Here is a 498,455-nt window from a genome sequence, read left to right as displayed (position 1 = left end):
ATAATGTATGCATGTTGACCAAACCCAAGTGCATGGTGCATGCATCGTGTCCCTCACAGCCCAATAAGTTATCTTTCAGGACACACCCCACAAAGAAAACCTAAATATATATATATATATATATATATATATTTAGGTTTTCTTTGTTTTCTTTATATATATATATATATATATATATATATATATATATATATATATATATATATATATATATATATATATATATGACTCCAGCTATCGGAAACAGGTTTGCTAGCCTTCATACTGCATGCATATATCTATATACCTCATTCCAGTTTCCTTCAATGGGTTAGTGAACTGGAAGTACGATTTCGCAGTTCGGTACGCTGTAGTTTATTCCTATTGGTAGTCAAGTTGGATTCAGTTAGAAATGTAAGGTGGGCATGCATAGCTGGTTCTAATTGGTAAGGCCAATTGGACTTGGTTGCATACCTGACTCAGTTGTAACCAATTTGAGCTAATGATTTCCCAATTGGGCCCAGTTGATTCCAATTGGCAAGTCCATTTGGACTCAATTGGTTTCACTTTGACTCAGTCATAACCAGTTGGAACTAGGGATTTTCCAATTGGTTCCAATTGGGTCCAGTTCATTCCAATTGGCACCTCCAATTGGTTTCTCCTCTGACCCAATCGTAACCAATTGGAAGTAGGCATTTTCCAATTGGTTCCTATTGGTTCCTATTGGTTCCAGTTGATCACTATTGGAAAAGCCAATTGGAGTCAATTGTTTTTTTTTACTGGGTAGGGTACAGAGATAATGATAGTCATGTAAATAAATATGCGGTGGAAATTAGCAAAAGGCGATTGGAGGATTAGTGGCTCAAAAGCAGAAAGGTGACATAAGGTTAAAAGGGTAGGAAAACGTATTTAAAGAAAATTGAGAAATTCAATAAGACACAACAGAGATAAAAATAAAAGGCAAAATAAATATCTGAGCATGGTGGCAACTGCCATCGCCCGTTTCAAAGGGGACGCTCCTACCTTCCATCCATCCATTGCATAGGAAACGAGCACCATAATTGGATTTTTCCGCTCTTTCTGCGCATGCGCGAAGAGCAGTAATCGCTAGAGAGAAATGTGGGGACTTTCGGTCTTTCACATTTCTCTTCGCCTACGTACTACGGAGAATAAATTTCTTAGCTCTGTTTGTCTCTAACCAAGCTGGCAACACAATCGGCAGAATGCGTGGCCGGCAAGGCGAAGAAGCCGTTTCCAAAGTGAGTTTGTTGCTATTTTGATGCGACGGTCGCATATTAAATTTTTATAGTCGCAGGGGGATACGTTTGGAAGTGAGGTGTCTTCTCGGATGCATTATTCATTAGTGTCGTTGAGCAAGGTGTAGTATAGTGTTGCCCCCTGTCAGATCTCTGTGTTATCATACATTTATGTTTCATAGTAGTTTGGCTAGATGGCGCACCCCCCTTCTGTCTTGTGACGAGCTGGGACCAATCAGGAGGTGTCATCTGGCATGTGAGGTCCTTTTTAGTAACAAACCATAGAGAAAGAAATTCAACAAGAGGGGACACTCTTCAAAAACTGGCAACAGGAAACACGTCACGCCTAGTTTCAACACCATCCGTTAGTTGACGCGAGCATTAGAAAAAAAGAATGTGAAATAAACTTCAAGACAACGTTTTATTTTTTATATTCCTTCACACTATAAGTGAAAAAGTTTTGCGTGTAAATGAACTTACACTTTGGAACTTTTTGTTGCGTTGCCTAGCAACAAGCTAGCGGCACGCCAGACGCGCGTGCATACGTCATGCGCCAGACAAGCCGCAGGAGTGAGCGAGACCGGTCGTAACGTGCGAAGCTCGCGTGCTCGGCGACCCGTCTGTTTTGGATATAGCCCATTTTTTTGGGCTCCCGGCCTTCTTTATGCTTCTCTTGCGTATCGTCTGCATTTCGACACGGCACCACTGCACTACTGGACTACGGCAAGGTGAGAAATTGTGTTCGACAGTGTGCGGCGCATTTTAAGCACATTTAGGCTTAGTTCGAGTGGCGCAGTTAGCGAAAAACAGCTCCGCCGTCCTGGCACAGTTAATTTGAGTTAATGCCTCGTCCTGGGAGATGTTTGCGACGCTTTTTATGAGCCCCAACGTACGTTACTGTAACTTATTTCGGTAGTTTTTGGGCAAGCTTGCCGCGCCCGGCTTATTGACGCAGTAAGCGGAAACCGGCTCGGCCGTGTGACGCATTTACGCGTGTACAGGGTCGTCCACTCTTAGTTAGAATGCCGCTCCGTGCTGCCGGCGCTCCGAGGGGCGCCTCTGTCGGGCGCCGGAGAAACTATTGCGCAGGTGCAGTGAGAGCCGCAGGCGGGGCTTCGAGCGTCGTCTGCTACAGTGCGCCCTGTATTGCGGTGAAGTGGACTTCAAATTTGCACTGCCTCCGCAGAACGCCGATGGGAGAAACGTTTCTGAATAAACTAAAGACTGCTGAGAAGCCTATCAGCTGCTTTTATCCCGTTGCAGCAACCGTAGCAAAGTTTCCTGCGTGCCTCGTGAGGTTGAAACACACAAATAAGCTTACAGGGGAGAAAATGCGTGCCGCCTAATATTCGAAGCTTTATACTACTGCTGCAGCACTACGATCCGCGAATATTTTTAATTTTTGGTGTCTTGCTGAGCAGCTGGTAATAAGTGTTAGCAGACGACTGCTGTTGTCTGCTGAAATCTCGGCGCAACGAAAATTAATCGGAGCAGAGTAGTAATAGTGGAGGTGGAGCTACATTTTCAGTCTCCTATTTTACCTTCCCACAGATACAGGTAGACGGCCAGGTAGCATCATCAGCGTTTGAAAACAATCCCTAAGGTTTACCAGGACGTCAGTCTTCAGCTTTGCACGGCTTTAAGTAGTTGCTGAGAGGATATTTGTTAAGGCGATAGCGTTTAATTGTTCCTACTAGCGTCCGTCCGCTACATATTAGGTCACGTGACCTTAATATTCCACCTCCACTATTACTATTCCGCTCCGATTAATTTTCGTTGCACCGAGATTTCAGCAGCCAACCGCAGTCATCTGCTAAAACTTATTACCAGTTACTCAGCAAGACGCCAAAAATTAAGAATATTAGCGGATCGTAGTGCTGCAGCAGTAGTATAAAGCTTCGAATATTACGCGGCGCGCATTTTCTCCCCTGTATGCTTATTTGTGTGTTTCAACCTCACGAGGCACGCAGGAAACTTTGCTACGGTTGCTGCAACGGGATAAAAGCAGCTGATAGGCTTCTCAGCAGTCTTTTGTTTATTCAGAAACGTTTCTCCGATCGGCGTTCTGCGGAGGCAGTGCAAATTTGAAGTTCACTTCACCGCAATACAGGGCGCACTGTAGCAGACGACGTGAGAAGCCCCGCCTGCGGCTCTCACTGCACCTGCGCAATAGTTTCTCCGGTGCCCGACAGAGGCGCCCCGCGGAGCGCCGGCAGCACGGAGCGGCATTCTCACTAAGAGTGGACGACCCTGTACATGCGTGTACTACGTCGTAGCGCCTAAAGCTATGTTCACACTACGGTCGTAACGCGCGTAACAGCTCTTTCGGCGTATCGAACGTAACGGCTGTAAAAAAAAGTTACGGCAGTTAGGCCGGCACCTTTGTTCACATTTACTGCTGCGTAAATTACGGCTTTTACAAGAGGCCAATCAAATTTGGAGCTGCAGAATCGACGTCACCAGCGGTCCAATATGGCTCCTGTCAACATGCGAGCGCTGGCCGAGATCGAGGAAATTCACGCTGAAAACAAACTTATAGTCATGTGTTCAATCGCACAAAGACGACGAAGGCGCCGCAGAAGGGTTTTGGAGCGGCAAGTATTTCTCGACAGGGCCGTGGACGGCGATTTTCACAACCTTTTCGCCAAGCTCCGAGTTGGTGACGCTGTGATGTGATGTGTGATAACTTCATGCGCATATCGCCCCAGCAGTTCCGCTTCCTTGAAAACCATCGAAGTTCCGAGCACGCATCTGCGGCCATCGATTTCCTCGGCGGATAAAGCAGATGAATTGAAAACAGTCTCGCAAGGCGCACTGCACAAAATTTCGCGAACACAGCCAACCTAATCGTGCGCACGGAATGGCGGAATGGCACTTCCCGCGCCCGGAGCTGTCTGCAGACGGGAGGACGGAGGTGTCGTCACCGGTTCTTGAAAACTGAAAGCTTATCGGTCATTGGCTGTGTCGCAACGGTCGTAATATCACAGTCGTAAATGTTGCCGACTTTTTAACACTCTCGTCCACGATTTTTGCGTGAATTGCGCACGTTGGTACCTTTACGTTCGCAGTCTGAACTAGACGCATACGCTAATTGCGCTTCCGCTTGCGCATGTTACGAAAAATCGGCGCCTTACGAACGTAGTCTGAACATAGCATAAGACAGACAAGTTTTCGCGCATTCTGTGGCCCCCAACAATATTGTAACTAACGTCGTTATATTTGGGGTAGTTTAGAAGCAGGGTTGCCGCACCCGGCTTATTGACGCAGTTAGCGAAAAGCAGCTCGGCTGTGTGCCGCAGTTAGTTTCGCGTGTACTGAATCTTACTGGTAGAAGTTCCTGCCGCATTCTCTGACCCGAAAAAGTATTGTAATTTATTTGGTGACTTTTTGGGATATCTTGAGGCTTGCTCGCCGCGCCTGGGGTTGTGAAGCTGTTAGCAAAAAAGCAAGCCGACCATAGCGAGTTAGTTTTGCGTGTGCTGAATTTTAGTGGGACAAGTTTGTGACGCATTTTATAGCCCTGCAACAACATATACCTTATTTCGGTACTCACGCTTCGCTTCTCGAAAACGGGACGAGCGATTGCCGAGAGTGATAACACGGGAGTGTAGCTTGCGCCGGCAGGACGCGTAAAAGATAACATGGAGGAGCTCAAGAACCTGATATTTATGTATTCTGAGGGACTGAAAACAGGCTTTGCACCCACGAGTATGACTTGAGTGCGATTAGAAGGCATTCTGCGAGCGTGTAACATGGTCTGGCTGAGCCTGTGTTGTAGCCACCTTTGTGTAATTGGCATGCCATCCTGTCGACTGAGGCCAAGTTGTTTTGGAAACGCGCAGTCACACGTGTATTTGTGCACTTAAAGCGCAGGAAATGATGCCCGGGAAAGGAGGGGTGCTTGAAAATCGGATGTTCAGATTTTATGGCATTGTTTGGCAGGAGTCTTTGCTGCGAAATGGACGTAAAAGTGCATTTATCTGTAATGCCGCTCATTCACCACTTACGCACGTTTCGCCTCTACACGCTCCTGTATATTGACCTACTCCTGTTAGGTCAATATACCGAAATGATACATGCTTGTAATTTACTTTCTTTCAGCTGATTACATCCGGTGGAGCATCGTACGGCAACGACTGCTGCTTATCTGGTGCCACAACTTTGGATGAATGCAGAAGAAGCCCGGAACGAGCATTTATATAGAGCAAAATAAACATTTCATCATTTCAGAAGACGTCTTTCGTTTTCTTTATGAAATTGCACCTGACGGATTCGGCGCAGTCTTGTAAAGGTCAATCGCAATCATTTCTACTTAATAATGAAGCGATTCCACGCCAAGGCCACGCGAGGTTCAGCAGAAGCGAAAAAAAAAATGCCGCGCCGAGCAGCGGAGACGGCGCGGCGTGTACCAACTGGTGTTCAAAACGCGCGCGCCCAAAACCGAAACCGGAAGGAGTCCACAACATCCACTTGGTGTGCTACAGTCAATTCGGCCGCTGGGCTCTATGGGAGTGTCCGCTCTTGTTGAAATTTGTTTCTCTATGAATAAACGGCCGCGAGTCGGCTCATTCCTTGTCCGGTTTTCATCAGGCGCAGTTGGCTCCGTGTCATCCTTCTCTGCGTCGGCGCACGAGCACATCGAAAATGGATTTCACCGCTCTTTCTGCGCACGCGCGAGGAGCAGTAGTTGCGAGAGAGAAATGTGGGGACTTTTGTTGCTCAAAATTTCTCTTCGCCTAGGTACTACGGGGAAGAAAACCGTTTGCTCCGTTTGTCCCTAGCCCAGCTTGCAGCACAGAATCGACAGGATGCGTGGGCGGCAAGACGGCAAAGCCGCGTCCGAGGTGAGTTTGTTGCTATTTTGTTGCGACGGTAGCATATTAAATTTTATAGTCGCAGGGGATACGTTTGGAAGTGAGGTGTCTTCTCGGAGGACTTTAGTGGCAAAGTATTACGTCGTGCCGATGCATTGTTCATTAGTGTCGTTGATCAAGGTCAGCATATCACACACTTCAGGGGAATCGCGGGAACGGAAACAGTTTACGAATTCAACTGCCGTGGCGATGCATTAGTTCTTAATGTAACTGAGCATACAACACACTTGGAGATTCGTGGGAATGGAAATTTTGTTCTCTGTATGTGTAAGTACTAAAACTTGCGTCGCCATGCAATCTGAGCCGTAGATCGTTGTGAGAGCTGTACAGCCACACTGGCAAAACACTACGCCCTGCGGATGAATACGGAACAAATTTATGCTAAAGAAAAGTGGTCGTCATGCAATTTCATAACAGTAGACCGTTGTGAAAGCTGTACAGTAACACTGATATTAGTTACGTGGTGCAGATTCGTAGCGTTTCTGAGGTGCTTGTGCGCAAGGGTAATTAATAATGCCGGCTGTTACGATGTCTAGCTCATATACGGGGCGCTCTATGTGGGCGAAACAAGGGCTCAGACCGCTACAACCGCATGCGAAATAGCTCTGAATGCCTGCCAGTACACTTGTTCGGCGTCTCTGTGCTTGTACTGCGGCAGGAGACGTGACGGCAATTGGGCACGTACATCACGCTGTATCCTCTGACTGGCCGCTTTCCACTCTTGGTATACTTTGCCGCAATACATTGCGCGACATTGGGGCCCTGCATGGCCCTGCAGCGAAGCTGGATTTAGGCAAACGGCATTATGCAACGCTCGAGCCATGTTGTCTATCACTGCGGATAGAAAACGCATACACGTTCAAGCTATTTGAGCTGCATCATTTTGTCGATGTTTACCCCTCTTTACTAAATGAAGAGGATAACGTACGCCTGTGTGGGTGATTTAAAAGATTAATAAAAAGCCTGGTAAAATATGTGCAGTCAGTGAGAAAACACTATTAATGCAGCCCTCCACGCTCCTGTAAAAAAAGAAAAAAGAAAGATGCAATTCAGTGGTGACCCTCTGGAGGTGGATCCGCACCTATGTAAGCGCAGCCGGCTCATTAGTCACAAAGTAGGAGCTGAAGAGAACTTTTTAATTTTATTACACGACATTGACAGCGATTAATTTGTGGTCAGCCAGTGACAAACGCATTGCACCAAACAGTGAGACTTCGTCTTAGTCCGCAATGCTTACGTGGCGAACAGGAGAGCAAAAGGTGAAAGAATGTTTTCATACAAGGCAAGTCATCCATGTAGTGGAAGTGCATTTATCATTGGTGTAGTGTTGATTCACTTTCTGAAGTCCAACCTTTAATGCAGCTTAGTTTCCGTTGGTGCAAGTGCTTCTACTGGAAACATTCAAAATAAGATTTATCAAATCAGGTTGCCGTCTTGTAGTTTTAGAAATTTTCCTCTGGTCTTAAGTCTTTTCTGAATCTGGAAGAGCTGGCTGATTGCACATTTCATCTCGAGATAGCTCACACACTTCCAGCAGCACAGGTTAGCACACTTTGTTGAGTGCAGATGAGCACTGCAAATTCAATCATTTTGATGAGGCACCGATCTAATGCCGCTCACTCTTGCCACAACACTTTTTCAACTTTTAGTGTACTTGTTTCTTCCACCTTCCATTTGCAGCACCAGGGCTAAGGCACAACAGCAATAACATTTCTAGCAGAAAATTCTTGCTCCTTGGCATCTGAGCTCCCCATTTATTTGCTACTTTCTTCACATTTTTCTTTTCATGTGATGCTCTTGCCTTCACACACTGTCAGACTGTTCTCATTAATGCGTTTCCTTGTACTCTTTCTGTCCGCTTCTTGCTCGACATACCGTGCATGCCTTCAGTCATGTCCAATTGATCGATGCAGTTTTGCCCTTTTCTCTCTCTCTTCCAGAATTTGCAACTTTCGACAACCTAGCATTATTTTGCTTCTTTTTGCGATAGTGCCTGGCTATCTGTTGCTGATGCCACACATTCACTTTGCAATGATTTATTAGACCACATACATAAATTAATAGCTGTATAAAACCTTGACCCTCCAGCACTTCCACAAAATTCATGCAGAAGTGGAAACAAAGATTACACTTAATTCCTCACCACACATTACTATGTCTGCATCAAAGCTTGATATTACCAACATGTGTGCAGTGTCGTTGCCCGTGCTTCCTGGACAGGAAAGCCATTTGCTCCAGTTCACAAGGCTAGAACAACTGCGAAGTGATTGAGCTATCTTCTTGTGCTGCATTTTGTTGCCACAAGCTGTACAAGGTCATGGCTTGTGCTGCAGAAACCGCATCTTTTTGCTTGCTGCATTCCTTTGTGATGCATTGAACGTGTCTGCTTCCGTTTCCCCTGCTATTTTTACAGCGAAGCTATATATGGCTAGGTTCTGACCGCGACCAATAGTGCATACATCGACAGGGTGTGTAGAAAAAAGTTGCGTCAACAAAATTGAATCCACAGTAGCCTGCTGTGCGCCAGCAGTGCTCAGTGGCTCTGGAGTGGATGGCAGAATAATAAAACGTCATTGTGTACCCACCAATGTCTGTGCCTCGTTTTCTTGTGAAGTCGACATCACTCTAGCGATGTTATCAGCAGTTTTACTTTGGTCCTGCTATGGCCAGGACGCGTCTAGCCCGTACTGAAGAAGAATGATGTGCATGTTAAGAGCACCGGTGTGAGCAACAGCGTGAAGGCAACGGGCAGCTCCTATAGCCAGACCCGTCTTGTCTGCAGATCCGTAATGTCAGATAGCTGCTCTGTGACCGATGAAGAACAGCGTGCCCGTGAGGATCACCTTTGCAAACAGAAGCGGGAGTGGGCACGAAAGCATCAGCGACCAATTGCAGTATATCACAGTGACCACAAAGCAATGGTTACCATGGTGACAAAGTAAATAGAATATCAAAGATAACGAAGTTGTGTGTATGTTTCTTTATTTAATCAATATAGCAATTAACCATATATGACTCAATATACTTGTCAACAAGTACAGCTTCAGCTGGTCTTCCATCTTCACATAGTGGAAGGGCTCTGAATTGTATTTTTTTTATCATTTGTCATCAAACTTGTGCAGTTTCTTTTTGTAATGCTACAGCCTGTTTCGTGCCATCACTGTTTTCTCTGCTTTCACCTATTCTGCAGCAGTTGCTGGCATTGTCTCTTGCCTAGGTGTTGGTCCGCATGACATGCTAGAGATGCCATAGACAGTTTAATCACAGGGTGTTCAATGTAAAAGAAGGTCAAAATTACTGGTGTTTTAAATTTTTTAAGCAGGCTTTTTTGAACTTTTGTGTGATAAAATCTCGCTTTGTTGATAAACAAGTGATTATCTTTGACAAGTTGTTTCCAATGACAACATTTTTTCTGCGTTGAAAGTTAACACATTTGCCAACAAGGTGCATACACGACTCAAAGAACCTTGAAACTTTGTAGGTCTCACTTCATGCTTTGTCACTTGGTTTGACATTTTATTCCCATTTTTGATCTTATTAACCTGGCTGCTGTGCGGGAATGCCGAACTTGCTACTTAGTACTCAGCACGAAACAATGCTTTAAAACCACTGTGTTGTCCACTTGCCTCACCATGCCACTGTGTGGCTTTGATCAGAATTTTCCATCATAAGTTCACTGTTACAAAATTGCACATGACAAGTATGTTACCCTATATGCAAGCAATGCACTGTTTAAAGCCGAGCTAAATACTTCACCAAAAGAACTGGTTTCACCTCCAGTCCACTCTTTTTAGTCTGTTGTCTAAACATCCTGCCAAATACTGTCATTGCTATTGTGTCCTGCTGCAAATGTTCATTGTCAGTAGACCTTAATTGTTTTGTATGCTAGTGCAAGTAATATGCCTGAAAATGTACTATGGTGGTGTCCTGTCCTCTTAAGGATGACCAATTTTCCTGGAAACCATAGTAGCCAGAAGAATGGCATTTAAAATGTGCATCACCAAGGTCCTGCAGAACAGCAGAGCTCAGTGTTCGAGCCTTGACATCACTCCATAGAATACCTGCATATCATTTGTGCTCAATTAACATCGCTGCAAGACTTTTTCCAAGGGCAAGGCCTAGAATGTTGGTCAACTTTTGGTGCTCTGACCTAGTTTGATGTGATTTTCTGTGACATTTTTCTATATTCCTTTCTTGATTATTTTGGATAGTGGCCTTCTTAGGAGCTATTGCTTCATTAGATGTTTCCTAGGAAGGAAAATCTTGGATGCCTTTATACCACACTAGTGCGCATCATCTGTATGGAAACAAAGCGCTGCATGAGCAGAGGTCTGTCTGCGGCAGCTGCTGTGAATTGCGCCCACGCATCACCCATGTGCTGCTCTCGTGGTCTTCCAATTAGCAACGCAGTCGCGCCACACTTTGCTTTGTTTGCGAAGTGCCACACGAGACAGATTGTCCATGCTAGCCAATATATTGCGAGATGGAAACATGTATAGAGCTGCACTCAAATTTCGCATTAGCCAGTAGGCGAAATATATTGTAAAAATAACAATTATATAAATACCATGCAATTAAACCAATCAATATGTACTGAACCAAACTTGTCACCTAATCGCACTGCAGGGAACCCTTGATCATTCTAAGTTGCACCAAAGGCTTGTCATATTTAAATAGTCTCTTGTGCACGCAGTGCATGAATGGGATATCATTAAAAAATATGTGAATGCCTAAGGGAGTGTAATCAGGACTGGCACTTTTTTCAGTTTAACTGTCAGTTCCCTATATGTTGCTTCGCTATAGGGAGGTTATGCTCTAATAGAAACAGTTGGAAGACGGTTCTGTGCACCATTGTCACTTCCACCTATATTTTGTTTTGCACTGTGCATTCGTTTAAGACCCATCAACTAGCCCAAATTAAATGACATATCTCATAAAAGCAAGTGCACTGCAGTTGGAGCTTTGGAAATAGGCCTGTGTTTAAAACAGATTCGAGTGGTCGACACATGAAGTGGGCTCATTCATGTGAGTACCCATGTCAGTGCTGTATTGTCTTTTTTTTTAAGAGGATTGATCGATTGTTCCTGCTTTAGATAAAGTCTAGTGATCTAGAAAGCATACTTTAAAAGGCTGATGAAAAAGGGAACACTTTTGGATTTTGCGTGCTAAGTACTATCTTGTCAGCTGCTACAGTTTTTGTAAATATTCAGTAAATATATTTGGTGCATCTCTTTTCCTCTGTAACACTTTCATGGAGGTTGCGGACGCTTCCAGACGCAATAATGGTTTATGCAGCAGGCGCTCAAGGCGAGAATGCTTTGGCTACGTTGCCATTTGCGTCCACAATCACCCTGGCACAACCGCCATGGTATGTTGGCCACAGAAACGTCACGTGTGTTGACAATATGTGTAGGCTGCTGTGAACACAGTTGGCAGGTGGGCTTTGCTTGCCGTGTGTGGTTTAGATTCCAGCATATGATCTTGAAAATATCACCTTGTGCTTCTACTGTAGCATTACAAGCAATGGTGTCTGTCCTTTGGCATCATTATCTAAAACTTTTCACCTGTGTTGCCATCTGTTTACAGCAATGTTTCTCTAACTTATGTTCAAGTGCCATTGTAAGTTAATTCTGGTTCACACATTTGACCCATCCTGTCATGTCTCGGCACAAAATGTTACGGAACCTGTATCTGTGAAAATAAAGAGTTTTCATAACATTTTCTCCTCTAACATAGGATACTGATGATGTTTAGAGCATCAGCAAATGTCGATAGGGTCTTGTTTCTGCAGAGAAATCGGCAAGGAAATGCTCTGTCCTGACAGACGCGTGTACCGTGGTGGAGCCGATAACACCTGTAGTGTGAATCAGGGCTCGTGAGGAACATAGTTGTCACTTTACCTTTAGACCACTCTGGCTATGTCAAGAATTGCTGGATAAAACACACTTCTCCCTTTCAGAAAGAGATCATTGAAATGTTTTGGAGGTTGTCCTAATTACCTGCCTCTGGCTTGAGCAGGTGTGCAAGATGCAAGCATTAGGTCCATAGAATTGACTGCACCATCTGAAGGTGCACCACTGTAAATGTTTGGTTTGCCTGCAAGACTGAAACATGCTTTGTTAAGAGTCTTATGTCTTCGGTAAATACTACGTCTCAATGTGCAGAAATACGTCTAAAGATGTTGAACTTTAAAGGGGTACTTACATGATATTGCTGCAGGAAGAAAGTCGGCCCACGAATGTAAAATAATGTATATTTACAACTGATGTTAATGGCATTCAGGCAACTGCCAGACTTCGTCTTCATCTAGTCTAATCCAACTTCTTCCTTCCCTTCACCGTAACATCACCTTCCCGGCGGGGTAGCTCCGTCCCGGTGCAAGTTATAGGGCATCACTTAATGGGGGGACATAGGGCTTCAGCCTGGCGACGTGAACAACATCGCTAATGAGGTTGGAAGGCACTGAAGGCTGACCGACTGGGGCGATCTCGCATGTCACGTTGGAAAGTTGGTGTAAGATCTGGTACGGACCAGAATAACGGCACAGTAGTTTTTCCGACAAGCCGACGCGACGTGAAGGCGTCCAGAGAAGGACAAGGGAACCAGGTGAAAAATGGGAGTCTCGGTGCCGAAGGGCGTAGCGTCGCTTTTGAGAAGCTTGCGAGACTGTAAGGCGATAATGGGCTACTTCTCGGGCCTGGGCGGCTAAGTCAATAGCATCGCGAGCGTAACCAGTGCTGGGTGATTGTACTGTGGAAGGTAGCAACATGTCAAGGGGCAAGGTGGGGTCGCGGCCATACAGCAGGTAAAATGGTGAAAATCTGGCAGTGTCGTGACGGGACAAGTTGTATGCAAAAGTGATGTATGGTAAAGCGATGTCCCAGTCGCGGTGATCGTCGGAAACGTACATGGCCAGCATTTCAGTTCAGCTTGCGATTGAGTCGCTCGGTGAGGCCGTTCATTTGAGGGTGGTACGCGGTAGCACTCTGGTGTTCTGTAGAACAGGAGCGGAGCAGATCGTCGACGACCTTCGATAGAAAGTAGCGGCCATGATTCATCAGCAACTGGTGAGGGGCACCGTGGTGCAGCCTTCTCGAGAGGACTTGTTGCGGGACCGGCTAACAGACTGCTGCAGGGTAGGGATATCACTTCGCATACCGTTACTTGGTTCCCGGCGCACATGGGGACAGTGGAGGGAGCCCCGCGTAACCTCAACGAGGTGGCGCACAGGGAGGCACGAGGATTAGTGTGCCGTGTACTCCCTGAAGGGGCTGGATCTCCCGCTCCTGAGTACAGGGACCAACTGTTAACCTACAACGAAATCACCAAGCACTATTACTTAGGGCGCAGGGCATTCCCGTTGCCACATCCTAAATTAAATAGGCCGCAGGCGGTTACATTAAGGCTTCTGCAGACACGGACGTACCCTAACCCTGTCATCATGAATAAAATTAATCCGGACTGCGGGGTTTCAGTCTATTGTAGTAAGTGTGGGGGTTTGCTCGATTTACAACACATGCTGTGGCGCTGCTTGGCGTTGGCCGGTGATGGTTCTCGAGGTGAACAGTGGTGGCAGCGAATGCTGCACAGTGAAGTGTTGGCGGACCAGCTCAGGGCTGTCCAGAGGGCCCGTGTGATAGCAGAGGGGCTCGGCCTCTCTGTACCGACGTGGGAGCGGCCCGCATCAGTCCCAGACTGATCCCTCAGGACCTCAATAAAGTTCTTCATACCATACCATACCGTGGTGCAGGATGACGTCGTGTAGTAAGAAGTTGGCGACATCTGTAGCGCAGCTGGTTGGTAGCGCTTGTGCGATGGCATATCTCGTGGCATAATCGTTGCTACAGCAATCCATTTGTTTCCTTTGATGGAAATTGGAAAGGGGCCAAGGAGGTCTAGGCCCGCCCAGTAAAAGGGCTCTTTAGGGATATCAATTGGTTGCAGCAAACCAGCAGGAGGCATAGCAGGCGTCTTTCGGCGCTGACACAGGTCGCAAGAAGCGACATAACGGCGCACAGAGCGATAAATGCCAGGCCAGAAGGAGCGTCGTGAAGTTGCTAAAGCACGGCTAGTCGAAGGTGCTTGGGACTAGGAGGAGCTCCGGGCCGTCTGGACGAACGCTGCAACGGTATAAAGTTCCATCGCGCAAGGTGAACATCTGGAGGGATGGGTCATTGGGCGAGGAGCTTAGGCGTTCCATAAGTGTTCGAAGAACAGAATCTTTCCGCTGCTCGTCGCCAATATGGAGGAAGCCGGAGAGGGATAGTACACTGATGTCCGAGTCTGCATCGGTATCGTCCGGTTGATTTGCCATTGTGGCGGCAGGTAGATGACGTCCGCTGCGAAGTTCCGTGAATGTACCCAGCACCTCCACCAAAATGTTGCAGGAAAAAAGCAGGCCCACAAGTGTAAAATAATGTATATTTACAACTGATGTTAATGGCATTCAGGCAACTGCCAGACTTCGTCTAGTCTAATCCAACTTCTTCCTTCCCTTCACCGTAACAATATTTTTGACTATTCATTTCTTGCGTTAAATCAAGGTCCTAGACTTCTAAACTCTAGAAAAAATTGTGACAAGCTTCAGAGCGCAGTTAGTAATTTACCAACTTTTCTACAGACAATTTCAGTGTCGTTTCTTTTTATAAAGTGGAACCTCGATACGATTCTGCTTAATACATTTTTCGAAATGTTACGTTTTGTTTTTCTTTTCCCGAAAATCCAATTTGGTTGGATAATATGTTGGATGATACGATTTTCCTATGAGACACTTTATTTTCCAGGTCCTGTGAAGATCGTATCAACGAGGTTCTACTGTATTTCAGTTTTTAATTTATTTCTCATTAGCCCTTTATTGACATTTGTTGCCTACAGGCAACATACCAGAAGAAGAATGTCTTGCGCAGTTTCATTATTCAGTACCAAGATTCTGGCTAGGTGTCTTTGGCCAACACTGAATGAGAGGCAACAACTGTCATTTGTTAGTTTAGAGCAGGAATACTCGACAAGGAAGAAGTTTGGCATGTGACTCACTGTCTTTTAAAAGTAAGGTCAGATGATACAGGCCGATGCAAGATATCCAACTGCGGTGGTGTCACACATCTGAAGTAAAGCAAAAGAAATGTACACCTATGCTTCATATGTGATGAGAGCTGTCTATACAAACTGAAAACAAAGCCTCAGGTGGCTTGGGGTGAAGCCCACTTCCAGATCTGTTGTATTAAATAATTACCCCTTCATATCAGTAAAATCATAAAACTTTCCACATATTTATTCATGAGGTGGAAATGTGCACATCAGCTGCTGTGAAATATAACCTCACCGAGCATTCGACCTCACTCAACCTCAAATTTGTCCATGAGGTTGCCACTGCCATAGCTAAAAAATTTTAACAGCCAACCAATGTTGCATCACTTTTGGAGGTTGAGATCAGCTTAGGTTGACTTCATTACGTCAGCCGTGTGAACCTTGCAAGGTTGGCCATCTGCATGGAAGTCTAGTTCTATGGCCCCCTGTAGAATCCTGCGGTGCTATAACAAAATGATTCCAAACTTTCCTATTCCAATTCTGCAATCAGCCCACCACGATTGGTCAAAACTTTTTCAGGCCACTCCAAACTTCACTCGTCTGTCACGCGACGTCACGAAAACCGTGATGGCTCTCCACCTGATATACATGTACACACTGATAATGAATGATTAAACCGCACAAAAGAAAAATAATTATTCCTGATTCAACGCCTTTTCACCATTAGCCCTCTGCTATTGGTTCAATGTTTTTGGGCGACAGCCACTTCGCCTGTCTGTCACGCGACCTCACAAAACAGCAAAAACTCACTGCATCAAAGTGACGTGTACGCGAAAAAAAATGCATTAATATGCCGAACAAAACTGAAAATTTTTCTGAATAGCCAGAGACTGCCCCGTTCTGAAAGGAATAGAAGATGGCTGCCTGCCGATCGCTCAGGCCCTCGCTACTCACACCTGCCGGTCAGCATGTATTTATTTTCACATGATAAACCTTTTTGCATGACAGTAAAACGTTATCGAGCCCTTGCGGCATGTATACAGCATCACTCTGCCAACTCTTCCTTGCTGAGGATCCGTTTTAGCGGCATTCTTATCCTTCTGTTACAAGCCGCCGCGATTTTCGACCAGCCACCGCAAGCCAAGTAAGGTGAAGCGGACCAATCGGAGAAGCCAGCACCACCCTCTTCATGCGGTTATCTATTTTTACTGTGCTGGCTCAGCCCCATCGAAACCCTCTCCACTAGACCCTACTCCTCGGCTCTTGTCAGCCAATTAGATAAGAAAAACCGCTGAGTGTAGGCAATGTTATTGGTTTTGAAAGTGAACAAAGGTGACCTCCTATAAACGAGGAGAGTGATTGGGTTGTTCAGACCACGCTGCAGGTCACCGCCCAATGCTTGCACCGGTGGTTACGTAAATTTGATGTCAGGAGATTGGAATCAAAACAGTTTGAAATCATTTTATGTTATAGCACCCCTGAATGTGCTTTACTTTAGGTGCGTTCGATTCGCCTGCACCGCCTGAACGAGTTTACGACGTGTTGCACCCAGCCATTTGTTCCAGTGGCGCCCGCTGAACCACTCCGTTCGTTTCAAAAGGTGCAGGGCTGGTTCATGATTTTGCTGCACCTACTCCGCTGTCAGTGCCGACTTGGTACAGGCATACAGGTGCGACGCAGCAGTGCAGCAGAAAATCCAGCACATGGGCGCAAGCGCCATTAAAAGCTCGCTTACGCACGTCTGATGTGTCTACAAGTGTGGTTTGTAGTTAGGCCCACAAGCTGATACTTGTAGTTCACGATCTTTCAAATGTACGCACTCTGTGCACATTAATCGGGCATAACATAACGCCTGCACCACATCTGCACCTTGCCATTCATTTCGAGTGTTGCGCTGTGCCTGCACCGCAGAAACAAGCTGCACAATTTCTGAACTTCTTGTGAACCTCCGTTAACTGGTTCACAATTGTGCAGGTGAATTGAACAGACCTTTTAAGTGCTTCCACATGAAGTTCTTATTTGCCCTTACGTTGCTTGGTGGCCTGATGGCTGCTTTGATTCAGTTGATTCAAATGTTAGATTCAACATTGAAAAAAATTCAACGATATGAATGCTCATGAAGGCCAAAATTCAGTAACATACAAATGCATTAATTCTGCACATAAACTAAATATTGTCAAATTTCCTTATTCCTAGCTGCATTCAGTTAAGCATGCTACTAAGTTGGAATTGCTGGAAAAGTGTAAAAAAAGGCAATTCTCTTTTATAGCGTAGAGTGTCGACTGATAACTGGCCTTACGGCCAGAATTGACGTGCTTACCTTGAGGAGGATGCTTTAGTTCCGTGCCAACTCTAATCTCTTTATTCAAATACATGTAAAATGCAGAAATGCTTTTGAGACAACTACCCGAATAATTTCAATGAAATTTGTTGCATTTGAGAGAAAAAGTTAAATTTTAGTCATTCTAGGCTGCATAATTTTGATTTAGGACCTTGAATATTTAGGAAAAATTGCTGAGAGTCAGTAAGCTTAAAAAATATAAGCACGAAGTTTACAATGTCATAGCTTTTGTATCAAGTTGTAAACTTCATACAAAAGTCTTTTTAATTTCACAGTTTTCAAAATTTCCTGCCACAAAACATTGCCCCCTAAAACAGTGGCTACATTTCAGTTTTTTTTTTTTTTAACGTGTAACCAACTTCATCGAATTCCATTGCTGGCTTCAGAGAAAAACTATTCTCTTTTCCCATGTATTCAGATAGGAGCTCCCGAGATAAAACTGCTTCCAAGTCAGGTAAACTATTGTATTAAAGAAAAGAAAGGGAAAGCAGGTGTATTTCTGCTTGTGTGGGAGGCGCCCTTAGTCCAGGACTCCTGCGGCTCTTGCTGTCTCCCGGGCTCGCCACACCTGGTGTAACAAGAATTGTGTTCTCATCTGAATTACTGGAGTATACTTTTTCCTTTGTCATAGGTGGAAAAGTAATCAGCAACGTTCTCACACCTACACTGTCCTTATTGGTATGTAGTGTGACTAAATTCTGCTTCTGCATTAGTTGTGTTGATAGCATGCTTGTTCCAAATCCTTATTTGTTCCTTTTGCTGATTTTCATTTTGTTCACAGGACTTTCCAAAAGGGGAACATATCCAATAAAATAAAGCACTAATTTACTTTCATGCTGAAGATTCATAACTCTTAAAAATTGATGTGGTTTCTACCTGGTGATCTTCACTGCACTAAAGAGTTATGAGCTAGGTACTAGGGTATCCCAGCAACATCATGAGCAAGCAACACCATCTTCTCTCATCTCTTAGAAAAAAACAAAATTCGTTATAACTTTACTTCACTCTGCAAAACGCTTAAAGCATAAAAATATCACTCGTTTTTTTATTTTTACATATTATATTACACAAGCGCATATTAAACAATTAACAGTACTCCTCATTGTCTTCTCCCATCCAGTCATCCCTGGCCCAAGACTATGCAACTGCCAGGTCAGCAAGCCAAATTAAAGAAAGTGTACCACACATGAAATAGGATGCTGAAAAACTTGTAAATTGTGGTGTAGTTTAACGTAACCCCCCTCCTCCTCTTACATGACAAAAACTTGTTTGCATGTCAAGGTAGCATCAGAAAATACCAAATTTCTTTTCTGATTGAAATTAAAGCTGGAAAGTATTCTATCAAGTGCAGAGGGCAGAAGAGCATTAGCAAATAGTGTAGCTTTCAAGATTTTTCATGCAGTGCCTATAGGTTGCCTTGATGCTGCCTCCAATCTCCCTGGTACTGAAGCATGCACACACATTATACCTCCATTGATACCGAAGTCCCACTCAAAAGTCTGGCCACAAATCATCCTGCATGTACCGCTGACAAGGTGTACATCTTTGGAGAATTTATTTCCGATTCAAACATCTGATGGGCCAGAAAACTATAAATTTCGTTATGTCACCAATAACCAAAACACGAATTAATATTCCTGCTTGCAGGGACACAAACTGACTGCTGTTACTGAACAGCGCTCCGTGGCATTCAAGTGAAGAATGATCTTGATCGTCACTTATATGAATAATCATTCGGTTGTATGGCTGGGATTCCTAGGTCATGTGAATTGCAGTGGAGCTGCTTGGTGTAGTGACGGACTTGGGGCTGCTCAATATTTTTTTTTATGCCACTTTAATGTCCGCCAAATAAAATAAAATGTTTCTTTCTACATTGTGTCTTATCATTGCTTTGCAATTTGCAAGCACAGTACAGCAAAAAGGGGCCTTGCCTGACATTGGTTTTATTTGAAATAGGCAACAGCTGTTTATTTCGGCATACATGCTGCAGTTTGTGCTCTGCAGGTCTCCAAGCATCAGTGCCTGCTTCCGAGAAGACGACAGCTGTAAAGAAACAAATGACTCTGTGTCACACAACTACAAAAACATGAAATTGTCTGCTTTATTATAAATACAAAAAAATGACAACTCGGGCAGACTGGCAGAGCAGTCATCAATAATAAAACGACATTGCACAGTTTATTTGCCTGAGAAATGAGGTTTGCACATCAAGCTTAGCAATTCTCTGCAGCTTGCTCGCCTTATACAATCAGTCCACATTGTTAGCTCAACATATCCGTTTGATATGTTGAGTGGTTTTGGCAAAAGTGGTTTTGGCACGTAAAACCCCACAATTTAATTTAATTTTAAGGTTTGCACTACCTTTCCAAATGCAGGCAGATTTAGGTGAACAAGCACATTTAAGGTGGAGCTTATGCGCTGCTGATCTATGGTGTTAAAACACACATCTTGCTTTAAGTTGGCCTTGTTAGTCAAAGAAACATATGTGCCATAGAATCTTGACTGTGGGTAATATTAGTGATCTGGAGAGCTTTGCATTCTCATGGGAGGAACTTTTGAAGTTCAACCATGTTATAGTTCTGTACAGTGAGGTCAATTTCGTCTCAAGGCCAATGAACCAGGAACGTAAAACATTTCTCTATGGAGTGAACAGCGTACCCTACTTTTTAAAACTTACTAAGCTGATTGAGCATATTTGGGAGCGGGTAGACGTCCTTCATAGTAATTTTGTTCAGATGACGGTAGTCCACACAGAAGCGCCACGTGCCGTCCTTCTTAACCAAAACCACAGGTGACAACCAGGGACTCGAAGAAAGCTTAATGATGTTTTTATCTAGCATTTTGATCACTTCACTTAGAAATACTCGGCGTTCCGATGCAGAAACTTGATATGGTCATCGGTGAATAGGCGTAGCATCGCCAGTAGAAATCCAATGCTGGACCGCGAGCGTCTGGCCTAAAGGGCGATCGTTTGAAGTAAAAAATATCTCGGTAGGACGATAATACTTTGCAAAGGCTGTCAGCCTGCGCAGAGAACAGGTCTACCGCAACCATTTTCTTTATGTTGGCATCGGTGCCCGAGGCTGGTGCGAGGGGCCTGCTAAGCTCAGAAGAACCATCGGTTGATAAAGCTGCTACGTGATGGTCGCCGAGACAATCAACGTTGACAAGGCAAATACCTTGCAGTAGGATTTGCTTTCCCAATCCAAAGTTAAAGATAGGCATGCGAGTATGGTTAGCAGTAACAGTCAGAATGCTGTGAGGCACGGTGATGTCATACTGTAGTGGAATGCTGGGCAGGGGAGTGACGAGGTACTCGCCATCAGGAACAGGTGGGCAACACAACAGTTCAGTATAGGCTGTTGACTTCGGTGGCAGGCGAATAAAGCAGGTGGGGCGTAAGCGGCACTGGGGTGCGCTGGAAGGTTCTACGAGAATCGGCACCTCAAGGCAAAGGCTACTGGCAGAGCAGTCAATAAGAGCAGAATGCGCAGAGAGAAAATCGAGTCTGAGAATTAGGTCATGGGGCAATGAGCAATTACAGTGAAGAAAACAGGAGTGTGGCGGCCAGCAATGCTGACACATGCCGTACATATGCTGATGATAGGCACAGTACCGCCATCCGCAACGCGACCAACGCGTGCTGACGCTGGGGTGAAGTGCTTTTTCAGTCGTCGTCGGAAGGCAGCACTTATAATAAAGATGTGCTCCTGCATCGATGAGTGCAGTGACAGGTGTAATGGTTGGAGTCGGGCATGAAATAGATGGTAGCTGGCCCATGCGGTCATCAAACTTATCCACACTGAGGACGTTGTTGAAGGGAGAGACTTGTTCTCATCAAGAACGAGGAATCTGGGATTTATTTACAGTATCTGCATGAGAATGTTACAGTTCATCAGTCTAACATGACTGAAAAAGGAATGCACCCTGAAGAGCTGCCAACAGCTCCTTAAATACACTGTCCTCCCGAAATCCCTAGGTGACGGAACACAGCAGTTCAACGCCGACCAATTTGGAGCGTCCAAAGTCATCGTAACCAACCCGCCTTTGAGGGGGACGGTTTAACCTCATCAAGACGGCAACACAACAAGTCGCGAGAATGATAAGCGGGTAGCCACGAAAAGGACGGGGATGAAGGAATCAGACACCCTTTGCCTAATAAGAAGTCTGGTGGTTAGCCGCTTCATTTACAGCTTGCCATATTACCAGCTAACGAAAACAGAGAGGGATGCGATCAATGCGTGCTTAAGGAAAGCCTACAAGATCGCCCTACAAATTTCGCAGTGCGCCCCACCCGAAAAACTCATGTCTCTAGGAATTCATAATACATTCGAGGAACTGGCAGACGCTCAGCTGATAACTCAAAGAAACAGACTCGCACAAACGACCACGGGTAGGAAACTCCTTGGCAGACTCGAGTATCACGAGCTCCTTGAAAAACACAACCAAACTAAGCCCATCCCCACAATAATCAGAAACTGCATCAAAGTGGCGCCAATACCCAGAAATATGGACCCAACTCTACATGCAGGCAGAAGAGAAGCCAGAGCTGCATACATTGAAAAAACGCACGGCGACAAACCAAACTCCTGCTTCGTGGACGCGGCAAGATACCCAGGCAGGCAGAAAAGAACGGTAGCTGCTGTCACTGACTACATGGGCAGAGAAATCATCAGCGCCTCCACTCACAACACCACTATCGTGGAAGCAGAAGAAATTGCTATAGCCCTTGCTATCAAAGCGACGGAACCAAACCAACAACAAATAACCATTCTATCAGACTCTCAAGCGGCATGCAGAAGCTACCTCAGGGGACGAGTATGCACCGCAGCCTATAGGATTATGCAAGATATAAAACCCCGAGCCAGATTTCACCTTTTATGGATACCCGGTCATGAGGGAATCAGGGGAAACGAAGAGGCTGACAGAGTAGCCCGTGCGCATGCTACACCCCACGGGTGCTCACAGGAAGCCTCTGACGACCCGATCCCGATTGACCAGAACTACTCTGCAATTTTAAGCTATCACAGAGGAAATAGAATGAAGCTACCACCCCCAGATAAGAATCTCACTAAGGAAGAACAGGTTATATGGAGAAAGCTGCAAACCTATACATATTGTTACGTCCAAGCGCGTCAAAGGGACGCGGGAATCAAGAAGAGAAGGGAAGAGGAGAACGAAGACTGTGCAGCGGCCATTCCTGTTCTTCGTAGCCTGCCGTTCCTGCTCTCGCACGCCTCAATAAACCCCTTTTCCCCGTGCTTGTAACAAATTGGTGGAGGTGCGGGGTATCGATCCCCGTACCTCTCGATCCCCGTATTCCCTGTGCTGGCTCGTCAACCTTCGCGACCCTTGTGGTCGCCTTGCGCGCTGGGCTTTGAGGTTGCAGGAATATAACTTCACTGTTTCCTACAAGAGTGGCCGAAAACACGCTGACGCAGACTGCCTTTCCCGTATGCCGCTTGCCACGACGGACTGCGACGCAGACGATTTTGATCATCTCGTCGCTTCTGTGACACCCGCTTTTCCAGATATTGATGCGTTCAAAACGGAACAACGGACAGACACTAAATTGGAGCCACTCTTTACTTCTGCCCATTCAAGTGCAACAAGCAGCTACTGTGTACGTGACGGGCTCCTGTACAAAAGGAACTACTCAAGCACGGGTGCACGCTTCCTTCTAGTGGTGCCGGAGCGTCTCCAGCCAGCAATCCTTCAGGCTATGCACGATGACCCTACCTCCGGGCACTTAGGCACTGTGCGCACACTTTATCGCATTCAAGAACGCTTTTACTGGCCCCGGATGCGACATTCGGTTGAGTTTTATGTCGCCAGCTGCATACAGTGCCAACGTCGGAAACGCCCAACCACTGCCCCATCTGGTCTCCTTCAACCTGTGCCGCCTTCCAGCTCACCCTTTCGGCAAGTTGGAATTGATCTGTTAGGCCCTTTTCCAAAGTCATCTAAGGGGAACCGCTGGATAATTGTCTGCGCCGACTATTTCACACGCTATTGCGAGACGGCGGCTATACCATCAGCAACTGCCACCGAAGTGTCGCTTTTCTTACTTCACGCTATTGTTCTACGACATGGACCACCTGGTGTTATCATAAGCGACCGGGGACGTCAATTCACGGCGGATATAGTGGAAGAGCTTGTGCGTTTGTGTAACTCGCACCTCAGGCACTCGACGCCGTATCATCCGCAAACGAATGGCCTCACTGAGCGCACTAATCGAACGATCACGAATATGCTTTCCATGTATGTTGCGTCCGATCACAAGAATTGGGATGAAGTTCTACCGTTTATTACTTACGCATACAACACCGCCAAGCACGAGACAACCGGCTACAGCCCCTTCTTCCTTCTATATGCTCGGCCGCCCCAGTATACGCTCGACACTGTCCTCCCTTTTTACCACCACGACAATCCTACGATCGCCGATACGCTGTGCCTCGCTGAAGAGGCTCGGAGACTTGCGCGTCTTCGGACTTTGGCATCACAAGAAAACTCCAAAGCCCGCTACGACGCACGACATCGGCCTGTTACATATAACCCTGGTGATCTCGTTTGGCTTTGGACTCCCACAAGGAAGCGCGGTTTGTGTCAAAAGCTGCTGGCAAACTACGATGGACCGTATGTTGTCATCGACAAAGTCAGCGAAGTGAACTATACTCTCGCGCGCCTCACGAACACTGGTAGACGTTCTGCTAGGACACAAGTCGCGCATGTCGCCCGGTTGAAATCATGTACGCCACGACAAGCTAGTTGACTCGCCCAGGGGGCTTTGTCTGCGAGGGGAGGTATGTTACGTCCAAGCGCGTCAAAGGGACGCGGGAATCAAGAAGAGAAGGGAAGAGGAGAACGAAGACTGTGCAGCGGCCATTCCTGTTCTTCGTAGCCTGCCGTTCCTGCTCTCGCACGCCTCAATAAACCCCTTTTCCCCGTGCTTGTAACAATATAACAACCTGCACATTCTCCATAAAATTCATCCGGAAAGATATACGGACACATGCCCATGGTGCGGAGCCACGCCAACCTTAGACCACATCTCGTGGGCATGCACGGCATATCCACAAAAGACAAACACAGAAATTACGGAGCATACACAATGGGAGGTGGCGCTGTCCAGCTCACAGGAAGAGGTCCAAAGGGCCATCATCCGACAAGCAAGACGGCGCGTGGAAGCCAGTGGGGCCCTTGTCTAGGGGCTCCACCCATTGAGCGTTTTATTCTACAATAAAGTTGTTCTTCTTCTTCTACGCACTCACTTCTGCACAGGTTGCACTGACCACACCGAGGTGAGAGGGTTTTCGCAGACACTGTGCTTGACCCGAGCAGGCACCTCTTTATCCCAGAGTTGACCCTGCAGTCAGTGGCCGCCGCATCTGTCCGTTGACTGACACGTGAGACAGGTTCTAAGCTGCATGAGACGGCACCGCAAAATATCTTCCAGGAGCTCCCCTGCTCCAAGCAGACCTTGACGGTGTACACGCTAACAATACTGGCTCTGCCCACTGTGTCTAGCCATCTCGGCGCCCTTCCGTTGGGGACACGGCGCATTGTCCTCCTTACAAAACTAGTCGCCGCCACAGCCATGGTGGCGCCGATGGGCTGGGGACTGATGTCTGGTCGTCCTTTCAAAGCGAGTCGTCACGGCAGAACTGGTGGCGCCTTTCCGTCGGTCCCTTCCTCAAAGATCGCCAGCCCCCGCTGGTCGAACGTAACACAGGATAGCTGTCAATGCCAAGAAAGTTTTGGTTCGTAGGTAACATGAGTAGAGAATTTGAGGGCAGGGTCGACAACACAGCTTCACCTCCAGAAGCTGTAGTGCCTAGTTTTTTGGCTGCATCCAGGAGGCGATAGGCGGCGAGGAGAAGCGACGGGCCTGGGGCGAACGAGACTGATGGCGTTGAGGTGAGGGCGAGTGGCTGTAGCGGAGGTTCGGAGGTGGAGCATCAGCGGCAGTGGGTTCTAGGCGGGTGGCATAGGGAACAGTAGGTCCAAATGTGCAGGAATAAGCGTAGGTGTATGTCCGAGGAGGTGGTGGCCATTGGTTGCGGCAGTGACGAGCGACGTGGTCGATGCGACAGCAGTGGAAGCAGATAGCTTGTCATCAGGGGTACGCCATTTGGACAGGTTGCGATATGTGGCAGAAAAGGAGTTCTGGGGACAAGGAGGGCCGCTAGAGAATGGGGGAACGCTGGGTTGAGTCGTTAAACACACAGAGTTCAGACCCATGTTCTCAAATTCCTGTCTGACGACGGCCTAAATCCTGGCAATTGTGGTTGCTGGCGGGTCGGGAGGTGTCGCGGAGAAGGCTGGCCAACAGGTGGCCTCGAGCTGGCGGTGAACAATACGGGTTAGGTCATCACAGGTGGTCGTCTGATGTGGTCGACCCTCACATGTCAACGTAGCAGCAGTGTTGGGTAGCTGCGTGATGTGGTGTGTGATACGGCGGCTCTTAGCTTATTCAAGGCGACAGCATTCATTTATCATGGCGCCGATAGGAAAGACATTGCCGAAAGCAAAAAATTGAAAGCATCGTCGGTGATGCCTTTTGGCCACCTTATCTGCTTCAGACAAGGTATCGTGGGCTTTGTGGCAAAGAGCCAAGACGTCTAGGATGTATCAAACGTATGGCTCTGCAGATGTCTGGACATGAGGCGCAAGAGCCTTTCTCGCGGCAACCTTGCGCCCGAAGGGGTCACTGAACAGTTCTCGTAGCTTTACTTTGAAACTGTCCCAGCTCATTATCTCGTCATGTGTTTGGAGTCACACGCATGGGGTGCCACTGAGATAAAAGATTACATTAGCAAGCGTAATTGTTGGATTCCACCTGTTATTAGCACTGGCGCATTCATAGAGCTTGAGCCATTCATCAACGTCCTGTCCCTCCAGGCCACAGAAGAGACCAGGGTCACGATGTTGGGCAACCATGACGATAAGAGCAGTCGGACAAGCTGAAGCCGTTGCAGATGCGGTCTCGTCACCGGGAGGTATGGTGACAAGCTCGATATGCCGACCACTTCGGAGTGCCGTGAAGAGGACGGGGATCGCTAACCTCCACCAGAATGTTGCACAGACACAGACAAAATACACAAATGAAAGAGGCTATTTACATGCTATCTACACTGGAGCCAGACAGCCAGGCCGACACTCGCTCACGCCATGAGCCCAGACACACTTCATCTCTTCCTCGCGGCGGCTCGTCTCTTGAGCATCTCTTGATGAGATCGTAATAATATGAATGTCTGTACTACATAGTGTGATGTGTAGTGCGTGACATGGTACGGTAGATGGAGAGACAAGAAGCAGACGAGAAAGAATGTGCACACAGAGGCGAATTCCGTACTGGATGGAAGACAACGTTGAAGAGTGTCCGGCACGTGAGCACGCAGCACTAGAAGAACAAAATAAAAGGAAAAGGCATCTAATCAGAAGAAAACACGGAGCTTCCAGGGGCCAATCAGGAAAGGACAAATCGACCAGAGCGGCAGAAAAGCGAGCTGCGCTGGCAGAAGAAGGGAGAGTTCCAGGAAGCGACGCCAAGAGAACGTCGGCCACCGGACCGGGAGTTCAAGACCGGCCGGCAGGTTTCGCCCAAATGAATTCGCCCAAGGCGCACGATCACCAGGTGACTACAGATGTTAGTAAAGCACTATTTATTTCACACAACTGTTGCACCTTCCTTGCAACTGTTGCATCTTCCTTTCCTTAAATTCTTTTCTTTTTCACACGGAAGGGGTGGTTTGCATAAAATTAAAATATCCGGATACACAAAAATACGGAGCAGTAAAGAAAGGTAAAGCGACAGATGAGCAATATTCTCGCTCCAACGTAGTGACAAATGAGCTGCTGCAAATGCTTCTTAACAGTCATGCTTTAACGGTGCGAGTGGTGCCTGCATTATGTTTAGAAAAAATTTACGATGCACTACCGAGGTTTAGCTTCGTTTAACATGTTAAAAGTAAACAGCGGGACTCCGTTGTTATACTCTGCGTCGTCGCAAACTAGTGAAAGGCGTCACAACGCATATACAGCGCGTAAATGGATAAAGTAAGGCTATCAAAAGCTCACTTTAAATGCAAATCGGAGCGCCGAACCTACGCGTCTTGTTGGAAAGACGAAGCGAGTGCTCTTCAAAACGCAATAAACAATGGCCACATATCGATTTATCAATAAAGATCGTTATAAAACGCTTCTGTGTACTGGCGGTGCAAAAAATACAAACTGTTTGAAGAATTTAAACCATTTAAACTGGGACTGAATCCTTCAATGACACGGACGTCCTACAACAAACCAATGGAATAAGTTCCGAGCGCCGAAAACAAGATTAACGCTTACAAAAAAAAAATGGTTTTGCTAGTTTCTGTTTCGGTTTCTGATGCATGAAGCGCCACCTGCTTCCTGCAAAAAGTGCCATGGCAGCTTCCTGTTTACTTTTCGAAGTTGGCGTAACTAACGCAGCTGAGTCTCGAAGCTTTCCTGTGCCGTTATGCATGACGCAATGTCATTAAATCGATGCTGTGTGTATTTGTGGAGCCTCTAGAAAGTCCTGCATCGATATGTGTGTGTCTTTGTATACGCGCCATCTCTGGAGGTAAGCAAACCCTCTCAGCCAGCTTGCGCCGACCTTCGTTGCAAGCAATATTTCGTTGCAATATTTGTAATTTAACTACATGCTTTATCGGTATGCAGCTGCATCTGACCGCCACTTTCTTATAGGCCTGATGAAAAGTGGTATTGAAAACACTACATGGGTACTACGTAACCGTAATCTCTACCGTAATCTACCGCAATATTAACCTGCGTTTTCGTTTCCTTCAGTTCTAGTTCGATTTCAAAACAAGATCCCATTTGTTGGTACTCATCGTTCATTATATGCTTAGCATGTTGGCTTCGCCCGATTTGTCCAGAACAATATATATATGTATATATCATCGCCTTATAACAGGCACGTCGTTATCGGAGAAGCTCGCAGGTGGGTGTGCCGTTTTCACTGCCTAAAGTACGCATGAACGACGTAGATAATGACATCTAGTGATTCATAAATAACTTGGAGTAAAGAAACGCTGTGTTGCTGCGAAATTTTAGTGGAAACAAAGCAAAGATACGCCTGAAATGTTTTTCAGTGAAATATTTGTGCACATACTTGGGGACGTCTTCTGAAACGTTCCACTTCGGCGATAGTTTGCCTAGGCAACAATTTCGCCTTCAGGCGCGCGCTGAGATAAGATTGCATAACAAAATACAAATTGCATAGCAAAATACAGTGGCGACTACCAGCTGATGCCTTTTGCGGGAATTACAATATATGTAGCAATCAAAATGCAAGAAAAAGTAGCAACAGAAGAAAACAAATTAAACACCTGTGAGTTTACTCAACCATGCACTTGTGCATATATATGCGCTCACAGGTAGTTCTAGCTTTCTTTTATTATGTCCGTGTTTTGCTGCATTACCCAGATACCATTCCATGATGACCGACCAACAAGCCCATATTGCCACCCTTGTCGATTTCATTTCTAGTACAACAGGCTTTTTTCAATATGTTCCTCGGGATTCCGGGCATACTGTTGCCCTCATTGCCATGGCTGCCAGCAGCATGTGTGTCCTAAGGTTCTGTATTCATAACAAGCAGCTTCCACAGGATATAAAATCGTTGTTTACTGGTTTCGCACCATTCGGATGTCGGTCACGGAAAAAGAATTTTGAAGATTGTACGTGCTAAACAACTTCAGCAGGCGTGTCTCCACAGAGATTACCTCAGCGTGCAGATGTTTTATCAGTATGAGTCGTGCGCTGCAAGGAATCTTCTGTGGAGGCACCTGCACTTAGCTGATCAGGTCACCAAGTTCCTTTGACAACCTCAAATAAGACTACTACGGGCTCATGTGAACAAGGATTGACAGAAAGCAACAAGTGATGTCTACGTTTCTGAAGGTTTCATCCTACCCAACAGTGTGTGCAAAGTTCTTGGCCTCGGTCCGAAATTTGCCCAAGCTACCAGCTGGACTAAACCGGAACTTCCCTGTCCGTCATAAGTAAAGTGTCCAGAAGAGCCCCGCAAGAAGATGGTGTGAGGATGAATTCGGAAGGTTTAGATGCCCTGTTGTAATGTAAGCCCCAACCTTCTAAGTTACCTGTAAAATGTGTAGTCTTACCTGAAGAGCAATTCATTGTGTGTCATACCAGCTGACAAAGAGGGTGGTTTTGCAGTTTTTTCCTTTAAATGTTTCTTGGAAAAAGCCAGTCAAGCAATTTCTGCAGTTTTCAATGAGCGCAAGGATGTATCACTTATGAAAGTAGCAGCGAAACCAAGTGAAATTTACAGAAAGTTGAATCTCGATAAACTAAGGAAAAGTTCAAGGATGTAATTTTTAGTAAGTGCACAAGGAGGATGTTCCTTTTCGGGTCATAATTTCCGAAAGGGGTACCTGGCAGAAGCAAGCTGCCCCGTACCTGGTTTCAAAGCTGAACGTTAAAGAGATTGATGACCAGTTTCTTGTAAAAGGTTCTGACGAATCCTTGATTTTGTTAGGTTTCACGGCAAAAAGGGCTTCAAGGCCTTTTCAGCTAAGGTCAAAGAATTATATTATTCTATCCTGCTCAATGACCTTATTCAATGTGTTGAGGATTGTATTGACAAATATGGCGCCGTAAGGTTTTCACAGGAAGCAGGTTGTTTCCGTAGAAGGGTATTTAGAATTATGGTGTTTTTACATGTCGCCAACCTTTGCACAGTGAAACAATAGGCTGCATCTGCAGAAGAAAGGCATTTGCATAGGGTTGTGTCTGGCTCCCGTCTTTAGCAACCTATATTTAGCACAATTAGATAGGCACAAATATGACCACCTCACGGGACTAACAGTTTTTCAGCGAGCTTTTAGATTTGTCAACAATTTTTTAGTGTTTCCGAATTTCCCTAGTAATAGTTGTCCAGAAAAATGTCCCGATGTCTAAGATCTTTTGCGAGTGTTTGAGACCTCTTGAAATGACTTTTGAAGTACAATACGTTTCAGTTTCTTGACTTTCAGTTCATCTCTACTGATAGTAGGACTTGCTGGGCTTACAGTCCATGAGCTAAGAAACCCCTTCTCCAATTTCATTCAGCCCATTTGAATTTGGTGAAGAGGGGCCTAACTAACTAATAGGGATGGCTTTCTGCCCACTGCTGTGCACGTGGATGTAGGCCGAAATTCAAAAAAATGTTTTATCGTTGCAAAACACGGAGACCATGTTACACGTGAGATAATCAAAGCGGGAGAAATTCTACGTTTAAAGGATGGTTGCATCAGCACCCCTTTATCGCTCTCACTGACAAGGAGATCAGATACCTCGGGCTATCACCACACTGAATTTTGTGTGGCTTTGTCGTGGCGTTCTAAGCATGGTTGGTGGGCTATTGTGTGACTGTATAAATAGCGATGCTTTCTGAAAAGAAAAGAAACAGTTGGAAGTTCAGCGCTCCGTTCTCTCTTCTATCCCTTCTGGTGGCTTTGCACTGTTAACCTGACTTTGAAGCATAATTTATCAACAAGCCCAATCTTACACCCTTCGTAACTAACATGTGTTTCAAAAACGTCCTAATGAAAACCATTTTCCAGCAATCGGCTGCAAGTCTTAAGGAGGCTGGTTACCCTAACGACGTGTTGGTGTCGGTGGCAGAAAGGCTGCTCAAACAGGAACTTTCGAGACGATGCCTCCGTGCAAATGCAAGAGCTAGCAGCCGTGACCAGGTGAAAACCGCTGTGATTCCGTATATACACCAGATATCACATAGCCTGAAAAAGATAGGAAGCCAAGGTAATGTGCGGGTGTTTTTTCAGCTCCAAATAAGCTAAGCACCTTGTGTAAAACCACTAACCCAATAAGGACAAATAAGCCGGTTTGTGGTAGCATTGCAAAGATGAGTTCGTCGGATGCGGTGTAGGAGTGGTCTATCATATTCCACTGTCATGCGGTAGATGCTACATAGGCCAAACCGGAAGATGCATTAATGAGAACTTAAGAGAGCACAGAAATATAGTGTATCAGGTGACAATTTTCTTGCTCTGCATTGCAATACATGTCCATGTCGCCCTCTTCTAAATGACACCACTATTATATACAGGGATAAGCGCAAGTGTGTAAGATTAATAGTAGAAACTGGGCAAATCCTATCGGCCGCTGACCAATGTATCAGCAAACTATCACTATCATTTGACTGAAAGTTGACTGCATTTGCAATGGGTCATTTAGGTTTCTTGGTGTTTTTTTGCTGTACCGGTTTTAGACAGTGTGGCTCTACTCAGCCATATATACAGTCGACTTCCATTAATTTGATCATCTTTCTGGGGTTTTACTTGCCAAAACCAGTTCTGATTATGAGGCATGCCCGTTAATTCGATTCTGACGGGACCATTGAGACTGGTCGAATTAAACAAAAGGCATAAAAAAAACATTGAAACATGCCATTGCTTCACTTTGCAGTATTTGCCTGTAAAATTAACTTTGGCCGCGTTTCAGTTTATCGCTACACCTGCAACCATCAACAGCTACGAACTCGCCCAGTTTACTATTTTTCTTAATGTTAGCTTCACTGCAATACAGCCATGTTATGCATAGAACCATACCAAGCAGGGAAAGGTGCCATTGTTGCAAATCAGCACGTGTTCCTTAAATTACATACATGCACATGTGCAGTCTCCAGTCACAGTATGAGCACCAAGACGCCTAATAGGTGTATGGGCAGGCCTTCAGAGTTTGATATATTCACACTCTTTTGTTGGCTTTTAACATCTCCTCGGCTTAACGCAGTTTTTTCAACTTACTGCCTTCCTTTTTGCTAGCTTTCCCAAAACACACGATTGTTTTCCACTTCTCTGTGCACGGCACATTTACTTAAAGAAGACATACTAGGCCTCATTAACAGTCTCATACACGAGACATGCATGGAAGGTGAAAAAAGCACTAAAATCACCACTGAAACGTAAGAAACAGCTCTGAATGGCTGCCACTATGCTTATTAGGTGGCTAGGTTCTCCTACTGTGACAGGAAACTGCATGCTTGTATAATCAAGGAACACGTGTGATGTCCTGTGACAGTGGCCCTTTTCCATTCTCAATATGCTTCAGCGCATAACACGGCTGTATTTGGGCGAATCTGACCAGTGAGGTTCGAATTATCCGACGAAGGCCAATTTTGAGATTGAAATAACAGAAGTTAGGGCTCACAGAAATGTATTTCATTAAATAAAAAACAATCATCAGCAAACAACTTTATTTAAAAGGGGTGACTGACTACTTCTATATCATTAATACATATTAAAAATGACAAGAGGCCAAGCATGCTGCTTTGAGGAACACTGGAAGTAACTGGCACTTCATGGGAAGGGCAATCGCTTATGCTGACGAATTGTTTGTGCTTACTTAAGTATGCAGAGATTCAGTCAATTAAGTATGGCAGAAGATTTGCGATTTAGAGCTTCTCAATTAGTTTAGAGTGTCAAACAAGCTCAAATGCTTTTCTGTCTGCAATACAGGAATATAACATCAATCTGGCCAGGTTTATCAAGAATGCTAGCAAATGCTTGCATGTATAAACCCGTGATCCAACTTCCAATAAATCGTTGAAAGTACCACTTGTGTGTGTCTCTTCTCTCGCCTGTCTTGTCTATGATTTCTGCGCTAAGCATTAAAAAAATGTTGTACCAACAATGTTAAAAGTCCACCCTTGCAATGTAAAGTTTCTTTTTTTTCAAGAATACTCCACACTTCTCTGAAATGTGAACATATTTGTTATTCAATATTCAATAGGCCAGTTTCGTCAAATATCCATATTTAATTCTATCCAGAAATATCAGAATATGAAAACCCCTACTACATATAGGCCTTGAGTGGAGCAGTATGGCCTTAAATTCGTGTAACCAATGCTACTTACAGGGAACAAGAGGTGAGTCTGGGGTTTTATGTGCAAAAACCACGACATGATTATGAGATACACCATAGTGGGGGACTCCGAATTAATTTTGACCACCTGGAATTCTTCAATGTGCACTCAATGCATGGTAAACAGGTGTTCTTGCATTTCTTCCCCATGGAAATGCAGCTGCTGCAGTCGGAATTTGATTCCGCGCCCTTGGGATTAGCATCACACAATGCCAAAGGCATTATGGCAGGTTTTGAAACTCAAGAGGTGGAGAGAAACCGCGGAAAGCTTTAGAAGAGATGTTTTTTAGATTGTTTGACACGTGTAATGCCAGTCACAACCAGGTTTCTGGTCAACTGATAAGTTTGTAAATGAGAGTGACTGAAAGGTGATAGTATCTGCTGCACCAAGATGACATCAGGAACATGTTCACATTGTCCAAATGATAATTTTTACAGCCTCAATTGAGAAAAATCCGTTGGCTGCCTAAAAGCGAGGCATCCTTACTGCGCGACTAGAAATTACTAAGCAAAGCAAAAAAATACCTGCTGTATATGTCCGCTCAGGAACTGCAGTTCCCTTTGAGAATGGTCATCACAAGCACCTGACTTTCTCCCTAAAGATTCCCGTATGTGTAATTATTGACAGAAAGGAAGATTTGATAACTTCTAATTGCGTGTTCTCCAATTAAATACAAGTCAAATGGTCAACAGCTATTTGATTTACATTTGACATTTTGAACATTCGCACAGCACAAATATGTAGTCCAGCAATACTCGAGAAGAATACCATCAGTGCAGATTGTGAAACACCTGATGAGTAGGGAAAAAAAAGTTTCGTTTTCAGGGCTCTGAAATTATTTTGAGTTTTGTGCAAGTGCACCGTCAGTAGCGTACCTACTGGTGATCATCAAGGGTTCAGCATTTAATATATCTGCTCTTGCCAACACTAACAATATGAGATATTCCTCTAACAATTCTTTCCTTCCTCAAATAAACACTAATTGTCAATGTTTACTGCTCTTTTATGGCGATTAAACACTAAATTAAACCACCCCATATTAAAGCCTGCCGCACAACATTAACATTCAAGAGAGATATGAAGACATATTTGCTATCGACACTACTGGCTACAGACGCATTACCACGAACACATATTATATACAAACTCATTTTACCACTTTCAGTGCTTCTGTATTTGCCAAATGTATCGCTTTTATTCTCTATATCTCATTGTCTTTATTTTTTCCTTCCTTATTTTTAGAAATTTTAAGTTTTTTGTCGCACAGTATATATCTCACTTGTACTTTGCATATTGTAAGCACATTTTTGTTTCTGATTATCTCGTACATTAACCTTGTGTTCTTTGATATGTGTCATCCCTATGTTTCCATAACGTGCCAATTACTACATTTTTATTTATTCATACGCAGCATCTATTTCATTTGCTTGTATTTGTAAGCACCTTCCTTGTATTTGATTACTCGCTTCATTAACTTCGTGTATTCTGATGTGTATCACTGCTATGTTGCCATAATGTATTAATTACTATATTGTTAAACTACTAATAGGTCCCACTGACAGTTTTTGTAACTCCGGGACGTCCTTCTGTACTAATGATGAAATAAAATTTAGGTATTCTGTATCAATTGTGTAATTATCGGGTATTAAAAATCACCATTGCTAGATGTCATAGCGGCACCACTCCCCAGGTTTTGAGCCACCTCTAGTAGAACGAACTAGTGATCTTTTTTCATGAAGTGGATTGGCTTCCCACATGACATCATTAAGAATACACAAAGCAAGCCTCCTCATTTAGCTTATTTTTAGTAGGATATGAAGGCATAGTAATTGATGTACCTGTAAAAGTAAACACACTAATGTAAGACATGTAGATGTTTCTTGAGTCTAATGGTAGACTAGCCTGAGATAGCAGATTGTCTGCCACTGTTATCTACACACATACTATCGACTAAAGAAGTTTACGAACCATGGGATCTCAGAAAATGCTAAATATCCGAGCAGCCTTTAAAAGTAGCCAGTAAAACCGTACATCACAATGTTTGCATATACTAGTAGAGGCTGGAAATGGGAATACCAGGCTTCGTTTTGAGGCTGCGGAGATATTCAGCTTTTTGTGAGATCCCTTCATTTGTTAACTTTTTGGGTCAATAGTACATTTGTACGTGTGTGGTAGGGAAGGTATGAATTAGAGAGTTTCTCCAAAAAAGCAGGGCTTTGCAATAGATGTGCCAGGCTGTAGATGTGCAGGCAAAGAGTGAAAAAGAATGCAATAATGTTTAACAATAGCACAGTGACGACAGCAACCAAAGCAAAGCAGCAGAGGGGTACATGTGGTGGCAGAAACTTGCACTGTACCTATTGCACTTATATTCTTGTACTGCAGGTGAGTGCAGAGAGTAAGTTACCGCGACTGCACACTGTACAAAACATAAGCGCTCTATGTAAACTTCGTTTTGAGGCCATCATCACCACAATAACAAAAAAAAAGCTGCCTCTCTAAGTCATATGGGAACACACTAGATTCAAGTAAATTGCAAGTAGCCAACACTACTGTCACTGTACGATGTCGTGTCCAATGAGGCAGGACATAGCCAAGGCCACATAGAATAAAAGTGACATTGGAGAGGAAAGGCTTTAGAGGAGGGTAATTTTTAACCACTTGCAGCTCTTTATATAGCATGGTGACATGAAGCTTTTTTTGAGTAACCATTCGAAGAGAGATACTGTGTACGTGTAGGTCACACCAATAAAATAGTTTCAGGGACCCTTTGGGTGATGAGGTTAACATTTAGTCTTTTTTTCTTTATGCACCCACAAGGTTCTGTTACACATGTACAGATTTTCTGTGAACACTTTTTTTTTCCTTATCAATTTGTGTTGTACCTGTGTTGTACCTTACTTTCCTTGTATGATTTTGTTCTGTTTTCTTTAACTTCAGTCTTTCCTCAGCGGCAATGCTGATGTCATTTTATTGATTTCTAGTGCTTTAAGCTAATATGGCCAGTCCTACACAATAGACAGAGAGTGAAAGAAATGCGCAAGATATGCATGCTGGGATGTGAAGTGATTGGTTACGATGGGGCAGGGTGGACATCTTAGGGAATGATGGCTGGAACAATGTAATAATTATTTTCTTTTTCACACTTTCTCATTGGTCTCAGCAGCATTCTGCTTACATTATCATCAGCAGGTCTACCGGTAAATGATAAACAAATTCTGACATTATACCAGCTAATAACTGCCTTGCTCAAGATGGACAACTGAGCTATTTCATGATAGGAGTGTTTGAAAACTTGCATCAATACTGACTGAACGAAATGCTATTTTGCTTCAGCTACCTAGAAAGAACTAGCATTAGTGGGGTTGATCTCTTGATATGTCTTATGGTAAATGAATGGAGGTGCATTTGCCCATTTAGAATGAGAATAGTGGAAATTAATGGGACATTGAAAAGACACTTCAACATTCCGATGGTTGTTACAATTATGAAGGGCATGACAGTTCCCGTAGCATTACTGTTCTGCTTACCATTTGAAGGTTACCAGCTTACTGCTGTGGGTTGGACATTAAACTCTACATTCGACCTCACATTGGGCGTTCTTGTTGCACCTGCCTTGAACCCCACCCTTTCCATGCATATGAGGTGTGTTGAAAAAGAAACCGAACTTTTGCTATAACAGCTTTGCTGCTTATGGTACAACATCTTAAGTGCTGTCCCCTTCAAAATAGTCCCCTCTACTGGCAATGCACTCTTCCCATCTTTTCTTCCATTTTTGGAAAGCCTCCTGGAATGCAATTTCTGGAATGGCATGCAGGTCTCTTCTCGCATTGTCCTGGATCTCCTCTACGATTTGGAAAGGGTCTAGGTCCGGAGAATATGGTGGGTGGGGCACAAAAGAAGTGTGGTGTTTTGCTAAGTAGCTGCGGACAAGGAGCGACATGTGAGCCAGGGCATTGTCATGATGCAACATTCAAGCCTGATTTTCCCACAATTCAGGCCTCTTACTGCACACAGAATCTCTCAAACATGCTAGGGTTCCCTGGCAAACTTTGTTTACCATCAAACCATGTGGCACAAATTCCTGATGGGCAATGCCTTTGCAGTCAAAAAACACAACCAACATCACCTTCATTTTTGACCGACTCATGCGTGCATTTTTTTGGATGAGGAGAACCTTTGGCCACCCACTGCGACGACTGCACTTTCGTTTCAACATTGTAGGCATAAACCCATGTCTCATCGGCTGTTATGATGTTCTTAAGAAAGTTTTCATCGTCAGTGGCAGTGGCAAGCATTTCCTGGCTGATTTCAACACGGGTCTGCTTCTGTGCACCAGACAACAAACGTGGCACAAATTTTGCACTGACACAACGCATCCCTAGTTTGTCACTCAAAATTTCATGACATGATCCTATGCTGATACCCACTTCATCAGCGACTTCTCGAACAGTCAAACAACGATTTCCACAAATCGCAGTTCGAACTCTCTCAATGTGGTCATCATCTGTAGATGTGGAAGGTTGTCCAGGCTTGGGATCGTCACCGACCAACATTCTTCCCTCTTCAAAACGCTTGAACCAACCATAGCACTGCGTGTGACTCGCATAGTCCTCCCCGTATGCTTGGCTAAGCAACTGAAAAGTCTCTGTGAAAGTTTTCCCAAGTTTGTAGCAGAACTTCACACACACACACTGTTCTTCCAATTTCTTCATTGTCACTTTGGCACCAATCCGAAGAGCAGCTTGTTCATGTGCTCATTTCAGCGGCTGTAGCTCGCCAACTACGGTCAGAGCGAAACACGGCAATGGCAGTTTGTTGTCTAAACCTGCCACTACATGCGCTCAGTAGCCGCAGCGCGCTCCCTCTGCTGATTGGCACACTATTTCAAAAGTTCGGTTTCTTTTTGAACCCACCTCGTATATATTACTGCACACACACACACACACAAAAAAAAACCTTGAGTCATAAGTGAGCACTGCGTCTGTCCCCTTTCCTTTTCCAATCAGTTGACACTGTTTTCATTCTAAATACCTTCTAGGAACTAGGCCCTCAAGAAACTGTCTTGCAAGTGCCCTATATTATCTGTGTTGTACAGTTCAGTTTGTCAGTCCACCTAAATTTAGCATTGTTTATAAATTCTGCTTAAGTGCTTCAAGATTTTATGTATTCTGTACACTTCTACAGGTCAACACCACCACATATTTCATGTAAGTAAAAGTTACTATGCAGAAAATGCTCGTTTTATTTGAAGACCAAGCAGCTTAAGTGATAATGCATGTCCTGACTAGGTAAAGTTAATTAAAAGTGACCAAACATATTTTTCAAAGAAAGGCTATGTATATGTACTACAGGCAATACAAACCTCTATTTGCATGCCGCTGCTATTGGCGGCGAGGAGTTACGGAGTCGCCCTCTATCGGAACCGCCTCGCTGGCGTAGTATGAGGGATCACGTGGCGCGCTCCTCATAGGTTTTGCTGTCAGCGCTCACTGAAAACACCACGCGCGAGCTCTCCCGGACATTTCTGTAAGTACTTCCGAAACGAGAGAAGTTTCTTACTGTCTAAATAATAATCTTTGGCAAACTGAAAGCACACAATCGTTTACAGCCGCGATCTCTTTACCGAATACGTACAGTGAACGCCACTGCGCGCGGTCGCCGCGATGGAGTCTCCCGAACCGGCTTCTTGCGTGAGATGTAGGTAAACGCTGAGAGCAAACTATGTGAAATATGTTCTTATAGTGTTTGTATAACTAAATGGAGCGTAATAGATTGAAGCCTCAATGCAGCGATCGCGCAGATTCGCCGCGACCGACTGCGCGTCTGCATGCTTGTCCGCGCACTGTTTCGCTTTCTCCGCGCGCGCGTTGTCGCACCGTGCCATGAGCTTAAGGCCGCAGAATATGAGCATTTGACAGTATACAAGCAACCATTGTTGCGTGGGCGCTATTAAAGCTGTTCAAAAATAATTTCATTGTAGAGACTTGACGCCTACGGGACTGTGATGTGCCGTCGCGACGATTCAATTTATTTTTTCTTCTAAATTCTTTGATCTTTCAATACTATTTCTCGAGTTGCGTCGCACTGTATGTTTATCGGCGTTCTCAGCGCGCAATTTCCCGCTGCTCCTTTTTTGTAATCCAGTGCATTAATTCATAACACAAACATGACCATATGCCATGCTTTCTTTAAATGTGCTTCTTACCGCTGCCTTTCCACTCCACTGAACTTGCCAGTATCTATATTATCACAAGTTCACAGACTAAACCGTCATGACATTAGTCGGGCAGCGGACTCGCGCGAGCGGCTCAGTGCACGTTTTCAGAACGTCGCGGACCGGGCGCCGTAGCAGAAATCTTCCTCGCGTCTTGGCTTGCTGCATACCCGAGTTGTAGCCGATGACTGTTTACCGGTTTTGTGTTTCGCGAGCCAAGCTTCAGCCAGCTTGTCCTGCGGCTACGTGCGAATAAGGCTGACACCGGCCTCCGTTACGTGCGTCCGGCCCTGCGGCACCGAGCAGTAGCCTACCATGTCGCGCGCCTTCAAAGGCAGCCACTACCTATTGTAGTGCTTTCAAGCGTTGTAAAGGAGACACTCAAAGCGGGAAAATTTCGCCACTAAATGAAAACCGCAGCGTACGAGGGAATCTAAGCTCGTTTTCAGCTCGCTTCGGCGCGCCCGAAGCAGCCGACGCGGCCGCTGTGTCCACGTGATCCCTCCTAGCAGGTCACGCCGACGGTGGCGCCAGCTTTTCCAGTGGTGGAGCTCGAGGCCAATAGGTCCCGTGACCAGTGTGACTTGCTTTCTGTAAGATGTACAGGCTGTACAGAGCTGTCAAGTAAGCTAGTCTTTAGCCTATCTAGCTTGCTTTCCTGTATACAAACCAGAAGGCTGCCTTCTACAGTATTATGCTGAAGATTATAAACGGTTGCCTGACACTGTGCCTTGCAATGTTCACAGGCATTTGGCTTACCAAGAGACATCATTTCTGTTGGCAACAGTAGGTGAGAGGTAAATAAAAAATAAAGTACACATTAATTTAAAAGCCTTCATCTTCACTACATTGTGCAACATGAGGATGCCTTTCCAAAGGAATGTAGCCAGTGCCATCTGCAAGCACATTGCTCACCAGCTGGAGTGGCTTCATTTCGACACTGGTGACACGCAAAGACATCGTTGTGCTTGAAGTGAGGTGCATGTAAAGCACCACAATCCAATAAAACTGCTCATATTTTATACATGTACTGCGTTTTTGCTCCCACTTTGATGTTGACATGATGAGCCTGAATGCCATCAGCCATCCCATACAAAAACTGTCCCAACTTTCATTCAAATGACTCAACTTAACTGTGATAGGCTAGCAATTTTCTTGTTTGGATATGCTGTTCAGTTTGTGCATGTTATAGTGCAGGCATACCACCAATTGAGTTAAGCATTGTAAAAATCAAGTACACTACATTGCCTACTTAAGCACATGAACATTTGGGCAACAAAATCTTTTTCTGCTCATGCAGTGACCTACACCTACAAAGGAAGACACAAAGACAGTGCACACGTGTAGGTAATATCAAGCTTTGATGCAGACATAGTAAGCTGTGGTGAGGAACGGAGTGTAATCTGTGTTTCCACTTCTGCATGAATTTTGTGGAAGTGCTGGAGAGTCAAGGTTTTGTACAGCTACTAATTTATGTATGTGGTCTAATAAACCATTGCAAAGTGAATATGTGGCATCAGCAACAGATAGCCAGGCACTATCACAAGAAAAAGCAACATAATGCTGGGGAGTGGTTGTCGAAAGTTGCAGGTTCTGGAGGAGAGAGACAAAAGGACAAGACTGCATCGATCAATTGGACATGACTGAAGGCATGCACGGTATGTCGAGCAAGAAGCAGACAGAAGGAGTATTAAACGCATGAAGGAGAAGCCTGACAGTGTGTGAAGGCAAGAGCATCACATGAAAAGAAAAATTTGAAGAAAGAAGCAAATGAATGGGGAGCTCAGATGCCAAGGAGCAAGAATTTTCTGCTAGAAATGTTATTGCTGTTGTGCCTTAGCCCTGGTGCTGCAAATGGAAGGTGGAAGAAACAAGTACAGTACAAGTTGAAAAAGTGCTGTGGCAAGAGTGAGCAGCATTAGGTCGGTGCCTCATCAAAATGATTGAATTTGCAGTGCTCATCTGCACTCAACAAAGTGTGCTAACCTGTGCTGCTGGAAGTGTGCGAGCTATCTCGAGATGAAATGTGCAATCAGCCAGCTCTTCCAGATTCAGAAAAGACTTAAGACCAGAGGAAAATTTCTAAAACTACAAGACAGCAACCTGATTTGTTAAATCATATTTTGGATGTTTCCAGTAGAAGCACTTGCACCAACGAAAACTAAGTTGCATTAAAGGTTGGACTTCAGAAAGTACATCAACACTACACCAACAATAAATGCAATTCCACTACATGGATAACTTGCCTTGTATGAAGACATTGTTTTCACCTTTTGCTCTCCTGTTCGCCACATAAGCATTGCGGATTAAACAAAGTCTCACTGTTTCGTGCAATGCGTTTGTCACTGGCTGACCACAGAGACGCCGAACAAGTGTACTGGCAGGCATTCAGAGCTATTTCGCATGCGGTTGTAGTGATCTGAGCCCTTGTTTCGCCCACATAGAGCGCCCCGTATATGAGCTAGACATCGTAACAGGAGGGATTATTAACTAGCCAATATCAGTGTTACTGCACAGCTTTCACAAGGGTCTACTGCTATGAAATTGCATGACGACCACTTTTCTTTTGCATACATTTCTTCCGTATTCATCCGCAGGGCGTAGTGTTTTGCCAGTGTGGCTATACAGCTCTCACAACGATCTACGGCTCAGATTGCATGACGACGCAAGTTTTATACTTACACATACAGAGTACAAGATTTCCATTCCCACGAACCTCCAAGTGTGCTGTATTCTCAGTTACATTAAGAACTAATGCATCGGTACGGCAGTTAATTCATAAACTGTTTCCGTTCCCGCGATTCCCCTGAAGTGTGTGATATGCTGACCTTGATCAACGACACTAATGAACAATGCATCGGCACGACGTAATACTTTGCCACTAAAGTCCTCCGAGAAGACACCTCACTTCCAAACGTATCCCCTGCGACTATAAAATGTAATATGCTACCGTCGCAACAAAATAGCAACAAACTCACCTCGGACGCGGCTTTGCCGTCTTGCCGCCCACGCATCCTGTCGATTCTGTGCTGCAAGCTGGGCTAGGGACAAACGGAGCAAACGGTTTTCTTCCCCGTAGTACCTAGGCGAAGAGAAATTTTGAGCAACAAAAGTCCCCACATTTCTCTCTCGCAGCTACTGCTCCTCGCGCGTGCGCAGAAACAGCGGTGAAATCCATTTTCGATGTGCTCGTCGTCGGCGCTCGCCGCGCGTTCGCTGGGCGCGGCCCCCCACTTGCCTGCCGCTGCCGACCCAACTCAAGGTCAGCATACTGCACACTTCAGGAGATTCGCAGGAACGGAAACGTTGTATGAATTAGACTGCCGTGCCGATTCGAGTTTGTTGCTATTTTTTTTGCGGCGGTTTAATAATAAATTCTGATAGTCGCAGGGGGATACGTTTGGACGTGAGGCGTTTTCTCGGATGACTTTAATGGCAAAGCATCACGTCGTGCCGATAAATTGTTCATTAGTGTCGTTGAGCATGCCACACACTTCAGGGGAATCGCGGGAACGGAAACAGTTTATGAATTCAACTGCCGTGCCGATGCATTAGTTCTTAATGTAACTGAGTATACAACACACTTGGAGATTCGTGGGAATGGAACATTTTGTATTCTGTATGTGAAAGTACTGAAGCTTGCGTCGCCATGCAATCTGAGACGTAGATCGTTGTGAGTGCTGTACAGCCACACTAGCATAACACTATGCCCTGCGGATGAATACGGAACAAATGTATGCTAAAGAAAAATGGTCGTCATGCAATTTGATAGCAGTAGATATCCTTGTGAAAGCTGTACATGTAATAACACTGATATTGGCTACGTGGTTTGTGCAATCAGCCTTGGAGCTCTTCCAGATTCAGAAAAGACTTAAGACCGGAGGAAAATTTCTAAAACTACAAGACGGCAACCTGATTTGATAAATCATAGTTTGGATGCTGCCAGTAGAAGCATGCACCAAGGGAAACTAAGTTGCAGTAAAAGTTGGACTTCAGAAAGTAAGTGCGTCAACATTACACCAACGATAAACGCAATTCCACTACATGAATGACTTCCTTGTATGAAAACATTGTTTTCACCTTTTGCTCTCGTGTTCGCCACATAAGCATTGCGGATTAAGGCGAAGTCTCACTGTTTAGTGCAATGCGTTTGTCACTGGCTGACCACAAATTAATCGCTATCAATGTCGTAAAATGAGCATTAAAACGTTCTCTTCAGCTCTAGCTTTGCGACTGATGAGCCGGCTGTGCTTACGTAGGTGCGGATCCACCTCCGGAGGGTCATCACTGAATCGCATCTTTTTTTTTTTTTTTACGGGAGCGTGGACACCTCCATAAATATTTTTTTTTTTGACTGACTGCACATAGGTTACCAGGCATTTTATCAATCTTTTAAATCACCCACGCAGGCGTACGTTGTCCTCTTCATTTAGTAAAGAGGGGTAAACATCGACAAAATGATGCAGCTCAAATAGCTTGAACGTGTATGCGTTTTCTATCCGCAGTGACGGACAAGATGGCTCGAGCATTGCATAATGCCGTTTGCCTAAAGTCAGCTTCGCCGTATGGCACCAGTGTCGCGCAATCAAGCATGCGCAGTATTTTGCGGAAGAGTGAAAAGCGGCCACTGTCAGAGGATATAGTGTGATACACGTGCGCACTTGCCGTCACCTCTCCTGTCGCAGTACAAGCACGGAGACGCCGAACAAGTGTACTGGAAGGCCTTCGGAGCTATTTCGCACGCGGTTGTAGCGATCTGAGCCCTTGTTTTGTCCACATAGAGCTCCCCGTATATGAGCTAGACATCGTAACAGCCGGGATTAGTAATACGCGCTCCTTCATAATTATTAATTACCGTTGCGCACAAGCACCTCAGAATCGCTACGAATCTGCACCACGTAGCCAATATCAGGGTTACTGTACAGCTTTCACAAGCATCTACTGCTATGAAATTGCATGACGATCATTTTTCTTTATCATACATTTGTTCCGTATTCATCAGCAGGGCGTAGTATTTTGCCAGTGTAGCTGTGTACAGCTCTCACAATGATCTACGGCTCAGATTGCATGGCGACGCAAGTTTTAGTACTTGCACATGCAGAGTACAAAATGTTCCATTCCCACGAATCTCCAAGTGTTTTGTATGCTCAGTTACACTAAAAGAACTAATGCATCGCACGGCAGTTGAACTCAAACTGTTTCCGTTACCGCGATTCCCCTGAATATGAACAATGCATCGGCACGATGTAATGCTTTGCCACTAAAGTCATCCAAGAAGACACCTCACTTCCAAACGTATCCCCCTGCGACTATAAAAATTTAATATGGTACTGTCGCAACAAAATAGCAACAAACTCACCTCGGACATGGCTTCTTCGCCTTGTCGGCCACGCATCGGTCCGCCAGTCGGACAAGTGGAGCTAACAACTTTCTTCCCCGTAGTACCTAGACCTAGGCGAAGAGAAAGTCCCCACATTTCTCTCTCGCAACCACTGGTCCTCGCACATGCGCACAAAGAGCGGAGAAATCCAATTATGATGTGCTCGTCATGGGAATGCCACAAGACGTTCATTTGAGGAATCGCCAGCCGTTTGTACGCAGACGCGAGTAAGAGCGGGCACCGTAGAGTTAGTATGGGGAACCAGCACTGGATAGGCGGCGCTATGCCACCATAGCGGCGCGTCGAAAAGAGTGCGTTGCACGCCGCCCTGGCGACGAGACGCGGCATATTCCAGCCTCCCGACCAGACGACACACACGTGCGCAGCCGTATTATTGGCGGCGAGGAGTTACGGAGTCGCCCTCTATCGGAAGCGCCTCGCTGGCGTAGTATGAGGGATCACGTGGCGCGCTCCTCATAGGTTTTGCTGTCAGCGCTCACTGAAAACACCACGCGCGAGCTCTCCCGGACATTTCTGTAAGTACTTCCGAAACGAGAGAAGTTTCTTACTGTCTAAATAATAATCTTTGGCAAACTGAAAGCACACAATCGTTTACAGCCGCGATCTCTTTACCGAATACGTACAGTGAACGCCACTGCGCGCGGTCGCCGCGATGGAGTCTCCCGAACCGGCTTCTTGCGTGAAAGGTAGGTAAACGCTGAGAGCAAACTATGTGAAATATGTTCTTATAGTGTTTGTATAACTAAATGGAGCGTAATAGAATGAAGCCTCAATGCAGCGATCGCGCAGATTCGCCGCGACCGACTGCGCGTCTGCATGCTTGTCCGCGCACTGTTTCGCTTTCTCCGCGCGCGCGTTTTCGCACCGTGCCATGAGCTTAAGGCCACAGAATATGAACATTTGACAGTATACAAGCAACCATTGTTGCGTGGGCGCTATCAAAGCTGTTCAAAAATAATTTCATTGTAGAGACTTGACGCCTACGGGACTGTGATGTGCCGTCGCGACGATTCAATCTTTTTTTTCTTCTAAATTCTTTGACCTTTCAATGCTATTTCTTGAGTTGCGTCGCACTGTATGTTTATCGGCGTTCTCGGTGCGCAATTTCCCGCTGCTCCTTTTTTGTAATCCAGTGCATTAATTCATAACACAAACATGACCATATGCCATGCTTTCTTTAAATGTGCTTCTTACCGCTGCCTTTCCACTCCACTGAACTTGCCAGTATCTATAATATCACAAGTTCATAGGCTAAACCGTCATGACATTAGTCGGGCAGCGGACTCGCGCGAGCGTCTCAGTGCGCGTTTTCAGAACGTCGCGAACCGGGCGCCGTAGCAGAAATCTTCCTCGCGTCTTGGCTTGCTGCATACCCGAGTTGTAGCCGATGACTGTTTACCGGTTTTATGTTTCGCGAGCCAAGCTTCACCCAGCTTGTCCTGCGGCTACGTGCGAATAAGGCTGACACCGGCCTCCGTTACGTACGTCCGGCCCTGCGGCTCGGCGAGCAGTAGCCTACCATGTCGCGCGCCTTCAAAGGCAGCCACTACCTATTGTAGTGCTTTCAAGCGTTGTAAAGGAGACACTCGAAGCGGGAAAATTTCGCCACTAAATGAAAACCGCAGCGTACTAGGGAATTTAAGCTCGTTTTCAGCTCGCTTCGGCGCGCCCGAAGCAGCCGACGCGGCCGCTATGTCCACGTGATCCCTCCTAGCACGTCACGCCGACGGTGGCGCCAGCTTTTCCAGTGGTGGAGCTCGAGGCCAATAGTTCGTATATTTCCGTTTTCGCGCCGCTTCAAGTGGACAGTTTTCGTAAAGAAGCTAGCGCCATCAAGTGAAGAAATGACGAAAGAAGCTTTTTAAGCTTCATATATTTTTCACAGTGTGTCGCGGCGAGCACGTGCGTTTCTTTAACGGTTGCGCCTAGCTGCCTCGCAAATCTAGCAGTTACGGCTCCGGTCGTGCTGCGCTATGGTTTCGGAAGTATTAGTTGGCCTGAAGACGTTCCATATTTCTCTGGCTAGACATAAAAAATTCTAATGTTACTTCGCCACAGCAGTCAATGGAGAAGAGAGAGAGTAAAACATCTTTATTAATAATATTTGAAAGGCGAGAGCAGTGTGGGAGGAACCCTCAGTCCAGGGTCCCTAAGATGATTCCGGCGATGCTTCGAGCCCGTTGTATCACTGCTCGGAGGACCTCCGGAGGTACGTCGCGGAGGGCATCGTCCCACAGCTCTTTGTTGCGTTGGGGGTAAAGGAGAGTTGGCAAGGGAGGAAAGAAGTTTACAGTGCACTCAATCGTGACGTGGAAGATTGTGGGCCAGCTACCACAGCCAGGGCAACGATCTGCATAACCGTGTGGGTAAAATTTATTGAGAGAGACAAGATTAGGAAAAGTTGCGGTTTGTAACTGGCGTAATGCCACTGCATGCTTCCTCCCGCGAGAAGGACGGCGGTGGTGCGGCGTGGGTGCAACGAATGCGTGTATAATGACGGAGTATGTCTTTATAACGGAGCAAGGGATCCCCCCACTGTGAAGTAGTTGCCTCACTACGCCGAGTCGCCCGGAGGGAAATTTCTCGGGCAACCGCATGTGCGCGTTCGTTACCCGGCAGCGAGGTATGACCAGGGGTTCAGAGTAAGTGGATGCGGGGAGCTGTGGTTGGTGTATTTTGTGGGATCTGTTTGTGAATTTGGTGCGCCGCTCTCGGGATGCCATGTCCTGATAGGAACGCCCGGCATGCCTCTTGCGAGTCCGTCAATATATACACTTCCTCAGGAACACGGATGGCGTATCGAATTGCAAGAGCAACACCGAGAATTTCTCCGTAAGCGGCATTTGTTCCACGCATTGCAGCAGAGTCTCTCGGGGATTCGGTGCCATCCAAATCTACCGAGGTATAGCCCTCTTGAGTGCGTGATGTGTCCGTGTATAAAGTGTCCCAGACAACGCAAAGACATCCTGAGGTTGTCCGCAGGATGTGGAATCGCGGATATTTGAACATCCTCAGGCCATCCTGAAATGTCCTCAACCGATCCTACTTGGATCCATTTGTCCGTCCAAAGAACATCCTGTGAACATTCTTTGGACATAATGCCAGGATCATCTCTGGACCATTCCAGTACCTTTCCAGGATGTGCCTATGCATATTTAAATAAGCCGTGAATGTGATTACATACTGGTGCTGTACAATGGAATTACATGTGTAAATGTCACTGCCGACCCAAATCCATTTCTTTCCCCAAATCGCATACTGTGAACATTCTTTTGACATTCTGCCAGGACCATCTCCGGACCACTAAGGCATGTTTCCAAGACGTGCTCACGTCCACTTCTAAAGAATCCATGAATGTGTTTATATGGTGGTGTTGTACCATGGAATCATTCGTGTAAATATTACTGTTGACCTACTCTTTAAATATCTCATGTACACATCACAATGCAATGCGTAACATACTTCTTTTTGCAAAAAGAAAGGCTCGCAAAAGCTTAAATATAAAATTTATTATAAAAAACATGAATACATAAGGCATCACTCTTAATGCGCGAAAAAATTGTCTTCTTGCTACAGCAATGCAAAAATGAGTAATAAACTAACTGACTAAAGATGACTAGAAAATGAGGAATTAAAATACAATCTTTAAATATTAAAGAACGGAAAAGTAAAAATGAGTATTATAATGACGAAATTATCATTAAAACAGCAAAATGTGGAAAAAAAGTCCTCTGTGCTGTGGTTGAAACATGCTGCACTTCAGTGAGGCCTGCGTTGTCACTCCAGCAGCTCTAGAAAAGACACACAATGAATCACAGATTCACCGTCTCTGACTTACGTTTACAAGAGAAACAAGGGAAGCAAGTGAAAAGACATGCCAGTAACTTAACTTGGCAATTCAAGGTGTACTCTTCAATGAAAAGGGAGATTTCAGAAATTAACTCTCAATGAGGAGGAAGTAAAGGCATATACCTTCGTGAGAGAAGGTAAGGCATGGAGATACAAAACACAAGAGAACCAGACAACACAAGTGCCGTTTGAGTTTTCTGGTTCTCTTCTTGTGTGTTCATGTCTATGCCTTACCTTCTGTCACAACGAACCCCTACCAAACTAATTAGTTCAACTTTCTGTAGTTCTAAGCATATACCATACTTATTCGATTATAAGGTGAGGGTGCAGTTGGGGCACCCAAGAAAAAAAAACTAGTATGAACAATAATATAAGGTGACATACAGTAGCCGACGAATTATTGAGACCCGTCGGCATTCGCTAGAAATACCAAAAAGCACTGCACATAATGCAGTCCAAAACATTTCTGGTTATTGCACAGCTCCTCTGCCCAAAGTAAACCAAAAGGGAGCAAACTTTCTGCTTGGGCATCTGGTCTACATTGCGACTTTATCGCATCAAACAAAATATGTTCACGTTCATACACTAGTCAATAAGCAGCAGTCAACAAGTTAACGGAGTACACAAATGGTGCTCTAGGCCATAGTAACATTAATCCGAGCCCCAAAGAGCAACTGGCTCCCTTAAGAGGAAGCTTAGCTCGAAGGCTCCTATCTAAATACCTGGGAAAGGAGAAATCGATTTTCTCAGAAACCACTGCACCAAATTTGATGAGGTTTGTTACATCGAAAAGAAAAAGGATCTAGTGACTGTTGCGAATTTTTATTTGTCGTCAATTTGTTAAATAAAAATTGGCAAAAAACGCAAATTCTCAGAAATGAAACTATGATGTTTTTTGTAACTCAGAAATAAAAAATGATATCACAGTTCTGTTTATTGAACCTAATAGTCCATCTAAAGTGGACAAAATTTCTAAGCAACAAATTCATATATTTACACATGGAAAGCAATGATGAACATCTAGAAAAATAATCTATTGATGTAGCTCAAGTTTCCTTAAAGGTTGTGCAGGGCCTTCCTAGAGCATCTAGACCATGGTTTGCATCACTGTCTTGCTTACAATTTGCTCCGTTCACTCTGAATGCATGACTCTAGACAACTTGGAAGATTACTCAATCCTCTAACACATGAAACCTCAGGCTTAATATGAATTCTTAAATGCTTACCATCATTTGAAATAGGTGCAACAGACTGACTTGAATGCCACTTCTCATTGTTGCACTGTGTATTTCCCATTTGGCTTGCTCCTTCGCACGACAAAAAAAGAAAAATACATAATCATGTTCACCAGCAGGCCTTTAAGGTGTGTTACTGCTGAGTAGTGCTTGTGAAAGGAAGCCAGTTCTGTTACAAGACAACGTTTTGCACATTTTGGCTACAACTTCAAGAGGTTCTGTAAGAAAGAAAACAGACAACGCTAGATTACATACTTTTCATCAAAGAGTGAGCTGTGAACGATCTTTTGTTGCCTGATGATTCTTGCATTGCATCTTGTTCACCTCCAGACTCAGCCTCACCCTCAGATTCTGAAGTCTAGCTAGATTTGTGCATACATTGCACTGCGCCTTGATCACCTAAAAAAAGGAGAGGAAACACACCGACTCATGTGAATGACTGACAAGCATCAAATAATGTAGCAAGCAAATCATAAGGAAAATCAGTAAAGATAACTTATTCGACCATCATCAAGAAAGTACACAAAGTACAAGAGCTTGTGTCTAAGACTAAAAAAATGTAACTGGGGTTTTGCATGCCACATGTGTGACGTGGTTTTGGAGCACACCGTAGCGAGGGATTCCAAGTTAATGTTGACAACATGGTGCTCTTATGATGCACCAGAAAGCCACCGAAGCCAGGGTGAAACCTGTGACCTCGTGCTGAGCAGCACAATGCTACAGCCACTGAGCTACCATGACGGGTTGTCTCTAACACTGACTGATAGGTTTTAGTGTTCTAAGGAAACTGGAAGTGCCAAAGCAAAGGGCTCTTGTAAACCAAAAAAAAGTCAGTGTCCAGAAATAAGACACTGGTTGACAATCCTCAGTCAATCTTGTCTCAATTTTACTTTGTACATCAAAATGCACGGCCGTTAAAATGCCATTAGAAACTGCTTTATGTTCCACTTTTGCAACAACAGCTTCAGGTACAAGCCATAGTGGAAACATGCCCTGTCAATTATTTATATGCTCCATCCTATGCTGACTGTTTTTCTATAACATGCCATGCTACCAGTAGATTTGTAAAGATTATTGTGCCATTGCCAGACATCATCTTGGCGCAGTTCCTTCTCAATATTCAATTTTTTGCAATGACAGCATTCTTAACATGCATTCCTTATATTATCAAAAGGCACAGACTTACTGCAAACATTGGGATCATTAGCCCTAGATATTGATGCATGTGATGACTGCTTGTGAATACGTCTCAAAAAACGACATTGAAAGGATTCGACAAACAAGCTACAATTCCTTAGTGTACCAACCACATGCAATGTGATTTCAAAACTCAGATGTCGCCAGTGTCTAGTAAAAGCAGAGAGCTTCATTTTACAGAGCTGTATAAAAATTTACAATGTTGAGGTGAATTTGCAAAATGGCAGGTCACTGCCCACCTGCCAGGGAAACCCACATGTGTTTTCCTTGAAGGTGCAGGCCTACTTAGCATATTAATGGGAAAAATTATGTGGCATAGAAAAATTAATACGAGGAATATAGTGAACAAAGCTTGCTAGTGTGAAAAACAAATAGTAAACATACTTTTCATCATAGAGGGCGGTGGAAGTGGTAGTCGCTGCACGCTTTCCGGACTTGAGCTAAGGGCTCTTCGTTGCTTTTTTCTTTTGCTCCGTGCCAGGTCCACTTCACTCCCCAAGTCTGACCCATCTTCAGCTTGCTTGAGCTTTTGTCGCGCTGCATCATATGTTCCTACGGAAAGTGAAAAATAATAATGAGCATAAATTCAAGCATTGCCCCAATTATTCGAATGTAATTTTAGATAAGTTTTCTAATAATGTTACGAGATCTAGAGTTACCATGCAATTTTAAACAAATTGTTGCGCCAGTGCGTATATGAGCTTTCATTTCTGAATGAAAAAGTGATTGTCACCTAGTAAGCACGTAAAATCTACAGTTGTGCCACCAAAGAAGATCTTTCTAAAGTTACTTTTTAGTTCAGAGATGTGTGCACACATTGCGATTTCAAGTACATTGCCAAAATGAACATGATTACTATGTTATGAGACATGCTACAAAAGAATTAGAAGAGAAATATAAAACTTACTGAATGTGTCTATGGGCACACATGGCACGACTTGCCAGTTGGAGGATGGAGAGGCTCCACATTTTGCTAAATACGAAACATTCTTGGAATCCTGTGGCCACAAGCAGACATCGCCATGCAGCCACTTGGTATGTACAAGAGCCACAGAGTTGCCTTCCTCTGGAAACTTGACGACTGCATATTGATCACCTTAAAGAAAAACAATATACGTATTGTACAATTCTACATACAGGAGTTTCTTCATCATTTACATCTTCAGATGCACAAGAGGAAATACAACCAGCTTCTTTTTGAATGGAACTCGCATGCATTTTTCCGAGACCCATGTCAGAGGCCAACACCGCAGCAAAGAAGGCTTGGACACAATCAATATTCCCAGTGCTGATGAGGGACAGGGTGTCAAATATACGTCATCTTTCTTCAAGAACTTCCTTCCAATTATGTATGGCATACCTTGTGCATTATGGGCAAAGTTCTCCACCACAACTACACTTCCATCAAGGAGCTTGCAGCAGTTATTCCTCCTACTAGTGTCTAAGACAATTCCTTCCGGAAACGTCACTTTTTTGAACTGTGGCCCTTGGCAAAGAGGCACAAGAGGCCCATCTTGATGTTGTGCAGTGAGCAGAGGGGAACTGCTTACAGTCATTTTTTTTCTGCACTGAAGCTTCTTTGTTTCAGCAATTCTGTTTGACAGTTGCTCCAGTGGGTGCTGCGGCTTTCTCAGAAGCTTCTTGATGGTGCCCATGTGGCTCTCAAATGGAAATGCACTCCATGAGTCCAGTGGCCCCAAATGTCTTGCATCATCTGCAAGGTGGCATAGCCCATGTACATTATGGGATACACGGTGCTGCCCATATATTTCTGCAAAGCCTCTAACAAATAACTTCAAAAGCTCGTCAGCATAGTCAAGCTCGGCAGCTACTGCGCTTTGTGATGCAAGTATGGTTATTGCTACATGAAGACACAGAAAGTTTTCATACATCCCTTGTGGCACTACAGAAAACAACACCAGTGGCCCACTATAGAACAAAAAAAACCTGAATTCTGTTGCTTTCCAGCGATCTATGTCATGTAGACCTCTTGGACGTCGATTGAAGTCAGATGGTACAAAAAGAGAAAGCTCTGTTTGCTTGGCTGAAATGCAATTTTGTGCAGAAGCCCCTTGTCTAATCTGCTTGGGACCTCGAAACCACAACAGAAGCAGTTTTCGCATGACTCCTAGACACACAAGATGCATATAATCCAGTGGCACGTCTTTGACCAAGTCAAGTGGCAACTCCTCAAGAACTGTATTGCCAACATGGTGTTGCTCTTGAAATTGGCCTCGAAATGTGGTGTTAGTGCGCAGATTCCCACTTTTTGCCGGAAATCACACTCTCCCTTCACTGTAGAGGCCTTTCACAGTGCATTTTGTACAGCTGTAGTACCCAGTGTGGTTTCTTACACTCAGGATAAATGCTCGTGCAGGTGCATCGCAGATGATGGCATTTATTCTGATAGGTATAACCTGTGCACCAAAACAGATGCCAGAGCTAATGATTTCCTTAACTTCATCAACAAACTGATGGAGAAACTCATTTGCATCGTCTGGTTTTTTTTCGCCAAAGAAGACACCCACAACAAAAGGGTCATGAGATTCGATTTTCTTTACATGACAAAGTATTGTCCAAAATTGTTTTCTTGAGCTCTTTGCCAGAGGGAGCCCATCAACGTGAAAATTGAGAGCAAGCTCCAATGGTACATCCTTTGCTATTTCTAGCAGTTCACGAAGAGGTTGCACGATACCAAAGTGGCAGTATTGCCCTCCAGCTATGTTGACTATGTTTGATGACTTTCTGGGCGTTTCTAGCAGCGTTCTTGCTGATCGTGGAAGACAAGAAAAACATTCATGACCACGCAAGATTCTCAAAAGGGCAGTAACTGAGCTGTGGGAACAGCCATACTGAATGGCCCATGCTTGTAATTGGTCGCTTAACGGCGCGACATCGTCTACCTCAGGTTGCTCTTTTTGATGCACATTCGTTTGCTTCATTTGCTCCTGTAGGCACTCAGAATCCGAACTACTGCTGCAGAACACGGCTTCGTGCTCGATGCTGGGCCGCTCACGTTGGTCGGATTCCGATGCAACATCGCTGAACAATGAGCTCCCACTAGCAGCGTCAAGTTGATTGCGCCAAGTGCTCTCTCCAGAGCCAGATGGGTGCACATTATTCTGCTCGCTATTAGTTCCAGTTTGCGATGGATTTAGGATCATAAAGAATTCATCTACTCTTCGGTTCCTCAAGCGGCGAAACCATCGGTAACTCGCAGACATGGTGCACAACGGTACAGTACTTGGCGCTAAGCGTGAACAAGTAGTCGTCTCTAGAATACCGCAACAAACTACTCCACTTAAGGTTTTTATTTCACTAACAAATAAAATGCACTCACCTCCTTTTTCCGATTCCGAGGGCATGCCTCCGAGGAACAAAATACCACAACGGAGGTCGCAGCAAACTCTGCTGCGGTAAATACAGAAAACGCGCGAAACGCTGACGGCTGACTGGCCTTCTGCTTGGACGTGACTTGACTTTGTTGCATGCACAACGTTGCCAGCATTAGCCAATCTCAAAGGCCTTGTTTTTATGCACCACAAGTGCCGGAACCCTCCGAGATTCCTTTTTGTTGAGAGCCTGCACTAGTCTGCGCCATGTGTACCGGTTCTTCGTGCAAGCAAGCCACTGAAGCACAGCCTAGAAAAATATCAGAAAAAGGATGTTTGGGAGCGAAAAAACGTAAGGGAAACTCCCCTGAGAAATTATTGGACAATAAGTAATCATTGTATGGTACATATAACTTAAAAAAAAAACAGCAGTTGGCAACCAACACACGTACGGCTCGCGCGGGGTTGCGTTACTCCGCCTGCCAATGTGACCTTTTCAAAATGGCGTCGTGCTTAATACCTCCAGAGCGTCTGCTGTTCTTGAAGAGGCTTTTCATCGGAGGAAGCGATAAGGTGTGCAACAGACATGAACAAAGTATATGAAGTCTGAGCATTTCAATCCTCAAAAGTCTGCGGTACAGTTCATTTTACTGCTGACCCCGTTTTACTCGAGATTTCACTGCCGACTTAAACTTGACAATACATAGTTGCTGCGAAGCATGCGTTTTATTTCAGCTCAATAAAAAATTTGGTTTTCACCATTCCACTATAGCAGACGAGTGAAAACGTCCAAAATTATGCGCTTATAATTTAGTTTTTTTGATTACCATCTCATTTAGGTAACAGGGAAAGTTTGAAGCATAGAGTTTCTCACTATAACACCTAGAGGGTAATCTGGCGCCACCGTCTATGGGAGTTTCTTAAGGGGGCACCGTGCCGTCATGGGAATGACGGTATATGTGTCTGCGAGGCTCGTGTTGGCTGGTGTTGTAAGAGGCTTCGTCTAAAACGTGGATATGGCTACGCAAATAACGCGTTCTCAAAGTAAAATCTTGATAAAATGTTTCCATTCACGCATATTAGATCTTTACTCACCCACGATGCATGACCAAGCGAAAAAAAGCAAGAACAGACGACGAACTGTTGCAAAGCGAGCGCGAACCTTGTCGTCTGTCCTCCAACTTTAGCGGCCCGCTGATACTTTTTACGTAACATGTAGTGGTACACACAATAACAAGTCCTCATAGTTAAACAAAACATGTTTTCGCGTAATAATAAAGCTAAAGCAGCTTTTCATGTGCTGTTTTAGTAGCAAATGAATCATTGTGACAGACAGAACGGTACTTGCCAAGCGCGTCTTCAAGGTGTCCTGTCTTTACGAGAATGATGCCAATCCGAATCCACAATATACCGGCATTCCCATGCATACCACAGCGCAGCAGCGCCAGATTTCCCTCTAGGTAATGTAGTGAGAAACTCTATGGTTTGAAGTACGAACTATTTGCAGCCTCGTGGAGGAACAGTGGCTAGCGGTTATGAGGGCGTGGGATCAGACTTTTTCTGGGACGTCCAATCAAGCTTGCTACCTACACTTTAGTATAAGTTTCAGCATTCTTGCCTTGGAAATTTGCATAGGTTTAAGCCTGCTGCAGCTAAACTGTGGGTTTTCGAGGTATTGCGCTACCACCGAAATCGGCCACTCACCTCCGCTGCCTTGGTCGGCCTGGTATTGCGCTAACACCGGGTTCAGCCCACGTATGGCGCGTTACGTTACCCCATGTATTCCTACGGAGCACGTAGATATGTGTTAAAGACGAACAGATAGGCAGATTTCGGGGGAAGCTTAGCCGAAGAATGGCTACAGCATCAAGAGAGGTGCAGTTCGCTATTTTCCACACAGCGGCTAAGCAGCAAGGGCGGATCGATGTTCCACCTGCACCTGCCTGGCGCACGTCTAGAGGCTACAGACTCCATCTATATCAGATATACGCTTATATATATATATACATATATATATATTTTATAATTAAAGATTTATTCAATTGCCTTATTCTTAATTCCAAGACAGATTTATGCCGGCATGCACATTTCATGGCATAGATACGATGGTTAGCATACATATCGTTCGTTGCCGCAGTCACGTGAACTTCTGTCTATCACTAATTGACAATGAATATGCTATATATATATAATTCATTTATAATTTTCTGGTTAATAATGTAGGCTCTTTTCAGGACTTCCAGAGGACGTCCTATCACGCACATTTTCGGGATAAAAATGTAGGCTCTTTTCAGGACTTCCAGAGGACGTCCTATCACGCACATTTTCGGGATAAAAATGTAGGCTCTTTTCGGGACTTCCTGAGGATGTTCTATAAGGTACATTTTCTGGAACAAGATACCAGGTCGTGCTAGGGATGTCCTCAGTTCGTCCGCTACGGGATGAGGACATTTTGACCATTTCAGGACATCCTGAGGATGTTTTGTGTTGTCTGGGGTGTGTTTCCGGGATGTTAGCAAGCATGCGGCCAATGTATCGTACACGGGCTTTGCGCCGCCCTTTGTCATGCTCGGGGTGCATATTACGTGGCTATGGAGAAGAAAGCTTTATCGCACCAGCTGACTCGCGCAAGCAAAGGTTTGAGTGCTCCGCTGCTGGATCCGTAACAACGCTGGCTACATCATCATCATCAGCAGCCTGGTTACGCCCACTGCAGGGCAAAGGCCTCTCCGATACTTCTCCAACAACCCCGGTCATGTACTAATTGTGGCCATGCCGTGCCTGCAAACTTCTTAATCTCATCCGCCCACCTAACTTTCTGCCGCCCTCTGCTACGCTTCCCTTCCCTTGGAATCCATTCCGTAACCCTTAATGACCATCGGTTATCTTCCCTCCTCATTAAATGTCCTGCCAATGCCCATTTCTTTTTCTTGATTTCAACTAAGATGTCATTAACTCGCGTTTGTTCCCTCACCCAAACTGCTCTTTTCTTATCCCTTAACGTTACACCTATCATCACTTTCCATAGCTCGTTGCGTCGTCCTCAATTTGAGTAGAACCCTTTTCGTAAGCCTCCAGGTTTCTGCCCCGTAGGTGAGTACTGGTAAGACACAGCTATTATATACTTTTCTCTTGAGGGATAATGGCAACCTGCTGTTCATGATCTGAGAATGCCTGCCAAATGCACCCCAGCCCATTCTTATTCTTCTGATTATTTCCGTCTCATGATCCGGATCCGCCGTCACTACCTGCCCTAAGTAGATGTATTCCCTTACGACTTCCAGTGCCTCGCTGCCTATTGTAAATTGCTGTTCTCTTCCGAGACTGTTAAGCATTACTTTAGTTTTCTGCAGATTAATTTTTAGACCCACTCTTCTGCTTATCTCTCCAGGTCAGTGAGCATGCATTGCAATTAGTCCCCTGAGTTACTAAGCAAGGCAATATCATCAGCGAATCGCAAGTTACTAAGGTATTCTCCATTAACTTTTATCCCCAATTCCTCGCAATCCAGGTCTCTGAATACCTCCTGTAAACACGCTGTGAATAGCATTTGAGATATCGTATCTCCCTGCCTGACGCCTTTCTTTATTGGGATTTTGTTGCTTGCTTTATGGAGGACTACGGTGGCTGTGGTGCCGCTATAGATATCTTTCAGTATTTTTACATACAGCTCGTCTACACCCTGATTCCGTAATGCCTGCATGACTGCTGAGGTTTCGACAGAATCAAACGCTTTCTCGTAATCAATGAAAGCGATATATATGGGTTGGTTATGTTCCGTACATTTCTCTATCACCTGATTGATAGTGTGAATATGATCTATTGTAGAGTTGTATTGTAGATCTATTGTTGAAGGATGGTAGGCAGATTGTTCTAGAGAAACTGGCCACCCTGTATACGCAATGCCTCATGACCTCGAGCGTACCGGAATCTTGGAAGAACGCTAACATAATCCTAATCCATAAGAAAGGGGACGCCAAAGACTTGAAAAATTATAGACCGATCAGCTTACTGTCCGTTGCCTACAAACTATTCACTAAGGTAATCGCAAATAGAATCAGGAACACCTTAGACTTCTGTCAAGCAAAGGACCAGGCAGGATTTCGTAAAGGAAGTGATGGTAGACGACAAGTCAGCGACGACCGTCGATCTGTATGCCAAAGCGTTGGATGGCGTCTAAACCCAGCAGTGATGTTCCTGTAGTCGTTACGTGGAACGTGACGGAGCATGACCTTTGGAAAAACTGGACAGTGGCTTGAAACAGGCCTTGAATGTCGATGCGTTGCTTGGAAGAATTTTTCAAGTCCACTGTTGTTTGTGACAGTCTGGGCTGTCGACCAAAGTGCTTTCCAAAATCTTCGGCCGTCATCAATGAGACAGACGCTCCCGTATCCACCGGCAGTCGCATGGAGACGCCGTTAACTACAACCGGAACTTCCAAATCTTTTTTTTCAAAAGCGCTTACCGTCAAGACAGACGCGGACGGCTGCCCTGCGGAAGTTGAAGACAGCGTCTCTGCGGAAGAGACGTGTTGAACAATACGGGTTTTTCGGCATACGGATGCAAAATGGCCCAACGTGTGGCAGGCGTTGCACCGCCGGTTCCTTGCGGGATAATTCCTGTATGTGGCAATATGTTTCGTGCTGCCACACCGATCGCATGCACCACGGTTCCCGGAGGAGCCATGTGCTGAATGTCGGCCCTCTTGGCGGCCTCTCGGAAGAAGTCCGTCGTCTTGGCGGCCTCTCGGAAGAAGTCCGTCGTCTTGGCTGCCTCTCGGAAGAAGTCCATCGTCTTGGCGGCTTCTCGGAAGAATTCCATCGTCTTGGCGGCTTCTCGGAAGAAGTCGGACATCTTGGCGGCTTCTCGGAAGAAGTCGGACATCATGGCGGCTTCTCGGAAGAAGTCGGCCATCTTCATGGCCTCCCGGACTACGTCGGCCATCTTGGCGGCTCCCCGGAAGAAGTCGGCCATCTTGGCTCGTCGACGGAACGCCAAGTTGCGATGCCTCGATTCTTCGTACATTTTCGGAGCCGAACGCGCGGTTCGCTCGATGCAAGGCTTCTAACGAGCGTCCAATTTCTTCCGCCTTGTCCAGGGACAGGGTTTCGCCATGAGCCAGCAACTTTTCGCGAACGCTGACGTTCGCTACCCCATGTATGATTTGGTCTCGGGCGCGCTCGTCATAGCTTGTGCCGAAGTTGCACTGTACCGCCTTCTCCTTCAATGCGGTCACGAATTCCAGGAATCCTTCTCCCTCGAACTGCTTTCGACTGGCGAATTCGTGTCTTTCCGCCAGGACAATTGTTGACGCGGCGAACAGCCGGTCAAGCCGCTGCAAGAGTCTCGGAAACTCTGACGCTGGCGGGACCGCATCACTTGACGTTGACGCTGCGCCGGTCGACTGCCTTGCTGCTTCGCTTGAAGCTGACGCTGCGCTGGTTAACTGCCTTGCTGCTTCCTTCTCCTCGGCTGCAAAGTACTTTCGTTGTCCCTCACGCCCGAGAGCGCTGACGAGCGCGGACGCTCGTCGCGCGTCCGTCCAGTCGCCACCGCCGGCCGCTTCGAGGTGGGCCTGAAAATTTTTTTTCCAGCGATACCAGGGAATTAACGGTGGGCCGGGCACTTCAAGAAAAACGGGAAGGTTTGCCGTAAAAGCCATGCCGGGTAGCGTGCAGGAGACAGTGCAGGAGGCAAACGTAGAGGTGCTCAGGCAACTCGTGTCAAGGTGGGAGACACCGTCAGAATTAGATTTAACAGGAAAGGAATTTTGAAGTACAGTAAACCTCGTAAAGTCAAGGCCCAGATAGGACCATCTACTTTTGTACTCAGTGATGGGAAGACGTGGCATGTGTCTAAGTTAACTCTAGTGATAAAGAATTCAGCAGATAGTACATTGTGTACAAGTGACAAAGTTTTTTTGTACTCGTATTCAAACCTCGATAGTCATTCCGATGACTCGTCTGTAGTGACATCGTCTTCTCATAAGCATCAGTTAAGTAGCTTGTCTGACTGTATCGCTTCCGAGTCTACGCAGTCAGCAGTCGTCTCGGATTCCGTGGGGCAATCGGTAGCATCCCAGGACTTGTTGGGACTTCGAGAGGAGCTTCCTGGGCAACCCTCTCCAGCTTTGAGCGACAACCACATTCAATTTTCCAACCAGGGGGAGGGAAATAGTAGTGGGACGACTGGGTCTTTAAAGTCGACCGATACGCGCCGCAACCCCCAAAGTTCTTCTGAGGTACGCACGCGTCCTCATCGTGACAGAAAACGGCCTCCGTGGCTCGATGATTTTGTTTCTGTAGTGTAGAGCGCATTGCCGTCTTCGAAATGCCACGGCTAAGGGCCTCGCTGCGACATTTAGGAGACAGTCCACATGTTTCATTAACACAGGTATAAAGTGCTCCTTGTTGCGGTGCAGTGAGTTTTGTGCCGTGTTCCTTGTCAGACTTTGGTTGAGTGACTGCCTGTGTTTTGGTGCCCAAGACTGGTGCGCGTGTATGTGAACTTGGGCGGGGACGGATTGAATTTGTTGTGGACTTAAGTGCGTGCTTTGTGTGCAACTGGTGCGCGTGTGTGAACGTGGGGGGGGAATGAACTGAAATCGCCTTTGGATTTAAGTGCGCGTCTTGTGTGCGCGTTTCACTATGTTTACTTTGTTTCCAGGGGGGGATGATGTAGTATGGTGTCGCCCCCTGTCAGATCTATGTGTCATCGCACATGTATGTTTTGTAGTTGTTTAGCTAGATGGCGCACCCCCCTTCTGTCATGTGACGAACATTGGACCAATCTGGAGGTGTCATCTGGCGTGTGAAGTCTTTTTAAGAATAAACGGCCGTGGCTCGGCCGAGTCTTCGTTCCGGTTTTCATCGGGAGCAGTTCGCTCCGAGTCTCCTTCACTGCGCCGGCGCTAGCCGCGCGTTCGCTGGTCGGGGCCCCCCGCTTGCCTGCCGCTGCCGACACAATAACACACTACTACTCTCGGCTTCCCTCCATCTGCAGAGGCGAAGGCCTTTATTAACGACCACTTAACACAAGACAACAAACGTCTGTTTGCTCAAGCCCTCGAACTAAAAAAGCAGCACAACTGGAAATTTCTATATGGACAGACAACTGCCGCATCAAAGCACGAAAGACAGAAGGAGGCTGCGTGTACGTTATTTCTAGCACGCGCGACCTTTCGCTAATCGCCTCGTAGCTGTCCAAGCCTTCCGTTTTTACATCTAGTCAAATAAATATTCAATACAATGTATTTTTCTTCAGAAGAACTAAAACGTTCACTAAATAACAGCAGGCTCACCCATAAATCCCTGATACACTTCAACATACGTAGCCTCTCAAAGAACTATGATAACATGGTAGATTTCTTTTCTAATCTAAATAACCCTTTCACTATCATTTGCCTCTCAGAAGTATGGTTGACAAACGCTGATAGCAAGCTATTTGGTATACCCGGATACACAATGGAAGTATGTGTCCGTAAGGATGTTCGGTATGGTGGTTCAGCAATTCTTGTCCAAGATAACCATCTATATATCACCGTCGCCATGATCTTTCTCTTGCCCTAACGTTGAATCTGTATTTTTGGAATTCGATAAAACTTTTCTTTCAGCTAACAGTAGAAACACAATAATTGGATCAGTATACCGTTCCCCATCATCTTGCTCTGCAAACTTTTGTTCTCAACTAGATGCTATATTGAACATCATTGCAAACGAAAACAAAAATGTTGTCATCCTCGGTGACATAAACATAGATATTACTAACCCCAATGATAGTCATTGCTCTAATTATACCAACTGCTATGCGGGATATGGCCTAGATTCATTAATAACCGTACCCACAAGAAGTCCTCCGTCCGGATCTCACTCTTTAATAGATCATGTATTATCAATCTTGCACCTAGAGCAATGTGCTGGCGTAGTCACTGTTCCCATAACAGACCACTATCCCATATTCGTTCTATTAAAGTCTATTAACACACCGTACCAACGAAACATAGAAACGGCAAACTTTCACACCACTATAAGTTCATTAGTCAAATTGCTGAAATCGACTGGAACCCGATTATTTCTATAACAGACCCAATCCTGGCATTCGAACAATTTAACAACAAAATTAAAAGCGTGTACTCGGAGTGTACTAGTCTAACACAAAATACTGACTGGTTCTCCGCCCCTAGAAACCCATGGATAACAGGATCCCTCTTAAAAAGTATTGAAAAACGTGATAACCTCCATAAAAAATTAAAACGCCAACCTTTTAATGTAACTTTAAAGTCGCGGTACATAACTTATTCTAACACACTTACCAGACTCCTGAAAGAAGCCAAGCGTTCCTACTTTGAGAAAATTATTGTTAAACACACAAATAACACCCGCAAAACCTGGGATACCATTAGGTCCTTTCTTCATCTGTCTTCACCAAACCAGGCACTGAACCAACTTAATACAGGAACAAGGGTAGTTACGGAAGCCACTGACATCGCAAATGAATTCAATACTTTTTTCTGTCCTACACATGATCACTCACTAGACAGTATACCACAGCCAGTACACAGGCAAACCCCTTATTAATTTTGCTTGTTCCCTACATCACCCAAAGAAGTATCCGATTCAATCGCTAGTTTACGAACTACAGGTCCCGGCCTTGATAATTTACAGCCTTCTAAAATCAAATTAGTATCATCTCATATCGCCGATGTACTCGCGCACATTGTTAACTGCATGTTCATAACAGGCGTTTTCCCCGATGAATTAAACACGGTAAAATAACTCCTATATTTAAAAAAGGTAACAAAGAATTAATTTCAAACTACCGTCCTATCTGCATGCTATTTTTTTTAGCAAAGTCATTGAGAAACTACTCGTAACCCGCTTAACAAATTACTTTCACAGATTTAATCTTCTCTCGCCTGAACAACACGGGTTTCGTAAAGGTTATTCGACTGAAACAGCTATAACATAATTCACTGACAAAATAAAACATGCCCTTGACAACTCCCATATTGTTGGTTCAGTTTTCATTGACTTCAGTAAAGCATTTGACACCATCTGTCATAACATCTTTTCTTACAAGTTAGAAGCTCTGGGCATTCGTGGCCCAGCTCTTGCGCTCATCCGCAGTTATTTGACTAACAGAACTCAAGTTGTAAATTTCGGAGGTTCACTTTCACGCACTAAAGCAGTCACTAGCGGTGTCCCACAAGGCTCACTTTTAGGCCCTTTACTTTTCCTGGTGTACATTAATGATCTTCCTCACTGTTTAACCAGTACTTCATCTATTCTATATGCTGACGACACGACTATATTTACTAATAGCAAATGCATAAGTACTGTAATAAAGCGACTAAATTCTGACCTAAGCAACTTATCTGCCTGGTGCACAAGTAACAAACTTCACATCAACCATTCGAAAACTCAGTTCATGCTTTTTCATACACATAAACGCGTCATCGCGCCCGCGCCACCGCTCGTCTTACAAACTCATGTTCTCTCACCTGCACATGAAGTTGTCTTCCTTGGCGTCAAACTTGACCCCCAACTTAAATTTAACTTGCATGCTCACATGGTCTCAAAAAAAATTGCCTTTGAAATAAGAGTACTAATCCTAACACGCTCGTATTTTCCACAAAACGTTAGAACTCCCCTTTATTACGCATTTATTCACTGTCACTTGCAATACTACATCTCAGTTTGGGGAAACACATATTGCTCGCACATAACACATCTACAACATTTACAAAATCAAGCCTTGAGGATCATTAATTTCTCTAGTCACATGTCACATGCAGTACCAATTTTCAGTTCCTTAAAAATACTACCATTACGTTACATGCTCCAGCTCAAATTGGTTTTACTAATATCATCATCATCAGCCCGGTTACGCCCACTGCAGGGCAAAGGCCTCTCCCATATTTCTTCAACAACCCCGGTCATGTACTAATTGTGGCCATGCCGTCCCTGCAAACTTCTTAATCTCATCCGCCCACCTAACTTTCTGCCGCCCCCTGCTACGCTTCCCTTCCCTTGGAATCCAGTCCGTAACCCTTAATGACCATCGGTTATCTTCCCTCCTCATTACTTGTTCTGCCCATGCCCATTTCTTTTTCTTGATTTCAACTAAGATGTCATTAACTCGCATTTGTTCCCTCACCCAATCTACTCTTTTCTTATCCCTTAATGTTACACCTATCATTCTTCTTTCCATAGCTCGTTGCGTCGTCCTCAATTTGAGTAGAACCCTTTTCATAAGCCTCCAGGTTTCTGCCCCGTAATAATAATAATATTTGGGGTTTTACGTGCCAAAACCACTTTCTGATTATGAGGCACGCCGTAGTGGAGGACTCCGGAAATTTTGACCACCTGGGGTTTTTTAACGTGCACCTAAATCTAAGCACACGGGTGTTTTCGCATTTCGCCTCCATCGAAATGCGGCCACCGTGGCCGGGATTCGATCCCGCGACCTCGTGCTCAGCAGCTCAACACCATAGCCACTGAGCAACCACGGCGGGTTTCTGCCCCTTAGGTGAGTATTGGTAAGACACAGCTAATATACACTTTTCTCTTGAGGGATAATGGTAACCTGCTGTTCATGATCTGAGAGTGCCTGCCAAACGCACCCCAGCCCATTCTTATTCTTCTGATTATTTCAGTCTCATGATCCGGATCCGCAGTGACTACTTGCCCTAAGTAGATGTATTCCCTTACGACTTCCAGTGCCTCACTGCCTATTGTAAATCGCTGTTCTCTTCCGAGACTGTTAAACATTACTTTAGTTTTCTGTAGATTATTTTTAGACCCACTCTTCTGCTTTGCCTCTCCAGGTCAGTGAGCATGCATTGCAGTTGGTCCCCTGAGTTGCTAAGCAAGGCAATATCATCAGCGAATCGCAAGTTACTAAGGTATTCTCCACTAACTTTTATCGCCATTTCTTCCCGATCCAGGTCTCTGAATACCTCCTGTAAACACGCTGTGAATAGCATTGGAGAGATTGTAGCTCCCTGCCTGACGCCTTTCTTTATTGAGATTTTGTTGCTTTCCTTATGGAGGACTACGGTGGCTGTGGAGCCGCTATAGATATCTTTCAGTATTTTTACATATGGCTCGTCTACACCCTGATTCCGTAATGCCTCCATGACTGCTGAGGTTTCGACAGAATCAAATGCTTTCTCGTAATCAATGAAAGCTATATATATACCGCACACTAAATCATGAAATATATTTAGATGCATTTAATAACTCCACTCATACCAACACTAACAATACGAGATTTTCCTCTAACAACAATTTTTTACTCCTTCGAATAAACACTAATTATGGAATGTTTACTTCCCTTTTTACGGCCATTAAATACTGGAACAAACTACCACCCCATATTAAAGCCTGCCGCACAACATTAACATTCAGGAGAGAGACGAAGAAATATTTACTAACGACACCACTGGCTACTGATTCATTACTATAAGTATATATTGTGTACAAATCTATTTCCCAGTTTTCAATGATTCTGTACTTACCTAATGTATCGTCAGCCTTTATTTATTGGTTATTCCATATCTTCCTTTGTCTTGTTTTTTATCCTTTCTTAGGCATTTCAAATTTTTTGTCGCATAGTCTATATAACATTAGTACTTTGCGTATTGTAAGCATATATTTATCTAATTATCTGTTACATTAACCCCGTGTTCTTTGACATATGTCATTCCTATGTTTCCATAACGTGTCCATTACTACATATTTATTTATTCATACGCTGTATCGGTTTCATTTGCTTGTGTTTTGAACTTCAATTATTGTAAGCAACTTTTTGTATTTGTTTATTTTTTATTAACTTCGTGTTTTCTGATGTGTGTCGCTGCTATCTTGCCACAATGTATTAATTCATGCAATGTTAAATTACTAATAGGAGGTCCCCCTGACAGTTCTTGTAACTCCGCGACCTCCTTCTGTACTAATGATGAATGATGATGAAATAAAAAAAAATTACCTCCCTCCTTGTAGCTCATTGATATATTATGTGTGTGTGTTTGTTCTGAGGCTGCCTTTTACAGGAATAGTAAAGATTGGTTTGGCAAGTTGGCACCTGTACCTTGATGTTGCAGTTCATTCTCAATGAGATACAAGGAGGTAATAACATATGTTTCAACTGAGAATTTGTGAAATAAATGGGTAAGTTTTTTTGTTGACAAGCCTGGCCAATCAAGGCAAGTTTTAATTGTTGATATGCTTGCGGTACGGGAATAAGCAGCTACAATAAAATGTACAGGTTGGTTTTGTATGGCTTCAACTAAATATGAGAGTTGTTTTTTTTTTGTCGGTGTATCCCGGATTGAGAAGCATACTCCAGTTTTTATCTTGCAAGCATATCATACAGTATAAGTTTAAGGGAAGCAGGAGTCCAAGAAAACTTGCAGCAAAAAAACCATGTGTTTAGTTATTAGCATTAGTCAAAAAGTTGATATGCATTTACACTGAAAGATAACTAGCGAAAAATCTGATAGGGCAACCTTATAAAAATTATATCAGTTTTTTTCTATTGCATTAACGATACAACTGATACGCTGATAAAATTACTCTTAGTTCTATTCTGGACGTATCTGTGCTATTCTGCTTGTACAAGTCTACTAGTGTATTCTTTCTATTAGTGTAATAGTGTATTCATATTAGTTTGCCAGATCTATAGTCTATGAGTATCTATGTGTGTTGTATAGGTGTAATGTGCTTCAAGGAGAAGCAAGCTTCCTCATTTGCCCAAAAAATGAGTCAGAAATAATGCATTTATATTATCAGAAAAGACAATACATATAAACCAAGTATGACGCCCAGGATTCAGAAAGGAAAGATTGTTGGAACAAATATACACCATACAACAGCTTAAAAAATAAAAATGTGATCACATTTAAAAGAGAAAAGATGTTTAGATTGGTTCACAACAAAGTTTAGCCTCTTTATACTGGAGGTTTTTTGCAATCAAGCCACCGAATTGGTTCACACGTACACCACAAAGATTATTAGACTTCACAATCTGGAAAGCTAGTGAATGGAAGTGGTGGGTTCTTCATTATTCATTACCATGCCTTCATGGCTTTTTGCCAGATAAGTATGTCAGACATTCCAGTTTGCTTGTGGAGGGTGTCTATATACTTCTACTAGACACCGTCACTTCAGATGACCATAATGAGATCATCTGATCTTCTTTTGGAGTTTGTTGTGAGAGCACAGTCTTTGTTGGGATTGGGTGCAATGACATACAATGTACACCAAATCCTCCATCTTCCTAAATGTGCGGCTAAACTAGGACCTCATTGGTCGCATTCTTCATTTGTATTTGAAGGCGGAAATGAACTTCTTGTGAAATTGGTCAGCGGAGCTAATGATGTTCCTTTACAAATATTGGAATGTTATGTACTTGCTCGAAAGTTACAGGCAGCTAAAGCTAGTGTAAATCTTTCACCAGAAGCAGTGAGTTTTTTTGGTGTACAGGAGAGGAGAGCTGGTCAGCAGACAGTTTTGTTAGGCACTGGAAAGCTGTGCCTGAACTTGGATGAAAGTGAAAAACAGGCTGTAGTCCACAACCGTGGCTGTGACTCAACAAGTGTCACTGAATATTAGTGAACGGTCATCAACCAACAAACATTCCACTCTCTCCAGTACACTTGAACTATAAAGACTAAAAACAGTGCATTTGTCAGCTTCTCAGGTGCGTTTTCTCTCATTTGTAGAATTCTTACTGGAGCGAATTCTTGTATAATTCTGAAATTCAAGAAACTATTTCCTGTTGAAATTCTCCATGCAAAGCACCTTTCAGTCTGCGTCAGAAGAGAGGAGCCACTAGTTTACGTAACACCCAGCGAAGTTATGCGCCTTTATGTGTTTATAGAAATAGACAATATTTTTGAATGGACAATACGAAACCTTTATGAAAGAGACTCATTCCCATGCTCAAGACATGGCAATGATGAACAGTATGTCTTCAGCCATGGTACATGAATGTCTGGTAATAACAGGTTATAGCTTTAAAAAAACAGTTGGTAACAGTGCACCACACTTCATGGCATTCTGTAATAATCAGCTTTTTGATGTTTGAATATATTAACCAAGCCAGAGCCATCAAAATTCTAGAGTGTTTATTTTTTCTTGCGTTAGCTTCTTGTTTTCCTAATGAACCAGCTAGCCCAATTTGCCACTCTTCATTATTGTACTCTTGTTGATTAAGTGCTTGGGGAATTGCATAGTCTGCATGTTGGCAGTAGTGATGCAGCTGCTGATAAACAGCTGCAGTAACCAAAAAATGACAATATTTTACAGGACTTATGCACAGTTTCGGGTCGGTGTCCTTACATGTAGCGAAGGGCCCTACTTAACCACGTGACTGCCTTGAGTGGGTGATCACAGTGAACAAACAGTGCTTCACTAGCAGATGGTGAAGAGGTAAAGCTTCTCAGTCTATATGCTGTAGGGGTTGAAGGACGGACTTCAGGATGAAAACCCAAACTTGGGAGGATTTATTCTACATTATATACAGAGAGGTGAGACGTCAGGTAACATTCGTACTGTCATTACGGGCCGGCAGCAACTCGGACGCTGCGGCCCGCGGCAAGAAGTTCGAGGAAGGTGAATCAGGGAATCAGGGACTGTCCCAGAATGCTCAGGTCTCTCTGGAAGGCTTCTTATAAACCCTTCGAGCACTGTAAGTCACGTCATGTTTGACCAATGGGAGAGTCCGCTCCGATGACGCCACTTTCAGCCAATGGTAGGCGCCCGTGTCGCGGTGTCGCACCTGGCGGCTCTCTGCGGTCTTGCCTCGCAGACTGGCAATGCACTTCTAACGAGGAGAAGGGGAGGGCTGCTCATGCTCCATTCTCCGAGGCCCACCTGCTAATCCCGGCGGCGCACGAACTTGTTGGCACGTGAACTTGTTGCCTTAAACTTGTTTGCTCGGCCGCTCCTCTGGAATGTGCTTTCCTGCTTCGGCATTCCTCAATTAGCTGTGCTGCGACTCGAAGTGGTTTGGGGAACTCGAAGTAATCGCAGGAAACAGCTCCATATCTAACAGCTCGTCCTCGCTCCGGTTGTTCTGAATGGCCGGTGAACTCAATTCGCTGGCCATGAGGAACGCTGAAAGAAGCTGCAGGGTACTGGGGTCGAGCCTCGTTTGACAACCCTCGGGATCCTGGGCCCTGGAGAACATACGTCAAACAAACCAAACAACACAGCGCTGCACCACGCGTAAGCGCAGGCTCTTCACCCCTGACTCGCCAGGCTATTACTGAGTCAAAATCAACCCTGATCTTTTATTTCCCCAATTTTGACAAAACAGTTCCAACCACCCCTCCAAACAGCTATCCATTTCTCCTCGATTGCCGACAAGACCAGAGTACTATTGTTGTTGCAAAACAAAAGGGTCGCTGACGATGCAAACAACAAATGAAAACAGCCGAACATAACTTAAGTGGCCTAACTACACGAACAGCATGTTTCCAATCTATCGCAGTGGCGTACTTATCGCACGTATTGGTGCCACTGAACAATCTGGTCAACCTCACAAGTACGTAATCACAAGCGCACTAGCCTTGTGGTCACTAAACAAAACGCGTACTTGCGTTGTAGGCAAACTTTTCATTTACGCTTACTCACGTTTCTTCCCTGAAAGTCCTACAGGACACGTGACATAAACGAACTGCAACGGGGGTGGTGTTCGCTTAGCAGCACTAGCTCTAGGTTGCAGCGGTAGGCTTAAAACAGGTCGGTCCTATCTCGAAACGGGGAAGCAAGCACACCTCGATCGTCGTCTTCTTCTCATCCACTAGCACCATGCCCACTGCCAAGTGCCTTCAGTACAATCACTCCCCACAGAAAGAGTAGCCATCCTGGCGACCTAAGGGCAGGAAAACACAGGAGGGTCATGGCACTGCTTGAGCCGGGAGACGTGCACAATTTCCTGGCCGCGACGACGCTGGTCGGAAGGCGCTTCCGTTGGCTCGATGAGGTAGTTGACCGCGGATGTTTTTTTCAGTACCCTATAAGGACCGTGGTACTTGGAGAGCAGCTTAGAGGAAAGGCCTGGAGGAGTAGAGGGCACCCACAACCATACCAGCGAGCCAGGAGCAAAGCACGTAGCCGCAGTAGATGAATCATGGCGGTGCTTTTGGCGCCACTGGTCCTGGGATGTCAACGAACGAGCGAGCTGGCGACATTCTTCGGCGTAAGCAGCCGCTCTTGAAACAGTCGTGCACTCCGAAGCATCTGGTCGGTAAGGCAGAATCGTGTCCATAGTGCATGAAGGTTCGTGTCCGTAAAGGAGAAAGAAAGGGGAGAACCCAGTGGTGCTTTGCTTGGCGGTATTGTAAGCGTAGGTGACGAAAGGCAGAATGCGATCCCAATTCGAGTGGTCAGAGGAAGCATACATGGCCAACATGTCGCCAAGGGTGCGGTTGAAACGCTCTGTCATCCCATTAGTTTGAGGATGATATGCCGTGGTGGTGCGGTGAATGATGCGACACTCCTTTAGCAATGCTGCAATGACGTCGGAGAGAAAAACGCGACCGCGGTCGCTCAGTAATTCTCTAGGTGCTCCATGGCGTAAAATCAGGTTTCGAAGGACAAAACTGGCGACGTCTTGTGCTGTGGCAGATACTAGGGCTGAAGTTTCGGCGTACCGCGTGAGGTGGTCGATAGCGACAATAACCCAGCGGTTGCCGCTTGGAGTGTTGGGAAGCGGACCGTATAGGTCAATGCCGACGCGGTCGAACGCGCGCGCGGGGCATGGTAAAGGTTGCAAGGGGCCGGTGGCATGTTGAGGTGGCGTCTTGCGTCGTTGGCATATGAGGCAGGACCGGACGTACTGGCGAACGAAGCGGTACATACCGCGCCAGTAGTACCGAAGCTGGATGCGAGAGTATGTCTTTAAGACACCAGCGTGGCCGCATTGGGGATCGTCGTGGAACGTGGCGCAGATGTCAGGGCGCAGGTGTCGGGGTATCACAAGCAACCACTTGCGACCGCTCGAATTGTAGTTGCGGCGGTACAGCAGGTTATCTCGAATGATGAAGTGCGCTGCTTGACGACGGAGCGTCCGAGAAATTGGCGCTGGCGACTGGCTAGACAGGAAGTCAAGAAGCGAAGAGATCCATGGGTCCTTGCGCTGCTCTGATGGCATGTCGGTAATGTTGAGGGCGAAGGCTCCATGTGTGGAAATAGACGAGTGGACAGGACCGGAGGGCAGGGGTGACCGGGATAGAGCGTCTGCGTCTGAATGTTTTCGGCCGGAGCGATAAACAACGCGGATGTCGTACTCTTGTAGGCGCAATGCCCAGCGGGCGAGCCGACCAGTTGGATCTTTTAAGGAAGATAACTAGCATAGGGCATGATGGTCGGTCACGATGTCAAATGGACGCCCGTACACATAATTGGACGAAATTTTCCGATTGCCCAAACGATGGCCAGACATTCCTTTTCAGTAACCGAGTAGTTCGCCTCGGCTTTGGTAAGGGTGCGGCTAGCATACGCGACGACGTACTCTTCGAAGCCATCCTTGCGTTGTGCAAGAACAGCGCCGAGCCCGACACCGCTAGCGTCCGTATGGATCTCAGTTGGTGCAGATGGATCGAAGTGTCGCAGTACTGGAGGAGAGGTGAGAACGCGTCGCAGTTCTTGGAATGCGTCGTCGCATGCCGGGGACCAGGCTGATAGGTCAGAACTGCCGGTGAGAAGCTGCGTCAAGGGGGCGATGATAGAGGCAAAGTTACGGATGAAGCGCCGGAAATATGAGCACAAGCCGATGAAACTGCGAAGCTCTTTCATGGTGGTTGGTTTGGGGAATTCGGTTACGGCGCTAAGTTTCGTGGGGTCCGGGAGGATACCGTCTTTGGAAACTACATGACCGAGTATAGTAAGCGTGCGAGCGCCGAAGTGGCATTTCTTCAAATTTAGTTGCAGTCCTGCAGTGGAGAGGCACGTAAGGACTTGCTCGAGGCGGCTGAGGTGTGTCGCAAAGTCGGTGGAAAAAACCACAATGTCATCCAAATAACAGAGGCACGTTTTCCACTTCAGCCCTCGAAGAATGCTATCCATCATTCGCTCGAAAGTGGCAGGCGCGTTGCAGAGGCCGAACGGCATGACGGTGAATTCATATAGCCCATCAGGAGTTACAAAGGCTGTCTTTTGGCGATCGGCCTCTGCCATGGGCACTTGCCAATACCCGGAGCGTAGATCCAGCGAGGAAAAGAATTCCGCTCCCTGCAGACTGTCCAAGGCATCGTCGATGCGTGGCAGAGGATATACATCTTTGCGCGTTATTCGGTTAAGGCGGCGATAGTCAACGCAGAACCGAATGGAGCCGTCTTTCTTTTTAACAAGGACAACCGGAGATGCCCAGGGACTGTTAGAGGGCTGGATGATGCCACGCTCCAGCATGTCGTCAACGTGCTCGTCGATGACACGGCGTTCAGCGGCCGACACACGATACGGACGCTGGCGCAATGGTGTTTGTTGGCCGGTGTCGATACGGTGAACGACTGCGGACGCCCGGCCCAAGGATGGTTGGCCAATGTCAAATGAGGCACGAAAACGCTGGAGGAGCTTGATGATTTCGGTGTGCTGCGCAGGTGTGAGTTCTGCGTCGACGGAACGAGCGAAGACGTCTACAGGGGCATCGGTCGCGGCGGCAGGAGTTACGGCACAAATCGGAAGTGATGCCGTATCACCAAACATGGTGGCCGGGAGAATGCTATCAAAAGCTTCAGCTGTACCCAGGCACTCGCCGCGGAGTAGGGATGATGGGCAGGCGGACGGATTGCACACGTAAAGGGCAGCAGAACCTTCGCAAAAAGTGACGACAGCAAACGGAAGCAGAAAGTTCCGGCGGCGCGCGCAAGTGGTCGACGGCGTAAACAGGACAGATGAGTTCGCAGCAGAGCTACATAACACAGGAACCAGAGCAGCGGAGAAAGGTGCAATATCGATGTCAGAGGCGGCAACAACTTTAGGAGAATAATAGTCGTCAGGGTCAAAACACGGCACTGATAACGTAAGTTCGCAACGAGCGCAGTCGATAAGAGCTTGATTCACAGATAGGAAATTCCAACCAAGGATAACGTCGTGCGAGGAACGAGGCAGGACAACAAATTCGATAACATGCAGAACGCTTTGAATGACAACCCGGGCTGTGCACGACGCTGAAGGCTGAACGCGATGCGAGGTTGCCGTACGCAGAGAAAGAGAAGTAAGGGGAATGGTCACTTTGTTCAAATTTCGGCAGAGCTTCTCACTAATAATAGAAACGGCGGCTCCGGTGTCGATAAGTGCGTGTACGGTGACGCCGTCTATGGACAGTTCAATTTCGTTCGCCGGCGCAGAATGAGGCCTTGAAATGTTCGACGGAAACGCAGTTCTTGCCTCTGGAACTGCGACTGCTAGTTTTCCTCTCGGGCTGGGCTGGGTCGGCGAACCATCGGGGAAATGGATCGGCGACGTGGGGAAGGCGACCGGCGTGAATCGAAGGGGAGGCGACTGTAAGAGGTGTCCGGAGGAAGGTTAGAGTGGTCCTGACGCGGAAGTCGAGCAGGCCTGTAGCTTGAGGCACCCCCACTGTCAGGTAAACGGGGGCTGCGACGGCGGCAGAATCGTGCTACGTGGCCCGGAAAATGGCACGAATAACAGATTGGCCGGTTATCAGGTGTTCGCCACGGGTTGACGACAGGGGCTCCAGCAGCCGAGTAAGGACCGACTAGCGGACGCGAAGGAGGCGGCGGTACATGGTAGGTGCCGGTGGCCCGGTATGAATCAGGAGCCGGAGGAGCGTAAGGCCGGGCGACAACGTCAGCGTACGTTGGCGGTCCAGCTGCAGGCTGCGGAGGAGGGGCAGATGGCAGCGCCGCGGCAACTTGCGTCTGAATGACGTGACGCAGCGCAGGAGCCAGGGTTGTCGACGGCTCGGGTGCGCTATTCGCCAGAGAGAGTTGGCGTGCGACTTCCTGGCGGATGAACTGCTTTATCTCCGGCAATAAGGCAGAGATGTCGGCAGCGTCGCGACCGAAGGCCAACGGGGAGAGATCCGCAGTGTCCTGCTGAGCAGCGCGTGTTGATGCACGTTGCTTGCGCAGCTCGTCGTACTGCTGGCAAAGCTGTATGACCTCGGCAATAGTGCGGGGACTCTTCGCGACGAGCATCTGAAAGGCATGCTCATCGATGCCTTTCATGACATGCTTGATCTTGTCTGCTTCATCCATGGATGAGTTGACGCGCTTGCAGAGCGAGAGCACGTCTTCAATAAAACTGGTGAAGGTCTCTTCCTGGCGTTGAGCTCGACCACGCAAGCGCTGCTCAGCACGGAGCCGACGAACTGCGGGACGGCCGAAGACCTCAGCCAAAGTCGCCGCGAAAGCCGACCAGGTGGTAAAATCGGCTTCATGATTGCGGAACCATAGGTTGGCCACGTCAGTCAAGTAAAATATGACATTGGTGAGCTTGGCGCGGTCGTCCCACTTATTATAGGCGCTTACACGGTCATATTCGGCGAGCCAGTCTTCCACGTCGTGGTCGTCTGTGCCGCTAAATATAGTCGGATCGCGCTGACGGATAACACCAGAGCAGACGATCGCCGGGGGCACGGGAGCAGCAGCCTGGGACGGTCCCGGTTCATCCATTGTAACAGCTGGTAGTAGCATCCGACTGCGGAGTTCTAGGATGTTGAAGAGAAACCCAGCAGCTCCACCAAATGCAACGGGGGTGGTGTTCGCTTAGCAGCACTAGCTCTAGGTTGCAGCGGTAGGCTTAAAACAGGTCGGTCCTATCTCGAAACGGGGAAGCAAGCACACCTCGTCGTCTTCTTCTCATCCACTAGCACCATGCCCACTGCCAAGTGCCTTCAGTACAGAACAATTAAACTTGCGGGACTTACACCTTCCGCAGAACCCTTAAAATATGGCGTCTTTTAATAACTCGTTCCACGCATACTTATCAGAGAAGTCAGAATACGGCTGCCCTCCTCACACACTAGCAACCCAGTCATAAAGTCTGCTTCCTTCCGTCCACACAGGACATGCGCTAATTGAACTAAGAACGCTTCTCCGTGCAAATCATGCACTTACTGAAAACCTACGCGCTTAACCTTGCAAAATTCAAAAACACTTAAAAAGAAAGAAGGTTAAATAACACACGCGCTTTACCATAGGCCTTTCGACGATAACCTTGACCTTCAGGTTACTCACACCTACACACACAAAAAAAAAGTCTATCTACTTATTATAGAGCATCTCGCGAGACTACATGTTTACTTAAAACGCATCTTTCAAATCTCGGAGCTTTCTCAAACGAAAACACAAAGCTCAAACCTTACACATTGAAAGAAATCCAAGTCTCAATTCGCGAAAACTTTCTGATGCTCAAAAATAAAACAAAACACTTCATTTCTACGGAAGCGCTCTTGGCCTCCCTTTCCAAACGTTTTCGACTGACTCATAATTTCAGTCTGACTCGAGGTGGGCGTAGTTTCAAAGCTACTCTGGCTGCCGAGAGACAACAAAAGGGCTGATTCACTATCAGCTCCCCCAAGACGTTACGGTCTCCTGCCAATTTGCGTCCTGGCGCCCCGCTTTCAACACGAACTCGATTCACCGCGTCGCTACTCCCCACCTGGTCTCGTCCTGCCACCTTGCGTTTCTTCGAACTGCACGCTGAGCTGTGAAAAGAACTACGGAACGACGAGGAGCTTAACTGCCTCGTGCCCTTTGTCCGCGTCCGTGCAGAACATTCTTCGCGGTCCCCCTTTGACCTGTGGCTCGAACGTTTAGGATGCGTCAACATCGTCAGTGACGACCGCACCTTTCTTCTCCTCGCGCCCTGCCCATTTGGGTTTCTCGCCATTTTTGGCGGCGCTACATTATTTACCGACTTTCGGTCTTTACCGCGCTTCTTTTTACGGCGCTTTCTCTTTGCGCTCGCTTTCATGTCGCCTCGTGCCTCGTGCTGGCCGGTACACATTTCGTCGGCCCGGATCGGTCTCTTACCCGCACAGTCTGAGTGATTTACATTTAAATCTACTCTCTCTCTGCCTCGACTGGCGGACAGCTCAACCAACTCTGGCACAATGCAGCAGGCTTTACTCGAGTAAGACAACTCGCACTCTTGCGAACTGCCCTCTACTACATTGCCCAGCTCACGCTGTGAATCGGCACACAGCCCGTCGGTATCGATCGCTGTCTCACGCGCACAGTTCGAATGATTAATAACGGAATCATCCCTATCTAGGCTATCTAGACTGGCGGAGAGCCGCACCGATCCCTGAACAATGCAGTTGTTCTCTCGTGAGCTACGGAGCTCGCCACCCCGAGAACTATTCTCAACTGCATCGTCCAGCTCGCACTTCACTTCTGCACGCACCTCTGGCCTGACATGGGTGCTCGCTGCTGTCGGGTCAGAAGTACCCTTTTCTTCGCTAGCAACCTCGCTAACATTACCTGCGACGCACACACTCGGTAACTGTGCCAATTTGTTCGCAGCTGGCCTAGCTGTCTCCGCAGTCATCTGTTGGCACAGCACCTCGTCGCTCTCACTGCGGCCTTTAACGGCCTCTGTTGCCACTAAGGCATCGTTAGCAGCTAGCCTTTTCCCTTCACTTGTGAATCTGCAGCCAATCTCACAGGCACTACTCTTTTCGTCGGCTTCTGGCGAAAATCTGCTAGATGCTTCCTCATTCTTTCGCTCTGTACTACCTACAGAATTCTCAGACAGCCGTTGTCTCTGTGCCAATAACTGATCACAATACTGTATCTCTTTGATCAGTGCTGCCTTCTCTCTCTCATACTTTTGCTCACGCTCAAGCTTTCGTTCCTGATGCTCACGTTCGCGTTCATTCTCACGTCCGTGACGCTCACACCTAAGAGCAAGTTCTTGAAGCTCCTGCTTCCGTTCATTCTCGCGTTCTTCACGCTTATGCTTACTCCTAAGTTCACGAAGCTCCCGCAAACGTACACGACGCACACGCTCCCGTGGCTCCTGTATCACTTCCCAAGCAAGCTCAATGCTTTTCTCATCATTGCCACTATCTTGAATCGCCTTTATGATAGCTGGCGTTTTCATCCGTTCGTCCGCCTCAACTCCCAAATCGTCGCACACCAACAACAAGTCCAACCTTGTCAACCTTCTAAGATCCATGGCAGCTGCCCCGACAGGTGGTTAAAACTGTTTTCCTTAATTAATTTGTGCAAACACACAGTGCATCAAACTCCCGATTCCCAGAACTATCAAAATTGAACACACAACCTTTGAGTCTGGCGAATCATAAGGAAAAAAACCACGCGCTCACTTACGGTTGCAGCACCCTGCCATCCGGTTCATTCGTCCGCTGTTTCCGGTTCCTCCGGACTCCCTGGGTCGAAGGCTCGCTCCTTCTTCGCTACTCCCAGTTTCTTCGGACCTCTTTCGACGAAGGCTCTCTCTTCTTCGCTCTTCCCGGTTCCTTAGTATCTCTCTCGATGAAGGTTGATCCGTAGCGCTGCCACCAGCTGATGCATTCGGAGGCGATCCTACCGCTGCCAACCAGATGTAGGGGTTGGAGGACGGGACTTCGGGATGAAAACCAAACTTGGGAGGATTTATTCTACATTATGTAGAGGAAGGTGAGCGTCAAGTACCAGTCGTACAGTCATTACGGGCCGGCAGCAACTCGGACGCTGCGGCCCGCGGCAAGAAGTTCGAGAGAGGTGAATCAGGGAATCAGGGACTGTCCCAAAATGCTCAGGTCTCTCTGGAAGGCTTCTTATAAACCCTTCGAGCACTGTAAGTCACGTCATGTTTGACCAATGGGAGAGTCCGCTCCGATGACGCCACTTTCAGCCAATGGTAGGCGCCCGTGTCGCGGTGTCGCACCTGGCGGCTCTCTGCGGTCTTGCCTCGCAGACTGGCAATGCACTTCTAACGAGGAGAAGGGGAGGGCTGCTCATGCTCCATTGTCCGAGGCCCACCTGCTAATCCCGGCGGTGCACGAACTTGTTGGCACGTGAACTTGTTGCCTTAAACTTGTTTGCTCGGCCGCTCCTCTGGAATGTGCTTTCCTGCTTCGGCATTCCTCAATTAGCTGTGCTGCGACTCGAAGTGGTTTGGGGAACTCGAAGTAATCGCAGGAAACAGCTCCATATCTAACAATGCAGAGGCATGGAAAGCAGCTGAATGTTAAGTGAGCAGTTATGCTACTTGATACAACAGCATCATTTTCGCACCATGCATCTGTCCACCTAACTTTATTTACTCCTTTGACTCAATGTAGCTGGTGCAAGTTTATCCGTTAACTGTGGCAGCATGACTAAGACACTATCTTTTTTCTGAATGAAACAAGCAAACTCTGAAATTTTATTTTAACAGTGTATTACGGTTTGAATCAGACTCCAAACACTATATATGAAGCCTGTTCTGATAGCCTTCTTTGCTTTCGCATGCTGAAGGCTACCCAGGTTAAACTACTTTTACACATTTCGACGTGCGGTGGTTGAACTAGCACCCAGTGAAGAATTGTGTCTTCTGATTTTGCAGTATGTGCACTGATGTTTAGCTGTTTTTGTTCATGATTATGTGGTTTTAAAAATGGTAAATCCATGTTCTTACTTGAATAAGTTCTCAGATCTGTACTCACTTTTGCTTAAATAATATTGCTGTATTGTCATGTTCTGATATATTGCTGTAGATCTTGTACCAATAGCGATGCTTGTCCTGTTTCCTTGCCTCCTGTCGGTGTGCCATGCCAGTTTGTTCTTTTTGCACAAGCTCACTTGTGTTCTGTCACACATATCACAACAGTTTTGGGATGAATGCAAAAATGCATAGTCTAGAGAAAATACCTTCATATGAAGTTGTAATATTATAAAAGCATATGCCAATTAGACCTGGTGTTCTATACAGCATCTGTGAGCACAAATGGGCATGGTGAAGTTGGTACTTCAGTCTGTGTTCTTCCTCTTATGTGTTTGTTTAAATGTGGCTAAAGTTGCTTGCTTATTCTTTAGATAGTGGAGTGTAAAATAAACCCTAGTCATGTTTGTGGTCATGTTGCTTGTGTCTTGTCCTTTTTCCTTTGTGGATGGATGCATTAGCGTTGTTATAATTTTCAAATCAAGTATGCACAAACTAGCCCAGAAAGTAGCTTTAATGAAATCATGTTGGGAGTGTCTAATTTATGGCATTCACAAACTCAGCCGGACAATGTTAGAGCTACAGTTAGTATCCACAGTCTTGAAAGTGCTTTGTTTTGCTTTTGTAAATAAACTTTATTAGAACAGTAGGAAGATACCTATGAAGAAAGGAGTCAGACAAGTAGACACAATCTCTGCAGTGCTATTCACTGCGTGCTTGGAAGAAGTATTCAAGCTATTAAACTGGGAAGGTTTAGGAGTAGGGATCGACGGCGAACACCTCAGCAACATTCGGTTTGCCGATGACATTGTTCTACTCAGCAACACTGCAGACGAGTTACAACAGATGATTGAGGACCTTAACAGGGAGAGTGTAAGAGTGGGCCTGAAGATTAATATGCAGAAGACAAAGATATATAATGATAAATAACCGGGCAAAGGAACAAGAGTTCAAGATCGCTAGTCAGCCTCTAGAGTCTGTGAAGGTGTACTTCTACCCAGGTCAACTAATCACAGGAAACCCTGACCATGAGAAGGAAAATTCACAGAAGAATAAAAATGGGCTGGATCGCATACGGCAGACATTGTGAGCTCCTGACTGGGTGCTTACCATTATCATTGAAAAGAAAAGTATACAATCAGTGCATTTTATGGGTGCTGACATATGGCGCAGAGATTTGGAGACTGACAAAGAAGCTTGAGAACAAGTTAAGGGCCGTGCAAAGAGGGATGGAACGAAGAATGCTAAGTATGACTTTAAGAGACAGAAAGAGAGCAGTTTGGACAAGAGAGCAAACGGGTATAGATGATATTCTAATAGACATTAAGAGAAAAAAATGGCACTGGGCAGGTCATGTAATGCGCAGATTAGATAACCGTTGGACTATTAGGGTGACAGAATGGGTACCAAGAGAAGGGAAGTGCAGTAGAGGATGGCAGAAGACTAGGTGGTGCGCCAAAATTAGGAAATTTACGAGAGCTAGTTGGAATCAGTTGGCGCAGGACAGGGGTATAATTAGAGATTGCAGGGAGAGGCTTTCGTCCTGCAGTGGACATAAATATAATGATGATGCTGATGATGATGATGACAGTAATCCTGTTTTGGATATGCATTAAATGTTGCACATCCATCTCACAAAATTTGTAAATGTAATTTTGTATTAAAAGAACTAGAGCACACCTGCTACAAAGATGGACTGATACTTTTCTCACGCAACTTACCCAATGTAGTTTCATAGGCTAAGTAATGCTGCTGTGCTTTGAAAATGTGTGCTTTAATTTATGTTGAAACATGTTTAGGATAATATATCTGCATACAAGCTGTAAAAAGTTTTGATAATTGCACAGTTTACAAGCTTCATTTTTATTTGATACTCCAATATCCCAACTGTGTTTGTTAATCTGTTCACATGGCAGGCAATGCATTCAAGGTTGTATATTCAGTTCATTTTAAAACGCCTCTTCAGGCGTGTGGGCACCGGCATGTGTGCTATTTCTAACATGCTTTATCAGTGCCTCAATCAGATTTCTGTATGTCATATGATGATCTCTATCTGGGTTTAAAAGACTGATACGTACATTATGCTATTTGAGCTTGTAGGCAGCACAGTGAGATCTATCGATCTGCTGCCTGCCAGTCTGGTAAAGAGTTCTATGGGTCAGGTAGGAATATATATCGCTCTTAGAAGGACCCGTACAACCCTAAGAGACTATAGAAATTTCTATCAGTTCTTTTGCTGGGGTACTAATGTTAGGTTTTTAACTTGTGATGGCACTCAGGAGAGACATTAGTGGAGACATTGCCCCACTGGGCACGTGCAGCAGCTAAGCCCACTTGGGGGGGGGGGGGGGGTGAGATACGGACTTTGCGCCCGCTTGCGAGAGCAAGGATGACGTGACATTGCGGAGGCACCCTCTTCCCTCACGCAACACCTGGCGCGCTAGAGCGACGGCAGATGTACCCTTTCACCCGCTCTGCTCTGTAGAGGTACGCTCGCAATGTGGTCACAACCAATGGAATTTGAGGTTCCATTTCGCTGAGACGACAGACGCTGCCTTTTTTACTCAGTGGGCCATTTGTTTAGTCTGTTTGAACAGAAACGGACCTGCCAGAGTTTGGTTGTTTCACGACAAAGCACACAGTCATCAACAGAAAGTTTAGTTTTCTACGTTAAGTTCTTTGTGAGATCTAAGATGAGAAAACTCAAGGGCCTAAACGCTCAGCATTGTGGCATGCCAGAGGTGACCAAATTTAGATTTGTGAATTGGAGTTGTTAACCTAAAAATTGTGTTTAGTCATGAAGAAAGCATTCAGTGAATTTTAGTAATTGCATGTGGATCAATATTAAGTTAGCTTATTCAGGAGAAGGAGGCAGTGGCACAAAGTAGCAGAATTTAAAACGCTAAAAGCATCCATTTAACGCAAGAACTAAGTTCAATGGAGGAGATTAAGTTAGTGAACATGACAATATAGTTGTGTTTTTCATGAGAGACAAGGTCTTATGGAAACCATGTCGACATTTGTTGTAGAAGTTTTGTGACACAATTTAGGATTATTACGGAGATTGAAATAAATGATGTTACAGGGAGGCTTGGCAATTAAGGCCAGGAATTGTTCCGCCCAAGTGTCTCTCATAATATTACTGCAGTAGATCACCATGTGCATTCTGTTCTAGAAGCTGAAAAGGTAATGCTAATCTGTGTAATGCATCTGTCGAATGCCGACAACAGTATGATGCTGATGCGGTGACAACGATGGCATGATCGACGATGGGATGACAATTCTAGAGTCATCATGATTGAGGCATAACGATTTCGGGATGATGAGTGCATGTATGGCAACGACTGCGTATTTACTACACAGCGTGAAAGCGGCAGTATCCGACGGCGTGATATTGTCACGTGGTAGTGACGGTGAAGAAAGAAGCAATAACACAGTAGCAATACTGTGAACGAGAAAACTAACTTTTATTGGGCGAACCTGTGCCCACAAAACAGGCTACACTTATAGCACAACGATAGCGGCGAACACGGTCGGCGATCGTCGGAAAAACTGATCAGCGGGTCAAGCGCGTCGGCTTTTATAGATCAGTCGTCGAATGTTCCAGATTACCTGATGGGACCCGCGTGTCTTCCACAAAGTTCTACACCATTCATGTCACGCGATGAAATCTGATAACACAAGGTTCGGCGACAACAGACACGCGGATAGAAGCATCGATAACTTTCCAGAAACTTCGGATACATGCAAGCGCGTCCCGCGCTGCGCGATAAGATTTGTTAGGCGGTGAAACCTGGTCGCCCGATAAATATAAATACACGTGTCAATATTATAACTAATTTGAAATGACAATGCAATGATGACGACAGATTGAAGACTGTGAATGGTGAACAATGATGCGTCCACTTGGCAACTAAAGAAAAACATATGAGGACAGCTAAGCATGTCTTATCTGAGTTGTGATTGCGAAATCATTAATGCCCATTTGAACGCCGCTGAGCAGTCCTTCGAGTTTTACGCTGCAAGTGATGCACCCTAGAGCTACGTTGGGCCCGAGCTAGCAAGCAGCAGCAGCCTGCGGTGCCAACACCGCATGCCACCGACGTGCGGCATGACCAGAGACCAGGAAACAGCAGTGGCCACCAAGGCCGGCAGGCACGCGCATCAGTTAAGCCCAGTGGAGGGGGGAGATACGGACCGGGAGGCGGCTTGCGAAAGCAAGGATGACGTGGCGTCGCGGCAACGCCCTCTCCCCTCACGCAACACCTGGTGCACTATAGCGACAGCAGGTGTACCCTTTCACCCACTCTGTTTCGTCGAGGTGCGCTCGTGACGTGGTCGCAGCCAATGGTATTTGAGGTGCCTTTTCGCTGAGACGACAGACGCCAGCTTTTCTGCTCAATAGGCCATTTGATGCTTTCGCATAAATAATCGCTACAGAATAATGACGATGTGGTTATGTTGAGCTCGCGTTCACACTTCATCTACACGGACCACCCTACCTGTGTACTTTTGGTACTGGGGCCAATTCTGTATCATGCAATACACTCAGCCATGGAGCACCCGCAATGATCACGCGATAGGCAAAAAACGCTGTGCTTTAAACATGCACCCATAGAGTGCCCCATTGTTGCAACCAGCCTATCCGTGCATAGTGAAGCGTCCGTATGGCCGCGTTTGCCACGTGGCCGTGCTATGCGAGTGTGTGGCTGATATATCAATTGAGTAATCGAAAGACTGGTTCCGAATGCATTTGCTAACCAATTTGAGTCCGTGGCACTTTTATGTGCTGCTTTGAATAACTGCGTGTGGTACCGCGGTTCCCGCAGTCACCCAATGCATGTGGCGCGTACTTTAGCAGCAGCGCTCGGCGTGTTTCGACATTTCAATTCTGCTCGCCACTCATGGCGGCTGTAGCTGCTTATAGTTATACAGTACTTTGGTTATAAAGTACAGTAAGTCTAGTTAATAAATTTTATTGGGATGTGAAGTTTTATTTTGTTAAATCGAGAACTTCGTCAAATTGAAACCACTTGATTAGATCACGCAACATGCCATAAAATTGATGCAAGAGCCAAAAATGTCGTTTTTGCCTACGTTCACACTTATTGTAGCAGTTGAGCATGTACTCTGCCTTAACAGAAGAAACGATTAAACATTCTTAAAAGCTATATGTCAGTGATACTAAAATCACCAGAACTCAATTAGACGTACTATAACCACATTTTTCATTTTAATTATGGCAAATCAGGCAGGATATTAGTTGATTCTAGGTTTTCAGTGCTCATGAATGTGACAGTGAAAGTATTTAATGTCATGTAGTGTAATGCAATGAAAACAAGGACACAAGAAAAAGCAAAACACAGACATAATTAGGCGCTTGTGTCTGTGTTTCATTTCTTCTTGTGTTCTTGTTTTTGCTGCGCTACACTACATGCTGTTCCATGATGATCAACGAACAAGCTCACATTGGCGCCCCCGTGTAGAGAACAGGGAATTTCGTTATACAAGCTTTGATATAACAAAGTAGGTAAAATCGGCAATTCGCTTTGTTATATAGAAATTTCCTTGCATTGAAATTCGATCTGTTATGCAAATGAGTACAGTCGCCGATCGATTTTTGTTGCACGGAAAGGGGCCATGCAATTTTCCGAATTATTGGGCAATAAAGAAAAGCAAGTTTGAATGAGAAAACATTTTATTTTGACGAATATAGGAGTCAGCGATGAATGATACGGTTTCATGGCACGTTGATATCTTCACATCAGCGGTACGTACGAATGAAGTGACGCCATATGCTATCGCGTGCGCTGCGCCCTCAACGCGTCGCCCGGTCGCACTGCGACGACGCTATCATGAAAAGCGCCGGCAGCTGGGAACGAATTCTTCGTCTGCTTCTTGTTCCAACGGGTCATCAAAACTCGAGATTGCGCAACCTTCAATACTAAACGTGCGGGAAAACAGCTTACATGATGCCACGCCGTCTTGGCATGCCCGCTCTTTCCTCACGCAGCAGATTACCTCTAGAGCAGGGTGCGCGGCTGCATATGCGCTCAGCCGCGCTCAGCCGCGCAGGGGAGGGGGGGGGGGGGGGGTGGGGGTAAGTCAGCGATGAATGATACGGTTTCATGGCACGTTGATATCTTCACATCAGCGGTACGTACGAATGAAGTGACGCCATATGCTACCGCGTGCGCTGCGCTGCCCCCCTCCGCCCCGTCGCGCGCGCTTGATCGCGTTACCGCCTGCTCGTTTTCCTTCCCCACTTTGCCATTGCTCGCGTGGGAAGGCCGCACTTACGAAGCCACCATCTTTCTTGTCTCACTCTCGCACTCTTTCATTCGCACTTAAAGCACAAGTGCGCGGGGCGCGACACGATCTGATCGCACTTGGACTTAATTTATACGGAACATGATGCGGCTCCAAGCTGTTGTTCTTGTCGCGCTGCACGCAGTTTGAGAGGTGCGTTTGCAAGCAGCCGCTTGTAATTCAATCATTTGACTATCTGCGTCCGCGGAAGTTACCATTGATTGTCTTGGCACTCCTCTGCGGCAGAAGCGAAATTTCGTTATATTGAAATTGCACACCAACACACTTCTTTATATTGAGGCTCTAAATGCATGGTGTTCTATGGAGAAGAGGTTATGAAAAGTTAAATACTTCGCTATATCGAGAATTTCGTTATACTGAGGCTTAACTGTATAGAGATTTCAATTTATATACCTTGTTGTGCAGCTCCTTGGGTCATGGTTTCTATGACTATGACTCATATGACTCTGTATCTGTTGCGTAGAAAATCTCTCTCGCCCCGTTTCCCTACCGTTCTCCTTTTGGAGGAGGCCCCCTCTTGATGCTATCCTTGTTCTACTCTTGGCCCACATCATTTCATAATCGAGGCATGTAAGGCCACAGTTCCTTATGCGATGCAGCTCTGACATCATGCGTACCATACAGAATTGTACATGAGCCTGATCGAGCCCATGCCTAACCATTCTTCTGATCAAATATTTTTAGACTGACATCTTTTCCTCTTGCATGACAGTTATCTCTGCTGTACTGTTGCTGCTCTCTCATGTATGTATACCAATTAATTATCTTAGTCAATTTCTTCTTGAACATTGAGTCCAATCTTTGCCAACTTAAGTGTGTGTTGAATGTTAATTTTTTAAGACCTGTCTTCACAATCTGCCTCCACCTCATCCATTTTAGCATCCTCAATTCGGTCACTTCTCCATCCTGACTTCTAGGTGACTTTATTAAAATGGTTTAGGTTCCATACAGTATTGCTGGTCATGTATTGTCTGATAAGTTTATTAGACAGTGAAAATCTTCAACTTGACTGGAACCTGTGTAACATAAATATCATAATGCATCTTTTCAGTTTTTCCAAACTATGTCAATTCTGCTGATTCTGTGGGCTGTCCAAATTTTCTATGTTGGTGTTTTCAGTTATCATTGAACAAAGGTATCCGTCTTCTCTATGGTTTACCCTCAAGGCTTCCCTTTCATCTACTCTGAGAAATTGGCATGCGGCTACCAGATGTGGGCCGCTTGCCTCACAACACATGCACATGCTCAGCTACTTTTGCCAACCTTTGTGCTAGATGTCAATCAGCATGAGCGAAGCAGCGAGAATGGGGAATTATGAAATTAAGGCAGAGGTTCGAGCATTAAGGGAAGTCATACTTATGAGGTGAGTACATGTGAAGAAAAGTATTCAGAAAAGTTGGGAATTTGCAGTTTCCTGTTCATTGGTCTATTCAACACTCCCTAGCTATTTCAGTTATTTCATCATGTGTTGCAATTTTTAGTTGCAATATGTTCTTCTTAAGTGCTGCCACACTTACTACTAGAAGTTTGCGAACATATATTTCTTATTCACTTGGTTCATTCATACCTACAAGCAGCAGTCTTTTCACTTTACATCGGCTATTGAATGTAATGCCCAGATGTGTTCTCAGTCTACTTCAGTGGGAGTCACTAACACAGTGAATGATATGAAGCATGTGTGTTCTTAGAAAGTGCCTTCATGTGAAGCAGCTGTAAGTTAAGGTAGGGGATGCCTTGGAAAGCATGTTATGTGGCTTACATGATAATAATTTTATGCCAGAAAGCACACAAATATTTGTGTTTATTTCTGGTGTTCTTCTTCCTTAATTACTTTCTTGATTCAGCACATATATATGAAGCAAGAGATCTTGGCTTGTTCTTTCTTTACATTAATCATATCATAGCACACTTTACATATTTGAGCACATTGAAAGTCACTTGGCGAGCCAAACATGTACTTGTCTTTTTGAATATACCAGCGTAATGCTTTAGTGTGTGCAGTTTGGACGTAATTCTTGAGAAGCACTACATGTGCTTCAAGTATATGAGGTATAATTGCTTTTGCTTAAAAGTAGTCCTAATCTTCCTTGATAGCTGTCCTTTTTTTTACTAGACAATATAAGCATGGTGCTTAATTTCAAGATAAATATGCCTGCTGTAACTGTATGCATCAGTGTTTGACTATTCGTTACCTACTATTCCTATTAGAAAAATGTATTTGCCAACCTCCAATTATTTGCATTGAAGTAGTGAAGAGTTTGACAGCAGCCTGTCTGGTTTGGTCAAAAGAGGCACGGTAAGTAGTCTAAAATTAGATGCCAACCATAAAAATGAAAAATAAGAACTGGTTCAACTGGAGCTTTGTTCACAATCTTTGTGAACAAGGCTTTCAAGTGGGAGCCGAAACATCTATCTTGTATGCCCAATCTTCATTTGCTTATTATTATTATTACTTGAATTCATCTACCCCTAAAGAGGCGGCAATTTATTTGGAATACTACTCTTTGCATTTTGTTTCCATTGCTGAGTTTTTTTTTTTCAAGTAACTTCTTGCATCAAACAAGTACAACTCAAACATTTTCATTCTTTCAAGGACGTCACAACTAGTGGAAGGTATTCTGCACTAACATAATTATTTTGAGATTAACAGTAAATACGTAGTCCTCATAAAAAGTATGTAAATAATTTTGGCCTAAGCGGTTATACATTAACCATGTAGGCTTCATCAGCTTCTGACATCACTTGGCCTTGGCAAACTTGTGAGCTGACAAGTTTGAGCCTGCAGTCACTTCTCTCCATATTTGTTTCGATGAAGGCTTGCCCTTTGGTGCTACTCTGGATCCACCCCCGTTTCCTGTGATTACCACTACGGGCTTCAAGGCACACACCCTCAAGAAAACTTTTCATGCACAAACATGGTTCTTTCACATTTTTACTAAGACAGACATTGAAAGCAAGGATGGCATAGCAGGCATGTTGGTTGCAGAAGTACTTTATTAAATAGCTTTGTAAGTATTCATCTTGTGGACATTTCCATATCCTCTTCTGCTGAATTAGCTGCGGGAGCATGTCTCCTTCTCATGCATACCCCTGCCCAGCCAATCAGAACTTCAGCAGCGGATGAAATGGCCATTTCCACTAGGTGGACACAGACTACATCCCCTGTGCTCTGTCCTATCTTTCCACCCTTCTCCATGTATTTTACTCAGTAAACTACTGGTTCAGCATGTTGGCCACCTTAATCAATCTTCCAATATCAGCACTTAAAAGGTATACAATACAAATAAGGCACTGTAAACCCAAGCAGTTAGGCTGGCGATTGCTGCTGTTATGCACCATACAGGCAGATGCAATGACTTCACTGTAGCTTTCCAAGTTAACTTTACTGAACTTTGAATTTAGAGAAGGCAGAATATAAACAGACTAGCATCTTATGTGCTTCACGCCTCTGCTTTTTTGTGTTACTAAAATATGTTGAACCTAAATGAAGTAAAAGGAAATTGTCACACTAATTTCATTTCACTGTCTTTTTAAAGGTATAGCAAGATTTTTTAATTGCATTACGAGTTGTTACTTGTTTCGATCTTAATGTTCATTTTTCATACTCCAATTGGACAACTGTTCCCTCATCCACAGCTATCAAGGCCTTATGGCAACTCTGAAAGCTCCCTGAACTGAGTAAATGCTATGCATTGCATTATTTCTTAATACATTTTCATGGCTGCCTTTAACCTCTATAGTTCCTCATTAAAGCCAGCGTTTCTCTTGTGACCACATTTAAAGAGCTTGTGGTAATGTATGCCTAACAAGAAAGATGGGTACTTTGTAGTGCTAGTATGCTCTAAGTAAATTGTTTTACGCAAAAATTGCTGACATAATTGTCTGACAAATACTGCATCATGTTTGCTATTTTGCCTTCTGTTTCAATTTCACTGCATCTATACATTTTACCAGTACATGAGTAGGGTTCAAGGCTGTTCTTTAAAATGCTCATGAGCACTTTTCATGATCAGTTCCCCATATAAGTGGTTTTGCTGATGAGAATATAGGAATACGAGCAAAATTGACATGGAACCAACATATAGATAACGTCTGCATGACTGCCTATCAAAAGTTACATTTTCTGAGAAAAAAAACTGGAACATGGATCACGCAATGTAAAACTTATTGCATACACCACCTTCATTAGGATGATACTAGAATATTCGGCCGTTGTTTGGAGTCCCCATTAAGCGACGCTTAAGAGGAAGTTGGAAAGGATACAGAGTCTGGCGGCACGTTTTATGTGTTCGACATACCGAAGGCAAGAATCGGTCATGCTTGTTACAGCGTTGCAACTTCTATCTTCTTGAGGTACGTAGGAATAAATATAGGCTGAAGGCACTTTATCAAATAATGCAGGATGAACTTTAGATTGATAAGCTCAAATATCTACATGCTCCAGGCAAAAGATACCCGCGAACTAACCACGACTACGTCATAAAGCTGGACCATACCAACAGTGATACATATCGATACTCATTTCTCCTGGATGCGATAGAGATGTGGAACCAATTGCCAAACGCTATTGTTAGCCTAAAAGATGTCACCGAATTTCAAAATGCTGCTGAGGCATATTTATGCGAGTTTTCTATTTAGTTTTGAAGTGCCAAGTGATATGTGCGACTTGATATTCATTGTACGTATTTTGCTAAATGTCAGAAGTGTGCTGAGCATTCAAGTGAACATCTTATTCACTGTGAATTGACAAGTGTTAAGCAACTTTACGTACATTGACATTGTCCATATTTGATTTATGTAATTGTATTGTCCTCTTTGTTATGAACACCTATGAGGGTTGACAGTATTAATAAATAAATAAATAGACAACGAGGAATGTGGGTAAGTGCACTTTATTTTCAGCACACATGTTTTTTTAATGAACGGCTGTTATACTGCTAAAATCTGCACATTTAAGGGGGGACGCGGGTCTTGAAACGGCAAAAAATCACAAAAAAGTCGATTTTCGGAAAAGTGCATTTTCGCTACGTTTATACATTCAAGAATCCCTCCGCGAAATCTAGAAGCTAAATTTAATCGGAAAATAATGAAAAATCGCGCTTAAAGGGGCCAGGGTGAACGCGAAATCAGCAAAATTTGGTCAAAAATGTTCAAACTTCGCGCCGTCACCATTTGCGAACGCGGTGGCCGATGGCCGCCATCTTGCGCTTGTTTTGAAGCTGTTTTCTTTGTGCGCATTTTGCACCAGTTTAAAATGGCGTCGGAGAAGGGAAACCGACGCTATCGCGTCATTTCTGGAGGATGCGTCCGTGCCGCCGATTGGCCAAAGCGCGCACACCCCCGCGCGCCTCGCTCCTATTGGTCCGGTGCTCGTCGGCGCGCGCTCGACCGCTATCGCGCCTCGCTACGTTTGTTTATCTCTGGTTTCATCGCGCCGCTGTCTACGTTTGTTCAGCCGCTTGCTTCGCGACGTTTGATAAGATGCTCATTTCCCTGCCCGGATGGCTGGAAAAGATTGTCGTCTAGCTGCTGTCGACGCGCTAGACGACAATAAGCGTCAAGCGGCTGTGCAATGCGCGACGGAAGGCGGCTAGGCCTGTCATACTCGCGGAGTTGCCGGTTGCTGGTCTGCCTGGACATTCTACCGGATCGAGTTCCGAGCTGCAAACTGGCGCGTCTAGCGTCAACACTTCGTCCGGCCACGCCACGCGTGTTGGCACAGATCGTGCAGGCACCGTTTCCTTCACGACTGAAGAAAGTAGCGAGCGCGCAGCGAGCGCCGGAAAACGTCCGGAGCGCCGGACCTTCGAAGTGCTAACTCCAGCAAGAAGCGAGAAGCCTCTTTGAGCGCAAGGAAGCTGGCCAAAAAGCGGCAAAAAGATAGGATGTATCCAGATTATGCCCCTAGTGAATTTCCTTGAGATTTTATTGGTATGTTCTCAATAAAGATGTTGCAGAACGTTTTTCCTTGATTTCTCAAAACAACAATTCCGACAGACTTCCAATTTTGGAGGTAAAATAGCTTCTGTCCTATTTCAGTTAACATAATTTTTTTTTTTGCCAGAAAGATAAATGTGTGCAGTAAGCAATATGCACCTTTTCAAAGCAGCACTCTTCTCAAAAAGTTTTTGAAATGGGTCACATGCTTGACATGTCAAGATGGCATTTTTTTCTCACAACTTTGATGAGCTCTAACTCTTGCTCAGATTAGCCTAGAACATTGAATAATACCTTATGGCACTCCCTGAACATCCTAGATAGTCTTTATACTCAAATTACTGTGTTAGGGTTTTCTGTTTAGAAGCTAATTTTCCTCCAAACAAAGGACTCGGCTTATACAATGCATTTGGAGTATATCAGAAACTACTTATCCTATGGCAAAATTAATTATATTTTTAGAATCTGCATATTAAAATACACAATGTGTGAAAATTTCGTTGAGATCTGTCCACAAATAAAAAAGTATTTCAAGTGTAGCCTCCCCCCTTAATAAAAGTGCACTGCTCTGCTTCATCACTCCATGCTAAGTGCAAGTATCCTGTACCAGGAAGTCAAACCAAGACGTGGGATGTTCAGTCTGTGAAAATAAAAACGAGTTTGAAACATTAACGTGCAAAAACTAAAGCATACTCAAGAAAATAAACACAGCACAGGAACATATCCAATGAATCAGAATTACCTTTTACAGCAAACATAGTTTCTATGGCACAGTGAAGAAACCTTATTCCTCCGGCTTTTTTGAGCGCGAGAAAATATGAAGGTGCATGCGTTTTCCCCATATTGTGTATCTGTCACCTTTTCACACACAACAAAGATGTGTCAATGTGCCCAACTGTCTTTACATGTCCAATTCTCTGCTCTCATACCATGATACCTACAGTTAAAGGCTGTAGAAATGCTTAACTTGAATGAACCAACACAAGCTACATGCATTGTGCTGTTGGACATGGCATTGTAAGTTAAGATTCATGCACAGCACATTCATGTGCTATAAACATATGATTGTGATTGTAAGCGAGATAAATAAAAAGAAGGTATGTAAATAAGGATGTTCCCAAATAAGCTGTGCAGAAGTGCTCTCCCGTTTGGACAGAAGCCGAGCACAGCTGCAGTGATCAAGAAGCCAACTTATACAGCATTTAAAATCTAGGTTCTAAATGTGCTACAGATTTTTCTGAATTTATGGTCGAAAATTTAGGTGATAAAGGTGACAAACATTTAAACAGGTCTCTATTCGGACTAGTAATACTATGTGTCACCTAGTTTGATAAGATATAGCATATCATTGGTCTCCCAAGCTAAGGCTGCTGTCCAGTTGCAAGTGCAAATCACTCAATTATGTCTAGGGCACGTTTGAGCAAAAGGCAGCCAAGATTACTGTGCCATTGAGGTCTATTTCCTGACATCTGATTTCTTCTCAGAAAGCTATCTCTCAAAAAAAGAACCTTCACAACAACATTCTTTCTTGAGAAAAGCCATCACACTGGTCCTTGAACACGAATTACACAGTGGCTCCTTGTGATGTAATGTTATGTACGTCAGCACCTTACAAAGTACAGGAAAATTTAATAATGGCAGCGTGACAGGTACACAAAAAAGTAAAGGGATAAAACACACAGGCTGCCATTAGTGTTTATATGTCTATTTCAATGTGGATGTTTTTAGCAGTGAATACATGTTCTCATTAAACTGAGTCATATTACAAAAGCGAAGGGCAAGGGTCTTTACATTCTAAACTGACAAATGTGCTTTATTACGATTTACCACAATACAGGAGGTGTTTTGCAGTGAACGGTCACGTAAGGTTTTGGCTAACTACGGCGGGCGTGTCCTGCAGCGAGGCCTCTTGTGTATTGCGGTAAAGCGTATTATTGTGACAAGAGCTAACCTGGCATGTATGTCTTTAGCCAACAAAAGTTCTCAAGACATCATGCACCCTGCTGCGAAAATCTGCTTTGTTGAGAGTAGAACATTAGGTTCGTCGCTGACAGAAACCATACATTCCAGATTCACGTAAATCTTTCCCAATATCGGCATGCTTCACCGCAACACACAAATACGTTGCGGTGATAACGGTGGTGTTCATATTGGATGGAATTCAGCGGGACCTCATTGCGCAAATTATTTTGCCTAAAAAAACAGATTCTAGAAACGAGAAACTTGGCAGATAGGTAGAAAATAGTTGTAGATTTCGAAAATAACGGCGAATAACTTCCAGTCTCAATTCTTTTCCTGATATTTTGGTTTTTTAAGACCCCTGTCGCACCTTAAAAAGAATGGCTTGAACTGACACTGCCTCAAGGGGTGTCTGAAGGGAGACGTGTTGGCAAGCTACCAGCTTGTCGGCTACTATTATTACACCGCCGGAGGCATTAGCCTCGTCACGGTCTTTTCGGAAGATGGTGTAGTTTCGAACAAAGTTTGTGTTCGTAGGTTTGAGATGCGTCTCTTGAACACACAGCAACTTCGGATTGTGTTTGGGTAGTAGTTCTCTAATGTCGTCGAGGTTATGCAGAAGTCCTCATACATTCCACTGTAGTATTTGTGTTTCTATTATAAATTTTTTTAGTGCTGTGTGTTTAAGAGACAGATTAGTTACGGGCCCATTGGAGCCGCTGTGACGCCAGTTTTGTTTTTGGAGCCATCGAGAGAAGCATCCCGCTCCATTGTAAAGCCCCTAAATCTCCCAAAGTAGCGCCATTCACTTCCCTCCTCCTCCGCTCGGCGCGGCCTCGATGGTGGCGCCGCCGGTGGTGGGCCTGCCGTAGCAGACGATGGCTAACGCGCTACGGGAAGAAATCCGCGGAAAAGCTTGTTCGAGCCCTGCGGAGCTGCTTTTTCAATACAGATGTTGCTTCGTCAGTCGGTAACTGGCCTTAAAAATGTCGTGTTGGAATTGTGGAAGAAACAGAGAAAAGGACTATTATTCAAGGCGTATTTAAGGCGTAAAGTGGGCGCACGTTGAGAGTTCGTGTTGCTGAAACATGACGCAAGCACGCGGCGTGCTCAAACACGCGCTTAATTACCAAAGTTTCAGATTTTGACAGCGTGAAAGTATGTGTAGGTGGTTTCGTAGGTTCATTTACGTACCTGCAGCATACTTTTGTTCGGCCGGCGTGTGAAAGATTCCGACTGTCTGCGGTCAGCGATGCCTGGCAACACGGCCACTTTTTTCATTGCGGGGTGCTTTGGTAATCGTGACGATAATTGTTTTTTTTTTACAAGTACTGCTCCAGGAGGGCACATGTAACGGCTAACGGAGGCCTCTGAAGAGGACGTGACATTACACAAAAGCAGGCGGCGGAGGGAGTATTCGCATACGAAATTGACTGTCCGCTATAGCGAACAGCCTATCTTATACTCCTTTAACATGCACAGGCTTCGGCGAGCCCCATCCAGCCCTGGTTCTAGCTTTGGTGCTCCCGTTGCAGCTTTGGTGCCCCGGAGGCGCCATCAATAGTACGAAATAATGACACGTTGTTACAACTAGTAAATAAAATATATTGAAGAAATACAATCGCGCTGTGGCGCCAACTTCTAAAGCAGCGCTAGCGCGCCCGCGTGAGAATTGTGAAACGCCAACAAGGAATTTACCGGCCCACGTACGACTCTACGATCAAAGTGCACGTTAAACATCCGCTGGCAACCTAGATAATGTTATCCGGAGCCATGCACAACGACCTCCATCAGAGCTTTAGTCGCTTCGGGACGTTAAAAAGGTTAATCACCACAAACCAAATCAATACATGCGGGCGTACATTAGAAGCTAAAAAACTGCATCCATAAGTCATCGTGAGCCTTGCAAAAGTATCGAGAATGTGCTAACTTCTGGTGGAGCTCAAAACACACCCAGTATAAAGTCGCTTATATGTCCCAGGCCAGCTGCAGATGCGTGCACTTTCACCGCAAGACGAAACACATGAAACAAAGAGAGCACATTCGAAAAAAAAAGTCAACTTCAACGCGGTAAAAACCACGCAGAGCATGAACACGCACTTTTTCGAAGCGGAATGTGTCAACTAGGCTCAAAAGAAAAGGTTGTGTGGAGCCATGGCACTTCACGAAGCCGTGCGTTCTTTGCCACTTCCTCGAAGTCAACCCGCCCGATGCTGTGAATCCACACTTTTTGCGTTGCACCCGCCGGATGGTAAAGCAAAAAGCTTTTTGCCCTCACTGTGTCTGTTGCGGCAACCGAAGGCGCAGCAACACGGTATCGCAATTAAGTTCTCGGCCCTAACACATTCTATTACGCTAACGCACTCCGTCAGTCCGCCTGCTGTACTTTCGTCACGCAGGCCCAACAATGCAGGTAGCAGCGCCCTGGAAAGAAAAAAATATACAAAAGTGCGGCGCGAGCTTCCACGTGACACAGATTGGCCAATGGGGGAGCGGAGGAGGCTGAGGAGACCGGAGGTGTGGAGGAGGGTGAGCGGGGTGGCAGAAAGATCTAAGAATGGCGCCACCAGCGCTCGTGGCGCCATCTGGCTGGTCGCTGTGTCCATTGCCTCTTGCGAGGCGCTGGAAACATGCTCTTCGGAGAGCTTTGTTTGACGTGGAGACCTCGGCACGTTGGACGAGACCTTTGAGGCCACCTGCCCCGAGGTGGATGGCCCCTTCTGTCTCATTCGAGATTTTTTCATGCAAAATAAGGCGTGTGCTGATAAGGTAAGATGGGTTCCAATGTGTGGAGAGATTTGGCTGTCATATAAAAATTTTGTTGAAAATAGTCGGGATGCCTCTCTAATGTCCTTACCTGAACACACCCACCAGTTGTCGGGGATTTCAGATTAGACTTCCTGTCATGGGAGGACCTCTGCAAGGTCACGCATGCTTCCTTTTAGTCCTTTGTAAACAAAGCCACTTATTGTGATGGTGCAACGTCAGAGTGGCTAGATGGCTTGCATGACAACCGCAATATTGCAGTGGCTGTGCAGCACAGGCAAAGAGTGTCAATGACTTGGATCTCAAAAACAAGCACGTCCAACTGTCTTTTTACTGAAACTTTCGTGCATGCCAGCATTGCCACAACATGCTTCAAATACAATGCATGCTCAAAAATGCCGCAAGTTTAGGCAAGGAGGCTTTGCGGCAGATACACAATAGCATAATAATAACATAACATATTAGCAGGTGCTGATGCATGCCTGCTGTGCAGGCACTCGTCACAGTAACGTATCACCTACATACAAGGTCTTTCATTAGCCAAACTGACGAATACAGCTGCATTAGTAATCGTTAGTTTGCATAACTGCCATGACAGACTTCCACCCCCACCCAATTTTCTCATCCCTTTTATGTTAACTTGGTGCCAATGCTGTATTTACAACCATGAAGAATATTATAATATGAATATAACAGTGCCGAACAATAAAACTGTATGATACACCTGCTCTGATTTGTGATACCAATTTAATTCTTTTCAAAAACCACAATTAAGTTTTGCTTCTTGTGCCCTCGTGACCACGGCATATAGGTAGATGCCCATTACTTTGATCCCAACCAAAGGTCCTCGCTGGCGCCCACGCATTTCTGCGGGCCCAAACTTTTGTTATTTCAATCTTAAACCTGGCATTCACTGAATAATTTGAACATGACCAGTCAGCATGCATGCACCTGAACCATGTGGTGACCCCTTTAGTGGCAGCATGTGTCTTGGCGGGAACTTGGTGCAGTGAATGCGATGAACATGTCGTCTCCCTCAGAAATGCCTATTTTCAGACTGCTGTAGGAAGATTTTCAAGCAAGAACCGTAGCTCACAATGTCCGATTACAGCGTATTTCTAATGCGCCTTCTTTTTCGCAAAGTGGGCCGGAAATTGCCAGCGCGGCTGCATCATATTCGAAACCTACACTGCCTTCGCAACATTTGTATGCTTTACCACTTAACATTGGGGTATTGCTGCAAAGCTGACTTTGAAAAACCATGCAGCAAAGCTGATTCTTCAAAACCATCCGAGATTGTACAACACATATTAGACCCTTTTCCATTTTTCATGTTAAAGAACTGGGTGAGCGTTAGATTTATACTTGGTTTTGAAGCTGTAATGTCATTTCTATGCTAGTTTCCTGCTTCGGACACATAGAAAGTAGGCACGCATTTGAATTAGATCAGGAAAATATGGAATTTCTTCTGCGTATTGTTTAACTAGACCCGCTGAATAATTCAATCAGTTTAGTGGGCACCGTCTGGGTCGAATTAAAATCGACTTACATGAGTGAGTGGTTGGAGTAGGTGCATCAAAATGCAAGATGTACTAAAAAGGAGAAAGAAGCGTGAAGTACAATGACATTTTTCTGTGGACTTGCTCGTCCATATCGCTATCCATATTTTTTTTTTCATTTTAAAACGCAATGCAATTTAATTTTGCACTTGCCAATCACGCACCCTTGGCTACCACAATTTGTAGGCGTCAGTCAGAGCTGCTATACAATGGCTTCAGGTGGCTAAAAACAATAAATGGCATAAAATATGACAAACACTTGGAACAGTAAAAAGTTGGTCAACACTGGCTTGAGCATTGTTTGTGGCGATATCTCAGCTGTCAGCTCTCCTTCTGGCCATGCACGCCCTATGTGCAGCGGTTCTCGAAACCGGTTGTGATCCATGTCAGCAATGCTTGGAAGACCTTAGGAGTCCACATGTTTGTGAATATGACCAGATTTGCGCCGCCACTGTTTTTTCATCAGGGCTGTTGTTCCAAGGCATGTACAATGGCCGTACTGCAGCAACACTTTTTCAAACAGCCAAAGCAGTTCTATCACAGACTGCTTTAAAACCATTTAAAGTTCTGCACCCCACCATTGCACATATCACACAGACGCTTCGGTCCTAAGTAAAAGCAATTACAGGTTTGCTAAGGCGAGTGGAAAAACCTAGTCAACCTGACATGCTCCAACACAATGCGGAGTACAATCAGCAGGCTAAAAGTTTGGTCCAACCATGGATGAATAACCACAGCTAGGCCCACACCAGGTGATCACAGCAGTCAGTAAGCACCACTTTCACTGCAATGCTGCCTCCATGTTTGGCTTGGCTTCCAGGATCACACATTCTGTTCTAGTGGAGAGTGCAGCAGTGTTCTTGGCACTGCTGCACGCTGGAGTCAGACCCAGACACCGTTGGGGTTCTTGCTGGTGGGCACTGCATTTTCCAACTGCCGCGGGGAGCCAACAATCTTGCGGGTGCTCCCGGGTCGATTGAAAAACCCACCTGAAAAACCACACATTTGACTGACAAGTGCGGATGATACCAAAAGATTCTTTTGCACTTGATTAATGCATGGGAGAGAGCTATTGTAGTAAGCAAGAACAGTGTAAACACAATTAATGGCTTGAACATTTCTTTATGCCTAAATTACTTCTCGTGTCAAATTGATCTCAACGTGATGCAATTAGAAACGCCCAATTTGGACAGCTTTGAAGGAGCACCACTGGTGCCATAGATTTAATGTACAGGCAAGGTCAATTGACAGCAAGGCTGAAATGAGATTGCAAACCAATGAGCAGCAACATCAATTACGGTCGTGCGATTGAAGTGAGACAACATCTCGTGGGGCAAAACACTAGTTGAAAATTAAGCATTCAATATGTCAACAATAGAAATATTTGTAAAAGTACAGACACGGACATTAGAATAGGAAAATATGAAGTCACAGGCTGTTTGCTTCCATCTACAAATAATTAGGAGTATGAAACAGTGTAGGCTTTCTGAAGTCTGCTTATGGCAATGTGTGCTGAGCTATGCCGAGATTGTATTACCGTATTTAACACAGTAATGTCGTCAAATATCTTATGCGCAGCCATACAAAGTAATGGAAATATATAGTGCCAATATATAGTGTCAACCTTACAAGATTTCATAAGCAACTTTATTTTTAACTGCCTTTTCACGAAATATTACGTTTTATCCATGTGCCAGAAAAAATCTACAGGTGGCAGGCATGCTGTGTTAGTGAAGACTAAAGTGTGCTTTTCGTGAATTATTTCAGTGTAATGTTGATTTTATCTTGACACCTAAATAACGGATTTGTTGCTAGCAAGGACACATACACATGGTATTTAGTTTCCAAATTTGGGTAAATCCATTGCTCCGAATTCATGCAAAGCTCTTAAGGCTCGCCAGTGTACAGTATAACCTCGTTACAATGGATCTGCTTACAACAGACATTCGGATACTCCTATTACAGTGAAACCCCAGTTATACGTCCCCCGGTTTTACGACGGATTAGCACAGTCCTGGCGAAGTCCCCATAGAAGCAATGCATTAAAAACCTTGGTTATCCGACGCAATTTTACGCCTGACTCGCGCTATACGACGACCCTCGCAAAGCGCGGGACAGAACGGCGGACGAAAAAAAAAAGCGCCACAGGTCTTTTCTTCTCCACAATCACTTTCGTCCTTTCTTCCTGGTGGCATCACCTCTCGTCGCGTTGGGGAAGCGTTTCTCTCTCCCCCCCCCCACCAGCAGCCGCCCGCGACGCCCGCTGTGCTGAAATAGCGCCTTTTCTTCTCCACAATCACTTTCTCCCTCTCTTCTCAGCGGCGTCGCCTCTCACTGCATTGGGGAAGCGTTTCTCTCCTTCCAGTTTCCCAGCAGCAGATTGCCGACAAGGTAGCATGGAGAAGCCCGAGTTTATCGCACGTGTTTGGATGCCGGCTGGACGCCGGCATCATTAAGTGCGTCAAGCAAGGGTACCGAAAGAGGTTAGTGCAGTGTCGGTTGGCAGCTATGGAGCACAGCGAGTCGGAAAAAAAGACAGCTGTGCTAGATGCCGTGCATTTTATTGCTAGTTCGTGGAATGCAGTGTCGCGAAGCACCATCGCTAACTCATTCAAGCACTGTGGCTTTAAGAGAGAGACTGCCTCTTCTGCTGGGGACACAACAACCTCGATGCTGCTCGAGGCCGATGCAGGCTTCGCCACCGCCGATTTCGAAAGTTTAAACCTCACCACAACCTTCACAGAGTATGTGGAGGTCGACAACAATGTTGTGATCTGCGGCAAGGTGTTGTTGGATGACGCCATCAAGGAGGCTTTGCCTAGTGCCGACACCGCTGCAACATCGGACCAGGCCACAGATGCCGTGCCTGTGCCTACCACGTTCGCCGAGGTGCTACGGCACATAGATGGCCTCCAGAACTTCACCTGTTCACGTGATGCCGCAGAGGACCTCCTTTTGGACGTTGCCTAACTCGAGCGAAAGCTCTTGGTTCACGGATACAACAAGGTCCAAAAGAAACTTACCGACTTTTTTAAAAGTTTGCGCCAGCTGGCGGGAATCGCGGCAGTAGTGTGCCGTAAAGGTTCGTTTGAATAAAGCATGATTGGTACCTGTACTGCAGCATTAATTCTTATCACATTTACTTTCTTGGTAATTTGGGTTTCCAAGCCCTGCAGAGTAAGTTAGTAGTTTGCACTGAAGTTTGTTGTAAATCTGTCGCGCGAAATAAGTCGTATTTTTATAGGCATAACTTATGTTTGGATTTTACGACGGCCGCATTTTACGACGCTTTTTCACGGTCTCAAGAAAGTCATATAATCAGTGTTCCACTGCAATTTGTAGTGTTACGCTGACCTTCCCATCTCTTCCATTGATTGAGCTTCGTATACAATGGATTCTGGTACAACATACATTTGGATATAATTGACTAAATTATAAGGCCAGCAAGCTGGTCAGCACACCTTTAGAGTGGACTCCTGCACCACGGACATCCCAAATTTTACAGCTTCCAACTTCAAATATTGCCTGGCGTGCTTTCAGGATGGGAAGAGCCCCTCTGAAGGATCAACACAGGCGGCAGCCATTCTGAGGTGCCGTACTTTGCTTGGATTCGACAGACTTGATATCGGGCTGGCTTTGACCACTTTTGATACAATGACGGATGATTTGCTATGACTGCAGTGTCACCAAAACCAAAAAAAAAGATTAAAGATTTGGATTGCACAACTGCATATAAGCAGTCACTCATTAATGTCGAAGTACTGATACTTAAGAACGGAGGTCACTGATCTCCACTGACGTAATAGTTCTGCGGAAACTCACAAGGTGGAGCGAAGTAATTAATAAAGGAAAAATCAGACATCTACCTGTTCGTAGCAATTGCTACAAAGAAAACCCATACGGGTTCCACGAAGAAGAGCCTCATAGTTGAAGAAAAATTCGTACGGGTCCGGGACTCGAACCCGGGACCACCGCCTTTCCGGGGCAGCCGCTCTACCATCTGAGCTAACCAGGGGGCTAGCAGATGGCAGGGCGAAGTCGAATTTGTCAACTCGAAGCAAAGGCAACCGTTTGACGTAATAGTTCTGCAGAAACCCACAGAACTATTACATCAAACTATTATGGTTCGAGTCCCGGACCAGGACGAATTTTTCTGCAACTGCGAGACTTTTCTTTCGAGGAACCCATATGGGTTTCCTTTGTAGCATTTTCCCTTTATTAACTGATCTCCATTCTTCCGATAATTAGTTTGCTGTCTGACAGAGCATTTTCAAACAGTCAGCCACTGACTCAAATAGTAACAAAGAAAAACATCAGTTAAATGCGGTATTTATTTACCACTTACACTTGGATAATACTTTTGCCAAAACTAAAAAAGAAAATGTGGTTGCTTCGTAGTGTGCCCTCTCGGAATAAAACATTTTGTGGTGTTTACGTTCAGCACGGCGTGCGCCATGCTTAGCCTGTCAGCCTGTGCGTGCAGACATAATGTTGGGACGTTAGCAGTGTGATTGAGCCGAATGGATAAGCCAACGCACAAACTACCAGAAGCAATGAAGTGCAGGCAGATTTCCCTGAAGGAAAAGCTGGATATCATCAAGCAAGTTCAGAAGGGTGGATGTTGCAGTGGCTTATCGAAGCAAACCACGAACACTATCATCAGCGCCAAGGAGGCAATCTTAGCAAAGAAAGTCTCGGGCGACTTGCAGCCTATTAGAGTCATCGGACGATCTCGCCGCTGCCACAATTTGTTCTAGAGTTATCGGATGATATACGAGCTGTAGGCCGATCTAACCGCTTCCATTCAGATGTAAGATTTGGCAGTCGTAGCTGTAGGGATGAACTTGGGAGGAACTAGGTGAACAGGATTTATTTACATTATTTACATCTTAGACAGGACATACATCGACAGTCTAGCGTGACTCCCAAATGGAGCCCGCAAGACTAAACATACAGCAAACAGCTTACTAACACATTTCTAGCACTACAACGAGCACGACGACGAGCACCCTCTAGCAGCCGACAATCGCTGCTTATATGCACTCTGCTGACGTTATAGTTCGACGTCATTGAAGATGACCCGCCTTTTTGGAGGAGGATGAGGGCTCACATACACGTGCCGCACACACACACAGGTTTGATGATCCGAAGCCGACGTCAGAGGGGCTTCGTAGAACTCCGAGCCATCCCGAGTGCCGCGGCCGGGTGGCACATTGTCTGGTGTCGCGAAAAGCTCATGGGGAGGTTCCGCCAATTACCTCGCCTTGAGAACTCCCCTGAGCTGACCCCACGCCATGTGGCTGCTGGTTATCCGCAGTTCTCTGAAGTGCGCCCTGTCCCAGTTGGATTGGAACACGTGCAGCGGGGCAATCCTAACAACTCCGCCATGGCCCGGAAAATCTCGCCTGGCCAGTGCTGGTAACCGCTGCACAGGAAGAAAATGGCTGGCGGGCAAGATGATGGCTTTGCTCTCTGCAACCTCTGCGAACTTGGAATGCCTACAAACATCTCACAAGAACTGGCACAGAAGAGTCGACCCGGCAACACAATACCGCTCAGCGTTCAAACGCCCGGAATTAGCTGTTAACTTACCAGGCTTCCTATCAAAATTTCAATGCAAGTCACTCAACTGGGAAACCCCAAATGTTGTCCCAAAATTTTGTGCCACCAAAGCGAGCGTTCATGTTCCTCTTGAGTTCGACCAAACCCGACCATCATGCTGCACAAGAGTAAAGGTTTACACAGAATTAAACTGAAGGCTCTTAACCACTAATACCTGAACATAACTTAAGGGGGGACGCGGCCCTTGAAAACCGAAAAATCGCGAAAAAGTCGTTTTTTGAAAAACCATATTTTTGGGTTGTATGTCTCATAAACTACCCGTTCCGTAATTATCAGCACCTAATTCAACCGTAAAGTACCAAAAATAACGCCACTTTTGAGGCCACCGCGGCCCAAAAAACACACGCAAATGCCGAAATGAAGTCAAACTTCGCGCGCGCGCCATTCCCGCCCATGCAGCCATCCCGCGCCATCTTGGTGTCGTTTTGACCGTGGATTCTTTGTCTCTATTTTGCCGCCTTGCAAAATGGTATCGTCGGCGCGGTTGAGGCGCTATTGGCGTTTTCCCGCGATGTAATGCGGAGTGCTGATTGGCCGGAGCAGCGCGTTCAAATCTCGCGGGCTAAAGCGCGCCTGCCATTGGCTGCTGCGCGGGCGGCGGCGGCTGCTCCCTTTGATGCCGCGCTCGCGTCGTTGCTGCCCCTTGCTCCTTCCGCCTCAACATGAGCTTGCGCGCTGCTCATCGCTGTGCGCTATCTTTTAGATTATTTGCTCAGCTTTTTTTTTTCGCTAGTTCTTCGCTGCACGCGATGCCGGCAAAGCCCAAGACAGTGCAGATGTTCGGTGCACGGGAGCGCGTTATGCGTGTTGTATGAGCATCGAACTTCCGATCTCCCGCAGCGAGTGCCGACTGCGTAGACGCTTTTCAGCGGCGGAACTGTATTTTCGGCTATCGCCAGTCGAAAATCCGACACACTGAGCGTGCCTGGAGCCGCAAGAGCTAATTAGAAGCTCCGCAGGAGCTTTCTAATAAAAAAAAAAAACACGTGTTCAACTTTAAGGCCTGTTTTCTCGGAATGTATTTTTTCGCTAGTAGTGGTGCTGGGGAAGGCGATATCTCAAGAACCGCTTTTCAGATTTGTATGCCGTTTTTTTTTATTCTGTTCCTGAGTGACTTTGCCAGGGGGTAACAGGCTTCTTTTTTTGAAAGTTGGTGCAGTTAATTTATAATAAGCAATTAATTTTTGATGAATGTGGTCATTACTGGCTACATCAAATTCAAAGTTGTCTTAAAATTTTTTGGAGGGGAAATTAAAGAAAAGGGCTCTTTAGCCCCCTGGGATATCTATCAAGGGATCATCACAGTGAATTTCAGCTTCCTACGATGTCCTGGCATTTCTCCAGGCTCTTCCTCAGGCATATATATGAATCACCTAGTTAGACCTCAATAAATCTGGAACTAATAAACATATCTTCATGAAACTTTGCGGTTCCTCATAGTTCGGTGGTGTGAACATACCCTGAAAGTTTCATCTGGATATCTTCAAAAATAAGAAAGTTCGGTCTCCAGGATAGCCTCCCCCCTTAAAGGGAAGCTGAAACGGTTTTCAATTTCCATGAATTGCTGGGATTGGGAAGAACAGACCTAATATTTTACGGTTCCGAATTTTTTTTTTCGTTTTGTTAATATAAGGGGCGGAAATCACTTTCTAAATCACCCGCGCGGACACGCCCCCATCGCTTCCCGGAGTGCCGGGTGAGGTTGTTGTCAGAGGAGAGAACCGGCGAGAGTGATGTCATGGGCGGAGGCCGAGCCAACCGAGCTGCGGACCGGCGTGCTGACATGTGCTGGAATGCCTCTTTCCGTCCTGCACTTTACTGAACAACGCTAGAGAGTTCTGCCGCCACCGCCGCTCACGTTTGTTTTGCGATTTTCGTAAACTGTTCTTTCCTTCTGTGCTGCGTGAGTGCCTACAGCCAAGGGCGCCCAACATGCCCTCGTTCTGTGCAGCATTCGGCTGCGCGAACACAGGCGGGCGAGATGATGTGGTGTTTCACAAATTCCCGAAGGAAAAGAAGCTTGCAGCGCAGTGGGTACGTGCGGTGAGGAGAGATAAGTTCATGCCGACGAAATCAACTCTGCTGTGCTCGGTCCATTTCTGCGACAGTGACTATCATCGGAGCTTGACAACGATGCGGGCAATCGGTATTCCAGTTAAATCGGCGTGACTGAAGCCCGGCGTTGTTCCGTCTATATTCTCCTACAAGAGAAACACCTCGCCACCTCCAAAAGCGGCCTTCGCCAAGAGGAGAAAGCGTGAGGTAAGGGTTTTAATGTGCACACGGGCAATTTTTTACCAGATGATCACCTTAGTGTCGAACAAACGGTCTATGACGAAGCGAGGTGGAGGCACAGCCGGGAATATGCACCTACGTGCAAAGTGCTTGCCGTTTTCATCCTGTTTTGCCTCTCCGCTTTGTCACAGAACACTGCACTACATCTGTTTGTTCGGCGCTGTTCTGATACGGTGAAATAACTGGCCGGGGGTACGCTTGCACATTCAGTGATATTTGTTATTCGTCCTACCTCGCGGTGCCCGCAGATTTAGCTGTTCAGCATTCGTGTTCAAATCGCACGACATGAGGCGTTACGGTAATATTTGCATGCTCGCATGAGAGTAGTTGAACTCGGCGTGTAAAAACTTCGTTCCGTAGATTTCGCACTCACAGCTTACTACCAGCAGTGAAATGCCGCAAAAGCGAGCGTCGGCACAGCCGCGCCCGTGGCAAGGCGAACGGGCTCAAATAATGAAGTAACGTTGTGAGGTATTGAAGTTATCAGCGTTCGACGTGGTCTAGCTTAAGGGGGGACGCGGGGATCAACTCCGGAAAAACGACCCAAAAATCACTTTTTAGAAAGTTGCAGATTTCGAATCTTTGACCCCTTTTCTATAAGTTTTCCAAGTATTTCCGCTGAAAACGACTGCTAAGTACCATAAATAAATATATACATAAGGCAATACAGCAAAAATTTCGTGAAAATCGGTGGAAAAGTCGCGGTTTTCGAGCGTCCCTAGCTCCGGAACGGCAGTACGCGGCGCGGCCATGCTGGTACCGTTGAAAAGCGCGCCTCTTCGCCTTTTGACTCCTCTCTTTCATTTCCTAATAGAGAGAAGCGCAAGCATAAAAAAGCAAAAAGTCTGAAGGTCGCGGAGCTGCTTGTCGCGGCCGCCGATTGGCTTGCTCCGTCAAGTGTGTTCTATGAGCCGCCCCATTGGCCGGGTCTGGAAGCGAGCTGCTGCGGCGTCTGCTTCTCCCGTTTCTTCGCGCGCTGGCTGCTGGCCCTTTGTTTACGTGTTGGATATTCGAGGTACGCCGCCGCTTCATCGCTTTAATCGGATTTGAGTTTTCTATTTCATTTTGTGGTTTCGAGCATGACTTGGCGGACGTGGACGACGAAATACGCGACCAAGCGCTGCTTCGGCAGCCGCAAGCGCAAGCCGCCGAACATCCGATGGATTAGTAGTCCTAGCGGAGTTGCGTCCGCGCGCAAGCTTAGACTGTCGACGCATTGCCGGGCAATTCGCAGGCTGTTGCAGCCTTGAGTTCCAGTGGTGATGATACCGAACTAATAACCGCCTTTTCCGATGCTTCCGGGCCTGCAACGCCCTGTAAATGCTCCGCGACGTACCCCGATTGTGCCACCGCCGTCACGGAGATGAACGACGAAAGTGCGGTCCAAGCGCGTGCGTCTGCGGCCGTGAAGACGAACCGTGCATCGGCAACGGTCGCACCATGCAGTCGCATCTTGAGTCACAATTCATCTTGTCGGAGGTGTTGAATATGACCGCCGCCACTGTCCGCGCGTCACTTCGTTCTGTGCCGGCAACCGAACGGAAGATAGGGTTTACGGCTGGAGGAGCATGCTCGGTGGCGACGGACTCAAGCGAGTCGAGCAGCTGAGAAAGATGCCTTGCGCAAGAAGAGGGCACAAAAAGCACATTAAAGCAAGCATAAAAGATCCAAGAAGCCAAGAGATCAACCTGACACCTGTACCTACAGAGAGAGAGAAACAACTTTATTGAGCCGAGCTCGACATCTTCTTAGACGCCGTCGATGGAAGTGGTTCCCTCTTCACGGGACCCATATGCTTCCCTAGCCGCCTGGCCCCTGGAGATCAGGACGAGCTGGTCTTCCAGGGCGGTGCTGGTTAGCAAGGTCTCCCATCGCTCGGTAAGGGTGGATGAGGCATGGGGTAGGGTAGCGGGGCAGTTAAGAGGTGGGGGGATCGCCTTGATGAAATTGCATACAGTCGCCGACCGATTTTCCGGACTCCAAAAATTCGGACATGCCCGATTATTCGGTCAGCCTCGCGGCACCACCATTCTCCCCATTCCCCATAGACCATATGTATAACAACTGCTGAAAGTTCGGACACCTTGCAACCTCTCGTCTGATTTTTCGGACACTCCTTGAGCCAACTCTGTCGAGAGCACCATGCACCGACTCTGCCCGGTGCATGGTTCGACTTGCTGAACGCCATTTTTGTTTTGAACGGAGCTTCCTAGCTGCCCCATGAAGTGGCGCTACTGGAAATTCCCGCTCATCGTCATCGTTTCTGCCTGGTTAGATAGAGTGGCTCTGCAGCAGTTCCTGTTTCAGCTTAGTAAGCCATGTCAAGACAATCCAGCAGCTGATTTGTTTCTTCGCGCACGACGCTGCGAGCAGGCCGCGTTTTCGTTTGTGCGACTGGTGTCGGCACGGTGGTGTTTGCGTGCTGTGTCGAGGTTTCGGTGAACCAACGCGCCATACGTGAACATCGCGTCAAGGGTCTAATGGCGCCGACAGTGCCCGCGCAGACTGCGCTGGGGAATGCCGGCAAGCGGGTGCCGGGAGGCCTAAGACTTGTCGCCTTCTGATGTGCTCCCTACTGACGCGGAAAATGTTCTGCCGAGACCTGCGCAGTGGTTGCATTGCGATTCTGGACACCGACTCATTTGAGTTTCATAGGTGCTGACACTGCTGTATTGACATGCGCAGAACTCTACGACGGCAAGATCATTCGTCAGGTTTCTGCTGCACCGCCGTACGATGACTCCGAGTCGGAAGATGACGCACCATGTGGTATGCTGCCGTCGCATGCGGAGCGTGTACAAGCAGTGACTGTGCTTTCAGCCGCCAATAGTGACCGTACGACCCTTTCCGAGATTCAGGCTTATCTGAGTGCGCGTAAACGGAACAGCATGCAACGGCGCATTCACGATTTCTTCCAAGCCTACTGCCGAGCCCGAATAAGTGCGTGAAAATAAAGGATTTAATTTTTTTTTCTTAATCTGCTTTTTCGGACACCTGTTTATTCGGACATTTTCGCAGTCGCCGTGAGGTCCGAATAAACGGTCGGCGACTGTACTCCAATGACGTGTTGGAGCGTGCCTAAATGAGTTTTGCAGAAGTTACAATCCTTCTCGTACCTTTCCGGGTACATCTTGTTTTGAAGGTAAGGGTGCGGGAAGGATCCTGCCTGTATTTGCCTGTAGATCGCTTGCTGTTCTCTGCTAAGCGATTTGTGAGGATCGGGGTAACGGTGCCTCTCCGTCTTATAATGGTTCGTAATGTCTCTGTAACTAAATATGGACTGTGGCTCACCTTCCTCAACCCGGTGTTCCATCTCTCGGGCGAACTGGTGGGCAAGTTCGTTGCCCTCCAGCCCAGAGTGAGCCGGTGTCCATATTAACTCAACTTTCCTTTCAGGTACGTCGCGTTTACTTTGGAGAATATCTAGTGCCGCAAGAGACACCCACCCTTCCTGTAGTTGTTATACGCCTTTTGCGAGTTGGTGACAATTCTTCCCACCTTGGGCTGCGCGAGTGCTAGCGCTATAGCGGCCTCTTCTGCCACCTCTGGAAAAGACGTCTTGATGGAGGCGCAGGTTACGAGCACATCCCGCGTCGTAACTGCCAGCGTTGCTTTCGATGAAAACTTGGGTAACGAAGCGTCTACCCCCTCTTCCTCTTCTACTATGTGGCCCAAAGTCTCCGTCAAGGCCGCTATACGAGCTGCTCTGCGGCCGTCGTTACGACCCGACCTCATGTTTCTAGGCAGTGGCTTACTGTGGATTTTATGCACCCACAACCTGGGTAACGGCCCCGTTTCCTTCCGCTCTGCCTCTTGCCAGCCCAACTTGGCAAGAACGCGACGTCCCGCCGACGTCTGACTGAGCCGAACTCTTTGATTAGATAGATGAGCTTCTATTAGCTCTTCGACGACGTTGTGCTTGGCCATGCCGAGAAGCTTGTCGGTCGAAGAATGCTTCGGAATGCCCAGCGCCATCTTGGTTGCCTTTCGTATAATGACGTTCAACTGGTCCCTGTCTTTTTTCAGTAACTTGAGGTACGGCGCCGAGTAAACGATGCGCGACGTCAAGAAGGCCTGGACGAGCGTCAGTACATTGTCCTCCTTCAATCCCCTTTGTTTGTTTGTGACTCTTCTGATCATGTTCGAAATTTGTTCCGTTGAAACTGATTTTGTCGATCGACGCTCCCGCCTTGCCATTGTTCTCGAAGATGACACCCAGGATACGTGCTTGCGTGGTTGGTGTTATGGTCGTCCCGTCGATGGTGATGCGTACGTTCTCTTGGTCTCCTTTCTTTTTTCTTGGCTTGATGACGAGTAACTCGGACTTCTGTGGCGAGCAACTGAGGCCGCACGATTTAGCGAGCTCGTGCACGGTCTTTGCCACTCTCTGAAGGGTCTCCTCCATCCAACTCTCCGACCCTGCCCTCGACGTCCACACAGTGATATCGTCTGCATAGAGAGCGTGATCTATGCCCTCTATGTCTTGAAGCAAAGTCGGGAGAGGGAGGAGTGCCAGGTTGAAGAGAAGCGGCGAAAGAACCGATCCTTGCGGAGTGCCTCTGTCTCCCAGGGCTATCTGTTCCGACTTCTCCTCTCCAATTTTGATGGTTGCCGTTCTATTGGTTAAGAAATCCTGCACATATTTGAATGTCCGCTCTCCGCATCCCGTTTGGTGCAGGTTACGAAGAATACTTTCGTGTGTGACGTTATCGAAGGCCCCCTTCAGATCGAGCGCCAGGATAGCTCTTGGCGTAGGGGTCTTCGCTTGCTTGATAACCAGCTCGTGTATTTGCACCAAGACGTCTTGCGTGCTCAGGTGCCTCCGGAATCCGTACATGGTCGGTGGCATCTACAAGGCCGGTGGTTTCTAGTCGAATAAACATGGCCCAAAACTTCAAACACCTTTTTCTCAAAACTTTTTTCTACCACCAAGGTCAACTTGCAAACCCAATATCTCAGCCACCGTTATGAATATTTTTACACCGTTTGTTTTGTTACACTCATTGTGCACCACTGCACACAGTGACATGTTTTGTTTTCAAAATAGTTGCTTCAATAATTTGTTATCTTTTGTTTTCACAGTCGAGATTTTCATGCAACTGAAGTAGCTGCAAAAGAATGAAAATATAAAAAAATTCTGTTAGGCTAAAAAAATTACAGGAATGTCACTGTGTGGAGGATACATATATGAGTGCTATCAATGTTTGTTTGAACTCCTAGCACCAATATACAGGTGTGCAGGCATTTTGCAAAAATGAAAGCAGAACAATTTTGTAAACAAAAAAGTACTTCAGATATTACAGCCATATTTTCACCATATTTTCACAGTTTTGTTTATGTGATATTATTAACATCTGTGCAAAATTTAATCAAAATCGGATGGTAAATAAAAAAGTTAGCTTTGATCCCCATATCCCCCCTTAATACAGGCATCGCTGCTGGGCAAAAAAAATTTTCTTGGCTTTGTTCCTAGGGAACTAGCTATGCATCACGCATGGGAAAATTATTATTTGAAAGTAATTATATTACATTACTCCTTACTGTCTTATTACGCTCATTGATTTGAATTACATTACCAATTACCGCCTTAAAAAAGTAATGGCATTACTTTACGATTGCTTCTAAAAAGTTTTCATGCATACAAGAAGCAAAAAGCAAAGTATAAAGGGACGCCAACCTTTCTTTAAGGTAACACACTTTCATGCCCTCCCCCCATGTTTCTGAACGACGCCTCACCACATTACCAACGTTCTGATGCCATACACAGCTTACTGGTGCATATTTAGCGCAATTACTAAATTACTGTAGCCATGAAATTACAGACACAATATTTCACATTACTATCACTAGACAACTAATCCATCACATAAATTACTGAAAAAGTATTTCAATTATTGTAAGTAATCCAACTGCTGTCATGTATACTGATATGCTGAAATTCATGACATCCATGCCTTGCACTCTTTCAGATACTAGCAGAGCTCCTTGAGAACCGAGCCCCTGATGAACCTGTTCCACTACCATCACCAATCGAAGATTTTGAAGCAGCCAGTGTGACACAGGCATATAATGAAGAGTTTGAAGCTAAGATTTCCAGCGCGCGAGAAGGTGCACACATTGCTCTCGCTGTTGCCACACACAACATCGTCGTTGCCGCCATTGCCGCCATCGTTTTCCGTATCGGCTGTGGGTTCAAACATGTACGGGGACAATACAAGCTGTCGGAGACAGCGAGAACGTTCCATCTTACAACTCAGCTATGAAGCCAGAACAGCAGAACCGTGTGCTATCAGAGAGAAAGGAATGGTGCTACGCTCTGAAACGAAGACATGCGGCGGCGCCGACCGGCGACTACCGCCAACGACGTCACAGCGGCCCCGACCAATCACGGGCAACAGCGGCGTTCGCGCGATGCCCTGAGGCGCCGGTGCACGTTTTCTTCAAAAAACAGCCGCTTGCGTTTGTTTCCGCCCTTTTTGAACCTGATATTCGTGTTCAGGGGACTCAAAACTGTAGAATGCCGCAGAGAACTCATTTTTTTCGAAAAGTGTTTCAGCTTCCCTTTAAACGCATAGCGTGTCCCAGAATTGTATTTGCATACTGCCTTGTTGACAGGCGTCTCCAGTGGAGCAGCGTCACTTACATAATGACTGTCGCATTCAATGGCACATTTTTGTCTTTTTGTAGCAATGACCAGATGACTAAACGAAGGCTTCCAGCAGCATTTCAATTAATTTTTTCTAGATAATGGCTAAAGAGCTAGCTGCACATTAGAAAGGCACTGTTACACGTGTAGCAATGCAACAGAAACATGCATGCCTTGCAAGTCAGCACTTCAGTGGACGTTTACAATGTGCTTCTACGGCCTAACGTTTGCAACAGCTACCATATTTTGAGAATGTTCTACTGTGCAAACTTTTTCTCTTTTGAACCTTGCGAGGGCCTTGAGAGCTTACGGAATGCAGTGGAACGTTTGTTAAACACTGTGAGCATAGCTAAATGTGACATACGTTTTGACACTGGTCAAGATCATGGTGGTCGAAACGTTGAGAGCTCGCAAGGTGCAAAGAGGAGATGACCTCCCTACTAAGCGAGCACTGGACCAAAGGCGAACCATGCTAGAGTTAGGTGGCAGGTGTGGCCAATTGGAGACGCTGGAACAACCTTCAATCATTCCCTTTCTGTGCACTAGTTTCTGTATAGAGGAGATAGCTGAAGCAGCAAATTTGAAGACGGAGAAATGTGCTGTCCGACGAGATCAAGATGGCGGTGCTCGGTTGTACCATTCGAGAAATATTGTGGCTTGAAGAACACTGTTGCTCAGCGATTTCTGCAATATTTCTCGCCACCTTGGCTGATAAAACAAATTTTTTATACCCTTTTTACATGGTTTTCAGTGATGATATTTCGGGATCAGATAGAAAAAGGGTCACAGAAACTGAAAATGTAATTTCCAAATAAATTTTTTTTTTGCAACTTTTCGTGATGCAAAGGCTGCATGCCCTTTTAAGTTGCAATGGCTTTAAAGCGCTGCACATTAGAAAGGCACTTTTGCACGGGCAGCAACGCAGCAATGCTACGAGGAATTCTATAAAGGTTATTGAGTTTGCACTCGAGCACGGCAACTGTGCTGCCAGCAGGCACTTCGGTGTCAGCTAGAGTCATGTCTGATACTGGAGTACTCAGCACAGCAAGCTTAAGACACCCAACCAATGTGCTGAGCTTTCTGCAAGTTGAGGAGGCGGTTCTTGAATATGAAAGGGACCTTTGCAAAGAAGAATGCACCGTATCACTCAAAATGATACAAGATCAGGTGCACACAACTGTGAGGAAGCCGAGAATTATAGCGAAATACTTTCACGTGGGCTTTGGATAAATGACACTGTTAATGCGATGGAATGAACCGTCACTGAGAACGCAGACGTTGTTGCACCAGCAGCTCCTGCCTGTCTATGAATACCAAGTGATGGGACTTTCACCACATTGTCACGAGGATCCGCAAAAAAACAAAGGCTTCATCTTGTCTTAAATAAGTAGCACCGGCCAGATTTTCCTGAACTTTGACATGCCCTGAAAACGCCTGTCCAGGAGAAAGGTGCCCGAAGTATTTTAGTCAAGATGACAGGTGGGAAAAAACAGCGATGCACAGTGATGCTCGCAATGACAGAGAACAGGTGGAAGCAGCCACCTTACGCGATACTAAAACGTACGACTCTTCACAAAGGAAACTTTCCCCATGGCATCTACATTCAGGTTCAAGAAAAGAGTTGGATGACCTTATGGTCGACTAGGGCAAAGACAGTTCAGGGATGAAGACTGGGAAAGCTTCTCTTTTCCTTGCTCCTCGTTGTGGACAGCTTTCATGGCCACCCTGTGGATAGTGTTCACACAAGGCTGAAGGGATCCAGGTGCTTGAGATCGAAAATTGGCCCAAAATTCAAATTTTCAATTTTTATTTCTCGCGTTCCTGATGTGTTTCTATGCCTATCTCTGAAATTTGGTTACAAAATACCGCTTAGTTCTTCTGCTATCGTGATCTAAAGATGAGAATCCGCAAGCGTTGCCCATTAAATTGGGGACAAATCGCGCCCGATTTTCATTGTGCATAACTCGGTAACTATGCGCCCTACCAGAGCCATTTCGATATCACTCGAAAGCTCACCATTTCTGGTTTTCATTATTCGCCGGTCGGCAACATTGCCAGCGCAGCGGTCCCAAAAAAACAACAGAAAAAGAAATTCATGGCACCTGCTATTATTGACCAGATTGAGCACATGACCATGATGCCGAGTCATGATTGGCTCCAAGGACCACAAGTGCTCAAATGATGAAAACAGCCGCTATTTTGTCTGTCCCACGACTGCAACGCTGGATATCCTGGAGGTCCGACAAAGTTTTGTTCCGTGAATCATTACAGGCAGAAACATACGAGATGCAATGAACTTCCGAAAGCAATACTGTTGTAGCAGTCGGCACAGGATACCTGGCAGGTCACCGCTGAAGTCGTACCGACACCAAGCATCGACACCTCAACTGCTTTCATGCCTATCCACACGCTGGTTACACTCGCGTAAGAATTGAACACAGCTGTCGTAACTGAAGTGGATGTGGTTAAGAACACATGAGAAAGCTATGCTCAACAAGATTGCATCTACAACGGCCACAGAGCAAGAGATTCAGTGTTTTGTTGAAGATCCGACTGCCGATAGTGCAACAGCCTCGGTCGTGAAGCCCACTACTCTGTACGTTGTCGTCCGACTTGCAGCAGTGAACAATCTTCTCGGCGTTTTCTCTTGCAATACTTGCGGTGGTTCTGCATAGCTGGTGCGGAGCGATCAGGATTACAGTCTCGCTACTGAACTGACTGCGGTTTGCAAGATCTGCGGTGAAGTTCTGTCATGATGGAGCTCACAGGGAACTGAGGGTCCGAAAACATGTAATCCTTTTGAAGTGAACGCACTCGCAGCGCACGCTACGTCGACCGGCAATGGCCATGAATTACCGTATTTACTCGCATAATAGGCGCACCCCCAGTTTGGTCGCGGAAAATTTGATTTTTTTATTTCCGCGCATAATAGGCGCACCCCGAACCTGGCACTGTGATCAGTACCGCATTTACACTATTTACGCATTTACGCCCTCCTGCCCCTCCATCTCGAGTGAAAAAAAAAAAAAAAAAAAAACGCAAGCACACTTCACAACCCAAGCTTATCAACGCATTTGCTGGACTACTAGTCTCATTAGTGTTGCTGCCGTCGCAGCTGCTGAGGGCCCACAGCACATAGAACATCGTGAAAACTAGCTCTTTCATTAACTACCGACACCCCCCTCCCCAAACCGCCACGAGCACGACGACCTAACGCGTCCGTAGAAACAAAAAAAAGAAAGAAAAACGCATCAACGAGCGAAAAATAATTTTTCCATCAACTATCAATAACACCCCCTCCTCTCCAAACCGCCGCGCGGATATAAGCTTTTCGCTACCTTCGCTTAGGCAGCTCGGAAAGCTGGGCGACTCGACACAAGCGACAGTGCCATCGCCATCAATGCTCTACACATGCTGACACAGGCAAAGAAAAGACAAATCGCCACATCTCGCCATTTTGCAAACGGCGTGCAGTTCGTGTGGTCGCGTGTTCCGCAATGGGCAAGTACGGCAGCTACACGGCTGCATTCAAACTGAAAGCTGTGCAGTATGCACTCGAGCATGGGAACCGTGCTGCAAGCAGGCATTTCAGTGTCGGAGAGACAAGCATTCGCTACTGGCGAGGTCAGCAAGAAAAACTTCAGGCAACAAAGAAGTCGCGACGGGCCTTCCGCAGCGCAAAGTTGGGAAAGTATCCGCAAGTAGAAGATCAAATAGTTCAACACATACGGGGCCTTCGACAGGACGGTTGTGCGGTGTCTCTCGACATAGTGCAGACGGAGGCGCGCAGAATTACCCGAGCGCAGGGCATCGAAGTGAAAGACTTCAAAGCAAGCTCCGGATGGACAACGCGCTTCATGCGATGCCACGGACTTACCCTGAGGAGGCGCACAACGTTGTGCCAGCGCTGTTGTATCCGGCCATGCTCGTTTTAGACAGTTTTCGTGGGCACCTCGTAGAACGTGTACGAGAGAAGTTGTCAGAGGTGCGTACGGATATTGCCGTGATTCCGGGAGGCCTCACTTCCGTGCTGCAACCTTTGGACGTTTCCCTAAATAAGCCTTTTAAGGACAACGTTCGAAGGCTTTACACCAACTGGATGACTGGAGGACAGCGTCAACTAACGCCCGGTGGCAAAATTAAGAGACCGCCTATGGAAATGCTGTGCGAATGGATCGTGGAAGCTTGGCGAGATCTCAGATGACGTCGTCAGGAAAAGTTTCAAGAAGACTGGGATCTCCAATGCACTGAATGCAAGCGAAGACGACATGCTGTGGAGCTCAGACAAGGAAGACGAGTCTCCACCCGGCGATGAGGATGTTCTCTCCGACTCGGACTCGGACTCTGAATAGTCTTAATAAATTTTACGTGTGTGTTCAGTCAACGTCTCTCGCCTGTTCATTAAAAGGTAAGTAGGTAGCTTTTATTTTCCCTTTTATGCTGGATTTATTGGTGAATTATGTGAGAGTAGCCATATTCCTGACATATGTTAAAATTTAAAGCGCGGGAATGCGAGTTGAAAAAATTTCGTTAATTTTACCCCGCGTAATAGGCGCACCCCGAACTTCGAGTCGGATTTTCTGAAAAAAAAGTGCGCCTATTATGAGAGTAAATACAGTAAACCTAGTGCCTACTGATGGCCCTTGGTGCCATTTTTCAAACTGTTTCAGTATATCAGTTATGAAACGTTTTTTGTTGTGTTCTAAAACCGCAATTTTGATGATGATGGCATATTGGAGGTGCATTATCTCTGCTTCTACTTGTGCTATCACTGTGACAAAGGCAAAGCTGTGTAGAGTGCAAATAAGCAAAAAAATGTTGTTGCATTTATGAATACATTGTTTAGCGCAAAACAAAGTATTCATGGATTCGCACCAACTAGCCCGCTAACGCATTGTGTTGCATTTATTAAAAATATTTTTAAAAATGTTTTTTTAGCAGTTAGATGGATTTCGCTTCCAGAAGTTTGCAATGTTTTCATTTGATATAAAATTGGGTTAGAACACTATACTTGCTCATTGGCACTCTTTGTTAGTTCCACATCATCTTCGTATATCGATATTTATTATGCCATGTATAGTTTGGTAGATAGCTCAGCTCCAAGCAAATTATACAATAAAGCTGAATTTTTTCAATTTCTAGAAAGTTATTTTTTCTGAAAGAAAACTGGATGTATATTTGAACCTAACACATAGAAATACATAAACTCGGCAAGTTTCATCAATATCGACAAAGAATTAAAGAAAACGTTTTCAGGCGCAGGGCAGTACCCCCTTAAGGAGGTAAGCACTGACATCGCGATCATCCTAGGTGGCCTCTCGTCATGTCCTTGGACAAGCTGTTCAAGGTCAACATGCAAAGTCTGTATTCGGAATTGATGGCCAGCATAATCTGACGCTGGGCGGCAAGGTAAAAAAAAATCGTCGGCAGGGTTACTTTGCACCTGGATTTTGGAAGCACGGAGCAGAATCTCCGACAAGGAGATGGTTAAAAGTTTGAAGAATACCAGGATGTCTCCCCTGCTGGACGGGACCAAAGATCACCTTTTATGGGACTGTGATGCCCCCAGAGATGACCATGCACCCTTCGACAAGAAAGCTTGCAGCGATGGCCGTGTGGATTCCTGACTCGGAATAAAATCGAAGTGATTGAATAAGAAAGAAATAAAAGGGTGAAGTGCAGTTGATGTAGTGCTCACAGAATGTGTGCACTTAACAAAGGTAAGCCTCGTTCAAATAGATTTTTGGGTTATGCTCATGGTAGCCATCGTAAGAATTATGACCTGCAACTTGTTTGAATTTCTCAGAACTTATAATATTATATTATCCCTCACAATGATCGCACCGCCAAGTTAGCGTCAGTCTTCTAGAGAAAAAATATGTGATTGTTTCTCGAGTAAACACGGTATGCAGTCTTCAGTTTTGTAGAGCAAGACATCCCTTTGGTTAGCTGCCTCAAGACAACCTAGAAGTGTGTGGAAGGAGGTGCAAGCCACAAATGCGCAAACAAACTGACCAGAAGCCTCGAGCCAATGCTTGTGGTCGGCATCCGCTAAAGCAAGGGCCTCCAGGTTCGCCTCGCGCAGTTCCTCACTTAGCTGAGCCACCATGCGCCGACGCTCTGACAGCTGTTCCGCCAGGTCGTCTCCTCCTTCCCCACCTTGACAGCATTTCTCCTCCGAAAGCTGCACACAAACATGCTACGTTTAAACATTATAGTACATTGTTAATTCGGATTTCATGGGATTGAAAAAATGTCCCAATGAACTGAATGTCGAATTATTGGGGGTATCGAGAAAACAAACAAATGTCCACAAGCTTTTATTTAGCAAACCTGATTTTTGTTTTGCACAAAAGCAGTGTGGAAGCTGCAATTCTTGTAATGTTTTGACCGATTCACACTCACAAGGCCTTCGCGACTTCCTTGGCCCTACGACCGTGGTGCATGTATTCATTTGAGATGCTGTTCACTACCGTGTGTACATCTCAACGATTTTTTCCCCAGTGAGCTGTTTCCCAACAGGTCATCTCTGCATTGCAATGTGGCCGGCACTCTTCATCCTTGACAGCTTTGCACCGAGTCAAAACGAAACTACCGTTTGACACAACCGCTCAGATGAAGCCGCGGCCGCTATCGACGTGATTAAAGAGGGTGGCCTTACCGTTCTGAAAGCATACGGCTGACGCCCGCACCAAGTCAACATGAAACTACCATTAGCTGCAAACGCTGTGGATGAAACTGCAATTGCTATCGACACGATCATGGATGGCGACTACACAGTTACGAAGACATGCGGCCAACATAGAGTTATGCACAACGGTAAAAGCAAGGAATAAAAACGCAACGATGAGTCGGTAGACACGCCACATTATAATCGCTTAGCTCAGTAGAAATACTAGGATTATTTCTTGATAGGCAGTGTCTATGGCATAGCACCTGTGAAGAGTTAGTTGCTTTAAACTGCCTTTGTTATTTTTCTTAACTTTCCTACTTCTTATCTAGTCTTCACCTCTCCAAGTGTCCTTGGTTAACCACCCTCTCTTCGTTTCTTTCTTGTTACTTTGAATGTTGAACAGCTGGCACACAGCCCTAGTTTTCAAGGAACACATTTATTTTCAAGGAGTTTTCAGGGCCCCGGAATCTCTTTTTATTTTCAAATTCCAAGGGTTTTCAAGAAGGTGTATGAACCCTGGGATGGAGACATGCACCTAATAATAGGGGGCCAACATGAGCGCTGTCTTGCAAACTAGAGGTCTCCACCTTCAGTTTTTACTCACCTTGCATATTGGCCCCAATAAACCTTCAGTTGCAAGACAGTGCTCGTGTTGTCCCAGGGATTCTTACTGCTTGGCACATGCACCTGACCTCGTGTCCCAGCTGGCACAGGCGCTGGCGGCACTGCAGCAGACGTGCCTCACAGTTGGCAAGCTGCGAGTGTGCCAAGGTCAGCTCAGAGCGCAGCGTGCGCTCTTCCTGGCGTGACAAGCGCAGCTGCTCTTCCAGAGGTGGGCTGCTGGCTTCCGCTCCTTCCCACGGCTCTGCACAACAGGCACCAGTGCCCTCAATAATGAGCTTGAGAGCTGCCAATCACTGCTGTCCTTCCAACCTGCTCAACCAATCATCCACTAATTTTAATGCAAGTTGTTTCCACTGCAAGTTGCCCACAGTGCATTAGGTTTACCACTTATTTTGAAAGTTTTTCAGAGGGTCCGACAGCGGCATGTAGTTCAGTACCATCAAATTTGCTCTTTTCGCCTTACAGATTGCCGTAGTTTCCGGTAGCCACTATTGCAAGGACCACGTTTCATCCCTGCATGACCTGCTGTACCCGTAATATCAGTCTGATAATTACCCCTCGATCCTCAGTACATGCACTCTGGCACAACCAGTCCGCGGACTGGAGCACGTGTGCTTATTACGACTTAAGTCGCGACCTGTCAGCTGATTGAGGGACCCTGCTGCACATGGCCGGAACACACAGCGACATTTAGCTGCTCACCAACGATTACAACACCAGGGACCAGGACACTCCTCTTCAGCGGGTCAGGCAGCGGCATGTCGTTCAGTACCATCAAATGTCTTTTCGCCTTACAGGTAGGCTTGAAATACGTCTGTAAGTGTTATATAGTGGTGATCGCTCTTTGTTGCTGCTGCAGGTACCAGTGTTTTCTATGCATTTTGAGTGTCTCATGTGCAGTATTAGGCATTCCTGAAAGATACTGCAACAATTATGTGCGAACACCGAGAGTAATCCAGGCCCCGCTGAAACAAAGCAAACGCTAGCTGACCTTCTTGCCAGCCAGAGTACAACTGGCACTGAATTACCAACCCTGAATTCTAGGTTCCCAGCATTCAACAAATGTTCAAGTAAATTAGAATCGATGGCAGTTGCCGTCATTGATGTAAACCGGCACGTACAAATCTCAAGCACGCAGTTACTCAACCTCGGGAAACTGTGCGTAGAATTGCTCAAAAAATGAAGATCAGCAAAATCGGTCGCGACATAACTTAGTAATTTATGGCCTTCTTGAACCGCCTACTGAAAGCACTGATCAGCTGTTTAAGTCAGTAGCTGATCTTTTGACAACTAAGCTGGAAGTCAAATGTGAGAAAATCTAGCACTGCCACAGACTTGGAACACGTAAACCAGACAAAGAAAGGCCTATCATCTTTAGACTGATAGACTACAGGTCCAAGATTGAAATGCTAAAAAACGTGCATAAACTAATGGGATCCAAGGTTTGCAATAGTGAAAATTTTTCTACACGCGTATGCGAGATTTGTAGCAGGTTATGGAAGCACTCTGTTAACTTGAGAAAAAATTGCAGCAAGGCACAGTTGCACTACGACTCGCTTATCGTGGATAATAATCGCTACATTTGGCAGGATGCTCAAAATCCATTGTAAAGAAAACTCAGAAGTTAACAGGAAGTCTGTCTACCAGCAGTTCCCATTAACTGCAATCTAACTGACCTGCCATGGTTGCTTAGTGGCTATGGTGTTGGGCTGCTAAGCACGAGGTCGCGGGATAAAATCCCGGCCCTGGCGGCCACATTTTGATAGGGGCGGAATGCGAAGACACCCGTGTACAGTAAAACCTCGTTAAACAGTACCCGCTTAAACAGTAGTTTCATTTTAAAAGTAGTAAAGTCAAATCCTCGACTCAGCGGCCATTGAACATAATGTGTTCCAGCTTATTGTGTACGCATCGGTTAAAACGTAGCGTTTCAACTTTTCGTTGCGCAAACACGGCGGTGCACCATATCCATCGGAACGGCCTCCAAGCGCCCTGTGCATTTGCGCGTGCAGTCACATCAACATCAACATTTCGATGCCGTGCCGGAGAGCGTTATGGCGTCGTGCAAAGGAGGACTCGTGTCGTTCCGAAGCTCGGATAAAAAAGACGCCGGGTGCTCAGCATAGAAGAAAAATTAGACATCGTCCGTGCTATCGAACGTGACACGAAGAAGTCGGCACTGGCATGCAACAGGGATCTGCTGTTGACTACAGTGTGTGGCATTTGGAATGCAAAGAAGTTGTTCCGCAGCGCTGCTGCGACCGCGAAGACGTGTTGGCTACGAGGTTCGACTTTTCGCTATCGTTGCCTGTGTTGTTGCGGAAGTGTCGACTAGCGACAGTGGTGAGGACGACACGGAAAGCGACAGCACGGGTGATTCAGGCCTGACAGAGGCATAAGCTGCGCGTTATGTCAGCCTCATGAATGCAATCGTCGAGACGAGAACAGCAGCGCGATAACGTAACTCTATTCCAAGTGAAAAGTATTCCAAACTTCGGCACCCGGCAATGAAAAAGGCGCCCCCGGGACTTCTGCAGCACTACTGCGCACGTGCACGGAGAATACGTAACGCCAAAGAGGAATCCGCCATGTGAGTGTTTGCCAAGAAGAGGGGGCTGCTGAAAAGCTGGCACGCAGCTTCAGTAAGTTAGAGGCCGCGGTCGTCGTCGCGCTAGGCCGCCGCGGCATCAAACGAAAATAACACTTTTGTCGCGCGAAGTGAATAAATACGTGTTTTTTTCCCATTTCATCACACTCTCTCTGAGTTCCGTTTTCGACAGGTAAGTGGGCGATCTCATGCTATTCGGTTAAACAGTACTACCGTTTATTATGTACTTTTTCCGGGCTCCGGCCAACTATGGTTTAAGGGGGGACGCGGGTCTTGAAATCTCGAAAAATGGTCAAAAATGGCAATTTTCAAAAATTGCGTTTTTGAAGTCTTTAATGTCCCAACTATGCCTCTACAAATTATTATGGCTCAATTCCTACTCGAAGTATTAAAAAAACGGTAATTTAGAAACGTCGGTGAGCCGAAATTGAACGCCAAGCGCAAAGGTTTGCCTCATTTTCAAGCTGCCGTAGCTCCGCGCGACGCGAACCGATCGGCGCCATCTTGGTCTCGTTTGAAAGCTGGTTTCCCGCTCTCCATTCTGGCGCCCCTCGCCACGCTGTAGACCCTCGTGCAGCGGAGCGATCGGCACCCCAGGCACCCGTTCTCAAGCGCGAAATCGTCGCGAGACAGCCGCTGATTGGGTGAAACGGGCGCCTCCCCGAGGCGCAGCCCTCTGATTGGCCGTGACGCCTGCCGCGGCCCCGCGGCCGCGTTGTTCGACTCCTTCGCGTCGTCTGCTTTCGCCGGCGCGCACGTAATTTTTCGCATTCATCTTTGTTTCCTAGTATTTTTCGTTCTGCATTTTTCTTTATCGTTCTTGTAGATATTTTGGCTATTGAGTCGCTTCTTTTAACCAAGAATTTCTTGCTTTTGCGTGCCTGGTGTCGCTGTTCCGCGTGTCACGATGGCGCGAGACGCGCGCTTGAAAGCAAGCACGCGAAAAGCAGTCAGCAAAAAGAGGCGCGCATGGAATAAGAGCGCTACATCGTCGAGAACTACAGCTTCGGTGATGCCGCAAGCTGCTGTGCCCTTGGTGGATGCGGCTGGACAGTGCCGATCGGGGTCAACTTCGGTGTTACCGCAAGTCTCTGCAGTGCCGGTGGATGCGCCTGGACTAAGCCCGTTGAAAATGCTAACTTTTGAGACGCTGCAAGTCACTTCGGATTCCGTGTCGTCGAAAGCGGCCGAGCCGGCTGAGCTAAGCCTAACGTTGACTTCGGCGTTTCCGCACGCCGCTTCGGTGCCGACGGACGCGGCTGAACCGAGCTCGCGTGCTCAACGCTTCGACACGGTGTTTTGCGCGGAGTGCGCGGGGCGTGAAAAGTACGCAGACAACATTAAAACTTCATTGGCGAAGAAGTCCGCGACTTCCCGCAAGTTCGAGCTAATGAACGTCGGCGCAACTAGTGAAGACGACTTTCTGAGCTTTTTTTTTTTTGTCAAGTGCCAATGCAATACAGAGGTTTTCACAATCTTTACATGAACAGATTTCTGTGAGTTTGGTGTTATTGTGTTCAGTAATGACTAGGCTGCATGCTAAAGCATTAAATTTTTCCATGTGATAGGTAAACAAAAGTGGCAGAGTAAGCAAAACTTTGAATGCAATTTTCTCAGCTTTGCTTTTTCGATCAAATGCCTTTGCCTTACAGAACTTTTCATAGTGTTTGCATCAATTGATTTTATTGAATTAGGTATCATTTTTTTCAGTAAAACCTCAGCTACATCCTAAAGCTTTCCATTTTTCATTAAACCCAATAGGCTAGCAATTAGGTCAGATGTAAGCTAATTACTCCTGCATTGTTTTTTTCTTCCTACTTTGTTATTCATTCATGACCTCTATGATCACTTTTTAAAAATTTCTTTAGCTTTAGGATGTGCAGTGGGCCCTTGGAAATGAAAGCTATTCTTTGAAACTAGTTTTTTTAATTAAGAAATTATCATAATGGCCCGTAAGAAAAGACCTATGTGGGATCAATTATTTTGCAATATCTTCATTTCTAGATGAGATATATAAAATCTGAATATATATTTGGGATCAGCATTCAAAGACATATCTGCATGCCAATTTTCAGGAAGATATGCTAAGAAATAAAAAAAAAGTTTTCAAGACCCTCATCCCCCCTTAACGAGGTTTCACTGTACTTAGATTAAGGCGCACGTTAAAGAACCCCAGGTGGTCCTAATTTTCTGAGTCCACCACTATGGCGTGCCTCATAATCAGAAAGTGGTTTTTGCACGTAAAACCCCATAATTTAATTTTAAATCTAACTGCCGATTGAAGCTACTAAATGTAAAAGTGGATAGTCTACTAAATAAAACTGATGACTAACTCTTCTGTGGATTGTCACAACCCATCTTTTGGTTGTGTAACCAAAACTTCGCTCAACGATGTTATTTCCGATGTTGAATTTTTGCCTTCTGGCTATATGGTTCTACGGAGAGATAGGCTGGTTGGGCAAAGTGGTGGCGCTGCACTCCTTTTTATAAATGGCATGAAATTTTCTGCCCTTCCAGAACTCCCAAACATTGAATCACTTTGGGCCAAAATTAAAATCGGGGGTTTAGTCGCGGCTTTGGGTGCGATATACCGCCCGCCCAGCTCTGGTGATATCTTTCCCACTACTGTAGGAGTTGTAGGACGATCCCACCGCTGTCATACAGTTGTCGGAGTTGAAGGTCGTAGAGAGGAACTTGGGAGGAACTAGGCGAACAGGGCTTACTTAAAGTATTTACATTTTAAACAAGCGATACATTCAACAGTCGAGCGTGACTCACAAATGGAGCACGCAAGACGAAGCATACAGCATACGAGCACGAAGCTCCAAACACGCAGCACAAAGCACACAGCTCACGAGAACTATCACAGAGCACACCCTAGCAGCCGACAAACAGCTGCTTATAAACACTCCGTGTTCCTTAGATCCCTAGGTGAGGGAAATGTTCGACCAGTCAGCGTAGAAAGTCCTCGTGGCCTACGCGCCTTTGAGGGAAGGGGGTAGGAGGTTTACGCATACACATTCCGCACAGGTTTCACTGCCCCCTCCGAGGTGAGACGGGCTTCGCAGAACTCGGGCTTGCGTCTTGAAAGGTCCGTTGATTCCCCTAGCTGACCCCCGCAGCGTAGACGCCAGTTGTCCATTGTCTTGCATCCTGTAGTCGCCACAAGTGTCAGCAGACTGTGACGAATCCTGGGGCCCACGTACCGCAAAGCACCCTTTTGTTAGGGAAGCTCTTCTTGCTGCAGAGAGACCATGTCGGCGATGGCGGGTTCAGTAACAATAGTTGGTCTGCTAATCGCGTTTAGTCACAACGGCGCCGAGGGGGTGTTGAAGCGGCACCTCGAGGTCCCTATGAAATGAGACACCACAGCAATTGTGATAGGCTTCCATGGTTCTCTTCGGGGAAGCTCGCAATGCCCGCAGCTGTAGCTGGCTGAGAAAACTTGCATGTTGCCACCTCGGCAGGCTATTCCTAACACGTCCTCCATGGCCCGGAAAATCTGGACTGGCCAGTGCTGACAGCAGCTGGGCAGGAAGAGAATGGCTGGCGAGCAAGAATATGGCTTTGCTCTCTGCAACCCATGCGCACTTGGAATGCCTGCAACCATCTCACAACGGGCACAGAAGAGTCGATTCCGGCAACACAATACCGCTCAGCGTTCAAACGCCTGGAATCAGCTGTTAACCCACCAGGCTTCCTATCAAAATTTCAATGCAAGCCACTCAACTAGGAACCCCAAATTTTGCTCCAAACTTTCGTGCTGCCAAAGCGAGCATTCACGTTCCCCTTGAGTTCGACCAAACCTGACCACTGCACTGCACAAGAGCGAAGGTTTACGCAGAACTAAACCGAAGGCTCTCAACCACCAATACCTGCACATAAATTCAGCAGCCTAATTTCGCGAACAGCCTGTTCTCACCCTATCGCAGTGGCGTACTTATCGCACGTACTGGTGCCACTGAATAGTCTGGTCAATTCCACAGGTACGTAATCACAATCGCGCTAGCTTTGTGCTCCCTATTCAGAACATGTACTTGCGTCGTACGCAAACGTTTCATCACACTGACTTTCGTTTCTTTTTCTAGTGGACACATAACTTAACCGAGCAACCAAACTTGCGTAACTCATGCACACTGCTGAACCCTTAAAAGAAATGCGTCTGCTAACAACTAGTTCTACGCACGCTTACTAGAGAAGTCAGAATACGGCCGCCCTAAACACACACGAGCAACTCGGTCATAAACCTGCTTCCTTCCGTCCGCACAGGACACGCGCTAATGGACCTACGAACGCTTCTCAGTGCAAATTGTGCCCTAACTGCAAACCTACGCGCTTAACCTTAAAAAAATCCAAAAACACCTATAAAATAAAGGATGGTTAACTAATACACACGCACGTTACCATAGGTCTTTCAACGATAACCTTGACCTTCAGGTTACTCACAAAAAAAAAAGCCTGTCTACTCATTAATGAACACCTCGCAAAACTACAGGTTTACATAAAACACCTCTTTCAAACCTTGGAGCTTCTCAAACGAAAACATAAACAAAGCTCATATCTTACACATTGAAAGAAATTCTAGCCTCAAATTGTGAAAGTTTTCCAACGTTTAAAAAAGAAAACAGAACGTTTCACTTTTACGGAAGCTGTCTTGGCCTCCTGTTCCAAACGTTTACGACTGACTCATACTTTTGAGCCACACTCGAGGTGGTCGCGGTTCAAAAGCTAATCTGGCTACCGAGGAACAACAAAAGGGCCGACACACTATCAGCTCCTTCAACACGTTACAGTTTCTGGCCAATTTGCGTACTGGCGCCACGCTTTCATCACTAACTCGACTAACCGTGTCGCAACTCCCTACCACCTCGTCTCGTCTTGCCACCTTGCGCTCCTTCGCACTACATGCTGCACTCCGAAAAGAACGACGGAACGATGAGGAACCTAACTGCCCCATGCCCTTTGTCCACGTCCGTGCAGAACATGCTTCTCGGTCTCTTTTAGACCGCCGGTGGCTTGAACGTGTTTGATGCGCCAACGTCGTCAACGACGACCGCACCTTTCTTTTCTTTGCGCCCTGCCTACTTGCGCCTGTCGCCGTCTTTGGCTGCGCTACCCGATTTACCGCTTTCCTATGCTTACGGCGCTCCTTTCTGCGGTGCTTTCTCTTTGAATTCCCTTTCATGCCGCCCTCTCACGCCTCGTGCTGGCCGGTACACATCTCGTCGGCCCAGATCGGTCTCCTACCCGCACAGTCTGAGTGATTTTCATTTAAATCTACTCTCTCTCTGCCTCGACTGGCAGACGGCTCAACCGACTCTTGAACAATGCAGCAGTCTTTACTCGAGCTATGCAACTCGCACTCCAGCGAACTGCCCTCTACTGCATTGCCCAGCTCATGCTGTGCATCGGCACACAGCCCATCGGTCTCAATTGCTGTCTCACGCGCACAGTCCGATGATCCCTGACTAAATCATCCCTCTCTTGGCTACCTAGACTGGCGGAGAGCTGCACTGACCACTGAACAATGCAGTTGTCTTCTCTTGAGCTACACAGCTCGCAATCCTGAGAACTGCCCTCAACTGCATCGTCCAGCTGGCACTTCTCTTCAGCGCGCAGATCTGACTCGACATGGTAGCTCGCGTCTGTTGGGTCAGCAGTACCCTGTACCTCGCGCGGTGACTGTGCCAATTCACTCGCAGCTGGCCTAGCTGTCTCTACAGCGCTCTGTTGGCACAGCACCTCGTCGCTCTCACTCTGGCCTTTAATGGCCTCTGCCGCCACTAAGACATCGTTAGCTGCTAGCACTTCGAGTTCACCTATGAACATGCTGCTAATCTCACAGGTACTACTTTCCTCGGCTTTGGACTGAAATCTGCTATCGACTTCCTCTCACTTTCGCTGCGTCCAGCCTACAGATTTCTCAAGCCACTTTTGACTTCCTGCATTTAACTGCTGCAAATCCTGTATCTGTTTGTTCACTGCTGCCATTTCTTTTTCAAGCTTTTGCCGTTATTGCTCACGCTCTTGGCGTTCTTGTCTAATTGCTTCCTGTTCCCGTTTTTTGCTTAGAATTCGTTTACCCATTTGTTCTATGAATTTCAAATCATTGTCCCTTTGGAGAATGGTTTTACGAATCTGCTTCCGTCAAGTCCTCCTCTACGTTTACCTCGATCTATTCAGACAACCACAAGTCAGCGCTCGTCAAACACATTAGGACCATGGTCGCTACTTTAAGCTTTGGCTTTGCTGTCACAAAATACTTGCTGCGATACCCACGCACACAGAGAAATTGAAGCCTGGTAAATATTACAGCCGAAACCAAACGCTTATTCACTGAAGCAGCACCATATCACCAGCGCTCCGCCGTATCCAGTCAGTTGCAAGAGGTGGTTAATCTCAAGTTGCCTCCAACTTGATAGGGATATCGGTTGGTATCCAACGGTTGCCTCCAACTTGATCGGGATACCGGTTGGTCATCGTGTCCCAAAGTCCGTGAGCTGCTGTTGCTGTCTAAGAGTCCTAGGGCGACCTACGAGCCGTAGGCCGATCTCACCACTGCCATCCAGATGTAGGAGTTGTAGGACGATCCCACCGCTGTCATACAGTTGTCGGAGTTGAAGGTCATAGAGAGGAACTTGGGGATACTAGGCTGACAGGGTATTATTTACAGTATTTACATTTTAGACAAGAGATACATTCGACAGTCCAGCGTGACTTCCAAATGGAGCACGCAAGACGAAGCATACAGCATTCGTATGCTGCATGCTTCGTCTTGCGCGCTCTATTAGCACAAAGCTCCAAACACGCAGCACAGAGCACACAGCTCACGAGTACGATCACAGAGCACACCCTAGAAGCCGACAAACAGCTGCTTATAAACACACTGTGTTCCCTAGATCCCTAGGTATGCGATATGCGACAGATTATGCGAAAGCGTTTGATACAGTCTGTCACAAAAAAACTTCTTGTTAAACTATGCTCGGTTCTTAAAAACAACAAACTACTTGACTGGTTGACTAGCTATTTGGATTCGAGGTCTCAGATTGTTTCTTTTAACAATGCTCCCTCGTCGTCAGCTATAATTACTTCAGCTGTTCCCCAGGGCTCAGTCTTGGGGCCACTACTATTCATTATATATATTAACAATGCTGCCAAGGTCATTAGTAACACCCGGGTCAAACTTCGCATGTATGCTGATGACTGCGTGCTTTATGCAAACGTTCGTAGCATAGAAGACCAATTCAAGTTAAATAGCGTTTTTGCTTCATTTTGCCACTGGAGCCATTGCCGGCAAATGTCTATTAATAGTGTTGATGACTTTTCTCATAAAAAACAGCCTTCGTATTTCGCTTACAGTAACGTAAACAAATACCTGAATGCATCAAGAAATTTAAGTATCTTGGAGTCACCTTCATGACTACCTTAAAGGGACCCTGAAATGATTTTGACGACTTTCTACAAACGTACTGAGTCGTTAGAGTAGGTCCTTCTGATCATTAATTGACACATTTAGGTGCTCCACGTTAAGCGTGTAATTTATTATAAAGTTTTAAAGATGCACATCGCTGCCGATCGCAGCACACTGTTCGGCGGAATTTTAAGCCGCCCCTACTCATATGACGGAAATCCCCCATATGACGTCAGTGGGGCGAGCTATCCGATTCGCTGACCAGGGCGCATGATCGATAACTTTTCCAACTTTACGGTAAACAAATGATGTTCATAATATTTGGAATGTTAGTTAATTTGTTTTTTTAAAAAGAAAGTAGCATAAAGCGAATGCACAAGAACAATTTTTCAGTACACTTAAGCACTTCCTGCATACAGCAAGTGTTGCCTGCTTGTGTTACGTGCTCAGTCTTCGACGAGAGCTCCGCGTTAGTGTCGGTATGTTTTCACGAGCGCTACGATTCGACTTTGTTGTGTTGTGGACTGCAAACGTAGCGACTGGCACTATTTCAAGCTGTGACACTGTGTCCCTCTGCAAGCCAGTAGACGAGCGGACTGGCTGCAGCGCATCGGACTACCGCTATCCGATCGGCACCAGGATTTGCGTGATTGCGGCCATCACTTTACACCGGAAGATTACAGTCGACTCCCGTTAATACGAAGTTCAGGGGGACCGCAAAAAACTTCGAATTAAACGAACTTCCAATTAAGCACAAAACACAAAAAACAGCACTTTATTTGTGGTGAAATCGAGTATTTTCTCTAAGAAAAATAGTCGGTCATCTTGCTTTGCTTCTTCTTGCCGAATTGCGCTGCTGAAAGCAAGTTCTGCAGGCTGTAGATGTGGCGGAACGCTTCTTCCGCATTACCTTCAGCGGCAAAGAAGCGCTCCGCGAGAGCAAGGCCCGCAGCTACATTGGCTGCTTTAGGTTGCGGCTCGCCTTCAACGTCATTGTCGCTTTCTTGAGTCGCTTCCTGGGGCCGAATAATCTCTACAATTTCGCTATCCGTCAGCGCACGGCACGTTTCGACCGCCTTGTCTACGGCGACGTAATCTTCAAAATTGACGTCACCGAGAGCATCACCAAAATCAGAGCCGTCAAGCTCGCTTGTTGATGCTTCCTCCACTGAAATTTCAGAGGCATCCTCTGAAGAAGCTGCCACAAAACCGCAAGCCCCGAAGCAGTTTGCGATTGTTTCTTGCTTCACACGATCCCATGCTCACGCCAACATGTGGATGGCACCAAGCAGGCTCACCTCGTACTTTGTGGAGCTATTTATACACAGAAGCATGCGCTCGAGGAAGGGCCACCTGTACAGGACTTTAACATTCTTGATGATGCCTTGGTCCATTGGCTGCAAAACAGCCGTTGTGTTTGCAGGCAAAAATGCGAGGCGTATTGCACTCAAGGCTGGCACATTCACGTGAGCACTGCAGTGATCGACAAGGAACGACATTTTGCGGTTCGAAGCAGCAAACTTGCGGTCCAATTTGCTTATCCAGCTCTTGAAGATATCGGCCGTCATCCACGCTTTTTTGTTCGCCTCATAGTCCACAGGCAGCGTCTTCACGCCTTTAAAACATCTCGGCTTCCCCGATCACAAGTAACTGACATCGTTCGGTGCCAGTCATGTTTGCCGCGATCAGCACCGACACTCTCTCCTTGCTGCGTTTGCCCCCAGCACAGTCGTCGTCCTTGAATGTCAGGGTCTTCTCTGGTAGAAGCCGATAGAAGAGTGCAGTCTCATCTGCATTGAAGATGTCTTCTGGTCTGTATTCGGCGAGATATTCACGCAGCTTTCCGTCCTTCCCTTGGAGCATGTTTTCTGGTTAACACTTTCCTGTCCGCGCCTATGCCTATCGACAGTATGTTGTCGATGGTTTCAACGTCGATTTTCTCCCGTTCGGAGCGCTTACGGACAGCTAGCGCCATCCAGCGCATAAAAGGACAACTATTTTTCAAGTTTCGGTATTGTGTTTCCTTTTTTGGCCGCGGGAGGGATTTTTAAAACGCCTTTTAATCGCGCTTGACGAGCGCGCTTAGTTTCGGATATGGCGTCGACGTCGCGCGCAGCTGCTCCTCGGAAACGGCGAGTTTCGACGGATTCCGATGAGTCTGCATCAGAATTTTGTGATGGTGGTAGCAGCGGAGACTCGGGAGATGATTTTGACTCATCCGACTTCAGCACGGACGGTGAAAGTGCGTCAAGTAGCCCCGGAACGTCGACAGGTATCCGCCGGTAAGTTCCGTTTTCCAATCCGAGCCATTTTATCGCGGCCGCGATCAGATCTAAAGACATGCGGCGTGTTCTAAAGGCTACGGCTCTTATCTGCAGGGTGTCAACGTCGTTTGGACAGGACCACTTGTCGGCGGCGGCACAAAGAGTGGAGTTTTGCGCGAGAAGACGGCCGGGAGTCGACCTCGGCACTGCGCTCCGTAGTGCCGCGCGGCGCTTCGCAAGAGCCGTCGACTTCTTCGCGCTGTTTTTCACGGCGGAAATAATCACCGAGATATGCAGCATGACAAATAAATATGCGTGGATGCATATTTTGGAGAAGCAATCATACAGTGAGAGAGACGGGTCTTGGAAGGAAGTGACTCCCGATGAGATGAAGAAGTTTATCGGACTTCTCATTTACATGGGTATTGTGCAAGTACCGTGCTTGCACTGCTACTGGAACACGCGGAAATTATTTTCTGGTCTTCTTCCGCCTTCGGTAATGCCAAGAAATAGATTCAAAGCGTTGCTTGCATTCCTGAGTGTGTCCGACCCTGAGAAGACAACTGCCGCATCCCATGGCAAGCTGCATCGCGTAGCTCCGCTGCTGAAGCACATCAACGCCTCATCCGCCCAATTTTTCCAGCCTGATCGGAGCCTCTCCGTTGACGAGAGGATGGTGAAATCCAAAGGCAGATCCGGAATTAGACAGTACATGCGGGACAAAGTTATTAAATGGGGGTATAAATTGTGGGTTTTGGCGGACTCCAAATCTGGTTACACTGTTCAGTTCAGTGTATACACAGGAAAGCGTGAAGCACCTAGCGCACGTGGGCTGGCATTCGATGTTGTGACGCGACTGGCAGAGGACTACCTAGATCAAGGGTACATCATTTATTTAGACAACTTTTACACGTCGACATCCTTGTTCGTACACTTGTTGGAGCGCAAGACGCTTGCTTGCGGCACAACGCGCAAGGATCGTCGGGGCTTTCCAGCCGAGCTCAAGGACACCCAATGGGAAAAAAAAGCAAAGAGAGGAGATGTTCGCTGGCTACGGGACCAGGACGTACTATATTTACAATGGAAGGACAAGCGTGTTGTTCACATGATGTCGACAGCCCACACAGCCAACAAATTCGTACTTGCGAAGCGCAGAAGGAAAGTTGACAATAAGTGGGAAGAAGTATCGGTGAAAAAGCCAATGCTGATTGACAAGTACAATGTGGGCATGCTCGGCGTCGATAAATCAGACCAGCTGATTGGGACATACAATGTTCTGATGAAGTGCGTGCGTTGGTGGAAAACGCTGTTTTTCCACAGTATAGATATTGCTGTTGTCAACAGCTTTATTCTATTTGATGAGCACCGCCGGCAACATCCCGAAGTGCCTGAATTGTCAAGAGGTTCGCGCTTTGATCAGTTCGCGTTCAGGCTAGAGCTGGTAGAGCAGCTCATAGGGCTTGATCAGCAACAACATCCAGAACCCAAGGCTCCTCCTGCTGTTCCCGCTACATGTGCCCCTAAGGATCAAAAGCACAAGCCCCAGAAGCTACAAAGATACAGGAACTGCAAATTGTGCTATCAAGAACGGAAAGTGGAACAAAAAACGAACGTTTTCTGCGAGACGTGCTCCGCAAACTTGTGCTTCACCACATCACGCAACTGCTTTGTGCGGTGGCACGATAGCCACTAGGGATAACCTTTTCCTTTGTAAAAAAATAACTTGTGCAGATAGAAAGTTTATATTTGCAGGAATGTTGTATACGGCCTGTCCCTTCAAAACGTATATTTCGAAATTTTTTTATGTTGTCTTGGTGCAAAGCAGCATCGACGTTCTTGCGGAGTTTTCTCGTTTTTGTTAAAAATTTTTTATTAAGTGATTTTTTTTCAATTAATTGGTAATAAATGTTTGCTTTCAAACGACACCATTAAAAAGCACATTCCCTCTTCTACAAATTGATACTAAACATTTTAATATCAAACAATTGGTGTAGCAGCAAAAAAATGTTTACTAGACCACCCGAAAAGTGCTTATTTTCCCACGGACAGGAAAGTGTTAACGGACGCCTTTCCACCCCACACACTCTTGAAAACCAGGTCATGGCGACCTTTAAAGCGCGTCAGCCATCCATCTGACGAAACGAAGTCATCGATCCCCAACATTGCTGCAAGCGTTCGGGCTTTCATCGCAACGATGTCTCCGCTGAGAGGAAGTCTGTTGCTCCTGGCCTCCCTAATCCAAACCAGCAGAGCCTTCTCCAACTCTGGGTAAGCGCCGGTGCGCATTCGCTTCCGAGAAGTCTTGAACTTGTGGTTCTCAAATGCATCTATTATTGTGCGCTTGTTCTTGATGTAGTTAGAGAGCGTGTTCGGCTTGATCCCGTACTTCCGCGCTATGTCTTGTTTGGCGGCACCTCCCTTCTCAACTTCCTTCCAAACCTCAACTTTCGTTGCCAGGTCGACCGTGCGATAAGAGCCACGGTTTGCCATGGGTATAAACTGCGCGACTAGGTACAGTCAATTCCGAATCACTCGTGGAACAACCTAGCCTATGAGCTTCCCGCACAAAGGCGCTCGACCAACACACGCCTCGACATACGCTGCGCACGCTGCAAGACTAATCTCGCACAATCTCGCCACTGCCAGTATGCAGCGCTGCGTGCACCTATGGCACCCGCGTGGCCGCCGCGATCAGCTCCGGCCACGCGCGGCAGCCGCGCGTAACCTCTGGCGGGAGCCGCTTCGCCTCCCGCCTGAGTTGATCGCGGAGGCCACGGCAGCCGTAGCAATGAATAATCGCGCCGCTCCAAGAAGGATGGCATTGCGGGTGGCTGCGGTGGCGATGACACCAACGCGGAGCACGGAACTGTTGCAACACTTGAAAAATTGCGCTTTCTACCAAAGAATGACGGTCACCTTGAGGATCCCGGCTGAAAATTAACTTCCAATTAAACAATATTACTGGATGAGGACTTCGAATTATCGAGCGATTTCTTCTATAGGATTACATGCAAAACTGATGGGACCAGCACTTCACTTCTAATTAACCGAAAATTCCAATTAAGCGGCTTCGAATTATCGGGAGTCGACTGTATTAACGCAATAGCGTTTCGCAAGTCCGGTATTAGGGTAAACGCAAGCGCAAGGCTGTGTCCCCTTGCGTGTCGTTTCAGGGGATGAACAGAAGCGCAAATGTGAATGGTCTGCACGGTGCAGCCACCTGGTGGCATAGAGCTCAACCACACACAGTAGCAGTAACAAAATGTACTCTTCTTTGCTGTTGGAATAAATTTTTTGCAGGAGTGTAATCGTTAACACTTTGTTTTTGTAAATGTATAAAATGTTTTACACTTGGTTAGAGCTATACTAGCTCTTTCTTTGGCTGGTTAAGCTCTGCGGCAACGGGTGGCTGGACCGTGGAGACCAATCAGGCAGCTCACGTACGTCTACGCTAAAGTTCCTTCATCAGCTTGAGTTTATGCCTCCACCGTTCCATCAAGACTTCAGCTAGTGTGTGATTACCGGAATACCAGACACATTCGGCGCTACGACAGAATGCTTGCAACAAACGCTGCTTCGATAGCTCTCGCTTGGGGTCGACAGCCAAGCGGCTAGTGGAGAGGTTTCGCGCGGGCGGACCCCAAAACAACCGGAAGTGGACGATATGTCGTCGCATCGCGACGCAGAACCAGTGAAGGCGGAGCTTAGCCCCGTCGCTCGGCAAACGAGTTGATGAGGAAAAGCATGGCTAGGGAGAACGGTAACTTGTAATAGCTTGTAGCTCCATTAATACATAATGCTTCACTTAAATTGTTGTGAGAATGTTCTATTTAAACTGTACCCTACACGTCTACAAAATTTGTCCGAACCGTTTCAGGGGCGGTTTAAAATGGTACAAGCACGTTGACTTCATCTGTTCAAAAGCAATTCAGAGGCTTGGTTACGTCAAACGCATGCTGAAAAATTCCACTAAAGAGCGCAAACTCACGGCCTACAAAACGGTAGTTCAACCCATGCTTGAATATGCCTCTATAATTTAGTCCCCTCACCATCAATGCGACATAGATAAACTTTAAGCTGTACATAAAAAAAGCGATATGATTTATACATGGCAGGTACAATAACCATTTCTCACCCTCCTCGCATGCTCAGCCATTATCCCTACAGTCGTTGGCTACGACACGCACATGTGATTGTCTTATCATGCTTCACAATATTGTCAGCACTTCTGTTTGAGCCCGAGTGCCTATATCTTTTGTCACTAGCTCTGTGTGCAGAACCAGGTGCACTGATTCGATGAACATTGTCCCGCTTAGGTCGCAACTTGGCACATCGATGCTCTGGAGTGTGTGTAGTTGCAAGCGGTCCGTTTTGACACAGGTGATTATGATTCTTCTAAAAGGTCTGTTGTATATCCTCCATTCTGGAGCCAAAGTCCCCCCCAGAGGCACTGGACATTTGATAAACCCCCGCGTTGCGGGCCGCCGCCGAGGTGGCACGGAGGACTCCCTCTCAGAGGCGCCGGACACTTGATACCCCTCAAACTACGTGCCTTACTGGCGGGCGAGACGTATACAAACAGCAACCGGCAGTGCGGTGGTGCCTTCCAAGTGTGGAGCGGATTCTGGCACGTGCGTGGTGCAAGAATGCTTGTGTGGCACGGTGTATTATGAATTTCTCCTTCTCACTACTCTCTCCCATTTCCCATACCTTCTAGTGAAAAATAAAGTAGTCTTCTTGATGCGCTCGAAGCAAAAGGACGTCTGTCGTTTTTCCATAAGTTCAAAGTTCTCTGTCTCTTATTCCACAACAAGGTCATTTGAACTCAGAAATACTATACACTCCTAAACAAATAGACACCCTCTGGGTCATACCTCGCCACACAACAATAATCGTCATATGTCATGATTGCATTTACTTTCTTGAAAACGCTGCGCTCGCTACTTTTACCTTGAGAATGATCTGTCATGCTGATGACGTGCCTGCTTTTCATGACTTGGAAGTACCTGGCTCGTAGCGTTAAAGAAAGGAAATGAGGACAAGACAGATGACGATTATTGCTGTATGGCAAGATACGACCTAAATGGTGCAATCTTGTTTAAGAGTGTAGGATGGCCTCTTCGTGAAGACAGGCACAAATACTTACGTTTGTCCTTGTTTGACGAATTTCAACAAAATGTTTCATGGTTTAAGGAGCATTAAAAAAGAAAGCTACATCCGGGAGCCTACATATACAGTCGAACACGGATATATCGAACCCACATATATAGAATTATTGTCAGTATTGAACTCGTAAATTATCCCCTTGAAAATTCTGTGTAAAAGTATAGAAATTCGTACGTTTATATAGAACGATATTTTTACCCGCCATTGGATATATAAAACGCTGCGCGATCTCGGCACTCGCTGCACCCGCGAGCTCCGCTCCTCCCCCGAAATGCTCGGAAAATGGGAGGAAGGGAGGCTCGGACTGTACTCCCGCTGCGCACGCTCTCCGACTTGCGGAACTGCTTTTATTTTTCTCTCTCCCAATGTTTCTCATCCTTCCCCCGCGTAACCATAGTGATCGGCTCGGAAAAGGTAGCCAGGAACGAAGGCGGCGGTGGCCTCCTCCTTTTGCCTTTTTTTTTCTTGTTGCTTTTTCACGAGATTTGCTCAGCCAACCACAGCTCATGCCTTTCGTACGTCGCTGTCGCCCTCGGAGGTGGCCGTCGCGAGCGCTTTGTTGGCAGAGGCTGCGCACGTGAATTCTTGTGTTTTGTGCGCATTCTTGTGTTTCGTGTTCATTATTGTTTTGCGTGCGTCTCACGACCCGTGTGACTGGATCGGGGTGAGCTGACGCGGAAGCAATGGCTGCAGCAAGCGCAAGCAGCGTCAAGAAGCGCAAGAACCTGGACTTTGCGACAAAGCTGGGACGCCGAACTGCGCAAGTCGGGGCATCACGCTTGCCTTCTTGTCGATAACTGCTCGGCCCATCACACCACCTGCGAGCTCGAAAACATTGCGCTCAAGTTTCTGCCGGCGAACACGACAGCGAAGTTGCAGCCGCTCGAGCAGGGCATCATTTAAGTCGTTCAAAGTCGCCTACAGGAGGCGATTCATTGATAGGCTCCGCATGGGCACCGAGCTTAAGCTTGACCTGCTGGGGGCAATTCAAATGATGACGGGCGCCTGGAGAGACGTGAAGCAGGATACTGTGGCCAACTGCTTCCGGAAGGCAAGCCTCTTGACGGCCAAACTTCTCGAAACCTGCGAACCGGCGACGAGTGCATGGACGACGCGTTTCGCGAGTTGTCGTCCCTTTTCCCGGCTGCCGTTCCAGCCGAAGTGTCTGCTGACGATTTTGTGAACGTTGACAGCAATGTTCAGGCTGTTGCGAGCCTCGCTGACGAGGACATTGTAGCTGCAGTCGGAGGGACCCAGGCTAACAGCTCGAGTGGCGACGAAGATTGTTCGGACGAGGGCGTGGCTACACGCTCGTACTCCGCCGCTGAAGTGGCGGCGACATGGAAGGAACCGGGCTTTCGCACCTGAACAGCCTCGATAAGATCGAGGTTGGCGTCTTTAATTTCATTTGCAAGGCGAAGAAGCAGACCAACATAAGCGATTTTTTTTTTTCACGCAAATATAGCATTACGTTGCGTCGTTGTGTGCGGAAATAGTTGTCATTCTTGAATGCGCCGATCGGTAGGTCATCGTCCGCCACAGGTAAAGTCTCTGGGCCTGTATTTTTTATATCGAATTATTTCGCGATCCCCTTCGAGTTCGATATATCCGTGTTCGACTGTATATCTGCTCATACTGATGACACATTAAATGTGCGAGAGTTTGCTGCCAGGATGAATTTATTCACACATTAATTTTTCCCACGAGCAATTACACAGTGGAATAAGCTTCCTCAAGAAATTGTCTCTGCTTCCCTTTCAACTTGTGCTTCAAAGTTTTACTTCAAGTGTGCCTGGGCACTGGGAGGGCCCGTGTAATGGCATAACGCGTGGTATGGTCCATCGCAACAGCCACCCACTTGTTACCCGAGGATGAAATTAAAAATGGGCTAAGGAAATCCAGGCCGACGCAGTAAAATGGCTCACTGGGGATATTTATAGGCTGAAGGTGCCCAGCGGGAGACAATGAAGGTTTCATGGAGCATTGGCAAAGTTCACAGGCAGCGACATAACTTCAAACAGAGCGATATAGCCCAGGACAGAAAAATTACCTGCGCACACGGTCGAAGGCACGGGAGGCACCCGAACGACCAGCAGTGGGCACATCATGGAACTGCGAGAGAATGGTCGAGCGCAGATGCTGGGGAACGACAAGCAGTTCAGCACCGTGTGGATTCATATTGCGTCGGTATAAGGTCCCATCATGGAGAACAAACATGCGGAAGGAAACGTCCTGTTGCTCCGAGGTAAGGTGTTCGATGATGGATCGCGAATACTGGTCACGACACTGCTCATCGGTGATGCGCGAGAAGTCCGAGATCGACAAAACGCAGGTATGTGCATTAGTTTCGGTGCCATCGGTAGGGTCGACAGGATAGCGGGAGACACAGTCGGTGTCCTTATGTAGCCACCCAAATTTTTAGGACATGGAAAAGGTGTACATTTGCAGGTAGAAAGCCCAGCGGCCAAGACGGCCTGTCGGGTCTCTGAGTGAGGATAGCCAACATAAGGCATGATGATCTGTCATGACGGTGAAATACCGACCGAACAGGTAAGAGCGGAACTTAGCAATGAACCAAACAAGGGCAAAGCATTCACATTCTGTTATGGAGTAGTTGCGTTCTCGTGCTGAAAGAAGACGGCTAGCATACGCGATCACACGATTGGTGTCCCGCTGTACTCTTGCAGGCGTAAAGCCCAGCGGCCAAGATGGCCTGTTGGGCCTCCGAGTGAGGATAGCCAACATAAGGCATGATCTGTCACGACAGTGAAATGCCGACCGAACAGGCAAGGGCGGAACTTAGCAATGGACCAAACAAGGGCAAAGTAGTTGCGCTTTGCTGCTGAAAGAAGACGGCTTGCATATGCGATCACAAGATTGCTTTCCTGCTGTCGGTGGGAAGAGATAGCGCCAATGCCATGGCCGCTGGAATCGGTGCCAACTTCTGTGTAGGCATGCGGACCAAAATGACCGAACACAGGTGGATTGATAACGTGACTGATAACGGTTGAAAATGCTGCAGCCTGGTCGGGTCCCCAACAAAAAGTGGTGTTCTTTTTGAGGAGGTCAGCGAGAGGATGAGCGGTTTTGGCAAAGTTCTGAATAAATCGCCGAAAATAGGAACACAGCCCGAGAAAACTTCGGACATCGGTAGAAGAACACGGAAGTGGAAGCTCAACAACAGCACAAACTTTATCAGGATCAGGCTGGACGCCAGCAGCGTCAACCAAGTGACCAAGTACCCGTATTTGGCGGTGGCCGAAATGGCATTTTGCAGAATTGAGTAGTAGGCCAGCTCGTCGAAAAATAGCAAGGATAGCTGAGAGACGGTGCAGGTGGCTCTCAATAGTCGGTGAAAAAACAATGATGTCATCAAGGTAGAAAAGGCATGTGGTCCATTTGAATGTGCGCAGAAGAGAGTCAATCATGCGCTTGAAGGTAGCAAGGGGCATTGCACAGTCGAAAAGGCATCACTTTAAATTGGTAGAGACCATCTGGGGTGACGAGGGTGGTCTTTTCACGATCTCGCTCAACCACTGCGATTTGCCAGTAACCAGAGTGCAAATCAATCGACGAAAAAGAACTGGCATCGTGTAAGCAGATACAGATCCTTTAAGGTGATCTTATTGAGGTGACGATAATTGATACAAAATCTCCAGCTATTGTCCTTTTTAAAAACGACAAGCGACGCCCACGGACTGCAGGAAGGCTCGATAATGTTTTTGGAGAGCATTTTGTACACTCCTGTTGGGATCACCTGGTGTTCAGCCGCAGACACATGGTAGGGCCACTAGTGCATAGGAGGAGCGTCACAAGTGTGGATTGGATGGGTGACAACACGGGTTCGACCTAGCGGGCAATTGCTAAAATCAAAGATGTCTTCATAGGACATCAGAATGCGGCGAAGGGCGACGGCATAAGCAGGTCGTAAATCAGTAGCTATCATTGGTGTAAACTTGTCGTTGCGTGAAGTAGGAGGGGCAGAAGCTGCAGCAGTGTTGAATCGTGGTTCGGGCGTAAGAGCAGCTACTCCACAGTCTTCCAAAGGGGACAGCACAGGAAGGGATACACCCTCAGGAAGCACTTGCCGACACGGACCAAAGTTCAGAAGATTAAGCCACGCTTGATTCTTGACAAGAGTTACAATTGAGCTTGGTAGTGCTATTTGACGAGCCAGGAGGACGTTGCAAAGTAGGGACACCACGTAAAGCTATATTGAAGTGGTGGAGAAGGCGACATGCGGACGTAAGTCGCAGCATCATGTTGCAGTGAACAAATTCAGTAGAACAAAGTCGGGATTTGTGGTCGTCGGTCGGATCGGCAAAGTAAGGGGGAAGTTCAAGGCGAAGGGTGCCAGTTGCACAGTCAATAGGTGCTGAATGGGCAGTCAGAAAGTCGATTCCAAGAGTCATTTGGTGGGGGGCACTCGGCCAGTACAGTGAACAGGACTAACACTGGACAATGGTAACACGGGCGGCACGCATTCCCATCACGGCTGTTGTACTGCCATTAGCTACTCGGCAGGCGACTCGGCAGGTGTCAGGACTTTACGGAGACAGCTACGAAGATCTGATTGCATAACCGACATCTGAGCGCCAGTATCGATGAAAGCTTGAACGGGTACATTATGAACAAAAATTTCAACAAGGTTCGGTCGAGCAGTAGGGGTCAGCAGAGGTTTTGCAGTCCAAGTTGTCAATGCTGCTGCATCTCCAGGGGCTGCATTGCTTAGTTTCCCGAGAAGTGGCTAGCGTAGGACGGGGACGAGGGGCGTCGAGGTAAAGGTGAAAGGGACTGACAGCATTGCGGCGAGGGCGAGTGGCTAGTGGTGTGTCCCCAAGGTCGAAGGCCGGCTTGATATGGTTCAGAAAGGGTCTCGGTGGAAGCTGTGATCAGCATATGGTCGAAGCGAGGAGTATCAGCGGCTACTACGGCAGTGGCGGGACATGTGACCGACCTGGGAGCAAGCAAAGCAAATTGGCCTGTCATCCGGTGTTTGCCACTCAGAGGGGTTCCGATATCGATTCGGGAGCGACTGTCGAGATGCAGCAGAGGCGGGACGTGGGCGGACTGCATACTGGATGTCCATGTTTGCGATTTCTTGGCGGACAACAGCTTGAATGAGTGATTTGGTCATGTAGTCATGCGTACGGGGGCAGTGAGAACTTAGAGCCATAGCCTCAAGTTCGCGATAGATGACCTGCGTCAAGCTTGGCGTTGTAGGCGAACGTGACGCCGGAGAGTCGTTGCAGGAGGAAGTGGCAGCCGTATTCGCAAGTCAGTTGAAGCGTTGTACGATGCATTTGCTCTTCACGTACGCAAAATTCCGGCATTCCTTAATGATGGACTCAACCATTGAGCAGTTCCTGCAAAGCAGGAGGTTGAACGCATCGTCCACGATGCCCTTCAAGATGTGTTCAACCTTATCGGCCTCCGCATGTCCACGACCGTTTACGGCAGAGAGCCAGAATGTCTTGAATATACGCGACGTACGATTCGGTTGATATCTCGGCACGAGATGCTAGCTCTTGCTTGGCCTCCATTTGCTGCCCCACAGGTCTTCCGAAAAGATCGCGTAGCTTTTCCTTGCAGGAGTCTTAGCTTATAATGTCGACTTCAAGCATCTCGAACAATACCTTCGCGGTTCCTCCCAAGTAAAAGATCACGTTGGCCAGCAAAAGTGTGCCATCCCACTTGTGCTTACCGACGCATTTATAAGACACCAGCCAGCCTTCGACGTCGACCCTGCCAGTGCCGATGAAGATTCCTAGGTGACGTAGCTGGGTTAGCATTACTTCCTCTGGTGCCTGAGCGGTGGAGGCAGCGTCAGTAGCCATAACAGCGGAACCGATGTGACGCCCGCTGCGAAGATCCAGGGCCGGCTTGTGGTGAGAGTACCCCGCACCTCCACCAAAATGTTACAAGGGGAGAAAATATATGTATTTACAATATATACAATTACGAGGTTGTAGCTCAGTAGTAAGGGTTAACACTATCTACTGATCGTAGAGACACTTCAACCTCCTCTTTTCCTCACAACGTCCTCTTGTCCACAGTGGTATAAACTCGTACGTGACAATTTAATGAACTTTGGGAGCTTTGCTTTCTTAATGTGTTTAGTAGCAGATAGTGTTGCATAGGCCTCTGCTGTGAGGATACTGGTTTCAGAGTGTAGAACGTGGGATTCTGAAAACGATGGGCAGACAGCTGCGTAAGAGACGCCTGCTTATGACTGACAAATCTGTGCAGAACTCTGGGCAGCTGTACTTTGACTGAAGCTCCAGAAAGTGCATGCGTATGTGCACATGTGGAGCATGTTCTGGTACACCAACATACGATGTGTCACATTCTACAATTTGCCACTGCCATGGTGGTAACAGTTTTTACCAGAGACATTACATGATGCTCAAGGAGTGAAACACACGTTTCTTCACCGAGTTTTCTCACCCGTAGTGAGAAGGGCTCCCTTGCTCTAGGTCGGCTATGGAAAAGTGTGGCACACGTAACATTTATGATGGCATAGCAAGGATGTTGGTAGCCTGAATTTACTGCAGCAAAATACATAAAACTTGAATAAGACCTTTGAAAGTTGAGGGACCACTCGTTTGACTCTACATAAAGACTTTGCACAGGGCTTGTCCAGAAGGCTCTGGTTGCAACGTGGATGCCTAAATGGGTGACAGGATCCAGCATCTTTAATACACTGGGTGCAGCGGATTAATAGACTATTGCACCATAGTCTATGCGTGAACGGGTCCAGGCTTTTGCTTAAGTTTAACAAACAGTTCTTGTCACTGCACCATGTGGTGTGCGATAACATTCTTACTGTTTATTGCGTTTAATTAATTACCCTTAAGGGGGGACGTGGATCCCAAATACTTTTTTCTTATTTTTGGGTGAATCTTTAATAAACTCCACTGCCTGGGGTAATTTTTCATGCTGATTTCAGATCAGTAATTACATTACTCATTAGTCAAATTAATTTCAAAACTCGTTACGGGGCTTTTTGATGATTCCCTTCTTACTAAAACAAAAACTAAATGCATGACAGCATTACTAAAGACCTACTGTAGGGCGTGATGCTATTTTTATTCATTTGGAAGCATTTTACGGACAAGAAAACAATTTTGCATTTATTATGAACATTTTTTTCTAATTAGCGAGTACTATACCTGAATGTAATTTTCATGACGGTGCAAGAGTAATAAAAATAGCATCACCCCCCCCCAGATCATTTTAATACGAATAAAATGATACCACCCTTGTCATTTTTGGCCAAAAACAACCCATACAAAACACCTGTAAGGCTGAGTACGGTGTGCAAAAACATCGAATTGAAATAAACGCATTTAAGTTTCAAACAAATGTAGCTTTCGCTGAAGTGAATCTACAGCAATACAAATGGCACTGTTTTGAAGCTGTATGTTTTGTTAGAATGGCCATACTAAATATGTGACTGCACACTCTCAAGGTAATAGCATACTGGACACTGAACTAGCACAAGAAACTTTATTAGGCACCATTCTCTACAAAGAGCATGGTGCCTGGGTTTCAAACTGAGGTGCAGAACTCTGTGTGGGCACGGCTATAGTTCCAGTGTTGTACCTGCAGGCCGCCTGATTGATGATAGCAGTCTCCAAAACAATCAGTGAGGCATTTTTTTTTTTCATTTTGTAAAATTGACCATGTTACTGAATGAAGGCTCTGAGAGTAAGTAGTCTTCCAAGTCATCTTCACCTAGCAATGGCTTTGGAACTTAGGATCAGAGCGCCAGTTATAGATATGCAGCTGCTAGGTGCTTTCCAGAATTGTACTTTTGTATGATGTCTCGATCACGTCTGCAGCCAGATGTTGTGCCAGCCCAAAGGGCCTAGTGAACAGAGCTCATGATGAGGTTCTTTTTATGAAGGAAGGGGGGGGGGGGGGGGGGGGGTATGATAGATATTGTTACGAACTATCGTGACAATATGATCATAGAGTGAATGCGCAATATACTTGGTTGCGGGTCCCAGGTGCCGACGCGCAAAATGCCTAGACGCGAGCTCGAGGAGTCGATACTCGATGCGCTTATTCACGCGATCCGGGGTGCCGACGCGCGAAATGTCTAGACGCAGGCTCGAGGAGTCGACACTTGATGTTCTTGTTCGCGCCGAGTCGCAGACTCCCTATGCGCGAAATGTTTAGCCGCGTGTCCGAAGATTGCGTGCGCGATGTGCTTTGTCACGAATTCCGAAACACCGAGTGCTGAAGGGCTTAGCCGCATGTCTGAGGATTCCGCGCGTGAATCTTGGTCGCGAAGTCCGCGTCGCCGATGTTCGGAATGCTTAGCCGTGAGTCTGAAATGTCCACAAGCATAGGAATCGGCCACGCTACTGCAATGTCCGCGTAGCGCCCGTTTGACACGTCGAGATTACGGTGAGTGGAGACGTTCAGACTCGCGAGGTGCAACGAACCGAGTAGACGATGCGAGCGCCGGACCAATGGCGAACCGTGCTGGAGTCACGTGGAAGGCGTGGCCAATCATAGGCTGCGGCACGACCTTCAATCATTTGCTTTTTGCGCGCTTGTTACTGTATCGAGGACATCGCTGAAGTGGGTGATTTAAAAACTGAGAAATGCGCTTTCCAATGAAACCAGGATGGCGGCGCTTGGTCGCGCCGTTCCGGAGATATTGCAGCTTGAAAAACGCTGTTCTTTCTTGATTTCCGCGAGATTTTTCGCCACCTTGGCTGATAAAACAAATTGTTTAGAGCACTTCTAAGTAGTTTACAGTGATGATATTTGGGAGTCAGATAGAAAAAGGGTTATAGGAACTGAAAATGTGATTTTCAAAAAATCTATTTTTTGGCAATCTTTCGCGATGCGAGAGCCGCGTCCCCCCTTAGCTACTTTTAAGATGATACTGTTTAAGCGGGTACGTTTTATTAAAGTTTTACTGTATTCGGTATTCACACACATCCACATGCTGTTCTTTCTGCTATAGGCTACGATGACAAAGGTGGAGTCGGCACCGTAGCCAACAGTAGTGTATCCTTTAAATTTGAAAAAACATGTCACCGAACAACAAGAAGCTTGACAGTGAATGTAAAAGCAGTTAGGCCTAATGAGAGCACAGACTTCTAGGGCTGCCAGCAGATTGGCGTGCGAGAGCGTTGGTTCGTGGCTGCGAGATAATAAAAATGACAGTGGTGGCGGCTTCAATTAATGATGTTTCCGACCTATAGACACGGCAAAAATCTGAAAAATCAGATGGCGAAGGGTTTCAGCATACGAAATTTCAGACAGGGCACGTAGTGGCACCCGAATTATCAGGCACGTCCAAAAAATCACTCATCGACTGTGCCTGGTGCACTGTAGCACAGCAAAGGGATGAAACATCGTGAACTCACCCACGAGTGTGAAATAGCCACAGAGTTTGGCACATCATGGGTGCCAAAACCAGTAGTGACATCTATGTGAACATCCAAAATCAAGTTTGAACTGTACCAACATTCGGCGGGCGGAGTGTTGTGTGCACCACCCTGCTCAACCATAGCCTTCGCAGGGCAAGGAGCAGAAGGAGCGCAAGTGCCGCGAAGGCCAGCTTTGATTGCCAATAACTCCACTTCTGCTGAATGTACTTTTCGTTGCCAAGTATTTCTGAAATAGTGTGTTTTAATGTGAATTGCATTCTTGACTCGGATAAAATGTGGTTCAGAACCCCTTTAATGCAAATGGGACTGCCATGCATCTTGCAGTCAGCCTGGTGAAGCTGTCACCACGTTGACACATAGGCTGCATGCATCATTCCAAGGACGGCCTCTCACCACCCACTCCACCACGTAGCGGCAAATTTACGCCGTGGCCATACTGCCAAAGCTGCTAGGCCTAACCGGTGTCGCTTTATATGCAACAAAAAGTTGCCGAGTCGAAGTGGCAGCAACGTTGCTCGGAGCTGCCTAAAAAACCAAGTGGCACACATTTCAACATTCGATCACACGTACCAGTAATGTGGTTTTGATTTCCTAGGCTGACAAATGTGAAAATAAGTGTCCTTTGACCCCTTCTGTACCATGCTATTATCCCAAATTCTGACAAAATATGCCAAATTAATTTTGAAGACTCTAGCTGTCAACATGTTTTACTTCTTCAGAAAGAATAAATTCACTTCTTGAGCTATCCCATGGATTGCCATCTATCGAAAGCATGACTAGGCACCAAGAAAACAAACCAGTCTGTGGCATTCCTAGAAAATGCAAAGTACCACCGATGAGCTGAGCAGCTCAGCCACGGCAGGGCTAAACGAACAATGCACACTGCAAGTGCCCTCAAGACTGACCAGTGTCCTTTTGGGCCACTTCTTCGTGGGTGGCGTGCAGTCGCTCTCTCTGCAGGCCGACTACCCCGAGCAGCTCCGAGTAGTCGTCGTCAGGCTGCTGCTGCTTGCTGGGAGACTCGCCCAGGCCCTGGAGTGGCGGCTCTTTGCTTCGAGGGGCCAGAAACTGGTGTGTGCCAGCCGCCAGCCGCGTGACTGCCTCGTCATATGGTGGCGGATGCCGTGGCCTTTCCGACGGGGCCTGCACAGCTGCTGCAACACCCCGTGGCCTAGGGGGGCAATCAAGATTACGCATCCCTTAACAAATGCTGCTTTCAGCCATTCTACGGGACAGGTTGCGCGACAAATTACAACTCTTTCACAGTTCTATCATTAGGGTGAAGCAGGTTGCACCTTTCTTTTTTTGAGGGGGGGTGAGTTCAGCTCTCCCCACAACTGGTCAACAAGAACACTTTCTCGCACATAAATTTATGTAGTTATTTATTTATTTATTTACACCAATTCTACACCGCCCTATCAGGTACTATAGTAGGGGGGGGGGGGAGCACACACACTGAAACAAATACATCAAGTACACTTACAAATAATCACACTGGTATCAATAAGTAAGCTTCTTGTGTTCGAACCCATGTGTTGAAACCACGGTAATGTGTTTCTGTCACATGTTTCGGTTTCTCTTTCTAGCCAAGCAACCTCGTACTCTCCCCTCTCTTTCTCATTGTCTGTCCACCAGTGTTGCAGCATTGTACAAGCACCACGTCTTTAAGATGGTTGATATTGACATGTGTACCTACTTCCTTATCTTTTTCAGGTGACCGCTTTTCACCGCCTAACAAATGTTATCGCACAGCGCAGGATGCGCCTGCACTGAAGACGCACCACGAAGTATGACAGCTTCATGTTGTGCGTGCTGAGGTCATATGTACACAATTTCTTTCGCCGCAACGAGACACCGACGGTCGAGAAGATTACTAACGAGTTCTCAAAGCGTATGGATCTCCCATCACTCAAGCGGTGTACTATGCATCGCCTACTTGTCGAGAACGAATTCAAGCACAAGAAGAGGAGCCGCAATTCGCTGCTTATCGACCAGGATGACATCGCTGAATGGTGGAATCGCTACCTTCATGACGTGCAGGATGTCTACCAAGTTGACATTTACAAATTCCCTGTGTTTTCCAGGTTTTCCCAAGTGCCTTTGTAAAATTCCCTGAGTGACACAGAGCTTTGTTTTACATCAAGACAGGCTGACACCTTGTTGGCCGAGGCTAAAAAACAACTTAATCTAGTTTGAATAGCAAGGAGTATCATTTGTTTTATTCAAAGATAAATCACAAGGGAGGGGTAAGTAAAATGCGCAGCGAATGAACTATCTTTGAAAAAATGGTAAAACTTATTGCAAATCGAGCTGAAGATTCTCAAATATGAATAAAATGGGGATGTATACAGAATCAAATGTTTTCGAATATCAGTTACCTTTATCCACTGATAGCAAGCTCATTGGTATCAGGCCCGAACTTTGTCACAAGCGAGATTCTCTCTCAACACTGGTGTGTCAATCTCAACTGTCCTGACATACTCTCAGCCCGTGCATGACGCTTCAGTGTTGGGTTTCACTGCCTTACAGAGTTTATTTTGGTTTGGATGAAGGCGGCAGGCTTCCTTTCCCATTCATTCCTGTATGCATAGGTCCTTTTTGTTCTCGTCTTCCTTCCACCGTGCGTTTGCCCCATGAGCCATTTAAAGCATGCCATTTGTCAATTGCACAGTCAGCATTCGATTTTTCAGACTTCCTTCGGGCCGTGAAAACATCCGTAAAATCGGGCAGTTCGGAAAAAATGGATGCATGTCTTTTACTGCCACTACGGGCTCCATTCGCCAGACGCACATCTAAAAAAGCCTGCCAGTACACTTATTAGGAATATCTGTGCTCGTACTGTGACATGAGATAGCGGGTAGACGCGTGTATAATTAAGGAACACATACTATGTCCCGTACAATTGCCCTTCCCACGCTTATGCTTTACCGCATAACATTACTGCATTGAGGCGAAGCTGACTTTCGGGACCCGGCATTATGCAATGCGCCCTGCTTTCTGAGCTTCGAAGCCAATCGCGAGGACCACAAAGGTGGTATCTGTGCCATTGCTGACAGCAACAAATTCGTTCAATGAAAAACACGACGCCGAACGACAAGAAGCTTAATAGCGAACGTGGGAACAGCTAGGCCTCGCGTTTACTGTGGTGGCGGCTACGGCTGCCAGCGAATTCGCATGCGAGCGTTGGCTCGAGGCGGCGAGGTAATAAGAATGGCGGCAGTGGTGGCTTTGACTAATGCCGTTTCGGACCTGCGGTGACGGCAAAAAGTCTGGAAAATTGCATGGCGAAGGGCTCTTGCATCCGAAATTTCAGACGTTCTTATACACCGACTCTCTGAGGTACGTGGTTGTGCCGCTATGGTGCTGCGAAGCCATCTGATTATCGGGCGTCCGGAAAATCGGCGAATGACTAAGTAGGTTCGACTGTAAGAGCAATACAGTGACATGCCCCTGTTAGATGGCCTGCTTCCAGGTAGTTGTGCTGCCCCTGCTGTATTTTTTCGACCACATCATCGGCACCAGAGAGCCATTGGAATGTTGTCGCTGCCTCTTGAAAAGTGCGCCACTCTTCTTGTTTTGTCCTTTTTTTTTTCTTCTTGCTGTGCGCGACACCACCTAGGGACGACGCAAAAAAACTAATAGTTATAAATTGCAGTAGTCACACGTACTACTATTTGAAAACGTGTTTGGGCTCGAGAAGAAAAAATGCATTTTTTTAGATAACGATTTCATTAATTTTGAAGACGAGAAACATTTTGTTTTCTGTCTGCAAGCAGATGACAAACAACGGAAGTAAACTTTCGGGGAGGTCACCGCTTCCCGATTGGCTGTCTCTCCGCCCTACTGTCACAAATTTTGCATACTGCAACTTTGCGACGTTGCAGCAACTGAAGAGAACGCGTATCGAACAAAATATTTCCGATCACGCCCCTGCACTTCAAAGCGCAGTCACGTCGTAGCCATTGTTTTATTTGTTTATCTGACTGGGCCAGTAACATGGATGCAAGCACAATTATTTACTATGAATAGCTCTGCTAGCATTGTACTAAAAATGCTGAGTAATGTTGAATGTGTTTTATTGAGCGAATTTTTTAATTCAAAAGCCGTCACCATAGCGACGGCCAGATTCAGACAATGACATTGCTGAAGTAACAAATTGTGAAAGTTGCAAAAGCTCTCAGTGCACTGTTTTGTTGGGAGCTCCATTCACTGAAAAATGTCTGTACCGATGAAAGCATCAGACAGGAAATGACACGCCACTGCACAATGTTATTCGTGTTCAAAATTTGTACCAGCATATGTGATGGGCAACGAAACCGTCTGCTTATAAGACTGGAAGCCTGAAAAATGCAACAACCTAGCAAGGTGTTTCACAATATGGTGCCCTTTCATGTCCACTTCTGGTGAGCTGCCACATGCACTGATGCATAAACATGAACAGAAGTAAGAGGCAAAGTTACTCTGCAACCCACATGACACTTTTAAGAAAATGTATTTGTAAACCTTTCTGTTTTCATAGGTGATTAAAATTTGTTTTGTGCAAGTTGGCAAATCGCAGAGTAGGCAGATTGAGAAAACGACGTAGACCAGTGAGAAAGGCTTTAATGAGATGGAAGAGGCCAGTCCTAGAGTTTACAAGAGTTGGTGCTTTGAATGAGATGGGTTAATGAAAATGTGTCAAAAAACTTTGCTGAAAGAAAACTAGCAAAAACAAATGCTAATATAAAATAAAAGGACAGAAATAAGAGTAAGCACAAACATGCATCGAAGCATGCACATATTCACACACAATTGCAAAAACTAAAAAAACCTCAAATATAAAGAAACATGGGAAATAAAAAAAATTAGACAAAGACAAGAAAACATACACCGTCACATTTACAAACAGACGCGGGTAGGTGTATTAGGAGCGGGTTCACAAGCTGCTGTGCCTACCTTCTCGTAAGTTTATGTTTTCTTACCGTTCTCTTAACACTGTCTTAGGAATTTTTAATTGCAACATATCACGAGAATCAAGAAGCAGTGCAGAGCTGTGTTGTGGGAAAGCCTATCGAGCGCTGGCAACACATCCTATGCAAGATTGTGTCACAGCACGCATTCCACAGCTTGCGCGTGCAGTGAGCACTGGTGGACAGTAATCAATCGACGGTGCCAAACAACACTCGAACACCGCCACTAGACACTCGGCAATCTTACTGCTGACAACGATCGTTCACACTAAGCTGACGGCAACAAACCTTTGCCTTGGAGGCTTCTTTAGCAAATACTATTTTCTGTTCAGACACTTGTAGGTTTGTTTCATGTGCGCACGCTTTTCTCGTTTCTCCTGAGAATGGTTTTGCTCCATCACTTCACACTATCCGACGAGAAATGCAGCAACACCGTACGCGAACACACCCGCCGCTAAGAGTAGACAACTTTGACAAACTTTCCTCGTCGTTACTCAGCAGCAAAATAAAACAACCTGGAACAAACATGCAGGATGTGTGTTTGTAGCGGTGTGTTGCCGTGGGATCCTGTTTTGAGGCAAAGCGTAGCGCAGCGTTTCTTCGCCAGATCACAGCTCAGAATAAACGCACACCTGCAATGTTTCTTCACTGGATCACAGCTCAGGATAAACGCACATGGCACAAATGGTGCATTGTAAGCTCGCTGTAATATTTCCGGCATGACAGACCATCACAAACAGTTCGGGAATTCACTCTGACGAGGGGCTGACGCACACAGCTGACGCGACTTGGCCCAATTCAAAGCGAGCGCGGGCGGCCATCTTCTGGTAATTAACATTTCATTCCCTTTCCTTGCGGCCTCAATAAAAATAAATGGCACAATAAATAAGTATCTGTAAGGCATGGCTAGACAGCAAAGGAGTAAGGAATGAAATATAGAAAACACTTTTTTGATGTGACTATTAATAGATACTTTACAGCCCATTGAATGTAAGCCCACAAAATGTGGCAACCATATGGCGCAAAATGTAGCAAATAATTAATTTCTGAAATGAAAGTTAATAAATCTGCTTGCTATCTTTCAAAGATGACACATTATACTTCATTCTGCAAAAGGAATTTCGGTTCTAACTGAAATAGGTGTTGAGATATTGAGGCCTCAATATAGCACAGGGCCAAAAATTCATTTTTTGAGAGAAGTACAAATAACAAACAGCACTAAATTTAATGAAAATTAACAGATGTTTTGCATATAATTACACATATAAATTCCTAATAACCACCAGGAATGTAGTCCAACTGCCTTCTGCTGTTTAAATGTCATGTCTTCAGTGCTCCTTGAACACTGTCTGCCATAGCCTGATTCCGAGCACATTCATTTTCCCTACGTTTGTCCTTATCAGCCATACGTTTGTTGTTCGTTCAGGATTGCTGGTGATGTCCTCCTGTGGCCTGTGTTGAATCGCATTACTGCCTCTGCCAAGGCAGCTTCCACAGTGAGTAGTGATGCATGGCATTGCTTTGGTGCAAGTGACCAGGAATGTGAACTCTCATTATTGTTCTGAGTTTTACCTCTCCGGCACCGCTCAAGGAGCTTCCTTTCTTAGAGGCACTCATAAATGGGAAGCAATGTTTTGCGCACATGAGTGGCAAGTTATACCTGTGTTTGACAGTAGGCTCACCTCAGGCTGCTGCTGCATTCTGCCGGCAACAAGAATCTGGGCCTGTTGGGCCCAGACTGTGATTAGCGACTTCATCATTGGAAGTAATGTGGCAATATGTCGTCATCCCAGCCTTGTGAGTTGCCTCTACATCTCCTTTAGGTGATATCAGTGCCCGACCGTAGTAGGAGCTCAACTTTGTAGTGAGGTCACCCGTGAGCCTTCCTCTGCCACCAAGGTTCTCTGTCCCCTTGTGTTTCTTGATCAAGTTGCGCAGGGCTGTGCTCATACGCTTAGCACCTGATCTTCTTTTTCGATCTTTATGTAACCCTAGACATCAGTCTCTAGCAAAGCAAGAAAAGTGCAGCTGTCGCCATCAGATAACACTGCCGTGTAGCAAAGGCCAGCTTGCACCTCCATTTCTCCAGCCTTCTTGTCTGTGTTCTTTTGGCATGAATGGCTAGCCTTCCAAGCTGTGTACATTGGGTCATCATTGGGTCCCCACTTACAGCCGACCCCAAAACTGCTAAAACAACGTAGTCAAGCATGAGCACCGAGAAAAATTTGACAACTGCACCTATGTAATAGTTCTGCGGAAACTTGCAAGGTGGATGAAGCAACTCGAGAAGCAGTTGGCAAAGAATGAACGCTTCATTAAAGGTTAGTGTAGCTTTTATAGTCTATCTTGTGACGCCACCGCAGCCACTGCCGATTCACAAGAGGCATGGCCGGTGAATCTAACAAAACAAACACGTGTCAGCGGCGCATGCTGATTCACAACAATTCTTCCCCCTTATGGATTGAAGCGGTCCGGGGGCCGGGGCTTCCGCTTCGACCTACGCAGTGTCACTTCAGCCCGGTCAGTCACTTGCGGCTCGCTGGTAGCAACCTCGGCTTCGGCCTGCTCGTCTGACGGCGTTCGAATGTCGGTGCCTACTTGAGCCTGACTGTGACTGCTGTCGTGTCCTTGAGACTGCGAGTCTGCCGCTGCGTTCTGGCTGTCTTTAGTCGTCGGTACTTGCATGGGGGCCTCGGGTTCCACCGCTTCTCCTTCCACGCTGGTCCTCCTGGTTTTTAGCTGGTCGAGGTGGCGGCGATGTTGCTCCCCATCCGCAGTCTTTACCGTTGCCATTCGCGAGCCTTCAATGGACTCTACCGCGCCTGGTTTCCATTTGTCACCCACTCCGTAGTTCTTGAACCAGACGTCTTTGCTCAGCGGTTGGCCACTGTCGCAAGCACCTGCAGAAGGGAATGGTTGTGACACGACGTTGTGCAATAAAGAACGTGGCTTATATCCGAGAAGCATAGAAGCTGGGGTTTGCCTATTCGGCAAGGGAATGCGCCGATAATGCGAAAGAATGTGGTCCAGCCGAGCTTGCAAACTGCCGTGTGTGTTTTTGTTTAACCCCTGTTTGACAGTCCGTACTGCTCTTTCCACCAGACCATGAGACTGCGGTGTGTAGGGAGCTGTCCGCAAATGAGCGATGCCATTGCGCTTCATAAATGCCCTGAACTCTTCGCTAGTAAACTGCGGCTAGTTGTCTGTCACCAGGGTCCTCGGCAAACCGAACCGGCTGAACATAGTCTGCAATGCTTCAACTGTCTTTGCGAACTGGCGGTCTCCATGGCGGTAACCTCGATCAATTTCGTATGGGAATCAACCACGATCAACAACATGTTACCTTCCACAGGACCCGCGAAATCGACATGGACCCTAGACCACGGCTCCTCTGTGTCCGGCCAAGGCATGGGTTGTCGGGCAGGAGGCATGCTGCCCCATTCTATGCATGTTGGACATGCGTTGACAAGCTTCTCAACGTCCCGATCGAGCCCTGGGTACCAGAAAACAGAACGTGCCAGGTTCTTCATGGCCGTTATCCCTTGATGTGCATCATGCAGCATACGCAGCATTGACTGCCGGGCACTTGTTGGAATAACCGCTCGATGGCCCCAGTACACAATTCCGTGGCTGTACGTCAGTTCGTCTTTCCTGTGCATGTACACGCGTAACGGCTCCTGAGCCGGTTGCAAGTAGCGTGGCCAGCCATTCTGAATGTAATCGTGGACTTGCGCGAGGTCGCTGTCGTCAACAGTCATTTTAGCCAGGTCACTCGCCGACAGAGGACAGGTATTGAGGTGATCGGTCAGAAGAACATACTCATGAGCGTCATCTTTTGCAGCCTTAGTGTTGTTATGCTCTTGCCGCACCGGTAAACGGCTGAGGGTGTCTGCAGGAATCAATGTCTTTCCTGGTTTGAACTGAATTTTGTAGTTGTAGGCACTTAGCAAGAGGGACCAATGCTGAATCTGGGCAGCGGCCATGGCGGGAACGGGCTTGTCGGGGCTGGAAAGGCTCAGAAGAGGTTTGTGATCTGTAACAAGCGTGAAATGATTCCCGAGCAGATATTCCCGGTACTTTGTAACCCCGAAGACAACTGCCAATGCTTCTCTTTCAATTTGCGCATAATTACGCTCAGCAACTGAAAGCGTTCTCGACCGGAACCCAATTGGTCGATCTTGCCCATTTACTCTGTGATATAGCACTGCGTCGACGCCACACGACGACACATCGGTTTCCAAGATAAGCGGCTTACTTGGATCGTAGTGCGCCAAGAGATTAGCTTTTTCTAGCAGCCGCTTTATTGCTCGGAACGCGTTATCTTGTCTCGCTCCCCACTGCCAGCGTGTGTTCTGTCTTAGCAGTTCATGGAGCGGCTCTAGAACACTGGCCAAGTTTCCCAGAAATGAGTGGCAGTAGGTCACGAAGCCCAAAAACGCCCGTAGTTCCGCAACACCGGTTGGCTTCGGCATTTTCATAATTGCAGCAATGTTGCCGATCTTGTGTAACAATCCGTTGGTATTTATACGATGTCCCAGAAATTTAACTTCTGCTTGTCGGAACATGCATTTCTGCGGATTCAGCTTGACACTGTGTTGCCGGAAACGTCTGAAAACTTCACGCAGTGTCTCGCAGTTGCCGTGTTTCTCCGCGACTCCCACATCGTCCAAATATACTTGAATGCCTGGAATGCCTTAAAGGATGCCGTCCATACGTCTCTGAAAAATCGCAGGAGCAGAGGCTACACCAAAAGGAAGCCTGTTAAAGCAAAACAGACCTTTCGGAGTGTTTATGACCAATATCTTCTTCGTTTCCACGTCAAGCGGCAACTGACTGTAAGCATCCTTCAAGTCGATGGTGCTAAATACTTCACCACCGTTTAGGTTTGCAAAGATATCCCTTATTTTTGGCAATGGGTACTGCTCTGTGACAGATGCAGCATTTGCGGTCACCTTAAAATCACCACACAACCGAATGGAACCATTCTTTTTGATAACGGGAACCAAAGGCGTGGCCCACTCTGCACTGTCGACAGGCGAGAGAATGCCATGCTTAACAAGTCTGTCTATTTCATTTGACACTTGCTCCTGCATTGCATACGGCACAAAATGTGCTTTGCAGAACCGCGGCATCGCATTTTCCCGCAACCGCCCTAGACCTGGCGTAAACAAATCGCCGAACTCCTCTAAGAGTGCGCTAACCAAAGTACTGTCAGGGACATTTTGCTCACCAGAGGTTTCCTCGCCGAGAATGCTGAAGACGGGCCTTCCGCTACGCTCAAATGCGCTGATGGCATCTTGCCCGCACAAGTTCTGGCCATCGCATTGCAGTACGGTTAGAGTTGCATCTAGGGTCTTTCCCGCGTACAAGACCGGAAGCTTCAGCTGACCCCTCACGAAAAGCTTGCCAAGAAAGCAGGACAACTGCAAGGACATCTCGCGGAGCGCAGGCCAGGCATGCCGATGCTTGCAGTATGTTTTCCACGTAATGATGGAGACAGGCGATCCGGTGTCCACTTGCATTGTCAGCGGAATTCCACTCCAGCAGAGGGCGCGAACCACAGGCTTGACCAAGTTTACCGACATCGTGTACAAACTCAGTAGACAAAGTTTGTTGCCGTCGCACTCTGAAGAATGCTCCTCACAAAGGGCCACCCCTTGTTTCTATACACACATCTTAGCTAGGTGCCCTTCACGTCGGCAGCGAAAACACTCTGCCCGGCGGAACTTGCACTTTGCTGCCTTGTGCTTAGTGCTACCACAGCACGGGCAAACGACGTCTTCGCTTGGTCGAGAAGTGCTAGGATGAGTCTTGTGGTAATACGGTTGACCTTGCACTTTGCTCCTCACGGCATGGATGTCACCATAATCCTGTGTCCTCTCTATGCGATCAACATTGAGAGCTCCCATGTCTGCTGCTAACGCTATATTTTCGGCTTCTTTCAGCGTCAGCGAAGGCCTTGCCAAAAGCTTCCGACGAACGCCAGCATCACGTAGACCACAAACAAGTCTGCCTCGTAGCATCCTGTCCCGTGCCTTGCCAAGGTTGCAACTGCAGGCCTTCTTCCGAATTTCCACAATGAAGTCCTTCGTTCCCTCGTTGGGACGCTGGCATCTGGTAAAGAACTTGTAGGACTCCGCTATTTCGTTGCCCTGTGGCGCAAAGTGTTCTGCCAGCAGTTTAAGCAGCTTCTCGTAGGTAAGGTCTTGAATCTTCGCCGGCGCGCACCGTACAGTAATTATGCCGACTGTTGCCGTGCTTAAGGCTGCTGTTAGCAGGGCTCGTCGTTTCCTTGAGTCGACAATATCGTAAGCTTCAAAGTAGGACTGCAGACGCACCTGGTAAGTGTCCCAACTGTCTTCCGTTTCGTCGAAACCCAGTGGTCCGGCGTGGGCCGCCATGGAGCAGGCATGGCCCGGTGGTGGGCAGCCTCATCGCCACTGAAGTAACTCGAGAAGCAGTTGACAAAGAACGAACGCTTTATTAAAGGTTAGTGTAGCTTTATAGTCTATCTTGTGACGCCACTGCAGCCACTGTGGATTCACAAGCGGCACGGCCGGTGAATCTAACAAAACAAACACGTTCCAGCGGCGCATGCTGATTCACAACAGGGGAGAAAAGTAAATAAAGAGAAAGCGAGACATCCACCCGAACGTAGCTAAGTGCTACAAAGGAAAGCCCTATGGGTTCCTCGAAAGAAATGCTTCGCAGTTGAAGAAAAAGAAAATTTCAACTTTCTTCAACTGCGAAGCTTGTCTATTGAGGAACCCGTATCGGTTTCCTTTGTAGCACTTAGCCATGCTGGGGTGGATGTCTCACTTTCCCTTTATTAATCCACGTGTCATCCATGAACCATCAAAAGATACGGCGTTGTTGTTAGTGTTTCCCAAGTTCAGCACACTGTATAGTTCCTGACATTAATTTAGTTTTTTGCAGATTAATTTTTAGACCCATCCTTCTGCTTTGCCTCTCCAGGTCAGTTTTCAGGTCTCCAGGTCAGTGAGCATGCACTGTAATTGGACCCCTGCTTAGTAACTCAGGGGACCAATTACAATGCATGCTCACTGACCTGGAGAGGCAAAGCAGAAGGGTGGGTCTAAAAATTAATCTGCAGCAAACTAAAGTAATGTTTAACAGTCTCAGAAGAGGACAACAGTTTACGATAGGTAACGAGGCACTGGAAGTAGTAAGGGAATACATCTACTTAGGACAGGTAGTGACTGCAGATCCGGATCATGAGACTGAAATAATCAGAATAAGAATGGGCTGGGATGCGTTTGGCAGGCATTCTCAGATCATTAACAGCAGGTTGCCATTATCCCTCAAGAGAAAAGTGTATAACAGCTATGTCTTACCAGTACTCGCGTACGGGGCAAAAACCTGGAGGCTTACGAAAAGGGTTCTACTTAAATTGAGGACGACGCAACGAGCTATGGAAAGAAGAATGATGGGTGTAACGTTAAGGGATAAGAAAAGAGCAGATTGGGTGTGGGAACATACGCGAGCTAATGACATCTTAGTTGAAATCAAGAAAAAGAAATAGGCATTGGCAGGACATGTAATGAGGAGGGAAGAGAACCGATGGTCATTAAGGGTTATGGACTGGATTACAAGGGAAGGGAAGCATAGCAGGGGGTGGCAGAAAGTTAGGTGGGCGGATGAGATTAAGAAGTTTGCAGGGACAACATGGCCACAATTAGTACATGACCAGGGTAGTTGGAGAAGTATGGGAGAGGCCTTTGCCCTGCAGTAGGCGTAACCGGGCTGGTGATGATGATAGTTCCTGAAGGAATTGTGCACTTTTGGTCATCACTTCTTCGGCTGCATGAACCGCTGCAGGGGTCAATTTTTTTTACACATAGTTCTGAAACGTCTTGTTGTGGAGACCATAGTTAAAAATGTTCACCACCGAAAAAATATAAGTGCTGTCTGCTGGTTCCCAGTGCTCTGCCTAGCACACACTGCCAATATATTTAGAAGGAACAGGTTCACCATCTGATCGCCACGCATAAGCGGTGAGCTCAACGTGGACGCAACGTCTCTGCAGTAGAAACATGAGAGTAAGTTTCACAGCGAGGCCGTATACTCGCTCACCTTTCTTGAACTCAACGTTGCTGCTATCACACGCTGCGCACTTTACTAACTTCGAAAGCTGGTTTTGCAGATCGAAATTGACGATCGTGAACGCGTTTCGCCAAGCGCACTGTCGAACACACTGCTGTCTCGGCTAAAACAATCCGATTTCCATTTTGTCGCTGCCATTGATGCGAGTTCCTGGAGTTTTTCCTCGGTTCGAATCCTGTTCTGCTCCTCATCGAAAGGCTGCAGCATCACCGTGTCACGGCGGACGCAGCCGCTGTTGGCTTCGCGAGCTGGCGCACACACGCTGGCGCACACACCGTTGTCACCAACTTCGATGCCTTGTTCACTCGATGTAGCGTCTACATCACCCTCGCCGCATCTTGGGGAAGTGCAACGACCTTTAAAATTACCAACCATCGATTCCTTCTACTTTTTGTTGCATTTATTCAGCGTATGATACTTTCTCGCTCACCCGGGCATTGTTGTGTGCTTCTCAGTTGCTGCGCACAGTTTTTCAACATAGCGCCTCAGAGCGATGGCGGCACGCGGGCCAGCTTGCCTAGCAGATGACGTCGTCTGGCTCCGCCAATCGGGCGGCATGGTCTTCTCATGTGGGCTCGTTCAGCCAATAGGGAACAAATATTGTGCTTTTCTTTATTGATTAAATTGACCGGCAGTGGTGGGAAATGTAAGCAGGAAGGCGACTCTTTCAAACGAGACCGAGATGGCAGCGATATGCAGTGTGAAACGGCAGCTGCGTGACGAGAAGGGCCATATTGGGGTTCATTTTGGCTCGTATTCAGCCTGAACTCATCGTGCAAATTATTACTTCACCTAAAATGATGATTCTAGAAATGAGAAACTTGTCAGATAGGCAGAAAAATTGTAGATTTCGAAAATAACACTTTGGAAAATCTAGATTTTTTTTCACCATTTTTTGCTTTGTTTTTAAGACCCATGTCTCCCTTTATATCCAAAGTTTTTATGGTGTGGTAACCGTCTGTCATTTGTCTGAGAAGTGGCCGCTACATCAATGCGCGCCATGAAAGGAAACACTTCTACTTTCACTTGCATATTGAAGTGAAAAGCCAATAGTAAAAGAAAATAATGGAATATAACTGCCACATTAATGTTCCTATTTCTTTTCCCAGCACAATTTACAAATCGAATGAGCTATCTGAGGAGACAGTACATATACCTAACTTCTTGGACAGCAATGACATGACAACCCGTCACCCTATAGTACCCTGTGACCCTGTTTCCATCCTTTATTTATTTATTTGATTTATTTATTTCCAACACTGTTAGCCCTTGCGGGCTGTTACAGGGGTGGGGGAAAAGAATTTTCCACAAACACGTAACACCAGTTCCGCAATAAACAAACAATGCATTCAGCAAGCACATGTCAGTTTACGCTCAAATGATTCAGTTGTGTGCGTTTCAATAAATACATGTGCACCAAGTTTGTTCCAATCGACTAGTTTTCACAAGAAAGGAAAACTTGAAGGCATCAACGTGCGGCACATGGGGCATTACAGCATGAGGGTGACCTGTACGTGGGGACACTTGTCCAGGGAAACGCCAGTCTGGAGCCCAATTTGAATTTATTGTTATCCAGTTGGTACAAGAATTTCACACTGGCTATTTTTCTGCACGTTGCGAGTTCGGGCGAACCGGCACGAGATAATAACGCAGTTACAGACTGCGTCCTTTGATAAGCATTAAAGATAAACCGTGCGGCTAGTCTTTGAATTCGTTCCAGTTTAATTATAAAGTCCACTTGGTGCGGATCCCAGACTATACATGCGTATTCCAGTGTGGGCCGTACAACTGTTTTGTACGCTTTGAGCTTTACCTCGGGTGTAGCATCTTTCAACTTTTGCCTTAACAGACCGTGTTTGCGTTGAGTAGAACCACAAATGTTTCCAATGTGTGCGTTCTAATTCAAATTGTGCGTGATTGTGACCTCAAGATACTTAAGCTTACTAACATGTTGAAGTGGGCTATTATTTATTCTGTAAGAAAAAAGCAACGGGGTCCTAAATTCTTTGCAAGCATTCATTCAACAACATTTGATCCTGGACATTCTTAACGCGACAATAAATAAGGCAATCATCCACAAATAGACGCAGTTAAATGTTAGGATGCAAGTCATTAGCAATGTCATTTACATATAACAGAAACAAAATTGGTCCTAAAACTGAACCCTGTGGCACACCAGATAAAACAGGTAAGGAGGATGATCTTTCGCCTGCTATTTGAACATATTGCTTTTTATTTGTAAGGTACGCATGGATCCACTTCACAATTTGCGTATTAACACCAAGTTAATACAATTTCTCATTACGTTTTGTATGACACACCCGGTCAAAAGCTTTCGAAAAATCAATTGCTATAACATCAATTTGTTCGTTGTTAATTGCGATGCTGAAAGCATGAGACACCTCAAGAAGCTGCGTCACTGTTGACAGACATTGGCGAAAGCCATGCTGCTTACCGTAAAATAAGTTGTTACTTTCTATACATTCAACCAGATGTTTCGATATTATGTGTTCTAACATTTTACACGTGGAGCATGTAATGGAAATTGGCCGATAGTTTTCCGCCAATAACTTATTGCCCGCTTTAAAAATAGGTACGATGCGTGCAAGGAGCCAATCTTCTGGCACACCTCCGATACGAAGTAACACTGCAAAAATTCTAGACAAAAAATGTGATATCCATTCACAGTTACTCCTTGTAATCTCGTTGGGTATTCATCAGGGCCACAAGATTTTTTGGTATCCAGTTTTAACAACAATGCTAGAATGCCTTCTCGAGAAAGTACAATATCATTCTGTCGTCACACAGCAACAAACCATCGCTCGAATTTATGGGGTGCCCATTACTGCCCGGTGTAAATACAGAGTTAAACATACTGTTAAAAGCCTGTGCGATCAAAGCTGGTTTAATGCAGACATTTCTGTCTACCTTAATTTCATTAATGTTGCACATAGAACCAGATAAGTAATTCCAGAACTTCTGAGGCGAGTTTTGCAAGTAATCCACCAGTGTTTTTGAAAAAAAAATGCCACCTTCGCATCTTTTAATTCTTTTCTAACCTGCGTACTGAGACTGGCTATTTCTGCAAACCGCCTTGGCATCCTTCTGCGTGCACAATTTAGTCGCCGCTTCAAATGAATAACGTTTCTAGTTACCCATGGACTGGGTTTTCCTATGCGCTTTTCTTGGGCACATATTTTTCTAAACAGGCACGAACAACTGATACAAAGTATCTCCAAACCCTATTTATGTCATAATCAACCGGTATACAGTCGAACCTCGATATATCGAACAGCGCGGTGATCGCAAAATAGTTCGATATAGCCAGAATTCGATATATAAAATCACGTAGAAAACGCGTCAAAAACTAGCACAAATCAATCAATGAACCAATCGTGGCGCAATAGATACTCACATGAAGCTTCAAACAAAGTATTTATTTCGTTCGCTGAAAGTACTGAAGCAGCGTAGCCTGCTCCATATTGGAAACCGCGTGCTTGACCACGGGGTCCTCAACATAGTCCAAACGGTCCACAAGAGACGGTCCAGTGCCTTCTATTGCGCCGCAGTAGCGGCGTACAACGGCCAAAGCAGCTACAGCCTCAGTTGCAGTCGGGAGCGGGGCAACATCAGCGCTTGCTGGATCAGCCTCGGCAGCGTCTTCGTTTGGCCGCTCAGCAGTCACTTCTGCCGCGATCTCACGTCTGTTAACTCCGCCACTGTTCCGGTGCTGTCGTCACCGCCAACGAAGTCCTCAATGCACATGCTGTGTGGCTCAGCACCGACAAAGCGCTCCAACTGGCTCCACGGCCGCCTCGATCATGCGTGCACGGCGGGGGCGCGGGCGCGCGTGATTGAGGCGGCCGGGCTGGCTCACGGCCGGTCTCTAGGGGAGCGCGCTCTTTAGAGAAGCGCGCGAAGCGCGCGCTCTCCTCGAGACCGGCCGTGGCTGGCTCCAAGCCGCCGCGTGTGTATGCCGCTACGTTCAAATGGCGCCCTCGGCGCAACCGATGTGGGAGCTGTCGTATGCAGCAGTCTAGAACGCCCATCGTGCCGCCGCTATCTTCGAGAGTGTTGCGGGAAAGCTCGCCTCCTGTCAACAGAGCGCACTTGGTCTGGGGCGGCGGAGTTCGATATATGCATTTTACATCCGGCCCCGTTCGAAATAAAAAATTAAAAATGCATGCGATTTTCCACATGATATAGAAAGTGTTCGATATACGCAATAATTCGATATATCCGTGTTCGATATATCGAGGTTTGACTGTATTATCAAGAGCACATTCTAAGTAGTCGGTAACTGACGTGTCGTCAGCCCGATTAAAGTTATACACATATACAGAGGGATTTTTTTCTAATTGCGTGTTTCGTATACTTAAGATTGCTACTACTGTTTTATGATCTGATATGCCTTCCTCAATGTCGACACTATAATGAAATGGTCCGTTAGTCAAAAATAACAAATCCAGCGTAGATTGATTTTGCCGCTGTGTCCTGGTCGGCTCATGAACTACCTGAATAAAGTTATGCTTAAGCATAATCTCAAACATTATATCAGCGCTAGGCTTTTCCACTGGCCCCGTAATTCTCGAATCCCAATCGACACCTGGTAAATTAAAATCCCCTGTTAAAATAATTCTACTTCAGGCATTCGTTATGTTATTTAATGCTGGTCAAGCGCATACGAAAATTCAACAGGGCTTCCGGGGGCTCTATAGACAACGCCAACTAGCAAAATGGTATTGCCAATAAATAGTTTGCACCACACACTTTCATGCCCATTTATGGACGGCACAGTTTCATATCTGAGTGGTTTCTTCACTAGAAGAGCCACGCCACCGCCTCGTGTTGCTTTATCATTGTGGATTACATTGCAAGTGCTTGGAAATACCTCATGGTCCTTCACGTCACTGTGCAACCACGTTTCTGTTATGGCTATGAGCTCTGCGTCATGAAGCAATGACAAGTATTCAAGTTGTTCTACCTTATTCACTATACTCCGTGCATTAATGTTCAGTAACCTTATTTCGGGGTGCCTTGCACGTCAGTTAACTTTTTCCGTGGCAGGTGATCATTTATTGCGCAGTCTCATGCGCACATTCTGCTCAAAGTCCCATGTGTAAGCAATGCTGTTGATGAAAAGCTCATCGTGAACAAGATTGACCTCTGTGCCATCGTGTTTATCAGTCTGAGCTGATTTCCAAAATAGTCTTCTTTTTGCGACTGTTTCCGGCGAATACTCGTCAGAAACACTAATTTTCGTTCCTTTCAGTTTCTTGCAGTTCTTAAAGTTTGCCACCTTTTCATTGTAATCTTACAATTTTAGGATAACAGGTATATTGCGTGATGGTTTCTTTTGACCAAGCCTATGTATTCTTTCAACTGATGAAATCGTGACGCCAAGTTTGTCGGAAAAAATATTTTTTACAACTTGCTGCTTGATGTCTTCACGCGTTTCATTTTAAGTCTCGGGAACACTAAATACAATAACATTATTTCGTCCTGCCCGGTCTTCTAAATCAGTTAGTCGCTGTTGTTGATACTGAACTGTTCGCTTAACATCTTCCATCGTTCTTTCTAGAATTTCCACCCGAGCACATTAACTCATACCGTATTTTCCGGTGTATAAGACGCGGTTTTTTTCCCAAAAATCTTGCTGGTGCGTCCTATACAAGGGTGCGCTTATATGCGAATTTTTCGTTTTTTTTGCGGGTTCAGAAATTACTCAGGTTCATGCTCAAGCTTTTTTCACCGAAAAAATATCACTACCAATGATGCGGTAGTAGCACGGTTAATACTTCAATACGGGGACCGCCGTGCGCAACTTTTTTTAGGTGAACTTTATCATGAAACGGCGGGGATGACGACTTCCAGAATCGCAAACACGCGGTCGTTTCGGATGCGCAAGCAAAAGTAATGTGAAATTCCCAAAGATGGCGACAGTCGCGCTTCTCGACATTGTCAAGACAAGCCAAGCCGGCGTTCTTTTTTAGTCATTCTTTGCAACTTCGCAACCGTGTACGTATTACGTCTGTGTTGGTGACTTCGGCATGTGTTTTCCACTACCTACACCTGTCGTGCTCGGTCTTACTACAGTATGCCACTGAAGTTGCGCAAGAGCTACACCGCAAAGTTCAAATTATCTGCGGTCGAGTATGCTACCGAAAACGGAAATCGGGCTGCGGGCCGCCATTTCAACGTCACCGAGAAGATGATTCGCACGTGGCGACAGTCGTCCGCCAAACTGCAGGCGATGAAGAGCGGAAAGAAGGCTGACCGCGGGAAGAAGGCGCGGTGGCCTGAACTTGAAGACCGGCTCCTCAAGAGGGCTCTTGAACAACGGGCTTAAGGTAGGGCTCTGTCAACCGTGCAGTTGCGCTTGAAAGCACGCACTTTGGCGAGTGAAATCGGTGCCGCTGATTTTGTTGGTGGGCCGTCATGGTGCTATAGATTTATGCAGCGCAAAGCCTTGTCAATAAGAGCGCGAACGACAATGTCTCAACAACTACCAGACGATTTCGGAGAGAAAGTGGAGAAGTTCCATGAATTTGTGAAGAAGGAAGTCGAAAAGAATAACATCATCGACAGCCACATCGTAAACATGGACGAAGTGCCTCTAACATTTGACATCCCTATGTCAAAAAGTGTCGCTCAGAAAGGTGATAAGACTGTCACAGTACGAACAACTGGGCACGAAAAGTCTCACTTCACTGTCGTACTTGCGTGCTGTGCTGACGGAACAAAGCTGCCGCCGATGATAATTTTTAAAAGGAAAACGATGCCAAAAGAAAGCTTTCCGCCTGGTGTTATTGTCACAACTAACCAGAAGGGCTGGATGGATGAGCAAATGATGGGAGTTTGGCTCGAAAAGTGCTTTTCGAAGCGTCCGGATGGATTTTTTCACTCCCGGAAAGGCCTTCTGGTTATGGATAGCATGCGGGCGCACATTACTGACTTGACACTGAGGCAAATCAAGGTGAATAACTGTACCCCTACAATAATACCCGGTGGTTTGACGAAGGTTCTACAGCCTTTGGATATTTCCGTCAACCGCAGCTTTAAAGCTATTTTGCAACGTATTTGGGAGGCGTGGATGACGGAAGGCGAGCACAGCTACACCGCAACTGGACGCATGAGGCGCGCTTCTTACAGCGAAGTTGGGAAGTGGGTCCATGAGGCCTGGAGTGCTGTTAGAGTGGCAACCATAACTGCAGGGTTCCGGAAGGCTGGCCTGCTAGCTTCATCGCCAACCGAGCACGACGACAATCAGACCAGCGGTTCTGAGTATGAAGAGAATGCTTCAGCCGCGTTGCCTCCAGAAATGGGCGAGCTTTTTGAGAGCGCATCCGAAGATGAAGACTTCGATGGTTTTAAGTAAAAATAAAATGTTGTTACGGACATATGGGAGAGTTCTTTCGTCGTATTTTTCTTTCTTTTTTGCTAAAACGTGGGCGGGTATGGCGTGAGTGTTGCCTTTTGCGATCACTTAGCGTTGCTTAAGAACTTCTCACAGGCCGCCGCGGTGGCTCAGTGGTTATGGTGCTCGACTGCTGACCCAAACGACGCGGGTTCAATCCCGGCCGCGGCGGCTAGAATTTCTTTGAAGGAGAAATTCTTGAGGCCCGTGTACTGTGCGATGTCAGTGCCCGTTAAAGAACCTCAGGTGGTCGAAATTTCCGGGGCTTTTCACTACGGCGTCTCTCATTGCCTGAGTCGCTTTGGGACGTTAAACCCCATAAACCATAAACCAAGAACTTCTCACAGATAGGTAGGTAGGATAACTTTATTTAGCTCTACGGAGCTTTTATGCGATCAGATGAGTCCACCCATGGTTCATTTCGTGATGGTCGATCAAGCGTGTTTAATTAACCCTGACTAGCCTAAGTGGGTAAATTGGGGTGCGTCTTATACACGGGTGCGTCTTATATACCAACTTTTTCAATGAGAGCCTTCATATATGGCGAGTGCGTCTTATGCAAGGGTGCGTCTTATACACCGGAAAATACGGTAATTTTAACTAAGCTCTCTTCCAAACTAGCAAGCCTGTTGTCCATTTGAATTTGCTTATCCAAAATTTGTTTCAGCATTTCTTCCACAGTTGGGCCAGGGTTTGTTTCTACGTCTCCGGAAAGCAAGAGCTTTAGATTTAACCACCACATGCTCAAAACGTCAATACACTTCACAGGGAGCGGCAGCACCAATAGACATAGGCAATTTGACCGTAGTCTTGATACATGAGAGTAATAACCAACCTGTAAAACAAGCTATGCGTGGTTATGCGCCATTGTGACTGCCGTGCTGCCGCCCCCACTGAAGGTAGTGGAGTGCAGTGTTGGCTTTATATGCCCGCTGTCCGTGGCCGATGTCACTGCTGCTTGACGATCCAATTGGTTCATCCAGGTGACGTCCACAGTTGATGAACTGGGTTCCGCACTGCTGACGACCCTTACCTAATGCTTTGTGTTCAGATTGCACTGGTAGTCATGTTTTCCTTTCATAACTGCATTTTCACTGAGGCTTTCTTTTTGTACGTATTGTTTGCATTACCAACCCCCCTACCATATTAGCCTATGAGAGCTATAGGTTTTCAATATGAATGAATGAATGAATAAACTAACAAATAAAACTGACGATACAAAATACACTGCATGTGCTTGACATATAATACAGCAGTAAAATCCTATGGCAATATAACAAAGAAAGTCAGTTCAACAACTATTGGCGCTGCAAATATGTGCTCGTAGTAAATAAGAAAAAGGTACAGGTGCAGTCACAATTTCTTCCGGTAAGCGGTTTGATCGTGCACAGTGCAAAGAAAAAATGTGCACTTGAATAAATTTATACGGCAGTACTTCAAAATTAAAAATGAGCAACACAGCAAAGAAGACGTCAGGAGAAATCAAATGAGAAAAGAAAATGAAATGGGGAAACAGATGAAGAGCAAAAATGAATGGGGGGTTCCGAGGGAAAAATGAAGAGAAAGAAAAGAAAATTAAGGGTGTGAAAATATTCTAAATTGCAAATACAAATCGAATAGTCTTTGGTATTCAATTTGTGCTCAGTTAGAACATACATGAGAGAACACAACAGTCGTTGCTGCTCACAGCGAAAGCGAGAAAGAAACCACTGTATGTGGAGACATTTGCAAAAATGATTCTGCTCAAGGAGAACCAAAGCTGTGCAGAGACATGCTTTAGCAAACACTTGGAGATAAGTTCTGCCGATTAGTTTCCAGTCATTAAGTAAAAATGACTTACCGTAGCTGCGCACGAATTTGCTGTCCCGATTTAGGCATGGCAATCCCCCCCCCCCCCCCCCCCATTTGGACAATCTCGCCAAATTTTATATCTTTTTCAAACGATGTGCGTTTGTTGTAATACTGCACATTGCACTTTCAACCAGCACTACACTCTGCTACATGCGTTTGGCGATATGCTGTTTCCGTGTTTCATTACTGCCGTGTCAGAAGGACCAGATAGGACGACTTTTCCTTGATTCCTGATTTACAAGCTTCTCAGTTGAAATGACTCAGTTAATAGCATTAGTAGTACCAAATAATTTAATTTAAATCAGCCTTTTGTAGGAAATATAGCTAGTTCGTTAATCCCATCAACTCGAATTGACGGCTAATTCAAACTGCTCTGTTGGTGCCAGCAGAGTCCCACATATTTGAATAGAGAAATACTCTTATGAATTTTAACTCCAAAAAATGTGCAATTGTCATTTGCAAAAAGATTTCTCACTCCTATGGTCCACTTTTCGGACAAACCTGAGCCGAAGGCAAAAGTTCGATGGGTCGCTAGCTACCATAAATATGAGGAGGAAAGATGTGCGGGAAGCAGAGAGTGAAGCGGAGCAAGCAGAGTGCCCTCCTTTCCCATCCGGCTGGATGGGAAGCAGCTCTCAGCGCATGTTACCATTTGTTCACCTATGCCCCCTCCAAGCATGTGCTTCGTCGCGCTCCTCACCTGCCTTGATATGTTTACTGCAGATTTTTTCAACACCTAGGGTTCTTAATGGGCACCCAGTGCACAGTACACCTGACGTTTTTGCATTTCGCTCCCGTCAAAATGTGGCCAGGATTTGATCCTGAACCCTTGGGCTTAGAAGCGCAATGTCAAAGCCATTGCGCTACCAGGGTGAGTGGATCTGAAGTGTACTTATCTCTCTTGCATATAGTTCTTTCGCATCTTCCTTTTATTATTGTGCAGTGTTCTGGTTCGGAGATTTTTTATATAATTGCATTTGTATAGTACGCGGGTTTTTCAATTTTCTGAAAAAAGCGTGTGTTTCATTTTCTATTAGACAGATTGTAATGCACAGCTTGTAAATCTTTAGCTCTGTATTACCTGCACATTCTTATTCTCTAGTGCATACACCTGTGAAGTAAGTGCTGTCATTGGTGTGTGCTGCATAGTGTGGTGAATGTACAATGTGGTGTTAGAGGCCTAATCAGGAGGCCCTTAACGTTGCCTTTAGTCTCCTGCATACCGACAATCCCGTACTGTCAAACAAATAAAGATAAGAACTAGTCATGCTGTAACAGCTTTCTTTCAGCCCATAAAATAAACTGGTTTAACAGGCACTGCAGTGACTCACGTGCTGCCAGCCTTGGGCACCGTGCTGGTGGGACCGCAGCGCCTCAACAGGAAGTGGACGTCTGATGCGCAGCGTCCCCAGCGGGCAAGGAGCCGCAGCGGCCGGTCCGAGGGCGCCAGGGGGCGCTCTGAACGGCGGCTGCGCTCAACGAGAGCAAAGCGGCCCGTCTGTGCGGTCGCCTGTGCCAGTGCGTACACCACATCCTGGCAAGTAGTGGCTTCAGTCACACCACACACCACCCGCTGCGGCCCACCTTCCAGCCACACACGCAGCTCCATTCGGCCATCTGCTAAGCACGGCTGGTTTCAATACAGGCCTCTCCTGCTGCAACACCACCTGGTAACACAACAACGAGCACTCTCGTTGACGCCCATTTTTTTTTATTGTGAAAACTCAATGGTGGCCTAAAAAGGGTGTCGAGTGGAACAAGAATATCTTCCCGATGCTGCAAAGCATGGTGCAGAAAGTTTGCTAGCTCGGAAACGATAACCATACTTCATTTAAGCAAATTTCTGTAATGGTCATTAACAACACAGTTTACGACATGAGCAACCAACCCCGAAAGGTTTCTTTAACCCACTAGCCCATTCCGTACCATGCTATTATCCTGAATTCTGACCCAAAAAGGACGAATTGTTTTTAAAAACCATAGTTGCCAACATGTTTTAACACTTCACAAAGAAAATTCAGCAGATACACTTAAAAGACTGCTGAATGCAAAAGCATTTTACCACTTGTAGACTTCCGAACGTCGTGAACACACACACTAGGCACACCTTTCGTCAGCCAGAACCGTACAACCACTGTGGTGTCGGCAAAGCATGCTCATCTCGCACCCCAGAGACAGAAGTTCGATTCTCATCCAAACCCCAAAATGTACCAAATTTTCTTTTCAAGGCTATTATTCTTTGTTTACAGGAACCTCCGCAAGAAATTTGACATCAATCCAAGATTTTATTATGTGTTTTTACTCTTTATGCCGTCGGCCATTTTTGGTACCAACTTTAGGCCACGCAGACACGAACGGATTTTTGTGTAATGGGGCATATAATGAATTCACATTACAGTCGAACCCACTTTTAACGATGCCGGTTTTAACAATATATCGGTTATAACAATGAGAAGCAGCTGCACCGTCAACTTTTGTATGTTTTGCATGGTGAAATAACCCGCTTACTACAATGCCCCGATGCCGCATTATCAGTTATAAGATGAAGTCTGGTTACTCGGTGTCCGAGAAAATGGTAGTGAAATACAAAATCCTTGAAAAGAAAAAAGAAATACATGAAATTCGAGCCACTGCACAATGGCCCACTGCTCCCACAGCCACTGCGCGCTCATTTTCCAGACTTTTTGTGCGTCTCTCTCCCGTCGCCCTTCCACCCCTCCGAACACGAATGGGCTGTGCCCATCTTGCAGAGGAAGACATTTAGGAGGTGAAACTCCCGTCAGCATGAGTGAGCGCAGGCGACCAGATAAGGTCACAATTGTATGCGCCAACGGGGCCGTATGCAGTAGCGGCGTCATGCAGCGCGTCGTAGAAACCGCAGCGGGGGGGAGAAGAAAAAGCAGTGCCCGGGCAGGTGGCACCGACGTGCTCTCCGGTGTAGGGGTTGGAGGACGGACTTCGGGATGAAAACCAAACTTGGGAGTATTTATTTTACATTATATACAGGGAGGTGAGCATCAAGTACCAGTCGTACAGTCATTACGGGCCGGCAGCAACTCGGATGCTGCGGCCCGCGGCAAGAAGTTCGAGAGAGGTGAATCAGGGAATCAGGGAATGTCCTGGTCTCTCTGGAAGGCTTCTTATAAACACTTCGAGCACTGTAAGTCACGTCATGTTTGACCAATAGGAGAGTCCGCTCCGATGACGCCACTCTCAGCCAATGGTAGGCGGCCGTGCGATGGTGTCATACCCGGCGAAGAGAGTCGGCGCTTGGTCCTCCTCTCTTGATCACTTGATCCCGGTGCTGCGGCCCCCTCAGCGGTAGCAATTGTCTTCTTCAAAGGCGATGAAGAGGTACGCTTGGGCCTTCCCGGCACGTCTGGCTGTCACGGCGCATTACCGCCGTCTTGGTTTGCACCCACTTTACTTCCAACAATGCCGTGCTATTCCCTCGCTTTCTGGAAGAGTCAAGCAGAGAATAGCTACCGGCGGCTTACAAACTTGTTGGCTCGTGAACTCGTTGTGTGCTCCTCTGGAATGTGCTTTCCTGCTTCTGCATTCCTCAATTAGCTGTGCTGCGTTTCGAAGTGGTTTGGGGAACTCGAAGTAATCGCAGGAAACAGCTCCATATCTAACACCGGCCACTTCCTCCGTGCCCTCAATAGAAGTCAGGCGCGCGCGGCCGTACGGGATCAACACGCTCGGCTGGTTGCCCTGGCAACCGAAACGGCCACCACCATGATAGTGGCTCCGCAGGCTTGCGACCTTTTCTGGTTGCCGCAAACAGCGGAGTTTCCACTCCTAAATGTTTCTTGCTCCGTGGCCCATCTCTACGCCATGCCACCCTCCGAAAAACGCATGGACAGCGCCAACTGCGCTGCTCGCATCTTGTTCGCTGGCTGGTGGATTCAGCACAGTTCTGCAAGCAGCGTAATTGCCCATGTTTGTCTTTTTTTGTCGAAATTTTTCTTGGCCACGCGGCTTCTCAGCCTCTTTTGACTCGCTGCTGAAATGGAAGATGACTGACCCGCCCACTGATAATTGACAATGGACGATGCTGCTGGTGAAAAGAAAGCGCACGGCTGTAGATTTGGAAACTAAGTTCTTCTAACCGGTGAGGTGATCATTGTGAACGTGCTTGCATCGGATAGCGACGGCGACGACGGCAGCAACGACGCGGTAGGGCAGGCTGCCTAAACACTGTACTGACAGGAGGCCCAGCAGATGATTCAGTCCCTCCGGGGCTTCATTGCCGTGAGGAACCTTCAGCTGCATTACGTGGAGCACCTGGATGCCTTTGAGAAGGATGTCGGTGAGGCTGATGGACATAGGGTTTTCTCGTGCAACGCAGTGCGACGTACGTGGCGAGATGCTTGTGGTGATCTCCCCTTGGCGTTTCTTCTGTATTTCTCAAGCTGACAGGCTCCTGCAGCAAAATTCTCGCATTTTTTAAAAGGCCCCTTTTGGGCCCACCCAAGCGCTGCCTCAGTGGTGCTTGCATATCGCTTGCCACCCATGACACCTCTTTGCAGTTATAGCAGTCATTCTTTACCGCTGACAGCTGCGGCTTGTTACAGGTGATCGGAGCACCAGGAAGCAGTTACACGAGTGAGCATAATTAGCAGCCGGATAGAGGAAGAATGAAAGAAGGTGGCAGGGAGGGGCACTGGCTTCCCCGCCATTCTAGTTTGCTAAGATCAGCTCTGCCATCCCCCTATTTATATTTTTTCATGCAACCCGGTTTCAACAATTATCGGTTATAACAATCAAATTTTTGTGGCATTTGAATATTTTATAAGCGGATTCGACTGAAATAATTTTGTTTCTGTTGCATTGTCCCATGGATTCTGTGCTGCTATCTACCAAAAGCTAAGCACAGACAAAACTAGGCTCGTCCATAGCATTGCTAGAAAATGCAAAGTACCACTGATGAGCTGAGCAGCACACTTGTCCTCGGGCGTTCTTTACCAGAAATGCATGGACCAATCCAGCGCGCTGGATTATTTAAATTTTTATTATTATTTTTTCATGACATGAAATGCTTCAATACAATGCGTAAAAAATTAACTCTCGAAACATCATAGGACAAAGAACGCTGACATTTAGAGGGTAGAGCGCTGTGGGAACGCCCCACTCCGCTGTAGCCTTCGCAGTGCAAGACATTGAAGAAGGGGGGGAAGCACTTTGGAGGCTGAGTTTCATTGCCAATACTCAGCTTCTGCTGAATGTAATGAAGTACTTTTTGCAGCAAAGCATTTCTGAAATTGCCATTTTCACTTCAGATGCCTTTCTCCACTTAGATAAAAAGTGGTTCTGGGGCCCCTTTAAGGGGTCAACACTGAATCCCACATAAGCATAGCATTGCTTTTAGCATAGCTTTAGCATAGCATAGCTTTTACAGCGAAGCTGTATATAGCTAGTTTCCAGCGGATTGATGTCTGTAGACCAAAAACCATGAACAGATCTCGAAGATAGTGCAATACCAGGCCGACCCGCGGCGGAGGTGAAGCAGGCTTCAAGCACTGCACCAACTTGCAAAAATAAGTTTTATATATTGGGTCCAAATACAACTTGTACCAGATATTAAACTGATACTGCAGGTGTATACCTCTGCACTTTCTTGATGGCTGATGACATGACCAGTTGCTTCTAGGAGGGGGAGGGGGGAGGTGCTCTCAACCAAACTATAAACTTGCACTCCGTTTTGCTTTGTTGGGTCAGTTTCTTCGCACTTTTTATAAAATGTAACCTAAAGGGAGTGTGGAAGATTGTGGCGGAGCGACTAGTAGGACCTCACCTTTCATTTATGTGCATACAACGTTTGATGCACGGCAATGGACAGTTCGCCATACACCTTCACAGACTGTTAGATATGGCGCCGTTTCCTGAGGCTACTTCGAGTTCCCCAGACCACATCGAATCGCAGCACAGCTAATTGAGGAATGCAGAAGCAGGAAAGCACATTCCAAAGGAGCGCCCAAGCAAACAAGTTGAAGGCCACAAGACAAGTGCAAACAAGTTTGCGGCCCCCAGGTCGTGCGCCGCCGGGATTAGAAGGGGTCCTCGGACAATGGAGCCCAATCGTCACCCTTCTTCGCCTTTGAGGAAGGCATTTGCTACCACAGCGGAGCCGTACCACCGGGAGCAGGTGGGCCCTCGTACAATGGAGCATGAGCGCCCCCCCTTCTCCACCTTAGAAGAAGTGCATTGCAAGTCAGCGAGGCAAGACCGCAGAGAGCCGCCGGGTGTGACACCGCGACAAGGGCGCCAACGATTGGCCGAAAATGGCATCATCTGAGCGGACTCTCCCATTGGTCAAACATGACGTGACTTCCAGTGCTCGAAGGGTTTATAAGAAGCATTCCAGAGAGACCAGAGCATTCCCTGATTCACCTCTGTCGAACTTCTTGCCGCGGGCCGCAGCGTCCGAGTTGCTGCCGGCCCGTAATGACTGTACGAATGTTACTTGATTCTCACCTCTCTGTATATAATGTAAAATAAACACTCCCAAGTTTTGTTTTCATCCCGAAGTCCGTCCTTCAACCCCTACAAGACTAGAAGAGCACTGAATTTAAAATTTTTTTTTTAAACCCATGTGCATACCACTAAACCTGCCATGGTTAACGCTCCGTGGTTAACAGAATTGCTTAAAACTGGCAACAATTTGTTCATGATGCCTACACAGTGCAAGGCACTGTCCTGTTGCATGTAAGCACTTCCCTCGCATTGTGTAGCGATCATTCATTCAAACTGACTCACTCAACTCTCACCGCTTCAACAATTTGTTCCTGCAAATGCTGTTTCTAATACCAGTTACAAGAGTTAAAACTCCGGCAATTTACACGTCCACCAGGGAACTCTCCTTAGCTCTTTTGTTCTTTTAATACACATTTCTTACCTGTATAACGTCTCTTCCAAAATTATTCTCTTCACATTTACCGTGCCATTGCTGACCCTAATGACATCCAGCACCCCAGGTGACTTAAAAGCAATTGAAGAATAGTGTAAAAGTTGGGAAACAGTACTGAATCCAGCAATACTGCAGACGAGTTACAACAAAGGATTGAGGACCTTAACAGAGAGAGTGTAAGAGTGGGGTTGTAATATACAGAAGATAAAGATAGCCATGAATAGCCGAGCAAGGGAACAAGAGTTAGAGTTCAGGATCGCCAGTCAGCCCCTGACTGGAAGCTTACCATTATCATTGAAAAAGAAGGTGTACAATCAGTGCATTTTACTGGCGCTGACATATGGGGCAGAGACTTGGAGACTTACAAAGAAGCTTGAGAACGAGTTAAGGACCACGCAAAGAGTGATAGAATGAAGAATGCTAGGCATAACATTAAGAGACAGAAAGAGAGCAGTTACAATTCGAGAGCAAACAGGTATAGCTGATATTCTAATTGACATTACGAGAAAAAAACAGAGCAGGGCAGGTCACGTAATGTGTAAGTTGGATAACCGTTGGACCATTAGGGTTACAGAATGGGTACCAAGAGAAGGGAAGCGCAGTCGAGGATGGGAGAAGACTAGGTGGGGCGATGAAATTAGGAAATTCACAGGCGCTAGTTGGAATTGGTTGGCGCAGGACAGGGGCAATTGGAGATCGTAGGGAGAGGCCTTCGTCCTGCAGTGGACATAAAATGGGCTGATGATGATGATTAAATGTTAACGAGATGTTTCTCCTATCTTTCTACAGGGGAAAATCTTCTGAACCTCATACATACTTGCTTAATGGGCCTCTCACCAGGTCTGGCCCATATTGAGCTTGACAAGCGCAGTGCACAGAAGGCATGCTAACAATTGTGCCTGCAAGGTATTACACCATTAGCCCGTGAAAAGAGCTGAAATCTCAAACCAAACGCTGTGCGCCCTTCTCCTTACGGGCACCGTGCTCCCAGATAGAGAGCTGCCGTCAATTGCACAAGTGCTCCTATGTAAAGTGCAGTGCTGTGACGCCACTCACAGTGACATGGGACTGAGAATTAGTCAAGGCAACATCAGTTATTTGTTTGATCTGTTGCTTCAACAAACATTTTAAAATTTAGGAAAATAATATGACCTGCAAATCAAATGTCTGCGAATCTGTTTTACTCCATGCCCTAGCAAGAGATGTGTACTTCCGTTTCGTCTGCTTGTTCCCACATCATGTAGTCGCGCACACAAAGAACAAAACTGTTATTTGTGTGAAACTGTCACTGCGTGAAACCGGCATGGCGGCAGCAGTGCACTTCACGATGTTTCTACTGCTTATGCAGGTCGCTGGCGCTTCTTTTACGCGACAATGTGCCAGGAAAACACCGACGTTTCTCCCAACGTTGGAGGGAGCCATTTCGCAAGGACTACGAGCGCCGACAACCCTTGAATCTGACACGGCACTTGATGACGACAGCGGGATGACGTCGGCTGACATTCCGGATTTCGGCGCATGTGCGATTCTTGCGAACAACCAATTGAGTGATTACCGGCTGGACGGTATCAGTCTGCTACATAAAGCAGCTCTCTTCAGTGCACCGACGGGGCGTGAAACCGGCATGGCGGCAACAGTGCACTTCACGATGTTTCTACTGCTTATGCAGGTCGCTGGCGCTTCTTCTACGCGACAATGTGCCAGGAAAACACCGACGTTTCTCCCAACGTTGGAGGGAGCCATTTCGCAAGGACTACGAGCGCCGACAACCCTTGAATCTGACATGGCACTTGATGACGACAGCGGGATGACGTTGGCTGACGTTCCGGATTTCAGCGCATGTGCGATTCTTGCGAACAACCAATTGAGTGATTACCGGCTGGACGGTATCAGTCTGCTACATAAAGCAGCTCTCTTCAGTGCACCGACGGGGCGTGAAACCGGCATGGCGGCAACAGTGCACTTCACGATGTTTCTACTGCTTATGCAGGTCGCTGGCGCTTCTTCTACGCGACAATGTGCCAGGAAAACACCGACGTTTCTCCCAACGTTGGAGGGAGCCATTTCGCAAGGACTACGAGCGCTGACAACCCTTGAATCTGACATGGCACTTGATGACGACAGCGGGATGACGTCGGCTGACGTTCCGGATTTCAGCGCATGTGCGATTCTTGCCAACAACCAATTGAGTGATTACTGGCTGGACGGTATCAGTCTGCTACATAAAGCAGCTCCCTACAGTGCACCGACGGGGCGTGAAACCGGCATGGCAGCAACAGTGCACTTCATGATGTTTCTACTGCTTATGCAGGTCGCTGGCGCTTCTTCTACGCGACAATGTGCCAGGAAAACACCGACGTTTCTCCCAACGTTGGAGGGAGCCATTTCGCAAGGACTACGAGCGCCGACAACCCTTGAATCTGACATGGCACTTGATGACGACAGCGGGATGACGTCGGCTGACGTTCCAGATTTCAGCGCATGTGCGATTCTTGCCAACAACCAATTGAGTGATTACTGGCTGGACGGTATCAGTCTGCTACATAAAGCAGCTCTCTTCAGTGCACCGATGGGGCGTGAAACCGGCATGGCGGCAACAGTGCACTTCACAATGTTTCTACTGCTTATGCAGGTTGGTAATAAGGAATCCTCTTATTTTTTTCCCGTTGTTTAGCTTGCCGGTTTCACCCCAGAAATTGTTTCACTGTGTTCTGTCGCACTCATGTACGCAACACCGTTCAAGGAAACAGTTTCGCCTGTTTCGCCGCTTCTCGTTTTATTTGCTGCTTTTGATATTGTGTGGCGACGTTGAACTGAATCCCAGACCTACAACTGAGGCGACCTTGCAGCAGCTCTTGGCAGGCCAGAATATCATTAAGGAGAAATTAAACAGTATTGAATCTGTACAGGCTGCAAACAGGCTCGCTATAGGCGAACTAGGTGGTCGCATCAAATCTCTTGAAGCAATGTTAACCAAAGTTGATAAAATAATATCGTCCGTGATGGAGTGCGCCCAACAATACGAGACTCAAGGTCGAGCTTTGAGGTGCTTAACGTCAAAGGTTGACGATCTTGAGAACCGTAGTAGAAGGGGCAATCTAATTTTTCATGGCATACCCGACCAGCAGGCTAACGAGACAAATGTCGACTCTGAGAGACAGGTCTTGGATATATGTTCTTTGAAGTTAGGAATTTCCACTGTTGAAATAGAAAGGGCTCACCGGTTAGGACGCTTTCACGCTGGGAAGAGTAGACCTATTATTAAGAAATTTGCCTTGTTTAATGAAAAACAGCGCATGCTAAGTAACGCAAAAAATTTGAAGGGTACTGCTATTGCTATTTCTGAAGACTTTTCGGAAGCAATGCGAAGGAAAAGAAAGATTTTATGGGACTATAAAGGTACATAAACGGGACGGCGTTAAGGCTACCCTTAGGTATGATTACCTACTTTTGAACGGGCAGAAGTTTGTTTGCGATGATGTAACAATGCAGGTAACCTCACAGAAGTGACGACGCCAGTCTAGCCCTGTTAACCACACTTTTGTTATCCTGAATTGTAGGAGCATAAAAAATAAAAAAGATGAATTGTGTGCACTCATAGACGCAGTAAAGCCTTCAGTCATTCTTGGCACAGAATCTTGGTTAGAACCAAACATTAGTGATCACGAGGTGTTTCCAACAGGATACACCTGCTACAGAAAGGACAGAAATTGTCATGGAGGAGGTGTATTTATACTAATAGATAACAGCATAAGGTCTTCTCAGATTCAAGTGGACGTTGGCATATGTGAAGCCATGTTGTGTAAACTAGAACTTCCGAATCGTATGATCCTTACAGTATGTAGCTTTTATCGTCCTCCAAATGTATCACCAGACGTTCTCACGTGTTTTCAAGGCATAATTGATGCAGTGTATACGCATACCATGGTAATTGGGGGCGACTTCAATTTACCGGATATTAAATGGGATACACTGAATACTATCACAGCTACTGGAATAAGCAATACAGAAATGATGGATATGGTGAATCTGTATGCACTGCGCCAGCTGGCCCTCTCGCCAACGCGGGGAAACAATATTCTGGACTTGCTGCTAACGAATCGACCTGATCTTGTGGATTCAACACTCGTGATTCCTGGTATAAGTGACCACCAGGCTGTCGTGTCGACGATGTCACTAGCCTATGTTAAAACTACAACCCATGTTAACAGAAGAGTGTACAATTACAAAAAAGCAGATCTAGATTGCATTAATCAAGCGTTAGATGCCTATTTTATTGTGTTTGAAACAGAAGCCGACTGTAGGAATGTGGAACAGTTGTGGCGGTTATTGAAGCAAAAGATACTGGAACTACGTGAGCGGTTTGTCCCATCTTGGGTACTGACGACGTGAAGAAGCAAAAACAAACCTTGGTTTACGAAAAGGTTGCGCCAACTCGCACAAAAAAGGCAGAGAATTTATCATGCCTTTTGCAGAACACCATCAAGAGAAACGGAGGAAAAACTGAAAGAAATAACTCGAGAGGTTAAAGAAGCAACACGCACTGCTAAAGACAGTTATTCGAAAACTATTCAATCACAATTAGAAGATAAACCAAAAGAATTTTGGAGACACGTGAAAAAGAACGGAAAGGACGTAATAAATATTACCCTCTCATGTCCGGTGATGTCACAGTTCATGACGACACTGACAAAGCAGAATGCTTCAACGCCTACTTCTGTTCCGTTTTCACTCCTGCAACAATGCCTTCTGCGGACGAGCTAACGCGGCATGAAACAAGTGACATGAATGATGTAATCAATATGCGCGGCATCGAATCGTTGCTTCAAGGGCTCGACACTCCTAAAGCCTGTGGTGCCGATGACTTACCAAACTTCCTGTTCAAATCATGCGCTGAACCCCTTTCTAAGTACTTGAAATTAATTTTTGACAAGTCGTTGCTTGAAGCCTCCCTGCCTGATGACTGGAAAACAGGTATTGTGGTCCCTGTTCATAAGTCTGACCCTAGAAGCGACGTTTCAAACTATCGTCCAATATGACTGACATTTATCGCATGTAAAATACTAGAGCATATTCTATTCACGAGCATTGTAGCTCATTTCAATACTAATTCTGTGATTACGTCCTCCCAATACGGATTTCGTAAGGGGTTTTCTTGTATTACACAGTTAGAATTCACAAATGATATTGCTTCTGCTTTGGATAAAAGGCTTTCAGTTGAGTGTATCTTCCTCGATTTCAGAAAGGCTTTCGACACGGTACCCCATTCATTGCTCATAGAAAAAAATGCATAAATATAAAATTCACCCGCAGGTTGTCGCATGGGCTAAAGAATATCTTACCCTGTGCCGGCAGGTCGTGGTTGTAAACGGGGTTCAGTCGTGCCCGCAAGCAGTTACATCCGGTATACCCCAGGGCTCCGTCCTGGGGCCTTTACTTTTTTTATTGTATATAAATGATATTGGCGAAGGTCTTACACCGCAGCTAAGGCTGTTTGCAGATGACTGCTTGTTATATAGGGTGACTAACAACATGGATGATGCCAGTTTGATTCAGGAAGACCTCAATCTAATTAGTGAATGGTGCACTAAGTGGCGCATGCAGATAAACCTAACCAAAACAGTCAACATGACATTTACTCGAAAGAAGAACCCTATAAATTTCTCTTACACCTTGAATAACAATTTCATAGCTAAAGTAACACAGTTTAAATACCTAGGTGTTTGGTACACCCCAGAATTGTCATGGCAGAAACAGGTTAACTATGTAACCGCTAAGGCAGGGAAAATGTTAGGTTTTCTTCGTAGGAACTTCAGAGCATTCAGCACATCTACACGAGAGCTGCTGTACAAGATGTACGTAAGGTCTGTCCTTGAGCACGGCTGTGTAGTGTGGGACCCTCCGACGGCACGTGACATTAATAAACTTGCGAGGGTACAGAATTTAGGTGTGCGGTACGTGTCAGGTCGATACAAAGTTAATTTCAGCGTTACGAGTGCTAAGGAAGAGTTCAAATGGGATACCTTGGAGGTACGACGCCAAAGGCTGCGACTGAAGCTTTTCCATTCCATATTCTACGGTACAATTGGTATTGAAAGGGACAAATATATAATGCCGCCTCATTACCGATCACAACGCGTGGATCATGCGCTAAAGGTACGAGAAGTTCCATGCAAGACAGAACTGTATAAGAAAACATTTTTTCCAAGAACTATACAAGAATGGAATAGGTTACCTGCAGTGGCGTAGCTAGGTCGCCTGGCACCCGGGGCCCATAGGTCTTCTGTCACCCCCCCCCCCCCCCCCGCCTTGATGTTGTCGAGGAAGGCGAGGATATTGACAATTTCCGGGTTTCAGCCCCAGTACAGTCGCCTTGGATACCGCGCACCTTCCCCGGGTCCCCCTCCCCTTCGGTTTCTTTCCCAGAGATCGCGAATGTAGCAAATATACACGGCGTCTTTCCTGCGCCAAATAACACAGGGTGCTTCACTGATAACGTGTGATAAGTCCATGTGCACATCTTCTGCCAGACTATAAGGCTTGGCTGCCAATACAAATGCGGCATCGTGGAAAATATGACTCACGTCACAAGTAACGAAAATATCTTTATAATAAAGTTTTAATTACCAATTTTAGCGGCAATATCACATTTGCAAAATTGAAGCCCGACATTCATATCTTGCCCACCAACAACTTCAGAAAAATTGTCGTAGGTACTATGGGACGCAGTATTTTGTCTGTGGGCAGCCCTGAACGAAAACGAAAATGAAATTGTTTGTCAGTGAGGCTGATCTCCCCGTCCTATTAGAAAACGCTACCTGCCTCCCCAGTGCGCGGGCGCCAATGCTATGAAAATTACGAGTTCTCTTCATTCTGATCATTAAAGCCTTGTTTTCAGTTGCTGCTATACGGACAAACGTGATTATCCTAGCTGCGGTACCACCGCAAGATTGAGAACAGAATAGAGCACGGTTCGCGTCGGTTCTTGGCATCACCATAAATAAAAAGAAAGAAAAGGCCGCGGTGAAGCCCGTGCCAGCGAAAGCTTGCACTACTGTTGGTCTGCAGCCGCAATGGAGAGGATTAAGGGATCATCCTCACTGGTCCACTATTTCATATTTCTTTCACTGCTGCCATATACTGGGCGCCACCCGCAGTGCCAAAGTACTGTAGGTTGTAGCACCCAAAACGATTTTGTTTTAAGAAGTTTTTGTTGAGTTAATAATATGACTTCGAGTCCTCAAGTCTCGAATTGAAGTGTTTTCTCTATAAGTACTAACTACGGGATTATTAAGGATGTGGTTATTACTTATCTGCCATATATTTCGCGCTACCGAGTTCCTAGTAATCACAAAAAGACATAACTTCATAGAATCTCGATCGGGAAATATCCTTACAAAATTCACCCTTTCTTTTTATAAAAATCTGTGCAGTTGATACAGACACTGTACTTGTGACATGAAGTCACACAAAAACAACAGTTTTCTGAAACTTTCGAGGGTAAGAAGGAAAGCGTGAAACATAACGGCAGGTTTCACAGCGGCTTCTCGGAGCGAGCGGGAGAGGCGAAGTAAAAGCGAGCCGGACATCGCGGCGGGCCCGCTACTACAGCCTGTCGAGTCATACGCCGCCAAACTCTTCGGCCGAACCAAGCCTGAAGACGATCCAGAGAATCCCATTCACGACTTTTGACGGCCCCACTTATGCAACGTCGCTCTCAACGAACACTTCGCCGTAAATGCCCTCATGCTGATGTCTTTGAGCCGTAAACGCCCTCATGCTGATGTCTTTGTTCGTCTTCGCTGCGCGTTCTGAACGGAAGAGGGACCCAAGAGCCCCAACGCTTTACAACGCCTCACGGTATGTTTAGCAACTCCTGCTCCCAACATGAACGCAAAGCACGAGCGCACCCCACATGAAACATTCCGCTAAGGCGAGTAGTTTAGCGACCATTTCACGAATTAAATTTTTTAGCCCGCACATTCGTGCAATTATTTCGTGGGGTGTTGATAAAGCTGCAGTTGACAATTCTGTGGCGCAACGTATCGGGTGCATGAGCGCGGGGTACTGGATACCGGAGCATTCTTTGCAATCTGCGCCCAGTCAAGCCGGCGGAAAGAGGGGTGTCTTCAGGCGTATATGACACCCCCCCTCACCAACTGGCCCCTTGCACACGGGGCCCACGGCCCCCCGGCCCCCCCTGTTGCTACGCCACTGGTTACCTGCCAGTGTCGTCAACGTCGTGTCAAATGATGTATTTTTTGCCCTGTTGAAGTGACTCAACTAGCCCATTTCTTTTACCTACAGATTGAATCTGCCCATGTATAACTTACCGTGTTTAGAAAATTCTGTAAGTTCTGTTGAACTTTTGTTGATTTTTCTCACGTCGAGTGAAAGAGAAAATCTTTCGTGAAAGTTTATACCTGTTCTGTTAAACCTTTCCCCCCACTGTGATGCCTTTTGGCGCCTGTGGGTACTGAATAAATAAATAAAATAAATAAATAAATTGGTTCGGTGCTCGTGTAGCAGTGACTCATACCGCAAGTCAGGTGTTTTCGTGTGCAGCAAGAAAAATCGTGCACTCCGTGAAATGAGACAGACGCAGATCGTCACAGGAAGTGTGCAGTGCAAGAAAAAAATAAAAATAAAGGGGGAAGGCAGGGCCCATGATGCGTGAGTCACGTGATCCTCTGGCTTCGCTATGGCAGAATGCAGGGAAAGAATTCCACTTGCAAAAGCTAGACGGGGCAAGTGATGAGAGTGCCCATGTTGGTAACGAAGCTTGCCTCCTGAAATCATGAGTTTGCGCCAATATATTTTTGTCTCTGTTGTTAATGAACTAATTTGAAAAATTACGATTTGCAGTAGAGCACTCCTTACAGGGCATGTAACAGCTTCTAGCGTATTACCAAAATTTGCTATATGGCCTGTTGAAGGGCCCTTTAAGGAACCACTGACATCAAAATTTTGAACTCTAGAAGTTTCTGTTCCGATTTTCCTGCATACATAGGTACCCCTGAGGGAGTATTAATGGCGAGCATTACCTAGAATATATGTTAATATGGTTTTAAAGTAAGCGGCAATGCTCACCTCAGTTGGTAGCGACTATATGATATTGTCATCAATATGATGCATTTAGTGGCTGCTCGGGCTTTCTGTGACATTCCCTTCCTCCCTCATGGAAACTTGCTTCAATTTTCCCCGTATTTAAGTCAGGTAACATTCAATTGTTATCCAACTATAGGCCCATCTCCTTAACAGCGCATTCATGTAAATTACTCGAAAACATTATCTTTGAACATATTATGGAATTTTTTGTAACAAACTAAGTTTTATGCACTTTCCAGCATGGTTTGAGACATGGCCTCAGCACTATAATACAACTGATAGAATGCGTTCAAGACATCAGCAGCTCTTTAGACATAGGTGACCAGACTGATGCTATTTTGATAGACTTTGCAAAGGCCTCCGACACTCGCACCCTAAACTTATGCACAAGCAGTTCGCTATACTAAAAATTGCATCCTTGATTGGCTGGGTATCCGACTTTCCTCCTCAGTGCTCATTATATTGCTGCGACGTCATCTGCGCCCAACTACGTTGACGACGAAGACTACTTGGAGTGTGCAAGCGAGGTGCTAGAGAAGAAGCCTGAACTGAACTCTTGTTCTAATTGTTTCAATAAAATACCACTCTCCACTCTTGTCTCAAGTGAGCCGTGACACTTGAGACAAGAGTGGAGAGCGGTGCTGGGTATAGCATCATCGCCTAATGATAGGGACGACTCCTGCGAGTAGCCCTGCATCTAGCCCTTCAAGACATCATCCACGCGTCGAGACACCTGTGCATCGTACAAGCCGTCGCCTGCAAGGTCTGTGCTGGGAATTCGGTCTCTTGCAAGGAACTTTGTCAGCGACCTCACCGACTCAGGAAATGGTACTTGCAAGTCCAACGCAGGTGACTGTTCAAAACAATCTAGTCGCCACAAGCTTCCACGGTGACACATATGAAGACGCAGAGGACTGGCTGGACCAGCACGAACGTGTAGCTAAGGTCAATCAGTGGCGTCCAGACCAGAAGCTTTCCAATGTGTACTTCGCTCTTGAAGGTAGTCTGAGCCACTCCCTAAACCATGTTCCAAGCCGCGCTTCAAGCCACGCACATATAGCTACGTAGGCGCTGTCCGTCGCCCGCTTTCTACCGTGCCAGTATAGCAGTACCACCAGCGGCCACCTATTGCTGCCTGGACACAGAGGGAGCATTTCAGGCGAACCCAGCTTCGCCGGACCGACGTATGGCGCACTGCTGATTGCCGACCATTGTGTTTTCACTGTGGCACACCAGGGCAGCATCCAGGAAATGTCACCTGCCACTCCGCGACAGTTTCCAGAGAGACATCCACGCTTTGACAACAGTGTCACCTGGGAACAAGGCAGCTCAGCTAATCTTCGGTTGCGCTCGCCGTCTCCGTTAGGTTATTTTTTGCCGAACCATCGCAGTTTCACCGACGTGGTAAGAGGCCACTTTCCAAGCCCACGGCGGAGAAACTGAAATCAGCTTGGAATCACTTGGAATCAGCGACCTCCGGGGGGGGTTGCAAGTCGTCTAACCGCCGAAAATCTCCCATAATTACAGAGAAACGAGTAGAGCAAACCGGTGAAACGGAACGCTGACGAATTTGCGAGTGCCGACCTACTCTTAACGGTTGATGGGCACGACGTGACAGCTTTAGTTGATACTGGCGCAGATTTTTCGATAATGAGTTAGCAGTTGGCAGACCGGTTTAAGAAAGTAAAAATGCAATGGACAGGCCTTTATATTCGAAATGTCGGGGCCAGATAATGATACCTTCAGGAAAATGTACTGCACGGCTGCAGATAGGAAATACAGCTTTTGTGGCCACTTTTATGATTTTAAAAGAGTGCTGCAGATCACTCATCCTTGGAATGGACTTCTTGCGGGAGTATTGTGCCGTGGTTAACATACAGGAAGGCGAGATAACCTTGTGAACTAGTACAGACACAAGCCAACACGAAGAGCGCCACCATGCATTTTCATGTGTCAACGCCGACAACATCAGCATACCACCACTATCACGCAGTCTTGTCTTCGTCAGTTGCAGAGAACAGCTTAACAAGGACGGTGTAGCCGAACAACTGCACTTCTGTTCCGCCAAGGTGTTGCTATCGCTCAGGGTATCGCCAGCCTAATCGGTGGTAGCACGGAGGTACTACTGACAAATTTTACCAGTGAACGTCAGCACTTCACTAAAGGCACCGCTGTGGCATACTTTGACGAAATCGACCCCTTCCAACACTGTTTCGTGGTTTAGTGCTGCAACAGAAACAAAGGCTCAGGGAACTGCTTGAGCATTTAAAGGACTGCTTCTCTACGTCTCAAGTGCGCCAAACGCCACTTACGAAACACATCATTGTGGAGGAAACAGCAATACCCATCCGACAGCATCCGAATCGCGTGGCTGAGAAAAAGCGTGAAGCAATACAGCAGCAAGTCAAGAAAATGCTAGATGATGATGTCATCCAGCCGTCAAAAAGCCCTTGAGCATCGCCCGTGGTACTCGTTAAGAAGAAGGATGGTAGCCTGCGGTTTTGTATCGATTATTGCAGGCTCAATCGGGTTACGAAAAAAGATGTGTATCCCTTACCACGCATCGACGATTCTCTCGAGAGGCTACGGCATGCATGTTACTTCTCATCAATGGACATAAAAAGTGGATACTGGCAAATAGAGGTCGATCAGCGGGATTGCGAAAAGACTGCTTTTGTGACGCCTGATGGGTTCTATGATTTCGAAGTTCTCCCTTTTGGTTTGTGCTCCGGCCCAGCCACGTTCCAAAGGCTAATGGATTCTGTTCTCTCAAACCTTAAGTGGAAGTCTTGCTTAGTGTACCTAGACGATGTGATTGTTTACTCTGCCACCTTTGATGAACATCTCAGACGGCTATGGTCAGTTCTTCAAGCCATACGGTCCACTGGGCTTACCTTAAAACCTGGAAAGTGCACTTTGGCTATGAAGAACAGTTTTTGGGCCACGTTGTAAGTCGATTTATTGTGGCGATTTATTGCAGGTTTTGCATGCATCGCCTCAGCGCTCACCTTCCTAACCAGGGAAGATGTCATGTTTGTGTGGGGCGAGGAGCAGGAGGCGGCATTTAATGAGTTGCGGCACCGTCTACAAACTCCGCCTGTTCTTGACCCCTTTGACATGGATGCGCCGACAATGATCCATACCGACGCCAGCAACGTGGGTCTAGGCGTCGACCTTGTTCAGCGGCAAGACGGCGCTGAGCGAGTCATCGCTTACGCGAGTAGAACACTGTCACGTGCCGAGTCTAACTACTCCACCACAGAGAAAGAGTGCTCGGCTGTAGTATGGGCAGTTACCAAGTTCCGCCTGTACATACATATACGGCCGCTCATTTCAACTCATAAGTGACAACCAATCTCTCTGTTGGTTGACCAACACGAAAGATCCATCTGCACGTTTGACACGCTGGAGCCTACGACTTCAAGAGTACGACAGGACGGTAGCCTATAGATAGGGATGGCAGCACTTAGAGGCTGACTGCCTTTCCAGATTGCCGTTCGAGTCGTCAGGCAGAGATGATGATGAATCCGCAGGCTTTTTAGGAGTTGTTGATGCGGGCACCATCTCTAAACGACAGCAAGAGGACCAGGAGCTTGCTTCACTAATTGATTTCTTAGAAGGTTGCACCATAAACAAACCCGGGTTGTTCTCAAGGGACTTGTAATTTTGCATACGCAACAGTGTTCTTTTTAGGAGGAACTTCTCTTCAACAGGGAACAGATAACTACTGGTCGTCCCTAAAACTCTCCGCAGTGAAATCTTGCAGGCCTGTCACGATGAAGCTACCTTGGGCCACTTAGGCTGCATAAGAACATTAGTGCAGATCAAAAAGAAGTACTACTGGCCATGGCTCGCAGCACAGGTGAAGCACTACATTCAAATGTGCCCTGACTGTCATAGACGAAAAGTGCCACCTACGAAACCTGCCGGACTATTACATCCCGTTCCAGTGCCAGAAACATCGTTTCCACAAATTGGGATGGACCTTTTGGGCCCATTCCCAATATCTGCAGCCGGAAATAAGTGGATTATAGTTGCGACAGATTACCTCACGCGTTATGCAGAAACCAAGGCACTTCCTAGCAGCACAGCAGCCGAGGCCGCACAGTTCATCGAAAGCATCGTCCTGAGGCACAGTGCTCCAGCGGTCATGGTAACCGACAGGGTAACCGCTTTCACGGCTCAACTTTTGCAAATTGTACTCGCACTCAGTGGCACAACACACAGAAGGACGATGGCCTATTACCCGCAAAGCAGTGGACTTACGGATCGCCTCAACAAGACTATCGCAGACGTTCTGTGGATGTATGTCGATGTGGAACACAAGAACTGGGACCAAATATTACCCTACGTAACGTTTGCTTATAATACGGCTCGGCAAGAAACAACAAGAATGACGCCATTCAGTCTCCTCCCCGGTCGAGAAGTGACTATAATGCTGGATGCTATGCTTCTAGCGATTCTGAGACTGACGCTGCAGATTTTAGAGCATGCCGAAGAAGCAAGACAGCTCATGCGTGCTCGCATAACTAGCCAGCAAGACCGTGATGCCCGACGTTACAATCAACACCATCGATGCGTTGTCTACCAACCCGGCCAAAGAGTCTGGGTTTGGGCTCCAGTACGCCGCCGAGGCCTTGCGGAGAAACTACGCCAATATTTCAGACCATACAAGGTTCTCCGATGCCTTAGTGACATCAACTATGAAGACGTTCCTGACAGCTCGAGGCGCCGTCAGGACCTGCCCGAGACTGTGCACGTGGTGCGCGTGAAACCTTATTTTTCTGAATGACATGGTCACTCTCTGGTTGGCTGGACACTGGATGCTACCCGTCGAGCATCGGGACGATGCTCCTTCTAGAGGGGGTGGGGGGGTGGGGCAAATGCCATGACGCCATCTGTGCCCAACTATGCTGACGACGAAGATGACTACTTGGAGTGTGCAAGCGAGGTGCTAGAAAAGAAGAAGCCTGAACTGAACTCTTGTTCTAATTGTTTTGATAAAATACTGCTCTCCGCTCTTATCTCAAGTGAGCCGTGAAAATATGTATGTTTCAACTATACTAACTCACCTTTGATGCCTGTTTCATCAGGGGTTCCCCATGGCTCAGTACTGGGGCCTCTTCTATTCCTGCCTTATGTTAATGACCCCCCCCCCCCCTTACACAGATCAGCTAGAATAAACCTTTCTGCAGATGATTGCGTTTTAAATAATTCAATTAAGTCTCCAACTGATCATGTTGTCCTTAACAATTCTTTCACTGGCTTTGGTAACTGGTCCAAAGCATGGCAAATGAATATCAACTTTTTCAAAACTGTCTCCACGTCCTTTATATGACGCTCATGCCCTTCCTTCTTTCTTAGCCTGTCTTTAATAATATTACTTTAAAGAGAGTGTTAGAATTCAAATATTTAGGTATCCTACTAATGCACGATTTGTCATGGCCAAAACATATTGACTAGGTTACTCACATCGTACACTGCTTCTTGCTCCTCAAGAAACTAAACTTCTAACACATAAAACCCTCATTCACCCCATCCTCGAATATGGCTGCATTGTATGGAATCTATACAGACACTGTGACGTCAAAAAACTAGGATCACAGCAAAAAAAAAAAAGCATGGACGCAAAAGAAGAAAGAAAAAGGCAGTGCATTTTGTTTGTAGGAGATATGACAAGGGCTTTTCGCCACCTAACTCTCTTCCCCCTGCTTGGTCTCACTCCTCTTGCAGAGCGTGGCAAACTTGAATGCCTAAAATTCCTTCACATGTTAATCCATTCTCCTTGTCTCTTCTCTCTAGATAACTGCTTGACTTCTTCGAAATCCTCATCTATGAGGAGTCAGCACACTAAATATCAACCTTTTTTGCCCGCACTGATTCCCTTAAATACAGCGTTTTTCCATTAACAATTGAAATTTGGAATTCATTACTGGGCAACCTCTGTTCACTACCACTGAAACAATTCACACAAGCTTGCTTATAAATGTTTGTTATTTATCCCACTCCTCCAATAGCCTCTGAGGCTGCAGTATGTATAAATAAATAAATAAATTTTGTGGTTGCTAGACAGACCTACTCAATAAAACAAAACCCACAAACAAGAATTTGGCTATCAGTGGTCTTTTAATGAAACTTATTTACATTAGTGACTAATAAATACCTAGAGATTGTTAGGTATTTATTAAAGCCATGATTTAAACTATCCATTGGACATATTAAATGTCACTAACGATGCCAACCACACCCTTGACATTCTTAGACGTCCCCTAGTGCCATGTTCTCTCTGTCAAGCTATTTCATTTTTGCAAGGCCAAAATTAGAATGTGTATCTTTCCTAACCATCTGTTAAATCTTTAGCTGTTCCAAAAATAGTACCCCCTAACAACATGCACATGCAATATGACCCCCACCTTCCAAACCTGCCTAGCTTAGATGTTCTGATTAGATGCAAGTCTTGCATCTTATCAGAACTGAGTAGTAAAGTTTATTTACTTTGCCAGCCTGGAATGCAGGCACAAAAATATGACAAGTTGGGCGGGTCGGTCAAGATGCATGGTGATGCTAAAATAGTGCTCACTTTTTCTTTGACCCCTTCTTTTTTTAGCACTGTTTAACTAGAACAAAAATATGTCAGCTTTGTTGCCTACTTGACAAATTTCACCAAAGCTTGGCCATTTAGTCAACATACCAGCTCACTACAGTTGCATTCCAAGGATGAGAATACTGTCATGACATGCTATTAAAACAGGAAGCGAATCAGCTACTGCATGCATGCGAACTATGTTTGCAAACCAAGGACTGCTTGAGATGGAGGTCTTTGATAATGGGTCTGCGTTTACCAGTAAGCTGTACAAGACATTCTTCAAGAGAAACAATGCGAGGTGAATACTGATGCCAACACATCATCCAGCATCCAATAGTGCAGACTGTTAAAAGCAAGTTGAAAACAAGACTGGGGCTCCAGTCACGCACTCAAATTGCCTGCATGCTCTTGAGGTGTCTAGGCCACACGAAAGCTGCTGCCCTTCGGATCTGTTGTTAAGGTGGGCGACAGTGTTGGACCTGCTCCACCCAGACCTAGGGACTAAGGTACTGCAGAAGCAGCTTAAACAAAAAATCAGACGTGACCAAGGGACCAAACTTAGGTTTTTGGGCCAACCTGAAGATCATCCTAGCCCACTGTGGCTACTGCTGTCCTCACCAGGCAGTACGATTCTTACGTGGTGGACGGCATTTAAAACGAGACCTGGATCCCAGCTCCACCAAGGTGACAATCCTGACAAGGATTTCAACAGTCCTGTAGCTCCGGATGTAGCTTCACGCCTCAGCACAGTTTAAAGGCAGTCAACTCCAGACCGCCCCAATCTTGGACAAGATTATGGTGAAGGCACGCCAAAGGAAACCACAGAACCTGCTGTCACAGCAGTTAGCACTCCTGTTTTTCATCTAAGTACCAGGGTGTGACAAACGATTTTGCACTAATCACCTCAAAACACTGTTATGGCCCTATCTAAATAAAGGGGGGAGGGATGTGATAAGATTAGTTGTGGTTCCGGCACCTAAGGGTGTCTCAATAAAATCAATGGCAAGCAGAATGCAGCAATAATGAAACATAGTACTTTGAGGCCCCAATAAATATGAGGTGGTACGTGGAATCTGGAAAGGAGTAACGGTGCAAGCGCTAATGTTCGCAAATGCCACTCTGCACTTAAAGTTGGATATTGTGTCGGAGTTGGAAGTTAACCAAAGATCGGTAGGTCGGATGGCTTTGGGAGCCCACAGTAAAACAACAAATGAGGCAGTGCAGGGTGACATGAATTGGGCCTCTTTGAAGTCAAACAAGTGCAGAGCAAAATTAGTTTTGAAGAAAGACTCGGGAGCATGGATCAAAATAAATGGGCACAAGTATCCGTACCTTAAATGCGTGAACACAGAATGGAGGAAGAGCTCAAGAATGTTGGTGACCAAGTACAAGGTAAATGAAAGTGTAGACCACCAGGAGTCATCAAAAATAAAGTGAGAGAAACAGAGGCAGCGAATCGGATGCAGACAATGCAAACAAAAAGGATCATGGAGAGTTACAAGAAGGGTAAGAATTTAGAGGGGAGACTTGAGCTGGTTGCCCAAGATAGAAAACAACATATACGGGAGCAAGTACTCGCCACAAGATGAAGCAGGAGTATGGCGCAGCAGAAATCCGGAGGCCATCCCAGTGGCACGCAAGAAGGATTCACCCAGTGAGACCCACACACGCCTTCCAGGAGCGCTAGGGTCCAAGGGGCACGGAAGCATCAACTGTCAAGATAAGCAAGAGATGTCTGGAGTATTGGCGGGAAAAAAGCAGGGATGAGATTGATAGGACTGGATTCGTTGCAGACATAGGTGGTTACATAGGTTACAGACAAAGTTTTGAGGAAGAGAAAAATGATGAAGGTGATGTATACAAATATGACAGAATGAAAAGCATGTATAGCATACCTGATTAACTAGAGCAGGCTAGGTGACTGTCACCACCTCGTTTCAATGGGGATGGCAATAAACCATCATAATCTAGTGCATGGGCCGGCTTGGGTGAGGGTCCCCAACTGCAAGCGTTCGTGTCAGTCTGTCGGCCAGCATCATGTTCCGGGACCGTGCAGTTACCACAATAACCGAAATGACCCCAATTTTATTTATAAAACTCCTTTTTCTCGTTTATTATTGGTAACTTTCATTTTACTTTTGTATGGAAAAAATTTCGACAGTAAAACACCCATTCACCAAATCAAGAGGGGAACCAAAAGAGCAGTCACGTTTCTTCCAAGAATCTTCCTTATTGCATATATGCACGGCCGCCCCCGTCTCTCTTCAGGGGTTATCACCGTTATCTTGTGTCGAAAGACGCAAAGCTTGTATTCACGCGACTCAAAACTTTCTTCGCTTGACATAAAGCAAAGTGACACCATGCCTCACTGAAAAATGCAGCCTCGATACAGGCTAGCGGCATTCTATCATGCAAGCCGTGCGGCAGCGACGCAGCAAGCTCGCTTCGCCGCTGAAACAGCTGAGGATCCGAATGCCGTTGTAGGGGAGAGGGACCGCGACAGGAACGACCAAGCGAAACTGCGGTACCACCGTCCACGTGCTGGACGACAACAAGCACGCGGGAACTAAATGGGCTGGTCAAGCATGTACGCGAACGAACCTTTTTAACGGCTCGGCAGCCTCTTGGAAACGTATTCAAAAAGCGCTAACGGGCCTAGGCCTAATCCCTGGCTCTGCAATGTCCGAGAATAGGCAGATAGTCCGAATCGAGCGCACTGGAGCTTGCCTAGCAAAGTGGCAACGGCAGGCAAAACTTTCGTCGACTCACCCAGAGTTGTGTCAAACATCTTTTTTACTTGCGCACTCCTCTTTCCGACATCGTCACACCAGGTCACACCATACCCAAGCCTTACCCATGCCACAACGAACTACGAGCTTCTCGGTCGTCTCGGTCGCGACTGGCAGAGGAGGAGGAGGGTGTTTTCGTTTTGCCTCGTCTTCGGCGAGCGTCGTCGCCGTATGTTCGAAAAAAGACTGCCAAATAACAAGTATTGTGCCTGCTTTTAAGCATTGTTAGCGCAATTAATTTTTTTCTACAATGTATTTCTATAATTTGTTCTACCGTTGTTGTCGACTGTGAATCCTTGCTGGATTTTTCTCTATGGATCCAGTGTATCTGCCAGTCGTCGCCTGTCATCTCATGTGTTGTGCCAGCGGTCGTGCTCGTCGTAACTTCGATGTGCAAGCGTACGCGGCCTCAACGAGCGTTACCTTAGCGCAGCTGCAGCAGTGGTGAGTGCAATCCACAGCACTGCGGAATCGCGTCGGGTTGGGGCGACACATGATAAAGACAACGATCACGTCGGCGCCTGCGTGGGAGGCAAAGAGCACAGCCGCTTAAGTGTGACGCACGTTCACTTTCCATCGTTGCAACCGTCGTACTGCTTTCCCACTGTCCCCACTGCTTTCCAGGGACGGTAGTAGTTGGATCTTTGGTGCTTCGGTGTGTATCATAGCTGGCACAGCATCATCACTACTTGGCATTGGGTGGAAGTCGACGCGAGCGATCTGTTTTAGCTAGTTTTGAGGCAATCCAACAACAAAACAAGATCCTAAGCAACGTCACCTCCCGTGAAAAATCGCGCAGGTTGGGATTGCAATCCGTCATCAGCAGTTTGTACAGAGCCGTTTGTGCCCGGCGATCTTATTAAGGGATACGAAGTAATTAGATGGAGGCTTTGATTTCACTATCACTATTTATCACTGTTTTATCAATCGAAGTGGCCGCCGTGGTGGCGGAGTGGCAATGCACGTAAAAAAAACACATGCTCTGCGACATAATCCCGGAATCTACACAGACTGCACTGTTAGCTCAAAAAGAACTAATAATTAATAACATCGAAGAAAAAAAGCTTACGCTGGGTGTTTTCATTCGAAGCCTTCGATACCCTAAACCATTACATTTTACTCTGGAAATGAAGTGCTTATACGTAGTGTAGCTAATTCATTGTTTAGTTCGTATCTGTCTATGAAAGAAAACAATGCGTCTCAATCGCTAACTGTTTTTCGTCTTCTAAAACCATTTCTTGTGGCGTGCCTCAAGGAAGCATTTTAGGACCAATGCTCTTCAATATCTACATAAATGATATTGTTAAGATAAACAATGACGCCTCATTCCTGCTTTATGCGGATGACACTAGTATTTTTGTTTCTGGACAAAATCCAACTGAAATTGTTGCCAGAACTCAAAGTGTACTTTCATATGTGCTGCAATGGTCCACTGCTAATGGCCTACGAATAAGTGTGAAAAAAACAAAAGCTGTCTTTTTTAGATCCCGAGGTACTGAAGTCAACGTGAACCAATCATTTAACGCTTGAGGGAATACCCGTCGAAATAGTGGAGAAACAAAGTTCTGGGCGTGACTTTTTCTGGTCATAAGACATGGACATGTCTTATTGAATCACTGACTAAATTGTTATCGTGTGCTGCTGGTGTTCTGTCACGATGTAGGCACCTTCTTCCAGAAAAAGCTAAACTTCAGATTTATCACGCTCTGTTTTCTTCCCATATAAATTACTGCCTGTTAGTCTGGGGCACCACAACCCTTAGTAACGTAAATAAAATTCACCTATTGCAGAAAAGAGCACTTCGGTATATTGCAATCGTCCTGCGCAATAGTTACATTGTTTACCCGCTGCAAGATATTCAGTGTGAAACGCATGTTCGATTTTTCTTTAATGTTTGCTTATTTCTTACCAAAGGAACAATTCAAAGTGGTAATTATTAAAGATTTATCAAGTGTAAGCATGCATTACACTGATTCACGCACCCGCAGCGCCGACAAGTGGCTTGTTCCTCGTTCCCGCACAACCAATTTTTTGCAGTCTCTCAGATTCACACTGCCGTCCTTACTTAATAAATATGAAGAGAACGACGCTAACTTTTCTACGTTTACAAAAAAAGAAATGCGTGAATTTTTTCTAACTCTTGTCTAATGTCTTTTATACTGCCCGAACATGATCAAGTATGTTTCATTACTCTTCAGTGTACTTCTATATTGACCTTATTTGTTCGGTTATTCCGTTTACTTATTTGCACAACCTCCTTTTAATTTTTTTTAAACTGCATTTTTTACTTGATTATTGTAAATTTGCTTTTGAACGTATGAATCGTAATACCGCTGTCATGTACGTGGGCCTCTAGGTACTGTCAAGTGGTGTTACTACCGCTTTTCGCCTAAGGGACCCTTAACTGTTGTTGGAAATAAACATTTGATGGATTGATTGATTGATCTAATCTTGTTCGACGATTGCGACATGGTACAAGAACAGCAAGCTTCCAGTTCTGTTGGCAGTGTTGAATGCGCCTCGTTTCTCCTTGTATACTGCAGTTGGATCGTTCCAGCCGGTTCCACCCATAGCTCCTGTGCCACGAGCTCAGTTTCCCCACAACTCGGTTTTACAGGCATCGGACACAACAGTACTAATAAAACAAAGGCAACACTTTATTTCCAACAAGACGCATTGGCTTCCGGGTAAATGCAAGCAAGATGCATGCTCACCCTTTGTGGACTCGAGATTGGCAGGACACCCGCGGCGCTTTTAGTCCATGTATTGGAATGCAGCAACAACTTAAGTGTAACCACCAGCTAAATGTCCTTGAAGCACAAGCCAGCCCTGCTAAGGCTCTGGTGCTATATATATACGAGTACCTCTAAATTGGACAGCACTGCTGCTGTCACGAGTGACCCTGCTCCTCTTTGGCAGTTTGAGTTTTCATTTATGTTGCATCGTACTGCATCATATGAAAAGATGCTGACTAAAAATGTTAACTTAATAATTGTTTGACGATTTGACTTTCCTAAGGAAGCCTTGTTCAAGAAAGGTAAACTGCATGAAATGACAAGCTTAAATTTGTTTTAGTGCCCAAGTCTTTTGTTTGCAGGCACAAGACTGTAATCACAGCAATTCAGTTTTCTTTTCTGTGTGTGTGTGTGTGTGTGTGGATAGCCTGCGACTTGTTGTTGCATCAAAACATGGTTCGTACCCACGGGGGGGATTGGCCACAGTGCATTGAAAAGTGTGATTAACGAAATACCAAAAGGAGGTATTTTGTTAGATGCACTGATGTATCATCATCAGCAGCAGCAGCCTATTTTATGTCCACTGCAGGACGAAGGCCTCTTCCTGCGATCTCCAATTATCCTTGTGCTCCGCCAAGCAATTCAAACTAGCGCCCGCGAATTTCCCAATTTCATTGCCCCACCTAGTCTTCTGCCACCCTCAACTGTGCTTCCCTTCTCTTGCCACTCATTCTGTAATCCTAATGGTCCACCGGGTATCTAGCCTGCGCAACATGACCTACCCAGCTGCTTTTTTTTTTCTGTTTATGTCAATTATAATATCGGCTATACTTGTTTGCTCTCTGATCCAAACTGCTCTCTTTCTGTTTCTTAACGTTATGCCTAGCATTATTCGTTCCATCGCTCTTTGTGCAGTCCTTAACTTGTTTTCGAGCTTCATTGTTGGTCCCCAAGTTTCTGCCTCATATGTTAGCACTGGTGGAATGCGTTGATTCTACACCTTTCTTTCAAGTGATAATTAATAGTAAGCTTCAACTAAGGATCTGAGTGTGTCTGCTGTGTGTGCTCCAACCCAATTTTATTCTTCCTTAAATTTCCTTCTCGTGATCAGGGTCCCCTTTAAGTAATTGTCTTAGGTAAACATATTCCTTCACATGCTCTAGAGGCTGAGTGGCAATCCTGAACTCTTGTTCCCTTGCCAGGCTATTGATCATTATTTTTGTTTTCTGCATGTTAATCTTTCAATCCTACTCTTACACTCTGTCTTTTAACCCTTTACTGCACAATTTTTTGTTTCCTCAAAATATTATTCATGGCGTTGTAGGGAAGCATAATAGTACCTGTACTCCCATGGAAACTTACTTTAGCGAATGTCTGTGGTTTCAATTACCAGAAAAAGGGTATGTTGCATATTTGCAACAATGTGCCAATAAAGAAGAAGCTGAAAGTAAAAGATAGATTTAGTGCGATTCATACTCAGATGCTTATTTGCACAAGACAATCATTGGTGCACCTATGATTTAGTGTGGAACAAAAAGAAGCACTTGTACATGTTTGTGCAGCACAGGTGGTTCCTACACTTCGTGCAGTATGTCATGCAGATTCCCGTCCAGCCAGGAAACAATGCAGTGTTTTCGGGTTATTGACAAAATGTAGAACATCGAAGCACAGACGTAGAGCTGTGCCCGTGACGACGTGACACGGCAACGTGCGGAGGCACAGCGTACTTTTGAAAAGAAAAAAGGAAATTTGACTAGAGAACATCTTATCCACATATTGAATCGAAACGGACTTACACTCGTGGCTGTCGCGACTAATTGAATAGTCACTGCCTTCACTATCAGGAGGAATTTCTAGGCCATACCAGCGTTTTGAAGCCATTTCATTATTCCGAAGAAAATAAACCATGTACACGTTGTTGCATTTGTGCAACATGGCAACGTTCTGTCGCCAGGAACAAACTATTCCGAAATTACAATATTTTTTTGAACCTACAGAGTCAGAAGGATGTGGAGCATAGCGTAACAATTTTTTTTGCGCTTTGTCTTATGGAGAAATACATTTACAATTTGTAAAACTTACCTATATCACTGCTCCTGGGCGCGCGCAGCCTCCGCTACGTTTGTTTTGGTAGAAGATGCAAAGAATTAGCACAGATTGCAGCAGAAGGTGCCGCGTTTTAGAGACCAATGTTGCGGATATGCAACAACATGTACAGGAAGCTCGAAAGTGACTTTGCTTCGGTTTTTAACGCCGTTCATCAGAATGTTGCGCAAATGCAACAAGGTGCAGTAAAGGGTTAAGGTCCTCAATCATTTGTTGTAACTTGTTCCCAGTGTTGCTGAATAAGACGATGTCATCTGCAAACCGAAGGTTGCTGAGATATTCGCCATTGATCCTTACCCCTCAGCTGCCCCAATTTAATAGCTTGGATACTTCTTCCAAGCATGCAGTGAATACATTGGAGAGATTGTGTCTCCTTGTCTGACCCTTTCTTTGTAGGTATCTTCCTACTTGTGTGGAATTAACGTAGCTGTGGAATCTCTGCAAATATTTTCCAAGATATTTACATAAGTGGTCTGTACTTCTTGATTATGTAATGTCTCTATGACTGCTGGTATCTCTACTGAATCAAATGCCTTTTTATAATCTATGAAAGCCATATAGAGAGGCTGAAAACGAAGCACTAGGCAACTAAATGCTTATAGAAATTTCTGGAGGTACAGCTATGAAATACACTTTCTTTTTCTTTACAATTATGCAAAGTTTGTCTCAGTCAATCTGGCAGCTGCCACATTTTCTGCTAGTGCATTGGAGGCAGCTTTCTTCTTCACATCATTTATGCGTTTCCCCGCAGGGGCAGCTGCGTCAGCAGGCGTTTGGTGTGGTCGGGTACGGGGTGTGACACCACGTGCCACGCACATGAGGGTTGGCCCCTCCCGCGTGTAGCCGTGCGCGGCTTAGCCGTGTCTGGGGAAAGGGGAATCCTGGGGGTTGAGCTGATGCCGGGTGTTCGGACTAGTTATGTCCCCGCCCCCCGGCGGAGGAAACGCACCTCTTTGGCCTCTGCTTCACATAGACGGCACCTCCAGACTGGCCCACCTGGAGGAAATCGGCAGTCGCCTTTTCCTGTCCTCCTCTTCAATCTTCGTCTTTCTCTCTAGCCTTTTCATCTTTCCTGTCTTCTTTTCACTGCTTCTTACTTCCGAATTTCCTGGCGGCAAGAGTTAACCGTGTGTAATATATCCAGTCTTGGGTATATACATTAGGTTACAGTGGCGGTGCATAGCTCGCATCCACAGGTTTCTCTGAACCTGTAGCGCCCCCTTGTTGGGTTCGGTGGTGGATGGCTACCGCCGCCGCTGAAATTTGAAGCCATGTTATGGCAGAAGCTTTCGCACAGATGCACCTTTTCAATTTACCTTCCGAACCGACCTAGACAACTTCCCACGTTGCCACGTCTTGCATAGTGAAGGAACACTTAAGTATGCGTAAACAATCCCTCAGAAGGGTTTGGGTGCGAGCTAGTTGGTACGGATCATTCATATTGTTACGTGGTCGTGACATCAAAGAACACAGTAGCAATACTCTGAAAGGCAAAAACTAGCTTTTATTGGGCGAACCTGTGCCCACAAAATAAGCTACACTTAAACCACAACGATAGCGGCGAACACAGTCGGCGATCGTCGAAAATCTGATCAGCGGGTCAAGCGCGTCGGCTATTATAGAGCAGTCGTCGAATGTTCCAGACTAATCGTTTGGACCCACGTGCCTTCCACAAAGTTCCCAACTTGTTGGGCGCAGCGAACACGACCTTTATACCAGCCCGGCCTGCGGCTTTCTTGATGCGATGGGACACACCATGTATATATGGTATCACAACAGTCTTGGTTAAGACATCACCCGCTTCGCGCTGTTTCTTGGGGGAACGAGCCTCTTGCAATAAAACTTCCGTCAAGGATGGCAGCAGTCGTTCAGGATAGCCACTTGTTTTAAGCCGCTGGACTTGATTGGAGAGGCTGCTGGACATCGAGTGGTGGCAAGAGCGAACGACCGCATTTCTAAGGGCCCCTAGGGTGATGGAGCACTTCACCACTTTAGAATGGTTAGATGTGTAGGGGAGAAGGTGTTTTTTTGGAACGCGGGGCATGTGTGCCCTTCCTGGAGATGTAGTGCAAGGTCTAGGAAGCGGATTTGGCCTTTTTCCGGCAGTTCTCTTGTGAACGTCAAACCTCGATAGATGCACTTGAATTTTTCAAGCACTTGGTCGACCAGGGTTGTGGCTTCATTGGGTGGGCAGATAGGATCACCAGAAAATCGTCGACGTAGCGAAACACCTTAACAGGAATTGTGCTGAGTTGCTCCTGGAGGAGACTATCATAGTGCGTCAACAATAGATCACTCATTATGGGCGCAATACGAGAGCCTATGCAAATCCCGTTCTTTTGCTCACAGAACTCTTCATTATGCTGCATGACGGTAGATCTTGGGTAAACCTGCAGCAGGTCCAGGAAATTAGCGACGCTGGTGCCAACCGCATTCTGGAACCGGACTTCACCTATCGTTTCTATGCCTTCCTGCACGACGGCGGAGAGGTCATCTTGAGGTAGAGAATAATATAGGTCCTTGATGTCTACCGAGAATGCCTGTGCTCTATTGATGCTTGACTCCTTTAGGAACTGGTCTACCTCTGTCGAGTTGCGTACTAAAAACGGGTCATTTATTGGAAGCTGCCTGAGACCGTCCAGAAGGTAGGACCCTAGGCACTTTTGCCAAGTACCCACTTCCGAAACAATGACTCTGAAGGGGTGGCCCATCTTGTGAGGTTTGACAGTAAAAAAACGGCGGAAAGGCACATTCCTTTAGAGCGCTTGATCGCCTTAGACAACTTTTCTAGACCGGCTTCCTTTCATCTGCCTACGGCGAATTTCTTGGTCTTGGAAGGGTTGAACCCATCGGCTACGTTAAAATTTTCTTTGAGTGCGCATTCTGCGGAGAGGTGAAATTGCAGAGAGTGGCATACAACAAAGCCGCCTTCTTTGTCTGACACTAGCAACTTTAAGTCACTACTCCGCAGCGATTCGATGATGCTTGATACCTTCGGTCGACTAGGACCGGGGGATCCCAAAGAAAGTGCATCAACACACTCCAGAATCACCCTTTCGCATTTGGGGGAAGCGGCTCTACTCGCAGTCGTTCTAACAAGTGACAACGCTTCGACTTTGTCAACCTTACACGGAACGCAGAACTTGGGTCCCAAACTCAAAACTTTTTCCACTTGGTGCGGAATAACTACCTCTCCCAGTTTGGCAACTGGCTGGCCAGGAGGAGGCCCAGGAGGCTTACCAGTAACTCTGGGAAGAATGGCACGCCAAAGAGCTTCTGTGAGAAGAGACACCACATTCAGCTGTCGGCGGAAGTCTTGAGCGAGCCTGCTCGGGGACGAATTCCTTCAACACCCCAGTAGAAGTAGGTCCTTCAGGAGCCGAATCTGCCTCCAGGTCTCCGACCTCAAGAGGCGGCAAAACCTGAGCGCTTGGTCCTCAGCTGGCAGGAAAGGGCCTACCAACAAGGCTACTTGCGGAGGCACGAATGCGCGTTTGATGGCGACGTAAAAAGGCGGGCGTTGCAGAAGGCGCGCACAAGAAGAGCTGAACAAACGGATGGCTCAGAGAAAACACAAAAAGGAACACTGCTCGCAGACGATAAATGATGACTCAGAAGGGTTTGGGTGCTGCGAGCTAGTTGGTACGGATTATTCATATTTAAAACAGTGCCAAAAAAACACGGACAAGGGAGGACACAGGACAAGCGCCGACTGCCAACAACACCTTTATTGGAGCCTGCGCAAATATATACAATTTGCAACAGGCATAAAGAGAGTGAAAGAAGGAGAGGGGAAGGCGAGTCATCGTCGGTCAACAACTGCTGCGCATGCGTCAATGACATTAAACAATATAAAAGAAACCATACCATGGTGGACACAGGCCAAACTGCTTAACTTCTAAGGAACCTAAGTTCTTTATCACAAAGTGCAATAGAAGGGGAACTAACACAGGTGGCTCCTAACTGACACATTGAAAATGCCTCAAAGATTTCTCTGTCCATCTGATTGCTGTACCTTTTCAACACACGTGTGTGGTCAAGGAGTGGAGTACAGCCACACTTAGCACAATGAACAGCCAGATTACTGCCAGTCTTAATCTTGACACAGTGAGCATGCTCGCACAAACGTTCATTGATACAGCGTCCTCTTTGCCCTGTGTAAGTGCAGCCGCAAGAGGTGGAAATGGAATACACTACATTGGTACTGCAATGTACAGTCTTGGTGACATGTTGCTTATTGCACGGTCCAGGTGTTCTCCGGCTTTCGTTTATTTTTTTGCACATGCTTCCCAACTTGTTGGGCGCAGTGAACACGACCTTTATACCAGCCCGGCCTGCGGCTTTCTTGATGCGATGGGACACACCATGTATATATGGTATCGCAACAGTCTTGGTTAACACATCACCCGCTTCGCGCTGTTTCTTGGGGGAACGAACCCTGGTCGACCAAGTATTTGAAAAAGTCAGGTGCATCTATCGAGGTTTGACATTCACAAGAGAACTGCCGGAAAAAGGCCAAATCCGCTTCCTAGACCTTGCACTACATCTCCAGGAAGGGCACACGTGTTGGATGTATGCCCCGCGTCCCAAAAAAACACCTTCTCCCCTACACATCCAACCATTCTAAAGTGGTGGAGCGCTCCATCGCCCTAGGGGCCCTTAGAAATGCGGTCGTTTGCTCTTGCCATCACTTGATGTCCAGCAGCCTCTCCAATCAAGTCCAGCGGCTTAAAACAAGTGGCTATCCACTTAAGTTACTGCTTAGTTACCTGACTAACCGTACTCAGTTTGTTGTAATTAAGAATGTACAGTCGGATACGGAATACAAAAGTTATGGAGTTCCGCAAGGATCTATATTAGGACCAACAATATTCTTGCTGTATATAAACGATATTGTCAACATCCCCCTGACCACAGACATTGTCCTTTACGCAGACGATACAAATGTTTTTTTTACATCTAATAACCTTTCGTCTCTCACTCGTACTGTCAACTTATGGCTTCAAAATTTGTCCTGCTGGTTAGGTGCAAACAAACCCTTATTGAATGTTAGGAAAACCAAATACATTGTCTTCTCATCCGTTAATAAACCAGTTCACCTTGATAGTTCTATAACGTTTAAATCATGTCCATTAGAGCAAGCCTCAGAATACAAGTTTTTAGGGGTAATATTTCATAAAAATCTTCGATGGACAAGTCACGTGAATTTTGTAAAAGGTATCATTGCTAAATCAATTGGAATGCTAAATAGATTTCGGACGTTGTTGCCAATAAGATTAAAACGGCAACATTATTTTAGTACTGTACATTCCCGTATACAATATTGTCTACTAGTTTGGAAGGTTACATCAAAGTATAATTTGGAACGACTACACATAATGCAGAAGAAAAGTATACGATTCATTCAAAACCTGCCCAGTCGTGATCATACATCCCCATACTTTGCCGAGAACCGGATACTTCACATAGAAATGTTATATAAACAGCGTTTGTTGGAAATGATAATTCTCGAATTAAAAGCAAATCGTGAGCTGTTTTTTCATACATATACAAATACGGAGACACCATATTATTTCAGAAATAAAAACTTTGTAAAGATTAAAACGAGAACTAGATACAGTGTGCAATTATTAAAATGGCAAATTCCGAACCTACTGAATTGCTACCCATCGTTTTTAGATACAATGGAGAGTGCTCCCTCCTTGCATGCTTTCAGAAAACTAACCAAAATGTATTTCCTCCAACAGTTGTAATTTTGTTGTACATTTGTTTTGTTCTCTTCAAATCCAATTGTAGTACATTGGCCTTTAATAGTTCTGTGTCTTGTTGATGATGAATGTGTTGACGACTAATTCTGTCATTCTTCCTTATCTTGCTTTATCGTGTTGGATACTCTGTACATGCATTTTTATTTGTATGTGTTTGATATTTTGCGGTGTGTTTTGAAGCATGTCGCGCTCATGTTGTGTGCTGCGCGTGCTGTCTGGTGTCAAAGGCCTAGTCAGGTGGCTTTTAATGCCGCCTTTTGCCTTGGCACCAAGGCAAACCGCTCTTGAGCGTTGTTTTGTCAATAAACAAATAAACAAACAAACAAACAAACCTTGACGGAAGTTTTATTAAGAGGCTCGTTCCCCCAAGAAACAGCGCGAAGCGGGTGATGTCTTAACCAAGACTGTTGCGATACCATATATACATGGTGTGTCCCATCGCATCAAGAAAGTTGCAGGCCGGGCTTGTATAAAGGTCGTGTTCACTGCACCTAACAAGTTGGGAAGCATGTGCAAAAAAATAAACGAAAGCCGGAGAACACCTGGACCGTGCAATAAGCAACATGTCGCCAAGCCTTTAGATTGCAGTACCAATGTAGTGTATTCCATTCCCACCTCTTGCAGCTGCACTTACATAGCGCAAACAGGATGCTGTATCAATGAACGTTTGCGCGAGCATGCTCACTGTGTTAAGATTAAGACTGGCAGTAATCTGGCTGTTCATTGTGCTAAGTGTGGCTGTACTCCACTCCTTGACCACACACGTGTGTTGAAAAGGTACAGCAATCAGATGGACAGAGAAATCTTTGAGGCATTTTCAATGTGTCAGTTAGGAGCCACCTGTGTTAGTTCCCCTTCTATTGAACTTTGTGATAAAGAACTTAGGTTCCTTAGAAGTTAAGCAGTTTGGCCTGTGTCCACCATGGTATGGTTTCTTTTCTATTGTTTAATGTCATTGACGCATGCGCAGCAGTAGCTGACCGACGATGACTCGCCTTCCCCTCTCCTTCTTTCACTCTCTTTATGCCTGTTGCAAATTGTATATATTTGCGCAGGCTCCAATAAAGGTGTTGTTGGCAGTCAGCACTCGTCCTATGTCCTCCCTTGTCCGTGTTTTTTTGGCGCTGTTTCAAATATGAAGTAAACTATCCCCTTTCTTGGTGGTGAAATGGCTCATAGAAAAAATTGGCAAAGACTACAAAGCCTCGAAAATGACCAGCGGAGACCTGTTAATAGAATTGAGGAACATAGAACAAGTGCAAAAGCTGTGCGAGCTCGCCAGTATTGGTGAAATCGAAGTAACAATTTCTCCCCATCGCTCATTAAACTCTTGCAGGGGCATTATCTCAGAGGAAGATTTTTCCAGCTTGAGTTACGAGGAACTCCTCGAGGGGTTCTGAGAACAAAATGTGATCAAAGTTCAAAGAATTACAATCCGAAGAAACAACGAACTCCCCACCAAACATGTGATTCTTACATTTCGTACTAGTATTCTCCCCACCTCTCTTGACGCAGGATATCTAAAGATCAATGTCAGACCATACATACCGAACCCAAGGCAGTGTTTCAAGTGCCAGAGGTTCGGCCATGCATCACAATCTTGTAGAAACAAAAAAACATGCGCGAAATGCAGTGAAAACGTTCACCCATCTGAAAACTGTAATGCTCCCCCATGCTGTATAAACTGCAAAGGGGGTGTAAATCAGTTTATTTACAATCATGTCCCTGTTGGAAGAAGGAGAAGGAGGTGATTGCTCTTACAGTAAAAGAGAAGATTTTATTTTTTCAAAGTGAGGAATAGGCTTTCACTTTTACCTCAAATAAGCTATGCCAAGGTGGCGCGGCAGGGGGCAGCACCACATCGGTTTCGGGAGTCTACAGGGGTCACAGTCAATGGTCTTGTAGCAACTCCATCCGCTCCCTTGGTGGAAGCAGCTAGAGCTGCTCCACCATCATCCAAGACGGCCCTGCAGACAGCTGTTCCGCAGGTCCCAAGACTAAACAGAACGCCAAGGCCTGAGGCGCTTGTCTCAGCGCCTGGCTCTCGATCATGCAGCGCCTCAGAGAAGGCGGTGGAGGTCGATACCGAAACCCCGGCGTCATTGACGCCAAAGGAACAGCGCTCTTTTGAGCGCTCAAAGAAGGACAAGCGCCTTATTACTGCACTGAAAAAGGAACTGGTTACTTGAGCGGTTGCCATCCAGCAAATGCATAATGTTCCATATTGCATCTCACCTTTAATTTTTAAGTTCTCAAACATAAGTGCAGTTTTCATTTTACAACCATGGCTTTCATTGTACATTAGAATTCATCATCATCATCATCAGCCTGGTTATGCCCACTGCAGGGCAAAGGCCTCTCCCATACTTCTCCAACAACCCCGGTCATGTACTAATTGTGGCCATGTCGTTCCTGCAAACTTCTTAATCTCATCCGCCCATCTAACTTTCTGCCGCTCCCTGCTACGCTTCCCTTCCCTTGGAATTCAGTCCGTAATCCTTAATGACCATCGGTTATCTTCCCTCCTCATTACATGTCCTGCCCATGCCCATTTCTTTTTCTTGATTTCAACTGAGATGTCATCAACTCGCGTTTGTTCCCTCACCCAATGTGCTCTTTTCTTATCCCTTAATGTTACACCCATAATTCTTCTTTCCATAGCTCGTTGCGTCATCCTCAATTTAAGCAGAACCCTTTTCGTAAGCCTCCAGGTTTCTGCCCCGTAGGTGAGTACTGGTCATACACAGCTAGTATACGCTTGTCTCTTGAGGGATATTGGCAACCTGCTGTTCATGATCATTTTCATTGGAATTGCAAGGTCTTATACACAATATAGGAGACATCAAATACATTATCAACACAGTTTTCGCCAGTTCCAGTGTGTCTTCAAGAAAGGAATCTTGGTCCAAAAAATAGTCACATTCTCAAAGGTTTCACCGTTGCCCGAAGGAACCGCGAATACTCCAGCCGCTTGTCAGGAGGAGTTGCTAGAGTCATGCAGGGACTCCTACCCGAATTGTTCAACTGAATACATCTTTCGAGGCCATAGCCGTCACCATTCTGTCGCACAAAACCATCATCATTTGTTCACTGTATATTCCACCACACACCCACTTTACTACTAAACACCTAGAAAATTTAGCAGATCAGTTACTGGAGCCATTTGTTTTAGTCGGAGACTTTAATGCTTATTGTACTCTTTGGGGAAGTGTCAAAACTGACCAAAGAGGGCAACTCGTTGAAGACTTTTTTCTGTCCAATGACATCTACCTATTAACTCGGGCTCACGACCTACTTTTCACCGACTTCCTGCACATTTAGTTGTTTAGATTTAGCTTTTTGCTCACCATCTCTTTTTAATGATCTTAAAGGGAAAATCCTCGACATGTCATATGGCACTGATTACTTGCCTGCAGTCATTAAACTGTTATCATCACTGCCAACCTTAAGCACTAGGCCACGCCAATAGAAATTACAGCTCGCTAATTGGCTGGTTTTTATGGAGAACTCGAAACTGGAAGATGTCTTTTGCCAGACCTAAGCATTCATGAACTTAACAAAAAATTCACTGAGGTCATTATCTCAGCTGCAGAAAAGGTGATACCCCAGTCATCAGGTATTGTGCACAAGAAGCTAAATCCCTGGTAGACGAAGGAGTGTACTTATGCTAAAAAAGAACAAAATAATGCTGAGGGAATCCTATGGGGGTACCCCACCTATAGCAACCTCTCAAACTTCAAACAGGCCAAAGCCAAAGCACAATTTATTTGAAGACAGGTGGAAAAATCATGGCAAGAATACATATTGTCGCGAAGCACTTTGAGCAGTAAGCGTTCGCGACTAGAACGTTGGAGCAGCGAGAGGTAGTGTAGCCGACCGAGCACCGAAACAAGGTTGTTCTTTCTCGTCGTCGTTGTCTCTCTCTTAGCCACAGCCCCACTGCTCCCTATTTTACAGTACAGTTATCTCCCCTGCGGAAAAGGAAGCCGTCCCGGTGACCTACGGGTAGGACAGCACAGGCGGATCATAGTAGGGCTTGAGACGCTGGGCATGCACAATTTCGCGTCAACGGCGGCGATGATCCAAAGGTAGCTCGAGGGGTTCCACAATATAGTTGACTGGAGACGTTTGTTTGATCACGCGGTATGGGCCCTGGTACTTCGACGCGAGTTTCGGTGACAGTCCAGTGGTAGAGGCTGGAACCCAAAGCCACACTAGCGAGCCAGGAGCATAGGATACAGAAGCATTGGAACTTTCTCGATGGTGCTTCTGGCGTTGCTGGTCTTCTAACGTAAATATACGGGAAAGCTTGCGACACTCTTCTGCGTGTGCAGCAGCTTCGGATAGGGTAGTTGTTTCCGTGGAGTCAGGGCAGTACGGAAGGATAGTATCCATTGTGGAAAAAGGTTCGCGTCCGTACAGGAGAAAGAAGGGCGAAAATCCCGTGGTAGTCTGCGTGGCGGTGTTGTAAGCGTAGGTCAGAAAAGGTAGGACATGGTCCCATTTGGTTTGGTCGGATGCAACGTACATGGCCAGCATGTCACCAAGAGTGCGATTAAAGCGCTCGGTCATGCCATTAGTCTGCGGATGATACGCAGTAGTGGTGCGATGAATGATGCGGCATTCTTTGAGGAGAGCCTCGATGACGTCGGAGAGGAAGACGCGGCCTCTGTCACTGAGTAATTCCCTGGGAGCTCCGTGGCGAAGGATGATGTGGCGCAGGAGAAACCAGGCGACGTCACGTGCAGAAGCGCTGGACAAAGGGGAAGTTTCCGCATAGCGCGTAAGATGGTCGATGGCCACGATTACCCAGCGATTGCCATCTGATGTGGTTGGCAGAGGTCCATAAATGTCGATGCCTACTCGATCGAAAGCACGTGCTGGGCAAGGCAGAGGCTGCAATGGGGCGGTTGAACGACGAGGGGGATCTTTACGGCGTTGGCAAACCAAACAGGAGCGGACATAATGATGGATGAATCGATACATCCCCCGCCAGTAGTAACGAAGGCGTAGACGCGCGTATGTCTTCAGTACCCCTGCATGCGCGCACTGGGGATCGTCGTGAAACGCTGCGCAAATATCCGAACGCAGGTGTCGCGGGATGACAAGCAACCATTTGCGGCCGTCCGGGAGGTAGTTGCGACGGTACAGGAGCCCGTCGCGAATGGAGAAGTGATGTGCTTGGCGACGTAATGCGCGATTGTTAGTGGGTGTCGATGGGTTGGACAAAAACCGCAGCATGGACACAATCCATGGGTCTTTCTTCTGCTCCAAAAGAATGTCCGTGGCAGCAAGGGAAGACTCGGACAATGAGGCTTTCGGGAAGCTAGCCTCGTCTGTTAGTGGCGAACGAGACAAGGCATCCGCATCCGAATGTTTTCGGCCAGAACGATACAGTACGCAAATGTCATACTCCTGCAGTCGAAGGGCCCATCGAGCAAGACGACCGGACGGTTCTTTTAAGGATGACAGCCAGCACAGCGAATGGTGATCAGTTATGACGTCAAACGGGCGGCCATAAAGATACGGACGGAATTTGGTTATGGCCCAAATTATAGCGAGGCATTCCTTTTCTGTGACAGAATAGTTCGATTCAGGTTTAGTGAGTGCACGACTGGCGAAGGCAACGACGTACTCATCGAAGCCAGCCTTTCGCTGAGCGAGAACGGCCCCAAGGCCAACGCCACTGGCATCCGTGTGTATTTCAGTTGGAGCGCTGGGGTCGAAATGGCGCAGGATTGGTGGTGTCGTCAAGAGACGACGCAGCTTTGTGAAGGCGTTATCGCAATCCCGTGACCAGGTTGAAAGGTTGTGGTCACCATGAAGAAGCTGCGTTAAAGGTGCAATTATAGTGGCAAAATTGCGGATGAAACGGCGAAAGTATGACGCCAATCCAATGAAGCTGCGCAGTTCTTTCAAAGTCGTTGGTCGGGGAAACTGGGCAACAGCTTGTAGTTTCGCCGGATCAGGAAGTACACCTTCTTTCGACACGACATGGCCGAGGATGACCAGCTGCCGGGCAGCGAAGTGACACTTCTTCAAGTTAAGCTGGAGGCCAGCATCGGCGATGCACTTTAGGACGCGTTCAAGTCGAAGTAAGTGGGAAGGAAAGTCCGGTGAAAAGATAACGATGTCGTCCAGATAACACAGGCATATCTGCCATTTGAGGCCGCGCAAGATGTTGTCCATCATTCTTTCAAATGTGGCAGGCGCATTACACAGGCCAAATGGCATCACGGTGAATTCAAATAAACCGTCAGGTGTGATGAAGGCCGTTTTCGGACGGTCAGACTCAGCCACTGGCACTTGCCAGTACCCGGATCGTAAGTCTAAGGATGAGTAGAATTCAGCGCCTTGGAGGCAGTCTAGCGCGTCGTCAATACGGGGTAGCGGATAAACGTCCTTGCGTGTGATCTTATTAAGTCGCCGGTAGTCCACGCAAAAGCGAATTGTGCCATCTTTCTTTTTTACCAGCACTACAGGAGAAGCCCAGGGACTGTGCGAAGGTTGTATGACACCGCGTTGGAGCATGTCTGCAACTTGCTCAGCGATCACGCTACGCTCCGTGGTGGATACACGATACGGTCTGTGGCGTAAAGGCGCATGGTTGCCGGTGTCGATGTGATGGACAACAGTGGAAGTACGGCCTAAACGAGATTGTTGTAGGTCGAATGACGTGCGAAAGCGGTCTAGAAGATGGACGATCTGGGCGTGCTGCGCTGGAGTGAGGTTGGGATCAATACTCTGGTAAAATGCTGGGTCACACGGCGGCGTGGGAGGAGAAACTTGAAGGGCCAGAGCGTCAACCGGAGGAGAGGCCGGGTCGTCAGGCACATCGTAAAGGAAGCTTGGTTCGATTTCGTCGGCATAACCAAGACACTCGTTGTGGAGCAGCCTGGCAGGGCAAGGAAACAGGTTCGATACATAAAGTGCGCTCGAACCTTGTCGAATGGCAAGAAGGGCAAAAGGAAGCAAGAAAGGATGGCGGCGAGCAACAAGCTGAGACGGCGTGAAAAGAACTGTGGAGTTGGAAAACCCAACGCAGGAAACGGGTACAAGTGCGGCAGAGTATGGAGGAATCTCGGTGTCGGCGGTGACGAACACACGACTGGAAGTGTCATCAGTATCTTCAAAAACGTTGGTGCCGAATGGCGACAGCGCGAGTTCAGCACGGGCACAATCTATAACGGCATGATGAGAGGACAGAAAGTCCCATCCTAAAATCATGGCATGGGAGCAGCGAGGCAGAACAACGAACTCAACATGGTATAAAGCGCCGCTTATAACAACACGCACGGTACACTTCCCTAAGGGTTCAATCGGCGCAGCGCTTGCTGTACGTAATGAAATGGCTGAATAAGGCGTTGCGACTTTTCTAAGGGTAAGACGAAGCTGGTCCGAAATCACTGATATTGCTGCTCCCGTGTCTACAAGCGCATGAACGGCAATGTCTTCTGCATAAACTTCAAGGATGTTCGCAGGAAATAAATGAGGTCTTGAGGAGTTCGCTGAGATCGCAGTTCTTGCCTCTGGAACTGCGGTCCTTAGTTTTCCTCTCGGATAGCTTCAGGACGACGGATAAGCGGCGACAGAGAACGCCGACGGGGAGATGGAGACCGACGGGTATTGAAGGGTCGGGAAAGAGGAGACGAGGCTTCGAAGGGCTGAGCGGCAGTAGCAGAACGGGACGGAGAGTCGAAACCGTTACTTTGTGCCCTCGGAGAGTCCGAAGGATACCATCCACGCCGGCGGCAAAGCCGTGCTACATGCCCAGGTAGGCCACACGAATAACAGATAGGCCGATTGTCATGGGTGCGCCATGGATTAAGAACAGCGGGCGTAGACTGTCTGAAATATTGGCGAGGTGGGCGCACGGGCTGCTGTGGCGGCCAGTAGCTGCTTGGGTGGGCAGGAGAATATGGTGCAGCTGCTTGCGGAGGTGAGGGAAAGGCGCTCGTAAGTCCGGATTGATTACCTGCAGGAGGAGGCCGTGGATTGGCTACAACGGCAGCGTACGTAAGTGGCACAGGCGTAGGAGGCGGTTGATGAGCAAGTGGTACTGCGTTAGCGACTTGTTCTTGTATCAGGTGACGGAGATCTGGAGACAAGCGCGGCTCTGAGGCTGGAGCGACTGGCAGAAGAGAGAGTTGGCGCGCCACTTCTTCTCGTACAAACTGCTTGATGCTGTCGAAAAGTTCTGAACTGCAAGGAGCCGAAGTGACGCCATCACTCAGAGCTGAAAGCGCGACGTCCGGAGCGAGAGCGCGGCGCGTAGAAAGCCGCTGTTTGCGCAGCTCGTCATAGCTCTGGCAAAGCGCTATGATGTCGTTGACCGTCTGAGGATTCCTTGCCAAGAGCATTTGGAAGGCGTCGTCTTTGATGCCTTTCAAGATGTTCTTGACCTTGCCATCTTCGGTCATATCAGGGTCTATACGCCGGCAGATGTCAACTACATCTTCAATGTAGCTCGTAAAAGTTTCGCCCTTTTGTTGGGCACGACAGCGAAGCTGTTGTTCAGCCCGAAGTTTGCGCACAGCAGGGCGACCGAATACTTCTTGAAGTGCCGTTCGGAATGCTGACCAGGTGGAAAAGTCAGCCTCATGGTTGCGGAACCAAAGATGGGCGACCCCGGAAAGGTAGAAAGGGACGTAGCCAAGCTTGTCTGCATCAGACCATTTGTTGTGGGCACTCACTCGGTTGTATGATGAGAGCCAGTCCTCTACGTCATGATCGTCAGTTCCATTGAATATGGGAGGATCCCGTTGGCGTGGCGCACCAGGACAGATGACTGGAGGCGGTGCCATGGGTGGCGCGGTAGGGCTAGTCTCCTCAGGCATGGGAGATGTGACAGGGATCGTTCGGCTTCGAAGTTCCAGGTTGGCAATAAGTCCAGCACCTTCCACCAAATGTCGCGAAGCACTTTGAGCAGTAAGCGTTCGCGACTAGAACGTTGGAGCAGCGAGAGGTAGTGTAGCCGACCGAGCACCGAAACAAGGTTGTTCTTTCTCGTCGTCGTTGTCTCTCTCTTAGCCACAGCCCCACTGCTCCCTATTTTACAGTACAATATCTTCAATTATTAGTACGGTCACATCAAAACGAATGTGGGACCAGGTGAGGAAATTTACAGGAGAGCACTCGTACACAGTACCACTACTTACATGTCCAGGCATACAAACAACACTACAGGACTAGGCCAACTTATCAGGTGAACACATTTACAACATCTCCAGCTCAGCAAACTATTCAAATACATTCTTAAAATATAAAGAGTCGATGGAAAAGCAGACACTGCCTACCACTGGGGCTTCAGCTAAAATGTATAATAACCCCACCACAATACATGAATTGAACAGAGCTCTTTCTGCTGGTAAAAAAATGGCAACAGGTCTTGACCGTGTCCACTACACAATGCTGGCTCACTTATCTCAAGCATCGGTAGGGGCACTTCTGAAATTTTTCGACAAGATATGAAAGTGGAGTAATGCCTGCAGATTGGAAAAATGCAGTAGTAGTGCCTTTTATAAAACCTGGTAAACCTGCAACATCCCCTAGCAGCTATAGACCCATTGCACTAACAATTTTTCTAGCCAAATCCTATGAGAGCATTATAAACATAACTCACATTCATCCTTGAAACAAGAAGCCTAATAGACAAGCACCAGTGAGGATACATAAAGGCATGCTCCACCATTGACCATCTCATGCGACTAAAACATGAAATACGTGATGCGTTTCTGCACAAACAACATTGTCTTGCGGTTTTCTTTGATTTAGAAAAGGCATATGATACCACGTGGCGATATGGAATTTTGAAAGACCTGGCTGACCTGGGAATTTGCGGAAGAATGCTAAATTGTCTATGCGATTTCATGTCAAACAGAATATTTCAAGTATGTCTCGGCACTATTTTCACGCGCATTTACACCAAGAAAATGGCGTTCCACAAGGTTGCATTCTGAACACTACACTCTTCATAGTCAAAATGAACTCTGTTAATAAAATCATCCTGTCATCTGTTGTGCACTCAATATATGTCGACGATTTGCAAGTGGCTTGCCGTGCCTCAAACTTACCCACCTGTGAAAAACAACTACAAATAATGATAAATAATCTAACCTAATGGGCTGACAAAAATGGTTTCCGTTTTTCAACTCAGAAAACTGTTACAGTTCTCTTTTCCCAGAAGCGAGGGTTATGCTGCAGTCTAGTTCTCATCTTGGATGGTACAATGCTGCCGGTCAAAGAAGACTAAATTTTTAAGCGTAACTTTCGACAAGAAACTGAACTTTCTGGCCCACATTAACACAACTAAAATTAAAACAAATAATGGACTAAATATCCTCAAGGTTTTATCGCACAAGCACTGGGGATCTTACAGAACACGTCTACTATGTATAGTATACCGGTCCCTTGTACGTAGCATCCTCGACTACGGTAGTGTAGTTTATGACGCAGCTAGGCAGTCCTACATTAAGCGACTTGATCCAGTTCATAATCTCGGCCTACGACTAATGAGCGGTACCTACAGAAAATTGCCTGTCCAAAGTTTATACGTTGACTGCAATGAGCCTTCATTACAGCACCGCAGAGCACTACTTACCCTTTGCTATGTATTAAGCATTCGGTCATCACCCAACATGTATGCTACAACATCGTAATGCAGTGCAAATCACGAGTACATTACACATATAAACTGAACATGATTCGGCCACTTATCTTACGACACGAAGAATACTGTCAGACTTGTGATGTTCCTCATGAAGCCCTACAGGTTGCTGAAAGGCCATCAAGATTGCCTTCGTGGTGCAATTTTACATAGCTGTGCGATTGGACACTGACACATCTAAAGAAAAAAGGAATTCCACAAGAACACATAATACAAGAGTTCCAAGCTATTCAAGAAAAATATAAAAACTACATGGAATTTTACACTGACTGCTCTAAAACACAAGAATACGTAGGTGTTGGGCTCGTGTAAAAAAATTGGAAAAATAGCATTTGGATAAGTAATTTTTCTTCAGTCTTTACCGCCAAAGTTTATGTGATATGGATGGGAGTGAAGAAAATTACTACCGCCGAGCAGAAGAATGCTATTATTTATACCGGTTCATTAAGTGTCTTGAGAGCTCTGAACTTAAACTGTTCGTCTGAACCCCTGCTTGGCAATATCTTAAACATGGTCTCTAACAAGAAATACGCAGGAACCATATGATTCTGCGGGGTCCCAAGCCATGTTAGGATACCAGGGAATGAAGTAGCAGATAGAAGTGCAGCCATGGCAGCGCACAAAAGAATAACTCGCATAACACTTCCATACAAAGACAGTATCCGAGTGATTCGTAAGGCCCTAGCATCAAAATGGCAACAAGAGTAGAACTCGTGCATAAATAACAAGTTACATATGACTAAACCCCTGCTTGGAGAGTGGAAATCATGCATTTGCCAAGAACAGTTCTATGAGGTAATGTTATGTTGACTTCGAATTGGACACAAGCATCTTGCACACAATTTTGTACTTGGAAAATAAAACCCACCAACATGCGAGAAAAGCCATGAATCGCTTACAGTAAACCACATCATTATGTCATGTCCACATATTGAAACACAGAGGCGGAAGCATTTTAAAAATTTGTATCACTTGCATATACCTTTACACCCTGCCTTAATATTTGACGATGATCCAGCACTGCCATTCACTAACTTGTTTGAGTTTTTAGATGAAACGGGCTATCTACATCGACTTTAAGGTAATGCAGCTATTGCTGCTTTAACATTGGATCTTGTATTGTCCTGTGACTGGCGCAGCATGGCCTTAGTCGCTTTTGTACCATTAAACTTGAATGAAGTAACATTTATGCATTCAAGGTGTTTTTCAGCATTCTCATTTTCACGTACATAAAATATCGCACTTTGTTCAAAATATTGCGTTGTCATAGCATAATACAGCTAACCGGCTTTCTGAGGAAGATGAAGATGCTCAGCTGGTGATGACAATTCAGAATTCAGAATAAAGACGGGAACAGCGCAACACAGGACGAGCAAGTAAAGAGCACAGGACAGAGCGCTGAGTGGCAACCACATGCTATATTTGTAGAAGCAGCATATAAAGGCATCATTGAATGTGAGAAAATGTTCCAAAAGCCAGAGGAACTCATGCTTCAAAGTGTTGGAGTGTGCTGAGTTTTGACTCTCACCACCCTACAGAACACAAACCTGCCGTGGTACGCACGCTCCTGTCTCGTTGCGATGCGCTCTCGTCAACGCAAACTTTGAGGGAGCAAGAATTAACGAATGTTGCCACTCTTTTGCATAAACGGAGTTACCCTGAGCACTTTGTCAATGATACGCAGCGCCGCATGCAAAAACCTCGCGAGAGCAAGGCCGAAAGGCCAGCTTCCTTTGTGTGCATTCCGTATGACCGCGGTGTATCAGAAGCATTGCGCAGGGCTTTACGGCCTTTAGGTGTTCGAACTGTGTTCAAACCCTCGTACACGTTGGGAAACGTGTTCCCGAAGCCAAAGGACCGCACACCTCCGGACGAACGAAGTGGTGTCGTCTACAAGGTCAACTGCTCGGACTGTGATGCCAGCTACATTGGCGAGACAGGGCGGCGACATCGCACCCGTATCAAGGAACATTTAAGAGATGCTACGAAAGCCACCCATGCTACACGTGCCAAGACAGAATTGGTTGATCATTGTTTATCAAAGGGACACATGTTCGATTTTAACAATGTAACCATACTAGCACGGGAACACCGATGGGGCCCAAGAAAGTTCGTAGAATCATGGTTCATCCGTCGTAATCAATCTTCATGTAACTCTAACCGTGGCCCCCTGCCGGATGTTTACGGCAGTTTCATAGATAAATAGGATGTATTTCTCATTTGTTGCCATTGTGTACTGACGATGCCACCTGCATAGGCGGCGAAACGTCTATGTTTTTGTTATTTTTCGTTAAGTAAAGCCAGTGAAAACAACACTTTGAATCATTGAATGTGACATAAAGAACAGAAAAAGAAGGATAAGCGTCAGCCACGGAGATAATCTCGTTCTATTGTTGAGAGTGTGAGGGATGCAGAACTGATGCATGCGTCGCCACTTGTGAATGAACAAAATGCCTTAAAGATTTCCCGTGCTCGCTTTTCACCATATCTGCCAATTATTGCACACTTCATAAAGATCGGGGTGCACCCACACGGCAGCCAGATTACTGTACAGGTTTCCTTTTAGTGAAGCGGCATGCTCACGCAGGCGATCAGTAATGCACCTCCCCGTTTGCCCAAAATATAGCAATGTTTACTATCTAGCGGGATTTTATACACCGGCCTGCGTTTTACAGTCAATGAAGCCGCGAACATGATTCTTATCAAAACTTTTGCACGAGACAGTATCCACCCTGTTGACTACATTGTGCAGCCTCCTCAGTTTATTAGGGGCATTGCACACCACCCTCATTCCTGCCTTGGCCACAATTTTCATAATGTTTTGGGAAACACGGCGTACATAAGGAATAACGGCAAGCCTAGATCTGGAAGGCGGTGACTGCATAGTTTGTTTTCCGCTGTTCTTTAGCTCTTTTACAAGGCCACCAGCAACACTGCACAGCATGCCGGTCAGGTAGTCTGCTGATGTTAGTCTGTTGACTTGTGCTGAAAAGCTCTGTTCAACAGAGTGCTCGCACGAATGCTTGAGAGCAGCTTGTAAGCAGCACTGCAAAATCCTTCATTTTCTCACTTAACTACGGAAGAGCCCACCAAGCTGTTTAAGGTTTTTAGACACTGAAATTGTTGTCGTGATCGGTATATTTTATTTATTTGGTACCTGCTTTGCCATTGCAGCCATTACAGCGTAGGGGTACAATTCAAGAAAAATAAACACATCATCACTTTTCTAAAGCATGGAAAAAATCATCAGAAATAATGTTGGAAATATCAGGTGACAGAATATTCTAATCGTTTATTCACCTCACACACACAGAAAAGAAAAAGAAAAGATAGTGAAAGGCGTGACCTCTAAAGGAATCGTGTATGTTCAAGTCATGACCTCGTCTGTGGGAGACATATCTGGGTATTTTAAAACACGACGTCCCGCTGGCATCGTGTATAAGATTCCATTAGATTGACATCGGCCAGACTGGGCGTTGTATAAATTACTGCCTGCGAGAACATGCTCTATCAATCAAGAATGGGACTGGCTCGTATGCACGTGTAAACCTTTGCTGGAAAACACGTATATTACGAAAAAGTAAGGATACGGTGGCACGGGAACTAGCACAGGCGACGTATATAAGAAAATTTGGTGACCAGTGTATCAGCATTCTGTCATTGTGTCTTCACAAGAATGAGTTTAGTTATCTGGCTGATAGGATACGATTAGGTTTGTTTTGTATCTCATGTGATCTCACCCGTGTATGTTCCTGTTCGCATGTCTGAGGGTGTATAAGTGAAGCTAAAAGACATGGTTTTTTTTGCCGCAATTGAACACTCACAAAAGGAAGACACATAAAGACAACACGGGCGGCACTTCCTACTGATCTATTTTGGGCTGTGACCCAAGAATATATAGGCACATAGACGCATGTGCTGGCTGTTCACAGATCTATGTAACCCAGCGGTCAAACAATCTAGTTTCCGATTTATAGAGCACGATAGATGTATCACTAATGCAATTTGTACCTTTCTTTTTTATATAGTAGGCTTCCATCAGCTCACGTGCTGTTTGAAATCTACTTCTGCCAAGAATCCTAATCTCCTAAATCTAAATCTTAAAATCTTAATCCTAAAAGTGTTCAATTGCGTAAAAAAACATGCCTTTTAGCAAGCACCAACTAGGCCAACAAGCAGTTCTGTTATAAGTGAAGCATCGAGGAAAATAAAAATCAGTTGTAAGTGTGCGCCTGTCCGTGCCTTTTATTCTGTGTTCCCAATTTTATTCTTCGTGCCTAAAACCATCTCTCAAAAATGCGTGAGGCGAGCGCAATCGAGTACAGTATATAGCTGCCTGCCGCGGCAGCTTCACCGTAATACTCACATGCCCATCTCACGTGAAAACGCCGACACGCACTCAATTTCTCATTTAGGTACCAGCAAATCTTCTCCGGGGTCGTCACACGTGGCATTTACAGCTCTCACCGCCAATCCTGTTGCGATAAGCATCTTTGCCTGTTTCACAGCGCGTGGTGCCGTTGGAAGTGTAGCGCACGCTTTTAATAGGCGATAGCCGAAACGCACCGCCATTTTCTGCTGCAGACTACAATCGTACACGTTTCCCAGCCGCTAGATCCCATGTGAACAAGAAAAGGCCCAAGGCACACGCGATTGAAAACGGTTTTTTGGGTGAGCTCCACCACTGGAAAAGCTGGCGCCACCGTCGGCGTGATGTGGCATGAGGGATCACGTGGGCACCGCGGCCGCGTCGGCTGCTTCAGAAGCGCCGAAGCGAGCTGAACACGAAAGTTTGAAGTCTCACCTGCACCACGGTTCTCATTAAGTGCTGAGGCTATACCGCCTTGGGCGTCTGCTTGACAACATATGAAAGTACTATAATAGGCAGTGGCTGCCTTTGGAGGCATGCAGCATGGTAGGCTACTGCTCGGTGCCGGAGTCCTGGACTAAAGCAATAGAGAGCTCACTGTCAGCCTTATTCACACGTAGCCACAGGGCAAGGAGCTGCGTGAAGCTTGGCTGGCGAAACTTAGAACAGGCAGACAGCCTTCGGCTACAATTCAGGTATGCAGCAAGCACAGACGCGGGGAAGATTTCTGCTACGGTTCCGGGACTGCGTCATGCTCGGTGAGTAGCAGAATGTGCACTGAGACGCGCGCCCGCGCCCACTGCCCGGCTAATGTCATGACGGTTTGGTCTATGAACTTGTTGATGCTAACTGGCAAGTTCACTGGAACAAAAATGGAGCGGTAAGACGTACATTAAAAAAAAAGACATGGCATTTGGTCATGTTTGTGTTATAAGTTAATGCACTGGGTTAGGAAAAAGAAGCAGAGGGAAATCGCACGCTGAGAAGACCGATAAACATACAGTGCAACGTGACTTGATAAATAATATGGAAATGTCCAAGAATTTAGAAGACAAAAAAATATTGAGTCGTTGCGACGGCACATCATAGTTGCCGTAGGCGTCGAAGTCTCAATAACGAAATTATCTTTGAACAGTTCTGATACCGTCCATGCAACAACGGTTGCTAGTGTACTTTGAAATGCTCATGTGCTGCGACCTAAAGCTCACGGCACGGTGCGAAAACGCGCTCACAGCGAAAGCAAAACATTGTGCGCGGACATGCATGCAGACGCGCAGTCGGTCACTGCATTGAGGCTTCATTCTGTTATGCCCCATTTGGTTGTACAGACAGCCCACTATAAAAACATATTTCACCAAGTTTACTCTCGGCGTTTGCCTACCTTTATTGCAAGAAGCCGGTTCGGGAGACTCCATCGCGACGACCTCGCGCAGTGGCGTTCACTGTGCGTATTAGGTAAAGAGATAGCGTCTGTAAACCATTCTGTGCTTTCAGTTTGCCGAAAATTATTATATCGACAAATCAAAAACTACCCTCGTTTTGAGAGTACTTACATAAATGTACAGGAGGGCTGCTGCGTGGTGTTTTTATCGAGCGCCGTAAGCTAAAGCTATGAGGAGCGCGCCACGTGATCCCTCATACTATTGGCAGCGAGGAGTTACGGAGTCCGAAGCGCCTCATCTGTCGGAAGTGCCTCCCGTTGCAACAATCGAATCTTTTTTTGTCTTCTAAATTCTTGGACATTTCAATATTATTTCTCAAGTTGCGTCGCACTGTATGTTTATCGGTCTTCTCAGCGTACGATTTCCCTCTGCTTGTTTTTCGTAATCCGGTGCATTAATTCATAACACAGCCATGCCATGCCTTTTTTTTTTTAATGTGTGTCTTACCGCTCCCTTTCCGTTCCAGTGAACTTGCCATTATCTATCATCAACAAGTTCACAGACCAAACCTTCATGACAGTAGCCGGGCAGCGGGCGCGGGCGAGCGTCTCAGTGTGCGCTTTCTGCTACTCATCGAACATCGCGCAGTCCCGGCGCCGTAGTAGAAATGTTCCTCACGTTTGTGCTTGCTGCATACCCGAGTTGTAGTTGATCACAACCAGCGGTGTCTCGTAGCAACTATCCACCTAACGCTTCTGTTACGTGGATGTAAACAATAGTTGAGTCTCCAATTTTTTAGTAATTCGGATCCTACGTTTTCCTGACTAGTACTTTTTTTTTAAATGTATGAACGAGATTCTACTATGTACGAATACGAACATGTCTGTTTTCTGCAAACTGCGGACAAAAAATGGGAAATCTTCTAAGATCATACTACCGACTTTCGGGAGTGTCTTATCAGAAGTTTGCTCAATTGACTTTTCTTGAAGCGATTCGAAGGGATCACACTTAATTATGAGGCGATTGTAAGCTCTCCAACATAGCCTGGTTGTGCAGCATACCTATATATATAGTGTCACTGGCAGTACATATACAGCTTTCTTTGTTTTTGTGAATAAAGACATGTTACATCAGTTTGTAAACAACGCATTGGTTAAAGATGGCATGGACTGCATGCTTTATTTATTCTCCCATACTCCAAGTATTGTATCAAACATGCACGTGTTAGCTGGTGTGAGTGATCACAGTATTATTGTAGCCGACATTGCTGTTCAACATGTATCTGTTGCAAAAAAAAAAAGCCTACTAGAAATGTGTATGCAACAAGGCAGACCACAAAGCACTCCATTTGGCATTTGAATTCTATTTTCCAACTTTCGATACATTGGTGAATGATTTGAGCATTTTCTTTTGATTCATATACCCTAAAGGCCCTTTTACAGGCATTACACAGAGGTTACATAACATTACATAACATATTATGGTGAATAAATAATGAAAATGAGCACCATTTGCTGAGAACAGAACTTGATAAAACATACTGAAAAATACACTGTAAACACTGAGAACATACTGGAAAAAGTAGAACTAAAATGGTAGTGGCAACAATAGAGACTAATACAATTCTGATCAGTCGGCACACGTGGCATTGAACAATTATGGAATGTACTTAAAGAACCTGTGATGACCCAGTGATTCTTTCTGGAAAAAGGAGGTGAGATGTGTAGACAGGACGCAAGAGTAGAGAAGTGGACAACAGGAATGCCGGCGGCATTCGTGTTGTTAGTATTGTCCACCAACTAGCTCAGCTTTCTGTCGTTCTATTCTTTCTGGGTCTATTTTTATTTGTTGCTGTACATCAATGACATTGTTTTTGGTATCACATCTTTGTTTAGAATGTTTGCTGATTATGGTATAGTGTACAGAGTTATTGAGAGTGAACCTGATGAGCAAGCACTTTAGCATGACTTGCATTTGACTGCCTCATGGTGCGATAAATGGGAAATGTCTCTTAATGTCAAAAAGAGTGTGACTGTCGTCTTTACCAGAAAGGCGGGTACTCTCATGATGACAAGTATTACACTATAAACTATGTTCTTAAACAATGTTCTTGAGTGATGTGTGCCGCGTGTGCCAGCGGGAGAGGGCCACCGTGACGCACATCCTATGGGATTGCACCAAGTTCCCCAATGAGGCTTCGACAAGTGCAACGATTCCTCCGCGACTCGCGGCTGCGGCGGAATGCTATGACCACGAAAGCCAAACCTGGGTCGTCCAGCAGGTCTCGGCGGCTCTTGAAAGACAAAGGCCGTGCGAAACCGACGGAACGTTGCCCCTCAGGGCGACCGACCGCGGGAGTAACACGCGCTGGAGTTGAGTAGAGACCACCCGTTGAGAAGACGTCAGGGCCCGCGTCACGGCGCCATTTAGTCATGGTGTCGTCCTGCAGGCGACTACATGAAGTTATCTCTCTCTCTCTTATTGACAATGTGGCAAATTATAAATGTTTTGGTCCATTGTTTGCTGGAGGTTTCAGATGGAACAGGCATGTAAACTATACTAGAAACAAAGCAATTGCGGCTATGGGTATTTTAAGACGTAACTTTAGCTGACTACAAAGGTAGCTTATAGGGCTCCTCACCACGCCTCATAGCAAATTTTGGTTATACGCTGGAAGCTGTTACATGTCCTCTGTTCTGCCGCACAAATATTTCAAATTAGTTCATGAATAGTTGAGGCAGAAATATTTCAGTGCTGTGAACCCATGATTTCTGGAGTCGACCTCCACTGCATAACGAGACACTCTCTCCACTTGCCCCGTCTAGCCTCCGCAAGCAAAATTCCTTTCCTGCATTCTTCCATACCCAACCTTGAGGATGGCATGGCGCATAGATCACGAGCCCCGCCTTCATCTCTTTTCCTCCTCATTCTTTTTAATTTTTTTTCCCGGCGCTGTGCACTTTTGCTGACAGCATTGTGTGCGAGCTGTTGTGGTGGACTCATTTCACGCAGCGCACGATTTAGTGCACTGTATGCAAGGACACATTACTAGTGATATAATTCAGTGCTACACGAGTACTGAGGCAGAACAAGCGGATCGCAGAGCATGATTATGCTCTGGAACACAGTAGAAAACGGCATAGTTTCGGTACCTGCGCACGTGACTCCACGTCCGTGGGAACAAGCAGACGAAACGGAAGTACATCTCTCTTGCTGCGGTGCAAAGCAAAACAAAAACTTGCTGACATTCGGTTTGTGTTTCATTATTCGTCTTTTCAAGCAATATATTACACAAACAGCAGATGTTGCCTTCAATAATTCTTGAAGTCGCATGTTGCCACGAGTGACGTCACACTGCGGCCACGAGTACATAGGTGCAGGAAAACGAGTACATCACCATCCGGTTTGGAGCGCCGGCGCTGCAAGAGAAAAGGATAACGGCATTCGGATTTAAATTTCAGACCTTTCTGCGGCACGTAGCTAGTCATCATCATTATCAGCCTGGCTACACCCACTGCAGAACAAAGGCCTCTACCATACTTCGCCAACAACCCCGGTCATGTGCTAATTGTGATCATGTTGTCCCTGCAAACTTCTTAATCTCACCCGCCCACCTAACTTTCTGCCGCCCCCTGCTACGCTTCCTTTCTCTTGGAATCCAGTCCGTAACCCTTAATGGCCGTCGGTTATCTTCCCTCATTACATGGCCTGCCCATGCCCATTTCTTTTTCTTGATTTCAACTAACATGTCATTAACTCACGTTTGTTCCCTCACACAATCTGCTCTTTTCTTATCCCTTAACGTTACACCCATCATTCTTCTTTCCATAGCTCGTTGCGCCGTCTTCAACTTAAGTAGAACCCTTTTCGTAAGCCTCCAGGTTTCTGCCCCGTAGGTGAGTATTGGTAAGACACAGCTAATATACACTTTTCTCTTGAGGGATAACGGTAACCTGCTGTTCATGTTCTGAGAATGCCTGCCAAACGCACCCCAGCCCATTCTTATTCTTCTGATTATTTCAGTCTCATTATCCGGATCTGCAGTCACTACCTGCCAAGTAGATGTACACCCTTCCCACTTCCTGTGCCTCACTACCTATCGTAAACTGTTGTTCTCTTCCGAAACCGTTACGCATTACTTTAGTTTTCTGCAAATTAATTTTTAGACCCACCCTTCTGCTTTGCCTGTCCAGGTCAGTGAGCATGCATTGCAATTGGTCTCCTGAGTTACTAAGCAAGGCAGTATCATCAGCGAATCGCAACTTACTAAGGTATTCTCCATTAACTCTTATCCCCAATTCTTCCCAATCCAGGTCTCTGAATACCTCCTGTAAACACGCTGCGAATAGCATTGGAGAGATCGTATCTTCCTGCCTGACGCCCTTCTTTATTGGGATTTTGTTGCTTTCTTTATGGAGGAGTACGGTGGCTGCGGAGCCACTATAGATATATTTCAGTATTTGTACATACGGTTTGTCTACACCATGATTCCGTAATGCCTGCATGACTGTAGAGGTTTTGACTGAATCAAACGCTTTCTTGTAATCAATGAAAGCTATCCTAACCTAACCTAACCTTTCAACAGCAACCTACCTATCTGAGGCCCACACTTTCCTGCAGTCATGTCTCGACTTTTCTTTAACACAGCTTATCACCCGTCCTACGCGATCTTCGGCTACATCCGCTAATATTTTAGATCTAGTATTAACCACTGATCCTGACGTGTGCTTCGACTTAACTCATCAAGATGGGCTATCTGACCATGATATCATAACAGGCAGTCTTGCAGTTTCCCTTCCAAGACGTCCGTGGTCTGATAAGTACATCCGATGTTACAATCGAGCGGATTTTGACAGCATTAACTCCGCGCTATCTGACTTCTCTTTACATTTCCTCAATAGATGCCAATTTCAAACCATCGAACATAACTGGGCTGAACTTAAAACCACTCTTACTGAACTAATTAATCGATTCGTCCCTCTAACAAAAATAGCTTGCACCCCGACAGCCCCGTGGTTTACCGTAAAGCTTCGGCGCCTCAATAATAAGAAAAAGCGTTTATATCGTAAAGCCGATAAAGCCCGCGACTCAGATTCCTGGCACCGTTATAAGACCTGCGATAAGCAATATCAGTCAGTGCTAAAATCATCTAAACGACATTTCTTTGCCCATGACCTATATTCTATGCTCACTAACAATCCTCAACGTTTTTGGCGCGTAATAAACCCGAAGAGCTATCCCGATTTAACACTAGTCGTTGAGCACGGTGATATGGTCCACCACTCGGAATGTGCTGATTTATTGAATAGTGCATTTTCATCTGTATTCACACAGGAAGACACCATATCTTCACCAACCCTTGACAATCTCATTAACATATCAATGCCAGAAATAATTATTAGCGAAGCAGGTATTTCTTCTTTACTAAATAAACTTAAAGTTTCTTCCGCCTCTGATCACACTGGCATTAATAATAAAGTATTAAAGCATTTGTCACCTAGTTTATCACCTATATTATGTGCACTCTTCTCGCAGTCTTTATCAACTAACACTATTCCGCACGATTGGAAGGTGGCAAAAGTCATACCCATTTTTAAGTCCGGAGACCGAACTCACCCATTAAATTACCGCCCCATCTCCTTAACTAGTACTATTTGTAAATTACTTGAACACATCTTGTATACTGAAATCATTAACTACTTAGAAGAGCACAAAATTATTGTTGATTACCAACATGGCTTTCGTCGTGGCTATTCATGCGAAACACAGTTAGCCGGCTTTTTACATGATATACATTCATACCTAGACCTATAGGGTTTCAAGTTGATGCCATCTTCCTGGATTTCTCGAAAGCTTTCGATCGCGTTGCTCACTATAGACTAATACTGAAGCTAATGAACCTTAACATACACCCAACCGTTATTGGATGGATTAAGGATTTCCTCTCATCCAGAGTGCAATATACGTCTGTTAACAACAGTAATTCCTCTTATACCAAAGTAACCTCGGGTGTTCCGCAGGGCAGCGTTCTTGGCCCTTTACTTTTCTTAATCTATATTAATGACCTGCCTAACTGTGTGTCTTCCCACATCAGACTTTTTGCCGATGACTGCGTAATATATCGATTAATTTCATGCGACAATGACACAGATATTCTTCAAACCGATCTTAACGCTATTAACACATGGTGTTCAACATGGTTGATGACTCTTAATACAGCTAAAACGAAGTTATTATCATTTACTAGGCGCAACCACCGTATTCCAACATCGTATGTAATATCTAACAACATAATTGAACTTACAACTTCATATAAGTACCTTGGTGTTCACTTACAGTCTGATCTAACGTGGCATCATCACATCCGCCTGACGTTGGCATCAGCTAACCGCTCCTTAGGCCTCCTCAAACACAACCTTAAGCATGCTCCAGCTAAACTACGCAGACTAGCATACATCACATTAATACGCCCCAAAATCGAGTGTGCATCAGCCATCTGGGATCCTTTTCAAACATATATCGCCCAAGAAATCGAATCACTGCAAAACCGCGCGGTCCGTTTCATTTTTTTCTGATTATTCACCCTATACTAGCATTTCAGCACTAAAAGCGCGCGCTCAGCTTGACGACTTATCTCATCGCCGCAGAATTGCCCGCCTCTCACTGCTGCACAAACTTTATCATCATCCGCACCTTCACCGTATCTTCGAACCAGCGACAGCCTTCTTTCCACGCACAGACCATATCTTCAAGATAAAACGCATCAGTTGTCGCTCAGCTAACTATGCTAACTCCTTTGTTCCCCGAACAATTGTTGCATGGAATAACCTACCATCACACATTGCCACTCAAACCGATTTCGCATCCTTTCAGGAACTATTACGCAATAGTTACGTGTAAATATCCATCATGTACCGTTTCTTCATACGTTGTTCAGTGTATATATTGTTTTGATCATTTGTCTTACCATTCTGCGTGCACATTGTACAAGTCGATTCATGTCTTATTAATTTGTTAACGTGACAACTGACGCATTTTTGAGCAACACCCCGTTTTACGTCTTTTACAGTGTACCTATTTTATTCCCTTAATTTATTTTTTCAGACAGTTTTGTATTTTCTGAGTTTCACTTGCCTAATGTATTTCGTATATTGTTTTACTTGTGTATTTTGCTAAATATCGTACTTTTGTATAACTTTTGTGTTTTCTTTTGTAAAATTTTGTATAACTTTTGTGTACTTCAGTTGTTGTTTTTTTTTCCGTAACGCGCAAAGCTCACATCTTTTTCATGTATCTGTACCCCCTATGTAATACCCCTTCGGGGGCCTTTAGGGGTATTATGAAATAAATAAATAAATAAGGGTTGGTTATATTCCGCACATTCCTCTATCACTTGATTGATAGTGTGAATATGGTCTATTGTTGAGTAGCCTTTACAGAATCCTGCCTGGCCCTTTGGTTGACAGAAGTCTAAGGTGTTCCTGATTGTATTTGCAATTACCTTAGTAAATACTTTGTAGGCAATGGACATTAAGCTGATTGGTCTATAATTTTTCAAGTCTTTGGCGTCCCCTTTCTTACGGATTAAGATTATGTTGGCGTTCTTCCAAGATTCCGGTACGCTTGAAGTCATGAGGCATTGCGTATACAGGGTGGCCTGTTCTTCCAGAACAATCTGCCCACCATCCTTCAACTAACCTCCTGTTACTTGATCCTCCTTAGCTGCATTCCCCCTTTGCATAGCTCCCAAGGCTTTTTTTACTTGTTCCGGCGTTACTTGTGGGATGTGAAATTCCTCTAGACAGTTCCCTCTTCCATTATCGTCGTGGGTGCCACTGGTACTGTCTAAATCTCTATAGAACTCCTCAGCCACGTGAACTATCTCACCAATATTAGTAATGATATTGCCGGCTTTTTCTCTTGACGTGTACATCTGATTCGTGCCTATTCCTAGTTTCTTCTTCACTGCTTTCAGGCTTCCTCCGTTCCTGAGAGCATGCTCAATTCTATCCATATTATACTTCCTTATGTCAGCTGTCTTACACTTGTCGATTGACTTTGAAAGTTCTGCGAGTTCTATTCTCGCTGTAAGGTTAGAGGCTTTCATACATTGGTGTTTCTTAATCATCTTTCGTCTCCTACGATAGCTTACTGGTATCCTGTCTGACGAAGTTACCACTGACTTCTATTGCACACTCCTTAATGATGCCCACAAGATTGTCGTTCATTGCTTCAACACTAAGGTCCTCTTCCTGAGTTAAAGCCGAATACCTGTTCTGTAGCTTGATCTGGAATTCCTCTATTTTCCTTCTTACCGCTAACTCATTGATCGACTTCTTAAGTACCAGTTTCTTCCGTTCCCTCCTCAAGCCTAGCCTAATTCGAGTTCTTACCATCCTATGGTCACTGCTGCGCACCTTGCCGAGCACGTCCACATCTTGTCTGCCAGGATTAGCGCAGAGTATGAAGTATATTTCATTTCTAGTCTCGCCATTCGGGCTCCTCCACGTCTACTTTCGGCTATCACGCTTGCGGAAGAAGGTATTCATTATCCGCATATAATTCTGTTCTGCAAACTCTACTAATAACTCTCCCTTGCTATTTCTAGACCCTATGCCATACTCCCCCACTGACTTGTCTCCAGCCTGCTTCTTGCCTACCCTTGCATTGAAGTTGCCCATCAGTATAGTGTATTTTGTTTTGACTTTACTCATCGCCGATTCCTCGTCTTCATAGAAGCTTTCGACTTCCTGATCATCATGACTGGATGTAGGGGCGTAGACCTGTACGACCTTCAACTTGTACCTATTATTAAATTTCACGACAAGACCTGCCACCCTCTCGTTTGTGCTATAGAATTCGTGTATGTTACCAGTGTAGGGGTTGGGGGACGGACTTCGGGATGAAAACCCAAACTTGGGAGTGTTTATTCTACATTATGTACAGGAAGGTGAGCGTCAAGTGACAGTCGTACAGTCATTACGGGCCGGCAGCAACTCGGACGCTGCGGCCCGCGGCAAGAAGTTCGAGAGAGGTGAATCAGGGAATCAGGGCATGTCCCAGAATGCTCAGGTCTCTCTGAAAGGCTTCTTATAAACCCTTCGAGCACTGTAAGTCACGTCATGTTTGACCAATGGGAGAGTCCGCTCCGATGACGCCACTTTCAGCCAATGGTAGGCGCCCGTGTCGCGGTGTCACACCTGGCGGCTCTCTGCGGTCTTGCCTCGCAGACTGGCAATGCACTTCTAACGAGGAGAAGGGGAGGGCTGCTCATGCTCCATGGTCCGAGGCCCACCTGCTAATCCCAGCGGCGCACGAACTTGTTGGCACGTGAACTTGTTGCCTTAAACTTGTTTGCTCGGCCGCTCCTCTGGAATGTGCTTTCCTGCTTCGGCATTCCTCAATTAGCTGTGCTGCGACTCGAAGTGGTTTGGGGAACTCGAAGTAATCGCAGGAAACAGCTCCATATCTAACAGCTCGTCCTCGCCCCGGTTGTTCTGAATGGCCGGTGAACTCAATTCACTGGCCATGAGGAACGCTGAAAGAAGCTGCAGGGTACTGGGGTCGAGCCTCGATTGACGAACTTCGGGATCCTAGGCCCTGGAAAACAAACGTCAAACAAACCAAACAACACAGCGCTGCCCCACGTGTAAGCGCAGGCTCTTCACCCCTGACTCGCCAGGCTATTACTGAGTCAAAATGAACCCTGATCTTTTATTTCCCCAATTTTGACAAAACAGTTCCAACCACCCTTCCAAACAGCTATGCATTTCTCCTCGATTGCCGACAAGACCAGACTACTATTGTTGCTGCAAAACAAAAGGGTCGTTGACGATGCGAACAACAAATGAAAACAGCCGAACATAACTTAAGTGGCCTTACTACACGAACAGCATGTTTCCAATCTATCGTAGTGGCGTACTTATCGCACGTATTGGTGCCACTGAACAATCTGGTCAACCTCACAAGCACGTAATCACAAGCGCACCAGCCTTGTGGTCACTAAACAGAACGCGTACTTGCATTGTAGGCAAACTTTTTATTCACGCTTACTCACGTTTCTTTCCTGAAAGTCCTACAGGACACGTGACATAAACGAACAATTAAACTTGCGGGACTTACACACTCCGCAGAACTCTTAAAATAATGCGTCTTTTAATAACTCGTTCCACGCATACTTATCAGAGAAGTCAGAATACGGCTGCCCTATACACACACGAGCAACCCACTCATATATCTGCTTCCTTCCGTCCACACAGGACATGCGCTAATGGAACTAAGAACGCTTCTCAGTGCAAATCATGCACTCACTGAAAATCTACGCGCTTAACCTTACAAAATTCAAAAGCACTTAAAAAGAAAGAAGGTTAAATAACACACGCGCGTTACGATAGGCCTCTCAACAATAACCTTGACCCTCAGGTTACTCACACACACACATACACAAAAAAAGCGTATCTACTTATTAATGAGCATCTCGCGAGACTACATGTTTACTTAAAACGCATCTTTCAAATCTCGAGCTTCTCGAACGAAAAGACAAACAAAGCTCAAACCTTACACATTGAAAGAAATCCTAGTCTCAAATTGCGAAAACTTTCCGATGCTCAAAATAAAAAACAAAACACTTAAATTTCTACGGAAGCTCTCTTGGCCTCCCTTTCCAAACGCTTATGTCTGACTCACTTTTGAGTCGCACCCGAGGTGGGCGTGGTCTCAAAGCTACTCTGGCTGCCGAGAGACAACAAAAGGGCTGATTCACTATCAGCTCCCCCAAGACGTTACGGTCTCCTGCCAATTTGCGTCCCCGCGCCCCGCTTTCAACACAAGCTCGATTGACCGCGTCCCCCACCTGGTCTCGTCCTGCCACCTTGCGTTTCTTCGAACTGCACGCTAAGCTGTGAAAAGAACTACGGAACGACGAGGAGTTTAACTGCCTCGTGCTCTTTGTCCGCGTCCGTGCAGAACATGCTTCGCGGTCTCCTTTTGACCTGTGGCTCGAACGTTTAGGATGCGTCAACATCGTCAGTGACGACCGCACCTTTCTTCTCCTCGCGCCCTGCCCATTTGGGGTTCTTGCCATCTTTGGCGGCGCTACATTAATTACCGTCTTCCGGTCTTTACTGCGCTTCTTTTTACGGTGCTTTCTCTTCGCACTCACTTTCATGTCGCCTTCTCGTGCCTCGTGCTGGCCGGTACACATTTCGTCGGCCCGGATCGGTCTCTTACCCGCACAGTCTGAGTGATTCTCACTTAAGTCAACACTCTCTCTGCCTCGACTGGCGGACAGCCCAACCGACTCTGGCGCAATGCAGCAGGCTTTACTCGAGTTAGACAACTCGCACTCTTGCGAGCTGCCCTCTGCTACATTGCCCAGCTCACGCTGTGCATCGGCACACAGCCCGTCGGTATCGATCGCTGTCTCACGCGCACAGTCCGAATGATTATTAACTGAACCATCCCTCTCTAGGCTATCTAGACTGGCGGAGAGCCGCACCGATCCCTGAACAATGCAGTTGTTCTCTCGTGGACTACGGAGCTCGCCATCCCGAGAACTACTCTCAACTGCATCGCTCAGTTCGCACTTCACTTCTGCATGCACATCTGGCTCTACATGGGTGCTCGCTTCTGTCGGGTCAGAAGTACCCTTTTCTTCGCTAGCAACCTCGCTAACATTACCAGCGACGCACACACGCGGTAACTGTGCCAATTTGTTCGCAGCTGGCCTAGCTGTCTCTACAGTCATCTGTTGGCACAGCACCTCGTCGCTCTCCTTGCGGCCTTTAACGGCCTCTGTTGCCACTAAGGCATCGTTAGCAGCTAGCCTTTTCCCTTTACTTATGAATCGGCAGCCAATCTCACAGGCACTACTCTTCTCGTCGGCTTTTGGCGAAAATCTGCTAGACACTTCCTCATTCTTTCGCTCTGTACTTCCTACAGAATTCTCAGACAGCCGTTGTCTCTGTGCCAATAACTGATCACAATACTGTATCTCTTTGATCAGTGTTGCCTTCTCTCTCTCATACTTTTGCTCACGCTCAAGCTTACGTTCCTGATACTCGCGTTCGCGTTCATTCTCACGTCCGTGACGCTCACGCCTAAGAGTAAGTTCTTGAAACTCATGCTTCCGTTCATTCTCGCGTGCTTCACGCTTACTCTCACTCGTAAGTTCACGACGCTCCCGCAAACGTACACGACGCTCCCGCTCCCGTGGCTCCTGTATCAACTCCCAAGCAAGCTCAATGCTTTTGCCATCATTGCCACTATCGTTAATCGCCTTTATGATAGCTGGCGCTTCCATCCGTTCGTCCGCCTCAACTCCCAAATCGTCGCATACCAACAACAAGTCTAACCTCGTCAACCTTCTAAGATCCATGGCAGCTGCCCCGACAGGTGGTTAAAACTGTTTTCCTTAATTAATTTGTGCAAACACACAATGCAACAAACCCCCGATTCCCAGAACTATCAAAATGAACACACAACATTTGAGTCTGGCGAATCATAAGGAAAAAAACCACGCGCTCACTTACGGTTGCAGCACCCTGCCATCCGGTTCATTTGTCCGCTGTTCCCGGTTCCTCCGGACTCCCTGGGTCGAAGGCTCGCTCCTTCTTCGCTACTCCCAGTTTCTTCGGACCTCTTTCGACGAAGGCTCTCTCTTCTTCGCTCTTCCCGGTTCCTTAGGATCTCTCTCGACGAAGGTTTATCCGTAGCGCTGCCACCAGCTGATGCATTCGGAGGCGATCCTACCGCTGCCAACCAGATGTAGGGGTTGGAGGACGGACTTCGACATGAAAACCAAACTGGGAGGGATTTATTCTACATTATGTACAGGGAGGTGAGCGTCAAGTGACAGTCGTACAGTCATTACGGGCCGGCAGCAACTCGGACGCTGCGGCCCGCGGCAAGGAGTTCGATAGAGGTGAATCAGGGAATCAGGGCATGTCCCAGAATGCTCAGGTCTCTCTGGAAGGCTTCTTATAAACCCTTCGAGCACTGTAAGTCACGTCATGTTTGACCAATGGGAGAGTCCGCTCCGATGACGCCACTTTCAGCCAATGGTAGGCGCCCGTGTCGCGGTGTCACACCTGGCGGCTCTCTGCGGTCTTGCCTCGCAGACTGGCAATGCACTTCTAACGAGGAGAAGGGGAGGGCTGCTCATGCTCCATGGTCCGAGGCCCACCTGCTAATCCCGGCGGCGCACGAACTTGTTGGCACGTGAACTTGTTGCCTTAAACTTGTTTGCTCGGCCGCTCCTCTGGAATGTGCTTTCCTGCTTCGGCATTCCTCAATTAGCTGTGCTGCGACTCGAAGTGGTTTGGGGAACTGGAAGTAATCGCAGGAAACAGCTCCATATCTAACACCAGCTATATCCTTACTAATCAGAAATCTGACTCCTAGTTCTCGTCTCTCCACTAAGCCCCGGTAGCACAGGATGTGCCCGCTTTTTAGCACTGTATATGCTTCTTTAGTCTTAACTTCACTGAGCCCTATTATATGCCATTTAGTGCCCTCTAATTCCTCCAATAGCACTGCTAGACTGGCTTCACTAGATAACGTTCTAGCGTTAAACGTTGCCAGGTTCAAATTCCAATGGCCGCCTGTCCGGACCCAGAGATTCTTAGCACCCTCTGCTGCATCACAGGTATGACCGCTGCTATGTAATTCTTTGCAAACACAATCGTTAGCACGCATTGTGTGCTCCGCGCTTGGCAGCTCATGATGGCCAGACCTGGTGAGCAGGGGCGTAGCCAGGGGGGGGGGGGGCTTATGGGGCTTCAGCCCCCCCCCCCCGAAATTTTTTCGTGCTGTCCATGCACCGCCGACCAAAGCGACCCCCGGCGCCAGAAATCACTCTGGATTTTGTCTAGAATGTCTTTTTGACGCTCGAAAAGAGATTTAACCGCGAAGATTGCGAACTCGGGCTGGATTTCGTGGCAACGCCCATACACCGGCAGTCATATAACGCCAAACAGTCCCATCCGAGCACAAAGTTTCAAGGGCGCTTTGATGGTGAGCGGGCTCGCTGCGGCCTCTCACTGAGGCCACGGAATCTATGGAGCGCATGGATATCAATTGCGAAACTTTATGGGTATAAATCTCATAAGCTCTTGATGTGAAACGTGCTTTGACATTTCCAAAGTTGTGCTTTAAATTTTTAATTGCGGAACTTTGTGGGTTTAATGTTGTTTTAAACATTTGACGCCAAAGGTCCATTGACTTTTCTAAAGTCTTACATCGGAACATACAACGAGACAAGCCAAATCAACACTAGCAGACCAGTTGACAAAGCACGCAGCGAGGTCCAATGAGACGATGCGTTGGGGTGGTTCATTTGTGTCGTCATTTCGCATAAAAAAAAAAAAAAATATCAACATTTTTTTTTTTTAAACCTACGCCAGAACATCCATGTCAAGACATTAAAGCCAGCCAAAGTAACTACGTTCTTATTTATTTTTTCTACTTTGACTTTTATTCGCCGACTGAGCACGAGGTCGCGGGATCGAATCCCGGCCACGGCGGCCGCATTTCGATGGGGGCGAAATGCGAAAACACCCGTGTACTTAGATTTAGGTGCACGTTAAAGAACCCCAGGTAGTCGAAATTTCCGGAGTCCTCCACTACGGCGTGCCTCATAATCAGAAAGTGGTTTTGGCACGTAAAACCCCATAATTTTTTTTATTCGCCGAGGACACATTGAGCCTTTTCAATTTTTTTTGTTCTCGCTACCCTACCCGCGGGCTGCCAGAGCGAGCCAGAGCGCATATGTTTTTCTCGTATGGCCCCGACCACCGCGCGGTGCACTTCGGTGGGCGTTTGGTTTGCTCTGGCCGAGTGGATTTTCACCTGACAGAGTTTGGAAGCTTTCTGGCTAGCAGACGAGAAAAAAAAAAATGATCGCTCGCCGCCGCCACTGCGGGGACTCGAAGGATTGCACCACGTTCCTTGAGCGGAACCTTTCCGGAAAGTCTTGTTTCGCCGGTGTAGGATACTGAGCAGTATTCGTATGGTTCTCAATGGGCCAATCATCTCATGTTTTCTTCGGTATTAATTCCGTAGCCCCATTAGGTGCCCGATGTAGGCATTCGATTCTGGCCTACATACTTTCCTATGCGTTCTTTCTTTCATTTCGGTGCCTCCGCCCCACAGAAAAAAAATACATTGTTGCGGCTCAGCGAATTGTCGCATGGTGAAAGTTCGATTTTGATACTTCTTTTGCGGAAAGTAATGGGCGACGGGACGCTTCAGTTTCCGGATACGTTTATTATATTATTGCGAAAGCAATTATATGGACACTCCAGGCGCATTCCTGCCATCGCCCTCATGTTTCGTATAGAGTCCAAGGGTGATAACATCGTGACCACGCGCCGCATGCTGTATGTGCGAGTGAAAGCGTAGGAGGGGAGGTGGAATGGGTGAGCCGACGATGGTGGCTCAGTCTTGTGTGCGCAAAGGAGAAAAGCGGGGAGCAAGCGCGCCGCCTTCCGTCGCGCGCAATACATCGGGGGGAGTGGATGGAATGGGGGCGGAATCTAGGATTCTGTGAATCTATGATTGTGCAACATGTTTATTTGCCTTGTTTGACGCATTACATACAGTTACTTTTTCTTACATACATAGACTCATTGGAGACTTATACGTATACTTAAATATCTTGTTGCGAGGTTTTGTGTATACATGCAGTGAACTTTGTTTCCACTGACACTTTTTTGTCCTTTATCAAGCCGTATTTTCGCATTTGTATATCCCATTTTATCTTTGCATTTCTAATGTACGAGGGCGAGTAAAATGAAAGTGCGCCTACCCTAACCGCGCAATAATGGTTCGGTTCATTATCTGCGAGGCATGCGCCTAGGAGAACGGCTTGTCTCATTTACAAAAGTGACACGCAGGTGGGAAGATAACTGTTCTTTAATGCTCTCATAAACTGGGTTGAATATGGTTGCGTCGCATGGTGGACACTTCAAAAGTTTAACAGCTCGGTGTCGCGAAGTTTTTGACAGCAAAAGGTGTTTCCAAACAGAAATTAATCGCCGTATGGCTGCCGTTTGCGTTGAACACGGCATTTCATTGACCACTGTCAAGCGTTGGAGCAAACGGTTTAAAAGACGTTGTAAATACATTCCAAGACCGGGCCAAAACCATCGTGCAATCACCCCCCACACAATTTCAAAGGTTCATGAGCTGATGAAACAAGGGAGCATAAGCATCGATGAACTGGCAGACCGTCTGAACATCAGTCACGGTTCGGTTCACGGCATAATTCATGAGCTTCTCGGTTATCGGCTCTTTGGTGCGCAATGGATCCCCAAGATTTTGATCCATCGCGAGAAGACGGAGAAGTTTCGCGCTGCCTTGACTCATCTGATCGGGTATCACAATGACGATGACGACTTCTTGTTTGCATTTGTGAATGGGGACGAACCTTGATGCCATTACTACGAGCCTGAAACACGACGGCAAAGCTTACAGTGGAAACGTACGAATTTACCACGCCCAAAGAACGCAAAGGCCATCATTTCCGCTGGAAAGGTGTTGTTGACTTTTTTTTTCGGTCGTCAGGGTCCATTACTGATAGAATTTGCTAAATCTTGAGAGGCTATCAATTGTTTCCTATATTGTGAAACGCCAGAACGGCAGTGTGTCGCAATCAAGAACGAACAACGTGGAAAATTGACGAATGGGGTCATCTTGTTCCACGACAATGCCTGTCCCCACTTCGCTTATGTGGTTAATACAAAACTGGCAAAATTCAAGTGGGAAACGCTGCAGCATCCGCCATACAGCTCAGACCTGTCACCTTGCGACTTCTACATTTTGGGGCAGCCGAAAAACAGCTCAAGGGAACCAGATACAGACTTTTTGAAGCAGCAACCCAAGGAGTTTTATAAGACGGGAATCACGCGACTCGTTAGTCAATGGGACAAATGTCCTAATTCTCATGAAGACTACTTTTAAATAAAGTACCCCGTTGTTGGCTCACATTCATTTGACTTGCCCTCGTATATCTTGCAGAATTCCTGCTTTTTATACGTGCCCTCTGCTGCGACTATGATTTCGGTGCAATTACTCACGATACACGACCGGTGACAGCTGCTCCTGCGTAATACATTAAAACAAATTACAGCGTCATTGAGATTTTTCACTGGCCATTGCATATGTACAAGAATGTAAGCACGGTTCTTGAATGACAAAGTTTCGTTAACATATTTGTCCTCAACTTGTTCAGTTCATTGCCTTTTAATTTTTCATATCAGTGGCATGCACTGCTTTCCTGGTTTCGAACTGATATAGTTCTAAAGTTCGTGTGATATTTTCTTTACTTAAATAGCCAAAAATATGGAAGCATTGATACCAGTTCTTTTGGGCAAAATTTTTGGCACATACGAGTATATTCTTTTGTGAAAAAATACATATTTTATTGTTTTGACTGTGCGTAGCGTTCAAGAATTCGTTTGCAGCATCTTTGGCAATGACAATGCAGTTATTATTCATGGATTTCACCCTTGAGAAATTGTTTAAGAGGAAGCTTTAGCTCGGGCCCAATCCGACGCGGCCTATTCAAATACTTGTAAAACGCAGAAACGCTTTTCTTAGATAATCCTGCTAATCGCTTTTGTTGAAATTCGTTGCATTTGAGAGAGAAAGTTAAATCCTAGTTCTGTTGGAAACGCAACTTCGATTTAGGGCCTGAATTTTGTTTAAAATATTTTGAAAAATTCGAAAGTTTGAAAAAAATAGAAGCACGACGTTTACAAACTAATAGCTATGCATCAAGAACAGACATTGTGGTTCTGTAAACGGCATCTATTATAACAGTCAAAGCGGACAAGTTTGCTATGTCAATTTGTATCTTACGTGAATTGGTTACGTTGTGTACAAAGGTTCTGCACAAGCCGTATTTCCACAATACTAAATTTTTTTTAGATTCATGTGTAACATATCCATTTTGTCCGCTGTAGATGTACTATTAGATGCAATTCACAGAATTGTGATATCATTTTTCATTGTTGAGTCACGGAGTTTTAAACTTGATAGTTTCATTTTCTGAAAATTTTCGATTTGGCCAATTTTTAATAAAGAATAGACCACCTAAATGAAAAATTCGAAACCAGTAGTCACCAGAATTAAACTTCTTTTAAATGCAACAAACCTCCTCAATTTTGGTGAAGTGGTTGCAGGGAAAAACGAATTCCCCTTCTACATGTATTTAAATAGGAGCACCCGAGCTAAAGCTTCCTCAAACAAAATTTCTGGCTACGCCACTGGCCCCATATATATATATATATGGGGCCAGTGGTGTAGCCCCCCCCCCCCCCCCCCCTGAACAAAATTTCTGGCTACGCCACTGCTGGTGAGGGTCCCTTTAAAGAACAATTATGTTTCACCCATGTGCATAATGTACTTGATTATGAGAGCATTTGCTGGTATCCACACACTGTGAGTGTGAGTGAAAAGCAGGCAAGGGAGGAAAGCGAAGAGCAAACGCAGTCTTCTGTTGTGCAAGAGGCCACTGGGGACGAGAGGTAGAGGGGCAGCGTTGTGCCCGGCAGCAACTGCGTATTTCACGACCGGCCGCCAGGGGCTCAATCTCATGTGCGAAAGGGAGGAAAGCGGAGAGGCAGCATGGGAGAAAGGGAGCTACTTCTACTCCGCGCAACTGCATACATTGCTCGGTCGCGCATGCCCTCTCTTCAAAGTGATCCGCAGGCGGCTCATACCTTTGTGCCTGCTGTGTTTTCGCCGCTCAGTTTGCGATGAAGCGATAGATGCATAACTGGGAATCGGCCTAATCAGAACAGATTCATATTTAAAATAACTTTTTGTGCGCAAAACAAACAGGGACAAAGAAAAGGAGCAACATGAGGACAAGCGCTTTCTAACAACTGGGTTTATTTCCGAAGAACCACCTGCTTAAATATCCACAGACCTGTGCTATCCAGTCAACAGAACATGCCAATATGACATATAACAACACTTGTGATAAAATGCCATGGATCAGCACTACCCGGTTAACATAAAAACAGTAAAGAGCATAAAAGCAAGCACTTAAGATGAATATGTGTTAAAGATATGATGACAGGAGCGAATTCTATTTATCTAACAATGAAACAGAAGGATGACTCATGCATTTTCATTTAGTTTTGCAATCCAGTGAGCTTCCACAATTTCTATCGTGGTTTTATTTCTGTGCCTGAACAATATGTCGGTGCTTATAAGGCAAGGTGAGCAAGCATGTTCTTGACAATGCAATGCCAAATGCGTACTAGGGTGACCTTTCAGACTAGACAAGTGTTCCCTTAGTCTCGTGTTAATGCATCTCGCAGTCTGCCCTACATACACATGACCACATGTCCTAATACACAACGTTCTTCGCGCAATCGACAAATTGGTTCTTACTTGGATGTTTAATACCACATTGTTTCTTTGCATGATCCTTACTTTTAAACTTACTTTTTACCCAAGAACACACACTACCTATTTTGTTTTTAGCCGATAACACATATACTGGCCTTGCGGATTGTACTTGACGGGATCAAAGTGTCCGTGTCCAGCTAGATAACGGGTTGAACGCAGTTTAACATTTAAAACAACCTTTAACTACACTAAAAAGGTAAAAAAAAGTAAGTAAAAAATACACAAAACGTTCAGTTTTAGCCCGTAAAAGGTGGTCCTGTCGCTAGGGCTGGTGGGGCGAGTCTGCCCGTCCTGCGCTTTCCATCCCCATCGCCATCCCCCAGGCCCGGGAAACATCACCCGACACCTTGAAGCGTTGTCACTGGGTCACTTCCAGGAACCGAACGGAGCGAGCGGGTCCTTTCTTTTGTGCACAGCTCGGAGTCCGCAAGGGGTCAGTGAAAGAGAAAGAAATAAAAGTAAGGAAGGCCCGCTTCCCTCTTGAAAGAAAAGTCCCGCCGTGCGTTCGCGATGCGCACAGATAGATAGATCTGGTGTTTTTCGTTGTTAGACACCACCAGTATCTCACGGTGACAGCAAACATACCACTTCTGTTGTTGGTCGTAAGAATGTTTTCATGACCCTGTCTTTGGCTGTTTTCAGCTCGACCTTGCGCACCTTTCCATCCGCGCCTTGGGCTTGCTTCGTGTAATCACTCCGACGGGCCAGTCATTGCGGGTTGCTTCTTTATCCCTGAGTAGAACGACGTCGCCTTCTTTGAGGTCGGGCTTTGCTGCTTGCCATTTTCGCCGTTGCTGCAAAGTAGTGACATACGTTGTGCGCCAGCGCTTCCAGAACTCGTCAGCCAGGTTTTGCACTAGATGCCAATGCCGTTTGTAGAGGTTGCTTGTGTCTAATTGCCCAGTTGTTATAGATGTGCTTCCATGTTTTTGGGTTAAAATGGTCACTGGAGTTAGGATTGTGGGATCTTCGGGGTCAGATGAAGTGGGAGTGATGGGCCTGGCATTAATGATGGCCGCAACGTCAGCCAAAAAGGTTGCAAGAATGTCATGCAGGAGCCGTTGATGTGACTGCATGAGCATTGAGTCAAGAATGCGACGTGCATTGCCAATCATCCGCTCCCACGCACCACCCATATGGGACGTGTGCGGTGGACTGAATATCCATTTGCAGCTGTTTCCGCTGAGGAACTTGCCCATTTGTGAGCGATGAATGCCCTCTGCACCGATTTCAAGTTCTCTGCCCGCTCCGATAAAATTGTTCCCACAGTCAGAGTGTATTAGCTTGATGGGCCCTCGCACTGCTAGGAACCTTCGGAAGGCATTAATGAAACTCGACGTGTCCATTGATTCGATCAGCTCAATTTGCACTGCGTGAATGCTTAAGCAAGTGAACATGACTGCCCAGCGCTTGCTGTTTGCAACATCACCTCTTGTTCAACGAGAGGCAATCATCCAGGGACTGAAAACATCAATTCCAACATTCGTGAAAGGAGGATCTGTGCTGATTCGGTCTGCCGGAAGGTCAGCCATTTTCTGGTCATGAAAGCGCCCTCGCAGCTTCTTGCGTGAAATGCATGCTTGCAGCACAGATGAGATGCACCTTTTACCTCCGACGATCCAATACCTAGCAGCTCGTACGGCTCCTGTGAAGTGCTGGTCCTGGTGTTCGTGGTGGTGGTGCACGAGAAGCGTCGCCACATGGTGCTGACCCGGCATCTAAGAGAGGGTGTTTCTCATTGTCTGGAAGGTAGCTTCTGTTCAAGCAGCCGCCGACGTGGATCAAGCCATTGGCGTCTAAGAATAGGTCAAGCTTTCGATGCGAGCTTGTCTTGTGAACCTGCTCTCCTCTCTGGATACAGCGTATCTCCTCAAAGAATGCGTCCTGCTGTACTGGACAAATGATGACGAGCCTGGCTTTGGAGAGCACCTCAACAGGAGCTACCTCTTGTTGTGATGCATTCTTTGCGTGATGGGCAACCTGGGTCAGACTTGCCCCAGCACGAGTGAGAAATTTCCAGTTCGAGAACTTATGAAAGCGTTCGGCTCCGAGTCGCTGTCGTTTGTTCACCTCCGTCGCCAGAGTGCAGACTTCAGGGCGTGTTTACTTGTCCTTGTCAGGATTTAGGAGGGTGAAGCTCGATGACCGTGCTTCCTCTTGTCGTCGTGAGAGAAAATCAGGTCCGTACAACCAGTTCGTGCTCTTAAACTGTGCCGCTGGAATCGCTCTAGTGGCGTGGTCTGCTGGATTTTTGTCTGTTTGAACGTATTTCCATTGTTCAGGTTGCATGCTGCTACGTATCCGCTGTACCCTGTTGGCCACATACACATAGAATGTTCTTGTTGCGTTGTATATGTAACCCAAGACCACTTTGCTATCCATGTAGAATGTGACCGAGTTCGGCTGGAAGTCCAATTAAGTCTGCAAGTAATAGTAGTATGGAAGCGGTCATCTCTACAGCAAGCACTGCTGCGCACAACTCAGGCCTTGGGATGGTGTGTTTTGGTTGTGGATCAAGCTTGGCCTTTCCCATGACAAATCCGACGTGTCTGTTTCCTTGCTTGTCAGTCACGCTTAGGTATGCCACCGATGCGACGGCCCTTGTGGACGCGTCTGAAAATACGTGAATGTCCCTACTTTCGGCTTCAAGTGTCGAGACTGTGTCGAGACCGTGTACACAGATTCCCAGGCTGCCCATCAGGCATGTGCTAATGTTATTTACACAGATCCCTTACTGCAGAAGATCCGGCACCAGGCACGCCTGGTCCACGAATGCGGTCACGATGTTACCATTCACTGGGTCCCTGCGCACTGCGGTATCCCCGGAAACGAGAAGGCTCATAGACTGACGCGCGCTCATCTCTCTACCGTGCTAGCCAGAGCCTCTGATAATCCTCATCCTCTCCTAGCTACCACACCTGAGGTAGCAGACCCAATGGCAGACAAGCATGCGACCAAACAACGACGTGCCGCCTACCTCGCAGCAGTGGGCAATCCACTCTCTATATCGTCACTTCCACCGAAGGTATTCACACGGCGAGAGTCGGTCTTGCTTCAGAGAATCCATACAAGCACCCTCCTTACTCCTCACTTGTTGAACCGTTTCCACAAGGGTGGCACACCACCACCCGTAAGTGGGTTCTGTTCCATGTGCACGTCATGCTGATCTCAACCACCTTTGTTGGGAGTGCCCCCTCTACATTCCACCAAGGCTTCGTGCCTTGGCCACCATACAGCGGGGACCCTGGCCTTCTTCTCTCCAGACTTGGGCTTGCCCGGATACCACGTCTCCGGACCATGCCATCGAGCTCTGGTGAGCACTGCTGCTGTTCCTCCAGGACCCTGCAGTACCACCCATCAGCGATCGGCTCCACGACAGCCACAAGCGTCATGCGGCCCCCACTTAGGTGCCTCCAGGACGTTCATTAATAAAACGGAGGCAGCCTCACCCTTCCCCCTTTGCAATAACACCCCTCCTCTTTCCACCGCAGCGTCTTCAGCGCATTTTAATGTGGAATAAACGTGGTTTCATTCATTCAGTCATAGCCCTTCATCACGAGGTCACGGAGAAGGTACTTGCCTTGAACCGTTATTGGAGCCACAAACCCTAGTGGATCGTAAAAGTTGTTGACGGTCGACAGCACTCCTCGCCGCCCATGTGGCCTTTCCCGAAAAGGAGCCCTGAAGACGAAGCTGTCATCACCTATGTCCCACAGTAGATTGAGTCTTCTTTGCGTAAGCGACGCGTCTGTGCAGAAGTCTAGGTTCTTCAGTCCCTGGGCGTGGTCCTCTGGAGAAAATGCATTCAGCACGTTCTGCCTATTCGAAGCTATATTGTGCAGCTTTATGTTAGCTGTTGCAAGCATTTTCTGTGTTGTTTGCAGTAAACTAATGGCGACTTCTTCGCTCGGAAGAGACTTAAGCACATCATCGATGTAGAAATCTCTTTCAATGAACTTCCTGCCATCTTCACCAAATTGTGGGGCAGCTTATTGGACAGTCCATCCAAGGCCATACGTTGAAACAGCTGGTGATGGGCTGTTGCCGAAAACGTGAATCTTCATTTGGCACTCTATGATTTCTCTGTAGATATCATTGCTCTGAAACCAGAGGAACCTCAGGTAGTTCTGATGGTCCTCGCGAGCCATGAAACTGTAGAACATCTGTTGGACGTCTGCTGTAACCACCACTGGTTCTTGCCGGAAGGGGATCAAAATCCCCCCAAGGTTGTTCGTCAGGTCAGGGCCGGCCAGAAGAATGCTGTTCAGAGATACCCCTTCGTGCTGAGCGCTGGAGCCGAATAGGACTCGGTATTTGATCAGGCTTCTGGGGGTGGTGAACGCTGAATAATGGCAGATACCAGCCAGCATTCTTCGTCCACGTGAAGTGGTGGAGCTTCCTCCGCATGACCCTTGATGAAGAGCTTGTTCATGAAGTTCCTGAAATGTTCCCTTGTTTCTGGATTTTCTCGCAGGATACACCGAAGCAAGAGCAGACGAGACAGAGCTTGTTCTCTGTTGTTCGGTGTGCGAAAGGGGAGAGGGGTGGCCCAATTGTTTAATTTGTCTTGGGTGAATTCAGTATTCATTATCTTGAGGAATGTCTTGTCTTCCATAGAGAGAGCATGCTGGTTGTCAAGTTTTGTTGTTTCAAAAAGATTCGGGGCCAGGGTGTCATCCATTGATGTTGGCAATTGTACATCTTTTGGCACCTTATTCGCAGCGTAGGGAATCGGCGCCTCCCTTACAAAGAAATGCCTTGAGCATGGCTCGAAAAGTGATGGTCGTCCCCTGTCCAGCACATGGGTCTTGAACATATAGGCGCTGCCCGTTTTCCACGTACGACCAATGCAAACGTAGCAAACAATGACTCGTCCGCGGTCGAGCTTCTGAGCATACGGCGCATCGTGGGGTCCATTGATTGCCTGGCAAACCTTGTGAGCTCTTAGGATGTCTCGACCCAGGAGGAGCAGTATTCCAGCCTCCTCAAGAGGCGGAATGTGATTTGCTACAGCCTTCAAGTTCTGGTAGTGCCGTGCAGCGTCAGGTGTTGTAATTTCATCTCTGTTTTCAGGAATTGCCTTGCACTCGAGGGGAGGTGGAAGAGGGAACTTGTCTTCGCCTGACACGCTCTACACGAAGAAGCCATGAGTGACTCTTCCAGCCACTTCGGTACTGCCGGAGCAAGTGCGGAGCGTGTATTGCGCAGGCGTCCCCTTCACTTTGAAATCATTTAGAAGTTGTGGCCTAACCAAGGAGTGATTACTCTGGTCTTCAAGAATCGCATACGCTCTGAGTGTCTTCTGAGGCTGAGTCTCATGGGTCACCTCTACGAGGCAGATTTTAGCACAGGACTTTGTGTCGTTGCCAGTGTTTGCCACTTCAGTACGCCTAGATGTGACTCTTCTTTCTGTGTTATCTGTGGTACTGTCCTCAGACTCACTAGCCCTTGACGACTCTGAGGTTTGCGATGCTGGGTGAAGCGCTGTGGCGTGGTCGGTGCTGTCGCATATGATGCATATCACAACTGCCCGACATTGCCACTGCATGTGGTTCTTAGATGAGCAGCATCATAGGCAAATACCTTGCTTCTTTAGGAAAGATAGCCGCTCTTCCAAGGTTTTTTCACGGAAGGCGCGACAGCTTTCCAAAGGGTGAGGTTTTTGTGATGTGAGCACCACCTCTTGAAGTCCTTCGATTCTAGTTGCTGTTCATTAGTAGTGTCATCTTGATTAATATTGGCAGAAGCTGGATCCACCTTTGTTTTTCTCGCTGACACAGATGATCTTTGCCATGCGGTCTTGGTAACATTGTCTTCCTTCCTTTGAGTGAATTCAGACGAGGCATTCCGTGAGTGCAAGGTGAAACTCGGGTCGTTCCGCATGCTGGCCTGATCTCTAACAAATTTGCAGAAGAAAAAGGGGGAAATGCAATGTTGGGATCTTTCTTGTATTTTGGCCCCACCGACATCCAATTTTCTTGAAGTCCAGATGGCAACTTCGAGGCAATTTTGTTCACCCCTCGTGCAGTATCCAAATAGCCAAGACCGGCAAGATACGGGTCCGTTTTTGCAGCCTCGAGTTCTATCAAGAGGTCGCCAAGTTCTTGGAGTCTGGTATTTTCCTGGTAAGATACCTTCGGGAAATCGTCAAGCCGCTTCAGTAATGCATCCTCAATTGCCTCAAGCCTGTTTCACATGATGCGATTTTCGTCGCACCGGAAGTGCGATTTCCGTCGTTTGCGATGAAAATCGCAGTCGCAGTGCCGTCCCCCCGATTTTCGGCTGCGACCAACCGGTTGGTCGCACAGTCGCACCGTCGCACCGATCGCTACGATTTTCCGTCGAAATTGCGCGGAGAGCTGTCAACGGAGCTATTTCGCCGGTTTGTTTTGATGGCGTCTCGCACGACAAGTGCAATCGCGGAAACGTGGATCGTCGAATTAGGTACGTGCGCGAATTAAGGGAGAATAAAAAACTTGTACAGATTGCATTCTCCTATTGCTATGCGTTTGTTGACACGCTACACAGCAAATGAAGTGCATTTTCACGTTTGCTTCGTGCGCCTTTGCGAGTTGTCAGTGCTAGCTAGAGATGTTCGATCCCCAGCAGACGACGAGGTTGCTACAATGTTTTGTTGAGTAGCATAGAAAAATCGCGCTTACGGAGCAGCTTGAATTATTTCAACCTCGGCAAGGGCAAATGACAAGACAGCAAAGTACCCGAAATTTCAACGTTGCGCTGAACGCAGTACCGTTCAGTTGCATTTTCTTGTCGGTTTTCAAACATGAATTTCCCGATGCATCTTGAAAGCTCATCTTGCCTCTTATTAAATTTGACAGAGCAAAAGTGTAGGCTATCGTAATGAATTTGCTACGATAGCATTAAATCCGTGGCTCGAATAAACTATTACATGCACGTTAAGTTGCACCTCTTCTCTGGAGAATTTTTTTTTTCTTGCACAAAAACCAATAAACATCGACTATGTTGCGGACTTTGTATCCTTATTGCATCTGTATGAACAGTTGCTCTGCAAGGTAATTAACTGTACAGCTAGTAGATTAAGTAAATTGCTTGCTATAGTGGCACAGTGACAACGTACCCTCCTGCACAATCATGTAGAACTGGTGCAACAATGCAAAAAGCAGGCAAACGGTCTGTTCTTGTGGGGATAAAACAGTATAAAACGACACGCTGAAGAAAAGTAAATCAAAACTGTGCAGTGAAGTCGGCCGGTACAAGCAGTTCTTGCACGTTCACAGCTGATCAAATGTGCAGAAACATTCATGCCTTACATGTTTCTAATAAGTTTGTAATCACATATATTAGTGTGTAAACCCATATAACGATATCCGCTGCGATTACTATCTTTATAAGTAATGAAATACCATGCTACTTGCAAGAACATATATCACCCGAGGATCTTAGAACAAATTTCTGCATTTCAACAATACACAATATGTGGTTTATTCGATAAAGGACCACAAACTGGGCTTTTTTTGCAATGACAAATTTATTCCAAACTTTACTTGCATACAGGCAAGAAAAAAAATAATAGACAGAAATATTGTTCTTCAATTTGTTCACCTGCCACTGTGTCTATAGCATTCTGCTGCTAACACAAGGTGAGGGGTTGATTTGCCAGCCATGGAAGTCGCATTTCGATGGGAGTCGTAGGTGAAAAATAAAAAAAAAAGCTCTTGCACTTAGATTTAGTTCATCACCTTTTATTGAACCCTTAGACTTCAAAATACTATTGCATAGGGGGGCATGCTTATGCAAAATATAACACCAATAAAAAAGCAATAGAAAGCAGAGGGCAGAATTGTAAAACAGCCATCTTTCGTGATAATTCGAGTGTGTAAATATTCATTGCATCAATATGTATTGTTCAACAGCACTGCACAAATAAGCATGATCAGGTATAGCAAGTACTGTGTCAGGAAGCTGGTTCTACAGATGTATAAATGTCAAGGCATGAATGCTCATACTACGTCGCACACATAGCACAAAGAAAACCTTTTTCAAGAGTTGTCCCTTCTGGCAGTTATGAGTGGGCCATAAGCAGCAGAAACTTTATCGCAGGACATTGTGTAATACCGCTTATGAAAGAGTGAAGAGGCCTTTAACAGCAGTACCTTATGCTGCTCTAATAAGAGGAACGATGAGCAAAAAAAATTTCTGGTACAGCACTTAAACAGTAACTTTCTGCAAGACAGAAAATTCCAGATCAAAGTTGGAGGTACATTTGGCCCACACACAACAACAACACGGGCATACTACAAGAAACACTACAGCCTATGGCGTATTACAGTCTATGTGAAAGCTATCTTATACAGAAATCAAGAATGATGCAACAAGCCCTCGACAACACTGCAGACTTTCTTGGCCAGTCTGGCCTCTCGCTTTCTGATAAGTCAGCTCATATCGACGTCGGAAAAAAAGAAAGACTAGAATCAAGAACTACCCCAGATTGCACATTGTGATCCACATAGCTGGACAAGTATGCCCGCAAGTCAACGTCCACAAATCCTCAGCTAGTGTAAGCCCATGACGGCAGAGCCAGCACGTGGGTGAAACAATTATGCAATGCCTGGACACAACTTCCACACCTGGTGAAAAGAATAATCTCAAAATAATGGGGGTGGACGAGTGGATACTGTAGAAAATCGCAGATGCTTTGCTTGTGTCCAAGGTATGGTACGGTATGAATTACCATCAGCACACAAAAAAAGACAACTCATCGAATACAGGCATCGGGTAGTAATAACAGGTCTTTCCAACTGTACCATGCTTGAAGACCTCTATGAGAAAGAGCTAACGAACAAGCACCTAGACAGAGTAGAATTGCTGCCTGCAGCACAAATTCTTTGTCTCAAGAGCTCAGAACCTCGTACCAAGATGCTATGCCAGCTAGCATATGAGATGCAAAGACGACTACCCCTCCCTTCAGAAACACAACCTTGGGAGTACCTGAACTTGAAACACAACAGGCCCATACCGTGGAATATGGGGGTAAACAATTAGGCCAGGAGACTATATGCAACTGCCAAAACCACAGGGGAGGTTGCTAATCATGACGATGCAAGCAAACATAAGGCACATATAGTACACTGATCTGGCAATAGCAGTGTAACAGTAGTATGACACTACATAAAACTAAACCCCATATAAGTGAGTACCATTCCAGGTCATCCTACACCTAGAAAAGCTGAACTGAAAGCAATCAAAGCAGTACTTGTAGTGCAGATTACACCCTGCACAACACCCTGCATGGATTCACCAGAAACTGTCTGGGCCTGCACATCACACAAGATTGTCAGGAAAATCAGGAGATTGACACGCGACTTGCAAGCACATGGCCAGAAATTAAATTACAGGATACATAGCCATGCAAATATTCCAGGACACAAGCGGGCTTATAAGCCTGACATAATAACTGAAAACTAGAGTTTGTATGTATTCATTATTAACTAAAGTGCAACAGATAGACAACAGACAAGAACAAAGCGCTCTGTGTGTTCACTTCGTTCCTGTCCATTGCATTTCTGTTGCACTATAGTTAATGAATTCATAAGGCTGCACAGGAGAAGAATGATACCTCTGCCCAAGGGCCCGATCTCACATACAAATCCACATGTGTGCACACACACGCACACAAATGTTGCAAGAGTGCATAGCATGAAGCAGTATCAACAGGATGACACTAGATATGGACGAGGACTAACTTTCAACTGCGGTTCATTTGTAAAAATGTGGCGAGTTATACAAATTACCAGAAAAAGAAAGGACGACGAGCAAAACGAGAACAAGGTGAAAGCAGGAGCCAACGTCTCGACTAGTGGACTTGTCTTCTTCAAGGTCCACGTTTGGAAACGTTGGCTCCTACTTTCACCTTGTTTTCATGTTGCTCATCGTCTTGAATTTCCATCTCCTGCCTTCCCCAAGTTTTCCCCAGAAAACGAAAGACATCTTTGAAAGATAGATAAAAATTGGTGCTTGATGCAGCCAAACATAAATAAAAATGCTACAGAAAGAAAACAGAGAAAAATTCCAAGTGCAGGAAAAAATCATTACAATTGCCAATCCTGCATGCCAGCACCTTTCAAGAAACACTGTTGTTATTCCAATAGACAGACTGATAGCTTGCTTATGCAAGCACATTCTTCCAGTTCCATGCCATCCGGAAAAAATTGAGTTTCCTGGAAGGTAGCCACATGCACACTTGGTGATCACAATGTTTTTTTTTCCCCTGGACTTGTATATCTATATGTATTTTCTCCCTTTCCTGCTTTTATGCTTGGTTTCATCAAGCACTAGTCTTTATCAGGTGTTATTGTTGTACTACTTTGTGGTAACCTTTATAGATCATTACCCGCCGTGGTTGCTCAGTGGCTATGGTGTTGGGCTGCTGAGCACGAGGTCACGGGATCGTATCCCGGCCACGGCGGCCGCATTTCGATGGGGGCGAAATGCGAAAACACCCGTGTGCTTAGATTTAGGTGCACGTTAAAGAACCCCAGGTGGTCGAAATTTCCGGAGTCCTCCACTACGGCGTGCCTCATAATCAGAAAGTGGTTTTGGCACGTAAAACCCCAAATATTATTATTATTATTATTATTATTTATAGATCATTGCATTTTCACAATAAACCTTTTAATTAGAAGTTAGCATAACCTGTTCTTACTGCTTCACACTGTACGTTCTTGCTACATTGGCCAAATAAAAGATTTTATAAGGTCTCATGAGGGCCATTAAAGTGACTTGTTGCAGTCTAAAAAAAAAAGACGAATAGCCTAGCTGTAATTGGCACCAGAGAACACATAGGACAAACAAGAAAACCGAGATGATCTAACAATCAAAAGTTTAATGTACACACCGAGTTAATGCTCGCTGACAAGCAATAGACTGAACATACACAAAAAGGAGAAGCAAAAATTCATGTGCATTTCCTGACAGGAAATGCATCCATTTCTAACAGAGGCCGTGCTGACAAGATTAACCCAGCATTTTTAGATCTACAGCTTCCGTAATTTCTCTATGCAGCCGATCTGCACAGAATGCTAGCTTCTTCCTCTACAATGCACGCTCAGATGTGGAGAATGCATTGTAGAGGAAGCTAGCATTCTGTGCAGATCGGCTGCCTAGAGAAATTATGGAGGCTGTAGATGCAAAGACACTGGGAGAATCTTGTGTCAGCATGGTCGCTGTTACACTTTCAGAGATGGATGCGTTTCCTGTTGGGATCTGTATGGACACACATCAGATCTTGCTTCTGCTTTTTGTGTAAATTTGATTTATTGCTTGTCGAACAGCATTTACTCGGCATGTTCAATAAACTTTCATTTGTTAATACACCTCATGATTGTCTTGGTCTCTAGCAGAAAGGTGTTCATTCTTTTTACAGTGAAGCTGTGTATGCCTAGGCGAAACACTCGTGGTCCGATCCCAAAAACCCTAGTGCAGGGGTATGAGCCATTGTTTAAGGGGGTGTGAGCCATTGAATTCGTCTTCCATGATGGACGGAGACATTTCGTGTTGGGTAGACATAGAAATGCTTATGCATTTCAAACATACATTTATCTGCGTATTATTGCAGGGAAGGGACACAGAGAGGGATGGGGTTAAGACAAGATCATGATGTCATTATTATCTCGCAGCGAAGGTGTGGTGGGCCATTGGCTAGACCGATAGTGACGTCGTTTCTCTCTAGCAGCAGAGTGCGCGTGCAGCAGTCTCTCTCCGACTTCCCAAGAGGTTCGAAAATGTGTCCCTGTATTTAATTAAATGAAATGTGCAGATCCGGTGTGTCACTTCGTAACTACGGTGCATAACCGAGTCATAAACATTATGATTAATGCATTACAAAACACAAGTGCGTAACATAATCCAGAAAGACTTTGATGGATCCGCTGGATTAACACAATGAACCACTCATTGCATCTTGCAAAGTGCAATGTGTGGCATTCCAAACAAACAATGTGATAAACCCAAGCCAAACATGTGCATAACCTCATTAAGAAACACAGACATAACCAATAAAATAGAAAGACTTGAATAAACCATTGGAATTAACTCAGTGATAAACACCGAGGCCGCACATTTCAGCTTCGCAGGTTTACCGTCTGTACAGGGTGCATGGGCAGTAACTTTTTCTGTTATTGTTTGTTAAGTATTGTATAATGTTGTGCCAGTAAAACATGTTGGGCTAGTTGGTGCAATGTATTGGTACTGCTTTTTTTCTTAATGTTGTGCCCTTCTTCCTTTTGTAACAACTTTTTCATTCCTCCTTGCATAATACTCCAACCTTGCAGCCTGCGAGGTATATAAATAAATAAGTACATAAGCACGTCATTCATTCATCTGCATACACCTCGCACCATTCCTTGCTCAACAAATGTCACTGTGTTGATGTCTCGCAGCATGCATCTACATTAACTGTCATTTGCGTTTCGGTATGGTTTGTGAACAGTGTAATGCATAAAGATTACATGACATTAAGGTTGTGACTTATGCGGTGCATAAGCAAACCTTGCAAAAGATGACATGTTGGATTGTTGAAAGTAAGACAAATTGTATATATCGCAGTTACTTTAACCGCATTTAATTGACCACTTGACAAAAACTTCACTTCGCATAGATTCCAACACGTACACTGAATCTGCAGTTTTTTTTTGCTTATTAATATAGTTGTAACTGCATGGCCACATTGTAGATTTGAAAAGAAAGTTAAATAAATTTGTTTGTAGCAACATAACAATATGTGTAGATCACTGCGATTGTAACACCAGAACTTGATACAAACATGCACACTATAGGATGCAAGCAAATGCTCAGGACAAACTCCAGAATGTTTCCATCCTGATACTTATGAAAGTGAACGGTTTCATTCCATGGCTGTCAAAAGAAGGAGAGAGAAAACTTAATTGTGTTCGTGGAACAAAAACGCATTGATAAGCTTAGACATATAGTCATTGCTTAAAACTTTTGAAATGAATAATTATAGCTTGCTATCGACATTGAAGCAGCCTTTCGACAGCAAGAAAAGGAATCAGTTTTTCCAGCTCTGAACATTGAATTGCTGGAAATGCAAGCAGGCATAAAATTCTGCCAATATAATCTGTTTAGGAATACCAAATTCGAACAAACATTGAGACTTGCATTTGTACTTTCTCTGGCTGAGCAATCTAGTTTGAAATGACTCCCATAAGCATGTCGTAACAATGTTTATCTAATACAGGTTAAATGCACGCCTAGCTTAAGAAATCTGGATGATTGCTATAAATTACAGTGAAGAAACTATAATATCTAATAACATTAATAATATAAGAATAATATTTATTTCCACAAAACAGGCTAACCGTGAGAGAAGTGCGAGGCTGAGCAGAAAGCTGAAAAATTCTACGGCAAGTGCGAATGCCGCAGGCCTACGATCCTGCTTTATGAATAGCGCGTATTGATATGGTCTTCTTGTTAGAAGTTCCGAGTATACTGCCAGCGCGAGACACAGAACAACAAAGTGGACGAGAAGCGTGTCCTTTAGAATGATATGTTACAACGTACAGGTTTCCACAAAAGTGACGGTAACTGCTCGAAACATTTGATGCGTCGGCTTTTGCGCCTTTAGAAATATTTAGAGAGGGCTCCCATATATATATTCGCAGCGCAAGCACGGCGATGGACGAACCAGGATAGCGCTAAGGTTGAATTTCACAACACAATTTTCATTCCACGTCGTAATCACACAGATCATTTGAGGCTTCGTTCAGTGGCACACGCGTGCTTTCGGGTTGGTGCTTCTTGTTGCGTTTGGCGTAAGAATATGGCTAGTAGCAGGCACCACATATGCGCAATCACGGGCAATATACACGCATCATTTCTTCAGAAGCTGGCGCTGAGCACGGGTAGCGCGAGGATCTTGTTGGGCTGACACGACGACTTCATGGCAGCCGAATTCCGAATACTGCATATGTGGTGAGGGTAGCAATACGAACTGGTCGATAGGTCATCTTGGAGATTGTTGTAGCGCAGGCAGAACGAAACGGTCATAGAAGGCAGATGAGACAACACACGGCGCAGAACCACCTGCGAACAGCTGTTTACGTGCGCCATGTCGCACTGAACTACCGAAACCGCCGTCGCGCACTCCAAGACAAATCTTAACTAACGTTTTAAATTAGTAAACGTACATATTATTTGCTTCTAACCAAGAAAAGTCAAGAACATTATACTGTAAACGTTTTATTCATTACAATAAAAGAATTATGCAGCGTGTGCCACGAAACCTGGCAGTAAGCAACCCTGGGCGTCGCACCAATCGCATTGATGAAATCGCAATCATGTGAAATGAGCCCTCTAAAAATCGCATTGCGACGCGTGCGACAGCACCGATTTTCGTCGTTGCAGTCGCAGCATGTGAAACAGCCTTCAGGGCGTCCGAAGACATCTAGCCGTTTCCACACGACGTTCAAGCCCGTTGGAAAGTCGTCGATGTGCACTGATTTCAACCTCCGAGCCTGACGTGACGATTCAGGGCCAAGCCATTTGATGAGAAGGTCGAGCTCTTCCTGGGCAGAAAGACCTAGATGATTACCTTTGATCGATGACTTCCAAGCTCAAAAGTTCTCAGGTCAATCATCAAACTTGATAAGACTGCTTGAAACAAGGTCCTTGCGGCACAGGAATTTAAAGACACCAGCTAGTTCTGAGCTAGAACTGTTGCATGCCGGGGCTTACACAAGCGGCTGTGGATGAACTCGCAAGTCCATAGGACGACTCATAGCTCCAGCATACTTATAATTTGGGTTGTTAGGGGCAGCATGGTAGTGTCAGGTGGCCGTTCATCAGCTCACAGCTACACCGAATTATTCGCAGCTGTGTTGGCCCGTCGCCGCTATAGTTAGTAACAGCACGAGCGCGGAGTTGCACTGGGCTTGCTGCTCATCGATATAGCTCCTTGTCTGCTGCGTTCGATCCACAAAAGGGAGCGTGCGCATGCTCACCCCGCCATCCTGCTCCACGGCTGCTTCGAGCGCATTCACCTGTGTGTTTGCAGCTGCCACTTCTTTTTCATGCTGCAAAATATCCAACTCAGCCTCAATCCTTGCCTTCTCAATATGCATTGCGGCCTCTCTCCGACCAAACTCTGCTCTGGCCCGGACAGCTTCAGCTAGCACGCGTGCTTGTACGGCGGCTAGGTTGATTGTTGACGAGCCCGATTGTCATGACCTCGAAGAAACGCTTGAGTGGGCCGATAGAGAGTGCTGCGACGCTATCTCTTGTAAGCAGTTGCATTCTCGTTCTGTAGCCTCATGCAATTTGTTGCTTACAGTCACGTGACGATCTACGTCGATTGCTTTCTGAAGCTTTTAATTCCTGCTGGTTTTCAGATCTGTTCATTTGGGTGAGTGAGGTAGCGTATCTGGCGGCGATGTGCTCGTAGCGCTCATAGCTTGCACGAAGCTGCATTGCAGCACTGTTAATGTCTCCCTCTTTCGCACATGACACTTTGGTGATAGCAGTCTCCACGTTCTTCCATGCAGCGTCTATTCTCCGGCAGTGCTCTTCGTGGCTCATTTCATACATTTCTCTAGCTTTCGTGGAAAACGTAGTTGCTCTTTGTGATCGTATGTTTGCTGTAAAAGCTTCATGCTCTCATGTCATAACTTGAGATGTTTCAGGTGTCAGCTAGTCCTGATCCATTTTGGCGTGTGTGCTTCACGACGTATCTCACTCAAAGCGGACGTATGTGGTGAAGCCTGCTAAGCTGCGCTGTGAAATTTGAAACGAGCACACCTTGTCGTTGCCCTATGTGCTCTCAGCTGCTCAACTTGTAGGCGATGCCATGTACTTGCAGTAGGCAGATGTCATGGTCAAACCAGAGGGCTTGCTGTGTGATGTATTCCATTGTAGCGGATGTTGAGTTGGCGGCCGATGGCAGTCGACTTCACTTCTTTACTATACTGGCCTCGCAGATCGCACTTGATGAAACCAAAGTGTCTGCTGTCCAGCTAGATAACAGATGCAGTTAATATAGTAATATACTTAATATAGTAATAATATAATGTAGTCAAATGCAGTTGAATATTTAAAACAAACTTTCATTATACTAAGAATGTCAAAAAAGCAAGTCAAAAATACACGAAACATTCTGTTTTAGCCTGTAAAAATAGTGGTCCTGTCTCTAGGGAAGGTGGGGCGAGTCTGCCCGTCCCGCGCTTTTACAACCCCAGTCTCAATCCCTGTGGCCGTCCCAAAGGTTCGGGAAACATCACCCGACACCTCGAAGCGTTGTCACTGGGTCACTTCCAGGAACCGAACAGAAGTAGTCGGTCCTTTCTCTCGCGCACAGCTCGGAGTCCGCAGGGGGTCAGTGAAAGAGAAAGCAATAGAAGTAAGGAAGGCTCGCTTCCCTCTTGAAAGAAAAGTGCGGCCGTGCGTTTGCGATGCGCACAGAACAACACCACTTTTACTCCGTAACTCCCAGCCAGCTTCTTAAGTTTGTGTGAAAGGCCTTGCACTGTGGGGATCTCCTCCGTGCTCTTGGGACAAAGGAACGACAACACAGTAGTGCAAACAATCACAAGGGCATTTATTGCACCTTTCATAGATCAATGCCTGCTAGCCGAGTTGCTATCCACAAAACATGCCGATGGGCGCGCGAGAAATCTAGAAGTGCGACTTACCGCGACCTGATAGCGAGCGAATATGTTCGCCCCCATGCTGGATCCCAACGCCTGGTCGTTCTTGCGTACTTTCACGCGAACGGTGTCCAAGGCGGCCACGCGAGACGGTCTCGCAGAAGCATGGGTCGGCGCACGCGCGGCACGGCACGTCCGTTCCGCTTGCTTCCCGAACCCAAAAGAGCAAGCGCCTTCCTTTCGGCGCCCAGGTAACCTCGCCTGTCGGTGGCGTTAGCAGCGCAACACTCGCGCCATCTCTCGCACTGCGCCCCAACCACATCGACCGCCGCGGGCATCACGCGGCGAAGCCGCATTACGGGAGACGCGCTATGCGGGAAAAACATCAGGGGAGGCGCCAGGGTCGCGCATCCCCACAGCACATACGGAATCACTGAAACGGGGGAAGCTAAATCTTTCTGCCTTTGATTCTTTGTTCATAGTTCTTTATCCTGTTTAAGTTTTTTCATTAGTCTAACTCATGACACCAGCATCACAGCAAGCGGGTACCCAGCCTTTCTCAACATATCAGCTTGCTCAAGAAATGCAATGTTTACTCTGTGGTAACATGACTTCAACAACGTTGACTTGAAGCATGAAATGATTATACCATTCTTCACAATTGAGGCATAGTTCATTGGCGGTTTTCCAGCTCGGGGTGAAAATGACTAACACACATGTTCCGGTAGAAATTCTAACTTGACATCAAGACACTGACGCTTATTATCTACTTTTGGATTTGTCAGACGATCCTATCGCTGTCAACCAGATGTAGGAGTCGTCGGACGACCTCGCCGCTGCCACCATTTGAAGTATATGAAGGTCGTAGAGAGAAACTCGGTGAACAAGATTTATTTCCAGGATTTACATTTAAAACAGGACATACATCGACAGTCTAGCGTGACTCCTATATGGAGCCCGCAAGACTAACATACAGCAAACAGCTTACGAGCACACAGCTCACTAGAACATTTCTAGCATGACAACGAGCACTCGGCTCCCGACGACCAGCACACTCTAGCAGCCGGCAACCGCTGCTTATAAGCCCTTGGTCCCCCCCTTGAGTCCCAGTGGACGGAAACGTTCGTCCAGTCATCGTTCAACGTCACCGTTCGATGTCACCGTAGATGACCTGCCCTTTTGGAGGAGGGCGAGGGCTGTTGGAGGAGGATGATGACTCACATACACGTGCCGCACATACACACAGGTGAAAAGGGCCGGAGCCGACGTCAGAGGGCTTTGTCCCGGGTGGCGCAGCCGAGTACCACATTCCTGAGCTGACCGCGCGCCACGTGGCTGCCGGTCATCCGCAGTTCTCTGAAGTGCGCCTCGTCTGGTTGGATTCGAACACGTGCAGCGGGCTGAAAGCTGGCACGTTGCCACCCCGTACAGTCATTCCTAACACTACCGGTACTTCCAAAGTAAATGTGCAGCCCTTGCCCAGAGAATTGAAGGCTTCTACTGCCATATTCCTGAAAGCATCCTTGTCTACATGACAGTCCACATTTTCATCTTAAGTGCTTGTTTTATTCACTTTGCTGTTTTTGTGTTGACTGGGTAACGCTGATCCGTGGCATTTTATCACAAGTGTTGTTATATGCGCTATTGGCTTGTTCTGTTGACTGGATCGCACAGGTCTGTGGGTACCTAAGCTGGTGGTTCTTCAAAAATAAAACCAGTTGTTAGAAAGTGCTTGTCCTTGTGTTTCTCCCATTCCTTGTCCCTGTTTGTTTTGCGCACAAAAAGTTTTTTTTTTTTGCAAAAATGAAGCGATAGAGAGCACGATAATCACTTCGCTCGCTGCTGCTGCCGCACTTGCTCACGCCAACATTTTGACAGTGAGCGTCCGCAGTCATCGAGTGTGATGTGTTCATGTTTGCTTGAACACGCTGACATCATGGTCAATAATTCAGTAAGTAAGCGAATGTTTCCAAGTTTATACGGCCAATAAACCTGCTATCCTCACTACGTATAGCTGTCTAGTAATTTGCTGTCGCAATGGATGCTTTGCCTTTCGAGCAAAACTGCAACTTTTTATTGTGATAGCATTATATTGCTACGGAACAGCCACCACAGTGAGGCTGCACTGAGGAGGAAGAAGACGACATGGGCCTGCTTGATATAGCGTCACCATTTTGGCCTTCCGTTAGCTTCCCTGTAAATAAATTGTATATATTATTGGGCTCCAGCTACACGTAACATTAATTTGGTGGAGGTGGATGTTCCCCGTACCCTTCATGGAGCTTCGCAGCGGTCGCAACGGCGACAGTGCAACGTCGGCTCCTGCTGGCGGCACTTCATCTACGCAACCGTCTCCGCTTGCAGCCCCGACCTACGTCACCGTTTCCCCCCCTCGAGATCCTGGTGTTTTGAATGGAGTCGGAAGTCCTGATGTTGACGACTGACTCCGCTTATACGAACGTGTCAGCACCAGTCACAGGTGGGATCCGACTATTATGCTTGCGAACGTTCTTTTCTAGCTCGACGGAGCTCCATTTGCATGGTTCCAGACTCACAAAGAGAAGATCTCGAGCTGGGATCTCTTCAAAGAGAAGCTCCGCGACCTTTTTGGCAATCCGTTCGGTCGCCAAGTTAATGCCAAGAAAGCCCTTGCCACACGTGTACAGACGCCGAACGAGTCCTACGTGTCGTACATTCTTGACATCTTGGCCCTTTGTGCCAAGGCTGACCCGACCATGTCTGAGGACGATAAGGTTAATCACGTCCTCAAAGGCATTGCTGACGACTCCTTCAATTTACTGGTGTTTACGAACGTCACCAGCATCGATGCGATCCTCAAGGAGTGCCGCCGTCTTGAGCATGCTAAAAGCCACCGGGTATCCCAGCACGGTGACATCTGTAGCGCAGCTGGTTGGCAGCGCTCGTGCGATGGCATATCTCATGGCCTAATCGGTTGCTACAGCAATCCATTTGTTGGCTCTGATAGAAAGCGGAAAGGGGCCAAGGAGGTCTAGGCCCACACGAAAGAAAGGCTCTGTGGGGATATCAATTGGTTGAAGCAAACCAGTGGGAGGCGTAGCAGGCGTCTTCCGGCGCTGACACAGGTCGCAAGAAGAGACATAACGGCGCACAAAGCGATAAATGTCGGGCCAGAAGAAGCGGCACCGCAGGCGGTCGTATGTACGAGTGATGCCCAGATGTCCAGCAGTAGGTCCGTCGTGAAGTTGCTGGAGCACGGCTAGTCGAAGGTGCTTGGGAACAGCTAGGAGGAGCTCCAGGCCGTCAGGACGAACGCTACGACGGTATAAAGTTCCATCGCGCAAGGTGAACATCCAGAGGGACGGGTCATTGGGCGAGGAGCTTAGGCGTTTCATAAGTGTTCGAATAACAGGATCTTTGCACTGCTCGTTGCCAATATGGAGGAAGCCGGAGATGGATAGAACACAGATGTCCGAGTCTGCATCGGTATCGTCCGGTTGATCTACGGGATTGCGGGACAGGCAGTCAGCGTCTTTATGCAGGCGCCCTGACTTATACATAATAGAATATGTATATTCCTGTAGACGCAATGCCCAACGTGCAAGTCGTCCAGTTGGGTCCTTTATAGAGGAGAGCCAGCAGAAGGCGTGATGATCGGTTACGACGCAGAAGCTCTGACCGAAAAGATACGGCCGCAATTTCGCGACCGCCCATACGAGCGCGAGACATTCTCTCTCAGTAATGGAGTAATTTCGCTCGGGCATAGAAAGAAGGCGGCTAGTGTAAGCGATGACACGGTCTTGGCCCTGTTGACGCTGAGCAAGGACAGCGCCGATGCCATGACCACTCGCGTCAGTTCGTACTTCAGTGGGCGCAGAAGGGTCAAAGTGTGACAGAATTGGGGAAGTTGTAAGTTGCTCAATCAGGGTAGAAAAGGCTTTCTCCTGCAGTGGTCCCCAAGAGAAAGAGACGTCTTTCTTAAGAATGTCAGTGAGAGGGTGAGCGATATCGACAAAATTTTTCACAAATCGCCGGAAATAAGAGCATAAGCCCTGAAAACTATGGACATCGTTTGTTGGAACAAAATACGGGAAAATTTCGCACGGCGTGAGCTGTCTGTGGATCAGGTTGGATTTCGGTGGCGTTTACGAGAAGGCCGAGCATGTTAATTTCACGGTGACCGAAATGGCACTTGGAGGAGTTTAGCTGAAGGCCAGCCCTGCGAAACACAGAGAGTATGGTTGTGAGGCGCCGCAGGTGGCTCTCAGAGTTCGGCGAAAACACAATCACATCGTCGAGGTAACAGAGGCATGTAGACCACTTCAAGCTGCGCAAGAGAGAGTCCATCATGTGCTCGAATGTAGCTGGCGCATTGCATAATCCAAACGGCATGACTTTAAATTGGTACAGACCGTCCGGTGTGACGAAGGTGGTTTTCTTGCGGTCCATCTCATCGACGCTAATCTGCCAATAGCCGGAGTGGAGGTCAATTGATGAAAGGTATTGGGATCCGTGAAGGCAGTCAAGAGCATCATCAATGCGCGGCAGGGGATAAACATCCTTCTTTGTTATCCTGTTGAGGTGACGGTAGTCAACGCAGAAGCACGACGAGTTCTCTTTTTTCTTTGCTAAGACAACCGGTGATGCCCACGGGCTGCTGCAAGGTTGAATGATGTCCTTGTCCATTATCCTGTCTACTGCTTTCTGTATGATGGCCCTTTCTGCTGCGGAGACACAATATGGCCGCCTATGAATGGGGCTGGCGTCACCGGTGCTGATGCGATGCGTGTTAACAGATGTCTGGCCAAGTGGACGGTCGTCCAAATAAAGATGTCCCGAAAAGATGACAAGAGGTGACAAAGAGCTGTTGTTTGCTCGGAAGGGAGGTCAGGGGCGATCATCTTAGAAACATTGTCCGCAGGCGTCGAGTACGGAGGAGTGGGTGAAAAAGGTCCGTTGGTACTGATGAAGGATTCAGAGGTCAAAGAAGAAATCTCAAATTCTTCCAAAGGAGTGATATGCGCTATGGCGATACTGTGTGGCAGCACATGCGACGAAAATCCAAAATTGAGGATGGGCACGCGAGCGCAGTTTTCGCGGATCCGGATTAAGGTGCTCGGCAGGGCAATACTGCACGACAAAAGCACGTCAGTAAACGGCGACACGACGTACTTGCCATCAGGTATGGGAGGACAGGGCGTCAGGAGGACATTTGTAGCCGCCTGTGGAGACAGCCTTGCAAACTCAGCAGAACATAGGCGGTGTGAAGCACAAGTTTTGCGTCGGCAGGAAGGAGCAGATCCAACTGTACAGCACCTGCGGAGCAGTCAATTTGGGCAGAGTGTTTCGAAAGGAAGTCGAGGCCGAGAATTCGGTCGTGTGGACAGTGGTCAAGGACGATAAATAGAACAGTATAATGGCCCCCAATGGTCACACATGCTGTGCACATTCCAAGGACAGGTGAAGTACTCCCATCGGCGACTCGCACAGTGCACGGTATGGCGGGTGTCAGAACCTTTTTGAGCCTTTGGCGGAGAGCAGCGCTCATAACTGAAAGCTGCGCTCCTCTGTCAGCGAGAGATCTAACAGGAACGGCATCAACTTCCAGTAGGTTTCCACATCCAGTAGGTTTCCACATGTAGGCAGGGTCAACAGAGTATTTGTGGGCCGGGTCAGAGTTGCAGCTTCACCTCCGGGAGCTGCACCGCCTAGTTTCACGAAGCGAAGCGACCGGTTGCAGAAGGGGACGAAGAGTGGTGAATGAGAGGCGAACGGGACCTACAACCTTGCAGAGACAGGGAGCGGCTGGATCTTGGTGGAGCACTGTCGGCGTTGATGTTCCTAGTCGGCGTATAAGGCGAGAAAGTACGATTGTCTGGTACTTGGCGGTAATGACTCGGAAACGACCACCGAGGAGGCGACGACCAATGGTTGCGGCAATGACGGGCGATGTGTCCAATACCGGAACAATTAAAACAAATAGGTTTATCATCCGCTGTGCGCCAGTCAGCTTGGTTGCGAAGAGGGGGTGGAAAGCTTTGCGTCTGGGAGCGAGCGGCCGGAGAAATCTGGTAGGTGTTTGTATGGCGGACCGAGCAGAGAGATGAAATGCCCAAACTTGCTATTGCCTCCCGAACGACCGCTTGTATAAGGGAGATAGCGGGCACGCTTTCCCGACAGTCAGAACCAACTGGAGCAGGAGCCATGGCCTCAAGCTCACGGCGAACGATGCACGTGATTTCTCCTGGTCCTGTGGGCTGAATGAAGCGCGGCGGGTCTTCGCATGAAGATGTCGCGGCGGTATTGGGCAATCGGTCGAAAGTTTGAGCGACGCGGCGGCCCTTCGCTTGTTTGAAGCGCCGGCACTCCTTTATAATTGCATCCACAGTGGCACAATCCTTGCACATGAGGAGATTGAAGGCATCGTCTGCAATACCTTTCAATATGTGACCAATCTTGTCTGCTTCGGTCATGTTGTTATCCGCCTTGCGACATAGACAAAATTCTGTGGACGTTTGAGCGCGACACGCAAGTTCTTTATTTGCCGCCAGCTGACGACCGACAGGTCTGCCAAACAGGTCTCGCATTTTTTGTTTGCAGACATCCCAGCTCGTTAGGTCAGCTTCGTGTGTGTCGTACTATTTCCTCGCAGTTCCTCTTAGGTAAAATATCACATTTGCTAGCATTATTGTTGGATCTCACTTGTTGTTGTCGCACACTCGTTCGTACATCATAAGCCAGTCCTCGACGTCGGCGTTGTCCGTGCCACAAAATGTCCCTGGGTCCCGCGGATGAGTGAGGATGACCGTTGGCATGGGCTGCTGAGGCGTTGTCGCTTGTGTCGGTAGATTTGCCATTGTGGCGGCAGGTAGATGACGTCCACTGCGAAGTTCCGTGATTGTACCCCGCACCTTCCACCAAAATGTTGCAGGAAGAAAGCAGGCCCACGAGTGTAAAATAACGTATATTTACAACTGGTGCATATGGCGTTCAGGCGACTGCCAGACTTCGTCTTCGTCTAGTTCAATTCAACTTCTTCGTTCCCTTCACCGTAACAATACGTGACTCCTTCAATGTAACAATATGGTATTGCCAGGTAGTGGTGGAGATTGCCATGTCGTCAAAGTACTAGTAATGCACATTCGGTAGGTCTCCTAAAACTGACCTCATTAGGCATGCGAAGACAGCCGGGGCAGTCCTGATTCCATAAGGCAAATATTTTGAAGTGGTAGAGTCCCAACATGCTTGCCATGCTTGCCGACATGCTTGAAAATGCCACTTTTTTGTGGCTCTCTGTAGCCATAGATAGCCATATAGCCATGCCTAATGTTCCTTTGTAAAATTGTAAAATCGAATTTTGACAAAGACCTCTGTTTCCTTGTAAGCATAAGGACACTGTCAATCCTTGGGATTGGCTCACTGTCAAAAACCAACTTTTCTTTGTGGAAATCGATGCAGGAATCAATTGTGTTGTCTGGTTTCCTAACGACAACGATCGGTGCATGATGTGTGGACTTTGACTTCTCAATGATATCTAATTGCAACGTCTCTTGTACCTAAGTTTACACATTCACATGCAGAGCCAGGGAAATAGAGTCCCGGGGTATGTGAACAGGTTTCTTGGATACCAGTTCCAGCGAACATTCAAAGAGTTTTGTTTTGCCTGGGAAATCTGAACATGTCTTCGGGAGCTCGTCGCACAATTGTTGAACTTGTTTGTGCTGTTTTTTATTTAAGCTTGCTGACGTCTTGACGTCTGCCATGGTCTGGGCTTGGCATAAGCTCAGAGAAGGGATACTATCTTCCAAATCATTGTGGTCAGTAACTTTTGACTTTGCGTTTTAATCATTGACAGCGGTGGCCGTAGACACTTCCCGCTTCTCATACTTCTTCAACATGTTAATGTGGAAGACCTCTGTTTTTCCACCTATGTCAATGACACAGTGGATCTCATTCCTGACTTCAGAAACCGTGAAGGGGCCTTTCCATTTCATGAGCAGTTTGTTCGAATCAATAGGGAATAGAATCAGAACCTTGTCTCCAGGTTGGAGTCTTCTTTGTTGGATCTTGCGATCATAGTAAAACTTCAGTTTATTATGGGCCTTACTATGCCCTTTGTGGGCAAGGTGACACGTTTCCCCCTTGAGTCGGTTCCTGAGGTCCATAAGATAGATGCAGGTTGTGCGTACCTTATTGCCGAAGTAATATTTTGTCCACAGCTCTTTCAAAATGATTAAAGGCCTGTGCATGTGCCTGCCGTAGATTAATTCAAACAGCAAAAAGCCCAAATTGGCTTGCGGCACCTCGCAATACACAATAAGAAGAGGAGCTAGGTATCGATCCCAAGACTGAGGCTTTTCTTGCCATATTCTTTTGAGTATGGTCTTCAATGTGCCGTTCAACTTTTCAACCAAACCGTTGGCCATGGCATGGTATGGAGTGGTCTGGAAAAACTTGACCAAAAGCAGCTGACTGACTTCTGCATGAACTCGTAAGTAAGACTTGCACCTTGATCGGTGGCTGCGTCTCGTGGCGAGCCCACTCAAGTAGCTCAAGTAGCGCTTCGGCAACACTGACAGCATCGATATTGATACATGCACATTGCGTGTTTCTTGTGGCCGATGCACGCGGGCGCCCCAACGAAGACGACGAATGCTCTCGAGCTGTCGGCTGAACTGGCTATAGCTGCAGTTATCCTTTGTAAATATACTTTGTTAATAGTCTCCAGTTCTTAATCCTTCGTTCATGTAACATTTTGGTGGAGGTGCCGTTCCCCGTCCTCGCCACGGATCTCCGCAGCAGCCGCGCTGTCCTACTTTTCGCCATGGCTCCCGGTGATGACGCCTCGTCTCCTACTCCTGCAACAACAATGTGCGATATGGTTACCAATCCCCGCGATTCTGGCATATTGACACGTGTACTTATCTTTATCGGGCGACCACGTTTGACCGCCTAACAAATGTTACCGTGCAGCGCAGGACGCGCCTACATGTAAAAGAAGTTTGTGGAATGTTATAGATGGTTCCCTCCACTGTCTTTCACCGCAACTTGTGTAATCTGATTGCTTGTATGCGCGACGCGAATAGTGCAGAACTTTGTGGAAGGCACGCGGGGCCCATCGGTTAATCTGGAACATTCCTCGACTGAGCTATAAAAGCCGACGCGCTTGACCCGCTGATCAGATTTTCGACGATCACCGAGCGTGTTCGCCGCTATCGTTGTGCTATAAGTGTAGCCTGTTTTGTGGGCACAGGTTCGCCCAATCAAAGTTTGCTTTGTCGTTCACAGTATTGATACTGTGTTCTTTGACGTCACGACCACGTGACATCTGGTGGAGGTGCTTGTGCGTTCATGTACCGAACGCCCCCGCAAAGCCGCGATCCAAGCCCAAAGCCCGAGGACAAAACCAACGTCGCCCAAGACCAACGTGCTAGCCGCCGACTGCAAGGACTGCCCCCAGAGCACGGACTTCTACCTGAGACGAGCAGGAAGATTGCCACCAAGTCCACCCCAATGGCAGCCCCAGCATCCCTTGTCGTGCTGCAGCAGCCCAGGGAGCCCCCCACGTTCTGCGGTTCAACATTCGAGGACCCGAAAACCTGGCTAGAGACGTACGAGAGGGTCGCTGCATTTAACAGCTGGAACAGCGACGACAAACTGCGACATGTCTTCTTCGCATTGGAAGACGCTGCCAGGATGTGGTTCGAGAACAGAGAAGCCACCTTAACGACCTGGGACCTTTTTCGAAGCGGCTTCCTGCACACATTCACAAGCGTCGTACGCCGAGAACGAGCCCAAGCACTACTAGAAACCCGAGTGCAGCTGCCTAACGAGACCACCGCGATTTTTACAGAAGAAATGAGCCTCCTATTCCGCCACGCCGACCCGGAAATGTCGGAGGAAAAGAAAGTCCGGCTACTAATGCGTGGCGTTAGAACTTTTCGCCGGTATGGTACGAAACCCACCGAAGACCGTCGACGATTTTCTTCGCGAGGTCACTACCATCGAGAAGACACTAGAGATGCGAAACCGGCAATTCGACCGCCGCACCAACTCTACAAACTATGCCGGACTTCAATCACTGGTCTACAACGACCTGCGTGAGGCTATCAGGGCAGTCGTACGAGAGGAGCTTCAGAACATCTTCTCGTCGTCACAGCCTCAAGTGGCCTCGATCGCTGACATCGTCAAAGATGAGGTTCAGCGGTCGCTTGGAGTCCCGGAGGTGCAACCCCAATTACCGCAACCCCAGCCCGAAGCGATGACCTACGCCGCCGTCGTACGCCGTCAAGGTCCCCCTCCGCGACCACGCCAGGGCCCTGCAACGACGCAATTCCGTCGTCCGCCGCCGCCAACACGCCCACCTGTCACCCAGCGCACCTACCCAAGGAAGACCGACGTTTGGCGCGCTCCTGACCACCGCCCGCTCTGCTACCACTGCGGGGAAGCGGGTCACGTCTACCGACGATGTCCATATCGGGAAATGGGACTGCGAGGTTTCGCCGTCAAGGCTCCGCGCCCGCAGCAAGGTCAACGCCCTCGCGATATCGCCGACTACCTCGCCGCTACCCAGTGGAGCTCTCGACGACCGTCGCGTTCGCCATCACCAGGCCGCTACCTGTCGCCGCAGCGCCGACCATACACTGGCCCAGCCCGAGGCCGGTCAGCGAGCCCATATCCGGAAAACTAAAAGCAGCTACCGATGGAGGTGCGGTTGCTGTCCGTCGAACTGACGAAGATCCTCCGCCGCCGACGAAGACGCCGAAGAAACTACCTCGACGACATAACAACACGCCGCCGTCCCGACGAAGTCTGGAAGGAAAGAATGCGACGACGAAAGACGACCTGACGACGTCACATACCAGCCACAGGTCAACGCGACGCAGTCGTGATCCGACGCCAAGACCGAACTGTAATGCAAGACGAAGAACCACCGACCTCGACGTGCTTCTCGACGGTCACGCAGTCACCGCCTTAGTCGACACAGGGGCTGATTACTCCGTCATGAGTGGACACATCGCCGCCCAGTTGAAGAAGGTTAGGACTGCATAGGAAGGCCCTCAAATTCGAACCGCTGGAAGACACCTCATTACGCCGACTGGAGTCTGCACGGCAAGAATTACCGTTCATGACCGGACTTACCCTGACATCTTCGTTATCCTCCATCAGTGTTCACGAGACGTCATTCTCGGTATGGATTTCCTGAACCAACACGGCGCAATCATCGACCTGCAGTCGAAGTCAATAACGCTGTCGGAAGATCAAGCGATACCGCCGGAGAGCCCTCGTAGTCACCACGCCTTGAGGGTGCTCGAAGATCGAGTGAGCATCCCGCCTCGCTCCAGCATTGTCATTTCGGTCGGCACCGAAACACCCGCTGAGGTAGAAGGCGTCATCGAAGGCGACCAACGTCTACTGCTCGACCGTGAAATTTGCGTCGCAAGAGGGATCGCTCGACTGCACGGAGGAAACACGAAGGTGTTGCTGACAAACTTCAGCCAGGAGTTCAAGCCCATCAACAAGGGCACGACGATCGCATACATCGAGGAAATTCAGGAAACCAGCGATGCGTTTGTCCTCTCAGATTCTGTCGCATTTACCCCGACGACCGGAGTTCCCGAGCCAGACTTCGACATAAATCCAAGTCTCCCCGTGATTAAGAAGCAACAGCTCAGAAGTCTGCTTCGACGATACAAAGACTGCTTTTCGATGTCATCGAGGATTCGACAAACCCCAGTCGCAAAGCATCGCATAATAACCGAAGAGTTCGCTCGACCACTCCGCCAGAGCCCTTACAGAGTTTCGACGCGATCCCGGCCACGGCGGCCGCATTTCGATGGGGGCGAAATGCGAAAACACCCGTGTGCTTAGATTTAGGTGCACGTTAAAGAACCCCAGGTGGTCAAAATTTCCGGAGTCCTCCACTACGGCGTGCCTCATAATCAGAAAGTGGTTTTGGCACGTAAAACCCCAAAATATTATTATATCAGAGTTTCGACGCGAGAACGCGAAGCTAAAAGACACCAAGTTGACGAAATGCTGCGTGACGACATCATCCAGCCGTCGAAAAGCCCGTGGGCCTCTCCAGTAGTTTTAGTTAAGAAAAACGACAGAACCCTACGTTTCTGCGTCGATTATCGTCGACTGAACAAAATCACGAAGAAAGACGTATACCCCCTCCCACGGATAGACGACGCATTGGATCGGCTCTGCAATGCTAAATACTTCTGATCGATGGACCTCAAGTCTGGCTACTGGCAAATAGAAGTCGACGAAAGGGATCGCGAAAAGACCGCCTTCATCACGCCAGACGGCCTCTACGAGTTCAAGGTTATGCCATTCGGACTGTGCTCGGCGGCTGCAACGTTCCAGCGCGTCATGGACACAGTATTAGGAAGATTGAACTGGCAGACCTGTCTCGTTTACTTGGATGACGTCGTCGTCCTCGCCGGAAATTTCGACGATCACCTGAGGCGGCTTGCGACAGTACTAGAGGCCATCAAGTCGTCAGGGCTTACTCTGAAGCCGGAAAAATGCCGCTTCGCTTACGATGAGCTTCTGCTCCTAGGCCACGTAATCAGCAAATCTAGTGTCCGTCCAGACCCGCAAAAGACAGCTGCAATCGCACAGTTCCCGCAACCCATCAACAAGAAGGCAGTGCGTAGATTCCTTGGCATGTGTGCCTACTACAGGCGCTTTGTCAAGAACTTTTCACGCATCGCTGAGCCGTTGACACGTCTAACTAAATGTGATGTTGAGTTCAAGTGGGAAACGCCGCAGTCCGACGCATTTGAAGAACTCAAACAACGCATGCAGTCGCCGCCGGTACTTGCGCACTTCGACGAGTACGCCGATACCGAAATCCATACTGACGCCAGTAGCTTAGGCCTCGGTGCCGTTCTAGTCCAGAGGAGAAACGGAGTTGAACAGGCGATAGCTTACGCTAGCCGGTCGCTGTCAGTAGCGGAAGGCAACTATTCTACGACCGAAAAGGAATGCCTCGCCATCGTTTGGGCTACAGCTAAATTTCGCCCTTATCTTTATGGCAGGCCATTCAAAGTCGTCAGTGACCATCACGCGTTGTGTTGGCTAGCGAATATAAAGGATCCTTCAGGACGACTAGCGCGGTGGAGCCTCAGACTACAAGAATACGACATCACTGTCACCTACAAGTCCGGACGAAAACACTCCGATGCCGATTGCCTATCACGCGCCCCCATTGACCCACCGCCGCAAGACGACGAGAATGACGACGCCTTCCTTGGAATGATAAGCGCGGAAGACTTCGCTGCACAGCAACGGGCAGACGCGGAGCTAAAAGGCCTCGTCGAATATTTGGAAGGGCACACCGACGTTGTCCCCAGGGCATTTAAGCGCGGATTATCTTCCTTCACGCTTCAAAACAATCTACTCGTGAAGAAGAGCTTTTCACCAGTCCGCGCCAACTACCTTCTTCTTGTCCCGTCAGGACTTCGTCCAGAAGTATTGCACGCCCTACATGACGATCCGACCGCTGGACACCTAGGAATTTCCCGGACACTATCGAGGATACAAGAAAAGTATTATTGGCCGCACCTGACCGCCGACGTCGCCCGTTATGTCAGAACATGCCGAGACTGTCAGCGACGCAAGACACCGCCGACAAGGCCAGCCGGATTACTACAGCCAATCGAGCCTCCTTGCCGACCATTCCAGCAGATCGGGATGGACTTGCTTGGACCCTTTCCGACGTCAGCAGCCGGAAATAAGTGGATCGTCGTGGCGACAGACTACCTCACCCGCTTCGCTGAAACTAAAGCACTGCCGAAAGGTAGCGCAGCCGAAGTGGCGAAATTCTTTGTCGAAAACATCCTGCTGCGACATGGCGCCCCAGAAGTCCTCATCACCGACAGAGGAACGGCCTTTACAGCAGAGCTCACTCAAGCCATTCTCAACTACAGTCAGACAAGGCACAGGAGGACAGCGGCCTACCACCCGCAGACTAATGGTCTTATGGAGCGGCTGAATAAGACCCTCGCTGACATGCTAGCGATGTACGTCGACGTCGAACACAAGACGTGGGATGCCGTCCTGCCGTACGTAACATTCGCTTACAACACGGCGGTGCAAGAAACAACACAGATCACGCCGTTCAAGTTGGTTTACGGCAGGAACCCGACGACGACGCTCGACGCCATGCTGCCGCACGTCACTGACGAAGAGAATCTTGACGTCGCTACCTATCTCCAGCGCGCCGAAGAAGCCCGACAACTCGCCCGCCTACGGATCAAAAACCAGCAGCGTACCGACAGCCGACACTACAACCTCCGACGACGTTTCATCGAGTACCAATCCGGCGACCGTGTTTGGGTATGGACCCCGATACGCCGACGAGGACTGAGTGAGAAACTACTGCGACGCTATTTCGGACCCTACAAGGTCATCCGACGTATTGGCGCACTGGACTATGAGGTCGTGCCAGACGGCATTTCGCATTCACAGCGGCGCCGCGCAGGACCTGAAGTGGTCCACGTGGTGCGTCTTAAACCATTTTACGGACGCTAACGAACTTCCCTTATTTTGTTGTTTTCTTTGCTACGAGTGCTTATTTATTACTTTCGTTTGTTTGCAGCATCGGGATGATGCTTTTTAAGAGAGGGGTAATGACACGTCTACTTATCTTTATCGGGAGACCACGTTTGGCCGCCTAACAAATGTTATCGTGCAGCGCAGGATGCGCCTACATGTAAAAGAAGTTTCTGGAATGTTATCGATGGTTCCCTCCACTGTCTTTCACCGCAACTTGTGTAATCTGATTGCTTGTATGCGCGACGCGAATAGTACAGAACTTTGTGGAAGGCACGCGGGGCCCATCGGTTAATCTGGAACATTCCTCGACTGATCTATAAAAGCCGACGCGCTTGACCCGCTGATCAGATTTTCGATGATCACCGAGCGTGTTCGCCGCTATCGTTGTGCTATAAGTGTAGCCTGTTTTGTGGGCACAGGTTCGCCCAATAAATGTTTGTTTTGTCGTTCACAGTATTGATACTGTGTTCTTTGACGTCACGACCACGTGACAATATTTTCCGGCCAAGATAATGTCGACATTAGGGACTGGCTCAGCCTGTATGCGTGTGTTAGCTGAAGCAACCGCTGGGACCCTACCATTATGCTAGCGAATGCCCTATTCTACTTGAGCGGAACACCTCGTGTCTGGTTCCGGACACACGAGGACGAGATCTCAAGCTGGGATGCTTTCAAGGAGAAGCTCAGCGACCTCTTTGGAAATCCCACCGGTAGGCAGCTGGCTGCTAGAAAAGAGCTTGCTACCCAAGTTCAGTCTTCTACTGAATCGTATGTCTCGTACATACAAGATGTGCTCGCTCTTTGCCGGAAAGTCCACGAGAAAATGGCCGAGGTTGACAAAGGCGGCCACGTATTCAAAGGGATCGCAGATGACGCATTCAACTTGTTGGTCTTCAACATTGTGTCCAGCATCAACGTCATTGTGAAAGAATGCCGCCGCGTTCCATTCTACAGTTCTCTTGGCTCCCTAACATGGCTGCGACGTCGTCTTGCGTCGGCATTACCGCTTCACCATCCTTATGAGCACGTCACACGTATTGTCCGCCGCGAGCTCGAGGCTACAAGTCCTGCGCTGTTCCATCCACGCCCACTTGATCCCACCATTGACCAACCAGCCCCAGTGATCTCTCTCATTCAGGCAGTTGTGTGACAAGAATTTGTAAACCTAGGTTTTCCTGCTGCCTGCGCCCTCTCCCGACCTGACACTGACCGGTGCCGACTGCTACGCCTCATGGCGATCTGTATTCTCCTCCCAGATACTGCAACTCTACCGAGTGGAGAACTCCGGATGACAAGCCCATTTGATTCCGTTGCCTCCGCATTGGCCATGTCACTCGCCACTGCCACACATCCTGGACATCGCCATATTTGAACTCCTTTTCCCCGTCTCCGCGCCCATATGCCGACCCACGCCATTACTCGCCTCACCGTATGCCTCCTACCACTGACGTGTCCGTCGATGTCAGTCGCCCTGCTCGCTCGCCGTCACCTCAGCGCCGTCAGTCCCCGTCGCCCCAGCTATTCATCGTCGACTAATTATTATTGCATTATCTTCGTCGTGTCAAAATCCTCCATTGATGCTCCCAACGAACCAGAACTTACTTGATGTTCACGTCAACAGCGTCCCGTTGACGGCGTTAACAGATACTGGAGCCCAGGTTTCCATAATGAGTTGTAACCTCCATTGTCTACTGAGGAAGGTCCTCACGCATGCTACTCCGGGAGCCGTACGCGTGGCCGATGGCAGCACTGTTGTCGTCTCTGGAATGTGTACTTCCTGTATATGTATTGCCGACCGCCACGTTCCTGTGCTTTTTACAGTACTGACCAGTTGTCCCCATGACCTAATCTTTGGACTTGACTTTCTTACGGCGCATTTAGCTTTGATAGACTGTTCTGCCGGTACTCTTTGCCTCGAACTTCCTCTACTCGTGCATATTCGTGCCATTGCCACACAACTTTAGTACGACCGCCTTCATCCACCTGCCGCCTAAAGCCTTGACTTTCGTCGATTTGCAGTCATCTTTTCCTATGCCCGATAAGGATTACGTCGCCACATCTGCTCCTGATGTCCTTTTGATGCGCAATATCACTGTACCCCACACCGTCGTTCCCATCGCCGATAACCGGGCATGCCTCCCCATCGTCAATGTCGGCCCGACAAAGGAAGTTCTACCCCAAGGCATATAGATGCAACGCTGCGTGCTATAGGAAATGACCACGTCACGATGTTTTCCATAGACGTCTGCTCAGGTTCTTCACCATGTCCACATGATGCTATTTGCCCTGACGCAATATTTTGTCCCATGATTGCTGCGAACCTATGCTCGAACAAGCAGCAGCTCTGTGTCGCCTTTTGGTTTTCTACCACGACATCTTCAACCTCAGCAATCGCCAATTGGGTCAGACTTCAATTGTTTAGCATCACATAAATACTGATGATACCAGTCCTATATTCAACGCCGGCCATATCGAGTTTCTGCTTCAGAGCATAAGGTTATTCAAGATGAAGTGGACAAGATGCTTGCCAAAGGCACTGTTGAACCTTCGTCAAGCCCTTGGGCATCACCTGTGTCGCCACATCTGCTCCTGATGTCCTTTTGATGCGCAATATCACTGTACCCCACACCGTCGTTCCCATCGCCGATAACCGGGCATGCCTCCCCATCGTCAATTTCGGCCCGACAAAGGAAGTTCTACCCCAAGGCATATAGATGCAACGCTGCGTGCTATAGGAAATGACCACGTCACGATGTTTTCCATAGACGTCTGCTCAGGTTCTTCACCATGTCCACATGATGCTATTTGCCCTGACGCAATATTTTGTCCCATGATTGCTGCGAACCTATGCTCGAACAAGCAGCAGCTCTGTGTCGCCTTTTGGTTTTCTACCACGACATCTTCAACCTCAGCAATCGCCAATTGGGTCAGACTTCAATTGTTTAGCATCACATAAATACTGATGATACCAGTCCTATATTCAACGCCGGCCATATCGAGTTTCTGCTTCAGAGCATAAGGTTATTCAAGATGAAGTGGACAAGATGCTTGCCAAAGGCACTGTTGAACCTTCGTCAAGCCCTTGGGCATCACCTGTGGTGCTGGTTAAAAAGAAAGATGGCACGTGGAATTTTGCGTAGGTTATCATAATCTAAACTGCATTACCAAGAAAGACGTCTACCCCTTGCCTCGCATTGACGACACCCTCGATTGTCTCCACGGTGACAACTACTTTTCATCAATAGACCTTCGGTCTGGTTGCTGGCAAATTTCTGTGGATGAAAAGGTCCAAGAGACCGTCGCTTTCGTCACCCCTGATGGTCTATGTCAATTCAAAGTTAAGCCATTCGGTCTATGCAGCGCCCCAGCAACGTTCAAACGTATGATGGACTCTTTGCCTCAAGGGTTCAAATGGTCAACATGCCTCTGCTATCTAGACGACGTTCTCGTATTTTCGCCTACATTTGAGGCACACCTTCAATGCTTATCAGCAGTTTTTTAGGTCTTCCGTGAGGCTGGGCTCCAACTAAATTCCTCAATGTGTCACATCTGTTGTCGGCAGATTACAGTGCAGGGCCACCTCATTGACGCTTCTGGTATTCAACTACACCTGGAGAAAATTCGTGCTGTCATGTCTTTTCCTGTACCTCAGTATGTCAGAGACATTCGAAGTTTTGTAGGACTCTGCTCCTACTTCTGACGCTTCGTTAACGACTTCGCAGTGATTGCCCAACATCTTATGATCTTCTGAAGAAGGACATGCCGTTTACGGAGGACCCTGCTCAAACTGCTGCATTTGCCCACCTCACCAAAATTCTCACCATGCCATCTATACTGGCCCACTTTGACCTGTCCTTCTCTACAGGGGTGTGTAAAGATGCCTTTGGTCACAGCATCGGAGCCGTCTTAGCCCAGCGCCACCATTGTCAAGATCGTGTTATCGCCTACACTAGCAGCCTCCTCACAGCAGCGGAGCGCGACTATTTGATTACAGATCGTGAATGCCTGGTTCTCTTCTGGGCGGGTTCCAAATTCCGCCCATACTTGTATGGCACGCACTTCTCTATAATCACGGACCACGACACGCTCTGCTGGCTTTCCTCACTCAAGGATCCTACCGGCTGGATTAGTCACTGGGTTCTGCGGCTGCAAGAATATTCCTATGCAGTGGTGTGCAAGTCGGGCCGATTACATCAAGATGCAGACTGTTTATCATGCTATCCAGTAGACAAACCACCCGTCGACCTTGACCCCGATGCCGACGCTTGCGTTTTCTCTGTTTCTCAGCTGCTACACGTTGCCGACGAACAACGCTGCGATGACACTTTGCACGCGATCATAGATGGCTTGGAATTTTCGCCTTCTGATTCGTCCCTTCAACTGTTTGTTCTCCACGATGGTGTATTATACCACCACAATGTACGTCCCGGTAGTCCTGCTCTGCTCCTCGTCATTCCTAAGCACCTCCGGTCAGCTGTTCTCAAGAACTTCTCGATTTACCAATGGCAGGTCACTTTGGCGTCTCGTGCACCTATGACCGGATTCGCCGACGCTTCTTTTCGCCAGGATTTGCCTGCTCTGTCCGGAAATATATTGCGGTGTGTTAGAAATGCCAGCGCCGAAAACACCATCGACGCTCCCGGCCGGGGGTTCCTTTAACCGCTCAACATTCCTTCGGAGTGTTAATTAGTGTTGGCTTGGACTTACTTGGCCCTTTCCCTCTATTCATGTCTGGCAACAAGCAGGTCGCTGTGGCGACAGATTACGCCACGTGCTATGCCATCACTAGAGCGCTTCCAACAGGCTGCACCATAGATGTCGTTGATTTTCTTTTACACAATGTAATTCTGCAGCATGGCATTTCACACCAACTGCTCACCTGACCGTGGTCAGACATTTCTTTCTAAAGTTATCGCCGACATCCTGCAGTCCTGCTCAACCAAGCACAAGCTGACTATGTCTTACCATCCACACACTAATGGTCTGACTGAGCATCTGAATCGCACCCTAACAAACATACTTGCAAAGTATGTCTGGTCCGACCATACTGATTGGGACCTTGCCTTACCCTACGTCACTTTTGCCTATAATTATTCGCGTCACGACACTGCTGGTTATTCCCCGTTCTTTCTGTTGTTTGGCTGAGAACCCACATATTGGCACTGGACGCATCCCTTCCATCTGCCGCTGGAGGGACCAGCGAGTATGCACTTGACGCCATCACCAGGGCAGCCCAAGCATGCGAAATTTCCCGCGCTTCCTGACCTTCCAAGAGAAGCAACAGCGTTTGTACGATCACCACCAGCACAGGGACGTCCGCTTTTCCCCTGGATCTCTGGTACTCCTGTGGTCCCCAACTCGTCACTTTGGCCTGTCAGAAAAACTCTTGTCTCGGTGACTCCAGTTACGTACGAAATCGCCCCAGTCAGTACCAGTGCCTCATCTTCCCTGAATTCCACCGATGTTGTGCAGGTTTTACACCTCAAGCCATATTACTCTCCTGTTATCACCGATATTTAGACACCCCGGGACGGTGCTTCTGCCGCCGGAAGTAATGATACATACACATTGCGTGTTTCTTGTGGCCGATGCATGCAAGCGCCCCGACGAAGACGATGAACACTCTTGCTCTCGAGCTGGCGGCTGAACTGGCCAGCGCTGCAGTTATCCTTTTTAAATATACTTTGTAAATAGTCTCCAGTCTTAATCCTTTGTCTGCGTGACAATATCAGAGAGTGCGATGGCATCAGGATAGTGTGTTGCAAGTCAATAAGGGTGAGGATTTAGTGATTTTTTTTATCCGACCTTGGTATAGTGGTCTGATCAGATCACCCGCGACTCTTTTGAACGGTGTCTGTATAAGATGCATATTGCCCAAAGTGGCAACACCAACTATTCCTTTTGGCATTGTCCTTTGGCATGCATCGCAAAACACTTGATATCTTCATGCATCCCAAGCCATTATAAATCTCCGAGGATACGGTTGGTAGTTAATCAAACGTCCTGGTGACCAGCCATGATGCTTTCGTGAGCAACTGTCAGAATATGGGGTCGAAACATTGTTGGGGCAGCTACTTGTTTGTGTTCTTCCAGTAGAAAGACGGTAATGACAGTACAAAAGACCTGCCTCTTCAGAAAAATAGCACTCAGTGTCTTTCTCGGAACAAAATCGCTTGCGAATCTTACTGAAGCTACTCTTAAGGCTACGGTCTTTTTCTCTTTGGCTAGTTACGCTCGAGTATACTTCTGATGAATCTGTAAACGGCACATTTTTCACAGTCGGTTTTCTTCTGTGTCCATACAACGGCAGAAACTATCAATCAATCAATCATTTTATTTCCTTAAAGAAGGAGGAGTACAGGACTAAAAGCTTGGACAGCTTGACGAGGTCCCGACCCCTTGTAAGTTGGCATAACAGCAAGATGACAGCCAGTCATACACAAGAAATGAAACAAAACAAAACATCACAATGTAACGGGTAATACAGAGTGAAACAAGACGGCAAGAAATAATCAACACTCATAAATAACAGTGGAAAACAAAATTAGGAGAAGGCAATGTCTAGTCTTGCAAATAAATAAGTTGACAAAAACGTTTAATGCGAGAGTTTCGGTTTCTGGAGGGATCAAAATTTTGTCGGTCTAATAGGTTTAAAAGCGAAGGTAATGTATAGGATAAAGATTGCTCATCATAAGAGGTTCTTGGGGTAGGTACGAACCACATTTCTTTATGTCGGGTCTGTAGAATATTTGTATTTTCCCGAAGTTTTGCCAGATGAATTGTATCATCAATGCCAAATTTTACGAAATCTTTGTAGCACAACATCAACCTATAATTGTAAAAACAAAATACAGGAAGAATTTCATATTTAGAAAAAAGTGATTTTGTGGAGTGCGTATAATGGACATCAGCTATGTAACGCACAACTCTTTTTTGTAGCAAATGTAGTTTGTGCAAGTTTGTCACACCAGTTGTACCCCACACCATGACGCAGTACTGCATGACAGATACCACCAGAGCATTGTACAGCATAATTTTTACCTTGGTCGGGAGTAAGCGACGCAGACGAGCAATAACACCAATGGCAGATGACAATTTAGATTGCAGATGATCAACATGCTCATTCCAGGTTAGGTGCTTTGTAAAACGCACCCCAAGGATATTAACGCAATCCACTATCTCTAACTGCTCACTGCCCAGACACAAATTCATATTAGTTGTCAACAACTTTCCTCTAGGCGCGTACAAGATAACTTTTGTTTTCTTAGGGTTGATTTTTAAGCAGTTTATCACGGACCACCGCTCTAAGTCAGACAGCGTCTTATTAGCCTTTATTTCTATATCTGTTTCCACGTTGCCTGTAATAAAAACGGTTGTGTCGTCGGCATACGAAACGAATGTAGCGTTATCTGTACAGCGTACAATGTCGTTTATATAAATCAAAAATAAAAGTGGGCCCAAAATGCTGCCTTGCGGCACACCAGTGATAACTGGCTTCCTTGAAGATATTGTGTTACTAGCATCTACGAACTGTGATCTGTGGGACAGATAAGATGTCATAAGCGAGTGGGCGGTTCCACGTACACCATACATTTCTAATTTGTTAAGAAGGATGGAATGATTAATTAAATCAAAAGCCTTAGAGAAATCTATGTATATATATGCCTAGTGCCATATGCTTCCGGCTGAATGCATCTAAAATTATTTCTTTTTGGCTCAGGAGGGCTGTTTCCGTAGAGCGGTGCTTTCTAAAACCATGTTGAAAGTCTGCAATCAAATGGTGACGGTTAAAGAATGAGAGTAATCGCGCATGCATTATTTTCTCAATACCCTTAGAAAATACTGGAATTATTGATATAGGCCGATAATTATTTAATGCTGTTTTATCACCGCGCTTGAAAACGGGAACAACGCGGGTAATTTGCATTCTCTTAGGAAAGGCACCTGTTGATAATATTAAGTTATAAACATGGGCTAGAATAGGGCTTATAATATCGAGCACATACTATGACTGTCATTCCTCTAGATGCCGGCAGTTGACTCGAATTATTTGCTTCTGGAGGCACTTTTCAGCATTCTCAATCAGGATACGGCTCGTGTGGCTCCCTGACTCCCAGAATATTGCCAAGCACGAGGTCATATAGAGGATTACTCATGCCTAGTACACTTACCAAGGTGTCTACCAACCGGGAAAACCGCGAATTCTCAGGGAATTTGAATAGTCTGGAAATACTCGGGGAAAACTCGGGGAACTTGTGTTTCTATCAGGGAAAATTAGCTGTAATTTTATTGAAAGGGATCGAAAGTGGTGTTGATGCTGGCTCCAGTAGCAGACGAATCGCAATGAACCGTCGTTGACGCGTGTCATCGGCACAAGGTATTGCCGGAGTAGTTAACGACTGATTTTCCAGACGCCCAATTTTCCGGACATGCCCGATAACTCGCATTGCTTCGCGACACCACCACGTGCTCCATAGAGTCAATATATATTGCCCTGACTGCAGGTCTGAAACGGCATTAATCAAAGCCACCACCGCCGCCATTTCGATTATCTCGCCGCCTCTAACCGGTGCTCTCGCACACAGATCCGCTGGCAGCCGTAGCCACCACCGCGCAACGTTAGGCCTAGCTGCTTCTACGTTCGCTAGCTTCTTGCCGTGCGGGGCCATGTTTTTCATTGAAAGAATTCGCCGCTGTCAGCAATGGCACCGACTCCGCCTTCGTAATCCTCGCGATTGGCTTCGAAGCTCGCAAAGCACAGCGCGTTGCGTAATGCCAGTTTCCGAAAGTTAGCTTCACCTCAATATAGAAATGTTACGCGGTGAGGCATAACAAGCGTGGGAAGGGGCAATTGTCACGGGACACAGTATGTATTCCTTAGTTATACACGCGTGCACCCCCGTCTCCTGCCACAGTACGACCACCGATATGCCAAATAAGTGTACTCGCAGCCCTTGAGAGCTTTTTCAGACGTGCCTGTGGCAGTTTGAGCCCTTAACTCTTTCGTTACCGTGAGAAAGTGGTATATTTTTTATGGGTCTCGGGAAAAAAATATTTATCACTACAAAGAATATTCCTGCACACATTGCAGCATAGCATGTTGTGCATAATGAAATTTTCTTTCGAAAACATGTGTTGCCAAACAAAAAATTTTTTAGGTAAAATAAAATTCTTGAAAGCACCATTTTCACGGCCAGTTGATAAAAAAACAATAAAAAACATCTGCTAAAACAATAATATCAAAGGAAATTCAGAATATACATTTCAGAGATAAATGACCCAGAAATAGTGTCTGAAAAAATAAATGCTCAGTACGCCGCCGTTCTTCGGATAGAAAAAAGAAACTAAGACTAGTTCATCACTCATGCCATGCAGTGAACCAGATCCTGGACAAGGAAGAAGACACTTCCTTGTTTTCCCATCTCATCTATCCCATCCATCCGTCCGTCCGTACGTCCGTCCGTCCACCCATCCACCCACCCACCCACCCACCCATCCATCCATCCATCCATCCATCCATCCGTCCGTCCGTCCGTCCGTCCATCCATCCATCCATCCATCCATCCATCCACCCACCCATCCACCCACCCACCCATCCATCCATCCATCCATCCATCCATCCATCCATCCATCCATCCATCCATCCATCCATCCACCCATCCATCCATCCATCCACCTACCCATCCATCCACCCATACATCCATCCACCCACCCACCCGCCCACCCATCCGGTCATCCATCCATCCATCCATCCATCCATCCATCCATCCATCCACCCACCCGCCCGCCCGCCTGCCTGCCCGTCCGTCCGTCCTTCCGTCCATCTGTCCATCCATCCATCCATCCATCCATCCATGAGAGGACGAGTGTTCCATATGGATATGGAAGTGGCCTCTACAGTCTGTTTACCATAGTGCGGAGTCTTGGTAGAAGAAAATTGTTGTTCAACGCAAATCTGGTGGTACTTTAAATCATCAGGTTAGATGGTGAAAATGGGATCGATGGTGGCTCATTATTTACAAATCTGTAGAAAAAAATACCTAGGTTGTATTTAGTTAGTCCAGAAATGGTGAGGATGTTATTATTGTGTAGTAGGGAAGTGACATTAGAAAAGCGTGGACTGTAAGTAATTATTCTTATGGCTCGGTTCTGAACTGTCTGGAGAGATGCAATATGAGTATTATATGTGTTTCCCCAGCATATTATGCCATAAGTAATGTGAGAGTAAACAAAAGGTTGGCAAAGTGAGAGTAACATGGTACGTGTGAAATAAGGGAGTGTTTTAATTAAGATGGTGTATGCCATAAGCTATCTTCTTTTTTATGTGAGCAATATGATTGTGATATTTCAAACTACAATCAAGTAGAATACCAGGGAAAGATGAACATGAACTTGGGGAAAGGCGATGAGGACCAAAAGTGATAGGTGGAATGGATGGTATGTTTCGCTGATGTGAGGAGAATACAACAAATTTAGTCTTAGTTGCATTAATAGATAACATGTTAACATTACACCACCTTAAGATATTTTCTAAGCCAGCATTTAACTTATTAACGAGAGATGAGATATCTTTATGAAACGTGAATATAGTGGTGTCATCTGCATACAGAATGCATTCTGTGGAAAAAAGACAGTTAGGTAAATCATTAATATAAACCAAAAACAGAAGTGGCCCCAGGATAGATCTATGGGGCACACCAATGTTAGTAATTCGCTGCCGAGAATAAGCAGTCGAAATAGAAACAACTTGAACTCTGTTTTATAGCAGCTATTTAGTTGTGAGAGAGCAGGCCCACAAATGCCAATCGCTTCGAGCTTAGAGAAAAGGATATTATGATTTATGCTATCAAATGCTTGCGTTAGATCAATAAAAGCTGAGGTGGCGAGAAATCCTTCGTCGATTAATTTTTTTAGTTGGTCAGTAAGATGAATGAGTGCCAGCTCAGTGGAATATCCACGGCGAAAACCAAACTGGCATGAAGAGAGGATATTAAATTTGGCAAGGTATTTCGTTAGCCTTATTTCAATTAGTTTTTCAATAACTTTCCCAAAGAATGGTAGAATTCAAATAGTTCTGTAGTTATTTAATAATGAGCTATCGCCTTTCTTAAAAACTGGGATGATTTTGCCATTCTTACGTTCAGGAAGAAATAAACCAGTCTTAAATAATAAATTAACAATAAGTGAAAGTATATCTGAAATTAAGTGCACAATTAATTTAATGTTAGCAGGCTGGACCTCATCAGTTCCAGTGCTTGTCACTTTTAGGTTATTTATAACAGCAGTTATTTCTTCTAGCATTGTAGGAAATAAAAAGAATGAATGAGATAGACATTTCATGTTGATGATCTGTGCAGGAGTAGGTGGATTGTTAGGAAAGAAAAAACTACTAAAAGCCTTAGTTATTTCAGCAGGGGAATCGAGCTCTACTCCATCCTTTAAAATTCTGGATACTTGGTTTAGTTGTGTGTGTGTACTTAAAAAAGGCGTTGATAATCTCCCATTTCTTTTTAGTGTTATTAGCCGCCTGTAAAATTCTTTGCTCGAAATACAATCGTTTAGCTGCTTTTATTTTACAGTTAAGAGTGTTACACAAGCTTCTAGATCGGGCAGGTAGGTTCATGTTAAATGGCTGCTTTTTAGTTTTCCTATATAAATTATCTCGTTTGCACATTTCTGCTAATGCCTGCTGTGAGAGCCACAGATTGTAAGAAAATGACATATTCTTTTTGCATTTCTTTTTGGAGGTGAACTTTTGGAAGTATGATGTAATTAGAGAAAAAAATTTAGAAAAGGCTTTCTGTGGGTTGTTTAGTAATTTAATTTTAGACCAATTTGTTACCAGCAGCAGTTATGAAGCCGACTTTGTTCAGAACATCTTTAGTATGTGAAGGTGGGCAAGGTCGTACGTTGGAATTGAAGCGTAAAAGCAGGGGATAGTGATGTCGATGTGCAAAACTTTTGCCTCTGGTGAATTAAGCTGGTTAGAAAGAGCATGATCAATAAGTGTGCCTGTGCCGTTAGAAACTTCGCGTGTGGGGACGTCAATTAAACAATCATATCCGTAGCTATGGAACAAACTAGTATAGTGAATAATATGGGTGATGTTTCATCCAGTAAATTACTATTTATATCACCCGTTATAACAACATTTTTATTTTCTTGTGATATAGTGTGTAAGATATGATCAAAATTGGTACAGAAATCATTAACTGACGATGAACGGTAAATGCAGCCAAATATGAAATTCTTGTTGTCCTGAGCAAGAAAGCAGTTACTGAATTCAATCCAAACAGGTTCGCAATTAATAATGGTTAAGGATAGGTCGCGTCTTCTTAGATAAGCAATATTAGGAGAAACATATATGGCCGCACCACCGTGACAGCTCGTTAATCTATCGCAGAATTCTGAGTTATAGTTAGGGAAGCAATACAAATTTTTGTCGTAGTCAGATAACCAAGTTTCAGTAATGGCAATTAGTGAAAACTAACTAGTTAGCGATGCGAGAAAATTGTCGATTGTGTTGAAGTACTTACGAAGACTCCTTGCGTTAAAATGAATAATGGAATGAAATCCGCCTAAAAAAGAATTCACTTGATGGGGTATCAGTAGGGAAGTCATAATTGTTATGTCAGTTGGTTATACAATGAGCTCTAATCTATTTTGGTTAAGTCAGATTCGTCTCGAATGCGGAGAACTTTGCTGTTAGTAGTCTTCCTAGCCTTGATTTGGCAGTCGTCCATCCAAAGGAACATCCACTTCCTTTCTTTCTTCAAAGTTAGGGCTTTGGAAAAGAGAGCCTTGTTAGATGGGGTCAGATGCTCGTTAACAAAGACAGGAGCATTAAATGGGCCAGAAAATCCAATGTCACTAAGAGAGAGTTTGGCTTTACGCACTTTGCTCACAAGATCAGCTTTCTCAGTTCTATAACAGAACCGAGCAATGATATTTTTCTTGTCATTAGCTCTGGTTGGTACTCGATGAACAATGTCCAGATCGCTAGGCGATACGATACAGCCAATTTTGTCTCCTACTGTTTTCATTATTGCAATACAGTCCTCTCCTTGGGAGCAGGGAATGCCCTTGATCTCAACATTGCCAAGGCGAGAGTACTGCTCTAGCTCGTCCATCTTGCAAGTCAATGACTGGTTCTGGGATTTCAATTGCTTGTTCTCAACAATTAGGGTAGCATTTTGGCTACGCAGTTCTTCTACAAGTGCGTTCAGGTGCTTGGCACTTGTATTCAAGGAATCAACTCCTTTTCTTTAGCTTGACAGCATCAATCCCAGACTCTTTCATTTTTAGCAAGATCTTAGCGAAGATCAGTTCATGCGTGCTTTTAGCCATGTTGTTCATCGTAATTTCCAGCTCCTCAATTTTTTTCTATAGTTCTGCATTCGTCGGCATGGTATGAGTTAAACGGAGACTCGAATAGAAAAAAAAAGACAAACAAACGGTTGATGGCATCAGCAGCAGTGGCAGAAAAAAAAAGAAGGAATAGAAGGAAAACTTAGGAATACCTGTGCAAACAGAGGATTCAGGGTTAGATGGGGATCATGCGATGCCGCTGCTGCCAATGAAGAGCAGGCGTCGATGTCGCCTTCTTCATAGGAAGCGCCGCGATAGCAGCAATCTCCAGTTGTGATTTTGCCAATGCCAGCAGCAGACCACGAAGTGGCTATGCAGTCGCAGATTCACCCCGTGTGGGTGATTCAGCGCCGTCCAGGGAAGCAAGGCGGCGGGATGGCACCACGAAGACGGTCACCGAAGAAACAGCGGCGTCAAGGACAGCTGCACAAACAGAGGATTCAGGGTTAGATGTGGATCATGCAATGCCGCTGCTGCCAGCTTGACAGTTTGTAATGGGATGTAGTTGGAGGCAAGAAAGCTGCTGGGTATGGTTCACCTTTCTTCTCGGCGGTGTCACCTGCCAAGTCAGACATGTCGAGTCCGTGGTGGCTTTCAAGATAGAGCCCGCAGCAGTGAGTGACTTTACTTTTGTGCTGCCTTTCGCTTCAACGTGAGCATAGCTCACAGCACACGTTGCACTCCGCCCCTTTCGCAGATCACTTTCAAGATATTGACCTGCGCATCTCTCTTGAATGAATTGAATGAATGTTTATTTCATCTTGAATACACTTTCAAGAAAGGTACAGGGGCAAAAGGCACACAGCGCCTGACAGGGGCCCCTGTACCCCCAATATAAGCTTTTATTATACATTATTTAATGGTAGTTCATTGGCAGTGAGCGGACACACACAACGTTACATATTTTAACACATTATGCACGAGTTTACACAAACTGAGAACAGAAATAACAAAAATTTTTGGGTTACAGTTTGTTTATTAATATAGATAATATGGATAATAATATATAGTTCACAGTCAATAACGTAAAGGGTATACAGGTAAATTACCATAGTACACTAAAGTGCAGCATATAACCATGAACATGTACGTATCCACGTAAAACAGAAAAACAGGAAAAAAAGCGGGTTGTAATATATTTATGTAGCAATAATCACTCTCTCAAACACTGTGTTAGTAAAAATTCCTTCACATGGTTTTTGAAGGCGTTTCTTGCCATACTGAAATCAATGTTATCTTCTAGCTTATTTAGGATCGTTAGTACTTGGTACCTGGTTGTTTGTTTACCATACTTGGTCCTTGTGTTTAGGGTCCGTTTTCGTTTTAGTCTCATATTGTAAGGAGCTTCATTAATGTTTTCGTGTATATAGAGTGCACTTTTATGTATATACTGCAGTAGTTTAAAATCGTAAACGTCGTTAGCTTTAAGCATTCGGTGTTTAAAAAATAATGGTACTGTGCTTAGTTCATGACATGGTCCCTGATAGTTTTCGTAAAAGCGCAATATTTTCTTTTGTAGAATAATGAGCCTGTTGTAGTTAGCTTTTGTTGTGGTACCCCATACCAATATGCCGTACGATAATCTGGAGTAGAACAGTGAAGTATATAGATTTTGTTTCAGCCAAATAGGTATTAAGTGTGCAATTTTATACAAGCATCCAACAGATCGGGAGAGTTCGGTAGCTAAATTATTAATGTGTACATTCCATGAAAGGTGCTCTTGGAACCAAACACCATAAGGTGCAACATGAACGTGTGAATCCGAGAACACGAAAGATCAATGCAAAGCGGTGAAAACACAGCACAGGGAGCTATCTGCAATCGGCAGTCTCTGTCCGCATCGCAGATCGCTTTCAACATAAAGGTCTGTGCGGGCATGCCATACAAAGTTGCTGCTGCAGTAAGTTGGATCACGGTTCTTAATGGTTCGACGCAGATAGATAGGGTGCTAATGACCGTTAACAGGTTATTTTCTGCACTGAATCAAATGGTTGTGCGGCGAAATGTATCTGGTTGATATCTCTGGTATGTTTTTATTTTTTCTTAGAAACCTTTACCAAGGGCCACTTTAAAAGCTCTTGTGCAAATGCTGGTCAGTAGTGGTGAATTTTTTGGAAAGAACTCGGACTTTTCACTACGATTTCCTCAACCTTTAACATATGATTCAGCTCACTCTAAAATAACCAAAAGGGCCATTGCTAAACAAATTATTGAGCAATCTTTGAAGAAGTCATTTACGCATGCCATGCAGGCTAGCTTCGACATGCAAATTTCCAGGCTGAAAGAGGCTGGCTTCCCTGATGTGGTTGTGCTGGCAGTGGTTGAAACGCTCGAAAAGAGGCTAAAAGCACCCCAAAAAGTAAACTCTGATGTTGTCAACAAAGCTTCAAAGCCAGTTGTAATTTCATATGTTCACAGAACAGCACATAATTTGAAGAAGATAGCAACCAAGCATGGTGTCCCACTCGTTTTCTCGACTCCCTGCAAGCTGAGTCACCTTTGCGCCCGCATTGGGAGACATCATGCAAGAAGCAAGGTGGCTGCGGCATGAAACACAAGAACACCTATTTAGATTGCCAAGTTGGCGTTGTATATCAGATTCCCCTGACATGCGGCAAAACCTACATAGGCCAGACGGGCCGTTGTTTGAACGTGCGAATCCGAGAACACGAAAGATCAATTATAAACCGGGAGCAACGTCATTTACCCATGCATTGCTTAGACCACAAATGCAGGCCTCTGCTCGACCAAGTTACGATCCTGCGCAAGTGCCATAATGAAAAAGCACGAGAACTTCTTGAATAAGATTATATAAAAAAGAAGGGACAAGCATGCATCAGTGGCACATCGGTCATGCTGTACAATAGGGAGGCACGTTTCTTAGATAGTATGTTTAGGTAAGCCACGCCATGTGTTTTTTCTGATTATGGGTTTTTTCTTCTGTTATGCTGCTGATACCCTGAAGCGCCTGCGCTGGCATGGTGTGATATATAAGTGTTTTTTCTCGATTAAACCTCAGTTGTTAGTTTGCGCCTGTCCTGTCTTCTTACATGTGATTGTCTAGAAAGCGCAACCAATATTTCCAATTACAATGAACCAACTTGCCCAACAACGCATCCTGCTCCTCAACCTCGCTCATCTTGAAAATCCGCTTATCTAGAAATTTTTTTCAGTTTTTACTACTTTGAATGAATGAAGTAAAACTGTACATATATTCTTGTGTTTTTTTCCGTAAACGCTTCTGCGCATGTGCCTTTTTCCTATATATTTCATCACGTCGTGGAGTAAACAGTTGAAAGGGAAAAAATGTGCCTGTCCTGTTTTTGACCTTCTTTCGTGCCGCGTCTTAAAAAATTTACTCAAGTATATGCACTGACTAGGCCCCCCACAAGAGAGTTGTTCTAATAGCAGTCTTTCATGCACTTCACCGGCTTGGCTGATAGAGCAATCATGCACAAGTCAGAAAGGGTGACCAGTGAGCACTTGATGTGAGCCACTTGGTCCGGTTTGTGATAGGGTCTAATAGCACTCCATGGCCCTCTGAGATGACAGCTGAAGCTGGATGCAATCTTGTGTGCAGGTCATGGGTTCCCAGCTGAGCTCGGAGGTGATGGGAGCCTTTCGACAGTCTCAGGTGTTTGGTGAGATCACCACACTCACATTTGAGCGCTTCCTGGCCAAAGTGGATGAGCTGAATGATATGTGAGTGAAATTTTTTACTGTTTTACACTAAGCATTTTGGGTAAGTTTTAAAAAGGCAGGCAGCTGCATATAAATGAGGGAACAAACTGTATACAGTGCACTACTTTGTAAGTGTTTGCCACAAGATTGGGTGCAATGAAGCTTGCAAAGATGGCTGCATGTGCCCAGCTTTTGGCAAAGCACTGCTCCAAAGTGATTGGGGTTTGTGATGGCTCAGGACCTCCACGACCACTTCACACCGTGCCTCACTTTGTGCATGTTTGTACTCAATACATGGCTTAAGAAATGGTTGTTATACCACTCCAAATAATGAAGCCGTAAGAGTCAGGCACTCAGTTTCATGCGGCAGAAAGACTTTGAGCAGACGGGACGCTGCCTTAACATTCGCCTTGGGAAGCACCAAAGTACAATCAGGAATGCAATAGGCTCGAATCTGCCCGCGCATCGTAGAAATTGCCTATGCAAACCCTTGTTTGAACAAACCGAAATGTTGTATAAAAATATGAATTAAATCAATTGCAAGATTGTGGAAGCCTAGTTCATGCATGTAAAATGAGGCACATGCATCAGCCAGACTTCTGTCACTCTACAGGGTAAGGAAACTGAGTTTCTGAATGGCAAGATAGGCTAACACCCTTTCACCGTTGTAAACGTCACTTTACACCTGTTTATATTTTCTGTATATTTTAATCATTTGTTTGAAAAAATTAACCAGTAATTAGTCTGCCCTCGTATTGTACATTTTCTTTTATCTTTTGTCCGAGTTGCGCTGCCCACCCCTAGGAACATGTTCAATCACCAACTCGCCCAGCGTGCCATGTTAATTCGGTTTCACTGCCAGTATATCTTTTTAAAGGGGTAAGTGTGAAGGAAAAGTGCATCTTGCTCGGTAATGTTAAAGAACTGATGTGTATTCTCCACAGGGGTCCTACTCTGGACATGCATGTACAGCCATTAGGGTTTGTTTTCAGGAAGTGTGTCCAATGCATGCACATACTATTTAGGAAAAACGGACAGACAGAGTGCTGCCATGCATGTGTGCGCTGTGAACACATTCAAGATGCAATGTTACCAACTCACTCATTCTTCTCAGAAGGTCATTTTGAAACTACTTATTTTTGAAAACATTCTTCTTTTTAGTTTTTAAAGCTCTGTTTCAAGAAAGGGGACCTTTACAAAAGCAATGGGGCTAAAGAAAACTTTGTATGTGCAGAGAGCAATGAATGAATGAATAGAATTTATTGATAGGAAAGACAGAGAGGTCGACCTGAGCTAGTGCGCTCTAGTCTGCTACTCTGTACTGGGGAAGAGGGACGGGGAGTGAAAGTATTGGGATGTATGATGATGATAAGAGAAGTGGTGAGTGCTTATGGACATGAGACGGTTGCCTCGCTAGAGCCGCTCATCGAGCTTGGTGTCCTGCAGGAACTTCAACAATACTTTTGTTGCACGCATTGAACTTGCAGTGTCAGGCCATGGGCCGAGGATAGCTTCCTCCGACAGTAGTTGTCTGCCAACGCTGGCTAGGAAACTGTCTAACGTCCTTCGATCCAGCTTATATGCTGGGCAGTCGCACAGTACGTGTTGCAGTGTTTCGGGCATCTGGTAGTGTACACAATCAGGGCAGAGAGCAAAAAAAGTGTGAGGGCCAATAAGAATACCAATAGGTACGTAAGATGTAGATACTGCTATGTTTTAACACTAGGAGTCATATTCTTAAAAGGCTTAAGTTATAATGAGCATCTGGAATACCTTAGTGAAGGCTTTCTTCGGCTTTTCGAACAATAGCTCACTTGAATTTTTTTCTTCCTGTTAAAGTGAACACATTATAATACTTTGGTGTTTTCAATCATACAGTACTACCACTTTGTTTCGGACACCACTGGCAGGGCAAGCCTCACTAAATTACACATACTGCAGAAAAGAGCAATACGAAGTATTGCCAATGTTCCACATTCATTTTCTATGAAAATCTCTTGATAAAATTTGATATTCTTTTAATATTTTGTTTATAAAATTATCGATTAATTTTTATTAGAAGCCATATCTGAATTTCAATGAATATGTAGCATTTTCTCTGGCAGACTTAAATGTGATCGTTAGCATCCGTGATACTAGGCACAAAGAAAACTGACATATCCCTGCACCTCGAGTGAATTATAACCAGCAATCATTAACCTTTACTGCACCTGCTTTACTTAATGAACTTAACGCAGCCGTGACCCGACACCAAGACCTAACTGCAATGCAAGACCAAGAACCACTGACCTCGACGTGCTTCTTGACCGCCACACAGTCACTGCCTTAGTGGACAGTGGAGCTGATTACTCCATCATGAGTTGGCCCATAGAAGCCCAGTTGAAGAAAGTTGGGATTGCATGGGAAGGCCCTCAAATTCGGACAGCTGGAAGACACCTAATAACGCTTATTGGAATTTGCACAGCAAGAATTACGGTTCATGACCGGACCTACCCCGACCAGATGTCACGTGATAGTGACGGTGAAGAAAGCCTCAAAACTGTGGATGGCGAAACTAGTGTTTTATTGGCTGAACCTGTGCCCTCAGAAACAGGTTACACTAAAGTGCAACGATAGCGGTGAACACAGTCGGAAATCGGTGAAAATTATGTCAGCAGGTCAGTCGCGTTGGCTTTTATACATCAGTCATCGAAGGTTCCAGAGTAATCACTTGTGCCTGCGTCTTCCAGAAAGTTCTAGACCATTCGCGTCGCGCATACACGAAATCAGATTACACAAGGTTTGGTGACAACAGACAGCGGATAGAACCATCGATAATATTCGAGAAACTTCCGATAGATGCAGGCGTGTCCAGCGCTCTGCAATAACATTTGTTAAGTGGTGCAACGTGGTCACCCGATAAAAAAATAAACAAGTACATGTGTCACTATAGTCACATTGTAGGCTGTCATCTGCGGTGCCTTGCTGAGTGAGCTCAACAAACACAATCCGGATTGTCTGACCATGCAGCAGCCCCATTCGTGATTGCGATAAATTTTTTTTTTATCTGAATCAGGCTTGATTATGATTGAAAGTGCTCGTGTTGCATCACAATTGACCCTTTCAGGGTCAGTGACGTAAGTATACGACGCCGTGAACAAGTCCAAAACGGTCGATGCCGTATATTTACGGCGCTGTCTGTATGTTTCAAAAGCGTGCTAATTTCCTAATTTTTTCCTTTCCTGGCATGTGCTGCCACTATGTGGGAATACAGGGAATTTTTTTCTCATGCCTCCCTCTCTCAGCTTTCGTTGCATGGTTTGTTTTAGAGCTAGTTTGCTCCGGCACGTCTATGTACCACCGCTCACGCATTGGCGGGTGTGCGGGCGGGCGGCTGTTTGGGTTTTGTTCCGCTGGCAGTTTCGGCTTCTTTCATTCACAAAACTGATGGCTATCTCGTTACTAATCGCTCAAAGGGCAGCCACCTGTTTTTCACTCGTTTAGTGCTCACAGAGGTGAGCATAGGAACGATGCCGCCGTGCATGAGCTTCCTTTTCTTTTCTTCCTTTTTTTTTGAGACTTGCGATATCTAATTGCTTCTGGTTGGGGATAAAATGAAGATTAGTGGAAGTTTGTCACATGTTTTGCTTTTTTGATGGGCACACAACCACACAGTTTTCTTGAGTGAGCTCACCTACGCAGTTCGATTACGCTATGAACGTAAATATTAGTGTAAGAGCAGGAACATTTGAGACTTGCAAAATATTCTCATGTGCGCAAATTCCAAGCCTTGAACTATAACAATACATCAAATTTTTTATTCTTGTAAGTTTATTTTCTTTCTTTTTTATTGTTGTTATTTTTAAATAAAAGGTACATACATACCAATGCAAGATATTTTTTGCTCGCGTTACGGTCACCCGAGAAAAATTACGGCAAATTTTTGTCAGAATAGGACCTATTTTGGTTCTATTTGGTCTGAGGTCCTATTTTCAATAGGACCTCAGAAGACTTAGAATCTGCAATAAAAAAAATCAACCCTGGGCGGTTGCATATGGCAAAAAAAATCTACCCTGAAAGGGTTAAAGAGCAACTGAAGACCACAGCGATCCAAGCCTGCACTACCCTCTTCTCGCAGCACAACTCATGGAGTCAAGATGTGATACAGTATGGTTCGCATGATTTTGACAAATGGGCTATCTACCGTATTTACTCGCATAATGAACGCACTTTTATTCCCGACATCTGTGCGCAAAGCTGTGGGGTGCGCTGAATGTATTGTAGTTGTCAAATTGTCATGATGCTCCCACGCACAATCTCGAAAAAAAAAGACTTGTCGATAGACGTTTGTTGTGTGCCATTATGTGTGTAATCATGGTAGACAGATGGCAATGTATCATTTCATCATTTCCTGAAAGAAGCAGACGACACACGTTAAAGAGTGAATTAATAAGAAACGTGCATTTGCAAAAATGTGATTGACACTATATTGGTTTGTTCAGAACAAATTCACATTGGATTATGTCTTTTTTCGTGGCGAGATTACGATTGCTTTCTTTTGATATATTTTAAATATCTTGCTGGCATTTCTAATCGCAGAGTGTACATTGTTTAGGCAGGTGTTTTAATAAATGGTTTACACCTAAGCTTCATTACATTTTGTTAGTTTAGTATTGTGCCCCAGCATAAGTGTTACTAATGCTTTAACAGCAGGAATATTCTCGCTAATGTACTTCTTTTTGCAGGCACAGTATTTGGAACATTAACTAGCTTGGTAGGTCTGAAGTTGATCATGGTACATTTTATGCCACGAAGCGAAATATTTTGGTCGCATGCTTTAGTTTAGCAGATTAAGCAGAAGCTGCTGATGTCTCATTCTACGCCATGAGTTGTCAGTTGAATTGCTTGCAAAAAATTTAGAGGCAACTGCAAACAGTGCTTGTTCCATATTTGGAGCATTTGACCTCTAACAGCACTGCTAGCTTAATTGCTTATTGTGCACTCTGCTAAATGCCATTACAGCTATTGCAGTTGGTTTCCAAATCATGCATGTACTAATTGAAGCGACCTTGCTCGAAAGGAAACACTCGCTAAATTTTGGAAAGTTAGATGAAACGGAACTTGGTCCAATTGATTGTTATTGACTTCTCACGTTTAACTGAGGTTTGTGAATTCCTACGGGCAGTGGGTGTCTGCTCTGTTCTCAAGCCGAGGCCGTACCTCTGACACTGTGTTGTATGAACACGAACAAGCCCCACTCATCGGACACACAGGACCTTATTACACGAATCAGCTAAGCATAAAGAGAAAATTGCACCCCAACTCACAAACAGAACTGTCACTTTTTTTTTTTGCCCAAGACACACTAACCATGTAACTTTACAGTTTTTTGCCTCATTCTATCAGTGCACAATATCCTTATTTAGCTCCTGAAAGCACGGCAGACGTTACTGCCAACTCCCCTTTAATAACCCCCGGCTTACTTGAAAGGTTCTTTTTCTTTTAAAAAAATAAGATGCGACTTGCTAGCGCTTTTGTTACTGGACCTATTAAATCAATCAAATTGATTGGCAGTTTTTCTCTGTGTTAACATTTACGCTCGTGTTATTCTACTAACAGCTTCACGCACCATTTGAAATGACGGCTTAACTTTAACTTTTGGTCAGATTTGACGATTTTTGGCAGATTGGGGAATCTAGAAAAATAAAACTCCGACTGGTGGCGTTGTTGAAACTATAGCTTCCAGTGCTTCTACCACTTCTTCAATAACATGAAGCAAAATTAATGGTTTGGTGGATTCGGCAGCATAATTTTTGAATGAAAGTAGCAGGGAAGACATGAAAGCATCTCTCAGGTTGTAAATTTTCCGATCTGACGTATAGGCTGTTTTAACAATGTCCTAAACAATGGTCGATGCTCATCAGTGCATGTAATTTTGATCATTGTGTTTGACTAATATCAAGTCACCTTATTTTTTTTCCACCAGGGACCGCGTTTACCCATCAATGCTTCGACAGCATATGGACAAATTATTACAAGCAATGATTCCTGTCGTCTGAGCTTCTCACTTACACAAGAGCACACAGTCGATTTCAGACTGACCTTCGGCCAAAGCTTGACTAATTGTCTAATCTTGTACATATTGTTGCGTGTGGAAAGACACAGACTGAAGAGGCTATTTAGAGGCTATTTACACTGGAGCCAGGCAGCCAGGCCGACACTCGCTCGTGCCAAGCGCACCGACCAACTTCATCGTTCTCGTGGCGGCTCGTTTCTTGAGCATTGCTCGATGATATCGTAATACTACACCCCGGCAGCAAAAGTACCGTCACGGTGCTGTTAAATATCCAAGGCGCGGGGAGAGTTGTAGGACTTAAGTCTAACGACGTGGACAATGTAACTGGTTGTCACTGTGCAGGATGTAGTGGGCGTGGCTAGAACGATTTCATAGGTGACATCGGTCACTTTGCGGAGCATGCGATATGGACCTGTGTAACAAGAAAGGAGTTTTTCACATAGGCCAACTTTACGCGAAGATGTCCAAAGCAACACGAGGCTGCCGGGCACAAAATGGACATCACGGTGACGGAGGTCGTAGCGTTGCTTCTGCTTGTCTTGAGACACTTGTAGACGAGCGCGCGCAAGTTGGCGAGCGTGGTCAGCATGGGCGATTGCATCACAGGCATAATCGCTAGTTGAAGCTGTGGCGGACGGAAGCACAGCACAGCGGCCATACAAGAGGTAAAACGGGGTAAAGCCAACAGTTTCGAGACGGGAAGAGTTGTATGCAAAGGTAATGTAAGGTAGACCCAGGGCCCAGTCACGGTGGTCGTCGGAAACGTATTTGGATAGCATGTCTGTAAGGGTGTGGTTCAAGCGCTCAGTGAGGCCATTCGTTTGGGGATGGTAGCAGGTGGTAAATTTATGCCGTATTGAGCAGGCACGCATGATGTCGTCGATGACTTTGGCCAAAAACGTGCGGCCACGGTCTGTTAGCAATTGACATGGAGAACCACGCATCAAAATAATATCATGTAGGAGGAAGTCCGCAATATCAGTTGCGCAACTGGTCGGAAGAGCGCGGGTTACGGCATAGCGGGTCGCGTAGTCCGCCGCGACTGCAACCCACTTGTTTCCTGATGTAGATTCCGGAAATGGGCCGAGAAGGTCTAAGCCGACACGATGAAAGGGCTCGGTAGGAATGTCGAGCGGCTGCAGGTAACCAGCAGGGAGCTCGGTAGGCTTCTTGCGCCGTTGGCAAACTTCACAAGCGGCGACGTAACGTAGTACGGAACGGGCAAGGCCCGGCCAATAAAAACGGCGACGTACACGGTCATAGGTTCGAGATACGCCGAGTTGCCCTGCTGTTGGTGCGTCGTGGAGCTCTTCTATAACGGTGGAGCGGAGGTGTTTAGGTATTACAAGTAGGAACTCAGAGCCGCCTGGATGAAGGTTACGACGGTACAGAGTACCGTCGTGGAGGACGAAGAGGCGTAGAGTAGCATCGGCCGGAGAGTGCTCAAAACGATTGATGAGTAATCTGATGTAAGTGTCACGGCATTGCTCGTCGGCGAAATGAAGCAGCTGTGATACAGAGAATACACAAGAAGCACTGGCAATATTAGAGGAGTCAGAGTCGTCAATAGGGTAACGCGACAAGCTGTGAGCGTCTTGGTGCAGGCGGCCAGACTTGTACACCACGGAATATGAAAATTCTTGTAGCCTCAAAGCCCATCGACCAAGTCGGCCTGTAGGATCTTTTAGCGAAGAGAGCCAGCAGAGAGCATGATGGTCAGTGACTACGGAAAAAGCCCGACCGTAAAGGTAAGGACGGAACTTCGCAACTGCCCAGACTACAGCAAGGCATTCTCGTTCCGTAATGGAATAGTTGCACGCCGATGGTGTGAGGAGGCGGTTCGCATAAGCAATAACGCGATCCTGGCCACACTGACGCTGGGCTAAGACGGCACCTACGCCATGACCGCTGGCATCTGTACGCAATTCTGTAGGGGCATCAGGGTCGAAGTGGGCGAGAATGGGTGGTGATCGAGGTTAGAAGAGTGACAAGGCGAGTGAAGGCGGTGGCTTCTGCAGTACTCCACGAGCATTGTACGCCTTTCTTCAAAAGATTAGTTAGGGGCCTAGCAATTGGCGCAAAATCTCGAACAAAATGACAAAAGTACGAGCACAGCCCTAAAAAACTTCGGACGTCTGCGGCTGTCTTCGGAACCGGAAACTCTCCGACAGCGCGAGTTTTGTCGGGATCAGGCTGTACTCCGGAAGCGTCAACGAGATGGCACAGAAGAGTTATTTGCCGTTGGCGAAAATGACATTTGGACGAGTTAAGTTGCAGCTTCGCCTTTCGAAATACATCAAGTATAGTTGTGAGACGTTCAAGGTGAGTGTTGAACATTGGCGAGAAGACGATGACGTCGTCCAGGTAGCAGAAGCATGTGGACCATTTGAAACCTTGGAGCAAGGAGTCCATCACACGCTCGAAGGTGGCAGGGGCATTGCATAATCCTAACGGCATTACTTTAAATTGGTATAGGCCATCAGGTGTGATGAATGCAATTTTTTCTTGGTCCATATCGTCAACAGCAATCTGCCAGTATCCAGAACAAAGATCAATAGAAGAGAAATAGCTGGAACCGGGCAGGCTGCCAAGGGCGTCGTCTATAGGTGAGCGGGTAGACGTCCTTCTTAGCAATTTTGTTCGGATGACGGTAGTCTACACAGAAGCGTCACGTGCCGTCCTTCTTCTTAACCAACACCACAGGTGACGCCCAGGGACTCGAAAAAGGCTCAGTGATGTTTTTATCGAGCATTTTTTTTACTTCGTTTTGAATTACTCGGTGTTCCGACGCAGAAACTCGATATGGTCGTCGGTGAATTGGCGTAGCATCACCAGCAAAAATCCGATGCGTGACCGAGAGCGTCTGGCCTAAAGGGCGATCGTCGATGTCGACAATATCTCGGTAGGATGATAATACTTGGCAAAGCTCTTCAGCCTGCCCCGAGGACAGGTCCGTCGCAACCATTTTCTTTATATTGGGATCGGCACCTGAGGCTGGCGCGAGGGGCCTGCTAAGCTCGCACCATCGGTCGATAACGCTGCCACGTATTGGTCGCCAAGACAATCAACAGTGGCAAGGCAAATACCTTGCGGTAGAATTTGCTTTGCCAAGCCAAAGTTACAGACAGGCATGCGAGTGCACTTCCCAGTAATATTAAGTATACTGTGAGGAACTGTAACGTCATACATTATTGGAATGTTGGGCAGAGGAGTGACGAGGTGTTCACCATCAGGAACTGGTGGGAAAGACAAAAGTTCAATGTAGGCTATGGACTTTGGCTGCAGGCGAAGAAAGCTGTTGGGACGTAAGCGGCAGGGGGTGCGTCAGAGGGTTCTGCGAGCATCAGCAACTCAAGGCGAAGGGTACTGGAAGAGCAGTCAATAAGAGCAGAATGTGCGGAGAGAAACTCGAGGCGGAGAATGAGGTGGTGGGGGCAATGAGCAATTACGGTGAAGAGGACAGGAGTGTGGCAACCGGCGATGCTGACGCGTGCCGTACACATGCCGATGATAGGCACAGGACCGCCATCCGCAACGTGCACAACGCGTGCCGATGCTGGGGTGAGGAGCTTGTTCAGCCGTCATCAGAAGGCAGCACTCATAATTGAAAGATGTGCTCCTGTATCGATGAGTGCTGTGACAGGATAGCCGTCATTGTCAACGTCAAGAAGGTTCGGGGGTAACGTGAGCAGAGGATTTGAGGGCAGGGTCGACAACGCAGCTTCACCTCCAGAAGCTGCAGTGCCTAGTTTTCCGGCTGGGTCCGGGAGGCGATAGGCGGTGAAGAGAAGCAACGGGGTTGGGGCGAACGAGACTGATGGCGTCGAGGTGAGGGCAAGCGGCTGTACCGAAGGTTCGGAGCAGGAGCATCAGCGGCAGTGGATTCATGGCGGGTGGTATAGGAAACGGAAGGTCCAAATGTGCGGGAATAAGCGGCAGTGAACGGCCGAGGAGGTGGTGGCCATCGGTTGCGACAGTGATGAGCAACGTGGCCGATGTGACAGCAGTGGAAACAGATCGGCCGGTCATCAGGGGTACGCCAGTCGGACAGGTTGCGGCGAGATGTGGCGGAAAAGGACTGCCGAGGACAAAGAGGGCCGCTAGAGAACTGGGGAACGCTGGGTTGAGACGTGTAACACACGGAGTTCAGACCCATTTTCTCAAATTCCTGTCGGACGACGGCCTGGATCATTGCAATGGTGTTGCTGGTGGATTGGGAGGCAATGCGGAAAAAGCTGGCGAATAGGTGGCCTCGAGTTCGCGGCAAACAATACGGGTGACATGGTGACAGGTGGTGGTCTGACGTGGTCGACCCTCACATGTCGACGTAGCAGTAGTGTTGGGTAGCCACGTGATGTGGTGTGTGATACGGCTGCTCTTAGCTTGTTCAAGGTGACAGCATTCTTTGATGATGGCCTCGATAGTCGAGACGTTGCCGAAAACAAGCAAATTGAAAGCCTCGTCGGCGATGCCTTTTAGAATATGTGACACTTTATCGGCTGCGGACATAGCATCGTCAGGTTTGCGGCATAGTGCTAAGACATCGAGGATGTAGGAAACGTATGGCTCCGTGGATGACTGAATACGATACGCAAGATCCTTTCTCGCGGCAGCCTTGCGCCCAGTGAGGTCGCCGAACAGTTCCTGTAGCTTCTCTTTTAAATTGTCCCAACTGGTTATCTCGTCGTCATGCGTTTGGTGCCACATGCGTGGGGTGCCGCCGAGAGAAAAGATGACATTGGCGAGCATAATCGTTGGTTCCCACCTGTTATTAGCATTGGCGTGTTCATAGAGTTTGATCCAGTCGTCAACATCCTGGCCCTCCAGGCCAGAGAACACACCTGGGTCGCAATGTGGGGCGACCATGAGGATTGGAGCAGTGGGACAAGCCGAAGCCGTTGCAGAGGTGGGCGCGTCACCGGGAGGTATGGTGATGAGCTCAGTATGCCGACCACATCTGAGTTCCGTGGTGAAGACGGGGATCGCCGACCTCCACCAGAATGTTGCGTTTGGAAAGACACAGGCAGAAGAGGCTATTTACAGGCTATTTACACTGGAGCCAGGCAGCCAGGCCGACACTCACTCGCTCCAAGCACACCGACCAACTTCATCGTCGTTCTCGCGGTGGCTCGTTTCTTGAGCATCGCTCGATGATATCGTAATAATATTAGACACCACCTGTGTTATTCATTACTTTACAATATTGTGCAACACCTAACATTACTGACACGGACTGAGAGAAGAACAAGCAGCACAGCTCGTGACCGTGCTCGTGTATAATAGGCTTCTGTACACTGCCTGATTCCTAACACTGACACAAACACAAACTCGAATCTTCACTCAACACCCTTCACAAGGCCGCCCCGAGCCAACCGATATACACCTCAAATCATCGCCTTCAACAAACGAGACTGTTTCACACTTTCTCAGGACTAACAGAACACCGAGACAGACAAGTAGCGCGCTTGTCTTGTACGGAGCAAGGATGTGACATCTTGAAACGAGCAGGGATCTCCCCTATCCAGTTGACACCAGTTAGTAAAAGCCCTCCACTACCACGCAACATTGCATTTACAAATATACAAAAAAAATACGACGCCACACCTACATGACGGTCGATGTCAAGCGCAAGCAAAACATCACCACATAGACAGGAAATAAATCACAATGTACACGGACGCCACATGTTCACACATGGGATCATGCGCTTATGCGATATATACACTTGGACAGACAGCACCAATCATCCAAACAGCTGGGCCATTTTCCAAGCCTCCCAACATGGCCACTCTGGAACTCACGCGATAATATATGCCATACGAGAAGCCTCTCTACTCACTAAGCACCAGTCCAGTAACATTAACCTTTATACCAACTCCAGCAAAGCCATTCGCAACATACAACACCGACTGTTGGAAACACACCAACATGAGGTCTTAATAGAATCCCGTAACTGCAAACCGAACAGTACAATCACCTTGCGTTGGGTGCCTGGTCATGTTGGGATCGAGGGAAATGAGTTGGTTCATCAACGTGCCCGTGAAATTAACCCCTGGGCGCCCTCAATTCGCTGGCCAAATCCAATGACAGTGGAAGAGAAGACGCTGCTACATACAAAGTGCAAATAGCTGAACACTACAAGAACATCAAGGAAAACCGCACTATTTTGCCCCAACCTCATCCTCCACTCAACACGGAACAAGCACACGTCCTTCATAAAATTCAAACGAGCACTCTTCTCACGCCACTAATGCTCTACAACTTTGGTTGGCGTAGCACAGCTCACTGCCCCAACTGTCCAGAGATATGGGCAGGTGCAGAACACATTCTGTACTCATGTAACACTGTCATTACCTCTCCTTATTTTCCTTACCCTTCGCTGGAGTGCTTGGCTTCACTCGGGCTTGGTGGATGAACAACGGGCCTTAGCGGGGCAAGCGCTCTACTTTACTGGGCCTTAAATACTTTACTGGCCCTTTACCGGGCCCCAAATAAAGTTTTAACGTGATAGCGTTAAGGAGCTCGTGTTGCAGGAATGCTGGTGTCGTCGGTGTTGGCACCGGCGGTCGTGAGCGATAAATCCCAGCAGGCACTTCCTAAATAAAAACAACTTGCAAGATGGGCTGGGTGGTAATTGAACCAGGGTCTCCGGAGTGTGAGACGGAGACGCTACCACTGAGCCACGAGTTCGATGATTCAAAGTGGGATAAAAGCGCCTCTAGTGAATGCAGTGTTGCCTTAGAAAAGTGCCGTAGAAACTTATACTGCGGTGTATATGAGCATGCAAATTACAGAAGTAACAGGTACACGAGTAGCAAAGTACATTTCCGCTACAGTTCTTCTGCGCTCTGCGCACACGCAGAGCCATCTTCCGGCAAACACAGAAGGCTCCCTCCTCGCAATGTGCGGCGCTACCCCAACACGTGGCGCACCACTCGCCAAAGCCACCTAGAAAAAAATGTAAGGCCTCCGCACGCCAGTGTGACGTCACGCTAGTCGGATGGGCCGGACAGTCGATGTCGTTGGCGTCTCCGCGCCTAGGTTCGTTGCGCTGGCAGGGTGTCTCCTTGCACGTCGCGGATACTATGGCATGGGAAAATTAGTGCTCTCCTCAAAGTGACAGCAACCTATAAATGCATATGCTTCAGTTCCAAAGCAAGACACTTATAGCTGACGCAAAAAATAAGGGGCAGCCGCTGGTTCACCACAGTCAACACCACCATAGAAAGCAACATTCTTTCATACCTTCCTTAGATTACTTGATTGGCGACATTTTTTTTTCTTTGCGCGTATCGCAACACGACCTGCCTTATTGTGCTTGTGATGTTTGGTCGAGACTAAGACAAGCAAACTGCATGCTGCTTAGTCACTTTATCCTTAGACGGAAAGAAAGAAAGACGAAAACTGCATATTGAAGACACAGAATATACTTCATTCACAAATGATAAGAACAGCATTCAGAAACACATTTTAAATCTTCCATATACGGTATCATACTCACTCTTGCATTGCGTAAAACAGTCTTCGGTAGACACACAAATGTCGAGGTTCATTTTATTGTGAAAATTTTATCATTATAGGGTCACGCACAACTAATTGTCAAATAAAATAAGCTTCCGTCTTTGTTGTACCATTTCTTGTGGTTATTTTATTTCCACCCGCCTTGTTTGCAGGCCTTTTTGGTCTTCATAAAATACTGAGATAATGGTGAAAAGTAACTCAAAAACTGGAGGCCTACTCTCAGTCCTAAAGAAAAACATGCAATTAATGGATTGCGGTAGCATGGAGAGTTTGAATCATAAACAGGTAGCACAATGCACTCAAACGCTAACATCTGAAAGGCCAAAATGCAGGGTTTAAATTTCGATAATGTAGGCATAAGTCCTAGCTACGTCACAGGTTTCTTTTTACAAGGCTTCTGTCAACACAAACATACGTAGATGTTCAACAAAACAGAGCTTCACGAACAAAAGACAAATAATGAGAAACATCTTAGGCCTTCAAGGTCTGCAATTTTCGGACGTTCTTGGCGTTGCATAATTTGTCGTTTTCTGTGCGGCACAAGTTGTTCAACAGTGTATTCGCTGCAGCACTTACAACATGCCCCATTACCTCCTGTGCAGGATGACTGAAATCACACACATCTACATCCTTAAAGTCATGAAGGGTAGCAAACACAAGGCCGACAAAAGTATCTTTCTGCCTAGGAAGGCTGAAAAATTGTACGGCATATTCTGGTGTCCTGAGCTTGTCCAATATAATTTCTGTAAAGAGTACAGCATTAACTACAACTGCTCGTGGAAACTTCAGGCCGCCCCTTGTCATCTTCGTGATTAATGCATTCTCAGGGTCATCTAGATCGATGACCCTGATCATCTTGCATCACAAGGATGTGCATCACAAGGATGTTACAGCTGCATGGGCACAACAGCTGGCAATATACGTTAGTGCCGGTAGCCTTGACGTTTTTTTTCTCAATGTCAGAGTTGGTCACAGTGACTTGAAACTGGCCGTTCCCTGAATTTACACTTGTCTCCAACGTGCTCGCGCTCGGTGGTAGTAGAATGTCTAAATCTGGCAGGTCCAGAACCTTCTGCAAACACAATTTGTTTACAGATTCATATATCTGCCTTATAGACACGTGGTAATTGGCACCAGACAATTGCCGGTACTTTCCAAAGCAATCCTCTAAGCTATCAGTTTGAAATTTGCCCAAAAGAACATACCCGAAATGAAGCTCTTCGAGACAGTATATGGCAGGTTCGTGCAAGGCGTGGGTAGTGTGGCTGAAAGCTATGTGCGTTTCACGTGTTAAGCGGCCATTGTCATGTGTGAGGCTTCCCCGATGATCAAGCCATTGAACTATTCTCTCTAAAAATTCTTGTTGAGGACATGACGATGAAACTATTGGACATTGCAACTGTTCTCGCAACCGCTATCCTTTTCTTGGCGTCTTGACGTTAACAGTGTTCCACCAAGTCAAAATGGTGTCGACATATTGAGATGTTTCCTTTGCATGCTGCAACGTTGCAACACTGAGAGCAGCAACAGTAGGTGAGTTTAAAATCTTTAAGGCCAGTTTAACGTTCTGCCATTCCATGTTCGGGGGGTTCAGTGCCTTCAAAGTGAGCGTTGCTGCTAGATTCAAGAGCTCATGCTTTTCAGCTTCGTGCAACTGGCATAATACCTTGAAAGATGCTGTAAGTATCTTTGGTTCAGCCTCATCACTCTTTGGTTCAGTAAAGTACATGCATCTGCCAATGTTTATTTATTTATTTATTTACAGTACCCTCAGGGTACAGAAGGGCATTACAGAGGGGGTGGGTACAATAATAAAAAAGATACATGTTCAAACAATAATTAGTATTAAGGTGATAAACTCAAAACCTAATCAGTTTTTGCAGTCTTGAAAGATGATGCCTCCTCGATGCAGGCGATGGAGGGGGGAAGGCGGTTCCAATCGGCACTGGTTTTCGGCAGAAATGAGTCAGAGCAAACATTTGTGCGACAGAAAGGAATGACCACTTTAAACCGATGACCAAGACGCGACGACATGTACGAAGGCTCTGAAATGAAGTCTTGTTTAAGCGAGCTGTTTTGGTAAAAGGTTTTTTGAAAAATGCAGAGACGGGAAATTTTTCTTCGAATGTGCAAATTAATAAGGCCAAGGCTTGACTTCATTAAAGAAACGCTAGATGTGCGGGAATAATTAGAAAGGATGAAACGTGCTGACCTGTTCTGAACTGACTCAATGGTATCTGCTAGTGTTTTTTGACCAGGGTCCCAGACAGATGACGCGAACTCTAGCTTCGGTCTAATTAGTGTTTTGTAGAGCAGTAACTTCAGGTGGGGTGGAGCTTTTGAAAAATTTCTGCGAATGTTTCTTTGATCCAGGCACTTTTTCTTATACACTTTAGTATGTGAACTGGGTCCATCACGAAAAACGGGTCGTGATGTGTCGGCAGGATGCTGGTAAACAATGCTGACAATTGCCATCTTAGCGAAGTGGGACATGGCTTTTCTGTTTATGGAGTTATTGTCCGAGATCACTGCGATTATTCTAAAACCAGATGCCTCTAGATCAAGAACAGTCTTCCGAAGGAAGTCATGCAGCACCTTAGCCACAATCTGTGCCACAGGAAGAATGTGTATAACATCCTTGTTTGAAAAAAGCAGGCTCTGTATCATAAATATGTGGGCAGTTTTTGCTGCAGTCGATGAATTTACCGCAGCACCAGTAACAAAGCCAGCCTTGTAATCAAAAAATGATTGAAGGTGAGTCTCATCAATCATTAACCTTACAGTCTTTTCATGCTCTTTATATGTGCTTACAATACGCTTTGCATAGGAAAGAAAGCTACATCCCTGCTGCTCCTATCCAGGGCGTACATTGTACGATGAACACAGTCTTCTAATCATATCAGGACGTGGCATCTTAAGCTTCATCGAACTTCTCATGAATCTATGTGCATGAGGTGAAATTGTGAACAAAAGGATAGCAAAAACCAATAAATCGGGGTGATATCGGCCAGCATTATTCAAAACAAGATCAACTTGACTCTTCAAGAATTTAAGCACTTCCAAATGCCATTCTGGCAACTCGCATGCGAAATGTTTTCCACTTACTTCCTCTAGCAATGTCGAAACCAATGTCACTAGATGACGGGCCTTTTCAGAACGCTCAGTGCTGATATCCCTACATGTCTGTTCGATCATGTGTAACACACTTTTCAAATCTCTCAAGTCGCACAGCTTTTCAGAAACTAACACAGCACCACACTTCCTCACACCCGTTTCACCAAAAAATACTTCAATGTGCAGGTCTGTGGACACGATCACCAAAGTACGGACTGCAGGAGCAGATTGAAATGACAAGTCCAAAAAGAAAACCTTGGAGCCCTTGTTCAAAACTGTCCAGAAGTTCGAACTCTGAAAGCTTGGAAAGGCCTTCAGCTAGTCCGCAAAGCTACCAACCACATTTTTGGCGTCCTCTTCTGCTTGGGTTTGCTGAGAAAGCATTATTGCTTTTTGCAAATATGTGGCTTCCAAACGCGCTCTTTTGGAACCCCGCGCTTCTCGAACGCTGATATGCCGATAGACAAACCTGATGCTCTCTGTACTTGCGAGTGACAGCGCGCCGATATAACACCTGAGACATTATTTTATATTGCACACGCACTTCGCCCTGCTGAGCTTCCTTTCCGGAAGCGTGGACGGGCGGAAGAAGCTTTCCAGGTCCTTCATTTTCAGGCAACCGTGCCTCAACACAAACGAAAGAGAAGGGTACATTGTGGCCTGTGCACCGGACAGCTCTCCTTGCACTGCTCAGTTCGCGCCAAGGCGGTGATGGTGGGCGCTGGTGACGGATTTTTCCTGCTTACCCAGTGCATAGAAATAGCTAAGGCGGAAAATAGACCTCTGTATTTAGCCTTCCTGGACATAAGTGGTGCATACGACAATGTAAACAGGGAACTCCTGTGGAACATATTATAAGCTGAAGGTATCGGTAATGAGGTAATTGATTTTCTACAGGAACTATATCGAGAAAATAATGTTGAAATAACATGGGAAGGAATTAAGAGTACGACAACTGTCGAGGTTCACAAAGGATTAAGGCAAGGTTGTCCTCTATGACCGCTGCTGTTCATGCTTTATATGATAAGCATGGAAAGAAGGTTACAACGCAGCAATCTAGGGTATAATCTGTCGTACAGATTAGGCAAAAAGGTTGTTGAGCAACGACTACCGGGTTTAATGTATGCGGACGATATTGTACTGTTAGCAGATAGCCAGGAAGATTTGCAAACTCTGGTTAATTACTGTGGGGACGAAGGAGACAGTTTAGGTTTCAGTTTTAGTGCAGCTAAGTCTGGTGGGCTGTTTTTCAACGATACAACTGCTCAGGAGCTTACAATACAAGGCCATGAAATACCCCGAGTGGCCGAATACAAATATCTCGAGGTATGGATAAACAAAGGGCAGATGTACACGGAAAAGCACGAACAGTCTCTCATAGCAAAAGGGCGAAGAGATGCCGGGATAATGAAACATAAGGCATTGTGGGGGTAAAACAGGTATGAGGTACTGAGAGGCATTTGGAAGGGAGTAATGGTGCCGGGGCTTACTTTCGGGAATGCGGTCCTGTGTTTAAGGGCAGAGGTTCAGTCGAGACTAGAAGTAAATCAGAGAGCTGTGGGAAGGTTAGCACTTGGTGCTTACGGGAAAACCACAAATGAAGCAGTACAGGGAGATATGGGCTGGGCATCGTTTGAAGCACGGGAAGCTCAGAGTAAAATCCTATACGAAAAACGTCTGAGGAAATTGGGACGATAACAGGTGGGCAGCTAAAGTGTCTAAATACCTATACAGAAAGAGCGTTGACTCACAATGGCGGAAAAGAACTAGGAAGCTAACCAGTAAGTATGCCAGACACGAGGACGAAGAAAGACAGAGCATTAAACGACAGGTTAAATATGCGGAAGGTAAAAATTGGATAAATTCAATGGAAAAGAAGCATAGTGTGGAACTATATCGATACTGGAAACAGCAGATCAGGAAGGAAGCGTTTTATGATAACTCAAGAGGCAGTGCCCTACTCTTTGAATCTAGATCAGGGTGTCTTAGAATGCAGAGCTATAAAAAGAAATTTAATGAAGAAGAAGACACATGTATTGTGTGTGATAAATACCGTATGTAGAAACAATGGAACACCTCATACTAAAATGTGATGTGAATCATGATGTCGATGCAGCCACAGTCACCCTTCCTGAGGCCCAAGGGTTCAGAGATAAAGATAGCCATCTAAATAAATATGCGGTAGAAATTAGCAAAAGGCGATTGGAGGATTGGTGGCTCAAAAGCAGAGAGGTGACATAAGGTTAAAAGGGTAGGAAGACGTATTTAAAAAAAATAGAGAAATTCAATAACACACAACACAGATAAAAATAAAAGGCAAAATAAAAATCTGAGCATGGTGGCAACTGCCATCGCCCCGTTTCAAAGGGGACGCTCCTACCTTCCATCCATCCGCAGCGCCGCCTGGGCAGAGTCTGAGGTCTATCGCGTTCCACTCTTGAAGATGAAGCTTAAGAGTCCTCCAAGTTTTTTCCCTGCTCCTCTTCACGTTACTGTGCAGCACTGTACAGGAACTCAACAAAGTATGGGGAGGCTCCAGTGCTTGTTCAAGGCACATTAGACCACTTCGCTTGCAGAGAAAAGCTGATTGAATGCAATAATCAAATATGAGGAGGCTTCTGTATGCTTCCTGACATGACAACCATTGCCTCGCAAGTCTAAAGAAGGCAATAAAAAGGGATATGGGTGCTTGCTGCAGTGTGTAAAACAAATGCTCCCTGTGCAAAAGGAACTTAACTGTTTTCAGATTTGACCCGCCTTGGTTGCTCAGTGGCTATGGTGTTGGGCTGCTGAGCACGAGGTCGCGGGATCGAATCCCGGCCACGGCGGCCGCATTTCGATGGGGGCGAAATGCGAAAACACCCGTGTGCTTAGATTTAGGTGCACGTTAAAGAACCCCAGGAGGTCAAAATTTCCGGAGTCTTCCACTACGGCGTGCCTCATAATCAGAAAGTGGTTTTGGCACGTAAAACCCCAAATATTATTATTTATTATGTTTTCACATTTGCAGGGTGTGTACCAACTGGGAAAACCGGGAATTCTCAGGGAATTTGAATAGTTTAGAAGTACTCAGGGAAAACTCAGGGAATTTGTGCTGCTATCAGGAAAAATTAACTAATTTTATTGAAAGGGAATGAAAGTCGTGTTAATGCTGGCTCCAGTAACCGACGAATCGGAATGAACCGTCGTTGACGCGTGTCATCGGCACAAGGTATTGCCAGAGTAGTTAACGACTGATTTTGCAGACGCCGATTTTTCGGACATGCCCAATAACTCGCATTGCTTCGCGACACCACCACGTGCTCCATAGAGTCAATGTATATTGCCCTGACTGCAGGTCTGAAACGGCATTAATCAAAGCCACCACCGCCGCCATTTCGATTATCTCGCCGCCTCGAACCGGTGCTCTCGCACACAGATCCGCTGGCAGCCGTATACGGCTGCCAGCGGATCGGCTACCGCGCAACGTTAGGCCTAGCTGCTTCTACGTTCGCTAGCTTCTTGCCGTGCGGGGCCATGTTTTTCGTTGAAAGAATGCGCCGCTCTCAGCAATGGCACCGACTCCGCCTTCGTAATCCTCGCGATTGGCTTCGAAGCTCGCAAAGCACAGCGCGTTGCGTAATGCCAGTTTCCGAAAGTTAGCTTCGCCTCAATACAGAAATGTTACGCGGTGAGGCATAACAAGCGTGGGAAGGTGCAATTGTCACGGGACACAGTATGTATTCCTTAGTTATACACGCGTGCACCCCCGTCTCCTGCCACAGTACGACCACCGATATGCCAAATAAGTGTACTCGCAGCCCTTGAGAGCTTTTTCAGACGTGCCTGTGGCAGTTTGAGCCCTTAACTCTTTCGTTACCGTGAGAAAGTGGTATTTTTTTATGGGTCTCGGGAAAAAAATATTTATCACTACAAAGAATATTCCTGCACACATTGCAGCCTAGCATGTTGTGCATAATGAAATTTTCTTTCCAAAACATGTGTTGCCAAACAAAAAATTTTTTAGGTAAAATAAAATTCTTGAAAGCACCATTTTCACGGCCAGTTGATAAAAAAACAATAAAAACATCCGCTAAAACACTAATATCAAAGGAAATTCAGAATATACATTTCAGAGATAAATGACCCAGAAATAGTGTCTGAAAAAATAAATGCACAGTACGCCGCCGTTCTTCGGATAGAAAAAAGAAACTAAGACCAGTTCATCACTCATGCCATGCAGTGAAGCAGTTCCTGGATTTTGTGAAGCAGAGGTGCACTCCGCACCTTTCCCACAAAATGTCTGCTATTAGTTCATCTTTGCAGTCCTCATAGCACATTTCGCAGTTCTGTCTTTTCAGCATCTTCTGAGGATGGTCCAATGAGGAGTCCAGGGAACGTACTTTACCAGTTCGTCTAGAGTCATGCACCTCTTCTAGGACCAATCGCCCCCAGCGTAGCTGGGCAACTAGATTATGCATTCAAGCATATCTGTTTGCATTTTTGCAGATTGTGTTTATCACTTCTGCAGAGAAGGGGAGCAGAAAGAAATCCCATGCCATTGCAAACTGTCTTGCGCTGATCCTCAGTGCTGGGTCGAGATGTGCTATGAGTGGACTTCCTGGCATGAACGGAAGTTTCTTTGCTGCTGATCGCAGCACATCATAAACAAGTGAAGTATACACCCTGAAGATAATCAGGAGAGCTCTCAGGTCGTGAAAAAAAAATCGGCAGATAAGTGTGCACAAGGAAGAAGACCGCTCAAGGCCGTAACGGAAACTCGGTGGTGAACAGTTGCGGATATCCCATGCTGACTCAAAACATTGTCACCGTCAGACACTCTGCTTTGCTGTCATGTTTGGAATAATAACTCGAGTCCTCATTCCTAAATTAAAGTGCTGGTGCAGCATAGTTTTGAGCACGACGCTTTTCTCGCGACGCAGCCGTTCGGGATGACGCCATTTTAGCCGCTTTCAATAACTGCACAATGGCACCAGCAGTGCCCCTTGCCTGGATTTTACGAGAGAAGCGAAACCAATACTCTCAAAAACTAGTTGAAAATGCAAGGTGCCCATGCTAGACATGCGGTTGACCTTTATAAATACACTTTGATGGAATAAAATGACTCGGACTCCAAACCAAAGCTCACTAGTGAACAGCTGGCGTCATTTTTGGTTAATTATCACCGCTCAGCACTGTCGGATGGCAAAGCCGGCGATATCATTCAATTCTTGACTTATTGGGAGTCATTTGATTGCAAAATTTTGATGCTAGTGCAGTGTAATAGTGAGCGACATGATTTTTTCTCAAGCGCGGCAGAAGGTGACGGCCACTCCTCTTTTCGCTACAACATATGCGCATTTGTTCGCAAAAGGTCCATTGAAAATCGCAACATCACCGGAGCACTCAAATTTTAACTGATTCGGAAATTTCAATGCGTGTATTAACTACTGGATGGAATGAAGTGGATATGAAACAGCTCCAACATGTCGAAGTCGGCAATCTAAAGTATCGATTACCGGTGATCAATATTAATATGCGTGGTAACAAAAAAGTTAAGAGCAGTTAAAGACATGCATTCATTTTTTTCGAACTGCCCGATTTTTTGGATGTTTTCGCAGCCTCTAGGGAGTCCAAATAAATCAGACGTTGACTGTACAATTGACCAAGAGGACGCTTCAAATGATCCATGGGGCGAACGCGTGGTACAAGGAGGATGAGAACAGACAGGACCGACGCACTGAGGAATTAACAAGAAATGAAGCGTGCCGCCGCCTCTTTGAAGGAGCTTGAGCTCAAGAAAGCAAAGTGTTGACTGACGCCGAGATGCAGGTGTCCCTCATCCAAACCAAATAAACTCTTTAAAGCAGTGAAACCCAACACTGAGATATTGTGTACGGGCGGAGAGTATGTCAGGACAGCTGAGGTTGACTTCCCAGCTGCTGAGAGACAATCTTAGTGTTGTCAAAGTTCACTCCTCATACCGATGAGCTTGGTATCAGTTGATAGAAATAGCTCATATTCGAAAATATTTACTTCTGTGTGCATTTCCTTTTCATCCGTATTTGAAAATGTTCTTCTGGATTGGGAAAGGGTTTTACCATTTTTTCCGCTGTGCATTTTCCTATCACCTTTCAGTTTTCTTTTTGAATAAAATAGATATTACTTTACTATTCAAACTGGATTAAAGCATTTTTTTGTTTCAACATGCTTACTAGAGAGTGACAGCATTGGGCAACATGGTGCCAGCCCGTCTTGACATAAAACAAAGTTATGGCTCATTCAGGGAATATTGCAGATGTGCTCAGGGAAAGCCTGGAAAACTCAGGGAATTTGGTAATGTCAGTTTGGTAGACACCCTGCATTTGCACAGCTACTGCTTTCCCGCATAGCATAGCATGGGCAAATACTATGGCTAGTACTGGTGCCAAGGAATCTTCCTAATTTTTTGAGTGGCATGACTTACAAAAGTTGGGAACTAGGAACCAGGTGCATATTTTACATATTTCAGATTTTTTTCTGTTCTCAGTATTTATACTAAAATCAGCCAATTATTGCTTTCATTAGTGTTTCTTGAGATGTCTTTTTTTTTAAGTTCCCTCACGAGGATCTCTTTCATATTCAAGACTGGTGTTCTACATTGCTCATGTGCCTGAACGGTAGTAAGGCTACACATTTCATTCAATCGTTGACCTAACTACATCCTCCCTCTCTACAAGCTTAATAACTTTACTATATCTACCACCGACTCCTACAAGTATTTAGGAATTCTCCTCTCTAAAGATTTGTCTTGGACAAATCATGTGGCCAACATAATTAATTTAGCTTACAAAGTTCTTTCTTATCTTCGCCTTAATCCCTTTATGGCATAGCTACCCGTAAAATTAGTTCCCTATAACACGCTCGTGCTACCACAACTTGAATATGCATGTGCTATTTTGACCCTTTACCAACCTAATCTCATTAAAGCTCTCGAATCTGTTCAGAACTGTGCTGCTAGATTTATTCTTTCAGATTAATCGTATCACCACTAGCATTTCATCACTAAAATCTAAACTAAACCTATTGCCTCTTCCTTCTCGTCGTCGCATCTCTTGCTTATACCTATATCACAGTTTTTTTTGTTCCATACCTCGTGACCGCCATATGATCCAGCTGGCTCATTTTGTTGGTCGAAAAGGCCATCTGAACACTTTAATCCTGCCTCGAGCCCGTACTACTGTGTTCCTGTTGTCATTCTTCATTCAAACTGCCTAAGACTGGAATGGCTTTCCGAGACAAACTGCACTCATCCGTGACACAGCGTGCTTTATATCTGCCATCGAGTGTTTTGACTGATCCTTGTAATGTCATCATCACAGTTCCCGTCTTTTACATGCCCACCCCTCATGTAATGTCCTATTGGGACCCTTGAGGTATCAATAAATACAAATACAAGAATTCTCAGAGATTGAGTAATTATTACTGCTATACCTCTGTTAAAAACGCCAGTGATCAACCTCTAATTTTGTTCATTGCAGTATATGTTGTGACTACTATGTCTTGAAGTAAAATGTTAAAACATAAAAACACAGAAAATGAGTACGTTTCTAGCGGTAACAAAAGTGCTAGGCAGGCCAGATGTTCCCCTTGCAGCACGACTATTTCCATGGTATCTTCGCTGAAATCCTTGAGACCGATCAAGGACCGCAAAAGAGTACGCATTTGGGCTGGTTGGTTCATGATTACGAGCAATAAAAACAGCGCTAAACGACGGGACGAGTGAAGGGACACAGACAACGGCGCTGACTAACAACCAAAGTGTGTTTATTCCGTCAGTCAGCATATATATGCTCCGCCGCTATCTGAAACCACAGAATCTACAGGATAGGGCATGCGCAGGGGGAATGCAATTAATGTGATTAATTAATGTGAGATTGCCTTCTTATCACATTAATTGCATTCCCCCTGCGCATGCCCTATCCTGTAGATTCTGTGGTTTCAGATAGCGGCGGAGCATATATATGCTGACTGACGGAATAAACACACTTTGGTTGTTAGTCAGCGCCGTTGTCTGTGTCCCTTCACTCGTCCCGTCGTTCAGCGCTGTTTTTATTGCTCGTGATCAAAGACCGTTTTACCTTTGACGAAACATCTTGCTTCTTTGCTAGAAATGAGTATCTTGAGCACAGCACAAGGTGAAACAGCTGCCATGACCCTGGATGTCGTAGCCATCGTTGTTCATTCTGTGAAGAAGAAGAAGACGCGTCACGCGGCACAGCCGCATCGTTCGCGTTCATCACATTCGCATACAACACAGCGATCCAGGCCACTATGCGATTTTCATCTTCCTTCCTCTTGTATGGGTGCGAGTCCATGCCCACCATCGACACGTTCTTTCCATACTGTCCTGACGCTTCCGAGTGTCTACCTGTGTCTGAAGTTGCCAGACAAGCCGAAGAATGCCACCAGCTAGCACACTCCTTTACGGCAGAGCAACAGCAATGCCAGAACGACAACCGTACCAACTCGATTCCAAACACCACTTACGCTTCAGGCGTTCTTGTGTGGCTATCTGTCCCGTTCCAAACGGCGGGGCTTTGCTCGAAACTCGTTTCGAAATTTTAAGGGCCTTACTGAGTCTTGCAGTTAACATCCCCGGCGAATTTTCTGATAGAGCAACTGTCACCACCTTAAGACTTGCGCCGGCGTGGACGTGGCATTGTCCACATCTCACGTCTCAAGCCCTACCGCGACCCTCTGCCTCCCGATTCTTAGGGCGCCAGGATGTCTATTTTCGTCCTGGGGGATATTGTGAAGAAGAAGAAGACGCGTCTCGCGGCACAGCCGCATTGCCAATGCGCGGCTCGGCTTAGGTCGCGCTGATGATTGCTGGCATCTTTTCGGACAGTGCTTCGGGCTGTCTCGCCGTTCCCGGTCACTGTGCCTTTGCGTAAGGAGCCGCAAATAAACCTCTTCTCAATTCAGATGGTGTTCCCAGCACAGGTAACGAATTCTGGAGTTGCCAATAGCCTGGCAAGGGAGCAAGAATTAATTATTGCCTGTCAGCCTCTGAAGTCCGTGCAGCAGTAGGTTTATCTCAATAACCCTAATCACGAGGAGGAAACTTACAGAATAAAAATTAGTGCATCCAGCAGGCATTACCCAATCCTGACTGGTAGATTACCACTGTTGTTGAAAAGAAAACTGTACACTAATTGCATTTTACTGGTGCTAACATGGTGCAGAAACTTGGAGGTTAACAAAGATGCCCGAGAACAAGTTAGAGACCGCACAAAGAACGATGGCACGAAAAATGTTAGGCATAACATTATGAGACAAGAAGATAGAATATCTGATATTCTAGTTGACATAAAGAGAAAAAATAGATGTGGGCAGGCCATGCAATGGGTAGTAGTAGTAGTAGTATAAGACTTTTATTCAGCCAAAAATTACAGGCCGAGCATATCGACCGCCTGGGTGGCCAGTCGACGCTGTTCTTCTTCACCTTCAGCGCCAAGCCAGTCGAGCCAGGTGGTGATGAAAAGCGAAGGGGGAGGGTAGGAACTTGATTGCTGAGCAGTCGGACAGTAGAATAGGCAATGGGATAGGTCTGCATAAGTAGAGGGGCAGTTGGGACAGGAGGGGTCGGAGCGATAGCGATAGAGAAAGAGGCGGGAAGGGGTAACCAGTGCATTCATTTGGATGTGCCGCAGAAGGCGAGCCTCCGGCACAGTGAGTGATGGATGAGGGGGAGGGTAGAGGCGCTTGTCGAGACGGAGCTGGAGGTAAACTTCCTTGATAGTGCGGCGCAGGGAGAGTCCCCCAGAATCCTGCGAGGGCCCCGACCAGGGGATCAACGGTGCCCGGTTAAAAACATCACGGGCGAGCTGATGGGCCAGCTCATTGCCGTCAATCCCCGAATGCCCAGGGACCCAGCGGAGGAAAACGGTGGAAGGTTGCAGTGCGGAGACCGCTCGTTCGACCTGTTGTTGGAGTGAATGGGGTAGGGTGCGGTTCTGTATGTGGCGAATGGCGGCTTGGGAGTCGGTATATATCGTGTACTCTGGGAGCGAGGGCAGGGAGGGAAATGATTGTAGGGCATGTACAATGGCAAGGACCTCGAGAGAGAGTGCATCCGGAGGGTGTAGGTACGGCCCACTCGTGTGAGTTTCAGGTGCTGGGAGGTGGGGATGGTAGATAGCGTAGCCACAGGAACCTCGAGGGGCTATGAAAGAGGCATCCGTGTAGGCTACTCCCTGGGTAGTAAAGAGGGGGGAATGATGCTGCGCGGCCGCGTGACGACGGCCGGCATGCAGGACAGGGGACATATTAGACGGGAGGGGGAGAATGCGAAGATTGGGCGCCGGGGTGGATTTTGGAGAGGTAAAGGAGGAAACGGGAATGGGAGAGATACCCGCCTGGGCCAGTAACCACTGACCCTGACGGGTAAGAGAAAGCCGGGCAAGCTGGGAGTCACGGTGGAGAGAGAGAAGAGAACGAAGAGGATGGAAGAGGCCTGTGGCAAAGAGCTTAGCAGTGGAGGTGGTGATAGGGAGGTTGAGAGCTGCCTTGTAGAGGCCAACAAGGGCGGTCTCGAGGGTGTTAAGCTGAGTGTGGGTGAAGGAAACGTAAGGCACAAAGTACAGGAACTTGTTGAGGGCGAGCGCATGGGCAACTCGGCACGCATGAGCCTCGTGGAGGCCCGCGCGCCGAGTGACCACGCGCCACAGGAGGTGAGTTACCGAGTGACAAGTCCTGACCGCGTGGTGTAGGGCTTGCACATTCTTGGCTGCATGTAACGGGAAACCAAGAACTTTGCAATGGGGGACAACAGGAATGGGAGAGCCGGAAAGATGTAGGGAGATTAGGGCGTTGTGGGAGCGCTGGTATGAGGAGTAGTTAAGAAGGAGAAGCTCGGATTTCTCCGGAGCAGGTGACAAGCCAGCAGTGGGGAGAAAGGAGTTGATGAGATCGAGGCCACGTTGCAGGGTGTCCTGTACGTGACCGGGAGAACCAGACGAACACCAGAGGGTGATGTCGTCGGCATAAAAGATGTGGTGGAGGTCAGGAATCTGGGCTAGTTGGGAGGCGAGAGGGGTCATTGCAAGATTAAAAAGGATAGGAGAGAGAACAGCACCTTGAGGAGTGCCACGGGTGAGCGGGTGGGGATCGGACAGATGTGTGTCCACTCGGAAACGAGCCACTCGGTTAGAGAGAAAGGAGCGGAGATAAGAGTACATGCGGTGTCCGCAGTCCAGGGAGGAGATCCGAGACAGGATATGGTCGTGGCACACACCGTCGAAGGCCTTGCGGACATCAACAGTCACAAGAGCGTGGATCTGGCTGGGATTGGGTGAGAGAAAGGTGTGCTGGAGGATCAGGAACATGTCCTGTGCACAGACGCGCCGTCGAAAGCCGATAAGAGAGTGGGGGAAGAACTCTTTCGCTTCAATAAGATCAGAGAGGCGAGTCAAAGCCATTCGCTCAAGGGTCTTGCCAACACACGACGTCAAGGAGATAGGGCGAAGGTTAGAAAGGGAGGGAGGTTTGCCCGGCTTCGGAATCATAGAAATAAGAGAGGATGTCCAAGCGCTCGGCAAGCAGCCGCTGTCCCAGGCATTGTTGAAAGTCTGAAGGAGGAATTCCTTGGAGTGGTCGGGGAGGTTGCGGAGTGTAGTGTATGTGATGGTATCCTCACCGGGAGCCGAGCGAGAAGCATTAGCAGCCAGGGCAGCTTCGAGCTCCCGGAGAGTGAAAGGGCGGTCGAGGTCTGGGTTAGGATCGCCAGAGTAGGCTGGGTAGGAAGGTGTGAGAGGGGGTGGGAGATACAAAGAAGTGAGCTTGTGAAAGACATCGGAGGGAGTCCCCTGAGTGAGGGCTTTTGCTAGAGTGGGAGCAAGTGTAGGCTTCGTACCTAAGAAAGATTTAAAAAGGGACCACGTGGATCGCGAGTGTAATGCAGAATCGAGGCCGTCACAAAGCGCACTCCAACGAGAATGCTCGAGGGACGTGCCATGGGCGACTATCTCGGCCCGCAGAGCAGCAATCCGAGAGGAAAGTTGGGCATTTAGTGGTTGGGAGCGCAAAGAACGTTGGAGACGTTTCATCCGACGCCATAAACGGAGAAAGTGAGGATCCGGGTCTGGGATAGGATGCCGTGAGCGAACGCGACGGCTACTGGTCGAAAGCGCAGCGGAGATGCGCGACGTCCAGTCATCGTAAGATTCAAAGGAGGCGGAAAGGAGATTAGTGCGAAATGCGTGCCAGTCAGTGTGAGTGGTTGAGTGCGATCGAGGGATGTGGGAAAGTGAAGCGGTAATATGAATGAGGAAATGGTCGCTGAGGAGCGTTTCAGCTGTGACCTGCCAGTGAAAGGAAAGGGAGCCCCGAGAGAAAGAGAGGTCGGGTGTCGTGGAGCGCTGTGAGAGTGCCCGCTCGAGTAGGGGAGCCAGGGGTATTAAGAAGGGTGAGGTGGCGTTCCTGGGCAAGACAGTGGAGAAGGCGGCCGGGCTTGAGGGTCTGGGGGTAGCCCCAGAGCGTGTGAGGGGCGTTAAAATCGCCCCCAAGGAGGAGATGGGTGGTGGCGGGAATAGAATGAAGGAACTTGCCCAAGGCAGTGAACAAAGAGGATGTGGCAGGGGGATTATAGAAAGACATAAAGGCGAGTGAGATGCGCGATGAAGGTTGGTAATACACAACACCAACTAAATATTTACGGAGGCTGGAGGGGATATCAAGTGGCTCGACGAGGACGTCGCTGCGTACATAAATGGACGCAAGCGGCGTGCCCGTCGTGGCATGGTAGGCGCGGTAACCTGGGACGGTGCGGGCCGTCCAAGTCTCCTGGATAAGGAGAAAATGGGGCAGGGAAGGGCGGGTGAGGAGGTACTGGTGGAGGGGGGTCTTATTGTGGCGAAGGTTTCGACAGTTCCACTGCACAATCTCGAGGTCCTCTCCACGCGCCATGTTTACGATAGATTAGAGGTAGAAGAGTTTGCGGGGACACGTTCCTTCTTTTTGGTCGGGGGCAGTGACTCCTGGAGGGAGCCCAGCATAGAAGCGAATGATTCCAATTGCTTGGATTGGGTTTGGAGGGTGGTGAGGATCTGGACAATCGAAGTTTCGAGCTGAAGCAAGCGAGTGTGGTGTGCAGTGGTGGTGGTTTCTACCAGGTCAGCCAATGGGGCGACCTGGGCGTTAGGGGACGGGGTGATGAGCGTGGCAAGGTGCTCATTTAGCTTGGTAAGCTGGGATGTAAGAGAGGAGGTTGTTGTCTTTAGGGTTTGTGTCAATGCGTGGATTTGCTGTTGTAAATCTTGGGAGATGCGCTGTTGTTCGCGCTGGTGACGCTCAAGCATTGTGAGCCGGAGATCGAAGGAGCGGTTCTCGTCTGTCAGGGATGGCGAGGGTATAGTAGTGGAAGAAAGGGATGCTTGCACCGAGGGCCCTTTGACTGTAGCGGCGTAGGAGCCTGGAGGTGATGGAGCCTGACTTGACGGAGATGCATGATTAGCGAAGGAGGCGGAAGAAGGGGTGGGCTTCGTGGCCCTGCGCAAAGCTGTGCGACGGAGAAACGCGTTTCTCCGTCGCACAGCTTTGCGCAGGGCCACGAAGCCCACCCCTTCTTGTCTGAAACCAGACAGAAAGCTACTCTTCATCAACTTGCTCTGGCACACTCGCGTTGTTTAGCGAGGAGGAAGGGGCAGGTGGGGTCGAGAGAGGGATGTGTGTTTACCTGGCGATGAATGCACCATGGTTGGGCACACGCGTGAGCGGTAGGATCTGCGGGTAGGGGTGCAGCACAGCGGCGGCACTTGGCCGGAACGTCGTGCTGAGGGCATTGGTGAGCACAATGTCCCAGAGCAAGACAACGGGTGCATGTGGGGGGCTTAGGCTTATGAGGGCGGCATCGGAAAGCGACGCGTTTAAAATATACGAAGTGGGGTATGACGGTGCCAGCGAAGGTTATGAGCACTGATTCTGCGCTGCCCATCATACGAGCAGCGAGAATATCAGTCGTGTATGATTCAAGGTCATGCATGAGCTGAGTAGGAGTAAAGTGACCACCAACGTTATGAATGACGCCGAGGCAGGAAATGGGAGGATTGGGGGCATATGTTTTGACGGTGATTGGCTTACCGTGGAGCTGAAGATGCGTGAGAGAAAGTAGGAGTTGGGCGGTGAGAGGGGAGTGTGTTTTCAGAAATACAAGGCTCTGAGCTGGCTTGGCCTGAAGGGTGATCTCTGCGCTGGTTTTGGAGGAGAGATGTGCGGCGGAGACGGTGGCGGCAAGCAAGTCGTAAAGAGGCAGCTTGGGAGTGAGGGTACCGGGCGGAAGCTGTATCCCAACTGAGATGAGCTCGGTGCGAGGGCGGGCGGCGGAGGCAGGTTTGCGGCTGGTACTGACGGTGCTCCAGCCGCTTTCTAACGATGGCGTATTATGGTCGTCGTCTGGGGACGACGTGAAATCCATCTCCGCCGACGAGTCGTCAGCCGGATACACAGTGGTCAAGGAGGTAGGGGCGACAAAAACACATCTCGAAACATTGGGAATGACGTTGGCGGGCATAGGGTTTGCACTGTCCAGCACGGCAGAAGTGGTGGATCCGGTGGGAGCGGCTGCAACAAGCGCGTTCAGCTGCGATTCTGATGTCTGATTGCAGCACTTTACAACAGGCGCCAATGTGGCCGGAATAGACGCGGCGGCATCCGTGGTGGCGACGGTGAACGCTGCAGGCTGCGACACGCTTAGTGGTCCGAGACTCTTGGCGTCGCTGACAGCGTGGAACTTGGTCGTAGGAGACATTGAGGCGACGAACGCCGACTGCGACGCGGCGGTCGAGTCAGAGCTCTCAGCGTTGCTCACAGCGTTGAACGTGGCCGGAATATGCACGGTGGCGTGTGCGGAGTGCAGGAACGCAGCCGGTTGAGGCAGGGCTGCCGGCTTAGAATTAGTCACGTCGCTGGTAACATTCAGCGTTGACAGAGTAGGCTCAGTGGCACCGGCGGCGGTAGAAGAGGAGGCCAGCGGGGCATTGGTGGCTGTCGGCTGCCGGGTCTTCGTGAGACGCTGCATTTCAGAGGTGCAGGCGCGGCGAACTAGGGTTAGCGCGGCGCCGCGCTGCTTCGTAGATTTGGAGGGGCCTGGAGGGCCAGCCTGGTTTCGGACCGGGAGTCGTATGGTGTCCACTTGTGGCGGAAGTCTTCGTGAAAAGATGAAGAGTAGACCCAGGGGCGGGCCAGGCCCTGGACCGGGCCAAGGACAGGTGAAAGCGGAGCACGATATGCAGCCAGATAACCAGAGTGGCGCCACCTCCAATGGGTTAGGTAGATAACCGGTGGACGATTAAAGTTACAGAATGGGTGCCAAAGGAGAAGAAATGCATTCAAGAACGGCAGAAAATTAGGTGGGGGATGAAATTGGGAAATTTGCAGGCACAAGTTGGAATCGACTAGCGCAGGACAGGGATACTAATTGGAGATCGCTGGGAGAGGCCTTCATCCCTGCTGTGGACATCATAAATAGGTTGTTGCTGATAATGGTGACGACGTGCAGGGTTCAAGAAGTCAGATCGTCAGAATAGCGTGCCTTTATTGCATGGCAAAGCACCTGGCAGCAGCCTGGCTTGCTGGCTAACAGCTATTAAGTCAGGTTGCAAGGTAGATAGAGAAGTTTTCAAGAAAAAAGAAAAGAACCATTGGGTATATGTATACAAAACCGGTAGTATGAAAAACACGTACAGAACACCTGATTAAATCAAGCAGGCCAAGTGACTATTTGTCATCATGCTGTTTCAAAGGGGATGTCAGTAAATCATCATCATCATGTTACAATTGACTGCATCAAGCAGTGGCAGCTGTTTATAAACACATCTGCGGGCAGGGGCATTGGCTGACAAGCCCAGCACAAAAAAGCTGTATGTGACGTTATCACAGTGCATCACTGATATACGACAATTTTGGGGTAAAAATTAACTCTGTAACATGGCCACTGCTGGCACATGCCTAAGTGCTTTGTGGCTTATTGACAAGTGCCACCATGGGCAACGGCCTCACAGTCTGGTGCTGCTGTTCCAGTCCACAGTGCTGTGCTTTGTGGGGCTCTCCTCCCGTGCTCTTGGGACAAAGGAACGACAACGCACTAGAGCAAACAATCACAAGGGCATTTATTGTACCTTTCATAGATCAATGCCGGCTAGCCGAGTTACTATCCACAAAACATGCCGATGGGCGCGCGACAAATCTAGGAAGTCTGACTCACCGCGACCGAATAGCGAGCGAATATGTTCGCCCCATGCTAGATCCCAACGCCCGGTCGTTCGCGCGTACGCTCATGTGAACGGTGGTGCGTTCAAAGGAGGCCACCCGAGACGGTCTTGCAGAAGCATGTATCGGCGCACCCGCGGGACGTCCGCGGCACTCGCCGACCCGCAACCCAAGAGGACGTGCTTTCTCCTTTTTGCGCCATGTTTATAAAAATGCTTAATGGACTCAACCACCTTACTATTAAGCCCACAACTGCACCGGTAGGGTACTCAGTCTCAGCCGGAAATATCACGTGACCCTGTCCAACGGCAAATTAGACAAATGCCACAAATACGTTTGGAATGGTATAATTATTCAGAGAACATACAGAAAAATTTTGCTTTAATGCTAAAGTTGGCTTTGTAACTTCAAGTTGGCTTTCTACTGCACCTATAAAGTAAAAAATAAAATAAAAGTGAATGTTTCAAACATACCTTCTGTGTAATGAGGCTGATTGTGCGTGTTGGTACATGTTTGAAAAGGTGGCAGCGAAAAAAGACACGGATGAAGATAAGACGATACAGCGCAGACATAAGGTAGCTGTGATGCCTTATGTTCACACGCTACCACACAATGTGAAAAAGGTGGCCCAGTGTTACGATGTGAAAGTCGTATTCACCCCACAAGCTGTCAAAGTGTTGTAGGTTGACCCTCCCGGCGGCAACCCAGCAGCGTGACTGTTGCACAAAGCATAGGTGGTCTTTTGTTGAATGCAGAGAAGGTATGGTCTATGAAATTCCTTTAAGTTGCAGAAAATTGCACTGTGGCCAGACTGGGAGATGTGTTAATGATAGGTTAAGAGAGCACGCAAACAACATAAAAGATGTGCATGAAGAAAAATATTCTGAAGGTTTTTTGACAAGTCATTGTCTGACATGCAAGGGCTTTTCACCCGACCTTGAAAACACTTCCATTATCAAGAAGAGTAAAATTAATGTGACACAGAAAATTGCAGAATCTGAATGGGTTTCCAGACTTGGGGGAGATGTGTCAGCATGGCCTCCATCATGCTTTCATACTAAGAGCTGGCATATTTACACATGTGCAGATGATAACCCCTGGCTGGGACAGCACGTTAACATTCGTGAATCATTCACAATAATGTCGTTGGAAGTCGGAGCTTGTCCTTGTCATCTCGTCTTCGTTCATGTCTTTTTTGCGCTGCTGCCTTTTCAAATGCCTTTTGTGCCCTATGAGAGTGAGTGCATCCATGTTCAGGCCAGCCGCAGCAATAAATTGAAAACCTGGAGTTCACGTGAAAATGGCGGATTGTTTACATCAACTTGCAGCCATTCTCTGCCTAATGAGATGTCTTCATCATTGGAGGATTCGGAGCTTGAATCAACAAACTCCCCCATATCACTGTCGCTAATCGACTCCAAGTTGAGTACTTTTCTTCAGAGTCTGAAGAATTCTAACTGATTGCCCGTTGTTGGCAGCTTCATTGCCGAAAGCTCCATTCACTACACGTGCTTCAGAACGAGAACAATGACGGCATTTTTCTTGTTTTCAACTTTAAAAATGCTTCGAGCAACATTTTCAGCTTCATTTCTGACTGAAAAACAGAACTTCATTCAACAATGTAGAAAACTATGAGACGGGAAGAAACCAGACAGAAAGCTACTCTTCATCAACTTGTTTTGTTGTGCCCGCCTGTGCATGTTTATTCGTCTCTTTCTACACTAGATGCATGGATATGCTCGGGTTGTCTTTGGTACATATCCCACCCCCAGTAGCATTGTCCAATTCGAGCTTGTACACTTTCTATGCTGGCCTTCTTATAAACTTGCTATCTTGAGCTTATACACGGCAGGCCCAGGTTATTCCATCTTGACCAGGGAAAACATCTATGGCTTGTCCCAGTGGCCAAATAGCTGTAGAGATGTTAGGCTCCTCGACACACATCATCTACTTGTAGACTGCTACTAGGATGCAATGGGTAGAGGTGAAGTGCCCGCTGCTTGACGAGGTACTCGGAACTCTTTTTTCATTGAATGCAGAGGTAGTCGACGAACTTCTGGTGGCATCGCAACTTCTCTTTTTGCTGAGGTCACATCGCATTGCCTGAGCACTTTGAGCTTTGTAGTAACTGTTGGTTCACTCTGGTGAGGCAAAAAATGAACGTTCGACCAGAAAATGAGCAGGACATATTGGAAAGGGCTCTCTACCGTCCATAAATGTATAGGTGAGGGGTCTTGAATTAATAACCACTTATACTTCCAGCAGCACAGTCTTAGTTTGTTTACTGTTGGACTTGCTCTTTCCCAGCACTTTGTGTAAAGATGACTTGACTAATGGGATAAGTCTCTCCAGCCAGCCGTCCCACCAAGGCGCACCTGTTATAATAAACTTCCACTCTATGCAATGTGTCAAGAGCAAAGATGCAAATGGGGAGCTTTGTTCCATAAGTCTCGCGATGCTCTCTTAAAAGCGAGAGCGTTATCACAGCAGTGTTAAGGTCAAAGATGAGGTTTCTCGCTCCCCTACGAGGCTAGAAACTTGTGGGACGCTAGCAAGAAGGTGCTTGTAGAGATCCCACTCATCAAATTAAGGTTTACCACTCTCGTGGTTGCACAGGTGAACAGCAGAATATAAGTTTTGGATGTAACCTCATCTGGCTCATGTTGCTTTACATATAGTGGGCCTGCAAAGTCTAATCCCACTGCTTCAAACAGCCGTGATGTGAGAAGCCTGTCTTCAGGCATTGGTGGATATTGCACGTTTACAATTTTTACGTATCTTTTGCAGAGAAAGCAAGCATTAAGGATTTGTTTGTCTTGTTGGGCACATATAACTCAGTAACGCTGTCAAATTTGCATCACAGTGCTTGTCACACCTCCATGTAAAGCTCTACAGTGAGCCTCAGTAACAACTATGGTCATGAAGAGATGCCTTTTTGGTAGAATAATTCGAGGCTTTTCATTATACATAGTGTTCATTCTTTCAAATCGGCCACCAAGTTGAAGCTGCTTGCTTTGATCCAGGTAATGGTGGAGATCATGCACTATGGAGTGTTTTGTGACAGTGTCTCTAAGCGAAAGGTGTTCAGTGTCATTTGCGAATACTTCGAGCTGAACACGACAGATCCAGAACATTTGAGCCTTGTTTAGCTTCTCCGTCAAAATTTAAATGCCCAGGCGGTGACACACTGGAGCTTCTGCAGGTTGCTAAACTTCTTTAAGTCGATTAGGGTGTCCACTTTTCTCGGTGCTTGAAAAAGTACCTGTTACGTGTGTTGCTTAGCACGCCCTAGTATGGCGATAGCCATGGTCTTGCTTTTACACCCTCCCCTGTCACCCTTACCCTTGTAAATGGCTCTAAATAAAGTGCTTCGTGCTCACTTCTGTTCGCACAATCATAGAATAAACAATTCCATTCTGTCAGTGAGGTTGCCTTGCCGTGAACACGACATAAATAGCAACGAGAATGCCGACTGTACCCCGGGATAATGCCCCCCAAAGACCTTCAGCACTTGGAGCAAGAACTGCGTCTACGCCGTCATCAGCACCTTAGCCATAGCCAAATTTTGGCAAGTTCAACATTTCGACGAGTCTATAAGCGACTGGCGTTCATACAAAGAGCGATTACTGTCTTATTTTCGCACGAATAAGATAGCGGAAGAACTAAAGGTTGATGTGTTTGTCAGCTTAATTGGGCCAAAGACTTATGCACTTCTGAAATCCTTGACCGCTCCCGAAACACTTTCAAGCAAGCTGTTCGAAACACTACTTAGGCTGCTTTCTAACCACTTGTGTCCAGAACCATCCGTTATCAGTGAAAAGGCCAAGTTTCATCGCAGGTCACAGAAAGAAACTGAGACCATAGAAGAGTTTGTGGCTGAGATACGATGCCATGCTCAAACATGCTTCGGTGAATTCTTGGATCAATCTTTACATGACTGGTTTGTTTGTGGCCTTCAACACGTCGATATTCAGTGACATTTGTTCACCAAAGATAAAGCTTTAACTTTCCAGAAGGCTGTCGAGCGAGCTTTGTCAATGGAAGTGGCGCTGAAAAATTCGACAAGAACCCGTGTACACGACAATGATGCGGACATGCACAAAATGCGCAGCTCACAAGATAAGTCAAAAGCAAAGTCGTTCTAATGCTATCGATGTGGGTTGTCAAAACGTGGAGCCACGACTTGCCCGCATGCAGAAGCTACCTGTTACAAATGCCAGCGGAAATGTCACATTGAGCGCACTTCTAAGAATAAGTGAAGACACCAAAAGAAAAAGCTCTTGTTGAGATTTGTCAAAACTCTGGAGGAGTTTCCGTTCCATGCCGTTAGGTCCGACACCCATGTTACCCCCATTATAGTGACCTGTGCGTGTTGACAGAGCACCGTTTCAGATGGAACTGGACACTGTGGCTGCGGTGTCTGTTATCTCAAAGAGCCTTTCCTGCAATCTTTTTTCGCACAAAGAGTTGGAACATACTAGCGTTCCACTGCGGATGCATACCGGTGAAGCCATCAAGCCGATAAGCGTGCTCCTCAACACTGTCGAAACCAAGGCTCAGAAGCTCAGGTTTTGCCCATCAATAGGCTTTTGTGCAGTGACATGCCATGGTCCTGGAGCAACGAGTGCAAAGCTGCCTTCATTCATGTGAAAGGACTGCTGTCTGCGCCTTCTATGTTGACCCACTACGACCACAGCCTGCGCTACAGTTGTTTTCAGCATATGAAATTGGTTCGGTGCTCAGCCACATCTATTCAAACGGGTTAGTATCACCGAATTGCTTATGTGCAGAGAAATTTATGCAAGGCAGAAGTTGGGTACAGCCAACTGAGACAGAAGCACTAGCATTAATTTTTGGAGTGAAGAAGACTTTGTGCTAGTAAGCGACCACAAACACCTGCACATGATTTTGAGACCTTTCTTCCTACAATAGCCACTGCGAGATTGCAGCATTGGGCAGTTCTGTTGTCTGCGTACAACTTTACTCTGAAGTTCAAATTGTCGTCCAAAAATGCAGATTCCGATTGCCTTTCCCGTCTTCTACTTCAGGTCTTCGGTAAAGCACAGGAAGACGACTTTTATGTTCTGGGCTTCAGTACACCGCCTGTGAATTGCCGCGAAATATCTAAAGAGACGAGCCGCGACCCATTGTTGAAAGCTGTCTCACAGTACGGGCTGAGGGGATGGCCTAATCGCGCGCCAAGTGATCAACTAAAGCCATTTTTCTTTGCAGCAAGGATGCGTGGTGCTGGGTACCCGCATCATCATTTCAGAATGTTTCCGGTCGTTCGTTCATGCTAGAGGAATTGCATCAGGGGCACCCCGGAATCGTGCAGACCAAGGAGTTGGCAGGAAGTTACAACGCTATCGCCATGTCTGGTGGCCAACCATAGACCACAACATCGAGCATCAAGTAAGCACCTGCCAGTCCAGTCAGTTGCAACGTAACTTGCCTTGCTCTGCTTTGCTGCATTCATGGCCTTGGCCAACCCGTCCTTGGAAACGAGTTCACATGGATTTCACAGGGCCATACAAGGGTGTCATGCTACTTGTCGTTATTAATGCGCACTCCAAGTGGCCGGAGGTGTTCGTGATGAAAGATGCTTCAGCTGAGAAAGCAGTCGGCTACTTCCACAGTTTGTTTTGCTGTTTTAGTTTTCCAACGACTCTCATGTCAGGTAATGGCCCTCAGTTTACATCGAATACTTTTGCTAGCTACACACGGAGAATTGGTACACGTCATGTGCACACGCTGCCTTATCATCCTAGCTGTAATGGTCAAGCAGGCCGCGTCATGCAGTTGAAGACAGCGTTGCGCAAGAATTCTTATGCATCACTACCATCCATGCTCGGAGACTTCCTGTTAGCTTATCGTAACACTCCGTACACCACTACAGGCGAAGTTCCAGCAGTCCTTTTCGTCTGAAGAAATTTGCGCACATGGCTCGATCTGGCACTGCCCTCAGTTCAAGAAAAGGTCTTCACGAGGAAGTTCACGCAAACTCTATGACGGTGCCCGAGATGACAAATTCAGAAGCACTTTAGTGTTGGTGACTGTGTCAAGGTCCAGAACTTAAAGGCTTGTGTGCTACTGTGCTCACACAAAAGGGTCCTGTTTTGTGCAAACTAAGTGTCATTGCTTCTCAAGGTGCGTTTCAGTGAGTTGGTCACAAGAACCACATCGTGCGTTTACCACCGAAAGATGACACTACGGCGCATCTAGCACCGTTCCCAGAGCCCGAGCCGCAGCCTTCAGTCAACCGTCCCCTGATTCGTCAGGCGAAAGTTCCAGCCCTCCAGGCTACCCAGGAGTCTGCAATACCTGAGCATCGCTACCCAGTTCGCAACAGGAGACACTCTGACCACTACATTCTGTAGTCGAGTGTTGCAAACAAAATAAGTCTAGAGAGATGTTACATAGTATGCCCTAGCATGGCGATAGCCAGGCTCTTGCTCTAATACCCTCCCCTGTCACCCTTACCCTTGTAGATAGGGTGGCTCTAAATAAAGCGGTTCATGCAAGCCACTGTGCTCACTTCTGTTCACACAATCATGGAATAAACAATTCCGTTCTCTCAGCGTGGTTGTTGATCTGTGTGCTCACGTCTGATTCTGTAGACCAGGTAGATCTTGGCAGGGATAACCATTCAGGTCCACTGCACCAGCTGCGACATGTACACAGCATCTTTGCAGATATATCCCTAGTCATATGACAGGTTGCCTTATCCGGTGGCCCAGTAACTTAAAACTATTCCAATATGTTTTTATTCCAATCTCCTGGCATCACGTTTACGTAACCGCCGACGCAAGCATCGGTCGGTGACCTGCAGCTTTGCCTCAACAGCGCAATCAAACGCTCTCTTAGTTTATAGGAAGTCACTTTCCATTTGCATTCAAAACGAATAACATTGCCTACATTGAGTGGTTTTTCGTTTTTAATTGGCTGCCGGGAGGCAAGAAGCATGCTCAAGTGGAGAGGGTTTCGATGGGCCCGAGCCACCGCATAGGAAATAGATAACTGGATGAAGAGGGTGGGGCCGGCGTCTGCGATTGGTCCGCTTCCCCTTACTTAGCTTGCAGTGAGTGGTCGAAAATTGCGGCGGCTTGCAAGGGAAGGTTAAGAATGCTGCTAAAGCGAATCCTCAGCAAGGAAGAGTTGGCAGAGTGAGGTTGTGAATGTGCCGAAAGTGCTCGAAAACTTTGCACAGCCACGCAGAAGGCTGTATTTTACGCAGATAAACCCATGCTCTCCAGCTGGTGCGAGCAGCCAGTGCCTGACCGACCACGGGCAGCCATCTTTTATTTATTTATTTGCTTATTTATTTATTTATTTCCTCAAAGGCTCTGTTGAGACATTACATGAGGGAGTGGGGAGTTAGTGGCAAAGATACATACTACAAATTACAAAAGGATATTTCCGATGAGTTGCTTGAACATACGTGGGTCGATGATAGTGGCAACTTCGGCGGGCAAGCCATTCCAGTCTCAGGTTGTGCGCAGAAAAAATGATTGCTGAAAAGTAACGGTATGGGCTTGTGGGAGATATACTGTGTTAGAGTGACTGGTGCGGGCAATGCGATGTGCTCTTTTTATGTACGGGTTGTCAAAAGGCAAAGAACGAAAAAATTTATGAAAAGGGTTAAGACGTGCTATTCTACGGCGTGAGGCTAGAGAGGGTAGGTTTATTTGGGCTTTTAGTGCTGAGATGCTTGAATTGGGTATGAATAAGTTGACAGGATAAATCGTATCGCGCGGTTCTGAACCGACTCGAGGGCATTAAAAAGGGTTATTCCTTTCATAACCAAGCAGCCTGTGGCTATTCAGAAAAAAATTCTGTTTTGTTCGGCATATTAATGTGTCTTTAACACACAACACGTCACTTTGACGCGGTGGGTTTTCACGGTTTTGCAACGTCGCGTAGCAAGCAGGTGAAGTGAGTGCAGCCAGAAAACTTTGACCAATAACCGAGGGCTAATGGCAAAGAGGCGTCAAATGAGAAATAACTTTTTCTTTTGTTCGATCCAATCATGCATAATCAGTGTGTAAATGCCATATCAGATGGGGAGCTATCGCAGTTTTCGTGACGTCGCGTGACAGACGGGCGAAGTGGAGGTGGTGCAAAAAAGTTTTTGACCAATCGAGGAAGGCTGATCAGAATTGGACTGGAAAAGTTTGGAATAGCTTTACGTTATAGCGTTCCTGGACAGTAGCACCATAGCAGTGGGTCAGCAACTACCGCCATTTCAGTCACTCTATGCTTTGCAAACTGACCCTAACTTGTTATGGTCATCCCAGATCCAGCTTATTGTGATTGTTGAGTCCGTCCACATGAAACAGGGAAAATGCGTCAAATCCCACGATGAGTGGGTGTATTTTAACAATCTGGCTCCTTCTACTGCGGTCATAAGCTTGAGCTTCGGCATTGTCTTGGTAGGTGCTAGTCTTAGTAGCTGCTACTCGAGATTTCGATACTATTAGGGATGTGGCTGAATTTCCGCCATCATCAACTGCTCTTGTAGTGGCGCGACTATCGCCTCCAAAGCAGGTAAAAAAGAAGATGGGTTCACGTGCAGGTAATGTGAGGATAGAACACGCTAGCACGTTCAGCCTGAATAGCTGCGGTGTCGGTTGCTTCCGAGATCCTGCAACACCATGGTTAGCCAGCCTGAATAAACCATGGCTACGGCAACTGCCTCCCCCAAAAATTGTTGACCCGGACGACCGAGCCAAGCCATGCCAGCATCAGCACACCGACTCTACCAAGGTGAGTGATGTGGCCTCATGCAGTTCGGCAGATATCCCGTAGTTGTAGGGTGTCTGGGAATTCTGCATCGACGTGCCGGACATCTGATTCATCCAGCTGGGCAGCCATTTCCTTCTCAACGAGGTTCCAGCCTCCGGCTGGGGTTCAAGTACTGGCTGTCATTCCCCGGTCATGACGTCTACGCGGACTTGCGTGCAGCCATCCTTGCTCACTACGTCACCTCGTATACTCACTCACAGCAGCTCTCACCATTTGAACCACCGCATCATTCGGCGTCTTGTCGGATCATATCACCTGCATCCACCCATACTGATCGTCAGCACGCGCCGACCCCAGCATCAAACCTCTACTCGGTCTGTGAGCCTTCTCCACAGCTCAAAGGCAGCTGGGCAACGACTGTTTCCAAGGAATTCGCTAGGCCAAGCACGAGCGCTGTCAGCTACTTTATGACCTGTCTATCTCATTCCTTGGACGTTTCTGCAAGCTGTACACTTTCCATTCGGGGGCACCTCACTCATCAACGATTCAGAGGCTCGCCCACCGGCTCCACTAGGCGCAAATTTCACATTCACAGGCACAGTGACGCCACAAGCACAACTTTCGTGATGCATTCAGTGACCACCGCAACCCTGATGTTATCGGCATTCGAGATTTCACCGCAAGCAGCAGCAGGCGAGCCTTCTGATGTGCTGTGTTCACAACTTCTGTGGATGCCTGGCCTACCTATGTTTTGCAGCAGCAGCTCTCCCATCCGGCTTCTTCAGCTCGAGAATCACCACTTTGTCAACAACATGAGTGGCCAACACTTGCGCTACCTCAACGCAAATGCTGAGCTGCAGACAGTTTACTTTTGAGCTGCAGACAGTTTACTTTTGGAGCTCTGACTTCTGCAGGCCTGGGCATATAGGAAAACCTACGGCTGGTCACGATTTCGCACTACAGTATAACTGTTGTGCGCTTCACTCGCAACCTTCGCTGCTGGTGTTGCTTGCTACAACTCTCTTGGATTGCGTGAACCCGATTCTACCAATGACAACACCATCTGCGCACTTTGCCTGGACTTTACCATTGGACTTTATTTCAATCGCACTTTGCACTAGGAGGGGAGCTTTGTAGCCATGCGACTATCGGATCCAAAGCAGGTGAAAAAGAAAATGGGCTCACGTGCAGGTAGCATTACAATAGAACACACTAGCGCACTTGACTCGAGCAGCCAGAGTGTCGGCGGCTCCCGAGATCCCATGGCAACATGGCTGGCCGGCCTAAATAAACCGTGGCTATGGTGGCTACCTCTTTGCGCCGTCTCCCACACTGTTAATAGGCACATGCTCCATAAGCCTTCAGGCCTTCATCGACTAATATATGCAGCCTGTCTTCTCAACCACTCCATATCTGACACATCTTCCACTTGCTCCTCCTGGTTGTCCAAATGTTCTGTAGGTGCTGTTTATTGGTCTTCTTCTTCCTATTTTTATTTTATTCAGCAGTGATTTAGACACAGTGAAGGTTTTGGATGGCAAGGCTAAAGGAAGAACATTGTCGGCCTGACTAAGGCCCTGTCACCCATACATCGCTCAACAATAAGGCAGCATATTATAAAATATAGTATACCCACATATCGATAGTGTGGATTACACATACCGTATTTACTCGCATAATGATCGCACTCCTAAATTTTGTCGTCAAAATTTGATTTTTTTATTTCCCGTGTAATGATCGCACCCCGAATTTGCCACAGCGATATGTTGTGTACCAAGTCTAGCTAATAATGATCGCACTTGCCATCTGTCGAATGCTATGCGGATGACTCTTCAAAACAAGCCAAGTGGTCTGCAGGCACCAAACATTCTTAAGTAGATGCCTCATTTTATTACTTTCATCGCTTTCTGCACTTCCATGACAAAAATAGGTACAACCAAACTTGCCTTTATTATGTGTAGGCTTTATAATGGTTGTGGTCAACAAAAACAAAGAAGGCGCCTTTCAATTCTTTTAATCTGCACTAAGTTGGCACGCAACAAATCGCGAGTGGCAATGATAGTAGCCACGTGTACACTGATAGGTTAGAAGTGTACCCTATTCATACGCCGACACTTCTAACACAGCTAAGATAGTCGCCCACCCTTAGCGCAAAGGTGCTGTATTAGGATAGTAGTTAAGACAAATGCCGCAGTTTCCGCAGCGTACCCTCCATGTGTTTCTGTCCCCTCACAGTAGACATGTCTACGTTATTGCTGCAAACTTGCCGATATTGTTACGCAAGAAGACGCAGATGAAAAGCTATATACAAGTATATTTACAACGTATTACGCCGCACTTGGCCAAGAGGCAACAGCCCGCGCTAGCCTCCAATCGTCGTCGACATCTTCTTACTGCTCGCCTCTTCGTCATTTGTAATACTATTCTGTAGCACTACCCCCGGCGGCAAAAGCGCCGTCCCGGAGCGACTAAAGATCGGACGCGGAAGCAGTGTAGTTAGCCTTGAGCCTACTGACATGCACGACATCACTAGATGCCAGAGGAGAGGACGAGGTTGAACCTACAGGAGCAATTTCGTAAGTCACAGGCGTCACCTGGCGCAGCACATGGTAGGGCCCTGTGTATCGCGAAAGGAGCTTCTCTGAAAGTCCAACATGACGAGAGGGCGACCACAGGAGCACGAGCGCACCAGGTGAAAACTGTACGTCACGGTGGCGGGCGTTGTACTGACGCTGCTGAGTGGTTTGCGAGTCCGTCAGTCGAGCACGGGCAAGCTGGTGTGCATGGTTGGTGAGGGCGATGGCGTCGCGTGCATACACGCTTGTTGAGATCGAAGCAGGAGGAAGTGCTGTGTCAAGTGGCAAGGTCGGTTCACGACCGTAGAGTAAATAAAAGGGAGAAAATCCGGCGGTGTAGTGCCGGGAAGAATTGTACGGAAATGTTACGTAAGGAAGGCCAATGTCCCAGTCGTGGTGGTCCAGGTGCAGCATATCGGTAAGAGTACGGTTTAACCGCTCTGTCAGGCCATTGGTTTGAGGATGGTATGAGGTAGTCAGCTTGTGTTGAGTGGAGCAGGAACGTACAATGTCGGCGATAACTTTCGATAGAAAGTTACGACCACGGTCAGTGAGCAGCTGTCGCGGGGCGCCATGAAGTAAGATAATGTCACGCAAGTGAAAGTCCGCAACGTCAGTGGCGCAACTAGTAGGGAGGGCCCGCGTGATGGCGTATCGGGTTGCGACGGCTACCGATTTGTTCCCAGAGGATGACGTGGGAAAGGGACCGAGGAGGTCTAATCCAACACAAAAGAACGGTTCCACAGGGACGGTGATCGGCTGCAGATGACCGGCAGGTAGCATCTGAGGTGTGTTTCGACGCTGGCAAGTATCACAGGCAGCAACATAGCGTCGGACGGAGCGAGCGAGACCAGGCCAACAGAAGCTGCGGCGGACGCAGTCGTACGTGCGGGTTACCCCAAGATGTCCTGCAGTGGGTGCGTCATGCATCTCACAGAGCACAGTCTGTCGCAGATGTTTTGGCATGACAAGAAGAAGATCAGATCCGTCAGGGAGGAAGTTCCTTCGGTACAGAATGCCGCCCTGAAGGACATATCGGCGAACAGATGCGTCGGTAGGTGTAGAGCGCAGACGCTCGATAAGTGCTCGCAGCGATAGGTCTCGGTACTGCTCATCGGCGATGTTAGCGGAGGCAGACACATAGAAAAGGCTGTTGGCGGTACTACTGTCGGCGTTGTCAGGCTCGTCTACTGGGTAACGAGACAGGCAGTCAGCATCCTTGTGTAGTCGGCCAGATTTGTAGATGACAGTATATCAATCTTCTTGGAAGCGTAAGGCCCAGCGACCAAGTCTTCCTGTAGGATCTTTCAGTGAGCATAACCAGCAAAGCGCGTGATGGTCTGTGATAACGGAAAAGGATCGGCCATATAAGTATGGGCGGAACTTTGCAACCGCCCAAACTAGGGCCAGACACTCACGCTCAGTGATGGAATAGTTGCGCTCGGAGGGTGAGAGGAGCCTGCTGGCGTAAGCGATAACACGCTCGTTGCCGCGTTGGCGTTCTGCCAGTACTGCTCCAATTCCGTGACCGCTGGCATCAGTACGGACTTCGGTAGGTGCAGAAAGATCGAAATGGGCCAGAACGAGAGGTGTTGTGAGAACGTCGATTAGATGCGAGAATGCAGAGGCCTCGTTATCGCCCCACTGGAAAGGGGCGTCTTTTTTCAAAAGCTCGGTTAGTGGTCGTGCTATGGCCGCGAAATTTTTTACGAAACGGCGGAAGTAGGAACAAAGGCCGATGAAGCTGCGCACATCCTTGACACACTTCGGAACGGGGAAGTGCGTAACAGCATGGATCTTGCCTGGATCCGGTTGCACTCCGCTCGCGTCAACGAGATGTCCAAGGACGGTAATCTGGCGACGGCCGAATTGGCACTTCGATGCGTTCAGTTGCAGACCGGCGCGACGAAAAACGTCCAGGACTGCCGAGAGGCGCTCGAGATGCGTAGCGAACGTTGGGGAGAATACTATAACGTCGTCCAAGTAGCACAGGCATGTGGACCATTTGAAACCGTGAAGAAGGGAGTCCATCATGCGTTCAAAAGTGGCAGGAGCGTTACATAGAGCGAATGGCATCACTTTGAATTGATAAAGACCGTCCGGAGTTACAAAGGCAGCATTCTCGCGGTCGAGATCGTCCACGGCAATCTGCCAGTAGCCGGAGCGGATGTCGATATAGGAGAAGTAGCGAGCACCATGGAGGCAGTCAAGGGCGTCATCGATCCGAGGTAGGGGATACACGTCCTTTTTCGTAACCCTGTTAAGGTGCCGATAATCCACGCAAAAGCGCCATGACCCATCCTTCTTTTTTACCAGTACAACAAGTGACACCCATGGACTACATGACGGTTCTCTGATGTTCTTGGCAAGCATTTTGCGAACTTCTGCGTGAATAACTTGACGCTCAGCCGGTGACACTCGATACCGGCAGCGATGAATAGGAGGAGCATCGCCGGTATTAATGCGATGTTTAACAGCTGTAGTTTGGGCCAAAGGACGATCGTTAAAGTAAAAAATATTGTTGTAGGAAAACAGAACGCGGTAAAGCTCACGAGCGTGCTCGGATGGCGTGTCGGGCGCAATCATTTTCTGTAAGTCGGCGATGGTACAAGCTGCCGACTGCGATGGTAGAGGAGGATCGGATGAATTGTCGTCTACTGCAATAGATGCTACTGAGTGATCCTCGAATGAGCAAAGCTGGGCCAGAGACATCCCGCCTGGCAGCACTTGTGTCGTCAAGCCAAAATTGACCACTGGCAGGCAGACGCAATTCGCCGTAATAGATAAAACTGCATGAGGTACCGTGATCCCATGTGTGAGGAGGACGTCTTGCATAGGAGCCGCGATGTAGTGACCGTCGGGCACTGGTGGGGATGAGACTAGGTCAACGTAAGTCAGTGCCGAAGGTGGCAAGCGAACGAAGTCGACGGAACTGAGGTGACTGGGGTGTGGTTCAGCGGGATCCAGAACAGGCAGGTGGTCAAGGCAGTGAATACTGGTGGAACAATCAATGAGAGCAGAATGTGCGGAGAGGAAGTCTAAGCCGAGGATGATGTCGTGGGGACAGTGGGCGATGACTGTGAATAGCACAATTGTGGAGCGATCGGCGAAGGACACACGGGCGGCACACATACCAATTACGGGGGCTGTTCCGCCATCGGCGACACGGACAACATGCGTCGTGGCGGGCGTGATTATTTTTTTAAGGCGGGTACGAAATTCAGCGCTCATTACCGACAAATGCGCCCGAGTGTCTATAAGAAAAGATACAGGAACACCGTCGACTTGCACGTCAGGAAGGTTCAGATGAGTGGGCAACGTCAGTAGAGGATTTGGCAGCGTAGGGAGCAATGCAGCGTCACCTCGAGGCGCTGCATCATCTAGTTTTCCGGCTGGGAGCGGCGTCCGAAGGGAGTCGACGAAAAGGAGCGACGGGGTTGGGGAGAGTGAGATTGTCGTCGTTGGGGCGAAGGTGAACGAGAATAGGGGCGGTTCGGCGTAGGAGAGTCAGTGGCGGCATTATCGGAGCGTGCGGCATAGGGACGACAAGGGCCACCTGAGGGGCGAGAGTAGGCAGTATAAGCAGACCGGGTAGGGGAAGTCCAGCGACTTTGACAGTGCCGAGAAATGTGCCCGATGCGACGGCAGTGAAAACAAATGGGCTTGTCGTCAGCAGTGCGCCATTCAGATGGGTTGCGCAAGCGTGGTGGGTAAGAAGATGCGGTACGGGGCGGAATGGAAGAAGCCGGATGGGTATCAGGGCGATAGGCCGAGCAGATGGTGTGAAGGCCCATGTTTTCAAACTCCTGGCGGACAACTGCCTGGATCAGAGAAACCGTGACTGCAGGTGCATTGGTGGGGCTGGATTCGAAGGCAGCGGGATAGGCGGCCTCAATCTCACGCCGGACGATCTTGGTAGTATCGCCAGTGTTGTTGGGACGAGGAGCGTCGGCACAGGAAGATGTCGCTGGGGTGTTGGGCAAACGGGCAAACTGCTGGTCGATACATCGGCTTTTAGCGAGTTCCAGGAGGCGGCACTCTTTTATAACACCATCCACCGTTGCGACGTTGTTGAATACGAGCAAGTGGAAGACGTCATCGGCAATGCCTTTGAGGACGTGGGATACCTTGTCTGACTCAGTCATGTGTGCATCAACTTTGCGGCACAGAGCCAAGACGTCCTGAATGCATGTGATATAGGGCTCTGTTGACGCCTGCACATGGCCGGAAAGCGCCTTCTGCGCGGCAAGTTTGTGACCATAGGGGTTGCCGAACAAGTCTCGGAGCTTTTGCTTGAGCGAATCCCAACTGGTGAGCTCATCTTCGTGCTTTCGAAACCAAGCTCGAGGTGTGCCACTGAGGTAAAAGACTACGTTGGCGAGCATGACTGTAGGGTCCCACCGGTTATTGCAGCTGACGTGTTCGTACAGGCTGATCCAGTCCTCGACGTCTTCCCCATCTTTGTCCGACAATACGCCAGGATCACGAGGAGCAGGGAGAGTGATGTAGGTCGTCGAAGTGGCAGCAGGTGTCGGAGGCGGCTGAGTCGAGTTGTCATCGCCGGGAGCCATGAAGCTAGGCTCAACGTACCGCCCACTGCGAAGCTCCGTGACGAGGTACAAGGAATGTCCACCTCCACCAGATATGTTACGTAAGAAGACGCAGATGAAAAGCTATATACAAGTATATTTACAACGTATTACGCCGCACTTGGCCAAGAGGCAACAGCCCGCGCTTGCCTCCAATCGTCGTCGTCGTCTTCTTACTGCTCGCCTCTTCGTCATTTGTAATACTATTCCGTAGCAATATTAACAATATTATTCATCACTGATATGGAAGAAACTGTTTCAGTGCATGTAATGTACTCACGAGAAGAAAAAAAAATCGCGTTCGGTGCGTTCGGCTTGCTCCGCAGGCTGCCATTCTTGTTTTGGTGTCCCGCACCCACATCCCGCAGCAAACGCGGGACAAAAAGATATTTTTTTTTCTTTTCGCAGGAAATTTAACCCGCGTATTGATTGCATCCCTAAATTTGCGTCAATTTTTCTGACGAAAAAGTGCGATCATTATGTAAGTAAATACGGTACATAGCATACATTACAAACATGTGCATTAAATACAAGAATCGTTGTACAACTTTCTAAGTAGAAACAGTTTAGGTCCATCAGAGTAATATGAATACGAAAAAATATATATGCAAGCACAATATGAAACCGACTTAATATAATTATACATAAAACACACACGAAACCAATTAGCCAATTTCCTGAAATTCATTCCTGCATCTCTTATACTTGCCTTCTATCACTAGATGCTGAGACCTTCTTAGAATTCATCTGCACCCACCAGTAAAATGTCTACATACAAGGTCTTTTTCAGAATCGAAATGAGAACTTTGTCTCCGTAAACGTTGTGCAAGTGGTGAGGAATGGTCGCTGTGAGCAAGAAAGGGCTTGATGTGGATCCAAATGGTACCAGGGTCATGCGCCATTTACAATGTTACTGTTTTGGCTGATGGAAGTGGTGTCAAACCAGAGAAACCGGAATGCATCTCGGTCAGTCTCCTGTATCTCGATTTGTAAGAATGCATTCTCGATACCAGAGTTGATGGCGACCGGGAACCATCAAAAGCAAAGAAGTGGTTGTAGCAACTCTAGAATGAGGTTCACCCGTTTATCCCGGGCAGTCGTTGAGGGATGGGAAGCTTTGAGTGGGTGAAGATACGTTGAACATGACCCAGAGCTTGGTAGTCGGCAATCCTCTCTCATAACTTCCTGATGTGGCTAATAATGGGTGGCCTTATAAATAGGAACATTGTTAGGTACTGCTTCAACATGTCATTGCTCCAGTATTGCCAGAGGACTGTGTCATATCACTCCAATAATCCTTCGTTGATCGATAACGTCTTTGAAAGTTTTTGTAGATGTGTGAATGTCACGGCTACCAGCGCACGAGACATGAATCGGGACCGACACACCAAACACATTTACAATGTATCACACCGATAAGTCCCCGCCAAATCTACATACATCCGCAACAATGTTTACACTGAGTTTGATCTCTCCCCTTCGCACTCGTATAATTGCTGAGTTCTTAAACCGTTTCACAAGTTCTTAAAACATCCTAATAAGTCACGTGTGGTGTGGCGCTTATATGTATGTGTCGGTGTAGTTTTTTCGCATTGTTCAGTGTACTACTGGCATCTCTGCTGAGGGCGGTCTTCATAGAATATGCCTGGCTTGTCGAGCATTGTCGTTGGCGAGGGCGAGGTTGTCCCCTTAGTGTAGGATGGGGCCGTTGTCCTCGAACCAAGCCTTTGCTGGCGACTACGGTGCACAGCCACAGGGCGTGGAGGATCAATCACGACTGGTGCAGAGCCACTGGTGTCCTCCTCCTGCTCAACTCTTCAAGCTCGACGTCCTTGGTTCAGTGCCTTCTTCGTGCAGTGTTCTAGCAGACTTCTTCCTTCTTCTCCTCTAGCGGGGTTCTGCCATTTCCCACCTCGTTCATTCCAGGCCACGTCAGCTATCTTCCTCTTCCTTCTCTCTCTTCTTTTTCTTCTACTTCAGCTCGTGACAGTGAGCACAGTATCATGGTTGCTTCCAAGTAGCTGTTTCTGATCTTCCTTTAAAGGCAGCACCACGGTCTATCTGCCATTTTTCTTAAGAACTGTTCCTTGGAAGCTGTGATATGTAAAGTACTTTTGTGCCGTGATTGGAGTGGGTCAGCCATTCAAAGATGATGACGATACTCTGCAGCAGTTGCACGAGCGTGCCGTTGAAATAACTCGGAACAGCAACAACAACAAGCGAGCAGGAAAAAAAAGAAGAAGCCGGGAAGACGTGGAACAAGCCTGGGTGGAGGAAGGAATTCGCCAGTGCTCTGGCGCAGGAGTGAAGTCGTCAAGTGCAGGCCCGCGCTTCGTGCCTTCTACTGGACCAGGGCGACCTTGCAGGGACGTGTCACCATGTTCTCATGATCGCGCGCAGGAAGATGCCGAATGACATCGGGAAAATGAAGCACATGCCCCAGGAGCAGAGGTGATGCCATTGGACTTGGTGTCCGGCGTCAAGACCTCTACCATGCCAAGACCACCTGCCCATGTTCCCAGCATTGGAACCCGACTTACTCTTGCATCACTTGATCCCGGTTGTTCGCCTGAGGGTTACCAGGATTTTTCTTCAACCGTGTTAAGCCCGGACCACACGTACGCTTGCGGACGCGCGCAAGCTCGCGTTCACGCGCCCACGCATGCGCAGATGGTGCGACATGGCTCGTACGCGTCGAAACGCGGCGTGAGCGCGGGGAACAGATCCTCCCTGTTATCGCGCGCTTGGGTTGCCTCGCGTCTGCGCGCCTGGCTACGCACCTACGGCGCGGAACGTTCAACTCTCCGTGAAGCAGATTTATATCATGCAAGAAAGTGGTTCTTCTTTCCTTTATGCGCTGATCTAGCAGCTATAAAAATATAACAATTAAGTTTATAGATATCGAAGCATTTTGAAACACTATCGATAACAAAGTACGAAGCGGTGCCTACCAAGGCGTCTGTGAGTGAGCCCAGTGAGCGCGCGCTGTCGCGCGTCTTTGTGGATGCAAACCGCCATTACTCGCGAGGCGCTCAAGGCACTAGGCGCGCGGACGCGAGCTTGCGCGCGTTTGCGAGCGTACGTGTGGTCTGGGCTTTAGTCTTCAACACTGCTTCAGCGCTCAGAGGGCTGTCTTCATCACCACCTTTAGTTCATCTCGCAGCTCCAGTGCAGACCATGAAACTGTAGGCCCTTTCTGACTTTGACACTTTCTTTGGAGACTTAATTCTTTGTTTGTCTTTGTGTTTGATTGGTTTGATTAGTTTGTAGAATTTCTGTTTCCCTTTGTGCTGGATGTTCTTTAATGAATGGCTTGCAGTGTGGTAACACATGACTTCGTCACTTCATGTGCTGGGGCTGTGTCTCAGCAACAATTAATAAATTGAAAGAACCTCATCACAGAAGCATGCATTAGACCCGTGTGAGGGAGGTTCGCCAGAATCTGCAATGCCCATTGCTTCGAGTTGCCGGAACAACAGCAGAACCTGTGAGGTTGTTCCATCGTCTCTAATCGTTTCCATTCACAGAATGCAGACTATAAGGTTAGTGCCACAGTGAAGAAAGGCTTTTGGGTGACTGGGCCCTTGCAGTGTCCATCCACTGATTGCGACCAATCCTGAAATTACTATGCTCCTTACAACTGCTCCCGTAATGATGTTCCAAAGATGGTCAGCTCCCATCAACAAGTTGACGCTGTTCTCTATGTCCACTTCAAGAAAATGCTTTTCCTCCACAAGAAATTGGCCCTCAAATTGCAACTTCTGAATGAAGTTATCAGCTGTCGGCACAGCAATTTCATGACAGATAACCGGAACCACAATTGCAGGAATGGTATGGATGTCGGAACAGTGTTGGCTACGCAGTGGTACTTCAAGAACCTTTCGTATTTCAGCAGATCTTGGGGATGCATTGCCAAACATTGACAATGCTTTTTGGGTTTCTCCCTGTACCTGCGGTTGCAGTTTTACAGTGAGATGTTCTGTGAGGAATAATCACTGACTGCTTTAAACCAGAATTCCTTTGATGTATCTGGACCAGTTATTTTTAACGACAAAAGCATGAAAAGTCTGCAGGTACACTTCTCTGTACGTCATTATGCAAGCATTTGTGGAATTTTTGTTGCATAGCATTACTGATTGTGACGAGACTATTCCTGCTGTGCTACCCAAAGCCTGCACTGGTCACAAAGTTTCCACTGTAGTGTCTTTCTTTTTGAAGTTGGGGTCACACATACTGGAGGCATGTCTTCTGTGACAAGCTGAGCACTTGTTTGATGTGGCAAGACTGTGCCTGGTGACCTCGTGATGTACATATATAATGGCAATAATTCTTAGCTAGCTTCTCTTTCTTAAAATCAAGAAAGAGGTTAACGTTGCATCGCAGAAGAAACACTCTCTCCAGCTGTATGACACTGTGCAGTACAGAAGCGCTGCTACTGCCTCGAGTTTTCTCTGCACGGTCATCGACAGATTGTTGTGATGATAGGTGTCACTGTTCTTGCCTTTCTAACTCAATATGTATGAACATGAACAGCTCTTTTAACTTCACTACCGATGTTGCAGCTGCCAGTGTTGGCTCCGAGATGTTCGTATCAGACATATGCTGTCAAATCTGGCTCTGCTTTCCTTGTGTATATTTTAGAATGATCTCGTATGGCAATGCCTTCTGTAGAATACCAATCAGCATTGCAGAGAAACTGAAAATGGGTACATTTAGTGCAGTCACACAGCGGATATTTAGTTGCACAGCATCATAAAGTTTGCCTGGCCTGAGGCATCATCTGTCACTTCCCTACTTTATGTGAGGCAGATTTCCGGAGCTCTGAAAAGTGGTGCTGCTCTGCCCTTTTACGATCGCAAAAGTGTTCTTTGAGAAGTTCTACAGTATCTGCATAACAAGTCTCGAAGCCAGTAAACTGACAGGGGCCACTGCTGCTTCCCCTGCAAGATAATGCCACAAATAGAAAGCTTTGTCATTGCTGATATAGCATTGTTGAGATAAAAGAGTCTGCTCGAATTGCTCGCAGAAAGCTTCACATTTGTGCATGTTGCCTCTAAATGTTGGCATATCATGGTTCGGTAGCCTTGGGCTAATTTTGGGCATAGCTTCAGTAACTGTCGGTGTTCCATTCTGAGGAGCAGCCTCCGCTGTACTGTCCACATGTCCCAAAGCGGCGATCTTGCAGTGTGTATTCACAGCATGCTGATAGCTTGATCGTTATACCCTGCAGCAGTTACATATTGTGCTTTGAGCTCATTGTTGGCAGTGTGCTCTTTAAGTGCATCGTTAAGCCTTGAAAGCTCATTGTTGCTAGCAAATAGACAGACTGTCAAAAATACCTGCAAGCTTGGGCTTGCCATGGTAGGATCTGCAAGTAGCAACCGGGCTTCCTGCAGAATCTTTGTATTCTGTGCTCATCGAGCTGACTGGTTAGCCTAGAAGCAATCCGTCTGATTAGCTGTTGAGGTAGAGGTCTGGTATCTATGCCGATCACGAGCGATGCGTTATCCAGTGAGTCCTCGCCGCCCGCAGTACAAATTCGTGGAGTAGAAGGTCTCTTGAGACATGGGGGGAGGAATCGTGTCCATACAGAGATGTCTACAGGTTTTCGGCACCAAAATGTAGAAAAGTAACAAGATGCGAAGAACCCAGACAGAGAGCTACTCTTCGTTACAACTTCTTTGCCGTGCCTGGCTGTGCACATTTATTCGTCTTTTTCTAGACTAGATGCATGGATGCGCGCGGGTTATCTTTGGTGAAATAAACTGACACTTTTTACCATGAGTTAGCCCAACACGTCCACAGTAGCCAATGTGCAAAAGATGTGTACGAGCCTAGCTTGTGTTTTTATTTATTTATTTATTTATTTATTTATTTATTTGTGAGAACCTCAAGGTAGCTAGTTGTACATTGCACAGGGGAGGGGCAAGAATACATTGCAATTAAGAGTAAATAATACAGGATTAGTTCTAGGAATTCACACTGTAGGGAACAAAAGAAGATATTGAAAAAGCTAGTAATATGTACATAACCAAAAAAAGACACATAATATGAAGTAATTAAATACACAAAGAGTACACTTTACCAGGCAGACAATGTCCATGAATGAGTGCATAATTATACCATTTGCTACCATACATTATTTCCTGTTGATTAGTGCATACTTAAAACGAATGGGGTCACTGATGCCAACTAATGATGTAGGTAGATTATTCCAGTCAATTGAAGTGCTAGGAATGATTGTGATCACGCAACGGTGTTATGACGGGGTACATTAATTTTATGTGCGTGATCACGACGAGCTGAATAATAAGGCACAGGGTGGATCCAAAGGAGGTAGAGGGTTAACCATAGCAGGATGTGCCATAAGAGGTGATGACATTCTTGCCTCGTGGAATACGTGACAGCAACATAATGGCCTCGGATGACTGCACTCACTTTTGCAAGGGAGGTGACTCTTGGAGAGGTGATTGCAAGGGAGGTGACTAGCCACTTTAGGCCTAACGTGACGACATTCATTAAGGACCGGTTATGGAGCTTTGTGGGTGATGCTTTTGCGACGAGTTTCTATGAACTCCAAAATAGGCCTCAAGCTATCATTGAATGTATTTGGTGAGCATTGAGTCAAAGACAGGCAGGTAATCTGCAAATATGTCCATTGATTATACATATTCAACTGTGGTGACATCTGCTGAATGCAGCGGCTAAAGGATCTTTCTTTGCATGCAGATGCCAGTACCTGGTGGACACGAAAAACCGCCGCCTTGTGTTTGAAGTGCACAGCACATCCGAGACACCTGTGCTGTGGAAGAGCGAGGTCCGCATCCGCTGCCACAGAGTCAGTACTTTACTCACGCTGCTTGGCAAGCCTTTGCTTTTCTGCTGTCCTTCTGCAGTAGTGCTCTTGTCAGTGCCAAGTGACATTGTTCACTAGTGTGCTGTCATGACAGAACGAAACGGTGGACCATGTCTGTGTGTGGCTTTTGTGCATGCTGCGATAAACTCCTATGCATGTGCACTTGTGTTGTGGACTCCGCAACTTGTTGACAGTCGCCCACCTTACAACATTTTAATGTCATGTTGGCGGAGCACTGTTAGCTTCTGCTTTGCTACAGTGCTGATTAATTGCATGCACTGTCTTGCACAAGAGGCAGAAAAGAGAAAGACCCTACCCTCTTACATCTCCCGGCAAGCATTGTAGCAAAGCGGAGGTTTGCATCACTCTGATAATAAAATGCTGATAAGATGGGTGAGAGCAGCACACAAAGTTGAGAACCCCGTGACTTAACTGCATATCTTCAGCACGCAGCGTGTACAGGGTGACTAGACTTGTTCCCAATGCCCTCTGACCCTGATAGAGGGCATTGGGATTGAACTTCTATGATAGGCAGCCTACGGACATGCCTAATCAGATTTCTTGCTCCCCTCGAAGCTACTCGAGGGTACTAGGATGCAGTTCAGCCACAGCACCCGTGTTCCAATTATTATTAATATTATTATTATTATTATTATTATTATTATTATTATTATTATTATTATTTCAATATACCTTACAGGCCCCATGAGGAGCATTGAGTAAGGGGGGCATCACAGTAAGAAAGTTGTACACGAGAATACTGCACAGATGAAAAGAAATAGCCGCTGCAAGACAGGGTTACAAGTGCAGAGCTGTGGTAGTAAACAAGCAGTGGATAAATTTTATCATGCACATTACTTGCACACATAATCAAACATCGTGTAAAAAAGTAGTTTAAAGCACGAAAAGCAAAAAAAAGAAAGAATACTAACGATACTGAAAATTTCACTTAGGGTTAGCGTACAAAACATCTGACAGATTTTATTACGCACATTTCTCGTGCCTTTGTTAAGGAAGTGTAGTTTAAGGCATGAAAGAGGGAAAAAATCTGTGTGTTGTTACCAAGGTATACAGAACATGGCATAAATTACAACACTTTTTTGTGGCAGAAACTGCATGTTTAGGAGTTGCCTAAATTTATCTCTATCTGTTTGGGTAACATTACTCTCAGGAGTGTAATTCCACAAACAAATGGCTCGTGGCAAAGCTGACTGATTAAATGCATCCGTGTTTCCGTAGATGCGAGTGAAACTCAACTCATGATAACTCAGTCCGCAACTGAACCAAAACAAAATTCACGTGCTCCGCTGTTAACATTTCATTCAGTCATGGTTGTATCAGCTGCATTTATATTGTAGAAAATATGCGTGACAATATTCTCAGTCAAGAAAAGCACGAATAACTCGGCCACTTCCATGATATTCACACTGATGGAATTTAGATGGCAGAGGAAACTTGTAAATGCTGTGACAGTGCTTTTACTCATGGGATATCGTCAACCCAACCTTTGACTATTTTCATTTGTTTTTTTCAAAATACATGGGGTAATCTACAAACGACCTATGTATTGTACCTGACACAATGCAAGCATGAAGGACACACATTATGGGCAGTGATATTGTCACACAGTAGTGATGGCAAAGAACACATTCGCAATACTGTGAATGACAAAACTAACTTTTATTGGGCAAACCTGTGCCCAGAAAAACAAGCTACACTGAAAGCACAACAATAGTGGCAAACACAGTCGGCTATCGGCGAAATCTGATCTGCTGGTCAAGCGCATTGGCTTTTATACATGAGTCATCGAAGGTTTCAAAGTAATGGCTGGTGCCTACGTGTCTTCCAGAAAGTTCTACACAATTCGCGTTGCACATGCGATCAGATTACTCAAGCTTACTCGGTGACAACAGACAGCACATAGAACCCTCCATAGCATTCAAGAAACTTCCGATGCATATGAGCGTGTCCCACGATGAGCGGTAACGTGTTGGATAGTGAAAAGCGGTCACCCAAAACCAGATAAACAAGTACACTTGTCAATGGCCCCTTCTCAAAAAGCATTGTCCTGATGCTACAAAATAGGAGAATGAAAAAAATTACCGACGATTACGTTACTTCCTAATGCGAAATTTGAGCGCAGCAAATAAGCTGTTTCACCTTTTCGATAGATTGAGGCAAAGAAATCGAGCAACACATGTATGCGCTATCACAGAATTTTTTTTTTATTTTTCACACGTATTCCTTTAACAAAGACTCCACTAACAGTTCTTGACAGTCATGAAGGAAGCTTTGTGGTCGGAGAAATAGACTGATATATGTTCGACTTGGTACACCAATGCTTGATTCTCAAAGACGAGATCTATACAAGTGCCTCGCGAGGTTGTCACAGCCGTGGGACGCGTTACGAGCGAGAGGAACGGGATGTTCTCCCGCATAAGTGTTAGGAAATTGCTGTTTGTCTTTATGTCAACATTAAAGTCCCCCACTACTAACATCGGTGTGGATCGATGGACGGTTAATGCGAGTTGCAGGAAGTGCACGACGTCTTTCGTGAGTGCGGTAGCGGACTCACGAAAGCGGTATCAGTCGGTCGCTGCTAGCGCTGGGGGGATGAAAGGGGGGCGGAGCTGGTTACGAGGCCTACGACAACGCCGACGCGAAACCCAGGAACGGACGCCAAAGAGCCATTTGTGTAGCCAGCCCTCCTCCACAGTCTCTCCTCCTCCCTTCCATCATCCTCCCTCGCCCGGAGAGCCTACAGCGCGCATGCGCGGCGGCGGAGCAGATTCGTCGGCGAGCTGGTTACGAGGCCGACGACAACGCCGACGCCGACGCCGACGACGACGCGAAACCCAGGAACGGACGCCAAAGAGCCATTTGTGTAGCCAGCCCTCCTCCACAGTCTCTCCTCCTTCCTTCCATCATCCTCCCTCGCCCGGAGAGCCGACAGCGCGCATGCGCGGCGGCGGAGCAGCAGATTCGTCGGCGAGCTGGTTACGAGGCCGACGACAACGCCGACGACGACGCGAAACCCAGGAACGGACGCCAAAGAGCTGCGCTCTAAAAAAGGAGACTTACAAAAGTAACAAAACAATCCAAAGTAATGCGGACCAAAAAAAGAAAGTCCAAAGTTCAGGTATGCAAAGTCCCAAAGTTCATCAGCGCCGGTAGAACGGCTTAAGTCGCACAACATGGACTATTTCAGGTCGCGAGCAATGCCGCTGCGATGGCGAAATCCCGTCTGGCGCGACCTCATAGTGGAGTACGCCAATGCGTTGGATGATCTTGTAGGGTTTGATCTTGTGGGGTTTCTTGCCGAGTCCTTGTCGGCGCATCGAGGTCTTAACCCAAACATGATCGCCGAGCTGGTATTCCACGTAGCGCCATCGAAGATTGTAGTGCTGGCTGTCGGTGCTTTTCTGGTTCTTGATGCGCAGGCAGGCAAGCTGCCAGGCTTGTTCAGCGCATTGAAGATAGGTGGTGACGCCAACATTTTCTTTGTAGGTGATGTGCATCAAAATGGCGTCGAGAGTCATTGTCGGGGTCCTTCCATAAACCAGCTTGAACGGCGTGATCTGTGTTGTTTCTTGCACTGCCATGTTGTAAGCAAAAGTGACATACAGAAGCACAGCATCCCACGTCTTGTGTTTGTCGTCGACGTACATCGCTAACATGTCGGCGAGCGTCTTGTTCAGGCGTTCTGTTAGGCCATTAGTCTGCGGGTGGTAGACAGTGGTCTTCCGGTGACTTGTCTGACTATACTGCAGGATGACTTGAGTAAGCTCAGCAGTAAAAGCCATTCTTCTGTCAGTAATGAGGACTTCTGGCGCATCATGTCACAGCAGAATGTTCTTGACGAAAAATTTGGCTACTTCAGCAGCACTACCGTTTTTACACGATTGTAAGTCGACCACTTTTTTCTTAATTTGAAAATCTGAAGTGGGGGGCGGGGGGTCCACTTGCAATCGAAACCAAAACATGGCACCGCCAAAAATGCGAGACCAACGGGAGCTACAATATAGTTACAATTTTATGTGTGCTCTATGGCCCTACCTGTAGCTTTTCACTATCCCGCATATTTGTTCGCTTTTTGGAAAGGTTTTTCAACATTTTTGAGAGTTTTACAGTGCACACAACACTCTGGGGGGGGGGGGTCGATAGTTGATGGAAGTGCCGCCGTTCCATTCGTGGTGGCAGCCTCAGAACGGCGGCGCTTGCGGGAAGTATTGGTAGTTCATGGAAGAGCAGACACTGCTCGCGGGTTTCTTTTTCCCTGTTGCGCTTAGCTTTCTCTATAGTTTGACGAAAGGCGTTGGTTTGGCGCTTTCCACTTGACTGCCGGCTACGTGCTACTTCTATGCTTCCTCAGTCGTCATGAGTGCTCCAGGCCCACTAATCATTCGGCACTCGTTCACAGCAGCGTTCAAGAGGGCTGACACCTAAGAAACAAATCACTGCGCAACGGGCCGCAAGTTCAATGTCTCTGGACGAGTGAGGCAAGAGTGGCGACTGCAGTGAAGTGAAATTTTCACCTGTGAGGGCAAGTGAGAAATTTCCCACGTGCCAAAGTCTGGACGCTTTCCGGAGCTGCAGGCTAAGCTTGCATCATGCGTCGCTGAAATGCGTGATCGGTCCCTGCCACTGAAGTGCGACATGGTCACGAAACAAGTCCGGATCTTCACCTTTTAAGGACCTGCTCCGCCATGAGTACAACGAGCGGCTGGCGGGAGAAGACCGCGAAATTACGCCAACCGGACCTGTCAAAAGAGCCTCCCTGACGGCTGCGTGTGGTTGGGTGCATTTGGCGTGGGCTACTGTTCCACAATATCGTGGTGCGGTCGTTTGCCAAATGTGAAATTTTGCTGGACGACGACGCGCTGTGGGACCGTAGCAGCGATGAGGATGGCAGCACTAATGAAGACGAGTGGTCCAGTGACCATGTCAGCTACTAATACGTTTTCGTTATCGAATGCACCCTCAGGTATGCTCTCCTTTATTATTTTTTTTCCTGTCACGCGATATGGGGGGGTCAACTTACATTCGAGTCGACTTACAATCGTGTAAATACGGTATCTTTAGGCAGAGCTTTCGTTTTGGCGTAGCTGGCAAGGTAATCTGTGGCCATGAGGATCCACTTGTTTCCAGATTTTGACATCAGGAAAGGCCCCGGCAAATCCATCGCGATCTGCTGTAACGGTCTGCAAGGAGGCTCGATCGGCTCTAGTAATCCCGGCGGCCTTGTGAATGGTGTCATGCGTCGGTGGCAGTCTTCACATGTCTTGACGTAACGGGCGACGTCGGGGGTCAGGTGCGGCCAATAGTAGTACTTCTCTTGTATTCTTGCAAACGTACGGGAAAACCCGACGTGCCCGGCTGCCTTGAGTGCTGTGGGCACGACGAGAAGGTATTGTATTTACTTGCATAATGATCGCACTCTCGTATGATCGCGCCCCTGAGTTTTGTCGTCAAAATTCAATTCTTTTTCTTTCCCGTGTAATGATCACAGCCCGAACTTGCCGCAGTGATATGTCGTGTGCCTAGTCTAGCTAATGATGATTGCGCTACCATTTGTCAAATGCTGTCGAATGCTGTTGAATGCTACGCAAACGACTCTTCAAGACATACCGACCGGTCTGCAGCATGAAACATCCTTAAGCAGATGCCCCATTTTATTCCTTTCATCACTTCCCACACTTCCATGCAAAAAAAAAGCTACTACCAAGCTTGCCTTGGCTTTATTATTTGTAGGCTTTGTAATCGTTGTGGTCAACAACAACAAAAAGGTGCCTTTCGATTCTTCTCGTCTGCACTCATGGGCATGCAACAAATCACAAGCGGCAGTGATAGTAGCCACGTGCACACTGATAGGTTAGAAGTCTACCCTATTCATACGCCGAGACTTATAACACAGCTAAGATAGTCGCCCACCCTTAGCGCAAGCGTGCCGTATTAGGATAGTAGTAAAGACAAATGCCGCACTTTTCGCAGCATACCCTCCATGTGTTTCTGTGTCGCTGAAAGCTAAGCACGCCCATGTCTGTTTCTATCCCCTCAAAGTGTACATGGCTACGTTATTGCCACAGACTTGTCGATATTGTTACGTGTAGAAAGACAGAGATGAAAGAGGCTATTTACAGGCTACTTACACTGGAACCAGACAGCCAGGCCGACATACTATCGTCAGCTTTGCGGCATAGAGCCAAAACGTCGAGGATTTATGAAACGTATGGCTCTGTAGATGTCTGAACACGAGACGCAAGAGCCTTTCTTGCGGCAACCTTGCGCCCAATGCGGTCGCCAAACAATTCCGGTAGCTTTTCTTTGAAACTGTTGCAACTGGTTATCTCGCCGTCATGCATTTGGTGCCACACGCGTGGGGTGCCGCCGAGATAAAAGATGACATTGGCGAGCATAATCGTTGGGTTCCACCTGTTAGTAGCACTGGCATGTTCATAGAGCTTGATCCATTCGTCAGCATCCTGTCCCTACAGGCCAGAAAACACACCAGGGTTGCAATGTTGGGCCACCATGACGATTGGAGCAGTCGGACAAGCTGAAACGGTTGCAGAGACGGTCTCGTCACCGGGAGGCATGGTGACAAGCTTGATGTACCGACCACTTCGAAGTTCCTTGGCGAGGACGTGGATCGTTAACCTCCACCAGAATGTTACGTGTGAAAAGACAGAGACGAAAGAGGCCCCGCACGCACTTGCCGCCGTGAACTGCAGGAAGCGAAGCCACGCGATGCAGCCTTTTTTTGGAAAACGCTACAGGCTATTTACACTGGAGCCAGACAGCCAGGCCAACACTCTCCCATGCCAAGGGCACAGACAAACTTCATCGTCATTCTCGCGGAGGCTCGTCTCTTGAGCAGTGGGAGACATTGCTGCTCAGCTTAGACCCAGAGGAGCAGCTCTGGGCCGTCCGGATGGCCGAAGACGCCGCCAGAAAGCAAGAACTGGCCGCCGTCTGAGGAAGGGGTGGATTGGGGGTTAGTCTCCCGACCCCCGCCACCCCTTAACCCCATCAAGGACACAATAAAGTTTTATCTCTCTTGAGTATCTCTCTACGATATCGTAATAATTTCAACAATATTATTCATTACTGACATGGAAGAAACTGTTTCAATATGCGTAATGTATTTATAAAGAGAAAAAAAATCACGTTCGGCATGTTCGGCTTGCTCCACCGGCCACCATTTCTGTTTGGTGTCCCGCACTGTTACAGCGGCAGCCACCTGTTTGTTGACCTATTGTCATCCTGCAGCAAATGCTGGATGAAAAAAAAAAGTTCTTTTCGTGGGAAATTTAACTCGCGTAATGATCGCGCCCCTGAATTTGCGGCAATTTTTTTTTTACAAAAAGTGCAATCATTATGCGAGTAGATACGGTAGCTTGTGCGGGCTGACGAAAACTTTTCCACCAGGACATCATTTCTTAAGAAAAACGAACGCAATCTGCGCCTATATACCCACAGGACAACGTCGGTCTTGCCTTACAAGTACTCAGCAAGGCTTCTGAGCTCTGGGTCTGCTCGCTGCTGTTCGGTGTGTTCACTTATTGTACCTAAATAGGCGTCCTCGTCTTAGTCATCCGGGGGCATAGAGTCCGCAGGAGCGTGAGACAGGCATTCGGAATCAGAATATTTTTGGCCTGACTTGTAGAATAAAGTGATGTCATATTCTTGAAGTCTAAGGCTCCACCGTGACAGGCATCCTGAAGGGTCCTTTAACTCTAGTCAACACAAGGCGTGATGGTCACTGACGACTTTGAACAGCCTGCCATATAGGTAAGGGTGGAGTTTTGCTGTAGCCCAAATGTCTGTGGTGCCTCCTATATGGATTTGGGTATCGGGGACGAAACGGCTTCTCGTTCGCGATGCCCGAAGCTTTTTTTCTTTTTCTTTTTCACTATAGGCACGCCTGCTCACAAAGATTGGTTTTGTGCTTCTTCGGACAGAAATCGCCCCTGCTCAACTACAACCATAAGTCCCTTCTGCTCGAGTGCCTTGAGGGAAAAGAGCAACGACAGATTATAGTTAGAAGCCGACCATGCCTGCTCTTCTGGCTGTTTGCATCTTTTATGGGCCCAGACAGCGCACAGAATGCCTAGGGCATCGAGAACGAGAGCCGCTGACAGGCCCATTTCATGCCAAATACCTATAATTCTATCCTCTCCAGCTGCAGTACTAAATGCTTGTTGTTGGAGGAGACCTTAAAACAGGAACTGAAACTGCAGTAAACATGAATAACGACAATGTGTTTTTACACAAAGTAAACTGTAGTCACTGTTGGAGAACCACAAAACCTTCTGCAATGCCTCCGCTCCACGGTGCCACTGCAGCCAAATGCGCAGCGAGCGTACAGCGCCGTCTGCCTGTCTTTTGCCGAGTGTAAGCGATGCCAGTTGTTGTGTCGGCAGCGGCAGGCAAGTGGGGAGCCCCCGGCCAGCGAACGCGCGCGAGCGCCGGCGCAGTGAAGGAGACTCGGAGCTAACTGCTCCCGATGAAAACCGGAACGAAGACTCGGCCGACCCGCGGCTGTTTATTGCTAATAAAGGCTTCACACGCCAGATGACACCTCCTGATTGGTCCACGTTTGTCACATGACAGAAGGGGGGACGCCATCTAGCTAAACAACTACAAACCATACATGTACGATAACACAGAGATCTGACAGGGGGCGACACTATACTACATCATCCCCCCCCCTGGAAACAAAGTAAACATACAGTGAAACGCGCACTTAAGTCCAAAGGCGATTTCAGTTCGTTCCCCCCCACGTTCACGCACGCGCACCAGTTGCACACTAAGCACGCACTTAAGTCCACAACAAATTCAATCCGTCCCCGCCCAAGTTCACATACACGCGCACCAGTCTTGGGCACCAAAACACAGGTAGTCACTCAAAGTCCAACAAGGAACACGGCACAAAACTCACTGCACCGCAACAAGGAGCACTTTATACCTGTGTTAATGAAACATGTGGACTGTCTCCTAAATGTCACAGCGGAGGCCCCTAGTCGTGGCATTTCGAAGACGGCAATACGCTCTACACTACAGAAACAAAATCATCGAGCCACGGAGGCCGTTTTCTTTCACGATGAGGACACGTGCGTACCTCAGAACTTTGGGGGTTGCGACACGTATCGGTCGACTTTAAAGACCTAGTCGTCGCACGACTATTTCCCTCCCCCTGGTTGGACAATTGAATGTGGGTGTCACTCAAAGCTGGAGAGGGTTGCCCAGGAAGCTCCTCTCGACGTCCCAACAAGTCCTGGGAGGCTACCGATTCCCACACGGAATCAGAGACGACTGCTGACTGTGCAGACTCGGAAGTAATACAGTCAGACGAACTACCTAGCTGAAGCTTATGACTATGAAAGGACGATGTCACGACAGACGAGTCATCGGAATGACTATCCAGGTTTGAATACGAGTACAAAAAAATCTTTATCACTTGTACACAATTAATGTACTACCTGTTGGATCCTTCATCACTAGGGTTAACTTAGACACATGCCACGTCTTCCCATCAGTGAGTAGAAAAGTAGATGGTCCTATCTGGGCCTTGACCTCACGAGGTTTTCTGTACTTAAAAAATCCTTTCCTCTTAAATCTTATTCTGACGATGTCTCCCACCTTGATTCGAGTTGCCTGAGCACCTCTACATTTGTCTACGTACTGTTTAGTCTGCCACTGTTTCTGCAAGACCCTTTCTTGAACGTGAGGCACAAGACTGACCTGTTCCCGTAGATCTACACAGAGCCACATGGTTCCATCCTTCTTGCGCACCACCACGAGTGGAGACACCCACTCAGAAGCCTCGACGCGCTCGATGACGTCGCAATTTATTTGTGACCTGGTCACGGAGAGCCAGGGTTAGTCTGCGCAACTTTGAAGATACTGGTTTCGCATCTTGCCGATGAATTCGGTGCACAAGGTTGTTTACGAAACTCAACTCGTCACTGAAGAGGTGATCAAAACCCGGAGGCACACCTGTGGGGCTCTGTACTGAAGGAAGCGATGGTAGACGACATGTCAGCGACGTACCGTCGATCTGTATGCCCAAGCATTGGATGGCGTCGAAACCCAGCAGTGATGTTCCTGCAGTCGTTACGTGGAACGTGACGGAGCATGACCTTTGAAAAAACTGGACAGTGGCTTGAAACAGGCCTTGAATGTCGATACGTTGCTTGGAGAAATTTTTCAAGTCCACTGTTGTTTGTGACAGTGTGCTGTCGACCAAAGTGCTTTCCAAAATCTTCGGCCGTCATCAATGAGACAGACGCTCCCGTATCCACCGGCAGTCGCATAGAGACGCCGTTAACTACGACCGGAACTTCCAAATCTTTAGTTTCAAAAGCGCTTACCGTCAAGACAGACGCGGACGGCTGCCCTGCGGAAGTTGAAGACAGCGTCTCTGCGGAAGAGACGTGTTGAACAGTACGGGTTTTTCGGCATACTGATGCGAAATGGCCCGACGTGTGGCAGGCATTACACCGCCGGTTCCTCGCTGGACAATTCTTGTACGTTGCAATGTGTTTCGTGCTGCCACACCGATCGCATGCACCACGGTTCCCGGAGGAGCCATGTGCGAAATATCGATCATCTGGGCGGCCTCTTGGAAGACGTCGGCCATCTTGGCAGCTCCTCGGAAGAAGTCGGCCATCTGCATGGCCTCCCGGACTACGTCGGCCATCTTGGCTCGTCGACGGAGCGCCAAGTTGGGCTGCCTCGATTCTCTGTATTTTCTCCGAGTCGAACGCGTGGTTCGCTCGATGGAGGGCTTCTAACGAGCGTCCAATTTCTTCTGCCTTGTCCAGGGACAGGGTTTCGCCATGAGCCAGCAACTTTTCGCGAACGCTGACGTTCGTTACCCCATGTATGATTTGGTCTCGGACACGCTCGTCATAAGTTGTGCCGAAGTTGCACTGTACCGCCTTCTCCTTCAATGCGGTCACGAATTCCAGGAATCCTTCTCCCTCGAACTGCTTTCGACTGGTGAATTCGTGCCTTTCCGCCAGGACGTTTGTTGACGCGGCGAACAGCTGGTCAAGCCGCTGCAAGAGTCTCGGAAACTCCGACGCTGGCGGGACCGCATCACTTGACGTTGACGCTGCGTCGGTCGACTGCCTTGCTGCTTCGCTTGAAGCTGACGCTGCGCTGGTTAACTGCCTTGCTGCTTCCTGCTCCTCGTCTGCAAAGTACTTCCGTTGTCCCTCACGCCCGAGAGCGCTGACGAGCGCGGACGCTCGTCGCGCGTCCGTCCAGTCGCCACCGCCGGCCGCTTCGAGGTGGGCCTGAAAATTTTTTTTCCAGCGATACCAGGGAATTAACGGTGGTCCGGGCACTTCTAGAAAAACGGGGAGGTTCGCCGTAAAAGCCATGCCCGGTAGCGTGCGGGGGACAGTGCAGAAGACAAGCCGGAGCTCGAGTAGAATGGAGCTGGGCGGAACAAAGGGGGGCGAGAAGGCCTAGGCTCGGAAACCTCGCGACGCCAAGTGCGTCGGCGGCGTTTGCAGGCCGTGCCGACATGGAAGGGACGCTTCACTTACGAAGCTCGTTCGTTTCCCGGGGCTTCGGTCGGAACCGCTGCGGGAATCCCATCCTCGTCGCCAAAAGATGTTATGTCGGCAGCGGCAGGCAAGTGGGGGGCCCCCAGCCGGCGAACGCGCGCGAGCGCCGGCGCAGTGAAGGAGACTCGGAGCTAACTGCTCCCGATGAAAACCGGAACGAAGACTCGGCCGACCCGCGGCTGTTTATTGCTAATAAAGGCCTCACATGCCAGATGACACCTCCTGATTGGTCCACGTTTGTCACATGACAGAAGGGGGGGCGCCATCTAGCTAAACAACTACAAACCATGCATGTACGATGACACAGAGATCTGACAGGGGGCGACACTATACTACACCAGTGAACCATCGGCGGCGTCCCGCTGCATCTATTTGTGCTGGGCGAAGTTCTTCGTGAAATTACGCTTCATGTATTCTGGGCTTTAGATGTGTCAGCAGTTCAGCGATGCATGAAAAGTCATTGACAACGTGCCTGTAGTAGGCACACATGCTAGGGAATCTACGCATTGCCTTCTTGTCTACAGGCTTCTTGTCTTCAAGAATCTGCAATGGCATCACAGCGGAGGCCAGAGAGCTGAAGAGTTTTTTACGCCGGTAGTGGAGTGAGGAGAAATGTCCCAGTAGGGAGTGTGGAGAAAGGCAGAAAAAAAACACGGCAGTGAAAGGGATAAGGAGCTGTTAAAAAAAAAAAGTTGAGAAAACGGAACAGTTAGGAAGGGCTCAAATTGACAGCAATGTCAGAAACAGCTCTGAATGGCTTCTGATAGAGTTATTAGATGTCTCTTGGCACAAGTATTGTGATTCAGGGATGGCACATATGCACGTGTATAGTGAAGGGGCATGTGTTATGTTCCAGGACAGTGGCTCCTTTTTACTCTTGATATTCTGATGCGAATGTGGGATTAATTACACTGAAGCCTAAATACAAGATATTTATAAAAACTGCAGCACTGGTCAATTCAGCCGACAGCTTGACACCCAGGAGCAGTTCGTCTTCTTCGTCGGACTGCCCGCTTACATCGTTCAAAAGAAACATGCAGTATGCATGTAGCATTATTCCCAGCAGCTGAAGAACCATTCCGTTGCGTCTAAATATCTATGTTAGCAGGAGAGTAATAACGGTTAAGGTGCGTGACAGCACAACGTCAGGGGACTGCGGGGCAGCTGAGGCACTGCCATTGACTGGGGTGATCTCGTATGTAACTGTAATCACGGCACACAGCACTCGGTATGGGCCTGTGTGCTGAGACTGGAGGTTTTCTGACAGCCGAATGTGACAAGTCGGGGATCGCAGCAGTACCAGAGATCCAGGTGAAAAGTGCACGTCTCTGTATTGTCGATTGTACAAATGCCGTTGGCTCTCTTGGGGAGGTCAGGATGCGAGCGTGGGCAATTTTGTGTGTGTGGGCTGTGCTAGTGATTGTGTCAGGTGCATATTCGCTGGCCTCTGCAGCAGCGAATGGAAGGGATGTGTCCAATAGCAATGTTGATTCTTGGCCGAACAACAGAAAAAATGGGGAACAACTGACAGTGTTGTGGTGCGAAGGATTATATGAAAATGTGACATACGGCAGAGAAAAGTCCCAATCACTACGGTCGGAGGAGACATACTTTGCAAGCATGTCTGCCAGGGTTCAATTCGGACACTCTGTGAGACCATTAGTTTGCTGATGATAAGATTTTTTCTTAATGATTACCAAAACGATACAGTTTGAGCGGATGACTTGTGGCTATTTTTTAAGAACATTGTTCAAAACTGTTTAACATAATTTGTACCCGTAAGAAAAAAGACAGTGCATAAAAAGAACCCGTGAGTAACCCGTGATATAACACACATGAAACGTAGGATTACAAGGCTAAGAAAAGCTAAAAATAGGTCTGACGAATCTCACTTAACTGAACTAATTCGCAAGCTCTCCCATTCTCTAAAAGCAAATGTAAGAGCAGCTAAAGATAGATACCTTAATGTTACTTTAAATAACTTTATCAAAATGGCTCCCCATAAATTCTGGCAATATTTGAACTCCCGAACTCATAAAGAAAACAACCTACCACACACTGAAGCTTTAAAGAAAGCGAAAATGTTTAATGACTACTTCAACTCTGTTTTTACGACTGATAATGGCGTTTTACCACCAGTAGGAATTGATGAAGGGACTAGAAGGGAACCAATAGACGAGATAATTATTACGGAACCGGAGGTCTTTTCACTGCTGCTCAACATTGATGAGAAAAAATCCTGTGGACCTGGTGACATTCCAAATACCTTCCTAAAAGGATACGCCGAGTGGATGGCCAAATACCTCTCACTTATATATAAAAAATCAATGAACACTGGTGAAGTACCGCGTGAATGGAAAACTGCTTAGATTATGCCCATCCATAAATCTGGAGATGTCACAAATCCCTCTAACTACCGGCCGATTTCTTTAACCTGTACTGTTTCAAAATATTTGAACATATCATACTTAAACACATTATGTAGTTCATCAACGACAACAAACTTCTATGTGAAAATCAACATGGGTTTAGAAAAGGCCGGTTGATGACAACGCAACTAATAGAAACAATCCATGACCTCGCAACCTCCATCAATAACCGCGGACAAACTGACGTTATCTTTCTTGATCTATCAAAAGCCTTTGACAGGGTATCGCACATGAAGTTATTCTGGAAACTTGATAACTAAGTGCAAGGTCACAAAATGCATTAAAAATTACCTTTCAGAAAGGACCCAGTATACTCACTGCAACGGCTACTCATCCGAACGCTCACCTGTTCAATCTGGAGTGCAGCAAGGCACACGACTAGCTCCTATTCTTTTCCTCATTTTTATTGGCAGATGAATATTAATCTAGATAAATCTGTCTGTATGATGATATCAAGAAAAAAGAAGCCTCTGACGTTCCCCTATGTAATAGATCAAGTACCTTTAAAAGTCGTTGACCATTACAAGTACCTCGGGGTAATTATTTCCACAGACTTAAAATGGGATAAACAAATGTCATGTATTTCAGGTAAGGCCTTTTCCGCTAATGGTAGTTGCTCGCTAAAACGGTCACTTCGGACTGTTTCACCAAGCACAATACTATTAGCATATACATCATTAGTTCGCTCAATTCTTGAATATGGTATTATAGGTTGGTTTCCGCACACAAAAAGATGTATAGATAAATTAGAAGCAGTACAAAGGAAAGCAATTAGATTTGTGTACAAGTATCGACGCCGTGATTTGCCTTCTGACCTCCTTGCGAGAGCAGGTCTTTTCACAATAAACAAACGTGCTAAGATTCTATGTCTCAAGTTTGTATTCGAGCTCTTAAATAATGAAGTAAACAAGAATAGCCGACAACTCCTATCATTCTCAGACACCAGACTCACTAGAACACAACATAGTAGACACTTGAAAGAGTATAGATTCCACAATGATGCATTTAAGTTCTCATTTTTCCCACGGACAATAACAGAATGAAATGCACTACCTGGACACGTCGTTGGTAGTAGTTCAACTGATATGTTTCTCTCAAGACTAACCAATTATATTTCTCTGCTGCCTTAGCTTGAAAAATTAAATGTATGTATCGGTGTTTTCCATGTCAGTAATAGTTCGTGGCAAGTTTTCTTTCTTTTAAATATGTTTACAGTGCTATTAATACCTTTGTGTATACGAATTACATACATTGACATCACTTGCAGGAAAGTGTCTGTACTGCCCTTTATTCTTTGTCCGCAATATTTGGAATTGCTAATAACAGAAACTGTTAACCATGTTTGATACCACTTTCACAGTTGTATTTGTGTCCCAACCCTGCTACAGCCTTATAAGGATAGCAGTATGTATTAAATAAAGAAAATGCCAGGTTGAGCCAGGTTGAGCCGGACTACAGGATGTCAACAATAACTTTTCAAAGAAATGTCTGCTTATGGTCAGTGAGCTGCTGGCGCGGAGCTCCACGTTGCAAAATCATGTCGTGTAAAACACAGCTTGTTGATAGCAGACACTTTGATGCACTTTGGTGATTGCGTAGTGCATGGTGGTAATCTATGGCGACAGTGATCCACTTGTTACCAGACCTTGATAGAAAAACGGGCCAAGTAACTCCAAGCCAACGTGAAAGAACAACTCCGATGGGACGTCGAGCTGTTAAAGGCACTCGGCATGGAACGTCAATGGTGTTTTTTTGGGCTGGCTCACATGCTACCACATATTTTTGGACAGACCAGGCCAGGCTTTGCCAAAAGAAGCGTTGACAAAGCCCATGATAAGTGCGGAGATGGCGAGGTGATAAGGGGTTGGTGAGGCAACAGGTGTGGGTGAGGCAACAATGGTGTAGGCACCATGTTGATCCACTGTCTGTTCATCACACAGTTCGCCAGCTACCTTGCTGCCTCCACGTTCGAGAATGCTGCTGCGCTTGTCCCTGACTTTTGCACTGCACTTGGTGTTATTATCGTTCCCTCATCGTGTAGTGGATGTGCCTGGCGGTCAACGTGTAGTTAATCCTATCTTCCTTGCAGATAACAGCGACAGATTGCCTCTCGCTTCATTTGTCCGTATCCTTCCGCATGCCCTGCTGGAAAAGATTAACGTCGCAACGCACCGCCCAATCACTGACTGACCAAGTTCCACGACGACGTGGTTTACGGCTATAAAAGCATCCTCGGCAGTTCCCTTCTTCAGTGGGCGAGGCAACAGCGGCATGGGCACCATGTTGATCTGCTGTGTGTTCATCATGCAATTCACCAGCTACCTTGCTGTCTCCATGTTTGAGAATGCTGCTGTGCATGTTCCTGATGTCGCGCTGCACTTGACGTTATCATTGTTCCCTCGCTGTGTCATGGTTGTGCCGGGCAGTTAGCGCGTGGTCGACCCTATCTTTCTTGCGGATAACAGCAACAGATTGCTCCTAGCTTCATTAGTCTGTATCCTGCAGGCTCCACTATAGAAGATTAACATCACAATCTACCGCCCAATCACCGACAGACCAAGTTCCAGGATGACATGGTTTACGTCCATAAAAGTGTCCCAGGCAGTTCCTTCCTTCAGTGGGCGAGGCAACAGTGGTGTGGGCACCGTGTGGATCCGCTGTTTGTTCATCACGCAGGTATATTACCTTGCCAATTCTCGGTGCATCTGTTCTGATGGCAGATGTATGCTGCTGCTCCCTAGCCCAGCAGCTGGGTCATCCTCGGACACATTAATAATTAACTATGTTGCAGTTCCTGATACGCAGACATTAGCTTCTTCTTTTAACACCTACTTCCACTCTGTATTTACGACTGATAACTGTAATTCCTGTTTTTGATTCTTAAACATACCCTGCAGTCGACGATGTATCGCTGTCTCCTGAGGGTGTACTTAATCCTAAACTTAGACACCAAAAAGTCGTGTGGTCCTGACGGTATCCCAACTCAACCACCACCCTTCTACCCTCTTGGAAACTTGCTTCAATTCTCCCCTTGTTTAGGTCAGGTAACGTTCAATTGTTACCTAACTATGGGCCCATTTCCTTAAAAACACATTCATGTAAATTACTCGAACACATTATCTTTAAACATATTACCGAATTTTTTGAAACTAACAAAATTTTATTCACACTCCAGCATGATTTTAGACGTGGCCTCAGCACTATAACACCATTGACAGAGTTCATTCACGATATCAGCCGCACTTTAGATATAGGTGACCAGATTGATGCTCTTTTTATAGACTTTACAAACATCTTTGACACTGTCTCGCACCCTAAGCTTATGCACAAGCTGTTCACTATACTAAAAATGCATCTTTGGTTGGCTGTATATCGGAATTTCTTTCCCAGCACTCACAATATGTACGTTTTAACTCTACTAACTCACCCTTGATGCCTGTTTCATCAGGCGTTCCCCAAGGCTCAGTACTAGGTGCTCTTTTATTCCTGCTTTATATTAATCATCTCCTCCTACACACTTCAGTTAAAATACTCCTTTTTGCAGACGATTGTGTTTTATATCGTACAGTTAAATCTCCTTCTAATCATGTTGTCCTTAACAATTCTTTTCCTGACTTCCGTAACTGGTCCAAAGCATGTCAAATGAATATCGACTTTCCAAAACTGTCTTCATGTCCTTTACACGACGCTCATGCCCCTTCATTCTTCGCCTTTCCCCATTGCAAAAACCAGCGTCTTCCAATGCCTTCCAGTGTGAAACCAGCGTGGTTTTTGGCCCTGGATCACACTGGGGACGCTAGCGCTCGCTGGGAGTCACTGGGACACGAGTGAGAGTGCTAGATGAGAGCTGGGTCAGACTGTACGAGACGCTGGTTTCACATGGGCACACTGGTTTGTTCTGTACACGCACTGGTTCTTGCTGCAGTTCTCTGGCTCGCACTGGAAATTGCACTGTTTGCATTTGTGCCACACTGGTTCCAGTACACAAGGAGGATAGGCGCTATTAAGTGCTTTATACAATTTCATCACTTGATACTAGTCTCTTGCCCTAAATAACGCTGTCTTGGGGTCATAAATGTTTATTTCACGTCGCAGCTTGGAATAAAGGTGCATGAGCTGCCCTGTTTATGCATGCCTATTTGACATTGAAGATCACTTTCGTTTTTTACATTTTCCCTTTTGACTAGGTGGATAAGTACATTCTTGAACAAAACTAAGCAAACGCAGAGGATGCTTTGTTTTTTGGTAGTTTGTACAAAACCGATCACTGCGAGTTGTCACCATTGTCACAGTGCAGTGGAGTTGACACGAAACCCAGAAAGTAATTCAGACCCGTTTGAACGGACCCCGGGTTCGAAGTCTACCACTGATTGATATTATTGAACCAATAATAAACTGAGATGATTCGTGCGCTTCCACTTTCTCTAGTATACCAAAAAATATAACGTAAAAAGTTCTGAGGCTCAATACACACATTTCAGCATCCGCCAGGTACCCTGCCAAGATCGGTTCCTTCCACAGAAGCTTAGGGCCTAGTGTATCCGCCAAGTCCATCTACATGCATCAACTACAGTCCATCCATCTACATGCTCAGAAATCAACAAGTCTAACAATGATAAATCACTCCACATTTCAGCTTTCACATCGGTGTTCTTAAATAAACCATTTTTTAGTGTCTACAGTGTCAGCACAAGAAGCGATGAGCGCCAATGTGACGCGTTATAACCATACGTATATGTTCTGCCACCGAAGGCTGCCAGCACTAGTCTTCGCTTCCCAGACAAAGATATGTGACTAGACAGACCTGTCAATTGAAATGCATCATTGAACTAAGAAAAGCTTGCACATCCCTTGAGCGATAAACAAGAAACGGCGGTCAAAATCGGCAGTAACAGCCTGTACAGCGTCCCAGGTCAGCAGTTCATTTAGGATTTTTTTAAAGTTAAAATACCAATAGCAAATGAAAATAACTGTTGTGGCACTTCCAAGCATAGTACTGAAGATGGACAACTTTTTCTTTATGATACAGGCGTAAGCTTTAGTTGCGGGGCGATAGCGCATTTACCACGTCTGTTGGAGATGTATCTCTGTGAAACTAAAACTACACCTGGACCTTCCATGGAAAATTGTCCTCATAACTCCACCTCTTGGTATGGCATAGAATGTCCCAAAAATGAAATGCGTTACGACAAAGTGTAAAGCAACGTTTTATTTTCTCGGGTTGATTGCAAAGTCTACAATTTGTACTCCAGGGTACATACAGTCCTTTTTTCTGAAGCCACATTTTAACTGGCAAGGTGGAGGTGTGCAGCTTAAAGAAAAAGGTTTTTGCTGCTGGCGTAATGCACATTCTACGGACATGGCAAAGAACATCTTGATCAAATAGAGACCGATACGGCTTTCTGTACAGAGGTTCAGGGAAAAGGTTATCTATAAGTGCTACATTTACAATACAATACAACACAGTTTTATTCCCCCGTTTTTTTTCATACACAGCGACGTGTGATTAACGGTAAACAAATGTTCAAGGGTGAATCTAGATTTTAAGAATGAAATAGTGTGGACAAGTTCCTTTAGGAAGCCCCATAACGGCAATTCTTCAGCAAAGTTTGTCGTGACAAAAAGAAAAGGGAGGTGTGACGCAGACGCTCTTGATTAGCTGCGAGAAGGTATGGATGACGGACATGTTTAAGGTAAAATAAGCACATGACGGATTGCCGCACAAACAAATGCACGAGACTCAGGCCTTCCTTCCCAAGCATAAGAAAAAGGTTGCCCTTCTCATGGCTTCCCATAATGAACGCCAAATAAAACTTGCAAATATTCTATGAAATGCTTGAACATGGACACGTGAGCATGCAAGGCCTGCAGAACATGAAGAAGCTTAGAAGTGAGAAATGTATTGCACTCCTTAGCTTTGAAAAAATGGAGAGATCACGTCCCTGCCACGTTGTCACCTTTCGACAGATAGTGATTATCGTGGACGTCCAATGAGGTCCACTATTTCGGAAGTTATCGAGAGGCACACCAAGATATCGCAACAGAGACTGATTCCAATGAATATTTGCGAATACAGCGGGAGTGAGCGCCCACATGCCTAGTCAAAAGCCTCTACTTTTGTCAAAATATACACTAGCTGTTGCAGTCTCACAGAAACGCAGGGTAGCGTTTATTGCCTAGGTAATGCTTGGCTTATTGATGCAGAAGAAGGCAATGTCATCTGCATAAGCTAGCACTTTAATTTCCTCATCTGCATACCTGTATCCTTTAATGCTCTAGTCGCAGAGCACGCTTAAGCAAAGTGGTTCTAAGTGTGGACAACCTGTAATACACCATATGATTTGTTTATGTTATTAGGAGTTTATGCATTATGGAGAAGTCGAACGATCGACAGACATGCCGAGCCACCTCGCTCGACAAGGTCTATCTTTCTAGAAGAGACTGCTTAAGTGCGTAGTGTGGTTGCTACCTTTGATCCCCTACCTGAATGGATTTCGCGTCTGGACGCTTGTGTTTGTTTGCCAGAATTTTGAACTTTCATTGGACTGCATACCACATGTGCATTTGTTTCTCATGTTGTTCAAGTGTAATGTAACAATATTGGTTTAACACTACTCGTTGTTCCATGCAATAAAGAAAAAAAATGGTGTGGCGCAGTGGTATAGTGTCGGGCTTGGGATCTGTAGGTGAGACGATCCAATCCTGGTCTAAACATTTTGATTTTTACTTTTTTTTCTTATTCTTTTTTATGGCACTCAAACGCTCTAGAGCTGCTTTTCGCACCAGTACCCAGCACCTCCCCGTATGCCGCACCTTCCCAGCACCCTAGCATCCAGCGCGCAACACTGGGCCTATAATCTGGCATGACACTGGACACTGGATACTGGGTTTTGCAATAGGGATGCCTTTAATAATATTACTTTAAATAGAGTGTTTGAATTCAAATATTTAGGTATCCTACTAACGCACAATTTGTCACGAGCAAAACACATTGAAGTCATCTGTAACAAGGTCCTTAAAAGACTTGCATTGTATGCTTCGTCTTGCTCCTCAAGAAACTAAACTTCTAACATATAAATCCGTCATTCGTCCCATCCTTGAATATGGCTGCATTGTATGGAATCCATATAAACACTGTGACATCAAAAAACTAGAATCGATGCAAAAAAAAAGGCTGTGAATTTTGTTTGGAGATATGACAAGGACTTTTCGCCGTCTAGCTCTCTTCCCCCTACTTCGACTCAGTCCTCTTGCAGTGTGTTGCAAACTTAAATGCCTAAAATTCTTTCGCACGTTAATCAATTCTCCTCATCTTTCCTCTCTAGGTAAGTATTTGACTTTTTCAAAACCCTCTTCTACGTGGAGTCGCCATGCTCCAAATATCTCGACTTTTTTTGCCTGCACTGAGTCCCTTAAATACAGCTTTTTTCCATCAACAATTGAAGTCTGGAATTTATTACCGAGCAACATCCGTTCACTGTCACTGAAACAATTCACGCAAGCTTGTATGTTTATTGTTCATTCAACTCCTGCAATAGCCTCATTGAGGCTGCAGTATGTATAAATAAATTTAAATAAAGTTGTGAAGCTCGTGGAGAACAGCCAACCGTAGGTTCTTGGTAATGATGAAGAGTAGAGCAGGTCAATTGGGGCGAACATTGTGGCGCTATAATACACCAACCCCCCGGACAAACAAGTGAAAGGACAAATCAGAAGGCAAAGATTCCAGGTGATCAATAATGGCACACAAGCAAACATCATGGCATTGCTCATTAGTTACGTGGAGCAGCTGAGGAATGGTGAAAACATCAAACGTCAATATCGGTGTCAGGGACGGAGGGTAGTTAATCTACTGAATAACGTGATAAGTATTCTCCATTTTGATGTAGGCGGCTTTATTTGCACACTACTGTATAGGCATATTCTTGTAGCTGCAGAGCCAAGCGACCAAGCCGGCTGGTAGGATCCTTGAGTGACGAAAGCCAACAGAGCGTGGGATGGTCCGTGATTACTGATGAGTGCGTGTGGATAAACACGGGTAGAATTTGAAAACCACCAAGACAAGAGCAAGGTATTTGCACTCTTTAATTGAATAGTCGCTCTCTGCTGCTGTGAAGAGGCTGCTAGCATAGGCAATAACACGATCTTGTCCTCACTGGCGTTTTGATAAGACGGCTCCAATCCGCTCACCACTGGCATCAGTATGGAGCTCTGTAGGAGAAGACATGACAAAGTGGGCCAATATAGGTGGCGTAGTAAGAATGAGGTGTGCAATGGCGGCAGCTCCAGCAGTACCCCATGTAAATGGCACGTCTTTTCAGTAAGTGGTCGGGCAATCACTGTGAAATTTTTCACGAACCGTTGGAAGTAAAAGCGTAGTCCTACAAAACTTTGGATGTCTCTGGTGGACTGAGGTACAGGAAAAGACATGACAGCACGAATTTTCTCCTAGTCTGGTTGAACACCGGAAGCGTCGACGACGTGACCTGGCACTATAATCTTTTGGCTGCCGAAGTGACACTTCGATGAATTCGGTTGAAGCCCAACCTTGCCGAAGACTTGAAGAATAACTGATAAGCACTCAATGTGTGTCTCAAGTGTAGGGTGAAATACGAGAACGTCGTCTGTGTAGCAAAGGCACGTTGACCATTTGAGCCCTTGAAACAGAGTCCATCTTAGTTCGAATGTTGCTGGGGCGTTGTATACACTGAATGGCATAATTTTGAATTGATATAAACTATCAGGGGTGATGAACGCGGTTTTCGCTTGGCCCTCTTCATCCACAGATATATGCCATTGACCTGATTGAAGGTCTATTGGGGAAAAGTAGTTGGCACCATGGAGACAGTCGAGGGAGCCGTCAATATGAGGTAATAGACAAACGTCCTTTTTGGGAATTTGATTTAGATAAAAATTATGCAAAATGCCACGTGCCATCTTTCTTTTTAAGATGCACTACGGGCAATGCCCAAGGGCTCGATGCAAAGGTCAACAACACCTTTAGCAAGCATCATGTTCACTTCTTCAGTTCGTCGTCTTCGTCGTGACACCCGCACACATCGTCCAAAAGAAACGTAATATGCATGTAGCAATATGTTGCGCCGGATAACACGGCTCTGTTATGGTGAAGCTGACTGAAGAGAACCGGCATATAGGACTCTTGTCGGCCCCAAAATAAATGTAGCCTTGTGCTTTGCGGATTTGTCTATGTGTACATGGTTCCTGGTAGTTTTTTAACTGTTACACACATCTTTGGGTTCTTTGCCAACTGTTCTACGAGCGTTTTCTCCCGGTATGATTGTGCAGCGCCCACCTTGTGCAACTACGGTCTACGCGATACGGCTTAAGAAAGTTGAAATCTACAGAACTTGCACTCCTCAGACAAAAAGATTTCATTTTGTCTCAGTTTGAAGGAAAACATTTAGTGCTTGGTATTTACCTGGATTTTACCAGGGCTTTTCATAACATTGTTATTGACGTAAAGCAATGAAGGGGGCTAGTTGGTGAACGTTCATGGTTATATTGCGCTCAGTTTTACAAACACGATATTAAGGAAGGACAGGACGTGGACGGACATTGCGCTGCATCCGTCCAAGTCCTGTCCTTCCTTAGTATCGTGTTTGTAAAACTGAGCGCAATATAACCAAAAATTATTATTCACCATAATACACTGCTTAAGAAACTTGAAAGTTACAGTGTCAGAGGGTACTTGTTAAAGTTGATTGTGACTTGTATAAACAGAGGACATTTTGTACAAATTCAACACTACCGGTCTAACTTGAAGCTCATTGCAAAGGCATTCTGCAGGGTAGTATTTCTGGACTTCTTTTTCGTAATGTAATACGGGGTAATAATTTTTCAGTTTGCTGGAGTTTGCTGGAATCACCTGTGGCAGATATCATAGTTCTTGTCCTTGAGCAGGAATACTCGAAGAGGCGGACATTACTAGCACGAAAAATTGAAACACATCATCAAGTATTTAACAAGGTACGCACTAATTAACTTAATAATTGTCAACTTTACAGCACATATTGCAGTTTACGAATTCTGGCTGCTGAGTTTGGAAGATGCATTCACTTGAAATGAGTCTCCAGGGTTACACCAGTTTCGAGATGTTTCCCAAAGTGTGGGACGAAATACATGGGCGTTCTAGTTACTTTTGTGCTTTATACATAAAGGAAGGTTTTGTTAAAAGGGTAAGTACAAGAGTGCATTTTTACAGCACGCTTGATTGCGCACGGCTTCAAGCTGGTGTCACTCTGAAAATGCATTCCAAACATACGACTTGCAATCTCACCACTTGCAATTCATAAATTGTACTATGTACCGTAAAATAATTCAAAAAGTAATTAGTGACTTAAAAATTTATTGGTTATGTGTTTCAGTTTCTTATGCAAGCAATGTCTACCTCTGAATAATCCAACTTGAGGACTAGAATTATGTTACCTGCAACAGATGATTTTTGAAAATTCCAGAAAACTTAAATCACCCCGTGTATTAATAATTTAGTAAACACCCATGCAAAAGTGAAATATGTTCTATATACTGATGATCCATGAATATTTGTATTTGGTAAAGGCTGCAACAAACTTCAAAATAAGGCAAGCGTACTTTCTCTCAACTGAATAAATGGTCTGAAGTAAACCGGTTGATGAAAATAAATGTGAATAAAACGAAAAACAGACGAAGAAATAAACAAGTACATTGTGTTCTTAACCTCTTATATGAAGAGATAGCTATAGAGTTGGTTATTAATATTGAACTATTGGGTAAATATTGGCTGGAATTGCTTGACTGCTCTCTGCACTGTACCTGACGTGACTGCGATTCCCACTAATAGTCAATAAACCTTGTAACATTTGGTGGAGGTGCGGGATAGCTTAACACCTTGCCCTGGAGCTCCAGAGCTGCACTCTGCCCACTGCTGCCACCACGCCCATGCCAGATGATGCCGATGAGTGACCCTCATCCTCAATTGGACCAATCACCTGTGCTGCCATTCGTTCAGTCCCAACTGTTTCAGTGGCACCGCCGATACGGATCTGCCACCAAGCAATTGCAGCGCTCCAGGTGCTTGCAGCGGTGCAGGTGCAGCTACCTCTACGCCACCGCTGCACCTTGGTGCAGCGGTGGCGTAGAGGTAGAACACCCGCCTCACGTGTAAGAGGTCCGTGGTTCGAATCCCGATGCCGCACAATTTTCCGCCGGTATAAAAAAAAAATCCGCTAGTTGATAAAATTGCGCAAACAGGCCTGGAGTGTGGCCTGATCCCGGTGACCAAAACCGGTAACGCACTCCCTCACCAGAGGAGCATTGGCCACCCTGGTGCAGTACTTGGCCACAATCTCCTATATGGACACCTCAATCAAACCCCGGCCCTCAGTCCCCAGCAGCTGTGAAGCAACCGACCACGGCGGCGGTCAGACCTGCAGAGGGCACTAAGAATCCCTGGCTCCGGACAGGCCGCCATTTGAATATGAACCTGGCAACGTTTAACGCTAGAATGTTATCTAGTGAGGCGAGTCTAGCAGTGCTATTGGAGGAATTAGAGGGCAGTAAATGGGATATAATAGGGCTCAGTGAAGTTAGGAGGCCAAAAGAAGCATATACAGTGCTAAAAAGCAGGCACGTCTTTTGCTACCGGGGCTTAGCGAGGAGACCAGAACTAGGAGTCAGATTCCTGATTAATAAGAACATAGCTGGTAACATACAGAAATTCTATAGCATTAACAAGAGGGTGGCAGGTCTTGTTGTGAAACTTAATAAGAGGTATAAAATGAAGGTTATACAGGTCTATGCCCCTACATCCAGTCATGATTACCAGGAAGTCGAAAGCTTCTATGAAAACGTGGAATCAGCGATGGGTAAAGTCAAAACAAAATACACTATACTGATGGGCGACTTCAATGCCAAGGCAGGCAAGAAGCAGGCTGGAGACAAGGCAGTGGGGGAATATGGCATAGGCACTAGGAATAGCAAGGGAGAGTTATTAGTAGAGTTTGTGGAACAGAATAATATGCGGATAATGAATACCTTCTTCCGCAAGTGAGATAGCCGAAAGTGGACGTGGAGGAGCCCGAATGGCGAGACTAGAAATGAAATAGACTTCATACTCTGCGCTAACCCTGGCATCATACAAGATGTGAACGTGCTCAGCAAGGTGCGCTGCAGTGACCATAGGATGGTAAGAACTCGAGTTAGCCTAGACCTGAGGAGGGAATGGAAGCAGCTGGTACTTAAGAAGTCGATCAATGAGTTAGCGGTAAGAGGGAAAATAGAGGAATTCCAGATCAAGCTACAGAACAGGTATTCGGCTTTAACTCGGGAAGAGGACCTTAGTGTTGAAGCAATGAACAACAATCTTGTGGGCATCATTAAGGAGTGTGCAATAGAAGTCAGTGGTACATAACTCCATTGGACAGGATACCAGTAAGCTATGGCAGGAGACGAAAGATCTAATCAAGAAATGCCAATGTATGAAAGCCTCTAACCCTACAGCTAGAATAGAACTGGCAGAACTTTCGAAGTTAATGAACAAGCGTAAGACAGCTGACATAAGGAAGTATAATATGGATAGAATTGAACATGCTCTCAGGAACGGAGGAAGCCTAAAAGCAGTGAAGAAGAACCTAGGAATTGGCAAGAATCTGATGTATGCGTTACTAATACTAATTGGTTCATTACTAATATGGATGAGACAGTTCAAGTGGCTGAGGAGTTCTATAGACATATACAGTACCAGTGGCACCCACGACCATACAGGAAGGGAGAATAGTCTAGAGGAATTCGAAATCCCACAGATAACACCGGAAGAAGTAAAGAAAGCCTTGGGAGCTATGCAAAGGGGGAAGGCAGCTGGGGAGGATCAGGTAACCGCAGATTTGTTGAAGGATGGTGGGCAGATTGTTCTACAGAAACTGGCCACCCTGTATACGCAATGCCTCATGACTTCGAGCAGACCGGAATCTTGGAAAAACGCTAACATAATCCTAATCCATAAGAAAGGGGACGCCAAAGACTTGAAAAATTATAGACCGATCAGTTTACTGTCCCGTGCCTACAAAGTATTTTCTAAGGTAATTGCAAATAGAATCAGGAACACCTTAGACTTCTGTCAACCAAAGGACCAGGCAGGATTCCGTAAAGGCTACTCAACAATAGACCATATTCACACTATCAATCAGGTGATAGAAAAATGTGCGGAATATAACCAACCTTTATATATAGCTGCCATTGATTAAGAGAAAGCGTTTGATTCAGTCGAAACCTCAGCAGTCATGGAGGCATTGCGGAATCAAGGTGTAGACGAGCCGTATGTAAAAATACTGAAAAATATCTATAGTGGCTCCACAGCCACTGTAGTCCTCCATAAAAAAAAAAGCAACAAAATCCCAATAAAGAAAGGCGTCAGGCAGGGAGATACGATCTCTCCAATGGTATTCACAGCATGTTTACAGGAGGTATTGAGAGACCTGGATTGGAAAGAATTGGGGATAAACGTTAATGGAGAATACCTTAGTAAGTTGCAATTCGCTGATGATATTGCCTTGCTTAGTAACTCAGGGGACCAACTGCAATGCATGCTCACGAACCTGGAGAGGCAAAGCCGAAGGGTGGGTCTAAAAATTAATCTGCAGAAAACTAAGGTAATGTTTAACAGTCTCGGAAGAGAACAGCAGTTTACAATAGGTAGTGAGGCACTAGAAGTGGTAAGAGAATACATCTACTTAGGACAGGTAGTGACTGCGGATCCAGAGCATGAGACTGAAATAATCAGAAGAATAAGAATGGGCTGGGGTGTGTTTGGCAGGCATTCTCAGATCATGAACAGCACGTTGCCTTTATCCCTCAAGAGAAAAGTTTATAACAGCTGTGTCTTACCAGTAGTCACGTGCGGGGCAGAAACCTGGAGGCTTACGAAAAGGGTTCTACTTAAATTGAGGACGACGCAACGAGCTATAGAAAGAAGAATGATAGGTGTAATGTTAAGGGATAAGAAAAGAGCATATTGGGTGAGAGAACAAACGCGAGGTAATGACATCTTAGTTGAAATCAAGAAAAAGAAATAGGCATGGGCAGGACACTTAATGAGGAGGGAAGATAACCGATGGTCATTAAGAGTTATGGAATGGATTCCAAGGGAAGGGAAGCGTAGCAGAGGGCAGCAGAAAGTTAGGTGGGCGGATGAGATTAAGAAGTTTGCAGGGACAACATGGCCCCAATTAGTACATCACCGGAGTAGTTGGAGAAGTATGGGAGAGGCCTTTGCCCTGCAGTGGGCATAACCAGGCTGATGATGATGACCTCAACACTGGTCCCTTTGTTTTGTCTATCGGTGCCCAACGCCCAGGTGCTGTTCACGCCCTCATCTATTTTTCTTGACCACAAACCTCTATCTCTTCCATTCGCCGTTCTTGATGCAGCCGCTGGTACAATAATTATGCTCGTGCACAACCCATTCGCGTACCTGCTCACTCTCCTTTGCGACAAGTCCCTTGGCTCTGCCGAACCCATTGACACGTCAGATTGTTTGGATGTGCCGTCTCCTCATCTTGACTTTCGCTCGACACAATTACACCATTTCCAAAGATCTCCCAATTGGCTACCGAGGTCTTTCATTCGTGTGTTGACGCCAACCTTTCCCTCGAACACTGTGGCCAATTTTTGTCCCTTCTAGACAGTTTCTTCTCTTCCTTCGACTGTATGGAACACGCCTTGGGTTGTACAGATGGTTTCCCACCGCATTGACACTGGGTCCCAGCCTCCCATTGGACAACGCCCTTATGGCTTCTTAGCGGCGGAGCGGCGTGTAATCAGCGACCAAGTGAATGACTTGCTGGAGCGTGGCGTCATTTAACCATCCCAGAGTCCGTGGTCTTCTCCAGTTGTGCTAGTGCATAAAAAGGATGGTTCTATTCTTTTCTGGGTCGATTACCACCGTCTCAACAAAGTAACGCGGGAGGACGTCTACCCTTTACCCCAAATTGACGATGCACTTCATTGTGTACAAGGCGCTGAGTACTTCTCATCATTGGACCTAAGATCTGGTTACTGGCAAGTTTCCATGGCCACATGCAATTGTTCTAAGACAGTGTTTGTCACCCCTGATGGGCTACATGAATTTCACATCATGCCATTTGGACCCTGCAATGCACTTGCGACTTTCAAGTGCATGATGGATACCATACTTTGTGGTCTCAAATGAAACATATGTCAGTGCTACCTTGATGACGTCGTGTTTTCTTCAGATTTCTCGATGCACCTCTCTCGTCTCCATCAAGCTTTGATGTCTCAAAAACATGTCCAGAAATGTCTCAAAAGCGCTGGTCTCAGTTGAATATCAAAAAGTGTTGCTTTGCAGCTCGCACCTTGACAATCTTGGACCACATTGTATCCAGAGATGGCGTTCTCCCTAATCCTGCTAAACTTCGAGCTGTTGCCGAATGCCCTACACAGACGTCACTGAAGAACCTCCAGAGCTTCATCGACCTTTGTTCTTATTTTCATCGCTTTGTGCACAATTTGGCGACCGTTATCACTCCTTTGACGTGCTTTCTCACATTCGGCACCGACATGTCTATCTGGTCTCTCGAACATGATGGTGCATTCCAGACACTACGCCAATTGCTCACATCTCCTCCGATACTCCTGCACTATGGTCCTCGGGTACCTACGGAGGTACACACAGATGCTAACTGCATGGGCCTTAGTGCGGTGCTCGCGCAACGCAAGCCTGGCTATAACGAGTATATTGTCACCTTCATAAGCCGAACCCTCACAAAGGCCGAGACTAACTATTCAGCCACTGAGAAAGAGTGCCTGGCTATAGTCTGGGCTTTTGGGGAGTTCCAACCCTACCTTTATGGACCACTCTCTTACGTCGTCACTGACCACCACGCTCTTTGCTTGTTGTCAACTTTGAAACACCCCTTTGGCCGCCTTGGTCGCTGGGCCCTGCGGCTGCAAGAGTATGATATCCACGTAGTGTACAGCTCTGGCCATATGCACTCCAACGCAGATGCCCTTTCTCGCTCTCCACTACCCTATGATACAGCATCCCTCTCGGCACAGTACCCCACTATCTCAGTGCTCAATGTTGAGTCCATGCATTCAGAGCAACAAAAGGATCCATGGATTGTTGCTCTGCTCAACCTTTTGTCAGATTCTTTCATCATCAGGCCCTCCCGCGCACTGCGCCATCAAGCCTCTCATTTTACCTTGCAAGACAACCTGCTTTACCGCTGCAACTATATACCGGATGGGCGCAAGCGGCTTCTTGTCATACCTCATCACATGCGCCCCAACATCTGCTCTGCGTTTCATGCTGACCCAAAGAGTGCTCACGCAGGTGTGCTAAAAACTTGCGCAAGGTCCTACTGGTGTGGTATGTACAGCTTTGTCCTCAAGTATGGCAGTGCTTGCAAAGCCTGCCAACAACGCAATGTTCCTCCGCAATGCTCAACCGGCGCTCTTCAGCCCTTACCTTGCCCTGCACAGCCTTTCAATCACGTTGTCATTGACCTTTATGGCACGTTCACACAGGGGAATCCGGCATCTACAGCGAACGGAATTCTCCTGCCGCCGAAATTTGCGTCGTGCACACTGCTTGCCCACCGCGCCACCGGAACACGATACGGAGCCATCTGCTGTGTAGGACGCTAACCTCCAAGCAAGCGCACAATATCCCGGATGTTTCTGCAACATGAAACTACGAAACTAGAGGGTACTGGAATGAAGGAGTGGGTCCGGCGGACGGTTTGACAAGCGCCTAGGGTTTTTGCAAACAACGGTGAAATTGCAGCGGCAATTGATGCTTCGCCTGTTTCGGCAGCGCCCGTTGGCTGAGGCGAGCTCACGGGCCGAGTGGCTATCGTATGCTCGACGCACCATCGTTGTCGTGTTGTTAGCAATGTTTCCATTGCTCTTCCTCTATTTTATTGACTGCCAGCCGGCGGGGAAGAAAATCACTGTTTCTGCCACTGAGTATCAGAACTAGATGCAGCAGAGTCAACGCCTGTCAAAGCTCCATCCAGCTGAGACAGGGTCTTTGACGTGACTGCATCTGACCGGCATGCGGACCTCCTCATTCAGATGAAGGCGACGGTGGCGCCACTAATTTTTAAATAAAAAAATCTTCACCGGAGAGCCCGCCGTGGACCCACTGCTGCTTTCTAGTACACCCTATAGAAACTGCGCAGTTATCTCCGCTCAGGTAGAGTTCGAGTGTTTTTATTTCGGCCTCTACATCACTGCTTGTAACAACGATAATAAGCCCCGAGCAAGAAGAGGCATTATTGCTAGGCCTGCTGGCAATGCGTGATGCGCAGAAGCATTCGTTGAAGAGACGACGCCACCGGCTTTGGTGGGTTCGTCCTGCTTTGCAAGAGCGCGCGTAGCTTGGTCACGCCACCTTGTCAAGTCGCTTAGTCCTTGTGCTTCGCGTGGTACTTGTCGAAAAGGACGGGGCGGTTATGCACCAATTCGATGAGCATTTCCGATGCCGCGACGCGTTCGAAGACTGGGATATGACGAGCACGTCGAGCTTGGCCGCCATCTTTCGAATTGCTGAGACGTGCTCCGATTGGTTCGTGGTGAGGGAATCTGGTGGCAGCTGCCGAAAAAATCGGTCCGGGAGCGATCGGCACAGAAGAGGCTATTCTGGCAGATCTCGCCGCCGCCAAACTGGGTTACGCCAAACTGGGCGGTGCTCCAGACGCGGAATATCTCAGTGTGAACATGCCATTACGACCCACTCCTGTGCACTGCGTCTGGAGACCAATGAATAATTGTTGGCGTTGACTATCTCACCCGATATGCTGAGACAGCCGCCCTTCCTGCCGCTACAGCATGCAAGGTTGCTTTGTTCATCCTGCGCAATTTGGTGCTTCAACATGGCACTCCTCGAGAACTCCTCAGTGAGAGAGGCGTGTCTTTCTTTCCGAAGTGGTTGAAACCTTGCTTGTCGAGTGCCACGTCATCCACCGCACATCTACCGCGTACCATCCTCAGACCAATGGATTAACTGAGCACTTCAATCGCACTCTTGGCGACATGCTCACTACATACGTCGCGTCGGATCACTCCAACTGGCACATGGTTCTCCCCTTTGTAACCTACGCTTACAATACCATGACTCAAGTCACCACAGGTTTTTTGCCATTCTTTTTGCTGTATGGACAAGAACACTTGTGCACGCTCGATACAGTATTGCCATACCAACCCAATGCCTCCGAATTTAGGCCCATGTCAGAAATAGCCAGGTATGCTGAAGAATGCCGCCAACTTGCCCGTACCTTCACGACGGAGGGTCAAGCTCACCAGTGGAATCGGCATGACAACGACCTGAGCATTACCACTTCCCGCGCTGGCTCCCTCATTTGGATTCGGCTTCATGTTGTCAGTCTTTCTTCTAAGCTGCTGGATCAATACCATGGACCCTGTCGTATCGTCACCTGTACATCTGCTGTGAACTATGAGTTCGAACCTCTGACTCCATCCGACGACCTGTGGTGTCACGGTCGTGGGACAGTGCACATAAACCGGCTTAAATTGTATTAGGATCTCCTTATCGTGTCACCACCGTGAGTCCCCAGGGCAGCTACTCCTCTCTCATGGGGCCATTTTAAGGACAAAGATAGCACAAGTGTTACTGCGGCCACATGGTTCCTGAAGTGAGAAAGCCAAAGACTAAAGGGTCAGTGTCACTGTTCTTGCTTGCACTGGCGCTTGGCTGGAATTACTCGGCTGCTCCCTGCACTGAACCTGACGTGACTGCGATTCCCGCTAATAGTCAATAAACCTCGTAGCAGGGGTACCTTTTGCAAAGTATGACTTGGAAGGACCGCATCAATAATGTTTCCAAAAAATTGGCCCAAGTCCCTGGCATGGCACGTCGGTGTAACCCACTGCTCACATTTCGTGTAAAAACTCCTATTTATGATTCTCTATTCTACTGGTAGCTTTAATACTGCCTCCTAGTGTGAGGTACATTGACATTGTACATTGACCTTCACAAACACGCAAGAATATTTCATCTGTAGAAACACTCTTTAATGTTTCAAACGACTGTCATACATCTGACCTATTCCCTCAGGCAGATTTACTACCTATATTTGGCTTATACTAAAACAAACTAAATGTATTGTCTTAAAAAAAATGAGGAAAATCATACGATTCCTGAGTGACCTCACCGAGCTTCAACACAACATGCCACTTGACGGGAGAAAATTTGGGAGGTGGTTATTGCAAAAGCAAATTACTGAAAAGAAAAACTGGTGAATACACTGCTTACACTTTTCAATGAACACAACAGTACTGGAGTTCACATTTTAACAATTACACAATAAAACCTTAGAATTTTTTTTATGTAAATAATTTTGATAGGAGTAGTTAACGAATTGCCACATTACTTTTACTACTTTTGATGCATGTGAATTTTTGTGTCAGTCTGCACATTTTATCAAGCATATCTTTTTAATGCAATCTAGTTTACATGTGTTTCGATTACTTCACACAAGGAAAGACCTTTCTTAGTGTGCGAAAAACGTTCAAGGAAGGATTAAGCTTACAGGACTGAGCGCATTTGTGTTTTCCCCAGATTTAGCTGAGCGCATGCTGCTATCACTGATTGCATTGAGGACTTTTGTCAAGCTGCTCTTTTCATCTTTTTGATGGAAATAAAATTCTGTTCTATTATAGGTGCCTAAAGGAGCAGTTTTCAGTGCCTGGGCATCCGGTCTTTATTGGTCATTTTTTTCTTGACAGGCATCATACATCGCCTTAGTCCCTACGACATTGCTGTGTAGGCATCTCACACTATGCATCTGCCTGATTTGGTGTTTTCATTTCGGCATGCTTTGTGAGCAGTATAGCTCGTAAACATAAAAATTGCACGACATAGAAGTTACGACCTTTGTGTTGGATAAACATTGCACTAGGTTTCGTGCCACATAGGGTGAAAATAAACACAACTGTGCGCCATTAGTTGTATATTATTTACTGAACTGCTTCTCCAAGGCTTTGCTTCTCTTGGATTTTAACCTGTCTGTTGCAAGATCTGCAAACATCTTTTTCCCTTGTTGTTTCTAGCATGCCAATTTTATTTCAGCTTATTACTCAATTGTTGGATGTTTCTTCAGATGTTCTGCAAGAGTCAGTGCTAGTTCCATTGCTGCTTTTATTATACTGTGCAGTAGTGACTTCCCTAGTAACATCATATTTAAAGTTCCTCTATACACCAATTATTGTGTATTCGGTGGCGGAACAGCTGCACCAAATAAAGCATAAGAACAAAAGCATCCTTTCATTAATGCTGCCTTGGTAGGGAAACTGAAACCAATAACTTGAAGCAGTTTGTCGTCATTATCCTGGAAGTCAACAGAGCAGCTATGACCACAGATATAGCCGAAGCTGTCGGTTTTCCATTCGCTGTTTTCACATGTTTGTCACTATTTTCTTTAACGGATGTTCCAATGTACTACCACGGTTTGGTCCTTTTGTTTGTTCCACATGTGCTACAGTTCGGTTTTCCATGTACCAGCATGGCATGAAGCTGGCTCAGGCAGGCTGTCAGATCAAAAAGAAGCCTCAGATAATGTTTGGTTGCACAGTGTTTAACATAGTTGTTGGTGGTTCAACTTTACAAATATCTTTCAAACATTGCGGCAGAACACATGTCGCAATGACTGTTGACGATAATGCGTTACCAAAAGGGTAGACAGTTGGACGAGTTCGTATGGTAACATATTCTTGGTTTGTAGTGCAAAATAGCGCGCACAAAGGCTAGAAGAAGACAGAACAAGCACTAGTCCTGTCTTCTTCTAGTCTGTGTGTGTGTCATTTCATGCTACAAACCAAGAAAATGCATTAGCACTAACTCAATATAGTGACACAACATATTGCCACTGTCGAAACGAGCTATGCATGGGCTTGTACTTCAGTGGAACTCCTCTTTCATGCTTCAGATGAATGGATGGATGCTATGAGCATCCCCTTTGAAACGGTATGGTGGGTTGCACCACCAAGTTCTTATTTTGCCTAATGTCCCACTTATCTTTAAAAAGAGCTCCCTCCATCAAACTTTCTGAACCCCTATTGGGAACTTTGTTTTTGTATGCCTCTGTTTTTGTGGTCTCCATACTTTTCTGCCACCAAACCTCCAATCACCTCTTACTAATATCTCTTGCGAAAATGTTTGCTTTCCACCTGCCTTCCCTGAACCCAAGGGCTTCAAGAGGCCAGATGAGCCTAAACCGACAGCTGGGTAGGTATCTTCATGTTCTAGAAAAACATGTTCTAATCTTTCCCTAGCTTTACTGCAGCAAGCACACCCTTCATTTTTATTGGTTTAAAAATTCAAGATGAATTTTCATTGGTGTACCTCACCTTATCACTACACATTATAAGGCATCCTGATCTCACTTTGAAAAGTAAAGAGCTTCCCTTTGAGTCATCATAAATTGTTTCTTTCCCGATTTTGCTTTTACCTCTTAGGTAGTTACTCATAGCAGGTTCCTTTTCCGTTGCCACCACTCAGGAGATTGTCTCAATCTCTGACTTTGCATTTGACATTCTTTGTTACCATGTTGCTTACTATACCAGTTGCATACTTGCTGTCAGGCTTCCTAGTTCTTTTCCTCCACTGTAAGTCAATGTTTTTCCTTTACACTCTCGCAACCTTTCTTCCAACTTCCTTTCATATTTCTCAATTGTTCTTCGAAATCAATTTTACTCACAGCTTCCCTTACTTCAAAACTTATCCAGCCTATATTATCCTGCACGCTTCTGTTGTAGTCTTCCCGTGAGCGCCAAGTGACAGGCTTCTTAGTGATTTTTGGTTGCCATCGGGTCATGATTGTACGCCTGACTTCAAGCAAACAAATGCATTCCCAAATGTAGGTCCTGGAACCACTGCACCTTTCCACAAATCCAGGAGCACCCCATACCTATTGTATCCCCATAGTGCTCTGTGTTTCATTATCGCTGCCTTTCTTTTCTGCTTTGCTATTATTGTTATTTTCCTGTGTTTCAATATATCTACTATTGCTTTCATTTATCCATACACCAAGGTATTTGTATTCTTTTACCCAAGATATTTCCTGGCCCTGTATTGACACTGTCTTTTCATTGTTTTTCATTGAACACCATAAAACCTGATTTTTTATCGCTAAATTTCAATCCTAATTTCTCACCTTCCTATCCACAGGCATTAGACAGACATTGCATATCACTTTGCTTGTTAGCTAGCAACACAGTCCGCATAAAACAGACCTGGAAGCTGCTGCTCTATAGTTGTACCCGTTTGTTTGTATGCCAGATTAAACCCGATATTACTACCCGCTAGCGCACTTTCCATTCTTACCATACACATCATGAAGAGCTGCAGGGATAAAGGGCACTCCTGTCTCAATCCCTTGGTGATATCAATTTGCTCCTCGTCCTTTCCCATTTGATGCAAACTGTATTTTCTAGCTATGTGTCCCTCAAAATCTTTAGACAGTTGTTGCCTAAACCTTCCCCTTCCAGAATATCCTGCAAAATATTTTAAGTTCATGTTGTTGTACACTCTGGTAATGTCTAAAAAAGCCACGTATCATGGTCTCCTTTCTTCTCTATATTTCAATACACTGAGTAAGAACAAATGAGTTATCATCCAGATGCCTACCGATTCTGAAGCCATTTTGAAGTTCTCCCATGGGATATGCCATTATGTTCTGTCCATGCTTAAAGATTTAATTCTGTGTTCATCATCATCATCATCAGCCTATTTTATGTCTGCTGCAGCACGAAGGTCTCTCCCTGCGATCTCCAATTACCCCTGTCCTGCACCAACCGATTCCAGCTAGCGCCTGCGAATGACTTAATTTCATCACCTCACCTAGTCTTCTGCCATCCTCGACTGCGCTTACCTTCTCTTGGCACCCATTCTGTACCCCTAATGGTCCACCGGTTATCTAACCTGCGCAGTACATGAACTACCCAGCTCCATTTTTTTCTATTAATTACAATTATAATATCGGCTATACTCGTTTGCTCTCTAATCCAAATAGCTCTCTTTCTGTCTCTTAATGTTATGCCTAGCATTCTTCGTTCCATCGCTCTTTGTGCAGTCCTTAACTTCTTTTTGAGCTTCTTTGTCAGTCTCCAAGTTCCTGCCCCGTATGTTAGCACCGGTAGAATGCATTGATTGTACACCTTTTTTTTTATGATAGTGCTAAGCTTACAGTCAGGATCTGACAATGTCTGCCATATGCGCTCAAACCCATTTTTATTCTTCTGTAAGTTTCCTTCTCATTATCAGGGTCCCCTATGAGTAATTGACCTAGCTAAACGTACTCCTTCACAGAATCTAGAGGCTGACTGGTGATCCTGAACTCTTCTTCCCTTGCCCAGCTATTGATCATTATTTTTGTCTTCTGCATATTGTTACAAGAATGAAGGATTAAGAACAGGAGACTATTTACAGAATATATTTACAAAGGATAACTGCAGTGCTGGCCAGTTCAGCCGACGGCTCGAGAGCCAGCACCTGTTTGTCATCTTCATCAGGGCGCCCACATGCATCGTCCACAAGAAACACGCAATATGCATGTATCATTATCCCAGCAGCTGAAGCACCGTCCGGTGCGTCTAAATATCGGCGATAACAGGAAAGTAATATGCTTTGAGGCGGGCGACATGCACAACATCAGCGGAATTCGGTGCAGATAAGGCACTGGTACTGACTGGGGCGATTTCGTACGTAACTGGAGTCACGGCACGCAGCACTCGATATGGGCCTGTGTACCGAGAGGAGTTTTTCTGACAGGCCAACGTGACGAGTCGGGGACCACAGGAGTACCAGAGATCCAGGGGAAAAGTGGACGTATCTGTGTTGGTGGTGATCGTACAAATGCTGCTGCTTCTCTTGGGAGGTCAGGAAGCGAGTATGGGCAATGTTGCGTGCTTGGGCTGCCCTGGTGATGGCGTCAAGTGCATACTCGCTGGTCTCTGCTGCGGCAGATGCAAGGGATGCGGCCAGTGGCAATGTGGGTTCTCAGCCGAACAACAGAAAGAACGGGGAATAACCGGCAGTGTCGTGACACGAAGAATTATAGGCAAAAGTGACGTAGGATAAGGCAAGGTCCCAATCAGTATGGTCGGACTAGACATACTTTGCAAGTACGTCTGTTAGGGTGCGATTCAGATGCTCAGTGAGACCATTAGTGTGTGGATGGTAAGGCATAGTCAGCTTGTGCTTGGTTGAGCAGGACTGCAGGATGTCGTCGATGACTTTAGAGAGAAATGTCTGACCACAGTGAGGTAAGCAGTTGGTGTGGAACGCCATCTGAACTAAACGTAACAGCGCAAACATATAAGACGAGCCACAAAAAGAAAGACACGACACACACTGGCGCTGACTAGCAAACGGTTAACGTCATCAGGTAGAACAGCGTTACCAAGCACCTTAACACTTTTTGTTTCATCTAGGGTAATTTTTGCACCAGATCTACACAAGCTCTTTACCATGCAATTCCAACTTGCTTCCGTGAGCTGAGCCGCAAGGCGAATATAAGAACGGTAATTCCTAAGAGCTATCCACTCGGGGTCATTAGCATGGCAAACAGACCAAAGCCAGTCCTTGAAAAGTCGGATTTGCCGCCACAGTTCCGAGCGTAGAAGTTTACACAGTCTCTTGACATGGCTCCATGATGGAGACACAGGACTGAACAAAGCACTCACATCTGTCGGCACAAGTCCTTTGCGTAGGGAGAACCCGTAAAGTCTTGCACGGCAAGTCGCAGTGATGATGTGGCTGATCAATGCATTGACGACATTAGAAGTTGAAGAACATGAAGACCCCCAAAAAGAGGGACCCACTGCACTAGAAAGGAATTTCAGCAACACTTCATTTGGGCCTAGTTGGTACATACTTCTGAACTAAACGTAACAGCGCAAACATATAAGACGAGCCACAAAAAGAAAGACACGACACACACTGGCGCTGACTAGCAAACGGTTAACGTCATCAGGTAGAACAGCGTTACCAAGCACCTTAACACTTTTTGTTTCATCTAGGGTAATTTTTGCACCAGATCTACACAAGCTCTTTACCATGCAATTCCAACTTGCTTCCGTGAGCTGAGCCGCAAGGCGAATATAAGAACGGTAATTCCTAAGAGCTATCCACTCGGGGTCATTAGCATGGCAAACAGACCAAAGCCAGTCCTTGAAAAGTCGGATTTGCCGCCACAGTTCCGAGCGTAGAAGTTTACACAGTCTCTTGACATGGCTCCATGATGGAGACACAGGACTGAACAAAGCACTCACATCTGTCGGCACAAGTCCTTTGCGTAGGGAGAACCCGTAAAGTCTTGCACGGCAAGTCGCAGTGATGATGCGGCTGATCTAGTGATTCTAGTGCAGTGGGTCCCTCTTTTTGTGTGTCTTCATGTTCTTCAACTTCTAATGTCGTCAATGCATTGATCAGCCACATCATCACTGCGACTTGCCGTGCAAGACTTTACGGGTTCTCCCTACGCAAAGGACTTGTGCCGACAGATGTGAGTGCTTTGTTCAGTCCTGTGTCTCCATCATGGAGCCATGTCAAGAGACTGTGTAAACTTCTACGCTCGGAACTGTGGCGGCAAATCCGACTTTTCAAGGACTGGCTTTGGTCTGTTTGCCATGCTAATGACCCCGAGTGGATAGCTCTTAGGAATTACCGTTCTTATATTCGCCTTGCGGCTCAGCTCACGGAAGCAAGTTGGAATTGCATGGTAAAGAGCTTGTGTAGATCTGGTGCAAAAATTACCCTAGATGAAACAAAAAGTGTTAAGGTGCTTGGTAACGCTGTTCTACCTGATAACGTTAACCGTTTGCTAGTCAGCCCCAGTGTGTGTCGTGTCTTTCTTTTTGTGGCTCGTCTTATATGTTTGCGCTGTTACGTTTAGTTCAGAAGTATGTACCAACTAGGCCCAAATGAAGTGTTGTGGAACGCCATGCTGCGGAATCACATCGCGTAAAAGAAAATCAATGACATCTATGGTGCAGCCTGTTGGAAGCACTCTAGTGATGGCATAGCACGTGGCGTAATCTGTTGCCACAGTGACCCACTTGTTGTCAGACATGAATAGAGGGAAAGGGCCAAGTAAGTCCAAGCCAACACGAAAGAACACTCCGAAGGAATGTCGAGCGGTTGAAGGCACCCGGCCGGGAGCATCGATGGTGTTTTTTGGCGCAGGCATTTCTAACACGCCGCAACGTATTTCCGGGCGAAGCAGGCAAGGCTTGGCCAAAAGAAGCGTCGGCAAATCCGGTCTTAGATGCAAGAGATGCCAAGGTGACCTGCCATAGGTAAATCGTGAAGTTCTGAAGAACAGCTAAGCGGAGGTGCTTAGGAAAGACGAGGAGCAGGACAGGACTGCCAGGACGTATATTGTGGTGGTATAATACACCATCGTGGAGAACTAACAGGTGAAGGGACGAATCAGAAGGCGAAGATTCCAAGCCATATATGATCGCCTGCAAAGTGTCATCACGGCGTTGCTCGTCGGCAACGTGTAGCAGCTGAGAAACGGAGAAAACGCAAGCGTCGGCATCGGGGTCAAGGTGGATGGGTGGTTTGTCTACTGGATAGCATGATAAACAGTCTACGTCTTGATGTAATCGGCCCAACTTGCACACCACTGCATAGGAATATTCTTGCAGCCGCAGAACCCAGTGACCAATCCAGCCGGTAGGATCCTTGAGTGAGGAAAGCCAGCAGAGCATGTGGTGGTCCGTGATTATAAAGAATTGCGGGCTATACAAGTATGGGCGAAATTTGGAACCCGCCCAGAAGACAGCCAGGCATTCACGATCTGTAATCAAATAGTCGCGCTCCGCTGCTGTGAGGAGGCTGCTAGTGTAGGCGATAACATGATCTTGACCCTGGTGGCGCTGGGCTAAGACGGCTCCGATACCGTGACCAAAGGCATCTTTACACGCCTCTGTAGAGAATGACAGGTCAAAGTGGGCCAGTATAGGTGGCGTGGAGAGAATGTTGTTGAGGTGGGCAAGTGCGGCAGTTTGAGCGGGCCCCCCACGTAAACGGCAGGTCCTTCTTCAGAAGATCAGTAAGTGGTCGGGCAATTGTTGCGAAGTCTTTAACAAAGCTTCGGAAGTTGGAGCAGAGTCCTACAAAACTTTGGACGTCTTTGACAGACTGAGGTACCGGAAAAAACATGACAGCACGAATTTTCGCCGGCTCTGGTTGAATACCGGAAGCGTCAACAAGGTGGCCCGGCACTGTTATCTGCCGACAGCCAAACTTGGAGCACAACCTCGCGGAAGACTTGAAGAACAGCTGATAATGCCGAGAACGTCGTCTAGATAGCAGAGGCATGTTGACCACTTGAACCTTTGAGGCAAAGACTCCATCATACGTTTGAACGTTGCTGGGGTGTTGCATAGACCGAATAGCATAACTTTGAATTGATATAGACCATCAGGGGTGACGAATGCGGTCTTCTCTTGGTCCTTTTCATCCACAGAAATTTACCAATAACCAGACTGGAGGTCTATTGATGAAAAGTAATTGTCACCATGGAGACAATCGAGGGTGTTGTCAATGCGAAGCAAGGAGTTGATGTCTTTCTTGGTAATCCGGTTTAGATTATGATAATGTACGCAAAATGCCACGTGCCATCTTTCTTTTTAACAAGCACCACGGGCGATGCCCAAGGGCTGGACGAACTTTCAACAGTGCCTTTGGCAAGCATGTTCATTTCATCTTGAATAACCTCACGCTCTGAAGCAGAAACTCGACATGGCCAGCGATGAATAGGACTGTCATCACCACATTTATGTGATGCTTAGTAATCGAAGTCTGGCCCAATTGGCGATTGTTGAGGTCGAAGATGTCGTGGTAGGAAACCAAAAGACGACACAGAGCAGCTGTTCGTTCAGGCAATAAGTCCGCAGCAATCATGGGCCAAAATGTTGCGTCAGGGCAAATAGCATCCTGTGTACATGGTGAAGAATCTGAGCAGACGTGTACTGAAAACGTCATGATGTGGTCGTCTTTTATAGCACACAGTGTTGCAACCGATATGCCTTGGGGTAGAACTTCCTGCAAAATTGACGATGGGAAGGCATGTCTGGTTATTGGTGACGGTGACGACGGAGCAGGGCACAGTGATATTGCCCATCAATAGGACGTCAGGAACAGTTGGGGGGACATAATCACCATCGGGCACAGGAAGAGATGATAGCAAATAGACAAAAGTCAAGGCTTTAGGCTGCAGGCAGACGAAGGCGGTCATACTAAAGTTGTTCGGCAGTTCGGCACGAATATGTGCGAGTAGAGGAAGTTCGAGGCAAAGGGTATCGGCAGAACAGTCGATCAAAGCTGAATGCGCCGTAAAAAAGTTGAGTCCGAGGATTAAGTCATGGGGACAATTGGTCAGCGATACTTGTACGGGAAGTGCACATTTCAGTGACGTCAACAGTGCTGCCATCGGCCACGCGTACGGCTCATGTAGTAGCACGTGTTAGAACCTTATTCAATCGAGGACGGAGGTTGCAACTCATTATGGACACCTGGGCTCCAGTATCTATTAACGCCGTCAAAGGGACACCGTCGACGTGAACATCAAGTAAGTTCTAGTTCGTTGGGAGCGTCAGTGGAGGATTTTGACATGACGAACATAATGTAGCAATATTAATCTTCAACCGCATTTTTACACTCTCTCTTTTAAGGTCCCTAATCCTTTGTTGTAACTCGTCCCCAGTGTTGCTGGGCAGGACAATGTCATCTGCAAATCCAAAGTTGCTCAGATATTCGCCGTTGATCCTTATTCCCCGTCGATCCTTCCCAGTTTAATAGCTTGAATACCTCTTCCAACCACACTGTGAATAGCATTGGAGAGATTGTGTCTCATTGTCTCACCCCTTCCTTTATAGGTATCTTCCTACTATTCTTGTGGAGAATTAAGGTAGCTGTGGCTTCTGAGCAGATACTTTCCAAGATATTTGCGTATTCCTGTACTCCTTGCTTACGTGATGCCTCTATGACTGCTGGTATCTCAACTGAGTCAAATGCCTTTTCATAATCTATGAAAGCCATATATAGAGAGGCTGATTGTACTCTGCGGATTTCTCACTTACCTAATTGATGACATGGATGTGATCCATTGTAGAGTATTCCTTCCTGAAACCTGCCTGTTCCCTTGGTTGACTAAAGTCCAGTGTTTCACTTATTCTATTGGAGGTTATCTTGGTGAATAGTTTATATAATATTGGAAGCAAGCTAATGGACCGGTAATTTTTCAATTCTTTAACATCTCCTTTTTTGTGGATTAGTATAATGTTGGCATTCTTCCAGTTCTCTAGGACCCTTGAAGTCGATGGACAGTTTGTACAAAGGGTCTCTAGTTTTTCAAACATTGTGTCTCCGCCATCTTTGATCAAATCGACTGGTAGTCCATCTTCTCCTGTCGCATTTCCTGGTTTCATGTTTTGTAAGGCCCTTGTAGTTATAGAAGGAGCCTCTGTAACCTGTTCATTACTATTTTGAATGGAGGTATCGTGGTTGCTTTCGGTACTGTACAGGTCAGTATAGAATTCTTCCGCTGCTTTTACTATATCTTCGAGATTGCTGATGATATTACCCTGCCTATCTTTCATTGCATACATCTTGGTTTGTTCGATGCCTAGTTTTTTTCTCACTGTTTTCCGGCTGCGTCCATATTTTACTGCTTCATCAGTCTTTCTTACGTTATGATTTCAAATATCCCTTATTTTGCCCTTTTTATTTAGTTTTGACAATTCCACAAATTCAGCTTGATCTCTTGAGTTGAACACTTTCATTCTTTGTCGTTTCTTTATTAGGTCCTTTGTTACTTGGGAGAACCTACCTACTGGTTGCCTTGGTGCCTTACGTCCTACTTCAATTGCTGCTTCTGAAGCCAGCCTAGTTACGGTTTCATTCATTCTCCCTATGTCATCTTCATCTCTATGTTCTGCATTGGTAACTTGTATATTGCCGATGTAATGTTCAATGGTCTGTATGAGTGAATTCTATTCCCCCTTTGTTTTATGAATTAAATTCATTCTAGCTTGTCACCAAGTGTCTGATATTCAGCTATCTTGTGAACATTTTTCTACTCTTTTCAACAGAGCTTCCTTACTTTTTGGTCCTAGTTTGTTAACCAGCCTAACAGGAACCTCGTCTAATCCTGTAGCTGTGCGCTTAAAAATTCTCTCTTTGGCTTTCTTCCAGTTGAAATTTCTCAGCATCAGCTCCTTTTCCATCTGATCCTCGTTCATGCTGTATTTTTTTTTTCAAAAACCTCCTTGTCATTGTCTTGAAATGATTTGGCAATGTAATTTAATGCCGCGTCCCATTCCAGTTTGTTTCCATCTTCATCTAGAATATGTTGTATTGTTCCAGACTGCCTGCCTTATAAGTTAATTTGGTTCCAAAATATTCTAAGTGCTGCCTTCTTTTTCTCGCATATTTCTAACAACCACTTTCACCTTTAATCTTCGCTTTAACCAGTAAATGAACCATACATTTTTTTATCCAGGTATATTTTCCATTTTCTGGCTACATCATCCTGCGTCAACTGTGCTTTTCTTGCCAGCCTTTTTGGTTTTCTTTTTCCTTTCCAACAAATGTGTTGCCTCTCTTGCTTGATTTTTCTTGTTATTGCGCTTAGAAGCTCACTATATTTACACTCTTTGCTTGGCCATTTGCCAAGTTCTTCCTCAACTCTTGTGGCTATATTTGTTATTTGTTCAGCATTCATACTTGGACTGGCCATTCTTTGCTTCTTGCTCTCTTTTCCTACTACACATGCAGTTTTCAAGATGATGTGATTATGGTCGCTCCCTATGCTGCTGTACCCTTTCTCATCAATAACCATTTCTGTCAACTTATCATAAATTGCTTCTTTCAAGAGACAGTAATGAATCGTAAATTGCCTATTTACTACATCCCATGTGATCTGGCCATCACATTTGGGCCCTGTATTCACTATAACAAGGGGACATTGCTTAGAGAGATTTAGAAATAACTTCCTGTGTTTTCGATATTACCGTCTAGATCCTGTATGTGGGCATTCGTGTCACCCAACAGGATTATTTCTGCATCATTTCCAAACCCCTTAATATCACCACTTAGGTGTTCTACTAACTCTTGATTCTTCTCTTTGCAATTTTTTGCTTTCAGCAAATAGATTAGGCCCAGTCAACTTTTCTTTTCACTCACTGTGCCTGATAGGCAAAGATGCTCTTGACACTTAGAATTTACTCTTTCCCATTTGGGTCCCTGATGTGTGAGCATTCCGACAACCCCTCCTTTTCTTTCCAATTTAGTTCCGTTGCACCCTTCCCAAACATAATTCTCAATCACTGCTGGATTTTCTAAGTTTTGAAGGTGCGTCTCTGTAAACGCATACAGGCCTATTTATTCTCTGTTTAACTGATTCTCAACCTCTCACCAAATTTCTTTTTTTATTCCGCCCTATGTGTTTATGTAGCCTACTAGCAACTTTCACGGCCTATAGAGGGCGCACCTTAAATCCAACATGGCTGTTCGAGAGATTAAGAGCTAGAACAGTCGGTGCAGTGTTGCAGTTGTCTTGCTTAGTGACATGTTGTTTCGTGTCACCATCTTCAAATGTCTTTTCAGTTCACACACCCGCAATCGTTAGCCTGCGTAATGGCTCACATTGAGCCTGCAGAACGCAGGATTTGAAGCCTGCTTGTAGGCGAGGAGGTCCTAAATGCTGGTCATATTGTTTGCTGCAGCATAAAAGCATGCATGTCAATGTCCGTGACTGTTGAAGTCCTTTGCATGCAAACTTCACGGCTTCTAAACAAACCACACAAGCTGAGGTCTCAGTTTTACCGCCACGGTGTTATAAAAAAAAGTTACCATGCTTTCTCTTTGCTATTCTATTCATTAGACCGCTTTGAACGGGTACCATGACCTTTTATACAGTGTGATGCTCTCTGCCAGTTGTTACTTGGACCGCTTGAATAAGCTGCCGTGTCAAAAAAAAAATCTTCCTGGTGTTGCACGACCCAAGTTCTTTACATCGAAGGCGTGAAAAGCAGCCTTAAAGCAGCGTTCTGTGAGTGAAAATTTCTTGTCTAGTTACCCTGCCTGTGTTCGCAAAGCTGGATGTCGAAAACGAGAAGTAAACAAAAACCCATATCTGACCGCTTTTGGGAGCTAATACGATAACCGTTCACCCTTGTAATTTAGTTATTGCGCTTTATGTGTGCTGTGTAAGCTACAGTCTTGCTGTAGTTTTACAGCCTGCGTCAGTCCGACCGTGTCTGGCCTATAGACTGATCAAGCGATACATAGCCGATATTTACCGGTCCGCGACAATGCTGGCTTCATTCTTCCAGTTATCTTTATAAAATAATATACATGCAGATCAGCTGAGGGTTCGCTACGCGTACACTGCACTGTAGTTTAACGTTTGTTGGGCTAGGATTTGTTACCTTACGAGTGCAGTCATGCGCGCCTGTGCACACGTTGCAGCCGCAATCGAAGTGGCCGACGACAGGTACGAGTTGCAGGTCCCTCTACGCCTGCGTCACTTTGCTTCAATGCACAAATGAGAAACTCATCTCTCTGTTCTAAAATGGTGGAATGTCAAGCCGGCATCGCAGCGCACGAATGCTTGAGCGAGAACAATAAATTTTGAAGCAGGTACGAGGCTTCATGGAGAATGTTTGCGCTCCAACGTAGCCGCAAAGGCATGAGTGACAAGAACGCAAGCATCAGTCGTCCTACAGTACATTTGAGTTAAGATTGTGCATTATTTCTTTCCCTGCATATAATATAGTGCTATGCCTGCGTCTTTATGGAGGTGCGTCTATTCGTAATTTCAAGTGCTCGGAATCGTCACTCATGTGTCGTATTCCAATAAAAGTCCTGGCGTGAAGTGCGTACTGCAAACCTTCATCGCTTCTGTGACAGCTTTGCCGATTCGCAGCTTAATAATCAATTTCTTCCTCACGGACGCAGCCGGCGGGAATGAGTGAAAGCTCACATCACCTACCGCTTAAAGGGCCCCTGAAACGGTTCGGACAAATTTTGTAGGCGCGTAGGGTACAGATTAAGTACAACATTCGCACCACAATTTAAGTGAAGCGTTACATATTAATGGAGCTGCAAGCGATTAGAAGTTACCCTCCTCCCTAGCTATGCTTTTCCTCCTCAACTCGCTCGCCGAGCGAGCGGCGCTAAGCTCCGCCTTCACTAGTTCAGCGTCACGATGCGACGTCACATCGCTCACTTCCGGTTGTTTAGGAGCACGCCCCCTCCCGCGCGAGACCTCTCCGCTAGCCGCTTGGCCGTCGACCGAGAGCTATCGAAGCAGCGTGCGTTGCGAGCATTCTGTCGTAGCGCCGAACGTGTCCGGTACTCCGCTAAAAACAGGCAAGCTGGTCATTTCGGCAAATGACTGGAAGCATAAACTCAAGCTGATGAAGGAACTTTAGCGTAGACGTACGTGAGCAGCCTGATCGGTCTGCACGGTCCAGACACTTGCTGGCGCAGCGCTTAACCAGTCAAACAAAGCGCTAATATTGCTCTAACCAAGTGTAAAGCATTTTAAACATTTTTAAATCAACGTGTTGATGATTACACTCCTGCGAAAAATACACACCAGCAGCAAAGAATACACTTCGTTGCTGCTACTGTTGAGCTCTGTGCCACCAGGTGGCTGCACCGTGCAGACCGTTCACATTTGCCCTTCTGCTCATCTCGTGGCTCATCCCGGCACAGTCAAGCGGCCAGACCCTGTCCCCTTGCGCTTGCGTTTGCCCTAATACTGGACTCGCGGTTTGCAGGTCGCTAGGTTTTCAGTCCACAAGGCAACAAAGTCGAATCATAGTGCTCGCGAAAAGACTGAGACCGACTCTGACCGCGGAGCTCTCGTCAAAATGGAGTACGTTGTAACACAAGCAGACGACACTTGCTGTGTGCCGGAAGTGCTGAAGTGTACTAAAAAACTATTCTTGTGTGTTCTCTTTAAGTTATTTTCTTTTTACAAAAACAAAGTAACTAATTAACATTCCAACTATTACGAGCATCATTTGTTCACCATAAAGTTGGAAAAATTATCGACCACGCGCCCTGGTCAGCCAATCAGATAGCTCGCCCATGTGACGTAATATGGGTTATTTGCATCATATGGGTAGGGGCGGCTTAAAACTCCGCCGAGCAGTGCGCTGCGATCGGCAGCGATGGGTATTTTTAAAACCCTATAATAAATTACACGCTTTACGCAGAGCACTTAGATGCATCAATTAATGATCAGAAGAACCTACTCTAACGACTCAGTACGTTTGTAGAAAATCGCCAAAATCGTTTCAGGGTCCCTTTAACTTTTGCATTGCGGCACGCAGAGAATACGGTTACTTCTATGTTTGCTCATTCTGAGTATGTTAAGTCTCCTTCAGGATCCTACGGGAGCCTTGAACGCATTAAAACATCTAGCAAAAGTAATAACCCAAAGGAAAGGAAAAGCGTAGACAACACCAATACGCTATGCGAACAGGTGGCAGCCAGCAGTGTGTATAATCTTTGGATTGTTTCCAGCCGCCGCCGCACGACGGCGCCACCGTCCATGAAAGTTGCGAATTTCAAGGTAACACAAGGCAAGGCTGGCTGGCTGGCTGGCTGCGGTATAGTGGCTAGAAGGGAGAGGTGACGCCAACGGCGGATGGAAGCCGCTCCTCCATTTCAAGCCGGGCGTAGGTGGCGCTGTTGGCCGTAATGCGAAGCATGGTACGCGCCGCTGGCTTTGAGCATACGCAAGGACGCAGGAGTGCCGTGTACGCAACGCGTCGGCCTTTCAGTGATGTTGTTGCAAGCAATGGTTTAGCTCATTAAACGCTAGGCGAACGTGACTGTGGCTGACAGAATGCAATTTTAAGCCGTGGTGGTGCAGTGGTTAGGGCGCCCGATTGTTGTGCCCAAGGATGAGGGATGGCATCCCGGCTGCGGCGACCGCCTTTCAATGGAGGCGAAAAACAAGGCGCTCATTTGCTGTGCGATGTTAGTACACGTCAAAGAACCCCAGGTGGTCGAAATTAACAGTCTTTCATGCCTCCACTACGGCATCTCTCATAGCCTGAGTCACTTTGGCACGTGAAACCCCACAAACAAAACCATTAAAATCGAATGGTTGCCTCTGCAATACATCTGCTGCGTAACACATCGGCATATCTAAAGCGTTATTCCCGAATCCTTTCAGTTTCAGGAATTGAAGGGTCCGAATGAGTCCTGTGTGGTCAATATAGTGCATGATGACAGTAGGAGACACAGACCAAAATAATTAGGATGGAAATGTGTTTCGAGTCCGTGCGATTTCATTTTTTTTAATAACGTTGTTTATTGCCTCAGGGCATAAAAGAATATGTAAAAAGGAAATTAAAAGGGGTATTAGATGAGAGAAAAAAGGTTGGCTGTTCTTTGGCCGGTGTCTTCCACTCCTTGAATTTCTGTAATATGAAGCATCAGCTTACTCCTAAAAAATGTGAATGGGGTTCAGAACAGGTAATACAAAGCATAGCAAAAATTTATTGCACATCGTAGTAATAGCAATTGCACTGCACATCATACATTCAGGGTAATTCAAAATACAAGATATCACATTTAAACATGCTTCTGTGTATATTTGAAAGAAAAACATTAAACATTGAACACCCACTAAGAAATGGGGAGGCAGGGATATTACTTTCCTCTAAATAAAAAAATTAAGACGTTCGACCTTGAAGCAATATGCAACTTAGCGCACCCTCCCCAGTTTAGAGCACCCTCCCTGCTGCCTCGACGACACATAGCCGGACGTGCAGCCAGGGGCGAAGCAGTGACGCTGCCTCGCGTTTTTTTGTGTTGGAATTCATCTGTTCGGCGAAGTCCGGCACTCACATTAACATGTCGGCAGCGAAACACATATTGCCATAAACAAGAGAACACTTTGGCAGCCGTGAAGAAACAGGAACACTGTCGCGCCGGCCAGACACCGCGGGAAGCTGCACATGCGCGCAACCGCGTGACTGCATCGCCAAGCTGACCGCACCGCCACTGCGGCCTTTGCGGTAGCGCATGAACGAGAGGATCGCGCTTTCTCGGCGGATATGCCGGCGCTGGCGTCACCTCCCCCTTCTAGCCACCATAGCTGCGCTGCACTGGGCTGGGCTGCGCTGGGCTGAACTTGCTTGGCTTGGCTTGGCTTGGCTTGGTTGGCATGGCCTGGCTTGGCTTGGTTTGGTTTGTTTGCAATTTATTCGGTTTGGTTGCTTGCAATTTATTCAGATTGTGAACACTACAAGAAACCTGGGGATGTTTTCACTGTTACTCTGGTTTATTCGCTTCACTTCCTAGGGCCGTGGTCATGTAGACATGCACTTCTTCAGTGACAATCTTTTTTTTTTTGCTCTCTTGAAGTGCACCAGTACATAATGTGTGCTGTAAGTCTATATGCTAGAAGATGACTTATGCTATGATATACGCACAGGGAAGGCCATTTCATGAACTAATTAATAACCTTTTGGTAATCTTTAGCCTGATCATCTGATAGATGAGCATAAAACAAGCTTAATTATGTTTTTGACTGTTTCAAATAAAATTGAGACCATATCTAGGTATATCTATGTTGAACACTGCTTCAAGAGGTCAAATGGTTGTTCCACCGCTGTGTATTGTACGACACCATCACTTTCTTAAATTTTATTTCATTTCGAAATACCTTACAGGCTCACAAGGGTATTGTGTAGAGGGTATATACAAAAGCAGTTATCCTAAAAATCATGAATTATACAACAGCAAATTATACAACAATTATACATAGAATGACGAGAGGAAGAAAAGCAAAATATCAGCAATAAACTAGTGTCAAGTAATAACAAACAAACAACACCATAGATGTAATTGTTACGGGTGAATAAGTGTGGAACATTTTTTTATGAGGGGGAAAAAGCAAATTGTTGCCAATGTTACTAGCAACAATAGCTAATGTCACATGTTATACTACAATACACGAAAATGCCTGTATAAGAGACAATCAACGTATCGACGTATCACGTATCGACGTATCAACGTATCGACGTATCGAAAGTCGACGTATCGACCAGCAGTGTGCCCGTTTGCCCAACACCCCAGCGACATCTTCCTGCGCCGACACTCCTCGTCCCAACAACACTGGCGATATTACCAAGATCGTCCGGTGTGCGATTGAGGCCGCCTATCCGGCTGCCTTCAAATCCAGCCCCACCAACGCACCTGAGTTCACCGTTTCCCTGATCCAGGCAGTTGTCCACCAGGAGTTCGAAAACATGGGCCTTCACACCATCTGCTCGGACCATCGCCTTGATACCCATCCAGCTTCTTCGATTCCGCCCCGTCCCGCATCTTCTTACCCACCACGTTTCCGCAACCCATCTGGATGGCGCACTGCTGACGACAAGCCCATTTTTTTTCACTGCCGTCGCATCTGGCACATTTCTCGGCACTGTCGAAGTCGCTGGACTTCCCCGACCCGGTCTCCTTATACTGCCTACTCTCGCCCCTCAGGTGGCCCTTCTCGTCCCTATGCCGCACGCTCCGATAATGCCGCCACTGACTCTCCTGCGCCGAACCGCCCCTATTCTCGCTCACCTTCGCCCCAACGACGACAATCTCGCTCTCCCCGGCCCCATCGTTCCTTTTCGCCGACTCCCTTCGGATGCCGCTCCCAGCCGGAAAACTGGAAGATGCAGCGCCTCGAGGTGACGCTGCATTGCTCCCTATGCCGCCAAATCCTCCACGGACGTTGCCCACTCATCTGAACCTTCTTGACGTGCAAGTCGACGGTGTTCCTGTATCTGCTCTTATAGACACTGGGGCGCATTTGTCGGTAATAAGCGCTGACCTTCGTACCCGCCTGAAAAAAATAATCACGCCCGCCACGACGCATGTTCTCCGTGTCGCCGATGGCGGAACAGCCCCCGTAATTGGTATGTGTGCCGCCCGTGTCTCCTTCGCCGATCACTCCACAATTGTGCTATTCACAGTCATCGCCCACTGTCCCCACGAAATCATCCTCAGCTTAGACTTCCTCTCCGCACATTCTGCTCTCATCGATTGTTCCGCCAGTACTCTCCGCCTCCCTGTTCTCTGTTCTGGATCCCTCTGAACCACACCCCTGTCGCCTCAGTTCCGTCGACTTCGTTCGCTTGCCACCTTCGGCACTGACTTACGTTGACCTAGTGTCATCCCCACCAGTGCCCAATGGTCGCTATATCGCGGCTCCTATGCAAGACGTCCTCCTTACACACAGGATCACGGTACCTCATACCGTTTTATCTATTATGGCGAATTGCGTCTGCGTGCCAGTGGTCAATTTTGGCTTGACAACACAAGTGCTGCCACGCGGGATGTCTCTGGCCCAGCTTTGCTCATTCGAGGATCACTCAATAGCATCTATTGAGGTAGACGACAATTCAGCCGATCCTCCTCTACCATCGCAGTCGACAACTTGTACCATCGCCGACTTACAGAAAATGATTGCGCCCAGCATGCCATCCAAGCACGCTCGTCAGCTATACCGCGTTCTGTTTTCCTACAACAATATTTTTACTTTAACTATCGTCCTTTGGCCCAAACTACAGCTGTTAAACATCGCATTAATACCGGCGATGCCCCTCCTATTCATCACCACCCGTATCGAGTGTCACCGGCTCAGCGTCAAGTTATTCACGCAGAAGTTCGCAAAATGCTTGCCAAGAACATCACAGAACCGTCATGTAGTCCATGGGCGTCACCTGTTGTACTGGTAAAAAAAAAGGATTGCTAATCGCGCTTTTGCGTGGATTATCAGCACCTTAACAGGGTTACCAAAAAGGACGTGTATCCCCTACCTCGGATCGATGACGCCCTTGACTGCCTTCATGGTGCTCGCTACTTCTCCTGTATTGACCTCCGCTCTGGCTACTGGCAAATTGCCGTGGACGATCTCGACCGCGAGAAGGCTGCTTTTGTAACTCCGGACGGTCTTTATCAATTCAAAGTGATGCCGTTCGGTCTATGTAACGCACCTGCCACTTTTGAACACATGATGGACTCCCTTCTGGTTTCAAATGGTCCACAGGCCTGTGCTACTTGGACGACGTTATACTATTCTCCCCAACGTTCGCTATGCACCTCGAGTGCCTCTCGGCAGTCCTGGACTTTTTTTCGTCACGCCGGTTAGCTACTGAACGCATCGAAGTGCCAATTCGACCATCGCCAGATTACCATCCTTGGACATCTCGTTGACGCGAACAGAGTGCAACCGCACCCAGGCAAGATCCATGCTGTTACGCACTTCCCTGTTCCGAAGTGTGTCAAGGATGTGCGCAGCTTCATCGGCCTTTGTTCCTACTTCCGCCGTTTCGTGAAAAATTTCGCGGCCATAGCACGACCACTAACCGAGCTTTTAAAAAAAGACGTCCCTTTCCAGTGGGGCAATAACGAGGCCTCTGCATTCTCGCATCTAATCGACGTTCGCACAACACCTCCCGTTCTGGCCCATTTCGATCCTACTGCTCCTACCGAAGTCCGTACTGATGCCAGCGGTCACGGAATTGGCGCAGTACTGGCACAACGCCAGCACGGCAACGACCGTGTTATCGCTTACGCCAGCAGGCTCCTCTCATCCTCTGAGCGCTACTATTCCATCACTGAGCGTGAGTGTCTGGCCCTAGTTTGGGCGGTTGCAAAGTTCCGCCCATACTTATATGGCCGACCCTTTTCCGTTATCACAGACCATCACGCGCTTTGCTGGTTATGCTCACTGAAAGATCCTACAGGAAGACTTGGTCGCTGGGCCTTACACCTCCAAGAATATTCATATACTGTCACCTACAAATCTGGCCAACTACACAAGGACGCTGACTGCCTGTCTCGTTACCTGGTGGACGAGCCTGACAACGCCAACAGTAGTACCGCCAACGGCATTTTCTCTGTGTCTGCCTTCGCTAACATCGCCGATGAGCAGTACCGAGACCTACCGCTGCGAGCACTCATCGAGCGTCTGCGCTCTACACCTACCGACGCGTCCGTTCGCCGATATGTCCTCCAGGGCGGCATTCTGTACCGAAGGAACTTCCTCCCTGATGGACCTGATCTTCTTGTCGTACCAAAACATCTACGACAGACTGTGCACTTTGAGATGCATGACACACCCACTGCAGGACATCTTGGCGTAACCCGCACGTACGACCGCATCCGCCGCCGCTTCAATTGGCCTGGTCTCGCTCGCTCCGTCCGACGCTATGTTGCTGCCTGTGATACCCGCAAGCGTTACAAAACACCTCAGGTGCTACCTGCCGGTCATCTCCAGCCAATCACTGTCCCTGTGGAACCGTTCTTTTGTGTTGGAATCGACCTCCTCGGTCCCTTTCCCATTGCATCCTCTGGGATCAAATGGGTAGCCGTCGCAACGGATTACGCCACCCGATACGCTATCACGCGGGCTCTCCCTACTAGTTGCGCCACTGGCGTCGCGGACTTTCTTTTGCGTGACATTATCTTACTTCATGGTGCCCCATGACAGCTGCTCACTGACCGTGGTCGTAACTTTCGCTCGAAAGTTATCGCCGACATTGTACGTTCCTGCTCCGCTCAACACAAGCTGACTACCTTATACCATCCTCAAACCAATAGCCTCACAGAGCAGTTAAACCGTACTCTTACCGATATGCTGTCCAAGTACGTTTCCAAGGACCACCACAACTGGGACATTGCCCTTCCTTACATCACATTTGCTTATAATTCTTCCCGGCACGACACCGCCGAATTTTCTCCCTTTTATCTACTCTACGGTCGCGAACCGACCTTGCCCCTTGACACAGCACTTCCTCCTGCTTCTATCTCAACAAGCGAGTATGCACGCGACGCCATCGCCCTCGCTGACCATGCACGCCAGCTTGCCCGTGCTCGACTGACGGACTCACAAACCACTCAGCAGCGTCACTAAAATGCCCGCCACCGTGACGTACAGTTTTCGCCTGGTGCGCTCGTGCTCTTGTGGTCGCCCTCATGTCACGTCGGACTTTCAGAAAAGCTCCTTTCGCGATACACAGCGCCCTACTGCGTGCTGCGCCAGGTGACGTCTGTGACGTACGAAATAACTCCTCTGAGCTCAATCTCGTCATCTACTCTGGCATCTTGTGATGTCGTGCACGTCAGTAGGCTCAAGGCCTACTACACCGCTTTCGAGTCCGGCTTTTAGTCGCTCCGGGACGGCGCTTCTGCCGCCGGGGGTAGTGCTACGGAATAGTATTACCAATGACGAAGAGGCGAGGATTAAGAAGACGACGACAACGATTAGAGGCTAGCGCGGGCTGTTGCTTCTTGGCCAAGTGCGGCGTATTACGTTGTAAATATACTTGTATATAGCTTTTCATCTGCGTCTTCTTACGTAACAATATATTCAGTATTGGAAAGTGTGTAATAGTCCAACAACGTTGAGGTGGTAAATGAAAGGGAAGAAGAAATGTCATTAGCTACTGTGAAGTGTAGTCGGCTGGAAACAAAACAGCAGACCGATGATAAGGTTACAGAATCAAAGTTAAGAGCTGACAGTTTCAAAATCAAATGTCAATGTGCGACGCAATCAAACGCTTTTGAGAAATCTTAAAAGATGCAGTCGGTTTATAATTCCTTATTAATATAAATATGCAAGCTAGTTGTCAACTCTACTACCTGCGTTTCACATGAGTAACTCCTCAGAAAGCCATATCGATTAGTGAATAAAATGTTGTTAGATTCTAAGTGGTTGTATAAGTTGGAGGTTGCTCTAGCATTTTGCAGCATTACATGCTAGCAATATAGGGTGATAGATTTTCGATGTGTGTTTGTCACCTGATTTAAATGTAGGTATTACTTTAGCAGCTTTCCAGTCTTTGGAAAATGTGCCTGTTAATAATGATTGCCTGAAAATGTAATATAAGATATTGCTGGACATGGAAACAGTGTTATTTAGTACTTTAGAACTATTGCCATCAGCGCCTGCAAAAGCAGACAGTTTAAAGTTAATGAGACGTGTACTACCTTCAATAGTGATTTCTGTAGGTGGCATGTGCTCGTAGTTGAACTCGGGAACAATGGGTGGGGTAAAGTGGTCTTTAAATTAATATGGAAAGAAAAAAAGGCATCAAATGCAGAAGCACACTTGTTATCAGGTATCTGAGTTTTATTACTGTCTTGCAATGATGAGTGCTATTACCATGAAATGGTATTAGGTGCCAGAACTTCTTTGGTTTGCTTTTAGTAATGATGGTAAATCATGTGTAAAGTAGTCATGCTTGGCTAACTGGAGAGCACAGCAGTAGGTTTTCAGGCATAGTTTGTAAGCATCCCATGGCATCTACATGCATAGGCATTTGGCATTGTTGTGCATGCATTTCTTTTTGTTTCACAGTTTACAGGGAGATCTCGTGAATGATAAATTACTCTTATCGTTATTTATAGTGGTTAATTTAACATGCTGGTTTATTAAAGCGGACATTTCGTTCCTGAAAAGGGTAATTTTATTTGACAGTTCTAAAGTCAAATGAAGGGATATGCATGTCGTTGCAGAAGAGTGCTAGTTCAATGTTCATGGAATTGTAATTTTCTTTGTTGATATTTCATATCTTTTTTGTATTGGAGAGTGGCACAATTATTAGTGTCAGATGGAACAATTGTTCCCTTCCATGGAATAACTCTTGGTCATTTAGCCGTTTATTGGTGTGATTTGGCCAACCATCCTGAGAGTGGTTGTAAGGTCAAGATCTAAAATATTGCACTGGCTGGTGGTTCCTGAACAATGTGGACAAGATCTTGAAAGGGCAGCACAATATGACGAAGACAGAGGGCAAGAACACACAGAACAAAAGCTGCCTTCTGTCTTCATCTTATTGCGCTGCCCCTTCAAGATGTTCAACCAGTACCAACTCTCCCAAATGTCGATCCTTCTACAAAATTTGGAGAAGATTTAAATAGAGAGTTAAATTGATTAATTCTGTAGAGGTGCAATATGTTGATTAAAGTGTGCCCAGCCACTATGGGGAAATTGGAAGTCTCCAATAAGATTGAATAATTGAGCCTCCCGGGAACAGCTCTGTCACTTGATCCAAGTTAGTGTACAAGTCATTAAGGAAATTGAAATTAGGTGGTCTGTAACAGACTTCTGTAACATTTCTACGGGCTGGCGTTGAGCAGGCTGCCTAGGCACTTTTGAGGCTAGAAGCTTAGTTAAATAAGACGGAAGCTTTGATTTGATGACGAGGAGCATGCCACCACCTCTTCTGTTGTCTTGATCACACCGGTAAATGTTGTAACTGTGACTGCCATCAAAGAATTCATCATCTTCTATACATCATCATCATCATCAGCCTGGTTACGCCCACTGCAGGGCAAAGGCCTCTCCCATATTTCTCCAACGACCCCGGTCATGTACTAATTGTGGCCACGCCGTCCCTGCAAACTTCTTAATCTCATCCGCCCACCTAACTTTCTGCCGCCCCCTGCTACGCTTCCCTTCCCTTGGAATCCAGTCCGTAACCCTTAATGACCATCGGTTATCTTCCCTCCTCATTACATGTCCTGCCCATGCCCATTTCTTTTTCTTGATTTCAACTAAGATGTCATTAACTCGCGTTTGTTCCCTTACCCAATCTGCTCTTTTCTTATCCCTTAACGTTACACCTATCATTCTTCTTTCCATAGCTCGTTGCGTCGTCCTCAATTTGAGTAGAACTCTTTTCGTAAGCCTCCAGGTTTCTGCCCCGTAGGTGAGTACTGGTAAGACACAGCTGTTATATACTTTTCTCTTGAGGGATAGTGGCAACCTGCTGTTCATGATCTGAGAATGCCTGCCAAACGCACCCCAGCCCATTCTTATTCTCCTAATTATTTCCGTCTCATGATCCGGATCCGCCGTAACTACCTGCCCCAAGTAGGTGTATTCCCTTACGACTTCCAGTGCCTCGCTGCCTATTGTAAATTGCTGTTGTTTTCCGAGACTGTTAAACATTACTTTAGTTTTCTGCAGATTAATTTTTAGACCCACTCTTCTGCTTTGCCTCTCCAGGTCAGTGAGCATGCATTGCAATTGGTCCTCTGAGTTACTAAGCAAGGCAATATCATCAGCGAATCGCAAGTTACTAAGGTACTCTCCATTAACTTTTATCCCCAATTCTTCCCAATCCAGGTCTCTGAATACCTCCTGTAAACATGCTGTGAATAGCATTGGAGAGATCGTATCTCCCTGCCTGACGCCTTTCTTTATTGGGATTTTGTTGCTTGCTTTATGGAGGACTATGGTGGCTGTGGAGCCGCTATAGATATCTCTCAGTATTTTTACATACGGCTCGTCTACACCCTGATTCCGTAATGCCTCCATGACTGCTGAGGTTTCGACAGAATCAAACGCTTTCTCGTAATCAATGAAAGCTATATATAAGGGTTGGTTATATTCCGCACATTTCTCTATTACCTGATTGATAGTGTGAATATGATCTATTGTTGAGTAGCCTTTACGGAATCCTGCCTGGTCCTTTGCTTGACAGAAGTCTAAGGTGTTCCTGATTCTATTTGCGATTACCTTAGTAAATAGTTTGTAGGCAACGGACAGTAAGCTGATCGGTCTGTAATTTTTCAAGTCTTTGGCGTCTCCTTTCTTATGAATTAGGATTATGTTAGCGTTTTTCCAAGATTCCGGTACGCTCGAGGTCATGAGGCATTGCGTATACAGGGTGGCCAGTTTCTCTAGAACAATCTGTCCACCGTCCTTCAACAAATCTGCTGTTACCTGATCCTCCCCAGCCGCCTTCCCCCTTTGCATATCTCCCAAGGCTTTCTTTACTTCTTCCGGCGTTACCTTTGGGACTTCGAATTCCTCTATACTATTTTCCCTTCCATTATCGTCGTGGTTGCCACTGGTACTGTATAAATCTCTATAGAACTCCTCAGCCACTTGAACTATCTCATCCATATTAGTAATGATATTGCCAGCTTTGTCTCTTAACGCATACATCTGATTCTTGCCGATTCCTAGTTTCTTCTTCACTGTTTTTAGGCTTCCTCCGTTCCTGAGAGCATGTTCAATTCTATCCATATTATACTTCCTTATGTCAGCTGTCTTACGCTTGTTGATTAACTTCGAAAGTTCTGCCAGTTCTATTCTAGCTGTAGTGTTAGAGGCTTTCATACATTGGCGTTTCTTGATCAGATCTTTCGTCTCCTGCAATAGTTTGCTCGTACCCTGTCTAATGGTGTTACCACCGACTTCCATTGCACACTCCTTAATGATGCCCACAAGATTGTCGTTCATTGTTTCAACACTAAGGTCCTCTTCCTGAGTTAAAGCTGAATACCTGTTCTGTAGCTTGATCTGGAATTCTTCTATTTTTCCTCTTACCGCCAACTCATTAATCGGCTTCTTGTGTACTAGTTTCTTCCGTTCCCTCTTCAGGTCTAGGCTAATTCGAGTTCTTACCATCCTGTGGTCACTGCAGCGCACTTTGCCGAGCACGTCCACTACAAGCTGAAACCTGGTCACATCTTCTATAGAAGATGTGACCAGGTTTCAGCTTGTAGTGGCATGACTCACCTCCAAAGCAGGCGAAGAAAAAGATTGGCTCACGCGCAGGTAGCGCGAGAATAGAACACGCTAGTGCGCTCTACCTGAGCGGCTGTGGTGTCGGCCGCTCCCGAGATCTGGCAGCACCATGACTGGCCAGCCTAAATAAACCGTGGCTACAGCGGCTACTTCTTTGCACCGCCTCTCACAAATTTGTGACCCAGATGACCAAGCCCAGCCATGCCATCGTCAACCCACAAGTTAAAACCACTACAGTCGAACCCGCTTATAACAATACCAGTTTTAGCAATATTATGGATGCAGCAATGAGCAGCCAATGCACCGTAAGCGCTTGTATGCATGTATACCCACTGGAGTGCTCCCATGCTGTACTATGTACCGTAACAATTAAATCTGGCTACTGGGTGTGGGCACTGGAAGGACAAAGAAGGCAAAATCCTCACGAAAGAAAAAAAAAACATCTGCGAGCCACTTCGCCACACCTGCCTTTGGCACACTGCATGGGGCACCTGCACATCTTCGTAGCATTGTCTTGAGAGGAGCAAAAAGAAAAAGACCATGGGCCGTTTTGGCACATCCACCCCTGTGCTGCGTACCTTGCACGGCACGCCTTTGCATGCCTCTCTCCTGTTCCCCTTCCAGCCTCTGGCTTACTTGGAGGTGTGGAAGGAAGAGCAACAGGATGTACTGCACTAGGGCGGCTGTGGCGAAGCAGCTTGCATTTGTTTCTTTTTAAGCTATCATCGTCATCATCAGCCTGGTTACACCCACTGCAGGGCAAAGGCCTCTCCCATAATTCTCCAACTACCCCGGTCATGTACTAACTGTGGCCATGTCGTCCCTGCAAACTTCTTAATCTCATCCGCCCACCTAACTTTCTGCTGCCCCCTGCTACGCTTCCCTTCCCTTGGAATCCAGTCCGTAACCCTTAATGGCCATCAGTTATCATCCCTCCTCATTACATGACCTGCCCATGCCCATTCCTTTTTCTTGAATTCAACTAAGATGTCGTTAACTCGCATTTGTTCCCTCACCCAATCTGCTCTTTTCTTATCCCTTAACATTACACCCATCATTCTTCTTTCCATAGCTCGTTGCATCATCCTCAATTTAAGTAGAACCCTTTTCGTAAGCCTCCAGGTTTCTGCCCCGTACGTAAGTACTGCCATAAGCTATAATTAGGTTCAACTGCACTTCTTTCTGTCTAATTAAGACATTCGAATGTTTGTCCCCTCTGCTTTTTTTGTGCAACCTGGTTATCGCAATTATCAGTTACAGAAATGGCATTTTCTTGTCACTTAAATGTTATTATAAGTAGGTTCAGCTGTATATCGGGCTTACTGTCATCGAGGAAGAAAGAAAGCTGATCATGCCTACGCATCACACTGCGAATGTCAGTGAACGAAGTCGCAGGCTCGCGCAACACACTCATCACAGTCGCAGCATAAGCTGGAGGAGTGGCTCCATAGTAGCTCCATTTTCAGCAGCACACACTAGAGGGTCTTTCTGGCAAAGTGTCTGCATTTTTTAGCAAGAACGATGTGAACAGTCCGCCTGGGGTCGACCTATGGCTTGTGTTGCTCTCTGCACTGTGGTCTGCTGAGCCTGATGTTGCCTGGTTGTAGCCGAGCACATTCTACGATTTGCTTCTTCAGCAGCGGTCCGTAGCTTGCGAGAACATGCCATAAAGTGTACTGAAGTGTAAACACAGGTATCTAGGCTACACAGCACACACATCACATCCTTGACCCGTGGCATGAGACAATGATAGTGATCATGATGATGATGATGATGATGATGATAATGGTTGTAATATATTGGTATCCCCTTTGATACGAGGCGGTGACAAATAGTCACCTAGCCTGCTTGAGTTAACCAGGTCCAGCTATATGTAACATGCAACTGCTACATGCAACTGCCATATGTCGAGGCACCTGGTGTAATGTGATGCAACTGCAATGCAAAGTTTTCATGTATTGACGCTATGTGGCACGCATGTCACATCGCGTGATGAGGGGCACATTTGGATGCTGCTGATGCTAATTTGTTGGCATCCCCTTTGTAATGCAGTGGTGACGGTCCTGGCCTGCTTGGTCTAATGAGGTATGCTAGACATGTTTTTCATTCTGGCATTGATGTACTTCTGAATCTTTCTCTTCCTCAAGATTATCCATTAATTTCTTGGCCAATCCTCCAAAGTGAGTATGAACCACATACATGACAGGAAACCCAAACAACCTTGTACCGTGTGGAGTTCTCAAACATGGTCTTGAGTAGTTCATACAATCACAATGGCACAGTAGTGCATTCAATCACAAGGGCATTTATTGCACCTTTCACACACTAATGCCTGCTAGCCGAATTGCTATCCACAGAACATGCGAATGAGCACGCGACAAATCTAGGAAGTTGGACTCACCGCTACTAGATACGGAGCGAATATGTTTGCCCCATGTTGGACACCAATGCCTGCGGTGGCGCGTTCAACAATCATGTTTGTCCATTCCGGTCTCCTGCTTCTAGGCCTCGCGAGATGGTCTCGCAGGAGCATGGATTGGCGCATGCACGGAATGTCCACGCCACTTGGCGACCCCAATCCAAAGAGTAATAGCCTTCTCCCTTTTGCACCCAAGCAACACCACCATTAAGTAGCATTAGCAGCGCAACACTCGCACCATCTCTCCTACTACTCTGCAACCACACCGACTGCAACCGTAAAACCATGCGGGGAAGCCGGATTAGAGGAGATGGAAGCCATGGAAGCCATGTGGAGAAAACAACATCGGGGCGCACGTGAGAGTCATGGATCCCCGCAACCGCTGCTAATGCAACTGCTACATGGCGTGCGACCTGGTGTAACAATATGTATTTGTAATGCAAAGTGTGCACTTATCAATGCTACGTGGCGCGCGTCTTGCATTACATGGCAAGTATCACATTTGGATGCTGCTGCTGATGATGATTACAATGATTTGTTGGCCTCCTGTCGGAAACGGGGGCCAGCACTCAAACAGTCAGGCTAGGTTACAAACAGTCACCTAGCCTGCTTGATTTAATTTGGTATGGCATACATGTATTTCACGTGTGTGTGGTGCTGGCCTGTGACTGCTTTCTGCCTCAAGGCAATCCAACCATATTTTGGCCAATCCCCCTGGTGATAGCTGCGACTGACACTGGCAGTGGTGCACACCATCGCCAACCAAAACGGCTATTGAAATGAACATATTGTTACGTGAAGCTGAAGCGGAATACTATTTACAATTTATTTACAGGTAAGCTCATGGAGCCAGAATGGCGACGCTATATAAACCGGCACACACGTCGTCTTCGTCCTCCTCAGTGCAGCCACACTGTGGCGGCTGTTCCGTAGCATCACCCCTGGCTGTAGATGCACCGTCCCGGTGCTTAATCTACACATCCGCGGTGAAAGGTGTGTGGTATGGTTTTAGTCTTGCCGCATGAACAATGTCACTTGCAGCTGATGATGTCGCTGAGAGATCGGCGGGGAGGATTTCATACGTGACATCGGTCACTTGTACCACACGGTAAGGGCCAGTGTAGCGCGACAGCAGCTTTTCGGAAAGGCCCACACGGCGAACGGGTGACCAGAGAAGTGCCAGAGAATCCGGAGAAAAGTGCACGTCACGATGGTGCCAATCATAGAGGCATCTCTGATGCTCCTGTGAGGCCTCGAGACGGGAGCGGTCAAGCTGGCGCACGTGGTCGGCATGTGCAATCGACGCGCGTCGCGGGTGTATTCAGTGGTTGAATGTGTGGCCGAGGGCAGCAACGTGTCCAAGGGCAACACGGGTTCTCGGCCATATAGGAGATAGAACAGTGAATAGCCGGCGGTGTCGTGACGCGATGAGTTATACGCGAACGTCACATATGGTAAGTGAAGATACCAGTCGTGGTGGTCGGTCGCAACGTACTTGGAAAGCATGTCGGTGATGGTCCGGTTGAGGCGCTCCGTGAGGCCGTTGGTCTGTGGGTGGTAGGACGTGCTGAACTTGTGCTTTGCCGAGCAGGAGCGGAGAATGTCCTCGATGACTGCCGACAGAAAGCTGCGGCCACGGTCAGTGAGTAATTGGCACGGAGCACCGTGCACTAAAATGATGTCATAGAGCAGAAAGTCAGCAACGTCAGTAGCGCAACTTGTCGGGAGGGCTCTGGTGATTGCGTAGCGCGTAGCATAATTGGTAGCGACGGCGACCTATTTATTTCCGGAGCCCGACAGGGGAAATGGTCCAAATGGTCCAATGGTCCTAGATGCGTGTCGAATGTAAGCGAATAAACGGTGACGTCATCCAGATAGCACAAACAGCTGGACCACTGGAACCCCTGAAGCAAAGAGTCCATCATTCGTTCGAAGGTGGCGGGTGCGTTACAGAGACCAAAAGGCATCACCTTGAACTGATAAAGGCCATCAGGGGTAACAAATGCAGTCTTCTCTCGGTCCATGGATATCTGTCAGTAGCCGGACCATAAGTCGATAGAAGAAAAATAGGTGGCACCGTACAGGCAGTCTAGAGTGTCATCAATACGTGGCAAAGGGCACACGTCCTTTTTTGTGATATTGTTCAGGTGGCGATAATCTACACAAAAGCGCCACGTTCCATCCTTCTTTTTGACAAGTACGACGGGAGATGCCCAGGGACTACAGGAAGGCTCGATAAGGTCCCTTGCAAGCATTTTTGTGACTTCCTGCTGGATAACAGCTCGTTCCGACGCAGAAACACGGTATCGACATCGGTGAATAGGATTCGCATCGCCAGTATTTATGCGATGGGTCACGATGGACATTTGACCTAAGGGTCTATTGTCAAAGTCAAAAATGTCGTGATTGCCTTCAAGAACGTGGCAAAGAGCTTCAGTTTGAGCAGGTGTAAGGTCAGAGGAGACCATCTTCTTAATGTCGACGTCAGTGTCAGTACCGTGCGATGACGTCATGGCATGGGCTGAGCTGTAACGATCTTCCACTGTGAATAGCTCGACCTCATCATCCTGCAAAGCGTGAATTATAGCCAAGGAGATGCCCTGAGGCAGAACTTGCGCGGTTAGTGCGAAATTGACAAGGGGAAGGCAGGTGCGGTTGCCAGTAATTTTCAGCACAGTGTGCGGCGCGGTAACACCATGTGTAAGCATGACGGCCGGAATTGGTGCGGCCACGTAATTGCCGTCAGGTACAGCTGGTGAGGACAACAAGTCGACGTGTGCCACAGAGTGAGGCGATAGGCGAATAAAATCCATGCAGCTTAAATGGCTTGGAGGCGGGTCCACAGGGTTGGCAAGAAGAGGTAAGTCAAGGCAAAGTGAGCAGGCCGAACAGTCAATGAGGGCAGGATGATTGGCAAGAAAATCCAGACCGAGAATGATTTCGTGAGGGCAGTGCTCGATGATGGTGGAGAGAATAACGGTGTGTCTCTCATCAATGGTGAGTCGGGCAGAACACATGCCAACAATAGCGACAGTCCCTCCGTCGGCGACTTGTACAACTCAGTTCGGGGCAGCTGTCAGAACTTTCTTGAGCCGACGGCGAAGAGCAGCACTCGTAATGGACACATGCGCCCCGGTGTCAATCAACGTGCAGACAGAAACATTGTCGACGAGAATGTCCAAAAGATTCTTGTTCTTGGGTAAGGTGAAGCGAGGATTTCGTGCCAATGTCGTCAATGCAGCTTCACCTCCAGAAGCTGCACTGTCTAGTTTTCCGGTTGGGGGTACGGCGAGTAGGTCAGAGAAGGAGCACGGCGTGACGGGGGCGAGCGAGATTGGCGGTGGGAGGGAGAAGGCGAGCGGGAGTAGCGGGATCGTGTCAAGGGTGTCGCAGGGTCAGATGATGGAGCGGGCATAGAAGGGGCGAAGGAAAAGGATGCGCTAGAGGCGCGAGGGGGGTAATCAGGATAATAGCGCGTCGGAGAATTCCAGCGGCTGCGGCAGTGGTGAGCGACATGTCCAATGCGTCGGCAGTTAAAACAGATCGGCTTGTCGTCCACGGTTCGCCATTCGGAGGGGTTGCGCTGTCCATAAGAGGAGTAAGAAGAGCGCGGTGGGGACGTGCGTGGTGACAAAGGTTCCGAGCGTACGGAACAAATGGATTGCACGCCGACGTTGGACAACTCTTGGCGGACAACGGCCTGGATCAAGGAGATTGTCACGGGAGAATGATCAGAGAACGGGAATGAAAGGGCCGCCAGTTGTGCCGCTTCGACCTCACGAAGAATGATGCGGGTCAAGTTGTCACATCGCGACGGCTGGTGGAAGAGGTCGTCACAGGATGACGTAGCAGCTGTGTTGGGAAGTCGCGTGAGGTGCTGGGATACCCGGCGGCTTTTGGCATGCTCGAGACGACGGCACTCCTTGAGGATGGTATCGATGCTGGTGACATTTGTAAACACCAGTAAATTGAAGGCGTCGTCAGCAATGCCTTTGAGGACGTGATTAACCTTATCGTACTCAGTCATGTTCAGGTCAGCCTTGGCACAAAGGGCCAACACGTCGAGAATGTACGACACATAGGACTTGGTCGACGTCTGTACACGTGTGGCAAGGGCTTTCTTGGCGTTGACTTGTCGACCAAACGGACTGCCACAAAGGTCGCGTAGCTTGTCTTTGAAGAGATCCCAGCTTGAGATCTCCTCTTCGTGAGTCTGGAACCACGCCAATGGAGCTCCGTCGAGGTAGAAAAGTACGTTGGCAAGCATAATAGTCAGATCCCACCTGTGACTGGTGCTGATGCATTCGTATAAGCGGAGCCAGTCGTCAACATCAGGGCTGCCAACTCTGTTGAAAACACCAGGATTCCGAGGTGGGGAAATGGCGACGTAGGTCAGGGCTGCAGGTGAAGACGCTCGCGTAGATGAAGTGCCGCGAGCAGGTGCCGAAGTAGCATTGTTGCCGTTGCGACCGCTGCGAAGCTCCATGACGGGTACGGGGAACGTCCACCTCCACCAAATAATGTTACGTGAAGCTGAAGCCGAATACTATTCACAATTTATTTACAGGTAAGCTCACGGAGCCAAAAATGGCGACGCTATATCAAACCGGCACACATGTCGTCTTCGTCCTCCTCAGTGCAGCCACACTGTGGCGGCTGTTCCGTAGCAATATAAAAGCTTTTGCTGTAAAATGGTAACAATACGTGTTGTATTGGGCGCATGTTGGCTTACTGGGCAGGTGTTATTTGCGAGGTATGCTGGTTGACTTAATGTTTATGATGGTTATGACCACTTTAATGATTAATTTACATAGCTCAGTGTCTGGTGCAAATCGTGGCAGATGAAAATTATTTTTGTCAAAAAAGGTATTAGATAGTTTTAGAATAGGGCCCCAATAGTTTGGGGCCCCAAAGAGCTTTGCGGGTGTTATCGTTGGGGCACACATGAGTGAACAGTTTTAGAATAGGGTTTTGCGTTTGCGGATTGCGTCTTGCGCTTGACAGCGCCACTACGGCATGAAAGAAAAGCTATTACAAATAATTAAATAAACTATACCATTTTATGATAGGAATAGTAATTTTGACTTGCATGTATTTGCGTTTAATTTCAATTTAGAGGTTATTCTGTAATTAGCAAGCAATTAGTTGTGCTTAGTTTTGAGCAAACCAACTTTACGTGCCTTTACCAGCCAAGCTTAGCCGTGTTAGGCCTACGAGCCATGAAATCCACAATCGAATTCGGAATCTGCGGCGTCTAATGAATCAATCTTCATAACACACGCTAGTTGAGAGAAAGCGATAAGCGCAGTCATTTCTCCTAGCTTGCGAACTTCACGCGTTACCACGAATCGAACCCAATTTGGTGCTAGGCTAGAGCCGTCGCTTCGATGGGTGCCGCCATGTTTGCTGACACAAAGCTTTTGGGGCCGCTATTTGGGCTCCCGCTATATCGGTGAAATAGCGTTCCCAACACAAAACCCAAACGCTGTTTGCATCTCACGCATGCGCAGTAGCTTCGACGCTATTTCTTTGGGGCCCCAAAACGTATGGGGCCCCTATTCTAATTTTTTTTTAATTTTAATTATGGGACTTTACGTGCCAAAACCACTTTCTGATTATGAGGCATGCCGTAGTGGAGGACTCAGGAAATTTCGACCACCTGGGGTTCTTTAACGTGCACCTAAATATAAGTACACAGGTGTTTTCGCATTTTGCCCCCATCGAAATGCGGCCGCCCTGGCCGGGATTCGATCCCGCGACCTCGTGCTCAGCAGCCCAACACCATAGCCACTGAGCAACCACGACGGGTGGGCCGCTATTCTAAATCTCTCTGTTATAATAATAATAATAATAATAATAATAATAATAATAATAATAATAATAATAATAATAATAATAATACTTTATTGCACAAAGTAAAAAAGCAGCGTACATAACAGGCCTACCAAAGCCACACAGGGCTTTGGCAGGCCCTGTGTGGCTTTTACCACAGACATTTACCAATCAAGCTTTGCCTTCCTTTTTCTTTAGTTACTACTCTAATGGATATGTAAGTAGGCTTCCGAAAAACTTATTTGCCGTGTAAGAGATGAAATATTCATTCTTTAGGTTAGTGACTAACCTGAAGAATGGCTATGGAAGTCATTTAGCTGGACACTGTAACAAGTGTCACTGCACCCCCATATTAGAAAAGACAAAATTCATAGGCAAACGGAAGAGTAAGAAGGAAAGGGAAATAGTAGAGGCCTTTCATATAAGAAAGGAAGGCAGTAAATGTGTAAGCACTCCCTCTCTTGCCTTGTCGGGAAAAGAAATCACATTTTTGAAAGAAAGATTAAAATGTTGATTGGCAGATGTTTTTGCGACTGATGTGTGCATGCCTACGCTGAAGAAGGTATAAATGTCCGGTGAATTTCAAATAAACTTCCAGTTGGCAGTCAGCGCTTGTCTGTGGTATTTGTTTCCATGTGTCCTCGTCTTTCTCACGCTGTTTCACCTCAGTTCTAAGTATGAACCAAGTGAAGGTCTTACCACTGATTTGCCATACCCTAATGAAGTACTGTTTACACAGGATCATGTGTACTAGTACTCGGGCATCGTTTTCACTGTAACTTCTTGTGATATTTGCAGCACGTTGATTATACCTAAAGAAAAAAAAATTGTGAAGCAGCTTGTCTACTCACTTAGGAGTACTCATATGCACGAAACTGTTATTGTAAATCCCTCATACAGCCAGCATTTGGATGATATTGCTTGGTGTATCCCCACAAGTAAGGTAAAGCTAATTTAATAAAATCTGTTAAAACAAAAGCAGTTTGCTCTTTCTCTCACCAGTATGATTTTCTCTATCCACAGCTCTAGTCACACTCAGTTTAAACCCTCAGCATTGAGATAATAGGTAGTTCAAAACTCCATCCTGTCACACACACCTTTTTAATGTTTTCTCATCAACTCGGAGACACACATATTTGCGCAAACTAGTTTCTTCATATTCAACTTCTTTTCCTGGTCACCGGATGAGCCCTCACATCCCCGTGAGGGGATGTGAGGGCTCAAAAGGTGAACATTTGAATCGACATGCTGATTTTTGCAAAATTTAGCAGGATGCTTTGTCTTGTCATTAAAACATGTCGTAAATTTTATTAGCCTAGCACAAATAGGAACAATGTTAAGAATGTTCCATTAAACAAATAAGTGTGTCATCTTAAGAAAACTATGATTTTAAAAATGATCATGATTAATGAACCTTTTCAGAACAAATATCGGCAGGATGTCCTGTATACAGGATCGGCAGCCACTTGCAATGTTATGCTTTTTTGTGTAGAAACCGCCTCACCGCACCATGTTTCTTTTTGTTGTTACTTTGATGCTGAAATGTATATTATTCAATGAAGTATTCTTTGTGTGAACTGCAGGCACTCTGAGTGTGTCCATCCATTCTTTCATTTGTCTGTCACTTGAGCTGCTGGGTATACGCTCGACATTGTCGCGGCATCATTCAAGCTCCATCATCCTACTCTCGCCTCTGATTCTCACGTAGTACCTGCACTGAGCCAGAGCGTAGGGAGATCCGGGTATGTCCTCAAACACTGGGCGTTGGTTGCCTCCGCATGAAACGCAAGTTTTCCACCCTGTGCACGCCAACGATGCTCACCAAGAAGCTCTTGCAAGTCTGCACCTTCATTGAGAAACTTGGACATTGCGTACCTCAGAAGTTTACTTGAGTGATGCTCGAATTGCTGGTGTAGTACTGGTGTACTATTTGGTGCAGAAAAAGAGTAGCATGTTTGCAGTGATCAGCAGCTAGGCAAGCCCACATTCTTCCTGACCTCGGCATGTCTCAGTGCCAACATGTGTGCCTGCTAGAACTCGGGGAGAGTCCAGGTGCCGGCTGAGGCGCGCTGCTGCCGGGTCGATGCCAGCTGCCTGCAAAATGCTTTGCTTAGCTTCGATTTCCACACTACGTGGGATCTGTATAATTTTTTCTTAATAGAAGCAATTTAGAAACTCGAGACATGCACAGTCTTGTTCCTTATTAAATTTAAGTTTAAAAATGAACTTACAAACAGTCTCCATCGTTACAGTTTTTATTTTTCTTAACGTGCAAATTGGCCAAAAGGTTCAAATTGAGAAAAATGAAAGATTTCGACACAGGTCATTTTATTCTCCAGACAACAGCCAAATACCCTCTCCTTCAACTTGCGTAACAGCACTTGCTCCTGTATTGTGTCCCAAAGCTTCTCCTCGTCGAAGATTTTGGGGTGTGCGTAGTCCACCAGTGCCCTGCCTATCACAATTAACTAGTCCAAAAATCTGGATCGATACCAAAATGACCAGCACCGACAATAAACAAAATAAGCCTGGGCAGAAAAGTGTGGCACGTGGGAAGAGTGGAATGTCACAAGTTGCATTTCCACCAATCCTAGCTTCAGTTCCAGTTTCACGGGCAATCTGGACTCACTGGCCAAAAATGGGCCTCTCTTTACTTTTTCTCCCACGTATTTCCATTTTCTCAGCAGCGGGTCTCTCACCAGCTAAAAGCACAAAAAACAAACTTTCTAATGAATGAATTCGCTCTTCCTCTCGCTCTCTACAGCCATATCTTGAAGGAGGCATTCGTAGGCGTTTTCAATAAGAAACATATGCCACTGCCATTTAAAGAAAGCCCATCTTCTTATTTTTTATCATGCACATAATAGCCAAACTTGGTGAGGAGCTTCTTTATATACTTGGGAATCCGAAACAAAATTAGAAAATTAGTCTTTCCAGAAAAAATTACAATTTTAGCACTGGATCCCCTCTTAAGTGGTAGGGCTTGTCTCTTGCTGTTAATTATATGTAACAATGCATTTTGAGTGATTTACTGTTTTTGTTGATAAATACCTTTTTTAACTCATTTAACTTTTTTGCTTGAATTGTGAGCCCCTTCTTTTCTAATTGATTTGTGTAACCACCCCCACTCCTGCCTTTTATCGGCTGGGATGAGCACGGCCTGGCACTGTATGTGGAGGAGGAGTGAACAGCAGTTTACAACACTGCTGGTTGATTGTGCACCTGTGAGACCTTGTTCAAGTGCTCCACTTGTCCATTACTCTGAATTGATGAACAGTAGGGCTCAGTTTGTCATTCTGCAAAGTGGTAGACATGAGTTTGCTGTCTATGATTGATGAAAGGTAGGTCAAGGTACCCCTCTCTGCTAAAATCTTTACTTGTAGCACGTACAATACAGACTAGAGACTAAGGAAGGACAACACAACACAAGCACCAACTCACAATTTAATGTTTAGTGTTAATAAATCTCATACAAATGGAAAAACTGATACATGCACAATCCAATTAGACTAAAGTACCACCCCCCCCCCCCCAAAAAAAAACACAAAACATGATAAACTCTCACCAACGATATCATTGCGAGATTCAGTAACTATATGCATCCAGGGAGTTTATTTACTTGCTGTGAAGCACTAGTGAAGCCTCACTTATGCACTCATTAACACATCTTGTTTGATAAGGTTTGCCTCTTACATGATGCAGTCTTGTTGGTTTGCACATGAATTTTCCCATTTATATGCCATCTTATTAATAATAAACTTTCAATTGTGAGTCAGTGCTCGTGTTGTGGCATTTATCCTTACTCACTAGTCTGTTTCGTATGCGCTTCAAGTAAAGAAGCAAGTACATCGACTCACTTAACTCCTATCTGCTAAGTTGGGAACCCTCACCAGTCAGACTTAAAACGAGGCACAACCATTTTTTCCTTAAATGGAGAGGTTGTCTGCCGTGCGTGCTGATAAGGAGCTCCATGCAGGTTGGCTCGGGTGAAGCTCGGCTGCTGACCTTGCGGCAGTTCTTGCACACATACCACACCATCAAGGCCTACTACTCGGCTGCAGCCTCCTGTGGAGAGTCCCCTCCGGGTAACATGTGTGCGTCCACCTTGTTCACTGGGTGGGTTGTTCTTTATTTCTGCTACTTCGTTTTTTGGTAGAAAAGGGCAAAAAGAGAAATAAATTATGCTGATCCCTCATACTGCATGTGTCAATGTTATGTAAAGCACTTTGCAGCTGTCTGTCTATACAGTTGAGCCAGCTTATAATGATACCGGTTTTAACAATGTTTCAGACATAACAATGAGTAGCCGATGCAACATCAACTTTTGTATGTGTTCTATGGTAAAATAAACTGTTTGTTATAATGCTTCCATCCCCCATTATCGGTTCATCATTATCATCATACTGGTTACGCCCACTGCAGGGCAAAGGGCCCTCCCATACTTCTCCAACAACCCCAGTCATGTACTAATTGTGGCCATGTCGTCCCTGCAAACTTCTTAATCTCATCCGCCCACCTAACTTTCTGCCGCCCCCTGCTACGCTTCCCTTCCCTTGGAATCCAGTCCGTAACCCTTAATGACCATCGGTATCTTCCCTCCTCATTACATGTCCTGCCCATGCCCATTTCTTTTCCTTGATTTCAACTAAGGTGTCATTAACTCACGTTTGTTCTCTCACCCAATCTGGTCTTTTCTTATCCCTTAGCGTTACACCCATCATTAATCTTTCCATAGCTCGTTGCGTTGTCCTCAATTTAAGTAGAACCCTTTTCGTAAGCCTCCAGGTTTCTGCCCCGTAGGTGAGTACTGCTAAGACACAGCTATTATACACTTTTCTCTTGAGGGATAATGGCAACCTGCTGTTCATGATCTGAGAATGCCTGGCAAACGCACCCCAGCCCATTCTTATTCTTCTGATTATTTCAGTCCCATGATCCGGATCCGCGGTCACCACACGCCCTAAGTAGATGTATTCCCTTACCACTTCCAGTGCCTCGCTACCTATCGTAAACAACTGTTCTCTTCCGAGACTGTTAAACTTTACATTAGTTTTCTACAGATTAATTTTTAGACCCACCCTTCTGCTTTGCCTCTCCAGGTCAGTGAGCATGCATTGCAATTGGTCTCCTGAGTTACTAAGCAAGGCAATGTCATCAGCAAATCGCAAGTTACTAAGGTATTCTCCATCAACTCTTATCCCCAATTCTTCCCATTTCAGGTCTCTGAATACCTCCTTTAAACACGCTGTGAATAGCATTGGAGAGATCGTATCGCCTTCCCTGACAACCTTCTTTATTGTGATTTTGTTAATTTCTTTATGGAGGACTATGGTGGCTGTGGAGCCGCTATAGATATCTTTCAGTATTTTTACATACGGCTCGTCTACACCCTGATTCCGTAATGCCTCCATGACTGCTGAGGTTTCGACTGAATCAAACGCTTTCTGCTTTCTCGTAATCAATGAAAGCTATATATAAAAGTTGGTTATATTCCGCACATTTTTCTATCACCTGATTGATAATGTTAATATGGTCTATTGTTGAGTAGCCTTTACGGAATCCTGCCTGGTCCTTGCTTGACAGAAGTCTAAGGTTACAACAATTAAATTTGGCTGCTGGATGTGTCTGCCGAAAGGAAGAAGAATGCAAATTCCTCAGGACGGGGTACTCGAGCCGCTTTGTTACACTAGCCTTCTTGCTGATTGGTACTCTGCTCGGCACCCTGCCTTCGTTGCATTGTCTTGGACAACAACAAAAACAAGAGAGAGAGAGAGAGAGAGAGAGAGAGAGGGAAACAGCAACCGGGAGCCGCTTTGCCACACCCAGCTTTGTGCCCCTCCCCTTTCTACCCTCTTGCTCACATTGGAAACGTGAAAGGAAGAGGTCGTGGCACAAAGGCAGGCATGGCGATGTGGCTTGCATTTCTTATTTTCCTGGATGTTGCGTTCCTTTTCTTTCGGCACAGACACCCAGTAGCCAGATCTAATTTTTATTGGCACAAATGCACCATGGGAGCATTATAATAAACACTTTTCTTTTACCATTGAGCACATGAAAGTTCACAGTGCAGCCGCTGCTCACTTTTACATCTGAGTATTGTCAAAACCAGTAATTCCAAAAGTGGGTTTCAGGGTACTTAATTGGTGCCAAAAAACGTGCACTCGCCAAGAATGGAATAAAAATAAAGAACCGACGTTTCGGGCCCCGTACGGGTCCCTTGATCACAATGAAGATGTAAGCATGAGCGCGCGGCTGTTTATGGGTGAGGTGGTGCAGTGTTTGGGTGTATATCTCGGGAAGATTACCCCGCGTCCTGTTTATCATGTGTCTAGTTGATTGGATGTGAAATGTTTCTAAAATCAAACGGGCAGATAAGTGTTTTTCTTTTGCGATGATGGCTGCCGAGTCCCAGGCAATGATGTGTCCGGTTAGTTAGTGATGTTCCGCCAGGGCGTTCGCAGCTGTGTGGCCCTTGATGACGTCATTCATTTGTTGTTTCAAGCGTCGTTTAAAATTTTCGCTCTCGCCGACGTACGACACGTCACACTCCTTGCAGGGTATCTTATATGTCACTCCCAGGTAGTACTTGTGTTGCAAAGGGTCTTTTGCGCGTACCAGCTGTTGGCCAATTTTTTGGGAAGGCACGGGGGCGATTTGTACACCGTAGCCTTTAAAAATTCGTGCTAGGGCTTCACTTGTTCCCACTGTGTGGGGTACCGCCGCGCGCTTCACTGTTTCTTTCGCCGTTTCACGGTGGGGCTTCGCTGCTTTGCGCTCCTGCATTCTGAGCAGCTGTCGAGGGTAGCCATTGTTCAACAGGTCCCTTTTCACAACCTGTCTCAGCAGGCATGCAGCGCACCCTTTGCAGGGCTGTCTCCACAATGTCTTTCAGTCGCCTCATTTTCTGAGAAGAACGGGACCTGGTGTTGACGGCTTTCATTGCTTACAGAATGTTTTAATAATCATAGTTAGTTGTAAAACATATTGCTACAAAACCGTGTCTATTCTGATCAGGAACAGGCCTACCATGCCATGGCTGTGAAGAGAGCAACGACTACATAACTTTGTTCATTCTTGGTAGTGCTACGGTGTGCCTGTAAATGCGACTGTCTGTGGCATTTTCCTTGTCTCTTATTTTTCTGCAAAGCAGTGCTGAAATGAAAACAGTAATTCGGTTACTGCTTCAGTTGTCCACTGTAATCATACAAGTCAATCACACCGCAATATCTCCAGTCATGATGTCGACAACGCCTGAAAATGGTTGCTGAAAAGCAGTGTAGGAAGACAACAAAATTTTTGCAACGTTTGCTTGCCCATTGAGCACTCGGTATTCTTCCCTCTTGGTACACATGTAATAGATATGTCTTCTAAATAGCGGAAAATGATCAGGCCGCATCCAAAAGAGGGAGGTGTGCTGCTCGAGTGATTACATTGGCTGGCAGAAGTGCATTGGTGGCAAGAAGGGCAAGCAAAGGATAACTGTGCTTTTTGCCACCAATATGACTGACACAGAGCGCTTGCCAATTGTTGTCATCGGGAAGGCACATAAGCCACATTGCTTTAAAAACATCAAAAGCCTTCCTGTCGAGTACAGAGCAAATAGGAAGGCTTGGATAACCTCTGACATTTTTCGAGACTGGCTGCAGCAATTAGACGGGCACTTCACGTCTAAGGACCACAAGGTAATTATGGTTGTTGACAACTGCAGTGCACATAACTGTACAGTCAAACTGAAGAGCGTCAAGGTAGTTTTTTTGCCGCCCAACACTACACGTGCCCTTCAGCCGATGGACCAGGGTATCATTCACTACACGAGGTCAAAGTACTGAAAGCACCTGCTATAGCGAATGATCATATGCTCAGAAGTTGGAAAGCTGTATGATGTGGACTTACTCGGTGCAGTGCACACCATCACCCACATGTGGAAAAATACATCTCTGCAAGTCATGGCCAACTGTTTTCGGCACAGCGGTTTTGTGAGGCAAGCGGCAGTAGCCGACGAGATGTCAGCAGAGTCCACCGGTGATGACTGCCCGACCTTCGATGCTGTCCTTCCCACAAATGTGACCCTTCAGGACTACATCGCGATTGATGATTGTGTCGCCATGACTGGTCTCCTGACCGATAAAGAAATTACAAATTATGTCACGGGCGCCCAAGAAGACCATGATTCAGACGAATAATCAATTCGAAGAGGTGCAGCCGCGACCTCATTGCACCTCTTGGGAAGTCACAGAGGCGCTTCTGATATTGGAGGACATTTGCCTGAGCACTTCCGACAGTTTGCGGGGTGTTGGCCACTTGGAAGAGTTAAGAAAAATTGTGATGTCAGCTGGAATCTGCACGAAAAAGCAGACTATTGTAAAATACTTCAGTAAATAAAGCTATGCTTCTCCAACTTGATTTTAATGTTGTTTATCCTGTTCATTCATTAATTCGGCATTCAGATAATTCGGTCATTTTTCCTGGTCCCGGGAGATCCGAATTAACGAGCTATTTACGTATATAAATTTAGTCACAATCAATGCAAGGCAAGCAGATGTACGTAATTTGCAAGAATAAAATTGTTAATTTTGCTAATTTTCCTGCCTTCTAAACATTGTTATGAAATGCTGGCTATGGAAAAGGCATTTTGCAGCATTTTACAGCATTTTTACAAGATGTCTTTTGAACGTGCCTCATTCAACACCCTTGGTGTGCTGAATGTATCTTTCTCGTGTTACCAGTATGCCCAATTTTCTAAATAGGTGTTCATTTGGAAAGTGTTGTGGTGTTGTGAGACTATTCATCCGTGAAGAATTTCATCTTGGTGCACAAGTGACATCACTGCCATATGTGCATGTTTGCATGTCACACACAGGCTCTCAACATTATACCTTCGCAGATTTTATTCCAAACTGTGCAATCTGTGCAGGTGCTTTTCATAATGTAGCCTTTCACAAGCGTGCCTTTACCCATAATACTGAATGTTTTTCAGATGAGTAGATTTTGGCGTGTTTTAATCTTGAAGTTAAAACCTGCCAGCACAAGACCGGCAAACAGCTGCTCCTTTACGCCGCGCATGAGGTGGCTGAGTTTTTTCGCCCCGGGCATATCGGGGTCTGCACAATGACAAAGACGAGCCATGTCCTTTGCGAACATGGCTACAGTTTCATTCGGCTTTTGAATCGGTGATTCGAGAAGACGCTGCACGTGGTCTTGCCTTTCAGTGCTCCCAAACCTATGGAGAAACTGGTGGCAGAACTCATCCCAGCTTGGCCAGATTCCCTCGCGATTTACGAACCATGTGCGGGCTCCGTCTTCAGGAGAGAAATACACACGGGATAGTTTCTGTCCACCATGCCACTCATTATACTTGGCTATGCGCTCATATTCCTCGAGCCAGTCTTCTGCATCCTCGTAGGCATTGCCGTGGAAGGTCACGGGAGATCGAGGAGTCAAAAGAGTCACCTGTGCAGGGCCTGGGTCTGCCATGGCTTGGGCACTCATGATAACAGGCAAACTTCCTGGTAGGGGACCGAATTCTGGTCTTAGGCCGAGTAGGCAATGACTGACACAATGAACCGGTGTTTCGACACACGGAAAACGTCCTGGGCTTGATGTGGGGCTGTTGACAGGCGTCCCAAACACATACCCAGTGCCTCCATCAGTGTCACGATTCACAAGCCGCAGGAACTGATAAAAAAAGGGCAGGACACTTTAATTGCAGACCAACTAAAAAACAATCATGCAGGGACCTCTTCTCTTCGCGCGAGATCTTCGTGTTCCTCTACGTGCCGCGTACTGGATGTGGCAATATTAAGAAAAAATACTGTTCCCCAATGACAGCTGTCAAGGGTATATATATCTCTAGTTTCTGTTATGCACACACCATCTTCAAGCAATATAGGACTAATTCCATACTAGTTATGAAATTACAACATTTTAGGACCCTAATTAACATTCACAATGCATAGTTGCTTGTGTTAAGCCTCACTTTTCCATGGCTGTCCTTGCAAGACTGAACAAAGTAAAAAAAATACAACACTAACAAGCACCATAATTCTTTGACCAAAAATATAAAAGTGCAGGCATAAACATAATACCAGAAGACCGGTACAATTAACTCTATAATTTAATATGCCTGTTCAGGTTCACCCAAAGCAGCTCCAGTGTTCTTTTACTCCTTGAAAGTTAACACTTATTATCACTTCCTTTTACTTTGTAACTTGTTTTCAAGTGGCCCTGAACACCAATTACAACTGCAATAACTGCGTGTCTTACTCTACTTGTTCCCAAAATTCACTGTGTCTAAAGTAGAATATATCACCAAGTTTCTGATGACCCCAGAAAAGCATGATGTCCCAACAGCATGTTTAGATGGTCCTTGGACGTTACCTGGCCATTGTCAATAGGCATTTGAAGATCACATGTGACAGTTGATGTAAGTAGAGTTTACAACCCTAAGACAAAATAGTAATTGTACACCATGCACTTAATTCTTGTGTAGAACCAATGGTCAATATTATTGAGATGTAAACGTACATGCTGCTGACTTAGTCAATAACATTGGTGTTGTTCAAATTTCTTAATAAGGACTAAGTGAACAATAAGCATAAGGTAACATGCCAGCTTCTTACCCACTCACAAGCTGCAAAGTGCCGTTTCACTTACGAAGACCTTCTGTTCCTCGGCCACATCATCAGCAAGTCTGGAGTCTGTCATTACCCACAAAAGACAGCTGCCATCACTTAGTTCCCGCGGGCTATCAATAAGAAGGCAGTGCGCAGATTCCTTGAGCTCTGTCCCTATTATAGATGCTTTGTAACATACTTTTCAAGAATTACAGAGCCATTTACCCATCTCACAAAACCTGACGTCGACTTTAAATGGGAAACACGCCAAGAAGATGCATTTCAGGAGCTGAAACGATGGCTGGAGTCAACACTGGTGCTTCCACATATCAACGAAGACACTGAGATGGAAATCCATACCAACACAAGTAGCCAAGGCCTCAGTGCCATGCTTGTTCAATGGAAAGATGAAGTTTAAAGCGTAGTAGCTTACACTAGCCGGTTACTTTGTCGAAAGTGGAAGCAAATTATTCTACGATGGAAAAAGAGTGCCTTGTGATCATTCGGCCTACGGCAAAATTCCGGCTTTATGTACACATATGGTAGGCACTTCAAAGTGGTAAGTTACCACCAGGCCTTTTGTTGGCTGGCAAACCTAAAATATCCTTCCAGTCACCTAGCACAATGGAGTCATAGACTCCATGAATTTGACATCACCGTAGGCTCTAAGTCTGGACGGAAGCATTCTGGTGCTGACTGTCTGTCGTGCACTTCTATTGACCCACCACTGCAAAGCTTTCCTGGGAACAATAAGAGCAAATGACTTTACCAAGCAGGAGGAGCTAAGAAGCCTTGCTGAGTACTTGGAAGGCAAGACTTACCTTGTCCCTAAGGTATTTAACCGTGAATTGCTGTTCTCCTTGCAAAGGAGAACCTGTCCTGGTGAACATGTCCTGGTGAAGAACTTTTCCCCCGCCCGTATAAACTGTCTCCTCGTTGTGCCTGCAGCACTCTGGTCAGAAGTCCTGTACACCCTGCACAACGATCAGACAGCCGGGCACCTCGAGCTTTCCCATACTCTCGGGAGACTACAAGGAAAGTATTATTGGCTGCGCCTGATCACCGACATCACCTGTTATGTCAAGACATGCCGTGACTGCCAATGACGCAAAATACCGCCGACAAAGCCAGCGGGATTACTACAGTCAATCGAGCCTCCTTGCCAACTGTTCCAGCAGATTAGGATGGATTTGCTGGGATTCTATCCAACGTCAACATACGGAAATAAGTGGATTGTCGTAGCGACAGGCTACCTCACTCGCTTCGCTGAAACTAAAGCTCTCTGAAAGGTAGCACAGCCGAAGGGACGAAATTCTTCGTCGAAAATATCGTGCTACGACATGATGCCCCAGAATTCCTCATCACTGACAAAGGGAGGGCCTTTACAGCAGAGCACAGCCAAGCCATTCTGCGATACAGCCAGACGAGCCACAGGAGGACAACTGCCTACCACCCGCAGGCGAATGGTCTCACAGAGTGTCTGAACAAGACCCTCACCGACCTCACCAACATGCTATCAATGTACGTCGACCTTGAGCACAAGACGTGAGATGCCATCCTTTCATATGTAACCATGGCTTATAACACGGCAGTGCAAGAAACAATGCAAATCATGCCGTTCAAGCTGCTTATACACGAAACAATACGACGACTCTTGACGCCATGCTTGCCACAAGTCACAGACGAAGAGAATCTCGACATCACCGCCTATCTCGAGGGTGCTGAAGAATCCCGACAGCTCACCCACGTGCGCATCAAGGACCAGCAGAGGACCAACAGCAGACACTACAATTTTCGACGACGCTATGTGGAATACCAGCCTGGTAACCGTGTTTGGGTCTGGACTGTAATACGCGGATGAAGACTTAGTGAGAAACTGTTATGACGCTATTTTGGACCCTACAAGGCCATCTGACGCATTGGCACACTGGACTATGAGCTCGTGCCAGGCAACATTTCGTAATCGCAGTGGCGCCGCACATATCCGCCCATTCGTAGCAATCGCTACAAAGGAAACCCATATGGGTTCCTTCAAAGAAAAGCCTCGGAATTGAAGAAAAATTCGTCCTGGTCCGAGACTCGAACTCCGGACCACTGTCTTTCCGGGGCAGCCGCTCTACCATCTGAGCTAACCAGGCGACTAGCAGATGACAGGGCAAAGTCGAATTTGTCAACAACTCAAAGCAAAGGCCAGAGTTTGATGTAATGGTTCTGTGGAAACCCGTGAGGTGGGGAGAATTAATTAATTAAGGGAAAATGAGACATCCGCCCATTCATATTAATCGCTACAAAGGAAACCCATATGGGTTCCTCGAAAGAAAAACTCGCAATTGAAGAAAAATTCTTCCTGGTCCGGGACTCAAACCTGGGACCACAGCCTTTCCGGGGCAGCCACTTTACCATCTCAGCTAACCAGATGGCTAGCAGATGGCAGGGGGAAGTCATATTTGTCAGCAACTCGAACAAAAGGCAAGAGTCTGATGTAATGGTTCTGCGGAAACCCGCAAGTTGGAGAAAATGAATTAAGGAAAAATGAGACATCTACCCATTAGTAGCAATTGCTGGAAAGGAAACCCATGCCCTCTTTCCCCTGTTAACCCGCAGAAAACAATCGCAGATATGCTTATTTCATAAGATTTACTACCAGAATGCAGTGCTTTGGTCAGCGTGGATTAATCCAGCACCATCCATCGCCCAACCTCGTAGAGATCATGCACATAAGATACATGTGCCTTGCTCTAACGCACTAACACATTCCCAATCATTTTTACTGAAAACATCCAATTAATAGAATGGTCTGCCAGCATCTACTGTTATCATTAGTAATCCTGCTCAATTTAAAGCTGCTTTAGTTAACTACATCTAAATCAAAAAATTTTTTATACATCATGTGACTTTTCTGTTATTGTGTAAACACAATATCTATTTGCAAATTAAGTATGTACGTATATTGATCCATCATTCCTAACTTGTGCATTAAAAAGTGCATCATGAGATTTTTCTGGTGAACTACCATTTCTTTATGCTATCGTTATTTTTTGGTATTATAAATATGTTTATTATGATATGTAATTAGTGAGCTAACATGATTTTTCATTGCTACTAATAATGTGCCTTTTCTGTATAATCTTATTTGGGACCTCTCTTTGTATGTAGCCTCTTCCCTCTATATGTATACTTACTCTGAGGGTACTGTAAATAAAATAAAATAAAATAAAATAAATAAATAAATAAATCTGTCGAAAATCTGCACAAAAAGCAACTTGTTGAGCAGATAAGATACCAAACTTAGTCAAACATTTGGTCAATCACTTCTTGGTACTTTTCTTTATTATTTGATGCCACTTCCCTGCCCTAGTGTCCTGGGCACTACCACCACTGATCTGGAGGAGTGCTGCATCTGCATGGAGCACAGGCCAGAAGTGACCCTGCCCTGCACACATAGCTACTGCCTGCGATGCATCGAGCAGTGGTGAGTCGGCGGCTGCATCACCAAGCAGCATGTTTTGCTTTCTCTGCCAGCAGCTGTTGTCAAGAACTATGCGACGTCATCAGTTATACCTAACTGGGGAAAGCAGGTCACTATCCTTGTGTTCTCTGGCGGTGAAGCGAAATCACACAAAAAAAGTAAGACCACTTCGTCCCACATTTCCATCTGCTTTGGTTTACGCTGGGGAAAAAGAAAACATAAGCACCATGTTTACGACAGCAAAATAAGACAAAATGGGCCGCTGGCTGTTAAATTTGTATTCAGGCAGGAAGAGTGCTAAGAACACAAATGACGGCAAAGACCCATAGAAAACAACACGTCATTTTCTGTGTGCCTTTATCTTTGTCCTGGCTCTTAGTGCTGCGCCAGCCCAAATATGCGCAACCAACTAGCCAATGCTTTCATGTTAGATTTGACTTGCTTTTCTTTCCTGTGTCTGGGAGAATGTCCAACTTTCACCTGTAGACACTATGCTGATTCAGTTCCAAGAAACTGACAGTGCGGTCCAATGCTGCGGAGCTACTTGGCTACTTCCTATGCATTGCTTTTCTTAGGGTACTTCACAGACTTTTGGGGGGTTACTATCTATTTATTTATGTTTGTATCTAACGGTTTTGGGTCAACCAGGGTTACTGTGTAGTCCATGGTCAAATTGTCAGAGCATTTGGCTGCTGTGCCGAAGGTACACGGTTCGAAACTGACTGTCGGCCGAACCTGAGTCACTGAGTATGTGGCAATATGTACATATGTGCTGCTCTTCAGTGAACCTCTTTCATGCCAACATGGATCGTTGTAGATATGGGACAGGGTGTGTGCCGCTTTTCAATGAAACTCTGACACTTGCTTGGAACACTGGTTACGTGCCCATCATCGGTTGGAGCTCAGTGAACCTTTTTGATGCTGACTTGGGTCACTGGGTATGTGTCAGTAGGTGTGTGCTGCTCTGTAATGACGAAAAAGATTCTTTAAATTTCTCCTGTGCTCGGCGGAATCGAACCCACGTCGCATGAGTACCTCAAGGAGAGCAACCTGACGCCTTAGCAGGCTGCACCACAAATGCACTCAGTATGTGCTGCTTTTCAACGAACATCTTTCACACCAACGCTTTAGCGTGCTGTGCCATGAATGCACAGGGTAAGTGCTGCTCTTCAATGGACCTCTCGCCAACTTGGGTCACTGAGTAGGTGACACTCAGTGTGTGGTAAGTGAGGAAACATGTCTGATCATTTGCGCACACCGGTGCACCAAGCTTCTTTCCTCGGAGGCCATGCACAAATTTCTCAGCAGCGCCACTAGGTGGCGCAGCATGTTTAAATAGAAGTGCGAGAGAGGAGCCTGGCTGCTACAAGATGCGTTTCTCAGCAATCACATGCACCGGCACGCCATACATTTGAGACGCCATGCGCAGGCTTCATCACAGCACCACTAGATGGCACTGAATGTTCTTAGGGAGAGAGAAGTCCCACTGCTCGCACCACATGGATAACCTTTTCGACGGTGGCAATATCTTTTGTCGCTACACCTATTCAATGCTAAACAGATAACCATCGATAGTCATTGTTAGGGGTATTCTGCTTCATTTTTTTTATATCATTCGCGCACACATCGTTGGAAAACCTGGATTTGGTGCCATTCAGATGTCCCGCGTATCCTCGCTTTCCTTGGCAATATCATTTTGGGGTGACCAAACTGCAACTTCAGTCACCGGTGCTTGGTGAAGCAGCGCTGAGAAGGGAACAGCGAAGGCAGACTGCTGTCGTGATAAAAATTTACTGAAACCTTCATGAGAGGTTTGCTGCTTATCGAGTGGCTCGACATTGGTTGCACCTGGGATAACGCGCACGGAATAAACTGAGCGCTGTAGAACCAGTGTGCAGGTCCATGGGCAACCGAGTTGGATTAGTCAGGAACTACAGCGTGCCTTAAAGGGACCCTGAAACGATTTTGACAGTTTTCTACAACCGTACTGAGTCGTTAGAGTAGGTCCTTCTGATCATTAATTGACGCATCTAAGTGCTCAGCATAAAGCGTGTAATTCAGTATAAGGTTTTAAAATGCACATCACTGCCGATCGCAGCACAATGCGCAGCAGAATTTTAAGCCGCCCCTACCTATATGACGGAAATCACCCATATGATGTCAGTGGGGCGAGCTATCCGATTGGCTGACCAGAGTGCGTGATCGATTTTTCCAACTTTATGGTAAACGAATTATGTTCGTAATACAGTTGAACCTCGATTTAATGAACCTCAATTTAACGAAATTCTCGAAATAACACACTTTTTATTTTTCCCAATATCTGCCCCATTGAAAACCACGTATATTTTTTCACGATTTAACGAGGTCACTTCATACTGTACTTCCGATTTAACAAAGTCCTCGCGCATCGCACGCACGTACCAGGAGCCTCCTTGACAGGCAGACGAAAACTTTAGCCGGGCATACAGCGCTTTGCATGCGCCCTTAATGCTCAAGTTTTCCCGGCGCGCTTCAGTACGTGGAGCAGAACGTGCCGCTGCGCCGTCTATCATGTACGTATGAAACCCGCAGCAGACGCGCTCCTGTTGTGCTAGCCGGAGTGCTTCAGAAGTTTCGGAACGGGTCACGCTATGACATCACCGGCCTGTTGGAAAGGGAAAGCGCCAACCGGAAGTAAGTTTACGAACAGCGGTTGTTGGGCATGCTTTCTCAGTTGATTATCGTATTTACACGATCGTAAGTCGACCACTTTTTTGAAATTTGAACGTCTGAAGTTGGGAGGGGGGGGGGGGGGGGTCGACTTACAATCGAAACCAAAACATGGCCCCGCCAAAAAAGCGAGACCAACAGGAGCACAACGTAGTTACAATTTTTTGTTTGCCCTATGGCCCTACCCATATCTTTTCGCTATCCCGTGTGTTTATTCGCTTTTCGGAAGGGTTTTTCAACATTTTTGAGAGTTTTACACTGCATGCAACACTCATGGGGGGTGTCAATAGTTGATGGAAGCGCTGCTGTTCCCATTTGCGGCGGCACCCTCAGAACGGCGGCGCTTACTGGCTAGTGTGCCGTGCACCAGCTCTTTTCAATGGACGAGCGTGGCGCCGCCTGCAATGAATGCCCACGATGGCCGGCAGAGGTCGCTGCCACACGGGTGGGTGCAGACTGCGCGTGTCGTCTGCTTCGCATATCAGTTTCGAAGTTGTTGCGTCGGTTTCTGTGTTTGCGTTTTCAGTGTTATTACAGCGTTGCGTGTTTGTGTTTGGTGTTGTCAAAGAGCGAGTGCGTGGCTGTTATGTTCGTGTGCCTGTCATTGCGAGAACTATGCGGCGGTGGTGAAAAAATGCCGAAGCTGAGACAGTGCAAGGAGAGGACCTGCTTTGTGCCGTAGTGTGGAAGCGGTTACCGCTCGAACAAAGGGCGTGTATCCTTGTTCACTCTACCATCTGATACGAAGTGGCAGCAGAATGGGCAAGAATGATCAGGAGAACGGACAGAAGGCCGGCACCAACTGCTGCGGTTTGTGAAAAAGTTCGAAAACAGCTTAGTGGAGCGCGCGATCTCTATCACCGTGAATGACGTTGTCCACGAGATACCGCGCAATAAAACACGCCCATTGTGGAAGTATTCTTCCATCGTGACCACGCCTGAAACCCTAAGCTATACCCACGATATTTCCTGAGTTTGCTAAGCATTCAGCTTACTTTTCCTGAGTACCAGGGGGAAAAAAAGAAGAAAAAACGAGCAGTAGTGCTTTGATCTACTATACTGCAGGTTATGTTGCACGATAGATTACTGCCTAAAATTCTTGACCACATTGTGCAGGCTTCCTTTGCGTAAGTAAAGCTGAAGCTAGTACAGACGCTGCTTCATTATTGCACTTCCCATTTTGACAATGGAGGCCTTGCTTGTCTATCTTAGCCAGACGTCAACGGCTGTGAAGGCCGGGAAGATGCTTTTACTGTGTTCTTCAGCAAAACCAAGTTACATGTAGCGAGTATAGCTGATTTTTCAGGTCAGGTGCAGACTGCTGGCCTTTCCTCAACCAGGGTGCCCAGAGCATGAAAAACCAGCTTTTGACAGCAGTTGCAAAGTTCTTTGTTTTCTTGAGGTTTCGTTGTTTTTTTTTGTAAAAGGCATCAACAAAGAGAGGGAAGCGCAAAGGCAACGGCAGAAGCTCCTGAAACTGCGTCACTGCGCGATCTATTCATGTATGTGTGCATTATCTCATCTAGGGCTGTCTTATATGCCTGCGATTGACTGTTGCTAGGCATGAATAAAATCTTTGTTACGCTTAAATGAAATATCTGTTTCCTATTTTTGTTCACGTCTATCAGGCATAAAAAGAAATCTGCACGTATTTACCAGGTATAAAAAAAATGTATAGTACACGGTACACCACGTGCATTTTACAGGAATTTTTTTTTGCTTATTATATCCTCGGGGCCCAATGGGAATTATGAGGAGATGGGTGCATGGTTTACAAACCATCAAAAACATTCAAACCTATGAGGACAACAATAAGATAGTAGGCAGAAATAGCAGCAAATAAAATAAAAAGAAAGAACACAGAAATTCAAGTCATTTCAAAAGATGATCGGTTACAGCGGTTTTGAATGGTTATGCATTAATATAACATCAATAGAACAGTAACGTAACCTCAGAATTTCTTTACTTTATTAGAATGAAAAATGTAACCTGAAACGTACCCTTAAAAAATTACGCTGCCATCATCGCTAGAATAAAAAAACAAGTGTCCTTAGCTATCGCCGAAGATATACACGTACGAAGGCGAAAGCCTTGTAAAGCCTACTCTAATTCACTCTAATCTTTAATTAATGCACCTTAATCCCTCTAATTCAGCCTTATCCCCTTAATCCAATCACTATAATGAATAATTAAATTTGCTAATCATTTAGCATCTCCTATACACGGCTGGACATGCTTGGGTTCGTTTCTGGCCTTCCTTGGATCGTGTGATATGTTCTGTACCTCGCAACACGGCCTTGGAACATGGAGATCAAGGTATTTGCCTTAGAAATTACGTTTTCTCTTCGCCAGCATAGAAACACATCAGGTTCCCCGCTCGAAGCCCAGCTGAGCTAGCACACGCTTTTCACGCAAGCGACAAGCGCTAGAGAAGCCTGTTGTAATCGAAACAAACCCTGATTTATAAATCAGCTGCCCACATTTGAACTGTGCTGCTGCTACAGCTTACTAAAAACAAAAAAGCGCAGCAGCCCGCTTGCCTATGCTGTGGAAACACGGCGGGCTACGAAGACCGGATGGTGCCGCGGCACCCACCTGCACTGCAGCGCCCCTAGTGGCAGCCGCCGGCATTCATTGCATTTGGTGCCACCCGAGGGGCGGCGGACGGCACACTAGCCAGTATATTCTAGGCACTATACGGGGAGTATCGGTAGTTGATGGAAGAGTAGACACCGCTCGCGGGTTTCTTTCTCTGTTGAAAGGCATTGGCATTGGTTGGATGCGTTCCATTTGACTGCCGGCTACGTGCTACTTCTATGCTTCCCCAGTCGCCATGAGTGCTCCAGGCCCACTATTCTTTCGGCACTCGATCACAGCGGCGTTCAAGAGGGCTACCATCCTTTACGCAAAAGAAACAAATCGAAAACGGGTGGTGCGAGAGTGGCGACTGCAGCGAAGCGAAATTTTTACCTGGGACGGCAAGTGAGAAATTTCCCACGTGCCGGAGTCTGGACGCTTTCCGGAGCTGTAGGCTAAGCTTGCGGTGTGCGTGCGTCACTGAAATGTGTGATAGCTATACCGAAGCAAATCATGGATGCGCTGGATCTCTTACGCACGTATGCGGGCGCGCACTCGCGAGAGCAAGCCTTAGCAGCCCTGTCAACCTACGAGCGCCTTATAACCCCAGCGCTTATTAAAAAGCGGCAGATGAAGCTGACGGAGTTCTTCGCTTCCACCTGAGTTGCATAGAATTGCTCTGCGGGAAGTTAAATAAAATATTTCAGCGTTCATGAATCAACGTCGTCATTGCTTTACTGAGCGCGGTATCATCAGATGGCTGCGAGCGTTAAGCGCTCTAATGGTAAGTGGTGGCCTCATGGATCCACCAAGTTAATACTACTTCCAATCTTCTTCGAAAGAATATTCAAGTTGATAGCTCTGGTATGTGCATAATTTTTTTTCTTTGCGCCACGGGTTGCCATGTCTTCGTGAAAGGAATTTTTATTATTTTTTTAATGATGACAAATCATGATGATGATGGCACTGATGGCCACATCTAGTGGCAGCTATGAGCACTAGGCGCGGCGCTCGCTGCAGACCTGCTCTTCACCGTACGGATAATGGAGAAAAATGCGTTCGTACCCGCTGGCTATCAGGCATCACGCCCTTGGTTGTGTTATTAGTTCCGGGGTTTATTGGCTATATTTGTAATCTTACTATCTACAAGGTGCCATATGCCAGGAGTAAGACTGCGAGTCGGCCTAGTTGGAACAAATTCATCTTGAATCTTATTGTGCGCAACAAACAGGGACGAAGAATAGAAGAAACACAAGGACGAGCGCCTTCTAACAACTGGTTTTATATGCGAGTTGTACAATGCCTGTGTGCTTTTGAAGTGCAGTGAGATTTCGTGTTTTTGCTTGCTTGCTCACATCTTGTTTTTGTTGTATTTTTTTTTCCTCGCCTGATTTGCGATGGGTATGCATGATATGTTGTAATGCTTGAATATGTGTGTACTTGGGAAAACTATTTCCGCGCTGCTGCTCCCTTATTTTCTTTTTGTATTTTTAAGGGTATTTGGGGCTAGTCAAGCTGCTACGAGCAGCTTTTTTCCCCACTTTACCCCCGCAAAGCTGTATTTAGTTTTTGTGGAAATAAAGCATACATACATACATACATACCGTATAAACGCGTGTAAGGGCCGCACTTTTTTTTACAAATTCGAGGGCCTATTTTCGGGGTGCGGCCCATACACGCGACATACGAAAAAAAAATTTTTTTTTCAAGTAAAAACAGACCAATAAGTGAATGCGCGTTTATTTACAATAATCCTCATCAATCATCACTATTTACAATCAGTCATCATCACTCGCGGAGTCCTCAGACTCCGAGCTGGTGCTGCATTCTTCTGGCTCATCACCCCACAAGTCGTCGTCTTCAGTTCCGTCCAAATCGTTGGAAATCCCGGTCACTTTGAAGCTGCGGGATACAATGTCCGTAGACACCGAATTCCACGTGGTCAAAATCCAGCCCAGCACAGTCGCGAGCGGTGCCCTCTTGAGCCGCCCGGTCGGAGTCTCATGGTGATCGCCGTTTGCAATCCATTCCGAGTATTGCCTCCGGAACTCAACCTTAAAAGGCCGGTTAATGCTCACGTCCAGTGGTTGCAGCACGCCGGTGAGGCCGCCCGGAATAACGGCCATGTCTGTGCGGATACTGCCCAGTTGTTTTTTGACTCTATCCGTCAAATGACCGCGGAAGCTATCCAAGACGAGCAGCGATCGTTTGGCCAACATCGCGCCTGGGCGATTCTGCCAAACGCTCTTGATCCAATCGAGGACGAGCTCATCATCCATCCAGCCCTTTTCTTGGGCTCGAACTACATTTCCCTTGGGGAAAGCCTCATTCGGAATCCTCTTCCTTTTCAAAATCACATACGGGGGCAGCTTCCGCCCGTCTGCAGTGACGCACAGCATAACTGTGCACCGTTGGCGCTCCGCGCCAGTTGTCCGCACAGAAACGCTCTTCTTTCCTTTAAGCTCAACTGTGCAGTTCTCAGGACAGTCGAACCACACGGGGGTCTGGTCGGCGTTTGCTATTTCCGACAACATGTAGTTGTGCTCATGGCGCATCCCGATCACGTACCTTTGAAAGTTCAGCACCTTGTCGGTGTAGTCGGGGGGCAGCCTCTGGCACAGCGTGGTCCTTCGCCGAAAGGATAGGCCCTTCCTCTTTAAAAATCTCCGCAACCAGCCGACGCTACCTTTGAACTCCTCGCGGGGTATGCTTCTCGCACGCGCCAAAGCTTGCGTCTTCACGCGCAGCATGTCCGTCGTCAGCGCATATCCATTGTTCCGCACTTCCATTGCGTAGCGGAACAGCTCTTCTTCGAGCTCAGGATATTTGCATGGCTTGCCTCGAAAAGCACGCCTTTTGGAGCTGGTGGTCTTCAACGCATCCTTCTGGTTGCACCACCTTCGGACGCACTTCTCGTCCACGTCAAATTTTCTACCCGCCGCACGCTTGCCATGGTCGAGGGCAAACTCCACTACCTTCAATTTAAAGCCTGCCGTGTAGCTATTGATATGTTTGCCCATCGTGCTAGAATGGCAACGCTCGATGGCAATTCGTGAAAAATAAAGCAGAGCACACACGAGAGCCGCAACAACAGCGTGCGCCCACGCCAACAACGCTGCTACAACTCGCGTGCCTTCGACAGTCGCAAAACAAAGCCGGGGTGGCCAGCATGGTGGCCAGGGCTGATGATACCGATGACGATATGGATTGCGGAAGCTCGCGGCAGAAAGAAAATATGATGATGATGATGACCCGCGACATCGGCGCCATCCGTGGGCGGCATCTGGAAGCTTCCGTGCGCGCGCATTTTGAAGGCTTATCACACGTGGGTCGTGGAAAGTTCGGGGTGCGGCCCTTACACGGATATTTTTTTTTTAAATATTTGCTTCGGGAAGTTGGGGGTGCGGCCCATACACGGGTGCGGCCCTTACACGCGTTCATACGGTATACCCACAGATCTGCGCGATCTAGTCAAACAGAGCACACCTATAGCGCATATAATACACACAGATCTGCGCGATCAAGTCAAGAGAGCACATTTACAGTGCATATACCACTTGTGATAAACAACAAAGACGTGGACTAAAGCCACCCGGTCAACATAAGAACAGCAAGGTGCATGAAACATCCGCTTATGATAATATGCGTTAAAGATGTGATGATAGAAGTGAATTTTCTTTATCCAACAACGAAACCGATGGATGGCTGATGCATTTTTCTTTTTGTTTTCCAATCCAGTGTGCTTCTACAATTTCTCTCGCGGTTTGATTCCTGTTCCTATACAAAATGTTGGTGCTACTCAGACAAGGGGAGCAATCATGTTCTTGGCAATGCATTGCCAAATGCGTGCTAGGGCGACCTTTCAGACTGGACAAGTGTTCCCTTAACCTGGTGTTAATGCATCTCCCAGTCTGCCCTACGTACACATGACCACACGTCATAGGGATCTGATATACAACGTTCATCGCGCAATCAACAAGCTGGTTCTTGCGCGGATGTTTGACACTACATTCTTTCTTTGCATCATCCTTTCTTTCGAACTTATTTTTAACCTTAGAGCACACACTACCTATTTTGTTTTTCGCTGAAAATACCACTTTCACTGCGTAACTACCAGCCACCTTCTTAAGTCTGTGTGAAAGGCCGTGCACATACGGAATCACTGAAATCTTGGAAGCTATTTCCTTTTGCCTTTGATTCTTTTTGCATTGTCCTTTATCCTGTTTAAGTTTTTTCATTAGCCTTTCGCACGACGCCAACATCACAGCGAGCGGGTACCCAGCCTTCCTCAACCTATCAACTTGCTCAAAAAATGCACTCTTTACTATGTGGTGACATGAATTCAACAACGCTGACCGGAAACACGAAATGACTATGCCATTCTTCACAAGCCTGGAATGGTTTGAGGCATAATTCATTAGCGGTTTTCCAGCTCGGGGTGAAAATGACCAACATACATGTTCCGGTAGGAATTCTAACTTAACATCAAGAAATTGTAGCTTGTTATCCACTGGTACTTCAGAAGTGAACGTTAAACCCTTGCCCTGAGAATTGAAGGCTTCTACTACCCTATTCCTAAAGGCACCCTTGTCTACATGACAGCCTAAAATCAAGTAGTCATCGACATATCTGTATACTTTATTTACTACACCTTCTAAATCTTTGGCCAACTCTCTGTCTATGCTTCCCAAAAAAATGCTACTTAGGATGGGAGCTACCTTTGACCCGATGTACACACCCTTTGCCTGTATATACGTTTCACCACAGAATCCTACATGTGTGTTCGCTAAATAAAAATGCAGAAGTTCAAGAAAGGATTCAACAGCCATGCCGCACGTGTTGCGGAAAGACACCTCATCATTCTCATTAGTTATGCAATATTTAACACTGCACATTAGGGGCCCATGCGGTAAGGAGTAGTAGAGATCTTGAACATCTATGCTGAATCCCCAGCTGCAGCTTGTCTTATCTGATGCCAGAAACTTCACAAGGCCTTCCGAGTTTTTCAATAAGTACGGATCCTGTACTTCTAAGGAATTCAACATATTTTGCAGGAACTCGGCGACCATAACTTGCCAACACCCTCTCTCGGACACAATTGGCCTAAACGGAATTCCTTGTTTGTGGGTTTTTGCTGTAAAAAATATCTCCAATTTCATTCCTTTTGAGTTCTTTACATGTGACGCAAGCTTTTCTTGGTCACACTTCTTCAATAACTCCACCGCCTTCTTTTTTACGTTTTCTACACTCACGTCACATTTCTTAAAGCACTTATTCACCGCTAGGAAAGCCTTTTCTAAGTAACAGTCATTCGGTAAAACAACCAGAAAACCTTCCTTGTCTGCTTGAACAACACGCAGATTATTCTCAACCAAATACTTAGCAATCCTATCAACATTGGGTCTGGATCCATCGCTTACCGAAGCTTTGGCCACCACATCCACACATTCCACCACACATCGTTCTTTTTCTTTCTCTGGTACACTCCTGGCAATGTCCCTTGTAAGTGCTAACCTGTCGACGATGTCGATCCTTGGTTCCACGCAGAACTTCGGCCCCAACTTGAGTACCTGCTGATGCCGTGCTTCCACCGTTGCACCCCCTAGTAATAGGAGGCGTCCCTCTGGCACTTCTCTTTTCTTCTTCTTCGGCAATTTTCGAAGAACATCGTTCCATATAGCCTCAGTCACAATATTTATCTGTCTGCACCAGTCCCGAAAAGCCTTCACGTTGAAAAGACCATCGGAAGCAGACGAACAGGCCACCTTTAGACATTCTTTGAAATGCCTAACCTGTCTCCGGCTCTCTGACCTCAAGATCTTGATCATTCTTCTCCCGTGTCCTGCAGACGGGGGTAACCAACCGGTCACTAGCAACACCTCATCAGGGCATTCCCCAAGTTTCAGGAACCAGCTTAACACCCGTGCTCTGCACTCACAGATCGCGATAATAGGGACCAGAACTGCTGGGTTGTATAAGCTGTAGTTCGGACAAGTAGAAAGAGGGCCGGAAGAACTAGAAATGAACTGAAGCAAGACTGCGAGTCGGCCTAGTTGGAACAAATTCATCTTGAAGCTTATTGTGCGCAACAAACAGGGACGAAGAATAGAAGAAACACAAGTACGAGCGCCTTCTAACAACTGGTTTTATTTTTGAAGAACCACCTGCTTATATACCCACAGATCTGCGCGATCTAGTCAAACAGAGCACACCTATAGCGCATATAATACACACAGATCTGCGCGATCAAGTCAAGAGAGCACATTTACAGTGCATATACCACTTGTGATAAACAACAAAGACGTGGACGTGGAAGCTGGTTCCTGAAACTTGGGGAATGCCCTGATGAGGTGTTGCTAGTGACCGGTTGGTTACCCCCGTCTGCAGGACACGGGAGAAGAATGATCAAGATCTTGAGGTCAGAGAGCCGGAGACAGGTTAGGCATTTCAAGGAATGTCTAAAGGTGGCCTGTTCGTCTGTTTCCGATGGTCTTTTCAACGTGAAGGCTTTTCGGGACTGGTGCAGACAGATAAATATTGTGACTGAGGCTATATGGAACGATGTTCTTCGAAAATTGCCGAAGAAGAAGAAAAGAGAAGTGCCAGAGGGACGCCTCCTATTACTAGGGGGTGCAACGGTGGAAGCACGGCATCAGCAGGTACTCAAGTTGGGGCCGAAGTTCTGCGTGGAACCAATGATCGACATCGTCGACAGGTTAGCACTTACAAGGGACATTGCCAGGAGTGTACCAGAGAAAGAAAAAGAACGATGTGTGGTGGAATGTGTGGATGTGGTGGCCAAAGCTTCGGTAAGCGATGGATCCAGACCCAATGTTGATAGGATTGCTAAGTATTTGGTTGAGAATAATCTGCGTGTTGTTCAAGCAGACAAGGAAGGTTTTCTGGTTGTTTTACCGAATGACTGTTACTTAGAAAAGGCTTTCCTAGCGGTGAATAAGTGCTTTAAGAAATGTGACGTGAGTGTAGAAAACGTAAAAAAGAAGGCGGTGGAGTTATTGAAGAAGTGTGACCAAGAAAAGCTTGCGTCACATGTAAAGAACTCAAAAGGAATGAAATTGGAGATATTTTTTACAGCAAAAACCCACAAACAAGGAATTCCGTTTAGGCCAATTGTGTCCGAGAGAGGGTGTTGGCAAGTTATGGTCGCCGAGTTCCTGCAAAATATGTTGAATTCCTTAGAAGTACAGGATCCGTACTTATTGAAAAACTCGGAAGGCCTTGTGAAGTTTCTGGCATCAGATAAGACAAGCTGCAGCTGGGGATTCAGCATAGATGTTCAAGATCTCTACTACTCCTTACCGCATGGGCCCCTAATGTGCAGTGTTAAAGATTGCATAACTAATGAGAATGATGAGGTGTCTTTCCGCAACACGTGCGGCATGGCTGTTGAATCCTTTTTTGAACTTCTGCATTTTTATTTAGCGAACACACATGTAGGATTCTGTGGTGAAACGTATATACAGGCAAAGGGTGTGTGCATCGGGTCAAAGGTAGCTCCCATCCTAAGTAGCATTTTTTTTGGGAAGCATAGACGGAGAGTTGGCCAAAGATTTAGAAGGCGTAGTAAATAAAGTATACAGATATGTCGATGACTACTTGATTTTAGGCTGTCATGTAGACAAGGGTGCCTTTAGGAATAGGGTAGTAGAAGCCTTCAATTCTCAGGGCAAGGGTTTAACGTTCACTTCTGAAGTACCGGTGGATAACAAGCTACAATTTCTTGATGTTAAGTTAGAATTCCTACCGGAACATGTATGTTGGTCATTTTCACCCCGAGCTGGAAAACCGCTAATGACTTATGCCTCAAACCATTCCAGGCTTGTGAAGAATGGCATAGTCATTTCGTGTTTCCGGTCAGCGTTGTTGAATTCATGTCACCACACCGTAAAGAGTGCATTTTTTGAGCAAGTTGATAGGTTGAGGAAGGCTGGGTACCCGCTCGCTGTGATGTTGGCGTCGTGCGAAAGGCTAATGAAAAAACTTAAACAGGATAAAGGACAATGCAAAAAGAATCAAAGGCAAAAGGAAGTAGCTTCCAAGATTTCAGTGATTCCGTATGTGCACGGCCTTTCACACAGACTTAAGAAGGTGGCTGGTAGTTACGCAGTGAAAGTGGTATTTTCAGCGAAAAACAAAATAGGTAGTGTGTGCTCTAAGGTTAAAAATAAGTTCGAAAGAAAGGATGATGCAAAGAAAGAATGTAGTGTCAAACATCCGCGCAAGAACCAGTTTGTTGATTGCGCGATGAACGTTGTATATCAGATCCCTATGACGTGTGGTCATGTGTACGTAGGGCAGACTGGGAGATGCATTAACACCAGGTTAAGGGAACACTTGTCCAGTCTGAAAGGTCGCCCTAGCACGCATTTGGCAATGCATTGCCAAGAACATGATTGCTCCCCTTGTCTGAGTAGCACCAACATTTTGTATAGGAACAGGAATCAAACCGCGAGAGAAATTGTAGAAGCACACTGGATTGGAAAACAAAAAGAAAAATGCATCAGCCATCCATCGGTTTCGTTGTTGGATAAAGAAAATTCACTTCTATCATCACATCTTTAACGCATATTATCATAAGCGGATGTTTCATGCACCTTGCTGTTCTTATGTTGACCGGGTGGCTTTGGTCCACGTCTTTGTTGTTTATCACAAGTGGTATATGCACTGTAAATGTGCTCTCTTGACTTGATCGCGCAGATCTGTGTGTATTATATGCGCTATAGGTGTGCTCTGTTTGACTAGATCGCGCAGATCTGTGGGTATATGTATGTATGTATGTATGCTTTATTTCCACAAAAACTAAATACAGCTTTGCGGGGGTAAAGTGGGGAAAAAAGCTGCTCGTAGCAGCTTGACTAGCCCCAAATACCCTTAAAAATACAAAAAGAAAATAAGGGAGCAGCAGCGCGGAAATACAGTTTTCCCAAGTACACACATATTCAAGCATTACAACATATCATGCATACCCATCGCAAATCAGGCGAGGAAAAAAAAAATACAACAAAAACAAGATGTGAGCAAGCAAGCAAAAACACGAAATCTCACTGCACTTCAAAAGCACACAGGCATTGTACAACTCACATATGAGAGAAAAAATCAAGAATATCAGGAGGAGAACAAGTTGCAATATCAATTTTATTAACAATAAGATCGTTTAATAACCGAGGTAGTCTGGAGCACAGCATTTGTGATCCATAGTTTGTGCACGATTTTGGTACGTGCCAGTACTCTGGCTTTCTTGTGCTGTATGGAGTTTCGTGTAGTTTTAAGTTAGCCATAGAAGTAATGTAGTTGATGTTCTTTTTCTGTTCATTTTTATACGCAAGCACTAAACGATAGTTTAAAAGGGCCTGTACTTTCGGTGTGTTAAGTTTATGAAATAAATAAGCTGAAGGGAAATCGTATGGTTTATTGCAAATAGCGCGAAGAGCCTTCTTTTGCAGTATGTACAGCCTGTTGATATTTGTGTCAGAAGTGGTAGCCCAGACCGAACAACAATAATTTAAATGGCTGAGAAAAAGTGAATTATATAACAAGCACTTAATAAAGCGAGGAAGATAGTTCAAGGAATAAAATATTCCAGTGATTTGTGAAAGCTTACTAGCAAGAAAATCTATATGGCTCTGCCACGTCATAGTATGATAAAAAAATACACCTAGCGATTTTACCGAGTGTACAAGTTCAATTTTAGAATTGTTCATTAGCAAATCTTCCTCTAGAGTAATTTGCGTGTTCTTAGCGCGAAATAACACCGCCTTAGTTTTTTGTGAATTGATAGTCAAACCGTTGTCAGATGACCATGTGTATAGTTTACTTAAAACAGCATTAGCTCTTATAATCAATTCGCAGGTGGTTCTTCAAAAATAAAACCCGTTGTTAGAAGGCGCTCGTCCTTGTGTTTCTTCTATTCTTCGTCCCTGTTTATTGCGCACAATAAGTTTCAAGATGCCAGGAGTGTTCCAAGAACCTGCGTCTTTATTTGGACTGCTGAAACATGCGAACCTCGACTTAACGAAACTCGCGATTTAACGAAATTTTCGGCTGCAAATTGGACTTTGTTATATCGAGGTTCGACTGTAGTTAGAATGTTACTTAATTTGTTTTCATAAAAGGAAAGTACCATAAAGGGAATGCACAAGAACAATTTACACTCAAGTACAACAAGTACACTTAAGCACTTCCGGCGCACAGAAAGTGTCGTCTGCTTGTGTTACAACGTGCTCCGTCTTTGACGAGAGCTCTGCCGTCAGTGTCGGTCTGTCTTTTCGCGAGCGCTATGATTTGACTTTGTTGCATTGTGGACTGCAAACGTAGTGACTGGCAATATGTCAAGCTGCGACATCGTGTTCCCTTGCAAGCCAGTAGACGAGCGGACTAGCTGCAACGCATCGGACTGACGCTATCCGATCGGCACCAGGATTTGCGCAATTGTGGCCGTCACTTTACACCGGAAGATCACTAACGCAATAGCGTTTCGCGAGTTCGGTGTTAGGGTAAACGCAAGCGCAAGGGAACAGGGCCTGGCCATGTCCCCTTGCATGTCGTTTCATGGGATGAACAGAAGCGCAAATGTGAATGGTCTGCACGGTTCAGCCACCTGGTGGTATAGAGCTCAGCCAGACACAGTAGCAGTAACAAAATGTGCTCTTCTTTGCTGCTGGTGTAAATTTTTCACAGGTGTGTAATCATTAACACGTTGTTTTTGTAAATGTTTAAGATGTTTTACACTTGGTCAGAGCAATATTAGCTCTTTCTTTGGCTGGTTAAGCTCTGCGCCAATGGGTGGCTGGACCATGGAGACCGATCAGGCAGCTCACGTACGTCTACGCTAAAGTTCCTTCATCAGCTTGAGTTTACGCCTCGAGCCATTAGTCGAAACGCCCAGCTCGCCTGTGGTTACCGAAATACCAGACACGCTCGGCGCTGCGTCAGAATGCTCGCAACGCATGGTGCTTCGATAGCTCTCGCTTGGGGTCGACGGCCAAGCGGCTAGCGGAGAGGTTTCGCGTGGGCGGGGGGTGGTCTCCAAAACAACCGAAAGTGGACGATGTGATGCCGCATCGTGATGCAGAACCAGTGAAGGCACAGCTTAGCCCCGATCACTCGGCATACGAGTTGAGGAGGAAAAGCATGGCTAGGGAGGAGGGTAACTTGTAATCACTTGTAGCTCCATTAATACGTAACGCTTCATATAAATTGTGGTGCGAATGTTCTACTTAAGCTGTGCCCTACGCGTCTACAAAATTTGTCCGAACTGTTTTAGGGGCCCTTTAAGTTTTGTCTGTGTGCTTACTGGACTGAATGGGTTAAGTAGAAAGCACCGAGCCTTATCTGCCGAAACCCCACAGTTGGCACAGTGAAGGTCACATAGACATACAAACATTGTGGCGATATGCGGTGGACAAATGTGCAATGCCCAGTGTACACCATCGTCATTAAATTCAAGTTATAGGAAATCACAACACTGTGCAAAAGTTAGCAAAAAATTGTTCTGTAAGCAAATTTTGCTTCAACCCTTCGTCGTTGGGTGTTTTCGGAAGTGATGCACCCTCAGTGTTCGGTTTTTTTCCTGGGTATTATAAAAAGAACAAAACTGTTTATGTTTGGTTATTATGCATAAGGAAAAAAGAAACGACACCGATAATGCCAAATACCTTCTTGATATAGTCCTCACATACTTCTCTCCTTTTCCTATCTTCTACCTAGTTTCGTTTTCGTGCACACGCTTCTGCGATGGCACCGCTGTGTCAGGGTCAGATTTGGATGTGGTTGAAGTAGTCTCTTCCTTGGATGACAAGCGGTCATCTTCAGATTCTGAGCTTGGTTCACATCCAGAGTTGGAAGAGTCAATTAATAGTTGAAGGTTCCGCATCAGCACCCATTTCAGAACGACCACTCTTAAGGAAGGAGCACTTTCATGTATATATACTCGGCTAGGCAAAGCAAAGAGAGCAACAGATAAAAGATACCACTAAGGGCAGAGCCATCCTGGAGAAAGCACACCATAGAAAGGAGCACCGGTGTCACTGGAAAGGTGCCCTGTAACGAAGGCAGTGGGCAACAAAAAAAAAAGAAAATTTTTGGTATCTTGTCGTTACTCCTATTAATTTATTTCCTGATTGCCTTTACGCCTGCAATACTGCATGATGGTATGGGCATTCCCTCACTTTTCGTTTCATTTTTGTGTTTACTGATTGCACAAAATAAGAAGCCATACTGCTGGCATGCTTGACTTGGGTATTGAACTAGCATTTTTGCATGAAAATATCTGCATGATAGCAAAGAAAATAAACCTGCCATCTACGCCATCCGTATCGCCGATACCAAGAAATGTACACCCTGAATATAACAAGGGTAGAAGGAAAGCAAGAGCTTCAACCATACTCAAACAGATCCAGACAGAGGGGCGTAGAGCCTGCTTTGTTGACGCGGCCGCATATCGGAAGGGGTGCTCCGTTTCTGCAGTAGTGGTGGATTCCAAACAGCGACTCACGAACTGCGCATCTGTACGAACCGGAGATCCGGCGATAGCCGAGCAGGTGGCCATTGCCTTGGCGATGCTTGATGACAGCAGCGACGTCATCTACAGTGACTCACGGTCAGCCATTAGGGCATTTCAGTGTGGAGTGATCTCAGAACAGGCTTTTGGGCTGCGTCGTACGGCAGGTCCGGATAAAATCAAGCATCACTTGCTTACTTGGTTCCCAGCCCACGTTGAGCACATGGCGGGTGTCCCAACGAACCTCAATGAGACGGCCCACGCTGCCGCGCGCGCACTGACTGACCGCGCTGGCGCTGTAACGGCCGAAGAGAGGGTTACGCATGGTAGGGACGCGCCTGCCACTTATAATGAACTTCTTAAACACTTCTATCTCTCGCGGCGACATTACCCTCCTCCTCACCCCAAGCTCACTAGGCCTCAGGCACTGACATTCAGACTGCTGCAGACAGAAACTTATCCCAACCTGTCCACGTTACATGCGATATATCCGGAGATTTACACTGATGACGCGTGCCCTGCTTGCGGGGATAAATCAACACTTTCGCACATGCTCTGGGGATGTATCTCTATAGCAAGCCCTGACCTCAACTCAGCTAGGTGGGAGGCGGCCCTCCGCAACCCACTCCTGGCTGAGCAACGTTGGGCTGTTCAGCAGGCCCACGATGCGGCTGGCAGGCTAGGCCTGTCGGTCCCGACGTGGGAACGGCCCGCGACGTGCTAATACGCGTTCTGCAGGACTGTAAAATAAAAGTTACTCAATCAATCAATCTACGCAAGTAAGGCGCTTCCCTCTCCCCTTGCTCCCTTTCTTTCTTTAGCTTTTTCACCTTCTGGCTATTGTGTCAAGGCTTTATGCAAGGACCACAACTATTCACAGATATAAATGCCGGTCCCTTGTTTTCTATTCACCGGTATGCTTCGTCACTTCGTGCCCAGTTGCGCCTTTATACGTGTACAGTACCACCGTACATGACAATGTTTTGGCCAAGTGCCTTCACAACTGCATGGTCGCTATGCATGATAGTATCTATAGCAACTGCAGTTTGGTCCATAACAGCAAGCAGTAGTTTCGTTATGACTCGGTGCCTGCGTTGCCAGCAAGCCTTCATAACTGGACAGTATTTTTTCTTTGGCATAAAAAGGTTGTTAAAAACGAAAATGCCTCTCTCCTGACGCATCTTGATGATCTAGAAGATCACTCCCAAAGTGATAACTTAAGAGGAAGCTTTAGCTCGAGCGCTCCTATCTAAATGCATGTAAAAGGAGAATTCGTTTTTCTTGTCAACCGTTGCACCAAATTTGACGAGGTTTGCTGCATTTAAAAGAAAAGTCTAGTGACTGTTGGTTTCGAATTTTCGAGTTAGGTCATCAATTTTTTATTAATAATTGGCAACAATCGAACATATTCAAAAAAACGAAACTATCAAGTTTACAACTCTGTAACCCAGCAATGAAAAATGATAATACAATTCTGTAAATTGCATCGAATAGTACATCTAAAGCGGACAAAATTTATATGTTACACTTGAATATAAAAAAATTTAGTAATATGGTAATATAGCTTTTGCAGAAACCTTGTAACTAGCGTAATAAATTCACGTAAGATGTAAAATTACATATCAAATTTGTCCGCTTTGAATGGTGTAATGGATGCTGTTTACAAACCGCGATATCTTTTCTTGATGCAGAGCTATGAATTTGTAAACTTCGTGCTTCTATTTTTTTCAAACTGTCAAATATTTGAAAATGTTTTTAACAAAACGCAAGCCCTAAATCGAAATTCCGCTTCCAGCATTCACTAGAATTTAACCTTCTCTCTCAAATGCAACAAATTTCATTGAAATTGGTCCAGGAGTTATCTCAGAAAAACGTTCTTGCGTTTTACATGTATTTGAATAGGCTGTGTTGGAGTTGGACCCGAGCTAAAGCTTCCTCTTAATATTTTATGGTATTTCTGACAATCCATCAAAAACATCGGTGCAGTCCAACATCGGTGCACTACAAAAAATTGCTGCTTGACCTTCATCTTAAGTTTGAGGACCCCGAGAATACGGTATGTAGAGCCCACAGACTTGGCTCCTACACTGCTAATAAGAGTCATCCAATTAAAATTAAATTTTCTTGCTTTAAACTAAAGGGCAGAATTCCGGCACTGAAAATTAACCTGAAATCTGCAGGGGTGTCTGTGGATGATGATTTTTGCCGAGCAACGCTCCAGTCTAGGAAAAAGGTATACTAGATTTTGCTAAGGCGACGGGCCAACCACACTCACTATAGCTAAACAAGCTATTTTTGCACAAGAAATTCTACATTTGCTGTTCTATCATTGATAATGTATGCAAAGCTGGCATGCCACGTGAAGTATTGACAAGTATACTTATCTTTATGGGGCAACCACGTTTCGCCGCCTAACAAATGTAATCGCACAGCATGGGACGCGCCTGCATGTATCCGATGTTTCTGGAAAGTTATCAATGCTTCTATCCGATGTCTGCTGTCGCCGAACCTTTTGTTATCTGATTTCGTCACCTGACGCGAATGGTGTAGAACTTTGTGGAAGGCACGCGGGTGCGAACGATTAGTCTGGAATATTCGACAACTGCTCTATAAAAGCCGACGCGCTTGACCCGCTGATCAGATTTTCGACGATTGCCGAGCGTGTTGGCCGCTATCGTTGTGGTAAAAGTGTAGCCTGTTTTGTGGGCACAGGTTCGCCCAATAAAAGTTAGTTTTGTCGTTCAGAGTATTGCTACTGTGTTCCTTGACGTCACGACCACGTGGCAGTATGTTCTCCAGTTCGGTCACGTCAAGCTATCAAAGAAAACAGTTCAACATAACCAGCACATTCGCAAAGGAATAACAGCATATCAGTTTTTTTCACTAACGTGCAAAGCCTGCTAAATAAGTTTTCTGCAATATCCTCACTAACTGATTCGTGTGCTGCTGACATCGTATGTCTCACCAAAATGTGATGCTCTGCTAAGGTAAAGAGCAGCGAAATATTTTATTGTGAAAAACAGTATTCGTGTCATCGCTATGATCACAGTATGTGATCAGTTGGAGGTGTTTTGATTGCAGTAACTGAAATGCTCATTTCAAGCTGCATCTCCGTAGAAATACCATTAGATTTTGTTTGTATGTGCGTTGTACTTCAACTTTTGCACATGCTGTTGGCCTCCAACTGCTTCACCATCATTTTGCGATGACCTTCATGGTGTATTAAATAAAATAGTTCAGTTCAGTTCAGTTCAGTTTATTCAGACATACATTGCCTGGGTTGAAAGGACTAAAAGGCAGATGAGCTCTGCCTGACTAAGGTCCCTCCACCCATACATTTGCTCAGAAGCAGTGAGAATAAAAAAACAAAGAAAAACAATGGCTTTGTACATTAAAGCGCCACAAAAAGATTTTCATGAACAGAGGTCATATCGTGATTAGGCATTTTAAATTGAGTAACGGAATCACACAATAATGCAACACCCATAAGAAGCACAAACGCGTACATAAATGGCAACATATTAAAAAGTACAAAGTTTTTGCAAGCGTTATACAAATTGTAACAGAATTCCTAACAATGTATAAATGTTTGAAAACGCAGCAGAACACAGAGGTTATAGAACAATAAAAAGGTTTTTTTTTTTTTAAAACTCAAGAACTTATTTAGGACAGAGCACCAGACAGTAAGTACGTTGTGACATTTTTCTTTAAACTGTGGGTAGAAGTACAGTTTTCAATAAGTTCGTGGATATGACTATTGTTGCGGAGAAAGTTAGGTATAAGGTAGAGCAATGTTTGATTACCGTAAATGGTTCTGAATAACGGTATTCTAAATCGCTCGTGTCGGAGATCATAGGGAACATTAGTAGGGTAGCACTGAGACATATAACTAGTCAATTCATTTCCAATTTCTTTGCGAATATACAAGGCGAGCTTCAGATTAAAAAGTTGGTTAACAGTAAGCAATTTTAGCTTGATAAAATATGGCGCAGTGTGTTCAGTTGGTTCCCGATTTTCTATGCAGCGAACAGCTCTCTTTTGTATAATTTTTAACCTTTCAAGGTTCGTTCCTGAAGTCGTACCCCATATTAAGAGACAGTAATTGAGATGAGAATGAACTAGTGAATAATATAACTGGAGCTTTAGCCAGTTTGGTACTAGAGACCTAAGTTTATATAAGACAGAAATTGATCTAGACATACTGGCATGTACTTTGTTGATTTGCGGTGTCCAACTGAGGTTTTCATGAAAAAGTACACCTAAGAATTTAAACAACGGGACACGCTCGATGTCATTATTTTTAAATCTAACAGAAATGGTGTAATCTTCGCGTTTATTTCTGCCTTTGAATAAAATATATTTACTTTTACTAACATTTAATTCTAGCTGGTTACACTCAAGCCAGTAAGAAAGTGATATCAACCATTCGTTCGCCGCGATTTCTAAATCTCTTAAACGGCTTCCAGAGAAAAACAAGCTGGTATCATCCGCATACAGAACTATAGAGGAAGATTGTGGTACCGGCACGATATCATTTATGTCGATAGTAAAAAAGAGTGGACCGAGTATAGAACCTTGTGGTACACCGAATTTCAAAGGCTGTAGTTGAGATTTATACCCGTGAAGGAACGTATACTGTAGCCTGTCTGTTAAGTAACTGCGTACTAATTGTAGAGCTACCCCTCGAATGCCGTAATGTGGTAATTTTTCAAACAGTATATTATGCTTGACCGAGTCAAATGCTTTTCGGAAGTCTAAAAAAATTCCTGGGGTGAACACCTTGCTATCAATATTCTTTGCTAATTTTTCTTTGATACTAAGTAAAGCTGTTTCAGTAGATTTTTTCTCACGAAAAGTTGTCAGATATCCTTACTTGCCACTCTTTCTTCTTGGTGACTTTAGTTTCTCGATATTGTTTGGTTCAACAACATGCTAACGTCGCACTCTTCTCACAGTACCGAGTTTATAAACGCTTGTTTGGACTTCCACTTCACCCAACTTGTGCTGAAACCTACACGGATATCTGCCTGTTCACTAATATACTAGACCTGATTCTCGCCATGAGCCCTGATGTAATTTTCCCAATTCTTTAATTAAAAGGCTAAAGTGATGACCTTGCCCTCACTTTCCATATCAAGACACAGGCTCCTGTTAAGAAAACTATGAAAGTCATCTGTGATTACAGCAAAGCCGACTTGACCTTGATTACCGCTGAAATGGAAATTTTTGCAGCTTGCATCGATTGTTGTGATCAGCACTGTGATAAAGAAGAAGGTGTATTTTCAGAAATAACATGTCACTAATTGAATATTTCGTGCTGCAAAGGACAGTCATTTGCAAACCACAGTCCCCTTGGTTCAACGCCTTTTTCAAGTGACTTCGCAACAAAAAAAAAAGAGCTGCTGTTTCGCTGTGTGAAAGCTTCACACAGTGCTGTCACTTTGTCTGCTTACTACTGTGCTGCAAGTGAATACAATGCAGCCATCGCTAGTGCAAGACAGCATTTTTACACTGTCGCACATCCATCCCTTTTGCGAACTAATCCTCGTAAATTCTGGACCATAGTCGGCAGTACTGTTACGTTTTCGTTTCATATTACTGTTGCATGGCACTATTTGCGCCGCCCTGTAAAGGTGGAGAAAATATACAGCATGGGATTAGTTGCAAGCGCAATCTGGAGTGTACGGTCGTGCTGCAGTACATGTCGTCAGATTATGTTCATTGGACATAACCATTTACAGCGACTGCAGAGTCAGTCCACCTCTCAGAACTGCTCAGCTACACTCGTATCAAGTGGTGTCAACAGAAAAATCATGCAAGTTTCTCATTCAAGTTGCTTCAAGTGCTTCATCCTTGCTCGCCCACTTCTATGCATGTGAGTAGGTCGTTCATCTAGTGAATTCGACGCAACAGAACTTCATCGTGCCAATGTTTGGCAACCTCGAAGCATTCGATGGGGGGACGGAGATGCATGGTTCTGCTATGTCACCTACAACTACTGCCGAAAGCAGGGACACGCTGCTCGAGTATGCAAATCGAAGAGAAAACACGCTTAATCGCAGAAGGGCAAGTCTACAAAACTACACGGTTCCGTACCTCCAGCTCTGAAAGCTTCAAATGGAACGCACCAGGGCAACACTGTTGACAGCAACACACCTGCCAATGTGTTTGACATGTGGCCAGCCAACACCGTTGCGCCTTTACCGTGACTGTCGGCATTTGCGGCAAGCCACTCCGTATGGAGCTGGACACTGGTGCGAGCATTACTGTGATTGCAAAAAAACGTCTTCAGGAGCTACTACCGTCAGTGCCTATCGTGCCATTGGAATTCTCCTACGGAACTACTCGCGCGAGCTCACGCAAGTTCAAGGCAAAGCAAATGTCGCAGTACAGTTCCTCGACAGAAAAGCTGACCTAGCTTTATTCCTGACTGGGGAAGGTTCACCAACACTGCTAGGTTGCACTTGGATTCATGAACTGGGACTCGACATTGCTGTCTTCTGGGAAGCAGATGTCCATGCTGTTTCTGATGTTAAGGACGTTATTCAAGCATTTCCTGAGGCATTTGAACAGAGTCTTAGAACTTTCAAGGGCCCAAAAGCCACAACTCATGTTCCGCAAGATGCGGTACCCAAGTTTTTCAAGCCACATCTCGTGCCCTTCACCCTGAAGGATGGGGTGTCACAAGAGCTTCAGCGCCTGCAGAGGGAGGGCATTCTTGAGCCAGTTGCCTCTTCAGCTTGGGCTGGCCTATTGTTCCATTGACTAAGAAGGATGACCACGTCAGATTTCAAGATTACTGTTAATCCAGTAGCCACATTGGAAAAGTACCCGATTCCTAGAACTGAGGACCCTTGGGCCGTGCTGTCCGGGGCTGAAGAGTTCACCAAACTGGATTTGAGGGATACCTACCAGCAAATAGTTCACGTTAAAGACTCTACGAAGTGTGTTACTATTTGCACACATATGGCACTATTTCAGTATACACATCTTCCCTTTGGCATATCATCGGCACCAGCCTTGCTCCAAAGAGAAATGGAGAACTTTCTTCGAGGAATGCCACATGTTGCAGTATGTGAGTGCCTTTGCAACCTCGTATTGTTCTATCTCGACTTTGCGGTGTTAGACTCATGTTGAAGTTCGACAAGTGTCAGTTTTTTGTGCCACAGGGGGAGTAACTAGGGCACATCATAACAAAGAAGGGCTGTCCTCAAGCTTTAACAAGGTACCTGCAATCCTTCGTGAACCTGCACCCCATGGCATCAAGGAACTCCAAAGCTTTTTGGGACTCATGAATTTCTACAGGCATTTCCTTCCAAATATTTCTGGATGGCTCTGCCCTCTGTATTCGCTTCTCATAAATGAGAAAAAATGGGTTTAGGGAAAAAAAGCAACAAAATGCGTTCACTACAGTGATGCATTGGTAACATCAGCACCTGTCCTAGTACATTTCGATCCAGAGAAACCACTGTGTCTCAATTCTGATGCATCTCCGTATGGGAGTGGCGCAGTTTTGACACATCGACAAGCTGATGGTTGAGAACTGCCCATTGCCTTTGCATATTGAAGTTTGTCTCGTGCGGAGCAAAACTACAACCAAATTGACAAATAGGCACTGGCCTTCGTCTTCGGCATTGAAAAGTTCCACCAGTACCTGCCAGGCATTCTTTTTCACTGTTACAGGGATCACAAACCACTAATGGGATTGTTGAGTGCTGGTAAGCCTGTTCCTGTGCCAGCTTTACCATGACCAGTCAGATGGGCACTGAAACTTCCTGGTTACAAGTACAAACTTGTGTACAAACCTGCTTGGGACTTACGTTATGCTGGGGCCTTCAGTAGGTCATCGCTGCCAACAAACAGCGTTGATCTGCCTGCACCTGCTGAAATCTTCATTCTTGAACAAGCATACCTAGGACTCTTGTCACCAGCTGTTGTAGCACAGGCTACAAGAAATGATCCGCTCCTGAGTCACATAGTTCTTGCTCTCCTGCCAAAAAAAGAGCTTCCTGTTGGACCAGAGGGCAATCCATTCACAGCAAGGAGCAATGAACTCAGCCTCCATGAAGATTGCTTGCTGTGGGGTTCCAGAGTTGTCATCCCAAAATCTCTGCAAGGCAAAGTCCTGGCTCTTCTTCATGCTAGGCATCCTGGCATGGAGAAAAGAAATTTCATTGCCAGAAACCATGTCTGGTGGCTGGTAATTGATGCTGACGTTGCTAAGAGCGTGAAGGGTTGTGCTACATGCCAAGCTAACGAGCGTACACCTCAACACGTTAGCACACACCCTTGCCATTTCCACAGAGGCCTTGGTCAAGGCTCCACGTTTACTTTGGGAGCCCATTCTTGGGACATACATTTCTCGTCGTTGTTGACACCTATTCAAAATGGGTCGAAGTCTGTCCAGTGGCATCAACATCAGTGGATGCTGTCATTGCAGCATTGCGGACCAGCATTACGGACTGCCGGAACTGTCAATTAGAGTATGGACTGTCAAGTGAGCAATACTTGCAATTCCTGACACAGAATGGGATATGTTGCATGCTTGTACTGCCCTATCATCCAGCTTCAAATGGTGCGGCAGAGCGTCTTGCACGGACTGTCAAGAACAAGATCAAGAAGAGCAGTTATGGATCCTTCCAAACCTAAATTTCAAGGTTCTTATTTCATTATAGAACCATACTACGTGCAAGAGGTCACTGGCAGAACACTATATGAAATGCTCATAGGAAGGATGTTCAAGACAGCTTTGGAGTTCATCCAAGTTTACCACTTCAGTCCTGCTGAGACAGTTTAAGCAGAAGCTGCATGCCGACAGAGGGTGGTGTTCTTCTCCACTACCAAATGTGGGAAACAATGTACTTGCAAAGAACTTCCATCAAGGCTCACCGTGGGTCAAGGCGCACATGTCGTCAGCACCAGAGGTCAGTCAGCAGCTACTGTCTCAGTGATGGCACTGTCTGGCATAGGCACGGCAACCACCTACGTCCTCGACGTGAAGAAGTCTCCATGCCAACTGTAGGACCATTGGAGCCTGAACCTCCTGCAACACCAGGCATTGGTAACTGCCCAACTGTGTGCGATACTCATCCAGCTGTTTCTGCAAACTCGGAGCCAGCCGTGCATGTGACTGGTGGCACAGAAGAGGCTGCTGTGAACTGTGCCAACTCAATATGCAGCAGACCTCAGCTGCAATGAAGCACCAGAACCCGCTAGCTAGTACAGCACTACTACCCATAATGTTGAATGATTTCAGAGGGGAGGACTGTTACAGTTTTGTTTTATATGGCTGTCTATTGCATGGCGTTACTTGCGCCATGCAAGTAGTGCCATGCAAATAAACACTATGGGACCAGTTGCAACGCAATCTGGAGCGTACGGTCATGCTGCAGTACATGTCGTCAATTTCCGGTTCATTGGGCGTAAGCGTTGACTGTGACCGCAGAGTCGGTCTGCCTCTCAGAACTGCTTGGCTACACTCCCAGTAGGTACTCCAAGTAAAATCATCCAGTTAACATGCCCCAATGATGAAGCTGTTGCTCCTGAAGAGTGCTGTAATGTATTTATGTAATGAGGTATTTTCTTCCTATGTTACCGGAATGCCATGTAGATTACCGCTTGTACCCAATTCAGGATTTTTGCCTATAGATCCGATTACTATTAACTGGGTTGGTGTTAGCTACCTAATTAACAATAAAAAATTATCTTCGTGTGCTGGCCCAGACTCCCTCAGTTCTAATATCTTGAAATGTACTGATGTACTTTCTGCTGTTATTTTGTCGCACATTTTCACGCAGACGTTGCAGCACTTTGTTCTTCCATGACTGGTGCACGGGAAAAGTGATTCCAGTTCACAAGTCAGGTAACAGACACTTGCCCAGCAATTACAGGCCTACTTCATTAACAAGCATTTCATGTAAAATTCTCGAGCATATCGACACGTATACTTATTTATCCTCTTCTCGGGGACTGCATTTTACCTTCTAACAACTTAAACTTATCGCTCAACACAAGATTCACCTGCATGATTGCAATTTACTGGAATGTTATCAATGGTTCTACGCATTGTCTATTGTCGCCGAAGCTTGTGTAATCTTATTGTATACGTGACATGAATTGTGTAGTATTTTCTGGAAGACGTGCAGGCACCAGCGATTAGTCTGGACACTTCGATGACTCATGTATAAAAGCCGACGTGCTTGACTCGCAGATCAGATTTCGACGGTCGCTGACTGTATTCAGCGCTATCATTGTGTTTGAGTGTAACTTGCTTTGTGGGCACAGGTTTGCCCAATAAAAAGTTAGTTAAGGTATTCACAGTTTTGCTGCTATGTTTCTCACTGTCACAACTGTGTGTCATCTGGTGGAAGTGCTAGTGCGTACCAAACACCCCGGCAAAGCCCCAATTCAAGCCCGAACCCTGAAGACAACAATAACGTCAGCAAGGACCAGTGAGCTAGCCGCAGATGGCAAGGACTGCCCCTGGAGCACAGACTTCTGCTTGATATGGCCAGGAAGATTGTGTCCAACTTGACAATTACAATTGCAGGCCCAGTGTTACCCATCATGCTTCAGCAACCCAGGGAGCCACATACTTTCCGTGGAGCTTTGTCGGAGGATCTGGAAACCTGGTTCGAAACATTTGGAAGGATCTCAACCTTCAACAACTGGACCTTTGAGGATAAGCTATGCGTCATGTGTAATTCTCCTTGGAAGATACCGCGAGGACTTGGTTCGAGAACCGGGAATCCACCAATCCACCTTTACAATGTGGGACCTGTTCCGCAGTAACTTCTTGAGGATGTTCACAAGCATTTTCAAAAAAGAAAGGGCCGAAGTTCTGCTGGAAGCCTGAGGGCAATGAGACAATCGCCACCTTCACGGAAGAGATGACCTGTCATTTCTGGTGTGCAACAGTATGCCAACCTGAAAATGCCCAAGGAGAAAAAGGTCCACTTCCTGATGCGAGGTGTAAAGCAATAACTTTTAGCCGGACTGACCCACAACCCATCAAAGACCATAGCTGAGTTTTTGACAGAGGTAACAACAATTGAGAAAATTCTCGAAATGTGCACTAGAAGATATAACTGCCACATGCTCACGTTACAATGCACAATCCAAGCAATAGGATCCAGCGACCTCCAAGAGATCATCAGGGCCATTGTATACAAATAACTGCGCAAGATGTTACCTTCGTCACAACGTCAGGTGTCCTCGGTCATGGACATGGTCAAGGACGAACTTCTGTGGTCACTGGGAGTTTCCGAAGAGCAGCCTGAATCGGCGCCTCCCATGGCGGAAGCGATTACCTAGGCCGCCATTGTCTGGCGTCGAAGATCCCCCTCCACACCAGGGCCCCGTAATGCTGCAATTCCGCTGCCACTGCCAGCTTGCCCATCTGTCGCCCAGTGTCTCTACCCAAGTAAGACAGATATATGGCGCACCCCCAACCACAGCCCGCTGTGCTATCACTGTGGAGTACTGCCGATGCCCATATTGTGACTTGGGATGCGAGGGTTCGTCATTAATGCACTGTGCCTGCGTCAATGTGAACAGCCTCATGATATCGCTGATTACATTGACACCACTCAGTGGAGCCCTCGACAACTGTCCCATTCATCATCATTAGATCGCGCCTCATGTAGATCTCTTCGTAGTCTTCGTAGGCAGCGGAGGATATTCATCAGTTCGACGAACAGCAACCGCACCTCCACCGGTTGCTGCTTTTAGTTTTCTAGACATTGGCTCACGGACCGGCCCCGGGCTGTGCCAGTGTATGGACGGTGCTGCAGCGACAGGTAGCGGCCTGGTGACGGCAAACGGGACGGTCGTCGAGGGCTCCAGTGAGTAGCGGCGAGGTAGTCAGCTATGTCACGAGTGCGTTCACCTTCCCTCGGGGGAGCTCCATTGACGGCGAAGCCTCGCAATCCCAGGTCGCGGTATGGGCATCGGCGGTGCACATGGCCGGCATCACCACAGTGGTAGCAAAGCGGGCGGCGGTCGGGGCCGTGCCAAATGTCCGTCTTCCTTGCGTAGGCGCACTAGGCGACGACAGGGCGTGCTGGCGGCGGCGGCGGATGATGGAATTGGGCCGTTACGGGGCCCTGGCGCAGTCGTGGAGGGGGATCTTGACGGCGTGCGACGGCGGCGTAGGTAATCGCTTCTGGCTGGGTCTGCGGTAATTGAGGTTGCACCTCAGGAACTCCAAGTGATTGCTGAACCTCATGTTTCACGATGTGAGCAATCGAGGCCACTTGAGGCTGAGACATTAGAAGGCCTTTACAAGGCAAGACATTGCGCAGTTCTTCGCACACAACGGCCCTTATGGTCTCTTGGAGATCACAGGAACTCAGTGCTTGGATGGCGCACTGAGGCGTGAGCACTTGGCAGTTATATTGCCTAGTGCGCATTTCTAAAGTTTTCTCAATTGTCGTTGCCTCTGTCAAGAACTCGGCTACGGTCAGTTTCGGATCAGTCCGGCGAAAAATTCTTGCTTTACGCCTCGCATCAAGAAATGCACTTTTTTTCTTCTGACATTTCCGGGTCAGCGTGCCATAAAAGACTGGTCATCTCTTCCGTGAAGATGGTGATGGTCTCATTGGGTAGTTGGCCTCGGGTTTCCAGCAGAACTTGGGCCCTTTCTTTACGGACAACGCTCGTGAACGTCCTCAGGAAGTTACTGCGGAACCGTTTCCATGTCGTAAGGGAGGACTCCCTGTTCTCGAGCCAAGTCATCACGGCATCTTCGAAAGAGAAGTACACATGTTGTAGCTTATCCTTAGAGGTCCAGTTGTTGAAGGTCAAAAACCCTTCGAAGGTTTCGAGCCAGGTTTCCGGATCCTCCGACGTAGCTCCACGGAAGGTAGAGGGCTCTCTCGGCTGTTGAAATACGATGGGTGACACTGGGGCTGCCATTGTGGTTGTCTTGGCCACAATTTTCTTGGTCTTCTCAGGTAGAAGTCCGTGTTCCGGCGGCAACTGTTGAAGACGGCGGCTTGCTCAATGGTCCAGGGCTATGTTGGTGTTTTCTTTGTGGTCCGGGCTTGGATCACGGCTTGTTGGGGGCGTCCGGTACATGAACGAAAAGCACCTCTGCCAGATGTCACGTGGAGTGACATATGAAGAACAGAGTAGCAATACTGTGAAAGATGAAACTAACTTTTATTGGGTGAACCTGTGCCCACAAAAGCAGGCTACATTTAAAGAACGGCGACAATGGCGAACACAGTTGGCGATCGCCAAAATCTGATCAGCGGGTCAAGCGCGTCGGCTTTTATAGATCAGTCGTCGAATCTTCCAGGGTAACCGCTGGGACCCGCGTGCCTTCCACAAATTTCTACACCATTCGCATCATGCATACATGCAATCAGATTACACAAGTTTCGGCGATAACAGACAGTGGATAGAAGCATCGATAGCATTCTAGAAACTTCCGATACATGTAGACGCGTCCTGCGCTGAGCAATAACATTTCTTAGACGTTAAAAGTGCTCACCCGTAAAGGATAAACTAGTTCACGTGTCAATATGCAAGACCGAAATTTCGCCACAGCCCAAATGATTACATGGCACTCTTTCTCCATCATGGAATAATTCACTTCTACTTTTGATAGTTACCGGGCAGCATAAGCTGTGATGCTTTCTACTCTATCCTTCCTTTGAACTGGCACAGCACTGAGGCCTACGCTGTGTGGATTTACGTCTCTGAGTCTTCGTCGAAGTGTGAAAGCACCAGTGGTGACTGCACCCATTGTTTCAGCTCCTCAAATGCGTGGTCCTGCCGTGTTTCCCTTTTAAAGTTGACATCACCTTTTGTGAGATGAGTAAGGGTTCTGCAATGCTTGAAAAGTCTTTTACAAAGCGACTGTAATAGATACGCAGACCCAGGAATCTGCGCATTGCCTTGCTGTCGAAGAGCCGTGGCAACTTAGCGATGACAGATATCTTCTGTGGGTCAGGACGGACTCCAGACTTACTGATGACATGGCCTAGGAACAGAAGTTCTTCGTAACTTTTTCGATATGGCACTTTTCCAGCTACAGGGTGAGTCCAGATGACTTGATCGCCTCTAGTACTGTCTGCAGCCGACTCTGGTGATCTTCAAAATATGTGGTAAAAACTACATCATCCAAGTAGATGAGACAAGTTTGCCATTTCAGTCCTGCCAATACTGTGTCTGTTACACGCTGGAACAATGCAAGTCAGAGCAAAGTCTGAATGGCATCACCTTGAACTCAAAGATGCCATCTGGCATGATAAACACAATCTTCTTTTTATCCCTCTCATCAACTTCAATTTGCCAATAACCAGTCTGGAGGTCCGTAGACGAAAAGTACTTAGCATTGCAGAGTCGGTCGAGTGCATTGTCTATACGTAGGAGGGGGTATACGTCCTTATTTGTTATTTTGTTCAAGCTGCGATAATCAATGTAGAAGCATGGAGTTCCATTCTTGTTGTTTATTAAGATCACAGTCTTGCCCATGGGCTTTTTAACGGCTAGATGATGTCATCGCGCAGCATTTCATCGAATTGTTGCCCTATGGCTTCTGCAACTGGTGTTTGCCAAATACTCGACAATGTAGAAAAGCAGTCTTTGTATCGTCGGAAGAGACTTTCGAGCTATTCTTGCTTACTCATGAGGGAGGCTTGGATTTATGGCGAAGGCTGGTTCGGGAACTACAGTTGAACCCGGCTATATCGAACTTGCAAAAAGGATGCCTATCAGTTTGATACAGGGCGTAATTCGATATAAGCCTGCTAAAGAATTGGATGCCATAAAAGCACATACCATTCATAAAATCACTTTATTGATGAAACTAGTTTAGTTTCGCATGTAACAGTACTGTCTTTTCTTCTGCTTGGTCAATGCCATATGCCACTGCCATATGCCACTGCCTATTCCCCCACTGCCTTGTCTCCAGCCTGCTTCTTGCCTACCTTGGCATTGAAGTCGCCCATTAGTATAGTGTATGTAGTTTTCACTCTACCCATCGCCGATTCCACGTCTTCATAGAAGCTTTCAACTTCCTGGTCATCATGACTGGATGTAGGGGCGTAGACCTGTACAATCTTTATTTTGTACCTCTTATTAAGTTTCACAACAAGACCTGCCACCCTCTCGTTAATGCTATAGTATTCCTGTATGTTACCAGCTATACTCTTATTAATCAGCAATCCGACGCCTAGTTCTCTTCTCTCCGCTAAGCCCCGGTAGCACAGGACGTGCCCGCTTTTTAGCACTGTATATGCTGCTTTTGGCCTCCTAACTTCGCTGAGCCCTATTATATCCCATTTACTGCCCTCTAATTCCTCCAATAGCACTGCTAGTCTCGCCTCACTAGATAACGGTCTAGCGTTGAACGTTGCCAGGTTCATATTCCAATGGCAGCCTGTCCGGAGCCAGTCATTCTTAGCACCCTCTGCTGCGTCGCAGGTCTGAGCGCCGCCGTGGTCGGTTGCTTTACAGCTGCTGGGGACTGAGGGCCGGGGTTTGATTGTGTTGTTCATATAGGAGGTTGTGGCCGAGTACTGCACCAGGGCCATAAACGACGGCGACAGTGCCGTGCCACGTGACCAGGGATTCCACAGAAGCACACGGGGCGATTGTCGGGTGTACGCCAGGGTCCCGTGCTAGCCGGTGATCTAGTGGTGTACACTGGAGGGATTGGAAGTGGGGGTGTAGCAAACGGTGGTGCTGAAAAAGTCGATGGAGGTGGTCGTGCTGCAACCTCGGCGTAACTTAGAGGTACAGGCAATGGTGGTGCTGCATGAGCGTTGGTGGCGTTGTAGCGAAAAAGACTGGCGCGCCCTATGGACGCGCTATCACCATCGGCCCGCCGACGAAGAGGGGCTTGTGCTCTCGATGTCTGACGCTCAACTGAGATGGTCGCATTCCTGGCTGTTCAATAAACTGCATTACATATTTGGTGGAGTTTTGCCGGGTAGTACTTCCCCAACCACCCTGGAACTACGTAATCGGACACTGCCGGCCGTCATGCCTGACGACGCCAGCCAAACAACACCTCCGACATCGCCAACACTGATTTGTCCTGGCTCAGTGCGTCAATGCGATCCTTCGATCTTCAGCGGTTCCGACGAATACAACGTAGAAGATTGGCTCTCGACATATGAGCGGGTGAGTGCCCACAATAAATGGGACGATGCTGCAAAGCTCAGTTACGTGAACTTCTATCTCACGGGCGTCGCTAGCATGTGGTACCACAACCACGAATCTGACCTCGGCACCTGGCCAGATTTCAAGACGCACATTGCGCAAGTCTTCGGTCGCCACGAGGTGCGGAAGCTCGGTGCTGAAGAGCGCTTGCGCAGTCGTTCCCAGCAACCCGGTGAAAACTTCACCAAGTACATAGGAGACGTTGTGGACCTCTGCAAGCGCGTCGATCCATTGATGGCTGAGTCTGACAAGATGCGTCACGTAATGAAGGGCATCAAAGATGACGCATTCCAAATGCTCCTCTCGAAAAGCCCGTTGACCGTGGTCGAAGTCGCTGAACTTTGTCAAAGCTACGACGAACTCGGGAGGCAACGTCTACTCACTCAACGTTCTTCGGTCCCCGATACTTCCACTGCAAGTTTAGCCGCTGTGACTAACAACGACCATCTGTTCGGCAAAATCAAAGAATTTATACGCTCCGAATTCGCCGCCAGTCTTCATCGCTACAAAAGTTATGGCTCATTCTGGGAATTTTGCAAAGGGGTTTAGGGAAAACCTGGAAAACTCTGGGAATTTGGAAATGTCAACTTGGTAGACACCCTGTAGCAGAAGAGGCTGTGACTTGAACTGGCAGCTTAATTTGTGCATGAGAAGGAAGCTCAAGGGCCTGCCCATTAGAGTTGTTACCCATGCCGAGACAAACATCAGTTCATTGTGCAAAATAGCAACTGAAATAAAGGGGTGTCTAAGTTGTGTCTTTTGTGACAATAAGTGATACAAGTTCAGTGACCGTTTGGCTGTTGTGGTGCTCCATAAAACACTGGCATTAGAATTTACCCTTACTGCTCTTGCCATCTATATTCTGCAGATATCAGCTTATCCTCTTGTGTAAAACCATCTTACCACCAACACAGCATTTTCACCATTAAGTCTAGGGTTTGACGAAAATTATTCTGGTGAGGAAAGAACATGGCTGAGTAAACGTACACTCGTCAACTGAAAAAATTTAAAACACAGATTGATGTTTGATGTTTCAGCGGCCAATACGGGTGCCTTGTTCACAATGAACGAATGCATGGTGGTCTTTATTATATGTGCGTTGGAAGACGTAATGCGCTTGCGTACAACTCAGGGAGGGGTCCCTGTGTCCAGTTTATCGTGTTAGCAGTAGATTATATGCAGAATGATTCAAGGAGCAATTGGAATGATAATTTTTTCTCTCTTTCAATGATAGAAGCTGAATGCCAATTAATACTGTGTCCAGTCTTTTCGTGATGCTCTGCCAGGGTGCTGGAAACCATGTGTCCTTTGGCTACACCACTGTGGTGCTGCTGTAGCCTTCTTTTAAAGTTCCCCGTCTTGCCCACGTAGCACGCCTGGCAGTCCTGGCAAGGAATTTTGTAGATGACGTCCGGAAATTTTTCTTTTTCGAGGTGGTCTTTGACTCATACGAGTTGTTTCAGCTTGCTTGAAGGGATGTGGCAGATTTGTACATCATAATCTTTGAAAATTCTTGATATTGACTCGCTCACGCCTCGTGCATAGGGGAGAGATTCCTGTTTTCTTGTTCTCATCGGCCTTACAGGGGGTTCAGCTGCATGCTTTTCTTCAGTCTTTATAAACTGGCCGGGGTAGCCATTGCTGACCAAATCCTGCGTCACTCTCTTCAACTCAGCTCTGCGTGCATTTTGCACACATGGTGAAAAGCTCTGCAAGCATTTTCACCATGCGTTCTGGATAGTTGTCAGTCCCTTTAATTCTTGTGGATAGCTAACAATCAAAAGAAAAGGCTCAGCAAGATTTTTTTGCAAGTTGGCACTTTTATATTCAGTATAAACATGTTTATTTTATATTCTTTCAAAAGACAAAAACAAAAATAAAGGTGACAGTTGGGAAAAGAAAATGGAGAGAGATAAGGTGCAGAAAAATTGAAGCAATACTAGTTGTTGGGGTATGTGATCTTTCTGTCATATTTCATTGAATACTATGCTGTGCCTTGTGCAGGAATGTGTCCAACACAACGTGTCCCCTGTGCCGGGAGGAGTTTGAGAGCACCAAGGAAACCTGGGTCATCTCGGAGGCTCCTGAGTCGTCGGAGGTGCTGAGTGAAATGCAGAAGGCGCTCTCCCAGCTGCCTGAACAGAAAAGCAGCCCATCGGCACGATAAACTGGCTGTGTGCTGCTAAGTCAAGAGAGTGATCATGCTGCCACTTGCTTGCTTGGAAATAATATATGCCTTCTGCAACAATACACATTATTATTTGCAACAAATAGCATTGCTGTTGTGGCGTAATATGCCTCCACTACATGCATGAGCCTGCTAGGCAAGCAGCAATAATGAAATGTTATGAAGTAAATCGCATGAGAGGCATTTATGACATTCCTTGAAGAAAAGAAATGCTTGAAGGGTCGCAGTGCATATGCTAAACATGAGAAGCCTGCCTTTTCTTCATTAGTAATAGGTGTCGCCATCAGGTTCAAGTTATGTGGAAATATTTATAAAAACTTTCATATATCATTGGCTTCTTTAAAAATTGACAGCAGTCAAAAGTTATAAAAAGTGCCAAATATTTGTTGAGTAATATATAGATGAGGGTACCAAACCTCGAAAGTATTTCAGATATTGAAACAATCATCAGTTTCAAATTCAGCATGCCCAAAATATGCATATGCACATGAACAACTTGTCTGATATGAACTATTACTGGTGAAAAAAAAAACAATGGGGAACCCCACCACAGCACCATATGCTGCCAGCAGCCACCTAGCTCAGTTTGTCTCTCTACTGTACTCAAAAAGTGTAAACTGCGGGTTCAAGCCTAGCGAAGCCCAGTACCATGTAAGTTGCATGCTGCTATGCACACGCAGTTATCTTTCTTCACTTCACTTCACTTTATTACCTTAAAGACCCCAGTTAAGGGGTATTACATAAGGGGTTGGTTCACAAATAAAGGTTACAGAGAGTGATCTTCATAAGAAACAAATGTAGTTAAGTTAAGTTAAGTTAGTTAATGTAGTTAAGTTAAGTTAAGTTAAGTTAACTTAACAATTAGGTTAAGTTAAATGTAGTTAAGTTAAATGTAGTTAAGTTGTCCGCAAACGTTTATGAACACGTGATGGCTGCAATATCACGGGAAGGCCATTCCAGTCCGCTGCTGTGCGAAAAAAAAATGAGGCCGCCAAAGTAGTGGTGCGAGCACGTGTGCGTGCGATTGAGTAAGGATGGGATGTACGGGGAGATTTGCGCACCGGTGGGATGATGTACGGTGCTTGATTGAGGGGACTGTGAAATAATTTGTGAAACAAAGACTGGCGATGCGGCGCCTTAGGGTATCAAGCTTTATGATCATCATCAGGCTCTTTTACGTCTACTGCAGGGCCCCTATAATGTAAGACTATTCCAATCTGTTTTTATTCCAAATCGGCGTTCGCCCTTCCTGGTAGCTCAGAATTGTTTGGGTCCAGCCCATATGGGCAGGCGCCACACCCATATGGGCAGACCCTGAGCCATCTTGATCTATCACGGAGGGTTAATGGTCGATTTGGAATAAAAACAAATTGGAATAGTTTATGTTATACTGGCCCAGGAGCAAGTCCTCTCTCAAATATCTCCAATTATACTCTTGCGTCAGCTGACACCATATTTAGGGTCCTTCATTTACGGATAAAACTCAATGATTCCCTATTTTTGCATTCCAAACAAATATTTTGAAAATCTGGTTAAGCTTGATTTATCCTCAAAATTACACCGTTTCATGAAGGATAAGAAAAAAATTCAGGCATTGCAAAAGCAACGAATGGTAAGGGGTCAAGACAGATACTGCGGCAGACATCTGCCAATATTAAAAGTTAATGTTGATGTACATTACTACAGAGTGAGTTCAAACAGCATCTGCTAGAATGAAGCCCCAAGAGCAGCATTCATGTGCTCACAAGACGCTACGGCCCGCTACCCCAACCTAGCGAATGCAGGGCTGATGCTGCTCTGCATTGTAAATGATAGTTGTGAAGCTGATGTTTTCCTAACTAAGATATGTCCAAAGCCCAACAATTGTAGAATGGACACAAAAATGGACAATATGCAAATGATGTTGTACAGTCACGGTCAAAAATATGCAGCCCATGGCTCCAGGCGCAGGAGCGGCTGCGGGGCCACGCTGTGGCGCTGCCATCTCCATCAGGTGCCTGCTGTGAGGGTGCATCGAATGACAACAAACTTCACCCTCACTCTCGTGCAGCCATGTCACCCACTTGATAAATTTCAGATGCGGCGCTCAGCTGTTTCACTGCTGGTGGTCAGTGCACAGGAGGGCGCTTCCATTTTGCTTCGTTTGCCACGCTGCCGTAGTTCTTGGCATGGCTGCGGCGAACGGCTTGTGGGCACAACTGGTAGGCTCAGACAGTTTCTGCAACGTGAGTGTAGTAACGCTTTCGCCTTAAACGAGGATGGAACATTAGACAGGACAGGCATTGTAGTGGTACCAACACCAGCAACAATAACCACCAACAAAGTGGTTGCTCTTTGCTTGCTATCCTATGCACCAGGGCCTTGCCATTGCGTCTTCCGTTAAGAGCCTGCATGCATGTGCGCCATCCGTTCAAGCACCACGCACGGAAGTGCTGCACATACAAGCGCGAGGTGCACGCAAACATGAAGCGCGAACCCAAATTGGACACTGCCGGGCATAGGTGCCGTGCGCTTAGCCGAACGGCTGAATGCGCGCCTGCCGGAGCTTGTGCATGTATGCAAGAAATCCAAGCAGGTGCTGGCACGGGGAGGAAGGCAAGCGCACACTGACAAACTGTCTTTCCAACTGACCATCAGCTGCAAAGCAGCCAAACACCACACTTGAAATTTATCAAACATGTGACTTGGCCACACGAGAGTGAGAGTGAAGATTAGCGTTACTTAGTGCACTCTTGCAACGAGTGCCCAATGGAGATAGCCGCGCCACGGTGTGGCCCTGCAGATGCTCCTGAGCCCGCAGCCGTGGGCCGCATATTTTTTACCACGGCTGTACGTCGACAAGGGTTTGTAAGAGAAGCATCACAACTTTTGCAAAAGCATGCCCGTGGGGATATGTGCTTTTTTTCCCTTTCTTCTGGAGAACAAAGTAAACAAAGAATGGCATAGCTGGTCTTTATTGCTGTTTTTGTGTATATGGTTTCTTTAAAGACTATAAATAATGCCTGCCAATGAGGATTTGTATAGCTAAGTTCGTCACATGACTTGTGAGTAGCTCTCTTCCTTATTATTTGTTTCTGTGAGTGATCTTACTTCTTCAAATAAAATGTTTCTCGCCATACAGAGACCATCACCTCTCTTAGCTCGTCAAAGTTGCCAGAAAAATCCCAAACTTTGGGCTGCCAGACAACAAAAACATGAACGCTAGTTTTCTTCTTTAATACCTGAACTTTGCCCCGTCATATTTTAAAACACACAACCCGCAAACGAAGGACCCTACATACAGTGGAACCCTGATTATACAACTTTCTCAGGACCGCGAAAAAGCGTCGTTAAATTTGGGCGTCGTGAAATCCAAACATAAATTATGCGTATAAAAATACTGCTTATTTCGCACGACGGATTTATGAGAAACTTCAATGAAAACTACTAACATATTCTACAGGGCTTGGAAACCCAAATTACCAGAAAAGTAAATACGATAAGCATTAATGCTGCAGTACAGGTAGCAATCATGCTTTATTCAAACAAACCTTTACGGCACTCCACTGCCCACTGCCGCGATTCCCACCAGCCGTCACAAACTTTAAGAAAAGTCGGTAAGTTTCTTTTGGACCTTGTTATATCTGCGAACCAAGAGCTTTCGCTCGAGTTGGGCTATGTCCAAAAGAAGGTCCTCTGCGGCGTCGCATGAACAGATGAAGTTCCGGAGGCCATCTATGTGCCGTAGCACCTCGGCAAACGTGGTAGGCCCAGGCATGGCATCTGTGGTGTCATCGTTGTCCTCGTCCAATGTCGGCACTAGGCAAAGCCTCCTCGCTGGCATCATCCAGCGACACCTCGCCGTCGATCGCAACATTGTTGTCGGCCTCCACGTACTCAGCGAAGGTCGTGGCGAGGTTTAGAGCCTCTAAATCGTCGTCGGCGAAGCCTGCATCGGCCTCAAGCGGCATCGTGGTTGTTGGGTACCCAGCAGAGGAGACAGTCTCTCGCTTAAAGCCACAGTGCTTGAACGAGTTAGTGATTGTGCTTTGTGACACCGCGTTTCATGAACTGGCAATAAAATGCATGGCGTCGAGCACAGTGATCTTTTCCGACTCGCTGCACTCCATAGCCACTAGCCGACACTGTATTAACCGCTTCCGGTACCCTTGCTTTATGCACTTAATGATGCCAGCATCCAGCGACTGCAGCCGGCTTGTGCAGTTGGGTGGAAAAAAACAACCTTTATGTTCCTCAGGCTGGAAGTATCGGGTGGGTGGCATGGTGCGTTGTCCACAAAACTAATTTTGTTATCCAGCTGGTGCAAAAAATTGCTGAAGAGCGAAGACGTCGTCCACGCCTTTTTGTTGAAGTTGTAGCTGCACGGCAGTGTCTTCAACTTCTTAAAGCACCGTGGCTTTGCAAACTTTCCAACAACGAGCACAGGCAGCCTCTCAGCACCGTCCTCGTTAGCACACAATAGTGCTGTCACACGCTCTTTACTACGCTTCCATCATGACAACTGTCACCCTTAAACGCAAGGGTTTGCTTGGGCTGCATATAGTAAAAGATAATGTCGCGGGGCTTGTATGCAGCAATCCTCCGGCAGCGACTCCATCCACTCGTTCACCATCGAAATGCCCACAGAAGTGCTTTCTCCGCAGGAGCGGCTGTGCATAGCCATGTTTCATTTTTTAAAGCGATTCAGCCACCTGTTCGATGCTTGAAAGTCGTCCATGCCCAGACACAATGCCACAAGGTCCGCCTTTTCTTTTAGAATGGCGCCGTCAGTTTGATTGCATAGCTCCGTGCTTAATGCAGCCACTTGACAAGAACTTTTTCCAACTTCCCATGCTGTCCTTCTTTTGCCGCTTTCCGCTTGAACCCGAACTTGTTGGCATTCTGCAATAACACCGCTTTGTTTGCCAGGATTGTCTTAAGCGAAGATTCGGATATCTTAAAGTCCCGAGCAATGCTGGCTTTCGTGACTCCATGCCACTTTTCCGCTTCCTCAATAATATTCAGCTTATCACTGAGCGACAGAACTGTCCGCTTTCGGGACATCATGCGTCGCTTTGCTCCACACTGCTAAAAACCTCCACTGAGCACTGGTAGCTAGGATTACGAGAGAGAGAGAAAATGATAAATGAAAGGTAGGGAGGATTACGACGAAGAACACGTGTGATAAACCTAGGCCTCTCCACGCTACCTTGTCGGCGATCTGCTGCTGGGAAACTGGAAGGAGAGAAACACTTCCCCAACGCGACGAGAGGCAACGCCGCCGAGAAGAGAGGGAGAAAGTGATTGTGGAGAAGAAAAATTGGAGGACGCTTAAGCTTCGCCTTCAAGAGTGGGACGCGACAGCGTTCCCGTCGACCCGCCAAGGGGCATAATACAATGCGCTACGGCCCAGCGATTACTTACAATGCGCCCCGCATCGGACTTAGCGCCCACCTATCACGCGGTGAGCGTCGAGCAACGCAGCGTTCGGCGCGGCAACGAAACGTGCGCCTGAGCGAACGGAACGAACCAAAGAACTCGGTGTCTCGGAGGGGAAACGATCTACGCCAGCCAAACGTTGTGATCGGCACGGGCAGAGAGATAGATAGTAATCTAAAGAAAGGAACGGCGCTTGATTCTGCAACCGGGAGCACGGCGAAGCGTCGTCAGGGGAGAGGGAGTCGGGACCGCGACGCGCCTGGCAGCGGTCCCAATGCGCGCGCGGCGCGCCTCCTGTCGGGGCAGCGCCGTGCATTGAGAGGAGGGGGTCTTCTGTGTTTGCCGCAAGATGGTTCTGCGTGTGCGGAAAGCTCAGAAGAAATGCAGCGGAAACGCACTTCGCAACTTGTGTAATTGCGACTTCTGTACGTTACATGTTCATAATTACCGATATACACCGCAGTATAACTTTCCATGGCTCGTTTTGAAGGCAACACCGCATTCACTAGAGGCGCGTTTGTACCGCTTGGAAGCATCGAACTCGTGGCTGAGTGGTAGCGTCTCCGTCTCACACTCCGGAGACCCTGGTTCGATTCCCACCGGGCCAATCTTGGAAGTTGCTTTTTATTTATGAAACGCCTGCCGTGATTTATCGCTCGCGGTCAACGCCGCGGACACCGACACCGCCGCCGACGACACCGGCTTTTCTGCGACACGAGCTCCTTAACGCTATCGCGTTAAAAAGCGCTATTTCAGCACAGCGAGTGTCTTGGGCGGCTGCTGGTGGGAGAGAGAGAAATGAACAATGAGACGCGGCAGGAAAGAAAGCTGCGCCGAGCGGGGTCAAGCGCTCTGCATGCGGAGAGACGGAGCGAGGAAGGAGACCCACGGCACTTTTCTTTTGTCCGTCGTTCCCACGCTTCGCGAGCGACTTCACCCTCATGAATTGCTTCTATGGGGGGGGGGGGGGGGGGACTTCACCGGGACTGCGCTAATACGTCGTAAAACCCATGTCGTTGCAAAACTGGGGGGAAGTGTAACCGGGGTTCCACTGTATATACCCTTTTCACGATGATCCCATGGGCGCTGCCATGTTAGATCGTGTGGTGACACGTCCATTGCTTGCCTCAGCTGCCTCCGTTGACTTTGTGTTTACAATAGATGTACATGATGCTGGTGTGGCTCTGCAAACCTCTGTTTCGGCAGATATCGTAGACGGTGACTGGGTGGACGACACACGAAGCTTTTGCTACAGCTTCAATGGACATGCAAGCACTTTTGGAGCTCATTACGCTTTGTCCGAACAGCACAAGCCGCGAAGGGGCACAAGCAACGGTGCCATAAGGTGGGGGGGCCAGAATGTTCTGGTGTCAAGCAGTTGCGTAGCCAGAAATTTTGTTCGTGGGGGGCTCACTTTGCAGCTCGGCCTCCTCCTTATAGAATTAGTCGAGGGATTAATACATATATATATATACATATATATATATATATATATGTATATATATATATGTATATATATATATATATATATATATATATATTGCAACGGGGGTGTTCGCCTAGCAGGAAGGTCCCTAGTTATAGGTTGTAGCGCTAGGCTTAAACAGATCGGCGCTATATCGTAACGGGGAAGCAAGCACTTCACGTCGTCTTCTCCTCATCCACTGGCACCATGCCCACTGCCAAGTGCCTTCAGTACAATCACTCCCCACAGAAAGAGTAGCCATCCTGGCGGCCTAAGGGCAGGAAAACACAGGGGGGTCATGGCACTGCTTGAGCCGGGAGACGTGCACAATTTCCTGGCCGCGACGACGCTGGTCGGAAGGCGCTTCCGTTGGCTCGATGAGGTAGTTGACCGCGGATGTTTTTTTCAGTACCCTATAAGGACCGTGGTACTTGGAGAGCAGCTTAGAGGAAAGGCCTGGAGGAGTAGAGGGCACCCACAACCAGACCAGCGAGCCAGGAGCAAAGCACGTAGCCGCAGTAGATGAATCATGGCGATGCTTTTGGCGCCACTGGTCCTGGGATGTCAACGAACGAGCGAGCTGGCGACATTCTTCGGCGTAAGCAGCCGCTCTAGAAACAGTCGTGCACTCCGAAGCATCTGGTCGGTAAGGCAGAATCGTGTCCATAGTGCATGAAGGTTCGTGTCCGTAAAGGAGAAAGAAAGGGGAGAACCCAGTGGTGCTTTGCTTGGCGGTGTTGTAAGCGTAGGTGACGAAAGGCAGAATGCGATCCCAATTCGAGTGGTCAGATGAAGCATACATGGCCAACATGTCGCCAAGGGTGCGGTTGAAACGCTCTGTCATCCCATTAGTTTGAGGATGATATGCCGTGGTGGTGCGGTGAATGATGCGACACTCCTTTAGCAATGCTGCAATGACGTCGGAGAGAAAAACGCGACCGCGGTCGCTCAGTAATTCTCTAGGTGCTCCATGGCGTAAAATCAGGTTTCGAAGGAGAAAACTGGCGACGTCTTTTGCTGTGGCAGATGCTAGGGCTGAAGTTTCGGCGTACCGCGTGAGGTGGTCGATAGCGACAATAACCCAGCGGTTGCCGCTTGGAGTGTTGGGAAGCGGACCGTATAGGTCAATGCCGACGCGGTCGAACGCGCGCGCGGGGCATGGTAAAGGTTGCAAGGGGCCGGTGGCATGTTGAGGTGGCGTCTTGCGTCGTTGGCATATGAGGCAGGACCGGACGTACTGGCGAACGAAGCGGTACATACCGCGCCAGTAGTACCGAAGCTGGATGCGAGAGTATGTCTTTAAGACACCAGCGTGGCCGCATTGGGGATCGTCGTGGTACGTGGCGCAGATGTCAGGGCGCATGTGTCGGGGTATAACAAGCAACCACTTGCGACCGCTCGAATTGTAGTTGCGGCGGTACAGCAGGTTATCCCGAATGATGAAGTGCGCTGCTTGACGGCGGAGCGTCCGAGAAATTGGCGCTGGCGACTGGCTAGACAGGAAGTCAAGAAGCGAAGAGATCCATGGGTCCTTGCGCTCCTCTGATGGCATGTCGGTAATGTTGAGGGCGAAGGCTCCATGTGTGGAAATAGACGAGTGGACAGGACCGGAGGGCAGGGGTGACCGGGATAGAGCGTCTGCGTCTGAATGTTTTCGGCCGGAGCGATAAACAACGCGGATGTCGTACTCTTGCAGGCGCAATGCCCAGCGGGCGAGCCGACCAGTTGGATCTTTTAAGGAAGATAACCAGCATAGGGCGTGATGGTCGGTCACGATGTCAAATGGACGCCCGTACACATAAGGACGAAATTTTCCGATTGCCCAAACGATGGCCAGACATTCCTTTTCAGTAACCGAGTAGTTCGCCTCGGCTTTGGTAAGGGTGCGGCTAGCATACGCGACGACGTACTCTTCGAAGCCATCCTTGCGTTGTGCAAGAACAGCGCCGAGCCCGACACCGCTAGCGTCCGTATGGATCTCAGTTGGTGCAGATGGATCGAAGTGTCGCAGTACTGGAGGAGAGGTGAGAACGCGTCGCAGTTCTTGGAATGCGTCGTCGCATGCCGGGGACCAGGCTGATAGGTCAGAACTGCCGGTGAGAAGCTGCGTCAAGGGGGCGATGATAGAGGCAAAGTTACGGATGAAGCGCCGGAAATATGAGCACAAGCCGATGAAACTGCGAAGCTCTTTCATGGTGGTTGGTTTGGGGAACTCGGTTACGGCGCTAAGTTTCGTGGGGTCCGGGAGGATACCGTCTTTGGAAACTACATGACCGAGAATAGTAAGCGTGCGAGCGCCGAAGTGGCATTTCTTCAAATTTAGTTGCAGTCCTGCAGTGGAGAGGCACGCAAGCACTTGCTCGAGGCGGCTGAGGTGCGTCGCAAAGTCGGTGGAAAAAACCACAATGTCATCCAAATAACAGAGGCACGTTTTCCACTTCAGCCCTCGAAGAATGCTATCCATCATTCGCTCGAAAGTGGCAGGCGCGTTGCAGAGGCCGAACGGCATGACGGTGAATTCATATAGCCCATCAGGAGTTACAAAGGCTGTCTTTTGGCGATCAGCCTCCGCCATGGGCACTTGCCAATACCCGGAGCGTAGATCCAGCGAGGAAAAGAATTCCGCTCCCTGCAGACTGTCCAAGGCATCGTCGATGCGCGGCAGAGGATATACATCTTTGCGCGTTATTCGGTTAAGGCGGCGATAGTCGACGCAGAACCGAATGGAGCCGTCTTTCTTTTTAACAAGGACAACCGGAGATGCCCAGGGACTGTTAGAGGGCTGGATGATGCCACGCTCCAGCATGTCGTCAACGTGCTCGTCGATGACACGGCGTTCAGCGGCCGACACACGATACGGACGCTGGCGCAATGGTGTTTGTTGGCCGGTGTCGATACGGTGAACGACTGCGGACGCCCGGCCCAAGGATGGTTGGCCAATGTCAAATGAGGCACGAAAACGCTGGAGGAGCTTGATGATTTCGGTGTGCTGCGCAGGTGTGAGTTCTGCGTCGACGGAACGAGCGAAGACGTCTACAGGGGCATCGGTCGCGGCGGCAGGAGTTACGGCACAAATCGGAAGTGATGCCGTATCACCAAACATGGTGGCCGGGAGAATGCTATCAAAAGCTTCAGCTGTACCCAGGCACTCGCCGCGGAGTAGGGATGATGGGCAGGCGGACGGATTGCACACGTAAAGGGCAGCAGAACCTTCGCAAAAAGTGACGACAGCAAACGGAAGCAGAAAGTTCCGGCGGCGCGCGCAAGTGGTCGACGGCGTAAACAGGACAGATGAGTTCGCAGCAGAGCTACATAACACAGGAACCAGAGCAGCGGAGAAAGGTGCAATATCGATGTCAGAGGCGGCAACAACTTTAGGAGAATAATAGTCGTCAGGGTCAAAACACGGCACTGATAACGTAAGTTCGCAACGAGCGCAGTCGATAAGAGCTTGATTCACAGATAGGAAATTCCAACCAAGGATAACGTCGTGCGAGGAACGAGGCAGGACAACAAATTCGATAACATGCAGAACGCTTTGAATGACAACCCGGGCTGTGCACGACGCTGAAGGCTGAACGCGATGCGAGGTTGCCGTACGCAGAGAAAGAGAAGTAAGGGGAATGGTCACTTTGTTCAAATTTCGGCAGAGCTTCTCACTAATAATAGAAACGGCGGCTCCGGTGTCGATAAGTGCGTGTACGGTGACGCCGTCTACGGACAGTTCAATTTCGTTCGCCGGCGCAGAATGAGGCCTTAAAATGTTCGACGGAAACGCAGTTCTTGCCTCTGGAACTGCGACTGCTAGTTTTCCTCTCGGGCTGGGCTGGGTCGGCGAACCATCGGGGAAATGGATCGGCGACGTGGGGAAGGCGACCGGCGTGAATCGAAGGGGAGGCGACTGTAAGAGGTGTCCGGAGGAAGGTTAGAGTGGTCCTGACGCGGAAGTCGAGCAGACCTGTAGCTTGAGGCACCCCCACTGTCAGGTAAACGGGGGCTGCGACGGCGGCAGAATCGTGCTACGTGGCCCGGAAAATGGCATGAATAACATATTGGCCGGTTATCAGGTGTTCGCCACGGGTTGACGACAGGGGCTCCAGCGGCCGAGTTAGGGACGACCATCGGGCGTGAAGGTGGCGGCGGCACATGGAAGGAGGCAGTGGCCCGGTAGGCATCAGGAGCCGGAGGAGCGTAAGGCCGGGCGACAACGTCAGCGTGAGTGAGTGGTCCAGCTGCAGGCTGCGGAGGAGGGGCAGATGGCAGCGCCGCGGCAACTTGGGTCTGAATGACGTGGCGAAGCGATGGAGCCAAGGTTGTCAACTGCTCGGGTGTGCTGTTCGCCAGAGAAAGTTGGCGGGCCACTTCCTGACGGATGAACTGCTTTAGCTCCGGCATTAAAGCAGAGATGTCGGTAGCATTGTGGCCGAAATCCAACGGAGATAGATCCGTGGTGTCCTGCTGAGCAGCGCGAGTTGATGCACGCTGCTTGCGCAGCTCGTCGTACTGCTGACAGAGCTGTACGACCTCGGAAATCGTCCGCGGACTCTTCGCGACAAGCATCTGGAAGGCTTGGTCATCGATGCCTTTCATGACGTGCCTGATCTTGTCAGCTTCGTCCATAGACGAGTTGACGCGCTTGCATAGCGAGAGCACGTCTTCAATATAACTAGTGAAGGTCTCCTCCTGGCGTTGAGCTCGACCACGCAAGCGCTGCTCAGCGCGAAGCCGGCGAACGGCGGGACGGCCGAAGACCTCTGCCAAAGTTGCCGTGAAAGCCGACCAGGTGGTAAGATCGGCTTCATGATTGCGGAACCATAGGTTGGCCACGTCAGTCAAATAAAAGATGACGTTTGTCAGCTTGGCGCGGTCGTCCCACCTATTATAGGCGCTTACACGGTCATATTCGGCGAGCCAGACTTCCACGTCGTGGTCGTCTGTGCCGCTAAATATAGCCGGATCGCGCTGCCGGATGACGCCAGAACAGACGATGGCGGGGGGCACGGGAGCAGCAGCCTGGGATGGCCCCGGTTCATCCATTGCAACAGCTGGTGATAGCGTTCGGCTGCGGAGTTCCAGGATGTCGAAGGTAAACCCAGCAGCTCCACCAAATGCAACGGGGGTGTTCGCCTAGCAGAAAGGTCCCTAGTTATAGGTTGTAGCGCTAGGCTTAAACAGATCGGCGCTATATCGTAACGGGGAAGCAAGCACTTCACGTCGTCTTCTTCTCATCCACTGGCACCATGCCCACTGCCAAGTGCCTTCAGTACAATATATATATATATATATATATATATATATATATATATATATATATATATATATATATATATATGTCATTCAACAACCTTGTTTACATTTTCGTACATATGCAACGACCAGGGGAAAATCTCGATGCTGTCCTTTGTTAGAATGTATTGCACAGGAGCAGCTGTCACCGGTCGTGTATCGGAAGTAATTGCACCTGAATTATAGTCGCAACAGAGAGCAAGTATAAGAAGCAGGAGTTCTGCAATATATACGAGGGTGAGTCAAATGAAAGTGAGCCAATGCGAATATATGACAAACGGGGTACTTTATTTAAAAGCAGTCGCCATGAGTATTTAGACACTTGTCCTACTAACGAGTCACGTAATTCCCGTCGCATAAGACTCCTTGGGTTGCTGCCTCAAAAATCTGTAAATGACTACACATCATCTTCCGACACGAACTTGGTTCCCTTGAGCAGTTTTTTCAAATTTTACCAAACGTGGAAGACGCAAGGCAACAGGTCTGGGCTGCATGAGGGATGTTGCAGCGTTTCCCACTTGAACTTTGCCAGTTTTGTAGCAACCCCAACAGCGACGTGGGAACGGGCAATGTCGTGAAGCAAGATATTCCCAATGCTCCATTTTCCACGTCGTTTGTTCTTGATTGCGACACGCAGCCGATCCGACCTTTCACAATATCTGAAATGATTTAGAGTCTCTCCAGGTTTAGAAAATTCGATCAATAATCGCCCCTAACGATCTAAAAAGAAGTCAACACTTTTCCGGCAGAAATGACGGCCTTTGTTTTCCTTGGGAGTGGTGAATTCAAATGTTTCCACTGTAAGCTTTGCCGTACACTCTAAGCCAAAAAGGACTAAAACGGGTATGGCTGTTAGTCTCTTGGGGGACTAAATGACCTGCCACAGATTTTGAACCAATTTTGGACTAACTGCGGGAGCAAATGCAGCGGCCTAACTGGGGGAGCAACTACTGCAGACTTAAAAGTGAGGGCAACTTTTAGACCCTCCCAGTTAGTCCCTAGAGGATCAACGGTTAGTCTGTTAAAGTTAGTCTACAGGAGTAACTGCAGGAGCAACTTTTAGTCCCTCCCAGTTAGTCCCTAGAGGACCAACAGTTAGTCTGTTAAGGTTAGTCCACAGGGAGTAACTGCAGGAGCAACTTTTAGTCCTTCCCAGTTAGTCCCTAGAGGACCAACAGTTAGTCTGTTAAGGTTAGTCCACAGGGAGTAACTGCAGGAGCAACTTTAGTCCTTCCCAGTTAGTCCGAAATCACTTTTCCAATGATTCCAGGTTGCCATAGCTTTTCAAGCAAAAACAATGATCGAACTCAAGTAACCCATGTTTATTTTTGATTACATATTGCCACCATCATCTTGAGCCACAATTAACAAAACAAAAAAAGGAATACTAGCATACAAATGCCAAGTCCTTGGTATACAGTAATGACATATAGATACAGAAGATAAAAAAATTGACTGAAAATATGCAGCTGTTCAAACAAAATAAAACAACTCCAAAGTATACAGCAGATGAAACGTGTCATAGCCAGAGTAAAATCATGAAAATGAAATTAAGTCAGGAGCAGTCACAGTCAAATATAAGTTAGAAGCACTCTACAACCCCCGAATGCAGAGATCGAACTTGGCTCGAACTTGACTTCTGGCAGTCTCAAGACATCTTCGCCGCGCGTCGTAAATCGTGCTTGATCTTGCGGACGACTTGGGAACGACTTGGCTGCGTCGAAGTCCGCTCAAGTTTGAAGTCTGCTCCCGGGCTAGCTTGAAACTGACTTCGTGTGTTATTCCAACATGGCAGCCTCCCGAACGGACGTCGCGCGGAGGTTAGCTTCTTTCGAGTTTGCTTGCTACGCCATGGATACAGCATTTTCAGAGGCGCAGCCCTTGCCGAAAATTCCGCGACCCACCCTACGTGACCGAGGGAATTCGATGGAGCTATACGACGACGAACAATTCCTCGGTCGCTACAGATTCGCGAAGAACGCCGTGCGACTTCTCGCTACGTTGCCTATCCGGGTAAGCTGGGACAATAGAGGACCGACTGTGTGCCTCCTATGCTGCAGTTGCTGATGGCTGTGATGTTTTACGGCGCTGGCACGTTTCAAACAGTCACCGGAGGTCCGGTCCGCATTCCTCAGTTAACAGTGTGCCGCGCAGTAGGAAAGGTGACTCTGCTCATCGCGAAGCACCCGCGCTGGTACTGGTGCGCTTCCCGCAGTCGCGGAAAGATTGATTGCGAGCGTATTTTCTTATCTCCTGTGACTACACATAATAAAAAGTAGCCCAAATAAGTCAGTCATGCAGAACATGTGCGCTTACCAGTTTTGTGGCGCTTTCCCTTTTCTTCCGCAGCTTCCTCTTTCCGCTTTTGCTTCAGGTTGGTCCAGCATTTTTTCAGTTGCAGGTGATGGCGCCGCGTAATCCCGTGGTTGGCATTCAAATGTTTTGCTATTTCTTTCCATGTCTGATTCTTCTTGGTCAACGACGCGACGTAAGTTTTCTTGCATTCCACAATATGCTTGTAGCCGTTCAGGAGTGCCTTCGGCAGGCTCCTTTCGTCTTCTTTAAAACGGGCTGCCGTGTTGCGTTGCGGTGCATTCTCTTGGGAGGAGACCGTACGTGAGTGCGACATTTCAGCGTCAAAGCCTGTTGACAGAACAGCAATTTCGTACCAAATGCGGCGCGCGGCCGTCGCGCGAGCCCCACAACTTGTTTTCCTAACAGACGACACTTTCCTAGTAGACGACACGCACTGCCAATTTGCGATGTCTACGACGGTGCCGCACTCTCCCTCTCGTTGTTCTCGACAAACCCTCCATGCGAAGCAGGCAAATCGTTTGCACGTGTCATTTTATTTATTTATTTTGTTTTCTATCGGGTGTTGTCACCCATATGGGTCCGGGCAGGGGACTCAACGGCGCTCGGTACTCTTTGTTCACAGCACATGTTGCAGTTTTTTTTCTTGTTTGTGACTCCGGCCTAGTGCGTTCGAATAGGTTGGCTTTTTCTTCAAAGGGTCACGTAGCCCGAGCAGAACACGGGCCGTCGCCTTCCTCCTGGAATGCCTATAGGCGAAAAGGGACGCGCGAGCTCCCTCAGAAACCGACCGTATGCCTCGTCTCGGCCTCTTGTATCCGGTTGCCGGCCCAGACGGCGCATGAACGCCTTGCGGCAATCGAGAACAAAAGCCGAGAAAGAAATGACAGACGAACAGACGGGGGCACGATCGGCAGACGCTGCCTCAGGACATCGAGACGACGGAAGAGTGCGCGCGCGCCCGCCGGGACCCCGACGAGCCGAAGTAACCATCGGCCGGCGGCGGACAAAGGGGGCCGCCGCCGGCAGAGAGGAACACGTACGCACCTTCAGACGCCCCGATGTGGTCTCCCCGGGACCCGACTTGCGCGCGCTTACCCGGAGTGCACGCAAGCAGGGCCCGATTCCCGCCAAAATGTTAGCCAATGGCGAAAGCCTGTTGACCTTCGTGTGGGCGGGATGACAGCAGAGCGACAGTGTTTTATGACCCGCTGCCACCCCGTCCAGGCAGGGAGGAGAGGGAGGACACGGAGCCCCCCCTCTCTAAAGGGACTAAAGTCAGAGGACTAAATTGTGCCGTTGATGCCCACCGTCGACCGTTACCTTGCAAGGACGAACATTTAGTCCCACAAATTTGCGCACGACACTTTGCTTCTGCACACGGCACGCACGGTGGATTAACCGTTGATCCAAAGGTCCAACGACTGCCGTTAGTCCCCTTTTCCCCGTTTTCGGCTTAGAGTGTAGTGTTTCAGGCTAGTAGTAGCGGCACCATGAGTCATCCCCGGTCACAATAGCAGACAAAAAGTCGTCACCCTCATCTGGGGTTCTTTGACGTGCACTTAAATCTAAGTACACGGGTGTTTTCGCATTTCGCCTCCATCAAAATGCAGCCGCCGTGACCGGGATTCGATCCCGCGACCTCGTGCTCAGCAGCCCAACACCATAGCCACTGAGCAACCACGGCTTTTTATATTGTGTTGGGGGTGATTGCACGGTGGCTTTGGCCCGGCCATGGATCGTCTTTGTAACTTTCATGTCCTTCTTTAAACAGTTTGCTACAACGCTTCACAGTGGCCAATGAAACGCAATGTTCAACGCATACGGCAGCCATACGGCGAATAATTTCTTTTTGGGAAACATCTTCATTGGTCAAAAACCTCACGACACCAAGCTGTTCAACTTTTGGAGTGCCCATTATGTCACGGAACCATGTTCAACCCAGTGTACGAGAGCGTTAAAGGACATTTTACCTCACATCTGCATGTCACTTGTAAATTAGATGCGTATGTGCTACGCGCATGCCTCGAAAATAATGAACCGAACCACTATTGCGCGGGGCGGGTTGCCTTACTTTCATTCGACTCGCCTTCGTACATTAGAAATGCGAAGATACAATGGAATATACAAATGTGAATATACAGCTTGATACCGGGCAAAAAATTGTCACTGGAAACAAAGTTCACTATGCATATACACAAAACTCGCAACAAGATATTTAAATATATGTATAAGTCTCCAATAAATCTACGTACCTAAGAAAAAGTCACTATATATAATGCGTCAAACAAGGCGAATAAACAGGTTGCGCAACCACAGATCACAGCAGCACCCCCCTCCCTACACTCCCAAAATGCATCGCGTGCGACGGAAGGCGGCGCGCTTCCTCTCCGCTTTTCTGCCTTGCGCACCCAAGACTGAGCCACCATCGTCGGCTCACCCCCTCCCCCCACGCTTTCACTCACACATAGAGCATGCGGCGCGTGGTCACGATGTTATCGCCCTTGGCCTTTATTTATATGGAACATGAGGGCAACGGCAGGAATGCGCCTGGAGTCTTCATATAGCTGCTATCGCAATAATATAGTATCTGGCAACTGAAGCGTCCCGTGGCCCATTACTTTCCGTAAAAAAGTAACAAAATCGAACTTCCACCATGCGGCAATTCGCTGCACCGCAACAATGTCTTCTTTTTTCCTTTTGTGGGGCGGGGAGCAACGAAATAGAATAACGCAAAGGAAAGCATGTTGGCTACAATCGAATGCCTACTTTGGGTACCTAGTGCGGCTACCGAAGGAATATCGAAGAAAAGGTTTGACGTTTGGTGCACAGAAAACCATACGCATACTGCTCGGTATGCTACACCGACGAGACAAAATTTTCCGGAGAGGTTGCGCTCAAGCAAACGCGTTGCAATCCGTCGAGTCCCCGCAGTGCTGGCTGCGAGCGACTATGCATTGTTTCTTTTTTTTCGTCTGCTAGCCAGAAAGCGTCCAAAAGTCTGCCAGGCGAAAAAGCAGTCGGCCAGAGAAAAATGAATGCGCATCCAAGTGCGCCGCGCGGTTGTCGATGCAACACGAGAAAAACGCATACGCTCTGGCTGGATCAGCAGCCCGCGGGTTGCGAGAACAAAAAAGAGAGAGAGAGAGAAAGAAAGTGGCTCAATGTATCCTCGCGAATAAAAGTCTAGGTAGAAAAATAAATAAGAACTTAGTTACAATGGTGGCTTTAGTGTCTTGACATGGGTGCTTTGGCCCAGGTGAAAAAAAAAATGTTCTTATTCTTTTCTGTGACCTGACGGCACAAATGAACCACCGCAACGCTTTGTCTCATCGGATCTTGCTGCGTGCTTTGTCAACTTGTCTGATGGTATGTTAATTTGGCTTGTCTCGTTGTATGGCCCGATGTGCGACTTTAGAAAAGTCGATAAGTCAATGCACCTCTGCCGTCAAATGTTTACAACAGCATTAAACCCACAAAGTTCCGGAATTCAGAACGAATGACTGGCCAGGAACTCAGAACGAATGACTTGACGGTTTCCAGGCAACTGTCGTCGAGGGCGGCCTGCCTGAACTTCTCCTTTGTCACGCAGGCTGGCTCAATGAACGAGACAATTTCTTCCTCCTTAGCAATCTCTGCCTCTGAGATAGGTGCTGGTAGCCGAGAAAGTGCATCTGCTACAGTGTTTGTGGACCCCTTGCGGTATTCAACAGTGAAATTGTAGCAAAGCAGTCGTGCACTCCAGCGTGCAATTCAGAGTGGGCGTCTTCCATGTCCTTGTGTCGACAGCAAGGACACCAGTGCCTGGTGGTCTGTTCGAATTGTGAAATTGCAACCCCACAGGTATGTGTGCCATCGCTCACACGCCCAAATGCACGCAAGAGCTCCTCGTTCCCCGAATGAATATTTTCTCTCTGCAGGCAACAGTGTACGAGATGCGAAAGCGACTGCGGAGCTCGTGGCCACTTTGTTGCTGCAGGACTGCTCCCAGCCCACAGTCGGACGCATCGGATACAATTACTGACAATGACGGATCAAACATCTGGAGGACTGTACTCGACGAAAGCATTTTCTTGACCCTCCGGAAACTGCTGTCTGCTTCGGCAGACCAGCTGAATGGCTCATTTTTGCGAAGTCTCTCATAGACTCAACCACTTGTGCCAAGTGTGGAACAAACTTGGAGTAGTATTCTACGAGGCTCAGGAACGAACGAAGGGCAGCCACATCAGTTGGCACTGGTGTGTTAACTATGGAGTCTACTTTCTCTGGAAGTGGCGAGATACCACGTGCAGTGACCTTGTGCCCTAGAAAGGCAAGTTCTGGAACGTCGAAAAGGCATTTGTTCTTCAGTTTCGGACCTGCGTCCTTGATCTTTCGCAGCACGGTCTTCAAGTTTTAAAAGTGTTCTTCTGCGGTCTTGCCAATAATGATGACATCATCAATGTAGAACAACACACCAGGGCAGCGGTCAAGGATTTTTGCCATCATCTTCTGAAATGCCGCTGGGGCAGAAACCAACCCAAAGCAAACGCTTTTAAAACGGAAAAGGCCATCATGAGTGATGAAAGCTGTCACATCCCTGCTGTCAGGGTGCAAGAGAACCTGATGGTAAGCGGAAGCCAAATCAAGTTTGGAGAAGTGTGTAGCCCTTACCAAAGCGTGAAGCAGATCCTCTGTATGGGGCAATGGGAAACTGTCTGGAACGATAGCTTTGTTCGGCTCTCGAAGGTCTACACAGATCCTGATGCTACCATCTTTCTTGTTAACAACAACGATAGGGTACACCCATTCAGAAGCATCGATGCGCTCGATGATGTCAAGGCTCAGCAAACCCTGAAGCTCATTCGATACTGATGACCGGAGAGAATACGGCAGACGGCGAAGCTTTGAAGTTACAGGCTGCACGCCTTGCCGTGTCTTGATGCGATGCGTGGACCCCTTAGCAAGACCCAACTCTGGACTGAAAAGTGAACTGAACTCATGTGCTAAGGTTGGCGGAAGAGCTTTGTTATGGGGCTGCGTGCTTGACGGTGTGGAAATAGAACAGGATAGCGGGTCAACAACAGTCGGCTGCGGAGCAATGGATGTGTATAAGCACTTGAGAGCAGAACCCTCAATGCAAAGATCCAAGGCTTTAATGCCGTCAAGACCGATCAGAGAAGTTCCTCGGTGAACAACATAAAAACGTAGCGATGCTGTGCGGCCTTTAAATCGAACGTCTGCCTGGAAACAACCTAGCACTGGAATCGGCCGTCGAGAGTAATCAAACAGACTAACATGCGGAGCAGGCAGGAGCGGAATGCTCTGAAAATATCAACTGAATTCTTGCTCCTACAGGATTGAAACAGACGACCCTGAATCAACAAGGAATGTCAAAGTGACATTGGCGACTTGCACTTGAATATGAATTCCGCTACGCACGGAACGTTGCACAGTCAAAACTTCCTCAGCACTGCTGGATGACGAAACATCTTCATGAAATTCAACTTCACGGACTCGGCCTTGCATTTGGGTTAGCTTGCGGTTGCATACCCTTTGAAAGTGGCCCTTGCGACCGCAAAACGAACAAGTCTTGCCATGTGCTGGGCACTGCGGCGCTGACGCGATGTGGTCCCACGAGCCGCATCGGAAACAATGTGGCGAGCCGGTGCGGCTACTCTTCTCAGTTCCAGGGCGGCGGTTCCGCTGCGGCGCACGTGAACCGCTCGCGCTCCTCGTTAAATTCTGCTCTAAGGTGGCTGCCGGTTGTGAATACCTTTTTTTCTAAGAATACGACGATGGTTTTCGACGCTGCCGCAATGAAATTGCTTCGACCGAAGCAGAAAGCTCCTTTATCTCTTCAGCCGCCTGCTCAAACTGAAGTGCAATTCGAACAGAATTCTCGAATGAAAGTGTGGAACCCTCGAGCAGTAACCGCTCACGTACGCGAGTGGAAGCTACGCCGGCAACGAATTGGTCCCGCAGAGCATCATCTTGCCAGGCAAACGAACAATGTGACGCTAGCTCCCGTAGAGCGGCAACAAAGTCATGAGCCGACTCGCCTGTGTGTTGGCTGCGGCGGTGAAAGCGATGACGCTCGATGATAACGTTGCGCGATGTCGAAAACTGGTGCCGTAATGCGGCGAGTGCAGAGTCGTATTCGTCAGGAGGGGCCATGACAGACTTGTCATTGGCGAGTGTTGCGGCACTTGGTGCGGCCGGTGCTGCGGCGCTGGTCCCTGCATGTAGCGTCTGATAAATACGCTGGCCCTCTGCCCCCAAACAATGCAAAAGAATAGACTTGCGTTGCTCCGGCTTGAATGCAGCGGCTCCGGATGCCAGCAAGTACACGTTGAACATCTGCTCCCACTGCTCCCATGGCAATGAGGGACGGCCGGGCGTCGGAAGGAAAAAAGGTGGCGGAGCAAGCCCGGTGAAGCTCATGGTGGGCGAATAAGGATTGCGCAGCAGGCTGGGGGTACGTTCACAACATCCTCGTCGCCAATGTGGTATTCACCGAAGGTGGTAGTCAGACTCCAGCCGTCCCGAAGTAAAAAGACGTTTATTTAACATATACAACCAATATATATAATGAAGAAAGAAGCGCCCCTGGGGAATAAAGAACTGAAATGAATAACGAAACAGAATATAACACCGATGCATGGGCGTTGCCGCGAAATCCAGCTCGATTTCGCAATGTTCGCCCTAAAATGTCTTTTCGAGCGTGAATTAAGAACATTCTAGACAAAATCGAGCATGATTTCCGGCACCGGGAGTTGTTTTGGTCGGCAGCGCATGACAGCACGAAAACATTTCAGGGGGTGGGGCTGAAGCTCCATAAGTGTGATGTGTGGTGCGCAACATGGTGCGGTGATCGGGATGGTCAAGAGCAGACGACAAGGAGTGCGCGCGCCGAGGCAGATTCCGTGCTGGAAGGTGAAAACTGGCTGTAGCTTAGCTAAGGTTAAGCCCAGGATGCGAAGCATACTAACGCGACAGCGTTAGGGAGCTCGTGTCGCAGAAAAGCCGGTGTCGTCGGCGTCGGCTCAGGTTTGCGGCGCTTGCTCAGGCGCACATTTCGTTGTCGCGCCGAACGCTGCGTTGCTCGACGCTCATCGCGTCCGATGCGGGGCGCGTAGTGGCTGCACCGTAGCAAAGCCACCTAGAAACAGTCTCTGTAGCACGCCGCAACCTTCGCTTCTCATTCCAACGAGCAGCTCTGTCTCCAGGAGGCATCTCACCTCGTGTCTAGCAGAGGCAAGCGCAGCTGCTTATATACCGCCGCGACGCCGCGAGCGACGGCGCGAGTTGGAGACCCGTTTCTCCTCTGTCGTGATGTCACGGTGTCACGTGGTCAGCCTTGAAGGCGACGGCGCGAGTTGGAGCCCCGTTTCTCCTCTGTCGTGACGTCACGGTGTCACGTGGTATTGAAGGCGACACCGCCGCGCCTGTGGAGCTGGGTTGAGCTCTAGTAATATGCTTCGCATAAAAACGACAACGCCAAAAAGTGTCCGGCACGTGAACGTGCGGCGCAAGAAAAACAACTAAAAGAAGAAAAGCAAACCAATTAGGAAAGACCACGGGGCGTCAGGCAGCCAATCGGAGAATGCCTAATCGGCCAGAGAGAAGAAAAAGCGTGGTGCGCTGGCAGAACGGGAGGACACGCAGGGAAGACGCCGGGGAGAGTTCCAGGAAGCGACACCAGGAGGAGGTCAACCACCGGGAGTTGAAGACGGGCCGTCGGGTTCCGGATCCGAGCCACCAGGACTCCACCCGACTGGGGCCTCCTGCCAGCCCGTTCCTGTGCGTCGCCCGTCTATAGTACCCGAGCGTGCCGTCAGCTCCTCAAGGCCGGTGAACTTCTGCGCCCGTGGGCAGGACGAGAGCAGTCGGGCTACGGGCCCGAGCTCTACACCCAGCTGCCCGGCCAGAACGCCGCCGCCGTCTGCTCGTGCCACCAAGCCGCCTGCTTTACCTCTCCAAGCCAGAGCTGGCCAGCTCCGGTCGCCCGGTCAACCAACTTACACCACGACCTTTGGTGAGACCGGCGCCACTCCTTTCGTCAGCTTGTCGCCGCGTCGAGACTGTTGTGTGCCCTAAAGCCCCTGCATGTACGCGCCACCGCAGCTCTCTTAAGTAGCGCCAACCTTTGTGTGCGCCGCCTTTCCCCCTCACACCAAATCCGGTTCCGGTATTCCCGCTTCCGGTATTTCCGGTTCCGGCGTTTCCGCTTCCTGGAGTTGCGCTGCGAGAATTTCCGCTCCCATTGCAGACGATGGTGAGGCGCCCGTGCTAAGCAACCGGTGCAAATCTGAGTTGCTCGCACTAGCCATTCCACCAAGCGTCATTCGCGTGCATCTACGCGCTTGTTTGCGTACGCTGCGCCCACACGCTTTGCCTGTCGTCCTCTTTCGCTGACAAAGTGCGGAGAGCCATGGACTGTGGCTGCATCATCGGCTGCTGCATGTGTCCGGCATGTTGGAAATCAGCCCCTCCATCCTCGCTTCTGCAGGCATAAAACTTCGGTGGCGCGTAGATGGAAGTGCTTTAGCGCTTAGGCCAGGGACGGATACAAGCGCGACAACAGAAGTATGACACACCTACCGCCCGAAATACTGCCGTGTTCGCCTCCTGAACACTCGCAATAAAAAAAAATAGCCATCGTAATTTCACGTTGCAACACACAATTCGCCGTACACCTTTGCTCACGCCACAACACACGAACATAATTCGCCGTACACGCGAGCAGATGCTCGCGTCACCACACTAACACAATTCGCAGTGCGCATCTGCTCGCGTCATCCACACAATTCACCGTCCAGCTTTGCACGCGTTACAACACGCGCACACGCACAAATTCACTGCACACCTCCGCTCATATCGCACAAGAAAACCACACTTGTTTTCACCATGTCACTGAATGCCCTCCACGCAAATTTGAACTTGTTATATTTCATAGCTTCACGTCATTGCAGTCCTTCACGTAGTGCACGCACTTGGGACGTTCGCTACCTTCGATCGTACGAGACAAGTTCAACCTCAGAATGAACAGCATAAACTCTATGCGTCTGCAGTACAAATTGGCGTCGCGAACTCCTTCACTAAAGTCCCTCCATACGCGCTGGCTGGAGGGGATGTATGCTTCAAAACAAGAAGAATTCAAAGGGGACAAGCTGTTGCATTCCGCTGAAGTAGTAGTTTGCGGCCGCTGTTTTCCAAAGGCACGAAAAACGGGAGCGGTCTCCAAGCGCCCAGGCACTACATTTCACTGTACGTTGTCTCTCGTGGCACAACCCGTCGCAGGTTGACGCGAAGCAGCGAACACGACCAGATCGCCGATTACAATAGGCGGTGGTTCTTGGATGGAATCGCATTCACAGTTTCAACTGCAGCTGGTGCAATTAACGCCTCTCTATCGACGCGAAAGTAAACAACGCTAAAAAAATATAGCGTCACTTCCACTCAGAACAGGAAGTTGAAGCTACGTAGGTTCCGCTTCACGCCGGAAGCTCAGGGGGTGAGAGGAGAGGAGCGTGGAGGAGGAGGGTAGGTTGGCGGTACTTAGCTTGGCCGGCGGTGGCGCGTAGATGCAGGGGCTTTAGTGTGCCCCTGCCGTCGTGGCAAGCCCGGACTCGCGCACTAGTTAGGTCCATACTAGCCCGAAGTGTGTTTCTTTCTGTGATTATGTCTATTTGAGTGTTTCTTTTATGCTTTCTATTTTCTTCTATTTATATTAAGCCTTTTTTTGTTCCATTAAAAGTTTGTGTGTGTGTTCAAACCAGCGGCTTTGTCCTCAATTGGGTTCTCGGAGGCTCCGCCTAAGGGAACCGTTAAAACATTTGAGTGCACGAACCTTTGCCCCCATATTAGGGTCATCACAATAAGCCCCCCCCCCCGCCCCCCTGGCTACGCCCCTGGTGCCAAAATACAGTCGAAACACTCACATCTGCTCTTTCTTCAGTTGTTTCAGATAGTTGCAGCAGCATCCGGCACTGGTTTTGTTTCAAGGCAGCTGGCAAGATGTGGCAAGGTCTACAACGCATGTCCAAATGGAAACATAACGACTGCGTGGCGTCGTCTGCATGAATTGACAGAGCGTCAACAGCAGCAACAGCTGGTTACACACATGTGCACAACTACCGAAAACAGCGACCTCCCCGGAGGACAGTGCCCGGCTGTAATCACTGACTGGTGGTTATGGCCATATCTAGATGCATCTTCAGTACCCAGCATGACACCAGTTGTCACTACTAGTCACCGAGGGCGCTCGCTGTTAGAGGAAAGACTATATAAATGCCTGATACAGACAAGGCCTTTGGGTTCTGGGGCCGAGATGTGGTCGAAACACTCACGTCTGCTCTTTTTTCAGGTTGGTCTCTTTTGCTGTTTTAAGTCAACTAGCACGCATGAAAACTCGGTACCAGCGTCCACCTGGTCGTTACAGCGGTTTGTTCACAGCGGTTCGTTCCGATATCTGTCTCTGTTCTGGTGCAATAGATTTTTTCTTTAGAATAAGAATACTATTATCTGGTGACGTCAAAGAGAACCCTTGCCCTCTGTCGGAAAAGCAAGAGCATGAACTAATGGAAGCAATACATTTGTTACTAGAGATATTGGCAGGTCAAGACAAAATAATTGAACAGTTAGAAACACTGAGAACTGAGCACAAGCAAATTGAAGACAAAATTGGGAATCTAACGTTTAAAGTTCCCAAATTGGCTGAGGATTTATCCGTTTTGTCTGCGCTCCGGGACAGAGCAGAAGTGCAGGCACAAAATAACCAGCTCTCAAAAGCTATGCGAAACGTACTGTCAATCAGGACAATTTCGAAGATTGTTCACGTAGGAATAATTTACTGTTTGTTGGCATAGACAATGAAAACGAGACAGAAACGTGGGATGAATCAGAAGGGAAGGTTATATCTGTCTGCTCGGTAAAACTAGGTATTACTGTTGAACCGTCAACAATTGAAGGACCTCACAGGATGGGGAAGCATAATAACGATAAACCAAGGCCCATTATTGTGAAGTTTGGACTATTCAAGGACAAACAGCGTCTTCTTTCTGCAGCTTCGAAACTGAAGGGCAGCAGAATATTGCAAAGTGAAGACTACTCCCAGCAGGTTCGGTCACGTAGAAGCGAACTGATTGCTTATGCGCGGGAACAAACTCTGGAGCTAGATATAAGCTGAAGTGCAACAAGATGACTTATGAGGGCAAGACATATTTACGATGGTACAACAGATCCGTATGAGAGTACATTCAATAGCAAACAAAGCGTGAGCCGCGGCGGCTCAGAAAAGACACGGCGGATCACCTGTCCGTCATCGTTATCAATTGTAGGAGCCTGAAGAATAAAACAGATGTATTCTCTAGCCTACTGCGCATTTCACAACCTGATATTGTCATCGGGACAGAATCGTGGCTTGACCCTGGCATATCGGATTGTGAAACGTTTCCATCTGAATACATAGTTTATCGAAAAGACCGTAATCACCAGGGAGGAGATGTGTTCATTCTTGTACATGACAGAATCAGAAGTGTACCCTTATACTGTGCTGTTTCTTCAGAATGTACCGTATTTACACAATTGTAAGTCCACTCGAATGTAAGTCGACCCCCCCATATCGCGTGTGACATGAAAAAAAAAAAGAGCACACCCGTGGGCGCCTTCCATAACAAAAATTTATTAGTAGCTGGCATGGTCACTGGACTACTACTCCTCACTAGTGCTGCTATGGTATCACAGCACTTCGCTGTCCAGCGAAATTCTGCATTTGCATACATACATAAGCCCACACCGAAAGCACCCAACCACACAAAGCCGTCAGGGAGGCCCTTTTGATGCGCCGGTCGCAACGCCCTAGTCCCCATGCGCGCGCGCGCGGGGCCCATAGAAATATACCATAGTGCAGATAGTATGTGGTAGTATTGTTTGTGCCAACTCGCCGGAGTAGCAGGGTAGGCGGTTCATTGTGCGTGCACGCAAGCAGCACGGCCACAAACGAAGCGATACAAGGTGGAACAGCGCGTTTTACGGCAACTGAAGTTGTGTGTGTTTGACGCGCTTGGTGTGTGCAAAGAGCAGTTTAGTTGCGCGTGTGACGGATGTGTATGCGCAAATAGCACGACCGCGAACGAAGGTGAAACATCGCGTTTTGGCGTCCGCAAACAGCAATCGAGTTGCGTGTGTGACGCGTTCGTTCGCGCAAACAGCACGACCACGAACGAAGCGACGCAAGATGGAACAGTGCGTTTTGCGCAATCTAGTTGTGTGTATGCGTGGCGCGTTTGTGGTAAGCAAAGAGCACGACGACGATCGTCATCCAACTGCGCCAGAGCAAACCGATTGTTGGATTCTACATAGGTGTTGAACGGGCGTTAAACCTAGAGAAACACGGGATTGCGACGCGACTAGCCGCGATATATAGCACTGTACGTACGTAAGTTTACAGCACGGACTTTTAATTCGGAGTGAATAAGGGACACGCCACGAGTGATTTGTATGTGGAGGTTAACTCATACCTGCATTAATTAGCGGCGGCATGGAAAAAAAGGGGGGGCGGAGGGCGGCGGGGATTGCCGAGACAGGTGCTCGAAAGCGTTTCCACGCACGTTTTGTCGGTGTACTCGATGAACTAAATGCCGCTTTGAAGAAATTGTGACGAAATGTTGGCATGTGCGTAGTGGCACAGTTTAAAATGTGTCGAAGAGTAAATCCGGAAAGAACCGAAGCGTACCATGTGTAAAAAAACAGGCTTAGCTTGGTTAAGCCAAGAATGCGTTGCATATTGCACGAGTTGGGGCCCAGCTTTTCCTCTGGCTGTCGTGACGTCACGTCACGTGGTTGCGCTAAAGGTCAATGGTGGCTGCCCGGCCGCGCCCAAGGGCTGAACTGAGTGATTGCAATATGCAACGCATAAAATGTGTGAAAACTACAGCTGCAAGCTTATGTTATGCAGCATTGACCGATGTCGAGATATTGTTCTCATGAATGTAGCATCCATCGCCCTTGTACGCATGTGCTGGCTTCGGCGCACTATCATCGAGGCATTGATCAAGGTTAATAAAACTACCCGCAACGAGCGCGTCGCCCTGGTTTCGGTTCTCGCTGCTATTCGTGATAATAAACAGTTTGTTAATTGTGCTTTTCGTTGGTGATTCTCTGGACAAGGGACGAAAACGAAAACTAGCAATTAAAATAAGCAACACGTAGAATATTTTAAACGAAAAACAGTTTCAACATTCTTTAATGCAATTCTAATTCTGTAATGTTCCTCAATAATTCCAAAGTACAGACTGGCTTTGATCCAGCCGGCGACGCCAGCGATAGGCTGATCGGTGACATGTGACCTTGCTCCGCCCCTTTGCCGCCATGAAAGTTCCTGCACCCGCCGTGGTTGCTCAGTGGCTATGGTGTTGGGCTGCTGAGCACGAGGTCGCGGGATCGAATCCCGGCCACGGCGGCCGCTTTTCGATGGGGGCGAAATGCGAAAACACCCGTGTGCTTAGATTTAGGTGCACGTTAAAGAACCCCAGGTGGTCAAAATTTCCGGAGTCCTCCACTACGGCGTGCCTCATAATCAGAAAGTGGTTTTGGCACATAAAACCCCAAATATTATTATTAAAGTTCCTGCGTGCCGGGCGAAGTGCGCGCGTTTCGCCTGCTGTGCTATGCACATTGCTGCGATAATTTCGTTCCGGGAGGGCCGACTGGCCTTGTTGCTTTGCGGTTGGGTGCCGAAACCGGACGAACGATGGCAAGAAGTTATTTTGCATCCCGCGCGGCTACCAGAACCTAACCAGAAGAAAAGTATGCTTGCACAGAATTGGACGGAATGACTTTGAACTGCCGGTAACTGCACGGTTATGCGACGCAAGAAACACAGAACGATAAAAAGGTGCGATAGAAAGTATACACGTGCAAGCGTCTAGCTGTAATAGTATTTCACCCACGCCCATGAATGTTGATGGCGGACGTTTGTGGCTATTATTTATTTTAGTTCGTTATGAGCCCGCTGAATAGCTCAGTATGACCTAGGATGCAAAGGACCGAAATGCCATGTTGCTGTGCGGGTGAGTGCCGAGATCAAACGGAGGATGGCAAGAAGTTATTTTGCATTCCGCGCGGCAAACAAAACCTAACCAGAAGATAAATGTGGTCGCATAGAATCGGACGGAAAGACAGAACTGTCGGTTACTGCACGACTATGCGAGGAAAGTAACGTAGAGCGATACGAAGGTGCGAGAGAAAGTATACACGTGTGCGTGCACAGCTGCGATAGTATTTCATTCACGCGCATGAATGTTGACGGCTGAAGTTTGTGGAAATTATTTATTTTAGTGCATTACGAGCCCGTTGACTTAGCAAGTGCAGTATGACCTAGCATGCAAGTAAATAGTGGGGCAGAAACGCATTAACTCGCTGACAAATATCCGCATTGCGTTACGTGCGATAAAAAATAAATTTCAGCAGCGAATTCTACTTTCACACTTTCCTGTGTTTGCGCGCAGTGTTAACTGCGCTTTATAATATGTCCAAAAAGCCATTTCCAACTGTGCATGTCCTAATCGTTTTTTGTGCATTGCATATGTGAATAAATATATTCCTAAGTGCCTGCATTACTCTGCTTTTAAAAACAAATACTGCATAGCCACTGCTACTGGTCATCAAATAATAAAGTGCAATAGTATAATACAATTTATCAAAGTACATTACATACAGCTGCGAGCTCGTTCCTTCCAAGTTTTTCTTACACTCGAAGAAGTTTCAGTAATCGGTGATGCCATTTTACTGATGAAAAACACACAACTGCAAATTAGCATAAGAAAAACGCCAGAAGCGATACACGGATCGCCAGCAAAACACAGCGCAGTAATAGCTAGGCCAATCCGCGTGCGTTTCGTATAAGGGCGCCCTAATTCTTACGGGGCTTTAGCGGTGCACGGAGGCGAAAAGGCATAAACACAACAATGCGCGTCATGATTCAACCTTACGTGGCGACGTCGCACGGTTCACGAGAACAGTCAACCGCATTCACACGCGCGCACACACTACGCTCGATGTTGGTGTGCCGCTTAGATCGCGCCGGCAGCGCGAACACGATCGAGGAGACTCGCTGACATGATCCATACCGCCGCTTTAGAATGTCACGACAGTTGCACGGGCTCGTAGCACTGAACCACAAAACAAGACAGTCGTCGTGTAATCGCTACGCCTACTTTGCCCTCGAGGACTATGCACGGACCGGTTTGAGAACCGTGAGGCAGGGCCCTATCGACATGGGACGAATTCCGACGGCAGCTAATCGGCACATACGCCAGCCTCGATCGCAAGGAGCGAGCTGAATCTGCAATTCAGGCGAGAGTACAGAGGCCGAACGAAAGCGTCGCAATGTTTCTCAAAGATATGTGCCGACTTTTCCGACAAGCGGATCCGTCATGCCGGAAGAAAAGAAGCTAAGGAATTTGATGCGCAGTGTCGAGCAACAGTTATTCGGTGCCCTAATACGCAACCCACCAAATATTGTTGCAGAGTTTCTCGCGGAAGCCGTATCGATGGAAAAGGCACTGCAGCAGCGAACAAGGCAGAACCGCGACGTGTCGACCCTATCGCGTGACTCTCTCGCTATATCCCTGGACAATATCAATGCCTTGTGGGATCTCATTAGGCTTATCGTTCGAGAAGAGCTTCAAAAGCATCAGGTGGCTCCAGCATCGGTACAGCGACCTGCTCTGGCTGAGGTCGTCCGGGAGGAAATCAGGCAGGCAGTCCAAGTCCCAGAGCGAAGCGAGACACCACAGCACAAGGTACGGCTGCCACAACCCCGCATGTCGTATACGGAAGCTGTACGAAGTTCGTTGTCCCCGATTTTTCGCGATGTGAGCGACGTCCTGGACCTTCTTGGTGTGCGCGCCGTTGAACAAGCCACTCGCCTCGTTGCACGCCATTCATGGTTGAAACATACCCACCTCGCAAGAGCGATGTATGGCGCTCCGCAGACCGGAGGCCCTTGTGTTTTCATTACGGTGAAGCCGATCACCTCTACAAGGCGTGTCCCTACCAACGAGCTGGGCTCCGTGAATTTTCGTTGAATGTGCCGTGCTCGCGCAATGGTGAATGCGCCCTGGAGATTGAAGCATACCTCGCGGATGCCTGGACCTCGTTTGCCCCACGATTCCGTGAACCCCGGTCACCGTCACCCGCCCGAAACAGGTCTTCCAGCCCCTATTCAAGCTGAGAGCAACGAGACGTCGCTCACTCAGCCCAGCCTCCCGGGAAAACCGAGTCCAGCGACCTGCGGAGGTGAGGTCACTGATGTTGCGAACGCTGAAAATCCTCCACTGCAACGACCGCTATATGACGTAATTGAGACGCAGAGAAAGCAGTGTAGTTCCGTGTCAGTATCCTGCGACGTACCAGTTACCACAGATGACCACGAGGTCATGGCGTTAATCGACACGGGTGCGGACACGTCTTATGAGCCAGAATCTCGCGCGTATACTGAACAAAGTTTCGACGCAATAAACCGAAACTCAGATTCGTACTGCAGGAGCGCATCTCATAACTCCAATGGGCCGGTGCACGGCACGAGTCAACATTCGGAGCTTCACGTACATCGGCGACTTCGTCAATCTTCCTGAATGTTCAAAGGACCTTATACTCGGCATGGATTTCCTTCAGGCGAACGGTGCCATCATCGACCTGCAAGAGTCTAGAGTCAGCTTCACTACTACGCAAGCCATAGCGAACAGTAATGACAACGACTGTGACATCGCGCTTCGCGTAACTGACGATCACAGCATGTTGCCACCCAAGAGCAGCGTGCTTACCCTTGTGCAATGCGACATGGAGGACGCCGCCGAAGGAATTGCTGAGGCAAACATGCCCCTGCTTCTTGAGCACCACATTTGTATAGCCAGAGGGCTTCTTCAGGTGCAAAACAAATGTTCAGTTGTTTTGCTAATAAACTTTAGCAACCAGTATCGGCATGTACCGCGAGGAACGACATGGCTGAACTGAGCTCATTTCTTCACGAAATCACTAACGTTACTGACATTGCCACATTGGAAACCGCATCGTCTCAGCAATCTGGGTTCCCCAGCCTAAAAGAACGGATTCACGTTAACGCCGCTCTGCCAGACCATCAGAAAGACCGTCTACTGAGTCTCGCGAATGAATTTGTGGACTGTTTTTCAACGTCATCCAAAGTGCGGCGCAAGTCCATCACAAAGCACCACATTATTACGGACGAGTCTGCACGTCCTGTCCGTCAGCATCCTTACAGAAGGTCTCCAGCCATCCACCAGCCCGTGGGCCTCCCCTGTAGTGTTAGAAAGAAAGACAACACACTATGCTTCTGTGGAGATTACAGAAATGTTGAACCGTGTCACCAAGCGTGATGTCTATTCATTGCCACGCATCGACGACCCATTGGATCGTCTACAACATGCCAAGTTTTTTTCTTCGTTGGATCTTAAATCAGGATATTGGCAAATCGAAGTTGATGAACAGGGTCGTGAAAAAACAGCATTTGTGACACCTGATGGGCTTTATGAGTTCAAAGTTCTCCCCTTCGGTCTCTGTTCCGCACCTGCCACCTTTCAGCGGATGATGGATACCATGCTTGCTGAACTCAAATGGCAAACCTGCCTCGTATACTTGGACCAGGCACGTACCCAGGGGGGGGGGGCCGGGGGGGCCGGTCCCCCCCCCCCCTGAAATCAAGTGGCATACCCCCCCCCCCCCTCCCCATCCACGCCACCACTCCTCACACATTCCTAAAGCGCCGCCAGATCAATGTTGAGACTTGGCAGCTGTTCATCGGTCAGCATTATGCTGCCTTTTTCACTCCTTTTAGATGGTGGTAGTTATCGGCATCTCTTGTAATGTGAAGGACAGTTTTCTCATAGATTCTGCGCCGGCGCGATTAACTTGAGATGCGTTCAGTTGTCACCATCTATTCAACCGCCACGCGCATAGCTGTTGCTTTTGTTAGTTCAACCTTCTTTGCCTAGCCTGATCCTGGGACCAGGAGAGGGATGCGGCTGTTACTCAGCTGGTCTGTACTCTCATGGAACGAGTTGCGGCCGGAGAAAACGCCAATTCCGTTTAACTTATCCCTTTGCTTCATTGTTTCCTTGAGTTACGGCTCGCCGCGACGCTGGCAGATGCCCGGAATCATATACACGTGATATGGGTTAGATAAGGTAGGAAATAAAATAATGTGAAAGAGCGTCCATCATGAAACCCTGCAATAACCCTTAAACCCATAAGCAAGATGGCTGTCGCCCGTTACCTCGTCTATTTTTCCCTAATTGTATAGCACTTTTCGTGCAAAATTGGCAACTGGAAAAAAAATCGCAAGGAGCTGAGAAATTAAGCGATCTACTAAGGGAGAGAGCCAAGGCAACAACCAAACTGCAAGCAAAAGCGAATAATAAAGAAGTTAACCGTTGTGTATGAGAATATTTATGGATCAACATCTTTTTATTTAAAAAGGAAGTAGGGAAAATGCCGCCGGAAGTGGAGAACAATTACTTGTTTTGAATGACGCTTCTACAGTTATCGGTGGAAGCGCCTCACGTAGCCACTTCTCTGCTGTGCTTATGTGGGTGTTTTTCTAACCTTTCGCAGTGAGCGCAGTACGTCTAGAATCGCAGAGTCCTGCGCTCTACGCGGTTGTATGGGACTGGCGGCCGCACAGCGTTACGCTATTCGCGGAACTGTCAAAACTGATCAACAAGGCGAAAATAACTGATATTCGAAACTATAACATGAGAAAGACTGAAGAAGCCGTAAGAAATGAACGCAGCCTGAAATCAGTAGAAAAGAAACCTGGCACAGGACAAGCCATGATGTATGCACTAAAAGATAAGAAGGATAATATCATCAGCAATCTCGAAGATATAGTAAAAGCAGGGGAAAAATTCTAAGCGGACCTGTATACAGTACCCAGAGGAGTCACGATACCTCACTTAGAAACAGTAGTGAACAGGATACAGAAACTCTCCTATAACTAGCGATGAGGTCAGAAGGGCCCTGCAAAGCATGAAACGATGAAGAGCGGGAGGAGAAGGTGGAATAACAGTTGATTTAATCAAAGATGAAGAAGACATAATGCTTGGAAAACTGGCGGATCTTTATACGAAGTGTCTATTGACTGCAAAGGTCCCAGGAAACTGGAAGAATGCAGACATTATACTAATCCACAAAAGAGGAGACGTTAAAGAACTGAAAAATTATGGGACCATTAGCTTGCTCCCAGTATTTTATAAAATATTTACCAAAACAATATCCAATAGAATAAGGGCAACACTACATTTTGACAACCAAGGGAACAGGCTGGCTTCATGGAGAGATACTTTACAATGGATCACATCCATGTCATCAATCAGGTTATCGCGAAATCTGCAGAGTACAATAAGCCTCTCTATGTGGCTTATATAGATTACGAAAAGGCATTCGATTAGCAATCATAGAGGCACTACGTAATCAAGGAGTACAGAACGCTTACGTAAAAAGCTTGGAAAATATTGCTACATTCGTGTGGTATTTGTTTGTTTGAACGAGGCGCGTAGGCGCCATCACTCCAGAAAAGAGGAGGAAGAACGAACTGGGCTCGCGCTGTGAATCTAACTGGTCAGCGCTGCAACCGTTGTTGTAAATATATTCTGTAAATAGTTGCTCGTCTTACTGACTCGTCCTTCGCGTAAGAATATCTACAGAGGTTCTACAGCTACCTTAATTCTACACAAAAAAAAGCTGGGAGATACCTATAGAGAAAGGGGTCAGACAGACAGACAATTTCTCCAAAGCTATTCACTGCGTGCTTAAAAGAATTCAAGCTATTAAACTGGAAAGGCTTAGGAGTAAAGATCGACGGCAGATATCTCAGCAACCATCGGTTTGCCGATGGCATTGTTCTATTCAACAACAATGCAGACGAGTTACAACAAATGATTGGAGACCTAACAGAGAGAGTGTAAGAGTGGGGTTGAATATGAATATGCAGAAGATGAAGATAATGATAAATAGCCGGGCAAAGAAACAAGAGATCAGGATCGCCAGTCGGCCACTAGAGACTGAAGGAATACGTTTACCTAGGTCAATTAATCACGGGAACCCTGATCATGAGTAGGAAATTCACAGAAGAATAAAAATAGGTTGGATCGCATACGGCAGACATTGCCAGCTCCTGACTGGAAGCTTACCATTATTATTGAAAAGTAAGGTGTGCAATCAGTGCATTTTGCCAGTGCTGACATATGGGGCAGAGACTTGAGAGCAAGTTAAGGACCGCGCAAAGAGCGATCGAACGAAGATTCCTAGGCATAACGTTAAGAGAGAGAAAGAGAGCGGTTTGGATCAGAGAGCGAACGGGTATAGACGATATTCTAATTGACATCAAGAGGAAAAAATGTAGCTGGGCAGGTCATGTAATGCGCTGGTTAGATAACCATTGGACCATTAGGGTTACAGAATGGGTACCAAGAGAAGGGAAACGCAATCGAGGACGACAAAACATTTGGTGGAGCGATGAAATTAGGAAATTCGTGCGTGCTAGTTGGAATCGGTTGGCGCAGGACAGGGGTATTTGGAAATCGCAGGGAGAGGCCTTCGTCCTGCAGTGGACATAAAACAGGATGATGATGATGATTATGATGATAATGATGGAGGTGGTGGCCCCCACCCGAAAAAAAATCCTGGGTACGTGCCTGACTTGGACGATGTCGTTGTGTTCTCGAGCACGTTTGACGAACATCTCGCATGACTCGAGGGTGTCCTCACTGCGATCCATACTGCCGGCCTCACCATGAAGCCTGAAAAATGCTACTTCGGGTTCCAAGAGCTCAAATTTTTTGGCCATGTCGTTGGTCCTCAAGGCGTCCGACCAGACCCCGACAGGTTAGCTGCCATCGCTGAGTTTTCACCACCCACAGACAAGAAGGCTGTCCAACGCTTCCTTAGTTTGTGCGCATATTATGGGCGCTTCGTCAAAGGCTTCTCGAGAATTGCTGAGCCTCTGACAGCGCTTACATGCGATGATGCGCCTTTCATTTGGGCGGACGAGCAGCAGCAGTCGTTCAATGAATTGCGCAAGCGTTTGTAAGAGGCCCCGATACTTGCTCATTTCAACGAAGACGCTGACACTGAAATCCATACTGATGCCAGCAATGCGAGCCTCGGCTATTGTGCAGTGGCAAGCTGGTGCGGAACGCCCCGTTGCTTATGCA

General features: G+C 46.7%; 5 protein-coding genes, 2 long non-coding RNA genes and 1 other non-coding gene across 14 annotated transcripts; 2 read left to right on the top strand and 6 right to left on the bottom strand.

The window, feature by feature from the left end:
- Window positions 1–17,980: 17,980 nt before the first annotated feature.
- Window positions 17,981–41,803, bottom strand: LOC135916714 (uncharacterized). The gene is made up of 3 exons (XR_010569039.2): window positions 41,615–41,803; window positions 19,409–19,520; window positions 17,981–18,045 (listed from the first exon to the last, which is right to left on the bottom strand). It is a non-coding gene; the product is annotated as an uncharacterized lncRNA (long non-coding RNA).
- A 9,984-nt stretch (window positions 41,804–51,787) lies between these two features.
- LOC135916703 (uncharacterized) lies at window positions 51,788–54,761 on the bottom strand. The gene is made up of 3 exons (XR_011512543.1): window positions 54,651–54,761; window positions 52,218–52,406; window positions 51,788–51,862 (listed from the first exon to the last, which is right to left on the bottom strand). It is a non-coding gene; the product is annotated as an uncharacterized lncRNA (long non-coding RNA).
- A 41,812-nt stretch (window positions 54,762–96,573) lies between these two features.
- RASSF8 (ras association domain-containing protein 8) lies at window positions 96,574–194,322 on the bottom strand. 5 transcript variants are annotated; one of them, XM_065450172.2, is made up of 8 exons: window positions 194,256–194,322; window positions 193,382–193,488; window positions 193,066–193,198; window positions 170,214–170,549; window positions 147,447–147,712; window positions 119,748–119,920; window positions 118,398–118,566; window positions 96,574–98,808 (listed from the first exon to the last, which is right to left on the bottom strand). In XM_065450172.2, the coding sequence occupies exons 4-8, from the start codon at window positions 170,489–170,491 to the stop codon at window positions 98,702–98,704; spliced, it is 993 nt and encodes a 330-aa protein (XP_065306244.1). In that variant the 5' UTR covers window positions 170,492–170,549; window positions 193,066–193,198; window positions 193,382–193,488; window positions 194,256–194,322; the 3' UTR covers window positions 96,574–98,701. The 5 variants fall into 5 exon arrangements, with proteins under 5 accessions (XP_065306244.1, XP_065306247.1, XP_065306246.1 ...); XM_065450175.2 differs by lacking the exon at window positions 193,382–193,488; XM_065450174.2 differs by lacking the exon at window positions 194,256–194,322 and having other exon boundaries at window positions 193,382–193,506.
- Window positions 132,282–133,724, top strand: LOC139057106 (piggyBac transposable element-derived protein 4-like). The gene has a single exon (XM_070534883.1). It carries the CDS (start codon window positions 132,282–132,284, stop codon window positions 133,653–133,655), a length of 1,374 nt encoding a protein of 457 aa, XP_070390984.1. The 3' UTR covers window positions 133,656–133,724.
- LOC135916729 (U2 spliceosomal RNA) lies at window positions 174,332–174,519 on the bottom strand. Its single transcript, XR_010569041.1, has one exon. It is a non-coding gene; the product is annotated as a U2 spliceosomal RNA (small nuclear RNA).
- A 16-nt stretch (window positions 194,323–194,338) lies between the features above and the next one.
- On the top strand, window positions 194,339–465,874 carry LOC135916728 (RING finger protein 141-like). 3 transcript variants are annotated; one of them, XM_065450178.1, is made up of 7 exons: window positions 194,339–194,475; window positions 194,599–194,719; window positions 288,853–288,974; window positions 344,507–344,615; window positions 416,486–416,625; window positions 426,481–426,594; window positions 462,575–465,874. In XM_065450178.1, exons 3-7 carry the CDS (start codon window positions 288,856–288,858, stop codon window positions 462,735–462,737), a joined length of 645 nt encoding a protein of 214 aa, XP_065306250.1. In that variant the 5' UTR covers window positions 194,339–194,475; window positions 194,599–194,719; window positions 288,853–288,855; the 3' UTR covers window positions 462,738–465,874. The 3 variants fall into 3 exon arrangements, with proteins under 3 accessions (XP_065306250.1, XP_065306251.1, XP_065306249.1); XM_065450179.1 differs by having other exon boundaries at window positions 194,339–194,499; XM_065450177.1 differs by having other exon boundaries at window positions 194,339–194,719.
- Window positions 295,272–317,438, bottom strand: LOC135916716 (uncharacterized). The gene is made up of 2 exons (XM_065450162.2): window positions 315,164–317,438; window positions 295,272–295,420 (listed from the first exon to the last, which is right to left on the bottom strand). Exons 1-2 carry the CDS (start codon window positions 317,169–317,171, stop codon window positions 295,272–295,274), a joined length of 2,157 nt encoding a protein of 718 aa, XP_065306234.2. The 5' UTR covers window positions 317,172–317,438.
- A 17,129-nt stretch (window positions 465,875–483,003) lies between the features above and the next one.
- LOC135916725 (uncharacterized) lies at window positions 483,004–484,165 on the bottom strand. The gene has a single exon (XM_065450171.1). It carries the CDS (start codon window positions 483,661–483,663, stop codon window positions 483,004–483,006), a length of 660 nt encoding a protein of 219 aa, XP_065306243.1. The 5' UTR covers window positions 483,664–484,165.
- Between the last annotated feature and the right edge of the window lie 14,290 nt (window positions 484,166–498,455).

Source organism: Dermacentor albipictus, chromosome 3, assembly GCF_038994185.2.
Source record: "Dermacentor albipictus isolate Rhodes 1998 colony chromosome 3, USDA_Dalb.pri_finalv2, whole genome shotgun sequence".
Taxonomy (NCBI): Eukaryota; Metazoa; Arthropoda; class Arachnida; order Ixodida; family Ixodidae; genus Dermacentor; species Dermacentor albipictus.
The sequence above is the reverse complement of the archived record's forward strand: the minus strand, read 5'-3'. Positions and strand labels throughout refer to the sequence as shown.

Excerpts from the sequence above, each read along its gene's own strand:
- LOC135916725 (XM_065450171.1), bottom strand. The coding sequence starts at position 483,663 with ATGAGCTTCACCGGGCTTGCTCCGCCACCTTTTTTCCTTCCGACGCCC.
- LOC135916716 (XM_065450162.2), bottom strand. The coding sequence starts at position 317,171 with ATGATTCCGAAGCCGGGCAAACCTCCCTCCCTTTCTAACCTTCGCCCT. Across the intron at positions 295,421-315,163 it reads TGCTCAGCAATCAAGTTCCT|GTCCATATCGCATGCTCCGC; the intron begins ACCCTCCCCCTT and ends CTTGTTACACAG.
- LOC135916728 (XM_065450178.1), top strand. The coding sequence starts at position 288,856 with ATGGGTTCCCAGCTGAGCTCGGAGGTGATGGGAGCCTTTCGACAGTCT. Across the intron at positions 288,975-344,506 it reads GTGGATGAGCTGAATGATAT|ATGCCAGTACCTGGTGGACA; the intron begins GTGAGTGAAATT and ends CTTTGCATGCAG. Across the intron at positions 344,616-416,485 it reads TCCGCATCCGCTGCCACAGA|GTTGGCTCGGGTGAAGCTCG; the intron begins GTCAGTACTTTA and ends AGCTCCATGCAG.
- LOC139057106 (XM_070534883.1), top strand. The coding sequence starts at position 132,282 with ATGCATATTTTGGAGAAGCAATCATACAGTGAGAGAGACGGGTCTTGG.
- RASSF8 (XM_065450172.2), bottom strand. The coding sequence starts at position 170,491 with ATGGAGCTGCGTGTGTGGCTGGAAGGTGGGCCGCAGCGGGTGGTGTGT. Across the intron at positions 118,567-119,747 it reads TGTGCCAGCTGGGACACGAG|CTTTCGGAGGAGAAATGCTG; the intron begins GTCAGGTGCATG and ends GTTTGTGTGCAG. Across the intron at positions 98,809-118,397 it reads GCATTGGCTCGAGGCTTCTG|GTGGGTTTTTCAATCGACCC; the intron begins GTCAGTTTGTTT and ends GTGGTTTTTCAG.